A 466,138-nucleotide genomic window follows, 5' to 3' on the forward strand; every position below is an offset into this window, starting at 1 on the left:
CGAACTCGGCCTAAGTGACCAACACGGCGCTGCTTGATCCCATCACATACGTCCTTAATTTTAATATCTATATCAGCAATCCTGAAAAAATCTTCCTCTCCAAAGGATAAAACAGGTGATGAAAATTTAAAATTTCTATATATTCAAGAACGAATGAAGTCATAATGTCACGTTCGATTCTTGGCATGTTTGTTACTTTTATGTTTCGTTCATAATTCTCTTCCTTGGATTACAGTAACTGACCTCCGCAGTTTCAGCCTGCAGATTCACTCGTCTTAGAGGTTCAAAAGGGCTAAAGTATTCATTACGCCAGACTCTTTATTTACATAGGTGAAGTTCCAGATAGGAATGGGGTTTGGTCCATGCATGTTTTATTCCTCCATGGTCCATGACAAACAGAACTTACTTTTAATGTACTCGAAAGCCTTTTTATTTGATAAGAAAATTGGAATATGCCCAAAACAGCCAAATGTGAAACGTTCCCTATTTTAATGGGGGGGGGTTGATGATCGGCCAAAAAAAAAGGCTCTCTTTTAATGCCAAAGCTAACTTTAAAATTTATTGAAATGAAGTTGGAGATCCATAAAGTACCGTTACACTACAAAGGGGCGGCATGATTGCTACAGGCTGTCGAAAAACCTAGCTATATATGCAATCACACGTATGAAAAACCACAAACATAATTCACCAGCAAAAATCTGCCCATCATACAAAACAAGACCATGAGAGGGCAGCAAACTAGAAGAACGGACCGTGCGCGGTGGGTATTTTGCCGGGATGGCACGGCCGGCCAACCCTCCCTCGCATCGCACACGTGTGTACGCAACAGAGCAGTACACGACTTGCACGAGCGGCGTTTGGCCGCTTCTTCTTCATAAAAATCTTGTCAGGTTCACGTCTTTGTGTGCGGCAAACTACTCTGTTTAATCTATTCAGTTTGAAGTTTCTATTGTTGGCACTTGACATTTGATTTGATTTAGGCCTATTTGTTTTTCCCAGTTGAATGTCCGGTTCTGCAAATGCAAATCGTCTGACTCTGAGAGTGAGGCTCCTGGCGGTACAAAACTTACATTTGTAGAAAGGTATCCATCCATAAATATTTGCAAATTATCCAGTTACCTAAGAGACTAAACAGTTTTGGGCAGTCGTTTCAAAGACAAATGCTACCGAATTTTTTCACAGGTAGGTAATTTGTCCAGTTCAGCAAAAATTGGCCAGTTCTGCAAATAGCGACCGCTATATGACAAGTCTTGTTTTTCCAACACACTTGACCAGAAGTCGTTTTATTTATTTTAGGCAATCTTCAGAACTTCTCAGTTTCACGTCACCGAGACAGTTTCCAAAACACAGGGGGGAGAGATGGTTTGTGGCATTTTCCCTTTGGAACGCTTGAGCTATTTTCAAACATCAGGCCAGGATAAGCATTTATATAAGACAACACATCTCATATTAATTTCATTATTAAGTAGGATGGCTTTTGGAGGTAATAATTAATCACGACAGCCAAATGTGTGGGCCTTCAATCACAGCCCTTTATGCAGGACGTGGCCAACTGAAAGTCATGATAGCTGCCAGCTATTTTCTACCTCCATGCATGTCCTTGCTCTGTGGCCCACATTACAGTCTAATACATCTTTATATGCATATTTTTTCAACTTGAGGTACCTCACAATGTAGCCCCAATAGTGTGGCAAGGACTCTCACTCCCGATCCATCCTTAGCCACACATCCGTATGCGCAATTTCGTGTCGGTATACTGAACATTTCCAGCGCACCCACTTATCATCGTGGGCGCAATTTCTTTTGCACACGAACATGATCCTTGACCTTTCCGCTTTCCAAAAACCATTTATTGAATGATTTCACTCACGTTATTGAGGTATTTTCCAGTCTGTTTGCCTTTATCCATTCAATCTAACAGGCTCACTCTCTCAGTCGCCATCTTTAAAATAATGTTGTTGAACAATACGTCACTTGACCTCTCATCATCTTGACGGCTGTTCCACATCGAGACATCTAAGTTGCTGCCAAGTTTTGGCCAAAGTTTTTGAAGAGCCCATTAGTACATGTAGTATCTTATCGCTCAGTGTGTGTATTGCATTTTTGAAAAATGCAGTAAAAAAACAGAAAAAGGTCCACAAATTCATCGGAAAATAAATACTTCAATTTGAGACGAAGTTTTCAGTATAGACTCTGTCGGTCACTTTGTATGCCACATAAATCGACACTTGATCGCAAAACACGTGTCTAGAGCAAGGCGAGTTCACCAGAATCTGTCTGCACATAATAATGTACTTCGTAGCCAGAGTGTGACCGGTATGAGACTTAAGTGCATTTCCCAACCAATGGGTTAGGCTTGGTTTTCAGTTTCGCTGGTTCTAGTCAGAGCCTCGCATGCAGTTTGAGTGCTAGATCAAATGGCTGGAATCAGCCTAATCCACTCATTTTGAAAACGCCCCTGAGCTCAGGCTCAAGCACGTGTTAAAAGAAAGGCCGTAGTCTGGTTCCCGATCCCATTTTCATCAGTGCATTCAGACTTAGTGACTTCTGTCACTCATGCATGCGTGCTCATTATAAGCCTGAATCTTGGTTTGTTTGGTTTCATCAAAGCCCAAGTCAAACTGTTGTCAAGTGGTGGTTAATACATGTACATTGTGTGTCACAAGCCCAAAAGGTAAAGTCTTTGTAATAGAAAAATACAGACTTGCAATAAACTGACAAAATGTAAAGAAACATTTGCCTCAAATACTTTTAATCAATCTTCATAATGTTTATGGAAAAACACTGTACATGCCCTTTTATCAGTTCGTGGGCCCCTCTTATCGTACTAGCTCTATTGCCCACCTTCTCATACATAGACACTTACATGTACATGGTACAATCTGCCCAGTTTCCCCACTCTGAGGACGTAGATTAGTCCAGTCAGCCACATATCCTTTTGTTACACTCCTTTTAGTTGTACTCAGTTCACTCAGGGAGTTCAATTTTTTTTATTATATATTATTATATCAAATTTGCATGGCCCTTTGTTCAGGTTCTGCCCAGTTTTAAAAAAAGGGTGCCTAGAATCTCAGGTTAAGTCCAGTAGTTAAGTTTATGGAGACCCCATCAGTTGTGGAAGGCTTGGCTCTCGATAAGTGTACATTTGGAGAGGCCATGTATTTAGCTACTTCGGCGTACACTGCCACTCATACAGCCTGACTGCTGTAGCTGCCATCTTGTTTTCACGAGACAGGTCAAGAAAAGAAAGATGGCGGCCTCTACTCTTTATGAAACTGTTCATTTTCCTGCCAGAATCTGGATGGGATTTCATCCTTGCTGCTGTTTAATAGGAAATGTGAAAGTCCTGGTGATGATAACTTTCACTGAAGCCTCAAAGTGCGTCAGATTTTTGACACGTTGTGTCATGTTGATTCTTGATGTTAATTAGTTTAACCACTAATGTCTGGAGAAGGCATTCCCTTAAATGTGCATGCTAAAATGTCTTTCTTCATTCATCCTACTGAGGCAATGTCCGAAATGGACTTCCATATCTACGGATTGTCCGTAGTGGCCCCGAATATGTCCTCTGGACGAAGTTCTAGACCTACAAATGTATATATGTACGTGTGCGTGTAGCTAGAGACAACTGACTTGGAAGTAGCCTATGCCTCAGTTCATTATTTTAAGTGACAAAGAGATGCATTGCTATCGAGGAAGAAAGCGATATATTATGTGGTATGTGGTTATGTATTTCAGTTCAATCCGTGAATCTGCTGAGGGCATCCTAAATGATGATGCAGTCGACTGAAGACCCATCGTCCTCAGATTCTGAGGAAGATGTTGATCAAGAAAGTGAAACAGAAGAAGATACAGTGGTGAGTAAAGAAAGAAGTCTTCCTTGCTAACTGATATGCTCGGGTTCCTCCAGATTTAATTTAATCTTGTCTAGGATGCTATCTATCAATCAGAGAAGCTTCAACGAATCCTTATAATTTACAAAATGTGAATGTGAATCTTATAAAGAAGGCTGTCGTTCTCAAATTTATTTCTTAATTTCTCCATAACGAAAGGAAATACAAGTACATGTCGCTTTGCATCCGAAAGTTTTTGAAAAGTCTAACAATATTTGACTCCTTTGTAAAATAAATGTAGTGTCAGACAAATTGGTGATTGTCCTGCAGAAATCTAAGTGCTGTTTGTCTAATCTAAGAAAATGATCATTAATTGTCCACATTGCTATTTACAAAAATCAACTTTTGTTCTTGCATGGTGAACTATGGGCCTACATGCACCGATACTTTCATCACATTTATTGGTTATGTGTCATCACCATTTCAAGGATCTCATGAGGAAAGGTATTGTACAGATAGGATTTAAATCAAAGCATTCCATATGTTGAAATGGATACCTGAAATATGACCTGAAATATTTGAACATTTTCTTGAGAAAGAAATCAGCGTTTTTACTAGACACCGGGAGTACAGGTTTTTTGGATAGATTCTGCTTTTTGATGTCACTGTTTTAAGAGACTGTAAAAAAAAATACTCTGTATTCTAACCTGAAAATCTTTATGACAGTCTTATTGAATGTGTCCAACTCTGCAGAACTCTCAGAGGTTCCCTTTGAAGATCTTCAGAAGTTACAGCAAAGAGTTGGGTCCAAAGTGTAAGTAAAGACCGCATTGTTTATTACAGAATGTCTGAGGGTCTTTGCAGGGAGCAAAATGTGAGTGGAGTGACACATTATCACTTTTGTTTCCTGCTGACAAGATTTAGTACTAACAATGATTGATATTGGTTGTATATTGTTATTATATATTGGTTTGTTTAAAAAGTTAAACAAAATGCCATATAACATAATTGAAGTTTAATTGTAATTCTACCGAGTCTATACCTAGAACTGAAGGACCTACGTGAGATTGCACCTGTCACCGGTATGTTTTTTCGCAGTTGAGAGGATCCATTGTTACACAAATGGTCTCCCCACTATACAACTGCACCTGAAGTGGGTATTCCTCAGTGCATTTTTGTGAGAAGTGAAAAGCTGCGTCCACCCAGCTGATTTCATAATGACATCGAGCGGCATTCCATGACGCAACGCAGCACTGCAGGCTGCAGAATGAGTGCTATGGGCCTTAAAGGTCCCAGTGTCGATACCCGTCATCCTAAGAGTGGATTTGATCCATCAAGATATCGTTTCAACCCCTCCAACCTTGTCAGGCCACACATAACTGAGAAATAAGTATTGTTAATTTTTTTGAAATGGCTGTGTCCGTTGTATATAAGTTTTCAGAATACACATTACACAAAGTAGATCATCGTGCGGATAAGCTTCACATCTCGCGGATGAGCTTCTCATCGTGCGGATAAGCTTCACATTGTGCGGATAAGCTTCACATCGTGTAGATAAGCTTCACATCGTGTAGATAAGCTTCACATCGTGCGGATAAGCTTCACATCGTGCGGATAAGTCACTCTAAGAGGGGCTTTGCCTGCTTTACAGGTTTTAGTCAAATCAGAAATTACAAAGGTCACACCAGTGACAGTAGGATGAGCATTACTTAAACTCATGGATGCTAATATTTGACAACGCTGTCCTGAAACCAAGGACACAAGTGTGACAAGTTTCATCGTCATGTCCTTAAGGAAATGGCTGTTATTCAGCCCAAGTTCTTTGAGGTAATTTAGTATCACAGTCACATCCCATGTAGCCGAGTATCTCGGCTTTGTTGGTCGTAGGTTGAACGCCCCGATGACGCGATGATGATCTTGGCATTTGTGAAGAAAGACTGAAGGGCAAGAAAGCATGCCTGCAATTCCAAATAATTAATGTGATGAGTGGCCTCTTCACCGGACCATCTCCTGCCAATGATCTGCCCATTAAAGTTAGCAACCCAGCCAACATTTGAGGCATCAGTTTCAATCACAAATGTCGGAGGCTCACGATGAATGGGTGCAGAAGCATGTGGCAAATGGATTTTCCCCCAGTTTAAATCTTGGCAAGGTTGGACAAAGTCATTGACGAATCAAAAGTACCATTGGCTTTAAGAGGGCAGCATTTTTCTCATTTTCCACGACTCTTCTGAATAAAGGGCCATAAGGTACCACTGTCTCACAAGAGACCAGTAGACCTATTACTTGTGCAACTACCCGGATTTTTGGAAGGTTTGCTGCAAGCAGTTTTGTTATCATGACAAGAACATGACTGGCCTTAGCAGAAGGTAGAGAAACGGTGATATGAGTCAAATTTAGCACAACCTGAGAAATTTAATCTCTTTGACAGGGTGCGGTTACAGATTTGTTGGTATTGACGATGAACCCGAGGGCCTCAGTAAGCCCAGACATTATCAAGCATTTTTGCCAATCTGTACCGACAAGAACTTGGTCTTGTGCCAGCTGGAGCTTTGGTAGTTAACCCCCTTCCTTGGTAGTGATGGCGTCTCTCATTACGCCCCCGAAATTAGGCGTACTTAATTATGCCCAGTATGTCCGACCTTGTGGCCAAGCTTGTCCCAAGTTGATTTTGAAGAGTGGAAAATTCTTCTGGAGTAATGGCGTTGGATTCCCTGCCCCTCTTGCCACCAGACTTAGTTCTGGGTAGGAGGTTAAGGAGCTGCCACATTGCTGGCTATAGTGCTTGAGTACACATCTTTGCTTTCATCACATTTCTGCTGCAAGTTTAGAAACCTTGAATGTGAATGCAACATCAAAACATCAGGAAAACAGCAAAGCATGGTATCACAAGAGGGCGCACTTCAGTTAGACAGGAGAGGGCGCTGTTCAACATGACAACAAAACGTTCGGCAGTTAATTTTACTAATACTATACCGAACATCCGCTATACTCAACATTTAGCGTGGACCCTGTCGTGTTGATTATAGTGGCGTTCCACTGTACATGTATATATTGATTAGATATTGTTAATATATATTGGTTATATATTGTTTTAACTACAATGTTAGTCTTTCTTTATCCTTTTAATTAGTTGTGCAAAAAACTTTGTGATTGGTTTATGATTTGACTCATGGTGGTAAATGTGACTCACAACTCTGCCTGATACCTGTTTAGTGAAACTGCAGCATGCATATTTCATTTGCTTAACCATAACCCTCCTCAATCCTCCAAAATCCTTCAGGTGGTTTTGGAGGATTTTGGAGGATTGAGGGTAAATGGCAAAAGTGCATGACTAATTGCGAAGGATGCCATGAGTGAAGGTTGTGGGTTAGACACAGGGGGTTAGGCTTAAAGTCGGTGATAAACAATATCTCCAAAAATAGCATGTGTATGCCATGGAGTTTACAAATAGTTAACAGAATTTTTTCACGATCTAACTACTTTTAAAAGGAACAATATCACATAGTATTGTGATTTATGCAAATTTGTTTGTTGTTTTTGCAGTTATGACAAAGCTTTGTTTGGTGGTAGAAGAGGAGAGACTAACAAACCCACAGAACAAGACTCAAGAAAAAAGAAATTCAAACGGGCCAACAAAAATAGGTACAATTACAGACTTTGGCGATATTCTTGTGATAGGTCAGAGAGAAGGACATAGAAAACAGGTTGTAATTTACAAAACCGTCAAAGACAAAGCGGGCAGGCATGCATTCTGCCAAAAGTCTGTCATATGACCTTGTAGTTGATCATGTGACATGGTACCCAGTTAACAAACTTTTGTGTGCACTGCATATCAGATCAATTCACAGAATTCCTAAATGTTGCATGTGAACTGGTTTGAACATGAGAAAACGTGAGGTCTTACATGTACATATCAAGCTGTATGTGTTATCCTTCACCAATTTCTGACTTTGACCACAAAAACTGTCAATATTTGACAGGACATTGATGTTATATCTTAGTTTTTGTTGGAAGGTATTGCTATGGACAAGCAGAGCTGAAGGTTTACTTTCGGACTTATTATACAAGGCATCATAGTTCTTTTCACTTTTTTGTCCACTCTATAGACCTCAAGAAATTTCCTCTAAGATCCCAGTATCAAGAGTCAGAAATGTTGTTCCTGTGAAGCAGAAGGTAAGTGCAGCATTAACTACTTCCTGCCGGGGCAGTTATCAAAGTTGATGATGCTGGTCCAGGATATTTACCTTTTTGTTCTATTTTCGAAATTCCTTAAAAATTCCTGTCACCATTTACTGGACACTTACATCCACATGAAGAACTGTCTGGTCTCCACTTTAGCCTGACAGACAAAATCTAGTATTTCAGCCAGGCCTTCAGCCTTGTAAAAAGACCCCAGATTGTGCGGTGTTATCTAACTTTCTTTTGTTCACAAACCTGCCACAGTGCGCTGCTGACCTCTTTTCAATAGGGGCCAGATTAGCGTGCAGCGGTGCTGCGTGGCTCATCGCTGCGGTGGTGGAGTGCTTTTGTTCCCAGTGGTAATCCACTCACTCTAAACGCCCCAAACCGTAGTATACTGTTTCAAAACAAGGCTGGATTATCTCCACTTTTGAGAGTGAAAAAGTCGGTAATGGCCAGCAGCCTGGTCTTTTGTTCAGAGTACGGTCTTTTGTTACAAGACCCAGTTCCCTTTGTTCGAGTTCAGAGACTCCAGCCAGGCATATAAAGCATACGTGTCCGGATCCAGAATCCCCGGCAGGAAGTGCTTAAAAGTACTTATTACATTTGGTAGAGCCAGTTGGAATCTCTTTCTTGTGAAATATCTCGGTGGAAAGTCAACTCTGTGTGTTACTGAGAATTTACCTTTTCCTGTAAGGAGCACGAGTGGAACATGCTGTCTTCCTAAATTAAGATTTTAAACATTACTGTGACATTCCTAGGTTTGAAATTATGTCCTTCTGTCAGTCATGTCTAAGGCAGTCTGTAATATGCAAGGGATTGGTAGTAGTCACATCACTTGTGGTTAACCAGACTTGTTTTCTTTCTTCTTTGTGACTGTATGTCACTGTTGGTGTGTGTACATGTTTACGATTGTGTACCATATTTGCTTGAAACATCCAGAAACTTACTGTACAACTCCAGATTTAGTCTTTAGATGTGACGAGGCGTGCAGCATAGCTGACTGTTTTTCATTCAACCTTTGCATTAGGTGAGCAGGGATCCTCGTTTTGATGACCTTTCAGGAAAGTTCAATGAGCAGGCTTTTGATTCCAACTATGCATTCCTTGGTGGTGTGTACAGTCGAGAGAAAAAGGTAAGCACAGTCACAGACTATGTACATGTAAATAAGGAGTGTCTGGTTGTAGGTTGAGACATAGTTACAAACTGATTGATCACAGCACACAACATTGAAAAGTGTACTATAAACAAAAATCAGCCAATAGCCATCGAAAGAAATGGATACAAAAGCAGATGACCTTGGTCGAATATTAGGGAAACCATTGCTCTGTACATGTGCGTCTCATTCAAAAGACGCTCTGACATTTGAATATGCTGTACTTGTGCGTTGCATGGAGAATACATTATTCGATATTCAATCTATCTGATTTTAGTGTTCTACAAGTATGTACATGGGTTCAAAATGTCTGCGCCCAGGACAGCGTCAAATTTTCTCTGTGCAGAGAATGAAACATGAGCACCTTAGTTTTATGTATAGCTCTGTTGTCTTTACAAAACTAAAGGCAACCATTGAAGCGTGAGGTGTCTTTATGTGATGACAATTCCTCTGTGAAACTTTCATGGAAATTTGTCGTGGACTTCCACGTCCTCTAGTCTGAAATGGTGTCTGATACACAAATTAACCCTGCATGTTGTCTGTTTATTTGGACTTGTTCCTGTAGGAAGTGAAAAGAAAGCTTAAGCAGGCTAAAACTGAGCAAAAGAAGGAGGAACTACTGAGATTACTTCAAAGAATGGTTTGTAGTAACATTTTGATATTGGTACATTTCGCAAGCCACAAGTCATGTCCTGAGCCAGTGTAGTCTGCACTTTTGAGAAAATATTGGCACTCTGTAAGATTCTGTTCTTATTATCATGTGTAACGTCTTGGTGTTATAATTTCTTACAATATGTTGCTTTCCATTCTATTTCTGTCAGTATTGTGGGCAAACTTTATCATAGAATAGTGTTTGTAGTTAAAAGAATGCATACTTTATTATTATTAAAATCTTTATTTATTAAAATCATGGATATTAAAATCTAAGTTGGAAAGAACACAAAGCCTTCAACACACAAGTGATTTATTTCACAGGAGGAACAGGAAAAAGCGAGGATTAAAAAACAGAGAGAGAAGGAGATCAGTAAGGAGCTCAAAAGGCAAGAGAAGGAGTTGGTGAAGCAGGGCAAGAAACCATACTTTGTCAAGAAGTGTAAGTAGGCGTAGGCTTATTGAAATCCTGCATTAGCTTGTTGGGTTCAGCACCGTTAGGGTTAAGAAGGGGCCTTGGCAGGGAAAACGAAGCTTGTCCTGTCAAAATCATGGCATTTTAAAGAACAAAGCGTCCTTGCTGTTGTCCTGCTGAGTTTCATTAACATACAACGTCATGTCAAATTTCAGATTCTCCCGCCCTCCCCAAAACTGGTACAGCCCAGGGGTTAGTACTGTATGTCAAGTTTGAAACCCACCTTATCACGTTTCACAGCATGTCCTCCACCTCTTTTGTCAACCTTTCTTTGAACATATCAACATTCCATACAAGAATCTTTTAGTATACGTGCAGTGTGTACCACTCGGCTTCAAATGGAATCAATGTCCTTAACCCCTCATTATTTTGACCGCGACTGCTGGGCTGTGGTATGCCCTGAATGGAGGGCTTTGTCCAGCAGCAGGCCCCATTGAACCAGCAGCTGCATGGTGAATAGACTGTATGTGCGGTATGTATGGTGCGGTAGTAGCCGTCCTCCGTAGCGAAGGGGTTAAGAAAGGATGTTCAAACTAGAATAGTTTTGGGCCACAACTTTACGACTGTCAGAGATCAGTATTATAGCCAAGTCTATCACAAGGCCTCGTGAATCCATGCAGTTCAATCTTAGATCAGGTTCAAAGCTATTCAGATCCATTGTAACAAAGAGATTCTTGTGTCCTTGTTCACCTCTGTTACTTGTCATTGTACTTTCAACTGACTTGATTTGACCTGTGATGAAGATGACCTCACTGCTTGTTGCCAGTACATCTTTAATTGCAACTCACTTCGGAGCGTAGACATGCTGCAATTTTCTATTTCCCTTTGCTTGCACCAACAGCTGAAAGAAAGAAAATGGAGCTAGCAAATCGCTACATGGAACTAAAAAAAGGTGGGAAAGTGGCCAAGTACCTGGCCAGGAAACGGAGGAAGAATGCGGCAAAGGACAGACGACATCTCCTCGAGGCCCACTCCAAGCAAAGATGACAACGAACATTTTTTCTTCATTTGCAAAGTGAACTTTAACGGGCAAAGTTCCTGTTTGGTTTACCACTCTGAGACACTGCAGTGAGATCATTTGACTGTCATCCAGACTCGAACCATGCTGAGCCAGATGATTACGTGTTTTCGGACGTTTGCAAGAAAATGCATGACGGCAGTAGGTTCACATCATGTAGTCATTCGCCATCAGGTCACTCACCATCAGGATCCAAGCTTTCTGTCATGAACCTGCTTCAAGTGACTCATCTTTTCGTATCACTCCGCCTTGACTGTACCCGCAGTTGGCATGTGTTTCATGTTGTGTGTGTTTCCTGTAGAAATCTTGTGTTCAAGGCCAGTCAAATACGGTAACTGTCTTCATGTATGATTACTGAAGACACAAACACGTACATGGTTTTGCTGTAGCTCATAGGCTGTTACAGCAACATGCCTGTACAGCCACAAGTCATGACACAAGTACGATGGCAAATTTGTGTGAGAGATCTTCAAAGATTGCATACTAGTTGTGGTTGTGTGGAGCATTTCAAATGGATAAATCTTTTGACGTAAACTTTCTGATATGCTGCATGCTCCTAAGTGTTCATGTCCGTGGCGATTCTTCATGGGAAATTAAACATGACATATCTTGTCCAAGTCTGTAATGAATTCAATTATGACACCTGTTTCTTATTCTCTATGCTGGTCGATTAATACACAGTCACATGGAGTTTTGAAATTTGTACCAGGTTTAACCAGACATGTGTGAAGATGTCGTGTGCATATGATTATGGTGTCCAAGTAGGCACTGTACCAAAAATCTTTGACCTGTTACAGCCCCCTCTAGAGGTTGCCGAAACATCACAAACATGGGCATGGCTAGACCATTTTAAATGGGGGGATGTATGATCATAACTTTTGCTGACGAACTGTTTGCAAATTTCACGAGTGTAATGGTAAAGTGTGATTCCTTAAAATGACACGTTACCTACCCCGCCTCCTTTTATTCTTCTACCTTGTCAATTATTGTTGGCAGCTCCATGATTTTGTCAACGACTGACTGATGGGGGTTGTAATGACTCCACACCCCGTTCTCTAGCAATGCCTGTGATCCTTAAACAAAAATGAAAAAAGTTTTTTTTATTTCTTACTTTGGACAAAGGTTTGTATAAAACACATGGACTGGCATTATTTGGTCACTCATTCATGCCTCTCCACTAAAGGAGCTGGGACCAGAAGAAAGTCCTTTTTCCTGTGGCTGAATGTGTGTATATATACATTTATGTGCGTATGAAGTACCATATGGAAGTCCATACAAGTTTTACAACACCTCTGTCTAAAATGTAATGTGAGAAATTTTTCAGGCTTTTTAATACTAAACTGTTGTTGATTCAATTACTAAACAATTCAATAAGTTTCCCCAATATTCAGTTTTTGAGTTGCTGTTCGCCGTTCTTATCATGTGAGGGCGCTGTTATCGTGTTTTCAAGAACAAGTGCCTGACCAGACATTAATCTCGGGAATTCATGTGTGCTTGATGTCTTGGAGTGCGTCTGATTCACACTGATGCGAAGTTCTGTACTAGCCTATATTAGTGAGCTACATGTGACTCTTACAGGCATCACTAGACCATTTTGAATGGGGGGGTTGCCACATGAAATTTGCCGACGGACCGTCATACAAAACAAGTGTCCTGTGGTCTGATTCCGTAGCCCGACACAGACTCCCATTTTCTCCCCTTCCTTTCATCTTCATTGCTCCATTCTTTTTTTTATTTTGCTGACAGACCGTGATTTTGCCGACAAAACTAACCCCCTAGTGACACCCATGCTGACAGTGTTTCAGCCAACCAGGACTAAGAATCAGATATGCACGAGTGACCTCATTACTAGTCTATATGTATATGGCATGAAGTATTGTCCTCCTCAGTGTCGTAGATACTTGGCTGTTATTTTAATTTTGACAGTAGCTCTTAACATCAAGGGTTTAAGTCATAATCGTGGACGTCACCAAGGTCACATTGTCATAATTACATGTACCTTATGGATTGAGTTTCCCTGTACGTAATTAATATTCGTGATATCTAGTTTTGCCTTCTTTCTACTAGAACACAGTCACTAAGTCCGTTTGACGTGGATGTTTGCTACATTCATGGGCTACTTCCAAATATTCTGGTCAAGTTTGGGTGGCCTGTTCTTGACACGGGTGTGTTGTTCTTGCTCAGTGAACGGTGGGAACACGACCAAAGAACACATCTTAAGAGTAAGATCACACACCACTTCCTTGTCAGGTTTTTGCACGAACACACAGAAAAAGGCATGAGATTTTCATTTTTGAAGGCCAACAAAAATAGATGGATGACTGAGCTGCAGACGATGGAAAGTTTTGTTAGTTTAACATAATTTTCCATAACACACATTAATCTTGAGTAACATACGTGGTCACCACCGTGGCATGTTGCATGTCACTATGAGTGATGACCGTCACATGAGTGGCAGACCCACACAAGCTGCTCCTGAACACAACTCAGCCTCTGACTACAACTGTGAATACACGTGCCATATGAAAAATATTATCTGCCACTTCCTATAGATGCAAGTGATTGCTAGGCACAGACTGAACATTCAGATACAGCCTCCGTGTGGGACATGGCTAGAAAGTATATTGGCTGAATAATTTTAATTATTGGCAGATTACTATTTTGTCCATCTGGACAGATTACTTTTTCGCTCAGGCAGCTTACTACTCCATCCTGGCGGATTATTATTTCGCCTGGGCGAATTATATTTTCACCCGGGCGGAAAAGTACTTTGCTCAGGTGGATTACACCTATGTTTCACAATTTTGCCATTAAGCTGCTCAGGCAAATAGAAATCCGGCTGGGCAAAATATTAATCCACCCTGGCAAATAGTAATATCCCCAAGTGAAATAGTGGGTCAAACTTTTCTCTTTAGTCAGCATTTCCATTATTATAACCCCAAACTGTAAGCGTTCTTTCTAATTGCATGATACATGACAATTTACTAAGTCTCTCCTTGTGGTAACTTTCTGTATTTACCCTGGAGTCAAAACTTGCATATCCAGTCGAAAACTGGCTTATACAAGATGAGCAAGATACTTTAAAAAAAACGATACTCTACAAAATAAATGAAATACAACCAACAATAGAGTACAATTCATTCTCACAAGGACACTCCATTAGTGAATTTGAATCACATTTAATCTATTCGAATTTTGTAAAATAAACCTGCATCAACTAAAAACACAAACACAAAAAGCTGATACGAGAAGAAAAACGTAATCATATTCTGTGTCAAAAATATGCACTAAATCACAACATAGGTCTAAAGATTATTTGTACACTGGCCTGTTTATGTATGTACATGATGCTAACTGCATGTAAATTTTGTAAACAGATTTTGGTGTGTGACTTGAAAGCACTTCTGCATGAACACAGCAGTTACGGTAAGTGCACCTATATCATGGAGGCAAGCTACCCACAATGCTTTGTGTTTCCCCTTCGCTGAATTTTGTAAACAAAGGGATTGGCAGCCACCAGCACTCTTGGCAGTGGATAAGAACCCAGATCCCAATCAGCCATTTTCCCAATGCCTCTTTCATATCAACAAAAGTGAATATGACTTGTAAATCTATACTACAGACAACACAGTGACCAAAGCTTCAAATATATCATAACAATAAACAGGTAACAACATGTTTAGACAGCAAATGAGGTATACATGTATATGTAATAAGCTTTTTGCAAGTTAACTTATGACCCACATCTGGTACACTGAGTTCTTTAAATTCACGTGAACATAACTTAAATTCTCCTTAGTAAAACCACTGTTGCTATACCTCGTGATTCGGGGCAAGCTTTTTGCTTGCTTACATAAGAGACACCTTGCAACAATACACTGTTCTCAATGGATAAGAAGGGCACAAAGGAACCAGTCCATTCCAGAGATGGTGGTCGCTATGCGAAAGCTCTCCCCAAATCACAAGGTATAGCAACAGTGTTTTTCGTCTGGGGAATTCAAATCGTTATGTTTATGTGCAGTCAGATAACACCAAATTTTATTCCAATTTAACTCGCAAATCACTTCTGTTTTGAGGGGTTTGCTAAATCTTGGCTTGGTCTGTTAGGGGGCTCTGCCTGTGGCATAAAAACCACTCAAATGTGTACGCCAGAAATGTTTGAATTGAATGACATCACTCCATCTGTTGAGAGTAAACAGTTACGTGTGCCTCGAGCAAGACATGCCTTTACTAAGCCAAAAACTCCCAAGTCAAAAAATAGGAAAAAAAATCAGGCGAATCCAGAGACGAAGCCCAGATTTGGAAAAGCCCCATGGATCCAGTAGATTAATGTACGGTGCCCTTTATCTGTCAGCAAATTAAGACAGATCATATTGACACTAACCATTTTTGAAGTCACAGCATTTCAGCCCTAAAAAAAAAGTACACCAAATATAAGCTTACATGTATGAAACATCTGCGAGTCCACAAGGATAAAAAATTGAATGTACACATTGGAGCAATATTTGTGCACTGTACAATTGTAACATGGGAGAAAACAAACTCTGAAGCACCAGTCTATTCGAGAGAAGTAAAACCCATGCAAAAAGTGCTGCATTGTTAAACAACATGGTGGGAAAAATCAGGTGATAAAAGGAAACAGAAAAACGAAAATGTTATACAAGTGTCCAAACCTGACAGTGTACACTGATCAATGTACATATTAACAACTTTCAATAAACAGTAGGAAACGTGACCATCTCTACAGTGTTCACAGCAACAAAATCAGACAGAATACTGTACATAACAGTGAATAGCACAAGACATCTGGAACAACTACATGTACAATCAGTGGCATGAATTATTCATACATGTATGGGAAGCCAAAGACGATAAAAATAATAGCTAAATGTTACCTCTAAAGGTTCTGGCAACGTTGGTGTTCTACATACAGGTATGTACACTTGGTGAACAACTCAGTAAAAGAAATGCAGAACATTTGTTAGAATACTGAATCACAGTTCTCCTGACTTTACAAACTAGAATATTCTAAATTTAACATACAAAGCACTTCTTTAGTCTAGTTAGTTACTTTGTTTATATCTATATCAAAAAATTAAGAGACATTTCCTGTGAACATATGTAGCTAGCATTAAACCAAATACATGTAGTAATAACATGTTTGGATATTGGGGAAAATGTATCGATTCTGAAAATCCTAATGTAACAAAATCCACTTCCTTGACAGGCAAAGTTACAAAGACCATGCAAATTGCAAAAACAATCATTTCAACAATTCTACGAATAAATACATTATCCTGACTCATTGGGCTGTTACAAGAAATGACTGCAGTGTTTTCGGATGGTTAAAGCAACTAATATCAAAACTGACATGGTTTCTAATATTAAAGATCTGGAGGCACATGTAATGCCATGGGCTTGACCAAGACTTCAGGGTAATTTATGTTTCACTTTACAAAGTTTAAAGTGCATGTCTGAAAATATTGCCAAAATAGACATGGGTGTGGCAGTATTCTGAATATTCCATAACACCACTACTACATGCACATGTTCATCACAAAACACACAATTCCTTTTTAGTAAAACATCCTGAAAGCTGATCAAAGGGGACTTAGAATGCATCCGAGTGTTGACGTTCACTTATGAAAAAAACAGCATCAAAACCAATTTCACAGTACATTTATATGTTCATTTTTTTTAATATTAAATAAAACTGTGTCTCAAATAAGACTAAATCTGAGTAATACACCAGAAAAAAAAGATCAGCATTTCTATATGTACGTACGTGTACATGTATGTCTAACTCCAGATAATTTAAGTACAAGTATGAAGACCAGCTGTCAACTGCACCTTCAAGGAACCTTATCAATTGAAGCAAGTTTTAAAACTCCGAGGGAGCAATGAAAAGAAAAAAGAATAACCTCAAAAAGATGTTATTTCAGCTTTGAAATTCCAGAGTTGAAGAGCCCTTACATCATTGGGTTTAAGTTTGTGGTTTGGATTGTGACACTAATAGACTGATATTAAATTTCATGATCCGAAAAAATAAAAACAAAACTAAAAAGCAATAAATGTATTTACATTACACTATGTATTTAATGTGTTAAATAAGCTCACAATTAATATAAATGTAAAGTTTTTCGCTAATAAACTAAACCACTCACAGACACTGCCTGGAATACTGCTGTCATTCTGCACTATTTACATTTTGGTATTGCGTTTCAATCCCAAAGCTTAAAAGGGAAGTTCTGTGTCCAGAACTTGGTATATTTTTTTTCCTGGAGTTATGCTTAACACAACTATGTTACCAGTCAAAATGAATCCTAAGAAATCCTCTCTGCTAATAGAAACCATGGGCGACTGTCAAAAGGATTCACTTCTAATCAAGACTATTGTTACATGGTCAGACTTGGGGCAAAATGCCTCGTATATGGGTCATAGAGTTGGAGGTACATGTACAATAGGCAACTACAGTAGCTGGTGAGCTGATGTGTCGTGAATCTACAATACCAGTGCGGAATAGATGGATGGCCAATGGACAGAGGGCAAATGATATTAGGTATGTTTAAAACACAATAAGTTCACATACACTGTGCTCCAAAGGCAAAGACGCAACTCAGCATGTTGAGTACATGTAACTGTCTGCACCTCCATGTACTTGAAGGCATCATGTGCAATGAATGAATGGAGCTAAAATATGGCACACAAGCCCACACTTGGCAACTGCGGTGCCATGTACATGTAGGACCATATGACTGTAAGGGAGCATCTCAACATCTTGGAATGTTCCTCTTCTATTAGAGCACTCCTTTGGAAAACGAGGCATATATCCACTTGAAATCAGCTGTCTCCTCGGCCAGAAATACTATACTGTTCCTGAAGTGTCCATGCATGTGGGTGATGCGGCTATAAAGGAACATTCATAGGTCCTCAGTTATCCCAAGTGTTTCAAGTTTGAACAGGTGGTTTTTTTTGCTGAAAAGCAGGTTTTATTCCAAGAGTTCAGGTGTACTTTTAGATGCCATGGAGCTATAACAACTAGTTATATAAAGTGGGCCAATGCATGAATGTGTGAGGTATGATGTACTTATCCCTCCAATATTTCTTCCCAAATTATCTTGAGGAAACTTCACCTTTAATCAAAATTATTTCTGGTCTTCTTGCAAATAATATATTTGCGAATTCAGCATGCAAAACCATACACACCCTGTAAATATTGTTAATTTAAATTCAACTTAATTTCAACACAAAAATACATGTTACCTAGTAATGACTCACGTACCTCATCATTTGTATAACATGTACATATATATACATAAGCAATTCTACCTTTTTTGCTCCCCCTTCTATGAACTATTTAACTAGTTCATTTACAAATTACTTGATCATGTTATTTCTGTTAATAGCCAACTTATGTCAGAGGGAAGGAAGGCTGCCCTTCTTTGCGTAGATTGTATAAATTATTGGAAACCAATCACCCCACACATCAGTACAGGCATACATGTGTATGTTCCCTACATGTAGACATGGGGATTACACACCTGTTGATAAAAGTTATTATGGGGACAAAGTCTTCATGGGGACTGGGAATGCCCTATTTAAGTCCTGCCAGAATTTCCAAAGGTAATTGCCCCCTAAATGAAGAGCTAGCCAGGGCATTTGAAATTATATTTCGTCGATCACTACTTTCCCTAAAACCCTAAACCAGATTTCTCTGCTCGTTTCCAGTTTCTGGATACACAAGTATCACAGAATTGAAGAGAAGTGGGTTTGACTTTTCTCGACTTGCAGGCTTTCAGAAAACACTACGCATTGTCAAGATGGTATAAGCAAACACACCTGTATTGTGGCATAGAAAAATGCAGAAAGTACATCTACAGTAAATAACACAATAGCCGGTGCTTGTGTACAATTCACGCAGCTTTCAAAGTACAGCCCTAACCCTGTATATGTTCAACTGAATCCAAACACCTGCAAGTACGCTTTGAAAGCTACATAAATGTTTTGAGCATAAATTGAATGAGGCTTTGCTAAAAACATTTGCTGAATGCACCGCACACAATTCAAAGATGGCAAGAATTTCATTATATTTTCTTTTCAAATTCCAACTATTGAATACACTTGTTACTAAGCCCCTCTCCCCCCCAAAAAAAGTTCAGCTTCAGGATCTTACAACCAACGCAAAAGCATGTGACGAGTCCACTTCCTTAGTAAAATGAATCTCTCTTGAAATTTGTGTCTGTCACGTGTAGAAAGTTTGGATGAAAATTTCCAAAGTATACATACATGTATGAAAAAATTGTGTACTTGTGTCATAGTTGAAGATTTAAATCAGAATACCTTTCATCATTTTAGACAAATAACTCAACCTGAAGTGGAGTTTCATGTAGACCACAATACATGTACGAGTTCATGTACAGTACCTATGCTCTAGAAAATGAGGTGGAATATGGATGTACAGCACATCATCTTGAGAGTGCTGGGAATTATTTGACACCATTCTGTAGCAAAATCATCTTCCTTGACACAACATCAACAGCAGAGGGATCCAAGTATCCCCTGGATATAATCAGCTGTAGAGCCTCCACGTCATTGACAGATTTGAGCGCGTCGAGCTGGTTGTGCAACAATTCATTTGCCGAGACTCTCTGGCCTTCTGGGTTGCTCCAAACTCTCTCCAGGACCCCATTCTGGGTGATCTTCAGGAGAATCTCGCACGCCCGCTTCTCCAGGGTCTGTTCCTTCCTCTTCCGCTTCTTACGCAGGTTTTCCTTTCGGCGGCGTTTCAGCCTGCGGACCTCGGCAGCTGCAGCCGACTCCTGGGAGAAATTCTGCCGCAGGTGGGCCAGTGTCTGGTTGACGCAGGCCCTCGTGGTGATGAGGGTGGTGTAGAGGAGATCCACCCGAGAGAAGCAGTTTTCCAGAAACTTGAACTCGTTACTGCAGGGTTCTGCATTGACGTTCTTGGACAGCAAATTACCCTTACGGTGCAAGAGCTCCGTCCTAGATGTAGCAACTCTGTTCACCATTGCATCCATGGTCACCACCGTAGCTTCACACCGCTTGACATCTTCACTCTTTGCATTTGTGGGGATTGTCTTGTAGCGGGTGACATTCTGTGCCACTCCACTATTGGGGTTTGACATCAAGTTCTTAACGCGTGTCTCAAGTGTCGACACGTTGTTGTGAATATCCCAGCGCCATCGTTGCTGTTCAGAGACATACGCCTTGAACTCACCAATCCCACTGAACTTCTTGTACTCTTCATCAAAGAGCTGCCTTGCGACGTCATTTGTGAAATTCTGCCTTTCATTAGTGGGCTTTGTCACTGTGAATTCGTCCAGGGATGGAAGTGAAGATGGCAGTGAGGAAGTACCTGCCGCCTTGGGCTTGGACTTAGGGTGAGCACCAGACACAGAGGGGGCAGTGGAACTACTGGAGAGGGAGTTGGAAAAAGGTGGGCCACTGGTCACTGGAGGGGTGCTTGTGCATGTGCTTTGGGGACAACTGTTTTCTGGTTGGTCGCTGCTACTGGATGCCCCTGGTGTGTTTCTTCCACTGTGACTGCTGGTGCCCATGTGGGAGCTGGACACAGTGTTAGTGGATGGCGGATGGGTACTGTTACCCGGCAAGGAAGTGTTAACAGGAGGTGTGTTGGTAACTGGTACTTGCTGTGATGAACTTGCGTTTGTCTGAGATGAGTTAGCACCTTGATGGGCTGGAGGTGGATGTGCAAGTGCGATCGGCTTCACGGAAGATGTATTTGGCTGAAACGGAGACACGTTGGGCTGAGAAGGATTTGCATACAGGCCCGATATGCTTGTATACTGGTAAGGCTGGGACATGACAGGGGCCGTGAACGGTCCAAAAGGCGCCCCTCTGTGTCCTGGTGAGACCCCAGGCTCAGTCTGGTTAGCGTAAGGCCCAGGGGAGATCATTGGTCCAGCATGGGAGGGAACAGACTGTGCAATCAACTGACCTGGGTGGCCACCGGACAAGCTAGGCGCAGAGCTACTGATGTTACTCATGGTTGCTGGTCCAGTGGACGTATAGCCCATAATAGGAAAAACTATCCTTGGAATACCTTGTCCTGTAAACAAGAAGCAAAAACAAGAGATTTTATTAGAATTATTTCAACAGCTGACAATTTTTAAGGATTTCACTTTCAAGGAGGCTGACAGGCACTCTGCATGTCACAAAACCGTCAAGCTACAATGCACCCAATAATACAAAAGATGAAAAAGTGACACACAGGTACTTTTCCATTTTGAAAGATGGTAGTTCTGCAGTGATTATCCAGGAGTTAGGCCCCAAATGCCTGTTCCACTTTTAGGTGACTGTTTTGTTTCCGAACATTAATCACACAATATTTGGCTCATTTCAACGGGGTGGATGTTAAATCTAGGGAGAAAAAGACTCAGAGAAACGGGCCAAAATAAAAAACGTTTGGTAGCTGTATCCACATTGAGTTAGCTGCGCCTCTTAGGAAACAGTCATCAACATGCTGGTGCAGACACCACATGCTTATTGTGAATGGTCCGCTCGAAAATAAAGTCTACATCTGTGACTGTATAGTCTCCAGGTTTTTGTCAAGTCTGATTGGTTTTCACAGTAAGTGGCAAAATAAGGGACCTGGTGACAATACTGTCATGGGCGTTAAAACATTTCTGAGTGAATGGCAAGTGTGTGCTGTTCCAGCCCGCAACTGAACCTCACAAAATTGAATTAAGTACCAACTACTTGGCCCCGTTTTTTTTTAGTTCCCATTTTTTCCCTGACTTGGCAGACATGTCACTTGTCAGGCTAACGGCGGATACAACTTAATGTGTTCATCTACATGTAGGAGCTTTCACAGCCCGATGTCACAGTAAGGTAAAAACCACTGATTGTCATAATGTAGCAGTTTGTTTTTGCTGATGTCATGGAGAGTTGTGTCGTTCCATTAGACTACCCCGCTTGAAAGTGTTGAAATCTGTTTTTTCCCCAACATATTCATATTCCATTTAGCCCCACTAGTGTGGCACGGACTCTTACTCCTGATACATCCTTAGCCACACATCTGTATGTGCAATTTCATATCGGCGTATTGAACATTTCGGCGCACCCACTTATCATCGTGGGCGCAATTTCTTTTGCACACGAACATGATTCTTGACCTTTCAGCTTTCTAAAAATCATTTATTGAATGATTTCACTCACGTTATTGAGGTATTTTCCAGTCTTTTTGCCTTTATCCAGTCAATCTAATGGGCTCACTCTCACAGTCGCCATCTTTAAAATAAGGTCGTTGAACATTACGTCACTTGACCCCTCATCGTCTTGACGGCTCTTCCATGTCAAGACAGCTAAACTGCTGCTAAAGTTTTGGAAGAGCCCATTGGTACATGTAGTATCTTATTGCTCAGTCTGTTTATTACATGTCTTGAAATAGAAAAGCTGTCGTGCCACACTAGTGGGGCTAATTCCATTGCTTGGGATGATCACCACAAAAGTGCTAGGCATGCTAGGGCATAGATCTGAATTAAGTAGTAGACCTAGGCCTAAAAAAGTTCCATATCCAGACTTCACTGACACCCTGTGCACAAACTATAAAAGACTGGCTTGAAAAATTAAGTGTTTCAAGTGAATTTTTCAACAATGTTCAAAACTTCAATAGGCGTAGGCCTACTTTCCCTGCTAAATTTGACTTTTTAGGACATGTTATCCCTTTTGACGGCTGACAAACCACTGTAAAGGAAAATTAGTGATTTCTGTGTATGGAACACTTACCTGAAACTCTATTCTTTACAAATTTATTTCTATATTAAAAGAAAAACAACATTTAAACAATTTGTCCGGAAATTGGACAACTCCCGCTGTGCAGCAACGTCACACCACACTGAAAAATGTTTTGCCGGACCACAAAAAAATGCATTCATACACAGACGGTACCACCTACAGCAATAAAATTTCGTCTTTAGCGTCACAATATCATTCTCTACAAATAGATTTTATCAAAGGATAAAACACAAATCCCTGAAAATATGAAAAATCGTCATATTTGTCACGAAATTTTCCACTCACCAGGGAGCTCATTTTCTGTCGCCATCGTGCGCGAGGGATGATGGGAAGTTGCAATGTATAACGAACAATCCTATTGGCTGGCACGGGGTCAGCTTGGGTCACGTTCTTGGGCGCGGGGACTTTCCAGAAAATTGGCCCCATGGTAATTTCCTACACTCATAGGTCATGTTTGCTCCCCGATAAACCTACAAACTGACCGTACAAAATGGTAGACAAGACAGCACCTGGTTCAGCACTTCGTCTGGAATGGGTGTACGGATACAGGGGCCATCAGTGCCGTAATAACCTGTATTACACGGCGTCCAAAGATGTGGTGTATTTTGTTGCGGGCGTCGGTGTAGTGTACAACGTCAGGGAGCACTCACAGAAGTTCTTCCTGGGGCACGACGATGACATCGTTAGGTAGGCCTACGTGTTCTGTACATGTACGTGCATGAAAGCGCATGAATGGAGAACTTCCCATGGGGTGTGTACAACCGTGCGTTCAGCACATGTGGGGTGGGATACTCAGTGGTTATTAATACACGAACATGTTGGAGATACGGTCACTGGTTAATTAGGCCTAATATCAGTCGTGTCTGTCACAGTCTGTGCATCATGTGCATTGCAGACTTGAAAAATAACATGAACAATTACAATGATGCCAGGGAGGCTCATAAATTTTTGAACTTTTTTTTTGCTTTCTTTTGAAGTGATCATCTTGGAGTGGATTTCATAAGAAACATTTTGATAAGTTTTGATTCCATCGGACTCTGCAAAGTAAAGAAATACTCTGCAAAGCAAAGAAGTACTGATTTAAAAGAGGGATACATGTATTTTGAGATGCATTGAGATGTTTTGTGTACGTGTGTAATGCAGAGCAAACAGGACCAAATGTGATTTTTTTTTACACAAAAATGAGAGTGGATTTTGACTGAAAAGCTTAAAAATTCACATTTCCATAAAATGTTTGTTCTTATTTGTGCCTTATTTCAATGAATTAAATGCTGGCGTCGCTTGAAATTTCCAAAATTTTGAAATCGGAAAAATCACAATTTCCTATTCAAGAGAATGAGTTCCCAAGTAAACAGCGCCCTCGCTCATTTATGCATGTCCCAATCATAATGAAAAATAATGAGACCTGTGTCCTTTTTTTAAAATTGGCCTCAGCCATGTTACTGTTAGTACCTCACACCACTGCCATGACTGCCAGATCTGCATGTTGTTCGAGTGTTTATAATTCCACATCTTTGTTATTTGGAATGGTTGTCCGACCATGTCCAAACAAATGTTACAAAAGATGATTTGCAGAATTCTATTTACTTGGACTACTTCACTGCTACCTTTCAAATTAAATTTTTTTTTCTCTCTTTCCCTGTGTCAACTGTAATCATGGTAATAAAATTGTTAGGTGTGATTGGTCTATCAATACGATTGGGGTATCATGTTGCAGATTAAAGCCTTTGGCCTTACATGTACATGTACTTCCCTGTCTCTAAAGTCTTCCACAACATTGCTTTAAAGAGAATGTTGTATTCTGCTTTCACTTTTTTCATCGTCTGTTATCTCACTATAGGTCAGTCATTGTGGTTGAGAGATACTTCCAATTGCTTGAACTTGTTGAGAAATACTTTGAAAAATTTTGTGACTCCTCATAGACTTCGTACCCAACCTCTGACGTAAAGTCACGCCGCAACATTCTGTCGGAAAGAAAACCAAATCGGTGACGGTAGAATCATTCTCAAAATGCACAGTGAGATCAATAGATTGCACAAAGATCAAGCAATCGCATACACGTAGATTGACTGATCGTGCCCAACATACATGTCGATTTGGGAAGAACACAAATTTAAGTACGGCAGTAAATATACAAAACTTGAAAGTTTTCACTTTCCCCCAAATACATGTATCAAAACTTCCATCGCTCTCCAGTATCATTGTATGAACAACGAGACATTGAATGAACCGGTACGTGTACTTGTCAAGGAAGTTGCATTTGATCATAGCAGAATTGTACAAGATTTCTTTGAGAAGTTTGGATTAAAATGCCAAGCCCAGAAGGATTAACTTGTACAGTGTCAAGTTTCAGTACAGTTACTGGTTTTGTTCCCTAGTTGCTGTTGAAACTTGTCCCTTCTTGTAACACTCTTTTCACCTTCTAGATTCCAAAATATTTCACTGGACATACAGGAAACCAGTGGCATGTATCAGTATGCTCAAGGAATTTCAAACCACATGTACGTACATGTACATTGTACATTCATGTATAAAATGCATGTACCGGTACATGTAATAGGTACTGGTTTCAGGGTTGGTTCATCATCAATATCGTCATCGCTTCTTGTTTATTTTTCCACATAACAATACAGTAAATATCACAGATTTACTGCAATAAAGTGGATGGGGCCTATAAAAAGCAGAGCTTGTCTTGAAGTGGCTCCCCATAAATTAAGTAATATTACAAACACGTGCTTATACGTGCTTTCACAAACATAACAGAAATTACAACGGACAAAACATAACCAGTAAAACCTGTCAACCGTAACCCCCTAGCATATATGTTGGAGGATTTAGGAATGTTAGGGCTATTGAATCATTAATTTACAGGTAATTATTCAGTAGCTTGGTTTTTATATTTGTGTTTGAATAAGGATAGACTGTAAATATTTTTTAACAAGAGATCTAGTGAATTCCATAGTTTAGGGCCTTCATTTTTTGAAATGCATTCACTGTGTTTTTTCCTTGAAAACCTTCCACACATGTACATGTTCATGTCACGCTCAAATTCAACAGATGCAAAAATCTGGCTTTACCAATTACACATGTGTACGAAGTACATTTACCTGTACTTTCATCTAACATCATGTGCACATGTATACTCGTGTGATTGTTCTACTGTGAGTCATACTTCAATCACATGTAGTGTACCCATACATGTGCATGTTAGGGGACCGCTGTGTGCTAGCAGTCTCTACTGATCCAACTTTTTAACTCTAATTGCTCCAGATATTTTGAAATCTGCTCTGATGTTTTCAGGATAAGCATGTACATGTATATGTATGAACATCAAAGCCTATCCACTGTCCCTTCAAATGGAGTGTGATGAAACTTTGGTAGGAAACATGATACATGTACATGTAGCTAAACACAGAATTTGCCATCTGTTTCCTGGACAGTGCTCAATGGTGCATTCGAAGGGACTTTCAGGGAGGATTTTAGCAAAAATGTCCAGGAGTTGTGAGTGCACATACATGTATATACATGTTGAGCAAATACATGTATTTCCAGAAATACATGTACAAATACTGCTGCAGATGTACATATACATGTATGTACTTTTATGTGTTTTGTATCTAATCTATGTTTTTATTCTTTGAAATCTTCCAAGAACTTCAATAGTTACATACCGATACTGTACATGTACATTTTTATGTACATACATGTATCTGTACAATGTACAATGACAGTATACATGAATCTGTACCGGTATCTCCATAAATGTACATACTGGTATGTACAAATGTATATGTGTCATTAGGCCACAGCTACCGGTAATTCTCCCCCTTTCTTTCTATCTTTTCCTGTTTAACCCTTTTTAAATGAGTTTTTTTTTCATCTTATTCTCCATGTGGGTTTTGGCTAAAGCTACATGTACATTTTATACATGTAGCTCTTTCCTTGAGGATCCTGTTGGGAGCCATTTTGTGGCAAGGTGCTCATGTTATGCCATTTTCTCACACGGCAATGTTGGATTTCTTTGACACTAAGGACAGTGTTTTCAGGTACATGTTTATTTGGACTTTCAAAAAGACAGTTGTGAGAAATTACCACAAGCCCCAAAAATTCCAACAAATGTGTCTGTAGCATCTGCTTTGGAATTTGGAATAAAGCCAGATGCCATCTTTTATTGTATGGAAGTTCCTTACCTTTTATCTACCCTGTTAAAATGATTAAATGAAGCTGCTATGGACTTCACAAATAATGGCAAATCAGGAATAATGTTGCTCTCCCCTTATGACCTGGAAAGGAGTGCACCAATTCCCTTTTTCAGGATTGAATGGAGGAAATGTGAAATTGTTAAAAGTTTCATTCAGAAAGAAACTTATTACACATATATACCGGTACATGTTACATACATATACATGTACAATGTACATGTTTACATTTTTTCCAGTCTTTCGCAACCACACTGTCTGAATTGTAGTTGACACGATTGAGTCATGCTACCTGCCACATTTACAAAATGGATTACAATGCCGCAATTGAAATTGCCCCAGTTTTAAGATTTGGACCATCCCCACGACCCCAGGGATTGTTACAACCAGGGTTGTAGTCGGGTGGATCACAAGTCTCGTCACATCTAATAGGAGGAACAATGTCAAGACTGCTTTGGGCACAGTTCATTTCAATACATTTACATGTAGCTTGTGAGTTGGCTTAAGGTTGCATGACTTACATGTGCATGTGTAGTGAACTCAAATGTACAGGTGTAGCCGTAGTCACAACAGCTGGGCTCAAGCTGAGGAGTCACAGGTGTTCATGTTGTCATCTTCAACTGTAATCGTGCAGAAGACACTATGACACTGCTTTCTTGAGACTGATTTCACCAAAAGATTCATTTGATGGCAAGCTTTAGAAAGCAAACAAACATCTCTGGAGGAATATCTTCTAAACTTACTTAGGAGTTAGCACACCCTGCAATTACAGTGTTGCTGAGATGTACATGTACCTGTAACCCGTGTGTACATTGCCATGTTTCAAAATCTGGTTAGAACTAAAGTACATTGTAATGCCTAGAAAATTGACAATCTAGTGATGAAAAGAAAATTCTGTTTATATGAAATATGTGTGAGCAGTTTGTGTTTTGTTATTTGATTGTTCAAGTTTTTTGTGTGTGTTCTTTTGGTTTTTTGGGGGGGGTTCTTCTGATATTGGAAGAAGAATGTGCTTTCTTGCAATGATGGCATTTGTTCATCTTACGTGTCTGACACTACATGTCTTAAAAAGTACAAAAAACCAGCTGTACTTTGACTCGTTCAGTCAGACATGCATGCAACATCTGTGTATGTACAGTTAGTTTCAGTTCCATGTTAGTAGTGTGTGTAGATTGTTCATGATGTTTTCATCACTAGTGATTTGCATTCACGTACATATACGGTAATCTGAAGAGGTTTCAGTTTGATTTTGTTTGCAAGTTTGTTGGGATTTCCAGGACTTATTAAGGAATGATATCGATTTGTTGATTCCATGTTACACATGCACTGCAATTGGTTTCATGTACATGAATGGAAAAGGCCTTTAAAATCCCTTATCATGAGATTAAAGAAGAAAGCGAAATTTTAATTCTGTGGCATTGTACTAAAAAATATTCTAAGAGCCCTGCAGTATCATTGTGATGTGCATGTACTCTAAGTACATGTACATTACACATGTACATGTACCTGGGTCACTGGTACCGTTTGCTTTAGTCAGCCTAACCATCCCATATCCTGCAAAATCCTCTAGGAATCCTAGAGTATTTTGCAGTACGTGTATTAAGGTGCTTAGCCATCTGACTACTATTATTTCACATTAAATGGCATGATGACCGAGGAAAGTTGCCATGTACAATGTCCGTGTAGTGCAGTAAATGGGTCATTGGTCTCTTGAAGAGTTGACTGAGAGTTTTGTTGGATTCAGGAAGGTTCTGGCGGTATCCTACCAGAATTGTCTGAAGAGTTACCATTTAAGGTTGCACATATGTAAACCATGTAAACAGGTACATGTAGTAAGGACCATCATTTCGTATTCCTGTTCAAGCATGATTATCTGATGTCTATAATATAAAAGAATCTTGAATTAAGCGTGCATACCTGCTGTTTGTTCTCATCATTTTCAGGCCATATGGTAGTCATCTAATGTTTAAATTTTTTTTCTGAGACTTTTACCAATTACCCTTTTTGAGGAAAAATATCAACTGTGGGAAAAACTGTAACCATTTATAGTTGCTCAAAACGGTCAGGAGTGTAAACCGGTAAGTGTAATCTTGGATCTAGCAATATCACATGGAAGTTTGTTTTATTTAACTTAATGTACACATACGTACATGTTTACTGGTTGATGTACAAATACATACATAGATAATTACCTATTTGTAACTATTGATTTTGCAGTAGGATACAAATAGTCATCTGTAATCCAAGTACATGTACGTACATGTACAATGTACATGTAGTTTTCTGAAAAGGAAGCTTGATGTGAAAATATTTGTACATAAATTAGCATAAACTGAACATGCATACATGCGAAATATATATTGATGTAATACACATGTATGCAAGTACATGCGTGTAAACATGTATGTGCACATGTAGGTTCGTTGACTGTGTAGTGTCTATAAAAAGAGCCTTTTGCCTTGATAGTAAATTAGAAATAATTTGTGAATGTGTTGACTTGAGATGCATGTACAGTGTACCAATACACACATGTACAGACACATTGCAGCATTGATTGTAACCAAAACATGACAATATTACCCAACTTTAACTTCACGCGACATTGAAAGTTCATGCTGGCTCTTTAAATTTGCCTTTCCCTGAGTGGGATTTTACATGTAATCTGTGATTTTTTATTTATGGTGTGAGCACCTATACCTGAAGTTTGGCAGCTTTCTAGAAACTTCAAAGGTCAAAGCAATCCCCTCCTCTCTCTCTTGGCTGGGGAGGAAGTCACCGATATATCTGCCTCCCGTCAAACTCTCTGATGAGTTTTGCCAGCGACCTTTGATATTCCTGTCCCATTTCCTGTTCTTATGCTCATCGGTAGGACAGCTTGTACACGTACATGTACGCACATGTGTGCTTGCAGCTACTGATGGGCAAGATATTGGTGGTATTTTGAACAGGTCTATAGCATTTTCACATTGTCGCATCCAAAGGTGTACACATACATATACATATACAATTATAAATTGTTTGTACAACATGTCTTGAAGCAAGTCTGCTTAGCCACACACACATGTATACATGTGCATGCATCTCTTGGTTCACATGCTACACGTATACAATTTGATTCCATAATGACCACATTAATCACTGCCTGTAAGTACACGAAGCTGTGCACGTACATGTATATTGTACTGTACTTGGGCATACATGTACATGTACGTACATGCACGTGTAACAAGGTACCAGTGTATGCATGTACGGGGTACATTGTACATGTGTACATGTACATGTCTGTATGCATGGTACATACAAAATTAAAGTCCCTGGACTATAAACATGTGCCATTAGTTTGAGGTACATGTAGATGTACATGTCTGGATCTTTCACCTTCCTGTGGTTGGGACTTAAATCAAACTTACATACACATACATACATGTACACTTGTAGACTGTACACACCTGCCCATGGAAGTTCTACATGTAAATTAAGGTATTCAAGGAAATCACTTAAGAAGCAATCTCAAATTACCGGTGTGTTTCGTGTATGTGTATGTTTATTGTAGTCTGCAGTCAGTAACACCTTTTTAATGTACTATGGAAACGTCCATTTATATCTGGCCAATTCACCTATAGCATACCGGTACACATATTGGTGGAGATGTCTCATTACCAGCTCAGTTTGGAATAATTCCCAAACAAGGTATTTCTAAGCTCAAATGTTAACCCCCAACCAAACTAATTCACCAACCAATACATGCGTAACTATTGGCCATTGGAATTGGGGCCATTTTCTCAAACCTTGGCCACATTTTTAACATCATCTGGAGCTGTATATTATAGGTACTGTACATGTGTACGTACATGTACCAAGGATCATGTAAAATTACCGCACCGGTACCTTTGAGAGCAATCTAGCAATTTAATTTGCTATTTATTAGTACATGTACATAATTAATATGCTATTTATTATGTATATGTGCATGGGTAATTTTCAAGAGATAGTCATACTATACATGTGATCTTGAAGTAGTTTTAAGGCTTGAAATTTGTATGCAAGCTGCAGCAGACTACATGTACAAACACTTAAGACTGGCTGTATTTTTGAAAAGGCAGTATTGTGCAAATAGCTCGTAGTTGGGTGATGCACATTTGTATTCATCATTTTGAGTTGGTCCCCTCACAACCTCAAACTGTGACTTGGCATGCTTCTAGTACTTACATGTAATGTATCAGCATGGATTTGAGGGCTTGGGGGTGTGGCATTGAGAGAAAGGCCAGGGACTGACGTGTATTCTAGATTTGAAAGCCTGCAAGGTGTCCAAACTTACTGTGAATTGAAAATTCTGTACATGTACAGTACATGTGCTTCAAATCAGAATGGTGTACATGCATGACATGAGCACGTGTCTGAAAGATGCCTCTTGGTTAACCAAGAATTGTCGGCTGCAGTAACTCTTGATGTTGAAAACCTAAAAGTTCAATTTCAACAGTGGAAATGTGTTTAGTTTTTGTGTGTAGAAATATACATGGACATGTACACATGCTATTCAGGCCCAGAGTAAGATATCTCTGTTGTTTAGGATCCATGTTAATTAATTTCATTTGAAGAGAAATGTTTATTGTGATGATTTCAGATCAATTAGGCTTTCCCCTGTATGTCCTTGTTTCATAATATTACAGGTGTTGGTACATGTGTATATGCACATGTACATGCATTTGCTTTCACATACATTTATGAGATCCTCCTGTGTCTTTTCCCCATAATGTAATGAAGAAACCACCACAATCACGTTGTTAATGTACACGTACTTACCGTACAAGGTGTAAGATAACTGGTCATTGGGTATGTGTCTCTTGCCCTCTGGTTTCAAAACTAAGAACTTTAATCCTGTCATGTTTTCAACACTGTAAAGTCATGTACACATACTTGTACATGTACATTGTAACTAAGCACTTGAATTGACTTTCAAATGTGGAATCAAATTGGTGACCTCACTTTTGGGGAGTTCTTACACAGATCCAATGAGTAATCTTATATCACTTATTTCTCTTTCTCAGTCTTGCTCTGCACCCTGAGAAGACACTGGTAGCCACCGGTCAAGTTGGCAAGGAACCCTACATCTGTGTATGGGATTCCTACAATGTGGAGACTGTCTCCATACTCAAGGATGCTCATACGCACGGAATTGCAGTGCTTGGGTTCAGCAAGGATGGATCGGTATGTACTGTCACTGTAGGTTTGGTACCTGTACGGTTGCATACCAAAACAATCTGAGATGACTTGCACGAGACCAGTTTGAACAACCTGTTTTAACAACTGAAAGTATTTGTATTAACAACTGTTCATACAAATACTTTCAGATAAAATGTAATGCAAACTGCGCATCATACAGCACTGTACATGTATGGCTTCATCATGATTGATTGTTAGTTTCAGCTCAAAGAACAACATTAATATATCGCTGAAGTTCAGGCTTTTAATGATTAATCAATATCTGTCTTTCTAGCAACTTGTTTCAGTTGGTATGGATACCAGCAACATCATCAATGTCTGGGACTGGAAAAAAGGCCGGGTTCTTGCTACGGTCAAAGGTCACTCTGACAGGGTAAGTGTTAGTGCCATGTTTCCCTGCACCTGTGTTTTATTATGTTGCTTTTCTTGTTTGGTTCGAGCTCAGACATTCAGAGTCTAGGCAAAACTGGGTTCCAGCAGGCAAATTTTCAACCTCTATACATGCACATTATTGTGGCCATTTTATTTCCCATGTAGTGCTACATGTAAATACATTTTTTGTCTTGCAAATTGCTTAAGGTTATAGTCAAATTTAGTAATCTTTGAAACATTTGTTGACAGTGGCAAGAAGCAGCTGAAACCCTACAAAATTAGTTCAGGGAAGTCTGGCATAAGTGTCCAAAATCAAAGAATGGAATCCTATGGCTGTATGTGATTGCTCCCCAAATTGCCGTTACTCAATTTGTTGTGTCTTTTTACAGATTTTTGACTGCCAGTTCAGCCCTTACAAGGAACACAGCATCGTCAGTTGCGGAGTCAAGCACATCAAGTTCTGGTCGCTCAGTGGTAACACGCTGAGTGCCAAGAAGGGCATCTTTGGCAAGGCAGGGGAGATACAGACAATGCTATGCCTGGCGTTTGGTCCTAACGACACCACGTACTCGGGAACACTCAGCGGCGACGTCTACGTGTGGGGGGGGAACAACCTACAGAGAGTGATTCAGAATGCTCATGGAGTGAGGCTTGAATTTGGTTGAAATCGCAAATGGCTTTGACATGTTTGTGCTTTCTTAATAGTTTGATCAGGTTTTTGAAATCGGAAATGTATCCAGTGTGGTACAGGTTGCAAATTATATTATTTCTTTTGCCAAGTCTATATACTGTCAGTAGGAGTTAAAGGGTCGTGTAATTTTACGACATCTTTTAAAATACACCTTGTGTTTCAATTAACTTAATGTTTCAATTTTTGTTTTGCTATTTTCAAAAGGCACAGTATTTTGGCATCTTTTCCATATGTACATGTACATGTTGTATATGGTATCCCAATATTGCAATGATTTATGTGCAAAGAAAATACTGGAATTTTTAACTCCTTGCTGTCCTGAATTTGCTTTTCTTTGGTGAAGTGTTTTCAGTGAGCTGATTTTTTTTACACAGAATGAACAGAAAAACATAAACTGTGCCTTCCTCAATAGACATCATGGCATCAGTGCCCTCACCTGTCCAGCAAAGCTCTGACTATTTAATGTGTTTTAAAAAGTGCACTGATAATACAGTTGACCTCAGAAGGATGTCATATGGTTTCATTCATGAAAGAAGGGTATACAGATGCACAGTATAAGTGCCGAAGAAAAATCTATCACATTGACCTTTTCATTCATGTAGGAATTATTTCTCAAATGCAACCATGAAAAATTATCCATTCCTTAGTCATGACTGGCTGCAAATGACAGCTCAAATTACCCACTACATCAGTAATGCACAAGGGTGGATTTCACTAAGGAGTCACTCGTTTTAATTTCAATTTTACTCTCCATTTTTTTTTGATGTAGTTGGCTGTTAATCAGCCATCAAGTCCATTAATAAGAAACTTGAAACGGAGAATGACATCATGGCAGACGTAAAAAGTGATAGATATTAAAATAAAACAGATTTTCCCAAAAAAGCTTAGTCGTACATGTATACGAGGTAATATCAGAGTACGGCATTCAGACATACATGTATACTCGGGGATGTTACTGTATGCTGTTTTAGTTATTTCTGGTAATGAAAGGAATGAATATTTTTTTAGTACTCGCACACAGTTGCTACTGGCAACTTTTCAATTTTTGCATGTTGTGTTACATTAAAGTACAATTTTCCTCACCCTATGCTCAAGATTATAACTGAAACAGTGGTGACTTGACTGACAGCTAGAACCCTATTGCCAGGATGGGCAAGGGGAGTAATATGCCCAGCTGTCTGGTTCTTAATTGGCATTATCTCAGCATATCCATCTGCTGAATTTTATTCCTAATTTTAGAGGGCCTAAGATTATGAGACCCATCCACTAAACCCTTTCAGAAAAAAGAGTCAATATTTTTGGTTTTTTTTTTTTATTTCAGTCTGGTATCTATACTATTGACGCCTGTGACGAGGGCTTTGCAACTGGCAGTCGAGACAGCTGCGTCAGGTTGTGGGACACAGACTTCAAGCCTGTCACTAAGGTCAACTTAGCAGAGTCCAAAGAAGGCTATCCAGGTCAGGCTGAGGTCCAGTTTGCTGCCTCAATTTTCATGGGCCCTAATTTACCTACAAATACCAAGACTTACTGAGACCATTGTTTTCCCCCTGGTACATGTACATCATGCGGCACTTTTTCATTGGCAAGGTAGTTTGTATTTTCTTCTTTTTATTATGAAATTTCAACAAGAAGGCAAGAATGGGGTAACTCCGCACATTTCTGAGTAATCCTTCAAAAGGCCACGTTCAAAGCAGCAGTCACAAGCGGTTTGTTTATTCACTGCTGATGAATTGGTCAGTTTGCGCAACCTTTTGACCAAAAGAAAGCAGACAACTCCTGTTGCAGAGGAGAATTTTTCAGGAACCTTGTGATGTGTCTCTGCCAGTTCAGCTTTCCAGAAATGTGAAATGTCTAATAAAAACCCCTCTCAGGTCTCACAGTGAGAAGTGTTCACTGGCGTGGGGACCGTGTTCTCGTCGGCACACAAGACAGTGAAGTCATGGAGATCTTTCTGCGTGAGAGGGACAAGCCGAGAATCTTAGTTCAAGGGCACGCAGAAGGAGAACTCTGGGCCTTAGCTGTTCACCCCAAGAGGCCATTCATCGCCACCGGCAGTGACGACACCAGTGTGAGGTGGGTGTCAAATGGCATTTCATTTATTTGCTCTAAATATAAATTTGAAGGCCTTGTACATTGCAAATATTTCAGAATGATTGCAATTCCAGAAAATGTTTGTGTTCTTCAATATCCTAGGTGGTACAGAAAACCATGTGCTTGATTTTTTTAATGTTAGCAAGAAGCCAATATCAAGCACCGTGTTGGATAGTGACATCTGAACCATGTAGTTCAGAGAACTCCAAAATCATTCATACCATGCATTGAATTACAGATATATAGGTGTGAACGTCTGAAATGCAAAAAAAAAAATATTAGAAAAAAACCCTGCTGCAAACTGTTTACTGACCAAGTTGACTTGAAATATGGAAGTTTGAAATATAAGAGGGTTTGATGTGATCATCCTGAGAGTGAAAAGGTTGGCATGGTTGGGGTGATTAGAGTTGGGATTGTGGTTGTTGGATTTGATAGTCATGATTGCAACAATATTGAATTTCACTGTGACATTTCTCCCGCAGGATTTGGAACACTGAGGAAAAGAAATTGGTCATCCATACCAAGATGGAGAATAGCGTACGTTCTGTGGCATTCAACAGCGACGGATCAGCATTGGCTACTGGCATGTCAAATGGGTCATTCACAGTCCTCAAGACAAAGTAAGCTAGTCCCTGTCAACTTGTTTAACAACTTGCCGCTGGGGTTTCCAATACAGGACACTTATTCTTTATATGCGTAGCCGAGGTCTCCGAAATCGGACAAAGGGAACTGGGCCTTGTAACAAAAGACTGTACTCGTTACAAAAGACCAGGCTGCTGGGCATTACCAACATTTTTCACTCTCAATATTGGAGAAAATCCAGCCTTGTTCTTAAACAGTTTACTACGGTTTTGGGGATTTAGAGCAAGTGGATTACCATCGGGGACAAAAGTGCTCCATCACCGCAGCGATGAGCCACACAGTCCCGCTGCACGCTAATCTGGCCCCTATTGAAAAGGTCAGCAGAGCACTGAGCCAGGTTCGTTAACAAAAGAAAATTACGTAACACCGCACAATCTGGGCTCTTTTTACAAGGCAACAGGCTTGGCTGAAATACTCCAGCGTCAGTAGATGTTGTCTGTCAGATTAGAGTAGAACCAGACAGTCCTTCGTGTGGGTGTTCATGTAAGTGTCCATTAAATGAAGATATTTGAAGAATTTTTGAAACAAAAAAATTATAATTATCCCGCCCCAGCTTCATAAACATTGATAACTGCCAGCGGCGCGAAGTGGTTAAGAAACATGTGGGCAGCACTGCAAATCAAGTCAGATGTTGCAGAAACTGGCTTTCAGGATTGCCTCTTTCCTGCTTTAAAGGACACTAAAATGTGCTTCAATTTTGCAACCTTCTCGGATTTTGGAGTTCTTGTGATATAAGTGCTTGGAACTTGCTTCAAATATTGTAATTTATAAGGAAATGGGTGTTTCACAGCAGTATTTAAATCATGTGAAATCAAATGAAAATGAACTGAAGTGTTTGAAAAAAAATCTCAGAAATTTACTCTGTAGAAGGCATTCATTTATTGAAGGTCTATTTTTAGGGATTTCAGAAAGTCAAATGGCATTTTCGTACTAAAATGTTTACGTGTTCAACGTCCATTCTTCGGTATTTTAGACTGCTTTTGTTCGTAATCTGTACGAACCGTAGGCCTCATAATACATGCATATCAATTGTGGGTTGTTATGTGTCAAACTACATTGTCTTTCCTGAAATAACAAGTTTGTGGCAAGACGCGAAATTTTATTTTGTGTACACTATTTATTGTATTATATTGTATATTCCAATTTTAAACCAGAGATTTAGCAGAGGTCATTCACATCAAAGATCGCAAGGAGGTTATACACGAGATGAAATACTCGCCCGATGGCAACTATCTAGCCGTGGGCTCCAATGATAACTACGTAGACATCTACGCAGTCACACAGCGCTACAAGAAGGTTGGCCAGTGCTCAGGAAGCAGTAGTTTTATCACTCATTTGGATTGGTCAGAGGACAGCAAGTACTTGCAGACCAATAGTGGAGCTGCTGAGAGACTGTTCTTCAGAATGCCGGGTCAGTAGACACGAACTCTGGTTATACTAGATGCTAGACATGCTACTTTGCTCTTAGTGGTGTACCCGGCTAGATAACTGGGTGCAACAGGTTTGCGTATCTGTGGGATGTCGTTTGCATCCATTGGGCAGTTATCAGCTTACATTACGGATGTTGAGGCACTTAGAGTTAGTTTCATTGACAGTGTGACTTTTGGATCCTGTGGTACATGTAACTGGCAGACTAGGACTCTGACATTGTTTGGTCTTATGACCAGTTGGATCTTGTTACATTGATCATGCTTATCACTTTCACACCTGTAATCAAGCCTTGTGTAAAGAATACAGTAACTTGGTTTTTTAATCTTCTTTGATCTTTGCCAAATTCTCCAAAATCTGGTGTATTTTAAAGGGTCTTGTATGGTGGTGATTAAGATTTCATGATTGGTATTTTGTTCAACACAATCAAGGAGTTGTCCAAATGTCAAATTGTCTTGCTGGGCTTTCTTTACCTGTAGCTGGGAAGCAAGTGACTCAACGTGACGAAGTGCGTTCTATCCGATGGGCAACCTGGACCAGTGTTCTAGGTCCTGAAGCCAGCGGCATCTGGCCCAAGTATTCAGACACTAATGACGTCAATGCCGTGGATGCTAACTTTGGCAGTGAGGTGATGGTGACTGGAGATGACTTTGGTCTGGTCAAGATGTTCAGGTTTCCTTCACTCAAGAAAGGTGGGTTTAACGCTTCGATGCTGAACTGTTAAAAAAATAATCAACATCTTAAAATAGCAGTTCATTTTTTGGCTTTCAAAATACACAGTGTTTTTATGTTAACAAAATCTGTATTGACAATCAAAATGGTCCTCCCCCCATCACTTGTAAAGAGCCATGTTGGTGAGGAGTATTCATGTTGTTGGTTGCCACATGACTGTAACAAGTGCATTTCCTAGTCGGTCGTGAATCAGCGAAGTGCAGTTCCTACCAAAGGAGCCTCTGTTGCCAGGAAAATCGCGCCCTCTCTTGGTTTCCCTCTGGGCGGATATAGACACCATTTTCATCATTTTCTCATAACCCATTTTTCAAAACAATGAAATTGGCAAAAATGTGCAAAAACAAGGTTTAATACTCAGACTACCTCATCTAATAATTCAAATAATTTTATTTGGCTTTCCTGGAATAGAGACTTCTGTGTTTACCGGTTCCAATTGACCTGACCAAACCTCACGTTTCTCACAAAGGAACCAAAATAGAATATGACAAAGGTCTCAGCTGTAAAGATACCACTACCATCTCTTTGCAGGGGCTAAATTCCGGAAGTACGTTGGCCACTCAGCCCATGTGACCAACGTACGTTTCTCCCACGACCACCGGCATGTAATCTCAACAGGTGGTGGAGACCATGCAGTGTTCCAGTGGCGGTTTATCCCTGAAGGGGTCAATGCACAGGACGAGGCTGGAGACACTGGCCATGACACAGGTACAAGCTCCCTGAATCTTTGCTTGTGTAAACCTATTTCAGGCTGTTATTTCCTGGTCTGAATTCTCGTCCACGAGTCCTTCACTAAGTGGAGACAAGCGTTTCATAGACTAATTTGGAGACCAGACATAGAGGCACCATGCTTGCTTATAGGCGTACCCACTCGTTACATTCCTCAGTGTGTTGCAACCCTTTTTGACGGCATTTATTATAAGAAAGAAAAAAACTCAGTTGAAGCTGATCTGCAAAGTTATTTTCACCAACAGTTGCCCTTCTACATGTAAATTGATGCATCAGCAAACTAGTAAAAAAAGCTTAGCATGCAGTCACTAATGTACTTCTATACATGCATCCTTATAAACCTCCAGATTTTTTTGAAAGATAACAGATATCTCTTGCAGGAAGGAAAGCAGAAGAGTCGTGTAATGTTTGCTGAAATGTTTCTAAACCAATAAGAAAGTTAGCAGTTTAATTGCTGTGCTTGATTAACAAAACTACTTTTATGTAGAAAAATAAAGGTGTCATAGTTTATTCCACCATTTGCATATTAAAGTGAAATGACTGAAAGTAAAACTCCGTAGTGTAGAAGTTTCATGCTGTTGCATTTGTGGCCTCTCAGGGTACCTGGATTCTAACAGCGAGGAGAGTGATTCAGACTTATCAGATGTCGCGGAGCTCGACTCAGACATTGAAAAGGAGAAGGAAATTGATTACGACCGGCCAGTCTACAAGGAAGATCTGACTCGACTCAAGAGGCAGAAGAAAGAGGATAATGCAGGCCAGAAGCGTCAGAAGGCTCCCAGGGAGGGAATCAGACTGGAATTCATTCATGGGTGAGTGGGAGAGACCAGGCTGGGAGGGAGGGGTGTGGATCTGAGGGAGGAGGGTGTCATAAAGGCACCTGTTTGTGTCGACGATGAACCTGTCCTCTGCCCAAAGCAGGTTGTGTTATCAACTTCGAATTTCTGTCCATATAGATGAGGTGTAGCTTACTGGAACTTTTTTCAGTATTTTCCTCCCCAAAAAGGGTCAAAAATAATCCAAGTTTTGCCGAGCTACAGACAGTTTGGAGACAAATGGTGAGGCTGAGAGTTCTGAGATGAGATACAAATTTTTCATCATTTGTTATTACACGGAAGTAAAAGAAAAATGATAAGACATTTCTGAGAGTCTCTTGTATTGTATTCTTTGGTAAGCTCAGTCCAATCAAAACTGGGTGTTAAGGGAAATGTCTCACCACTGCAATCACACCTTCATCTAAAATCTCTTTGTATTCATCAGGTATCGTGGTTACGACTGTAGGAACAATCTTTTCTACACGCAAGCAGGCGAGGTGGTGTACCATGTGGCTGCAGCTGGGATAGTGTACAACCGAGACACGCATACCCAGAGATTCTACCTGGAACACACCGATGATATCCTGTGCCTATGTATTCATCCCCTCAAAGATGTTGTAGCAACGGGCCAGGTGAGTCACCTTACTTATTTCCTCAGTGAAGTGCGGTTATGTTGCATAAACTCTCTACATGAAGGAGCTGTTTGTTTCACACGAGTCTGAATCTTCATCAGTGGTCCTAGTCCCAGGTCACTCCATTCATTAGGCAAGTTCTTGGGTCATTGAACCCATGACAGGTCACTGATCGCAATCAGGATCTGTGTGAAAGAAACAGGCCCTTAAGTTGATATCACTGATGCTGAACCAGCGAAGAAATGTTTCTTGTTTTTTGTTTGTTTGCCATTAAGTTTATGAGATCAAATCTCTAAAACAAATTCAGTTTTGCCCTTTTTACTCATTTTGAATAAGTTTTCTTTTGGAAGTTGAAATCAGCTGAGTTTTTTGTGGTCCATCTTTGCCAGGTTGGTCGAGATCCCTCTATTCATATTTGGGAAGCTGAGACAACCAAGTCACTAGCCATCCTGAAAGGCCAACACATGAGGGGTGTTTGTGCAGTGGACTTCTCTGGTAAGTGGACATCAAGACAACAGGGATGCCAGTTTTGAGACAGAAGCTTGATTTCAGTCTTGTTCATATCAAATGTTGGGCTAATTTAAGCCGTTAGGAAGGTTTCAATTCAGGTTTCTCTGGCCTCATTTTGGAGTCTCTGGACAAAAACCTGACTGGCATTCCTTCAACAAGGACTCACACATGATGAACTTTGTTGTTAGTTTTGTGCAAGTACTGTTGAAGGCTCTATGTTTATCCCCAAAAGAAAGCTAATTGAGGGTTTTTTAATAATGTAAGCTATCTGGTGCACGTTCTGAAGTCCAAATACCGATAATTGAACTAGAGTAAGTCATTATTGGGCTTACAAGGAAAGAAAGAGCTTACTTGTTCCTTTTTATTGCAATTGCACAAGGTTTTTTCCAGAAGCCACTCTGTGCCAGGATCCATATGTTTCATGAGGCCTTGCTCTTGCCTTGACACCAACCTTAGCCTGGCCTAACCTGCGTTCATAAGTCATCAAGAATCTAAGATAGATTCCATTCTAATTTGCCCACTTTTCACCGTCATAATTTCCTTCTGTCATTGGTGTGGTACCTTCTGCTACACTGTTTTCAAAAAGCGAAGTTTGCCAGGCAAGTTTTCTTGCAAATGCCACTGAGAAATAGGACAGTGAGTTTTTATTACTGTCCCCTGTACCCCAGGTGATGGTAAGAAACTGGCCAGTGTGGGTCTTGACGACAATCATTGCATCATTGTGTGGGACTGGCGGAAGGGAGAGAAACTAGCCACAACCAGAGGGCATAAGGACAAGATCTTTGTCATCAAATGGAACCCTCATAACCTAGACAAGTTGGTGACGGTCGGCATGAAACACATCAAGTTCTGGAACCAAACAGGTAAGATGCCACCCAGTACTTTACTAAAAGAAAGGCTAGCATATGACACCAGACCACTGTTTAAGCTTATTTCTTATTTTCTAGCCATTGTGAAAAAGAAGATTTTTTAAGCCAGTGAAGTTTAGAAAACTTAAGCCATTTTTTCACATTTCAGTGTACTATCAAGGCATAAAAAGCTGGCAATGTAGTTCCTTAAAGTTTCAGGATTTGATATATTGTTGCTAATGCCGCATTGATACTGTTAAAGCAGAAAAGCTGGCAAAGTGAAAAATGCAAGAATACCTGAATGTTGAAAAATATAACACCCCAAGAATTTTCTTCAAATATTTCCACACATCCTCTCAAGCTTGTTCAACCTAATCTGTTTCTTGGACAACTAGGTGGGGGTTTTACCTCCAAACGGGGCACTTTTGGTAACGTTGGCAAGCCGGACACCATGATGTGTGTGACTTACAGCCGCTCGCCAGAAATGACCTACTCAGGGGGTGCGTCAGGGAACATCTATGTCTGGCAAGATGTGACTCTAATCAGAACCGTTAGTGCTCACCAAGGCCCCTGCTTTGCCATGCATTCACTGGACAAGGTAACACCTCATTCGCTGCTTGTCTTTTCCCAGTGGCAACCTGAAGCCATTTATGGGATTCGATCCATCAAAATCACCTGAATGTTTTGTAGGATTTGGAAGATTGAGGAAGGAAGAATCCAACCTTTATTGTTTTTAATTGGACCTGGTGTCCTTGAAAGTTAAGAATGAAAAACCTTGCCATTGAAGATTTTGGGGAATTGGGATAGGTTCGCATCCAGTATGTCTTGGGAAGAGCAGTCAGTTCATCATGGAAGTCAATATTCAATCTCCTCACTTCCTCCAATTTGAAGAGTGGGAACAGTTAGGTTACTCAAGATTGTTGGTTTTATTATATAGTAGAGTTTAAACTACCCAGAATTTTTGGGTTACCCAGGTGGTAGATAGTGAACTGTATGGATTTGTGATGACAGGTTTTATGTTATGCACGGTCTCATTTCCTGCATAGTCAGTCAGGTAACCTTCAAAGGAAACAATTTAAAGGATGCACAAACAGTATTTGCTCTTATATTCATGCCCACATTTTCATAGATATACTGGTGAATAGGTACTCCATTTCAACCTGTATGTGATTGTATTTGCATTCATACCAGTGCTGTACAATGACTTTATGTACTGCTCTCTATTTCATTGAACCCTGAAAGCACTGTTAACAGTTTTCTGTTTTCATTTGATGTGGTCATGGCGTATGATGTAGGTATGACTTTGTGACTTTTAATTTTGCTTACATTGAGTGTCCAACAAGAACCTGTGGCTTACATTTATGTCTCTTTGTTTGTCCAGGGTTTTGTAACAGGAGGCAAGGATGGTGTCGTATCCCTCTGGGATGAGGCCATTGAACGCTGCCTCAAGTCCTATCCCATCCGAAGGACCAGCTTGGCGCAGGGGACCAGGGGTGTTCTATTGGATGACAACCCGTCCATCCGTTCGGTCATTCTGGGCCATGGCCACATCTTGGTGGGGACCAAGAATGGTGAGGTTTTGGAGATTGAGAAGAGTGGTCCAGTCAGGATACTTGTACAGGTAGGTGGTAGGTCATAGGTCATCCATCATTAATGGATTCAGACAGGGATGATGGTTGGAGTTGTTTGCTGCCCAAATTTTATGGGCTTTTTGGAGGACATGTAAGCAGTCTTGCATGCCTAGTCTCTCGTTTGTCCATATCACAGTTAGATCCCTGTATGAGCAGCACAAATTACATACAAGTAATTTTCAATTGAATGTACACAAAAGCTTCATCTGAGATCAGATGCACCTGATGTGCAATAAAAACGACACTGAAGTACATTATGTGGAAGAAATGACTTCACTGCTCAAGTTTTGGTCGTGCATGGAATTCACTTCATCTTCTCTGTGAATTGTAAAACAGAGAGACGATAGGCTGCCTGACGTTTTTCATTGAAGAAACGTGTTGCCAAGTTTTCAGACGCATACAAAAAGACTAGTTGTTTTGTGAGCTGTTGCAGACCACATGTAAACCTGTCCTGTGGCACTATTGAATGTGACCAGTTATGTGCTTTAATCATAACAGTCCTGGATCCTCCAACATTAAGAGGTTTCAGGAAAGAAAGTCTGCAATTCAACAAAAATGAGAGACTGAATACTTGTGATTAAAGTGGAATTCTGCCCAGATTTCCTTTCAGATTGTCATTTGACTGGAGTATCTTTCTTTTCACCATTCTCTCTCTCCACACAGGGACACATGGAAACAGAGATCTGGGGTCTGGCAACCCACCCCTCCAAAAGCATCTGTTCCACAGTCAGCGATGATGAGACTGTCAGGGTATGGGACCTGGGACCCGACCACAGGATGCTGAATGTAAGGAGATTGAAGGGAGGAGCCAGATGTTGCGATTTCTCACCCGATGGCAAGGCGCTTGCAATTGGATTTAAAGACGGTAAGGGGTATAGGGGTGTTTGGGGATTTTTGTGCCCCAAATTGCTAAGTTTTAGAGGTTCAATCAGTTGTTCTTGGCCAGGTTTTGGCAGTATGGGCAAAAAAAGAATGTAAGAATCACAGAGTCCTGGCCACTTGTTAGTCAACTTGTTAGCTGTTAAGAGCCCTAAAAAGTCTCATTTTTTATTGATATTGTTACAACCCCTGTGCTGGATGTTGCATGGATGTTGATCTTTTCACCACACTGTTGGGATAGAGTTTCATGATGTACACTTTGACTCTACTAAACAACTTTCTACCTCCCTGCCTGTATGCCCTTGTTAATATTCGTCTCAAATTTCTTGTAATATCAAAGATTTCCTCAAAGCGTAATTGTTAACTTTTCAGGTAGTTTCTCTGTTGTAAACAGCGATACTTTGGATGACATTGCTGGATTCCATCACAGAAAGGAAGAAATATCTGATATCAAATTTTCACCAAGTAAGTGATTGTCATGGACTAGCAATGGTGCCTTGTTGGACTGACCCATTGGACACAAACATTTATGCATATGTGACGTATGTATCATATTCCAAACCAGTAAGCTATCTTTCCTTGGCTATGCTTACCAAGCACACAGTGTCAGGGTTGTTTTAATGTCTTGGCGTCTATCTTTCTCATCAGCGAGAGATCAATTGCGAACAGAACCATTTTTTTACACCGTCAACTTCGAAGTATCAAAGTCGATATTTTCTTTACCCATTGAGGATATCAGATTCTCCAATTTGTAAAAAAGCTTGTACCCTAAACTCTTTGAAACTTTTCTTTCCAAAGGATAGAGTGGTTTTTCAATACTACCCATGTGTTTGTTGGTGAGTACAGTGATATTATTTTATCTCCCCAAGATTCTGGCAAGTATCTTGCTGTAGCTTCTCATGAAAACTACGTCGACATCTATAGTATCCTTAATACCAAGCGAGTTGGCACCTGTAAAGGTTCCTCCAGTTACGTCACGCATACAGATTGGGACAAGAACGGTAAGCATCAAGACTTGTTGAATTAGATCCAGCAATGAGGTCTGGCTGGGCCTAATAGAAATAGAAGCAATATTGGCAGAGCTTTTGATGTTTGTTGGAAAGTATTCAAGTTCTTAGGGAAGTTTTGTGGGTATTGATTTCAATATTATTGATGTTTTGCACAACAATAGAAAAGCCTCATCAGGAGAACAGTTTAAACTATTTAGTCCGTCCGAAAGTCAGGATAAACCATGAAGATAATCCCACCATTGCAGTATTCAAACCTCTCATATAAGATGCGTATTTAACATAGTTTCTTTTGATTTTGCATACTGCTAATGAGTCAAAGTTTAGCATGTCTCATACCCTGCCTCAGGCAAGCTGATCATGATGAACTCTGGAGCCAAGGAGCAGCTGTTCTTTGAGGCTCCGCGGGGCAAGCGCCAGGCTCTTCGTAATGCGCAGATCGAGTCGCAGGGTTGGGCCACATGGACCTGTGTCCTGGGTCACACCTGCACGGGAATCTGGCCGTCCAAGAGTGACGTGACCGACATCAATGCCTCGTCCCTATCACATGACAGGAGCATTCTGGCCACGGGGGATGACTTTGGCTATGTGAAACTGTTCCACTGGCCAGCATCAGTAAGTCAGAGGAACCTCTTCGAAAAAGAAATGTCATATTAAACAACACACACATCATCCTTTGATCGTTCTCAGCTGCTAATGGATTAGAGCTATCGACATTAAATAGATTAGAGTTGTATATAAAGAGAGTAGCTCCAACTTCAGACTTTGGAACCAAAATGGCTGTTCATTATGCGTGCAGTACAGGATGCAGCTGTTGAGTGCTAATTGTCCATGCGCACTGTTGCATAATCCACCATTTTGATTCCAACAATTGAGACACTCAAATAAAAAATGTTTGCTTTTTTTGTCCTGTCCACTTGTCATTTTGCCTTTGAGAAAGATTCTGCTCGGATCAAAACATCAGGCCCTCCACATTTTGAGACGTGATTTTCCTCAGGCACTCTGCCTCAAATCAGCTGCTTCTCTCATTTCAAATATCCTACGTATGTTATCATAAATTGTAAAACAGTCAAAGCTTGCTTAGCTTTCCTGACTTCCTGAGTCTGGTTTTCCAGGTTCTGTCACATTATTATTATTATTTGGAATCGCAAAACCACCTTATATTTTAACCACTCCCACTTGTATCTTGTGCTACTTATTCCCACTAATCTGTTATGTTTTTTAAATTTTGGTCATATTTGGAAGTCCATGCATAAATTTAGAAATACTGCCCTTTTCCCCAATTCTTTTTGCCACTCTGTAGGGCAAGAATGCCAAGTTCAAGAAGTACGTTGGTCACAGTGCCCATGTGACTAATGTCAGATGGACCCATGATGACAAAGCCTTAGTGTCAGTAGGTGGAGCTGATACCGCTCTCATGGTGTGGTCACATGATATGCCGGGTACCAGGGACAATATCCATGGAGAAAGCGACGACTCGGACACAGACTCAGAAGAAGACGGTACAACAGATTACAGAGTTTGGATTAATTGTAAATGTCCTGTTAGGCTTGGCAGATGTGATCGTAGACGATGCCGATGAAAGGGAGTCTAAACTTTGTTGTCATTAAAAAATCTTTATTTAGAAATAAATTAAGGACCGTCAATTTGTGAAGATCAACAACTAGACCTGGAAGTAACCATTAAAGTAAAGTCAAGTTTAATGTCACATGAACCAAGGTGTGAACGGCATGTTGTTTCTGCACAGCACACGAACATTTTTAACACTACTGTCTGCCATAATGGAACTTAAGAATGGCCCATTGCAGCTAAGAAAAAGTTTTTCTACTGTGTGTGTCAATCAGAAAAATGCCAAGTTTTGAACTTATCAAAACATTTCTGAACTTTGAGATAATACCTAAATACTTGCTTTATGAATTCAAATATATGACCGATTATTTAGGATATGATAGTGATGTGCAGAGGGAGACTACCATGGATTACGCCTCTAAGACTTACACCAACCCCCTCAGGGAGAAAACTGGAATCAAACCAGACCAACAAACTCCAGAGGAAGATGACACGTAAGATATTCCTGGTACCTCAGTTGGGACTTGGCTTTGAAGTCTGTTACATTACCATAAAGTCATGTACTTTTTAAAAAGAGACTGTGCAGTACTTGCACATTTGATGTAACTGGCATAAGAATTCTGCGAATACAAAAGTAATACATCCGATTAACAATAGTGCGCCTCCAAGAGTTTGCAACGTGTTGGCAATTTGACCCTTTCCAGACGCGCATTGGGTCGATAGATTTTGCGCACTGTGATTGGAAAATGCATTGCAAATTCTCTGAGGCGCACCTTTGTGAAATGCCTGTTTTGAAGTTTAAAATTCATTTTGACAATCCAAACTAAGACTGCTGGAATTTTTCTTTTAGGTGGGGGACATATGGTAGTAACCAAACCGTACTGTAAATGTAACCTGATGACCATGGTTGAGGATAATACTTTGGGAGAACTTATGGGGTTTGGGCAACTCTCAGATCCCTTTCTGAACATTGACCAATGAAAGACAAAGTAATGGCGACTGAATATGTATGAGATGTAAAAATATCCAATCAATGCACTGCATTTTCTTCATGTTGATTTGGCTTCTGATTACAGGCCTAGTGTGAGCAGAGGTGCCTCCAAGCCACCAAAGGTCAAGAAAGCAGATGTGGATACCGGCAAAAAGAAACGACCATCCAGAATAGAAGTGAGTGGAACATTCCACCTTGTGAGGTGGGGTTGAATCTATTCCTTTTTTAATATTCCACCTTCAGTTCTGACAAATGTTTCAAATTTATGCAAATACCAAATTCCCAGAATTCCCTGATGACAAGGAAATTTATACAAAACACCTTCAGTAGATAGGAAAGACATGCAAACGGCAGTTAATGTAGAACCTGTTTTTTGAGTTGAAAATATTGAGAATTAAGCGTTTTGTGCAGACGGAAGTCAACAGTTTTATTATTACTGACGTAAGCATGATAATAAAGCAGTAAAAATAGGGTTCATCGGTAAGTCATAACAGAAGTACTCTGGGGGCCGTATTGTTAAACTTTTTATTGTCTGCTTTTTAAGTCCCCATAATACCTTGAAATAAAATTGTAAAATGCAGTTTTCTTACCATAAAATTTAATTTTTCAAATTTTACTGTTTAAATATAAATTCTAAATCTTAGATTCAACACATAAAAATTTAAATAAGTACGGTTCAATCACATATTGAAGTTTCAAATATTTATAACCAGTTCAAATAAAATGAGCCATTCTAGTGAAATGTGCACCATAATCTCCTTTATTTGGGACAGAGTGTTTGTGTGGGACAACAGAGCTTGTTAACTAACATTTCTGACATTTGAAAGTAAGATAGGAAGTTTAGACATTCCACCTTAGACTGAGAGATTTCATGCATTTAGCAGACGTGTGAGAATTCAGCTTTTTAGATGATTTCAGCTTTTTTTGTTTAGATGTCAACCCCGATTTTCAGCTTTTTTGTACACCTGGTCTGTATAAAAGTATTGGAACTTTTTACATTTCAGCCTCTCGCTACCTGTTTTCAGCTTTAATTTTGAAGTGGCCACTCATTGCGCCCCTGATTTAGGAATCCCTTTTGAAAGACAAAGTTATACACAAGTGCAACATTCCAGTCATCTTCCACATTTGTCAGTTGTACGGGATTTTTATCCCCTCCTAACGGAGAGAAGTTGCTAGACAATACCACAGACACTTCAGCAATGTATACCACAAATCAGACTCGCTATGTCCAAATTTTGGCCAAATTGTTGTAAGTATGGGCAGCGTTGCTTTCAAGAATGTGAAAGATGACCCATATTTACTCTTCAAGTGGCATTATGTTATTTTGTGAGACAGGTATGTATTTAGCCTGGCTTAAGTCCAGGACGGTACTTTTTTTAAGAATTTCCCCCCAAAAATTGTCCCCTGGACTTGACCCTGTTCACAGTCAGGTATTCATATCCATCCCAATAATATACTGGTGATATTTTCTTGGTTGTCAGTTTTTGCTCAACATTGAATGAAGCCAGCGCCACCCTTAAGATTTTTTCTCCCATTTCTAATCAATCAAATGCTCACAACTAACAAGAATCACATTTCCTCATCTGTCTGTCTCATTAGGATCTTTCCTTAGAGCATATCCACGGCTATCGGGGCTTTGATTGCCGAAATAACCTCTTGTACCTCAATGATGGAGCAGACATTATCTATCATGCTGCCGGAGCCTGCATTATACAAAATCTGGCAACAGGTAAGCAGCTTCTACCACCGACAGTAAGGAAAGTAAGCTCTTACAGAGGACTATGTTGCCAGAACTGTGGACTGCAGTGAAGGGCCTATTAAAACCTAGGCAACCAGGCAAGACTTGAGGCATGCTCACAGTGGATTGTTGGCATGTGCAAGTCAGAGTGTTGGTGACTCATTTTCAACTGAATGCGCACAAATTCTTAGTGACTGGCATTGAGAGGAACACACCTGAGCTATCATTTGTAAGCTAGATATAGCACCCTTAAGGTCTATGTCCTGCATATAAATTTGGGATTCAGCTGTTGTAGTAGGCTCATTCTGACTGGACTTGGCTATAGCTCAAGAAGACCATTTCCAACACAGCTATTGCCTCTTTTATTTCCCAGGTACCCAGAGTTTCTATCTAGAGCACACTGATGACATCATCTGCTTGACAGTCAACCAGCATCCCAAGTTTAAGAATGTGGTGGCCAGTGGTCAAATCGGAGCTACACCAGCAGTCAATGTCTGGGATGCCACCACTAAGCAGACACTGTCTATCATCAAAGGATTCCATACCAAGGGTGTATGTTCGGTCAACTTCAGTGCTACAGGGAAGCTGTTGCTGACTGTAGGCATTGATGATAACCACTCTGTGGCTGTCTGGAGGTGGCAACAAGGTTTGTAGCCATTAAGACTGGATTAGCACAAGTTATCTCTAAACAAAACCTACACACACTAAAAAGCTGAACACCTTCAGAAATTATTGCTTAGGAAGTAGACTTTCTCAGCAACAATCATCTGAGAATCGGTCACAGGTAGTGTACCTCAAACCTCAGCTGACAATCCCTCACAGGTTGAATACCCTGTGACCTTTCGCTTGTGACTTGATTTTCCTGAAGACAATTTGCACAAGGCAGAGCAAAAGGACATCAAAATTTGATTTGTGATGTGGTTTGTCATGACCAGTGATTTTTTGACATTTGTGTATCAACAATAATCAAAAGAGTTTGTAAAGGTTTCATACCAAAATGTCAATTTTTTTCACATAAAAAACTAAAAAAGGGTTTCAGTTCAAATTTCAGAGAACTACTTCTCACTATTTCAGTTTTGAAAAGTCCAGTTTTAAAAATCTAATAATATCTTTTTTAAATATCTCATTGCAAAATGGCTAACTTTTGTCTGTGTTTTTATAGGCACTAAAGTAGCAGGCACCATTGGTCATTCCAAGCGTATCTTCCTGGGTGAATTCAGACCCGACTCAGACCAGGAATTTGTGACGGTCGGTGTCAAGCATGTCAAATTCTGGACAGTAGCCGGTGGGGAGCTGATTGGCAAACGTGGCCTGATGAACACGGCAGGACAGAACACACAGGATGTCAAGATGCAGACTATGCTATCTATTGCATTTGGATCTGTGAGTTCTAAGCTTTGAACTGTATATGCCCCGACAAACACACAAAATTTGGCGCAATACCAATGAATGAGTAACACTGGTAACATTTTGTCTTCTGTCAGAAGACAAGTTTCTTAAATTGTAAGGGTTCTGCTTCTAATAGACAAATTAAAAAGGTTATCATATGATTGGAGAAATTGTAAGGCGCAGATCAATGTCTGTTTAAGCATGAACCAAGATGGAATGTGAAAATATCTTTTACGTCAGACTGACAAAGTAAAATATTGACTTGTACACTGCGTTTACAAATTATTTACTCCAGTGATTATTTTATATTCATGGAGTGGAAATGATTATATTTGATGGCATATTACATGTTCTATTTCACGGTGCAAACATTCAATCTGTCAGGTCATGAAATGAGTCTTGCCATTGCATTCCTGTCGTCTTCCAGAATGAAACAACCTTCACAGGTGCAATGAGTGGTGATGTTTACGTCTGGAAGAAGAACATCCTAGCAAGAGTTGTGTCTAGAGCTCATAATGATGCCGTCTTCACGTTGTACACCACGCTGAAGGATGGCTTGATTGTGTCAGGTGGCAAAGAGAAGGAGTGAGTGATCTCAACCTTTTACTACTCCATCTACTGAGGACTTGCTCTCGAGATTAAAACTAGATTAAAACTATATCCAGTTATGGGACACGGAATTCAGCCACTTGGGTGGAAGTAAAAATGCAGGCGTGCCTGAAGGGTTGAAACATAAAGCATTTAAGCAAGCGAGTTCCCATTTGTATGCACGCACACAGAGTCTAGGAAGTCAACGGAGAGGATGTGTGTGTTGCAAGTGAACTTTGCCGATGTACATGAGCCAGTTTGAAGTATGGTGGATGCAGTTGGAGGATGCTGTTTGGTTTGGATAAAATCTGTTGTGTTTGCTCCAAATTTACCCACTTCCAATAGTGCCCTATTATTGCGTCCGCCATACTTCAAACAGGCTAATGGCTAGTTGTAACAAGTATCACTCTGTTGACGTGCCCCTGAAAGTTAAAAAACATGAGACTGGGGTAAGAAATATTGTACACATATTGTTCAATGACCCCTGTAAATCAAGATTTGTAATGTTTGGCTGCATATAAAATGTTAGCCGTTATATCTCGCCTATTTTGAAAGTTGAAATTTTCAGCCAAAACCAGTACTGTCCACAAGTGGTCAATATTTCAGAAAACTAAACTCCACAATAACATACCTGTATGCATTGTGTTCAGTTGTACTTTAATTTGAATACAACTTTCCAACATTATAAATTTTACTTTAATACATTTCACATTGTAACTTTGAAAGCAAAGTTTATCTTCAATTGTGGTAAGAGTTTCAGAACTATCATATGCGGATATAGAATTTAGAACTGAAATTTTTCTTACTAAACGTTTAACAGTTAAATTTTTACTTCATACGTGTGAGACTTCATTCCTTATGTTTATCTGCTCTGTATGCAAAACAGGAGTTTTCAGAATGTGTATATATTTGTTGAGTACTACATTTGCCTTGCCCAAGTATTGTCTTCTCACCATGACAACATCTCAACCCTTTAATAAAACCAGAAACCTAAGTAACACTCCGATAATTAACTTTGATATAGATCAAAGAGTAAGGACAGTGGACCAGTGAAGCTTTGGGACCAGGAAATGAAGAGATGTCGAGCTTTCCAGCTAGGCACCGGCAACACCATTGACGTCATCAAATCTGTCTGCCGATGTAAGGTCAGTCCAGATGTCACCATAAAGAAGATACAGGGATCCTATGTTGGAGTGTGCACAGGACAAACTACCAAATTATGGGACTAACTACCCATAACCACATTTAAAGATTACTCAGTGACTTCTCAGAAATGGAAAAAGGGTTTAAAAGGTGTTTGTGATAGCATTTTGAAACATATTTGGAATGCTAACATGCATTTAATGTTTAGATGCATAAAAAGTTGGCAAGGAGTGTTTTGGGTAAGAATTAATAATTTGAAATTTTGTTTCTTTTTCCATTGAATTGTTGGGTTAGGTTTCTCCTACGGATAAACAGGTACCTGCATTTACTTCAGTAGGGAACCCAGTTCCTAAGCTACCCATAAATGCATGCAACCTTTACCCCATGCATATCACACCGATTAATAAGTAAAGCATTAATTTTGTTGAAAGGAACTGGTACTTGAGTGTCAATCCTGTGGGTTTTCTGTTGTTTGTGAAGACACTGATTTGTGCTCCCTTATTTGTTGAATATTGGTCGCTTTTGCTTGCATGGGTCAGTTGGTGCACATAATGGTGTTTCCACGTTTAGCTTTCATACCTAGGCCACTCACAGGCATGTATTTATTTTCTTGTGAACCAGCTGATTTTTCTCTTTTTTGGGGGGTGGAGCTTCCAATGTGAGCATTTACATATTTTATGATGTAGTCTTGAACAGCAAGGCATTTCCTTGGATTATCCTTGTGGCTTGGCAGTTTCAGTACATACACACCATACCGTCAACATTCTGCTGGAAGTGCTTAACCCTAACCCGTCATCCTTTTTTGCCCTGTAACCCTCCGTAGTCCTTCAAAATCCTCCAATTATAGATGCAAAATAGTTGCATGCAGCCTCAGTCCTCCAAAATCCTCCAGTGTTTCTTGAATATGCTCCTTTGAGGAGTGCCCACTGCCTCAATCCTTGAAATTCCTCTTGCAATTCCTGTCATTGTGTTGAGGCAGTGTGAATGATATCGCGGAGTAGTACTGAGGATTTCACATATAATCTAGACCTGAATTTATTAGGGACTAAGCATAAGCAACACACAGTCAATTCCAAGACCTGGACATAATTTATCCTTTGCAACCAGTCACACATTTTTGCCATTCTTCTTCAATCCTCCCAAAATTTTCCAAAACCACGTAAAGGATTTTGGAAAATGGAGGAGGCCCAGACAGTGTTGTGTTTGAGTCCATCACAAGTCCCTGTAAGTCCATCACAAGTCATAAAGTCTTAAGCCAATAGACATTTTCACTGATAAATTCATAACTATGCACGCATGATTGCTATTAGTTTCTAATCTAAGCGGGAGTTTTAGTGCTTTAAAAAGACTTCATAATGGTGATTTTTCCAATGCACACAAGATTGCCGTATCTAAGCTTTTCTTGCTGTTTATAGCAAAACGATTTAATGGGATTTTCTGAAGAAAAAAATGAACAAAGCCGAAACCCAAGAAAAAATGATGATCAAATTTACACCTTTGTATATTTTCAATGGCCCGCTCACGATTCTTGCCGCCAAGGCCATTTGTGCACATGCGTGCATAATTATGAATTTATCAGTGATAAGGTCTATTGGCCCAAGACTTTATGACTTGTGATGGACTTACAGGGACTTTCAGGGACTTGTGATGGACTCAAACACAACACTGTCTAGGCCTCCACCATCTTCGAAAATCCTTGAGGTGGTTTTGGAAAATTTTTGGAGGATTGAAGAAGAAGCTATTCAAATGAGCTGTGACAAAAGCATTCTTTTTTTCATTGTTCATCCTGTTTCCTATGACTGGCCTTGTGAAGGGACTTGTGACTGGCCCTGTGAAGGGACTTGTGACTGGCCTTGTGAAGGGACTTGTGACTGGCCCTGTGAAGGGACTTGTGAATGGCCTTGTGAAGAGACTTGTGACTGGCCTTGTGAAGGGACTTGTGACTGGACTTGTGAAGAGACCTGTGACTGGACTTGTGAAGGGACTTGTGACTGGCCCTGTGAAGGATCTTGTGACTGGCCCAGTGAAGGGACTTGTAATTGATTGGTACCGTGAAAGGACTTGTGACTGGACTTGTGAAGGGATTTGTGACTGGACTTGTGAAAGGACTTGTGATGGACTTGAATGCAACGCTGGGGCTAGGGTTAATAAGTATATGACAAATGACTCGGTAAATAACTGTTCTTTCATTTTATCAGGATTTTCATCTTTGCACAACTTGAATTTTGTCTATTGCGTAGGGCAAGATTTTGGTAGGCACCAAGGACAGTGAGGTGATCGAGATTGGAGAGAAGAACGGCCAGGTAACGATGCTGGTACAAGGACATGGAGAAGGGGAAATCTGGGGCTTAGCTACCCACCCCTCCAAGGAGCTGTTTGCTTCGGCTAGCGATGATGGCACCATCCGAATCTGGGATGTACAGAAGATGGTAGGTTGAGTACATCGGCAGGCAGCAGAAAAGCAGATATTACAAATATACAACCTGAATGCTTTGTTTTGATTTGCAAAATTGCTGGTGGTGGAGGAATGAGATTTCTTTGGTTTTTTTTAATCAATGAATGAAAACTCTGAATTTTTACTTTAAAATGTATGCTTCTGTACAACTCGATTCACATTTATTGAAATAAAATTTACTACATGAGAAAGTGTTCAGGTGGAGTTTGTGATTGTATTGGTTATCTTTAACGTGATCAGTTGACTAACGTGCTGGTTTGCAGTCCAGTGACAGACCATGAGGGCATTTCCCATATTGGACGTGGCCTGGGACCATGACCATGATATTGTTACAGTTCTGTGCCTTTGTGGTTATGTAATCCAGTGATTTATCATTAATGAAGCAAACAGGAGATACGGAGGCAGATGTTTTTCTTCCATGTTCATGCAAAGTAAAAGTCAGCCATGCAACTTTTCCTCAGATCAGCTAATTTCCTTGTTTTTCACTTCACACTCCTGCCATTGAAAATTGAGAAACTCTTTACAAAGTCTTGTAAAGATTGGGATTTCCTCATTTGTTTGTCAAAGTCCAAGGTGCATTTCTGAATGAGCATACGGTGCAACTCAAACTCCTGATGCCTGTGTTTCTCAACAAAAATAGGAGAGAAATTGGTAAAGATATCTCAAAACATTTACAATTAAATGAATGATTTTACAGTGCAAATAATGAACGTTTGTGGGCTTGGAATCAATTTTATGGTTGATAGGAGGTCATCTCACAGGTTGGGGGTAGAGAAAGAGAATGACCTCTGAGAAACTATCCTTTGACTCTTGACCTCTATAATATGTGTCGCTGAGTGTAGACCCAATGCACACCCCTTAATGACATGCAGTGATCAGTCTGGAAATCAGTTGATCTGACATAAACAAGATAAGAGGATTCTCATTCTATTTTTTGGTTTCCCTCTCAGGCAATGACAACCAAAGTCAGTATGGGTTCGGCGGCACGCTCCATCACCTACAGTCCTGACGGGGAGACCCTCGCTGTCGGCCTGAAAAATGGCGAGTTTTGTCTGCTGGCAGTAGGAACCATGAAGGTGTGGGCCAAGAAACGTGAACGGAACAAGGCCATCACGGACCTTAGGTAAGCAGTACTCACAAGAAGGACAGTTCTTTAGAAGACAACAAAACAAGGTAAACAGGGGTCTGTCATGTCAGCAGTGTTATCCTAATGGTCATAGGTTTCTATGTTCACTGCCCAAAAATATATTACACAGGTGGATAAGCACGAAGGTCTTAGTCTGACAGAAATAACAGAGTTTTCTGTGTTTTTACAAAGTTGTTGTTCCCTTTTGCAGTAAAAAATGGACCGAACAAAATACACCTGTTTTGCCTTCAGAACAGGTGTTGATAATTAATTTAAAAACACAAATCACCCTGTTGCATTCAGTGCAGTTATAGCATCCATGCTGATGCTAATGAAGAACAGGCTGTACATGTAGGTTCGTTTAACTCCACATTTTGTGCTGTGTTTGTTCTCTATCCACAAATAAGAAATCCTCAGACCATTGCTTTTGAAAATAAAATCCTCTGCATCAGCTCATTAAAATCAAAGTTTTAAATATGTTCTACATTCTTAAAGAAATGTTTCATTAAGTATGTACCTTCACATATTTATGCACACACATTAACACGTTTGCACATTAACTTTAATGTTTAAATGTTCTCAATTATACTGTGATACTACAACCCATGTATGAGATTTTAACTTGAGAAGATTCATTTGAAAAGCAGGCGATTGTCTTAATGATTTTTCTGTAGATTCTGATTCATTAAATATCTTTCAATATTTGCGTCCAAAAGCCTGGAACCCAGACTTTGTTTCCAGTAGTCAGCTGAGAATTACTTGTTAATACCTCTACTCGTTGACAAGAATTTCAAGCATTTCTTTCCTCATCACTTTCACACATACATGTATACAGGTTCAGTCCTGATGCTCAGTACATTGCCGTGGGCTCTGAGGACGGCTGTGTGGATTTCTATGATTTGACTCAAGGTCCCTCCCTGAATCGTGCAGGTTTCTGCCGAGGTATTCCAAGCTTTGTGTTCCAGCTGGATTTTTCGGCAAATAGCAAATACATCCAGGTGAGTTGGTATTTATGTATTTATTTATTTATTCCATTTCTTTACCCAGGGTGTGCCCAAACAGTTTCAAACTGGTTTCCATTGGGGCCCTGCGAACATAAATTAATACAATAGTTAGAAACTCATGATGGAAAGTAAAATGGACAAATACGACAAACATTAATATTTACAAATACAGACCACTACAACATCATACACACGTGAACATTTAAATAATCAAGGCATTAATTAAACACTGACCACGGGATGGGCGAAAATCCCGCACAAAAAAACCTTATGGGAAAAAAAAGAACACAGGGAAATTCCCGATCCGGCTCCACTGAACATTGGCAACCAAGTTAACAACTCCATAGATCAGCTTTTTGGACGAAACAGCACTGGTCATGGCCTTCCAAAGTTCTGATCTGAATGTCCCTAAGGAGTCTATACTTCCGAGTTGCTCTGGCAAATTGTTCCATTTTTTGCACCTTTCACTGCAAAACTTGAGTGTAGCATTCTTTTTTGGCTAAAGGGACTTTAAGTGCCTTGGTATCCAAGACTTCTGCAAGGGGAGACCATGTTACCCAGCAATCACCAAAAAAGAAGATCTCCCTGATATCAATATAGATTTGCTGACAAATATGGGCTAGCAACCAACATGTTCTGTAGTGTTGCTTAAAAACTGGTTTCACTGTCTGTACCTATAGGCAGTATTTCACCTGGATGTTTGTTTTCAATAGCTTGTGTGCAGAAATTAAGCTACAAATGAAAGCCTGATAAGTTTGGAGAAATTGAATATTTAAGAAATAAAACATTACTTTCCATGCAATGTTTAGAACGTTAAATGCTGAATATAAGGTGGTATGCCTTCTTTGCCCATTACACACGTACTTGTTTTAAAACAAGGTTAATTTATCAGATGTCATATTTTGAAATGTCTCTACATTGGCATATCAAATGTTGTTTGATATACTTGTGCAGGTTGGCACAGGAGCATATAAAAGGCTACTGTACGGAGTACCAGGTGGCAATCCTTTCACTGATACTGCAGCTATAGATAAGATCACATGGGCCACATGGACTAGGTAAGGTGTTCATTATCAGGGTATTTGTTGAATCTATCACAGGTCTGCTGACACATCTTGCACGTCTTGTTTTTCAATAATTCCTTGCCATATAAAAGAAACTTCATGGATCACCGAGTACCAACTACAAGGGGTCTATGGGTATTTAACTTGGTTGACACTGGATGACGTGAGATGGATTTTTGAGGGTTTGATTGATTGGACTATTTGGACATTGTTTGCCATTCACTTGTCAGTCAGTGTGACCTTGTGGTTCTTTGCTTCCCCTGTTACAGGTTCGATCTTTGTCAGAACCATTTCAATGACTTTTTAATCCCTGCCTTTTTGAGGATTTTCATCCCCAGGGTGTTTCATTTCTAGACATTCTCTGGAAGTTTTATAAACTGAAAAAAGTCTCCTCATTTCTGTTTAATCAAAGTCAGAAGTTGATAGGGAAAAGTGCCACAGCACCTATTTTGCTTATCTTTATGTGCCTCTCCTGGTCATAATCAGCGTAGTCATAAAAGAGTTTTATGAACAGTCTTGTTGGCAATGCTCATACTGTTCAACCGAAAAAGTAAGAACATGTAAAAAGCATGTAATGTAAGACAGTCATACCTCTGTTTTAAATACTGTTTTTTATTGGCTCAGGGTAATCATGTGACAAGGCAACCAAATTGCATGCTACACACACCATTATACATCACATCAGTAGGCCTTGTGTGATATCAAACCTATGGGTTGTGCACACACGTGCATGTGCCCCCATAATTTACAGGATAATGTGACATGTCATGTGACAAGGCAACCAAATTGCATGCTACACACACCATTATACATCACATCAGTAGGCCTTGTGTGATATCAAACCTATGGGTTGTGCACACACCTGCATGTGCCCCCATACTGTACAGGATAATGGAGGGACTGCTTATGCGCAAAGATTCCTTTGTCACACTTAATCTTCTGTAGAAAAACAAGTGAAAATATCAAGCAAAGGATGTGACAAAACAATTTTTGACTGCTGTGATGTGGGATATGATGCTTTGAACACCCTCAGGCCCAGGGATGTATAATACCCTTGACTTTGCTTCGGGCATCATCCATCCCCCATGTGTTTAAAATGTCATATCCTACATTACAGCAGTCAACGATTGTCAAATAGCTACCTGTTTCATACAAAGGTCTTCATTTATTTTTGCTTTTCCTAAATTCTGTGAACTTAAATTCAAATGCAAGTGTTTTTTTCAGTACCAAAGCTGTTGAGTACAAGTTGTTGAATTTTTTCTGTATTGTAGTGTACTCGGATCTGAAGTTGTTGGCATCTGGCCAAGAAGTTCCCAGAATGCCGATGTGAACTGCGCTGCAGTGACAGGCATGGCTAATGCTCTGGCCACAGGTGACGATTTCGGATTCGTCAAGTTGTTCAAATTTCCTTGTCCTGACAAATACGTAAGTAATGTTTTGTTGGAGAATTCGCAGTGTTTTAGTCATCCTCTTTAAATATGCCTTGGAAAGAAATGAGGTCCACAATTTAAATGTAGTTCTGCCTTGAAACTGTTACCGAAAATATCATGCAGAGCACCACCCATTGACATCAGTTACAAAACCTGCATTGAGAATTTGAGTACATTTGAATGTGACACATTAGATGTTCTGAATCTCAAGAAATTATTTTAAACTGACACTTGTGTTATAAACAAAATTTTATCAGAAACTTTGGATTGTGTTAAGACCTCTCTCTGAGCTTCAGGTTTGGGCCTTTCCTGATGTTCTTTTTCCACATTATGCACTCTTCAATGAATAATTGTTGGTAATTCATTGTGCTTTCTATAATTTGAGGAGACACGATGTTCTCTCTTTGCAAGGTTGTACCAATTTTGCTTTTGCTAATATATTTTAACCCCCCCCCCAAAAAAAATTTCCTTTTACATTTTAGGCACCACACAAGAAGTATGTTGGCCATTCAGCCCATGTGACTAATGTGAGATTCTCATACGATGACCGACACCTTATCAGTGCAGGCGGGGAGGACTGTTGGTAAGAAGTTTGGTTTTGTAAAAAATAAACATACATTACTTTGCAGGGGTGTACATGTATGTAATAACTGGTGCAAAGCACCATCACGGCTATCTACCCTCGTACCAAGGATTTCACAGTTACAACACAGTGGACACGACACATCAACTGTGAGAAAGATCACCATTATCCATCTATTTTGCGGCCCAGCAATATTGCCAGTGCGCTTGACGCATGAATGATACATGTGCTGTTGTAGCATATCACATGATCAATTCGTGACCAATAAAAATTCAGTATCTATGACCATGCCTGTGGTACGACAATTCTTGGTGCATCTTTCTGAGAATCTGCAACATTTCAGCCTTCAAAGGTGGTGGTTAGATAAGTCTGTGTAAACAGACAGAACTGAGCAAATGATGGGCGAATTTCTCTCCAACTTAAATGATATTTTTTTTTGTCTCTCTTCCGACAGCTTGTTTGTGTGGAAGTGCACATGATGAATTCCATTGGTAAGGTTCAAGCAGTCAGTACTTCTCATCCCAAAAGAATACCAGTGATGTAACTACTTTAGAGGTGACTTTGAGGTTACAGCAGCCATAAGACATCTTGGATTCCAATCTGGCCGCATTCAAATGGTTTGCAATAAGCTGCAGGAATCACAGCCAACTGTGAAAGCTGACTATGTGCATTTTTATATTTCATTAACATTTCCCACTATTGCCCGGAGTTGGCAATATTTTTGTCAGTATTTATTATAAAACCTTGGACAAGGCACAGGCAATAGACAATACAATAGTACTCAATATTGTACTTCAAGCTTCTCCATGCAAGTATACCTTATAATACCAACAAGGCTCATAGTCACGAACACAGATACATGTAGGCAATAGCAGAGAGTGGGAAATGGTATGCTTGGTAGCACTGTACCCAAGACACAAGGTCAGGGGTGTGAGAATTCGGCTTTTTAGCCGATTTCAGCTTTATTTTGTTTGGATGTTGACACTGATTGTCAGCTTTTTTTGTACACCTGGTCTGTACAAAAGTATGGGAACTTTTTACATTTCAGCTTTTTGTTAGCTGTTTTCAGCTTTAATTTGAAGTGGCCACTCACACCCCTGCAAGGTGTGAACCTGTTCGGTGTGCAAATCTTTAGGTTATTGACAATTATGCTTTAATCCAGGAACCATAAGCATAGTGAAAGCATGCCCACTGTCACTTGCACAATGTCCTGGCTAGTCAGTGATGCCATACCTAATGAGACTGCCTGTTGGCCACAACGCACAGTCTCAAGGTAGTGTCTTTGAAAAATGGCTGTTTCTAAACACTGCCTATGGTTACAGTTTCTCCACCGTCATTGCCAACAGCCCATAGGAAACCATTATGTTCTGTGTTTTTTATTGTGCAGAAAACCATCGCTGCTCTTCTGTGTTAATGGGCCCTTATGTGAATCCCATTTTGTTTGCTTTGTAGCAGTAAGTAGATCCATGCCAACACTCAGTGTGTTTGAAATCAGCGCCTTTTCTGTTAGGGTTGTGTAAAGTTTAGAATTCTTCTCGATAGACTTCAAAATAAGAAAATGGAATCAGAAAAACTCACAGATTGAGGTTACTTTTGCAGTGCCCACCTTGTAAGAAAATTGAAGTGTTTTGTATCAAGCACTATGACCTATTTTGCCATTATTGGCTTCAGTATTTTTTCAATTTATTTATTTTATTTATTAATTTGTTTTATTGTCAGAATTGAGAAAGGTCTGAATGGATTCTTTTTATTTATGTAGTTTTGTTTTGATGGGAGGGGGAGAAACAGAGAATCTTCCTGGAATTTCTGTCTGCACTGCCTCCATTGTGTTTCATAACTGCATTTCATTTCAACAAGAATTATGTACATGGACTTGTTGCTGCTGGCTGAAAAGGTCACTCAGACAATCTTTTAACCCCCCATGATTTGTTTCAATTGCTTTTTGCTGGAAATTATGGAATCCTAAAGGATTTTCAGAGGTGAGTTGTTCCTTGTTCGAATGATGCTTGAAGTACCAGTACAGTAAAACTTTCATGTATGGTGTCTGTTTGTAGATTTTATCGTGACAGGTCGCATGATGGTCAGTGTGGTTACCATGGGAACTGTCCGATTCTTCTTGCAAGTGTAGGTTTGTACTGAAAATCAAGATAACTTGACATTTGTACACTTCTGTGTGAATTGCATAGTTTTTCAGCGTGAAGATCTCTGTACATTCCTGGTGTTCGTCCAGTTTCACTCTTTTAGTCTCTAAACTTAGGGTTTCTGTATTGTAACCAACGTTCAGTGTATGTGCCTAAACTATTGTATTAGATTGAAATATAAAGAATGGATTACTTACCATTCCCATCTTTGAATGAATAATCTCAGATTCAAAATTAAACGACGCAGTTACAGAATTCTAATGAGCACTTCCAATGCCTGTATCACGCCTTCTGTTTAAATTCTCAGGACCCTTGTGGTACCGTTCTTCAAAATCTTATCAAATCAGATGTTTGGTGTCAGAGTACAATGGTTGAAGTTAGTCTAGTAGATAACAGGGTTTATTACATGAAGAGTTCTCGTGCACATACTGCAGTTTTTCCGATCATCCAAGTACATTTTGGATCAGTCTTCTGACCTTGTCGTCTTCAAGCTTTGTTTGTTTATAGCATCAAGTAGGAAAGGAAAGTGTAGTCGGGAAGGTTTCATGTCCACTTGTATTTGACAAATAATGTTGAAATAAATGGTGTAGTTTTTCCATTTACTGAGCAGTTAGTCACTCGCTATTACTGTAATATTTCATTTTCAGTGGCTTAATGAAGTTTTACTTTATACTTGCGTATCTGCTCTTTGTCATTTGAGGGTGCCATTCCATTTGAAAAGCATACTGATTTTTCTTGAGGAAAGAGTCATGAAAGGGGTCAGTGGAATGGACCATGAATTTTTTTTTAAATGACTAGAATTTTTAATGCGGGAGCAGTTACTATTATACTGAAAGTATAGCTGGAATGAACATCCCTGCTTGGTATTAATTTCTATACAATATATGTCATTGATTACTATATCAGGTAACTGGTATGGACAATTCTGTCACTATGACGGCATTGTAGTTTACATTGTTTTATTTGGTTTACTTGCATAGCACAGTAAACATTAAGTTTATTTTTCTATGAAGTAAAGTCAGTATCCCGGTCTTTCTTCATACAAGTATTTTGGAGCATGCATGGAAACATGTGAATCCTTGAATTGTGCTGCATAAAAATGGTAATGTTGAAATGCTTATCAATGTTTTACCTTTGTACCACTGAATTTCATCAATGGTTTCAAAATTTTCTCTTTACTTGTGTGACTGTTTGAGAAATTCTTGTTCTTTGGAATTGTATAAATAAGGTATTAAGTTTGAAGCGTCATTTTAATGTTTGGATTTTCTGTGCTAAAAAAAAATGATTTTTTTTGTTGATCATGACTCATTTTGTGCGATTTTCTTTTCCTAATTGCAGTAATGAAGTTTCTGTAAGTTCACTTTTCAACTTGATGTACATATTTGACATCTTTTCAAATTTCTGTAATAAATGTGGTGGTACGTGCCAGATTGAATTGATGGCACCCCTTCTGTGCAATTGTTTGGTAACTTCTTGCAGTTCAAAATTTTGATTTATTACCTCCTTTGCTCTGCATAACCATGCATGAACAGCCTAGTAATACAGATGTATAAATTGGTATAAGAATGCATTACTTTGTGTAGATATGCATAGACTTGAAACCTTCACCTCATTGAACTTGCAGCTTTCTCCCAGCCTCTGTGGTTTCATTTGCTGCTGTTCATTGTGATGATGATTCTTGATATCTGATTGGCTAACAAAAGCTAGGTAAATGACTTATATTTAAGACTCGATAAAGAGTAAGTTAGGCGGGCATTTCCCTGCATCAGAAATTCTCTCAAATGACAAGAAGAAAAAACAATCATTATTGCAAAGAAGAGTGAAGCTATAAGGTCAAAGCAGGAACAAAGGGAATAGACAAAAATTGCTAGGACTATAAAAATAGGCTCAAATTTAAGCATAAAGTGTATTATGCTGCACTCTGAGTGAATGGGCATCACTGGTCCTCATCCATCTCTTTGTGCTCTCTTTTGCTGGCTCCAAGCTCTACACCCTGGTACACTGCCAGGCTAAACAATGGGAGGGGGTGATATGTAACGTGGCATCATTTGGCGCAAGAACCTGTCTGATGAGGTTATTGTCTGGGGTGGAGGTGTTCTCTCACTAAACATAATGGCCACATGTATGAGACCAAGGAGCTGTGCACATCCCCCAGATATCAGTTGTTGGTCACACAAACGATTCTCTCTCTACAGTCCCTCGTCTAAATACAAAAGGATTAGACTCCAGGTAAGCACCCTGTTCCAGTGAAACAACTCATGCGATGAAATCCAAAGTGCTTCCCAATATAAACAGCCAGGACAACAGTCTCCTTGCTGGAGACAGTATGACTGTGATGATTATTTTCAGGATGAAAGTCTATCAGAAATGTCAGCAGTTTTTCTATTTTTAACGTGGAATATCTCAATTTTACACAAAAGTGATATTAATAGACTTAAATCTAACAGTGATCTTCAAAAGTTTAATTAATGCAACTCCTCAGCAGTGCAGCCATTCTCATTGACTACACTAGTCCACGCAGTGCCTAGTAGTAGTGTGTATTTGTTGCAGACAACAACAGTTTCTCTGCAGATTTGTTGATTGTCCTTGACAAAAAGTTAGAATGTATCAATGGACTATCAAAGTTGGGATTGTCATTTTTACCATTTCCGTATTTTAGTTCAAGCACACACCAAAAATCTAATGACATGTCACAGGTTGACTCCAAGCATGGTCTGAGGGCCCATGCTGGTTCGTTTATTAAAAGTCAGAATTTTGCTCAGGAAAGAAATTACACAGATTGCAATAATTAAGTTGATCCTCCTTTCTCCTGGGACACAAGTATTGTTATTAGTCAAGCAAGTACATCACAGAGATCATACACACAGTGTCAAGAACAGAACAACAAAATACAGAGATCAACGACCGGTATTCAGCTTGTAGTGTTTCAGTGGTGGAAGAAAAAATGGATGATGAAAACAGCTCCACAATGTCTCAAATTGAAAAAAAAGGAGGAAAATTATCAGCGATTGGTAGCAATTTCAAAATGTCTAGAGTATTTAGGTGAAGCACAAACCACTGAAATATCCACACACAGAACAAGTGTCAATGGATGCAAGGTACATGTACTAATGTCAATGAAACTTAATACAATGTCAAATGAGGGAAGGCCTTAGCTGGTTTCATGGCAGTGATGAACCTGTAAGATGGTAACATTGCCAGGATATTACATCACATAGTGAACAAAAGTACAGAGTGGTGTTCATGTGGCAAAGTTTCGAACTGCGCTACCTCCACAATTACTTTGTTGTGCCAGTACACATCTGCCGTCAAACAAATTTTATTGTGCAGTCTTAAATGTAAATTCCTTGGCAAATCAAGACAAAAGGATAGTATTAACTGTCAAGTTAACCAAAGGAGAATTCATGAATTCTTCACCAGACAAGATTACTAAGCATACACGTCGGATATGCTGAAGTACCTGTAGAATCATTTTAAAAATGCAGATGTCCCATCGCCGAGACTTACTCAAGTTGGTAGTGGGTACTTGCACCCAATGTAGGGACGTACTTGTCAGCATCAGTCTGTGACATGGTAACATTGTTTACAACACATTTTCCCTGACAGATGAAAAGAACGGCAGTGAGGATCCTTGAAACAAGCCCTACCGCATTTGATCAAATGCTTGACGTGAGTGCTCGTGTGGGCGTGGCCCAAGTAGGGTGTGGTCAGGTCAGCATCTCTCTTGGTTACAGTGTTGCAGTGAATGAGCCTCCATTTGTTCTTCAAATGTTTCTCACATGCAACTCGAACCAGAACAAGGAAAACCAGCAATTTCTGAAGGGTGATGATCAAATCCAAGACAACTTGCATTACTCTTTGCACCCTCCTGAGGGTTATCATGGTAGCACACTCGCTGCCCATCCGTCTCCTTGCAATCCAAGCCAGACCCTTTTCTTGTTAATAGCCCTGGGAAAATGTTCTTGTACTTTACTACTGAAGTCCAGTTCTTGCTGTGAGTTGAGGACAGCCAGTTGAGCCTCGGGGCCTGCACATTTCTCATAAGCTTCATTCCAGAACATCTGAAACTTTTTATCCAGGAACATGACGTGGCAAGAACGGGCGAAGTACAACCATCCTTGTGGACAACTTTTACTAGTAGTAGCATCAGTGCTGGGACACCAACCATCCGAAAGTAAGCCAACATGCAAACAAGATCCTCATAAACATAGTTGGCTGTGTCTTTTTATTCAAAGGTGATAGTAGTCGGTGATATTAATTTGGCTTTGTGTCGGGAATGTTACTTTTAACAGCTATCAATTATCCCACTAAACTTGGTGATCATTTGATCAAGACATCTCAGCAAGCAGGAAGTCGTTGGTTTGAATCCCATGAGCTAGCTTGTAGTTTTTGGCAACTGTCAAACTACACTGAGAATACAGTGTAAATAGGTGGTGAAATAGGAATATGTGGAAAATTTTTTTAAAAATATATATATAGAAACTCATCCACAAATCAACAAGCAGAAACATTGACTACAGGTTGGCATGGAAACTGGTTGTTAGAGTGGAATTGCTAATATTAGTCCTTATGACAGTCAGTGGTTTTATTTATCCAGTTCATTGATGATTACGCCTTGCATGCATGATGATGATGAACACTCATTGGCTAATATCCGATCTTTGCTTGCTAAACTTCTGCTTCAGATGGCTCCATCGTCACGCCATGTAAGTTGCAGAGATGTCCATTAACAAATCTCTAATTTGGCGACATAGCCAGACCATGAAGGGAATATTTCAGATAGGCAGCGGCATAGCCAATGAGGTCTAGAAAGTACACTCCTCTGTCTGTGTGAACCCCCAAACCAAAGCCAAACATTATATTTCAATACATCAAAAAGCCAAGGAGACTAATGTGCATACACAATACATGTACACAACAATAAATACATAACAATATAATGGCCGTCATTTTTATTCACCATGAAAATTGCACTTGTCTGATTTTGCACCGGCAGACCAACATGAAAATTACCATGAAGTAACCTGTGAATTGGATATTTGAAACCAGCGAGCCATGTAGGGAACCCATTTGCAAACAAAGAGCTAAAAACCTGTATCCATGTCAACCCCACTTCCCTGTTTCCGCTTGTTGATATGAAGATATACATGTATTTTAGTGACTAAATTTGCCCTTCATGCATGCATCAGTGTATCCTGTATCAAAACGTTGCTGTTTGCCCATAAAAAAGCTGAGATATTATGAAGTATTAACACCAGAGGACAGTTCACTTTGAGAAATATCACATTTGAAAAAAAGATAAAAAAAGACAAGGAGAACCAATTATGTATATGAGACTCCTGTCGATGTGTTGGCTGGCTTTGACGGTTGGTGTATTCAGTACTGATGCTATCTGTGAGAGTTGTCCACAAGCATGGACGTACTTCAACCATTCTTGCTACGTCATGTTCCCAAGAAAAAAGTTTGAAGTTCCTTGGATCGAAGCTTTCAAGAAATGTGCAGGCCTTGGAGCTCAACTTTTGGTTCTCAACTCAAAGCAAGAGATGGACTTTGTCAGCAACATAAGGAGAAATGTCTGGCTGGGTTGCAAGGAGATGGATGGCCAACGAGTGTGCTCTGATAAGAACCAACAGGAGATTGTAAAGATCAATGGAAGTTGCCTCGGGCTTGATCCTCAGATTTCAGAAATAAACGACTTTCCTTGTTCTGGTCCCAATGGACAGAAACAAGTTTTGTGTGAAAAACATTCACAGGAGGAGCAGTGGAAGGCAATGTGCACTGCTTTCACCAAGCGAGATGCTGACCTGACAGCCCCCTACTGCCTGCTGGGCCACACCTACATGATCACCCACATCAAGCATCCAATACAATGCTGCATGGCTTGCCACAAGGATCTGAGCTGCCACTCCTTCAACTTGTCAGGGAAGACATGTCATCTCAACAACGTCACCATCTCACAGGTTAATGCCGACAAGTACATCACTACTATGAAGGACTGTGCCCACTACCAACTTGAGTGAGTCCTGAGATGGGCAAGTACCTTCCGCAGTGTGAGTCTTTGCAATGGGAATATCCACATGTATACTTTAAAACTACACTTGTCACAATCTGTGCTGAGGATGGTCACAAATTTGTCACATTTGAAGTAAGCAGTGCCCTTTGTCAGCATCTGCAACTTATTAGCACTTCCTGAAGAGGATAAACTTCAGTTGATGTGTGCTGAACCGAAAATGTTCCAATCAAAATCTCCAACCTTAAGGAGTCTACTAACTCAGAGTGTGGTCCGAGATGAGCCGTGAGGTGGTGGAAAACTTCACACAACACAATGCGTTCTGTTGGATTATGCAACAAGACTGCTCCTTGACTACTTAGTGACACTGGTTAAGCCAACTGGCAAGGCCTAGCTTTGAGTGGTTTGATTGTGCAACACTATGATAGATATCACCAACACAAACAATTAAAAGTAATTCAAGATGTTGATGTTCTCATACAAAGAAGGAAGCCCAGAATACCACAATATTTAAGCCAGGATAATTAATATAAATTACATGGTAATAAAACTGTGATCATTGACTGAAAAACTCAAAACATCACAGCACGTCACCCTGGCAGTTTTGAACAAAATGAAAAAGTTGGCTTGAAAAAAAAAGCTTTGAAAAGAACAAAAAAAATCCATGTTTAATGTAACAACATATCTCTGTACATACATGTACTATACATTGTATTTGGCGACCATTATTAAACTTGTTGATTAACTGAAACATGCTTTTTTTTAAAATATATATATACGACTCAATCTTGCAACCTAGTGTTAAATTATGACAAACACTGTTAGAAAATCAAAAATCTCATGAAAAGACAACACGCAAGGAGTACGCAGAGCAGTAGTAATGTGACTTTCAAGAAAAGGAACCCAGAAACATTCTTGGGCTAGTCTGAATTACTTGCCACGTAGACAGTGACAACAGATGCAAGACAAATCAAGAAATGATACAGAGCGTCCTTGATATGCTTTGTCCCTTCTAAGATTTGTTTACTTGTATCACTGATATGTTAAATTCAGAGATCAAATCAAGTTTTATACTTTTTGGTTTTTAAATTGGAGAAAGCTGCATAATATACAATGAAAGAATCAAAGGTAGACTCCTCAAAGGCAAGGTATGTTGAGTTGGATGTTATTGAATTAACCAGAGTTTGGATTTTTCAAATTTGAAATTTTTTTGTATAGCCAAAATATCATTTATTAACTACAAAACTAAAGATTTTTAGGGAAAAACTGCCTTTATGGAAGTTTCAAAGGCAAAGTAAACCCAACCTGCGGACAGGTAAAATAAACTGCTAACTTACCATTCCATTTTTATTTGGTAGATGACATTATGAAGATAAACCGAATCTCTTGCTCAAAGCATACTGATTCTCTTTTTCTCTCTACCAAACCATCAGGGGGTCATAAGGACTTCCATCAGTCACTGTCGATAACAGCAGATCAGAGTTTTTCGATTGGATATTATCAAAATTCAAGTTAATCTCAGAACGTACACTATTATGTATTATTCTGTTAAAGCACCTGTTTTATGCATTTTGTGATTGAATTGTTCCGTATTAGTATACACCTTCGCTAAAATGTATCAAACAGAAATCATTAAATTTACAGGTAGATGCAAACTGCAAGTAGATTTCAATTTTGTAAACAATTTTGATTAAGATTATTCCGTCAGTGGTTCATGTAAAAGAATTTGATTTCATCAAGGAAATCACCTGCTTTTTCGAATAAACCTTCAGAAAATAAAGTCTCACAAGTTCTTGTATCACAGTTAGATTGAGAATATTTGATAATTAAAACAACTAAGCAAATGTATATACACTGTACATGTATGTGAAAAAGTGAAAAAGTGCATGTGTGTGTCAGGTACATAAACAGTGTGAGTGCATGTGAAGGCAGGCACACAAAAAGTAAATAAAACTTACAAATTAAGGATGCTGACTGTGAACAATTTATTATAATACATGTAACTGAACAGTTACCAAAGCAACATGTAAACCCCAAAAGATAAAATTTTACAGTAGCTGTGCAGATGGTGAGAACATTGTGTTCTCAATGCTTGCATTGCATGCAGGTATGAACAAGTAAGGTTGGGCTAACCTTACTGCATGAAGAGGAAAGTAAGAAGCTTGAGGGTATCCAGAGATATGCTGCCAGGATGTGTTGCAACAACTGTACAAAGACCGCCAGTGTCACAGCCACGATGAAAGATCTCGGCTGGCCTTTGCTAGAGAAAAGGCGAACCACTGCAAGACTTGCCATGTCCTATAAGATTACCCATGGCCTAGTTGAAGTCCAACACGACCTCAAAACCCAATCCGGAACTCATCGTAGATCTCACCAGTTCTCCTACCACCGACCAAATGCAAAACAAAATCTACTGTACCAGCTTCTACCCACCTACCATACCACACTGGAATAGTCTACCGGAATCCATCGTAAACCTACCCAACTTGAACTAGTTTAAGAATGCCATGTCTGATTTCATTTAAAGGGAGGGGAATCAAAACATTATCCTCTAGCTCCGGCATGCATCCCAAACTCAAATGGGATGCAGAATCTTCTCTTTTGGTGGAGCAACCTGATACAGATAGTGAGATCATGATGCTTATTGTCAAATGGACTTGTGTCAATGGAAACTAACCATTGTTATGAATGTTGATAACTTACAGCATCCATAACTTGATAAAATGTTCAAAGTTCTTGCTTGACTTGAGTGGTGCTCTCGGTGTTCTTGACTATGCATTGGCGACTTTAGATGACACACTCATCAGGAAAACAAAACTTAGCGCGGGCGGGACTCTCGTAGCTCGTGCACGTGGAACCACTTGTCTTCAGGATCCGTAGCCTTGTTCAATACGTTGTTGTGTTACAGATACGCAAGAGTGCGCTCACAAGACGAACTGCGGGAACGCTAGTCTTGGCCCAAGACGTCAGTGATCGATAGTTGTTTTATTTCTATTGAAGAGCGCCCTCGCACAACTAGTTTTTATTTACTCTCAGGGTGCACCCTGGTAATTAGGCCCTAAATATGTCCGCCGAGCTCATTAATAAAAGTTATAGACTCAAAATATTCTATATTAGAGAGTCCTGAGAGCCATGAAATTGAGGAATTGGAGAAATATGGCACTGAACCCCTGGCCCGGACTCTGGGCATCAAATTCTGAGTAATTTGGGTGCAGTTGGGTCCAAAAATGGCACTATTTGGCCGTTTTGCAGAGGGATGGTTTTTCAAAATGGCAACTTTTCTGGGCAGGGACATTTTCTTCATTTTAGGGGTGGTCTGCTTCTGGTGAAAATTTCTCAAAAATTCATTGGTCAACCCCCCGAAAATTGAAAGGAAAATGAAAGGGGACATGTCGATCATCGTATTTCTGTGCAGCCTGGACACCTGTTGTGTGTTGTGAGTATTTTTAAAATTATTGCAAAGTGTGGGGATTTATCATTGCAGTCTATGGGAATTTATTTGTAGTGGTGCACCCCTCAGTGCGAGCTGGCGCACAGTCTAATTATGAGTCGTTGGGGGCGCACTATGGACGGTATCCGCTTTCAAGCACTAACGTCTTGAAACCAAGACTACAGGAACGCACGGACTACAGCTGCTGGCGTGGCTAGTTGTGGTTCGTGCGTTCCTGCTGTACGTCTTGTGAGCACCCTCTCGCGTATCAACAAAACAACAATTGATCAAGAATACAGGATCTGTAGACTTCAATCGAGTAGGACTTACGTTACCCTTCCCGAGCCTAGCCGTCAGTGATCCCTTCAGCCGGAACACACGACATAGTCTACACGATCAGATGGTCATCGCGCTCGGCCCGGCAGCTCGCATAACCCTTGTAAGGCGCCCTCGTTTGATATCCTTTATTGTACAAGGAGCGTCATACAACAACGCAAATCACGGTTTCTTCCTAATACAGTCAATCAATTACGTGACGTAGAAGTGCCTGGGTGCTCCTGAAGTGTCAAAGTCTTGCCCTCAACTCTTGCCGCCCGTGATGAGCTTCTTTGGCGACAGATTGGGTCGCTGGGTCCCACCGCCGCGGTCTGGCTCTGCCCTCACATGTTCAACCGACTATCAATAAACTTAGGCCCAGCTACACGTCATGCTACTGCCATGCCGAACTTAAATAATTAGATTCTTAACAGTTCGGCACCAAACTAGCATGGTGTTTAGCACCAATTTGGCTCGGCAAATTTGCATTCGACATAGCAAGCCCTTTAGCTTGACAGGGTATACCACGCTATCGGTGCAGCTGCCGTGCTATCCGCCCTGAGCAGAAACACCCCTTTATAGGTTGAAAGGAGCCAGCATTGGTTGGGAATACTCATTTTGTTGGTAGCAATGCGACCGTAACGCGTGCATTTCATAGTTGCTTGTGAACCAGCAAAGTGCAGTTACAAGCAGAGCTAGAGGGATCTCCGTCGCTAGGGAAAAAATGCTCCCTCTCGAGGTCTTGCATGGGGCTCATTCCTCAGTCAGTTCAAACCAAAGATCGTATAGCGCCGAAGACGCAAGATGGATAACTCTGCCCAAAAGGTGTAATTATCATTTGCGCCATTTGAATAAGCGATACGCCTGCGTATAAGTTGCGTATAAGCGATACGCAACTTTGAATTAATGTGCATTGCGCAAGCGTATCGCTTGCTCAAATGGCGCCCATGTGATTACAACGTTTTACGTGTATTTGCAGTGAAGTTCGCCATCTTGCGCCGCTACGCGGCACTGTACGATCTTTGGTTCAAACATTCTTCACTAGATATAGAACTCGACATCTTGAAATTAACTTGCAGGCCATGCTGGTAATTCAAAGACTAAGTCCAAAGAAATTAGAAGGTCGTGGAATGTAGCTTCTGGAAATTTTGTTGCAGTTTTCTTCTCGTATTCATAATGAATCTTGAAATTTAGAGTAGTTTAGGTCATGCTTCTTAAAATGTTAAATGATGTTCGATGACGAATTAGTCCAACGTTTATCTTTACGATCATATTGACAGTTCTGTAATTAGAATGTTAAAAAAATCGAAAACTTGACTTTTTTGGATACGAATGAACTTTGAAATTGAAAAGGGTGTATAAAAAGGCTCGGTCCAGATCTAACAAATTGAAAATGCAGCACTTAACGAAGTTTTCACTCAGAGTCATTTTTCTTGAATCGTAAGGAAAGCTTTTAGTATACTTGTACATGTATAGGCCAAATCGGACAAGAGAAATAAAGTGAGGTTTATACGTCTACCGATAATTTTAACAGCGGCGTTTGATGTTGAAAAAAATGGATTTTCTGTTTGCTAGAAAAATGAGAGAGTACGTATTTCCTACCTCAATGTATACTCGTCATGTTATCACTTCACATTTATTCCCTACGGTGTGACAAAATGATCCAACATGGCTCTTTTCAACCAATAAGGGGGTATTTCTGCTCAAGGCAGATACATCTTGCCATTGTTACAGCAGCATTGAGACCTATGCCACTTTAATAGACTGTGCATATAATAAGAATCTTCAGCATTACTGCCGATACTGATGTTATTCATTATTCTTAGCGTTTATTTTCCCCTCCAGTTTACCACTTGCGATTTCCAGAGCAAATGGAGAGTCTTGCAATCGATACCAACCGAAACAAAATGGAAAAGTATCGCCTGTGACGCTCCATTCGTGCAAAATAATGCTGTGGCGAAACAACTACGTGAGACTGATTACAGGACTTTGACTTGGCCATTCCAGTACATGGATACCATTGTCCTTGAACAACTGCTTTACTACCTTGGCTGTGTGCTACCTTGGGGTCGTTGTCCTGCTGGTATGTCCAATCACGTCTAACCTGGAGTTTCTCAGCAGACGCTAAGCCTTTCACATTGTTATCAAGGATCTTGATATAACCTTCCTTTTTCATAATGCCTTCCTTTTTCAGAATCTTGAACACAAAGTCATAAAACGAAGGTATTTATTCTATTGGAACATCTTGAAATAGCTTCATACCAAAGATTCTTGCAGTCATAGAAAGTGAAAATAAGCAGTATGATTGAAAGGACATTTTTTTCTTGGGATGTTATCTGGGGTATGAATAATTTTGACCAGGAGCAAAAACGTAACCCGGGTCGTATCTATTGTTATGCAAATGCAAGTTTAGCCAGCACACGTGGGTTTGCGTATTGCAACAAATAGACAAAAGATATAATGGAAGTACCAACATAATAGGTTTACAAATGAAGAATTTAGAGAAGTGTGTTATTTTCCAAATGGTAAGAATAATTTTGAGCACAACTGGACGTATATACACATGTATAACTACTGACATGATTTACGTTTAAGCCATATAAATGACTCTTTCAAATGGTTAAAGATAAGGTTGGCAGGTGTTTCCTTGCATCAGAATCTCGCACAAAGGTCAATAACAAGAAAATACTACCAAAGAGTGAAGCTAGGGTCATCCACGGAGATAGGAAAAACCTCTATGGGTCATCGTAGAGTGCAAACCACTGAACCTTTTAAAAACTAAATTGAAGTTACCAAAGCTAATATAATTTAGCCAAAACATGGTCAACACATTAATTAACAAATACTGTACAGTCAGTGTGATGGAATTGTATTTGTTTCTTTCCTCAATATGCCATGGTAGGTCACATAAAGCAGCATAATGTATACCATGTTTAATTTTCTATTAAGTAAAGTCAATATGGCCGTCTTTCTTCCTACAGTGATTTTGAGCATGCATTGAAACGTGGAATATCGAATCGTGTTTCATAAAGACGGCAGTGTTTCAATGCTTACTGTAGAAGGTTGCCATTTGTCAAGCCTTTCAAATCAGGAACGGAAGCCCAGTTGGAACAGACTCTGGACTACTGACATGACATGACATACAGGTAGGCTACATAAATGACTCTTTCAATTACTTAATGACCAGGTTGACAGGTGTTTCCTTGCGCCAGAATCGCTAAAATGTCAATAACAAGAACATCCAAAACACTAGCAAAGAGTGAAGCTAGGGTCATCGAAGAGAACAATAGAGGAACAAAGGCAATGGACAGACGGGCATTAGAAGAAAGACAAATGCACGTGGATTTAAGCCTAAATTGAGTCAGGATAGCTGACACAGTATTTTATTCATCTGTTCCAGCTAGTAAGCCAAAACATCGCATTAACTCTTAACTACTTTGAAGCAAAACAATACAAGCAAAACTCTTATAGAAAAAGCACCATAGCATAAACTATTAAATAATAATCAAGATGAAGTACATCACTGCACACATAGGTTTAGCATTCACAATCTGCAGGATACCTTTAAGGTTATAGGATATTGTCTTTGGAGTGCACATATTCCGATAAAGTAGGAACCTAACGTGTTAAGCAACAGTTCTTTTCAAGTGGTGACCACTGCGTGCCTCACTAATGGGAGACTTTGAGATGCTTGTGGCAGCAGACATACCGGTCCTTTTTCAAGGTATTGCGCATGCTCAGAACTATGCACGCATGTTCAAAACAACGCGTGCATACTCAGAACTGGTAAAAAGGACCAGTATGTTTGTCGCCACCAAGCGTCTCAAAGTCTCCCATTGAATTTCTTGGGCGGAGATCCTGGGGGAAGGAAGGATATAATCCAAACACTTTTTGACTGGAGGGATTACCAATATAATTGTCCCTCCGCTTTTCAAGCCACTTATGTGCATCCGTAGCCTCCCCATAATTAAAGTGGGACCTTGGACCCAGTGCCCTGTCATGCTTCGAACAAGAATGACCTTTCAGAAATCATCCTCCAACATGTAACAAGAAATCTCTGCCCATAATTCAATCTTTCAACGGTCATCTTACTTTGAACTATTTTATCAATTTACACACATATCATAGTAATGGTTTGCAGTTTACTGCAAAACATTTCAGTATTTCCGTATTGAGGTGCAGACAACTCAAATGGGTAAAAAGAGCGCTTACAATAAATGCTCCCACCTTAGAAATGTTGTGAAAGGATGATGAAGACATTCAGTTTTAGAGGTAGGAGGAAACCTGTGGGAAAAATATTCTTTTGGAAAAAAATACACACATAACAGAAAACAATCCACTTGTAAACCATGAACTTTGAACCTGGGTCATGAAAGTGAACAAATATTTCATACAGTTAAGCTGATACTCTAAGGGCCTGTTTGTTTCACATGGATCTGGATCTCAACCAGTGATCCTAATGCTGGTTCCCACCATCCATTGGGTGTGATCTGGTGTTAGCAAACCAACTTTGCATCACTGATTGCGATCCGAAGCCGTGCCAAACAAACCGGCCATATGACAGTGAAAAAGTACCACTGTTTACATTCTGGCTTCTGTAAGTGCATCTACATGTACTTCAATTATTGTACTATATATTTACAGTAGAAAAATATAACGCATGTTTTTCCTCCCTCAGTTCAAAGGATTGTGCATCAAATCACAGCATACTTCCTGATTAGAATACCAAGATCTGAAAATTAATTCAGGACACAAATACAGTGTTGTTTGCATACTCAAACGAATACTTCTTCATCGCCACTTTCTCCAACAATAACAAAAATAATTCTATCAGAAACATATTACAGCAATGCTGATACAAAGTCTGTAACTCCAAGTCAGATATTAGTTTACTTGCAAAAGAAACTGCAGCATTGAGCACACTGTTTATGCACATCTGCCTTTGGTTCCAAATATGGACTAATTCTTTGCACTGTCAAAGGTCGTTGAAAATGAATGAAGGTGTAAATTGTTTCCACGGTTGATAAGCACCAGACATGATGATGGAGATATCAAAGTCTTCACACAACCCCTGCACTCTTGAGTGTTTCCTCCCGTTTTGCGTCTCTCTCTGCTACCATTCTGGTCAGCTCTTCCAGCATGTGTTGTAAGGGATCGGTAGGTTTGTGATAAACAATCTCTGCAGTAAGGTGCTGACAGAAAAAGAAAAACACAACAATACTTGTATTGAAAGAAGTTGGCTTTTTATCTGTTAAGATAGGGCACAGTACTTTTTAATTTGGTTGGGGGGATATCAAAGTCAGGTTTTATCCCTCCAATGTCTATGTTCTGATAAGTCTCAGCCATGGTTCATGCTCCAATAAAATCTGGTAGGTAAATTTAGTCTGAAAATTTAAGGGCTGTCAATATGGCTGCCTCGTTAAAAACTTTTTAAATGTTCAGTTGTCTAAATATGCTGAACAGTGGAGTTAGATTGTTTTGTTTGCATCCATTTCTGCAACAAGAAATCCATATTGGACCATCGAAAATGTTGTGTTTTACAAACAGTGGCAAGTTGAAAAGGTTCTCATGTTAATTTTGGGGTATTTTACTAAGGGGGACGGGTTTGAAAAGTAGGTTAACTTGGTGTTTATGACCCTGGAAAATCATGATGGTCCAACCAATCCAACATGGAATACTGGCATTTCACAATAGTACGCCTCCAAGAGTTTGTAACGCATTGACCAATCACAATGTGCGAAATCTGTCGACCCAATGCACGTTCGGAAAGGGTCAACAGATTTCGCACACTGTGATTGGTCAACACGTTGCGTACTGTTGGTGGCGCAAATCCTGTAATTTTTCTCAAGTACAGGTCTGATAAATATCAAAATTCTTGTGACCGAACAATACTTTCTTTCTGTTAACCCCTTAACTGCTTAATAATGAAGTAAGGTATTGCCAAATTTACCTGAAATATTTGCATAATGTTATGTTTCTCCATGTACTTGACTGAGCGTGAGTACGGATCTTGAAGCGGCGGCACGTACTTCAACTCGTCCTGATCTTCCTCCTTGTTCAGTTCTTCTAATCTGTCGATTTTCTGGCTCAACGTTTCATCCGCAGCATCACCTTCTGCGTCCTGTTTTTGTTCTACACAACCATTTTCTACACTGAAACTTCCCTCTGTTAGCAACACTGGTTGTGACTGCATGTCGTCTGACTTTACATTAGTAACTTCAGTTTCTGTGGCGGCTGCCATGTTGCTTTAGCCCTGCGTAATAGAATGCGGTAAAGAGCACCCAATTCGGCTCCGGTGGTTTCCCTTGTTTTGTGATTACTATTCTCGTAAAAGGGTATCGGGCTTCTTTTACGCCCAGTTGGGCTATAATGATTGGCATAGCAACACTGATTGCGTCCAGCTAGCCAGGCAGGTGTGAAGTTCAATCGTCGGGCACGGAACAGACAGGGGCTAAATGGGGGGGGGGGGGGGACTGTGGAAAGAGGTTCCAAATATTACTCAAAATTTGCTTGGACACATCGCACGTAACGGCAATAGCAATAACAGTTCATTTGCGATGTTTAGAAAAGGAAAAGGGGAGGATAGAGACGGCAAGTTTTAATTGCCCTGCTTGGGCCCGCTCCTGACAATGAACGATATTATTTATTTATTTATTTATTTTGCCATAAGGCCATCTTGACCCTCCAGTTACAAAATGTGCAGGTTATATTGCTGGAGTGTATGCTCCTCTTACCCATAACCAATTTCCATTCCTTTACACCTAATAAACACTTTTGGTCATTATTTTTTTTGTGTGAATAACTTTTTGAGAGTTAAAAATTTTGGGGTTTTCGAGGAATTTTGCAGTACAAATGAAAATTTATCAAAACCCCGTAAAATGTTCTCAATCTTGTCCAGTTAGAGCAAGTAGCCTATTCTCCGTGCGAAGTTAGCCCCTCACCGCTCAAAAGTCCTTCATTGTCTATCAATTATCTAAAAAAAAAAAAAAAAAAGACCAAAACACAGAGTGGAATAAAGTGCTACGGCTGTTGCCGTATTTTATTAATGATGTTTTAAGGACATCCTTACTTCTGTTTAAGTTCCTGAATGTCTGGGGGAACTAGGTGAGATACATCGTGGAATAAATCTCTTTCGGGACCGGGAACTGTGAATGAAATCCGTGTTTTATCTTGCAAATGGCATTTACAAAGACAAACTCAGAATGTCTCACACTTTGACGTTAAGAATGTATGACACCATGAAAGCTGCGTAATACGTTGGAATTTAAGAATGAAAATAAAGGTTTTCCCGATTAATTTCGTATTTCTTTAATTCAAAATTGCTTTAGAAAGTTTAATTCCGTCAAATAAGGGTAACTCGCCCCAATGTCAATTGCCAAATGTTGATTCCAACAGCTTTGAAATAGCATCACTAGATTTCACTTTCAGAACGTAGCATTGCTATACAAGAAAATGGCTTTTCCTGTGTATTACAATGCTATGTTCTCAAAGTGAAATCTAGTAATGTTATTTCAAAACTGGACTTTTTTCGACTATTTATAAATGTTTCCTTCCCCTTTCCCTCATTAAGTTAATATATACTCACCTCTCATAAAGGCCATAAGGATGACACCAAACTCTAAAATCGCCCAACCCCAAATCATGCAGCATCCACAAAAAGGTTACCCCGCACTTTTGGGTTCCATAACTGCACCCAATCCACTCAAATCAGGTTATACCATAGAGGAAGGTCAACATTTTGTTGGCCAGTCTTAGCTAAATTGGTACCAAGTCTTTGAAAACTGATGTATTGGAATGAGGAGAATAAAATTACAAATTTTGCATGGATAATGGAACAGTACTGTACCAAGATAAAAAAAAAGTTTATTAAGTGGGTCTAATATCAAGGATTTTTCTCTGTCTGTTTCCTGGTCACAGCAAAAATTTGTATTTGATTGCAAGCAAAACACTACGAGTATCGCTAGGGTATTACTAGCCTCGTTTGTCACGGTATGGCTAAGATGCAGGCAGTCATCGGGCATTGTTGGAATGTTTTCTATTATTCGTGCCGGGGTTGCAACTCCTTGCGTGTCCTTCCTCTATGGTTAAAATCGACACCGCCCTCATTTTGTTTGCGGCTCAAGAATTTGATTGAACGGCTGTTTTCTAATCGAAGGAAGGAAAAGTTTCTAAGCTCAAATGTGAAAGCGGGGCACAAAAAGAAAGTCAGGTTTTATTCAACAGTTGTAGGAGAGAAAATAATTGCTATTTTATCTGACTATTTATGATAATAGATCGATAAGTTGAGAACTGCTAATCTGTAATTAATTGGAATAATGCATCAGCCGTAGGTAAAGAAGCGTACAGCAGGCGTACTCCCGGAAGTAAACCACTGATCTCTATTCTATTAAGGCTGCATCCAAATCTCTTGTCTAGAGCTAGGTCTAGGTCTTCGCTCCATTGGAAATGCGTGAAGACGCGTAGACGATAGACCTAGCCATAGCTCCGGAAGCCCGTTCAGGACGCGGCCTTATTATTAGATAAGTGAAGTACATGTAAACCAGTGAAAAGTGACCGACGGCGCGGGCGCTGTATCGTTCACGAAACATCGCGACGTCGAAGAGAGAAAGTTCGACCGGACAGGATCCTAAACGATGGATGATGTTAAAATGTCTTCATCCGAAGGGAAAATCGACACGACTGACTCGAACTGCATGAGTTTATGAGTTTATGTCACGGCAATTATTTGTGGCGTGCTTTCGTTGAGACTTCGGGACAAAGAGTGCCAATTAACTGCTCTGCCCCAGCTGGTGATGATGGTGAGCGGTGATCGTTGGGCCTGGGAGTTGCACATACTGTACATGTACATGTCCGTGTTGTTACGTTGAAAACTTTCCCGAACTTCCAAGAACTTAGCCTACTAGTAGGTCTTCATCACGACAGCAAACACCAATGTTGACTCCTCTCTGTTGCGTGACACAATAACACTCGTCCAGCCTTATTTGTCGCAACAACGGAAAGTACTACGAATGTGGACAGGCCAAAGTCCGAGACCGAATACGATCAACCACTTTGATCCAAGTAATCGTGACTGCATGCCTGTTACGCCCGTCCCTGTATGTTGTAATGTTTTACTTTCAACCATTGGAAATTAGTAACAGGCTGGTTCCATAGTAAAAACATCACTTTGGATAGAATGTTTCTCTGTGCTGGGGATCAGTTGTATTTGTTGATTGCTTGCTGTTCATTGTCAAGGAAAATTCCCATGAATTTGATGTACATGTAACTTTACCGTTGTTTACTGTAACAACCTAACAAGTACATGTACCGTAACTAATTTGCCGTTTGGGTTATTACTCTTACTCATTACTCATTCTGGAGGAAACCTATATTTACAGAATGTAAATGACAGATACAGTCATTATCAACATGCCACATCAAACTGTCACGGTGTGACATGTTTTTATTTTGTCGTGACATCCTCTGCCACTGCAGCATCATAAATGTAAACAATACCAAAGTTCAGAAATATCTGCTGCAAAGAGACAAAAACTACACCTTGAAAATCATGCAAACTTCTGGATATTGTTTTTCACATTAGTGTTGCAGATAATAGTGTACTGTATTGGCTAGTCAGTGTTTGCCCATTTCATGTTCTAGGCACTTCAACTTACTTGACCTGGTTGTCAGGACGGCAACTTTGCCCAAACTTGAGAGTGACTGGCCAGGAAGGACTCTGTGATTAAATATAGGAGAAAAGTATTCATGAAGACCATGGATATCATAGATGACTTGCTGTTATCCAAGGTGCAGCTGTGGGGGACACTCTGGAAGAAACCGTTTGGTCCAACTTCCAACTCAGGGAAATGGCAAAAAAGGTTGGTACAATAATTTTGGCACTATTTGTCAATCTTTAGACATGTAATTACATGTATTGTGCTGTTGTACTGCACTCTTTGTCAATCCTTTGGATACATACAATTCGGGCTTTACTTCTTGATTTTTGAAACCATATGCCACGATTTGTCACCGTCACCACGAAGTGACGTTAATGTGGCTTTTGAGGAAAACAGGTGTTCGAGATAATCACCAGAGAAGTTTTTCATTCATAAAAACTACCAAAATAAGTATTTTGTGACTTCATGTAACAAAAGTGCCTTAAATGATTCTTTGATGTCTTTGATTGTTCACTTAACCCGAGTTATTAGTATGAAAACAGGGGTTAATCAGCCAAAATTAATTAGCAAAGGTTAACGTTACTTCGTGAAAGCGAAAATTACGTTTTTGTACATGAACATCCTTCTGTTCAATGCATTATAATCACAGGAAAGGTGATAATGTCTTTACGTGTGCACAACTGTGAATGTAACAAAGCTAACGTCGCTTCGTGAAAACTAATTTTCAGCCATTTCCTTGTGATACATTTTGTTCATGTTCAAAGGACGTTAAGCATTGTGTCTTCGTGGAAACGCAAAATGCTGTTTTCAATATGTTTGCCTTCGGCAACATTGATGTACCTACTACATTTATAATGTTTTGTGGGAGCATGTCAAAATGGTCAAGCACGATACCGTAACATTATCGTCACTTAGTGAGAACGTTGACAAATTGAGAAAATGTGCTCAATTTTTCGAAGCAAAAAGGTTGGCAGATCATACTGCAAGTTTGACGGATTGCACAGTGATCCTGCATCTACCAGTACATGTACAAGTATCTTTAAGAACTATGTTCAGTCCCTCTGCTCCATAGGCCTTTTGCACAATGTTCCATTCCAAAGTTGAGAGAACAATCCAGTAAATATAACTTAATGAACAAATTTGTAGTAACACACGTTTGTATTCACAGTACTATTCATCGTCTTTCCTGTTAGCAAGTGTCATGACTGGTGTTGTTACACAGGAACTGGTATCTAACAAAACTAAGTTCACTCGTACTCCCTGCCCCTAACAGGATATGAGGAATTGCTAATGTCTTTGGGCTGGAAAACAAGAGTTGGGCCCTCACTTGATATATTTTGTGAGAAGAACAAGGACTTCATACAAGCCTGTCAAAATGTTAAAGTGCCCCAAATACCAAAAGGTTCAAAAAGAGTTAATTTTATGGGGATTTTAGTGAGGAAAGGGGATTTTTGTTCCTTTAAAAGGAAGCAGGTTTTAAAGTTGGAATTATCTTGGTGTTTATAAAAATTAAAGTGTGATTATCCCATATGGAATTCTCTCCGACTTTGAAAGAATGATGTGGTCAGTACTTCTATGATCACATGACTAGCCCATACAGAATGGACGTGTATCGGTCAGGGGACATGTAAAATGTAACTATCATAGAGGGTTGTATCAGCAGGGCCTAGCCAAGAATAGGTGCAGATGTCTGCTCTGTCTGCAGAAAGACATCAGCCATTTCCAGCATGCTGAACATTGAAAGGCAGAATGGGGTACACTCTTGTGACATATTTTCATTGCTCATCTTTCTTAATCTTGTAAAATTTACCTGCCAAAGGCTAGAAATAATTTTGACAAGAAAGACAAGGTTCCTTTTGTTGATGGGACAAAAATATGAACATGTAGATACATTGTGTGTACATGTACATGTATGTAAAAACTGGCCTACAATTGTCATGCCATTTTGTTGTATAAACTAGATTCATGTACGGTACATGTACATGTATGTACCGTACATGTACAAACAACTAATGTTTGAAAATAATGTGGGACATACAGATGTGTCTACAATATTGATTCCTTGTTTTTTTAAACCAAATCCTATATTAATCACAGTTCCCACTTGACTGTTTTATGCCTGTCATAAACCCTTTTACAACCAATGGCAAAGCTCCTCTAAGCATAAAAAAATCTTCCCCATTAAAGTACTGTATAGCCACATTTATAACCCACTTAAAGTTTATGGCCTAAGGAGATAAATTTATTGCTGTATTAGAAATATACACTTAGATGTTTTGATCTTTGGGCTTTTGCCATAATACATGTCGTTATCTTGTTGGCCACTTTGGACACATTTTATTTTTGTAATAAATGTGTAAAATATGAGCAACGTGCACATTCAGATTAGAACACCAAATTTTTAAATCCTGTTTCCTGGCATGGCTAAAAAAAGTGGTAAATTTTGAATCCCGTTAATTTTGTAAATGGGTAAATGTACGTAGATTTTGTGAAATTAATCCCAAGAGTCCTCAATCTCCCAGCAGATGAAGAAATGATGACTTTAAAAGGATAAATGTTGATCATAAATGAAGTGGTAACTCAGTGTTGGCCAGGATTAGATTTGGTTGTCAGATTATATGTTTATTCCAAAAGCTGTTAAGGAGTTGCACAACTACGTCTGTTATTTGTTTTATGTTCAATTCACTTTTGAAGAACCGCTTCAAAAGATGAATTAAGGCATTATCAACAACAAATAAGGTGCAAACTTAACAGCATTATCAATGATCCTGACCCTCTCTTTGAAGTACGTTCTTTTCCAAGAGCAAAAAAAACTTAGGTACATGTACATGTACTGTACAGCGCTGGCGGGTACCGATACATGTCATGTAGGCTCCTTCCTTGCATCTTTATGCACATACCTGCAAGTGTGCAAGCTTTGACTTACCTGTCCCAATGAGATCCTACATGTACATGTACACGTACAAACTATTTAATATTTAATTCCTGTGTGTTTTGATTTCTGTGTAGATTTTTTGTCATCAAAGAAGGCTACTTGCTGTACTATGCAGAAAATGAAAAGAAAGACTTTGACAGGAAACGCTATTTCAACATGCACCCCAAGGTAGGCATATCTTGAAGGTGACTTAAATCAATATTCTTTTGGTGCCTTGGCTGGGAAAACTATTTGACCCCGACTAAAAAAATACACGTACAGAGACAAAAACAAACAAGGTAATACAGTTAAAATTAAAGATAATCACGAAGTTGAGGGCAAGCACTTTAATTAAGTGAAAATCAAAGGTTGGCCTTCTCAGTGAAGTACCGGTATTTGTAAAATCCATCAAAATGATGTGTGTGGGTCAGGGGTCACAAAAGCAAATCTCACCACTTTTGCTTGGAAGTGTGTGGATCCACACATACATGTAATATCAATATTTGGACATAAAAGACAGACAATAATAATAATAATAATAAACTTTTTTTATAGGCATATCACTTGGGAAGTCCCTATGCACTTATTATCCCTGCACATTGGGCTCACATTAACTGAACATTCCTGAAACCATCTCAGCTCCCGGAGGAGTATAATGAGCCATAACAAAAATTCCAGATGTGTGTAGCAGGGGAAACCACTAGGCATAGATCTGGAGATTAAACCTAAGTTAAACTTAAAAAGTGCTACAGTTGTGTGCTGGTCACAGAAGCCTGTCTTGAGAACGCCCCTCCCCCCCAAAAAGTGTAATGTACTACCCCAAAACTTTTGGTCCCCCGAATTAGTACTTGTATCAAACAGTGCATTTATGGACTTCTCAACCTCAGACGAACCATCATACAGTGTGCCTACATGTAAGTTACATGTGGAACATCCGCAATGTGCTGACATACATGTACAAAAAAGGATAGATAATAGTCATGAAGGCTTTATAACTCATTGACATAGAGGGTTTTCTTTTAGAGTTGCAAGTCCTTCCAAGCGAAAATATTTAAAAATAAATAAAACTGGCAAAACTTTTAATGTGATTTTTGTTTATAAATTGAGGGACCTCAGTTTCAACCACTTAAACTGAGATGTTGAAAAACACTGATGTGATTTTTTTTTTAGGATAAGGGATGAAGGATGGGGGAGGGGGGCTGACAGATGAATGGGTAGCAAAAAGGGTCGAAACCCAAAACCTTGCTCCGTTGTCAACGTTTCATTGGGCACACATAGGAGTACATGTCTGTATGTCACTTTGTTGGTGTTTGGTGCAAGATTTCATTCTGTGTTCAGTTTTGGGCCACACAAATGCCACATGTGATCCCTACAGACCTACACATACAGCAACTTTCTCAGAGTCTTTTGAGTTCAAAACAGGTCCTAAGTGTTTTCCCAGAGAAATGGTACGAAACTTTAGAGCCTAGAAATGTACAGAGTTGTGCATGGTTTCTTTATCAGAAGGTCAAATGTGGTGGGGCACCTGTCTCACTGAGTATTTTTTTGCATGCTGAAATAGATGTGGACACTCAATATGATACATGTACAAGGCCCAAATTGAAAGTCCAGGTTTTGAATGAATTAAGTGTACTTCTACGGTTGTACATGTTCCATGCACACAACTAGTGTATTTTATCTTTAGATAAATGGAGGAAAAGGTAAATTCATCAATTGTACCGTACCTTGTAGCTGACGTGTATTTCATGGTCCTGCTGGGTATTTTCTGTTAAAACTTTCTTCTGCACCATGGCGCCATTTTGTGTTCTCTCTCTTCATCTTTTTCCTTATTAGAATTAATGACCTTAAATGTTGGAATTTTTTGGTCAACTTTGCTCTGTTTGTAATTTGAAATCACAAGATACAGAGGTTGTGCCTTGCTGATTGCTCAGAGGCTGTTCGTTGTTTTTTTAATTTCGTTACAATGAATTCACAAAAGGTTTACTCAAGTGTATCCCAGAGAAAGAAAGAAATACCGTCTAACGGAACATCAAATGCATCGAGTCTATTGCCACTTTTTAATATCCGCTATCCATAATGATGAGTTCATCTTCATGAGAGTGATCTAAATACCTGGTACATGTACATGACTGTTGCATCATACATAGCACCAAAGTAGAAGTATGTTATTGGAATCTTGTCTTGAATTGCTTTCAATGGCCAGTGATGTCATGAGTAACATTTGGACAGTAATAATTACATGTAATTAGTCTGTTTCATATTACAAAGATTGAAAGGATTTACTCCAACCTTGTGTCTGAAATCTTCAAAATCAGATCCTGCTCATAAGGGCTTGAGTATTAATAATTTCTACTACTGTTATACTTTTATCTTTCAAATATTGATAAATGTAGGAGGGCTTGTTCACGATTTTACAGGTGGCTGTACGCTATGTCCCGCAGGTAACACAGGATTGTCCCAGAAGGATACTAATGAATTTCAGGGTTTTACATTCTAGTGTTGGACAACTGGATGGGAAATGCCCGTAAGAATTGTCACGTTACTGGTCTTTGTGATATTTATAAAGAAAACATGTTGGAAAACATGTATGGGATGAAAAAGAAACCTTTCAAATTGAAACACAAAAATTAATAGAATAAACTTTTAATTTCAACAGGTGTATTTCAAGAATTTCTAACATTGTACAATACCGTTACATTCATCAATGATTGGCATGTGGTACATGCTTACCGTACATGTACGTGCAGAATTCTTGAAATTCGTTTGAAGATAACATAACGTGTCAGCTAGATAATGAGTTCGTCATCTTTAACATTTTCACAATTTCAAGCCTTCTGCTGATGAAAGTGTCTAAAAAAGCTGAAATCACCTGTCTTTCCACCTGCCACAAGGCAATTTTAACCCAAACTGGTTAGAGTGAACTTATATCAGGCACATGTAAATTTGTACTATGTAACTGCATTGGTACTGTACAAGTACAAAGTACGTGATAAAAACTGTTTACTGAAAGAGATACCTGTCATGTTTATTGAAATCCAGGATATGAAGCCGTTTGTACCATCATACCATACATTATAGAGCATACACTCTACATTTATTTTCAAAGACTCCCATTCTAATGTTTACATGTACCATATTCCTACCAACCTTTTCTTCTTGACACCTTTGTTAAGAAATTACAATGTACATGCATTCATTTCTCAGTTGTTAGCTTTTCACGCAAGCAATGCACGCTGTCATAAAGTTTTGTTATTTTTGATACATTGTAGTGGTACGTGCATATGGATTCATGGGAAAGGGCTTTGTATGGTGCATACATGTGCATGTACATACGTGCTTTTTTCAAGATGTACCGTATTTTTGCGTTGGGGAGATGTTAATTTATATAACAGGTTTTGCCACTGCTGCTTCACCTGACTCGGACCGGCCAGCTGACCCCGGCAAGCTCGGTGGTCGAGTGGTTAGACATCTGCACTGGTAAGCAGGAGGTTGTGGGTACGAGTCCCACCCAGAGTAAGCTTGTGAATTTTTTCACAAGCTCTCGGACAAGCGCTGAGCATACAGTGTTTATCCATATACATTGGGTAAGGGCAAAACCCTTATATAGATTACATACGTGCTGTTTCTCTTTCAACACAGTTTATCATAATCAGAATGACAACACTACAAATACATGTACTCCAGCCCAGTTGGTTATTTTACATCTGCATGTACTTAATCTCAAAATGTTTTTACCATAAATCAAGAGTTTATTTTTACCATTAATCAAGAATGTGTAATATGCATTTTATTATATGTACACGTATAAATGGCTACTGAGAAATCATGTTACTGAAACAATTGGGAGTCATAGTTAGAACCCACTTCAGTTTAAGAATGTACCTTCTGAAAAACATGCAAATATTACGCAAATTTGGTCAAGTCCTTTTCATCTTGGATATTATTGGAAATCTGTTTCCTGGACACTGTATGTTGTCTTATGTATAAGACTGGCTCAGGAGAATAAATGCTGATAATGCCGTTACCTGCGGCTTGGGCATTTGTCACATCCATTAAGACCGGCCAAACACATAGTAATTCCCTTGTTGATAACAAAACTGTATGTGCATTAAACGACTTGCTGGTTATTTTGACGGAGTAGTCAGCTAGTTCCAGTTTTGTACCACTACAGAAATGATTATTTCTTCACGCACGCATGCCAATTGTCAGGCAAAGGTCTGATTACACTTTATTTCAAATAAAATGCTGTTCTAATTTCAGGTCTTAAGAAGGTATATTTTAGCTTCTCTGACCTTATTTTCTTGCTCTGGATAAGACTTCCATTAGGGTGTGAGGGATGTACATGTAAATGACATCCAGATCATGGACCATTTTATCACTTTATGGAGTTACTGAGCTCAGAAGTTTGGTATACACATTGACAAACATGTTGTAAAATTGAGTATCAGCTCAAATATACCATGTATACTGTATCATGTATTGCTTGTAACAGTAAAAAGTTTTGCTTACCGTGTGTGAAATCTGCAAGCAATAACGTCCAACATACATGTACATAAAAGTATCAAAGCACCGCCATGAAATGGGAAAGATGCATGTTGGTTCTCACACCTCAAAACTCCTCCCCCACTCCTCCTTCAAAGCCCTAAAACTCTTAATCAAATCCCTCTTTGAGTAACCCTATTAGCCCTTATTCCACATGCCTCGGCCAAGAGAGCAAAGCCTTAAGCATGATTGTCCCTAGTGTAGATGTTATAAGGAAGCTGTCCTTAAAAAATATGTTGCTGATGGACGGTTGCATTTAATCCCGGAAGTCCTGAGTCAAACAGGGGGGTCGCTCATGTCACTCGAAGTATTCAGTGCCGTCAGCGGGTAAACCTTGCTTTTAAAGAAACTGAAATACCCACTGAAAGGGAGCTTGTGTTGTGTAAATATGATTTCAAAGGCTTTAGAAGTTGTGTTATGTAAATCTGTTATATTCACAGTCACAGGATTATCATATGCGATTTTCCAGTTTCACACTTGACAGCTTGAGAGCCAATACAGATTGTTGTTGCAGATGTCAACTAAACCAGTTAGTTGAAATACAGTATATGTACATGTACATGTACCAGTATGGCTGGTATTAGTCTTCTCCAGTTATATTTGTTCAGACAAGTTGAAGTATATGTATAGTGTACGGTACATTTACCATACAAGGAACCGTAGATACATGTATATATATATATAAACATGTACACCCATGTACATGTACATGCGAAATTTCTTGTAATGTCTACATACTGTACACACATACATACATGTACATACATGTCTCATGTGGGAGTTTCAGTTGTACTATAGCTTTTCTTGGCCGAATTTGTCATCTTCAGTCAAATGCATTATTGTTCATTCGTATTCCAACGTATTCGTGTTGCGTCGAATAGTGTACTGTAACAAATTTAATTTAGAACTACATGTAACTTCACTCAATTGAACAGTGCATAACCGTCATTCGATTTCGCGCTGGGTGACTGGAATGAGAAATTCCTCCCGAATTCTATTTCCGTCTTTGCCCATGGGAAATCATGTTCGCATTTTGAGCTTTCAAATTGGTAAACTTCAAGTTGAGATACAGCAAATTAAGATGCGTATAGAACAGAAAGGGAGATTACAAAAAGAAAATGTGCAGGAAGTGTGTCCCACGTATGAACTTTTTCATTTGTTGTATATCTCAAACAAATTAGACATCAAGAATACAGGAAATTTGCTCCAATACTGATTGCCTGTTTAATCGAAATGTAGAAATTACTCTTCCTGGACCTTCATCATGGATACTGAAAGAAAAATCGTTTAGATGTAGTTTACTGATTTGTAAATTGTAATTTCTTTATGTTATATGCAAGAAACACACTCTCCATAAATGTGCATGTATGCTAAGATTTTATGGATTCTTTTAAACGATTGCTTGTTTTCTTTTTTGTCACAGTTTTAAAATAATGTTTTTGCTTGTATGTTTCATTCCATTTTTCTCATCCTTTTTTAGACATTTCGCCACTTTGTCCATTTGTGTGATATAAATTCTTTTACTTTGCATTTTATAGAGGTCTCTTCCCATGAACTAAACATTTCATTTCTTGAATATTTGCATAAATTAGTCCCAAAGAAAAAAAAAAGAATTGGAAAATTTAAAGTTAATGAATAACACTGCACGAATCTCAAATGCTTGCCAATTCACGAAGTTGACCACCAATATACATGTACATACTGCGGGACTGTCCATGCGAATTTGAATGCTTTTTACATGTTTTTCCAAATTGTGTTTTTCCAAATTGAATGCTGACCCTTCATTTTGAATAACGTGATTGTGTAATGGCATGCTCTTATGATGAAATTGACTGATCGGTTGTGCTCTTTGAATGGTGATCTAGATAGTCAATCTATTTTGTGCTAATTTGAATGAAACTGTCGCTGTGTGGAGATGAGGAATTCAGCCGGGAAAACCTACACGTACAGTATATTTGTCTTTTATGAAAAAGTGCACATGTACATCCCCTCCCGCATCGTAGTTGTGGGGACATACATGTACACTTGACATTTCACCTATTTTGTGGGGACCGAAAACGTTGTGGGGACTCAGAAATATCCCCACAACTCGGTTCAAATTTCCTTAACAAAAGAACTTGTCCCCTTAACGCGGTGAATGCCTACCCATAGGTGTACAATGTACATGTACACTGTTCTAGTACATATGTCAGTTTACATTTATAAAAAAGGATAATGTATTACATGCATCATGATATTGGTGCCATTGGCAGTGTGAATATAACAATGTTTTTTCCAGAAAAAAACAAAGCAGAACAAAACAAAAACCCCATCATGGTACAACCAAGAGCCATGGCATACTTACATGTACCGGTACATGTAAGTGTTACATTTCGTGCTCTGCCATATTCTGATGTGTCAAATTAATTTCTTTGCCCCGGGGCTTTTTACCACAGATAAAAAAATAAATTGCTTGCCAAATGATGTGTGCACACTCAAAACTTGTGCAAATGAGATTGTACCGATGCATTACGAGATGCGAACATGGATAATTTCAGGGTGCCTCAAAAGGACACGTAGGAATCAGCTGATTACCTCTGGTAGTCTCTTTGAGATTCTTCTTACCGGATCGCAGATTTTATTTGGACTTTCAAGGAGCAGTCACAATAAAGCACATACGTGTACGTCTTCTGATATCAAGGGAAAAATGCATACATTTGCACTATGAATAAAAATTACTCTGAGAATGTCAAAACCATTCTTTCATGATAAGTAGAAGCTGCTTGTTTGTAGGTTCAAATATACGCATGCACATTGCACATCCATGTACAGGCATGATGGCTAATGTCACATGCATTTCATGTGTCATGGCAAAAATCACAATACAAATACAAGGAGCACTTCATCCAGTGATTTTAAGAGGCACTGGTTTCTTCACATAAATATGCCGAATATCTGTATATCCAAAATATTCTATTATCGAATATTCAAATATTATTTTCCAAATTTTAATATTCGAATACAAACTTCATGAAGAGGAAGGGAGAATTTTCTTCTGTTTTGCACTATAGAGGCTTGTTTCAAGCAGATTCATATGAAAAAAGACAGAAATTTTACAACTCCTCAAAAGTGAATTATTCATTAAAAAGTTAAAAAGGAATAGAAATTTTCAAGAGGGCAAGAAGTATTGTTTGTCTCTTAAATCTTGCTAAATCGTGGCTGGAGATACTCTTAGATGTGAGAAGCTAATGTACAGTTGTGTGTGTAATTGCAATTTGTTCTGTACCAGTATATGGTTTAATCAACAATCCACCGGTTTGTAAACCGAATATTCAGATATTTGATCAAATTGAAGGTCGGATATAAGACTTCATGGAATGGTTATATCACTTGTACATGTGTACATGTACATTAAAAAATGCTTGTATGAATACAACATGTACAGCGTATGATTGTACATGTCCACGTACAGGCGCATCACATCAGTGATATCAAAGATTTGACTGATTACAAGCAATGCACTGTTTCAAACAATTTCTGTTTCTTTTGTGCATACATGTATACATATAGGGTGTCATACCTTTGGGTGGGGCTCTTGTGGCTCCTACTACTGATCCTATCAAGATGTGGGCGATACGCATTGACCATGATGAGGTTCAGGTAAGTCAACTGTGGTCTCAGCATAACAGTAGTGGGTGTTTATGTTGTGCATAAATCTTAGCAACTAGCTTGTGGTGCTTTGGAAAGATGATATGTTGTTTCATGTAATTGAAGGTTGATTCAGTTAAGTTTTGGGCATGTCTTTTTAAAAATGTTGCATGTGACTTACGGTACTTGTCATGCAAACATACAGAAATTGTGGGGAATATTGTTCCAAACACATTGCTTTAAACATAAACTGAAAAAAACCCAAGCCTGAGCTACTCCAGTTTTGTTCTTTATTTTAGAGTGGAATTCTGCCAAGGTTTAAATGTACATGTATACATGTTAATACCATGTTTATACTCATTGCACTGACAAATTTTACATTCAAAGCCTACATGTACATGTCAATGATGTAGTTGGAATGTGACACACTTTACATGTACACACACACCCACAGGTTGTCTGGAATAAGAGGAAAAGTGTGGACCAGAATATTACTGGATGAAGTGTTTGTTGATTGTGATTATAGTTTTTGAATAACTTCAAAATTAATTTGTTATTTGTCCTACTACAGATTCCCTGCTCACACATTGTAACAAGTTTCTGTCTTTTTAGTTTTAATCAGCTTAATCTTATTTGATAAGCTTTGCAATTGCTTGCAATGCCTTTTGGGTTAACAAAAAAGACTACCGGGCCCGAGTGCATGCACATATGTACATGTATATTCCCACTAAACATTCCTTGCTTGCACAAATAGAAAAGGCTGTGAATATTTTAAACCTGATAACCTTGATATTGTTACCCATGCATGATGTCATATTTTGTATTCAAGTACATGTACAAAAGTTACACAAAAACCCACCTGCATCCTGTCAGATGAAGCGTACATTATCCATGGTTCACATTCAGTGATCCGTGCAGTGCTTGGTTTTACTGATTAATTTTTTTTCAAATCAATGTATATGCACTTGTGGGTTATGAGCACAATGAAAAACTACATTGTACGTGTACTTTTATAAAGGTACATGGACATTTATACTGGTACATGTGTAGGTTACATGTATGAGAAATGCAGTTGGAGTTGGAATTGAAATACCCAAGTTGCCATGATGCATCTATGTGCATGTTTAAGTTTCTTGATTTTTTCCCCCAGGGGTCAATTTTCATCGCTACGGATTCAGAGAACGAGAGGGAGAAATGGATGGAGGTGATGAGAAAGTCGAGTCGGGTGTAAGAAACATTTTGGAATCGTAGAATTTTGGGTGAAGTACATGGACGTGTTTAAACGTGTCCCTTCAGTATAAGATTTATGTATGGGGTAGGATGTTGCACACCATTCTTCAGCAAATTCTAGAATTGTCCCAGTGTATACCCTCGGAAGGATTTGGAAAGGACACACAATTTTTGATTTATTATTTCCTGAATGTTGATTGTTATAAATCCATCCATACATGTAGGTTTGGGAAGATTCCCTGTAACCAAGGATGTTACCTGTAAAATGTCAAGGTTGTGATATTGGTTTTCTGCACAATGGAGGATTTTTGAGGATTTAGGAAGGTTTCTTGCAACATGCTGAGGGAGATCAGAGTTAAATCAAGCTAGCAGTTTCTATCATGCATTAATCATTCATTCTTCATATGGGATATAAATAAGTTCAAATCACGATAGACATTCATGGTACCAGCTGACAAGTAATACCTCAAACTTAATCTAAGTGTACATATTGCAGCCTGGCAAGGTTTATGCAGTGTTCAATACAATTTGTTTTGCAAATTGGTGAAGGTTATAGCCAAAGTTTGTAGCAATACATATTTGCCTTTCGGTGGCAGTGACTTACAGCTAGAATCCCGACTTTGTACTCTTTGATTTATTAAATTATGAGGCACTGAACAATTACACCACTACATTTTAACCTTTTTGTGTGTGTGGCCAAATCAGAGTAATAATGAAATTTGTACAACAGCTGGAGACTGACGGCTGTCAGCTGGAAGATTGTTTTCTTTTGGAGATGGGGAGGGATTGGGTAGAGGAGAAACTTTTACACTGCTCTGTAAACCCATAAATGCTGCAGTGACGCTAAACGGCCAACGGTTGATTGTTCAACAGCACATGGAGGAATGCAGAACTTGGAGAAACTATGATACAGACATTAGAACAGCAGAGTCTAGAGTTGGCTCGAGACAGCCAAAGGTACCGAGAACAGTGGCATCTAGAGGCCATGGCTCTACGGGACGAGATGGATAAAAACGAGGTAAGACCATAGAAACTATCGTGTCATTCATGTACAATGTATGTGCCTATCTGCAATGTATATGCCCCATAGGGACTACCTTACACTACACAGTTGGCAGACACTCGTTTGATCTGATCCAGTCCTGGCTTCATACAGGATATCCAAGTGAGTGTTGACTTAATTGCAGAAGATGAGTACAGACCCTCTCAAATGATCTTGCTTAGCTTACATATACGAAACTGAAATACATACATGTGTATGTAACATGCTCAAATTATGCACAGTCATTATATCATATGAAATTTCCGTGCGGGTACTGCCTTGATGTCGACAGCCCATTGCATCCTCACTGGTCTAAGTAATTCCAAAGATCCGTGGTGACAAGCCAGCAAAATTTTGGAAAGGATGATAGCCTGTTTTCATTCCAGGACTGAGGAAAGCACAGAGAAAATGTTATTGACATGCAACAGATCAACTGAATTGGATAGATATGGAAGTTAATCACTTGAGCTAAAATGAACATCACTTTTAGGGTTGGATGAGAAGTATAACTCTTGTTTCAAGGGCTGTTGTGTTGCCTTATAGGCATCCTTAGTCATTGTCCATCTCCTCCTAAATGGATAATTTCCTGTGAGTCTATAGCCACTTCCTCTACTTATCTTTCACTGAAGCTTGTTTAAACCTACCGGTAAGGCACGATTATTGTGTTATTTGTTATGTTAAAAGAAGGATCAATGATATCGGATGTACATGTAGACTAGTTAGAATACCAACCTAAAGTAGAGTACATGTACAATGTACACTGTATTTTTATTCATTCACAGGACAAATCCAACTGTTTTTATTTAACAATCTCTTACAATGGAAAATCTAAGGAGGCATTATTGTCTTTGTACTACAGGTACATGTAACTTTCTCTTTCTATTTTTCACTTGAGTGTTGTTATTTCCTTGTCCTATACAGTGAGTGAGCATCATACATGTACATGTATGTACCGCTATTCACATTGAAAAGAGAACAGGTCACTTTAGAGTTTCTGTATGAATCTGAAAATAGAAAATGAAACTCTAAGCTCTGAACTACCAACTATATGAAAGTCATGGAATGCAAACTTTGGTACATGACGGTCAGGTATAAAAGATGGGGGCCTCGGGTTTTTCCCCCAAGCTTTAAAGAATACTGGTTTGATTCGTGACATTGACACAAATGGCTACTTGATGGAAGAACCTATTAATTCCTGGCAAGAATGACCTTGATTTGATTTCAAAGTGTGTCAGATTATGGGAATATTGATAAGTCATGATACTCTGTGGGTATGTGTACATGTACGTGTATGCGAATGCCTGGTAATGACAGTTCTTTTTCTCTTTGTTAAGGATCTTGAAAGATTGACCTCAGAGTTGGAAGAGGAGAAGAGAAAGATTGAAGAAACAGCCAGAGAATTACTGGAGGAACATGAACGGACTAAAATGTGAGATTGGTAGTTATTGTGTTCCATGAAGGTGATGGACTTGCTTTGGGGGGTTGTAAATTCAAAATGAAACCTAGCTTCAATTCCAAATCTGCCAAAATTAAACAACGCTGTTTCATGTGCCAAACAAAAATCAGTTGGGGACCAGTGGCAAGGGACATACACATGTAGAGTGTTTGCCTAGATGGCTGGTAATCTACATTTTGCTAAGCAAATATTTTGGCTAACATAGATGTCTGATCTGAATTGCTTGAAACTTGAAATTTTGCAAGAGCCTGGTAGTGGCCTTAGCCAGTTCCCATAGAGATGCATATCATTTCAAGTCACAACAAATTGATTCAGACTTGGTCTTTTTTTGCTTAGTGTATCTGTGAAATTTTCCCTTTTCTTACATCATTTGACAACAGTATTGAGAAATTTTCAGGGGACTTACATGCAACATGCAATAGTACATGTATGCCCTAAGGTTACAACAGGTGTATTATTTTCAGATTGTTGTGTTTTGGTTGGCGGCTCGTTATGAAAGGTTCCTCAGCAAGTTAAAGAAGCTTTAAAATGGAGCAACTTACCCTATCACAATGAATATCACAATGTGACCTCTCTCTGCCCTACTTCCTTTCCTGACTTGTTACAGTGCAGCATCAAAATGAGTAATTTATGTACTAGTACAGGCATGCAGCTTTTCCTTTGAGCAGCTGATTTCCTTTTTTTTTTTTTACTGCTAATGTATGTTGTCGCAAATTGAAAGACACAGCACAGAAGTCTTACTCAGTTGGGAATTTCCTCATTTCCCTAACTTGTCAGTTGAGAAGCCCATGTGCATCTCATACAGAAACTGAACTAGTTGGCTTTACGTAACCCTGTACAGAGCCAGTTTCATTTCTGTTCTGAAAAGTTTGAGCACTTTTGCCTGAGTAATGACTGTAAAGATGGCGTCTTGAGTACGCCCACCAATCAAGCGCTGCCCCATTCAATTTCAGCCCAAAACGGTATAGTGTGACAGAATTCCGACATGCATGTGTTAACCCAGAGTGTGTACATGTATGTTTTGAGCGTGCAGCATCGTCAGAGAGCACATTTCAGAATTTCCACTGCCTTCTCAGATCTAAGATGGTACACTTCACCATTTTGAGTGATCACCCTCAGCCTGAGGCAATAATGCCATCTAGCACTACCAAGAAATTCTGACTGCGGTAGGAGGTCACACAATACAAGATTGGTTCAATAGCAGTAGTGGATTATGGGTAAAGTTCATGAGAGTACATGTCCATCCTGATAAAACTTATTTTAGATCCTGTCAGCATGGTCAGCCTAACTGATCAGTTTGTTATCAGGTTACATGTATGTATTAATGATGCAATGACTTAATAACTTCTGAAGATGCTCATCATAATCTGTTGCAGGGAATTGGAGGAAACCACGGCAGCAATGCAGCAAGTTGCTAAGGACCAGGAGCATCTGACTAGAGCATCCTTTGACTTCCAATCTGACCTAGAGGTACAGACACAATTAATTGAATGATGAGCACTTTCAAACTCTAGTCAATATTTGGTATTTATAAATACCTCAGACAATCTCCCCTATTCAACAACGTACAACTTGACTGTGTATTAACATTTGATAATGCCCGCTGAGAACTGATAATGCCCACTGTGTAAATCACATGCTGACACCTGGATACGAGACAGTTTAATAGATTGTGATACGTCAAGGAACTGTTTGCACGTGGCTTGCCACGCATCCTCTAAGTCCATATAAGGAGATTCTTTTGGAAAAGTGAAAGTAAAATTCTAGAACAAAATCATTGGAAATCTATTATATGGTTACTTCTGTTGACTCTGTGACTTAATCCCCACCTCAGTGATATGCAAAATATTCTACTGAAATTAGAGGATTTTTGAATTGCATGTTCTACTTAACGAGCACATGTTACAACAAAATACTACTGAAATTACTGTAAAAAACAAGAATTGGAACCATTTACAGGGTAAAGCTACTTGACAATGTCAATACAATGGCAAAGACTTTACTGAACACCAGGAAATAAAAAATATAATGAGATAAAAACCAATTAAAACTGTTATGGTTTGTGCATGGTGGACTGTGTGTCGTAATGTATTGTTAGCCTGAGAAAGTCTTTAGAGGAATTGAAAGAGGAAAAAAAAATGTTTAGAGTAGCAGCTGGTTCAATTGAGAACAAGAGATTGATGTCCATTTTTTGGTAAGATTGAAAGTCTCTGTGGTAGACCCTTCTAAATGTTTTAGGCAATTTGCAGTGTCTATCTTCAAGAAAACACATCAGAGAATACAGAATTGTCATGAAGTCATCACAAGTCATCTTCCACTTAAGTCATTCACTTGTCAGTTACAAGTCATCCTAAATCATATGAAGCCATAACATGTCATCACTTGTTAGACGTTAGTCACTCTGCATGAAGTCATAAGTTTTTGCAATGAATTATGACAGAGATCTTCCTGGCAGTTCCGTGACATTGTTATTCCTTGTTACTTTGTAAACTTGTAAACTGATTGGGGACTTGTCTGCTGATTTGACATGTGATTGATGTGTGATTGACTCGTTACAAAACTCTCCAACATATTTCTCTGTATTAGTTCTTTCGAGGGGTAATATTTCCTCTAAGAAGAAATAATTTAGATGTTTTCACATACGCTCCTCACGTCTCCAACATTTTGCAGAGATAAAGAATGTTGAAAATGAGTGAGTTAACACACTCTTTCCAAGAAAACCTTTTGTGGAGAAAACCTTTTGTGGAGCAAACCTTCTGATTCTAGTCTTTTTTCATGTTGCCACAAAAACAAAATTTAAAGATGCATGATCGTCACAATTCATGGCAACGCACACTCACAGGATTTACTTCATTGCTGAACTTTATTTAAGCTCAGATTTTATTTTTGCAGACCTGTCCTCCTGTAACAACTGCTGTCTTTCTCTAAACAGAGTCATGTTTGTATTCCCACTTGTTAGATTCTCACTATTTTTGGACCATCAGGGAAAATCATCCAGGAAAAGGCCTGTTAAAACACTTGACATGTTTTGGCATCACAAATTATGGGTGGTAAAATAGCAAGGCCAGAAGGAATAAACATAGCGTGTAGGATACAGATACATGTATAACTTACTCGGGCATTTCCGAAGTAAGAAGGCAGTGACTGTTTGTGGATATAGATCAAGGACTGCTAAATCTAGGTGATTGCTTATCTCAAAATTTGTGACCTTGAAGACAACTTACTTTTCTATATTTGTAAATATTTCAACACAGAACTCAATGTAGAAATTACATTTTGTCAGTTCTAGTTAAAATGATGCTGGATTTGCTTGCATGACCTTGAGCTTACACGTAATATGTCAACCATATTCACCCGCCCAGTTGTTTTAATTTTAAAAATTCAACTGCAGACATGCTTGAGCAATCAGGATAGGAAAGGCCTGGATAATGAGAGATAGAATGGGATAGAAATAAAATATCGCGTTCCCCCAACATTGGGATTAATTAATACTGGGGTCAACACTTAAAATCATGGCAGGAAGCAGGACTTTCGGGTAACAGTAAAACTCTGGTTTATCCATAACTTCTTCCTTCAATTATGCACAGTAGAATAAGTAGCAAGGGTGGCATCCGTTGATTCATAGTAGCTTACAGCATTGCAACTAAGGTTTAAAAGTATCCGACTATTTACTACCAGTCAAGGCACACATGCAAAGTTTAACAACTGACCACGGGGTGGAAGTTCTGTCAGACAGGCTAACTGTAGCGGGAGTGGGCCGCTAAGGCTCTGCCAGCCACACAGCTATGTGTGCCGGACAAGCAAAGGGCTATTACCTCAAACCACACAACACTCTGTTGCCCATAACATGTATCGGAGCACACAACAATTCGTGGTCAGTGTCGCACAACAACGAGTGGTCAGGCCAGGGAGCAAGACAGCAAGAGTTAAGAAATTCTCACCTTTTATAGAGAATCTGGGCTTCTCGTATCATGAATATACATGTAACTCTTTAGAGGAAAAACCAATGAGGACTACCCTGCCGCTGTTTCTAAGCAGAGTGTGTGCAAATACAGCATACGTTATCCTAAATGACACAACGCTTGTGCAGATCACGTGCAAGCAGGCTGGCAGTGGTGCATGACAGAAGTGTCTCCCACCCATGTAGCAGGAGGGCGGAGCAAGAGCAGAGCGGCGACATGCAGGGCAGGTCAATCATTCTATGCATACTCATGTATGGTCGCAAGGGTCCAATGTGATGCACAACTCTGGCCATCATGCAGCAAGACAGTGCGTGAGATAAGACCCAACTGCATTCAATAGCTTTATACACCACAATGCTATAGTGATGAAGAAATTCTTAGGCATAAGTCCAACATAGAATGAATAACAGTAATTCAGAGATACCGACAATATGAAACAAAATGTGTAGGAACTAAAGGGGGAAAAAGTCAAAGAAAAGTCACTAAAAACCATATGTTGATTGCTAATTGATTGAAGTACAGTTGATTCACAGTATAGTGTGCCACCCAAGAGGTTGACACAGAGAGGCCAGTTTTGGTAGTGCATTGTGAGAAATGGTCGACAAATTTTATTTGCCATCTGTGTTTTCAAATTGCTCCTGTTGTTTGTTTGGGTAGAAGATTCGTAGGCATATTTTGAGTATCAACTTTAATCAAGATGTTTTATTTTCAGGAGGCAGAATGCATCTCCCACAATTCAAAACTATAAACTCAAAAATATCCACAATAATGCCCTGCTTTTGTCGACTGTAAACTAGAAAAAATGGCATCGCCATGGCAACCTCTTAGTTGTATGCTGTGAATTAATGTCCGTATTGCCCTGCAAACCCAAAACGGCATGGTGATGACATAATTGAGGGTGAGATCCTTTTCCCACCTGGAGAGAATTTTTGCTAGGTAACAAAAAGCACTAAACACAGCACTTGTCAAAAACGGATCAAGAGTCAAATTACAAGTGTTTTGCTTGGATACATGTAATATAAATTTAGTACTTATTCCAAATCACTTGTTTAGTTTTAGTATGCTAAAACAGGTTTTAAGAGATTTTTTTTTTGAGTTCTCAATCTGCTCAGTATACCGTACATGTATGTTATACATGTAGATGTAAGTGCAAGGAGAAATCAAAAAGGTCAGATTGTATGCTTCATCATTGGTTCCTTCCTGCCTCATGTCATATACTTCATGGGATACCATTAATCCCATGCTAGTTTTCCGAAATGTCAACCCCTCCGAGTTTCCAGCACTTTCAAGTAGATTTGAAACCTGTCAGTTGAATCTTGCTGGTGGGGTTTACATACATGTAGAGTAGTTTTTCTCCATTTATGTGGGATACAAGTATTTTGTGAAACCATTAGACAAAGATTGGAAGAATGCCTCAGGATACTGTTTGTAAATTGCAAGCAATACCTTAATCCACTGAGAGTTACAGGAGACTATTATTCTACATGTAAAGGTTGTTTGTCTCCCTGTAACGCCTACAAATTTAAGACTGTCCATTAAAGCTGTGGTCATGTCTTCAGACTCAAACAGAAATCAGAACATTAAGGAGGACATTAGTGGGGACATGTAAAATTGCAGTGGCTGGGTTTTTACAGTCCCACGTTTATCAATGTCATGCTCAGCATCAGTGGGGACATCCAGTGTTATGAAAAGTTTAAGTCCTGCCTTCGATGTCCTCATTATCAAGGAAACCCGGGACATGAAGGGGTATCAGTGTATCAGTGAGGACATCAAGCATCATGTTAAGTCGAAGTGGCTGGGCTAGAGTGTCCAGCATTCATTGAAATACCGGTACACTTAATCACAAACCGTGCTGGATTGGTCAGTTGGGGTGAATCTGTCCTACAATGGTTGATTTGATTTCCCTTTTTTTCCTGAAAAAGAGGCATGAGTCACGTTGAAGAGATTAACTGATGTCCTTTCACACTGACAACAGGAAGACAAGTTTCATTTTTTTTTTCGTGACACATTTTGTAGAGTCTTACTCTGAGTGGCTAAAATGATGTCTCCGGCTAGGTTCAAGCTTGAACCAAAACACATCAAATATCATTAGCAAGCTTTCTTGAATGCTGTGCCCTGTCGGCCGTAGTCTGAACAGTTCTTGAATTTTTACAGAGCTCCTATTTGATTTAGAAAGAATCATCATACCTGGTAAAATTACAGACATAAGATATCTTGGAATGGTCTTAAATACTTTGACAGACATTATTTGTTCACTTGTATATGGTCTCTGGCTTGGGAACAATTGCAAATGGGATAATTTCCTCAGCTTCCCTGCCTCTGTAATTGCTGGTATTTTGTATCTGCAGGTGTTGGCGGCGGAGCGTGAGAGAGCCCTCGCTGAGCTCAAGAAACGGGAAGACACCATGCAGAATCTAACCAGTGCAAACCAGTCACTGTCATCAGAGACTGCTTCCCTGAAGAACAACCTCAAGAAGATTGAAGATAAAACGAGCGAACTGCAAAGGGAACTCTATCAAATTAATGAGAGGTGAAAAACATCTTCCACCCACTCAATTGTTATTTACCTTAGTTTAAGGTAGTGTCAACCTGGTGTAGGGATTTGAGAAGGCTGAAGTCCCCTCTCTCAGTAAATTATCTCCTCCCCTCCCAACCTTATTCATACGTCTTCAAAAAAGTTATTTAGAACCTGCCAAAGATCAAGAATTTCAGCTAATTCGCAAGGGGTTGTTTTCCCATCATTTTCATGAATGCACTCAACATATTTCTGACTTTGTGTCTCTCAAAAGAGAATGCTTGGAAATGATGATGGCCAGTGGTCATATTTTACAATTTTTGAAAAGTGCATAGAGGCTGTTAACCCCTTCCCCCAGCATACATTTTCTCCGCTGGTGGAAATAAAGAAAAAAATGGATGAACTAAGGCAAGCTTGGAGACGCACCTTGAATTATCAGTCTCGGTCCCTAATCATGTTTTGAGATTGACCATTGTGTAGTGAAGAGGAATACTTCTTGTATCATATAGATTTTGAAGTGTCTCGAATGCTCCTGGCCTGTATGTTTATCACCTTGTAAATCACACAGATTGCTAGACAAAGAAAAAGAAGCAGCTGTCTTGGCCGAGGAGAAGAAATCATTCAGTATACAAGCGCAAGAGTTAGAGTCATCGTTACATGTAAGTCTGCTTAGTCGTTGCTGCCAGATATCAGGTTATGCTTAACTGCTGTAGGGATTTAGTGGTGTAAATCGAGGACTTTGGGCTCTGTGTTGGGGAAGTTAGATGCTCTTGGATGTGTTTACTGTTTACAGTGTCTGTGAATTGATTATGTGTTCTGACCAATAGAAAAATTGCACACCAAGAATGAAGGCTATTATTGAAAAAAAAAAAACAGTTTCTGTATAACAGCAATTCATTCTGTTACAGTTAATAATGCTGTTGACAGTTATAGTGTGCTTTTAGCTTTGCAAACAAGGAAAAAATGAATAGTTTTTGGCTAGTTGTAGGTGCCCATGTTTGGCCTTCAGCGTTGTATAATGCAGCGCCCTCTACTGTCACTTCACAAAGCAGATAACTAAATTTTTGATACGGTCATTTTTTCCTTGTTTTACATATGCATGCAGGACCTGACTGTTCAAAAGGAGTTGACAGAATCAGAACTGCGGGAAGAAATCATCGCTCGTCACGAAGCCGAGAGACGGCTTAAGAAAGCAGAGGATTCCCTGGCCAGATTAGATGCAGCGCTGAAGGAGAGCAGACCTGAGCCCGTCACCAAACGAGAGACAGAGCTGGATGTGGAAATCTTCACAAACGTTGCTCATCTCAAAAGTAAGATTTGTTTTAGTTTTTCATGTCATGTAGAACATAATAATGAAAATTATGCACTGCTGTCAACATGCTATGATGGGGTTACTGTGGGTCTGTTTTTTATTCCACTCCACAGGTGTCTTTGGTTTGATTTCAGGGGGTAACTCATTTTTACCTATGCAGCTTCTTCTTTTTGTTTGCTTCATTTTTTCAAATCTTTACTCCTTGAATTTATTTTGTGGTCATAATTCTCTGCATGTATTTTTGTCATATTCCATACATGGCATTATGGAAATAAATGTTGTTGAACTGAATTGAATGGAATTAAATTGAATTGTGGATTGAGTTTTCTGTTACTGAAGTTGGAATGTGGTTGTCCAGTGACCAATCTCCTAACTGCATAATGAGGTTGTGCTAACCATAGCAGAAAAATTCTGCCACTCATAAGTGTCTTTTACTAAGTGGACATGGTAATCCTTACACATATATCAGCCTTATTGAAACTTTTTGGACACAATAGGAGGGCGCTATTTGAAGTGGGTAAATTTAGAGTAAACACAAAAGATGTTACCTAAACCAAATTGCACCCACCTATCGTGTTTGCCATACATGTGTATGTCAGATAGACTAATGGAGATAACTATTGTTACAAAACTGCTGTAAAAAATTGTTTTGCCTCTGAAGTGAGTTGTTCTTTGCTTGATTATGTCAGTCTGTCTGAAAAAGGATGAAGGCTTTGCCAGCACATTGTGCTTAACAACCTCATGAAATTTTGCCATGGCTTTCCAGCTTTCACTACTGAATTTTTCTTTGTCTCCTCTCATTTACATAGAGAAAGTTAAGCATTATTTAAAAAACTTGTTTCTGTTTTTAATTCTGTTTGACAGAATTCTTTGAGGACATTGCTATGGAGGCCAAGCTAGATGCCAACAAGCCAATTATTATGAAGAATGCCCTTCACGCCCGCAAGTCGTTTGTCCGAAAGACCAAAAGCTTCAAGTTCCGGAAAGATCGTGACAAGAGTATTGCCCGCCACAGTAAGTTCACCTCTGCATTTCCCAATTGACAAGAAAATGAAGGAATTTTTTGCTATCTTTGCATTAAATCTGGCTGAGAGCAGAATACTTTCTTTTGCTTAAGGATTCAATTTTCTGAATTGGCTTTTAATTTAGCAAAATAAATGAGACATGAAAACAATTGCATTTTGGAAGTGCACATTAATAGGGAATATTCTTGGACTGAGTCATGCTGAAAAATTGTCAGACAAGTTTGATGACATCTTTGGACAAGACTTCATTTTGGTGCCAAATCCTACTGAAATTGAGGTTGAATCTGGGCTGAAATTCTACTAAAGAATGAAAATTGCAAATTGTACAGCTTAATGCCCTGAGTGAAACCAAACTAAGTCCTAACAGAGGTTAAAAAACATTCCAAGACCATTTTTAACCAAAACCAGGCTGGTGCTATGGTGGGAACCTTTTATTTCCCAAACAAATTGCACCTCTCAAAGTTTACTTCTTTTGCTATGTACCTTGTATATCATCATGGTCAGCATCTTGTCACTAGACTCTAAATTCAGAATTATGCATCACCAGAAATAGTAAATTGTGCACCAGACAATTTCATGCAAAGATACTGATTGGTCACTTCATCAGCTGTCGTCCAATCACAGACGAAGAATATTCTCTGTTGGCTTTCTGAGAAAGACCTTGTGCTTTGGCTGCATTTTTCGAATTCTATCTCTGTTGCTTGGCTGTGGCTCTCCGCTTTTGCCAGTCTTTTCTCTTTTTTTTGAGGACAAAACCACTCAGTAATTTGTTTAAACATGCATTTTCATGCAGATCAAATAATCAATTCATCTGAATATCATACTGTAAATTTAAAAGTACCATTTCTCGTACACTTGTGTATTTCTTCTATTCATGTGCAATATCATTTCACTATGCACATGTGGTGTTTTAGAAGTGTTTTTGAAATACCACATCATGGAATCTGAATATTTGTAGCATGTTTAATGGGAATTGCAAAGATCATTGTATGTACATATGTAGGATAACACACTGAAGCTGCCAAGCTGCTGCTAGCAGAATACTGGAGAGAAATTTATAAGAGTCATGTAGACCACTGGCTCTGTAGTTGTTATTTTTCTGTTTGTGCTGTAAAGCTGGGTTTCCATATGGTCGGGGGTAACGCAGATAGTCCGCAAGACGTGAAGACGCAGACACAAATGGAAGAGACGGTGCGTGACATCATTCCACCCAAAAATTGAAACAAACTGGCATCTGAAACTCCACAATTTCTTGTGGAAAATCTGCTTTTAGATTGACAGGACTGCCTCATGGTGCCAAAACTCTACTCCAGTTTCATGTATTTCATTGATGGTCAGCCAGTTACATGTAGTTGATCACTGGGGTGTCATATTTAAGCATTGAGGAGGAAGTGGGCAAAATTCGTGGAACTAAGTGAGAGGACATCGTTGCGCGCCGGTCATGCCACCATGCGTGTTTGTATGAAGATACCACGGCTACTCAATGCAGACAGTCGGCAAAGTTGAACCTGGCTCAACTTTGTCGATCATTTGCAGGTTGGCTTGCGTTTGTCTGCGTTGTCGGTGACACCTCTGTTTGGTACGTTGCCATATGTCTGCGTTGCAGTTTGCGTCTTGATGGTGTTGCTCTCTGCGTTTCTCGCATCGATATGGAAATTGTTTTATGGAATTAAAATATGGATATGGAAGTTTTTTATCTCATGCAGACTGCTTGGTGCATGTGAAAGGGCCTGTTTGATTCACAGACAGATCTGGATCAGTGATCTGTCGTTGGTTCACTGACACCAGAACCCACCTAATAGATGGAGTGAACCAGCTTTTGGATTATTGATCAAGATCCAGATTCACATGATATAAACAGGTCCTTAGAGATGAAGCCTTACAAACAAAAGAGTGATATACCTAGCGTAGTGCTTGAAAGGAGAACATTACAACAGATTCAAGCAAAGTGGATGCTTATTATAAATGCCCTCAGCTAAAGTTGATAAGTCTGTAAAGCTGTTAATTGTTGCATTAGGCAGCTTAAGTTACAGCACAACACTTAACCGCCTTAGAGTTCATAATGGCTGTCTTCCTACATTTAGACTTGCTGAAGGCCAAACTCATATTGTTCAGTAAATTTATAATTTTTGTGGAAGAATATGAATATCTATAATCATGACTATATGTAGCAAATAAGTCAGCTTTCAGGTGATATATTTGCTAAAGGCTAACCTGTTATGATGTTTTATATTTTCAATACCCCATTGCATTCACCCTCCCCCCTTCCTTGCAAACTCTGCAACCTCCTCAAACCCAAACAGAACGTGGAAACAGTTTTGCCGAGATGAAAGACACCCCACATGAGAAACCATTCTCTGAGGAACTCATAAATACCAAACCAGTCGCTAGACCAGTCTACCACTGGCAACAATATCTGCCCAAGTTTTCCGACAAAACTGTGCAACATAGCTTCAGTGATAACCATAGCCATATACAAGTAGGTGAAAAGTCATCCCCTCAGAAAGCAGCCCACTGCCTTCCCCCGGTGTCCACTGTGGTTGGCACCGGTGCTATTCCTAAAGTGCAGATCACGGCTGCAGCCACTGCCAAGAGCAACTCCACGCAGGCAAGGAATTCTGGACGGTTACCATGGGCCAGGTCTACTGCCCTCTAGAGGAGGTAAAAGGTGCACTGTTGTACTATAACCATCTACGTGTTTGTCCACGTTGTGGTAATAACATGCATCTCATGAGTAGGTCTTGCTGTGTAGACCTCCCTCCCAGCATGCTCCTGTATCCCCACCCCTTTGCTGTACACCAGTGGCAGCCATATTGGATCTACATGAGCGACTCATGAAATATTGTGTGAAAGTCACAATATCTGCTATGGCTTGTCATTGGTATGAATTGCATGTACATGTATATTGCATGACAGCCGTACCTATTGTCTAATGTTACAGTAGTATCTGCCCCAAGCGGGAACAAACGAGGGCATATTTTTAAGTAAAATGTGCAGTCCTTTGGTACCAACTCACCACATACACTGTAGGTGCTCAAGTTTATGCATGTTTGATATGGAGCACACTAAGTACGTGCAACAAATTTATTCTGGAATGTATGGTCTTTGTGTGCACGCCAAAAGCATTCAAGAACCCAGTTTGAAAACTTCGTACCAGTCTGTCTTTCTTTTGCCAGCGAGGGTGCACTTCAACTCAGAGCGGATAGCGCTGTGTACATGGGCTCAGTGCTAATCATGAGCATAGACTGCAGTACGGTAGGTCACGTATGATCAGAGGGGTCAAACTCACCTTCCATTACAGATGGACTTGCATCAAATAACATTTGGTGATGCCCTTTGTATCTTTTTGTAAAGTTGTTGGCATATATGTTGTACTGTGTATTTTATCTTTTCTTTCCTGCACACTGGATATCGTTGGTAATGTTTTTCCTGCACCAAGTTTTAGGGCCATCCCCCACAAGTTATTCCATCTCAGATCACAAGCTGTTACAATGTAGTTTGAATTGTGACCAAAAAAATCCTTTTTCTCTGTGCTGATCCTTGGTTACAATTGGGATTAGACTTGTGATATATTTAGTGCAAGGTATGGGACTAATGGACGTGATGAGCTCCGATACTGCTCACATCTAGTATTTCATTGGCTGTGTTTGCATATATTGTTTGCACAATATATGTGGGAGTAGGAATATGTTCACATTATTCTGGGATGGCATTGCATAAAGGGTCATAACTTTCGACCATCTTGAATTAGACAAGTTATGCTAGGGTACAATCAGGTCTGATTGAGAGTACACTCTGGCTTACCCAGAGGTCACATTCCTGCTAAGCACTGGGGAGTGTACTCTTATTAATATGAGTAAATACTGTAGCTCCCATGTAGCCTTAGAAATAATGACTATTAAAAAGAAAACAGGGCTTTTGTAATTATGAAAAGACAGTAAACAGGTGTTCTGAAGTCAAGTTCAGATCACATTTTTCTGGTGTGACACCTGTGTATTGGTACTGGCAGTATAGGTGGCCAAAGTTACCCTCAGTTTTACCCTTTTAATAATAGCTAAATATTTATAAAGCTTGAAGCTTGAAGCTTTATTGAGATCTTTGTTGGAGGCCCGAACTTGCAGTATCTTGAGTAATGGCTATGTCAAATTGTACATACAGTAGGCTCAACATAGGCACCTGCCCAAGTACACACAACTTCACCAAACTATGATTACCTGTGGAGGTCAACTACATGTACTTATTCGGACATCAATCATCAAGCCTTTTGGGGTTGTTTATTAGAGCAGTAAATGTATCATGTATCATGTAAATGTATCATGCATATGCAAGCAGGGTATTAAAGGTACCAGTACATGTAGACATGTACAACAACTCCCGCACCGTAGTTGTGGGGACATACACTCGACATTTCACCTATTTTGTGGGGACCAAAAATGTTGTGGGGACTCAGAAATGTCCCCACAACTCGATTCAAATTTCCCTAACAAAAAAACTTGTCCCCTGAATGCCTACCCTTTGTTACCTTGGAGCTAACAGACTTAAAGTGCACACTCATTGATGCTGGCAGACCATGGGCAGACACACATTGCCACACAGAGGCATGACATTCAAATGTCAGTCTAGCATCTATCTCCATCACTGTGCGGCTTCAGTGAGTCCATATGTAGAAACAGCTGTGCTTTCCTCTGCCAGCATTTTATTCCAGTGTTGCTGGTACTCATGGCTACTGACTGACCTTTGCAATTCACTTACTATTTTCAGTGAGTTTGCTTGGCAGTACATCTACATCTACAGGGAGCTCACTGGTAATGGGGGAGTCTGCTAATTATTTGACACAAGACTTAAAACAAAAGTTTGTTACATTAGCCAAGAGCAGATTTCCTGAGGGGAAAAGGAAAATCCTTGGTTTTCATTGGTTGAGTGAAATTTAAAACCCCTATTGCCAAGGACCCTGCATTAGTACAACTGTAAACCATAGAAGACTTCTTCTGCTGTGTGTGTTATAGAAAGAGGACAGTTTTTTCCCCCACTTGAAAGTAATATTTGCAAATCATCCATTTTGATAATTGCTCAGCAGAGTCTTGAAAGGGGCTTAAGCTGCTGTTGATATTACCGGCGCTTGCCATCATTGCTTAGCAACAATCCACATGGCTTGTGCAACAACCATTTCTGTGCTTAAGTAGAACCTGTCAAGTTTGTCAACCAAGTCAGTTCTTTTTCTCTTCAGATACAAGCGCTGAAGCACTCCGGGGTCGAGCGCGTCAAAATGCAGCAGCAAAACAGGGACTAGGTATGCATGGTTTACAAGTGACTAATGTTTGGAGAGGGGAATGAGAGAAAAAGGAAAGTCTCAGTAGAGGATTTATCCGACTCTACCCCAGTTGAAATACTGCCTTGACCAAGGCTTGTTTGCTTGTTTGATGAGCAAGCTCACTGCTACTTCCGAGGAGAAGACATTGTGTTTGGCTTTGCTCCCATGATGTAACACTATCCTATAGACTAACCACAGGCACTTACCTCTGAGGACAATATATCGACCTCTGAGGTCAGGGAATCACGCTGTGTTCTGTCCTCTTTAACCACCACTACTCCTGTATCTGCCTCTTGTACTTCTCCAAAGGCATGAGAGGATTACTTTGTTGACAACAGGAGTTGGTTAGACAGGTGTAGGCATTGACTGGAACATACCGATAGTGCACACTAATACCATTTCAAGTTCTCAACTTGGAACCGTAACGGTAGTAGGGAAGGCCTTCTCACTGTGTTTCTGTGGGTATGTGTGTACATGTATGTCTCTGTCTCTTCTATCATATTACACATCAAACCATGGCTTGCTGTTACAGGAGAGTTAACTTCAGTTTAATTGTGTAGTTTTGTTCTTAGAAAGTGTCACGGCCAACCTAATCTTAAAAAGATTTTGAAGCTGTAAGGATTAGTGCCAGCCGGGACAAATTCATTGGGCTGGCCACTTTGAAATTTCCCAGCCTACCATCCACCCAAATCCAACACCTAGATTTGCTGCAAACTTGAATCTGATATGAACAGCCTGGTATGGCCACTGTTAGCGTACATAGAGTTTGGCCTCCTGATTAGGTTTCAGCGCTGATTTGGGTTTCCATCACTTTTCATTAAAAATTGTTTGGTTGATTCAAGAAGCTTTAAATAGCAGCATCAAGCTGTATTGATGAATCAGCAACATTTCACTGGACATTTCCTATGCCCCCTTTAATGGCAGAAAGCAATGCTTTGTACGAAGTGAATTTCAGGGAACAGTGGCTCTGTACAATACATGCTTCCCACCATTGGCAGGGACCTGTGTAAAATGACCAGTGATAGTGTTACCATGGTCACCAGATTCTGTGATGGCTTTATCAATCTTTGTGACTGAATTTGTGTTAGAATCTCTCTCTTGTATTACAAAGAGTTCACTACTGTGACTTGTAATTTAACAGTATGTACATGTGTGTTTGACACAAACTTTAACCTTCCTGTTTGACACCCAAACCCTTACCCTCCACATCAAGCTCTGCCATGATTAAAACTTCATCTCTAACCCTCCAGTTCATTCATTTCAGAGGAGAATTCCTCTGTAGTATTGGGCATTTCAGTGGCATTTAGAAATGTTGTTGCAATATCAAGAGTGTTGTCATTTAATCTAATGTTTGTCTACGTGTATGCATCTAAGTTTTCTGCATGATTCATTGTCATTGCATCTTGTGTCTTTGGGGTTCGTGGTTGGTGTTTGGCTTTTCATCTCGATGTTGCTTCTCACACTAGTGGCAAGATAATTCATATTGTGAAAAAGACCAGAATCCAGTTTCATGATACTGTGAAATGCAGAATTTGCTGTCAGTAGCATTTTGATCCTATTTTTTGAAAGGAAAGCTTTTGAACATCCCAACTTTGTTACAATTTATTTCAAAAGTGTTGATTACAATCTTGAATGTCTGGTATTGGGCTGTGTTGGTATGCACATTCAAGTTTGCCCATTGAGTAACATTTTTTGTGTGTTCTTGTCTTGTCTCGTATGTTTGTAATATCAAACAAAGCTGTGCTGTTCATTTGCGAGCTTAACAATTTTCACACTTTCTTCTGTTTTGAGCATGAATGCTTTTTGTGGGTTGCCTTTAACTGCTGAATTGGTGCGTAAGATTAACTTCATGGTATTTTGGACAAAGAGAGAGATAAAAGCATGCAGTGGTAAGGGAGACGTTTTTCCTCACATTGCTTTTGCAGTTTTAAAGGTTGGATCATTCTTGAAAGTGAAGTTACTTTTGTACGTTACTGAAAGGTCTGTCGTCATTGTTCAATGACAATAAAACTACAACAGGGACAGTCAGAAATGTCCATGAAAACGTCTTGATCTGTAATGAACCTTTTTGGAAAAAAATTAGCTGTGCAGCTCCCCTTAATACTTCCAGAGACTTGTCAAAATGAATTTCGGATGCCAAGCCGAAATGCATTTGAGGTTTTGTTTTTAAATTAGGTGGAGACAAAATCAAAAATGGTAGCTATTCAAGTCTTAACCAAACCTTTTTGTCTGTTGCATCTGTTTGTCTCATTAAATTTGTTCAGAATTTTCAATTCGTAAAGCAAGTAGAATTTAAATCAACTTGTAATACATCAAACAGCATATTTAGTTGTTTTGTATTTACTGTTAAAACTTGAGAAACTTTTAAATGCAATTTTTAATTTTCACCATAAAAAACTTACAAGGTTTTTTCGCTCTGTACATAAACCACATTTTTCTTGGTCATGTTGGGTTTTCTAATGCCGAGGTAAACTTTGCATTGCATGTATCTCCCTTGTTTTAATGTTGGGTAACTAACCTTTCATTCATGTTTTAAGAAACAGTTAATGTAATTTTCAACTTTAGGCTGAGTACCATCTCTTCCTTTCATTTTATCTCTCCACTTTTTTTTTCTGTAATGCTTTTTAGTTGTCTTCATCACTGATGAAGGCTTCATTCAGGATATCAACAACATATCATTTTGGGAGGAGGAGTTCTGAATGAGAACCAATCTTAAACCGCCTGTTTTTCGTGAGCTTCTGCCAATTTGTGGTTGATAAATAAAAGCTGTTTAACCACTACCAGCCGGGGACTCCGAAATCGGAGCCGTATGGTTTATATGTGTGGCTGGGGTCTCCGAACTCGGACAAAGGAAACAGGGCCCTGTAACAAAAGACCATACTCCGAACAAAAGACCAGGCTGCTGGGCATTACCGGCATTTTTCACTCTCAAAAGTGGTGATAATCCAGCGTTATTTTGAAACCGTATACCAGGGTTTGGGGTATTTAGAGCAAGCGGATTACCACTGGGGACAAAAGCTCTCCACCACCGCAGGGATGAGCCACACAGCACCGCTGCATGCTAATCTGGCCCCTATTGAAAAGAGGTCAGCACTGCACTGAGCCAGGTTCGTGAACAAAAGACAGTTGTATAACACCACACAATCTGGGCTCTGTTTACAAGGCTGCTGGCCTGGCTGAAATATTCGGGCGTCAATGAAGGTCACTTGTCAACTTAGAGGAGTGCCTAAAGATTACTCCGTGCGGCTATAAACGACTGTTAAATGGAATGATGAATTGTTCAAGGATTGTGAAAACGGAAAAAATGATAGTCATGCCGACCCAGCATCCCCATCGTTGAAAAATGCACCCGCACGAAGTGGTTAACCAAAGTCAGATAGAAGGGTACACACAGTCATTCAAATCAGAGGTGCTTGCTTTACTCACAAGTTGTTCTTGTTGATATTGGCTGATTACGAGTAGCAACCAGACAATGAGCCGTGAATGTTGGAAGATGCTCACAGTTTCAATATGTCATTCATATGGAACTTGGTAGTGGTTTATTATCATTGCTGGTCTTAAAAGTAAAGATGTTTGATCTTTCCTTTGTAGGCTTTGCCTCATTTCGTACATCCCCCTTAGTGCCGTCACTGGGCAACATGGCACGGTATTCCATCGCCATGGGCAGCCTACCCTACATGCAACCTGAAGAGGGCAAAGACGACAATGAGCCAGACCTACCCCCCTGCCACCAGCTAAGTGGAAGTAAGGCAGTCAGTCATGTCCCTCCTATCCACTCCACCATCCCCGACTTCACTGGTATGATGCCCACTCCCTCGCTCAGCTCGTCGGAGAATGCCGGAGATGACAGCTCATCCATAAGTAGTCAGGGAGGCTCCAAGAGTACGGAAGACTCAGGAGATTTGGATGAGCTGCAGATTGCTTTTGAAGAGAAAGTGTGATATTCAGTCACACAGTTTTCAACACTGTGGCTCTGCACTCACAAGGGCAGATTTCCAAGCCAACAAATAGTGCTCAGCAATGCACATGCTTTGCAAAAAATCATAGGAGAATCATTCTTTGGGCAAACTTTACTCGATATTCTGACCTGTCAACTGTTGTAGCTGAGCAAATCTTAAAAGTTTCACACAATTCCTTGCCTTGTGACTCGTAGAAGTGGGCCAAAGGCCACAAGGTGTGAAAATGTTAACATTTATGTAGATCTGTGTTTGACAACACCATAGTGTGCTCTGGAGGGCATGTTCCTTCAATATAAATATGACCAAATGTTACTTCTGGGTACTGTTTTTCGTGTTCATTTTGAGTGCTTACACACTTTGTGAACACTTTGTGCTATTTGAGGTCAGATATTGCCCTTAATTCATGAAACCCATGTAGCCTCCAATAGAATACAGTGTGGAGAAAATGAAAAATGTGTATGCAGCAACATGTTATGAGCCAATCTCATCACTGAAGTGCCGTTATAATCTGATGTATTTTACACAACTGAAACAGAATTTCCAATCCTTGCTGATTTTTTTTGTGTACGGTAAGTGTGCAAAGAATCAGTTCACATCTGAGTAGCAAACATTGCAGCTGACTGGAACATTGACCTTTGCACTAACGTAGTGTGGTTGTGCTTTTACTCATCATGAAAGACGGTTACTGATCACCTGCTTGTGGTTCTCCCCTTGTGGCTTGTAATTAGAGGACAATTTTTTTATGTGCAAAAATTCTGGATGAAGCAAATATTGCCCTCATAATGTATTTGTCCTCATGGTAACTTTCCTTCAAAATATATAAGTCCCCCACAACCACGATGCTACATGTAGTATGTAATTCAGTCACAAAAATAGGAAACCAAGAATTTGGATTCCAGTTTAAATAAAGAGAGCTTATCCTCCTTGACCTTGACACACAGAAGTGACTGATTGTCTTTCGTGGGTGACAGGTAGGTTTTTGCAGAATGCCTGTACTATGTGTGCGATCGGATCGTCCTCTTGTAAAACAGTAATCACAGAAGTGAAGATCCTTCGAAATCTACCAGGTTGTGACAGATTTTGATGGATGAACTCTTCTGTCGTTACTTTACATGATGGCTTGATGCCTTCCATTAAAGTAGACGAAATGTGCCATGGATTTTTTTATGCAGATGAATATTTTGGAGGATTTAGGGAAATGTTAAATGTTGGAGAGGCAACGTGGTAAATTCTTCGGCTGAATGCCAAGATAATGGCTGGAAGTCAAACGTTGAGGAATATTGAGTGAAGTTAGTTTTAACCACTTCCTGCTGGGGAGTCTGGTTTTGGGCACCGTGTGTTTATACGCAGAGCTGGGGTGCCCGGTTTCAGACAAAAGAGCTGGTCTGTGTAACAAAAAGACTGTATTCGGAACAAAGGACCTGCTGCTGGGTACTGCCATCATTTTTTGCGTTAATTTTTTGAAGTTAATCCAGCACTGTTTTGAAACAGTATACCACTGTTTCGGGCACAGCGTGCCCGTGGATTAGCACCATGGACAAAAGTGCTCCAGGGCCACATCGATAAGCGATATGCTGCTCGCTAATCCAGCTGTGTATGAATAGAGGCTACTGGAATTCACGGGAACAAAGGAAATTATGCAATACCCAACAATTCTGGGCTCTCTTTTACAGGGCTGCAGGCCTGGGCTGAATACTCAGGCATCAATGAAGGTTAATAGACAAGAGTAGCCACCAGAAAGTTGTTTGTGTGGGTGTAAACATCCAGTAAATGAACACAGGAATTTTTGAAGAATTTTGAAAACGGAAAATCTTGAAAAGGTCCCGCCATCACATCCCACTCGAGAAATCCAACGGGCAGGTAGTGGTTAACACTGTAACCCACATGCTACGGGATGCCCTGAAGAATTGCTTGATTATGCCTTTCTTCCAAGTGTGAAACATTTGAAGTGGGTGGAACACCACTCCATTTGTTTCATTTTCACTGCCGACTGTAACTTGTGTTTTTCTTAATTGAATGAATGTGGTGATAGTTTGTTTCGAACACTTATTTTTACAGCTTGGTGCCTTTTAGAATGATGTCATAATGTATATGTGGTTAGAGGAAGACTAGGTGACTTCAAGAAAAATATAAATCAAAATAATTAGCAGAGGATTCCTCCCCCGTGATTTGATTGAAGAGACTTTTTTCAGTCCTTTGCAAGAAACTAAGCATATCACTGGCTTGGCGACAGGTTTCTTTTAATAAACGTTCTTCTTTTTTGACTGATGTGTGTGACAAATGAAGGAGATGGATTCTAAGAGCAGAATCATTGTTCAAATCTTGAAATTCATCCCACCCTCAGCAATGCTCATGTACAATCCAATTTGTGTATAAACCAAACCTGAAATTTCCAAATTTTCGCTTACAATTTAAATCGCAAAGTCTAAACTAAGGAGACACAACTACAAGCATAACATTCTTGTGTACAGAACAGTTCCAATATTTTGCACATCATTTATTATTTTTGTACAAAAGTAAAAAGGAAATAACCAATACAGAGTATTTGTATTTTTGCATGTAATCCTACAACTGCAGATGTTTATATAAAAGGAAATGAAAGCATATTCAGGAAGGGAGATGTAAATTGTAAAATCAATTGTACATTGACACTTTGCATATATTTAAACAGAGCCTACTATACTTTGTGTATACAGATAAGCAGAGATCCTTAATCAGTGGTAAATATTTTGACAGGTATAATTTAGTTTATAGATACTTGATTTTGTAATCTGTTAAGTAGTGTGTAGGTAATGTTGATCATTGTCACAATATTCAGCAAAGAAACTGGTTTTGAGGAAACAATTTTTGTGCATTCAATTAGCTCAAATGTGTCATTGAGGATTACATGTACATGAATGCATTAAGTGGGCCATGCCATGATACCCATATCTGCCCTAGGTGGTAATCACTAATAGTCCAGCTGGCTGGAGGGTCTCTAGTAGCTTCCTCAAGAAGCGTGCATAATGGAGAAAGCAAGATAGCTGATGAATTACATGATCTAAAAATACTGAGATCATGATTGGCATAGAATTAATCTGATACATGTATAGTAACTAACCTTATTCCAGTGATACGCCTATCAAAAGTTCAGAGGAACTGATTTATATTTTCTTCAGTGGGAAATGTATTTGCAAAGTTCCTACAGAACCACAGACTTCTATATGACTAACTAGACACGGTGGACTCATCACTATCTTTGTTTCTCCATGCTGTACATGTATGTGCTCATTTTTTTTCCCTCAAAAGTTTCATAGGGCAAAAATAAAAATGCAAACTGGCCCTATAAGATTATAATCACAACTTTGTTTAAATTTAGCGTTGTGCAGTTTCGGAAAACAAAAATTGGCAGAAATGTGGCTGTAAGTTATCACAGTCTGTCCAGTTATTGAGGTTGGTGTATCAGCCGAACCTATTCAGAGCTCGTAGACTGTTTCCTTTTTTTAAAAAAAGAGTGTTGTTAAGAGATCCAGACAAGCTTACTTGTTAAAAAGCTAAATTTTTAAAGAGAAGACTGGCAAGACTTGAGTGTTTTTCATTTCTATGGCAGCATTTACACAAAAGTTCAGATTACTCAAAGTCATGAATAAACACCTCCATTTTCTCCTTAAATTAAACATATTCTTAGTGCATAATCAAGGTGCAACATCAGAAAAACAACTGACCACAAGATTTACATTCATGAGAATTTTTCAGTCAAATAGTCAGAGATCCTCTTACACCCAGTTTACCTTTTTCTTGGATGAATTACTGGTTATCATCCTTTACCAGATTATTTTTTCCTTGAACAGCTGTTGTATTTCAGAATTTTATATCACATAAAATGCCTTGTACTTACAGGACTTTTTTTTATAAATTTAGTTTGATAATTAGTGCTGTTGAAACAAATATGTAGTGTTTCTCTGAGCACATCTGTGTCAACTTCCAATAAAGTTAACATTTAAAAAAAAGAAAATTGCCAGCACTGATCTGTTAGTTCGTGTTTTGTTTTACCCAAGCATAAAAAATTTGGCTGTGAGTGCAAGCTGAAGAAATGTCTGCTCGTGGGTCATGATACAAAACTCTGTGTCAAAACCCACTCCAAAATAGGTGACAGATGGGTGGAGAGATGCTGTGCAGCAAACCCAAGCAGGATGAAACCACTTGCCTGCAGTGTGCCTGAGTTTCTCGTTACTGTAGATACAATGATAAAAACTTGCTCAAATATCTGTATTTGCAATGAAGTGCTCCAGTATCCCAGATAGTCACTTGGAAAGCTTGGCATGTTAGCTGAAAGCAGGACTGCTTTCAACTTACGTGAGACAAGCGAACTTTCGTAGGCAACTAGCATACTTGTTACCAGGTTATGGGGACATTATCTTGAACTATAGACAATTCTTATGGGGACACGTTTTTGTCCCTGTAATGTTCTAATTTTCTTAACAGAAATTGTCCCCTGAACAAAAGGAAGGCTTGCCCACTCGTATTTATGTTAGCTACCTTGTGTAGACATTTCTTGTTTTTGTGTAGTAAGAAAACTCGGTGGAAATACTCAATTTTCTTGCACTCTGAACACTGAAGTTGGTTTTGTTGTTGGCTTCCTTGACTGTTCCTCTTCATTTTTCCAGAAATAACTCCAACCCCTAAATGCTTTTCCATAAAGGAGCGACACTTGTTCAGACCTGGCTTAGTCCAAACAAGATTTAAATAACCATCTTTATATTAGTCAGTTTTGTTCTCGGGTCCACACAGGATCACATGATTGGTGCAGTTGTTTTCAAGTGCCTTGAATAGATGCACATGTAGGAAAATGGCTTGAGTGCTATTGTGCTGCTTTAAGCCTTTGGCATGATGGTTCACAATCAGGAGAACTGAAAGTACGTGGAAAAATACAGTTGGCAGATTTATTGCCTTCAACCAAAAACACTTGCCAGCCAAAACAGCATATGAATTATGATTGATTACTGGCACACCTCAAAAACCTTGGAACTCCTGCTATTCAGCTCTGAAAATGCCACTTTTCCTGCTTAAAGAGGCTTGAGGGCACTGCAAGCCAATTTCATGAAGTAGATAAGCACAAAAATTGGCTTAGTGCAAAAGAATATTTACTTAGCAAGAGCACTTACCAGCCATGTTTCATACAATGAGTATTTCTCATGCTGTGTGTAACCAAGCCTACATCTGTGACCTTACAGTTGCTAGGTCCCTAATTTTGCCATTTACTGTGGATAAAACCCCAGAACTTTGCAACAGGTGGCAAATTAAGGAACGTGACAACTATGGTGTAATTCAACAACCAGAATTAGAGGTCATTACTGCAGTGGCACAATGTTCATGGACAGGTGGTACCGTGCATTACATGCCACTTCGACCAATAGAGCATCGTGATTTACCAAATGCATGTGTGCATTATGTCTAAAATTGCATGCATTAGTGCAGTGGCACCGTTATGGTGGCGTCTCCTTGGATTAGTCTACATAACTGGTAACGGATTCTAGGCCTTCCTATTATGTGCTTGCTACTCAGGCTATGCCTTTAACTTTAGGCTGTGGCTTTGTGTAACTTGTTTATGGCAAGTGGCTATAGCTGTGAGCTGTTTTTGGAAGCCACAGCCAAATCTTTTGGACACATCTAAGGCTGTGTCCAAATGATGCACAAGTCTATCGTAGTGGTTGTGGCTAGTTACCATAGAGTTGTGTGTAATTTCAAGCCGTAGCCAAGTGATTTGGATGCAGCGTTATTTCAGAAACAGCCTATTCTAGATTGGCACACACAACGGAATTATTGCTTATTCTCACTGGCAACTTGGCATGCTTCATGCCAGCTTTCACAAAGGTATAGACTCCTGTGCCGACCAAAATTAGAGGCTGCGGCAGTGGCAGCAAGCTTATGGGCAGATGGTGCACACGTTGAATACTTCTTCAGCAAATAGGGCACTGCAATTTGCTTTCATGTTTGAGAACATGCACATAATGGTACCACAATGCCACTGCAGAAATGATGTCACCTTGGAATAGTTTAAATTGCCTTGTTATGAGTTTAACGGTACAGTTTGTCAGTATTTTTTTTGAAAGAGTTTCACACTTTAACAGTAACAACGGAAGACTTCTGAAACCCCGGTGGCAGCAGACATACACTTGTACTGCTCGTTTTTACCAGTTATGCAGATAGGCGTAGTTTTGACCATGCATATACATGTACAGGTCTGAGCATGCGCAAGATCGTGGCAAAGGACTAGTATGCACACGTGTAGCTGCTTCTGCCAGCGTCTCAGTGTCTCCATTGGGTATAGCAGTAACTGATCTTACCCCTTAGGGCCTGAGTAGCCGAAGTAAACACAAAGAGTCGTGTCATCCACATACAAGTCTTGATGTCCGTCTGACTCCAGATGACCATTGGTATGACAAGAAGTTTGCCCATACAACACAGAAGTAAGGACCGTAGGAGTAACGCTAACCCCCTAGGGTGTATGTAAAATCGTATTGAAATTGGAGGATTTGGGAGTTAGGGGTAATGATACACTCTTAGTAGAAACGATCATAACCTCAATCCATCAAGTTCTTACCGATGGGTCTCTAAGTGAAAATGTAGGATTTTTTCTCTGACAATAATCTGCATTCACATTGAAATGCCTCATTTTTCATTTGTGTTCTCTTTTTAAGGAGTAATTAATCACAACATTGGACAAGAGTCATTTTAAGTACATGTATAATATGCTTTGAGAAGAAATGAAAATTCACTGCAATTGAAAACATTTATTTATGAATCAAATCTATCTTGATTGGCAAGTTGAGACCCCAACTTTAAAAAACTGAAGCTCGTGTGCTCCATATGCAAGAATGGAATGGATATCATATCAAATAAATCCCATTTATTATTCATTATTATGTGCATCGTACAACAATTGGAAGCTGAATGATATGACTTGGGAATTAACAGGGATTGATTTCAGATGAATTGTGGAAGTATTCATTGTGAGACAACTTGTAACAGATGGGAAAGACGCATAAATCGTTAATTTTGGCCAGGAAAAGGAAATAAAAATATTCTCTAGAGAAATGCAGCAACGTCTTCTTCAAAAGTTTCAATATGACCCAGTTATGTCTTAACTAAGTATAACAGTGAAAGTGAATCGATGTACATGTATAGATCCATTGTAATTTATAGCATCAAAATCGAAACCAGTGAAATGGCACATAAACAAGGATGGTACTTGACAGGAGGTAACCCCCCCCAAGAACTCTTTGGGAAAAAATAACTTATGGCAGTGTTGGCATGCCGTGCACTCTATAGAACTATATACCAGATGCAGTCAGACGAAATAAAAATTTCACAGCTGTGCTTATAGGTCAGTGGCTAGATACAACAATATGAGTAATATTTGATTTTCTAGTCATGACTCAGAATGCTAATATGTTAACACAACCTGTAAATCTGCTTATTCTCGGTTTCTCTCCTAACAAAATGTATGAGATCTGTGCTTTGCCCTCCCTGGGAGAGCATACATGATGGTCAAAATCTTTGTCTTGATGCAACAGGAATAAATTGAGCTGAAGTTCCGAGTGTTCTACTTCCACACACACCTGTTGTCTTGAGCTCCCGTCATTCTTGACTGAAGAATTATTGGCACCACAACACCAAGGAGAAAGGAACTCAGCTCTGATGCAGAAAAACAAAACAAAGGAGTTCCAGGAATCAGGGTAAGTGCACAAATCAAACACACTTTGTATGTTCTGACTGGATATAAATAACAGTGGAGTGCATCACAAGTCCTTTCACAAGACCAGTTATGAGTGAACAATGCCATGGTTGTTTTAGTTCTGGAAGTTTTTCCCATCATTGCTTATGACTTGACTTGAGACTGGACGGTTTAAGATTTACTTGCAGAGACTCGTGATGGACTAGACTACAATACTGATAAATAATATAGTATTTGTATTCGACTTTTTGTAATGGCTTGGTGATACAAAGAAAATGCATATGTGGTACAAGACTGGGGTATATTCAATCAATAAGGAAATGTGGCTCCATGAATCAGAAACAGAGAAATTGAGTCATTAGGGGATGATGGTTGGACATGAATAGACTTGGTGGAACTAGTACAGTTGAAATACATGTATGTGACTGTTTATTGTATTGTACTTATCGTACCAGATTTTCGATAGCCTTTACTTAAAATTCAAACAAATTGAAGGTTCTATTAAACAAACCATGTAGGAAAACTGACAAGATGCATACACAGTAATGATAAAGATTAACAAAGAAATTAACTGGAGTGGGATTTGAACCTGTCACCTCTGGAATACCCTTCCAGTGTTCTCTCAACTGAGCTATCAGTCAGTGTATTGATGGCCCCTCACAGACTCAAATCTGCTCTAGTCAGTCTCGCTTTTCTTTCCTCCACTTTATTTCCCCTTTCTGATGGGGGTGAGGGGTTTTAAGTCATGAAGGATCTAGGTCATAGACAGTGTTAAACATCAACTTCAGTAGAAGCAAAACAAACCACACCACATCAGGTCACGGTGAAACTACGGTATGTAGGGCTGCAGCTTTTATCAATAGTGTGTTTTGATAAACCGACATAGCGACTGCTATCCCCTACCTCCCTTTTGTTTTTTTTGTTTCTTTCATTTTTGTCTTTATCCCCTGTTTATTTTTCTTTCTTTCTTTTTGAGAGAACAACTGCCCCTCAACTGTACTTCTCCCCAATGACACCTATGAACATAAGTGAAAACAACAATATTTGATTTGGACAGAACCTCACATCGCATTAGACTGCACTCAAAGAGTTTGCTGGAAATGTCCATGTATGTGTATGATGTCATTGTGAATAATATCATTGACCGAGGGACCCACCGAGTCCTGCAATGATGAACATGACATAGAAGTGCCATTGCAGGGCAAAGAAGAGGAACTGTTGATCGAGGGGGTCAGTGGCTGGATTAACCGTTGAACGCTGCGCCCATTTGGTGTAAGCGTCACACAAAAGACAAAGAATGCTCAACTTCCAATGTATCTGTAGATCAAATGGAAACAAGCGGGACAGTGCTCAACCTTTAAAGTGTATCTGCAATGAATTTTTTTCTCCAATGTATGAAGACTCTTTTACTTTCCTATTTGGTTAAATGCATAGAAAAATGCATATGCAAACAATTAAAAACAATTAAAGTTTTAGAATTAAATTGAAGTCATTTGAAGAAGACATATTTCAGTGCATGGGCTTTTCTGTTCAAATTATGAACCCAGAATTTACTTACTGAAAACATTTCTGAGGAAGGCACATAAATAATGAATCAGCAAAGAAGAGAAAACTGAGTCCAGTAAAATCAAATCAAAAATACAGGATTTTTTGTGTACAAACCAATGTAACATTGAGGCTTCTTCCTGAGATGACATCACAGTTTTCTCATGAATATGGAAATCTCATTAGCATAAAAAGCAGTAAAATACCCTTTGAAACAGTGAAAAAAAATAAGTTGAAAATAAGGTTAACTGAGCACAAAGGTGCACTTTGAAGGTCTGTATTAAAACAAATTGATTGCAGCTGCCTTTTAAAAAAGTAACTTATATTCCAGAAGTACCGGTACACAGAGTGTTTCATTAGCATTAAGAAGAGTTGTGATATACATGAATTACTCACATGGGGTGTGATATCCCTTGAACGCTGTAAAACAAGGAATGCGTTCCTTGCTTTCTATGCAGTGGAAGGGCAGTCAGTCAAGGGAATTAGGGTTAAAAGGTCAAAAGAGAGTGTGGTGAACAAATCGATTAATGAAGGTCGTAACAACTCACATTACTCTTGGTGTTAGACAAGATGTGTCTGTAGGCCTGTGGCTTGTACAGCAGCGCATCAAGAAGAACAATGACTGGATCAAACTCAACGTACTTGTCAACAACTTTGGTACAATGATTCTGGAGGGATGGAAAGTTTGACTAATTGACTACATGTACATAGGAACAACAGAATATCCTATGTAAAAACCAGCACTGATCTAGTCAACTAGGCACTACACATATTATTTTACCAATTGAATTGTGGTCATTGTCAACAAAAGCCTTTTTGATTTTCTGTAGAACCTGGTTCCACTGAAAATAAAAAATTAGTGAAAAAATCACAGAAAAGAAATACCACAAACCAGTTTGGAGATCATCTTCACAGGGACACTAATGAGAATACAAAGTGCTTATGCTTCAGGTTCAGTATGTAAATGTACAAGTAGACCTGTAAAGCTTTCTGACTTTCTGTAATGAATAGTGTAACCAACTGCTTCTTACGCTTGGTATTATTGTTGGCAATCATGGTATCCGAGACACCAAAAGTGTATTCTCCAACTTATATGCAACAGGAAAAAAGAAAAGAAAAGATATACAGTAAAAGTGGGTTTGTTTTGGGGGGGGAGGTGCCATGAACATTAGAAGCTAATATCTGACCAACTTTGAAATGTTCTGCATTTACCAAGAGCTTTAAGCTACATGTGAGAAAGTAGTATCAGAATAATATATTCAAATAGGAACATTTTGCTTTGAAATCTTGTCTAGGCACACATTCACTTGTGTGAAAAACCCATGTAAACGGCAGGGGATATCAGAATTTTCCAAGGCCAGATTTAAGTTTAATATTTTGTCTATCCTGGAGCCAATTACTGAGTTTGGAAATTGAACAACAGATTTATTAAATGCCTCCTTAATCTGTATGTTATGCCAAATAGATAAAGGAAAGCCAGTTAATATTAAAGCAAAGTTGTAGGGCTACACAACCATAACAATTCTTCAAGTGTATGCAGACAATGTTGAGAGTGGTGTAGAGTTGGAAGTGCCACAGATTTCAACCAAGATAGCATCTTTCAGACAGAGAGAGAAAGAACTCTGAATTTGAATAGGACAGAAGTTGAATTACATTTTTCCCTCAACCTATCCCCTGAGTTGTGCAAAAAATTATATTGAAACTCTAGGACTGTGAGGGTTGAAAAACATGTAAAAATCTTGCAGGGGCACAAGCTGAGGCCAGGAATGAGGGCAAGATTGGGACAAACATGTAATAAGAATATCCATTGAAAAAAACTTTTTTCAGAATTTGCAATGCGTCATGGGATTAGGATAACAAACAAGGAATGCATTTATGCACAGCGCTATGGAAGAAGTGTACCTGCTAAAACAATACTATTTTTCCACTTTATCACGTACTCACAATCAAGCCATCCTCTTTTGACAAAGTGCTGCATTGTAGATTTGGGATAAAAACAAGGAAGGAGTTCCATACATACGGACATCACTTGACACCCTGTGCACAAACCCCATGAGACTGTGAGAGTGTTTTCTAAGTAAATGTTTTAATATTTCCACTGTTAACTGTGACTTTTTAGTACATGTTCAAATATTTTAATGGCCAATAAACCACTGCAAGGGGAAATTAAGGATGTCCCTATGGACCTCTTTATGAATAACATTTTAGAGCTTACATACCAGAAATAAATTTGGGGAATCCTTTCCTGGAACATCAGTTTGTGTCTTAAACTAAGACTAAGATTGTAAGTTTCTGAACATGAGCTAAAATTGGCCAATCAGAATAAGGACTAGAAGCTTATTCGTCCTGCATTGGCCAATCACGTTCATTTTTTAGACTGCTAGGCTAGTGCCTTTTAATTTAAAAAGGACAACAGGATTTTTTTTTCTAACAAACTTTTGAAAATTATTTCATATTTTGAAAATATTTCAAGTATTTCTGCTCAAGTGCAGAATACCTGTATGTATACTATACATGTACATGTAGGCCTACATGTACATCCATATCTGACTTGAGGAGCATGAAAACACAATAGGCCTACAAGTACATGTAATGGAGTAAATGTGAATTATCGATCGAACGCTTTATCTTGGCATCAAATATGCCTGAAATTTCACTGGTTATTGTGCTAGGCCTATGACATGTACATAGGCCTATGAACTGTGGGCCACACTGTGCTGAAAAGGTTTCAGTTATTGGGAAGAATTCCATATACGAAGTTCACTGTAATATCGCGTAATTACTACAAAAGTATCCTTACTTTGATCGCTGAATGAAGACGATTCCAATAGGCATTGAAGAGCTGAACATCATAGGACAGAAATGTGGAGTTTTGGGCACACTTTTGGAGCTACACATGGACCAGGTTTACATCGACAGGCGGCCATCTTTGCTTCTGAAGAACATGGCGAATGCGCACGACAAGTGCGCATGAACCGAATCATATCCGGAAAGAACCATTATGTAACAGGGGTTGGGCTGCCACAAGCATTGAGGTAATTTTATGCAAGAATCCACAACACGAGGAGTGCAGAGGGCCGTCATCTGTCTGGATGGATCTACACAGTTCACGAAATGCTGCGCAATGTGCCCTACTGTACATGTACATGTACAATTTTTACTTGGGGGAAAATAGTGCGTGTTTTGCGACAATTTTTAAGTTGGACAATTTGTTTAGAAGGAAAAAAGGGGCCCAATTTCTTTTACAGACAGTTTGTAAGTTGGACAATTTGTTTAGAAGGAAAAAAGGGGCAAATTTCTTTTAGAGAGTGCTTGTCAGTCGGAGGAGTTTTTATATTTATATTTATACAGAGGGAAGGGGAAAAGGGAGCTGAAACCTGTCTTTAGATTATTGTGTGGCTATCTGCGCTCTAAAATGTGAGGGGAGGCTTGTACAGGAGGAGAACATCCTTAAGGATTTGATTGAAGTGGTCTACTCCTGCATGTCGGCAGCGCCACATGTATTCGGCCAGGTAGAACCCAAACTGGTCGCTTCCACTGGTGTGGATAGTCACCTCTCTCACCAATTGCGCGTAAGACTCCAATTCTCGCTCATAGTGAATGTATTGCTAATGGATAAAGCAAGACTCCACCTAGCCTGAGTTCTTATACAGCATTGGACTGAAATTCCTTCTTTCGTACGGCCGACTGCATTTCTACTTGTTCTTTCTCTCTTGGTTTACATAATACGACGGAGATAACTCACGTCATACAGTCAATTGTGCTCAGACATGTACCTTACCTAGTTGATTTCCTTTGGCACAACCTACTTATATTAACAACGGATAGCCACATTTATTTATATTTAAATATTCTAATTTATACAAATATTTGTGAATAATTACATATTCAGTTTCATAAATATTTAATTTTTTAAAATATTCATCTTGACCTCATCATGACCTCTCCTTAATTCAACCGTAACTTTATATGGAACATATCGACTTCCTCCGGCGCTCGTGTGGCGTGGTCAGTTAGACTGCTGTATTTCTATACCTAACAGTTCTCTTCATTGCAGGTTCGCTTCCCCTTTACGACACAATTTGGATTAAATGTATTAAATGTGTATACTAACTGTAATAATCCTTGTACTAATGACAGGAAAACTGTGGAGAAATAAAAGGACGGGATAGTGAAGGAAAAAGGAAACGGTAGGGGAAAAAAAGGAACCGCAAAAGGACTCACTTTTTTGCCGTTTTATTGCGTGGGGCCCCTTCTTTTTAAACCTGTCCCCCTAAGTTACTGAACCCCCTTTCACGTCTCTATCCCCCAAAAATAAATGTCGCCCCTTTTTAAATCTGTCCTGGAGCAAAAATTTCTCCTAAAAAGTGAACTTCGTATATGGAATTCTTTCCGCCCCTTTGCCCAAACGTAAGTGCAATAAATGGAACAACCTCCGACCGGGAGAATGTAGGCCTAGCCTGGAAACCGGGCTAACACAGTAACAGAAAAGATGTCAGCAAAGTTTCTGAAATCAGAATCTGAATCATACATTCAGCAAGGCCTCCATCAGGAACATCACACCAACTTGGGGTTTAGTTTTGGGCGTGGAGCTAGCTTATTTACAACCACTGAACAGTTTTAAAAGTTCAGCTCTAAAAGTTGCATGTGATGTTTTACCAGATTCAACAATATAAGATGGGTGACTATTCCAATCCTTGACTGTCCGTGGAAAGAAGATGTTGCTGAAGGCACTCGTTCAATTATAAATTGGGCTAGTCAGTCATGTCAGTTGATTTAATTTATACTACTTTACTAGTGTCCCCGAGATGATCGTGTGAAATACTTACACAATGTGCAATCTTTATCATTCCTCCACTGTATACCTTGTACAGTTCTGATGCATATTTTCCACATTCTATACAAACGTAGCTGGTACTTTCCATGTTTGATTCGTGAGATTTCCCTTCGGCATACAACTTACAAGTCTCCAATGGGGGCTGACATCTTGAATTTCTCTCACGCACTTGTCATCGTTGATGGCGCTGTAATTTAATAGCGGTCCAAGGGCCGGTGCAAAAATAGTCTGTACATAGCTTGCTCCTTGAAACCGTGACTAGTTTTTACCTTGGCTAGCGCGGGACCAGACCAACAAAACTACAAAAAAACTGGAGAAAGCTGCCGTGGCGTGTGGCGCAGGATATGAACTCAAGGCCTCGAATTTTGCTATAATATGCGGTATATTTGGTCTGAGCGAACTTTTGTGAATTCTTTAGATTACAGGCACTGACGGAGTCTCTCTCTAGAGGTGAGTTTCATTTGGAATGGATTCATTTTGCTTTCGAATTTGTCAAACAATAATGACTTGTCATGTTTCTCCAAATTAGTGTAGCAATAGCATTTAGGCCTAGCATGTTTAGGCTAGGCCTACCGTACATGTCAGATTACAGGTACTGAGGAAACTGCAGCGTACAGGTTAACATTAACCAACTTGCAGGGGTGTGAGAATTAAGCTTTTTAGCTGATTTCAGCTTTTTTTGTGTAGATGTTTACCCTGAATTTCAGCTTTTTCGTACACCTGGTCTGTGCAAAAGTAGGCCCTATGGGAACTTTTTACATTTCAGCCTTTTGCTAGCTGTTTTCAGCTTTAATTTTAAGTGGCCACTCACACCCCTACAACTTGGTTGGAGACTACATATATGTTTACATGATTGTCAGCTTATGTCAACTCAGCCCAAAGTCAAGTCAGTCTGATTCTTTCCAGCCTTTTGATATCCATGGACCGACATGTAAATGGGCTACTGTGCACGCGTTGTGCACATGGAATCGTTTTTGCGAAGAACATCAAAAATTTGTTGGCCTGACTCCCCATAGACATGATGCAGTCAAGTTGAATTCTGGCCCCAGAGACAACACTATTTTCCTCAATTTTTGCATGAATGGATAAAGTTTGAGTTTCCCGAACTCCTCATGGAAGGTTTCAGGAAAAAACGTGAAGTTTTCTGGAAGTTTTGATCTGAAAAAAACCTAGGCATTATTCCAAGTGGCCTTTCAGAGGCTTTCAGTACATCTACAAGAAACTACATATAGGTATCATTTTTGAAAAGGTCAGAAACACCTCAGAAAGATTGAGGTTCAGATGGTGAGTGTGAGCGCATTGGACTGCCGAGCGATGAAATGCACAGTGATTTTTGTATGGCCACCACCTGGCATGCGTGCATTCGGGGGGGTCATTCAATATGGCATCTGCGCGCGTTAGTCTCACACGTGCTGCCGTACACTGGTGGATACGGACTGCCTTTTGTGATTTTGTCCATGCTGTCATGAGTTCATGTTTATCATGCAGTGCTCTTTTTTTTTTTACTTTTTTTTTAAAGAGAAATAACAAGCGTTATTATATTTGGTCTCTCTTCTAACATTTCTCTACAATTTTTTTCAGCTACATGTACTTGTGAACTGCAAATTATACAAATTAATTTGGTGGGGTTGGGTTAATTTTCTTCATGTAAGCCGAACCTTTGCACTGTTTTTTTTAATTTCGAAGTTTGAAAAATTATAGACATTGTTTTTATGTTGAAAGCATTATAGCTTTACACTGATTTTTTTTATGGGGGAGGGGGCAGCAGAGCTAGGGCACTTACCTGTGCAGAAAGTTTTGCAGAAGTTTTATTGAGCTCAAAGAAACATTTGATTTTTCTTGCTTACATGTAGTTCAGAATTTTGTGTTGACTGGTGCAATACATGTAGTTAATTTAAATACCCTTTTCCCCCGTTGTTCATTCTGTTAAACTCACACTTTCTGACTTTACTACACTTCACATCATGCACTTCAATCAGCAAACAGACACATACCAGTTTTACACACAATTATGCATTGAAAAATCTGACTGTCGCTGAATATTCTGCTCCAGTTTTAACTTCATTTTCAATCATCAGAGCAAATCACAATGACTTTATGGAGAGATCACTTTTCTAAGGGAGGCAACCATACTTTGTTACAAGAAAGAAAAGAAACTAAGCTCTGCAGCACCTGGCAATCAAGACATACCGGTACATCGATTTGAATTTGTTGACCAAGTATTTTACAGTGTCAACATTTTTGTGAACAAAATAAATTGAAAATGACTACTCATTGGAACAAAGCATTTGGTTACTTTTTGGACGAAATAATATGGATATTTTCTTGTCATGCACAACACAGATTTTATAAATTTAAGTGAATCTTTTATTTATAATCGAACTGAAGTTTAGACCAGTTGCCATGGCAATGATATGGTACCAACAAACAAATGTGTCAACTTTGACATCATTGTTACAACTGTGGATGTCTTCCCTTGGATACCCATCAAAGAAAGAAGAGAGGAAATGAAGTACAAAGTTGGAGAGCTACATGTATTAGCACCTTAAAATGTTTACATATTTGTGTACATGAAGAAACAAGACTTCCTGGTATCACAATTAACCAAAATTGCCATAAGGAAATTAAACCAAAAAAGGGCTTTTTCACAAAATACAAATGAGTGTATCTCTGCAACTCCTTGACCAATTTTGTTAAATATTTTGGTGCCAAATGACCCAGAATTACATGACTGGTAAGACTGACTCACAATAAAAATGAATATACATACATGTATCAAAGTTGAAAATTCCTGTTTCTCTCCCTAAATTTTTGGTCTAACAAGCATTTTTCTAAGACTTGACTGTGGATCAAAATTCTTTTTTAAAACTCGATTGAACCCCTTAAATGTGATGCACAGTCAAGACGTAGAAAAATGTTAGACCAAAAAGAATTCAATATACGGATGCCACTTGACACCCTGTGCACAAACCCTATAACTGAAACTGGTCTGAAAAGTTCTACTGTGTTTTCTCTGTGAATACCTCAATATTTTCACTAATGAATTGGACTTTTTAGGATATTTTATTGCTTTCAGATGATTGATACTTAAAGGTTACTGCAGGGAAAAATTAGTGGCTTCATAGACCTATATGGAATTCTTTCCCTAATGCCAAGTTTGACATCAAAATGGCACAGTGGTCTGGATTCAACTTGACCTCTGAACATGGTTGTGTGTCCCATCTACATGTACGTGTGGATCCATCCATATCCATTACTAATCTACTTCAAATGACTTACAGTAAGTACCAGCATGGCAACTCAACATGCACAGTGAATGTCTTGGGAGCTTTGAAGTATTACCATGAGAAATCTTTGTCTGTTTTTTATGTAAACAATGTCATTAATGGTAGAAGCTCATATTCACAAGATGGAATTCCAGCCTACTTGCACATGTACATGTATTGCAATTTGGTTTTCATCCCTCGATAAAAAAAGTACGTGTAGTTCAGAGACACCTGTATATCAGAAAAGAAAAATTAAATATGTGTACATGTAGAAATGTACCTGTACCGGTAAGATTGAATTTCAAACAGTACAGGTTGGTGTTGTAATTTTTGGATGGGGATAATTTGCCAACTGCCAGGATTTGTTCCCAATCTCAATGTTGGGGTTACAAGAGTTTACCAATTATGCTACGTACTCATTCTGAAGAGTGGATTTAGGACGGTATGTACATGTACACACACGTATAAAAAATATGTATAGTGTAAATTGCAAAGAAAAAAATGACCAATGGTTGTACCAGGAGGCTGTAAAATGTACCACAGAGCATTTAGGCCTACATTTCAAAATTTACGACCCCACAATATATTTGCTTTGCACTCTCAATTTCAGCTATTTTTTATGTTCCACTCACAACCCTGGTCATGCCATATTTTGTCGCATAAGTCGTGGACTTACACAATGTGTAATTTTTGTGAAGTCAGTCTGAAGTTGTACAATTTACACAATGAAATGTGGCGTAAGTGGAGTTACGCCATTGGGTAAAGTTTCATGAAATCGGCTGCAGGACTCATGCAGTACACCACATGTAATATTACGTGTACATGTATTCTGCCACTCTTTTACTGCAGATTTACAGGTACATACATGTACATGTATGCCATAAAATTTCATCCTAGTAGTAGTAATTTATGTTGATTTGTGTCTCTATGAGCTGTCATTTCATATCTAGGAATTTGTTGTGGAGGAGATTTCACTGCCTTTGACATATACAGTACGTACATGTACATATACATTTACCCGTAATGTTTAGCCGTAATGTGATAATTCCACAGTAGTTTTAGCCCTGTCCCTATGCATAGCACCCTGTGTTGCCTGGGGTGTTTTAGCCCTGTCCCTGTGCATAGCACCCTGTGTTGCCTGGGGTGTTTTAGCCCTGTCCCTGAGCATAGCACCCTGTGTTGTCTGGGGTGTTTTAGCCCTGTCCCTATGCATAGCACCCTGTGTTGCCTAGGGTGTTTTAGCCCAGTTTCTATGCATAGCACCCTGTGTTTTGCCTGGGATGTTTTAGCGCTGTCCCTATTCATAGCACCCTGTGTTGCCTGGGGTGTGTTAGCCCCGTCCCTATTCATAGCACCGTGTGTTGCCTGGGGTGTTTTAGCCCTGTCCCTATGCATAGCACCCTGTGTTGCCTGGGGTGTTTTAGCCCTGTCCCTGTGCAAAGCACCCTGTGTTGCCTGGGGTGTTTTAGCCCTGTCCCTATGCATAGCACCCTGTGTTTTGCCTTGGGTGCCATGCAAAATTCCCAACAGTCAGCAATTCAGGTGTCAAAGAAACACCAGTACATTTTAACTTTTAAAAAAATTGATAACATGTAATTCTTGTATGTGTAATTTATTTTTTTTTTTACAATTTCTTTATTTTTAAAAGTTTTTAAAAGTTTCACCTGTACTCTGAATCTGTATTTTTCAGGAAGGCTACATGTATGTACACTGTACATGTTCAAGTCAAGTGGCTTGTGCATTGAGTACACGTGCATGGACATTAAATGTGCTTTTCATTGGATGAAATTCACAACTTCCACTGTAAGGTTTGCTAATCTTAACTGTTTCCCCCCACCTGTCTGAGTGGTATGGTACCGGTACTTTTGAAAATACACACGTTTAAAGTAGTAATGAGTTCATGTTAACCTTTGCTCCATCGTCCTGCTTATACATGCACATGTACAGTACGTGCGTATATGTTCATGTACATATATGCTGTGTTTGGAGTCACAGAGGAAAGTCACATAACATACAGTACAGGCCTATAAACCTTGAACTGTAACCCTTTCACACGTTATATATAGACAATAGTTCATTCCTTTCAAGAGGATTCAGATGCTACATCATACATGTGTGTCCCATGAAGAAGAAACTTTGTGATCATCAACTCAACTTTTTTAAGTCGGTACCGGTATGTTACCTCTCAGTTATGACCAACATGTGCATTGTATAACTTACTGGTACATGTACTACATGTACATGTACATGTAAGTACATGCACATGTGTGGGTGTGTGTGGTACCGGTAACATGAACTTAGAAGTTCTGGTTTCAATCTCTTCACTTCCGGCATAATAGGTTTATTTTAAAAACACATCAGAAGGCCAATAGCTACAGGTACCTTGTACATGTACATACCGTACTGCTACATGTACATGTACAATAATGTGTACATGTACCTGCTAATTTTTGGTTTTGTAAAGACACAGATTTTTTTTCTTTTATCAAAGGCCAACTTGTGCAAACTTATGTATGCTCATAATAAAACAGTTAAAATCCATTCCAAAAAGACATCAGGATCCAGACCAAGACTAGACACTGAAGGTTATGACTTACCAGGACATGTACATGGAGACACAGTTCTACAAGTACTGGTACATTTAGGTCATATTACTTCCATCAAAGTTAACCCAGACTCTCAACATTTTATTTTGGCTGAGAAGTTTCCTGAACCTTGCAAATTCAGAAACAATGCAATAAACCAACAACATACACTCTGTCCTGTCACATCAGGTAAAGCACTGATGGCCAGGGTCTGCAGTCTCGCACACCTGTAATTTACTGGTAGCTTACTTGTCAGCATTAACATGATTTTAGCATGTACATGTACCTGTATCGTTAAACCACATCATTTAAACCTCTGTCAATTGAAATACCTGTAGTTTGTCGTGAAAATTGCTCAACGGTTGGCAGTAAACAGTAAGAATTGCTTTGTTCATAAATCTGCATTGTTGAAACTGAGGCCTATAAAGCTTGTTTGAGGTTCAAAAAGGGAAACATTGCCAAATAACCTGCGATTGTTTAAGTTGAGATGGATCAGTTGTACTCCTGTACCAACAGTACCATCCTTGCAGAATCCATTTTAGAGACAACTGTACATTTCTGAACCCAGGAAGGATTACACTGACTTTCAACTTTATTGATCTCTAAATATTTTAAGCAATACTGATCAAAGATGCCATTTATCATGTTTATCAATTGTTTTGTGTATATTACATGATAAATTGTTTTGCAGTTATCTGGAAATGACTTGTGCGACAATGTGTTATTTGGATAACATTGTTTAGCTGCGCTAGATTGCAAACTGCTTACAACGTAAGAAAGACCTTTGCTTCCAAAGTAACAAACCATAGCTACATGTACATGTGCAATGTTCATATCCTCTGTGACTAGGTACTGTACATTTATAGCATGATGCAAACTAATAGAGACCTGTACATTTGTATCAGATCCATCCCATTTTTTTCCCTAAACATTTATGGAGTCTTGGCAAAAACTTGAAATACGGTATGCCACATTAGCTAACTGAGAACAGGTGCTTGCATGGTTACAATGTACATAGTGTGTACTGGTAACGCATTGATGGGGGATTTTTCCTGGACATTAGGACTGTTTTTCTATGAGTTTTAGTAAATGAGTCATGTTTTATACATGTTAAGCACTTTGGATTAAAAAACAAAGAAGTGCAAGACTATCAAAATGATAACAATAGCGAATCTTGAGAGAAATTGTGAGCTGTTAACACTTCTCTGTTTTTTTGTTGGAAGCCCTGAAAACTGTTTGTTGCAATCCCTCTGATCTTTTTGCAGATTTTTCTTGATCTTTCACCTCCTCCAGCATGCGTATTGTTACTTTAGATTAGAGCCTTGCTGTAACATGCCTTGTAAACGGATGCACACTTACATTCACATGTACCTGATGTAAATGTGTGTTCTTTCTTTACAAAACGCAAGGTCTTTCAATTGTGTTGAACATGCAGTGGTCAGATAAAGCACTCAGCAAGAGTCATAAACTAGGGGAGTTTTATTCATGATAAATTTGCAAGTGAAGTGTAGCACAAGTTTGAAGCAGTTGTGAATTCATGTATAAAGTATAAACATGAATGCAAAGATGCATTCTTGACAAAGTTGTCCTATAATAGTCAAAAACAGTCCTGTAATGACCCCTACATGTATAGTACTGTCCATGGGGGTGTATGTGTCTGTGTACTGTGGCATATCAAGTGGAAGGAATTTTGGACTGCCTGTGACTGTTACAGCAAAAGTTCATGGATAATGTTTGCATCACATGTTCATGTACATGTATGCAGTCAGAGGATATTTGATATAAGACATTATAAGCGTACAATACATGTACAGTAAATGGGTTGCATCCAGGTCATGTTACTGCACTTGTAAACATTGTACAACATGTAGCTTTGTACTCCCAAGGGTTCTACATGTATGGCGCATACACGGCACACCCTGTTTTAGAAGTTTCTTTGTTTTTAGCCCCCATGGTTGTACCAATGGTTGTGCAGTATGTGAATCAAGTTCGCACTTCACTATGCAAGCTTGCAGTATGTCATTTGGCTTGACCGGTGAAGTACAGATACCGATATGTGTGTACTGTATACCGGTGCGCGGATGAAGTAGTATGGTACCTGGTACATTGTATCGTTGAGCACAGTTTGTATGCAAATGAATATTTATCTTGAACCCGTGTTATTCCTATGAAGCGGCGCAAGATGGCGAACTTCACCGTGAATACACGTAAAACGTAATCGCATGGGCGCCATTTGAGCAAGTGATACGCCTGCGCAATGCACATTTATGCAAAGGCGCTGGCGCCGCGGCAGGCACGTGCCCCTGGTGAGCCTGCGCCTGTGCATTACCGTTAACCTTGCAGGCGTATCGCTTGCTCAAATGGCGCCCGTGGTAACTACATCTTTTGGGCAGAGTTATCCATCTTGCGCCTTCGGCGATATACGATCTTTGGTTTCTGTGCAGATGTCTTTGGCTGATGTTATTTTTAGAGATGGATGCCACATACCGATATCTGTAAAATCTAAGTGATGTGCTGGTAAGGACCGGAATGAATGTAATTCAGTGAGTATGTAATGATGGTATCTAATGGCTAATAAGGATCATGGATATTGAAATAGACAAACACTCACCATAGTCCACATTATGCTCAATAGATTTTTTTCTAGAAATGAAATTTCAGCTGGCTGAGATGTTTGTACGGGTATATGAGCAAGGAAGAGGATGTGGTTAGTTCAAATCTTTCTCAGGCAATCCCATTAAAAACCCTCAAAGAGCTGGGTTATTTTAGCCCATCTCACAGCCAGGTGTGGGCATACCCCCCCCAACTCAACTGTGCCATGCTCAGTTTTTTAAACTTGCCATGCATGTAAAGACACTCAGGATCAATATAAATGTAAAATTTGATGTCAATCAGACATGGTTTTGTTGTTGCGGTCATTTGAACTTCAAGGCTACAGGTACAACGTACATTAAATACATGCCAACCTGTGTGCATTGAGCATCACTGTGGAAAAGTATACATTTTTGGCTGACCTGTCTCAGAAAAATGCACCCTTTGCAAGAAGGATTTGTTTAATTTTTGCAAAATGGTGTCAAAATGACTGCAAAGAGTTACTCTTCAGAAAAACTCCTAAAGGCTCAGCTCCTAAAAAAAATGCACTTCTTCAATATCAGAAAAATGTCGAGGAGGGGGAACCCCCCCTGCTCTTTAAGGGTTACTTCTTCACCACTCAGGCATGGGCAACACTGAGAATATAATGCTTGGAACCTGTTTAAATTCCTTGTCAATTAATTTACATCTGCTTGGCATGACGAATTCTTTATGTTACTGTCAGAATACAGCACTTAAATGACGTAATATCCTGTGGTTTGTTCCATTGTCCAGAAGATAAGAAGTCTTACAAGAGATAAGGACAGTTCATATTCATGTTACTGTGTGTGAGCATGAAAAGTGAGAACCCAGCTTACGTCAGTAACCTCACGTTTACGTAGTTTCAAGAAATTTGTTTCCAAGTCACTCTGAGATGAAATGAAGAAAATTATATTGTTTCCAAGCCACTCTAAGAGGAAATAAAGAAAATTATATTGTTTGCTCAGGCAAGACAACATTTTAGTACTCTAGGCATTGACGATGCATGTTTCCCATAGGGAAAATTGCCAGAGGAATCACATTTCCAAGCAAAAAAGTTAAGTCAGGTTTGTTGCCGTACGAGTACATGTATAAATTTATGTGAAGTACTACTGACAATGGTAGTACAGCAACATTTGTAAGTGACATGTATGTCACCTGTTTGTTTACATCAGTAAGATAAAGGTGTCTGGAGCCTAAGCGGTCTTTAATGTACATTTACATGTACATGTCTGTTTTTCAATGGTACTCGTATTAAACAACTCAGAATATTCTTCCCTGGATTTAGGTGGATGCGGGTGAGTGGGTGGCACCAACTAGTACATGAGCATGTACATGAAGGTGAGATGTGACCTTGAGATCCAATTCCAGGAATAGTCCAGCAATTCTGAAAGACTGCCGTCTAAAATGATCGGTCGATTTTTGAAGAAATGTGTGGTTTTTATGCCACATCAAGGAACCTAAACTGAGCTGCGTTATTTTCGTTGCCAAAAACTGAAGTCTGTGATGAGACGTCACGTGGCCTACATGTACATGCTTTGCAGAATCGCAGTGGCACCGTGCAGTACTCTGACCAATTTGTCTGCAGCGTGCCGATGGACCACTGTTGGCTGCATGCCAATTGTAACCCCTAAACATGCTGAGCATTTGGGTGCTACATTGTGAGAGATAAAACTACACCAGAGTTTTTCCCATACGCCGAATTCTTTGCAATGAAATTTCGTTTCATTGATTACCCTTTATTTCTTGTTGGAAACTCAATTGTAACATCTGAAGGATGACACCAATTAGAAACTCATTCCTTGGAATGTTTATTTCTTCCAAATAACATCTTCCGCTAGATCAACGTCTCCTTTCATTCTTCAAGATCGAATCAAACTGTGATGGAAAAAGTAGGCCGGCTTTGTCACATATTACAAAAATATGCTCAGAACTGAAAAAAACCTAAACAATGCAGCCCATAGCCCGACATTAATACAAAAACTCAAAATGCAAGTAATCGTTGAAGCATTTGAAAATTCCCATGATGCCAGCTTTTGGAAAATTCCAGAAATTCCACAATCTTTGACATAAAATCAGCGATCCAAAGTTATTTAAAGTCAAAAATTTCCAGGGTTTGCCAACTAAACTTAAACCATTCATAAGAAAGAGAAGCTGGCGAGATCGGCAATGACATCGGCCTGGGTGGAGATCGGTGTTCATGCATGTTTTTACACGCATCAACCACTCTTCGTTGGTGCATGGACCTGTGGCTGTGGGCCGACAGCAAGCGCTTTTTTGCAGATGCTTCATGTTTATGTCTGTGAGATATGCACCATAATTACCATCATTCACTCTGCCAAACACAAATCTCTGACTACGTTTCATCCTCCATTTCTGCCATAAAGGAAAGAAATTCTACTCAACCTGTTGAGTGAATTGAAGGTCAATTGAGCAGTTGTCAAAACTTTCCATCTCCGCCTTGGAACAAGACTAACAGCCTTATATTGAAGTTGGTAGCAGGCATACACATACATGTAGGAAGAATATAGCTTCAGGCATGTTCACCAGGGATTGCACAGATGGGTGCAAGTGGTGCAGTGTGGCACTCGAGCAGCCCAATTTTTGATGGAATTTACAATTGAAAGATTGAGAAAACTATCATAGTTCATCGTCGGTGGAATAAGGTCCCTTTTTTTTGGACTTCAAGGAAATAAATCTTTCTTTAGTACATTTTTGGCGGCATGAAATAAAGGTACCTGTACATACATTATGTTTCTTTCTTGTAAAATCTACATTTTAGAACTCATAGTCATTTCTATAAAAACTGGAAAAATTGAAAGCCGGCGGGATACATAGATTGATAATCTTTTCCCATAAATGGTGTGCTTCCATGAAGCTAAAATTTCCAATTTTAAAATCTGTAATGATAATAAATCTTTCATGTTTCTGATGCAATAAAAGGGGATAATTTTTAATGACATGAGTGTTTAGGAAACAACTTACAAGTGCATTGTGCATGTAATCTCGTAAAAATTGGAATTGATTCCGAGTGGAATCGCAATTCCTGGACAGAATCGGAATTGATTCCAAAAATGCTGGAATCGCCCAACACAAGTACATGTACAGCACAGCCAGGACGCTTGTGAGGATGGCATTAATCTGTATCCAGTGTGAATAATGTAGAAAGTACTGTACGGTAATGCACACCACATAATGTGGTACATAAACTACATCATACAAAAATTTTATTGCTTTTTCTCTCAATTTGTTCATGCTATAGATCCTGTATAATGCATCAGACTTTACTCTTCAGTGGAAATTTGTAGTTTAATATTTAGAACCCCTGAAGAGATGGCGTAAAAAGATGATAAATAAGACATAAATGTAAAACGTAGGGATGGATCATTCAGATACCGGTATTTAAAATCACTTAAAAGGATCTACTTGATTTGTTGTAGCCTTTTGGACTAAAATGAGGTCTAAACAGGTTTACGGTTTCACAGAACTAGGAAACATAATAAAACCCTCGAGATAAAGGGTCTAGCAATATGACACAAATATACATATAGTATCTCAAGTAAGATTTGAAGCTTTCCATGGTGGGAGTGTTAAACAAAAAAGGTTTGCGGGCATGTGGGAAATATCTCTTTTGTGAAGAGGTGTGGTTCTAAAAAGAACTGGTGAGAGCAGGTCTCTTTGACGTTTCTTCATGAGATATAGTATCTCATGAACCAGTGTCTTAGAGTATTCAGAGCCATCTAGCATGAACCCCTCCCCCTTTAAAACACATCAAGTGGCAGGTTTCATGTTCAAGGTGAACAACCAGCATTATGTTGCCATCCCTCTAGGCTACGTGTGCCCAGCTATCATAAATTCCAATCCTCTAGGGGTCTTGGGCTCTTACGTTGGGGGAGTGATTCATACATGTATGTTAGGTAGGTTGTGATACCTTATCGCAAGATGCGGAGTGCTGATAGATGGAAGAGAGGAAAGCAAAGCCTCCAAGGAATCCTTTTCAGTACCATTCTGTCTACATTTGTAAATTTATGGAAATGTGCGACTACAACTTTACCCAAACCAGGCTTGTTAATAGTGTACAGTTTCATGTAGTTCTTGTGGTCAGGTTGCTTCTGAGTAGTTTCTTGAGTCAGGTTGGCACAGTGTTACTTTCCTTGCCTTTCAATTCTGCTACTGGGTACCTGGGTTCAAGTAGCACCTGTAGTACTTGTGGATGGGGTTAAATTGATGACGTTGTGAGTTTTTCCCCTGGCATACTTATCCAGGGTTTTCCTCCCACTTTTAAAACTGTAAAACAAACCAATAATTGCATTCTCTCTTAAGCTTTCTTTTCATTACCCCCGAGTCAAAAGAGTGTCGACCCCCTCGGCCCTCCTCCCTCCCACTTCTGCTGCCAAGGCTTGAAAGACACCCTTTTGAAGGAAGCCCTGGTTGATTATTGCCAAATAAATAATAAATTGATTGGTTGAATTGGAAGCCAAATCCCATCAAATGGAACCCTGATTGATGCTTTCCTTTTCCTTGCTGTAATAATAGTGGCTTCTGACTTACACCCCTTTTAAACCAAACTTTGGTACACAACCAGAAGGCCTACATGTACATGTATGTCTGGAAAGCTCAGATTGTTATAGTTAAAGAGTTATTTACTGTGAGACAAAAATCACAGTGTGCTTGCTCGGTGGGGTGCTAAGACGTGAGAATATGGGTTTCCATGATAAATGATCCCTATCTCATTTTAATTCCACATCCAACTTTCATTAGCCTACTAACTTCCTGTATAGAATACTGTTCTTGTCATCAGCTTTCCCCGCAGAGAGCATACATACGTGTACATGTACATGTATTCCACCATCACAGACATTTTGCACCAATCCCGTGGCACTGAATCCATACGTGCAGGTACATGCATTTACATGTTAATATGTGAAATGCTCACAGTGGCACCCTTTGAAGGAGTTTTTAGATACATGTACATGTAGTAAACCGTAAGACCACAACATTTTTCTTGATGAATTCATTAAACATGGTCCTCAATTAATTAAAGAAAAAACAGTTCCACGTTTATTTCTTCCTCTTTTCAAGATTAAAAAGCGTGTGGTTATACAAAATCTATTTGTTTTTGAGAAAAAGTGGGAGAAAAACAACAATGGACTGGTCCATGACCATGACCATGTGTGAGTACCTGGCTCTGAAATGTGTTGTGTTTAAAGACTTGATAGTGCATGTTGTAAAATACGTGTAGACTTTGTACTAAGTACATGTACATGTATCACTAGTGTTGATTTTTCTCAGTTTACAAATTAAATTGAAAGATGAAGGTCACCTCAGTGTTCATATAGTCTGACGAACTCCAGCCTGCACATTTTCTTAGGGTCTCAACATATAGTTATTTTACAATATTCATACATGCCCACTTGAAAATTAACTTAGTAGTACTGCAGATGCTTTCGAGCTGGTTTGCTCCTCAGCCAACACATTTGTCACATACCAACCACAAAGAATAATAAATATGTTACAATCATTCCAAGCGTATCTTTCATTACAATGTTTTTGGAAGGTGTTCTTTTACAGCATGGATGTATATGTACAAAGCTAACTTGTGCTTCTGATCACATGTTGTTTAAATGGCACCGATACATACATGTACATGTACATGTACATGTATGCATGTACAATGTAGGTAGGCCTACATGTACATATATACATGTACATGTACAGGCACATGTATACATTTAGGCCTACCTACATGTACGTGTATACATGTACGTATATACATGTACATGTAGGTAGGCCTACATCTACATGTATTTGACTACACACTTACAAGATGCTTTTAAATAAAGTGCTAACTTACTCACATACTGGTACATGTACTTGTACAGTTTTACTTTACAGAGTTAAACCATTTCCCCAAACTCATGCTACAAGTTAGGTTTACAACTTCCCAGTTACAATTCAACACCTTTGCATACGGTCTGCATGGTCAAAACATATCCCTGAGTGTCAAGCTGGTGTGTGCAAACAAATTCCCTCCTGGACTTCTCTCCTTCCACCTCTGAAGGGCCACCTAGGCCTCTTGAAAAGTCAAGTAGAACTGGGTGTTCTAGATGAGGCTATCTTAGATTACTGCCCCGACGTACCTCTGAGATTGAGGTTTCTAGCACTTCACCACTATCTGGCTAGTTTTGCTCAAGTTTCCACACTTGATTTTTTTAGGCTATGCTGGTAGGCCCTTAGAATTGCACTTGTCTCTATTCTCCCACAAAACTTGCCACTTGTGTGTGTCCTTAGATGTTTTTAGGTTAGACTTTTGGCTGTTCTAAAAGTACATGTACCTGTGATGAAGGTTGCTTTGAGGATAACCATGCTGAAGATCTGAAAACAGACCTGTACGAACATTTTTTCCAGTTTGCGCTATACATGAACATGTTTGATACATACATTTATCCTTTGATTCCTCAATGGGATTCCTCAAAATATCCTTTCATATACATGTGTAATTGGTTCTGACCATTTGCTTAAAGGCTGACAATATATTAGTGGAGATGTGGTATTCAGTGGCTCCGAGTAGAATGGGAGGAACATTATCTCAAGGTTTGTGGAAATCTGGACCTTTTCATTTCACAACAAAAGCCGAGTGAAATAGGAAAATGCAGATTGTACCAAGGGATAATATTCCTGCATTTCCCAAGTTACATCCATTCAGTATTTTTTATATAACTGACATACTGATCCCTTTCATTTGGTTAAAAAAAAAAGAAATTTATGATGTCAAATCACACTAATAAAGACTCAGAACAAATTCATTTAACTTCAGTTTTGAATAAATAGCAGGATCCTCAAAATCTGGACCATTAGATAATGTTCCACTTTGGGGGTTCATTTTTCCTGAAGTGAACAGCAGTGAATTAATTCCCAATGTCTGATGAAATGAGGGAAGTCATGGCTGATATCTGGAACAATGATGACCGTGTCCATCTTTCAACTTAATTGGAGTTAATTAATTAAAGTCTCAAATGTCAGCATTTTTGATGGATGTGAACAACCTCTTGAAATCCTTACCCCCAAAAAGCAGCGAGTAATCATCATCCTTTTACGACTGGACCGATCACATTTTCTTCAAGAACGTTACCGAAAACCACGGTCCAAAATACTGGTTGTGGCAATTTTGTGGCTGCTGTCATTATCTTGAAGTGACGTTACAGAAATGTTTTGCTACATACATGTAGTGGGCGGTTTGACCTCAGCCCAGATAGTGTGCCTTCTTTTTCATTCGATATTCATGAGCCCCTCCACGGAATGGCGACGCTCCACGATTTTTCTCTTCGTGCCTAGGTTTCTCGAAAGAAAATCTGTCATACTGAATGACGTTCGCAAAAAAATGATGTCATGATGAAAATCTCATGCGCAGAGTTGTTAATTTTAATGTAATTTTCAGCCGGGATATCTCCAAAATAAGTGGCAAAATGAACATCACGCATGGAATTTTCAAGCACTACATTTGACAGCATTTTCGGCATTCTCAAACTTCTTGTATTTTTTTGTCACAACTCTCGAGCATCATCAAAATTTCATCAAATATGACGTTTGCAATGAACATATTGTACACATTATACATTTTTGATGCAGCAAACTTAAAGATTGTTTTTGGTGGTTGAAAGGTATAAGACCTGGCAGATATTCTGGTGTAATGAGAGTGATTATGAATGGTAAGAGAATGAAGAGAGCGAAACTTTTCTCATCATTTTCTGTCAGTTGTGTGCTCTTTTTTTCATGGCTCATATATTTTTAAGTTATTTCTTAGGTGCTTTAAAATACATCACTTGAAAAATATATTGAATTTTCCTTGTTGTTGAGAGAGGTTTTGAAATCAAGTGCTCTGGTGCAAATACTTTGATGTAAAACTTTAAATGAATTAAACTCAATTTGATTTGCACTGGTAGCTAACCAAATGCCCAACAAATGTACACAATATGCCTAATTATCTCCAAATAATCATTTTTATAAATCTGAAGGTGCTAATTTGTATTTTACATGATCAAAGTCACTTTTTTAGAAGTTTTGGAAAATGACATGCGGAGTTGCATTTTGGTCCAGTTTATGAAGAACATGCCAAATGTAAAGTTTTCAGTATTCCGTGAGTCAAATCATGGAATCAATAACATTTTGTGAACATGAACATGTTACAGTGCTCATGGGTTTTTTTTGGTCACTCCTTCAAATTAAAGTCCTCTGCAAACGTAAAAGGCATCCATATGCCCATGGTGTACCTGGGATAAGTCATCAGCGTGCATGCGTATGATGTATGGAACGAGGATGATCTTTACTGATGAACAGTAAATCTGATTTCAGCATGGGGGAATGGGACTTTTGGGAGCCCCAGCATGAATGACAGTGATGATGGATGTCACATGATGTGAGTTCCACCAATCAAATGACAAAGATCTGTGTGTCTTGTCTGAAGGGTGCAATCCACTAATTCAAGTGAAAATTTCTGCCCTGCTCATTAGCATGAACAGTGCCCCCACAGTTTCTTTTGAAAAAGGAGATTGTGAATAGTTAAAAATGTAATTGGTTAACCCTTGAACAAAATTGAAAAGAAATAGAGACCAGACAATAATTTTTTTTGTTTTAGAAACACCTTGGATGTTGGTACATGCATGCATGTTGTTGAACTCTGAACACTGCTTATTTTACAGTGTTCCAAGCTTGAATTTCTGGACTGCACCATGAACCTATTAATGCATGTTGGAAACACACATGTACATGTAGGTACATGTACGGTATACATGTATGGTACATTCGTATGGAAGTTTGCATGGTGGGTAAGTGATTTCTGGTTACAGCATGTACATGTACAAGATACTGTCTCTCTCTCGTTTGCAAATACCGGTACATGTACATGTACATGTATATGTTGTTCATTGAGTAAACTGGCTCATTTAAGAGCCACACATTCTCACAAAATAGAGAGATACGTACATGTACATGTATCTTGCTACGTGTGTCCTACCGGGTTTCCTGCAAAGCAATTACAGTATCTTGAACCACATTTAATAGTCTTTTGAAGTCACCCATTTCAAGTACTTGTACATAGAACCATGTTTGCAAACTTTCTTTTGTCCTGAGCTGGAGTCACTCAATCTGGTCAACATCCTCAAAGTCGTCTTCAGCCTCAGGGTTTTCTTTGGTTGTTTTCTTGTCTAGTCAAGAGCCTCTCTAAGCTTGCCTGGGGGTACACTGAAAACCATTAGGTTAGTTTCCGATATGTGCCCATGGGACTGAAATTTCTCTCAATGAGACCACACTTTAGCGCCAGCTTAAGCCACCTTGCCTGTTTGCTAGGGGTACAGCCAGGACAATTAGGATACTGGTGTCAAAAACTGACTCCAGCCTTTCATTGTGTAGGCTGTTCCTTGGGGGGACTTAGTTAAAGAAAGTTCAATAGAGTCTTCTGAAAAGCTTTTCTAGCTTTCGTGCCATCAAAAGTAATAAAATTGCCCACAGGATACAATATCTAGAAACTGTAACTAAAGGGCGCCGTAATGATCCTTGTATTTGTGTGTTTAATCCGTAATAACTCGCTCAGTGGTTAAAAAAAGGTGTTCAAAGATTGTATGTGGTTTCCTGGCTATTGTGAAATATTTGTCATTCACATTCCCAGATTTGTATTTTGAAATTTGTCCAGTGGAATCAGTTGTGTGCTTCAATTTCCCTACATGCATCAAGATCTTATATTCATTCTCCATTTATACTGGTACATGTACTTGTGTCTTGATGAATTAAAACATGTCCTGACTGTGTTACATGTACATTGTCCTCGGCTTGTCTTAGTGAAGTGAATATTTATTTAAATATGTAAGGCCAGTGCAGAGTGTTGGCCTTCTCAAGGTTGAGGAATTCCTAAACAGACAGATTTTGTAGGTTATGGCTGCGCTGGCACACCCTTGCTGCTCTGTTATAGTGAGAATGTACATGTACATGTAATTGTGCAGTTTACACAACATCAGTAGGATTTCACTGGGGGAGGGTGTTAATCAATACAAGGCCCAAGGGCCACTCAAGGTGTGGCTGCACAAGAAAAGACAAGGCAGAAATCACTGGGATTGTCGAGATGCATGTATATGTACAGGTACATGAACTCTTTGAATGTTACATCTTTGTAGACAGAAGGGATGCAGGCAGTGAGTGAGGATCGAGAGAACAAAGGAAGTCTCTAGTAATTTGAAGTCTTTGTAACTTCTTGATGTTGACAAATATGTAGCAATTGTTTGTTTTTTTCGGTTGAAAATTGGCTTAAGTTTAGACTGCATCTCTAATTGAAATGAGATAAGTTGATACGTGTACATGTACATGTACATGCATATAATGAGTTTGACAGAAATGGAACAAAGAGTCACAGTACTTGTTGATGTGACATGTAAACATGCACCCACACAAAAAACCCCATCTCAGTTGTATGATCAATGAAATGGTAAATGTGTTTGGCAGGTTGAGGAACATTCCAAGTGATGGTTTTGACGTTGGTCTTGAGGCAGGTCTGTGTTGATCAGAGTCTGGTATTAGTTTTCATCTCTTTTTACAGAATGACAGCTGCTCGTTATGCTTGTGCACACTGTCTTTTAATAACGTACGAAGTTTTGTGCCTTTTCTCTGTCTACAACGTGGGCTGGGTTTGTGGACGCACGTACTGTACACACACAGCTAGCCAGGCTAGATGTCCGTTTTTCCTCATCGCGTTTGTATGCAAACACCATCCCAGGAAAACCACTTAAGCCTGGCTCATTCCTGCGCACGTGACCTTGAACGAGAGCACACACTGGTGCATGTCCCCACATCAAATTACGTGGCCCATTTCCACAAGTGTTGAACTGCCTTTATTCTCTATCTCTCCCTCCTTCTTCTCCAACCAATCAGAGTCTGAGTTTGGAGCCTTGGTCCACTTACGGTCCCCAGTCACCAAACTGCCTGCCCATTTGTGTTTGCTTGGCGTTGTTTGTTTGGTGAAAATGCGGTGCCCGGATGCTTTTGGGTTGTTGGCCTTGCTCCACTTCATCAGCAAGAGCAAACATGCTATGATGCACATGTACGTGTACATTGTATGCACATGTACCAGTAGATGTACATGTACATGTATACATGTATGTTGTCAAGGGTTAGACCCACATGTACATTGTACATGTATGCTTCAGGGCTCAGGCTTCCTGGAGGGTCTGTACATGTAGTTGTGTATGTAGACATGTCTAGTTAATTATTTAGTCAAAGTACATGTAAATGTTGGTTGAAAAGTAGGTGTGCACACAAGTACATGTAAATTATGTACTTGTATGTGTCCATATTTACTGTACTTATCATGTATTGTACCGGTATGTGTCTTAAAATGCATATGTACTGGTTTGTAAAATACTTGTACTTTAGCTTGCAGTAATTAATCTCCATACAGAAATACATTTCTGCTTGGGTACATTGTCACCATGGAAGTTACTGGAATGCCAACTGTAGTGTGGCAACCATAATTTAAATGTGGCCATACATGTACTGGTACGTGTATATGTATGTTTTCAGTGACTTCATTTTGCCAAGAAATAATTTTAGTTTGTGATTTGTTTGCAACTCTCAGACCTTACTGGTACATGTAACGCCAAGGGTACATGTATGGTGTGAAATTATACCTCGATGAAGGGCATAACCTGGTATAAAATTAACATCCTTGATGCAAAGCCAAATGACTATCATCGACTACGGTACTTGCGGTACTGGCCCGGCTGCTGTATTGGATTTGAGCCAGCCACCCTGTCTCATAAACTAGATGACATCTGCACTAGTAAGCAGGAAGTCGTGGGTTCAGATCCCACCCAAGCCTGAGACCACACTGAGAATACAGCGTGAATAAAAGGGCGAAATGCGGTTTAACAAAAAGAGTCCTGTTGCACGGATGTAATATTCACATCAATTTGTGCGTGTGTACATGTTACACACAAGTTATCAGCCTCAGTGACATTGCAACTGATGTTGTACATGTACGTTTCAGCCATTGTACTCTTGAGAGAAATAAGTACATGTACATGTATGCCAGAGTTGCTGACTCGAGTCGCTATTTTTGTGACTTGTGACTTGACTTGTAAATACCAGCTCTGACTTGTGATTTGACTTGGACTTGCAAAATTGACTTGTGACTTGACTTGGACTTGCCAAAAATGACTTGTTACCAACCCAAGTCTGACGTTACTCGACCGGCCCCATACATTTTGAATTAAGCTATTCAGTTTACACCTTACGTACAGTGTACATGTACATAAAAAATGGACTCCGGCTTGTGTGGCTTCTATTTCACCTTGCTGCAGCTGTAGATCAGGGCAGCATGCATATCATGCTGCTACGTCACATTTTCGTTGATGTGTGAGTATGATAAACAGCGCCCTCAATATGCGCCCTGCAAAGTACATTTTTAAATGAAACAGAGGTCCATTATACAACACAAGTGAAAAGGGGATTTATGGAGGCATTGTCAAAATATTTGGAGAAGAGGTGTTCAGCTGTCCAAAAGTCATAACTTGTAACTTCGTAAGTTGATGCCTGGCTCTTTTTGCTTATTACAGCTGGACAAAATAATGTGCAGCTTGACTTGTACTTGGACAAAGACACTTGTGACCCGACTTGTGTTTAGACCAAATGACTTGTGACTTGACTTGACTTGCCCTGTGACCAAATGACTTGTGACTTGACTTGTGACTGGGCCAAATGACTTGTGACTTGACTTGGACTTGCAAAAAATGACTTGCAGCCACCTCTGATTTATGCAGCCAGATGCCACAAACGTTGTGAATGCCTGTTGGGCCAACTGTTTTGTTGCATCATCCTATAGGGCAAGAAAGATGTAAAGTAGTGCTCCAGTACGCTAATCTTTAGTGACCGTACCCGGTACATGAATGTACATGTACAGGTAGCATGAACAAACGTGTGTGTACAGGTTGAAGACAAGTACCAGTACAATCACTGCTACTACTGGTATGTACATGTACATGTATGTACATTGTAAGTGGGTAATTCCAGAAATGAGGGGTCCACTTTTTTTCATGTCCCTGTCACATCTGACATATGATTTTATAAGCATAGAACACATTTTCTAATTTCTTAGAGTGATGAATTAATGCAAATTACCTGCCAAACAAATAGTAATAGTTTGAAATCAACAAAGGTCACATGTAACAGGGATACGAAAATGTTACATTTTTTGACCCCTTATTTCTGGAACTATCCAAATACATGTACATGTAAGCTGCCATCTGCGGTACTGGTCCTTACTTCCACTTTGAAAAATACAATTTTTCTCAAGTGTTGAAGGCACGCATCAAATCAAAGTCTATTTCCTCATTTTCCATTCTGTGTTGCAGGTTTTTTGTGTTAAACCACGACTTTTTGGAGATACTTCCATCTGAAGATAAGCACGACTGAAAACAGTTATGAAGCCCATCACCATTTTGAAAATTGATGTACTCTCCATTACAAAATAGAGCCATTTGGACAGCTCAGTTTTGTCCAAATTTCATTGAAATGTGCAATGTTTTGATTTTTTTTTTTTACAAAACCCACCAGTCCATGCAGCACAGAATGTTATCTTGGCAGAGAATTTGACTTTTAGTCAATAAAATGTATGCGTTTGATTACCCAAGATGGGCCTGTTGAGATTTGCTTTTACATTACATGCACTTTTATGTAAATTCATGAAAACTTTCCCCGTGAAATAATTTTGATAAATACATATCTAAAACTAGTGATACAGACTTCAAATTTTGGTCTCTCTTACGTGGGAAAATGGCTAACAATGTCTGAAATGCACAGTACCGTATCAGTGTGTGTAGAGACTAGACATTTGGATCAGTCACTGCTGTGTACACAGTCATAGAGCCAGTGATTTACCACCATCGCGGAAAATGGAATTCGCGGAATCAACAATTTGAAATGGAATCCACTGCTTGAAATGGAACTTGCAAAATTTCCCTCTAAGAATGGCTTAAAAGTAAAGAAAACTTTCTGTAAAGTACTAGAAAATAAATGCCTACTAAACCCTTCTCAAATGCTTGCTTTTAAGGAATGAATTACATGTACGCTGGAAACATGCTAAATTCCACCACTCCACCACATGATTGGATCGTCCGTGCCCCGCTGGTGCCGATACTTGCAAGTGCTATGGTGTGCGTGAGCCCCATTCGTGCAGCGGCAGCTGGCACAGCACAGTGGCCCGGTACGGTACATTGTGTATGCACACATTGGCCGTTCACACGCACACTGTACTAGCAATGAAATCAAGGCCCAAACAGGTTCTTACATGTACTGACACATATGACTATTGCACACAAGGGGAATTCAGTCTGTGAATCCGCATGGGCGCCTTGAGACAAGGCTAGTACAGCATGGCGAAACGATGAAACCGCAGCAGCAAAACGGAAGACTAATTTTACATATTTCTTGAATTAAATGAAACCTACATGTAGTAAGCTTGGTGTACCAAAGTTGAATAGGCCCTCAGAAGTGTTCAATAAAGAGTGAAGTTTTCAGTCACAAACACACATTTTAAGGCTCAGATTTAATGTTATTTTGTTGCACCCCTGCCAAAGAAAATGGCGGGTCGATGTCCAACATTAACATTGTGATCAACGACTGTTACATGCAAGACCTACTCTGTGACTTCACTGTATGTAATGTATGCACATGTATGTAATCTGATTTCATACACAAGGAGTGGCACATGAATTGTCCGTCGATTCATTGTAGCAAGTTTTTGGCAATCGCGCTGGTGGGAAATCAAAGGATGGGGTATGCTGAATTTATTGTCTGAATTTGTTTTTTTTAATTTTCTCCACAGAAATTATAAATAAAGTTGGAAACATTGCAGAGTATTTCCCAACAATATTGTTTTTGTTTTTGTCTCTTTTCTTTCTTTCTTTTTTAGGGGGGGGACAATGTGGTTGGGCAAATAGTTTCCATGCAGAGTTTAAAACTTGCTCGCCTATTTCATGGTATGAAACGAAATTTGAATTTCTGAAGCAGAATTTAGGATTTGGTGAAACGAAAAATACTCATTTTTGAAACGGAAAATCATTGGCTCTACAGTCATACAGAAAAATCATGCTTCACCAGAATTACATGCAAACATACATGCAAGTTTTTTTCCCCAAATTAATACACGAAAGGGGAGACACAAATGCACAAACATAGACAGCAAGTCTAGTTACTAGGCCCTAAGCTCCCTGGAATCTTCAAAGATTGTGGTAGTTTCGTTCCATTTCAAGCAGTGATTGTGTGACATTTTTTATATTGTCTTTGGACATGTGCTTTGTCATTGTGGGGGTGTAGTGGTATACCAGTCAACTGGTTCCTCGTATTTCCATTATCATTCTTACATTTAGTTTTTCAGGGACAGAAACCAGTGTGGCTGCACTGCATGCTGCACATGATTTCAGGAGGTTATTATTATTAACAGTAGTGGGCAGAAACTTGATTCAAAATGCCCATGTTCAGCTCAATATCTTCACTTTTAAGTTTCACCTTCTGATGAAAATGAATTAACTGATGGTGAAATACATTAAAAGATTTGTTTTGATAAATGCAGGGATGCCATTGGTTTTTTTGTTTGTTTGTTTCATCTATTGTTTCAGCTGTGAGATGGCAATATTGGCTTCAAAAAGCGTGAGGTGGTCACTAAAAGTCATGAGGTGGGCCACCTCACATCTGAATTGGCAGGGCAAACTCTTGGACAAACATGTACAGTATATACTTGAACATCTCTGAGATGTGAATAAGAGAATGCTGAATAGTTCAGGTTGTTCAACACAGCTTATTAGGAATTAACAGAATTGCACAGAAAAGTGTTTAAAGTTGCGATCAAAACAAGTGTTGGCAATTAGACACTGAGGGATGCAGCACACCATCCCCTGTTGTGTCCCTGGACATGATTTCCACCCAAAATACGTACTCATACTTCCTGTATTAACCGCAGCTAGGCCCCTCCCCCCTGACCCACTTTGACAGTCATGTCGTTAGCCTCTCCAGAGTTGCTAGGGGCATTCCCAGACCCCATAGTCTATTTATACCAATGGACCAAGCGGGGGTTCTGTCTCTACCAGCTACAGCTAGAGAGTCAAGTTCATAATCCAAATGGATGCAGCATTGGTGACAACCCTAATCCTACCAGGGAGTTGAATGGCCTGTGGTTAGGTGTTACTATACCCACCACTCCTCGGTACATATTCCCCTCCCTCATCTTTTTGCCTGCAAATGAGAAGCTTGGTCAGCCCGAGGGTATTTCAGCAACAGCTGAGCATCCGCTGATGTAAACTGCATGATTGATGAATTATAACGGTGATGAATGCCCCTTGTCATGTAGCAGTGAATGTGATCCTCAGTCCTCCAGGGGAGAGTATCCCTGCTGATTATCTGAGTAGGAGGGTGATTCCTTTTCTTCGCTTTCTTTGGACTGTCCAATGGAAAGGGAAGAATTTATCCTTGTTGATCTTCTATTCTGGGCTTGATTTCATATAACTCATCCAAAGTTACACAGTGGGACTAACAACTTACAGCGTACAGTGCAATAGGTAACTGCCAAATGGACCAGTGACTGAGTTTGTGCGATGTCAGAGTGATGGTGCTTTCAAACCATCACAACTTGCTGGTACAATGTGTGTTATACATGTATCCCACGTCAGAAGTTCACAACAATGGTCTGTCTGTGTTCAAGACTTGAGAACTGAAACCTGGCCAATTACATGTACCCATAGTTCAACATAAACAGAAGTTTCCATTTCCAAGACCTTTGGGTACATGTACATGTGCAAAGAACAAACAAAATGTTATCAACACATAAACAAAGAGTAGCACAACAGCAGTAGTGGCCTACATGTACATGAAAGCACATTTTAAAAATAAAATTAATAACCTAATTTCTGACAGACTGAACTGACCGCTTCAGTATCTTATCTGCTTGTAAATTCTTCATTGAGGGCTTTTATCTCTAGATACATGCACATGAGAACTTTGAATGAAAATGACTTTTTTGCCTGTCAATATTACTTTTTGTTCCCAAATAATTAATGCTTTCATTGGCAAAAACCGTGCCAAATACATTTTTTTGTGTCACATTATCGGCAGAAACTTGCTGAGAGATATTTTTTAGTTTCGTTCAGAAAAAAAGGTTAGACTGGATGGACAGATTGTATGTCCCGAGACTGGACAATCAAATCAAACTTTCAGGAAAAAACCAGGAGCACAGTGACGTCTCAGGAATTGTTCCACAATGCGCTTTACTTACAAACAAATTATACAGGTACATTACATGTAGTAATTGCATCTCTTGACCATTTCTGTCCAGTTTGAGCAAGAAAGGCCATGGCTTCTTGCGAACAACAAATATGATCATGTTCAAGACTCTTTAAAACAGAGGACTTGTTGACTCCATTCGCATTATGCCCCCTGGATGAGCATTAGTGGCTAATGCATGCATGAAAGCTGATCTTGGAAGCATAAACATGCATATTGCGGAGTTGGAGCCCTCCTTCATGTTCCACAATGTGGCAGGAAAGCCCTGCTTGAGGCAGTATCAGAATTAGTTTAAACTTCTTCCATTAGCCAATTTAGCTGCAGGTTGAAATCCCATGCTACTTCAGCATGCAGTGCAGAGGGTGAACAACCCTGTACGGTCACTTTTGTAGCAGTGTGTTCATTGGAAACAATAGGGCTTCATGTTTGGAGTTCAGCCGTCTTGTTAGTCTTGGCTTCTCCGGCCTCAGTTCTGTGACCAGAATTTTCAAAACAATACAGGTTACAGTTCAACAAATGTATTGGTTTTATTTAAATGTGTTTTTTGGATGCAGATACCCGTTTTTCATTATTTTCTCATAAAATGCATTGTTCTTGCATGTACATGTACCGCAGCATGTACATGCTTTTGTATACATTGTATGTGTTGGGCATTCCTATTAGTAAAAAGGCCAATTGCTACATGTACCATTCTTAACAGATGGTTCAAAAATATTTAGATTATTTAGAAACCTTAAATTGCTTGAAATATCAGCAAATGAAATGATATAAATCTGCAGTATGTTTTTAAATGATTTGTGCTTGTTACATGTAACCGTGTATTATGGAGGAATGTTCTTACAGTACATCTCATCAACAATGGAGTCAGGTTGGCGTAGTGGTTCATTACTCCACCTCTGCGGTCCAGGTTCGAATCCTGGCCCGGTCCACATGTGGATTGGGTTTTCAGTCCATACCTCAATGCTGTGGGTTTACCCAGAATATTCCTCTGAGGTTTTCCTCCTACCTCTAATACTGCAACTGCTTCTCATTGTCTCCTCTCTACGGGCTTCTTCAGGCTTGCGAGCAACAGTGCCTTGGGCGCTTTTTAGGAATCCTTGATGTCATTACCAGAAATATTTAATAATAATAATAAAGTACTGCATTTTGAGGTTTAAAAGAATGTGGAGGTCTGTACATGTTGATGTACAGTACATGAATGTATCTTTTATAAAGAAATTCTTGTCCAGTGCTGAATGTACATGTACGCATAGTGGTATTTTTCCCATGACGTACTGTTTTTTTTTGCCTATTGTACGTGTAATTATTTATCAAAATGACAAAATTTTATCCATGCAAGAACAAGAGATGACATGCTTTTACATGGTATTGATAGTCCTTTGGCAGGAACTCACTACTGGTTCATTTGCGCACAGGTTTATGCATGCTTGGTGCATGATGCATGGAGCTCATGTGACCAGCTTACATGTGTACATGTACATGTCAGACCGTGGTGGATGTGCTATTGAAATTATTCAAACCAAGTTGTCTCTTCTTTGCCAAGTTAAGTCAAGAGTGTTTCAAGTTACAAAGGATACAACTACCCGGTACGTACATATACATGTATGCTTCTCAGTCAGCTGTCTAGAGTTGCATTTTTAAACTATTTTTGCAGCCTAAATGATACTGTGTGTATCCAGTGCCGACTGAAAACAGAGCTGTTTATAGAGAGAAGAGCGCCAGCTTTAGATTTTGGAAACAAAATGGCTGTTCACTGTGTGTGGTTAGTAGAGCATGCAGCTGTTGGATACCAACTCTTCATGTGCACTGACGCATGTACCAGTTTGTTTCCAACAAAGGTGACACTCATGTCGCAACTTTCTCTTTACACAGCTCTGACTGAAACTATGTATGGCGCCCTCTGGTGGTTTTATACCTCGTGAAATTTCACAATCAGAACATCCAGATATCAGACTGTTAATGATATTGTGTTTGACCATAAGTACTGGTTTAGTGGTACTTACCGGTACATGTATGTTTTAATTTGAAATCATGACAGGCCGCAAATCTGAAATCACTTTGTCACTTTAGGGATGCACATGTACATGTACTTTACACGTGCATGTTCACACCATCCAAGGGTGTACAGACACATGTACTGTACATGTACTTTGTACATGCATGGCACAATATCCTTTAGATTTTTTTGTACTATAAAGCACCTACATGTACAGTAGTCTGAAACAGGTTGCCAAGGTATTGCTGTAAGACATGCATGTAATTAATGTGCTGGCAAGTACTGTCGACACACACTGAAGTCACATGCTTCTCTCTGAACATGCACCGTTTGCCAATCAATTTCACCGGGGTTCTGTTGAACTTGAATGACTGCCAAATGTGGTAATTAATTTTGCTCTTGTCTGTGTCTCTGGGACAGTGTCCCAGAAATTGATTCAATAAAAGCCTCTGGCTAAAATGGGGTATTCTGACATCTCGGTCTGAACTTGAAAGGAATTGAGAGACATAGGGGAGGGGTGGAAGATGAGCAGGTGAATAGAAAATTGAATATTTTAGTGCGGCACTGGACAAATTGTTTGAGATAGCGTGCCTGGCCAGTTTGCGCCGGGCGCGGTATGAGTAACACTGGGGATCTTGTCAGCTGGAATTGTCTTCTGCCTGACCTGGTTTCTGAATGGTTTATTTTGCCATGTTGGGGTTTCAGGGGGAATGTGTAAGTCTGTCTGCCAATGTCTTGAAATATTAGTGTCAACATGACATAACTGGCAGTCCATGTTTACTCAATGCAGCAAAGATGTAGACAGATGTTTGTTTTGGGAGGAAATTAGTGGACTACAAGTTGATTTGAGTTGGAAGAATTTTCTCTCTCTCTTTGTTTTTTTAAGCAAAAGCTCTTTTTACTTACATGCTGTGCAGTTCAAACTAGTATACATGTACATGTTCACGTTCATATTTTATTGTACAAAATCAAGTTTAAAACTATTTTCTTACCTTCTCCAACACATCTGCTCAAATGTTATATTTATTTCAGGTGTGTCTTTTCTCTTTCAGTGACTGTATTTGGATAACCTCAAAACTCCCAATTTGTAATTTACCTTGCGCATATCTTCCTTGGGCCCGGCAACCCAAAAATGTCTCCGGTGTGGATTTATTGAGTTCATTTCTTGGCAAGGAGCAGGAAGGTTTTCTTGTTTGGTACTTGATTGATTGCAGACAAGAAGTCACTTGCACCAGATTTATTCTTGAGCCTTTAAATTGATGGCACCTACCTAATTGCAGTGTTATGGCCTACATGCGTAAACACCCGCAAGCGTTTGTCATTGCCTGCCTGAAAGAGGTTGCAAATTCTTTCCTGAAGTTTTTTAGGGAAGGCCCAGGGCAGTGAATCGCATCTCTTCCCCTTTACAATTGTCATCAAACCTGTCTACTTTTCTCTCTTGGTTTTCATGCTACACCACAAATATGCAATGTGGCATCATCACTGGTTCGTGTACATGAAACTTACATGGAGTAGGCTACAAGGTTACAGTTGGTACGAGCCTCTCAAGATCATTCAAAATCCTAGTGGGAGGTTTGGAGGATTTTGTAGGTTAGGACAGGCACATCACACAATGGTATCGTAGGGCTTTGTGTCCCCCCCATACAGTAGCAGTTAAGAGTCTGAGGTTGGAACTGTTTTCACTAAAATACATGTAAATGTAAGCTACGTAGTAGCAATTTCTCCTGAATATTTATATGTACATGTACGGTGTGTTGTATTAAGAATATGGATATTGAATGGTTGCCTTATTTTCATGTACAGTGTACTGGTACATGTACATGTAGCTGAAGTTCTGTAATGAGTATGTCTTGTGTGTTGGCACAGGTGTGTTTTACCTGTAGCAAGACTGGGCATTCTGCTGGTTTTGGCGCGTATTTGTACATGTACACCCACTGTATACATCTGGATTAGACAAAATTCAACTCCTCACCATGATCAGTAGACTATGGAATTCACAGTGCTGATTTCAGATGAATAACAGGAGCAGTTTTAACAGCGTTTGTCTTGAGTCTGTTTGAGTTTCTGATTTGAGAATCGAAGGGAGTAGGGGACGTACATGTACATGTATTGCCAAAGAAGAGGTTTCATTTGATTGAGCAGCTTGTTCAAGGGTAGAATTGAGGAGTGTAGGCAGGCACTGGGTAACTGGGCCCTGAGTCAACAATTACACAGCCGTATCATTTGCATTGGATAGAGAAACTTTCAGGAGTATGTTTAATTTGTGGTCTGACATTCACAATGTGTGTTGTAGTGAAATGCAGGGGTAGTTTTTAACGGGCTGCTTCCAAATGTTTGATTTACTGGTACCATACTGGTACATGTATGTTGTCATACCAGCTCCATATTGACCATTAATAAGGTCATCCGTTGTCCCCAGTCATTTTCTCTAGCGCCAAAAAAGTTACTCTTTTCATCTGACACCCCATTAAGAGTACATAAAACATGACAGTGGTCAATTGTTACGCAATTTAAAGTTACACAATGAAAAGTGTACATGTGCACTGGCAGTCAACCTCGGCCCCAGCATATGTTTTGTACACTTACGAAAATTGAGGAAAAATTGGAAGACTCCCAAACCTTCCATTTTCAGACATTTGTTAACTAAATGAAGGCCAAAGACTTTGGTACATGTGTATGTAGTTTTTTTTTTTTTTTTAGCAAATCAGGTACCGGTATTTTCTTGACATTGGAGCACTAAGGTGCAGCTAGTATGGCAACCATACAATACAATGTACACTGTACATGATGGACACCCAATGAAGTCTAGTTACAAGTCTGTTATTCATTTATACAGATACATGTACAAGTACAATACCTATTGTGATGAGACTTGTTACATTAATTTCACACAATGTTGTCATTGATACTACATGTACATGTACATGTACTTGTACCCGCAGATAAAGGTCAGTGAAGTTTTATACAGCTATAAAGTTTGAAATGAGGGCTCATGTACATTGAGGACTCATACAAGAAAGAAAATTGTGTACACATACCCGGTACATGTCCTTGTGCATTCCTCACTCATTGTGAAATTTTTTTTATTACATGCTGGTTCAAATTCCTCTTCAATACATGAAATGGTGCCATTGTTAGAAAAATGTTAGTTTACAAGCATACAACCATACCCTATCTGCGAACAAAATATTTCACATTAAAAATTCATTGCAGATTGAAATGATACAAGCATGATAGCTTTCAAGGGTGATTTTACATTGGTGCATTTTTAATTTGATACATGTAGGTTTCCTTAAAAGACATACATGTACCAAAAAGAACAAGACCAAAGATTAATTTGTTCCACATCATCATGTATGAGATGCATTCTGTGTCTATGCCAATTTATCAAATATCTGAATGTGATCCAGATGGCTGTACTCAAGCCACTGATGTGAATTAGGATGATATGGTTGTGACGATGTGAAAAATAAAAGACAAAGTGGTAAAAAAACCTGTTCTTCTGACTGCGGGCCTGGTGGTTTAGCTCAGAAAGGCTTCGTTGCCCTCGACTAATAACCCAATAATCATTCCACTTCTCATGCTCAGTGCTACAGCATGGCCATCAGGGGAGTTGGGCTAATGGTAAGTAGAGGTCATTAAATGTGATCAGGGCTTGGAATGGGAAGTGGCCATTTGTGAGAATAATGAATGAGTGGACTGAATATTTGAAATCATGAATACCTGGCATGTTCCGGCTTGGAGTATCTGAGTGGTATTGTGAGTGTACGGGAAATTGATACAAATGCAAGGTACTTTTTACATACATGTACATGTACGTTCTGAATTATGACAGTATGCATTAACACAAAGAAATAAATTTATATTAAAAGATGCTATTGAAAGAATATATACCGGTACATGAAGTACATATAACCAAAACAATATTTAAACAAAAGTAAAATCTAATACACAAAAGGAAGTGTAGGGTGGTGTATGGTAGTTTAGTGAGGGACCAACAATATGCAGTTTATGGTTGGAAAGTTGCTCTCTTCCGTACAAATGCCGGTAAATTGAAATTGGATGTAACTCATTACGTCTTTAAAATTATGTAAGAGCTTCAAACCACAGGTCGATTGATCATGCCTAGTGCATGTTCCAATGTGAAGTTGGAAATACATGTACTGTAAGTTGTTCTTTACATTGTCAAATTGTAAGAGCGCCCTCAGTTGACAGATGAGATTCAGAGTGATCTACGTAACATGTATCATTGTATGCGTACTAGCCCTACTCTGTTTTTTTTGTACACACGGTTTTGAATAAATTTACATTTCGAAAAAGCTTTCGGAAGCACATTGCAACAATCTTCTGCTGTATGTACTCAACCTGTTTTCAGCTTGGGTAGTAATGAAGCTACTGGTACATGTTTCAGTTGTCATGCTGAAAGAATTAAAAAAGCAACAACTTTATTGGATGTAATTCTGATTGGACAAACCTACAAATGTAGAGACTTTTTCCAGCCATTTACTAGCACATGCAATTGTCTGGACTGAAGTCACACATGCTCAGTTAAATTATGCAAATTAAAGAAATGTGATTACTGAAATGAAAAATCTTACTATCAATCCTGTTTCCTGACAGGGACTTGTCTCTGTTATCAAATTACAGGGACTGGGTACACTGCACATGTACATGTACATACTGCTGTATGTTAATTCTTCACCCAGAAGTGGAGACAGGGTACATGTACCGTAGGTAGAACCTGCATACGTGTACTTCTGAATGGATCCTTGAGTGGGCAGTCTCTGCAGACAAAATCTTCAAGTGACTAGGATTTGTTCATCTTGGGAGCATCCCACTGTAAGAAGTGGTAAGTGTTGCTCTGGTAGTGTACATGTTCAGTTGAGGTCAGTATTTTACGCACAGTACATTGCAAGCGAAAGTGTTAAAGTTGTTAAGACTATCTATTCCTGGCAACAATTCCTCTTCAGTAGCTTATCATTCATTAACGTCTGCTGTACTGTAATATTTGATTTTCATATTCATTTGAATAAAGTGGAAATGGTTGTACTGGCTGATCTGGTGTATAAAACGAATACCCACCTACATGTAATGTGGGCTCAGTTTTTGAAACTCTGCATACGGGGGGGGGGGTATATACCGTACATGTACTGTATCGTGTACATGTGCTCTTTTTGTGTAATTTTTTGGTAACATGTATGATGCTTTCAGTTTTGAAATGCTTATTTCATAATTTCTGTTTCAACATGTGAAAATATCAATGGGAAACTTTGCTGAAGTGTTTACACAAACCATCAAAGGCCAATTACAGTACTACAGTAAACTTCCATCATACCGGTATGTACATGTAAATGTAGCTTGGGGGAACTGATAAATTCTCGATTTTGAGTTTAAATGCAAAGGTTCTGTGATTTTTTTCTATAATGTTTAATCTTTTTATCAGAGTCTTTCCACCGTAACTCACTCTGTCCAGTTGGACTGTTGATTTAGACACGATTTTTCCTCTTTTATTGATTCATAGGGTGTGTTATCATTTCCATAGTTTGTTACATTGGGTTTACTTAAAGATGTCTGCCCCTATCTAAAATTGCAAAAGTTAGTTTTCCAATGCAGTCACACTGACCACCACAATGTGCCAGAGATTGGACTGTCAGTGTGTGGGCTACAATTGGGTAAGAGGTACAGGTAGTGATTTGGCAATCTTTCGGTGATTTGCCGGATATTGTGCATGTACAATGGTAACGTGCACACTACTGTGGAAGGACAAGATATGTTAAAAAGTATTAATGACTTGCATCGGAAAAGGTTTTATAAAGACTGTTTGCACTTGTTTAGGAGTGGTGATTTCTTTCAAAATGGCTGAAAAAAACCTTTTGACTGGATCAGAGGTACCATGGAGGTACACTATTTCAAGCATACATGTGATATCCCTTCCTCTCGGTAGAAACAAGGTGTGACTTCAAGGTGAAAAGAGCCTTAAGTTACCAATTTGAGTGAACGAGAATATATTCATATCAGTAGTCTTTTTTTCACTGCACATAAAAATGTATACAATGATTTCCAATCATGGTTTGAAAATGGAAAGATGATAGTTTTCTTGTTTTCACCTGAAGAAGTAAATTTAGAGGGCTGGACATTCTTCTCAGGAAATTACTTTCAAAGTAGATGTACTGGTAGGCGTAGTACATGAAAGTCATTGCATTTTACATGCACCACTACCGGTATATTGTCACAATGAAGGGTCACTAAGGGGCTATCACTCATGGTACATTAACTGGTACATGTACACATGTACATGTACACTGTATAAGCCACTGTGCATGTACATGTACACTATGTGTGCCACTGCTAAATGTAAATGTGGTACATGTACAGGCACAGTGGTTGAGTGAACATTAAGCATGTACTTGAACACTGACTAAGCCATTGGGGATGACTGTTGTACCATACCACTATGTACATTACATTATTTCAGTGTGTAGATTATGCCAACTGTAATACTTTTACCCTGAGAATGGGGAATTTCAATGAAAAGAGAATCACAGGCATAGTTACTTAGTTTGAGATCATTGCGTACAAAAAAGTTAAGAGAATTATGCACATATAAGGCAACACCACCACCAGTTTTATCTACCTATTTTTCTTCACGCATGAGTAATTTTTAATGCAGAAATCTGGGCTCTTGTCGTCTAGCCATGTTTTGCTGAAACCAGTGACATGAAATTGGTATTGAAGAATGTTTATATAGTCAATTATATTTTCAAAATTCTTACGTAGGCTCCGAGCGTTTTAGTGAAAGCAAGAAAATGTGTTTTTGCTACTCACTGCCTTAAAGTTATCAGCAAACTGGTCTAAAAGAAAATAATTTTGAGGTGGTGTTACTTTTTGAATAAAAATGCTGGTTTGGATCCAAAAGAGCTTACAATTAATGCAAATTGACAAGGTCACTTCGTGAACAAGTTACATAAGCGTATTGAGGAGTACATGTAAGTAACTGGGAAGCTCGATCTAGGTAACCACGGGTAACCACACTTAACCTTATGGTGAACAAATCCGTACATGTAGGTGATACATACACATGTAGAAACACGATCACAAGGTACAGGTACAAGCTTAGACAAGAACAAATTGTAATTAACAACTTTCTGCTAAAATATATAAATGTTGATACTTTGTGTTTATACATGTTAATACAAACATGTACTGGTACTGTGTAGAACATTGGTGTCAGTTGCAAGCATTTATAAATCTCTGTAAACCTTTATCATGATGCCACCATTTTTGTCTAGCTCCTGTATACTAAATGCCAAAGTAATACAACTTTACGTGTTGATAAATGCAAACAGACTATTTTCTTCCATCCTCAGTTCGGTTACACTTCTTCCAATGGTAGAAAAACGAAATGGCTGCCCCATGATTAAGTTCTGTTGTTTTGAGTTATTCTAAACTTGATGTGTTGCCACGGGAGTTAATATCTGAGTAAAAGATATACAGTGTAGGCAGCCCAACTGGCTTTGGAAGCAAATTCAGTCGGAGGACATTAGTGCTTTAATGTACTGTGAGGAGTTAAGGTTTCACACTGAAGACTGGGGCATGTACTGGTACATGTACATAGAGAAGTGTTTTGTACATGTACATGTAAGTCATCAGATTACCAGTCCAGCTTCATGTCTGCTTTACTCCATTTGTACTTGCCTCCTCTCTTCAAGAACATCTGCTCATCAAAACCACTGAACTTGAGTGCCTCAGTCACACCAACGTCCAGAATGGACTTGGAAGGGTCTTTGCTTCCTTTAGTGCAATCCAAAAACCGCATCTGTGGTGAAATTCAGAATTCATTCAAATTTGAACAAATAAAACAGTTTGACAGTGAAAAAAGAAAAAACTGGGCCAAACCGGCGAACACCTTTATAGTGACTTCAGTTTTAAGATCAAACTAATTTGTAATTTATTTCTTTTCATTGAAGCCACTTTAGAAGATCTTTTTAAGGTACCGGTATGGTACAGATGATAGCTTTCCGCACAGTCCTGGAACCTGTCTCTTCTTTGAACAAATTTACTGGTAGTTCTTAAAAGAACCGGTAGTGAGTGTTGTCAATGTTTCAGACAGCTGCTGTTTCCATATTAATTGATGGTCTTTTCATTGAGTACAGGGCTTTAATGTTATACGCCACCTTCTACTCCTGTTATGAATCAGAAATAATGTACTCTATGTAAACCTCTAATGCACCTGATACCTGTACATGTGCTGTTGAAAATGTGGAGATACATGTACGTGTACATGTATAATGTACATGTAAGTGCAGGCTGTTTCAAGAGTGTCCTTGCACCTACATGTACATGTACCAATAAGTTCCATACAGTCTCACGGTACATGTGCGACTACTTACGTATTCATCGAGAATGAGGTAAGAGTTCTGCATCTGTGTTGCAAAGAAAGGAGAGTAAAGAAAATGAATTTGATCCATCAGATAATGACAGAACCTTTACAAAGGTGATTCTGTACGTTTTAGTTCACAAACCATTACAGTCATAGTCTTGCATGGGTTCAATCACCTCTTCTAGAAGTACTCCAAACTTTTTAAATTCAACCAACTAGTTTCCTGTCATTATTCATCACTTGATATTTTTCTTTTGTTTTTTGGCTATGTTGTACATGAATCTCTACCTTGTCATTTGATTCTGGCACCAAACATTTGACATCCTTGTGTCTGTCTAGAAATGCCTGGAAGTCTTCTTCTTCTATGACATAGGACTCAGCATGTCGAAGGGCATCTTCACCACAGTTCTCTCCTCCGATCAAAAGACACTGGAAAACCTAAGTACATGTAGGAAATGCATAAATGACAAAAACATAAAAGGCTCTTAATAAACATCATTGGATGAAGAGGATAGCAGTGGCAGCAAAAAGCTCTGATTGAACGAGGCTGGTTCCAAAAAAATGGATAGGTGATAAAATATCTTTTATTAGAACCAAGCAAGATAAACAGGTCTAAGGACCAACAAAGGGATGTTCTCAACAATTGCCTTTCAAAAGGAACTGTGACATCAAACAGCATGGAGACAAGAAGAGAGAAAGTCCACAGTTATGACATTAACTTGTTGAAGGAAAGCTGACAAAGTTGAAGGGAACAGCTGCACTAGGCAGTCAGCCTTGTGACTGTTGCTCTCCTTGTGACCAGAGTCAACCCCCCCCCCCAAGTTTGTGGCTCAGCCATCGGTATACTGAGCTTTGAACGGGTCCACAGAGGGCAGCTGCTGCCAGAGGAGTCATTTCAATAAGCCTTTTGTGAGTTAATTTTGACCCAAATCTGGTACACTGAGTTCTTTAAATTCACGTGAACACAACAACTTGAATTCTCCTTACTAAAACCACTGTTGCTATACCTCGTGATTTGGGGCAAGCTTTTGCTTAGTTACATAAGTGACGCCTTGCAACGATACACTGTTCTCAATGGATAAGAAGGGCACAAAGGAACTAGTCCATTCCAGAGATGGTGGTCGCTATGCAAAAGCTTGCCCCGAATCACGAGGTATAGCAACAGTGTCTTTAGTCAGGTGAATTCAAATCATTTTGTTTATGTGCCGACAGATAACTCAGTGCACCAGATTTTATTCAAATTTAACTGGCAAATGGCTTATTCCAACAGGGTGCAGTATGAGATAATCAGTTTTCATGGCTCAAGCCATGTACATGTACAGGTAGTTGAGGATATGCAATTCTACACAAAGAGCAGTCATTGCTTTCCTGCAAGGAGGAAGAGTCTTGCCTTTCTCATCATATCAGACGTAAGTGTCTGTCTCATCATGGCAGCCACTTAAGCCAACTCACTTGTGAGATGCAAGGTGCATATACCATAACACACCTTACATGTACATGTACCTGGTAACATCATCATGTACACCAACTTGCCAGAGAGGGCTTTATGATTTTTCACTTTTTCCCATCATAATTTTTACTGACTGACAATTCTTACTTCAGGGGAAAATGTGAGTGGGTTCATTGTACTTGTAGAGGGGGTACATTACCTTCCATCTGACTGGGTTAAGATTAGTGATATAGTCTACCATATCTTCATCTTTGTTGTGTTTATTTATGACACTGTTGATCTTGAATGCAACCTGTAGGGAAAAGCACAGTTGCAGACAAAGAAATGATTGCTGATGATCTTCAGAGCAAGAAAGACAATAACTTGTCCCTATATTTTGCAAATCAGTGCTTTCTTTGTTGAACGATTGTTGAAGACATAGGGAGATACCGGTAACTGTTTCCGAAAGGCCCTACATTGTTCCTTGAATAGTGCACGTTTGTGTCATTACGTTGTTCACTTAAACAGTATGCAACTCATTCTGCACTATCCACTTCAGAGATTCATTCGGGTATGTTGTGTAAAGCTTGGTTTCCACATACATGTAGTTGTGACGAATGCCAGTGCCATGTAAATGTCAAGACGCAGACAAAACAGATGCTGGCTGATGTTATTACACCCCCAAAAAATTAAACAAAATAGCATCCAAAACTTGGAAACATTTTGCATAAAATGACTTTTTGAGGTGGCAATACTGCCTCTTGAAGCCAAACTCATACTTATGTTAGACAGACAGTTAGGGTGGCATACATGTACATGTATGTGGTAAAATGAGTTACATGTATGTGAGATGGAAAAGTTGAACCTGATCCAACTTTCCTGACTGCGTACATCAATGTTTTTGTTAGTTACAGTATTTATACATGTATTGTAGTGTTTCCATATCATGACATAATACATAGGCTACATGTATCAGTGGGGACTGATCTGTTACCATGCATAAGTGTGTATATGTACGTATAATGTGTCTTGTGCATATCCCTTCATGTGTGACTCAGTGGATGTACATGTATGCTTCAATATTGTGCGCTAATGTTTTTTTTTTAGCAGTCTCCCTTTGGAGCATTTTTTGCTTACAGGCAGCCATTTGATTGTTATCATAGAAACCCAAATTCCTCATCAGAGCCTATGGTATTGTTGTTTGTATACATATTTATGGGACAGGACATTTTCAATTCACACGTTAGTTTCAGTAGGATTTGAACCCAAGCCATGACAAGTGGAGGGTGTAATTGTCATACATGTACTGTACTTTCACATCAACTTTTTGTTCTGATGTATGTGTACTGTGTATGTACATGTTTCTGTGGTCCCAGTTGCATAGTGCTTTGCGCTTACTTTGTACGTTGAGCACAAATCTCGCACGCGCTGCAAACTGTCAAGGTGATTCTTCTGGCCTTGTTGTCGTCCAATTCTTTCATTGACCTCTGGATTAAAGCTATCACAGGAAATAGCCAAGATGTCAAGATGCTCACCTGAGAGAGAATGAAACATTAAACAGCAGTGTATGTAGATGTACAAGTACTTAGTGCATATGTTACGAACTGGAAAACTGAACACTTTTTTAGTCCTCATACCCTCAGCCCAAGCCTTTTGTAGTTCTAAGCCAGTGACCAGCCATTCTGGAGTCTTCAATCCCATGTTCCTTCTAGGTAGCTCTGAGCTGTAAAGTTTTGCTTTACTCAGCCCAATACTCTCATGGAAAATGAAGAATTTTGCATGTAGCTAGATTAATTTCTGACTGGTACTCGTACATGTACACGACTAAAAAAAAAGTTAAGGACCACTTTTTTCTTAACTTTTAATTTTTTTCCAAGTAATGAGTGGGGTTTAGTTCTTTCATTTTTTGTTTGCCTAGATGGTGTTCTCATTGGAATAAAATTTTTTTTAATGTTTCAAAACATCAAATGCACCTTTTCAGCCGTAAAATGTCTCATTTAAAAAAGTATACACAAAATAAAAAGTGGTCCATACTTTTTTTTGAGCAGTGTACATGTACATGTACCGGTAAATCACTTAAAAATACTGCACTGGTATTTTTCACGTATTAATGCGTATGATGAATACATGTCAGACTTAGTCTGTCAGAATCGTTGTCACAGGTTGTCGAGAAATCACCCCCCAAAAACGACAAATTAAAGTGTGACTTACATGTACTGATACATGTATGTATATGGTTTGAAAATCCAAGTCTGGTATGATACCAGTAGTTCAAGAATTGGGCAAGAGTGTAAATAAGTAAATAAAATGTCCAAGTTTTGTACAAAATGTACATTTATTTAAATATTTTTTGTTGAGTTTATAACAGATTGTCATTTTTACAGTTGTTTCCTAGATTTCAAGGATTTAATGTAATTTTTTTCCTCAGTGTTCTGTTGATCAATGCATCAGTTTTAAAACCAGCTCATTAATTAGATGTGAATGACCCTGACATACCGTAGTTTTTAAACCATTTCTCATCTATCAGGCTGCCGTTACTGACGATGGTGACACTTGGAAGCTGCAGATCAACTTTGCAGAATCGCACAAGTTCCCCCACAAACTTTCCTCGCTGCACAATGAACGGCTCACCGCCAGAGAAATTGATCTTCTGCATACCTGTGTTTTTGTCAAGAAAAAAGGCAATGATTTAAATAAAAAGAAAGTACTTGTGTCACCGGTAGCAGAAGGAATGACCAGCAGCATTATTCAACTGAAATGATGCATTTCTGCATTTCGAAAAATCCACTAAATACACGAGTCCTTGTTAAAAAAAAAAGAATTTGAAGATGTTAACAAATGTACATGTAGTTCATGTTTTCCATCAATGCACCATGAACATGTACCATATGATTTATGTGTACACCTTAGAAGGGTCAGGAATTTGGTTGACTTATTTCAATAAGGTACATGCACATATACATATGGTCATTTCTTAGTACAGTTGTCTTCTGAACATTTCTCTTCTACCACATTGTCTTCCCTCAAAGTGGACGAATGTTTAGTCTCTGATAAAAAAAAATGAAGAATTTTGCCATTCACTTCATGTACATGTACCCCACCTCCTCTGGGTAGTTCAATACTTGCTCTGTATACATGTACATGCCAATGTGTGTCCTTCAACACTGAAAGACTGCACCGTTCAAACCAAAAATTCCAGTATGGGAGAACATTTGATTATTACTTTAAGTTATGAAGAATATCATGTACGGCACAAAAAATGTGGTTGTACTTGACAAATTATCGTAAATGTACGGGTACATGCACATGTATGCATATGTACATTATGTACATGTATGTACTGTATATGTGTACATGCACTCATGTTGTCATGTTGTGAATACTCTCACAATGCTATAAATACTTCTGAAGATAGTTCTGTCTGTTACTGGCAGTCCATCTTTGTGCAACATTATCACTGGGGCACATGCACACTACATGTACATGTACATTACATTGTACATGTACTTGCCCTTACTGGTACACGGACACGTGTATGTATGTACATGTACATGTATGTATTGCTCAGATGTAATGTTGCTCGGTGTTGGTATTCTATTCGATGTGTGGAGTTGTGTAATTTCTTCTGGGAATATCATTTTCAGATTTACTTTTTTTTTTCTCCAAGAATAAGAAATACTGGAACGTTTACAATGCCCTTAATATAGTAGACAGCTGTGAAGATTTCATATTGTAGATATTCTGTTGAGTACAGTGCTGAAGGTTCTCAGGCAGATTTCTGTGAACAATATTGTGTGAGCTTGGAGTCTGTTAGTTTTGCCACATTGTAACCTGCACCAGTTGTACTCTGTACAAACCTGCATCTTTCAGCAGACGGATTCCTCTTTTGGACTCATCTATGGGCAGAACAAAAGATGTCCTGGCTGTGTGGAAGCAGAACCCACAGGAGTAGTTGCACTGCCTGGTGAAGTGGTAGTTGACACTGAGGGGTACGTGCGGGGCTAGGTCTCCATCCCCCCCTTGGGCGCCTCCAGGGGTAGCATCTTTGTCCACCCTAGTCATATCAATGTGTTGCTTGTTGCTGTGCAAAAGCAACTTCATGCGAGGTCGCATCCACATGCAAAAGAAGTAACATGCCACCAACAGGGAAAAAGTAATACATGTACGTGTGCATGTATTTGTGCAGTAGTTGCAGCTGACCCAAGTCCAAATGCCTTCAGACGAGGCATTCATCTCAGCTTCCATCCTAGCCAGCAGATCAGAATAATTCTGCCTCAAAACAGTTGACATTGCCACCATTCACGGGTCTGTGTGTGTATTGTTTATCAAGCATCTTGCAACAGATATACATGTACATATACAATACCACATTTGGGAGAACAGATGAGTAGTCATTGAGATACAAATCCATTTGGCCATGCATGGCCCTAACCTGTTTCACTTGTCCAGGTTACCACCAGGTAGAGGCTGACCTCTCTGTTCGCCCAGAATAATGCTGATCACACCCAATGCCATCCACAGGGAATTGAAAGAATGGAAGAGTGAACTTTCACCCTCATAGTGCCCTGGTCAAACCTTGACTCTATGGTTGCACCATAGAGAAAGGACACCTGGAGACTTTAGCTTGGATTGCTTATTGATTGTACAGTCTTTACTTACAGTATACCGTAGTACAGCTGTATGTTTGTACAGGTACAAATCTATTAGTATGGTATTAGCTGAGATGGTACCTGTACAGTTCTCGACTAGCACGGTACATATTAACTGAGATGGTACCTGTACAGTGCCCTATTCGTATGGTACATATTTACTGAGATGGTACCTGTACAGTTCCCTATTAGTATGGTACCGGTATATATTGACTGAGATGGTACCTGTACAGTTCCCTATTAGTATGGTACCGGTATGTATATTACTGAGATGGTGCCTGTACAGTTCCCTATTAGTATGGTACCGGTATATATTGACTCAGATGGTACCTGTACAGTTCCCTATTAGTATAGTATATAGTGACTGAGGTGGTACATGTGTACTTGTAAGTACATGTACACTTCCCTAAAATTACATGTACATGTACATGTACAGATGTAGTTACATGTACTGGTACTTCACTGTACGTGTACATGTAATTTGTGAAGGGGTTTTCAACGTTTTATAACTTTGGTATTGGAATCAGTTCAGCACAGTTTTATTTTTGTCACTAGCATCATAAATTTTTCTTTGTTTACTGATTATTATCATTATGCATTTAGAGAAGCTATTCATAAACTACATCACAACATTTACAATTGTGACAAAAAACCCATTACACCGTACCTCATAAGACAATCAAGTTCCCAAAACAAAGTACATGTAAATACTGGTATGTACTATTAACTAACAGCCAAAAGTACAATTACACGAACATGAACAGAGGAAAGAGATGTGATCTCAGTGATTGTTCAAATTGGTTAATAGATCTGGCATTCCGAATCCAAATAGGTAATTTATTTCATTCTTTGGCTGCCACAACTGTAAAGGCCGGTATGATCACCTGCTCTAGTTTGAGTTTTGAGGTACATTGTATGAGAAATGAAGTGAATCTGCACCACAGCGAAGGTTACCACAGAGTTGAGTAAACGACATAAGGAAATCTGTACATACAATGGTGTCTGGTTATTAAAGGATTTCAAGACAAGCAAGAGAATCTTAAAAACAATCCTTTTATTCACTGGGAGCCAGTAGAAAGACTTTAACAATGGTATTGCATGATAGTGACAATCAACTTTAAAGATAATGCGGGCTGCACAATTTTTTAAACTCTGTAATTTCCTCAAATACACTTGAGGGACCTTAGTCTGTTGCAGTATGGAGAGAGGGCATGGCTGCAATACAGCATGAGGATGACCATCATTTGTGATGTAGGCCTATTTCCTTGAATGAGAAATACTTTCAACTGAAACCAGATGCATTTACACATGTATGTATATGTATACACATGTAATCTTCATGTACATGTATATGTTCTGACATGGACATTGTGCTCAGAATACACACTGAGGTTCTTTACTGATTTAGATGCGACAATGCAATTTCATCCAAGAGTGTGCACATTATCCAACCTGCAAGGTTCATTATGTTTCAGTTTTTATTTCGTTAAATGTTATAAGTACTTTAGAATGTTTTTTATACGTTTCTAGTCTTTAATTTTTAATTTTGCATATAGTTATACTACTCTGTTAAAATTATGATGCTTGTAAGATCAACCACCCTGTGGTAAATCACTGTGAATAAATAAGTAAATAAATGCAGTTGAAAAATTCTTCTCAGTCAATTTGAATGCTCAACCCTAAATAAGCTTGTTGGACCATTGCACAACCCAGAGGATGGGGATGATCTCCCACCCCTAAGATCTTGGCTTTCCATTGCCCAACACTTTATGAACTTGGCATGCACATTTCAATTCAATCTGAGATGGGGCTTTTTGTTGAAAACCTCATGCATGTCCAGGCTGTCCTGTCTCAAGAAAAATGGCTAGTTGCAAGAAATGGCACAACTGATTTTCCAGATGATTGTACCATTAAGACATCACAGAAAAATGGCTTGAAGATTTGGCAAGAAAAATTTTTTCATAATGACAATACGTACCAGTACTAAATAAAATGTTGAGGGGGGCATAAGAACTCATTTCCAGTTAAGAATAGCATTAAAGTTGCTGAAGATTTACTAAACTAAACATACATGTACATGTACACATTTCTGTATGACTAGATTCCCCTTCTTACCTTTCAGTGTTTTGTTCAAGAGCCTGGTCTCACTTGCATGACTAATGCAGATTTCTCATACGGTAGAACATTTATTTCTCAGATGAGGGACTTCCCCAGTACAAATTGTAGTGCGTTGCTAGTCTTTCCAAATACCAAACAGTGAAGCCTTTTACTGTTTGTTTATTCCTTTATTGTGAACTTCCTGATCCCAAAACTTGACTGACAATTACATCCAGAATTACTTTAGAAAATCTTCACAGCATCATACAGTATTGCTATAGCATTACACAGTACATGTACATGTTTATTGAACTAAAGTGTCAGATTTGATGTTGGAAACTCATTAAGTTTTTGTAGAAAAAAATCATGCCCATGTTTATAAAGTGTACCTGTGAAGCAACTTTTTGTGCCTTTGGGTTTGCTGTTTTCCCAAAAAGTTCAAACAAGAATACTGCCAACAACTCTACCAGTGCATCCGGAATTTTTTTGCACAAGTTTACATACCTGGACTAGTTCGTGTGTACATGTACATGTACATGATGCACATGTACAATGTACGTGCCACTGTAATATCAGTAATTTCACTGCCTCGGTTGGTGTGTTAGTGAGTTGCTGTTACAGATAATTGGAATGTGCATGCATGTTACTTTTTATACAATACATCTGATAAAGGGAGGAAAGATACATGTACATGTATTCGCACATGTAGGCCTATAAGAACACAACAGATAAGCACATGTTCAGGACATGATAATTTTGTCCATTTTTAGATTGAATTCAACACTACCTGTAATTGTACCAACCTGCATCTTTCAGCATACGGATTCCTGTTTTGGCATCCTCAATCGGCAAGACAAAGGATGTCTTGGCTGTGTGGAAGCAGAACCCACAGGAGTAGTTGCACTGCCTGGTGAAGTGGTAGTTGACACTGAGGGGTAGTGCTGGGACTCTGTCCTTCCTCGGGGCTTTCCCAGGGGAAGCACTATTGCCCACTCTAGCCCTGTCAGTTGGTTGGCTGATGTGGGATTGCCACCTTCTTCGAATGTACATGTACATTGCACTGACCAGCCCAAGAAATATTGGCATGCAGTACCGGTACTTGTACATGAGGGGCAAATACATGTAAGTCCACAAGTCGTCAAACATTGTGATACACTTTTTTTATGAGACCCTTTGAACACAATTTCAGTTGACAAGCTTTCAGTGCAGGCCGTTCTCTTCACTGTGTAACGCACGATTGTGTTGTGTCACAATTGTTGGTAGCATTGGTTCCTATGTATGGACTGCTCTCACAGATATTGCACTGATCTGGGAATACCTCAAGGAGTCTTCTATCTAGAAACTGGTAGCCAAGGCTGTGTATGAGTTACTTGGCTAAGGCTTGAAACTGCACAAATTCTGTGGTAGTGGCTGCAGCCAGTTGTCATAGAGTCATGTGCAATTTCAAACAGCAGCCAAGGTATGTGTAGCCCTGGTTGCGTTGCTCAATGGGGAAATCCCCTCTGAGTAATGTGCACCACATGAAATATGTGCTGTTGAGGCTCATTACCAGTTTATGACTGTGTCACATGCTACCCGCATTGATTTCCGTAAATTTAAATAAATTACATTCTTTGTGCTCTGAATCAGAGCAGACTGTCATACATGTATATGTATGTACATTACTACTGAATGGAAAAAAAATCAATAACCATTGATACTTGGTCATAAAAAAGATTTTTCAGATACTGTACATGTATCTTTACGTTAAGATTTTGTTGCACATTCTCTAGTCTGTTGTATTCACAGTATCAAGTTTAAAAATTCATTCAGTTGGAAGAAGATGACTAGGGGAAGTGGAACATGAATGAGCTCTGAGCATGTGGTGTGTAAGAAGAATCTAGGCTCTGGAAAGAAAGCTTTCCAAGGATGTTGCATTCAACCTGCCATTGAACCTTTTACCTAGTCAATATATGTACATGTAGCATTGATGATGACTAACCACTTCCAGTTCCACTATACTTTTTGCAGGAAACAAAATAACTTCAAAAATTTGAAGTCACCAGCTTTGCTTTGATTGTGCGACTGGTAACATTGATACTAATGATCTGAAAGACCTCCCTTGTACATGTACATGTACATGACATTTTATCATTAAATGATCAAATGCTTTATTCTCAGTATTCCATATAAGTGTCCAATTGGTTTGTCACAGACAATTTCATTAATGAGTTGCAACAATGTGTTGTTTGAATTAATTAATGTCAAGATATGCCAACTTCGGCTAAAACCACAACACATTAGAAGATGAACATTTGTGCATGCACAGATTATGCTTACACAGTACATGTATAAGTAATGCATGTATTTGGATGTACTGTTTATTTACTGCACAGAATGCCAAAAGCAATTCTGTGTCAACAAGGGATCCTATACTGTTGTAGGCAGCCAATCAGCTGCTTTGGGGCAACATTGTGATGAATATTCATCGGGCTCTGCCAGTGCTGTAGGCAGAGTGTGGAAAACATACATCTTCTTGAAGGTGTTTGCAATTGGTTTCTGGTACATATGTGTGTATCTCTCTTGTGTGTAATAGTTGGTATGTATTGTAACAGTTTGCAAGCAATACTGTGTGTTAGCATGGCTCTGTGAAGTGGACAAGCTAATTAATCTAATTTTACTGCAAATTTGGACAAGAAAAACTGAGAAATCTCTCCGAACTACCAAGAAGTGGTACTTGAACTATTAGGTAGTGTTTTTACCAGCTTTCCTTATCTGCAGGTATGTGTGGAATTGGAAGGAAGCATCTTGGTTAAAATGTCTCTAGAAAATTTGTAGAAAACACAGAATTCTATTAAAGGATCCACTGAATGATTAGCATAATGTGTCAGCCAATTACATACGAGAATTTAGACCAATAAGGGAACTTCTGTGACAAAACTTTTGACCAATGGGACATCTTCTTAATGGGAGGCATGGCTTGATGGATTTAGGGAATGTAATTTAAGGTCAGTTTTGTCACAGCCTTTATAGGGTAAAGATTTAATAGACAGTGCAACTTCCAACCTTTTGTTTACCTGCCTCTGCCCCATCTCCACCTTGTGTTAAGTAACATGTTATTGTGTGAAGGAAATGTTGGCATTGTGCTTGGCATTATCGCAGATATTTGGTTTTGTGTTTCTTGGATGTTTACCTAGAACCGTTTCTTCCCCTCAGCGGTTCAGATGGGGGAATTGTATCCTGCATAGAGAACTGCATATTTAATAATTCGGGTTTAATGTTTTCACTACAGAGTTATTAATTAATTGGTGTTAACATGACTGTTGGCTTTTACTGATTTCAGGGTCTGGTGTGCCTGATTGTTATTCAGCATTTATGGGTGAGCCAGGTGTGTTGTAAGTGTTACATTAACATGGGCTACAGTGCCATGTTTAAGAGTTGTATAATGGTGGGCCAGGTGTGGCCTAACTTTGATGGCCTGGTGTACCATATTTACGGTGGGCCTGGTGTGCCCTAATTACACGTATGATGGTCTGGTGAGCCATACTTGTAGCAGGGTCTGATGTTCCCTGAATATTAACATGGTCAAAGGGGCTGTGTTTTGAGTGGGCCTGGTGTGCCCTATTTCATGGCTGGGTCTGGTGTGCCCGATGAAAATGCAATTTTGTCGTCAGTTTGCCCCAAAAAACTTCTGGTATCTGGAAATATTCGAAGAGTTCTTTGAAAAAAACAAAGCTGTGGCCAGAATACAAACTTAAGCGTGTGTGCATGGTAATTTATTTCAGTCTGAGAATGAATAAGTACATCAACATGTATATCTACATGTACATCCACTTTTGTGTTGCATTTCATCATTAAGAACAACAGGCAGGGATTCCAAGTTGTTACTGGATTGTTACTGCTTGTACAATGTATGTTTAGGGCTGTTTTTGTTGTACCATATATTTTAGGTTTTCCCGGCCGATTTCAGCAAAAATTCACTCATTTTCGTCAAGACATATTCATTTTCACACAGATGCTGGGGTTTCGTTTGTGTTGTGGTTTCTTTTTCCTTTTTCTGACATTCAAGTTTGTTTTCGTGCAATTTGTTTGCTTTGCTGTTCAGTTTGTTTCCATCATCCACTTTGTTTAGGGGCATTCAAAACTATACTATCACCAATTCACCATTCCTCATTTTAATCTCTGCTGCTTTTTCCAATAGGTGCAGTCAAATTAAAACTTATTGACACATGTAAGATCTTTTACCTTCGCTTGATTTTCTGTTTTATTTACAGTAAATCTATTTCACATTCTGAGTGTTTAATGTTAAATTGAATAACTTTTGCTAAAATTGGCCGGGAAAACCTATGTTTCAGTTATGAACGAGTAATGATAAAAGAGAACAAGTTTTCAATTTCATCAGTAGACTGTCTTGTCATTTGATTGATGCATGTTCATGTAGGCCTAACTTTGACTTTGTGGCCAAAGTAGTCAAAGATGTGTAGTCATACCGAGTCCGCGTCAGATGCCTCTTATAAAAGATAACCACAAGGTCTGAATCCTCAGACATGACATGGATCAATGCTATGCAAATGCAACTGATTTTCAACTGAATGGGCAAGAAACTTGTCTGAATATTGAGGCACACGCTGGAAATGGGTCTGAATTGTTTTCTAGTTAAATACATTTATTTTTCTGTTTTTATCACAGATACATATGTTATGCACAGGATTCACATTCTTTGAACTGGAAACTTATTACAGCAGTCCATTTTTATTAATCCTAGGCCTATGTTATACATGTGTACCTGTATTTAGCCACAGTTGGAATTTATTACTATGACTAATACATAGGTATAATTTCCCCAAAAATGCTTCCATGTGAATTTCAGTCCTTGGTTTTCTGTACATGTACGGAATTTGTGTGCACTCGTTTCTCAACTCTGAAAACTGTGTAATTTTATCCTGCATTTCTTCAAGCAGGATTCAACAAACATACCCAAAATGCACAGGTACTTCTTAAAATGTATGGCAAATTATGGAGTTCAATTTAACATGACTTGGTTTCATGTTGCAAGTTTGTGACTTCGACCAGGCTGCTCTTGCGTCAGCAATAAAAGACAACTGCAATGTCACTCTAGACTGATTGCGCCCGCTAAGTCACGTGACGTATAGTGGGTATTCCATATCAACAAACACGGTGTCCACAAAAATCAAAGTGTTTCTTAAGTATCATTTACCAAAAATAAAGCCGACGGTAGGTATCATACTCAGACTACTGATGTGCTTGATACTATATCGTAAATCGGCTTCGTTGTTTGTTTATAAAAATTTTCCCAAACCATTTAAACGTTTAGCCAACACTTTACAGAGGCCTCCACCTGCCTTGGTGTTTTCATACCCATAATTATATAATTCAACAACGCAAATGGTCCAACCTGTGTAAAACTGTAGATTGATGTTAGGGCATTTAAAACAAGCAATGTGCATTGTTTTAGAATCCGCTTTTTTCTCAAAAAGTACATGGATACATCTTTTAAATAAATGCCAGATTGCATCAATCAAAACGTCAATCCTCTAGCAGGGGCGGTTCTGTTTAAACGTTTGGGAAAATCTGTAAACAGATTTTGAACTTTTTTGTTTAAACATGCAAACATCCAACCTTTACTCAAAACACACGTTGCTATGGGGTTGATACCTGCTACAGGTGACATGATTTTGCGTATGCAAGCGGTCTATTGCAGCTTGTACTTGACATGAAGACTTGTGTCTCGTAAGTCACTTCAAAGAAAAAACTGAGTGCGTGAGAATCAAAAACGTGTAGCATGTATGTTGATGCTTGTACATATGTACTGTACGTTTGTATGAAGTAACTCTTTGATTAGATACCACATGTTGTTCTACATACATACACGTACATGTACTGTACATTTACATGTACAGACTATACTGTACATGAACGTACTGTAGAATACCTGCATGTGAAATCTTCTGTTGGTCTGAGAACGTACACATGTGTGCATACATGGATGAAGTGTACATATTGTATACTGCAGTCGTCTCGTCATTTGTGCTCCAGTGAATGAGGTTGATTCATTTACCCGTGATTTTCACGTGGGCAGAGTTCCTGATTAGAGTTGTTCATCATTGGCTGTCATCCATGGTCTCGCTGTTCTGGATAGCTGACCGAGCAAGAGAATGCACACACTTGAACAGTCCATCTCAATCTGATGGCATATCACTTGGGTCTTTTATTCCTGTCTTACTGAGGACTTTTACATCTGTTGGAGAGGCTATAGACAACCTGGACGGAATTCAGTTCAATTGTTGCTTCCCTGTTTTTGATATCCACTGTAATTTTCCGACAGCGTGTGCTGGCTTCAGGGATGTTGTGTTGATGAAGCTTTTGTCCGTAAGTTATACCTTGGCATGAATTGTGCACGTTCTTTTCTGTCTTTACAGAGTTCCGAAATTGACACTTTGGTTGTACTGGTACATGTATTTTTGCAGTTGTAGGGAAGGGGGTGTTGCTGAGCATTTATGAAAAGGGTGGGGACTATGCAAAATGGAGATGAAATGTAAATGTAAATTTATTTCTTTTATTAACAGATCAACCTGTTGATGTAACTGTCTGTCTGTACCATCATTGAATCATGAATGATTAGTGGAGAACAGAAAAAAGTATGTACCTGTTTTAAAAAGAAAGAAAAACAGAGGGAGGCATTCCAGCTGTGCCCTCTGTGGATCTTTTACTTTTTTTCATCAGAGTCTGGAATAACATTTGCAGATCCAGAAGGATCCCAGTTCAGGCAGGTCAAAATGTCAGCTTTTGCCGTCATTTGGTTTGATTAAAAATCATGTATTTATGCTTGACCACACTGTGTGTATTGTACCTTATGCATTATACATATTGAGCAAATGCAGTCAAAAACATGATTTTAAAATGGAAGATTTATGGGGGAATTTTATTTGGAGGTTTTTATAGGGTTTACTTTAAAGAAATATTAGGAACACTTGTTTGAGATGTTGTCAGGGAGGGTATCCAACTGGTAGGGGAATATGATTGACACAGTTGTTAGGCAGGTCTTCCTTTTGAAAAATATCCAAGTTTCATTTTTCTGTGATTGTGGAAAACATTTTTAATGCAAATTAGTCAGCCTCAAATTGGTTAGATGTCTCAAAAACATTCTGGGAGGCAATAATTTTGTATGATGTGTTTAAAAATTTATAGAAGGATGTTTTAATTGAAAAAAAAAGACATTTGGGGAATTCTTCAAACTGGTCATAGTGACTAGCCAGTGGCCATTTAAGATGGATATCTGGTTGGAATGTCAGCCACTCTCGACTTCCAGGAGGAAATCGGGAAAAAGGGGAGAAGTAACAAGAGAGAAAAAACTTGTTCTTTGACAGAGATGACATCAAAATGTTACACTCTTTGTGATTTTTACAGCCTGATAGTTTAAAAGTTATTCCAGTCACTCTTCCTGACTTCAGTCAAAGCATTTTGCAGCAGCTTCTTTTAATTTTTGTTTTCCTGGCTGTCTTAAAACATTTGTCATTGAAATATACAAATGTGCATTTAAATTTGTCAAGTGGAACAAATTTTGTGCACTTCCAGTGTTTGATTTTGTGTTTTGTGAAAGAAGTTCAACTGTTGAGGCTGGTTCATACTCAGTGTGAAAGCGAACACAAATGTGAACTTGTGACATCAAATCAAAAATTCGCTTTGCAAATTTGCAAGAGTTGAACATACCCGGTATCCCAATTCGAGCGAAATTCACTGCAAATTCTTCGTGACATCAAAGTTGCTTTGTTTTTGCATTTGCCTGAAGTATGAAGTGGCTTTAGGCAATTCAATTCAAACCATGAGCACAACGACAAAGGCATAATGGCCGCTGATACTTTTGTACTGTATCAATCTCTTTCATAATTCTTCTTCTAATTTATGAATACCTTGTTTGCTTCTTCTTTTTTCCAAATTAGTTTCTTGAAACTATGGTAGACCCATTCATGGTTCTCACAAAAGGAACAGAAGGAACGAGTATTGAGAGACACCACATTTTTTCCTCATACATTTCTATTGTCCTTTTTTTTTACACTTGCCATTTGTTTAGAAACATACCTACATGTACATTTGTTTACAAACACACAAAACTGTATGTTTGGAGGGTCTTGTTAAAATCTTCATCATTGTTGTTAATTGCCTGTGCCAAATTGTTTCAAAGGAAACAGGGAAATGCTTAAGCACACATGAGATTAATCTAAGCGTAGTTTCCAGACAATTGTAATGAATGGCAATGGCATGCAAAGATGTAAAGATGAAGGCACTTTCAGAAGAGATGGTGCATGATGTCATTGCACCAACAAAATCTAAAACTTGGACAGGGTTCTACCTACTCAAACAGTCGCCACATATACAAATTTCCCATGCGCTATTATTCTTTCACTGAAAAGATTTGATTGCCCGTGGTGCACCCTGACCTCCCACAATGCAATGCGGCCTTGCTGCCAGGATCATTCCCATTCTTTCTCAGTGCCTTAATGTAATGGACGTGTCTTTCCAGGCATCTTCGATTAATCAAGTTTCCGTTTTTGCTACTGTGTTGATTTGATCATCCATCCTTCCTTCTTGAATTAAGTATTACCTTGATTTTCACACTTTGTGTTTTAAGAGTTTATTTCTAGTGTATATTTTATGTTCTTTTCTTCATTTTTTTCTTGTATGTGCCCCCTGCAGGTTGTTTACCGTCGTACTACAAGGTTCGTTTCAGCTATGCTTGTGTCTACCCTACCAATAAATCATAGGCCTTAGCTGGTTGAACTCAGGGGGTCACTGTTAGGATCTGTCATACTCCCCTGTCTTCTCCGGCCACCAGGATGAGGAAAAGGCCTTGCCGTCATCCAGGGGGTTCAAGCCAGGATCTGGCCAAGCCCCTGGTTCGTTCGGCCTCTTGGAGCTGATGGGGAAGCTCCATGGTTGACTGTGGTGGACCCGAGCAGGGACACCGCCAGGACCTGGCGACTACCCTGTCTCCTTGGTCAATTGTTGGCCTGGCGAGCCAGCCGGGACTCCAGAAAGAGTACCCTATCAGACATCTCCTGGGCCTGTCCTACCATCATTGTGAAGTATGCCATGTCCTTCACCCGACATGGCCCAGAGGAATCCACGCGGCGTTCCAGCCAGCGTTCCCCCGGCGCGTACCACCCGCCGTTTGACATCGGCAAAAAAGACCATTTCTCTGACCACCCCCATGCGTACTCCCTCTTGCCAGATACTGAAATCACTGGGCCAGGCTCCCCGTGAGTGCCGGAGCCCACCCTGCCTGTTGCGCCATCGAGCCATGTCACCCTGGCACCTGCTAATTCCTCTTCAGGTCCAGCGGAGCCTTCCTTCAAACCCTCTTAGCCCATCTGCTTCAAGTGGGCATCACCAGATTATCAGACCTTATTTCTCCTGGTCCCTCTACCTGGAATTCTGCAGTTCCCGCTGACCTTGACTGGGAACGTTCTCTGGCATTCCGCAGCCCCACCTGTCACCTCCACCCTTAGGCTGCCCGCCACCAGGGCTTCAAGCCACTGCAGCTCGGGGTTTCAACTTGGCATCACTGGGTCATCAGACCTCATTTCTCCTGCTTCTGCAGTTCCCATTGACCTCAACCGGGAACGCACCCCGGGGATTTTGCCTCTGGTGGCCCCATCTGCCACCTGCACCACTGGGCTGCCTGCCGCCTGAGCTTCAAGCCACCGCAGCCCATCCGTGGCTTGGGCTTTCGATTGGACATCACCAGGTCATCAGACCTCAATTCTCCTGGTCCCTCTGCCTGGAATTCTGCAGTTCCCGTTGACCTTGACCGGGAATGTGCCCGGGTGTTCCACCTACCGCTGTCCTGTCTGCTTCCTCTGCCACTGGGTCACCTGCCACCGGGCATTGGTAAGCACAAGCACTCCTCTTCTTCATCGAATTCCCTGAAACCCAAGAAGTAGCACCGCCTTGACCACCACGAACATACCTCTGCGGCTCGGAGGTCAGCCTTCCAGTTCATCATGAAGTTCTGACCACCATCGCTTGCCACCTTGACGTTGGACCGCCACCAGCCTGCAATGCCCCAGACCCGTTTCTGGCAGACCAGCCCCTTCCGCTCTCTCTGGCCGTGAGCCATGATGACAAGGGACAGGGTTCCACACTGGAATTGCACCAGCTGGGCATTCTCCCGCAGGAGCAGGCCGCTCCCCAAGGGACTGCACATGGCTCGGAACGAGGCACAGCCCTGTTCCCGACCAGACAACCAGCATTGTCTTTCGAGGATGACGAAGTTCATTCCATCATTGCCTTCACTCCGTCCGATTGCCACCTCCATCTTCTTCAGCGAGACATGATTCAAATGTTCCGTCTGCCGTCAGCCGCTCCACCAGAGGAGGACATCAGTCACGGCTTGTTTAAACAACAAGGCATGACTGGAATCTTCCGAGCCAATTTTTCCAAAACTCCAGCTTGATCGTTCATGCGTGGAGATATTCTAGTCTCTAGCCAGAACTTGACACGCGTCTGAGTCTGGTCCAGCCTGACTGTCCTCTGCTTAACCACCCGCCAATCTATGGGACACCCTCGGCTCTTGACTATAGCATGGCCTTACTTCAGTCCAAGAGGGGACCATGTCTTTGGTTGAACGTGACGTCAATTTCATTGGCGTCCTTACCCCTATGATATGTTCCAGATTTTCAATCCTCTGTTAACCTCCCTTCCGGAGGAAGACACCGACCATGCCTGTACCAGTCAGCCAACCGCCCCACGTCTTCAGATACTCTTGCAACGGGGCTCCCAAGCATGAAGTAGGCTCTTCGCCCTGCTGGACCACTCCTTCTTTTAATCCGGCTAATGCGCGCTGTGCATCTCCTCGTCACCTTCCCTTTATCTCGGGCCTTTAGGAAGAATGTCTCCAAGGCAACTACAGTGGAAAACTGTGATAACAAGGTCCTTGGTACTTTACCAACAAAAAATTCCTGGTCATAAATATGACCTTGTATTATCTATGGTCATCTGTTTTCGCAGATGCATATATTGCGATAGTCCATCGGGCTCCCTCCTCAGAGGAACGTGAGCCATGACCCCACTTACCCAGGTGGCTGTAACACGCAGATGCCACCTACGTGTAGCCTCTGACATATCTGTGGCGTGGGCATCCAGACGTAATCCAGACAGTAGCACTTTCTGGGCCAACTTACCGGATTGCTGCCCTGGTGAATATGCCATCGGTGTGTGGACCCAATCCTGAGTCTCCATCACAGCCTTCTAGGGGTGTTTCTTGCCGGCATCAGTAGGCCTGCTCAGGCCACTTGGAAGTGAATCCACGCCTTACCTTGCTGCTACAGGCTTAAACCTACCGACATTTGAGACTACGTCACCAGGCACCCAGACAAAAATGAGCAAATAGTGTTTCTTGAGCAGTCTTCCTATCTTTTTTAGCTCTGCCATCATGGTGCAGACCTACTGCTGTGTCTCTCCATTCCGCATCCCCAGACATCCGAATCTAACGATCTTTAAGTCAATGGCATTTTTACACTCCCCTTGGCACCCCGTAATCTGGATTTTTCCAAAGGGGCCCTCCGTAAGAAGTTGTGCGAATCTGGTTCCACTGCAGCTCACCACGTACAACCCTGTGATCTGCAGAACGACCATTCTGTGGCCCCCACTTACGTGGTTCCATGTGACCACAAATTCTGTTGTGCGGCCTTGCCGTACCGCACATCATCGAGCGCATGTTTACTTCAAGTGGGCGTGTTACAAGGTCCGTCAAAATTAGGCCCCCTGTGAGCTGACTATTGTTGTGATGGCATCCCAGGCCTTCTCTTCCGATGATGCCCAGCGTGATCGAAACAAAGAGGGGCATTTTGTCAGCCCCTGTCCGTTTCTGAAAGAAATGCTTTTAGTTGTTGATTCACAGCAAGATTTCGGATATTTAAGTGGGTTTTTGTCTGCAGAGATCCTTTCCGGGAACGGAAATAATTAGCATTTTCCTTCAGTCAAGTTCATCATGTACTACGATGAGTTCTTTTCTCGGGGTGTGCTCCTATGGATGCTCCTTCTTGAGTTATTCATGTCACAAACGTCATGACTCCTCTACGCTGGCCATTTATTATTCATGCGTGCGTGAAAATGATCAAAGTCTTCTGTCACAATTGGGGCGGCAGCGGCCACGCTGGGTACAGGACATGGCTTACCTTCAATTTGGCATGAACGTCTTCAACACCCCTCCGCACATTCCGGTGTTATGCACTGCTGCTAAAGACAACTTAAGCATCCGACTAAGCAAGCCTTCCGTTAAGAACTCCTTGCTCAATAAAGACTGACACCATCTTTATCTAGGTTACATGAAGTCTTTGTCTCTGTGTCTGACGTATTTCATTTCTTTCCCTCTTACTTAGGTAAATGCCTGGGATGTAAAAAGAGAGTTCTCCTTTCCGTCCAGACCTCACTACAGTCATGCTAGGGGTTCTGCATGATAATGCCATCTCTGTCTTCAAGTAAGTCTTGTGGCTTTCTTGCCTCTTCTTTGGCACTGTCAACCAAAGCCACATCAGGGGAAAGGATAAGGGATCATGCAGTTGACCTGCGGACAATCTACATGGCCGGGTCCAACAACGTAGGATATCTTTGCATTCTCCTTCTCCTTACATACTGAAGACGATGTGGATAAACTTTTCATGCCCTCTTCGTGTCCAGACGTGGTACCTGACTTAGTCAGACTAAAATGATACCATGAGAGGGACGATAAACCCATCGCTTATCACTGTCATGAGACCATACTGTCCAGCGGCATCAGTCACTCGTGCCCGCTGGACGGGCTTTGTCATTAGATTTGCTAATCCAGTCTGGCCGTCAAGCTCTGATGAACATAGTCAACAGTACATCAGGGTACGTGATGTAAGAGCAGTATTTGCATCTTGGTCTTACTCTCGAGACGTTTCCATTGCAGACACCTGCAAAGCTGCATATGTTGGAGGTTGCCCTCTACCTCCTGCAACTTGAGGGATGTCCTGCAGAGTGACACCACAAATGGCAGGACAGTCCTGTCCGCAGCGCAGAGGTCAAAGGGACCTCCTGTAGGACGGACGACAAGTTATTATGAAGTTTGTTCACTATTTCTGAAATTTATACACTCTTCCTTGTTTATATGTGAACATGTATTCTTGGCATTTGGGTAGGTATTCTCTAGACCCACACTTAATGTAGGGGGAGGAAATGTTGGCATAAAATGCCTTTGTTAGCGAAGCCAAACTGATACTCCAGTTTGATTTATTTTGCTTATGGTCAGCTATTCTGTTGAAAATTGGGGCAGCATATATTGGTAAAAAGGAGAAAATGGGCGAAATGAATGGTACTAAGCAAGAGGCACATTGTTATATGCCTGGCATGCCAGCATGCGTGTTTGTATAGGCCTACTCTAGTGACTCAACACTGACAGTTGGCAAAGTTGAATCAACTTCAACTGTGCCAACTGTCGCCGTCCCTGTTTGCATCGGTTGGGATGAAGTGTTTGCTTATCGACGGCAACTGATCAGGGTTGCTCTCTTTGTCTCTTCGTGTCTGTATGGAAACCAGGCTCTACTCTGTGAAAGTTTGAAAGTGATTGATACTGTACCTGTACAAGTCAAGTTTGCTATGCAGAAACAGCTTAGACTAGTTTTCTGAACCGGTGTTCAAATTTGTTGATGTATATGTAACTTTAAAATTGGATGGTACCATGTACGTGCAAATGACTAAGTTGGTTTGTCTAATTGTACATAAAATTGTCTTTGACAAATTCAAATATTCAAAATTCATTGAAATAGCCAGGAATGCTATCAGTACCTAATGATCAAAAAAAGCAAACAGAAATATTTAATTGTGCCTGAAGCTTACATTTATAGGTCATTTCTTTCGACAGACCTTTGTTATTTATTTAACTTGTCCTTTAAGAGCATCATGCCTGGATATTAGTAGAGTAAGGGAAGGGGTTACTCGTTTAATTATTTATCTAAAGGGTGTTAATTAATACCTGTTTAAAATTCACAGCATGCTTTATTTATACAAATTACAAGTATTGCATGGTGCATAATGAATACACATACACTGTACATGCACCCTGACATGTGGTTGTGTCCTCCCTTTGTTGAACTGAGAAAAATGTTTGATATAAATGTAAAATGAAATCTTGGGGAAAAGCTCCTTAGTTTGTTGTTCACTAAGAGGAAAAGGACAAAGATGAAGGAGAAATACACCTGCATGTGGGTAGTGATAATGTGCAACTTGCGTTCTACCCATGACTGTATCACAACATTCTTACGACTATTTTTCCTTTCTTGGGTCACTGCTCCATGGCGGAAACAATCAGAAAAAGACTTGTTTAGTCCTATTAGCAACAGTTCCAAATCCTGCCGTTTTTGCATAAAAAGGGGTGAAGGGTTAAAAAAGAAGGAGACCCCCTGTGATTGCTGGACTTTAACTCACAGTCCATAGAATTTACAAGAAATGTCTCTGAGGACACTATATTATATTAGTGATCAGTCACCATTTCCTGTTCCTCATTTGATGTGTTAAGGGTTTTGCTAATTTGATGCTGGGAGTCTGGGGAATTCTGAAGTTAGCCGTGTAAATGTGGAACCTACATGTACATGTAGGTGGGTCTACATGTACATGTAGGTGGGTCTACATGTACATATACTGTGACTTGTATTCTGTTCATTGTTGAGTGAACTTGGTTAAAATATTGCATATTTGTACATACATGAACTGGTATGTATACATTTGTCCTTATTAGGTCCTCTTCAGAATTGCTGATTTCCAAATCTAACATTAGTTGAGAACTAAGGGAAATGAAGGCATGTTTGTCCTTTCTCTTAAGTACCCTGAGTGTGTCTAATGCAAGAAAAGTCTGTGCAAGATGGCATTACCCCATCCATGGAAGTGAAGGTTAAAAAGGTGAAGATTTCTCCTCTTCTGTCAGAAATAGTTGGAATGTCTGAAGTACATGTAGCAGTATAGAAAGTTCTGAGTTTGAGTCAACCTTAGCAGTGTTTGTTATCCACACTGGATGGTACCTGTGCGCTCTTGTAATGCAACAGAATGGCCATGTTTTTACTTTGTACCAGAATCGGAGAATGATAACCGAGCATTTATTAAAATGTGAAGATTAATATTTAATATAAAACACATGTTGCAAAGAAGAAAACAAAATTACTGTGTTTGTCTTTATAATTAATGATGTAAGTGCCTGGTCAGTTCTCTCATTTGATTCGTTTGTTGATTTGTGTTTTAAAAAAAGGAGAAAAAAAGCAGTGTTTCCATGAGCAATTGAACACTCTTTAGATATTTGGCTATAAATGGTGTCTTTGGGGTGTGGTCATGGCTATATGGTGTTTTGAGTTGTATGGCTTCCAGTACCTCTGAGCAAAGATATTGACATATGGGAAGAACCACCAACACAGGGCTGGGTATGGTAGCTCTGTTGGTAGAGCACTCATAAGGGTTCTCGAGGTTGCTGGCTCAAATCCTGGCCCAGTTAATTAATGGAAAAACCTCCAAGGACAATAGAATATTAATGCAAATGCTGTAAAAACCACTTTGATTAAAAACAAAATGTCAGAGATCATTCCCATTGATGTAAATGGTTCACCAACAATAGATTAACATATACATGTACATGTATATATTGTAGAAAACTGAATATGTTGAATTTCAATGATACACAGTTCAGCTGTGTACTGGTCTGCTGCTTCTTGTTGAAGTCGCATAGTGCCCTCTTGTGTCAGAATGGAGCCAAAATATCCAGTGCATTGGGTGAATGTGTAAAGCACACAAAAATTTTGTACTGTTCGTTTAAAGGCTGTGGCTACTCTCAAATCGTGGTGAAATTCATCATGTTGTTATGGTAATCTGAACAATAAAGAAAAGACTTCTTCCATGTACATCTTTAAGAAATTTTTACAATTAGGTTAGAGTTAAATAAATCCAAAAGTTTAAATACATGTATGGAATTATTTTGGTATATTTTTTGCAGAACTGAATAAATACATTTGAGGAGCATCCCATGAGGTTCTTGAGGAATTGATCTTTTTGTCACCTGTCGGAGTACATTGTACTGTTGGTAGCTGCCATCTTGACAGCTAAATCCTAGGGTAAGTTTCACATTTTTGGGGAATTTTTTGTGCTTGAAGACATGGAACCACTTGTACCTTCCTTTTCACAGTTATTTTTAAAGGATCAACTTTAATCGATTGTGCTCATTCTCTGATTTTTTCATTATTTGAAGAAAAATTCCCGGAAAAAATGTTGCATCCTGACTCCACTTTTCTCATCATATATCATCTCAATAAAAGTCAGTCATTACAGAAATGCTGGACAGACACAAATTCTGGACTGAGAAACATTTACCGATGTTGTTGGGAAATTCTCTTCACCCCCCATAGATTTTGTAGACAACTTTGTAACTTTGTAGCTGAAGTGGAGTCAGAATGCAACATTTTTTCCAAATTTACAGCCGTGTTTAGTGGTTGTTGGGGTGAAAAAACTTACCGGGTATATCAATATACTGAAGGGACAACACTTCAAATACATGTATGTTCAAAGATTAACTTGATAAAAATAAAGTTCACAATGCTTCTTGTCATCTTTGGCACTTCATTGTCCCTGACCCTTAATGTATTTACATCTGATTTCAACATTTTAAATGGTATTAACCAATCACACAGAAATAACAGGTTTATGCGCAGAACAGTACATGTATGTACATGTACATGTAACCAACGTGTTGTATTTCTGAATTTGATGTCCATGCAAAGCTACATACACATGTACCTCAGTCATTTTGCACCTGTTTGGGACAAAGATATCGATGGGGCAGTCCAACAGAAAATATGACTCTTAAAAAAATATAGGGAAATAAACATGTCCTGGTAGCAGTTGTCATACTATCAGAGCATTGCTTGGGATTGCATATACCTTGGTCTTATAATTGAAAAATAATACAGGTTGAGTTCATTGTAATAATGGTACTATCCATGTGTACCTTCCATCCTTCTCTGTGCTGCATTTTCCCGATTGTTTCAGCTCTGGGGAATAATCTGACTTCCATCAAGGTCAAGAATTGATTTCCAATGGACTTTATATTCCCTAATTGATTGCCTCAAATTACCGGTGTCACTCAAATCGATCGGGTTTGTGGGGAGGGGAAAGGAGGGGTCAGTAAAGTGGTTGTTGCAAGACGCTTGCAGAAAAAGATAGCAAGGTTTGGCTACTTTGGTGTACAACACATGTACATGTGCATATGTATGTACATGTACATTTGACTTGAAAGGGTAGTTATATTTTGAGCTCATTGTCCGAAGGAATAATGGCAAACTGGCATCTTGCATATAAAAATGGTCCTGAAACTTTATGGCCCATTTGATGGTGGTGGTATATTGTATGAATTATGTTGTGTTACACTGTTATCCATCACATATTGTTTATTCTGACAAAAAGGAGCAGGTGCACATGTACATAAGCACAAATTTACACATGTACATATTATGTGGTGGTGTATATTGTGTACGCTATCGTTTGAAAATTTTGATGCTTAAAAAAAGAAAGTAGCTACAGAAAAAATCCTGATGAGTAATGTCAAATTTACATTAACAGATTTTTATTAACCCTCAGAATCCCCTTGGGTGTATGTAAAATCACACTGAAATTAGAAGAATTGTGCAAAGTACCGGTGTCACAAATTCCCTGAATTACAGACTACCTTGAAATTTAAGCTAGCACTTTGGAATTCAATTAATTAATGCAGTTATGTACTATACATGTATACCGGTACTGTATGCAGCCTAGCATGTTGCCATTTGGCTTCTACATGTATGTACCAGGGAAAACCTTGCAGATAATTGGGTACTTGTTCCATAGATAAACACAACACAGAAACATGTACAAGTGTTTGCCCTTCATCGATTCTCTGACATCTGCAAAAGATAGAACTCCACCTTATGTTTGAAACTCATGGTAAGGGCAAGCATAAATAATGCACTGGTGTCAATTTGATAGGTATGTTTAATCAGGAATATTGGTTTACGGTCCAATTATGTATTAATGTGGTTTGGTATAGTTCTTGTGAAATTTTGCATGGCTTCCAGAAATTAGGGAAGCCACTCTGCCTCCAATCTAGTGGTGAACCAGACCCTTTAATTTAGGGAAAAAGAAATCTGCCATTTCAAATAAAAATCACACGCTTCTTTCACGCGTCATCTGCCGAAATGTGCGAGTTGTCTGTGATCCAGATCTGTCGGCTGAGATGTTCTGGCGTCATGTTTCCTCGTCGAGCAATCACACGCCCGGCCGGGTTTTTCTCTCCTCACTGAGCACAATACAGTCGGCCCTGGCCTCGTATAAGGCTGGAGAGCATAAGCCGTTAGAGGGGAGCTGGGAGTTCAGAACCAGGCAATCCAGGGCTGGAAAGCCTAGTCTGAAAGTCCTCCCTGGCGCAGTATAAACAAACTCTGAGAGAGGCTTTTTTTTGAGTAGGTGGCCTTGGCTGTATTTGTGCTTGGCTACGTTCAAGTGTACATGCCTTGAATAGCCAATTGTCAGGGAGATAGAGTGGGGGATGGTAGGAATTGTCAGGCTGCTCAAGTCTTGATATGTCGTACATGTACCAGTCCCTACATGCATTCACATGTGACTGTGCTACACCAGCACTCTACATGTATGCAGATTGCAATTGAATTTATGAGAAGAATTTTTGTGCTCAGATTTGTGATTTAAATGGACGGAGCCTGGGACTGATATCACTTCTTGTCATGAAGATTTATGTGAGGACTTTGTGAAATACTTGAAGGGAAAATGATAATGCAAAGTTCTTAACCCAAATGTGAACCTGCAACTTGTATATACTGGCACATGCATACGTGTACATGTACAACTTGTCAGTTACATGTACATCTAGCAATGATCATGATCATGGATTATCCTCATGGCAACAGGTTAGCTATAAATAACAGTCCTGAATCCTCTTCCAGTATAATTCTCCACACAATCTTAGGGGTCGGGTACATTTTAATTCATTGATTTTCACCGCTGCAGTAAAATTCAACCAAATCCATATTTTCAGGTTCGTTATTGTACCATGCTTTAAGCTGTAGAGAATTGACAGCAGTAACAATGTGCTATTCCGGTATGTATGTCATCCAGTGATGGAAATACCCTGTTCAGCAAGAGTTAAGAACAGCTGTAAATTAAAATTAAGTTTGAATGAAATTAAAAGCTTATTACACCTGTACTAAATACTGACCAGGTTTGTGTTTTACCATTAATCTTGAATATCATGGGAAGCTAACTGAAGTGCTGAAGTTGAACCTTTGTAACCAATTGAATCCCCTCTCAAACAAAAGAATTAGTTGGGGCCTACTGATAGTTCACATTCAAAAACTAGTTTTGTTGCAACTCCCCCCAACAAATGAATAACATTTTCCCATTGTATACGTATTGCTAATGGGGAACACAGCTCCCCGTTCTCTCTGTCTTCCTGCAACTTAATACTGTATGCAAGAAAGCTGGTGAAATCCAAAAATGTGATGTGATTTGCATAGTGGTTTAAATTCATGATGTGTTCAGGCGATCTCTTGTGTGTGTGTTTGTGGTGTGTGTGTGTAATAAGCTGGTCCTGAAGTGAGAAGGTAGTGTGGAACTTTACTGAGAAATGTTTGAATGTGATTGCCTAAGGTAAAGGACTGAAGTTTTCACCTTGCTCTTGATACTGACAATATGTAAGTACAATGTACTCGATGCTCGTAGAAACCAGCAGGTTTTTGTAGCCTTGCATCAATCATTCTTGGGATGTGATTCCTCAGGATTTTTTCAGGTTCTTGATTCCAGACTTGCAGAATTTTAGAGTCCTGATCGTGCAGCAGGTTGACACCTTTTTAGCACTTTGCACAGAAACCAAGTGTAAACCACTCATAATCATGACATTTTGTGAGGGATCTCATTCCTTGTCAGCTGTTCAAAGCCCTGAAAAGGCAGAGTTTTGTGTTCTCATCGTTACAGTCCCTCTGCTGGGATTTCTTTTTGGCCCCGAATCCCCCCCCGTCAAACTTATACAAGGAGTGTGGATTCATGCAACCTTGTCTCCAAACAGAACAGCTCATCTACAAAAAGTAATCCTGCCACGTTCACGCACGTGGGAGGAGAGATACCGGTTCTGTTTTCAATAGGCCCTGAAAATTGGTTGACAGTGGGAGGGGGTTGAGATGGAAATGATTGATGGCAGGGGACTCTGTCCAGGTGACAGGCTGACATTGATTGATTGGCCGCCAATAACCCCCTTAGTGATTGATCACTTCCCTGTGATTCTGTCTACAGAGAGAGAGAGAGAGATGGTAGTTCATGCCTCAGCCTCTACCTGAAGGGCCTCCCTCGCTGTGGTCCATAGGTCGAGATTTTCTCCTGTGAGCTCTCCCTGGTATGGGTGCATACTTGACGTGTTGTGGAGAGATTTGTGTCAGGTTGTGATGTATGTGTGTGTGCACAGTGTTTAGTTTTGTGATAAATTCGTAATTGGAAGCTGTTGAAATTGCCTCGTTCATGCACGCAGGTATCACTCATTGGCAAGATGTACAAGAATGTCTTCCATTAATATAATATCAACACTGCCTGTTTCACTGCAGGTCATTTTTTCATGAAGATAGTTATCATTGTGATCATTGACCAGACTTGCCAGCAGTCAGACATTACATGTACAGTATGCACAGGCAGGAGACCTCAGGCTCATTTCATGCATGTTGGAAGGTGGACTCTATTGTAACTGACTTGATTACAGGAACCAGACCAAGATGTACCGGTAGGTAGGTCTGCTTTCAGAATCTTGGAGGCCATTGGCTCCTGAGGGCCAAGCACTGTGATGTGATTAAGACGTCTGCAGGAGTCATAAGCAGGAAGCTTTAGGTTTCCCAACCCCCATCTGAAACATCTGTGGAGGAAGACTTTTACAGAGGAAAAAGAAGTTGAGTTCACAGGTGCATGGCACCCATGGATGCCCCACCTTGAACAAACATCAGTACCAGGGTCCTGCTTTCTAGAAACCTTACAGCCAGTGCTAGAGAAATAGACAGATTACCCAGGTGGAGAATTGTCATATGTAGATATTTTTACTGATTTGAACAAAAAGCAAGCATGGGTATCATTTTTTTTTAAATGACAAAATGGGTGAGGAGAGGATGTAAGCAAATAGTTCCCAGCTGTGTTTGTGATTTGATGCTTCCTAGACTGTCTTTCCTAAAAAAAAAAAAAAAGGATTCATCAATCGTTTTCAATCAGTAGCTTTTTTCATAAATTGCACAGTATATATAACTCATCAAACTACATATATAATGTCATCTTGCTTGTTCATTATCTAGAAATGCAGCTACTTTTTCTCCCAGCACACATGCCAGTAACATGATATAATATGTTGGCTATTTTCCTTTAAACATCAGGGCCCTTGTAAAGGTACAGTACAGTTATTTGTCACTTTGGAGTCTGGGGCAAAAAATGCTCAAATCGAAGGAAGGGTGCTTTACAACTACATGTAACCTTCTGAACTCGGATATAGTGAATGCTGTATTTTTTTTAGCAAAACAGCATTCTAGGATCTGGATTTCTAATCCAAAGTTGCAGAGTCATGTTTTGAAGTGCAACTGAATTCGGGATCTAGGACACACTATCATTCAGCTGGTGACATACCTGAATTATAATGACTTATAAGAACTAGGGGCGTGTGTGTATTGTGTCACTGCTTACGTGTGCTTCGCTAAATTAAAAATAAACTACCATGGCAATTTCCCAAAATGCATCTTATTGTTAGAAATCATCTTCTAGCTTCCATGGCTTTCTTCAGTATGTTACCTTACCTGGAAGAATTATTCCACAGGGAGCTCATTCCCATAACCACAGGTATCCTGAAGCTGTGTTTTTCAACAATGTTAGCAGTTACTTTATGGACAGCTGCAAATGTGGGACTGTACCTTGAAAACACAAACTGTTATGTATGTTGTACATTATTGTACATGTACTTGTAGTTTCGATGTTGTGTGTTTGCAGAAAATTACATTAGATGTTTCCCCGCCTTGTACATGTATGATTCATTCTTTTGGTGAGAAAAATACAAAAACTATAATCTAGGTAGGATGTCTTCATTTCATCCAGTGAAGTACGGTAGTGGTCCATGTGCTGTATGCTCTGTGTATATATAACCTAGGTGTTGTTTCAACACTTCTCTCTTGATTGGCCCAGAGTGTGTCACATGATATTTGCTTTTTTCTGCTACTATTATATTTGACTTGAAGTCCAAGACATACAAAGGCACATTGCAAGGGAAGCTTCGTTCTAAAAATTACTATGTGTGTGGTGTGCGCGCGTCATATGTATAGAAAACAAAACATAGCACCATCAGTAATGCCTGGTTTCTATATCAATGTAAAGAGAAGCAGAGAGCATCGCTGATCTGTCCCCGGCATATGCAGTGATACGGAACATTTTTATCATGACAAACACAAATATCGACACAGATGGTCGGGGAAGTTGGGTCAGGTTCAACTTTGTCGACTATCTCTGCTGTGTTGCCAGAAAAGGCCTATACTGGTACCCCGGTACAGACACGCATGCTGGCATGATGGGCATACAATGATGTCCCTCTCGCTTTGTAGCACTCATTCTGCTCATTTTCTCTGTAAAAACTGGAGCACCAGTTTCGCTTCAAGAGGTGGTATTGCCATCTAAAGAATGCATTTTTTGTGGGTGCCATTTTGTTCAATTTTTTAATTATGGAATGACAACACACAGCGTCTCTTCCATGACTGTGTCTTGATGTCTTGTGTGCTGTTTGAGTTTGTTTGTGGAAACCAGGCTAAACTTAAGATCTTTGCATCCATGTGTGTGCGTCAGCATTTTAAATTTTGGTTTTTTCCTGATTCATTTCATTTAAAGTAAAGTATTTTCCTGTTACTTTTAAAGACAACTCATTTTTAAGGTTATTTCACACTGATCATTTTCACTCAGTAACAAAGACCAGTTTTTACTTTGTGATGTAGTTTTCTGTCAGTATTGAACCTGGACCAACAAGTTTGCCTATGCATGCCTCATGTAGCCAAGATTTGTTTGATTTGAAACCAGAGGTTTTGGCAGTGCATCTCAGGAAGAAAAAGCCTTTTTTTGCAAGTGTCCTCATTCGGCTGGCTAGCCCCAGCCGACCAAATCGGCCGTGACTGATGTCGCAAACCCCTCCAAGGACAGCTGGTGAAACAGAACTGTGAGCAAGTCAAGTCCGCGGCTTGGTGCCATGAGTGTGCCTGGCCTATATTAAACACAAACTTACATGCGCGCCTGGCTGCAAGTGTGATATTAACAGATGGTCAGTGTACACATCTCTGAGTGATGACTGTGGAAAAGGCAACACCAAGGATGATGTATGTTTATGGTAAGAGCTGGACACTAATCAAACAAAAGCAGTCCAGAATATTGAATGCTTTGCTTACTGTGCACATGTAAAAGTTTTCCTGGAAAGTTTTTACAGAAGTCTGATTACACATCACCCAATTACAGGGTTTTGGTTGAACGAGCTTGATTTAGAGTTGCAAAGTCAAAAGGACCTGGCATTTTCAGCAGAATGAGGCCCAAAGGCAGAAAAATTCAGATCTGCCAGTTGGGATTTAAAGCAATTGGCAGTACGCCATCTTTTCTGATACATGTTTATTAAGCCTAAATGGTTCACAAGTAAACTGAGATTTTGGTACTATTTACTGATATGTCACTGTTGTTAAATATACTTTTTCCTGCACTGTGGTCGTGTCCTGGTCTATGTTTTGCAGTGATACATAAATTCTATGATGTTCATTGTAGCACAGCAAAATGTGATGGTGTCAGTCTGACTTGACTTTAATATTGTGTCATTGGCAATTGTAGAATATTCATGGTCACTGGGAAATCAAACCCACCCTTCAAACTTGGTGCATTCCTCTGCTTATGGCTCCAACAAGTCTAGCCACACACTTTTTTTGTAGGTTGAACGATGGCCCTTTGCTTCCCCCAAATGCCACAATAACGTGTCTCAGTGTTGGTTGGGTTTAGTGCCCATGAAAATAAAAGGGATAAGTGATCACACTTCACTTCACCTACCCATTGTCACACCACTCAGCGCTCGGAATTTGGAATTCTTTCAAGCAGGGCTTTGTTCAGAAGTTTAGATAGCCTGAGAAGTGGATACGGTACTGTACATAACTGTACATTTGTGTTTTAAACCCCTCCCTTTTTAAAAGAATTAATAGGTTGTGTGACCTAAGTTTTACTTGGAAACACTGGAAAAGAGGCTGATTATAGTGGTGCAACCTTATGTTTGATTTTATTCCTGTCAAGAATTAAAATTGTTGGTCAACTCAGGCAAGCTGTGTGGTTTTTCATGGTCCTTGTCAGCTACAAGTATCAGGTTGTCTGTACTGTCATCCTTGCCAGTAAGCAGAGGTCTTGGGTTCACATCCCTAGTGCAGCAAGTTTGTTGGCCATGGATGCTGTTGGTGTCCTTTCCAGTAAGCAATAGGTCTTGGGTTCACATCCCTACTGCAGCAAACTCTTTGGCCATGGATGCTGTTGGTGTCCTTGTTAGTAAGCAAGAGATCTTTTGTTCACATTTGGCCAGCTTGTTGTTATGAAGTTAGTGCCCTTACCAGTAATCAGGTTGTCTATGGTTTGAATCCTCAGCTAATTCACCATCTGTGTCGCTTCAAGCAAAGGAGAGATGTCAACAACGTCTTCAATTTCTGGTTTTTTTCCCCCAGATATCTTCATGTATTCAGCATATGTACATATAGCTTCAATGTGACAACAACGTAATCTAGTTCTTGATGAAATCACTTCATTCTAATTAAAAAATTAGCATTGAGGATTTGCTACCATTTTCCACACAGTCTTAACATGCGCGAAAAGTTCACAAACCTTTTGGCGTGTTATTTACAAACCCACACACTTACACCCACCACCCCCTCTGGGCTACCACCAACTCATACCTTCACACCTGATTGCGCCAGAACGAGATCAGTCAGATTTAATTGCTGAGAAGCTTGCAGGGTCAAAACCATCCACAGAAATCATTGTGACCGCATTATTAAAAAAAGGGGGGGGGAGAGAAAAATACTGGATACCTATTGAAATCTGTCAGCCTCCAGATGGGCTTTGGTCGGCCGTTCACCTGCAAATCAGTACTTCCCTCCAGGGTGAGGAAATACCAGAACTTGTAGTCAAATTGTAGCCTTTGAAAGCAAACCTTGGCTCACAATGGAAACCTAGACTTTACTCAATACAAATCAGACACTGGAATTTTTTTTTTTCTTTCTTAAGTGGCTGTTTTCCCCCTAATTTTTGTTGATGCAGTTAAATATCTATGACAAGTGGTACATGTAGATAGTTGTGGAACTACATGTACTCGAATAAGAGTTAAGAACCCCCTAACCTTTTGAAAGTAAGGTAAAAATAGTAAGACCACATAAATCTGTACATGTATGTGCAGAAAGAATTCTCTTGAGGATGAGACTAATCCTTGAAGGGGGTTGGTCATTCGTACCGGTAGTTTGGATACTGGTACCCAGCTAATTCTGGTTATAGAGTGTATAGCAGTGAGAGTATATATGTAGATAGTCAAATGTCACCAGCCCATCGCATATCATCCAGTCTCAAGTCTGAAGCTACATGAAGATGTATTTGCATTCACGTCAGTATTGTAGTTGGAATATCATAAATCCTTTACAAGACCTTCACCCAAGACTTTCAGTCAAGATTCAAGACACAAGCGAATCAAGTGACGTGCAACAAAAGCATTCTTTTTTCATTGTTCACCCTGTTACTTATGACATGTCTTGTGACTGGTCTTGTGACTGGTCATGTGACTGGTCTTGTGATGGCCTTGACAACAACACTGATTAATTTAAAATGAACTGTGACAAAAATGCTCTTGTCTAATTGCTGATCCCTCTCCCTGGACCTGAGATTTGAGGTGTAATTTGACTTAGCTACAATACTATGAACATTTCATCTTGGCCATTACAATATATTGTTTGTCCACATTAAAGCTCCATGGAAGTCTTGACCAATAGAGTGTACATTGGCTCAGCTTGATGGACCCATCTTCTAGCACATGTATGATATCCTTGTGATCAGTCATTGCAGTGACAGTGATATGTTCACTACTACGCTGTATACAGGCTGAGACTGATAGGTGCTGGTTACATGGGAGTTTCATTCTAGCATGGCAGAGCAGTTGCAGACATTAACATCTGTTAAGTGTTCATCTTTTGGGAAAACAAAGTACAAATTGTTCCAATTTTATTTTCCAACCGCAAATTTAATTTTGTTCCCTCAAACATTTGTGCTGGCAATTGCCTACACCACCTCCATGCACTCAATCATCGTACCATTTCATTCATGTAAATTGCTTCCGACACACCAAGTTGAAAAACATCCTGTGTAAGACCAGAACATGTTATTTAAAATACCTTCCTGTTGCACACTCATGTAGTGTTTTTGCCCCGCCTTGTTTTCTATTTATAGCAAGTAATTTAAGATTGAAAGCTTCTTGTCATTTTGGAGGCAAATTCTATACCAAATTTTAGACCTTTTCACTGATAAATTTATAATTATGCAAGCATGCGCACAAATGGCCTTGGTGGCAAGAAGTGTGAGCGGGCCATTGAAAATGTACAGAGGTGTAACTTTGATGATTATTTCCTCTCAGGTTTTTTGGCTTTGTTAATTTTTTTCTTCGGAAAATCCTATTAAATCATTTTTGCTATTAGTTTCTAATCTAAGCTGGATGTTTAGTGCTGTAAAAAGACTTCATAATCATGATTTTTCCTGTGCGCACGAGATTGCCATTTCATAGCATGGTCCCCTTCCAGTGTAAGTAGTATAAACTACATTGTTAGTGTTCTTGGAGCCAACCTGTGCATTTGTAAAAACATGCACTGATGTTCAACGTACTTACACCGGTACTGTACCCATTTGATTTGCTTCTTTCTGCACTTGGGAAGTCTGAAGAACCAGATCCCTTTCTCTTTGGAATCTGCACTTTGTCTTGTACAACCCCAAACACAACAACTGGAAACCATTAAGTTTCCGTGTTACTCCGAGCGATGACCAGGTTCACTGGTAAGCTATGTATGTACAGTAGATGCTATGATATTTCCGTTCTCAAACAATTCAGTTTCTAAAACTGTTTTAGAGTTTTGAAAATTAAGCAAATTCTACATGTATGCCAAATTTGGCATTTCCTTGCAGGCTACTGTCCATGTACCGGTACATGGACTGTATGACAATTGTACAGTTTCCAATGGACTTGTTTGCTTAGATTCTACAGCAAAACTGTTTGAAAAACATATTTGATAGGTTGTATTGCATTGACGTTCTCCTCATTGTGCACATGACAAAACATGAACAGGTTTATTGACTGTAACAGTCTCCGTTTGTTGAAATGGAATTTGCGATGTTTACACATACATGTATGTATAAAGTGGACAGAATGAATTTGAATAATGTGAAAAGAGGATTTTGTGTTCAGTTCTTGTTGCAATTCTGAACCACTTTGATAAAAAAGCAAGATACATGTACAGTACCTGTATATGCACATTCCAAGACTTACATGTTCAGGACTTTTTGTGTCTAGGTGATGTACCTATTCATTACATGTATCTGTAGACTGTTTAGAATTGAAATGTTTGTCTCTTGCATTTCAAGGAAGTCATATTATTTTTTTTGGACTATGCAGTACTGTTGGCCTACTTTATTGGAACATACATGTACACTGTAACTGACCAACTGCCATGTTCAAAGAACTGTTTTCTTGACAAACACTTGTTTCTACAAGATTCCACATTTATGTACAAGTAAATGTATTGGGTGTCTACCGTTTATCGTAGATTCACAAGGTTTATCAGTTATGTTGTAGTTAAAAACATTTTTACTTTTTTATTTCATTTTCAGGAAAGTCTCTGTATGAATACATGACAGAAGTTTTGTTCCATTTTAATTCTAATTGTAAACAAAAGTAAACAAAAATCTCATGTTACAAATAATTAAGGCATGTATTTATAACAATTTGTAAAATGATGAACCTAGCTTGGATTGCCAATTCAGCATCTGATGGTATTTGTAAGAAATCGATGTTTTGTATCCCCCTTTTTTAGTTATTAGTTTGTCAGAAATTTAATAATAAAGCACTTGCATGTGTTTGAAGGGCTACCATATGGTAAAGAGGTTAACATCCAGGATGGCTCTTATGGTAGCCATTATCAGCTCTATTATGTTCAGACAGGTCTGGGATGTGGCTAGTCATTATTTAGCCATTTCAAAGTCTCAAGTTTATATACCATGTCAGTTGATAATTTTTTTTTTTTTAACTAACTCGGTTCATGACAACAAGCATGCAGTGGTTGGGACCTTGATGTCATGGTTACAGAGGCCAGGTTATGGGAGGTATTGTGTCCCCACTTTTGGAACCTCAGTAATTGCATGCTATCAGCAGCTGAGAAGAAAGATGTTCTTTCATCATGTATGTTTGGCATATTGCCATTTAGTTTATAAACAATATATTCTTGGTGTTGTCTGAAGAATTGTTAAAAATTTGCAAGCTATACTCAAATGGGATTCGAACCCATGACCTTTTGATCTCTGGTGCAAATGTCTTAGCTGTCTTTATGTGGTTTAAGTTGTCTTGGAAGTTGTGTCAGTACTCTTCACATTGAAACAATCTGACTTATAAATCACCGACCAAATGGAGATGCAAGGGCCCAGTCTACTAATTCAAGTGAGAATTTATGGCCAACTCATTAGCATTAAAAGTGCCTCAACAGTATCTATTGAAAAAGGCACTTGTTTGGCCCCCAAAATGGTGAGATTGTGTAAATCTTTGCCAAGATCAACTCCCTGGGTCTTTGAGCTTCTATCTGAGAGCAGAATGGCTAAGAAATACAGTTTGCAAAATGGTCCTAAGAGTCTGAGAAAGTTGAGGGCTGCCACTTGAAAACTGGCTGCAAGCAGGCTTCAAAAAAATCATTGGTTTACCCACAAAAAAATTGAACAGAAGATAAAAGATTAGGGACCAGACAATAATTAGATTTGTGTTTCAGAAACCCCAGCGATGTTGGAATGCATGTTACTGAGCCCTGAACAATGTTGATTTTGTACTGTTTTTAGTGCGGCTCGAATTGTTGGACTGCACCCTGCAACACATTACGCTGTACATGTACTTGTGCAGAATACATGCTGCGAATCAGAAACAAAACTCATAAATGTACAACATGTAGAGTCGAACAAGATTTCACAGTTAGTGTGGCTATTGCACATTCGTCCAAATTAAATGAAAATTTTAGCATTGAATTTCCTTTTATATTAATGAATAAAATGAGTAAGCTGATATCCTGAATCTGTGATTTGGTGACTGAATGTAGGTCTTTGTGGTCTGAAAAAAAAATGAGCAAGTGAAAACTCTAAAAGGAAAAAAAATGGGACAGTGTTGTTGATTAATCACATCATGTGGCAGTCTCCATCTGCATTCAACCTATGTATTGCCTCTTTGACGCTAGAACTGGCGGACCATTCAATGCATTCTCAACACCTTCTACGATTAGTTTCCACCGCGTTGCACGTGTAGCTAGCTCTGGAACTACTGCTTTCGCCGTCATTGCAGCGCGCGTGGCGGTGTTACCAAGGGCACAGAATTCCAAGGACGCAGTCTCTAGTGGCTCATATACTGTCGCTGAAAGCACTGCTCAGGGAAATTAGATTTTTTCTTCTTCACTCCATTTCTTTCTTCTTTTTTTTTCCCTTATGAGCCCATCTGGACCAATGCTTAGCTGAACTAAGCAAACCACCTTGCTCACTGCCGTCTCACTCAGCTTTCTTTGGGGGAGGGGGGTGTTGTCTGATTTTATTGTTTTGTTCGTCCGGGCTTGGGGTCTGATTAATTGCAGTCCAGTAGCAATCACACCAACCGATTAGTTTGGCCTGGGAATAAATTATTGATCAGTCCACACAGTGGCAGAAACCTTTGACGTCAGGTTTGTCGTGTCTTGTCTTACTAATGAGTGTAAGTGTTATATCAGTGAAATGCTCCTGCACAATGGCACACATGAAACCTCCCTTCCTTTCCTTGCCAAAGGCCTGTTATCACAGATTCAGGATTGTGTAGGTTTTCCTGCTTGTCTCTCGTGGGGGTACTGTGTCCCATGTGTCTGCGCTGCAATCAAGTCTTATTTGCCTTGTATGCCTTTATATGTCTCTGATTTTAGAACTTTGAAAAAAAATTCCCCTTGGATGGGAAACACCTGTTCTGTAACATAAATTACCAATGAGGGCCAATCACCTATTCCTTTCCGTTAGGGAAATGGTCCAGTATCAGATGGCATCTGAGGGAGGCAGCATTTCAGAGGAGTTCCATTATCTTCCTTTTTTAATTTCTCTCCCCCCAAATTGCAGAAAGCTTATATTTCCCCAGTGCCCCAATTGCAACCTATTCATATATTTTGTACATTCTGGTGTTCAAATGCCCTAGGGGAATCTCTTTTAATGGCACTGAAATGTATTTGATAATTAAAGATATTTTGGATAATGCAACATATGAATTTGTGTGTTCCTTTGCCCATATTCTCTATTCTGTGAATGGATGAAGTCAGGTCGTCTTGCTGTTTTCTCTTAATTGGAAGATTTGATTGATAGTGTGATTAATCCACTGTGCAATAGTGTACCAAATAATGAATTACGTTTGAATTCTGCAACTTTACATGTACATGTCAACTTTACCCATGTGTGCGCACTTAATACATTGAGTGTGAAGAAGACTGTATACACCTCCACTGTAACTTACATGTACATGTAGATCACCTGCCTTATCGATATAGGCCTATGTACTGTATATTGATAGCAGACATGCTGTATTCCGCTTTATTACACCATGCATAGAGACTTTGCATGGCTGCCATCTTGCAGGACAGTTCTTTTGCTTCACAGAGTATGCATAAAGGAGGTGTCCCTGTCGAACAAAAGAACTGCCATGCAACATGGCTACCATAAAAGTTTCTGTAAGAAGTCAGTTATTAAGTAGATTTTTGTTGACATTTAAAGCAAATTGAAGTTCGTACATGTTCAGGTACATGTACAAAGAAATTGGTAAACATAGTGACATGAGCTATGATATGGTTAACTCAAACAGTCCTCAATCCTTCATCTGTCTTTTAAATTATTCTTCCTGGTGTGTTTGAATATAGAAGATTGTGGAGTCAGTGATGTGGGAATTGGTGTCAAGTTCCTGAAGTCTCCCATAGAAAATCAGTATGATCAAGCCATTCTGTATGCCAGGTACCTGACTGTTCCGGACAGGCGCCTCGTCAGAATCAGATGGTCTTTGTTGTTGGAGATCGTTTTGCTTTGCACATCCTTGGACTTGATTGTGTCTGGGCCGGCCTGCATTGCTGGCTTCATCAGACAGTGTCAATGTGTAATGATACATGAAGCGGAGCGGAGTTTGGCTGGCTGGGGTTGGGGGAGGTGTGAGGAATGTCGACTAGCGTGGCCAAAGTAGGGGCAACGTGTGGTCTGCCCCATAGCCCCTGCGACATGTGAGAAAGATAAACTACCTGTGATTCGCCAACAGACACCATTTGACTGTAATCAACTCACCCCAGCAATTCCCTGAACTTTTCCTGTTCTCTTAGCCTCCTTCCAAACTAAAAAAGAAAAACTGGGGAAAATTGGTTATGATGCCTGAATGTCTAGCCCAATCAGATCTCTGTGCCGTAAAAGCCAGCAGATGTTGGTCGCAGTGGAGCACCATTGTTCTGTTGGTATATTTAGCTTTTCATGGGCTTGAACACAATGCCAAATGCTCAGAACGGCCAAAATGATATTGCTACTGTTATTTATTTTTTTTTTCATAGAGACCCGGTGACCTTGTGCTCAGTCCCTACTGTGGTACATTTACCCAAATTGCTTGTTCTTTGTTGTCAGTCCGAGCAGTCCAGTGAGATTAACGGTCATTTATACACAGTCTTGTGCTGTTTGTCAAATATTTGGTCTTTTATTATGAACTGAAAGGCCTTGGCAGTCTCCCTAAAATAATGCATTAGTCTTTCTTTGGTTACTCCATCAATCTTTCAACCTTTAAATCTCAATTAACAATTGACTCTTCTCTCCTGCAAACCCTTGAAGTCCCGCTTTCTAGAAATAATCTTTTGTCCATTCAGTGTCAGACTGTCAGATGTCTGATATAACAGGGATTGTTATATTATTTGAAACACTCTTGAAAGCTTAAACATGAATCTGTCAACAGTTTGTTTTAGTCAAAAGTCAAAACTTTGATGCTGAGAAATTAGGTAGAAATCGGGCTGGAGGTGTTTAACATTTCTTCTGTAGATCACCCTTCAGTGGCAGAAATTCAGTTAGATTGAAATTCAATTTAAAACACATTCAAAAAAATTAGGAACTTAATTTTGGATTATCAGACAATAAAAACTATTTCCTTGATATTTTTGTGATTTTGGAAAGCAGGAATGAGAAGAACCTTTTACCAACGTACGTGTGCAGTCTGTTTGTATGATTTATGTGTTTTCATCTTTCTACAAAATGTGGAATGCTTCCAACGTTACAATCTGTGAATTCTTTTGTTCTCTTTCTGTTTTTAGACAGGAGCACTGAGGCGTCTTCCTTGTCTCTGGAGTCAACTAAAGGTAAGTTGGAAACATTAACTTTAGTTGACAGCATCTTAGAGGCTTCTGTTCCTTAACGATTTTTTAGTAGGAAGACATGAATTCAATCAGTGTGAGTAGGGTTAGTGGTGATGGTGGAAAACGTAAACAGTCAGACAATTATAAGAAGTATTGTTACATTGCCTACATAGAATTTAAAAGGAATTAAGTACCAGAAGTTGACTTCAAAAAACACCTTGTCCATTGCGATGAGTTGAAGCCACATCATACCGGTAACTGATTTTGGAATTTATTGTTGAGGAACATTTGTTGTGTTACTCACATGGCTTTATGATACAACTTGCTGGTAAGCTGTGTCTAGAAAACTAAGTTGTGAACTCGAGTTGAACTCGGTGAAATTTGGCCTTTGAAACTACCTGTACATTTGACAATTCCCGAGTTGCGAGGAGTTGTGAAACCAAGGGCAAGGTGACGTGTGCCTCTGTTGGATGTTACACTATTTTCTGAAAGTTACATACATATGCGTTTATGGACATTCTTTGATCAGGCTTAGATAACAGGCTGCTATGCTTAACAAGAAAAAGGCGTCAATGTACTGATATTAACTGGAGTGACCTGAGAGATAAATTTCGAAGTGTGGGAGGGCGTGGCATTTTGATCTGTTCTTTCCTGGATCAGCAGTGGACAGCAGAAAGGTTACTGTGCCAATATCAAGGAACAATCATTGATGTGGCTTAAGACTTGTATGCTCCCTGTACAAATGTATTCAATTTTATCATTGATTTGAACATAATCAATAACCATTTGTACACATTGTACTTGCAGCAATAACTGTAGTTACCACATTGACAATGTCAATTGTGACTAAGATGATTCTTTCAAGACCCATTGCTTCAATATAAGCAATTCTAATCCATTAGAAGACAGAAATTAAGAGGATTCCTCTTCATTGTGTTTCCCTAGTGAGTTGGAAAAAACTGCCGTTGCCAGACTAACAAGGCTACAGCGTAAAGCCAGTAGCCTGCCCATTCAAGGAAGGCCTTTAAGAGACTTGTAATGGCTTTTTCGATGGCTGTTTCAACAAATGTAAGATCTTGGGCCTTGACATTTCAGATCGCAAAGAGCTTTGCTTTCGTTTCTTGTTTTCTTGGTGTTTTTTTTTTCAATTTCAAAATTTCATATCCATGAGAGCCTCTTGGGTCTTGAAGAGAAGAGAAGTTAGTTTTTTTTCCCTGAGCCATGCTTGATCCAAGAAGGAAATGTTGCATCATTTATATAGGTTAGGGAGCACGACATGCTCCTCTTTATACATGGAGTCATGCATGTTGATGCAGGATGCATTTTCTTATAGCTTGGATTTATGTAAAATTACTGTGAAAATACATACCACCTAGGAATGAGTGCATACACGCGGGCATTGTATTCCTTGAGTGGACCCAAGAACAAAAGATGTCCACACAGCGCATGTAGTTAAAGAAATTGTGTGGACTTGCTCACCTCCACACAATGCTCCCTCTCTGAGGAACAGGTTTCTACATGTACCTACCTGTAGATATAAGGCAGTTGGGGTTATCTACAAGTATGCATACATAGCAAAACGAAGAACAGCCAAGGAAACAAAAATGAGTAAACTTTTACCTAATTCTCCCAAACAAAGGAATGTCCACTATAGTAAGCAGTGCTTACGTACATCATGTATTGTATATCTTGATTGATATTCACCAAATTCAATAGGAATGCCATGTACCGGTACTTATCCTTACAAATATTGTGCAGGGTTGTGTTTAAGAAGCAACAGAATTCTGTAGTCATAATCATTAAGCAGTAGAAATAGCCTGCATAATAGTGGTGTAATAGCTTGGTAGCAGCATTGTCTGCCTTTGTGTACATGTAAATAAGGAAACAGTACCATACAAGTTGCAAGTACTCAGCTCAAGGACCTCTTTTGTTCATAGGTGATGGGCCACATAGCCATTCCTGATAACCAGACTTGTGTGTAGCTCAGTCTGTTAGATGATGTTGATTAATTTCCTTGGCCTGTCTTGGACTTGGTGATTGAAGCTTTGTAATCAATGGTGGGTTGGATAACAGAATTGTTGGATATTTTGGGACTGCACCAACTCTTTGAGTTTATACTTCTGTGTATAATCATTAGTGGTGAAATGATACCATGGAAATTGACAAAAAATGGGAGGGAGATACTTTTTTTAAAAGTCTTATATTACAGATCCATTCAGTAACTCTCCAAACTGTTTGTGTTGGAAGAGTTAAATGTGCCAAGATACTTTCTACATATTCATGTAAAACCAAATATAAGTTGACTTGGCCCAGTGGACTAGACTGAAAAGTGTTGGAATAAACTTACCAATTGTGTTGAATGTGTCTCTCAGCAAGAAATGGACAGACTTAGTATCTTTGTTTGAATTTGTACGATACACTGGTAATTCATTGACCAGAAGTAGGAGCCCTTACTGTTCTGGCCTCACTTTTACATGCAGGCATACTTGTGTTACATGTTTCGACCAATAGGACGTCTTGATTTGCCACTTCACGCACCTCATTTTTAAGAAAGCAATTATGGAGCCATTGCTGTAATGGCAACTCCATAGATCCATTTTGCACTGAACAGAAGCAACCAACATTGAGTTCACCCGGAGGTGAAATGCACCCTCACCAGCAAAAAAAAAAGAAAGACAGGCTTATAGAAAATTTTCAACTGGGCTCACGCATGCACCTGCCACACACAGGAAGTCCTTGAATTCAAACAGAAATTGGTTGCGCAAACCCTGCACATTCCGCATTCCAAATGCGAAGAAACTTTTGCATGCAGGTGGTGAGTTCCTACCGAAGGACTGTCATTAGTTTTTAAAAATATTCCCCCCTTTGGGATATCACTTATGATTCTGGAATAGTCTAACCCTAACCATGCTTAACCCAACAAGGTTGTGCAGGATTTCAATGGTCCCTAGGGGGTTAGGGCTAAGTAATATTTGAAATGTTGGATAAGCAGGGGTAAAATTAAGAGCAAAGTCGTAAGGACTGAAGAGTTAAACCTGGAATCTGTATGTTAAAAATGTAAGTTTCAGGTACATGTACATCTGTGAGTTTGAAAGATGAAGTCTTTACTTTTGGTGGGTACAGACACTGTCTGTCAGCCACAATAAACCTTCAGCCACTTTTAGCCCTTGAAACCAGAGTTGTACATGTACCTACAGTCAAGTTCCTCCCGAATCCCTGCAATTCCCTGCAAGCCTATCACAAGTGAATTATTAGTCATTCAATCTTAAGCCAAGTTGCAGGCTGTTAATGCAACAGGCTTTGTCACTGCTCACCCTGATGCTTCCAAGCTATCTGTGTGGTCTGGTGAAAGGACTTGCCTAGTCGACTTCTGAAAGGACTTGTGATTGACTCGAGTACAAAACTGTTTGAAACCACATCTGGTGTTGAATAATAGAGGAGGCCAATATTTGAAGTATTTCCTCAAGTACCCTTGCATACTAAGCATCTCCCGTGTCAACAGAAAGATGAACAACACTAAACTGACCAACAGCTGATGATTTGTACTTTCTGAAGTCCCTGACAGAGAAGGACTTTATTTCTCTTGTGACCCCCAGTTTTGTTGACTTACATCTTAACCCTCATCTGTACTTGGTTGTCTTTTTTCCCATTTTCTACTCATTTGCACAAAGCAAGCACGTGTTGATATGGCCGAGAATCAGACAAAGCAGGCCCCCCAGAAGTTTAAAAGTCAAATGTTTAATTTGTCCAAACGTGTGTTCACATAAGTACTTTTTGTGGAGCCTACCCTTAAGCTTTTCCATTCTTGCCTTTCTGTCTGTTCTGCACTTGTGGTTTTGCATTTGACACCTGCACTTTGCTTGTGCTAAGTGGACCATCAGCTGTCAGTAACTAGAATCTGAATTGAAAATTGTTTTCTTGTTATTAAGGTTTTCATCAGTGCTGGTGTGAGACATCTGAAAGTGTCGTGCACCGGTCAAAAACTGGTCATAACCATTGTTAAAGATCAGTCACATTGGTAATTTACAATCTCACTTTTTATGAAATTTAGTTATATTTAAAACAATCTAGCAGGTAAAAACTAAAAGATTGCTGCTGATCGCAACAGCACGGGTTCAAGTTCTCCTTCTTATCAAGCAAGATTAAAACGAAGTCATCATGAGTATCCAAAAGAAGCTTGTTTTTTATGACATCACACTACGGCTCTGCAGTTATACCACTGTTTCAAGATTTCATTAGAATATGCCTGGTGTGTGTGAGAACTTGACTGTGAATTAAAAGAGCTTGGACAATGAGAGTGACTTGGAATTGCTTTTACATCTACCATGTTGGTCAGACAAGGTCATATGATTGTATGATTAAGTTGAATTGTCCCAATTTGAAGTAAGGTCCTGATGAATTTCATGCACATGGTGGTGATCATTTGCCAAGAATGACGTCTAACTTACTTTGCCCGTCTTTTCTCTGTTCTTGTTCTATAAAGCCCTCTATTACGGCCGCAAGGTCAAGAAACTGGGGGGGGGGCGGGAGCCATATTGTGATTTGATTGTGTCATAATACGGCTATTGTTCCCTCAGAGTTTGTTTGCTGCCCTCGTCGACATTTTTTTTTAACTCTGAGCATTCTCGCAGTGGAACTGAACTCCCAAAATGACAATTTTTTTATAAATCTAAAGAGAAGCTGCCACGTTAGTCATGATATGAGTAACAATGACCGATTCCCTGTTAAATAACCATTTTACGTCAAAGCAGTGGTAAAGTGCGTTGTTGTTTGCATCATTCAAAAGCTGTGTGGAATATCCACCTTTGAGACCTCTGTGTAGAAAGGGTCTTTTCAAAATGCTTGGAAATGTCCATTTCTTTTGATTTCATCCGTATATTTTTCAATTTTTCATCCATAACTTAGGATGTGTTTCACATTTATGTAAGCATTGTGCTGAGTTATATGTAGGAGTTGGAATTCTGCCAAGCAAAAGTTAACATCAGGTCACCAGCAAGGTCACCAGTTAAGAGAGATTAATAGTGTCAAAGGGTTGAAAGGTCCTTTGTCACAGCTCCTTTGAAGAGCTTGTGACATTGCTTGAGAGTGGTTGGCTTGTGAAGTTGTGATTGCATTTTCATTCACTTGTGGTGATTTGATTTCAACTCTGGGTACTCTTGGTGTTTAAAAAACAGACCAGTGGTATATGCATTGCAAATTGAGACACATTTAACTGGCCTTAAGCACTGGTAGCTTCTGAGTTGAAATGCTTATGTTCATTCGGTAACCAATAAAAGTCGCCGGAAAAAGTTACAGAAGTTTGTGACTTAGTGCTTCACCTGTACTGTCCTGCTCGTATGTGTATCTACTCACCTTAGAAAATTTCGTTGTACATGTAAATGGAATCCCAGTCATCATACAGGGACAGTCATGCGTGGTTTTACTGGTGTTTCTTTTTCAATTTTCTGAATCCATCGAGTTTGCTTTGAAAACTGTGTCTGAAGATTGGAGTTATGTGAAATATCCAGCCCCTTTAACAGGGATGGCATTGAGTGAGCAAGCCTGTGAGTTGAGGCTTTTGTACACATTGTTGACCTGATGAGGACTGCAGTGTTTACCCTTCAGCTTATCTGACATCCCTCAAGGTCAGACAGTGTTGTCATTCATGGGGAATATATCTCCCTGAAAGAGGGGATCTGATGTCAGAGGCTTATCCCAGCAGGCTGTCATGCTGACTGGCTGGCACACTGTCTGGCTCCAGAATGATAATCCTCTAGGTAGGTTTTTAGAGGTCTTACCCTGGGCAGTGTTGGGGGGGGGGGTGTTGGCCAATGTGACCCATCACAGGCCCAGCTTAGTAGTAAGTGTCAACTTCCAACATAAAAAATTCCTGTGCTGAGATCAAGGACTTTGGTGTTTACGTTTGCGATTAAAGCACTTCCATTCTGCTGGGTTTCGTTAAATCCTTTCTGATTGTGTAGGATACCCACAGAGCTGCAGACAGCATTGCCCACCCTTTTAGATTTCATCATTGTGTGACTTTTGAAAAGTTGCATACACATATATGTAAAACGATAAGTTTGGGTTTTTATCCCATCATTGGAAGGCAAATTATTGTTGTATTGAAACATTTCATAGTATGTATTTGATCTGTTGTACATGGGATCCAGTTTAACTCACGACATGTACACAAGTTGAAAAGCAATTTATGGCTCCATCAGGATTTAGTAAAATGGTTTCATTTCAACCTTTTTTTTAACATCTATTACCCTGCTTGATTGTACAACCTGAGAGAACATGTGGACCAGTTAGGTAAAAAACTATGTGAATTTTGTTTTCCAACATTTTAAACGACAATGATCAAAATGGTGTGAGAATGACTAGCCAATCTGAACATGTGAGAATTGTTTTATTTTTCTAATGAGTTTTGTGAGAAAAAAGGTGGAAAAGAATACAGCAAATCCAAGACATGAAGTGCAGTAGGATTGAGATTGGGAAGAATTGGTCTTGATATTTGTGGGTCTTGTAATCATTGAAGATTGTGAAACCAAATCCAGTTGAATTAGCTTTTACAATGTACAATTTACTCTGTAGGAGACATTCAATAGGTAATCTGAAATTGAAACGAAATGCTTCTGAAAACTGTAAGTTTTGAATGTCATCAGTGAGAGGGGACTCATATCGGCATTTGATAAAAAGACTAGGACCTTCTCCAAGGGAGAGAGAACAGTATCAAATTGTTCCTGTCAAAATGAGGAACTTGAGCCTCTATTTAAGCCAGTCCTTGATACGAAGAAGGGTTGGGGAGAGAAAAGAAAGGTACTCCAATAGAATATAAAATTGGGTCACGTTTTCTGTGGTGAGACAAAAAAGCGATGTTTGTCAAGGTTTTTTCAGTCGGGGAGAGAGTCAGCAGCTCTAATCTGTTGTCAGTGTAAATAGTCCGCACAGCGAGTTGTCCCTAGCGGGAAAGCTAATGCAGCATGCTGGGTCCAAACCTTGACCTTTAGGCGGAGCTGTATGCGCTTCTACTGGCTGAGTTATACCTGCTGAGTATTGATCTGGGGATCGTTTTTGCCCCTCATCGATACCTGGCTGCTTACTGCTCCATCAGTCTCTATCTCTAGGTACCAGAAGATGTCATTGCAGTGTCTCAATAAAGTTTCTCTCTTGCTGGGACCATCTCTCTTTTTTTGTAGTCGTTGATACAGAGGTATGCCTTGCGGGTCAACATAAACAACGTAATTATATTCCATCTCATGCTTTTTGGCTGCAAACAGCGAAACAGCATACATGTAGCTATCTGCAGTCAGCTAGAACAGAGCAGTGATTTCAATTTCAATCTGATCATCTACCAAAGAGCATCTTGTGTGTCTGAGAGAGGGTTGTATTTCTACGCTTTCTGTGGCAACATTCAAGGCAAATTGATACAGAGGTTGTTCTGTGTCGTGCATTCATTTTATGTTTAAACTTTATTTGTTAACTTTAGATTCTGAACTCATACCAACACGTACATGTTGATACGTTAATGGAACATTGTCTAAACTTACATGTTAGCAACCACACCAGTATATTGCATGTACATTACGCATGTAGCTGGGACAGAATCGAAAATGCTTCGTTTGTATAGGTACCGGTATTTACTAAACTCCATCCAACTATTATGTACTTGATCACCTTTTAGAGTTGTAGGGAAAATCAATTTGTTGGTGGAGTTGACTTGAGGGTGGTCGTAGTAATTGAACCATTAATAAATCAATGCTTGTGACAACTATCGATAAGTGGAACCACTCAACTCAGCGGTACCAGTACCACCCCCCCCCCTCCTTCATTTGTGGCAGTCTTTTAATAAAGATGCTAGTTCTCTCTCTGTCTTTTTTATCTAATTGGTCCAGGGGCGGGTTGCTCCTTTGGCCCCAGCCAAGGTTATGATGTGCGGGATGACAACATAACGGATTATTACCCGAGCCTGTGGTTATTGCATTATAGTACCTCATCCACTGAGGCAGTCGGCCGTGCCATGATTGAATGGAGTGAATAAATGGAATTGGAACTAAGGATGGGTGGACGGGTAAAGCCCCCCTTGCGCACTCACACACATACACACTGGCAGGGGCCCTCGGCTGATTGTCTGGGCAACAAAATGCGGCCGGTCGAGTTTCAATAGGGACTGCTGGGCCCTAGTCTTTCATTAAGTGATACTGATCCAATTAGGCCAAGAGACTGTAAGAGTAGCCAACCCAGGGAAACTAGAATACTTTGCATATTGTTGTGCAGTCCAGTGGGGGGAAGTTATGGGTTTTTATCGTTTTAATGGAATTGTTGGATTTGGTCATAGATCTGATGGGGACACAGCTACCGTAGATTAACAGGATTTCAAAGTCGATGAATTTTTGTAAATTTATTTTCCTTTGAGACATTTATGTTCATCTGAGTGTATGGTAATAGGATGTGGAATTTGAGGTAATGACATTTTGTCCAAATCTTGTTACCAAGTTGAATGTCATGGTCATAGTTTGTTGTAAAGTAAGAAATTGCTATTTACCATCTTTGGAAGCTTGACTTTCCAGATGGAGCCATTTAGTTCAAGAGTTTTATCTTGTCATTTAATTTTGGAATTAAAAAGTGTTTTCTATCAGACAACACATTCTGGCCCTTACAAGTCTTTTCTCTTTGTAACTTGAACTTCTCATCTTCTCCAAACAACAGAGAAGATAATTTACTCAATTTACGGTATCTGTTAATTAAAACCAATGGTTTAATTACCAGTAATGATACCATGTTGTGTGAAGAATACAAATAATCTATGTTGTATTGTAAACATTTATTGTTTTACCAGCAAAGTAGACTACGCTTTCAGAGTATACAGGAGACGGTGCTTTCAGGATACAATAGAGTGTCATTCCTATATTCTTTTGTTATATATGCTTTAGAGTCTTATGAATTTTCCAGATTTCAAAACTGAAGGAGACTGTGGCAATTTGTTTTGGTTGAACTTGTGATTTTCAGTTGATTCAAAGGAAAAAGGGACTTCAGTTATCATGTCTATGTATTTGGTTGATTCCATTAATCTTGGATGAACCCACAAAAGTGTCCTAAATTCTGGAGATTTTGTTGATTGGACTCAAAAAGCAGTACTTGGTATGAAAAGCTGTGGGTGTGATGCCAGTCATATGAGTTGGCATAATGCAACCTGAACTACAACATCACTGTATGGAATGGGTTGTCATCAAATCAGACTAGACAGATTAGGAGATGCCTATACTGAGAGAGATCTGAGATCAAATCCACTCACTGTCCTCTTGTCCATGTCCCACCCTTTCATGTTCTGTGTTTTTTTTTGGGGGGGGGAGGGACCTTCCCTTCCCCTTGTGTTTTCCATTCAGCTCTGCTTGTTTATGTACATGCACATACTGCATGTCCAGTGCTGTAACCCAGTCATTTGTCTTTCAGTTTCTGACGAAGAACTTGCCGAGTCTGAAATGTCAGGACGCGCTATTTTTGATTGAATCTGAAAAGAATTCACAAGTGTTGGGGAAGTTGTCAACTTCAAAGGACACTTTGAATTGGATTTGAAAGTCATGAAAACTGGTGAAAGAAATGTTTGTAGTGGGCAAATGTGGTGCAGTTGATGTTGAGATTCATTGAGGTGAGATATTGTTTGGTGGTAGTGATTCAATTTCAGCAACATGCTGTGGACGTTTTCATGATAATCAACGCAGTGCAAACATGTTGGAGGGTTTCCCATGTGCCTTATTCCTGCATGAAACGCTTCACAGCTTGAAGAATTTTAATTTAACACTGCACTGACTTCACCTGTTAAGAGCTGGCTTATCGCATTTCTTGAAGCAAGTGCACAACATGTACATGTAAGCCTTAGATGGAGATCACAGTTGTCTGATGGTGCAATTTGAACCCTTAGAGGATGGCTTTAGAAGACCAAGTAGTGTCTCCTCTACAAGGGCTTCAATCCGTTTTGAAAAGTGGGGGGGGGAGACATAGCCCTGATCAGAACAAATGTAAGAATGAAGCCCTAAACGGCCTGGGGTCCGGGGCCTGCTCAAGGGCCCAGGAAAAAATGTTCAAGTCTAGATGCTCTGTGGTGTGATCTGAGACAATTTCTGGCTGCTTGGGCTAGTTTTTTAAAACATGATCACAGAATTGGGATGGGAACCTCTCGAAGTCCACTGGGCTATATCAAGACTCATGCTTCTGTATAAATCAATTTACCACATTGCTGTCATTGATTCATTTATAAATATGCAAAGAACCATGACAAAATGGAATCTCCTCCTACTGAGTATATGCCAAGCTACATGTACATGTATCTCTGTTCATGCATTTAGGGTAGGATGTAACAACATGGATATTTGTCTAGATTCATTAAGGGGGCCCACTAGCCCCCTTCACTAACCTCCATGCAGAGATTGTTTAAAACCCTGATAATGGCATCTGAAACGAGTGGGTGATTTTTGGAGATGATTTTTGCCGATGAACATATTGGTACAAGTCCTTGTCTGTTGTTTAGGTCACTTGTTCAAAATGACACAAACAGCAGAAAACGACTCCTACAAGTATGTTTTCCAGCACCAGTCATCTCAAAAGCTGCCAATTTGGGCACTGTCATGCCATTTACTGGTAGAGCAATTCTCTAGCATCCACACGCAGAGGAGAAATGAGTAAAGTCTCTACTCATGATCTCGGGGTCAGTGTTGTTGTTTTTTCACAGTTCCCTGGAATTACGAAAGCAAGAACAGTCAGAGTGCTGTTCTGATTTGTCTTTCTTAGTCTTAGTGTTGTACATGTACAACTGTACATGTAGTTGAGTCCATCCCAAGTCCCTGCAAGTCCATCCTAAGTCCTGCAAGTCCACCCTAAGTCATTCGCTCTTAAGCCAGGTCACAATCTATTCAAATGACATGTGACAAAAGCATTCCTTTTGCTATTTATAACTGTTCCTTTGAAAGAACTTGTGACTGGACTTGAAAAAGGACTTGTACTATGACCCCCACTGGATGTGGTGCCAGTCTAACTCCTCACCTATGGTACCGGTATGTATTACTGGTACCCATTTCTATTTGTAGTAGTTAGGTTTGTAGCTTCTGATCATAGGGTTGGGGGTTCCAATCCAGCTGGTGGCAGCATGTTGTGATCCTGGGCAAGTCCCTTTACCCCTATGTGCCTCTCTCCACCCAGGAGTAAATGGGTACCTGTGAGGGCAGACGTGGTTATGTTTAGCCGTTTGCACCAAAATGGCAGCATCAGGCTAGTATACTCCCAGAGAGCTGAGATGGTTTCAGGAATGTTCAGATGATTTGAGCCCAATGTGCAGGGATAATGATAATAAGTGCAAGAGACACTCCGTAATATGCATTTTATAAGAACTGAGAATTATTATTTTTATTAAATTAGTTGAATGTGATGGGTTGGAGATTTTGAAAACAAAGTCAGGACTCGGATGAAAGGAAAGTTGATATGGCAAAATGAGCGTTTCGCAAAATCTAAATGGTGAAAATTAATCGTAAATGCAAAACTGAGATGATGAAATTGGCGTAAGTAGTAAAAGTGTGAAGCAGTGTGTTACAAAATTATTCCCCAATCAACTATGATATTACTAGTGTCTTTCAAGCCTAAAATTATTTACTTAACCTAAATTTAAATGAGACAAAATCTCTTTGTTTTTTAGAAGTATGCAAATGAATCTCTGGCTTTGTTCCTGATTTATGCTCCTTTGTTGAGAGAAATGTGTGGAATAAACATGGCTGTACCTGGGGTGTAGTTCATGACATTCATGTAGCTCTGAAGTTTTGACCATCTGATTGCAAATCACAAACCTACTTAAGTCCTAGCCATGTTTTGTCTTATATGAATTTGTAGGCTTAGGACTTCACGCCTCACCTGTTGTAGAAAAGCAGCAGTTAAATCATAGCAAACCAAACGTGCATGAGGTCTACATGTGTAGTGGTACATTACATGCATGCAATACATGTGCAGTATTGGTACATGTAGATATGTACATACGTGGATAATTGCATGATTCCCGTTGGCTTTCTCTGGAAACAAAATGCAATAAAACTTTTTGGTGATGTTGGCATCTAAAAAGACCATGTTGCAACGTTCCTTGTTTTCCTTTGTCTAGTCACGTTACCCTGATGGTTAGAAAATTGCCATGGGCTGTTATATTTGACATTGTTGGAAGGAACGCACCAAGCTGTTCGTGAACAAAGATGGTGATTCACGTTGATGTTCACAATGAGAGGGCGGTGTCAGCCCCCCAAGGTAATGTGACAAGGGCATTGACCTCTCACTCATTAATCAGATATTATACCCTGCTGGCTTGCTGTCATTTTTTTATTTGCCCTGATAATGGCATTTTTTTCAAACTACAGCACTCCACCTGTATCATCAAACATGCTTCAGGTTAACACTGGACATGGGCCATGCTTGAATTGACATCCATGTAGCTATTGTCAACTGAGGGCGGTATACACACTGCTTTCAAAGTGTCAGTGTTTGATAACTCTTATACAACTTCAGTCAGCACTGAAATGGTATGCTTTGATTTGCTGTGAATTCACTGTTGACACCACATTGTTGTCAACTTGGTCATAATCTGTAATTCGTAACCTCTTTTCAGTTTTAATCAGTAGCCACCATCCACAGAGACAATTCCTTTCCAATGCTGTTCTACCCAACGATAATTAAATATTAAGTAGTGATTTTTATCACTTCAGCTGCTTTTGAAATATAAGATCATCCTTCCCACTCTGTGTCATCACTGCTGTGTCTCACCTAGGGTTGTTGAAGTCCATCCTTCCTTAAGATGATCCAATTTGTTTTGGGTTGGTAACCAGGCAAGTCCTTTGGCTCCTGTGACCTACATGTGCATGCTTGTTGCACCTGTGATTCCCAAACGGGCTACCAGCCTCTCAATTCCTGTTGCTGTTCCTGTTTGCTGCAACACACGTTCTGTGCACTGGTTATTTTTCTTCAGGCTGTTGGAAAATAGAGGTTAAGTTCATCTCAGTTTCTTAGTTTGATGACCTCTGAATAATTAGGCCGGCAGCAGTTCACTAGTTCATGCAGCAAACAGTGCAATCTGTGGTAAACACACTTTTTAGAAAATGATAGCTCACCTTTCAGCTTAGTTTTGGAATGGAAATTAAATTAATTTCATTGAAAATATGCAAGGAAATGCCAGAAAGGGGAGTTTACTATAGAGAGATACCTGACAAAACTGTGTAGAAGGGGAAGATTTTTAGTTTATTCTTAACCAAAGTAATGGTCGTTCAGAAATGACTTTCCCTCATTGAACCCTACCCAAGATGAACCCTGAATCCATTACTATAATAAATCCCCCTTGCCTGATCAGGCCCACACAGTTTCCACTCTCCTGTGCAGTATACACGTACATATATGCATTGTACACATATTTGGGCATTGTCTGTTGGTTTCAAGACCTTTTACTGTTAAATTTACACATATGTCAAGTCACCGTGCTAGAAACTGTACCAATTTGCCCCAGGAATATCAAGCATGTTACTGGTAATATACATGTATCCACTTAAACTAGTTTCAGACACAAGCTGAAAAACTAGGGTCCTTGGTTATAGGCGGCAGTCGTCTGTCACCTGGGTCATATGCGATCACGAAGCAAGCTTTCTCACACAATGCGGTACACCAAAACACCAATGTCCCCCATTTCATGGGTTTACGTAAGATGCGGTCAAGGGTCATGATTGTTTATGGGTGCATTCCACCAAATCATTGTATTTCTGCGCGTGAGCTCATTAATATTTTGTGATCTGAAGGAATAAGGCAGGCCATAATCAGGAGGCATCATAGAAATATTTCTATAAATCCCGAATTTAGGACTGATATTTTCCAGTTCGGGGTATTTCTTTCACAAACAGCCCCAAATTGCGGGCCTTTGTCGGATAGAAATTGAAATAAAAAGTGATCTTCTGGCCATAATCTTGAATTTCCAGTGAAAATAAAACGGAGGCCAACCTCTTCACAAGAGTCAACAGGCGACGTGATTTCGGTCTGATTTTGCAGTTTTCAATGGGTGCGTATTTGGTGTAGTGCAACCCTATTTGCTGTTTCACTGGTACTGTGTGCAAAAACTGTCTGCAGTAGGTTCATATGTAGGTTACCACCGAGATTCCCAGTGTGCGATATGTACATGTACACTGTACGTAGGCCCTGACGTGTGCTATGTATGTCTGGCATCGAAAGGAGGGATTTTCACTACTTATCTTTGATTTTGAGGGACAGAAGAACCATTTATAAGCATTATCTCCTCGAACGTAGCCATCTTTATTATTGCAAACACGCAATGCGCATGCGGAGTGCTCCTGCTAAAACCAGGGTCCGTGGCTATTAACACCGCACACATTTAACACACACGATCTCTGCGATTTTGACAAGGGTGCGAAAGTTTGGAGGAGGTCTGGACCTCGGAGATCAAAAACAAAGGACCTTAGCAATTTTGTGTGCAAGGATCACATTCACACATCACAAATTTGCGATTTCATGACATGGATGCGATTTTATCGCACAGGACATCGGCGATTTCGTCTAGTGTGAAACAGCCTTTAGCTTATTTTAGCTTATATTAGCTTAGAGATATTGGTGTAGTTTTTATTGCTATCCTTGACTGTCGAGACAGTACGCAGACTATACTCAGCCCAACCTCTCTTTCTACACCTTCCTAAAACTTTAAACATAACTATCCAAGACATGATCTTCTGAAGTCTAAGCTTTCGTGAAAAACTTATAATAACCCACAAATACATGCATAGATATCCCAAAACAGTCTGAAGAAAATTGATTATGGTAAAAAAAATTGGTTTTCTAAACAGAGATGCCATATCTTTCTTGAAAAAATGAGTCAATGACTTTTTTTAAGGACTCACTTCATCGAAATGTTACTTAACATAGAGGATAAGGTCTGAAACCATGTAAAATTTAACCCAGCACAATTTTCTTCTTCAAACAAAAGTAACCTTTCTTTTGGCTGTGGCTGATGAAGTTGAATTACTCAATTGGAGTCTGTCTGTCCCCAGGGTGATGCTCGATTAACTTTTTCCCGTCATGCTGTCATTTTTTGGCCATCTGCCTTTTTGATGGATTGAAACTCCTCAGCCCTTCTGCAGCCGTGATATATTGCAAGAGACTGCTTTCCTCGTTAATTACAGTTGACAAGACAGATGAAATTGCAGGCTGGAAATTCTAGATGTTTCCAAGTTGCAGTAGGTCAATGGCTTTGGTTTTTTGTGTTTTTCTTTCCACTGCATGTAGCCAAGTCTTCTCTGTAGCTTTTGTTACTATCACAAACCTTTGAACTGAAAGAGGGTAATTCCATTGCAAAACAAAGAGTGTAACCTGACTATTACACCTATTGTTATGGTGACACAGTTGCCCAAGGCCATGCTGTCCTGAAACTAGGTCACCAAACCTTCATGCTTCTTTTCCCCCTTCAAGTGCAAAGAAAAAAAGCCCCCTCTTTGCTGCAGCAGTGGTATGGCCCTGTTTAATGTCATTTCCAGCCTGCAGCATGTAGCCTCATAAATATGCAAATCAGTCATGCTGGAGTGGCTACATTAAGCCCGGGGGAGGGTTCAAGAGTTGGGGAAAGGCAGCAACACACGCACAGACACAGAGACTCTCTCCCCTCACGCATAGGGTTGGAGCGCACACACAGCCACACGTGAGGGTCCTGATCAACCCAGTGCGGCTGACCTGAATTGAACTTGGGAAATTTAGGCCACAGTCATTATGCATTACCTGTGAGCTGTAATTGGTTTTGACAATAATAAACAGCAATGGCTGGCTATTGGGTGGATCCTGACTGTGTGCTGTGTGACGTGCTAGCCTGCCAGCTGAATGCAAGTACAGTCAGTGGAATGGCCTTTAGGGTCCAGGGCTAGTTCAGAAGGACTGTATTACTTGGTGTGATGAGTGGAGTTTATGTCTCAGTCGTAAGTCTATCATCCGTTGGTTGTTAAGATCTCATGCAGAGCATTGTGCATTGGGCAACTCCAAAGCTGGCCCAGCCTTTGAATGATAACAGGTGCCTGGCTAATGTGAAGCTAATGTGGAACAGGGATACTAGTCCTAACTCAGACTTTAAAGAAGTCCCACTTGCATGTTGCGTCACATTAAAGCGTGTTAATGTATGCTGATGTCAATGAACTTGTCGCATAGTTTGAATCCTGTACTCAGTAAATGAGCTCATGTGGGTCAGTGGTTGATGCTGTATATAGGTGTACAGGAGTTGTTCTGTTTTTCAAGCTTAGCTCCATGTATGAACTGTTGCACCTGTTATTTGACCAGGAGCCTCTATGAAATAGCCTTGTTAAAACGGATACTGGACAAGTAACACAACAACTGGCCCTAAAATCTTGGAGTGAAGAGGTTTCCAGAAAACTTTTTGACCAGTGGAAGGAGTCATCAGTACCACCTGTACACCTCAGCACTTCAATTTCTTCAGTATCCCATTCAGCAAAGCCAGCATTGTTTTAGCGGCAAAGTGACTCCGGAAGGAAAATTATGACAACTGAGTAAGATTTCGCCAAGCAACAGCAACCCGCGCCCAACCCCCAACTATGACAACTTTTACCACCACCCAACCAATCTGGAACTGAATTGTCAGTGGGAATCTCAGCCCTCAAGCACGCCCTAGAACCAGGAAGATCTTTTTTCCCTAGTATGCTCCCCTGATCTCCAATCCCTGTTCAAGGTTTTTGCCTTTTTTTCCCCCACGACCTGCCAGAGCCTCTGACACAAAAGCCAGTGAGAATTGTACAGCGAAGCTGGGACTGTATGTGGCTGGTGTAGAGGCTGCATGTTGTGTATGGATTCCCATTGGAGCAGTACTGGCCGTGTGTTGCATGCACAGGCGATATTTGTATTGTGTTTTTTCCCCCCACTCTCTCTCTCTCTTGCTTTCTGTCTAACCCTTCTCAACCACAGGTTGGTCATGTGGCCACAGGCGGTCGGCTGGTCGGCCCAGTTTGCTGTACTGACATAGACTCCTTGGGGCTTACCTTTGTGTATTCATTCAGTGTGTGTGTATGCGTGTGTACATGTACATGGACGTATAGTTTCAACTGGAAGTGTTGTCATAATTCCTCGGTGTGTGCATCGTCACAGGGGCACGTGTGTACACAGCGCATTGTACGCCTGGGACGTCCTGGTGTCTATTCCTGGAGATTCTCTGTTGGGACTTTGGTGTGTCATTCTACGAGACTGTCACAAGTTCACTGTCGCAATCGTCTGACTGTAAGATCAAGGAAAAGCCGTTACTGTGTTGACAGTGTCATTGGAGTTGCTTTGTGGTGTATTCACTTGTTCATTTTGTGTGTCATGCTGATTTTAATGACATCTAATTGACACTGAAAGTGACATTTTCAAATGATGACCTCTTTCGGGGTAAAGAGAAGAAGTAACTACCTGCCATGCCTATTAGTTGACCTGTGTTTTTTGTCTGGACAATTTGGCAAACTAATTGCTGGAGACTTTCTATAAGACCTTGAAGCACAGCTGGAGAAATAATCCTCTGCCATTTAAATTATTTCTCCGTTGGCCTTGAGTTAACACTGAGTGCTGTGAACGTACATGTAGTATCATAAACATTTCTGTCAACTAATGCCAAAACCACATTACTTCCTCTGCCTTCTCTTCATGACTTCATCCTGTGCGACTGCATGCACTGGTCATCACAGTGGGTCCAACACGTTCTACACACAGAGGAGTATTATGTGTTGAACCTGTGCTGTTAAAACCCAGCTCCTTCGTGAAACCTGATTCTCCTTGATGTACTCCAATCCTTTTGCCTTTTGCCTGTGGGATAACGAAAATAACTGTGGAATCTTTCAAATTGTTGGCATCTTCAGTGAGAGCAGGCTACGTGGTTTCTGCAGGTCATCTTCTGTTTCAACTTGTCACATGGCTTGAACCTTCAAGGAAAAGCAGCCCAGTAAAGGTTTAGGAGAGGTTGCATTCAGCAGTTCATCGGTTAAATTAAGGGACTTGGCTACATGTAAGGGATGAGAAATTGGTGAAAACTTTTGAGGTTTCAAAGCAGCCAGCCGAGCATTTCTGTACATGCACTTCCCTTACGCAAAGACGCATTTCTGCTTCGCCCACACGGATTGTTACTGGAGACCCCCGGGTCTTGTCCCCCATCTCGTCTTGATGTATGAAGCATCTACCCCAACGAGGGCCGCCATGCCAATTGACGCCAGTCCAGTGTTATCCACACGCTCGTCTCAGGACAGCGAATACCCATCTCTGGATTCAGAAGGTACACCACCACCACCTAAACGATCAAGGTAAGAATTGTCATACCTGTTTTTTTGGTTATGTCATACCTTTCATAAAATAGAATTCATAAAATTGACCAGTCTTCCTGTATACATGTACTGTATGTAGTGTACCATACATGTACGTGTCACTTCCTTCATTTCTTATTAAAATGTAAGTAAGTGATCATTCATGAAATTGCAATGTCATAAACAGCTACAGGTAAAATCATTAGAGTTTCATGAATCTGAACGTGATGTAAAATGTGATGTAGAGATTTCAAGAAGGGACTAACATGGAATAGAGTGAACTTCTATGATGGACAGTACATGGATGTGATACATGAATATTCCTTGTTGCAGAAATTCTTGATGTTAAAAATCTTGCTTCAGGATTGTGAAGTAAGTCCAACCACCAAAATTCATAAGGAGAAATTAAATAACAGTGACTGAAGAATACACAATACATGTAGTACTATTATTTTTGTAAAAAAAAAAATGATTCCCATTTTTAAACATTTGCTTAAATTTAGTTAATGCTCCAGAAAACACCTGCTCCGTACATGTAAAAAAGTAGCTGTCCAACAATCCCTCACTTTTAAGTGAGGGATTATTAAACATCTACTTTTCCAACTGCTTCCAAACTGCTTCCATAGATGTTCACTTCAGAAAATACAATATTTTGTTCTTTTAGATGTGAATAAAAAAGACCTGTGCATTTATACCAGGTGTATGGTATTTACATGTATATGTGCACTTTAGGCCTATAAAATTATACCTTTCCTATGGAAGAATGAATCACCAACAAGATAAACTCATAATTCATATTCCCCACACATTTTTTTCATCACTGTTTTGTTACACTCTTAGACTTACATGTACATGTAGATGTATATCTTTTACAGCCATTAAGTTTCTGGTACTTGTGTGGTGTGACATGTAATTTGAATTAAATTTTGATTAAAATTTCAATAATAACGCCATGCTGGTTTTATGTGTGTGGGGGTGTGAGACTTGATATGGCACTAAACAGAAATATGGATGATGTTTTCAAATGTTCTGCCAAGTTAAGATTGCCATTTTTGTCTAGTCATTTACAAACTAGAAAATGAATTATAGAAAATTTTAGATGGACCACAGAATGGGTTGTCTTCACTAGATACATGTATTTTTATTGTGTGCTGTTTCTTACATAAAATTTTTTTTGATGTGGGGAAAGATACCATTACATTTGGCATGCATTTACAAGATGTACATGTACAAGAAGAAATTTTTTTGGAACATTGGTTGAGGCATTCTGTATACCCTTACATTGCTTGACTTTACTGTCACTCAGAGTCATTGTTACTTTGCTCTTTTCATAGTGGAATTTACCCCCAATGCACTTTTAGAATTATCATTTATATTTCCACTGAATTCCAGGCTTTATACAAGGGATGTAATTATGTGTATATTGTCAATGAAAAATCTGTTCTCATCCATAGCATATAAGTACATATACATTGTAGTTTGTAGGAAATGACATTATGCTGTCGGCTGTTCAGAAGCCACGTCTTTTCATGCTCGATCGGTAGACAAGGTTTGTATTTAGATTTCTGGTCAGCTGAAATGGCAGAAAATTCTTGTATTGTTGGGCCTCAGAGAAAAATAAGCAGCAAGGATGACTGGATAATTTGTTTCCATTATGCTCAGTTACATACATGCAGTGGCATCTCTCGTGTCTTACATGCATGATTGTTTAAGTTAAAAAATACTGCTCATTCTAAGGTTCTTGAACAAAAATTGTTTTGTTTTTATTATTTTGATAAGTCTTTGGACATAGGAAAAATGCTTAAATAATGTCAATTTTCCATTCCATGTATTGTTTTAGTTGTCCTTTGTTATTCATCCAGTGAGAAATGCCATCCTTGGGCTTGACTTGGTTTGCTGAAAAGTTGTTTCAGGACAAAGATACAGTACGCACATGCCTTAATTATTTCTGTTTTAACTGGCAAGAACAAACTTGTTCAGGTACGGTAATGTTCGGCTATCATCAGAATTTAAGTTCAGGGTTCGATGCCCAATAAAATTACGTTATTTAGAAAGGTTGCTAGTTTGCTATGAAAATGTTGTATTTACATGCACATTTAACTGAAATTCTATGAGGACAGTTTTCATCAGACTATTTTTCCCTTTCTTTTATCAAACTCAATTTCCATCAATATACTTGTATTTATGACAGCGTCATTGAGGGGCGAAAAATTTTCTGGCCTTGCAGTACAAATTGTTAAAACTCTCATCCAGTCAAATTCTATAGAAGGTTCAAGTGAGGAACGGAATACCGATTGTACTAACTGGCGACACCTTGCTTTTGGTAGTTTGTGGTGCATGAAACCTTTAGAATTCTTGCTTATTGTACCATTCATTGCTCACTGGTACCCCTGCACTGAGCACTGATCCACTTGAAAAAAAAAAAAAACTGCTGCGAAGGTACGCTTTTCAACCCTTTTGAATCAAGTCCAAAGTCACCTTAACAAAACTACAAAACATGTTTTGTTGTCTTTCTGTAGTTAAGTTTAAAAAACTGAGATACTGGAAAAAAATTCTCTTAGGTTGAAGTGTGAAAATTTAGTACCAAATGTTTTGTTGGAAACTCACTATTTAAAACCTAATTGATTATTACAGCTGTTGCAATAAGAACAAATTACATGTATGTTACATTTTTAAAGTATAATTGCAATAAAGTGTTTCTTTTCCAATTTGTGAAAATTTCTAACAAAATCTGTACTTTGTTTTGGCAAAACTTGCACAAGTGTTCTTCCCCCTTTTCGTTTAGCATTAGTGTGAAATTAACTGCACTGAGAGCATTAAGTTTTTCTGTCCTCACGTATTGTACATGTGTAGAGTAAAGACCACTGTGTGAATGTTTTCCCCCTTTTGATGGGTGACTTCATCTTGTAAGTTTAATCACAACAGAGGTGGACACTGCTGAATGTACCGGTAGGGTTGTCATTCAAGACTACCAGTAGCACTACAGACTCGTGTATCCAAAGCAGGTGCCACAACCGACATGTACAGGTGCATTAGTGGTTGACATGTGAGTGAACTGAGGCCATTTACCAAATCCCACTCGTTTCTGTGGAATATTTGTTTAATTTTGGTTGTACATGTACCTTGGAGATGAATGCGCATACGTATGTGTGCAGAAACTGCTAATGCACCTGTACATGTCGGTTGTGGCACCTGCTTTGGATACATGAGTCTGTAGTGCTACTGGTAGTCTTGAATGACACCTGTAAAAATTCTACTTTGAGAATCTTCTCCTTATTGCATTATTTGGTCACCTTTGTTCACTGGACAGCAACAACAACAAGAGGTTTCTGTTAATGGGGTTGAAGTTGAAGAGACTTTTCGTTGTGAGTCATTCCCACCAAACTGTATTTTGGACATTCGTCACAAAAATGTTTCCAGACGAAAGCGCATTCAGAACTCTGTCCACTTGCAGATGACTCCACATTTTCTGGACTGTTCAGGCCTGTTACATTAGCAGCCTACTTTTGGGGCTTACTGCAGTGGCAAACATTTCCAACTAGATTGTTTTGTGGGATTAGATTCTTGTTTGATTGATTCCTATAATATCTTGTCATACCGAACATGTGTGGATGATAAACAACAGTGCAGTAATGACTATTAAGATAAACGTTGAACAGAAAGACACAGTCTGTTTATAAACCTTTTTTAAAGTTCTGTCTGCCATTCTCTGCTGATCTTTCTCATAAAACGTGCTTGGCCATTGTGGCCTTATATTGCCGTTTCTGTCACCAATTCATTCCTTCATGGAATGAACTGGTTTTGTTCGTCCTTGTGTGTGTATTGGCTTGTGTTTTGTGGAACGACCAAAGGTGCATTGTTGGAAATTTCCCCAAAGGACAGTCATACAGAGGGAAGGGAAAATATGTGTCATTGTTGCCTCACGTAGCAGAATTTGTAGGTGAGTGAGTGACTGCTTTACACAGAGGAAACGGTTTTCACCCAGCAAGGCTTACAAATGCTTACTAAACACCGGTATGAGTGTCCTGACCAACAGCAGCCGAAAGAACTGAATCTTTATATGTATCCAATCAACAAGACAAAATTAACTTTCAGTTTGCTTTGTAAGATCTAGAAGTATTCATTGAAGTGAAGTGCATTTGGTAATATCTTTTGAATATCAAAATGTCACGTTCAGCTTTGCAGGATAAATAGCCAAGCCGAGGAGGGACTTGGAAGTGCCATTGCCTTCAGGAAATTGTTGATGCTTCAAATTTATCCCAGAGAAGCATAGTGGGACATATTAAAGAATTTCAAGCATGTTCCTATGAGTACATTGCTTTCATGACCTCTGTATTCCTTGTTTCCCTGATGTGTTGTACATTTTGGGGTTAAATTTCCTCTTCATGTACATGCATTATGCATAGTACAAGATAAGCCGATTTTGAGATAAAGATAGTGTATTTGATGGTATAAGCACCAGCTGTGCCCAGTGTGTGATTGCAATAGGAAATGGTCCATTTCCAACAAGCGTTTGGTCTGATTTCCATATCAGCCAGATCAGTATCCGGGAGTGTTAACCCAGTCAAACTGCTGTAGACATTTGACTGGAAGTTCATGACCTTCCGTCTTACTGCTTTTTTGTCCTTTTTCATTGGTACAATGTACATCTGCATTAATGTACATGTAATACCACCCTGTGGGTATTGGTAGATTGTACAGTGTATTGTCTGTTCGACAGGATGAAATACGAAGGGGTGTTGAAAGAGGTCGACATATGTACATGTATAGCCAAAGATTCCTGCTACACGCATCCCCTCCCAATTACCATCAGCACTTTCACTTCAGGATTGTTGAAAAGTAAACCAAAATTTACGAGTGAAGTTTAGTGAAGATGCTTCAGATTCGAGATCATCATTTTTTACCCTATATTGTTAGTCCCACTTTCCAAAAGCAGCCAATAAGTCTAGTTTATGATTTGCATTCTTTAGGACACCTGCATAGAGTGGGTTGGCAAATAATGTTACCAGTCATCCATGCCCACCTTCTCAAAACTGTGGCAGCATTTTGCTCTCTTGTTCAAGATTGAAAGGAAGTCTGGTGCAAAGGGACACTTTTCAGAGTTGGTTGGAATGTTGACAGGAGGCCACCTGTAAAGGTTAGGTTTTTAATTGGGTTGAGATCTTTATCTGAGGTTATTGTATGGTTCAAAAACGGGTTTTTCCTCATAACATTCATGTGCAGACATTTAGAGAATGGTGCACATGCCCAAAGTAGTTCTGGACTAAATTAGTTCTTGAATTTGTGGCACTTGCTTCATTTCCAGACCTCTGTTGTGTGGCAAAGCTCTGCGTATTGCAGATACCATTTTTAGGCCAAACCATTCAAAGTAAACTTTTGTCAACATTCCTTCATTCTTCAGCTCAAGCAATCCTACAAACAAATCAATCATTCAAATGTGCAAGCAAAAGTACCACATGGGTACTTTTCATGGAGATTATAGAATGTCATTTAATTTGTTTGGGAGGTGAGTTTTCCTACCAGAATTAAGTGGCACAAATAATTTGTTATTTAAAAAGGCATTTGTTAATCTGTTCCTTGTTGAGGTGCTGCTTATCGAACCAGTCTTATTGATATTAGGGAAGCCTAGTGCAGCAGTTGGACTGTACCAGTATTCACCTAGGTGCTACTCTATAAGGCCCATCCACAATGCTTGGCAGCTAAGGTTATGTTTGCCTGGCTCCCTGTTTATATCGGTATTTTAGCTTTTCACGGCATTGAATGTCAATCAGCAGACAATGGAGCCATTGTGGCTCCACACTTGAACTCTGTAACACCTAAACCTCCAAGACCGCTTTTATTTATTTGTGTTCAATCTCGGCTGGAGTGTAGAATTTAAAGAAAAAAAGGTCTACCTGTAGTGTGTGTGTCGGTGTCTTGGAGGTGTACATGTCCATGGTGGAGTAGGAGTGTTTTGAAATTTTCCCATTACTGAACAGACCTGCAGAGGTGGACTATTTGAAATGATGCAGATTTGAAGAATTCTGGTTTCCCCATGTCTGGGTGTAGTGTCTTGTGTTTAGGGAGTAAGGATGACATATGTAATCTCTTTCTACACATGAGCTCTGGTCGGGACATCTACAAACTGCAGCGTCAGTGTTTGGCAACCAAATTCATCGTTCGAACAGTTGTGTCCCGTTTCAAGAGTTGTGTCCACTTGTATTTTCATCACTTGTGTGTGCTCTAATAAGTGTTGAAGAGAAAGTTAGCCAGGGGTGAGATTTGTCAGGATTTTTCCCGTCAGGATTTTCCTGATTTTAGGATTTTCCCAAACAATCTCTTTTGAAAGCTGGAAACTCCTGAGTATACCGTTATTAGTGAGGTGTTTTTACAAAGGTTGATGTAGAACACAAGTACATGTACATGTAGGCAAATTTAAATGTACCAGCATACCAGAGACCCCATGCTGGTCTGGGTAACCAGTACTGACTATTTTGTGGATGTTTCATTTTCCTTAATTTCCTTCCTCACCCCTGGTCAGCCAAAGGAGATATGTATCAGTATTTTTGTTATGTTGGCCAGTTGCAGGCTTTCAAAGATCGGAAGTCTCTGATTTCCAGAGATGAAGACAGGGTTTGGACAGACATTGCTGAAGTATGGGTAGGAATCACTGACAGTGTTACTCTTTGAGAGAGGCAGTCAAACCGGTAATATCATAATTGGCTTCCATCCTTTATTGCCTCAAAGGTTTTATATCACTCTGCCTTCTTAATCAAGCCTTGCCTAGTGTTTGTCAGTTTATTTGACCCAGGTTGGAGCAGCCAGTTCCCTACTTTTAGATCTAACTTTAATTCTGTCTATAACCCTGGTTACATGTAGAAGAGGTTGACCCATTTCTCAGGGCTAATCCCAACTGGAGCCCCAACACTGACCCACAAATCCAAGATGTTATATGTCTCAATCCAGATAAATTCACTTTTTACAGCAAAAGAAAGATGTTGCATATGTTGTTAAGTTGAAATGATCCATTTTACTTTTTTGACTGCGTCTTTCTCTTAAGGCTATTGGCTGGTGATGAGAACTCGTGTGCCCTGCAATGCCAGATAGAAACCAGGCTTGGGCCAATCCACACCGGAATCAGGTAGAATTGATTCCAAGTTTGGAATCGGAGTTGCAATTCCACTTTTTTGAGAAATCAAATCCACGCCATCACCGATCCCATAATCTTGAAATCTGATTCCAGGAACAGTCCAGCGATTCCTAAAGAATGCCATATAAAATGATCCGTTGATTTTTGAAAAAATGTCTGTTTTTGTGCCAAATCAAGGAACTTAAACCATGTGGCTTTATTTTCGTAGCCAAAAACTGAAGTTTGTGACGAGACGTGGCCCAAATGCTTTGCAAAATCGCAGTGGCACTGTGCAGTACTCCGACCAATTTGTCTGCAGCGCGCTGATGGCCCACTGTTGGCTGCATGCCAATTGTGACTCCTTAACGTGCTGAGCATTTGGTTGCTACATTGTGAGCGATGAAAACTACATGTACATCAGAGTTTTTCCCACTTGCTAAATTCCTTGCAATGAAATTTCTTGTCACTGATTACCCTCTATTTTTTATTGGAAACTCAATTTGTAACATCTGACAGATCGACACCAATTAGAAACTCATTCCTTGGAGTGTTTATTACTTATAAAAAAAATAAAAAAATTTTCGCTGGACCAACGTCGTGTTTCAAGATCGAAGCAAACTGTGGTGGAAAAAGTAGGCCCACATGTACTTTGTCACTTATTACAAACATTTGCTCAGAACTGAAAGAAAAAACCTAAACAATGCAGCCCTTTGCCCGGTATTAATTCTTCCTTTACCATGAAATACTCCAAATGCAAGTAACTGTTGAAGCATTTGAAAATTCCCATGATGCCAGCTTTTGGAAAATTTCCCAAATCTCACAAACCTTGATATAAAATCAGCGATCCAAAGTTATTTAAAGTCAAATATTTCCAGGGTTTCCCAACTAAACTTAAACCATTCATAAGAAAGAGAAGCTGGTATGTCCACCAATGGCATCAGCCCAGGTGGACATCGGTGTTCAAATTCATGCATGTTTCTAATAGTCCTGCATGTATCAACCGCTCTCCGTTGGTACACGGACGTACGGACCTGTGGCTGTGGGCGGACTGCAAGCGTTTCTTTGCGCATGCTCCGTGTTTGAGTCTGTGAGATATGCACCATGATTACCGTCATTCACTCTGCCAAAACACAAATCTTTGACTACTTTCCATCCTTCATTTCTGCCATAAAGAAAAGAAATTCTACTCAACCTGTTGAGTGAATTGAAGGTCAAATGAGCAATGATCAAAATTTCCCATCTCTGCCTTGGAACAAGACCAATGGCCTTGTGTTGAAGCTGGTAGTGGGCATACGCATAGGAAGAATGTAGCTTTAGGCATGTTCACCAGCGATTGCACGAACAGGCCGCTGACGCAAGTGGTGCAGTGCGGCGCATGAGCAGTCCAGTTTTTGATGGAATTTGCAATCGAAAGATCGAGAAAACTATGATAGTTCATCGTTGGTGGAATAAGGTCACATTTTTTGGGACTTAAAGGAAAAAAAATAAGCTTATGCAGTATTTCATATTTAGTTAGTCTATAAAGTGCTGTCCCATATCCTCTTACTGTTTGTATTCAGACTAACATTGCTATCCTTGCTTATGCTCAATATAAATACTAAAAAATACATTAAATTACACAATTCAAACCAAAGTACAACTACACATGTAAAACATAAAACAAATACAAAATATACCACACATGCACAAGCTGTATTCCCAAAAGCAACAAACAAAAAGACGTAGAAAGAGGAAGATGGAATATTGGGAGGGTTGGGGGGACAAGGGGAAAGATAACAGGGAGGAGGAGTAGGAGACCCAAGGGGCAAGATACATGAAGGCTAGGGGTAAGAAAGGAGAATAAGGGCAAATGAGACAGACTAAAGCATCAATGAAGGACCAAGCTTAAATACTGATCAATTAAAAATCCATTAAGTAAGAAAAAAGTATACATATATAACGTAATTAAAATTGTAAACATTGTAAAAGACTGGTATGTTTAAAGACATCTGTAAAAAGAGTGAATGGGATGGACAGCTGATATTGGTGGTAACACACAACTCTGCGCTCTTTGAATTTTAGGCCTACATACTGCGGAAACTTTACATATGTGACTACATTTATGTTGGTGAAACTGGAACAGCGTGATTAAGATTCCATGTGGCGGATGTGAAGTATTGTTTACCGAGTACTGTCTTTCCCCCTTCAACCAATAGCATTAAGATCTCATCATAAGGCAAAGACGCTGTAGAGTTGTGCAAAGTTGAGTCAGAGTCCAGGATTTATCCCAATCAGATTACAGAGCAGAGAACAAGCTGTCGCCACTGTCTGCCTTGTATGACTCCAGCCCACTCATGCTCCGAGATGGAGGCTGATTACCCATGAATATCCCTCAATTAAATGACGTATTGGAGAAACATCCTTTCCTTCAAATACTGGCTGATTGCAATCAGTCCAACTGTCAGTCTGTGGCCAGAGGAAGTCTATTAGGAATCCAAGCAACTTAAAGTGCCCTCAACATCTCACAAAAAAAATGGACATTGACCCAGCAGTCACTGTGCCAGCAAAGTTGTGGATTAAGTGTAAATAATGATCAAGTATAACTTGATGAAATATTGAAAGTAGCTTCCAAGAATGAAACAATTTAATGATGTACATGTACTCATATTGTCATACACTACAGTTCGGAGAAGACCCTTTGGCTCAGAAATTAGCAGGGTATCCATGGTCTAACCTAGACCTTGATCCTACTGCACTCAATACTTTGTCTTGGGGTTCTACATTGTCATTCATGATCAATTTCCTTGTTTTTTTTTTTACCCTATGAAGTGTAAAGATTAAAATCTTATTTGTTTTGAAGATATGGGATTTGTGCATCTGGCATGATTGTGTGAATACTTCCGCTCTCAGTGTTTGGCTCTGGTGTTCCATTGTTCCTTGCTCTTTTACGCAGTGAGAAGAGAGAGAGTTTCTTGTGGGCATAAATAACATCAGTAGGACACATGGAAACTATTTGGTCTTGCCCTGTTGATTTCTGATTACCAATACTTTCCCTTATTAAATCATTAAAAATTATATTTAAATGCATATTGGTGTACAGCTTTCTACCTGTTTGGCACAAGCAAGATACCGGTAATGTTCAGAAACTGCAGTAGACAGGTCTAGTTCCCCAACTACTCTTAAACCTAACACCTACAGTGTGGTTTGTCCGCAGTTGCTTCCCCACACACAGAGGCTTTGACGCTTCCTGGGCACTGATATCTTGGATTTATGCACCTGTCTGAAGAATCTAATAAGATGGAAGGAATTCTGATTTACTGTACATATGTTGCATGTAACATGCAAGAATAACATTTGCAAATAACTGGTAGTCGGTATTCTTTAAGTTAGTTTTTGCATTGCACATACTCATGCATTTACATTACATGTACACCGAGGAAAACTTATCGTTTTAATCGTTTTAGAATACAGACACAAATAGCCATGCAAACACCATACAGAATTTCATGATTTCCATAGGTTTGTGCATAACACATGGACACGTCCAGCAGGTTTCACTTTGCACAGGGAGTTAACATTCTAGTGATTATAATGTATATACATGTAGCTTTCTTTTTTAGAACAGGATCACTGCTCGGTACTCGGTGTGATGGCCCGTTTTGTCTAAGAATATTTCATTGGTTTACCACATAAAAGTGGATTTTGAAAACTCAAAGATTTCTGTCAAAAAATGTCAGTAACAAAAGATGAACATGATAACACAGGTTATTCTCCCCTCCTAAATAATAAATGTGCATTTTGCCGAAAAGCAGTCCCCCATTGCTTTACAACCACCTCACTGTCATGTCTTATTTCTGGTACTGTAGCTTGGCAGCATTGCTGGCCTATTAATGTTCCATACCCCCCCACACACACACAGGTTCACCCAATCTCAGTCCTCTGCACCTGGTGAATAGGGTTGATGCAGTATAAGGTGATTGATGGGGGGTGGGTTGCCGAGTTGAAGATGACAAACTTTGTTTTGCTAGCGTGGGTCAGCCTCCTTGACTTCAGCAAGGGTGAAAGCCCAGGGAAATATTCAGGTACTGTACATGTAGTCAAGTGTGCAGACCAATTCATGATGCACATTCGGCAAGACCTGTTGCCGCGCTAACACCTTACTCCTCCCTCTCAAAAGGAGCAACCAAACTAGCAAGTGATAATCATACAGAAGATCTCCAAAGATGAAGTCCTTTTATCACATACCTGAAGTTTCATGGGCCTTAGACATTTTCAAGGCAAAGTCCATCATTTGGCAGTTGTCTATATTGCAACAGATGAAATTACGGTTGGAAAGCATTCTTGGATTAAACATGGTTATGGGACTAAACTCCTTGTGAGATTCTCTCTGGCAAGCTGTCATGTTGAAGAAAACAATGTTAGAAAGCCATTTAAACGATGCATCTAAAGATGCATCGTTGGAAAATTGCCATCAAAAGTGTGCAAGCATTGACATGACAGGTGCACACAGTTACTATAATTCGTCGGTTGAGTGCATGTCACAGTTTACAGTAGCTGCATTGGACTGAGCATGAAAACAGGTCCCAGATGATGAAATCAGGTGTAACTCAAAACGTAACTCAACAACTTTTGATCTGAAATAGAAATTGTAGAATATTGTTTTCTCAGAGTGTTCATTGTTTACAGAGCTGAAATTCATCAGATTTGTTCTTAGGTACCCTTCTTTTGATTATGGGTTAGTCTGTTGCCTCAAAGGAACGTAATGCACACATGACAAATGATGGACCGTACCTTTAAATGCAGTCTGCAAAAGTAGTCTTGAAAGTCTTGAAACTATTTGTCTCATCTGATGTTACGCTGAGAGGCTAGAGAAACAGGAGGTTATTCACGGCATGCATGTAGCTTTGTGCTGTAGTAAACAATAAGAGCGCTACTCTTAAAACTTTCAAATTGTTGGCTCGCATTTCAGCTTTGTCTACCAAGAAGGGATACGTGTAAATCCTGGTTGCAACATATCCTCAGTGGTGTGATGTTTCAGCATACAGTGTCATTTGATTGTACTGAGCAGTTCACTGATGCAGATGCCCTCTGCTCTACATACATCATGTACGTGTACGCCTGCTATGAGGAATCACTGTACTGTGCAGGCTGAAAGATTGCACCGCTAAGAAACATCTTGTAACCAACACAAAAGGAAAATATGAAATATGTGCATGGACGTAGTCATATTTCAGCCAGCAGGTATAAAAACCAATGCCAGTATGCTTCCTTTGAAGACATGTAATATTCAATCAGTGTTGTAGCTCGGACTTTTTTAGTGCCGGCTGTTTTTGGCGTTTTTTTTTTTAAATAAAACCCACTTTCTCTCTCTGCCAAAAATTGCAATAATGTAGTATACGTTGTAATTTGTGCTGGTGGGCAAGCTTCATTTTCATCCACAGTGCCAGATGGTAATGTTGAGTGCTGACTAGCTCTAGACAGCACTGGCCAGCGGAGCTATTACCCTGTATTCAATCAAACTTTGTTTTTGCAAACATTGGTTACACTTTTACACATTGATAGTCAAACAGGTACATGTACATGTCCACGTTGCTCAGAAAGTACATGTACATACACCTGTAGATGTAATTAAGAATTCACCTGTACATCACTTAAATATGCTTTACATTACATGAACCCAGGTCATAAAGTCAACCTTGTCTCCACATGCATAGCCATGCATGTAGCTTTCTGTTGGTGTGTGCAGACAGACACAATACCTCCTGGCCATGCTTTTGATAACTACACCTGTACATGTACAGTATACTGTAGGTGTACATGTACATGTATGTCTGTGTCACAGAGAGAAGTTTGTTGTGTCAAACAACATTGTCAAGGCCTCTTGAAAACTACAGAACTATGAAATGCTTATTATCAAAGTTTCCCCGTGCATTTTACAAGACCCATTTCATTCGTACTGTACATGTTTTTTCATACATGTACAAGTATGTATAGAGGCCTGACTCATAAAAATCATGTTATCCTGCTGGTGTTGTTTCTATAAGGACATTCACATGTAATGTATGGATCTGCTTTTAGCCATCCGGAAGCTTAAATTCCTTTGACACATTGTAGCTGTTGTCTTTGGCAGATTTAACTCATTGTCTGTTTTTTTATTTTCAGTGGTAATTAACAGGGAACCTGTCCATAAACATTTCATTAGAGCAGCCATATATATTGGCAATCTCTCCTTTGTTTTTAGATAATGAGCCCCCAAAATTATTGTGCATCTCAAGAACGTTAATACCCATTGATTGTCAATTGATGTAGGTTGGTGTAGGTTTTACTAAATGGCTTCTGTAGTGCTCAGTCAGTCAGACATTGGTATCTGGCTTCATTTCTGTAAACTTTGTAACCTTGTACATGTATTTCTTTATTTGTTTGGATTTAACAGAGATCTGTTAATATACACGACACCTTTGATAGTTGATTCTAGATAATTTGATCTCATTGGTCTTTTAATTTAATTAAGGATAGGGAAGAACATCACCAAGGATTTTATTACTACCTCTCCACCGTCTGTTGGAGTGCAAATGACCAAAGGGTTGCAGCTTTTGTTTCTTACACATCTGCTCCATAAGCAATAAGGAAAAGAGGCATACATGTAGCTACAAATTAAAATGACGCACATTCATAAAATAAAGCGCCTTTAAAATACAGTTGCCTACAACCTAGCTGCTGCTGCTTTTATTTGGGGCTTTGCTGCCCCTTGAAAGTACCAACATTTGCTGTTGCTTTCCTGCATGTTGAGGGATTTGGTGGATTCAATAAAGTTCTTGTGAAAATATCAAGATTATGTTAAATGTAACTTCCAACTCTTGAAAGGCTTTACACATTAGTTCTGTCACAAAAACAACGTACTTGGAGAAGTGTTATCTGGAGTTTGTTACTCATCACAGTGTTTTTATTTTCAAAATCTGATTTCATTTTTGTGATGTTAGTGCTAGGATTTGAGCAGCCTTTGTTGCTTGCTTCTCTTGGCAAAGTAATGCATCTGTGAGGCTTGGATCAAATGCATACTACAAACACATCAGTTGGACATGCCTGGATGTGAGGCATGAGAGAAACTACATCAGTCAGGTGCATGATGTGATCCACTCTCATCACTAGACAAAAAAACATCTCTGATGACCTTGACCCATGGAGGAGGGATATGTGACCAATCTATTTTCCTGTCCCAAGACAGCATCTCATCAGGTGTTTCCATTGTTCAGCAGGTGTCATCTCTAAGCTAAATCACACCTGTCTTAGTCAACCCCCCCCCACCAAGATGTCTGACACTGTAGGTTGCTTAACTGGAACTCTTTCTTTAAGTTGTCTTCAGCAAACTGGCTCCAGCTTGGCCTTGACAGCTGTCAGGTTTGTATGGAGCAGCTACACATGGCCAGACTCCTTCTAGAAAGACCGATGAATAATTGGCAAGGTGGGAATGAATAATTGTCCAGTGTGGACAGCATAGTGATAGGAAGACATCAGTTCCTCCAAGGTCCTGCACATGAGTGTGGCTGGAATGGGACATTTTTGTTGGTGTTGGGAACCAGCTTTCAATTTTTCATGCTGTGTAACCATGGAGCTATAGTTCCATGGTGTAATTAAGTTTTCCTTTACATTTGCTTGCAAATGTCAATTCAGGATGTGAGAATTGTAACTCAGATGAAGTTTGATTTCAAACAGATGAAGGGTCTTAAAGTCTTTACGTGAAATTGAGATTTCTTGTGTGTAAATAATAGACCATATGCATATGACATCATGTTATAGTACCGGTATGTTTGAGTAAACTTTTTGTGCATCCATTGTGACAATATTAAGATAGCAAAGAACAGCCTCTGAGATGCAAGAAACGCATTACCTTTCCTGGCATTTGTTAGCGCAATCATGGAGGCTTCCTCCATGGTGCAATGTGGGTGTTTGTACGTGTGTGTACAGTGTAACGAGAGAAATCCATCAATTAATCAACTGCTTAATTGTTATTGATTTCTTTTTCAGGTTTGATTAACTGTAAAAACACTTGTGAAAAATCTGAAGGCTCAATCTAGAAGACAGAGCATGGAACATACATGTACAATTCTTTTCAACCTTTTCAAATGGGACAAGGGGGGGTAGGGATTTGTGCACAAAACAAGAGCTACTTGAAACGGTTACTGTATTTTAAGGAAAGAGTGAATTGATCAGAAATTGCAACCTCTCCCTAGAGTATGAAGTACATGTATATCTAGTGACTATTTGACAAGGATGTTTCAATTGTTGGATGTTAGATTGTGCCTGCACATGTACATGTACCTGTATGCACAGGCATTTTTTCACGTGTACAATATAATGTGCCTCTTGGTTATTATTGGTGTGTATCGCAGTTTATGAATAATAGTTGTCTGACTTTTGAGTCCTACTGGAGTCCCATTTTTGGGGACTCAGACTCGACTTGAGTCAAGATGATAAATAACTTAGATTTTGACTTGGATTCAACCCTCTGCACTTGATCTTAGACTTACTGGTTAATGACTAACATAAGTCTGTTGAGTGAAGATCTGGAGCGAACACCAATCTGGTTATTTTGGTTATTTTTTATTATTAAACACCACGCCTTGGCATCAAAATAACCATCACTACTGGACCATGCATGCAAGGTTGGACATGAATTTCTTTAGTTGATATACATGCAGCAGTAGTGTCATAATTCTCATTTCCAAGGTAATTTCAACTGACTACTGAGATCCCCATCCAAAGGAAAATCTCTAATCTGTACCAAATATACTCCATCAAAGGAACAAATCCGTTAAGAAATTAAGAAGTTGGACTTTTTAAGCGTGGCCTAGTTTGGATTATTTTTCTTTTCTCTGTGAAGGTCTATACATCTACACACCAGTATACTGTACAGTGTATATAAAACAGAAGCACAACATAACTGTACAAAACCCAGATTGGCTGAAAACCAGGAAATTGGCCAATCAAGCATATGACTCTGACCCAGATACATCTAAAAGACTGCAGACGGAGAGAGACTGAAATGTAGTTCAATCATTAGCTAAGAACAATGGATTGCGGCAAGGTGGAAGCCCTTAACTAAGGCAGTCATCAGTCCAAGACAATGAGGGAAATAGGCCATTGGGGCTGGTTTCCCTTGTAAGACTGTAGGGCTGTCCATGGACGATCAATCACAGGAGTGTGTGATTGCTGGTAGTTAGTGTCAAGAGTTGGGGACTGATAGATGGACGGTTAGTAAACAGGGTGACTAGTGGCACTGGTTTTACTATCCTCAACTTTGAATGAAAGTACAGCTTAAGTGCTTGCCCATTTGGTAAACTGATTTTTCTTTTCATCAGGGGATAATTTTAAGGAAATGCTGTCTGCATGTCTGAAAGGCTGACTTCTTGTCCCCCGTACACAGTCTTTCACTGACACTTATTGCATTCAAACTTGGTCTTTTAGTCCAATTGTCAGTAAGGTGGGTGACCATAAGTTTTCCACCTGTCATTCCTAGCTTAGCAGAAATCCACCACAAAATTCACCTGACTAAAAATTGGTAGGTCCTAGGTGATTATAAGATGTGTCTTTCTTACTTTCAGTTATAGCTCATTTGATCGAAATGAACTGAGATATTAGACAAGTATTTGCTCATTATTGCAAACTCAATCTCGACACTATACTCACTGTATTTAAGTGATGTAGGCCTACATTACAATGTTACATGTGCATGGTTGAAAAGTAATAAATCTCCCACATACATGCACTGTGTAGTGGGAAATGATATCAGATATTCATGTAGATTGAATCATTTGGATGATGAACCAAGACCTTGGGACAGTCATCCCTAACAGTCATCCTTTAGGAATCAAATTATGAAAAAGAAAACTGTTCAATTTCAGTCGTTCCACAATCTGACCTACCATACTCTCCTGGCAATATTCACAGATGCTTCCTTATCATACAGTACATGTAGTTTGTTCTATCTGTTGGAAACTGAAATCTTCACCGTGAGACAATTTTCTGCTTTACAACTCTGTAGAGCTGCTTCTAATCTAAGTCTATAAGAATTAATCTACCGCACATGTACTCCTCAGCCAAAGGTCCTTCTGGTGTGTGAATTATGCAGTTTCTTTGCCTAAGTGTCATTTTACCAACCCTTCCCCCATCTCAGCTTCTGCCTGGGTCAGGGTCGTTCAAAATACCCTCTCCTCCTGTTTGGATTAGCAGTCTTATTGACAACACTCTTTGATTTATTTAGCAGAGGTGGTTATGGAAATTTGATGCTGTATGGTGGCATCTGGTCTTGGTGTATTTTTCATGGCTGCCTCACCTGTGTGTTCATCACTTATGGGATGAAGACATGCTTGCATCCTCTGCCAGGATTTTGTGCATTTTGCTCATGGTGTTGCTTCTTGAAGAGGGTTTATATTATCTCATGATCCAAATATGGCACCGTTAAGTGTAGTAGGATTCAGTGTTTGCTCTAAAGTTTGGGTCAAAATTTGGACACCTCCTTAGAGCACGCTATTTAAATAAGAAGGAATTTATTTTTGAATTACTCTGTTATTCCATTGTCAAATTACTGGTACATGATCTTTACTTTCAGTGAATAACATGAAAAATATTAAAGCAAAATGAAAACATCCGCATAAAGGGAGATTGAAAATGACATAAAGAAGCCGCACATATTGGTAGTGCCATTTGACATCAACAGGAAAAGCTTTTAAGTAGCAACTGCAAAAGTATAATTCAAACTGAATATAAGAAATAAAACATCCTCTTGGCATTTACGGTGTAATTGCCAAGTGCTGTACGGGGGAGAATTGTTCCGATAGCAATGCATTTTTGCCAAAAGTTTAGGAATTTTTTTCAGTAGAAGCGTCCACATACTTTGTGGAACTGTTGTAATAAGTAATGTCCTCACATCGGTATAATGAAGTCTTATTTTGATATCTTGTATCATTTTTATCATTGTCTTGTGTCTTTGTATAATGTCATATGCTCACATGTGTGATTTTTTTAATTGCTGTCCATCCTAAACAAAATGAATTTTATAAAAATAAGCTCTGTAACTGTCATAAGCAGGTCTTTTTTTAATCCTCATAATTGTCTTACAGAGATTATGAAGCTTTTTTTCTGCCTGGAAGCACCATATTGCGATTGTTTAGATTTACCGCAGCAGCCTCTGTGTTTGCTCTCCCTGTGTGTCTTTGTTTTGCTGCCAGCAACATGAATTACTGTGTAACAATTTCCATTTAACCTTCACCTCAGCCTGTGCGTAATTTCGACATTGTAGTTCGCTGGACTGGACAGGGAAGGCCGTTTACCAAATGTACGTGTGCCTCCTGCAGCATTGTGTATGCATGGATTAAGCATGTGCAGCGTGCTAATAGATTGACGTTCAATACAGCGTGAACTGCTGACGCCACTTCCCAGAAGGCTCTTGCAGTTCTGGCGGGACTTAGCAGATGACTCCACAGACATAATGATAAGCACACAAACAAACTGAAATGAAGTTTCAGGCAAAGTGTCATGTAATGTTCTGGAAGTTCTAAGCCTGTAAGACTGTCTTCTCAATTGTCACACAAATGGAAATGAATGGAATCCATTTGCCATGAACATTAAAAAAAGAAATTACATTTTGAGTGGTACATGTTATTCTCTGGAAGTGTCGTACTAGTAGGTACATGCATGGTTCACTGAATAAATTCCTGTTAAGCGGGTTGTAGAATTTGACGGAACTTAATTCTTTCCAGCTACCTAGGTGCCATTCATCCTTTCAATCATGTAAGAAAATACCACCAGAACCTCATGGGTGACTCTTGTTATTGAACTTGCGGGACAGCAGCAATTATTTGTTTGAAAACGGTCACAAATATTTTTCCCTTGGCCAATAGGTGGAAATGATACCCAGAGCCAAACCTGTGTGTCACTTGCTGCGATGTCATACTTTATGAGGTTTGATCAGTTGCAACCGTCAATATTTTCACAGTGGTGTTCGTTGATATTAAAACCGTGAAGATGTAAACTTGAAAGTTTGCCTACATCATATCACTTGGAGCCATCTCCACATTACTAGATGACCTTGATCAGACTTAATAAGGATGTGTAGAGATAGCCAGAGGAGGGAATTTGACGTGGGTTGCTAGACATTCATGCGCACCGCTGCCCAATTCCTTGCTGGGCTATAATATCCAATGACGTAGGACCTGCTTAAAAAACACGCACACGGAATGAAATTTCAAAAAAATTTCAAAAGAAAAAAAAAAACCACTCATTTCCCCTGTCCTCTAACAACTCTATGTGAAAATGCTACAAATATCACAAAGAGGAGTCCTGGCTCTTTAAAGGTAGACCTCCGTGCATAAGTTTAATTCTTAAGGAATTCATATATGTTAAAAAAGAGGGGCACAAAACATGAGTTATAGTTTTACTATTTCCCTTTGTTTGGGGTGATGTTGTCAACTTGGGTTTATGCCAGCAGGTTTTGTTACTGAAGCGTTTAACTAATAGTGGAAGAAATAAGATGTCAAATTTTGCTCGTTCTAAGCATAGCTAATGTCTGCTGAAGGCCTTTTTAAAAGAATATGTTCCAAATCATACAAGCAAAACTGTGCTAATTTGGCATGAAACTTATACTGGGAACTTAAATCACTCATATTTCATTTTAATCAACTCATTGTCCATCCACTCTTTGTACACTGACAGAATAAAGATTTGGTTACCAGTCATTTGATTACTGGTGAACTCAGAACAGTACCAGCAACTGATGTCTCTAGCAGTCATGAAAGGGTCATGGTTTTAAATTTGAAATAAAACGTTTGGTACCATTTGAGCTCAAAGAAACCAATTCTAGAATTCTCTATAGTCCATTTTAATATTTTTGTCTGAAAATTCATTGCAGGCTGATCAATTGATCCAAGAAATATCCGTGTGAAATCAGTGTTTCCTCAATTCCCTCTTTGACCACGGATGTTTTTGTGTTCTGAATGGTAAAAACGCTGTGTCTTAATAAAAGTTTATGGATCAGTCACCCATGTGCGACTTCTTGCACATGTGTTTTGAGACAGTGACAGGATTCTAAGCTCCATAAATCAAATTAAGGGGAAAAAAGTTTTAGGTGATGAAAACCTCAGCCACTAATAAATATCCTTTTTACTCCTGGGAACTGTCATAAGGAATGACCACATCAGGGACAGAAAATTCCATGATTATTCATAAGGGCCTTCAAGTCCACAAACTCCATCAAGAAATAAGCCTTTTGCAAGTTTACTTTGACCCAAATCTGGTACACTGAGTTCTTTAAATTCACGTGAACATAAAATTGGAATCCTCCATACTAAAGCCACTGTTGCTATATCTCATGATTCGGGGCAAGCTTTTGCTTAGTTACATAAGAGACACCTTGTAACAATACACTGTTCTCAATGGATAAGAAGGGTACAAAGGAACCATTCCATTCCAGAGATGGTGGTCGCTATGCGAAAGCTTGTCCAGAATCACGAGGTATAGCAACAGTGTCTTTAGTCTGGGGAATTCAAATCGTAAATGTTGGGGTGTAGTCACGTTATTCAGTGCACCAGATTTTATTCAAATTTAACTCGCAAATGGCTTGTTCAGGAGCTTTTTTGGGGAGTGAATAGAACTGCATATTGAGATGTATAGTCCACATTGCATTAAAATGATCACTGGCATATCATTTCCCCCTTGCTAAATAAATATGTCCGCCAGTAAATTGTCCATAGAAACAACTTCAAACATCACTGACTTTTAAGTCTACCCTGGACCCTGAATACAGCCATAAAGTTGTCTACAGTAGTTAGCAATTGCTGGCAACAGAATTACAGCTCTAAACTTTCCCAGCGTAAAAAAAGTTGTACAATCGATGTCAGTGAACTGCAAAAACAACCAATAAACTTGTCTGTTGACCCGTGTTACTGCTCCCTACCCCCTGTTCCTCCAAGGAATTGCTAAAAATAAGAACCACTTTTTGTCAGCAGTCCTCGTAAATTATCCTTTTTGCTGTTTCCCAGGGAGTCTGGTGAGGGGGTCTGGGTGAGGTTTTGAAGGACTGAAGCATTTTATGACTATGATGGGTTTATTGGTCCCTTAAGTGATGTTGATGCTGGTTCAGCTGGTTCGGTGTTTGCTCCTTGGACCTTTAGGAGGTGGGGGTTCAGAAAAGGTTTATGGGCATTGTTCTGGTTTTCCCTGTTGAAAATTATTGAATGGACAGATGTTTTACATAACAAGTAGGTAATCACAGAAAAGAACCCTGATAGTTTTGTCTTTTATGTCCTTTTCCACAGGAGAATTTTTTGTTTTAGTCTGCACTTTGTAATTTATAAGATATTTCTGAACAAAAAATTTACATGTAATGCATTACTGTTCTGATTTGCTGGGTTTTTTTTTTGAGATCTACTGGTACATGCACTGTTGTTGATCAAAGTTGCATCTCATCTGTTTATCAAAATTAGAGCACATCTAGAGAAGACAGGACATGTAGTCCATTAGCTGGTGATTCAGATGAAAATATGCTGGTAGGTTGGTACTAGTGTGTCTTCGTAATTGCATTTTTAAAATATCTCTTCTGCTTCACATTTGTTGAGGTACAAGTTGATGAAGGTTATTAGAGTTTAAAAAAATTCTGTTACATTAGCTGCCATTGACCCTTTTCAAAAGAGCAGAAAACTCATCTCTGAAATTCTAAAACAAGACATAAATGGGATTGGGGAGAAAAAAATCAAACACAGCATGCTGTGTTCTCAAAATAAGATTAAGAGCAAAAGACAGGAAGGGAAAAAAATGGGGGTTTTTGTGTGGCTAACTCTTTTGACTGTGTTGATGCTTCCATCTGCCTTGGAGCGGAGTATCAGTGGTGAGCATATTGCTGAGGCGAGTTGAATAACCTACTTCGCTAGCTGCTCCCCTATAAGACATTTAAACGTATTGGTGCCAAAAGGCCTAATATCTTGGGCCTGTACAGATTGCGTATGTTCACCCACATATCGCATTGCTGCCTGGGGGCGTTGGTTTCTGTTTTTGGAGGTGTAGGAGGAGGGGCGGTTGGCCTAAACTAGGCTAATTCTGTTTGGTCGGTCTCAGGGGGGTGTCCGTGTTAGGGGCCGTCTCCAAATGGGTCTAGTACACCACTCTTATTCTTTTTATTCTTGCAAAAGAGCATGCATTTGTTGTCATGCCATGTGTAACTGTAAGGGAGTTAGTATGCACATTTGTGTTGGTTGATAGGTTTGGGAGCTAGGTCTCTGTATAAGCTGAGACAGTAGGGAATAAGGAAATTATACAATATATTTCTGGTGGTACACCCAAGGGAAGCATGAATTGTTAACACTTGCTGGAAGCACTACTGATTGCTTTATCTCTGCCAACTGATTAAATGAGCAGTTATAGCACAAGTATGTGACAGGATTTCTACCTGCAAATACAGAGACAGATAAACTTGGAGGATTTCTTGCTTGATACAGAGCTGTTCATTCACTGTTTTAGTGTTCATTAAACTTCATTGGACAAAATACAAAAGATCCCATTACTTGGATACTCAAAATGTTTCTGGCTGATTTTCCTTCTGTTTTTCCGTATATACCATAACTCATTTATGAACGTGCTTTGCCCTTTCCGGATAATTTGGTCAATATTTTGTCTCCTAGGTGATACTCGGTTTATTTTTAAAAGTAGTCTAATGTTTAGATATTTCTTCAGGAATATTTCAATTTCAGTAGAGTCAGCAAGACATTCACTTTGTTTTCAGATTGGACTTGAGATGTCAAGTTCACATTTGCAGTTAAATGTTTGTGATTCAAACTGATTTTCAAGTCGGCAAATCTTTCCTCTCCAATTCTTGAAGTGCTCAAGTAGATTGTTCTTTTGACATATCTCGTGTATCTTTGCTTCTTCACCTGAAGCACTTTATTTCTCCCCAAGAGCCTAGACTTTAAGGACGCTGTCTGAGCTCAGAAGAGATTTCTTCTGTGGTCATAGTCTTATGTAGATGCTTTTTTTTTTTTTGAGAGCTTACTTAGGTTCTGATGTGATACGGTGTACCAGCCAAGCAGCTGTAGGGGTTGTTTTCATTGCTTTCTGATAACCTTCCTGGCATGTGCCTTGAAGAAATGGATGCATTCAGATAAAATTGTATGCATTTCATCTGATGATGACCAGATAACACTTGGAGCAATATGTCCATCAAACTTATCATTGACACCCAAAGGGGGAAAAATGAAGAGATTGTCTTCAAGTCAAGATGTTGCCACTCAGGGCAAGGATATCCTTGGATATATTCATATACATGTAATCCTTTGAGTGGCATACACATGGATGACTGAAATGACTTTTTGCAGTTGAAATTCATATTTTGTTGGTGTTCTGGTGTGCTGTGTATGGATACACCTGTTAGCTGTAGGTTGCTTTTAAACACCTTTTAGTCCCATGTTTTGGTCCTCACATCATCTATGTTCCAAAGCATAAGTAGTCCCCGTACATGTAAGTGCGGAAAGGTGTGTTCATGTATGTATGTGCATGCGCATGTATCCGTACACCATACACATGTCCATGCAGTAGATACACAACGGAACAGCTTCAACATGGATATATTCTTTTCAATCAGCATATGTTTTAGACTGCACATGGACTACATATACATGTATGGGTGTTATATGTCATTGGGCGTGCAACACAATGATACTTGAGTACATGTACTGCTAGATCCTTGCTCTACATGTACATGTATGTAGTGACCTATCTGAAGACAACATTGTGAAATGTTACCGTAGACTGGATATGTACTTGTACAGTTTAATGTATACCACTACAACTTGGCAAAACGGTGTTGTGCATTTATGTACATGTACATGTACTGTATATTTAAAGTATTGGCCAATTTTTCAAAAAGTCACCACCACTTCTGTCACCACTCATTTCGTGGCAGATGTGTTCCATATTTACCCTACCTGTGGGTGATTTCAGCCATTAACTTTTAGATCATTACTGTTTTTCTGTATTTATGCATGCCTTTGATTAATGAGAACCTAACGACATATCATTTTGTACCAAGAATTAGAGTTGTGGTAATGTGTACTAATTTTTAGCCATTCTTTTTTGTGTCCATCAAGTGTACGTGTACTTTCATGTCCATTGAGCATCAGGCCTAGATATCATTACTTGAGACTTTCAGAATAATGAACCCAAGTTCAAGAACTATGTTCAAAACCAATTATATCCCAGTGTACTACTAGTATATCAGCACTTAGTTTCTCTGAAGGTCACCAACTCAACCAAGAATGATAGGAATGAACTGGAAGTCCAACAGCGCTATCTCTGGAATTTCATTTAGACAAATATACAGACTACCATTAGTGGCTGTTGGTAACCACAGACAAACGGTCCAAGTTCCATGCACATGTACTGTACATGTACATGTCCATGCTTAGCCTGTAGTGTGTTAAGTGCACCTCAAGCAGTGCTACTGTGGTATTCATGACAATTTCAATACAACCTTGCATGCACATATTATATCCCATGTGGTTATCAGCTGTGAGCTTTATCCCTTTCCTCAACTTCTCTATCTTTTGCCTTTTTTTCCTCCTCTTTCCTTACTTTATCTCTGGGCATATAAACCCCTACGTTGTGGCTGGGGTCTTTGACCGCCACTAGCCCGGGCTAGGGTCTGTCCATTACGTCTGTCAGAACTCCACAGCTGCTGTAGCAGCTGTTGACTGGGGGTATTAAGGCAGTCGTGAGCATTAAGCCCCGTCTTGGCCTGGGCTGAACAGCATTTTATATTCCTTCTCTACTCTGTTTTTTTTTTCTTCGTCTTCTTCTTTAACAACCATTGAATAGCCCCATTGAAATCTGCCCATGCTTTGGTTGGGATTTCTGGGGGTCTTCTTGGGATTGCTCTGTTGCACCAAATTGGCTTGGTTCACTCTGGAACATTCAAACCAAAGATTTTTCAAGTGTTCAAAGGTGCCCTTCAGTTCTATCAGAGGATATATGTAGTATTCTCTGTGTATGACTTAGCAATTTATAAATCAGAGGAATGATAGCCTTGTGAAAAATACAAAACTTTTCACCAACACTTATTAAACATGAACAAATGTTTGTATGGCATTAAACAAAACAATCAAACTAAAAACGTTGTTGTGTGCATTTGGAGACGGTATTTTTTCCACGTAAACTGTGTCGTCTTGCATGGAGAACACATAAATGCTATTGCCTACAAATAATGGTATCAACTAGATAATTGACCGGTGAGAAGCATCCAAATGCTCTGATGTCATCAAACCATAAATTATCAGTTTATTTTTGTTGAACATTTAAATTTGTGGAGTTTTGACTTCAGTATTTCTTTTGCCGCCTTGCTAAACTGAAGTAAATACTGAACTCCAACATTTCTTCTTATTTACAGTCAAACACTTCATTTTAAAAATTGAACAATGCCCTGCCCAATTGCCTAGCGATCAGGCAGGAACAAACACGAGCCTCTAGTTTTGTTTGCAAATACCAATCTCTGCTAGACTGCTTGGGCAAAAAATTAGCCACAGTTAATGCATCACCATCCATAGTTGCAGTGTAGCAGAAACGAAGAATTGTCTGGAGAAAAAAAAGCTAGTTTTTAGTCGATGAGCTTGACTCTTCAGACAATGCCTAGCAATAATGAGATGTCCAGAGCAACGCTTCATTAATTGCAACACTCCAGTCTGTCAGATCTAAAAGCAAACGTCTCGCGGCGTGTCATGCCATCAATTAAAAAACACTTCTCAAACATAAGGATACTTAAGTGATTCCAGGAGTAAACGACCTTGGTCTAGAGTTCAATGACACGGAGACAAAGAAGACCCAAAACAATGTGAGGAATGGTATAGTCTGGGTGCAGAGAAATAGAAACCTTTCTTTTCCCAAATGGCCCGCTGAATTAATTTATTAATTTGCTTTTATGAACATGCCAGATTCAGTCGGGGGAATCTAACGGAATCTGTGGAGCCAAATTCATGATTTGTGTGAATACAAGAAAGGCAGTCTGTGTTATGTACATGTAGCAAAAATACTTGCTGGAGTGGAGTTGAAGCGAATTCATCTTGCACATACATGTATACATGTACATGTATGTCTGCTGTTCATGTCTATTAATATTCCGTTCACAGATACATATTTTGTAAAGTACAACTGAGACATAAGGCTTTGCAAAGAAATTTTTTTTAATTTTAATAACCTTATTAAATTTGATTTCAAAAGTTAGTTTTATTTAGTCATGCAATTTCTTTGGAGAGGTGGAGATAAAGATGAAAAAGGAGTTTGGAGTATCATGAAGGGCTCTTCATTTCTTGCAGAAGTACGGTACACTCTGTCGCCTATGACAAAACTGAAACCAGAGCTGTTAGTATTGCTCTCCTTCAGACTTATCCACTTGAAGTGATGCTCTGTTGTTTCCTTCTTTTCCCATAATTGGTGGGACTTGAGCTGGACTTTAGCATGACTAGAAGTCTCTCTACGTTTCAGCCTCGGACACTTGACCCCCAGGACTATACCCTGACAGTGATCTCTGAGAGCAAGGACACCGCAAGCTGTCCAAGCATTGTCGCTCTAGAGATGAGCAATTAAAACTCAATTTTGGCAATGTCAGAAGGCACTTTGATCATCCGCTACCCCTGTCACTCAGGATTAGAAATGCCCGTTTCTCTCTCAAATCACACATTAGCGGAAGTCTTGCAGAACGGACATGATTCTCCCCTCCAGTGTCTTTTTTCCAGATGTCATGTTGTTGTTTTTTTTCACAAAAGATATCTGTAGTGGATAAGCTGTTTCTTTGCCTTGTGTGCTGCATTAAGTGCATGAGTTTATGTCTTGGGTTGTTCTTCATTTTTCTTCAACATTTATTTTGTCTGTTAAAAAGTTGATGTTCAGTATTGTGTCTACTAATTGATTGTACATTGATCAAATTTAGAATGTCTATAAACAGACTCACTGTACCGACACATTACAGCAGAGATGTAGCTGTATTATTATATACCTAACCTCTAGATGTACTTATCTGCTTTGGTAGAAACCATGCTTACCTCAAAGATACATGTAGGCCTGTGGTTTGCCACTTTGGTGGAGTGTTTTTAACCATGTTGACCCTTGATCATATTTGCCTCAAAATACTCCCCCACTGGCATGGGGCATGTTTCTTTCAGGGCTAAGGTGCAGTGCATTGTAGGTCAAAAGACATTTGTACTGCTTACTAAATGTCACTGAGCACACTAATGTTACATAAACAGTTCATTGTGAAGATCAGCGAGTATCTCTTTGGCTCATCAAACTGTTAAATAATTTTTTTTCTTCTGGAATTGAAGGTAATTTTTGGCTCAGTTTCCTTTCGTTTTTTAGTACATTCTCATGATGTGCATGTATCAATGAAAAAGGAAGCAAACAATAACATCCACTTTGGATGCCAGTCAGTGCATTATCCTGGACCAAGCTTGTGTTTGCTCGGCTTGGATGATTTTTGCTTGAATTCATCAGCTCAAGAATTTTTTTTTAATTCATGTACTGTACAATCCAGAATTATGACATAGTGGATCTTGGCAAGATCACACCTGACCCAAATACATGTGTCCTTCACAAGACCTCCCATGACACCAAGGGTCTGCTAAAGGAAATATGATAAGTGGATGAACGGAAGCTTGCTGTTTTGAAAGCATTTTAAGCTATTAAACATCCCCATAAAATTGGCTGCTAGATACATTGCCTACGGAGATGTTTACATGACAAACTTCAAAAAGAGACGAGACTGGCAAGTACCAGCAGCTTCAGTGGTTCTTAATATATGTGTATCTAGGCAGGTCACAAGATGCAAAGAGGCATTTTGTCTACAGGTGGAGCCATGTTTTGCCCAAGTGTATCTTAAGTTGGTGCAAAGAATGTGTGGGTTAGTCTGTGCCTACAGGCGAAGCCATGTTTTGTCCAAGAGTATTTTGAGTTGGTGGAAAGAATGTGTGGGCTAGTCTGTGCCTTGAGTCCATTGATGTGATTGACATCAGGACATTAGAAAGTGTTATTTGAGAAACCAGCCAAAGAGCAAGATGTAATGTTGGATAGTATTCAGTGAGAACTGTAAGAATAGTTCACTGTTTAACAGCATGTTGATTGCGGTGTGGGGGGGGTACTCCTGAAATCTCTCTGTGATGTGGGTTGTGGGCATTGTAGGACTTGTTTAGTTGGTATACTGGTACCAGCTATTTTCTGGGAGTTTCACCACACGTGCTGGTCAGACCAGATAAGCTAAGACAACTTGATGTAGAGATCCAGAATCTATACAGATATGTACATGTATTCCTGACATTTGTTACATCAATACCACTGATCACAGTTTACAAAATGCCTACAGGTGTGTGAAATATTCTGGATGTGATAACACTGTGCAGGATTTGTTTTGATTTAAGATTTTGATAAATGAAGTGGATCTCAGTATAACTATAATTTTTGGAGATATTTTGTGCCTGCACATTGAATGTTATTTGACTGGGTGTGACATGATTGCTTCAGGGTAAATGCTTTTTGGTTCCACCAATAGGATGACTTCACTCAGACCACTGGCAAGGCTCACATTGTAAATTTTCTTGCTGTGACCTTGCCATGTGGGATTGAATCAAGTTGACCCTCTTTGCCCGTTCCTTCCCAGAAACCAGTGCTAAACCACCTGCAAAAGTGCCTCACTCCCAGAAATTACCTTTGACATTGAATTCATTCATCAAGTAAGGAAGTACTGCACTTGTTTCTTTCTATTCAGCACGGAAGCAATGTATCATTAGGACTTAACAGTATGATGCTAACCCTTAGCATGTGTGTTCCCTTCTTGTAAACCTAAAAATGATGTAACCCATGGATGTTGTGGTCTGTCTTTTCCAGAAGATCCTAAGCTACTATACATTACCTGGCACATTGTCCATTGATGTCTAACAGAGAAACCTGTGCCGTTATTTTAGACACAGGTAATTCCATTACGCATTGTTACCTTGTCTCCCCTGAGGCCATCGTGATCATGTTGCAATGGCTGATTTGATTTGTTGTCCAGCAGTGAGGGTTTTTTTCCCTTAAGTTCCTCAAGTCCATCTGATAGACAGAAGGCTGATTATATAGTACCAAATGGTCAGTGCCTTTCCAATTAGCAGCAATGATGGTTGTTTTTGCTCAATTTGCCTTTTCCTACATGTAGGGCCTACAGCTTTTCTTGGTTTTTTTTTTATCTGTGCACACATTTGCTGTTAAACCACGATGAGCTCATCATTATCACATTAGTAGCCCGAATCAGATTTTGAAAAGAAAACACAGAGGAAGTCTATCAGGTGTTTTTTTAAACCAATCTTCTGAAAATTTGGATAAAAATGAAAATCTCTTGTTTGTGGCTAGGTCAGTGTCCACAAAAACCAATGGGGCATGAAGACAGAATAACACTACCAGAGGTAATTAGTGCTGGAAGTAAAATGAAGATACTCCACTAGACATGACCTTTTCGTAGTCAAGACATTGTCTTTTTTTTTCCAATTTCAACAGCCTTGTATGTCGTGCCTTACTTCAAAGCCCTTGGAAATCAGAATTCCGAACTCAGAAATGAATTGAATACATTGCAATCAAGATGACAATCTCCTCTGGCTATGGAAAAACGTCAGTGTGTCCTCCCCCCCCCTACACACTACCAAGTCATTTAGAGCCCAAAAAGAAATGGAATCTGATTTGTTGAGAGTTCAACTGACTGTCTCTATCTGCAGCGGTTAAATCTCGGTCAGTGAACCACAGCGACCATGCCCTCTGCCCCATGATCTGGCACGCACCTTGAGGATTAGTATGGGAGCCAGGATGCTGCCGTTAGGTCAAGACAAGGGCAGTGGCCCTGCCATGGTTAACACTACGCACCAGGTCTACCGTAAATTAGGCTGAGTTTGAGGGCTTTTCGACTAGTCATGTCTGTCTGCCCTGATCAAAGTGGCTCTTTAAAGAAATCATCCACAAAAAGTACCAAGCAGGATAGCCCAACCAAACCAAAGGTTCTACTACATGCATCCAGATGCCTTATTTCTACTTTCTAATTGCATTTTATTAAAAAAAAAAATTGGCCTTTTACCAGTAGTAATCTTGCTTGGTTCCATTTAACTTAATTAAAAACGCAATTAGGGATGTGTTCATAATTTCCTTTGAGAATCAGCGGGGGATTTGTGCCCTTCTGAGATTCTGAAGAGATCTTTTCCAGGTACAGCAGGTGTGTCTGTGAAGGAGACTTTCAGCTTCAAGTCTTGCAGTTTGATGGTTAATTCAGTCACAAAATCCCTGGAAAAATTTTAATGAGAACCTGCATTTTAGAAAATGAAAACTTAATTGGTTTGCCAAGTAATGGATTGTTTGTGATGTCATTCCATCTACTGGAGATTAGTCCTTCCAGATTTGGCATATTTTGAAATGTTCAACCTTAGTGTCAAAGTCCTGGGCCATGGGACAAGCAAAATCGGAGAGGCCCCCTATTATGGAATAGTATTTGAACTTTGACATTCAGAGCCCCTGTAGATGAAGTCGACTTCCCCCTGCAGGGTGACAATTGATGGAGCATAACACTCCCCTGCTGGGTTCAGAAGACTGGTTACTCTTTGGGGAGTTGCTAAACCATGCTGAGGGAACTGACATCATGATGACAGGATGCAACCCTAGCCTGACCAAGCATTGGGGACGTGATGACTCCATATTTTTTGGGGGGGGGGGGGTTATTGATAGACTGTAGACTGCCTGGTTAGTTGTGAGCCATAGGCATTTTCTCCTTGGTTGTTAGAAATGAGCAAAATGAGTTCATGTGATAAAAATAACGGCAGAAAGACAGTATACAGCTTTGTGAAGGTGGACTTTAACAAGATTGTCAGTTTCATGTGGTTCTATATTGCATTTTTAGATATAATAATTGCATCATTTTAGTGGTCCCCATCTTGTGGAGTGTGTCAAATTTGTTGGTAATCCTGTCTGTTCAAGGCAGGCCTCACTGCCCTCACAACACACGTAAGAACTTAACTTGAACGTCTTTTTTACATGTTGGTCGGTATATGTACAGTTATTCTTGGTGCCAGACTTTAAACCTGTATAGATTGTCAGTAGTTCTACTCTGTAGACTGCTTAAGTCTCTCTTCAATTATTTGGCTTCATTTCTTTAGTAAATATAGCTTAAGAAAGATTTTTTCCTGCCATTGAATTAACATTTGATAAATAAATGAACAAATAAGAGAAATCAGTGAACAGTATTGGTACATGTAGGGGAGATGTGCTTAGTCACACAGCATTTGTCTACGGTGTTGCTCTCATGTTTTGATACCCCTTAATTGTTGGGAGTAGTTAAACAGTTTTGCAAAGTTGACAACAATTCGTTGGTCTGTGGCTACTGTAGTGATACAATATAGAACTCTCTCATCCTTTTCATTTCCGCTTGTTTTTATTGCACATCGAGTGCAAATCAGTAGCATCCGTTCCCACTCGACCTAGAAAATGTTTGTTTGCAATATTTTTTTGGTTCATGCATTTTTGCCTAATGTTTGACTTTCAATAAACATGGCACCTGTTGCAATGCTTCATCTCTTTGCTGGCCCAGAGAGACCTGGGATTAAGTTGAAGCCCCCTAGACAGTTACAGGGTGTTCGCTCTATCAAAATGCTGCTGTCTGTATCATACATCACTGCTAGTCATGGGCTTGAGCTGATCACAGCATTCATTTGTGTATTTGTTGTGTGCCATAGCTTACTATTTGTCTACAGTAATTTGTCACCAGGGTTTTAATTTTATTTAAGGGTTATTGGTGAAAATGTTGGAGGTGGACCGTGGCTTTTCACAGGTTGTTTGGAGGATCAGTGTTTACTGAACACCAGTGTAGATTGTCGTCTACAAGTTGATGACTTTGGCCAAGTTTTTTTCTTTGAATCCATCAAGCAACAGGGAGAAAATTGATCCACATGTAGGTGTAGCTTCTTGGTCAGTCAAAAAGCTTCTTTCACTTGATCCTCATTTTTCTTTCTCAAATTGTTCATTTACTATCAGCTACATGCATGAGACATTTCAAGTCAAGTAAGAGAGAAAAAGATAAGTAATGATAAAGTGTCCATTTATCTGTATAAGTGTTCCTCACTAGCAAAGAAGAGAAAAGCTGGCTGTAATCTGTCTGGAGCAGAAGCGCCCCCTCAGTGGTATCAGTTAAAAAGAGCTGCATTGGTCGGGAGTGTTCAATTTGTTGCCAGTGATGTGACCTTGAAGTATGCATTTCCTAGACATTTGTGAACCAGCAAAGTTCAGTTCCGACCAAAGGAGACTCTGTTGCTAAGAAAATAGCGCCTTCTCCTGGTCCAGCTTGAGGCCCATTCTTCTCAGTCATGCATACTGTGCACCATATATGATGTGATCAAACAGACTGAGTCTCTTGTCAACCCTGCGAAATTTATAGGTTAGTGTATATTTGCAAAGAACATAGTATATAAACTTTGTTGCTGTTAAAACCCCATGGTGATCCATCCTTTGGTTCAGAAGTTATGAAAGTTGAAACACAGAAAGGTGTGATGTCTGGAATTTTATATCTGAGGTCTGAATACACTGGACAGCAAAAGAAACTTGCCACTTCTGTCAAAAGGCCACACATAAAAATTCACCCCATAGAAATAAACCATTTTTGTACACAGGTGTGCTGCAATATCCCTTACTAATCACATGCTCAAAAGCAAGTGATTATCTTTATAACGAAGAAAAAATTGACATGCACAGCAACTTGATAACTGAATCAAAAGTCACACACAAAAGCACTCTCCACCAAGCAAAAATGACCAATGAATGGACAACATTTTAAACAACCAATGACAAAGTGAACACCTGTTTTGTCAAAATGATGTGCATGAGTGGTTTCCGTATAGGGATGCCATCCTTACTGACTATGCATACACATTATTGAAAAGTAATGATTGTGACTTCTTTTTTCGTCCTGTGACATTGATTTCTTTGTAAAACTTAAGGCTCATTCTGTTACATTCTGTGACTTTTGATTTAGTAACCAAGTTGCTGTGCATGACAATTTCTTCTTTGTTATAAAGATAATCACTTGCTTTTGGGCATGTGATTAGTAAGGGGTATTGCAACATACCTGTGTACAAAAATTGTTTATTTCCTTGGGAAAATTTTTATGCGTGGCCTTTGACGGAAGTGGCAAGTTTCTTTTGCTATCCAGTTTAATATCTCCATACAGAAATTTGTGACAAGAGACTCATTTTACAATGTACATTTACTTGATTCCATCTGAGTGCGCAAACCTAGAGATGCATGTACTTGCCTGAAGGGACATCACTGCCATGTAAAAAAAGTTAGCATCATTTGTTCACACACATCACAGCCTTAAGAATAAGGCAAGAGGGCCAAAATACTCGGAACAAATGTACTCCTAGGAGTTGTCCTCCCTTAAACGGTCAGTCTTCCTGTCTATCTTGCATGTCACAAAGCCTGAAGGTACATGACTTCAGTCAGGCTCATCAAAGTAGGGCAGAGGCTGTACCACAGGCTGAGGTCATGACCTATTTCTACCCTCACAGTGATTCCAGTCAGTACTGTGGATCAGCTCCACACTTGGATGTGCCAAAACCAATGAGCAAATCTCTAAATTTACAAGGGACTTGAACATTATTGAGTCATTCTGGCTTCAGGAAAAAAACCAGTTCTTAAAAAAGCTGAATCATCTGCTTAGCAGAATTACTGTCAGGAGATACTCTTAGTATAATAGTAGCCCAGCAGGTAAAAGGAAAAATGATTCTTATCGCAAGTTATAAGCAATCCATAGAGTTTATGACTGTTTTAACCTTTAACAGACTAGTTGCAAACAGGTGATGTAGTACAATGTACATAGTTCCCCATTGTACATGTAGGCCTACATGTATTGTGCCAGCTACATGTAGCTCGGCTTTAACGTACAGGTTCAACACCCTATACTGTTATTATCGACCATTTCCACCTCCCCTTTGGCTAATGACGGAGGACCAAGTCTACCATCAATCTGATTGATAGAAATCCCAACCTACCCTCCCCAGGAAAGTCACCCTCAGCAGCATAATGCCTGGGAATAGTCTAGGACCCTTGAGGTTCTGGCAACATAGGGAATAGTTTGGTTATTTGTTAAGGATAAAGGTAAAATGTTTGTCTGATGTGTCAGTAAGAAGTCTGACTACATGTGATTCACTTTGAAACATGAACAGTTGGTCTTAAATGTCTTTTTCCCTTTTTTATTTATGTTCTCAGAACAACATTTGGTTTGAACTGCTAACTTACACGTAAATGCTGTCACTGCAAAAAGTTTAACATTTTAGAATGCTATTAAAGGCCACATAGGTGACGTTATTACATAAAGAAAGAGAACTGTTGATTAATGTGGAAGTCGGCGATACTGTTGATTATGTAGTCATTAAAAGAAACTGCATTGTTCTTCTTTTCTTGCACTGAATGCAGTTGTATTGATTTACATTAAAGGCAGGTGTGTATAGTCTTACATACTTGATATTTATTCATTTCCTGAAGCAATTTTGCCAACTGCAAACTTACTTGTGTTACAGTCGTTTCAGGAAACTAAACTTAAATCATGCTCTTGGTTTTGTTTTTCTGAAAACCTTGTCATTGAATGTCTTACTTTGAAATCTACATCAGATTATAAGAACTGCTTTATGTCATTGCTCCGAGACACACAAGATTTGAAAAATGTCATTTTCTCCAGAAGTGTTGAAGCTTTTTGTCGAGATATCAATCATGATGTTTACTTGTCAAAAAAGGGGAAAAAATCCATCCTTTATAGTGGAAAAAAGTGGATGTAATCAAGAAAGGAAAAATCAGAGGTGAATCACCCCTGAAGGTAGAGAAAAAGAGACTGGGATGAGTTGGCGATACCCTAGAGGTAAGTTACTCGCTGAATAAGTTCCGCCAAAGGGAGAACAATGTAACCATGGCCTAGCAAGAGAAGCAGGGCTAATGGGCCACAAATTGTGTACTTCCAGGTCATATGACCGACCAAGAGATAAGGAGGACACAGCTCAGGCCATCATCTTTCCTGTGGGAATCAGTGACTTTTTCCTCAAAAAAGAAAGAATTTTTCCTCTTCCTCTCTCTGGACTTGGATGTTCTGGAATTGCACAATAATTAATCAGTGAAATCTGGAAAGGAACTGGCATTCATTGGTGCTGTAATTTGACATTTCCGGGGGGAAGTTGAAATCTACTTTTGGATGGAAGCAAACAGGAATTTAAACAAAAGATGAAAACACTGGGTGGATTTATCATACATCCTTGGATTGACAAAAGTGCATGGCATGCACTGAATTGATATTAAAGTCTCTGTTAACTTACCAGATTTAAGTGATTTTTATAAATCCTTGTGTCGTAAGTTAGGGTTTCATAAATGGGCATGTTGCTTTTTCTTCAATTCCTCATTATGTAGTATAAAAACACAAATAGTTTGTGTTGAATACACATGCAAACTATAGGGGGAACTTCTTTACCAACTAATTTGTATTGATTTAAATCAAAATCATTTGATGGTATACAACCTCCTCTCCTTTAAAATTAAGACTAGAAAACAAATTTAGATGATGTTGTTGAAGAAGGAATAAGAAATGGTTTCTGGATCATGTCAGACTTGATGAATGAGGAAATTGGAAATGAATCAAATGAAACACCTTAGAAGTTGAGATGGTCCAACAACCAACACAAGAGGTCAGCTTGGCCAAATTGGAATGAAAAGTAATTGAGAGAGAGAGAAAAAAAGAAAACCTGTAGGTAGGCACGTGAAGGGTTGGGGGATGCTGAGAAATGTTGAATTACAACTCGGCTTGGGAGCTGAGCTGTAATCTGAACAAATCGCACACTTCCCGGTGTGGGGATGCCCTGGGGCACTCAAGGTGTTGTGAAGTTTCCTTGCAGGATGCCGGGAAATTGTTTCCAGTCGGTGAGGGGAAGCGTTGGCTTTGGCTTTGTGTGTGACTTAGCTTACCTGAGGAACGTTGACCCCTGCCGGAGTCAGTGGGAAAAAGTGACATAGTTGAAAAGACAGGGGCAGGCTAAGTATTAACGGGGCAGTTGGCTTTTGCATGAGCAGTGGGCTTGACTGGATTGAATATACCTACCATTCAGGCTTAGTCGGCAGCTTGGGAAGCAAAAAAGCTGCATCTCTCCTCAGCCGTGAATAAGGACTTTCTGAACATTTGAAGCTGTTTTGATAACAGGCAAAATAAATATTGGAATTATTACATGCCCCATGAAATGATTAACGGTGGATTAAATACTGGTAGCCTGAAACCAGTAGTTTTACTTAGTATGGGAGTTGGGGTTTGGTTTGAGTTCTGATTCAGATCTTTCCTGACCATGTAATTTGACTGCAGTTCCTCCTAAAAAATTAAAGTTATCTGAAAATTTGATAAGTAAGAAACCTTTTGTTTGAAATTATATGTATTTCTAACATTTACTATAAAGTCAACTGAACCTATTTCTGTTTTTTCTGCCGACGTACTTGAGAAGTTCAAGCCCAAATGTCTTGATTCCCTAAGTATCCAATGTGCAGAGCAGCCATCATTTTAAAAGATTCTCTGAAAAATATTTTCATAGAAACTGATTTTTGCAGTCCAAAGAAAATCAAAGACTTGATGCTATCTGTTAGTAAATTTAATGTTGACACCAACGATATGTTACGTATGAACGTCGCTAAAACTGCCTCATGTGATTTGTATGAAGGAATGGTTTATGTATTACACGTACATTGACTGTTGTCTGTGTTCATAGTAGTCAAAGTCAGTATCATCAACTGAACAGGAAGTAAACTGTTTTCAAGATTTTTTTCAAGAGAGTTTTAGGAAGATAAGTGAGAAGGGGCATACAACCAGGAGAAATTGTGGGTACTTAGACAAGTGCCTCAAAAGGAATTCCCTCCTATTCAAGCAATATCTGACTTTCTATTTTCCTTGAGAAATATGGTGTTTTAGATTCTGCTCCCTGTCAAAATAAAGGGGTATTGCAGGTAGAATAGTCATTGTAAGGTCACCATATAATTTCGTAAAATTTCTCGGGAAACAGGGTCAGAAATAATTTTGTTAGGGGAGGGGGTATAAATCAAGAAGACAGATGGAAACTTACACCTATTGCCTCCTCCCCTTTAACCAGTGTAGGGACCCCAACTTGCAGTTCCATGTGCACAGTATGTGTGTCAAAGTCAGAGATAGTCTGCATTGATCAGTAACTGTTAACGGCAGAAATAAATTTGATATTAACTTGAATGCAGTTGACTGATTTGATTCTGGAGCAGGAAGGTCTATTTTTGTGCGTTCTTTTGTCTTCCCACTACCAAGGTGGTATGACTTTCTTCATATCTGCTTATTTTATTTTGATCGTCTAATTTGGCCAAAAATTGTAAGTAACACTATAGCGATTGAAACTAAGTACATTTTACACAGAACAAGGTCTGAAGAAATGCAATTTTCCTGTTTCTAATACGTAGTGGTGCAGTATATCAACATGATAAAAAGTTGTCTTGAGTATTGTTTTCTGATTAAATTTTTACAATTATTACAATCTTGCTGGCATTTTTTTTGTGTTCCATGGACATTGTTCTGGCTTGTTTTCCTTCAGGAATCAACCAATTTGGATCCAAGTAAGACTTCCTAACGTGAAGGAGACAGAAATTTGGTATTCATCATTTGAAATAATTGCTCTCAGAAATTGTTCAGTATGCAAATTGTTAATTGAATTACTGTTATTTGATTTTGGAATGTATTAAAAAGGGGTAAAACCTACAGCAAGTGGGCTCCTTGCTAATAAAAAAGAGAGAAATGATGCCAACGGTCTAACTTGTTAACTCTTTGTCCCTAAATAAGCCTGGAACTTTTTATCTGAGATGAAATTGCTCATGTGTTCCATTTATGTCATAAAAAGGAGAAATAACGCCAGTCTAACTTCTGAACCAACAAAACAAACTCTCCCCACCAACATGGCTCTTTTCAACCGATGAGTGGGTGCTTCTGCTCAAGGCAGATTATCCCATCTTACCCCAATCAGGTCTATCCTACCCCCGTTTCTGGCTATGGTTTAGTCATACCCCTGTGAAACCCTGCCCGTATTCCAGTGTACAGTTTCCCTTTAAGGTAGGTTACACCATTGAATAAAATCACGAAAATGGGACTGCTGAAGAATCCTTGAATATCTTACTGGAAAGTAGATACCAGCGTCAGTCAGTCTGTAACATATTTCCACCTACCAGTAGATTTACAGTAGTGGTTGAGGAAACAGAAATTTTGTTCTCTTTTAAAGATGGTCAGCCAACTATCATGTCATTATAAATGAGTAATAGTAAGATTAAGAGTAGCAAAATACACTGGTGGAATTTTACAAAATGCTTTGAAAACTGACAACAGAGGGAAACAACTGTAAGGTATAAATTTAAAAAGAAATTAGATCAGTTCAAGGTCAAATTTTATCTACAAAAGGGATTTTCTTATCCTAACAATGTTGCAATCCCACTTTCACCCCAAAGCATAATGGTAAATCCAAATCACAGCGGCTGTTCCAAGCTCATGCACAGCGAGAGAATTGCTGGCAATGAAACTCTGATTTCTAGACGTTAAACCTCCTGTTTCCAGATATAATTTCCTCTGTACCCATAATTAGCCTGTTAGTTCGTAAACGGAGACTGGATTTAGACTTCCATTGATGTGTAAACTGATGTGAAAGTGTGGACACAAAGCATAATCACGCACGTGCATGATCATCTCACATTGTGGACACAAGTTGACTTGTAACTTTACTGGGCGATGAAGTTTTTCATAAAGTCATAGTGTTGCATTGTCAGAGAGGCATATTGCTTAAAGGTAAATTTGCTGAGTACTCTCTGCCATGGAAAATGCTCTTTTTGAAAGGCAAGAGCACCTGTCACACTTGTTCATCTGCAGATGGACCCTGCGTGTATGTTGTTCATTCACTCAAAACACCCTGTAGTTCATGAATTTTGCACAAGCTAAATTATAAGATCTTCAATTTGACCATTGAAAAGGCCACTGTGTTTTTCTCCATTTTTCTCAAAGCAGTTTACTCACACATGAAATAAGTCATTGGAATGAAATGTGCAGTTGATCTTATGCCCCATAATTAGCCAATTTGTAACTTAACCACAGCAAAAACGCAATGGTGTAACCCCCTTTATTAATGCTTACGAGTATGCTCTTGCCACTTCAGTCCTACATGTATTAGGACAAGCCTATTATTAGACAGTAAGGGAAAGTATTGTAACATAGCATCTTGTACTCCCCAAAGACCTCTTATGCTGTAACACAGTATGATTGTGTTGTCTGGAAGCTTCTCTACTATTGTGACTACATTCATGAATACCTGAAGCAGTTTAGCCATACCTATTGGTCGAGAGCCCATCATGTGACTGGTCTTAAATGGTTTATGAAGCACTTGTTGGCTGATAGAAACACTTTTGCAGTGTGTGATTCAATTTAGACCTCTATGAAATCTGGTCACTTGTCTTGACAATCTTCACTTGTATTTTTGCAATACCAGTACTACTGTGCCAGTGAGTCCACATTTTGAAAGTCCTAAATTCACAATATACAGGCTCATTGCGTTCCTTGCCGCCCACTCAGTACATGCGATACCTGTGCCCATCTCTATGTAAGGAGATTATTTATGGCTACTTGTGAGAGGCACATGCATGCACCGTAATATAACTGGAGGGTTGCTAGGAGGAAATGAAGTAAAATATTTACATGAAGTCATTGGAGAGTTATAATTGGTCAATTTGTTTTGACTTTCTGACTCAAAGGTATTCATGAATGGGAAATAAATTTATGTACATGTACATGCATGTGCTAAACTAGTTCTAAATATTCTGGTTCAGGAAAATGGATCCCGAAAATGTCCCTCACCTTTGGCTTAGAACATTATCAGTGTCCATTTCTCCTGATGGGCCCAAGCACATATTTATTCCCTTATTTCATGTTTATTCAGACAGCGAACTGTCGTATTGACCGGATGCATGGTTTGAGAGTATGCTGCCCTCTTGAGCTTCAATGTGGCCAGTGGCTAATGCTACAATGATTTTTCTCATTGCCAGAATCAGACTCCTTGTTCACTCAAACAGTTTATGCCTGTCTCGAAGATTCCAATACCATTCTAAATAACAAAGGTATTGCTGATTTGCATGTGAACAGGAAATTGATGTTAACGTTGAAGTTCAGCATATTAGCTACATGAAGATAGGCACATTTACCGATAGCTGAACAATGTAATGACAATTTGAATTCCAAGATGTACTCTTTGGAATTTACCTGTACTTCCAAGATGTAGTGACAGGCATGTGTACAACATGAGCCAAGACTGTTGGTGAAAAAAACCCAACAAAACTAAGCCAAACTTGTAAGTCTTGTCATCACTGAATTATGTGAGACCTAATGTTGATGGCTGTTGCTGATCATGCCTGACAAATTGCTTACACAAGTGTTACTTATCCAGCTTGATCCAATCAAGATTAGAGTGATCTGCACAGAAGTGTGGCAAGATGGACATATAATGTGCTTTATAAACCATGTGGTTGATGATCATAGTCTCAGATGCCTACTGGTAGGCTACCTCTTTCAGTTTCTTTTTACTTCTTTTTGATCATTTTTTTTGGGGGGGGTTCATTTTGGTTTTGGGAAATAAATAACTTTGAGTTGAACATTTCATTGGTTTGGTGTTAAAAATTTTTTGCTTTATAATGAGCAATTTTTAATGTAGGAATAGATGGAAGAAAGTGGTACTGTTTTACCTTTTTTGCATATTCGCTGATACATTTACATGTTAATATGTTTCAAGCACACAATCCTTAATCCACAGAAATATGCAATGTACTTATTAACCATTTAGTTGTAAGTTATGGGGGTAAGAAATTTTCTTCAAATTTTCAATCTGTTACAAATAGATATTTGTGTTTAATAAAAGCCTTGAAATGAATTTTCTGAACATTTCCTTGCATGTATGGTATAAATTATTACCAGCACAAGAGGATTTCTAGTCAATTCATCTTGATAGATCTTGGACATTTAGCTCTGCAGTACCACTTCAGTTAATTAACAAGCTTCATCCTGTAAGTGAACACAAAGTGACATGGTGGTAAGATAAAGAACACGAACAGAGCCTCAACTAACAGGGCCCGCGGACATGACGTGTGTCACTTAGCCCAAAGCCTCAGCAACCATTATAACCTAGATTGTATAAAGAGGTTACATCTATATAAAACTATAGCTGCACACTGGGAAGACTATGGATGTCTGTAATCAATGCAGTCTGAATAATGGGGCAGCAGAGATAATCTAACAAGGTGCCTGTTCATGTGTGCCCTGGTTATCAAAAGCAGTTGTTGACTCTGAAAAGGCGACATATATTCAAGGTCTGTTATCTCATGAGGCATAGATGTGCATTTATACACACCAAGTCAATTTTATAAGATTTAGTATGCTGCATGAATTGTGCAATATTACCCCAAATATCAGGGAACCATCTAACACTCTCATATCCTGCTGAATGAAATACACTGACTCAATTTAACAGTTTTCATCTATCCTTCGGAATAACCACTCTGCTTGTCCGATGTACAAAACCTGTCTCCTTTACAGAACTCCTTCTTGTTTGTGTTAGATGAAATTGCATTTCCAAGCAATTTCAGGTATTTAAAAAAAATTGCAGTGTTTTAATGATCCTAAACATTTGATGTGGTTGGTTGTTATAGCATTCCCGTTGGGTTATTAGCATGATTCATTTCTTTCCAGTTTGAAAAATCATGCATGCTTGTACCTTTTGCTCATTACCATGTGACTAAAGTTTGAGTGATGTCCAATTGCGTTGTCAACTACATATCTGAGCTGTGTGAGGGAATGAAGGACTTGAAAGCAGCCTGATTCCGTTTGTGGGAGTATTTGCAGGGCGGAATGTAATTGTTACGTTAATGGTTGTCGCACGCCAACGCAGCACGTACCGTATGGTTGTAGTTGCCGGGCAGAGTGTGCCCAGTTCATGATTGTCATCAATTGTGGCGTCCGTCAGACATGGCACAACTCAATCCATCCCTATTTCACTCGTAACCTCGGCTTGAACCCTGAGTCACTGCCAAATAAATATAAAGAAGGCTCGAGTAGTTAGAAAAAAATCAATAAATGATGGAGTAGAATTGGACGGTCGTAAGATTAGGGGACATGTTCTTCTGTATAATTCTGTGTCTGTTTGATATGGAATTTCATGTGTTGGTTAATTTTATCAAAGATCAAAAGAAACAACATTCAAATATACAGTCGTATTTGCTGGACGTTAACCTTTTTGTTAGGGACCCTCCTCATTCCTCTAAAATCCATCAATTTCGGGGTTGAAAAATTGGATCTCCCTCTATCCTCCGAAATCCTCAAAAATTTCTTGAAAATGTTACTTGGAGGTGTGCCTTCTGCCGCAATCCTTCAAAATCCTCCAGCAATTCCTGTCATTATGTTGAGGCAGTGTGAATAGCATTCTTGAGCAGTGTGGTTGACTCAAAAGAAATATCGGGCTGAATTTATGCATGACTAGGCAAAAACAACACCAGGTCTAACCCACGACCTTCATGCATGGCATTTTTCGCAATCAACCGTGCACTTTACCATTCACCCTCAATCCTCCAAATTCCTCCAAAATCGTCCGAAGGATTTCGGAGGATTGGGGAAGGTTAGGGTTAATACCACATAAAAATTACTGGTTCAGCCTTGTGCTATGCTTGAATGTAAAGAAAATACTTAATTCAGGGATGAAATTACAATAGTGTGGAGTTTATGCAAACTTAGATTTTTGCTTCATGCCAATACAAAAAGTGTTGAGCTTTCGTTCAAGAATTGCTGAGTTAGCAACTCAAAGATTAAAAAGTGGCTGATAAAGCAGTCTGAACTGCATGTATATGTACTGTGCATGTGATAACTTATGCACCATAAAAAGTTTGAGAAGAGCCACCAACACGGAGAGCTCAATTGGTACAGCACTGGTACAGTGTTTCGGAGGTCGTAGGTTCAAATCCTACTCCAGTCAGTGTCTTTGTCCGCCTTCAGTCGTAAAAAGTTTGTGATTGAAAACTCAGACTTTACCTTCTATTAAAGTATAATTGATTATTGGTTTATTAGTTTTCACTTTTATTTCTCAGGAAAACCTAACCCCTTTAATCTCTGCTGCTCAGCCTCACACCCACAATGAGCCAGTTCAGTATTTCAAAAAGCCAATGTCTTTCAGTAACAAAGCGCATGCATGTGTCAGCGTGTGGCTGTGCTGATAGCACAGACTATTGCGTGCATATGTAGCTGTTCCTGAATAGCCTTGTACTGAGCATGCACTGGCTCATTCTTATCTCTGAGAGAAATGAATCAACAATCATACTGAAAAACCCATTGATGTTGGTAATGCTCTCAATTGGAGATCAAAAAGTCCTTTGGAGGTACATAAATAATTATATAACCAAGGACCATTCCTGTACAAACCTGTCAAGCCATAACACTGCTTATGTAATTTGTCCCTGTACATCTACATAGCATCTATCCCTTTAAAAAAACATAAATAATATGCCCTCATGTCTTGTCCATCTGAATTAATTTGCATTTTACTTCTAAATCTTTCAAGTTGTCCTTCACTTTTTCTCTTTCTGCAGGTATGTACTGTACAAATACTCAACTGCTTGCTCTTGCTGAACAAATTATTTCTCATCTCATATACTCAAGATAGAGTGACTTGGTTCACAGTGTTCTGATTATCATTCTTTACACAAGGTGGGTCATTTTAGCGTTTTAGTACCAATTGGATCATATTTACATGTGCAAGTGTATGCTTGACTTCATCTGTTTTTATAACCTACATGTATGTGTTACTTCAACCTCATTTATTTTTGAATTGATGCGTGTAATTGCACATGAAATGCAGGTATATAAAAGTAAACAGTCATATTGTATTGTTGTTTAATTATGAAAATTTTGGATAGGTGAACCAACATTTGCTGTGGAAGTGTGAAAGTGAGGAAAGATTTTCAGACAGAGTTAGTACTAGACTTGGGAAGTTAATTGTGGTGCAGAGAAGTCCTGAGTGGTTCATAGATGGCTCAGTGGGGTGTCAAGCTTGCCAAGACCAGTCACTCACAAGTCAAATTAAGTCGCTTTTGTTCAATTTAAATTTCATGATTTGCTTATGTTGTCTGTGTGGGTGGTCAATTACTTTAATGTATGGATATTTTAAAAGAAGACTCAAATCATGATTTTGTCATTTGGAAGTCATTTCTTGTTGAAATTTCTGTGAGCATCTGGTCAGTCAGATTTGTGAAAAAACACATTCTGACTTCTGATGGACTTGGATTGAATCAAAATTGCTATAATTTGACAAGGTTGTGTTGGGTGGATGTCAGTGATGTACATGTACTTCATGGGAAAAATGATAGCCATTTAAATCTCCTTAAATTGAAGAGATTACAGTACTTGTTTATAAAAGATACAAAAGTTGTCACCATAGGCCTATATATGTAGGATATTAAATGTAACTGGTACAGGTTAAGATTACTTTTAAAAAAAGAAATTAATAAACAGAATATTTCATTCCTTCTGTGAACATTTTCCTGTTCATTTCATTTTTTGGAGGGGATATTTATATTTTGAGCTTGGATTTTATTCTTTAATAAAATTCATTTAACGTTTTCTCTAAACAGTTTTCGTCATTATTAAAAAGTCCATCTGTAATTTTGCAGATGTATCGACATGTTGCTTCATGGGATTATAAATAGTATTTATTTTCCCTAGTTTACCAGGATTGATCTGGTTACACTTGTCTGCATGTCCAAGTATTGGACATATGGGAAAGTCTCCAGACTCATCCAGGGTCATTTCAATAGGAATTACAATTAGGGACAGTCAGTCTGGTTCTGATGACTTGTTATTGGATTGTGTAAGGGGATACCTTCACTTCAAATTAGACCAAAGATGGAGAAGAGAGAAAAAATACTAATTTCATGCCCTTTTTCATCTTCTCGTAAATCAGGTCAAAAAGGTCCGTGCCTTAACAATGGCCCGGGATTGGCAGTCCTCAGGGCCTGGATATACACATGTCATTGCATACATTTTCAGTCTGTATGTACATAAACACAGTGCGGCACTCGCAAAACCTCCATTGAAATGAATATGTAGGTCTGGTAAGGGCTCATCTAGCAACTCCATGGCAACCATCCATCAGCCATGGTTATCAACTCTCCTCCCCTCTGGACACACCAACACCTATGGTGTGAACGTGATTGATAGGTGGTCATTAACGCTCCCCCAAGAACTTCTGGAAAGCTCTTGGCTAGCCAATAATTAACCAAGCACCTGCCCCCCTTCCCCCAAACACACTGGATATCTCCAGCAGCTATTTTACAATCAGGTACTTCTCCAGCCAATCCAGAATGATCATACAATAGCCATTTGATAAACTAACATTGTACTGATCTATGGCTGTTATTCACTGTAGATGTTCATTTATTCTTTAGGTGTAAGGCTTATAAAATGCCATAAAAATTTGATTGACTTCAAAGAGTCTTTTTTGTGAAGCACGCTCAGAAAGACTCAAAATCAGGACATTTAGCAAAATTTTAGCCCTTTCAATTGTACTGTGCATGTATATCATGTTTTTTTTAAAATAGACAATACTGTGTTCAACTAGCTCCTTTTATAGATGTTTTGTTAGAATCAGAATTTCCAAATTTATGCTTATAAAGGTTAAATTGGGTCCAGGTTTTTGGCCTGCTTCTTTAGATACTGTCGTTCAAAATCGCAAAAAGTATGTTTGGTTATCGCTAGTGCTTAGTGCTTACAGTTACAGGCTATTCACTAATGGTATGGATAAACCAAATCTGTCTAGCCAAACAAAGGCCAATTCAGATAAATTTATACTGAATAATGAGTCACAGAATCGCTTTTTTTCCTTTAAAAAAATGGACCAGGATTTAGAGGACTCTTTTTTTGAATGCTTTCAAAGATATTGTGGAAAATTTTTTAACTCGTCATCTCCCCAAAGAAACACATATTTTGCAAGTTTGTGTGTGGTGGAATAGTGTTTTGATTTAAAATGTTTATTTATTTTTATTTTTGGGGGGTAAATGTAAATGTAGTGGGATGTGTCAGGTAAATAAGTTGGATGTGTAACAGTAGTAAGTTTCATGTCTGATTTTCCACCCAACACCCAAACTATGCCCACACAGCCCTTGGATTACTTTTCATTTATTCCAACACTGAGATGCCCTGTTCATGTTCAGTCACTTTTCACGTCAAATTTCACATCAGAATGGCATCACTTGCAATGTCTTACCTGTCACTAAGGTAACGCTGAAAGGTTTGCTTGCTTGTTTGCTCAGTGCTTTTCAAAAAGGTTGGGGAAAAAAGACTTCTCAGCTGTGCAAGTTTTGATTGTCAAAACTCTGCGGTTTTTCTGACAGTCATTGCAGATGTGTCTCACATATGTAGTTCTGCTTCTTGCATCTGTAACTCATGTATTTTACTCTGAAATGCACTCATCAGCCCTCGCTGCCACATTAGTGTCCTCTTGTCACCTCAGCTCAACACCAACTCTGTAAATTAAGGTCGTTAAAATGCACATAAATTAGGCCCTGGGCCAGCAAAATCTGTGGAGTGTCATTAGTATGCACATAATGATTAGGGCTTCCCTGTGATAATGATGTTTTGGCAACATGTATGTGTTATGGTGTGTCTTATTGTTGTGAGGGTTTTCGTGTGATTGACTTCACCAGACCGTACCGGTAGGTGTCACTAGATGAGAGGACGAGACAGAAGGGAACCACTGTAATGACCAGGGCCCAGTTTTGCATTATCAACCAACCACAAGTCTACATACATGTAGATTGTGATATAGCGTAGCCGGTAACCCACTGTTGCTAAGTGTGCATTTTGAGTGCTTTGCTAATTGTAGCAGCAGGTAACATCTTAAAGTTTCTACTCATTCTTTCAGGTGTATTTAGTCCAACAACTTCAAAAGTTTTGGATATACCTTCTTGTGCTGTTGAAATATGTTTTTTAAATTGTGGGGTCTAGTGGGAGAAGTATTAAGAAATAACTTTAAGAAAAAATGAATAACACATCAGCACCCTTTCTCTCATGTGGCAACATTTTTATTGCTTCTGTTTTTTGTTGATGTACAAGTACATATCCTTTGTTTTTTATGGATTTATCAGTATTTTGGTGCAGTTTGTGCTAAGGTACTGGAAATTTGCAGTTTTAAATAAATTTGTAACCTTCAGAAAATTCATTCAAGTAATGTATATCACAGATGAAAAATGAGAAACAGTGCAAACTTTTCTTCCTTCGGTGATCTTCTTCTTCATGTTCAACTTGCCCATCTTGATAAACAGCAAAGTGTTGAGTTTGTTTAATAACCACATCATGCCAGACTACCAGATTCCAGCAACTTGCCTTTGTCTCAAAAAGCATGGGCTATTCTCCAGAAATTCCCAGTGAATGTCACTTATCAGTATGAGCCAAAACATCTGTGAAAGTGACTGGACGTTTCTTATGTCTTAGATACTCCTAATTACTATTGCAATGAATGGATAGAGGAAATTGGAATAGAGGACTTCAGAGTGTTCTCACAATTTTGGGGTCCTCACATTATCTCTCATGCACTTGGTGAATGGTCCCCACAGCTGTGGAACAACCATATTTACATGGGCACATCCTTGCTGTATATCTGTCTCAGCTCAGTGGCCTTTGTGCTGCTTGATGATGGTATAAACGAGTGATATATTTTGTTGGAATGTATTTCTGCTGGATATGGCATTCCAGCATGCCTCTCATTGTCTGTGATTGACAGATGTTGATAAACACCACTGCTCTGTCTGGACCCTCTGGTAATTCCTAGCGGAAATCTAGACCCTTGAGGTGAATCTCTCCTCTCTGACCGATTAACGATGCAAAGGCCAAATGGTCCAACAATATTATTATATCTGGTGACTGTTAAAAGTTTCCTCTTGGGGGGGGTACCTTGAGGGTAGAGTGACTACTGAATACTACGTGCGTCAAATCTCATAGTAGCCAATGATTGGTGTTAAATCTAGACAGTTTGATCTTTGGAAACCTCTCTGTTGTATTGAACTTGATTGTAAGTTTGTCTCCATGTTTCAATTTTCTTCAGCTGGTACCTTTTTCTCAAGGGAAATACCTTTATGAGTAGATTATCATCCAAAAAAGTCCTCTTTCAGAATCATAGAATAAGCTTTCTGGCAAATATTTCCAAACTGTTGGGCCAAGATTTCGTTCCCAAAACAGTGCTGCCAACCATTCTGTTATCCTCAGTGCTTGTGCATGTATTATACATGAAGCTAATTCCAAGGCACCTGTTTGTTTTCAAATAGCCTTTGTGTATTGCTGGATGCTGAGAAAAGGAACCTGACTTTATGCATTGTATATGTGTATGTCCCCGGGGGAGCAATCGTGTTTATGTCAGTGGAAATATATCAGTTCTTTGGTGGGTATCCATATATGGAAAATTAAGATGAAACATGCAAACATGAAGTTGCAAGGTTACACTTTCTTGACCCACTGTGTGCAGTGTGGTCTTGTTAAATTCTGCCACTGTGGCAGGAAATCCACACATTGGGTTGGTACGTAAATTTGGGGGGGGGGTTAGGTACTTTGTGGTTTTATGAGTGGCATGTTGAAAGTTTAGAGTTCCTGTGTGCCTTTGTCGTCTGTTAGTACCTGTTGACTTCGTTGTTTTTCAAAATTGTGGCTTTAGGGGATTTTTCTTCCTCTCCAACTTCTGTTTCTTCCTGAGTTCTGATTTATCATCAAATAGGAATGGGATCAAATTAGGAAAAATCGATTGCTTAAAATTGCTTTGGAGGCAAACATGTAGCGCCTCACAGCTTCACCATTTGTTTGAGATTTTCTGGTGGTAATTCATTTGGCTGGAACCTTCGAGCAAGGATACCAGTTCTTGGACCAATCTTGGCTTACAGGTACCCCACTGAGCTACCTTGTAGCTTGTACATGAAATGCGTAAAGCACTTGCCTTAATAACCATTGTTGGATTATACTAACGCTTGCCGACAGAGGGCGTGATTGCTAGGGAAGCATATTCGACGTGGCCGATTGAAAATGTCCAAGACTACAAAGAAGTAGAAATACAGATGGTTTTAGCATAATGGTCCAATGATATCAAGCTGTTTGCCATATGGCTATGGTACATTGATCTGATGCATGTCATTCTGGAGGGAGGGGGGAGGATACGAGATTGGACATTTCACCTAAGCATTAGAACTGTGAACTCCTGTGAACTGAAACGAGTTCAGGTCAGGTGACAATCTGCAAGGGGAGAGTCTGGGTAGAATGAGAGAATTCTGCACAGCACAGTGACAATTGCTAACCTATTCTAAATGAATGCTTTGCTTATTGAATAAAACTCAAATCAAACTTGGATTTGCTTCGTGAATTGTATTTTGAACACAAGGGTTAATTTTCCTGAGACTTTTTGACAAGTGCAACAGGGTGAAGGAAAATAGTAATAACAGACAGACGTGAAACACAAAGAATCGACTCTAGTTCCAGTAATGTTCTACATAATATGTGCTGTTACATGCACCAGGTGCTAACAAGTAAGTATGAAAACTTTGAGCTGAATTATTAATGATCAGTTCTGAGTTGTATGTAGGTTTATTCAACTGTTATAGCCATCTATGATATATGCTGGAGAAAGCCCTGTTTTAGAATCTCCATAACAGCTGCTGTCAAAACCACACATAAGTTCTAGGGATGATAAAAACTTGCTACCACAAACCAACCATTGTATTAATCCCCCATTTGGTATTAAATATGATGAACAGGAACTAGGCCAAAGGGTTAGACATTTCTAGGTTCTTTTTATCCCTGTGTCTAACCCTCCCCCCTGAGGCGACCACCCTGTGTAAATTTGCCCAAGACAATCCAGGCAATATATGACAAGTTAATGATTGATTGTGGCTGTAGTTAGTGTCAGTGGTGGAGTCCCTTGGTTTGCCAGGTTTGCCAGGCCGATGGACTGACTGCGTCGACTCCTTCATCTCTTTGCTTGGCTCATGGTGAGGGTCGAATGCAACCAGAGCAAGGCTTTCATCCCGCTATGCTCTGCTGCCCGGCCGCCTTTAATGAGGTGGATCCGAGTCTGGCATTTGGGATAAAAAAAAAAATGCATTAACTGCTCAGACCACTGCAGGAGAAAAAAAGAGAAAGGTTTAGAAGTGGATGGATTTGCCTTGACAGTTCCATCAGTCATGGGGAAAGAAGTTATCATATTATTTATGAGTCGATCTTAGGACTAGTGTCATTTGCCAACACTTTGATCTGTGGTCAGTTTCGTGGGATTTAGAACCAATCTTTGTGTGATGATGAGTTTTTTGTTTTGTGATCATTTAAAACCGTAGGTTAAGATTTGACCAGGAATAGTCTGGTGGTGGATTTAATGATAAAATCACACATTGTTATTGTAATCTTTCAGAATTTTGTGTAAGATTTTATCAATTGTGTGTGTAAGATTATTGACGTGTAGCTTTCAAACACCAGATATTCATTAGAGTTAATCCCAGTGCTGTACGGGGGAAATTGAAATAAGGAGTCACTGGCTCCTAGAAAAAAACTAGTTAGGCACCAGGTCATTTTTTGTACATACGGTACACACATTTGCAAACTGCACAAGTTACATGTACAAAATCTGGCAAAACACACAGAAACATTATTCTGTCAATTATCCGCAGGACAGACAGGCTTTGGATTTTGTGCTTGTGGAATAAATCAAAAATGGCAACCAATTATATGAAAAAAAGCTGAAAGAAAAGACAAGGCATGTTTGTTCTCACACGTTTTGAGTATTTGGTACCTGGGACAGGATGGGACCAAGGAAATCTTTGGTTTCAAACTCCAAATTTGGGACTGAAACAAGTTTGCTGCACTGGAATTGTGGCATGCATATACTGCCAGTGCATTATGAATACGCGAAACATCTCTGCTCCCCATACACACTCTATACAGCGTGCGACCACAAACCAGTCGACTCAGGTACCTAGTATCTATATGTGAGTGTATGTACCGTACCTACATGTAAACTACGTTGCAGTTAATGTGGGCTCATGCTGTGTACATAGTAAGACGGAGAAGAACCGTGTAATCATAGAGACACATCGCTTGGTGCACATAGAAGAAAACTGGGCAGCAATCCTTTGTGAAATACCGGTATGACTGACAAGGTGGGCAACTAACAGGCACAAATCATGGTCACCAGTGGCGATAAGAATTAAACATTTGGTCGCATATAATCATTTTTTAGGCGCAAATGCGACCGTTTCGGTGGCACCAGACAGCGCTGGTTAATCAACAGAGGCTGTCTCTGTATGAATGGATTGTGTCCCAACTTTTTGAAGGCGTATCTACATGTTACATGTATGTGCAGTCTAGACGTCTCTAGAGATTGGTATGAGAGTGAACGCAGTGTTCGTAGACGATTGGAGAAAAACGAATCATAGATATCAATCGACCATTTCATCTGCAATTCAAATGTAGTTTTCCCCTGAGAGAATTTGTATTTGCCTCGAAGGAATTTGCAAGCTGGCTTATGAAACTCATTTATGATCTGTTATGAACAACATCCCATTACACTGAATTCTGCCAGTGTTTGTGTATAGATTGCTGCACATGTTGTCACAGGGTTGAAAGTGTTCTACTTTATAAATTTGATGCCTTGTCTTACTTTAAACTTAAACTTAAAATTTAAGGCTTCTGAGTTGATCAGTAACCTTACGTTTGCCCAGTACAAAACATGTGAAAATGCGATCAACATTGCTCATATCAACCACTTGCATGTATGTTGGAAATTGTTGATTCTAAAACCATGTTAGTAGAATGGGTCCTTTTATTCCTGGTTCCAATTGGGACCAGAAGTTACTATTTCTTTCATGATTTTTTTAAATGATAAAATGCCACAGAATTGTTGAATCTCTTCACTTTCCGTGTTATTCAACAATTAGATAAAGAGTGATTAAACCAAACTCAAAATGTCTACATGATACATTTTAGTGTCTGTACTTAGCTGGTCACATATTTTAGCTTCCTTCCGATATCATTCTGAATTGTTTTCAGAATATTCACTTTTCAAAGGAAAAAATAATGCATATGGATTTATAAATGCAGAGGTGCATTAAATCTGTTTCCCAGCATTGAAAGATCTGATACCTCCTCTTGCATGCATAAACATGGTTGCTTGCTAAATAGTCCAGTTTGTATGCGCTGTATGAGTATTCATAATGAAACTTTTTTCAGTCAGAATGAAAATTAAATTACAATGTTTTGTGTTTAAATTTTTACTTTGCATATTGTCTAGATTGGTGGAGGACACCAAGAAACAAAAAATGACTTGTCGTCAAGACTATTTTCTTTGAGTAAAACCCATCCATACATGTACTGCATTGGTCTTGAATAACTACTAGAAAGGAAGTGCCCCCTCTTGTGTTCAGTATTAGTTAGCCTGTCGTACTGTTGCCTTCATTGCCCATGGCTGACATTCTGGTGACCATGTTCTGCTTTGCCTTTAGGCTGTGAGGATGTTTGGTGTGGTTTAGGTTTTGCAATTCATATTTGACCAGATGTCTCTGTTATATGAATTCGGTTGGCATTTGTGGATGTGACTATGTTTTAGGATTTGGCTCATCTGACATTTACTAGATAGTGGATATCATACATGTGTAGATAATGAAAGTGTCAATCAATGTTCAAATCAATGTTAATAGCAACAAATAAATGTCCTAACTGCAAGAGCAGTTTAGAGGGACACTTTTCATCCACTCTTAAAGTTTTTTATTGCACACTTTCTCAGGGTTAAAAGTTGAAAACCTGTACTTGCTGAATCCATCAGTTTCAAACGTAGAACAATTGTATAAATTTTCATTGATAAGAAAGACGAGACTGTGTTATTGCTGTGACTTGGTGTTGATCTTGTTGGGTTCAGTGGGCTCTATACTTTACTGTTGATTGGATTCAGCTGTCTCTATGCTTTGCTGTTAGATTCTGTTCGATTTTTCAAGGCATCTACAAAACCTAAAGGTATGTACATGTACATTATGAATACTTCCATATCCACTCAATACTGATCCTTCTACCACATTGGCTGGAAATGATACTCACTGAATCAATGAGTGTAATCAATATCAGGCCTGGCCTTTCCAGCATATAAGCAGTTTGAGGACCATCTTCCGCCATCCCCAGCTGATTAGCTCTGTCAATCTGTGGATAGCCAAGCCTGAAAAGGGATGATGACAGTGGTTTGATGACTAGGCCAGGGCTCTTCATGGGCTCAAGAGGTGCAGATGATAGGTAATGATTGTCTTTTCCTTGTCAGCTGAGCCCTGGCAACTGGTTACTGGTTACTTCCTTTCGGACATGTAGCATATCGAGCCAGTCTCCAGTGAGGTCTGGACTCTCCTGATGATGCTTCACGTTATTGAGTCCTTAAAGCCAGGATGTAGCCATTATTCGGATAACAAGAAGAGCCTTGGACAGGGATCGTGTGACCTATAAGCAGACAAGTCCATCAGTCACATTAAGGAAACATTTTGGAAAGGGTTCATGGGCTGCAGATGTTGTAATGCAAGGGGTCTCTGGGGTAGCATTTATTCATATTTACCCAAAGTCTTGTTTTTGTTATCCCTCCCTGCATGAACGTAGAGGGCACTGTTTCACTGAGACTTGAAGACCAAGTGTGAGTACCCACCTGCCAATGACAACCGTACAACTGACACCTGGTTGACTAGTTTACACTTTGTCCACAGCCCACACTTTAAGTTTAAGCCATTGGTTTTGCATCCTCAGGGATATACTGTTGTTTTGCCGTGAGGTGCAGACTGAAGCCGTGTCAGCCATTTGTAAGAGTAATGTTCAAAATTCTCTGCATTTGAGATGCACAGTTATTGTAAAGTTTCTGGTGCGATGATGTTAAAAAAAACATGAGAACTAGTGTAAACTTGTGCGGAAGGAATATGTGACTTTGAAGAAAGGGTGATATGTTACATTTTGACATGACATGCACATTGCTAATGGTTTGCCGGATGTAACAACCACATAAAATGATGATGTAATCGGCAACTTTTCCTGTGCCGCACATAACGCCCAGCACTGGGATCATTCTATAATGATCCTCACTTCCTCTCCACTTCCTGCAGTAAGGCAGACATATTAAAAAATGCTCTTCCTGATGACATTAGCAGCTGAGGGAAATATCATTATCAAAGATTTGAGCCCTGATCTAACACTGTTTCCACGATCAGGCATTAGCATAGATTTTTGTCATTTCTTAGACTTGGTTTGAAACTCGCTTCATTCCACTGTATGTGTCTGCCATTAGATAGACTTGTTTTTCAGAGTCCTGACATTGTACAAATGTTTCTGGAGAGTGGTTTTATTAAGTAAGACATTTTTTCTCTCAGATAACATCATTTTAGAAGCATGACGGCGCCAACAGAAATTGCCTGTCGATAAAAATCATGCAATTCAGCTGTTCATCTTGGTTCTGAAGAAGCTTGTAGTAAAGAATTGCTTTTTTTCCCAAATGTGTGTAGCTTTGGTAGAATTTCTGGAATGAAAATGATACAATTAAAAAGTGTGATGGAAATGATCCGCTATGTGTGCCTCATCTTGGTCCTTCATGAAATAATAATTGTTTTTATGAGTGGCGTGAAGATAATCATTTGATTTATACAGTTGAGGTTTTATTTTTTGACAGTTGCACAAGAGAGGGGTAGTGTCTGAATCCCACTCAAGTTGCATTCAAGTTTTTGGAGTAGGTTCATGACGTCTTTGAATGGATGTTTACAGAAAGGGTGGATACCTCAATTGTATAGATAAGAACCCTGCAGTGAGCCTTGGCAAGCAGTAAAGCAGTGTTTGTTCTATGCCGACTTGTCTTCATCTTCTGTTATAGATTCCTGTGTGTTCAAATTGTCAGTTTGTTGGCTGTCTGGGCCGTTTGCCCAACCAAACCCTCTCCAATTATGATAATTCTTTTTTAATATATCAGCTTCCAACTGAAATGATTGAGCTCCAAACACGGAATGATGGAAGGAAAGGTGAAGGTCAAAATCTGGGTCGACTCATTAATGCCACCTGCAGTTGTTTCATAATGAATTTCACAGGGATGAAGATCAGACTCTGGTTTGATGAGGATTTCCTTTTTTTCTTTTTCTTGGGCGGAGTGTCACGTGTAACTCATCAATCTGTAGTCTGATATGAAGAAGGCCAGATTTCTGGTGGTTATTGGGAGACCCAGGCTGATGTTGCCTTAGGCCAGGCTATGACTCAGGGTGATGTTTGCTAGTGGCATGGTTGTTGCCCTGGTGTAGTCTTTACCTTGCTCCTCAGTGACCTCGTTTTGCAGTAAGGGTGTCTGGGATCTAGGGTTGGGAACAGGTTCTTGCTTCATCCTCTCACCTTTTGGAAAAGGCAACAAAGAACTGGCAGGTGTCCTTGATGGAGGATGTGAATTGGATACCAACTCTAATCCTTATTACAAGATATAGTCGTGTGTTGCATATCTGAACATGTTTGAACAAATACTTCCTAAGTCAACCTTCTTTGTATGTGAGTGGAAGATCTGTAAATAATCTCCGAATGTTTTCATGTGTGTGGTGGAGAAATACGCCCTCTAGTGTTAGACTGGTGATTTATTTTCAGTAGTCATTCAAAGTGGCTATCCAGTGACTTTCTTTTTTACAGTTACATGTACATGTAGCTTTATGTAACCATGGAATTGATGAGTTGTGCTCACGACACCAGTGATGACTGCATATAATTTTACGGTATGTCTACTGTCATTGAATATAAAATCTGTAAAAAAATTCTTTATAAATTTAAAAGCCACAACTGAAGCTGGAAGCTTGTTCCATATTGGTTGATAATGCCTTTTCAAAAATTGTTAGCCTGACGCTTACATGAATAAAACAAAACATTACTTCTTTTTTCTGTAACAAAAACCAAATAGCTTTTTATCAAATATTTTGAAAAGGATATCTTTTCTTTTGGTCTAAGAAACAAGGAAAGTGCAAAAGGGCAAATATGGCTCACCGGAATGGAAAAGTCTGGTTTTATGTCATATTTCTGTGGCTGCTTTTTGTATGGTCAAATTATAACCTTGACTGGTTGTCTTCAATTGGAGGTGAGGATAGAGTAAGTTGATTTATGCACACAGAACATTGCTCTCCTGTGTATAATTGTCTTCCTCATAATACGAACAAAGAGAGAAATGAGCAAGATAAAAAAAGAAATTGGACCTTCCTTACTGGTATTTCAGCCAAAGTAGACAGTCGATGACTCCAAAATACATTTATAGTGGTCAATTTATACTTGTCGTCATTTGTCAAATCATGTTTGAATAGAAACGCTGATTGTCCACACGAATCTTTGCCACTAACAAGACCGTCCGTGACAGAAATAAGAATACTGAAATGGAAGAGGCTGCAATTTTTTTTTTTTTTTTTTTAGGAACAGAAAAAATAACGAACAAGACAGAGTCGTTAGACCAAAGAAAGACGATATTTTCTCATGTTTGTCAACTTGGCCTGGGTCTATTTGGGAGGAACTTGAAAATGTGGTTGATTGGTTTGTGAGATTTTGGTCAATGTATGCAGGCAAACATGACTGGGGCCTGCTTGTTGGCTAGGCAAGAATGGGGAAGGGAAAATGTCTATGTTTGTCATTCAGTAACGGTAGACCTGAGGTTGAGGGGAGACACGTCATGTTGACGATGTTGGTTAGTACTGGCTAGATGGAGACAAGTTAAAAATTTGTTTTTGCTAAAGGTTGGAATTTGTTTAGTTTAGGGTATTTTGTAAGGAGCCAATAAACAATGAAAGGAGACTTTGATGGTTTGAGTGATCGTAACAAGGGACATGTAGACACTAGGAATGGGCAGAAAATCTTATTGCATATTTGAGAATATCTGTGACTGAAATAATATAAATTAATAAGTGTACAAATTCTGCGGCTTAATGCATTACTGAGCAGAAACCATTGGATTAAAATACATTCTTTCATCTAAAAAGAAACCAAAAGTACAGAGGAACGTGTAGTATATTTGATGGCGGATGTTTTATGGGGTGTGGGCATTAAATTATCAAAGAAGTTATGAAGTACACACAAAACTGTTGTCTAATCAGAAAAAAAATGTTCCTCACTTCTCCTCTTTAATACACAGGCAAAACGTCGCCCTCTGTTGTTCAGAGCTAGCTGTGAACTTCTGCATGTTGTGATGATTTCTCTTGAACTCAAGTAGATAGATGTGGCGCCCTCTTGTGAGAACATATTAAATGCCAATTAAAAATAATTTGAATGCGGTTTTTCCATCCAGAGATTTTTTTTCAAGAGCAACAGAAAAGTGTTGAAGTTTAAAGAGCTTTATTTCCATTAAGATATATTTTGTTGAATTATTTTAAATCTGACTACTGATTTAGGGAATTTCATTTTCTGGTGTATTTGATGACCATGAATGGTGGATCCATTGGGACTTTTGTTTGGAATTTATTGGTTACTGAATTTGCTGAGAATAGTTTTCATCATGGGAATATCTTTGAAATGAGATGGGAGATTAATTTATAGATATGTGTAATTAATGTGAATATACAGCAGAGTGAATGCTTTCCCTGAAGGTACCTGTAAGTCATTGTCCGTCTTATTTTAAAAGTCTGTCTGTTAACAGGTTTTTGGGAATGAACTTGTCTCACTTTTGGTCTCTGAAACTTAGTTTTTAGTCTTCAAAATTTGATAATTTGTATTTACCCCCTCTCCCCTGAAAGTCCTTGTCAGATTTTTTGTCAGTTGCCTTTGTGCTCTCTCTAGCAGTGAATTTCTGGCAATTGCGTCTCAGAGTTTCCCGAATACCAGAAGTGATACCTCAGTAAAAAAAAGAAAAGAATTCCTGCCCATATTTTCATTTAGAGCCTAAATTTAGGTTAGTATGAAACAAAACAGACAAGTAGAAGTGCCAAAATGAAAGTTTCACTTGCTGAGAAGACTTAATCTTTTCAGTACTTAACAAAAAGAACGGAACAAATAAGGCAATTTTAGGACAATTATTCTGTACTATGAAGTGTGAAATATGATTTTAGTAAAGGAGGGAAACCAATTTTTCAAGTTGTTTTCCTTTAAAAATATTATGATGAATTACATCTGTACTGTCTTCAGTTAAATTTATTTTTGGAGGCTGTGAAAGGCAGAGAGGTTGGAGACAGCCGTCTGCGGAATACAAAACAGGAACACAGAGATTGAAACCTTCATTCTCAATTATAGTTCCTCTCAATTAGTGCAACCCATTTGCAGTCTAGGTCCCAGTTGGGAATTGTTTGTCCCTCTTGCAAGTGACTCATCGGTTGACTGTTGGGAGTTGTGGTAGTGCCATGTGCCTTAATGGGTACATGAATCAATACATTGATGCAGGTTCCTACTCCAGTTTGCATGGTTCAGATCAGGATGTTTCTTGAGTGTCTCCTGTATGAATTTAAAAAAAAAGACTTTCAAAAGCCACCATCTGGGAAACATTGATCTGCTATACTATCACAGTCAACGTTTTTTTTTTAAAGCGTCTTTTTAATCTTAATTTTTTTTTTTTTGCTTTAAAAGATCAAAATGATCTGTTGGCATTTTTGTGATGCAAACTAGCAAGATGAACTAAATGAATTAATTTTTCTGACGGTACCTGTGGGAATATTTTAACAGAAGGAAGGAAGAAGTCAGCAAATGTGTCTGACAGGCTTACACACCTTTGCGTAGTATTGATTGTGTGAATCATTTGTGTAAGATTTTTGTACCGTCGTGTATTAACATTAGACGTTTTCACTCTTTGTCTTTCCTGGTTTCTCAATCTGTTTCTTTCGTACATGTTTAGAAGGCTTTGCACCATCTGGAAACAAGAGAGTGGCGAGGTTAATGTTGACTCTGCTGTGTTGCTTCCTGCTCTGGAGTGGGTTAACATCTGTTTTTTTCTGTGTTTGCAGAATGTTACATGCCTGAATATTGACCAGTAGCATCAAGGATATGGCTTTGTTTGTTTCAGAGAATTTTTGTTGTGCCATTTAAATGGATTCAGTGAAGATAGTTTTGAGAAAAATTTTGACCTAACCTGAAAAAAAAGTCACAAGTCAACAGAGCTTTTGATTTACAGGCTTTGGAAAAACTTTGCAGAGTGGAAATTCAAAGGAATTCAAATTTCATGCCAAACGGATCAAAACAAAAGAGAGCTCAGGTGCTCTTTATCATGCTTGGTGCTACATTTTTTGGACTCATTTTGCAGGATCAAGTCACAATGTGCAGAGTGTTTTTGACAAAGATCAAAGTGCCTTTTGCCGTTATTGCCCTTGGTCATCAAGCCAATAGTGCATTTTTTTTACATTAATAGATAGATTTTTTCACTGCTGATATCCAGACCTCTTTCTTATCCACCATGACGTCATTTTTCACCAAGCAGTACTATCAACGTCCACATTTTCTTTGCAGAAGTGGTCCATGGAAATCAATGCATTCAAAGCCTAAGCATTCTCACGGCAACTGCTGTTTCTGGTATTGTAATTCAGGGAATATCCCAGTGTCACATGTATGTGTACACAGAGCGTGAAATTAGGCCCCAAAAGTCCGAGAAGTTTTACTAACACAGCATCATTTTGTCATTTTTAGCTGTTAATTGAGCATACATGTATACCAGAGCCACACGAAAACACACTCTCATAGTTTACATGTAAATGTCTTACATGTAAATGTCTTAAGCACAAGAACTATAGTAAAGACAACAGGACTTCGCTTATGGGACTTGACCCTTAACATTAATTGTGGACAACTTGTCTGAACATATCTTGGTGGGACAATTTCACAAATACCAAAAGTGGTAAGAAAATGGTCGATGTCCAAAAGTTATGTCACATTGTGTGTGTGTGAAGTAAATGAGCTCTGATTTCCTTGTCCTTTGAGCATTTGGTGGACAACGAGATATTTCCATTATTGAGCGTTGGTGCAGCATTTGAAGGTTCAAATCACACCTTTGTCAATTCTCTCTGCCCTTTGCTCAAATTGATTTATCCCCCCCCCCCAATTTTCTTACTAATTTTTTAAAGCACCCTATCAAAACTTATATCTGGTGTTACCTTAACCCTAACAGTCCTCAATTCTCCAATTTGAGTATGATGTTACATATTCCTAAGGGGATTAGGGTGAAGCTTCCCTCTCCTTTTTCTCCTTAATTTTGCCTTGAATTTGTAGACATGAAACTCATATCAACACAAGCTCTTTCACCGTTTTCTTGAAGGCCTGTTCATTATTCTGCCTTTACTAAAAGTATTTTTTTTCCTACACAAAAACAAGATTCACAGAAGTAGAAGAATTGGTGAAAGATCCTCAGGAAATTTCTGCTTTTTCTGGAGTTATTTTCATTCAAATGCAGTGTCTGAAAATCTTGGTAGCACACTGGTTTAGTATGTGCCATGTTTATCAGACCATCTTCTGTCACTCAAAAATCTTCACGTGGACCTCCATTCCTAAGTGTGAAAAAATGACATGGGTGTTGCTGGCAACACGTTGCACATGTGAAATGCCAGACATACCGTAGTTTTGCCGATGGGGGAAGGGAACTCTGGTTTTGCACCTTGCGATAAATCCTGCCATTTGGTGAACACTAATGCCCAAAAGCTACATGCACAAAGCATGAAATGTGACAGGCACAATCACAGAGACCAATGTGCTACGCATTTCAGTCGAGGTTGAGCGATAATTAAGATTCACAGTTTGCGCCTTGATTAACCAATGGGACTGCTAGGGATAGAGTTCATATTTCTAACAGCACTGCGGCAAAAGGCGTCCGAACGAGTGGCAAATTAATACGCATCTATGGTGAAATCTCTGGGACACGTGTCAGCCTAACGGATACATTGGCACATGACTAATTGAATTTTGTGGCTAGTGCTGGGCCTGCATCTTGGCTGTTTTTGGAGGGGAAGGGGGTTGTGTTGGTAGGTAAGCAATGCCTAATCATTCTAAGCCAATGTTTACTGAGATAATTTGCGGCTTGGACTGGCTGCTTCAACAGCCTCAGTGAATTGACATCGAATGTAAATTGCATTATAAATTCTGTGTGAAACAAATTTCTGAATTGGGACTTCAATTAATTGTCAGATGAGTGGTTTGGACCACGTTTCTTGTTGCTTTTTGTTCCATTTTGCTGAAACAATTTACATGTCTATGCTGGGTTTTTTTGTAAAAGAATTGTTTCCTTGTGTTAGCAAAATTAATCTGAAGTACCTATAATTAATTACATGTAGAAGCAAAGTGTTTGGACTGTGCTAAGGTCTATTTTCTTTTAATTAATTTTGCAGGTTTTCCCCCATTTTTTTGTTCAGCAAACCTATGTCCTTTTTTTTAAGTGAAACAAAGTGCAGTAGTCTTGACTGCTGACATGCTTTGTTGTTTTGCATCTGATTTTTTTTTTTCAATTGGAGTCGATGCCTCTCAAAACATGATTTAAGAAAATAAACATCTAGAGACTGAATGTTTGTTGATGTATAAAGTCATTTTTGTCATGTCCTGCCTGAGGCCAGTGTCAGCATTTGCCTACTCAAATTTTCCAAATAAACATAGAAATAATTGGCGCAGCATTCGTAGGATGTTTCTTTTCTTTTTAGGGCTAGTGGAGGTGAGGGGATGTTGCCGTCTCACTAGTCTTCTGTGTACGAGTCTGTGCCAGAGCTATGTTAGTGTCGTGTTCTGGTCGGTGAAGTGCGTACACGTTCAACTCTCTGCAATAAATTACCTCCAGGCTTCACGCTTGTGTACAGTAGTATCTGGTAATGACAGGATAATGACAGAGCTTGATAAACTCACGATTTTTCAACCACACAGTTACATTAAAGCAGGCAAAAAAAGTTGCCCTTTTCTGAGTGGACTGACAGATTGACATACAGGAGCCATGAATCACAGATTCAGTCTTCTTGAAGTCTGTTGGATGCTTAATAATCACAAATTCTTGTTAATTTTCAAACTTACGGATGAAGCCGTTGGATGCATGTATGGACCTTTACAAATCATAATTGTATTGATTTTAAACTTCATGTCATGTGTAATCAATTTGTCATTTCATAGGTTTTGATCAGGCTGTTTTACATCTTTTGAGTCATTTTTTTTTTGTTCTTGGTCACACGTTTATTTTTTACTGCAGATTTCCTGAGCAGGTTTTTTTTTTAGATTTAAATGTTCATTAAAGCTTGAGATTATTGCAACCCTTATCCCTGGGTCTTTTCCCTCCCAGGATAACCTTATTCCTTGTTCTCATTGATGCTTTAGAAAGAGTATGCCATTGCCTAGATTAAATTCTCCTTTCTAAAGATTTCCATCTCATGTGGATCACTGCTTCACGGATAGAATTAATTTCCAGGATGAAAAAAAAAAAGTTGTGAAGCCAAAGTATAGCACTCTCCTCCTTCACCACAATGGAATTGTGGAATGAAATTTGCCCACTTTCGTCCCACTGTGTACACGTTTTGCACGACCCATTTTCAGATTCCAATTTCATAAACAAATACAAATTTGCGGTGTGTGTATGTACTAAATGCCAGGTGCAGGCTGCAAGTAAACATGTCAGGGGGGGAGGTCTCCCGTACACACTTCACACAGACAACAACGCTTTATTGAATTCATTAGGCTAGAGAAAGGAAGGCAGTTTGGGTTAGCACCTTTGTAAGGAGTTCTGTCAATGTGGCTCATGATTGAGCAGCTCTGTAATGTATACTGCTGTGGTGAAATTGCTTCTTCTTTGTGCTTCTTTCCTCTCTTCTGGCCCCTCCCCCCAGATTTTTTTTTTTGGATGTCTTTGTCCTTCCTGTTATGCAAGAGAAGAGATCATAAAGGCTATACTTTGTCATTTGTTTTGAGAAATAGCAAAGTTTAATTGTCAAATGAATCTTACCCTTCATTTACCTCTCTGTATATCCCAAAATAGAATACTCTAATACTCTTAATTGAAATGGAAAATTTTTTCCAACCCTTTTGATTAAGTTTGCCACAGGAAGTGGGGTATACAAGTTAATGTGTTTTTACTGGAAAAGTTGATTTAATATCCTTGTTCATTTGTACAAACTAAACTTGTCCTCTTGTTTTCTAAGTCATTGTTGTTGTTATAGTTTGTTCTCACTAAGGACTGATTGCTGTAAACATTAAGTGTCCCTATGGTCATGGAGGAAGGAATGGTTAAATAATAGCCATGGTATTGTAGCGCCACCTAGTGTTAGGATGTACCAGCTACTGACTACGCTGTTGACTGGAGGGTGTCACAAGTATAGCTAGCTGCATGTATGCCTAGCTCATCTGTATTCAGATATTATATGCATTATCTACTAAGCACTCTTTGCTGAGGAAGAACATGTAATTTAGGCCTGTACCATTGAAAGATTGGGGGGTGTACTGTGTCCAGATTGCCTGCTCTTTAAACATTCTCCATGTGACAAATGCATTGCTGAAAGATGTCGCTTTGTTTGCTGGAAATGGATTTTCAACATGGACACTTTATAGCTTATTATAACTTTATGACAACACTTAAAGATTGTTTCCAGTTCCTAGAGGGGAATAAGTATTCAAGTAAGTTTCATGTGATCTGTTAAGCAGACAATGAAAATGCACCATTACTTGTCCAAGCACCCAGATTTATGTTTTGTCTTTTCCTTAATTGAAAGTTGATGAAAATTCTCTTTTGATGTGGATGAAATCCATTTTTTTCTTCTTGAGAGATTCTTTTGTCAGGTAATTTGTAATTGACACCGTTTAAGTGTTGTGATTTATAAATGTTTTCAGTTTTGCAAACCTGTTTTTTATAACATGAAATTTACTATGTAGTGATCAGCAGATGTATGCACATGTTCACAGGCAGATGGCAAGCACACACTAGTGATTCATGCTTTATTACCTTGTAATTGAAACAATGGGGAACAAAATCCTTCATCCATCAGGAGTTTTCCTTCATAAACTTACTCAAGAAGACTTGTGCCAAGGTTGATAGTTGAGTGGAAAGTAGTGCAGAGGACATTGGCCAAATTGTAATGAATTTGTGTCACAACAAATCAGAGGTGGCTTGGTAAATACCCTGGTGAATGCTACCAGATTTCTACCTTGATAATTAATAAATTGCAAACTCGTCAATTCTAAAACTACTTGACGCTTGCCTTTTTTGTAAGACTTTTTTCTGCTATCTGAACCTTTTTGTTCACTGTAATTTTGATGATATAAGAAGTAATGTCCGATAACTTGTTTGAATGATCTGATTGGTTTCCAAAATTTGCTTTTCAGGTAAAAAAAAAAGACTTCACTCTAGCTGAATAACATCAGTAAGGAAATACCTGCAATGATCATTTTACCGCATTTATGAAACATGGAAGTGGAGATTTTTTTAGGAGAAAAAGCAAGAAAACTGTTCTAGGTTATGTAGATGGCTGTTTTCAGTTGTCTCAGACCTGTGGAATTTTTTGTATGAAGTTCGAAGGTGTTATTGTCAGTTCAAACATTTTGACTTCCACTGGAAGAGTAAGTGCCCTTTGAAAGTAACTGATATGTGGATGTGGTTTGGTAAACTGAATGAGGTAAGCATTTGAAGTCATGGTTGACACATAAAAGAACTGATCTATGCTGCCCTCAAATGTAACCTTTTCACAACAGTTACAAGTTGTCACTGAAAAAGAGAACTTTGCAGAACACTTTTTTTAAAAAAAATATTGAACATAGAAAAGGTAATAGGAAATTTTAAATTTTCGGTTATGTACATTTGCCTACTAATTCAGGGTAGTCAGCAGAAGAAAGCTATTACAAGAATGTTTTGAAATAAAGTGAGATGAGTGAAGATAGATTATGGCAGTAAAAATAACCCTCCCCAAGGAGAAATTCTTTGGTACCTCTTGCCACCACAAAATCCTTCTCCTCCTCCTACAGGTCCTCAAGAGACAACATCCCTAATTCCCTGAAGTTAACTTGGGACAGTGCTGGTTGAGGGTCTGTCTGAGTTCAGCATTGTTGAAATAGCTGGACTCCAAGTTGTTGAAGGAGTGAATGTTGTGTGCTGGAATGATAAATGGTGGTAGTGACGTAGCATTTAGCCACATTTCATACCTGTGTTGTCCCCAGCGTGTCATTAAACGACTCTGGTGCCATTCTTCACTGGAGAGTCGTCAATTTTTCTCTCTTCAAAAAAGTTCTTTATCCTTCAGTAGTAGGTCTGTCTTTTTAAAGTTGCAGAACATTGAATTCTTTTATCATTCTTCCAAATTTATGTTAAATGTCACAATTTGATTGACCGATGGCATTGCTGAGTGTCATTACACAATTTTGCAGATACAGATCAATATATCTGGTGTCAAATAGAGACGTCAATTTGACTTCGAAATACAAATTTTGAAAGAAGAAACCTTCTCAAGAACACAAATTTGACAGCAGGCCAGACTTTGTATTCTTAAACAAACTGAAGCTAATGGATGAGTTTGGTTACTCTATGTATACCAGCTGTGTTGTAAATGAAAGTTTCAAGCATGACTGTCAATTTCAAATTATGAAATAAGCATTCTAGCATTTCCCTTAATGTAAATGTTGTTTCTTCTGGTTTGTCCATTTTTTTTCCTGCAGGTATGTATGACTCATGTGATAAGTACATTCTGCCATCCCATGTCTTCCATTCTCATTATGATATAGTTTGAATCAGAGGCAATTTGTTTGCTTGTTGCTGAGAAGAAAAGGGTAAGTGTTGTTATATTTGTTCTATTGTCCTCAAGTTGGTATTATATTTACTGGTATCTGTGGCAGTAAGAGTGTTGGTTTCTTTGTATTTCTTTTGTTATTTGTTCCCCACATCTTGCTCTGGTTTGTTTGTTGAGAATAAAAATTGGCCTGTAGATTTTAGATGAAAAACTGATAATTTGGAACTTCCTTGAGGAGCGTGCTCAAATACTGTAAATTATTTTGGTTCAAATCTGATTAGTCACAGATGGGAAGAGTAGACCCGTCACCAGGCGGTACCTTTGATCTGCTGCCAGATATCAAGTGACTTCTTTGTTATAGGTTGATCGATAATATCTCCCATGGCAAGGAGAAGTAATTTGTGGAGCATTTGTATGACGTGTCCAGTGCACTGAAGAGAACATTCTACACGCCTTTGATACCTCTCTCTCCCCCCCCACACAAACAAATGTCTGGATCACACCATTCATGTGAAATTAATTTTTTTTCTCCAGTCTGCTTCCAATACTCCCAGCCCAGCACTAGCTCTCGCACCCCTCTCCCTTCTTTATTTCTTTGGCGTTTTTCTTGCCGAGTTTCTCCCTTGAATGTGCTCACACTAGTGGAAGAAATTGGACATTTGCATGGCAATAGAGGCAAGTGTAGGAAAATTACATTAGGTGTGTGTGCTTCCGAGTAGGCATTCAGCAACCTGACGCTGTCACCATCACAATAGCTGGGTCACGGTTAGCCTTCGTGAACACTGCTAGTCGACAATACTTCTCCTGGAACAGTTGCTGATTGCAAAGTGTTGTAAGCATAGGGTAGAGGTTACTAAGACCCATTGCCAGGAAAATATCAGGATTTGAAAACGAACAGGCTGACACAGTTTCTGTCTCTTGTTGACAGACATTATGTTTGCATGCATTGTTGCATGTTTGGTTGGATGGCACAAAACTTGCATTTGATGGTGTTTTTTTGGTGGGGGGATTTTGAAGGGAGAACCAAAATCCTTATTAATCCTTCTGAATCCTTATCCTTATTTGCCCTCTGTTTGTGTCATGATAAATTATTGTGAATGTCAAATATAGAAATTTGGTCTGTATTACATCACGATAATGTCATTGGTGCTGTTGCTTGACTGTTAAGCTTGCTGTTAAGCTTCACTGTACATGAGACAGGCAGGAAGAGATGTGTCTTGATATTGCGACCTTCTTTAGTTCTACTCATGCATATGGTAGAAATAAATGTCATGTGATGGGGTACTCATTGTGAAGGAGGAATATCGTAACTCATTTTCCAGAAAACTTGAAGGTCATACATGTAAGTATGTTGTCTGCCTGTGTGTGTAGTGAGTGTGTGAACTTGAATCATGGCATTTCATGGCGAGGACATAACATCATGATTGGCGATTGGCATTTTTCCAAGCAAGGATTTGCCTTTGGCCTTCAGGTGACATAGATGATGCCAAGTTTCACACTTCTTGAAATGGCATGTTTTCATGTCGGGAATGAAACAACAGCTCCCTGTAGGAAATCAAGACAGACATGGTACGTTCCTTATCTGAACTGAGAAGTCACTCACACATGGTCCCGCTCGCTTGTTTTGTCAAGTCATTTTTTTTTGGTTAGTGCACATACTTTGGATTTAGATATGGCAGGAAGTGTCTGCACTGACTACAGAAAACCAAACACTACCAAGGATGGAAGAGGAAACAGTGGGAATGATTAACTCCTGAGTTTTGAGAGATGAACATGGCCTTCTCCAGACAAAGTGAAGTGACGGCATCAATGCATTCCAGCGTGTCTTCTACTTGGCAGGGAGGCAGTAAAACACTTGCCTACCCTTCAGCTCACATTGCTTGCTGTCATTCTCGGGAATCAGGACTGCTCGCAACCAGTCATTAGAGCCGTTACAGTGATGTCTCAGAGCCTAATTCTATGTTCTTGTTTTACTCACAAAGGCTGCATTGTGTTGTCCATTTCTAACAACTTGTTAAACCTACAGTAGTGATATAGGCTCATTTGTAGAGATTGAGTATTCAGTAGACTAGTTTGAACACATCCACATGCGCCAATTCCAATGTTGTAACACTGGTTTTTGGTGTTCGTTTCTTCCTATGACCTTCTTGAGACAAGCAACAGTTTCACTGGTAGAACATTAAACATTCAGTAGCACCGATGATACCTTGCTTCTTAAAGGGTTACAGAAATAGAAAACATTTAGCTCATGTGAAGTATTTAAAAATAACAGTAAGTACATAACCATGGGAAACACTGCAAACAGGCAAACAGTGTCTCAGATCAGGGAAGAAATTAAAAGATAAAGTCCTACTGTGTATTTCTTGAACTGGAACAGTGTTTGCCCTGTTGGTCAAGCTTACATCAAACACAACATGGTCCATTGCAAGCGTGCGATTGTACATGCACGGTGCGCTATGTACATGTACACTGTACATGCATCGTTCTGGCGATGACGTCGTCCAATCAGCCTTGGAAGGCGAACGGCGAAAAGGGGATTTTTTGTGGGCAGGGAAATGTAGGATATATTTATTCATTTGCGGTCACAATTAATGAGGTAAACATTAAATTCATGATGTTTTTGAAATGGTTTACATATTTATTGTTATATTTAAATACTTCATGCGAACTAAATGTTTTCGATTTCTGTAACCCTTTAAAAGCAAGTCAGTCCTTAGACATACGTGCATGATATCTTGCTTATGTGATTAAGCGTCGGGGACTTTGGTGCATATTAAAGTTTGTCTGCAGTCTGTGTCAAAAAGAGCCAGTCAATGTAGGACCAGATAAAATAGTTCAAAATGGACTGTCAGTGGTCTTTGTTTAACCGTGTAATTGTTCAAGATAAGCTGTTGGCTATTTCACAAATATAACTTTGTACAATTATGGAAGAGTCATTTGAAGCAATTTAAGCCACCTTGGTTTTAATAGTCAAGTATTAGGTTGAGACAAAAGCCAAGGATCGGTAAAATTTGTTCTCAGTTACATGTACCATCAATTCAACCACAGACATCACAGCCTGTGAACTGGCCGCGACTTTGGATTCTGCCTCTTGACTGTAGAAAAATTCATCGGAGCAAAATGCTTGGACCTGATCACGGTGTGTAATTAAGGAGATTGCGTCATGACCTATTCATGAAATTTTTGCTGCCTGAAGGGTGATGAATTCCTGTGCACACACAGACACTGTAGATGTTAGTTCTTTGACCCTCAGTGTGAAGATGAGGTAACATGAACATTGTGGCCTTTCATGCTGTATTGCCTCTGATCTGAGATTTCGGAACGCTATCTTGTTGCTTTGTGGCGCAGATCAATTTCCCCAACTTCCAAACTGAGCGGCAAGTTTTTGTGTCTTTGCATCCTTCTGGGCCAGACTTTTTCTCCTGCTGGAATAGATTCCAACAGCCCCTACAAAGGCGGCTTGTTTTCCAGTTTGGTTCTGATTTGATTTGACGCTTGTCTCTTGGGGATTCTTCAAGGTTACTTCGGATAGGGAAAGCACTCTGCTCACCACTGTATTTTACCACATGGGCCCATCTTTTATGACATTTTAATGGCATTGATGCGTGCAAGCAGGATTGCATGGACTGTGACTATTCCCCAGGCAACTCCTGTGGAAAATTATTTCTGGCATCTCTGACCTTTTTTCCAAGTGACCTTTGACCTGGGCATGTCTTTAGGGGAACCCCCAGGGTCTGCTTGTAAAGTCTGCTGGTTGGATAATGGATAAGGATGGAGTGGTTAAAAGAAAGAGTTAAAAAGTGTTTACAGATTTATTTGCCATGTCACGTTTGCATCCTTTGGAATCCTGGTTTGTTTGGCATAAAAACAAATAAAGAACATGAACACATTGACCAAATACCTTCAAAGACAACAAGAAAGAAGAACTAGTAAAAAGGCTTCAAACTGTTGGCCAGAATGCAAAGCTAGTCTAGATCTAGAGATTAGTGTGGTTTACATGTGAGCATCTGAAATGGAAATTGGAGGCTGGAAAGGAGTCTACAAAGGATCATGATAGTTATTTAGGGTATTTGGAATTTAAATTAAAGTTAATGCATTTTGTTATAGAAACTTATACAACACTTCCACTTTCTTAGATCAACAGTGCACAATTCATTTGAGCATTTTATACATGTTCTTTCACATTCTGTTGAGGTGCGCTAGGATGATATCTAGGTTGTGTGTATTACCGTGTACAGTAGCTTCAGTGTCCCTGTCAAGATTGGTCATCCTGTTATAATCGCAGAATCTTTCCATTCACTTCTATACACTAGCAAGAATAAAGGAAAAAAAGGAGCTAAGTATTCAGTACATTGACAGGGCGCATAAGCTTCAATGGTGAATAAAAGCTCTATTCGCACCTTGATATGTGTTCAGTTATTGTAGCTACTCAGGTTCTCTCTAACAAATGCCAGCTCTGTTACAAAGCCCTGATCCAGTGCTATTTTTTTCCACTGCCATTTGTTTACAACAAAACAGGCCGACACCAGTCTATCAAATCCCAGGGGTATTCGTGGGTGCAACCCTGCAAAAAGTGCAAATCCACACGTTAAAAAAGACAGAAAAGAAAGCAAACCAAAAGAATACCACGTTTTGGGGGTAAAAGAAATTTTCAATTTTGAGACAGCCATGCCCTGAAGGCTTTTTTTTCCCCTGCTTTCTGCGGTCGGTTTTACACATAACAGAATAGCTTGGGCAAGGGGGAGCTGTGGCATGCAGTTGGCCAGCCAGGTATTCCAGTAGTTAGAGATATGTTGCCAGGGGTCAGCCAAGGTCAACTCCATCGGGAACTGTAGCTAGCTTGTACTTCTAAGGTTCAACCAAAGAACTGGCAACAGTGCCCTGCCAACTGACATTGAGCCTGTCTGTACCAAAGAACTTGCAACAGTGCCCTGCCAACTGACATTGAGCCTGTCTGTATCTTGTGGTATTTGTTCCCATCCAACCTATTGTCTAATCTTTTTCAAAACGATCCAAACTGATGGAAGAATATTCAACTGTTGTTGCTTTTGGCAGTGGCAACCTCCCAGTTTGATACATTTTGGGTCAGTAGAGGGCGCTTTACAGCCAGAGGCAATGCTTTTATTTAAAACTGGCCGCGTTGTTTGTTTTAACTACTGTGTGTGTGATTTGTGCCAGCACTGTAGAAGTGAAAGGTAACTTTAAAAACACTGGGGCAAGAGATTGACAGATTTATAAATCCTGTTAGTTAAACATTCCCTAAAATACCATATTTTCACAAAGTGTGGAAGCACAGGAGATCTGTAGTTTACCAGCATGTACATGTAGGTCAGTGACACAGAGATTTTAATTTTCTTAAGGGGAAGGAAACTAGAAGTGTTATCATGACTGACTGTCTGGCCACTTTTAGTTCCTGTCCAATCTGCGCAGACGGCCTTGGAACTTCCAGTTTTCCATGGCGTTCCAGTTGGCACTCTAGCTGGGTTACTGGATCAGCTAATGTCCATGACATCTTCGCGTGGCCATTAATTATAATTATTCTGAGTGTCTGACTCTCCCACATTAATCAGAGCTGGCCTAATGAGTCCCATTGGCTGACACGGTGCCGCTCCATCCAACGGCTCCTTTGATCTGCCAAGAAAGGAGTCGGGGGATTCTTTTAGCCGGCTCTGGGTCTTCTGAATGTCAATTTCCTTGAACTTTGGGATGTGAGGGGAGAGTGGGCAGGATAACTCAGCAGTTATTGTGATGGAATCAAGACTGGCAGCATTCAGTCTGAGTTCCCAGCCACTGATTCATTGTTTCAACTTAAATCCAATTCTACCCGGTTGAAAGAACACTGTACCTGAGCCTTAGCTGTGGGAATGCGTGGAGAAGTCCAGTGCTTCAAATATCTTGCCCTTTCTGGTTTTTGAGTGAGAATATGGTCAGAGCCAGGTGCAAAATGAATTGTGTAAAGTTGTATTTTCACTTTTCTGAATGGAATATTGCAGGAGTTAGGAAAACAGAGGTAACAAATAGCAACGAACATATGTCTTGTTCTTTTTTCCAGTTTTGCCTTGCTCCCGAACAGTGTGTGAACCCAACCATCAGTTGTCATAATACCATTCTTATCTTGACTCAATGCATCTAACCAAAGCACAAAGGCCTGTTACTCTGGGCATTTAATTTGAAGCCACATTGTACATGTAGTTTTTTAAGCTGGAAAATCAGTTTAAATGAAGGCAACAGCATGTAGACAAGCTACCAAAGATAGAGGATAAAATCAGTTGTTATACCAAATGCATCTTATGTTTAATCAGTGCATTCCACACCCCAATTACACGTAATAATTAATTACAGGTAGTTCAGTCTGTGCATGTGCCAACCATTTTTTTTTTTTTTTGATCATGTGATCATACATATACCTCCTGGCTGTAGGAATGCCTCCGGAAATGGCCTGTATAGACACAATTAAGCTTATCTTGAGCTCACCTGCTGCTTCCGAGTTAATGACACTAGCATGTCTGATTTTTTGGTCATCTCCAGTCTGTGTTTGAAGGAAACAGTTTGACAAAAGGAAAGCCATTTGAGTTTCTCCATTTTATGAATAAGCTGCGTCTAACTTTTTTATGGGTTTTCTACGTCGCATTGAAATACACTCATTGCCATGCCGATACCCTGTTGTGATTGCTGGCAGTATGTCCATTAGTGCATTTCTTGTTTCGTCTCACTGTTCAATTTCCCCTTACCTTTTTGGGATTGATTTCCCCACATTGAAAGCAAGAGATAATACAAAAACATGCTACAAAGCACTTTTTCTCAGACTCACTGTTGATTTCTGGAACGATGGGCTAGTCCTTTTTTTCGAATACCTATGTATGAATACTTGTAACAGAAAGTCAATATAAGTGTGGGATCGTAGTCTTGTTCTTTACTGTCTCCTAAATAGTGTTTTCCATCAAGTGACCTTACCATTGATGCAAATCTAGTTGAGATCTTCTGATGCTCTCTCTTGGAAGGCTTTATCCTTCTGAGCCTTTCTTGAAACTGGTTGGTTGTTTGAGTAAAATGTGATGTTCGTTGCAGTGGGAAGTTTTGTCGATTACTAAACATGTCATGTTACAAAATTGGAAGCTTTATTCTAAGAAACATTTTTACAGGAATGATTTTACTCTTGAAAGAAACTGAATTGCCTGTTTTATATGAAATATCAGACTGTACATTTTAAAATTAAATGATAGCAAAGAAAGGGTTTAATGTACCGAATGACGAATCAACGAAAGGTGTATTGCTATTGCAAGATTGTGGAGTAGAGATTTCTAGAGTTAATTTCATCCAATAGCACTGATTTCTAAGATAAGTTCCTCTAGGGTATAGACAATACATAATTGTTGGTCCTCATAATCAAAGTCTACAATTCCTCACAGGTCAGTGAACCGATGGTTGCCAAGAGCGAAAGACCAATCTCTGCTAGGGCACTCACATCCCTTACTAAAGGAAACACAAAAATCAGGAGGAAACACATTCTTCAGTATCCGGAAATAAACTCTGTGACCCTTAAATGAGGAAAAGTGAACTGAGCTGATAAAAAGTAATGGAAAATAACTCGTAACTTTTTCTGGTTAGTTTTTGTTTTGGTAAACAGTACTGATTGTGTAGATTTCCTGTTTTATTTCATTGTTTCGTTGAATTTTGTACGGTTGAAACATGATCTTTCTATGGAAAAACTACCCTAAATGTTTCCTTCAAAGTTTCTGTTCTGTATTTACATAAGAAAGAAATTAGAATCATCAGGGTAAAAAGGAATGGTGATTTGAAGAATGAAGATCGTTAATCAGCGAGAATAAGTTTCGCTGTTGAGAACATCAATTACTTTTCTATTGTCATGTTTCACTCACCGTCCTCCTATGATTCTTTCTTCCCACTGAGTATTTCGAGCACCGTCTAGTTCACGTCCTCCCCAGTGCCTGTCAAACAGACCTGTAGGCTTAGCATGAGCTACCATCTATATTTGTTGATCACCGCATGAATCTAATGAGTCAATGGCTGGCCTGCTGCTTGAGCCACAGGGCTACTCACCAAGCAGTTAGTGTACACCGTCGTGGTAGGCATGACTACTACACGTGATTGCTCTCCACTTACCAACTACCAGCGTGTTCACTGGCCTCCAGTATCTACAACAATTTGATTAGTGAAATGAAATTTCAGATGTTATGGCATGTTATTTATTTTCAGTCATTTATTTTTTATTGATTGATATGGTTCTTAAAATAAAGGGATTGTTAAAGTTTGACATTGAAATGGATTGTGAGATGTGGAGAAGTTACACTTAATCTATTTCTATTTCTTTGAACTCTTGTTCAAAGCCATGCTCACAACTAAGTTCCATGCTCAGAGCTGTTGTGCAGAAGCCGACCCAGAAATAGATTATAGACTTTTTTTCACTTCCTGTGCGTACTTGTTAATACTAAAGTTTGATCAGATTTTTTTTCCTTTTTTAATAGCTTGTCATTTAAGCTTGCCAGATAACTTCCTAAGTACTTACAGTATTTCACCGTCTGCAAATTGTATTTGCTGTATTTAACTGTCAGCAAATCTGAGAAACTTTCTAAACAATTGTGGGTTCCCTTATCCATAGCTGTTCAACCTCATACCAACATATAGGTACATTTAGGCTACACCTTAGGAAATTACAGGTGCAATACATTATGTTTTGTCATGTTTTGCTTGACAAGGTGGCTCATTCAACTGTGAAAAGACATGGTGAAGCCTTTATGATTCAGAGTTTATGACTAGTTAGAAAGCTTGAGGAGTGCCCTGTATGTCAGCAATCAGGCTATAATAGATCTACATGAAGAACTGCTTTTGAAATCCTGAGAATTCTTGGCAGAGAAATTGAAATGGCTTTAGATGGCTATTTGTCATTTTTTTCCCCCTCTACACTTTCCAAAATGGAAAATAATGGCCCTTAATAGAAAAGGCCACTCTTTAAGATATCAGACAGTCGTCATTAATCTTCCATACTTGATGGAACTTTTCCTGGGGTCAGCTCCAATGATTTACATTACACGTTAGTGGCGACAGGTGTTTCACTCCAGTAAAATTGTATCGGCAATTCTTCAAAAGATTTATGAAACTTATTAGTTCTGCGAGGTATTTTGCTCCATCAAGAATCAAAGGCGTGGAAGTTTGAGATGAGTAGGGCCTTGCATTCTCAGAAGCATACCGCCGTTTCGTGCGTAAACTTCTTCTTGATGAGCCAAGGAAAAGAAAACTACATGACAAATGATGGCATGTGGTCATTCCTATTTTCATCAAGAGCTTCAGCATTATTGTAATTCCAGTTTTTCATCACCAACTCCTGTTCCCTGTGCAAAGGAGAACTAACGTATCACTTATTAATAACTCAAAGATGCAGAAATTGTACACGAAACAGTTAAAAGTGTTGACTGCAGAACCCAAGCATCTGATTTTTGTTAATAATATTGTTGTGGCATCTGCCCTGATGATAAAGGCTGGTTTCTTCATCTGGCGGTAGACCCATTCCAATTGATCACTGTCATTGTTCGCTAATTAGAATGAAAGCTGACACCAGGTTGGTCGGTACATCCCACTCCACTCCAGACAGCAGCTTGGTCCAATAAAATTCCCTCCCTCTTTTATTTTTCTGATGTGCCTGATGATGAATCTGGAATTACTTCCTCTCTTGCTAATATTATTATTATTTTATAATGATACAATTTTAAAACAAGGATTGGTTTCATACAGCTGAAATCTTTGTAGTCTGTTTTTGAGCCCTTCTGTTGAATTATGGTTTTTCAATTTCATTGCAAAGAGAAAGCAGAGCTCAGCCAGGCTTCCTAATCTTTAGGTTTTCAAAACTTAATGCTGGTCTGAGCAGAATAGTTCGAAAACAAAGTCAAATGAAGTGCTTTGATTTCTATCAAACTGAATAAAAATCCTGAAGTCATTAGTCATATTTTGTGACTTTGTTTAACGTTTTGGTTGCCTCAGTTAGTGAATTGAATTGTTCAACTTTTTGACTCAAACATCAACTCTGGATTACGTACAGGAGTGTGGTCATATTTTTATGCCTCTATTCAGAGGAATGAGTTGTGTACAAGGTGTCCAGTTGTGTTATATCGAAATTGTATTTGGGTTGTTAATTGTGTGTATGGTAGGGTGTGTGCTCTGATGTCTACCAGACTTTTTGAAAAATGATAACCAAGTTTGTCAGATGATTGGCATCGCAATCAATTCATACATTTTTTTTCATGGAGTGGTTTTGCCAGACGGTAGTTGTCAGGCTTGCACAGATCTGTCCGAGCACACTTGAAGACAGCTATCCATCCCATCCTGTCTGTCCGAAAAATGTGTTCACCAGTTATGACTGTAAAGAGTAATTGCAAGAAGCGGCTTGGAAGGAGTCTATAGTAGCTGTAAGACAGTGTTTGTTTGCCAACTGCCCTGTTTCATTAGTGGTACTCTAAAATGTCCCCTAATGACTGATTTACATCTCCTGGACTGAGGCGAAAATTTTTTTCTCTCTAAACATGGTGAGCCCTTTTTTCCCCTTCGTTCTAAGAGACTACGATAGAGGAAATGGATGATTGGAAAATTGGCACCTTACTGATAGCCATCTGGCAGTTGGTTGCATTTGAGGGGACCCATCCCAATCTCCTCTCCATCTTGACGGGATGTCAATGTCTTCCGTTATTAGCTTCTAAACTGGCCCCTCACTCCTGTATAAAGGGCTGCCGTTGCCTAAGTTCACTTCAAAAGCCAATTTCCCTTTTCTCCCTCAACCTTCTGTGAGTGTGTATACATGTGTGTGTGTGTTTGTAAGATGCCTTGGTGTATGGCTCAGGTTGAGGGTTCAGTCTGTCGTTAGTAAGTGTCAAGTAGTTGATTTGCACTTGTTAGCTTTTGGCTTGATTCATTGATTTGGGTTTTCTGTCACTTGCTTCTTAAGCTCCAGGATTTGTTGGCTTACTCATAGAAATCTTCAGTCGCAATTTATTTTAGTAGTGCAGTCAGCAGGGGTTGGGGTTAGGATTGAATTTGAGCAGATGTCTTCCTTTGATAAGTGTTGCTAGACTTTACTCGTGATTCCTCCAATCTTGTTATCTTCTTTTGTCTGTTGATTTTATCATATGAAAGTAACATACATTTGCTGGAATGAAAATGTGGGTAAGTGGTGGCTGTTAATGCGAGAAAAAGGAAGTTTATTTCTGCTGCAGGTTTGCTGGTGACTGTTGTGGCCTACACAAGGCGGACACATTAAGCCAGAGCGGCCACAGGTAAACAAAAGCAATTGACAGTTTAAAGGCACCCAAATATGGTTCGGTATTTCTCCCAAATGTCTGTTTGGTTTAAAGTATACGTCATTTCAAATTTTTTTTTTTTTTGGTAAATTTGAATCCGGAGGAATCCTTCATGCCCTACCATTAAAAAAGAAAGTTATTGACTATTTTCTTGGTTAGTAGAATTCACAAAAAGGTCATGAACCCAGTTACAAACCATTTCACTGATGCACCACCACTGATTCGATAGTCATTTGTACAAAATGTTAGGATCTGGTTTCAAGGATAAGACTGTGTTTTGCAGCTGGAAATGTGCCTACACTTTCTGTAGCTGCTGTTTCCCAGTACTTCCGATGCAGTAATGTTGATGTACTTATAACACTACCCTTATGTGTTACATTCTTGCACAGTCTTCACCTACATTGAAACATATAAGATTTTTCATGAAATGAGCATTTTTATTGGTGGCTCGGGGAACAATGCACTTATAAGAGTAACGAAGAGACCATTTGCTGATTTGTTTACGCCTGTTATTGGTAACAGTGTTCCCGTCCTCGACCAAATGGGGGCTGCCATTGTTGAGCAGTGTTTTGTATTGTTTGGTTTGTAGTCCATGGCATCTCATGGAAGGACATGACAATACGTGCTCTGATATTTAATTTTTAGAAAAAAATAGAGATGAAGGTAAACAATCTGTTAGGAGAATTGTGATTCGGTCGTCAATTGAAAGCACCGTGGAGGAGCCCCCTGTAGGATTTTTTAATAAAATTAGGACATGATTGTGGTTTTGAGATTCCAACCGAGGCATGTCTCATTTGCTTCCATTCTGTCCATTGTCAATATCCAATTTAAAGTCGAATGAAAAAGCTGGGAAAATGGAGTAGTGAATGCTGAAATGAATGAAAATGTATTGCCGCTGCATTGATAATGAGACACATTGTTCTGCCCGAGCCCTTGAGTATGATTTCATACACGTTTGGGTTCAGGCTATACATTGAGTCATGGCTTAATTTAAAGACTGGAAATCTTATTAAGGAACTATTCCGTTGAATGTCCTTTACAACAAAAACCAGTTCCATGTCTTGTGACTGTCCGTGCTTTTAAGCCTTTTCTCCTTTTTCTTTGCCCCATTTTGGATTCCCATTCACGGTCTTATCCCCACTCTTCTCTGAATACTTTCTTTTTGAATTTGTTTTTTGTCAAATTCCTCATCCAGTTGTAAATGCTGCTCTCATAGTTTTGTTCTGTTCTCGCATTCTCTGAGGTCCATCTACTGTCCCTCCCATTCCACAATTTTTCCCCCCCAGTTCCCCAAGGACTGGAAGTTTGTTTGCACTGGGAGACCCTTGTCATAAATATTCGCCCGCAAAAGTTGATTCAAGATATGAAAGTTGTTCTGTACATAGTAAACTATCTCCAGGCTTGGTTTGAATTACTTATCACGGTCGGGACCAACCTCGGCAGCAGTAGGTAACAAGAGATGCCCCAAATGTGGACAGGGACCTCGGCCAAAATAGGCCAGAACTGATAATGTTGTATTGTGTTTATTCTGACGGTGTGGGCTAATTTAATCTGTCCTTTCCCCATCGTGTATAAACCAGGCGGAGGGATGAGCTTGTGGGAGAAGTTTCCACGGCCCCACATGAGCATATGCACGCAGAGCCAAACAAACACGGGAACGTGTGTCCACAAACGCGTCCCACTCTGCAATCTCACCATACTCTTGATCTGCACTAGGCAAATTGTACAGGACACAGGAATTGAGTTGGGGGGGATGGTTGTAGAAGGAAGGAGGGAGGTACTACAGCAGCAATTGTTAGCTTAGCTATTACTGTATTACTGGAAAAACCTGCATGCGTGCGTGTGTGTGCTTGGCCCATATGAACACTGTAACTTGCCATGACTCAATTCTGCGTTCTTGTTTTTCTCTCTCTTGTTTTTTTTTCTTTCTGTCCTTTCTTTTGGGGGAAGCTTTTCATGTCTTGTGGTTGTGGTTAGGAGAAGACTGTTTGAGATGGACTGTTTACCGATGGATCCATGCTAACAATGATGGAAGTGCCTGGTGCTAGTACACGACCAAGCTAGCCTAGGAACCTGAGGATCCATTTCTCAAATATTCCAATCCGTGTGTTAGGTTAACCCAGATAGCGGCCTCTGCTGTATGCTAAGCTCACATGACCCATTGAACCCAGAATGCTAGCCAAGCACATGGCTAGGAGGGGAGAGAGCCAAAAAGGAGAGAAAAACGATGCGCTTGAATTTCTGAAATAGTTTTGCATTTTTATTTGCAGAACCTGATTCTGTCTTGGGGCTGTCGGTTGGACTGCAGTCTGAATTACCTACCCAGGCTTTCAGGAATCTGTCAGCCCACATAAGATTCTAGGTCGCACAGACACACTCTCACACACACGTGCTTACCCAACAATTCCAGTATCCATTGTCCGCTGTGGCATTTTTTGCTATGTTTTCGTTGGCCCAGATCCCTATTTATCTCACTTTTAGGAAATATTCACGCCCCATCTCCATGAAAATGAAAGATAGATGTGTGGAGAAGAAAACAGGAATCGTTGCTCAGATGGTTAAATCAGTGGAACATGAGAAGCCATACTATTCTCTTTGTTATGTTTCTCTATCAGGGTTGTAGCCTTAAAACTTTGCAATATTTATACTTGTTTGTCTTTGATAGTGTCTGATTTCTCTCAGGCTATGGTGTCAGACTTCCTTGACAAGATATGAAGAATAGAAGTCTGTATTGATTGCTTCATGACAGGCATAGATAACACAAGCATTCACTTGAGGTGTTTTTCTGGTACAAGCCACTTATAACCTTGATAAATTTCCCTGGATGAGGCCAAGAATGTTTCCAATGCTGAAGGTGTTCTCTAAATTTAAAATTTAGAGAAAACTAAATTCTACACGTACATGTACTTTTTCCTAATGGTTTACTTTTCCAGGATGCCAGTGTTTTCAATGGTCCTGTGGGAATGAAGCTACTGTTGTTTTTTGCATATGAAATAGAAGTTGTGGAATCTGGGCCTCTATTCAGATGGTATTCTAAAACTCATAATACTCATGAACATTTATGAAGACATAATAATTGTGTCTCCTTCCTTTCATTTTTTTTTCCAGGGCAGTGTTGAATTCATAATATTATGTCTTCATTCTGTGGACCAAATGTTAGTGATTTGGGACAGTCTGGAAAAAGCATCGTACAGTACACACTTCTGCTTTATTTTCTCACTGTAGAGTGGTTGTTTGATTGGGCTAATGCTTGGTTTGTACCATAGAATGGAAACAGAAAAAGGCAATGTATTTCTTGTCATTCTAAAAAAAAAAAACAAGAAGAAAAACTCTAAGCACACGAGCAAAAAAACAAACAAAAAATTGGGAAAAAGAGTGAGGAGGAAAGAACCCCAATGGCTGAAATTGAAATCATATTTGGCTGGTGGTTTGACACGTTGTGTTAGAGCAAGCTAGTATCAATCTTTGTCAACTGTCATCATTAATACGCAGAGCAAACAAACCACAGGGCCATCATTCATACCTCGTTTCATTCATGAGTTGCAGCCCTGTTTGCCCTGCAGTGCCAAATGAGTGATACAAATGCCCAGTTGCTGTGCCCTCTTCTCTTCTCTTTGCTACAACCCTCAAGCTTTCCTACAGATTTCCACTGAAAGCACAGCAGGGTCCAAAGTACCGTTTACTCCTCGTGCCTTAGAAAATCTTTAAAAGATCATTGTTCATTGTTCAGCCTGTCGAATTCCCGCCAGCAGGGAGCTGTGAGGATGACAGCTAATATATAAATGCACTGTGTTCTTTTTTTCCCCTTTAGTCTTTTCTTCCATTTTGAGTGCTGTGGAAAGCATTATTGCACAACTGATGAATACAGTGAAATTTGATCTTTAGAAGAGACATTAGTTGTGGAAGTTTGCTTCCAGACCTCCAAACTAGTTGTTGTCTATTGAGCCTGGGGTTGAATACTTGTCCGTTGAATTTGAAATCTTCAGGGAACGTAGAAACTGTGTAAACTTTTGTTTCTGATGTACCTGTTGATTTCTGCAGTGGTTTCAAAGCAATACATATAATACATACATTTGGAAAGCTCGAGAAAGAAAGACAAGGAAATATATTCTCACACTGCTTCTTAAATGAACGAAAAGAATATAACTAACGGCATTATTTTGTGGGCTATTTAATGGCAGTTACTGAAAAAGGCTTCATTTCATTTCTTGAGTACCAAGACTTGTTATCTCAAAACTACTTCAGTAACCTTGTCTGAGACTTTTGAACTTTGCTAGGACGATGAATGGATAGATTTCAAAGAAAAGTGTTCCATTGAAGCTCTTTTTAAAGAAATAAGTCTTTTTACACCAAGCAAGGGGGTCGAGGTCTGGTCTTGCCATTAACAAGGTCTGAAAGACCTTCAAATACATCATGTAACTCTAACACACTATTGACAAGCGAAATCAATACCCCCATCAGCTGCCCAAATTAATCTTCTAAGCCAAAGGTGTCGCCTCCCTTATCAACAATGTTATGAACCCCTGCGACTGCGTCACGCAGCCCATAATGTAGCCCGCTACGCAATACTGTCCTTTGTCCCCTTTCACGCGAGAGACAATTGCGGTGAAGTAAATGCCTTTAGAGCTGTGCCCACGTTACGATCAATCAGACAGCTCATATTTCTAATACAACAACCTCGCACCCTCCAGTCACACATCAGGGTCTGTGTATGTTCCAGAGAATTCACCCAGCCTGGCCTGAAGAAACTACAGGTTTGGAATCGGTACTGTGTGTTGCTGTGTAACCCCTTTTTTGCCTTTGTCCCTCAAATGCTGGTTATTGTCAGTCCTTGGATATTACACGCGTATCACATTCTGTTTGTTTCTAAATTGCTTGAAAAGCGAGTAAATGAGACCAAATTTCTTCTCTCGGTATTTCTCGGCAAGTCCCTGTGGGCTTCAATGGTCCCAGCTCTGTCAGGGGGGGAGTTTACTGTCGGGGCGGCAGACCTTGGATTCTGCCGTGGCGTTTGTCTTGGGTGGCAAATACATGTAGTAGATGTTGCTGATTGGGCAAGTTCATGGGTCAAGGAAAGTACAGCCTCAGATTGAGAGAGTGGGTTCATGGGTTCATGTTGTGTCTTAATCAAAGCAAAGGCAAAAATCTTGATGAAATTGCTGAATGATATCCTTGACAATACTCTTGGACTTGGTCTGTGGACCAGTAAATGGACGGCCATTAGCACACGGTTATGCATGGACATGTGTAACTATATTCAGTATTGTGGATGAATCTAATCCAAAAAAAAAATTTAAAATAGCTTTTCTCTATGTTAAAAAATCACCCCAATCAGGCCAATCATTATCAACCATTTCCAGACAGCTTGTGAAGTCAATAAATCAGAGAAGGTATCATTTTAAGTTTTTCGAAAGAGGCATGATACGTTGCAATAACTACTTCAGAATTCCACAATAGAATCTTACATTAAAAGTTCAAAAACACTTTATACCAGACTGGTAGGTATGATTGTACATGGATATAAATCATATCACAGTTTCCAAGGAACAGTGCATTATGGGAGTTCATGCTTGTATCCTTGGATACACAGTAACATGTAGCACGTCATGTATCACATGGTTCAGTGCTTACCAGAAATGCATGTAAAATGTTGTTAACATCATGCTTTTCCTTGCATATTTGCCAGTTAATATTCAGAAGGATTATGGATGCAGAATATCTAATGGATACGACCAAAGCTATATTCTGCAAGAGAGTTTTGGGCTAGACTGTTGGAAATAACTATCAAACTGGGATAACGCGAAAGAGTAAGTACATGTAGGTTAGACGTCTTGATTGAAACACTTTTTCTCAAAAGCAGAAAAATGAAAAAATAACAATCAATGTAAATAAATAACAAACTTTTGTGAAAAAATAGGATTGGATTAAAAAAAAGCTGGTATTGGTTAAATCTGAATTGGTTGTTATGGAATCATTGTCTACTTTCCACTGGTTCTAGCTATCCTCTGGAAGTGCACTGTCAGTGATCAGCAGCCAGCCAGAGCTGAGGAGAAAATGAGAATGGAGCCAAGTGAATGGTCTGTCATGTTGATTCACTTCCTTAGCTGTTTGCGGCCAAGAAAACGGGCCATCACTATGAAAGTCTGGTCTCTTATCCCGAAGACTCGTGGAATTGTGTTAGGTAAATGGGCGATGCAACAATACACCCATAGAGCAAGAGGAGACATTTGGGTCAATCAGCATTGTTCCTGAGGTGCGCCCCATCGCCGCGCCACGCTGTGTACTTTTCATAACTGGCTCATTTGGCTGAGAGACGTCACATCGATATTTCTTCGTCTTTTCTCGGCGCGCGTCCGTAGCCACTCCTGAAAGGGACATCCTTTCTTTGAATGAATGCAGTGCAGGGAGGAAAAAAAAAAGCCTAATGGCCATTACCAGGGGGCTGTATGTAGGTCAGCCAAATGAGGGGGAGGAGCTTATTGAATGAAACACACACAAGGGGGTCGGTAAGCTTGTCCTGTAGAGATGTATTTGTAGATATATTGGCAAGTTTGTGGGGCTGCTTCTGGGAGCAGATAGCTTGCCATTTGCTCAGAAAGTCGCTCAGGAAATTTTGTTAGTTTGCTGCACAGACTTTATGACGCCATTGGGAGATCAGGATATCTGAATGATTCTATTTTCCCCTCAAACTTAGCAAACAGAGCAAATGAAATGTATATGAGGCATCATTTTCAAGCTTTTCAGATAAAAAGCAGACATACATGTACCACTTGTTCAAACATGCTGTGGCTGCAACAGAATTATTTCTAATTAGCGAAGTAATGCATAAACATAATGCTGTCATTGAAAGTGGCAGTTCATTGCATCAATTGCTTTTTGGTGGTCACAATATTTTTGGATCTTGATCTTAAATATTGAAGGGTTCAATTAACCTGCGAGACTGTCAGTATGTCATAAAATGAATTTTATGTAGTGTTGCGTTGTGGAATGAATTGCCGTTTAGATGTTAGAAAGATTCCTCTTGAAATGTCAGTTCAGAGTGGCTCTCCCTCGATTCCACATTTGCATTAATAACCAATTTCAATCCAGCCCTTCGTAAACGTTTCCAAACATTGAAAGGACTTTGCATGTAACATGTAGAGTAGAGTTGGAAAGAAGATGTATTTTATGTTTAAGGACTTAATTATTGTCAAGGATTGCCTTGTGAATTCGTTGAGTAAAGTGGAAGGCTTTGTCTGCTTGTGCTTTCTTCCTCAATGGGTATTTTGCTAAGATATGCAAATCATGCCAACTGTATGCAAGGACACGGGGTTTACATCGGCAGCTCCATCATCAACCATTGTTGGCACACACTTGGAGTGTTTGTAGTATAAGCTTGATTTGTGAAAGAAGAATCCACTGTGACTACTATCCATTGGGAGTTCTATGGGATGGTGTAGTACTTCAATGATGAATGTCATCTGCTGCACGTTACTCTTAGGTCTAAGATGAAACTTCATCCCTGATTACTTTTTTATGCTGTTAGGAAGGAATACCTCATTAGTAGAAATATGTCCTGTTTGCTTTCTTCAAGTTTTTTTGCGCTCTGATGTCCCTGCATTTCATTGTGACTGATTGACATGGCCTAGAATTTGCAGTATTTGCCATTGTAGTCTGGTGACTGATGTTAGCTTTGTTCCATTATTTTCCCCTTTTGTGTGAGCATATAAAGATTACAGTGCCTCTTATTACAGATGCTATGTTACAGACATATCTGACCATACATGACTATTCTCTCCACACATGGAATCATCAGATCATGTCAAATCGCAAGTCTATCTAAAATACAGAATCCTGATAGGACATAAGCATAATTACTTGTAGCCAATAGAAAAGTAGCCTTTGACCTCAGCTTCATGGTAAACTGTCCAATAAGTTAATTTTCAGTGTTTCAGTCAGCCTCAAACAGGCCCATCCATCAAAGGGTTAAAAAAGCCTTGAGAAAAACCAGCTTACCTGAAATGCATTATCTCTTAAGGATACAATAATTATACTGAAGGGGTAGCATCTCAAAAGACTGTGCTAAGTTTAAAAGAGACTAAGAGTTAATGCACTTCATGCTAAGATGAGTCTGTCCAGTTCTTCAGTGCATCTCATGAAGTAGCTGTAACTACATGTATCTATCATACATGGGTGCTATCCCCTCAATCTTTTGATGTTTCTAGAAGTCAATTTAATACAGCTGTACACACCTTTAGGAAGGCACTGTTCGAGAACCACCAAAATGACATCGTTGTAGGATGTTTCTTGAATAGCGTGCATCTTTTATTGTTTGACCGGTGCGTCTGCATAGTGACGATGTCATTTTGGTGGTTCTCAAACAGTGCCTTGCACATCTTTAGTTCTAAGGTATGTGGTTGCCTGGTTTCAAAGCGCCCTCTCTTATCCACTCGCAGAGCCCCTGCCCTTAGCTATCTTTGTGTATCCATGCAGTTGTTCATGCATTTGCCTGACTACCTGTGCCTGTCAAGAGTAGTAAATTTTGGGTTCGTAAGTGGCAATAAACAGATATTCCTTTACAAATCTTTTGCACAAAAGAAAAAAAGCAGTGGGCAATGAAAGTGGTTGTGTTGGCTTTGCGACCACCAGTAGAAATCCTTTAGCTACTCCATAAATCCTTTCATATCTGAAGAAATGTATTAGTTAGAATTATAGCTATCAACATGTAGGATGGCCTTAATGAAACTTTGATGGAATTTGGCACCTGGCCACCGACTTTTTAGTAACATGAATATCGTTCTCATCAACTGCTCATTAATTCTTTCAAACTCTCCCTGAATGCCAAAGGTGTGCAGTGTATATAATAGGGAATATAAGGAATATAGGAATATAATAGGGAAAAGCAAAAATATTGGTCGAAATGCAGCGTACAGTAACATCTGGGGGCCATTTGCCGATTTTACCCTTAAACTTTGCGGAGGGAGGATGAAACAAACATTAATGCAGACCATGTGTCCAAGGTAACCACAATTTATGACTCTCTCTGTCTTTATCTCTTGTGGAAACTTTAAAAGGTCTGTAAAGCTTCAACGACTGTTTCCTACGTTAGTTAAAGAACTCTGACAAAGACATAAGCATAACTTAGCATTGATGGTGGCTGTGTGTGTCAGCCTTGACTTTTTATTAGACATGTAAGATTCTTTGTGAGCATAAAAACAAGTATGATTTTTGTTGCTCCATTGTTGTCTTCCTGGCCAAGATGGACATGGTCACCAAACATTTGTAGGGTCAAGTGGGGTTTTTCTTTGGAGGCAGGAGAACCACCTTTGTTCCCATGTGAATCAGCTATAAATCCCCTTAAACCAGCCGGCCAAAGTCTTGGATAGCCTGGGTCGACAGCCCACCAGATGGAAGATGAATTTCTATCGAGTTCAATTAGGTTGCTTCCATCGGCTGGATGATTGAACTCCTTAACTTGACCCGTACCTTGAGGCCTTTGGTGTTCCGGTGACCAATACTGGAGTAGTTAGCATTCCAGTAGCATTACTGGCTTGTTTTGTTATTTACTGGGTGTGACACCAGACTTATTTCAATCTGACTTTTTATGATGTAAAATTACCAAAATTTAAGGGGAGTTTTTTTACAATGAGATAAAAACAATTTGTTGGATGATTTGGCATCCATGAAATCATGTCATGCAGGAATTCGTGATTATAACTTTAACTGTAAATTGTATCTTTGAGTTTTTAGAGTGACTTTCTACCATTGAAATCTTGATTACCTGCTTGTTTCATTGCGAGGTGTAGAATGTTGTTATTAAGAAGCTGTTACATTTCGTGCATCACTGACTTGTCCTGAAATCAAATACATTCCATTATTACTCAAATGACATCAGGCAATTCCTTAATGTCAAATGCCAGAAAACATGAATTGTTATGAATATTCTGGATTGTCAATGATTTTTTTTTCCCTGGTTACATCCAATTATCTTGGAATTACATGCTGCAATTCCAGCCAGTCAGGCACATTACAGTAGCCAGCAAAGCTTTACTACATGAAGAAAACAAATGGTCACCAAGGGAACAATTTATATATGCACCATGTCACATCATTTTCAGACGTTATTTTCTCTGAGCCATCTGACCTGGGACAGCCAGAACCAATTTAGCCTCAAGATTTCTTGTCACTATCTCCCCTGATCACTGACACTGTCTTCGTCTCTCTCTTTCTCTTCTGTGACAGTCGGCAACACAATGCCCCGTCAATTAGAGCGTTACGATCAGTGAATACTATTAAAAAAAATTTGCAAGTCACACCTTAGTCCTGAATGGGTACCATGCGACATGGCCTTTGCGTGTTAGCGTTAAGTAGCTGGCGTGTATTACTATCTTGTTATCGGCAAGACCCTGAAGCTTCAAGTCTCTCAGGGGGAGTCGGTTTTCCCCTCCAATATCAATAGATTTCTCAGTCTTCTGTTTCGTTTTTTGCATCCACGGGGTTTGCAGCATGGAGATATTTGTCAGTTGATGCCGCCGGTCGATCGTTTCCTCCCGGCAGGGTACCGGTGAGACATCCTCGGTATATTGCGATCATCGGTCGCCAGGCATAGTTCATGATTGAAGTAGCCTTTCCAGTGTACTTGTGCTCGCTTCAAGTGTTGCTGTGAACCCCGCGGGCAGGATTTCGCTGTAAAGACCATTTAAACAAGCTAGTTGATTCCAGTTCTTGGCCTGTGAGCCCTAGCAACTGGAACAATCGTTAACTGTCAGTGATAAGAAGACTAATTAGCGAGTCTAGCTCAAGAAAATGCTTGTAGGCTGGACTTTTCACTACTCTATAATTCCATTGATTAAAAGCATTTATTTCCAGAATAGAGTTCAATGTAAAATTTGAACAGGACTCCAGGGGAAAAAGTAGCAAATGAAGTATGTGGATATTCCTTGTGGAGTTGTATTTTGCATAGATTTGCACCCAAATTCACTTAATGTGATATGTAAAGAGATAATCTATTATATCTTAGAATATCACATTAAAACGTATTGCTCCTTAGAAATGAAAATAACTCTCAAAACTTTTAATGATATCAATAATGAAAATAAGCTGCAGAGAAATTTCAATGTTTACCTAGCTCAAAAATCAAGGCCAAACAGGAACTTTTTTTGTGGGTAGTTAGCATTGTTTACTTAAACTGTAAGTAATTTCTTCAATGTTCATTGTTACTTCACTGTCCACTTGGGTATATTAACTTTTTACTGTAACATTTATCATTGGACTTGTTTGGGAAAGAAAGCAAAAGCAAAGTGTACATTTGTGTCCGAACAATGTCAGTCTTTCTCAATTGCGTTTGGTCCCCCGTGCCTTTCTTTTGCCATCAAGTTCACTCAACTCTTGTCTGACTACCTCACTATTTTTCTTTCTGGAGGGGCTGTGATGGTGAATCTGGGGTCACTCTAGGTCAGTGACAGACTGCTTGAGGTCACGCAAGGTCAAGTTGTTGTTCAGAGACAAGACTGGTCTGCCATACTTGTATGTGAAACTGTCAAATTTTTGAAGGATTTCTACTCATCTACCTTGAAGTATTGGAAAAAATGATGGATAAAATATTTGAACTGTTGAGTTCAGAAAATGCAACGATTAGGTTTGATGACATTTATGTGTTTGGTAAATTGGACCATGGAAAATTTGAAAGACATAATTTGGAAACCTTTTAACTTGTTTTGATTCAATTATATGTATACACCTTTTTGTGTTTTTGTGGACATTTTTTACAAGGGAATATCAATAAATGCTTTCTTGGTCCGATTAGGAGAATGGATGCTGATAATCTCCCTTGCCAACTGTCCATTCTCTTGAGCTGAATGTTTAAGACTGGCCAAAGCACTCATGTGTCCCCATTTATAAATACCTTTTGAGTCAGAAAGTCAAAACTAGTTGAAAAATAATGAAAGTCCTTCGAGTTTGTTCAACAGTTTACTTTATTTCTTGCAAAAATCCCTTATGCCATGTTATGGTACATGTTTGTGTCTCTCACGAGCAGTCATAAACAATCTCCTTATATAGAGGTTTTTCACATGATGTAACGTGACGCTGTAAGGCATATCAGGAAGTGTAACATGTCCATGGAGGCATGTGCATTTTCAAATCTTTGTATTTCTTGTGGCAGTTTCATGTACACCAGAATGTGGAGAGACTTTGAAGGTGCATACGCACTCAATTTACGTTGTATCACAGTGAGTGATTTCCCCTGTATTGCATCTTTTTTCGTGATGTGGTTTGGCAATGTTGCTTTCGTTTTCAAAATTACATCACAGTTGCTGGATGCAACATGTGATACAGTTTGTGATGGAGATTTCCAAAGTATAAAACAAATCTTAGGGGATCTTTGACAAATTGTTACCTGAACTGTTAATGGTAAAAGAAGTCAAAATAGGATGAAAATCCCACAAGACAGTCACTGTACCACAGTGACAGCATACATGAAACATACATGTATATGCGTACATAGTTGCAGGCAGGCTGCACATGCAACTTGGAAAGTTTTCACTGTGAAGAACGTACGTGCAGCATGCACGAGATTGGTTCCCGCTGCCACGCTGCACCACTGAAAGATACACAGTAGACGGACTACAAACCAGACTCCAGCACAGCGTAAAAACCATGGTGTAGAGAAAGGGTTGCATGTATACATGTCTTCACTCCATTGAAAACATGCAGAGACCCACTAGTAATACTAATAGAGGTAGCAGTAGTTCTGGAAACCTGCTGTGGACAGACTTAGGCTTACCGACCGGGGCCAATCGGCATGCACATGGTTAGTGATAAGATATAACACTGCAGGTGTATCATTGTGCACAAACTTTTTCAACTCAAAATAAAGTTGAATTCACATAAACCAAAGACTCTACACTACGAGTATGACAAAGTTATCCGAACTTGGCCTTCCTCTAGCTGTACATATATTTTTATTCTCAGGCCACATAAAGAAATTGTTGACTGTCCCCGCCCCACCCACCAAAATACCCTGACCCCTAGTTTTGACTTTTAATCATCTGTTTTGTATTTGCTCTGCGCGACTAATTCATTGCGACACAGAATCAATTTTTGGCTATACAACAAGAAAATAGTGCAGCAAATTAGGTACACAGAATATTGAAATAAAATCGCTCACTGTATTACATGGTATTTGTACCACATGTCCAGTCTTACAGCGCTCGGCTCTTTTTGGTTGATGCTGGGACTAGTCCACTAACATAATGCAGAAATTAGTGGAGCTGGTAAGTCCCAGTACTGTCAGTGAGAATCTCCTGAGTATTGACTGTTCTGTATTTGTTTGGATTGCATATATGAATTGTACATTGTACCAGTGATCCCCAAAATATTGTGGTCAAGATATCTTTCTTGGCCATCCAAACCTGTGATTAATACAGCCATACTCTTTAAGCAACTTGACTAATTTGGTCATGGCTGTTAAAGCATGTCCTTTTAGGATCAAATGTCTGCTGAACACCACAATACTCTAAACCCTGTTGAATTACATCAGTATGGATTAAATCCACCAGGTAAACAGGATTAAACACTAATTCAGTAACAGTTACAGCTAGGGATTATGAGTAGAACTGGCTACAAAAGGAGAAGACCTGTAGATCAACAAGGTGTTGCTCAACTACTGTTGATTATCTTGTAACTGGTACCTGTTAAGATATCTTACCCATTAATTAAGCCAAAAAGAAGAGCTCTTTTGCAACTTTGAAGAACTTCCCTATCTCAGTTTTGATGTCTCAACTAAACGGTACACTGTATTGGTCGGGATGTTTTTCTTTGTTCACATACTGCATAGTGACTTTTTAGATTACAACCAGTCATCTGTTCTTTCATTGCATTTTGTCTGTTCTCATTTTTCTTTTTCCATTTTCTGTTTTATAGCTGTGGCACATGTTAATAGTCATTGCCATTTCTTCCTGCATCAGTTTCCTTCCTCATTTGTACCTGTACCTAATTCCACATACTCTTATCAAATTAGCATTCTACATGTTGTTTTTCTGTGTGTTGGTAAGCTACCCCTGGGGAACGTGATTCGCCAGTAAAATATTTGACGTGATGTCTACTGTTATTCATAATCATTTTAAGTATTTTACCAACAGCTGTCTGTTACTTTTTGCCTTATCACCATTTCTTCCATTTTTTTTCTTTCTCTGTAAGTAGTGTTAAGTGATGACTCGTTCTGTCTACGTGAAAGCAGCCAGCCCAAAGTGCACAAGAACTATCCAATTTTGTATTAGGCTGCTACCTTTATCAAATCTTTTTACCGTGATTTGAATTGCCCACAGGCAGGGCTGCCAGTTCCTTTCTGCTTGTTGCTACTCATGCCTTACTAGGGAGATAGGCTCAGCTTTTTTTGCGAATGTCTTTGTTCGACCCAGCTGCCTTTTATGCATTACACACACGTACATCTATATTTCTGTATTGCTGCTTTAAAAAAAAGTGCTTGTCAACCTAAAGCACACATTGGTATTTTAAGAGCCATTTGTGTGCCTTGCCATTATTCTCGACAAGTTTGGCCACAATGGCTGTATCATCGGCTCACAAAATAGGCGTTCTTGTTATCATTCAACTGTCATTTTTCCCCTGCCCATTTAATCGCAATATTTCCTGTTCAATGACTCCAACCCCCTAAAAGGAGGTCAGTCCTTTTGATTTGGCGTTGCTGTTTTCCATTCAAGCTTAGTGCATGCAGCACAACCTGCTTCTTACCCATACACCATGCAAATTGGCAGAGTTGGTCTGCTGCCTTTTATGAAAGACACTCCACAGCTGAGCAAATCCCAAGCATGCCGGGGAGCCTCGACGTGGGAACCCAGGACACAAGACTAGTTGGTGGACTGCACTAAGTTCATGTTCATAACAAGCTGTCATCGCACTGTTTACCAGCGGGCTGAGGGGTTGCTATTGGCCTTGACTGAACTTTACGAGGTAGAGTGTACGTGCACTGTGGGTGTGCAAGAACACTGTAAACCATAGTGCAGTGTGCGCATTGCTGGGATACAAGGCTATAATACGAGAGGGAGATATGCCAGCTAAGGCATTTTACAAGCTGCAGGCTGTGGTTGTGGGCCAGACAGGGCTCCTACCACCAGGCATCAGATGAGACCGACTACCAACCATGCCGCTAACACACTCTGCCTTGTTTTTCTGCTGCTATTGAGCCAGGAGATCGTTCCACACTTTTGGTTGAGCCTGTAGTTGTTGAAACCACTCTTGACATTTGACAACCAGCCTTATACTCACGTCTTTCACTGCAGTTTAAGTCCAGCTACCTTCAACTAATGTATAGGCCCACCACGTTCTCAGTAACTTAGGACCAGAGGGCCCAGTGACCCAGTACCATAAGTACCTGGGGTGTGAATGGTCGTGTTTCTTTTTAGCTACTTATTGGATCTTTCCAAATATCTGAGTTGTTAACGAGGCTCGCAAGTGTATTTCAGACGATCCAATTGTTTTCCTAACTGGCTTTCTTCCAACGCAGCAGTTGTTTTTCAAGCGAAACACTTCCAGTTTACCTCGGATTGCCGTGTATCAGAAGTAGACATCAGCAACCATCTTTGGCCGGACATCTAACCATCAACTTCAAACCTCCATCCAATTTACAGTGTGACTGTGTTATTTGGTTTGTCAAGTTGGTTCTCATCACCGTCATGGAGGTCTTCTGGAAGAAGATTGTTGAAAATGAAGATCTTTTCACAGGGTATGTAACTTAAAGGCTTATCTTGTTTTGAGGACAACAGTCTATCTCTATTCTGCCAATATGTTGAATTGTTATCCTTCATAATTGGTGTGACCCCAAGGCCGTGGCTTATTCCACCCTTTTTGTTTTACTTTAAATGCTGTTTCTTCACATCGATTATGAGCAGGCCAGTGTTTCTGCCAAGTGACTCCGACAGTATTTGATTAATTACGGTGAACTAATTTATGCATGAAATTCTTCCCACGATGCATGTAGGATTTTTAATCCACAAGGATGGTTTTGATGCAATTAGGCACGTTCTGTCAAGCGCAGCATTTTGGTTACATATCCGTGAAAGATTCACATTGTCGCTCTGGCTAGAAAAGGTGTCACTTGTGAAAAATGATGCCTGCCATAGTGTTTTTTAGGTGCTTTCCAATCATTTCATTCAGGAAGCAAAATAAGTTAAAATGTTGAAATTGTGAGTTGTATATATCTGTGTTTCAAAAGAAAATTGACATTTAATCCAGGTAGACTGAAGCCTTCTAGTTCTACAAAGTGAGATATACATGTAGCAAACAGTTTTTACTGGCTTTTATTGGGAATATTTCTATTTACTGGGAGATGGAAATGGACTTGCCACGTCTGTTTGTTGTTGGTGTGTAGAGACGTTGTTGCCTTTTGCTCTGATAACACTGTTTCCAAGGTCACAAAGACAACCATCAAAAACAGATAAAGAGATTTTATAAAATCCCCACAGTGTGGCCGTAAATTACTATGCCAATTGTGTGTATTCATTGGTGTGGTATTGCTACCACCTCTACCAAGGTGCTAGCTTCCACAAGGCCCACAAAACAAATCCCAGACACAAATGTCCAGCGGCTTGGGTTTTTTGTTTAAAAATGGCAGGTGTGAATATGGCCTGGGCACAGGCTCCAATCTGTAGTCAGAGCATAACATCGGCAAGACCACCCCCCCCCATTGTAAGCACAAGTCAAGATTATGCACTGAGTACAATGGATGGCCGACCTTGGCAGATTTTTTTGTCCTGCAGAAAAATTGACAGATGTGTACAATTTCCCTGATGACTGAAAATCCAATGGCCAGATTTTAATTGATAATTAGAGTTTTTTAATTTCAACAACAGTTTTCAATTTGTTGCCATTTACAGAAGATGGAAAGCCCGATTATAAGACATCAGTAAATAATGCATCATAGAAGTCAGCAGTGTATACCGACTAATTATAACATTTGTGCTTGATTGTTTTTGCCATTTTAAATTTTATGAGGGTCAGTAATATATGGAGGATTTAGCCTGAGTTGAAATCAGTTTAATGTCTTAAAATATGATGTTTCACTGAGTGTTCTGTTTTAACCTTGTCAGAGCTGCATACGATAATGTTCTAACGAAAAAAGGACAAAACGTTTTTAATTGTCAACTTATTATCCGTCCACCTGGGCAATATACCAAAAATGTCTTGAAATCCATTACTTTTTATTTGCTTTTATTGCTGTGAATTTTGTTTATTATGGTTTTTTTTATCCTTTACTATGCTTGGTTAAGCATGTAGGTTTGCAGGTTACCTTTGTTCACAAACATTCATTGTTTTCAAACCTCTTTTTATCAGGACATGTGATCTTTCGTGTATTCTTTCAGAGATACCAGTAGGTAATAATCTTTTATGGCTTCCAGATTTGGTACCATTACTTACAATATGAGAAAGTGGAGAAATGCAATCTCGTGTACAGTCATCATGGGTAGTTTTTTGGAATAGAATGCGCGAAATTCAGTCCTTCCCATTATTAAAATGACACAAGTGAATGAAATAATTTATTGAACAAGATAAACAAATACAAGTAATTTTGATGTCATCATGATCACTCTTCATACATGCCATTTGTAGTCAGAGCAATATTTATATTTTCTTATTGTCCAAATGAAAAGTACAGTCTAGTTCAATGGCAAACGTACCGGGCAGTCCGTGTGATCAATATTTGCTGTTAGTAATTATAAGGCCATGTTCCAAAGCCCAAGTCCTACACTGCAAGGCACTGTGCGCAAAATAAAAACACAGCAGGACTGTGACTATGAACATGATCACAAGTGGAATTTATTCAGTGCATTCCTAGGTGTCGGCGTGCCATAACAGCTACAATTTACACACATTGTCAGTTGTGAATATTTACCTTGTCACTGTTTTAAGTTTTGTCACCCAGTCATGTCTCTGGAGTTCATTTCTTTTGTTACGAAGGGATTGAATGTAATGAATAGCAAGCCATGCTATCATCTGACCAGTGTTCATCCATTTCACATTTTCTATTAATGTCAATATGAGTGTGTTTTTCATTGATCATCTGTTTGGGATTCAGGCTACTATTTTGGTCATTGATCATCTGTTCGGGATTCAGGCTACTATTTTGGTCATTGATCATCTGTTTGGGATTCAGGCTACTATTTTGGTCAGTGATGATAGAGGAAACGGGACATGTTGACTTTTACATTGTTCTTGACTGGTTTCCCAACCATATCACCTTAGCATCCCTAACAGCCCCAAATCAGTGGATTTCAATATGATTTGGGAGTTAGGGTTATTAATCTAAACTTATTGTACAGGCATTCTCTGTTTTATATTATAAAACAGTTCATATGTTCAGCCAATTGCATGTGTGATGTTCAGGTACTGAAATGGATCATGCGTCCCTGTCCTGATTTTTGTAACCAAGAATTTTCTCACAGAGTCAAAGTTCATTATTTTCCAGGTTTTTCTCTGATACTGAAATTCCATTCACATTTGAGTAGGAAACCAGCCATTGTAACATTATATTCATTGGTTTCAGTGAAGCTACATTTAGGCCTACCAAAAGTTTTTTGGACAGAGTCCTTGAAAAATTCAGTACAATCTTTATGCTAGTTAAAATACTGTAAATAGTCATTGCATGTATCTGAATGTCTTGTAAATGTAGTTGATGATGATGAGTAGAGAGCAGTAGATTGGTTTTTTGGGGCAATTTGTGACAGAGTTGTGGGTTAGCATGGTAGAAGCTAGAAGGACTAAGCGGAAATGTGCACTTTCCCTTGCCTAGAAAAACTAGTGTAAGTTGGCGGGCAGCAGAGCAAAGCTTAAGTATGTAGCATTTGAAATGAGAAATATTTGGTTTTGTCTTGGAGTTAGCCTGGGAGTATGCCCTCAAGTAATACTGTGCTGTAGGCAGCCTCAACTGCTTGAAGTTCATATGGATGGTTAGAGCATTTTATAGCAAGGAGTGTTTCCTATCAAAGTTGATGCCCTAACATATTTCATCTGACTGGTTGACCTCCCCTCTTTGGGAAGGAGGGCGAGGGGGCTATTACAACAGACCTTAGCAACATTACACGGGGAAGTACGGGGACAAGCAGGGATATGCATAATCTCTTGCCCCATTTGTACCCTATGATACCCCTGGCTTATTATTTTGGGAGGAGCCAATTCCAATCCCCAGTGTTATTTCACCAGCAGTTTACGCCAGGGGCCAGCAGGCTAGGGAGTTTCATTTCCTTGCTGCCTGGTAAGATTGAATATTATGCAACCTGTGGCAATGGATTAGTGCCTGTTGGTTTTCTGTAAAGGGCAGACAGCCAAGCTTACCATGGGCATCCTCGAGGCAGGCAAAGCTATACATTATAGTCTGTTCTCCCATGCCCATAGTTTTGCCTTATTCCTTCCTCACTATTTTGTCCAGCCAAGGCAATTGCTATCTACTTTGGCGATAACTAACCCCCAACAAAAGAGCCTTTCAGTTTTCACCCCCAGTTTTCCTCCAACTTCGGTTGGGACAAATGTCAGATTGTGTTAACAATGATCCCCTGTGCAACAAGATTGGTATAGCGCTGACAACGTTATTAATTACATCGGTATCGTTGTTAGGGAACATAGCAAGCATGCCTTCTAATTTCAGTAGGAGTGAGGTCCTTTTTTTGGTGGCAAACAGAGACAGGGATTTCTTCTTCTTGATGGTGTTAATTTTGTTGTGAGATTAATGGCAGAAGCTTGGGGAAAAAGCGTGCATTCACTTGAAAAGTTGACCTGCAACTATGCCTTTCCATTTTGAATCAGCCTCTGAAGAGAAAAGGCACCCCCATTTAAATTAAGTGGTTTGCAGATTCTGGTCTTTCAAGTATTCAACAGCTGTTTGTATGGGTTTTATTGTAAGCCTTGGGGCTTCAATTGGAGAGAAAAAGGAGAAGTAACTGTACTTTAAATAGGGCAGTCATTGGGGTAAACGCTTGTAAAGAACGGGTATATTGAAGGAATGTTTGCTCTCAAGAATGTTAAGGATATTTATCTCCACAAAAGTGAGGATTTAATTTTTTTGTGAAGTTGGGATTTCAGTCTCAAAATCATGCATGAATCTGACATCTGTTCCAAATAAGATACAAAAGAAGATTTGGTGTAACTTCATTACCAAGTGCCATTATGATCTGTCAGAGATATTTAAATCATACAAATCTGCCATCCAAACATAAAGGATAAATTTCCTTTCCTTTTTTAAACTATGTAAGGCTGTGTTCTCGTTTTTTATGACTAGGTTTTGTGGGTAACAGGAAAAAATACTCCAAATTGGAGAAGTCAAATTGTTTCAGAGTCTTGAGAGTGCCACTTGTGTGCACTGCCTCTTTACTGCATGCCGCTAGACCACACACTGTCTCTCTCCCCTGCAACTCAAGAACATCAAGGTGAAATGGAGTCGGCCCTTCTGGCCATAAACCTGCAGATTGTTTACAGAAGGAAGGTTGAGATACTTGTTTGTCTTCGCCTGAGAGACGCCACCGTTTGTTTGGCTTACTGCCACACTGTCTTTTGGCTGTGTCCTCAAGTTCGGCCACGTTTCCCTCTTCACAACTTTGCCATGTGCAAAAAAATGGCAAAAAAACTTAAGCATGCAATTGTCTGGTCTCTTGGTATGCGCCTTTCTGAAAGTGCTATGACCGGTTAGCAGTTGGATGAGCCTTTATGGCATAACTAAAACACAGATGGTCTTACTTGACCGTGGTGGGCTTTTAGCTACTAATACCAGTTTGGGTGGCTAGCCTATGCCCCTTGTTTTGCTATCTTTGGCTGCTGTGGAGAGGACAGCCCCTGTGCCTTCCAGCGAGAAGTAGACAGTTGGAATGATACCATGCCAAATGTTTGCCGGGACCTAAAACTTGCCAGCTCTGTTGCCCTTGATACACCTTTAGTTTTTATGACTATGGTGATTTCTCTGGGCACATTTCACATTCCAAGAAGGCCCATGACAAACCAGACAATACATGTACAGTCATTGATCCCACTTCATAGATTTTTACACCGTTGTACGTACCGATATATCGACTAATACCGTTAAAAATGAATATGATGCATGAGTCAACACAGCATACTCAGCTTCATGCAGAACTACCAACATTGTATGAAAACCTGCTCATAACTTTGATCAACCAGTGAAAAAATGAAAATGCTTGCTCTTGAACTTCTTTTGGTATTAAAAGAATAGTCTGCACTCTTTGTATAAATCTGCACCCAATTAGGTTACCTCTGCTAACAGGTTGTTCAGTCCCTATTGCCAACACAGCACAGGTGCCTTACCTCTGGCAAAATGGTTTCTCTCCGACCTTGACCCTTGCTGATTGTCACAATCTGTTAACAAGTGCAACTTTCTGGGAGTCCAAATCCTGGAAAAAAAAGTCTGCTGTTCAAAACTAAGCCATGCGGTGAAATAAAGGTGTTAAGAGAAATGGAACTTTGCCTTTGTAGGGCTTGTGGACGTGTGTATGAGGGCACAGTTGTACTCTTGCCTCAAAATACTGGAGAATTACATATAAGTTATTGTAACTCATAATGGTTAAATTGAAAAAACACATGTAAATTGAAATACTCATGGACAATGTCGTGTTATTTAATGCAGTAACAGAAGTAGTAGCTTATTCATTTTCAAAAACATGCTAGAAAGAGTTTTCAAAATACTACATGTACCCAAAAGGTTTGACTTGAATTTTTGATAAATTCTTTTCCTCAGGTCCAGGGGAAAAAATATTGCCCTGAATAGCCTCTGCTAATGTTTTATCCAGAAGTCCACAGTGCAGTGTCATTGCAAAACATTTTCTCTGTGTAGCGGTTTTCTTCATTTCAATCCTTCAACAATGTAATGTTTGGCATAATGACAGCAGGTTTGTTTGGTACTGATTTCTCTTTCTCTGAAATCCACTTTGAATCCTGTGTTTCCGTAGGATGTCAAGACATATAAATTGTCCAATATTACATAGTGAGATGATGACCTTTGGATGGCATCCCTAAATTGGAGGAAAACGTGTTGAATCAGAACCTATACGCCCGAATCCAGTCTTGGCTGTTGTCGCCTTACACGGTGCATTGTACTTTTCCTTCCCCTAAGTCCGGTCAACCCCCCCCTCCCATTTCTCTATCAGTTTAGCAGCAGTAGTAGGGTGAGACCAGCGAGAGAAAGCTGTGAGCGTGTTCACCGGAACCGGGCTGTGTGAGACCTTAGATATTGGCCAACGAGGCACACTTGGGCCTGGGTACAGTACAGGAATACAGCAAAGCAGTCATTGGACTTGCAGTCGTGCATAACCAGGTTCAGCATTGACCAGATGGCTCTCATGGTGAGGAAATGGTGGCGAGGCAGACTGCAAAGGCTACGTGGGGGGGGGTTGGATGGAGGAAGGGGAGTTGGGAGAGAAGATGAGCAAAGCAAGGCTAGGCTCACTAGCGTGACATCAACATGCACAAGCTGAGGCAATTTGCTGGGTGAATTCCACCTGGGGGGGGGGAGGAACTAGCAGTTGAGGCAGATTACTTCAGATCATGGCACCGGCACAGCTATGGAGACATCCCTGGTCCCTGCTTGGCTTGGATTGAACCAAGAAAGGCAGAACACCGGCTTAAAATCCCTGATGGAGAATTAGCCTGGAAAGGTCTGCTCTGTTTGATGTAAGCTTTGGAGCGTTGTCAGTGAAATCCATCATGCCTTATCTGGCCAATCAGCTTGTACTAAAAGGCAGAAGCCAATCCAACCTCTCTATTTCTGTGATGTAAGAGATATAAAGCAAGAATAAAAAACCCTGTCGTACTAGCTACATGTATGTAAATCCAATTGACCAGCTACATGAGTTTTCCTGGTAGATTTATGAAATACCTTGCGACAGAGGATGGACCACACAAGTGGATAGTTTCCACTTCCATGTGACTGAACTGAACTAAATACTACTTCCATGATTGAACCTTAATAAAGAGAGCTGTTTTTAGTTCTTTACAGGCATGTAACTTTTCCTAAGATCAGCAGATTTCCTCATTTTCACTTCACACTCGCGCCATTAAAAATTGGAAAATACTGTACAAAGTCTTGTAAAGATTGGACTTTCCTCGTTTTTTGTCGAAGTCCAAGTTGCATGCCTGTCTTTAGAGAATTAACTGGTAAAAATCCGTCATATGTCACTTTTCTAAAGATTTTCAAAACATCTCTCCATGAAAATGTGAAATACCTGCATTTGAATCTTTTCTACAGTACACCAGTGTTTGATATATTCTACTCTTCTTCAAACTGAACTAGGTTTGGAAATGCTGTGGAGCTCATCTTTTTTAGGTTCTCAGCAGATTACAAAATCCATTGTCATTTACAGCATTTTCAACTAAATTCAATCATTCATTTTTATGGTCTTAATTAACTCGTTATAGAGGGATCCAAATTTTCCACCAGACAATCAGTGGACCTCGGGGATCCTTGAAGCAATTTCGTTTTATATTCGATGTTATTATTTTTTTACTCCCTCCTTGAAGGCCTGATGATAATCCCAGATGGTGTCTAGTTACGGGACTCCTCCCTTGATATGCTACCCAGGAATGCGTTATGACTTTCATATCATAATGGCTTTTGACCTCTGTAGTCAAATGCCATTTGGCAGCACCTATCAAATTGAGCTCAAGTTAAATCATAGTACTTGGACAGGGTCTCGGCTTATTGTACTTGTTTGCAATGAGCCAACACAACATCTAACTTTGTTTTAATCAGAACGATAGTTTTGACAATCCCTGACATGTTATGCTTGTATGTACATGTATATGCTGCACATTTCCACCTTTGCATCACTGTAATTTGAGCCAGTGCTGGAGATAGATGGGCACATTTCATGCCTAGTAACAGCCATAAAATGTTAACATAGTGTACATGTGTGGCTTTCCAATTTTGCTAACAATTTTATTTTGATCCACTACTTACGCTACTCTATGAGTTTGTTTCATCAACGGAAACAAACTAGAAAACAGCCCAAAATATAGATTCATTGTTCATTTTTTTCTAACCCGGTTTCATTTAAGGTCAACGCAGCATGTTCTTTTATGAAAAAGTTGGGAGCAAAGAGACAGTTATGAAGAATGGTATCAGTTGGTTGGGTTCCGCACGATTGCAGACTGTAGAAGTGACGCCAGATTTTGGTCACAGATGGCATTCATTTGGCTGGAGCGTGCCATGTCTATTTCCCATGTCTATTACCAGACAGTCAGTCAGACACCATCATGATCAGTGTCAATTGGTCAGCTGCTCTTTAGGTTTGTCCGGATGGGCCATCCAATAGGGTTTGGTGGCGTTGTCTCTTGGCACATGGCATGTCCACGTCCTGTCCAGAGTTACGCTGCCCTGGACCAAGGTCACAGGCTTGTTGGTGATGCTTTTTGATTGCCGGTGCGTTAACTCTGTAATCTGTTTTTGCACTTTGAGGCACTCGGTCGCACCCTGCTGTAGTCTCTCCAGAGAAATCAAGTTGAAGGGGTTTGCAGGAAGGAGAAAAGCCTGGCAAAGTTATTGATTGGTTACACATTGGTGCCAAGAAATGTTAGCAAGACATGTGCATGCAACCAAATTATAATTGTCACTTACCCTGGGGTATTGCCATCGGAAATTAACAGCACGGCTGTCTTCTGAAGCTCATTCGAGATGGAACCAAGTTTTTCCAAAAATAGACTTTTCATGTAGGCTACGCTCTGATGTTACTTTATTGGTAATTTTTGAAAAAAGGTTCATATCTTATTTAAAATGAAGATGTCTGGAAATTTTACATTTCTAGAGTGAGTTTCTGATGCACAGTATATGACAAAAGCATACTGTTGTTGAGGTTTATTTTCTGTTGGATATACATGTAACTTATTTTGTACATTTGGTCTTTTTTAATTTTATAGGTAAATGGCTAACAAAATCTGGAAAGCATATAGTGTCTTTTTTTACAAGAAACCAAAGAAACAAAAGGTCAATAAATTATTAATGATGAATCATTGTAATGGCATTCATGAGATTTTTCTCCCATTTTTTCCAGGTCAGATTTTTTTGGGGGGGTGGAGTAGATGTCCCCATCGGCCTACTGATATCCTGCTTAGAATGTTGGGGACATCATGAACTTGTCCAACTTTTTTGGGTAATCAATACTGTCACTGTAAACTTACTCTTGTGATTGTGACAGTGATAGAATGAGAAAAAGAATCCCATCTATCGGTTGTTTTGTCCCGCCATTGGTCGTTGCTGATGTGTCTCTCTTTGTCAGTGTCTGGGCATTCATATTTTTTTCCCCTGGTCCATCCAACCAGTTCTTTGAACAGCTTTTCACCAGTTGTCTCACACCAGAGCATGAATTATTCATATTTTCTCCCACAACAGAGGGCAATTACTGTCTCAGAAGGCCCCAGAGTGAATTAGACATTATCTCTGGAGTCGTACGCTATTCATCAATCTAAAAAAAACCTCTTGACATTCATAACCATTGGTCTGTAGGGATTGCTCACCATTAAGCCATATTGCTCTGAAAATACTGATCAGTACGGGATGGTATCACATTTTGGTTTAGTACATTTGTGTCAGATTGTATGAAGTTCTTTGGATAATGTCATTCACTTTTAATAGTGAGTAAAAAACTTCATTTTGATGGGTTATGTAGAGTTTGAAAGATGCCAGCCCACCCATTCATTTGAATGGAATGGCTAGGCAGAATCACTTAAAAATAATGGAGTTTAATGCCATGGCCATGGAGCCATCCTACAGGCCCTTAACACTTATCATGTAGTGTAGGCCTGGTCCTACTTGACATGGCCTAGATTCATGTAATGGTTTGTTGTATTCAGATCATCTTAGAAAGCTTGAGAGAGTCTGCAAATCCTCACCTGTCATGTTCAATTGTATGGCTGCCTCCTTCGCTTCCATCCAGTTGTTTGACACTGTAAAAGATATTAAGCCTTCTGAGCCTTTCATCTAAAGAGTAATAATATGTACATGTACATGGCCAAGTTGACTTTCAAGTGCTTTACAATTGATGGTCATGTCTTTCTGGAATTCAGGATCTCATCTATTTACATGCCTTCAAAACATTTAGTCTGACAAAGTCAATCTTTTCTTCCTAGTAACATGTTTGCTGTCATATTGTTGCTTGATAATTTTTATTAATAGGGGAAACTTGATTCCATCATTTGTTGGTGGTTTTGGCAAGTGATTGTTTTTTTTTTAGTCTTAAAAGATCAGAAGGATATGGAATAGATGATTTTACTGGAAACATTACCTCAGGATTGGGGAATGTTTTGCTGTGGTCAACCGCATGGCCAGTTGCCTTAGATGGTGAAAAGCAACCCCAGGGCTCTAATGCACAATTAAGAAGGTGGCTTGATCTGAGTGACTCTAATCAGTTCCCGATGGCTATAGCATGGTTACTGCGACCGGATAGAGTTATCGGAGAACCCCAGTGGTGTGCTGGGCTAGCGCAGTGGGATGCCCAGACTCTGGAACTACCCGATTCGTGCTTGTGGTGCCGAATTCCTCAGCAATCTGGCTTGGTGCGTGTGGGGGTTGAGGCCATGGATGGACAGAGGAACGTGCCCTGCAGCAGGGCTTGCCAAGACTTGGCCAAAGGGAAACATAACAGACCAGATCAACTGTAGGACAGCTTGGGAAGACACCAGTGGGTTGGCTTGGCAGGTTGATTTGGTAGTCCTGTGCACATGAGTGGGATCATAGAGTAGATGCTGACGGCTGCATGCTCAAAGAGATGGTAGCTTGAGATTGGAATGCTCATTGTGAGTATGGCAGGTATCCTTCTGCAACAAAGGTATTGTGACACTTGGAACTGTTGTGGCCACTAGGCCAAGTAGGATGGGGCATCGGGGGGTCACTTGCAATGTTTGGATAAGCCATTTTCCAGTTTGCATTTAACTACCTCTGGCCTCCTTCTTTGTGCGGTTCATGCTACATGTAGTCTGCTTGTCAAGTTCATAGCTCTGTGCGTTAAGCTGTTATCACTCTAGCGTGAGCTGCACAGTTGTTGGCGTGTGATAGGCATGGACACATGCATGCAATGTATATTGATAAGCCTGATCGCGTTGATTGGAGACACGTCTCCCATGCATCAAGATTGCAGTTAATCAATCTTTCATTTCCCACTGCGCATTTTTCCTCTTCATGAAAATTAAGACAGCAATATATTTTTTTAATATACGTGATCTGTGCACCTTATTCCGAGAGGGTATGTTGAAAATTAGCCATTTAATTTTGTATTTGGGGCATTTTCTAAATTAAGAAGTATGTACTATTGTAATACTTGGACGTTCATGATTTTCATGTCCAGTATAATAATTGCTTGGTTCATTTTTCCGTTGACGTTTCCAAGAGATTGATGTTGAAATGTCTCTTTTTTTGCTTGAAGTTAATAAAAGCGAGAGTTTACATTCAAGGATTCAACACTTCAAAATTATATCTGAAGATAATTTTTTAAGTGGAGAATGCCATTTCTTATCACTTCCTCAGAGCGTACGGTGTCTAAATGTTTCAGTTGCTCACTAGCAGAGATGGTCACTTTACATCCAACTCTTTAATACATTAAACGGGTGTGCATCTTTATCTTAATTAGCCAGATGAAAAAAAAATCTCATTTATTTTCAATTTATGACTGTTCTTCTTTGAAATAGAGAGACGACCAGTTGAAGGACAAAAAAAAAGCAGGAGGGGGATGATAAAATGATGGAGTTGATATGGGAATGCTCAGCATAATCCCTATGGCAAGTTGCCAAGTATGGAGAGCATTCTCAATATGTCATGCATTATGCAATTGAGAAAATCTGGGGCTATATTTGGGTATGTGCATCATTCAAGGTAATCGTTCTGACTAGCATGATTGGCTGCATAGTGACTAATGCTGCTGTTACAATGTATCTCACAGAGTTCTTTCAACTTGTTAATATCTTTGAAACAGGCCTGCTTTTTTGTGGGGACCAAGTTAAGGAGAAAATATCCTCAAATAAGATGGACGTGCCCTGCAATTCATGGGATATGAATCGTAACCCAAAGTTTAACTTAGCTAACTGTGATAATTCAGTTAGTTCTAATCTCTATTTTTCAATCAAAAATCCTTAAAAAAGTCTTCAATACGTGATTTCATTTTCCGCAGGTGTCGGCTTTGCAATTACACCAAACTCCAACAGAAACTCATGCCAAGAAATATCCTTCAGTATGTTAGAGATCAATCCTGGATTGAAACAGCCTGTGTTGAGCAGTAATATACCATGTGTTGAAGGCTTTCATGTCATTATGCCTTCCTGAAATTGTTTGAGTCCATCCTTCCTTCTGAATGACTCTGAAGATTGTTGTTCTTCCCCCCCCCCCCGTCCAAATCCTCTTTGGCAGATTGAAAACTAACCTCAGCATTGAATCATAACTTTTTCTTTTTGGGGGGGATGGTTTATTTTATAAACTAAATGACATGGCACCCTGGAACAGCTGAATAGTGATCATTTTATAAAAAAATTATATTGCATATGAATAGACACTAGGAAAAACTTGTAAGCAATTTTAGAAGTAATACTGGATGGGGTTTAAAGTGGGAAAGACCATTTTATTCAGAAATTTAAAGGCATTGCACTCTTACAGGATGGTGTATGGTCTGGATTTTTCCTGCAGCTCCGTTGCGATCTTTTTACAACGTTTTTCCTTTCTGCTCTACTTTTGGTCATTATCGCAGTCAGGCCTTGGCAATGTAAGTGCTGCTATGTGCCTGAAACCTTCCTCCTTGGCAAGTGAGAATGAAGGTGTTACTCCAGCCAATGCTGAATGTCCTTGGTATTTGTACAATCCTACTTTACATGGTTTCTCTCTTCCTTATTACTCCACTCCAATCAAAGTAAATCCTATTCCGCACTCTGAATCTTGCAAACATATCCCTGTCTGTGCTGCATCCAGCCCATCCATCTCCACGTGTCTTACTCTCCCAAGGCGTTCGCTCTAGGAGAGCCCATAGTGAGATCAGACATTGCAGTGCATAAGGAACCTTGGTGGGTTTAGTTTGTGAGTGATGGACTGGCAGGATGGGTTGAGTGTGCCTAATGTGACATTGGACTCATTTCGCTGTCTGGTTGCCATTTTGATATATCCCTTAAGAGTTGGGGGGGGGCTTTAATTCACCATGGCTTGCTGCCAAAGTAAAATGGCAATGCTGACCAACCTGAAACTACCAAGTTTAACATGGTCAAAGGAATAAGTTCACATCTTAGCCTGTGTGATTAGGGGAATTCATTCCATGAAAAAATGTTTGAAGGACTTAGCTTTGCCTTTTACGAACTATATTTGGGATTAAGGAGTAGTAAGTTTATTGGCAGTTTTACCATAAAATCTATATATTCAGTAATGTATCATATCAGTCATTTTAAGCACAACTGGCCAGAGCAGTGAATCTATATGTGCTTGAAGTTTAGCTGTAGAGAAGACAAATACTGTTGTAATCAGTAAGTTGAGCAAAATAAATTTAAAAAATAAAGCAAAATAAAGGAAAATTGAAATTTTGACTCAGTTTATAGCTTCTTTTTAATTTGTCTTTGACTTCCTGTTGGTTCGAGTATCCCTTGTTGCTTTTTGATGACATTAGTATCTTCCATGTTGCAATGTTTCTCGGGTGGTAATAAGAAATCCCAATGGATACTCAGTAGGTCACATGACCATGATAGTATGAAGAAACCTGGTTGGATTGATATTTTACAGTTAATAGTTTGCAGACATCTTGTTGGAAACAACTGTGTCTGATGTCAGTGTCAAGGCTTTTGTGTAATGAAGAAGGGTAGGGGTATCATTCATGCGTTGTAGTTGTAGCAGGATGAGTGTGATGCACAGTTGCAGATGAGTCACTACCTGAAGGTGTGTTAGCCATTGAGTAAAATTGCAACCTAAGCTAGCCTTCATTAGAATCCATTCTTCCTGTGTTTTATTAGTCCGATTTTAATGAGAGGGAAACTAAACCTGCTGGCTTCTAGCTTCCCAGAAATCCATCCTCTTGTAGAATGTGTTCTTAGTTGAACATGGAGGAGGCAAAGAATTGTGATGATAATTTGAAAGGTTTCATGTTTAACTGGTGTAAAGTCTTTCTAAAAAGTCAGAAATGTATCACTTCAACATGATGACCTTACCCTTTTTGTTTAAGTCATTTTGACATCTTGCCCCCGGGATGTTCAGTTGTATCGTTCGTGGCCCTCGTTCAGGAAATTTCTGTTAAGATAAGGTTTGCCTGGCGTCATTTGGTGTTGAAATGAGGATGAACCGATTTCCAGTGTTGAAATGCCATTTGGTGGGCTTGACATTTCAATTCACCACAAATTTGACATGGCATGCCTTGATGTTTCACACTTTTGGTTGCAAATGATTACACATTTTTGTGAGATTAAACGTGATATCTTCTGTTTTTTGTCAAGATCTGTGTCTTGGATATTTGCAGAAATGCTGAATTGTCTTCATGCTCTTTTTTTAATATAGTTTTTCAAATATCTTTAATATCCTGTTTGTGATTTTCAAACTAAGATGAGGTGGTAAACAGATCGTCATTTGTCAAGGACATGGTGCCCTTTTTTTATAGGTCAGTCAGCACAGACAGTGTCACCATGACTGCAGAGCTGGCCCACCAACACGCCACAAAGCAATCACTCGGACACACGCACAGGACGCCTTGCAATTCAGCACGGCAAATTAACACTGGCCACGCTTGTCTGTCCGATCAGACTGGAGGCTCTCGGCAGTCAAATTAATGGAAGCTGTCTGCATGTAAATGATACACAGCCCAGCATGTATCAGTCAAAAACGGGTTGTGAGGAGCGGAAATGACAAGGCAATGCCAGGCAATGTGTGCTACTCATTTACTTCACCAATATCGGAACAAATTACTTTGCCAAATGGGGCCTCAACGACCTTGACTTTCAAGAGGGTGGGGCTGTGCCCTTCTGATATTTTTTATATCTGTGCATTCTTCTGTTTTTCCCTGTTTGGTGTCAGACAACTGCATATGTTGATATTGCAAAGCAGACATGAAGGTGTTTGGTTATGTGGTATACATTGACATACAAGCTATTTTCCTTGATCAGACGTGATCTGAAGTCACTGCTGGCCAATATATTTGCCAGTTGCCTGCAGGAATTTCACATTTGGCAACAATCAATTGGATTTCTTCCCACATCCATCAATAATTCTTATTTCCCCTGCAGCTCAGTCTAACTGCTCAGTGCTTTTACGTCTTACTTATCACAGCTCCAGAGCTACCAAATTGCAAACTTTTTGTCATGACCAAATGTACTCGCCACAAAATAATTGACGTTTAATTCCTTTTTATAATTTGTGTGTTTCTGAAATACTTCAGTTGGTTTTATCTTTTCATATATTACACAGATTGAGCAGAGCGGTAATGGCAGGCATTTTGTCTTTTTGTTCATTTGTTTCGTTGGAGATGAGACCAATTTCTCCCTTCATTTGGCACACTTGAATGCTACTTCATAATTTAGTTTTTAATTACAAGTGTTGATTTACATAATTGGTATTTTCTCAGCTGGTGTTGTCTTTTTGTGGACAGTAATTTCGAAAAAAAAATGAAGCGAGATAAATCTGAGTGGAATTGAAGCGAGTGGGTTCTTTTATATAAACATGGTGCACAGCTGAATGTTTGTGTTTCCTGCAAAGTAAATTTATTTTTTGGCGCCCGAGCGCTTGCCATGACATTACCAATGTTAGCTTGCATTTCATTATTTGACTGACTGTGTTTCTTTCTTCCTGGTGAAACAGCATTTGAAAACTCAAAACATTCTTTTGGAACACCAAGGGGGAAATTGCCAAATTTTAATAATGTTTTCTCCATAAACACTTCCACTTAAATGCCGTCTGAAATTAAATATTGTATATACACCTGCAAAGATGTTCTCCTTCAGTGGATTTTTTACTTTTCAGATTAAAATTTTTCTGTTTGGGTAGATGTTTGTCAAATAGTCAGTCACTGGTCAACTTTCACTGGTGTAGATTAAAAGAAGCAGTGTTAAAGTTGGAATAGGTAGAACTGGGATTTTTTCTCCCATTTAAACTTCCCATTTTTATTTCATTTCAAAACCAGCTTTATTTGTAGCATAAAAGTCTTCAAATACTCATGTAGAATATTTAGGATAGGATTGTCGAGTACACAAGCCATTGATAACCATGTAAGTGTTAGTATTTAAACATTCATGGGATGCTCAAGTGATGGGATATGAAATGTATTCTGTATTAAGAAACAACTGATTTTACTTCATCTTCCATTCTAAATGCTTGCAAGCTGTTGTAAATGTCTGTGAGAGATGGATTTCATCCTACCTGTTGGGGGTCTGTGCATTTAATAAAGTGCCAACCTGCACACCCCATGACATTCAATTAAGCATGGCCCACCTAGAGATAAGACACTGGGCCATGTAAACTAGCCCCATAGATGGGGCCAGTGCAGGCATACAATGTCCCTGCTGCTCACCATAAACTGGGAAAAAAGGTGGCATGATCAAAGAAAAAAACCTGATAAAGTGACAATAGGACTGCCTCTCATATTTTCAGGTTGGTGGGCTCAAGTTATGACTGTTTCCTGTTGGAGAGATGTGGATCGCTTCACTTCCCACAACCCTCTGAAAAAGAATGACTAACGCAGAATCAGTTCGGTGCGAGTGTGTTTAATCTTGCTGTGCGTGTGCATGTGTGACTGGACAGAGTCCGTGGGATTGCATAGCCGCCTTGTTTTCTCAGCTTGTGTTGTTGAGAGCATGGTCAGTAACACGCCACACTCAGCACTGACTAGTTCATTTGATTGCCTTCCAGATATTTGATTTTCTTCTGGTCTTAATAATTGTAAAATTTGCTCCTTGAGATAACAAAGTCGTATTGCAATTTATAAAAGGAGGGGGACACTCCCAAGTATTTGAAAAAGAGGTGGCGTGTGTAACTATGTTTAATTGTGTTTGTTTACTGACCTTCAAGGAAGGAAAAAACAAACTGATATGAAATGCTTTGATGTTCTCGCAGCAATTTCAATTTTGCTGGTATTTTGCAGGTATTTCCCAACTGTGATCAGTTTTAATTTGGTACAGAATTCAGTTTCTGATTGTCATTATTCTGCAGTGGCCTAGCTTGGCCAAGGGTCCAAGGTAGCCTTGCTTCTCTCACTTCCCTGCAATGCATGAGTCTGATACTTTCCAAACAAAAGAGAAGATATGATTTAAATTTAAACTATCACCACCAACCAATAAAATACATGACTGAGCATGTCTAGGTGGCTTGTATTGAATGCCTTGCTGGTTTGAATGTCACAGTGGTGATGCAAGGCATTTGAATTCAATTAACATCAAGATTTAATGAATCAATTAGTTAATTGGTATCCTGCTGGTGCAGTAAGCATCCATTATTCCGTCTTCAAAAAGCTTCACTTCCTTTCACACACCAAACATTTCACTATATTTGAATGCATCATATCGGCTTTTATTGAGTACCATTTCCACTGATCATGCCGCGTCTTATTTCTCTCATTCAATTTTCTTCTCCTTTTATAAACCCTTTTTCATATCTCTGTGTTGAGAACGTCCTTTTCATTTAGAAGAATACTAAACCTCAACGAGACAAGAAGAGTGATCTTTAATTTATTAATGCATTTTTCCCCCTTCACCCGTCCACACAATGATCCAACAGGGAGCTTCGGTAATTTAATCATGGTCGCTCCCAATGGCCCAAGCTTAAGCTTCGGAAGAAAATTAACATGGAACTTTTGTGTATAAATGCATGTGATTCCCCCCTCTGCATGTACATGTATGAATATAGATGCCGATATATGCATGAGCGTAAACAGGGTTTACGTGTACTTTCCAGTCAGGCAGACTGATTTCTGCAAGTCTTATCACCAGTTTGAGGGTGGCGTTCGGTGCCCTGTGTACTCTATCATCGGAAAATCAACAAATACACACAATTGGCAGATCTATTTGGTGCCCTTCTGCTTGACCTTGCTGCAGTTGGGTCCAAAATGGGGATTGGAAATTCCTACTTTGACCCAGCTGTACTGAGCAAGATTTTTGAAGTTTGCACCATTGTCTGAGCTATTTCTTCAGACATCCAGGCATTTGGGCTGTTTGCATTTGGAGGTCTTATCTGAAGGTTTGCAGAGCCATTAAAGCTTGTTGTACCAGATAGAAAAATGGGGCCATAACATAATACCGAGTCTCATTAGGAAGATAAGCAGTTCTTTTGGTACTGGAACATGGTTCGCCTCTTCAAATTGTTCCTCGGCAGGCCTTCAACTTAGCTATTACCTACAGATAAGTTAAGACTAATTGCTTCTTTCTATTTCAAGAACCTGGTTGATTTTTTCCCCCAGCATTACCAAATATGGCTTCTGTTCTATCAGGGCCAATTTTGTGATGCTGTTCAGTTCACACTTTTGCTGAGAGTAGACAACTTTGGAGCTTTAAAAAACAAGAAAAAAAGACGAAGTTGTGATATATTATGGATAACTTGGCCCTGCCATGATTTGTGATAAGCAGTTAAATGAGTCATTGATATCTTGCTGGGAAGTCATCCACAACCTGATCCCATACAATCGGCAACATTAATTGTCATGACACATGATCAATTTAAGAATCAATGTCACCCAAAGAAGTCATTGGAGAAGCAATCTGGAAAGATTTGGCTAAGAATTAAAGTGGCTGTTCCTCTCAACTGAATAAAATTCCTAACAAGAAGTGATTAAGGTAGTGCCACCTTAAACATAAAGCTAACTTGGTGTTGTGTAGCGGACTCCTTGTGCCATTATAGCATGTTGGCTGAGATGTTGAGTATTGACTGAATAGCTAGAAAAAGTCTTGGACAAGTTACAGACAGCAATCATTTTAGATTTTCATTCACCTGTTGAGATCTTAAGGGTAGATGCCTAAAGTAGACTGGGTATAAACAGTGCATGGTTTATCCAAATATGACAGTATTATTGCGGAATACTGTGTGCCAATATCTCCTCATATAAAAGATACAAATTTGGAATAAATAGGGCAATTACTCCATTTTTCCTCACAACAGTGATAACACGGGTAGATTATCTGTAATAATAGGACCATACACCACAAACTTTGAAGTGTGCAAGAGTGGAATATCTCAGTCTCCCTGTCAGAAAATGCTATCCATCAACTGCTTAATAAGAATTCAACTATCGACTTCATTTACGTGCAATTTGTTTTTTTAAATCCAATAGTCAGAAGTACATTGCATTCTTCTTTGTTAATGAAAAAAGTATGTCCTGAACTGCATGCAGAGTAATTCTTGTTTGTTTCAAAACTTGGGTGAGTTGGGAGATTCAACGGATTCAGTGATTGATAATTGTCCAAATGACATTTAGAGTTTAATAATGTGTTTGTGGTTTATAAATGAGCCATTAATCTTTAAATTGAAATTGGAATACTGCAAAATCGCGAACAAGTTCTAACTATACTTTTTATTCAAGATGCAAAAGATGGTCTGGATCATTTCCTCCTTTTGATGAAAATGCACTGATCTTTTCAGATACTGCCTTCTCTAATGTTATGCTTTAAAGTCTTTCTTGGTTACCAGGGGAACTCTAAATTGCATTTTAATTGAGATGAACATGTAAGTGAAATTACGAGAAATGCTTCAAGTGTGAGTGAAATCAAACCATAAAATCAAGAATTCAATTATCTTTGGCCTTTCTTCTACTCTCCTCTCTTGGGTGTGCCATCTTTTTTCTCCCCTGCACAGACTGTTATTACAGACAGCTGTGTAGGTGTGAAAAACAGGGAAAAAATTAACACATGGTGGCTTGATGTGGAATTGAGCTTGAGGTGGACGGTGCGCGTTGTATATAGGTCATGCCATAGCAACTGGAGCAGAAATGTACAGACGTGCTAGGACAGTGTGCCACGGCGCTGCAGCGTGCTAAATTGGTGCATGGAGACCGGGGCGATATGGGGATTGGGCAAGCAAGGAAGCTGGAGTTGGGGAGGCTTTGTCCTGTCACACGGCTGTGGATGTATAAACAGAAAATCCCAGCGTTGTTGGTCAGGAGAAAGGTGGAAGAGAGGGTAGTAAGGTGGAGAATATGGAAATGTTAATGAGGAGTGTGTTTCATTTGTAATGAATGTGCATATGCCGCAGGTTGATGCATATTGGGAGTAGACTGTCACGACAAGGGCTTTGGGCGTGCTTGTTTGGGTGTTGTAACATACGCAACAGTGGCCCTTTGAAGAACGATGTCATGTCGCTGTTCTTTGTTCAGTCACGTCAGTGTTGTGTGTGTATGTGTGTCTTTCTTGAGTTTGTAAAATTATTTTGTCCAAGACTAAGCTAAGCCACCATCTGGGTGAATTCACCTAGATTGCTTGTCACTTGGTCAGTACATGCACCGGGCATTGTACTATATAATGAGCCGCCAGCCAACAATTTAACCCCCAACTAACTAGTGGGTCGCAATTCTGGTTTTTTTTTTTTTTTTTGTTTGCTTTCCCTCTCCCTGGAGTTATTTTTGATGATGAATGCATTTCTTGAGGACTTGGCATGATTGGAGTGTATGATGCCGGCACTGAAGGGATTTAATCTCCTTGCTCACTGACTTACACTTTGATACATGCAAGTCAGTCTGCTGTTGAGCGCGGGGAAAAGAGGGGAGAGGAGGAGAAAAGGGGAGAAAAAAAATGGACCTAGCAGTTTTGGGTCTTATTGTCTGCAGCTTAAGCAGAAAATTGAATGTCTACATGGTGCTGTCAAAACATGTGAGCTTTGAGGTCTTCTGAACTCTGGCAGTCACAATAGTGGCTTTTGTGGAGCCGATGAAATGCCGGCTTTAGGGAGTTTAGAGTCCCATACTGCCAGGCTAACAGAGCTTGCAGTACTCCGCTTTGGAGTGGAGCGGATTAAAAGACAAGGTGGCAGCTAGCCTGTCAGGTAGCCCAGGATGAAGGCTGAGCGTGGAGTGGCAACTTATGTCAATACAGAGAGGGTTTTTGTGGCAGGCAGCCGGCTGTGAAATAGCCTTTCTGATGGTATGTTTACACAGGCTGCTCTGGTCCCGGCCTCCCTACTGTGAACCCAAACCTCTACTTTCCCACCAGTATCAACGCTAGTGAGATAGGACAAAAAGGAACCCCACTCCATGCTGAGAAAGAGATACAGTTATTCACTGACCTCGCTTGCAATTCCCAAGTTCACTGCTTCTATTTCCATGCTTCCAATTTTTTTCCGCTCGTAATTCTTTTGTTGTGCCTTGATGAAAAGCCAAATTCTTACTCTAATCCAGATGAGTGCTTCCTGTGAAAAGGTCTGCAGGTGATTAGGCAATCAGGCAGTTACTCAACAGTATACTCTTTCCAAAAATGCATCCTTTGTTGGGCCTTGTGTTAGGAAAAGTTGGGAGTTGACAAAGTTATTCATTGGTTGCCTCTGTGGCGACAGGTCCTGTGTACTACTTGGGAATACTCAGTTCCTTTTTTTTTCATCCTTTCCTACTGCATGTTTTTCTCCAATTTTCCCCCAATGCAACAGTGTCTGTTTTTGAAGTACAGAAGGTCAGATCGAAGTGAGGCAATTAAATTCCATAATGCTTTTGTGAAATGTAAGTTGGGTGATGAATTGAGTTTGCCATTTGTAACGGTTGATTAACACCTCATTTGTAGAAATCCGTATTTGTAAAACTGAGTGGAAGCAATGATCACTTTATTACTTTTAGTTTCCCCGGGTAGCTTGGTCTCAAATATTCATGAAGTGTTGTTTATGTGAGTTAATGCTATAGGTAAATACCTCTGCTAAGGAGTTAGACGATGATATCAAGTGTAATTGAGTTGAATTTGATAAATTGATTTGTGAGATTGTTTTAAAACACTAACAGCAAGTCAGGTGACCAGAAATCAAATGTGTGTGTTAACCTTAAGGTTGGGCAGGAACCCATCCATAACAGCTTCCTGCATTTGTTGTTTCTTGTCTAGTAATATCCTGTAATTATTCCATCATTCCTCTGGTTGTGTTTGTTTTAACTGCTTGTTTATCTCCCTTTCTCAATCCACTTTAGAAAGGTCCCTCCCCCAGTAGATGCTAAAGTAAATTTTTGCACATGACCCGAGTTCAGTTTGGGGGTTTGGGGTTTTTTAGGTGAGCTCACCACTCCTGTGGCCTGCTGAAGACTTGAAGTTCAGGGTTCAATAGTGCAGTTTGCTTTACACTTGAATCAATAAACGCTGGCTGAGTAGTACAAGCAATACGCATTTGTAATGGAGCAGTGTAACCTGCCTGTCAGCTCTTGGTTGTTGCTGCTCAGGAACTTGACAGATTTTCAGCCGAATTCCAAAGAGCAGAGGCAGAGACGATAGAGACAGCACAGACATGTTATTTACGGCCAGCGTCATTTTCTAAGAATATTGAAGGTGCAGAATGACTTCTTGGGTTTTTTGCATACCAAACCTCTGTTGAAGTTGGTTTATAAACAAAGTTGCATGAAAGACCAACGTCTGATTCTGTGTTAAAAAAAAACACAAATAACAATCTCAATACATTGGTTTGTAATTGAGATGTGCCATTGGAACAATAATTGTTCTCGCTGTAAATTTATGTATCCTGGGAAATGTTTGGGAAAAAGTTAATGTTCATTCTTCTGTCAGTAAACACCGTATGGTCATAAATCTTGTAGATATTTTGATCTGCTTGTCCAGGAATGAATACAGGCATGATTTAGTCTTGTGGAAAGGTTGAAACTGAATCTGCCTCTGATCCAAACTTGTGAGCAGTCAAAAGGGGTCTGGCATGTGTGATTTTTATCGCTTGTTATGTCAGCATCATGTTTCCACATTGACACCCAAGTTTAAATAGTATTACATGTCAAAGTGATTCATGTTCTGCTGATAATGCCAGCAGGCCAGTGATAAAAGCAGATGACAGATGTAGGTAAAAGCAAAGATCAAACCAACTGTGCCACCAGATGCAAGTCTTTGTACATGTACTTCTTTTTGTTTAGTTTGAGGTTCCTGGTCTATCACTGCCATGGAAGTAGTCAAAACCAGAAGTCTTATTTCCTGTACCAGTTGTGTCATTGTCCTCTGGTGTGTGTGTGATGAAGATCTTCCAGCTTGATAGCTCAGAAATGCAGACCAATGTGTTTTTTTTCTATGGGAGCTTCATCATTGACAAGAATGGGGGGCTTAGATTGCAAAATGAGCAGAGCAAAGTTCGGATTACTTTTGGAATCCCATGTTTGTGGGTAATATTGCTGCTGGTATTCCTAAGGCCTAATTACAGTCCTCATTCCAACAACATGGATTGCTCCTTTGCAGATCGGAAGGCATCCATCAGACTTTGGGGAGGTTGAAATAAGGACGGGGACTTTCGATTAAAACCCAATTGAGGTTAAAGCTCCCCCATTTATTTTTTGTGAGTCATGTTTGTTGATGACAGACTGGATGGTTGTGGCCATGAATTCCTGCTGAAATTAGCAGAGCAATTAGAGCCGGTCTCATCAATGGAATGGTGTTAGCCTGCCCTAACGACCTTGTGTGGACAGATGAAGGTGATGCGTCCCTGAGCCCAAATATAAACAGCAGCTTGACATTTTGCTTTTCAAAGCTAGTTTTTTTGTTTTTTTTTTTGAGGGGGAGAAAGCCGAGTTAAGAATGTCAAGGGAAAGGAAAGGAAACAAAAATGTGAGAGCGAAAAAATGAAGTAAGTGATGGAGAGAAAGCAGACGGAGCAAGGTCAGAGTGGATTAATTATAAATATAGGATGAGCTCGATTCAAGATGAGACTACGTATAATTGATAGAGTGTTTGAGGGAGGATAGATGGTTGTTGATGTAGTCGTGTCAGGGAAGGGACTGGTAGACTTTGTTGTGAAGCAGGCCAGGTTCTTGATGGAGTCTTCTGTGTGTGGGTCGAGATGTGGTCGTGAAGACTGGCTGTGACCATTATTCCAGCCTAGCTGAGTTGCGTGCGTCTACGTGTGTGTTCAGTTCCTTCTCTTATTTGGTCAGCTTCACCAGACTGCTTTCTGTAACCAGGTTGTTTTCTGTGAAGCAAGTTAGGAGCTTAGATGGCTCTTGAATCTGCCAAGACTGTACCACCATATTCACCTGCTTCAGATCAGATCTTTTTTTGTTAATATTGCTTATCACTTTGTATACCTTGCTATAACCTTTTTGATCCTTTGTTCTTTTGTTTCTGTCTTCTTTCTTAGAATCATTCCAAGTTATTGAAAACTTCTATAAATGAAAAATTTGTGGAAGTTAAAACCTGGATGTATGCAATGTTTCTCCTTAGTGACATCTAGGGGGCTAGAATTAGCTTACATGTACTTCCCGGGTAGCTTAGTCCTTTCTTTTGTACTACTGCTTAGGGCTTTTGGTGTGTGTAGCCATCCATTCAAAGTGTCAGAGCTATGTACATGTATGCGCTTGTACAGGTGTACACAAAGACACTGTGCTTAACCTCGTTTTGCAGTCTACATTTTCAGAGAAGTTGAACTTGAAAGGTTTTGTCAAAGAGAATTTTTTGTGTTTGGTTTTTTGTTTGTTTTTAAGGAATACATATACATGTATTTATGTACCTGTACTCTTTTTGAAAGTGGTTTCTGATTAATTTATTCTTTACAACAGAACACGCAAGCTGGATTTTTCATTACATAATGTTTTGTGCGTTACATAACCTATAGCCATACAATTGTAAACAAAATATATACATTCGAAAAAAATTTTTGCACTTTCTCTGTCCCACTACAGGTTTGAAAAGATGTCAATGGACTACAGCAAACAAAAGTGCCTGGTGTGCGGGGACAAGGCGAGTGGCCTTCACTACACTGTGGTGTCCTGTGAAAGCTGCAAGAGTTTCTTTGGCCGAAAGATCAAGAGCAAGGCCAAGTTCACCTGTGAAGCCAATGGCAACTGCGTCATGGACTTGTACACCAGACGACACTGCCCGGCCTGTCGATTAAAGAAATGTCTAGATGTTGGCATGAAACCAGAGAGTAAGTCCCTTTATGATCTTCGATACTTGGAAATGGACTGAAGTCAGAGATCACAACTGGCAGCTACATGTACATGGGTTACTGAGGTGCACCATGCACATACATGTACATGTATTTTCACTTATTGGTCAAAACTTCTGGGTATAACTCACCTAAATATCTATAGATGCCTCCAACATAAGAACATATAAACGGTGTTTGAGCATAGGCTCAATGTTTATGAGCCTCCAAGTTTAGTGTATAGATTTTTTATGAAAATATTTCATATACAGTATTTTTTAATGAATGAAATAACAATTGTGAAGCACATACACTGAATACTTACAATTTCACAAAAGGCACCATTTTTTTGAGGGGGGGTTTGTTTTGAGTATTGTCTTTCAATTCAGTTTGTTGTCTTTGAGAGGACACTGCTAAGCGTGCATATTTAAAGTAAATAGAGATTCAGAATCTCCTCTTCTGCCTATTTACAGAGCAAACAAGTCAAACTGGTCAGTCTGTAAATGAACAATCACTGAAAAGCCAAATATGACAGAACACTGTACCCTGTGTCGCAGCATGAGGCTCTTCCTGAACATTTCTAGTGTCTTGTAATAAGTGAGTTTTCAAAGATGGAAAGACTGCCATGTTGAAGTAATGTGCAAATGCAACATTGCATGGTCGTTATGCATGCGCGCCTTACCCACATCTGGTAGACATTGGTAACCTTGCTCACATGTACTTAATGTAGCTGGGGACTCACATTACATTGTATTTATGGGGTCTGGCCTTGACTGTACTTGACTTCATGACATTCAGTTTTCATGAGAAGAAACATGTGCAGGTATTTATCTGCAGTAACACCATGCTGCTCTTTAGTTGACCACCGTCTCAGTTTTTAAGCAGATACACATGTACCGGTACCCAGCGGGCTTGAAACCACACAAGTTGGTATTAATGTTCTGATCATTTAATACTGTGTGTGTGCTTGGTTGTTGATGTTGTGCTGTAGTTTTCGTTAAGAAAAAAATTTATTGTGGTTAAGAATACGGAAGTATTGTCCTCATGAACTATGATAATCTGTTACCGTGCTTATTAAAAGTGACTTATAATTTAGTGCCTTCATGTCTTTGACTACGGAACCCATTCAAATTAGAAAACTCCAATGAACACCATCCAAACTGCAGCTTTTTCTGTATTCAAGCAGAAGACACCATAACATGGATGATGCGGATGACTTGACTTTTTACCCAAACGACCTTCACCTAGGGAGGGAACCGTTTCAAGGCCTTGCAGCTCGTTGATTGATCAAGTTTCAGAGTTACTTGTCCTTATCCTCTTCCCTCTGATCCAGACATGACAGTTTATTGAAGCCAGACCCATCTTAGAGTGAGATGTGTGGATGGAAGATTGTACTCTTAGTTCTTGAGTAGACACTCCCTAATGCAAAGCAGTCACAACCTGTAGCTATTATCCAATTACCTTGAAACCGCACACATTTAGGTTCAAGGTGTTGTTCCTCTTGGGAAAGGCAGGATTTTTTTTTTACCAAGTTCATTTTATTTTTTTCTCCCATATATTTTGCCATATCCTGTATTTGTACGTGAATTTAAATTAGATTTGTAGATGTAATCAGTATACATGTAGGTTTCACTGGTTGCTTGCTTGTCTGAAATTCTGCAAAAAGTACATGTTTACATCATACTGCCCTCACTTTTCCATCGGGTCAGTACATAAATGATATGGGATGCTGTATAACTCAATAATGGATGTAGAGATACAGGTGTTCTAAAAACTAAGTCTGAGAGAACAGGTGTAGGCGATCACAGTAATCAACTATTACTGTACATGCACTTTTCACAATACTTTCATATTACCAGTCCTAATTCCCTGTCCAAACTAACTTTATTAGCACTCTACATAGGAATCCCCTAAAATCAGTTTGACTTAGGAGTCTGCACTACAATATTGAAGAGTACGTTGCAGAGAGAAGTACATATAGTCCTATCAATGTGGAACTAATGTACCTTTCAAGCTTGTCAAAATCTTTCATGAGATATATATATTTTAAAAAAAACAGGCGCATAGATCTGGTCAGTTGATACCACAAAGGCTGCATCAATTAACCTTAAGCTACTGGTTACCTGTTCCTTAATCATTACACAGAAGCATTCACACTAAGTCCCAATAATTGGTAATTGAGCCCCCCTCATATCTTCCTCTGACCCTGAGACCTAGCATGTATTGTCAAGCAGTAGGAGCCGTTTTTTTGTCAGATCATCCCCAGCAGTCCTGTGGTTAAGTCTGCTCTACGTGATCACTCCATCCCACTCCATTGACATTCTCTCCAGCTTTTCCTTCAGACTTTTCTTACTGAAAACTGCATGCAGGAAACAAAACCCATGTTGGATGAATTTTTAAAAATTTGAAAAAAAAAAACAAGACCATAAGCATGAAACCACATGCACAGTAGATCACAAGGAATGAAAGTAGGTCTTGAGTGTTGTCATGTTGATGGCTGTCTCCCATGAAAATGTTTCCACAATCTGGCATTAATAAAAAATTTCAAGCACAGCAACTTTAGCACCAAATGCTTTCCCAAAATGGCCTCCTTTTATAAGTACCCATGTGGGCTGACTCTTGGCTGTGTTTGTTTTTGTCCGTTTATTTCAGATGAGAAATGCACAAAATTTACTTGCCTGTCAGTAAGCTCATCCCTTTAGCAAAATCATTTCGCAAAATACCATGCCTTTTTAAACTTATGAAGCAGAGACATTTATGGCAGTTCGTGATAGTTTGAACAGCAAAACTTAACAAACGTAGTATTTTGCAATACAAGTGAAATTTCTCGCCATGCATATTTGGCATATGTATGCGGATGATTTCATGCCTATGGCAGTTATTGCCTGCATGGTTTGTTGGTCCCAAGGGACATCACCGTTAGGTAACAAACATTTTCTTTTGTTCACTCAGTGGACCCATAGATTAAGTCTTTGTTTAAAATGGGCATTTTGCCAAAGGCCCTCTCTATGCAGCCTTCACCTCCAGCTGACATTCGCACACATGTTCTTTCACCCTTGGCTCCAAGCCCAACCTTTGCTGGAGGTTTCATAAAGACATTTTATTATATATTTTTTCCCCAAGAGTGTGCTTGAGATATTGTGTTTAGTTTTGAAGAGTATAAATATGATGGGAATTTCTGATATGACAAGACACCGTTTGGAATGTGTTATTCAAGAAATGTAAGCCTGGATGCTTGTTAATACTCTCATACTCTCAACTTTTGGGTTTTTTTTACATGTACATGTAAGTTTTGTTCAGTGTTTAATATTTTGAAAGATGGAAGAAGATTAAAAAATTTCAATTGGCCCCTCCATACATGTAAACTTGATACCGTGTTTTAAAGAAGTGATTTGCTGCTGTGTTTTTCTCATCTCATTTTGCAAGTCGGATGTACATGTAGCTACATGTGTATGTGATTGCATGCTTGGCTACTTTTTATATGCGTCCCGTAGTATCAGACGGACAAGACCAGACTGTGAAGAACATGGAAAATTACTGTGAAAATTGCACTATGTAGCAACCGACCATGCAGAAAACCAGCGTCTTGAAAAACGAAAGGGGGGGAGGGGGAGGAAAAAGTGACCACAAATAAAGAAAAAACCAGTCTTTTTTTGTGTGAAGGGAGGTAGAATAGCCTTAGGCCGTTAAGAGTAGCAGTCATTTTCAGCAGCGTATCCCTCTGTATATTGACGTTATATCCGAAGACAGTTCTGGGGAAGGAGAGAATAAATGCACAAGTGAGGCTTTACAGTTGCTGGGGCAAATAACACACACTCGGCTGCATACTAGCCTGGATCGATGGTCACATCCGCTGCATTGCCCCATACCACATCTGGCATTGAAATTACGCATTAATTCAAGTACGGAATGCCCACTGACTCCTGGGCTTAGTACTAATAGACGGTGAAATAATAACTATAGGATGTATACACACGGTACGCGTGCACTTTTCTCTCTATTTTGTTTTTACCTGTAGCGGATGAAAATACATGTAGATGTGTGTATTTTGTTCTGTCTTGTGGGCTGATTGGAGCCTTATGGGTGGGTAGCGTAGCTGCTTCAACTGAATTACATGCAGCAACCCCTCCTCCCAGAGGTAGAAGGATATCAACAAATAAATCTGAGTCGCAGCATCCTAGAAAATTATTTCCAGAAGCGTAGTTGACCATGTACGCCAATTTCAATCCAATGTTATTACAGTTGTGTTTTACCTGAATTGAAAGTCCTTTAAACATCTTTGCTTTCCGTTTATCTGCATGGTTATGTTTGACAATTGAATTTATTCTGAAAAGAAATTAAAAATGAAATTACTTTTTTGGGGGGCTTTGGCTTTTAAAAATAATGTGTTTGGCAAGAAAACATTTATTTAAAGTCAGCCTAGGAGTTGGATTCTGATAATATCTCCAGTTGGCTCGAGATAAATTTCAGTGTCCATTCTCCTAGGCCAGTCTCTATTCTCCTCGTAAACAAACATTTACAGGCCAAGAACATAAAGGTACCTATTCCCATTTTATAAAAATCTTTTGAGTCACAAAGTCAAAACAAGTTTTCAACAAATTATACATTTCTAATGAGTTTGTTTAATACTTCTTTTTTTTTTCAAGTACCACTCAAGCCATGTTATATGGCAATGGTCACCTGCTTCATGCAGTTTACATGAGGTGGTGTACAGCCAATCAGTGGCTTTATCGGTCATTTAAGACTGGTTACATGATGGGCTGTCGACCAATACAAATGACAAAATTGTTTGAGGTATTTTTAAATAGCAGTTTAGTATTTGTTCTGTCTCAGATGAGAGATTTAGTAAACTTAACATTTTGGTTTTAATATCAGACAGCAGACCCTCATACCTTCCTGTTAGGGGTAAATTGTTTCAGTGTGACATTTCTATCTTTCTTTGCAGGGGTGTGGGATGAAAAACGTCTTGAGACAAGAAAACCACTGGAGCGCAAGAATAAGAAGAAAAACAACCAGGTACCTCCTCCACCCCCTCCTCAGCAGCTAGCCCCACCTGTCAGCACATCGGTGTCCACCCCCGAAACCACACCTGTGCTGAGCAGAGATCAGGAGGAGTTAATAGACAGTTTGAAGAAGGCCAAGTATGACGCTCTTCATACCAGTGCACCAGTTAAAGTAAGTCCATGTTAGACATGTCATTGAGTAATAGTGTCAAAGTTGGCAATTTGATAGACACCTAGTCAAACTGCAAAGTTCTGTAATGTGTAATGCACTCGTATGAAGCTAAACTTAAACAGAACAACTGTAAAACTGCAATTTTGTCATCCATTGGATGGGCATGAACAAGTCTGTTATTATAGCGGGTAACTGCTAGAATGGCCTTGGGGAATCAGCCAGATCTGATTGTCCAAGACAATTCCAGTGGTGGAAGATGCCATACACTGTTGCACTTGAACTCCTGAGAGTTTCAGACATTAAGCAACCTGTCTGTGACCCTGATACGTCAGTATCTCTTGGCTCTGCTGAATACCCACAATAGTTGTTAGAAGTGGGGAGTGGAGTGTTCATAACTTCATTCCACCAATACTATTTCTGTCCCCTCCCCCCAAAATAAAATATATTCACACATAATAAGAGACCCACAGTTCTGCCCAAGGTCAGATACATCTGCATGGAGCTGTTGGAGCATTAGTGGAGCAAAAGTTGAAAAATTGATGCTGTGCTTTCAAGAGAATTGCCCATGATACCATTGAAGTCTTCACATTTTGTAATTCGCAATTAGTCAAGCCTGTAGTGAATGAACATTAACAAGAAATAACATGAATGAGCATGTGGAACATGGTACACTTGTTAATTGGTGTGTCCAACCAATGTAAGGCTCCAAGTATTGCTATATTATACAGGTTACAATGAGTTGTTTTTGTTGTTTCTTTCATTACGCCTGTTACCAGTGGCACCTACACCTGCATTGGCATTTTCCTTTTGTCTTTTCAGCCCACTGGGCGATTTGATGAAATCCTTCAAAAGATGATGGAAGCTCTAACAGGTCAGTCTGGGATGCCTCCAGGAGGTGGAATGATGGATATGAGTAACATGATGAAATTCCCCGGCTTCTGTGGTATGCCTGGACATAAACAGAACGGTGTGAGGCCTCATGGACCTATGGACCTCAGTCAGTTATGCCCTCCTATGGCACCTGGCTTTAGTGGGTTTGACATGAGCCAATTACCAGGAGAGAACTGCAATAACTCATCCTCAGAACACTCCTCAGAGTCACACCCAGAGACAGCCCCCCCACAACCAGAGATGCGCATTAAACAAGAGGTGGTGGACATGGGGTATGAAAATATAAGCGACAAGCACGGTTCATCTTGCATGGGTAACGTAGAACTTAAACCAGAGGCTAGGGTTCTGCCCGCTTCAGCTACTCACATGAAGCCCTGCATAACACAGGAGATGATCATCTACAACATGACCTTGTTGGGCGTGGTCATCCGACAGACTGTCGCATTCACTAAAGCCATACCTGCCTTCAGGAATCTATCCTATGAAGACCAGGCCGTTCTGGTCAAGAATGCCATCCTGGAAATCCTCATGATAAGGTGCGCGGAGAACTACATTCCAGAGCGCAACTCCATCGTTGATGACATCACAGGGAGTGAGTGGAGCATTGAGGCCATGCTAGCATCTGGCTTTGCCACCTCAGCCCAGCCTTCATTGAAGTTTGTACAAGCTCTGCACAGCATGCAGCTGACTAAGGAAGAGTATGCGTTACTGCAGGCAATCACGATAATATCACCTGGTAGGAATGGCTCCTGTCGTACCAAGTTGTTACAAAGTCCATCACAAGTCAAATCATAAGTCCATCACTGATCAAATCATTAGACCATCACAAGTCAAATCATGCCAGCTTGCCGGTGTCAGCTGGCTGGTTTGAATCGGATGTAGCAGTGGGTACCGCGAACAACTATTTGCAAACTCGGTGGTCAAGTGGTTAAGACATATCTGCACTAGTAAGCAGAAGGTCATGGGTTTGAGTCCCACCCGAGTATGCTTGTGGGTTTTTCACGAGCCTTCGGGGGCATACACTGAGTACACAGTGTTAAACACACGTCGGGCAGGGCAAATTCCAAAATTAATTTACATCTCCCAAGCGCAAATGCATCTTTGAAATAGTCCATCACAGATCAAATCATAGGTCCATTACAAGTTAAATCATAAATCCATCACAAGTCAAATCATTTGTCCCTCACAGATCAAATCATAAGTCCATTAGAAGTCATATCATACGTCCATCACAAGTCAAATCATGTTAACATGTCCAGATGTACTTTGCGTAGGGGGATTTGTTAATTATGGGTTTTGCCCTTACCCAACGTAAATATGTTTATAAATTGTATACTCAATGCTTGTCCGAGAACTTGCAAAAAATTCACAAGCTTACTTGGGTGGGACTCGAACCCACAACCTTCCTACTTACTAGTACAGACGTTTTAACCACTCGACAACCGAGCTTGCCGGGGTCCGCTGGCCGGTCCGAGTCAGGTGTAGCAGTAGGTACCACAAATTATTATCAAGATGTACTTTGCGTCGGGGAGATGTTAATTCTTAATTATTTGTATATTTATAAACACTGTATACTCAGTGCTTGTCCGAGAGCTTGCGAAAAAATTCACAAGCTTACACCAGACTTGGACCGGCCAGTCAACCCTGGCAAGCTTAGTGGTCGAGTGGTTACGACTTCTGCACTAGTAAGCAGGAGGTCAGTCACCACATTTCAAATCACCACAAGGCCAACACAAATCAAATTACTGTCCCATTACATGCTACATCACAAGCCCATCTTCCTCAAATCACAAATCCAACACAAGTTAGTTGCAGGGGATGAATAGTGACAAAGTGAATACATTTTTCCTCTGTTTATTTTCCATGGCTTACAGACCAGGTGGCTTGAAAATTACTTTGGATAATCTGCCACTTGTCCATGCAATACTGAGTGTTACAGCAGAGACTCAGCTTGGGTTTGGGGGTTGATAAAGTCATATTGGAAATGCTTATCCATATATCTTCTTGGCAACATATTAGGTGAACAAGCAGAGATTATTAGTTTACAGACCTTTCATAACTACATGGAGTGTGGACCCGTGAACAAAAGAGGTCCACATAATGCAGGTTAAGTGAATCTTGTGTGGACTTAGCCACGTCCACACAAGGTCAACCCCTTTCTGGAAATGAGGTTTAGAGGTATGGGGGGGGGGGGGTTAGGGTTACCTGTAGCAAACTGAGAACAAGCTGTCAAGGAAACTGTAAAAAAAATGCTCAAAATAAGTGTTTGTATTTCAAGGAAAATGAGTGTTTTCATCGAGTTTTCTTAACTACACAAGGTAACACCAACATGGGTGTTACTGCTAGTGTGTGCTGCATACTTAGCAACAAAATACACAACAGATAAAATGTTAGTCTTTTCTTTTGAGTCTGTGAAATTTCAGTTGTTGCAGTTGTTTCTGAGGTTCTTGTTTAAGAAAAAGTAAATCTCTGTGAACTGGGTGTAAAATCCTCTGCCCTGTCATGACTTACTGGTGGATATGCTATATACATTGTGTGTTTTCTGCAGGTTGCAACTTGCAGAAGGGAGCCAATGCATATAGCAGACAATTTGCTGAGCAAGGTTAAATGGATATTATCCCTAAACCTGATCCATAATGATCATTACCTTTACGGTGAATTGTGAGGTCTCGATTCTCTGCATGAATTAGTTAGCCTTGGAAAAAATCCAGTTATTTATGAAAGACTAGCTCATCATCAAGTCCAAATATTGGGTCAGGGTTCTGGTGCTGGTAACACAATCGATCAACACAAGCAGCCGCCCCATATCAACGACTTCTGCTGAGAAATTAAGAGGGATTTGGCCGCCTTTCCTTTGGTGGTCCCGTATGGACGACTGTGTGTACTGTTCCCCACCTGATTGCTATACCCATTGACACCGAAGGCCATCGTTGGCTGATGTCAGTGATTAGACAAAAAAAGCTCGGGGGATTGTCACCACTCTCAAAGGCAAACGGATTTCAGGCTGGTTGCTTGTTTGAAATACTGGGGTAAAGAGATTATGTTGACACATCCTTTCAATTTTGTTTTGAGAAAGAACTCAAAAGAAAGCAACAAATCATGCACTTTCAAGTTTTCAAAGTTAGTGGTGTCATTCAAAGCTAGGTTCTTGGAATTTGTTTTTCATTGTTTGTATTTTATAGTTCATTTGACGAACAGAGAGTGACGTTTGCTTAAACTGTTTGCTCTTTGTTCATTAGCGGCTTGGTGTCATTTGTTTAACATTGGACATCTTTGGATGGTGACTTCATTGTCAAGTGATGGAGAACACAAATTGGCTTAAACTATCTACTGGCATCACTGTGACCTTGTGTCATTATGATGGGGACCTTTGATTGAATATCGCTGGTCAGAGCAGCTCACCAGCAAGTCATGTTCAGTTCCATTACATCCAAGTTGCAAAGATAAATCACTGGAGTAACATGTGTGTAAATGAGAGCATCATGTCTGCACATGAAAATGGACCTGGCAATGTTTTTTACATTAGAATGCTTCCACGGTCTCATTATGAAATGCAGGATATTGCGTGTCTGTAACTAATGACACCCTGAATGACTTTTGCCAGGAAACAGACCCAAGTGTACAAAAACAGTCTCATAGCCACATCTGCAACTGTAGTCTTTGAAGACAGGTAAAGCTACCCATGGGTCAAGGGCACTTTAAATTGAATTGTTCATGGGAACATTTTAGGGGCCATGGAGGTAAAGACTACAGCTGAGCTGTACGGTTCCAAATTTCCCCTTTCAGTCACAATGCAGGGCACTTGAAACACTGTGCTGCCGATTCAGATTCAACGTGACAGGAAACATGCTGTGTGTGGATGTTTAGCTCAATTTATTTTTATGCATATTACAATGTGTTACAACCACTGTTGTATTCAAGTCCATCACAAGTCCCTGTAAGCCCATCACAAGTCCCTGTAAGCCCATCACAAGTCCCTGTAAGCCCATCACAAGTCCCCGTAAGCCCATCACAAGTCCCTGTAAGTCCATCACAAGTCCCTGTAAGCCCATCACAAGTCCCTGTAAGTCCATCACAAGTTCCTATAAGTCATCACAAGTCCCTGTAAGTCCGTCACAAGTCCCTGTAAGTTCATCACAAGTCCCTACAAGTCCATCACAAGTCCCTATAAGTCATCACAAGTCCCTATAAGTCCATCACAAGTCCCCGTAAGCCCATCACAAGTCCCTATAAGTCCATCATAAGTCCCAGTAAGCCCATCACAAGTCCCTGTAAGTTCATCACAAGTCCCTACATGTCTATCACAAGTCCCTATAAGTCCATCACAAGTCCCTATAAATCCATCACAAGTCCCTGTAAGCGTATCACACGTCCCCGTAAGTCCATCACAAGTCCCTATAAGTCCATCACAAGTCCCTGTAAGTCCATCACAAGTCCCTGTAAGCCCATCACAAGTCCCCGTAAGCCCATCACAAGTCCCTGTAAGTCCATCACAAGTCCCTGTAAGCCCATCACAAGTCCCTGTAAGTCCATCACAAGTTCCTATAAGTCATCACAAGTCCCTGTAAGTCCGTCACAAGTCCCTGTAAGTCCATCACAAGTCCCTGTAAGTCCATCACAAGTCCCTGTAAGTCCATCACAAGTTCCTATAAGTCATCACAAGTCCCTGTAAGTCCGTCACAAGTCCCTGTAAGTTCATCACAAGTCCCTACAAGTCCATCACAAGTCCCTATAAGTCATCACAAGTCCCTATAAGTCCATCACAAGTCCCTGTAAGCCCATCACAAGTCCCTATAAATCCATCATAAGTCCCAGTAAGCCCATCACAAGTCCCTGTAAGTTCATCACAAGTCCCTACATGTCAATCACAAGTCCCTATAAGTCCATCACAAGTCCTTATAAGTCCATCACAAGTCCCTGTAAGCGTATCACACGTCCCCGTAAGTCCATCACAAGTCCCTATAAGTCCATCACAAGTCCCTGTAAGTCCATCACAAGTCCCTGTAAGCCCATCACAAGTCCCTGTAAGCCCATCACAAGTCCCTATAAGTCCATCATAAGTCCCAGTAAGCCCATCACAAGTCCCTATAAGCCCATCACAAGTCCCTACAAGCCCATCACAAGTCCCTGTAAGTCATCACAAGTCCCTATAAGTCCATCACAAGTCCCTGTAAGTCCATCACAAGTCCCTGTAAGTCCATCACAAGTCCCTGTAAGTCCATCACAAGTCCCTATAAGTCCATCACAAGTCCCTGTAAGTTCATCACAAGTCCCTACAAGTCCATCACAAGTCCCTATAAGTCCATAGTAAAGATTGCGGTAACACCATGTATGGTGTTACCGCAATCTTTACTATAGATCTAGTTTCTTTCACCATGAAAACCTTTAAGTCTTATATCCCTATAAGTCCATCACAAGTCCCTATAAGTCCATCACAAGTCCCTGTAAGCCCATCACACGTCCCCGTAAGTCCATCACAAGTCCCTGTAAGTCCATCACAAGTCCCTGTAAGTCCATCACAAGTCCCTATAAGTCCATCACAAGTCCCTGTAAGTCCATAATAAGTAATTCTGTCTTAAATTAGCCGCTTGCTGCTGGGAAGCCCAGTTTTGGATACCTTGAGTTTGTACATATAGCCAGGGTGCCCGAAATTGGACAAAAGAGCCTTGTAACAAAAGACTATAGTTGGAACAAAAGACTGAGCTGCTGGGAATTGCCAACTTTTTTCAGTTGTCAATAGCAGAGGAAATCTGCCTTTGTTTTGAAAGATTATACCACTGTTTGTGGCATTCAGGGCAAGCAGATAACCACCGGGGACAAAAGCGCTTCAGTGATGAGCAATACAATACCGCTGCACGCTCATCTGGCCCCTATTGAAAAGACGCCAGGCCTGGCAGGAACACTTTGGCATCAATAGGTGATGCTTGTCAGATTAGAGTAGCCACCAGACAGTCTTTCAATGGGGTTTAAGTGTTCGAGAAAGAAAGATATGAATTTTTGAAGATTTTTGAAAACCGAAGGTGTTGAAAATCGCCCAGTTTTAGACACTGCATTTTCAAAGGTACCTGGCAGCAAGTGGTTAAGCCAATTCACAAGCGTCTCAATTGACCTGTGACAAAAGAAATCTTTCATCATTGTTCACCTTGTTACTTATGACTACCGATGTGAAAGGACTTGTGATGGACTCGACTCCAACACTGGTTACAATAATACAAACAACATCTGGATACTTGCTATTGCGTGCGAAAACAAGTGGTTTTTCAATTCTCAGAAACTACTTTCATCAACCTGTGCTCGAGGGTGCTGTTTTGATGTTATCATTTAAGGAACTCTTTGTCAACAGAGCATAAGAACAGTACAAAAAGCATTCCTTCAAAATCACCAACAATGTTTTAGAGAAATATGCATTCTGAACTTCAAAAATATAACAGTTGAAAGTACATTTGAATCAATCAGTGATTAAGCTGAGCTTCGAAATCCTCCACACTTTCAGTCAAATTGTAAACCTAATACATGTAACAGGTGCAGAAGCTGAACAAGTGTTCATGATAATTCTCACAATGTTAATCAGTCTAAGTAAGATTTGAAGCTTTGCATGGTGGAAGAGACATGAGAAGTAGGTTTGCGGGTATACCATGGCCTGGCCGTCCTTAGGAGAGTCCTCAGAGGAGCACACTCTCCTGAGGATGGCTAGAGCACACTGGCCGAAAAGTCGAGTTAACACTCACCGGTTCTTTGAAGAACCACACCTCGCCCAAAAGAGATTGATTCGATTGTGTGCCCGCAAACCTACTTCTCGTTAATCAGTCTCTCATACAGTAAGATGTTTGCCCTGAGCAAACCTTTCAGTGTAACAGTGTTTTTCCAAGGTGCCCAGCAAAGACTAATAATAAATTAATGGTAGTACAACTGGTAAAATAACTTTAAAAATAAACACATTAATCACTTGCCGCCGGGGACTCCGGTTTCGGGCACCGTGTGGAGTCTCCAAAATCGGACAAAGGGAACTGGGCCTTGTAACAAAAGACCATAATCGGAACAAAAGATCAGGCTGCTTGGCATTACCAACATTTTTTCACTCTCAGTAGTGGAGATAATCCAGCCTTGTTTTGAAGCAGTATACCACAGTTTCAGGCATTTTGTGTAAGCAGATAACCACCAGGGACAAAAGCGCTCCACCACCGCAGCAATGAGCCACACAGCACAGCTGAACGCTAATCTGGCCCCTATTGAAAAGAGGTCAACAGCGCACTGTGCCAGGTTCGTGAACAAAAAGAAAGTTATATAACACTGCACAATCTGGGCTCATTTTGCAAGGCTGCAGGCCTTGCTGAAATACTCGGGCATCAATAAATTTTGTCTGTCAGACAAGAGTGGCCACCAGAGAGTAATTCGTGTGGGTGTAAACATTGTTATTTGACATGATGAATTTTTGAAGAATTTTGAAAACTGAAAACCTTGAAAAAGTCCCGATTATGTGCACTGAATTTTTCAAACCACCCGGCAGCAAGTGGTTAAACATTACATCAGCTTTGAAAAATTTCAGAAACAATACTGGCACATGTAAAAATATTAAACATCGGACTCGTTTTGGTACTTTCCGCAGTGAACATCTCATAAATATGGATGTTTACAGCAGATCATAATGAAGCTGCTTCTTTTCAGACCATTAGGTCATGGTGCAGATTCCTCCACTACACCAAAGTATTTAGACATTTTTCCTCATAATTTTGTCAATTCATTATTATCTGATACCTAGTAATCATTCCTTCTTTATGTTCAAGAAGTCAAGGACATCCAACCTTCCTCTTTCCTGGTTATCCAGGTTCCTGTTTTCACTTCCTTTTCCAGAAATCCCTGTTGTCACCTAAGTCCCACCCACCTTAATTTCCTAATTTGGCACAGTTCCAAAATAGTTGTGTCTCTTTAACTGGTCACATGTATTTCAGTTCTTTTCTGTTTTAATCCAGAAAATGAAGCCTTAATTGTAAAAAAAATCTTGTAACTCATTCATACACAGCTATTTATGACTTTCTTAACATGAACAAACATGCCCAGCTTATACACACTAATTAAAACAATACCCTGAATATTCAAATCTAATGACTTATTTAAGTTAGCTGTAGCCATTTATCAGTATTCAAAGAAAACGTTACTTGGTATAGGGCTAAACATAGAAGGCAAATTACTGGGTAGTTTAAAAAAAGGCACTATCATTTGGGAAATAAAAACTGGGGCTTCATTGTAAGAGGAGAATTGGAACTTTTTCATGGAACTTGCATAGATTTTGTAAAGATAGTCAGCCATTAGGTTGTAATAGCACATGGGCCAATTTCATAAAGCTGCTTAAGCACAGAATTTGCTTAAGCATGAAAAAAAATTGCTTGATAAACAAAGGTTGCCAGATATGATTGTCATGCTAACCAAAAGACGGGTAAATACCATTCTAAAACTACACACATTACAAGATGTTTTGGCTGGTAACCTGATTTGTCAAGCAAGGTTTTTTCACGCTTAAACATATATTTTGCTTAAGCAGCACTATGAAATTGGCCCTTTCAGGTTGGGAACACTTTGCATACATGTACATCACCTCCTAAAGAGCTGTCATATTTTAATGTGAATGACTTGCGTTTACAAGTGAACTAATTAACTTCACAGTTTTGTCCTAAAACTAGCAAGGTTCGGTTTAAACCTGGCAGTTAGTTTAGAGAATAAATGATAGGAAATCAAACTGGACACAGTAAAAATGAACAAGTAAACTGTTTCTACCGCAGCATTTTGGACACTGGTAATATTTATTTCTGTCTTTTCTGTCCTTTTTCCCACATCTTTGTTTCTCTAGATCGGCCAGACATTGAAAATCATGAAGACGTGGAGAGGATCCAACGACCCATGGTGGAGACCTTGCAGATGTTAACTAAGGTCAACCATCCGGAAGACAAGGTCTTCTTTGCTAAGCTGATTATGAAGCTGACGGATGTCCGAGACTTGGTTACAAGGCACATCAACGACCTGATGCAGATGAAGCTGCCCGACTCACAGTTTGAGAACCTCTTCCCACTTATAACAGAGATTTTCAATGTCTGATGACCAGCAAGGAAGGGGGGAGATGGGAAAGCCAAGTGAGCTCAGGAGGAAGTGGGGTCTGTGCCAAAACGAACAGAAATGACAAACTTTCTCGCACATGTATTGGACAAATCATCAATGTGTTTATAATCTGGGCAGTGAATAGCTATCATCCAAGAGATGTGGCATGCCATGGACCTGAAATTGTATGGCATATGCAAGCTTTTGGATTAAAACTAAAAGCTGACCTAGTGTTCTTTAAGTGATAGAACTATATGTGTCTTAAGGTCGTAGTTAACAAACGTAAAAGGTCTCTAAGTGTATTAGACTAGCGCACTGAATAAGAGACAAAAGAAAGATTATTATAGAGGCACGGTGAATGCATGACCTCAACCACACCAGAATGTCAAACCACAGAACAAATCCACACTCAACGCTTTATACACACCCAGTCATGGCAGCAATCGGGAGTGGAAGACAGTGATGAAAGTAACAAGGAACAGAAGAAAATGGTCGTGCAGACAGGACACCAGACCTGACGTGAATGCAAATAGAGTAGCCTTTCTAACCTGGTGCCCAGGATCAACCAGTGCCTCAAGGCCTTGTGATGTCATCTTTTGGTATTGCTGCAAACCTCACCTGAAGCATGCCCCCTAGGCCCAGCCAATTAAAGCCCAGGAATGAAGGCAATGTGGTTCATAGCAACCAATAAAATGTCGGGAGTGATGAGGTTTGTACCAGCCCTCGTATCAAATCACCAAGGACAGGTCTCCATCGAAATTTGTTGCTTGCTCCCCAAAAGACCTGTAGACCTGCCATTGTAAACCATACAAATGAAGTTTCTTTTATCCGTTGGAGGAGTAGTAAATGAATTTCTTCTTGGCTAAAAGGACAATAAAACTATTTTAGACACTTTAATTTTCCTCTCAGTCATTCTAATTTGTTGGTCAGTGTATGTTAAGCTTGCTGAAGGGCAGAAAAAGACTAGCAACCTCAAAATACCAAATTAAAGGTTCGTGATTGATGGAATGATTATCTTCAACCACAAAAATCTACACCATGCTGAATAAGAAACACCTAAAGTCACATATGGCTAGAATGTTCACACACCGACCTAACAGGGGTTGGTAGTGTTACCGTCTGTATTTTGAAGAGAAAACAAACCATGGGAAGAAGCCTCTGAAGTTAATATTTGGGGAAAAAATGATGGGGAAGAGAATGGATTTGGTTGAAATTGTTTGTGCTTCCAGAGATGTATTAGTGATGTGCCAAAAGTTAATTGCCAACAATGTCAGATGAAAAGGTGAGATGTAGACATCTTTGGATGTGCAAACTATTGAATATGTATTTGCAACATTGGCAAGTCATTAATTGATGTTCCTCCTGGGTTTTTAACATTCACCAATCCTGCACAGATTCTTGTGTGTTGAGGTAATGCCAGCCTAGTCTAGCAGTAAACGTGATTGGTTGCTATGGACATGTACATATGATTTTTATGTAAAAAATAGGTTTTTGATGATGATTAATGCCTTAATTATGTGAATTTGAATTCACCAATGTTTGAAATGAATTATACCCAATCACAGATTGTGGACAGGTTTTATTTTCTAAGTTGTAAATCTTGAATTTCCTTGTTTTTAATCTGGTCTCATTTGTGGCTTTTTGGTAAAAAATTGTGTCCCTGTGATATTTTTCCCCTCTGGACATTTTCTTGTTCTCTCGTGGGTTCCAAAACAACTGCAGTTTTCACTTAATAAGGGCTGTATTACATCGGATTGGATAGAACATGCAGTAGTCAGTAGGCTGTCAGCTTTGCATAATTTACTTTCCAGTCCTAGCCCAACTATCTACCTCATGATAAAGGAGATACATGTTTGTTCAACCGGAGATAGCAAATGAAACAAGCCTAGATAAGTTGCCATTCCTGGTTTAGTGTTAACAGGTACTTAAAAAATCTTGATACCATGCTGAGAATAACTATTTGTAGTGGAGATGTATTGTAGCTCAGAACACAACGTTGCTTAGCCCAAAGTTTTATTTCACAAAAAATCAAGCTGCTAGGCCAAAAATCGTGCGATGTAAATTGCCTGGGAGCAGATTGAGCAAATGTTCAGCCAATCAGACTTATTTGCTTGGCTCCAGTTTAGCTAAGCAGTAAAGTAAGCCTGCCAGATATACCACTCATGTATACAGACTCGAAGATTAAGTTCCAAAACTATAAACTATGATTAAGAATCACTCTTGGGCATCAAGTAACAGTTACACATCAGACAATATTATGTTTCATTTTGACGATTCTTATTTTGTTATTCCTCAACAAAAAATTTCCTCCATATTGGACATGATTAACAATCCCATGCATGTGGACATTCTACACCATGTGAATCTTGCACTCCGAAAAGCGTTCACCAATATTATTTGAAATCAAATATTTTGTTGATGGATTACTTTTTAAACTTGGCAATTTTTCTCAACCCAAAATAATCACAGTAAGGAGATGATGAACAATAATAATACAATTCATGATTTTTTTCCCAAGTGAGGTCTGTAGTTTTCCTCTGACCTGTCATAACTTTCTGGTCTTTCTTTCCTGTTTCTATCCTGTTTCCTTTCCTTTCACTTTCTCAGTTTTCCCTGACACTTCTTCCTGCACTGCCCTACTTCTCGTAACCTCAATCCTTGGCCTTGAAAGTCAGAGAACGTTGAGTTATTGTGCTTTCGTTTGAGACCCAATCGCTCTACCAAATTACAGTGTCTTTCACCTTTGTGTCAATTTCTTCTACATTTACAGCTTCAACAACTGAAAGTCGTATGTGCAGCTTGCTGACAGAAAAAAAACTTTTTATCTCTTTAGAGATAAATTCTGTCTGATTTGTTAAGACTACAGAATCTGTGGTTTGAAAATTCTCATGCAGTTTGATTTGGATCACAGCCTGCTTTGAGTGCAAAAGTTGTGTGTCTTTATATCTTTTATTTTCTTCAATAGGTGGCTGAGATGTAATTTAGTACTGCAGGTTTCTTAGCTTCCAACACAATATTCACTGTCCAAATAGATATGGGTTTTTCTATATTAGGATCAATAAAATGCCCGAGGTGTAGCAAATCACAAGATGGTTAGAGTTGAGCCGCTTGTCTGAGTTTCGGCAAAATGTTGAGACTACCATTGTGTGCCATTCCAGATGTGTGTTTTTCTTAAGAATGGTATTCATCCGTCTTGAAGAGGCTAGCCACAGAAATACAAGGAAGTGCAAACATGTATGAAAGTACAGCCCATAAACAAAACCAAACAAAAAGCCTGGGGGTGATATAAATGGGTGGGTTGATCACCATCAGGATTGATGATGTGAAAGAAGAGAGAAACAGGTAGGCACCATAGCAGTCAGGTGCAGCATTCCATCCGAATTTTGTCTTTGCATGGTTTGTATCAGACTTGACGTCTCAATTAACCTCATGTTGTCTGAGCTCGCTGATCCCCCGCCACCTTGTGCCATTTGTTCATATTGTGCTATTTATTTGTGTTCCAAATTGTATATGACTGTCTGTGCATCAAGTATTTGTCACGTTTGGACCCTGAATGAGTAAATGGTACAGATAACAATGATACTGTTCCTTGCAAAGAATTATGTCATGCAGAGATGTATTGTTCCGAATATTTTTATTTTTTTTTTTTCTGAAAAGCTTAGGAACCTCAGTAGGCAACTCCAGCAGTATTATGCAGGCTAATGCAATGTGAGAGTTCACAATGTAAAATATTCATGTGGTGTTCAGTTTTTTGCAGTAACAAATGGTAGATCCACTTGTAACGTTTCTTTACGAAAGTTAGTGTACATGCACACTACACTTATTTTGCATCCCCGAGTAGGTTATTCTGACTTTAAAACATTGTACCGAATGGACGTTGTGCCAAATTTTGGGCCAGTCACTGCCCTGTTTTATTGAGAGATTGTTGAGATTGATGTTATTAAAAAGAATACACACTAGTTGAAAAAACTGCTGCACTGACCAAAAAAACTGAAATATAATGAATGTGACCATTTGGAGGTAGTGATAAGCATTAGTACAGTTTTGTTGTAGAATTTCTTTCCATGGCGGTTGTTGGACAAAATATGGAAAGGGGGAAAACAAAATATTCTGGTCAAGTTTTGTTACATGGACAATTTCCATGATCTGTAATTTGGGGGATATATTACTGTGGGCTTCCAGACAGAGGGGGGATGGCTCTGGATTCCAGATGACCAAACTGTTCTTTTCAACTGTGGTTAAAAATTTTATGTTTGCGTAATTACCAAGGCTTTTTACATTAGTTATGATTTCTGATGATAGATAGCAGGGAAGTATACATAAGCTCTCTAGACTCCATGTAGGGCACAAATCAAACTGAATATTGTCACAGTTTCCCTCAGCAATCACATCAGAGTATAAAAAAGTGGACTGGATTTTCAGATACTGTGTCTCCCAGTCGTTGCTAATCGCCAATCTTTCGGTAGCCAAGGCAGTGTTTTCAGGATCACTGCTAGGAAGCACAGGCCATGCGTAACATTTTAAAATAGACATTAGCATGGTGAGGTTTCAAAATCTCTTTCCCATTTTCTGTTTACAGGGATTTTTCGTTTGACGTCAACAACAGCCATGATCATTTTTTTGTACATAAATGAGGGAATATACTGTAGCAATGTTGTGGTTATGCATGCATAGTTTGGTGTTTAAAATTGGCAGAAATATGTTTTAATTACAAGCATGTCTTCTGCTTACAAGGAGAACCTTGTTCACTGATAACCAAGCCAAACCCTTGTTTGAAGAACTAAAGCCATTCAAACACAACAATTTTCAATTATAGGTCGACATTTTCAGTTGTATACTGTTACATGGACACATTGTGTACCTGTCATTTGTAAGCCAATTGCCTGTAGGTATTAGACACCCCCATTTCTTCTTGTACATTATGTACATAGTGATTAACATGATACTGTAACTGTGTGGACCGTGTTGAGTTGATACCCCTGTAAGGGGGGCGATTGTTGTTATTCACTGTTTTTTCTTCCCTTGAGTGGGCTCTCACGTATCGTTGCCTTCTATTATTTGTCTTCACCTGTCTACGTGTCTTGCACTCTTGGAGTATATTATCTCATCAACTTCATTATTAAGAGTATCAATAAATAAGCACCGAATGGTCCAATATTTCTTCAAGAAGATCAGTTTTGCCTTGTCTTATTTCCTTTTGTGTCAGTCGCTTGTTTCTACATTCAATAAACATTTCAGCTGTTCCATAATCACTAAAGTGATATTTTTTCTGGTCAAGGTGGTGGACTCGTGCGCAATTTACTCATACAATATACATGTACAGTGTAGTACATTTGTATGCAAACAAATTATATTTGAAAAATAATGAGCAAGAAATACATGAATAAGTCGGCATGGAAATTAAATCCGAAAATTTTTTCTCTGTGTCTTAAGGAAAACAGAAAGCAGAAGCAATTATTAAAATTATCTACAAAATTTTAATTTACAGCTTCTTTGTCATTTTTAAATTCTATTTGTTGGTTCCTGGCCAATTTCATTTAAAAAATATTCAGTTCAATACAAGGCTCATTTAAATTAATTTCATATGGAACTTCCCTTTTATATCCATATTCAAACATCAAAGTGTGTCATTCAATTTCATTTTCGAGCAGTCATTTACAAAATTTCTTGATTCAAAGTCAACTTAGCCCTTGCATTCATTCAATTTGGACAGACACCTCGGGGAGAGATTGATCAAGAATTCAATTTAATCAACCAGCAATTCCAACTTGCCTCTTTTCAAATTTGTCTCGTGCATATCACACAACTTGATTTTTATTCGCAATTATCAAAGTGGATTTTCCAGGAAGAAAAATCAAATATTTGTAAATATTCGAGGAAACAAGAACAAACGTTTTCAAGTGAACACAAAGCCATGGTTAGTTTTGGTACAATGCTTCCTGATTTGTATTTGCATATGGAAAGGAAAGCAGGCAAAATGTGAATAAAATAATGCAAAGGGAATAAAACCAAATTTTCTTTCATTACAAAACGATGGTTGTGATAGTTGTACGTACTTATGCAATTTTTTTCATTTGGGATGGCCAGAATTATCAGCAACGAAACCATCATCAATGGTACAGAGGATCCCCAGGACATCAAATTGTCCAACCTGGTGCATTAAATGTACCTAAACAATCACAAGAAAAACATCCTACGCTGATTTCAAGTGAATAATCCAACTTGAGACAGCTTTGCACAGAACGGTGTCCTAAGAAAAAGGAATTATGTAAGCAACACAAGAGTTTGTGGAATATGTACATGTACATGTATACCATTAACCCAAACCCTCCATGGTTAAAGAGCATTTATGGTACTTGAAAGATTCTCAACAATGACTCAAACAAGCCATATATCGCATCTAATTGAACACTTGAAGTTTGAAATGACTGTAAATGAAAACAATACAATGAGTAAAAAATCATCGCACCAATTCATTGAAGTCAGAAAAAATTTAATTGATAACTGGTGAAACTGAGACTTGAATACAATAAAATGAAAAGAATGACTAAAATACCCACTTGTTTGCACAAAAGCAATGCGATAGAATGAATGTGATACTTGTGAAAAAAAACAGTGTGAACAATATTGACAATCATGCACAAATTTGAGCATGTTGATGAAAATCATGTTTTTGCTTAGATTGGCCAGGAAAACAAACTAAATAATGCCTGGTTTACTGGAAGTAGTTAAGGTTCCAAGTTTCAAGATCCCATACGTTCCTATACATGTATTAAAGGTACACATTGACAGATGGGGGGATCATTTCCCTTCCTTCCCAAATACAGACAAAGCCCACAATTTAGCATCACCTCTCGGTAAGGTCATGAAAGGTTACATAAAGAAATTCCCAAATTACTTGGCCCCCCCCCCACCCTACACAAAAATTGGTTCTGGATTCACCCTCTGCCAGGGTATGGGGAAACGTTATTGCTTGTGAGTGCCCTTCTTTTATTTAAAAATAAACAAACCAGAACTCATGTTGTGGCTTTATTAAGGACTCTGCAAAACTGAGACGTGACTTTAATCCTTTTGTAGAATCCTCTTAGTGGCACGTGTACAATAGTGTCAGATACACAGAATTATCTCTCAAATGAAGACGAATAATAAAACCCTGTCTTTTTGTGTATATCTATTGGTGATTTCCCTCTTAGGCAAGCCAGCATGTTTCCAAACTGTTTCCCCCCACTTACCCAGCACAAATTCACACCTTAATATAGTATGAGAACTCCAAGGTACAATCTATCTAAACTGTATCTACCTCGGCTCAATGTCCCTGTTAGGTCTCATTTCTACAGCATCCATCGTCCTGAACTTTACAATGTCTGAAGTTGTATACAACCATTATGCGTAACTCGGATATGTTCTTGTGCTAACATTTATCATTTGACCTTCAGTGACCATCACCCTTTGGAGGCACAAGGAAGCTATATACCTATTACAAGTCAAGAAAGAAATGGTACGCTGTCATTGATGCATAAACCATGACATTATATTGTAGAGAAACAAGCACATGCTCCGTATACTTTACTAAATAATAAGCAATGAAGCTTCAAACCTACTTTGTAGTGCATTAAATAGGTTTATAACTATAACTAGTCTTTGAACATGTAACCCCAAATCATCACTTTTGAACATTAATGCAAGTTTGAAATATCCAGAAGAACTTTTCCATTAGTGCTGTTCTTTTTTCCCCCCAAAGAGAACTGACAATTGAATTTGTGAGGTAAATGACCAGGGGCATATCACAAGGTGAGTTTAAATGTAATAACGTTGGAAATTTTGTCAGTCAAGACAGAATTTGCTTCAGGTGGTGGCACAAGATCAACACTGAATTAGGGCACTTTCCGGTAGCAAATTTAGAATGCATTTGTAGACAACATGATGTCACCTAGATTTGCTTACAATCTATCGATGATTACAGGCAACAATTCTCTGGTGTCTCACTGGCACTGCCAACTACAATATAGGATCTTATTCAAAATTACATCAGCATTTTGTAATCTGCACGACACTCGGTTTATATGTGAAATGAGAGTCAAGATATCCTGGCTTAAATTCAACCATAGGCAACGTCCCCTCATGATATATGGAATTAACACAGTTGTCTAGTCACAAATTTGGATTATCTCGTCACAATCAAAACTACTAGTACAAAAAACAGTGCTTTACAGGACTTAAGACTTGTGTCATTCTCCCTCTTGAATGCTAGATCACTGGTTCAGAGGATAGATGAATTGAAAATACCAACAAAAAAGGTATTACTGCTATCTCTGAAATGTGGTTCTCATCAAACATTGACTCTAATTGTAAAAAGAGTTTAATAAGTGGTCAACCGGAATGCTACCCTCTGTTGACCTCATCACATCTCATTACAGTACATGCATTATAGTGACATTGCATTCATGTCTTTTAGAGGGAGTTTACAGCATGGTGTAGAGCACGTACATGTAGACCTAGAACACGATGTAGATTGAGTTGAAATCTGTCTCCATTGTCTCTGTTTGAGTCAGTCTAAGACCCACAACTATAATCACTTCAGTATAGCTTGTTTAGCAGAGCAAGGAGCCACAAAAGCGGTGATGGGGGTGTCTCCTTTCACATAGGAGATAATATTCAAGCCCAAAAATCTGTAACATGTCAAAGTCCCTGATCAACTGGAAGTATTATGGATATGGGCTAGACCATCACGTCTACCTAGGTCAGTTTCTGGCCTAATTTTGGCTGTTCTCAATCATCCACCATCACCATTGAAGACCTGCTTATTGAGTAGGCCTACCTTGTATCAACTCTAGACATACTTCAGACAAAATGGCCATCATCTGGGATCAGTATTCTAGGTAATTTCAACAAACTGGATACTGACTTCATTGGTTGTTTGACAGGACTTGACCAGATTGTCAACACCCCTACAAGGGGACTTGCCATGGCCTGGACAAAATCTTAACAAACCTGAAGAGTCACTACCATGCTCAAGTCACTGGTGACATGTCACCCATTGGATTAGGTGACCATAATACAGTTTTGTGGTCACCACTGAAGCCAATTTCATGGACCAAATTCCATTCAACACCAGATCGTACGACCAATTAAAGACTCTGAGAAACACGAGTTTGACCAGTGGACTACAAATCATGCTTGGAATGCCATCACGTTTGCACCAACATCCAGTGCCAAGGTGGAAGTCTCCTACCAATCTCTGCAGAATGCCCTGTATTAAATACCTTCCCACCAAGATTGTTTACGTTCACAACAATAACAAGCCTTGGATGACTCCTGAGATAAAATCCCTCGTTAAATGACGGAGGGATTTCAATCAAGGGAAAAGTAGTCTCTGGAAATTCCTCCGTAATAAGATTACTAGGCTTATAAAATTAGCCAGGTCTGCGTTTTACAGTGCAAGTATAAATAAGCTCAACATTGGCAATCCTAGGCAGTGGTGTCAACAAGTAAAGAAAATTGCTGGTTTTAAGTGTAACAAAGTTTCAACTTACCTGGTATTCATCCCTGGAGATTGCCAACATGATTAACAATTAAGTTCACCTCGGTATTAAGCAGATGATATTCCCTGTTTAGATCTGGGTAACCGACCTTACCTGCTTATTTATCCTCTGAATGGCCAGTTCCAGTTGTAAAGGCGCAACAGGTTTTCCCTACGCTCAAAAATGTTAATTGGGCAAACCTGGGGGGTCTGATTGCTTCCCACCCCGTTTGATTAGGAATTTGTCTTTGAGTTGTGCTTCCTGTTGGCCAATATCTTTAACTGCTCTTTTGGTGAAGGTATTATACCCGAAATCTGGAAAAAAGCATTTGTAGTACACTGTACCTACAAAAACCATCCTCAAAGCTTGGAGTGTCTTCGACCCATCTCGCTCACATATTTGCAAGATTTTTGAAGACTTTGTCGTTGAATGGATTCTACTGATATCAGACTTGCTATTGATAATTGTCAATTTGGTTCATTGAAGGGTTTATCTACGACCCACTGTTTAGTCAGACGTCTAGATGACATTCACACCATTCTCAATAAATCACAAAATTATGCCTCGGTAATTGCCGCTGATTTCAGTAAAGATTTCGACAGGGTTGATCAAAATATTGTCATTAATAAGTTTATCAAATTAGGTATTAGAACTTCTTTATTTCTTTGGATAGGAAGTTTCTTGTCAAACCAGTTACAGGCTGTTCGATTCAACATGTACAATGGTCAAGATGTATTTTTTTGCGTTGGGGAGATGTTAATTATATATAACGGCTTTGCCCTTACCCAACGTATATTAATAAACACTGTATGCTCAGTGCTTGTCCGAGAGCTTGCGAAAAAAACCTCACAAGCTTACTCGGGTGGGACTCGAACCCACGACCTCCTGCTTACTAGTGCAGATGTCTTAACCACTCGACCACCGAGCTTGCCGAGGTCGGCTGGCCGGTCCGAGTCAAATGAAGCAGCGGGTACTGCGAACTATTTTCAAGATGTATTTTTGCGTTGGGGAGATGTTAAACATATATAACGGCTTTAGACTGTAGCTTGTGACTTGACCTTAGACTGTAGCTTGTGACTTGACCTTACACTGTAGCTTGTGACTTGACCTTAGTCTGTAGCTTGTGACTTGACCTTACACTGTAGCTTGTGACTTGACCTAAGACTGAAGCTTGTGACTTGACCTTACACTGTAGCTTGTGACTTGACCTTACACTGTAGCTTGTGACTTGACCTTACACTGTAGCTTGTGACTTGACCTTAGACTGTAGCTTGTGACTTGACCTTACACTGTACCTTGTGACTTGACCTTAGTCTGTAGCTTGTAACTTGACCTTACACTGTAGCTTGTGACTTGACCTTAGTCTGTAGCTTGTGACTTGACCTTAGTCTATAGCTTGTGACTTGACCCTAGACTGTAGCTTGTGACTTGACCTTAGTCTGTAAGACTTATAATGGAAGTGACTACACCCCCTAATGAATTGAACACACATGTACAACTTGATGAATAATAACTGTCAAGTATTTTGACATTGGTGCACAGCACCATGTGAACCCCACATTATTATTTTGATATTCAATGTATTTTATTCAGTGTTCTACATGAAACGGTGGCAAAAGCAGGAAGTTCATCACTAATTCTATCTGGTTATAGAGTAGGATCCTTGACGTCCCTTGCATCTTTGGCATTTATTTGTCACCTTGTTGCTGAGGATGGTGGTGATGGCACAGTAGCTAGTCTCTCCTGGCAGATGAGCGTTGCTTCTTCTAAATCATGCTGGAAAATGAACAACAACATCTATCGTTTCAATGTGAAAAACTGGGTTCAACTGTATGTTTGTCTCAACAGTCAGAGGTTTCTATCAAAGCTGAGTCATTAGAGATGAATAAATTCTGGTTAGATTTTTTTCTCTATTCCTCCCAGGTAAAGCTGTCTAATGGGACAAACTGAGCTAATTAAATCAAGGACAAATGAAAAGGTTTTGGAACATTCCAGTGAGAAAACCTGCCATTTGCTTCAGTGTGACTGTATTCCCATTGGACCATTTGGCACTTAGAGATTATCCTGACAACATATGTGAAACTGGAAATGATGCATACGTGACCCAACTTGAAATGAGTTACCATTCTCCACAGCAACTTTGGAGTTAAAGGGTTTAAAAGAATCCTGCACAATGTAAATCAAGTTTCACTCATGTAACATTCATTTGTAACAGCTCACCAAACAGAGTGGTATATTGGTTTGCTCTTTCTTATCCAAACTACAACAAAATTACTGACAACATGGCCTCAAGATTTAAGTTGTGGGATCTGGTCACATATCTTTGGGGTCATGGCTGTTACCGAATAATCAAGGACTAAGAAGAAAGTCGGAACTCTATGCACAGAGAACAAGCAGGGAATGAAATAATCATATCAACTGATAGGTTACTGTACTATAACTTGAATTTTTAAATTAAAATTGTAAGGAAACATGTTTTTTTTACTTCACTATTAACACTTCCTTTTTTAACCGTTTTTTTTCTCACATCTATGTATATTCTGCACTCAACAGTTAAGATGTCTACACTAATACGCAGGAGGTCGTGGGTTCGAGTCCCACCCAAATAAGCTTGTGAATTTTATTCCCAAGCTCTCAGCCAAACACTGAATGTACAATGTTATGAATATTCGTTGGTGTAAGGGCAAAAATCAGTATTAAAAACTAACATCTCCCCCACGCCAAATATATCTTGAAATAACACTTCCTTGTTTTCTTGATTTTTGAGCAATATTGTTGTTTTTCATCAAAAGTTAGTGCAAGGCCATTCGGTGGCACTAGCCAGACACTGGTTCCATACATGGTTCAGCATATACATGTACATTGTACATGTACCTGTTTGGTACATGTACTGTACATGTACATGGAATCCCAATCATCCCAGTTCATGTTCTGTTTTCCTGCTACATGTACATTGCTTCTTTGACCTAGCAAATCAAAATGTTTCTCTGTCTACAACTATGTCCTGGTATGCCCTATAATAAGGGACAATTTCTGAACTATCATTCAACATGTGTTGTTCTCACAACTTCTGTGTCAGCATGTGTGCTGTTGTTGCAATTGCTTGTGTAATGTTCTGGAGCCATGCATATATGACCTTTTGCTGCCAATGTGTTGGAGTCTGCCATTGAAACTTGGGGGGGAGGTTGTAACCTACCAAAAACCTTTTACCCACTTAAGGGCAACAATGTTGCTAGATGCATCATGAAACCAAGTAAGTTTTGATTGTTTTAGTATAATTCGTGATCACGTGAACTTAATCCACACAATGACGCTGATGTGTTTGACAAAACATAATTTAGTTACTTTTTGTGGATTTAAAACTGACCAGCAATTCAACAGAAACATTTCATTCCAACAAAATGCCAACATAATCTCGTGGAATAATCCAAAAGAACATTCCAACTTGGTCTTCTGAAAAAAATCTCCAATCCTAAACAAATCTTTGCACATCAGAATGAACAAGTTTCACACAAATCACACTAGGTTTATGATTTTGCCTGTATGACGCACCTTTCAGTAGGACTACTAAGAGCCCAACTATTCAACAGGATATGAACCACATCTTAACGTTTGACAGTTCCACCCACCTGCAGAATGTGAACTCCTTTGAGTGAGAGCAGAATCAGCTCATACAGTCCATCTGACATCAAGTCTACGTACTTCAAGGCAAGTAAAGGATGAGCAAAGCTCCGCTGCCAGACAAGGTGATACTCCCCAGGACAATCATCCCTACCCTCATCATCAATATCATCCTGGCACTCCTCCAAGTCTTGCTCCCTGTCTTCTCTTCCATTAGTTCCTGTCATGTTTTCCTCTGCTCCTTCTTGGTCTCCCATCTCTAGTCTGGTCCCCGAGCCAAGCTCATCCCCTTCTGTCTTGCCATCATGGCTCTCAACATCTCCTTCTGATTTCATTGATTCCTGTGTTGTTGGTTTTCGGTCATCTCTTGAAAAGAATTTGTAGCACAGTAATTCCTACAAACATAACAACAGCAACAATTCAGTTATAATGCCACTCCTTAAAGAGTGTGCTTAAAATGAGGAATCACTATTACTTACATTCAATTCCCCCAAAGCAGTGTGGTAGTCAAGCCTGTCACAAGGCCTTTCACAAATCCCTTCACGAGTCCAGTCACAAGACCAATAACAGAATGAGTGATTAATATAGAGCACTTTTGTCACAGTTCATTTGATAAGCTTGAAATAACACTGCTAAAAAGCAAGAAATTAATGACAACTTTGGGCAAATCTTGACAATCAGACTACTTGGAGTTACACCATAGAGTTATACATAAAAACCAGAGCGCTGACTCATGTACAAGCGATGCCTGCAGGGCACACGTATCTATGTTTGTGCACAAATCTAGGGAAAACTTGAAATGTTGTACATCTGTTGTACGGCTATTTGCATATCTGCATCTGTATTCTAAAACGTTGCATCAACAAAGCCAATGCTCCAAAAACCTAAAAACACAATCAGTCAATAAGCATTTCACTTTGCTCTGCGCAAATAACCCAAATGCGTGCTGGTATGCACTGCAAATAAATTTTACCGTGACTTTTTTGAAAAGGATTTTATCAGTACCCGATGAGCGTTGCATTGAGATTACATAATCTGATATTCATTCTATCTGATTCCAAATGTTCTACAAGCAAGTGGATTAAAAATGTCTGTGCCCAGGACAGTGTCAACGTTTGACAGAGAATGAGAAGTTAACATTCTAGTAATTTAATATAACTCTATGAGCTATCCACACACAGCTGGATATCCCCCTAGCTGAAGCAATAACCCATCTACTTTCCCTTTGACTTCAACAACCAAATTCTACAGACGGATGTTTGGATTCAGTGAAACAGAGTCCAGCCAAACCTGCAACCCTTTTTCCCAATTTTGGATTGTTCTTCGCAGATATACCAACAGAATTTTATAATATCTCAAATTTCAAATTTCCTCTACTATTTCAATTTTTCTTAGGGGATTCTTTCACAAAATACAGTTTTGTCAAACAGGTTATGTGTAAATGGTCAGATGAATGGAGAAGACTGAATGACAATTTCCAAATCAAAACATTTCAAACTTGCTGTTACAAGATCGGCTTCGGAAAACATCAAGTTCTAAATGCACTGGAAACACGTCATGGAATGAAGGTAACATGATAAGCATTTCCTGTTCATGATCAGTCACAGACCTGTTTTGGGTTGTAAGAGAGTATGAGAACCAGGCCACTGCTCCTACCTGACCACAGGTTCCGATGAGTATCTTAATCAGTCATAGACCTGTTTTGGGTTGTAAGAGAATATGAGAACCAGGCCACTGCTCCTACCTGACCACAGGTTCCGATGAGTATTGTAATCAGTCATAGACCTGTTTTGGGTTGTAACAGAGTATGAGAACCAGGCCACTGCTCCAACCTGACCACAGGTTCCGATGAGTATTGTAATCAGTCATAGACCTGTTTTGGGTTGTAACAGAGTATGAGAACCAGGCCACTGCTCCAACCTGACCACAGGTTCCGATGAGTATTGTAATCAGTCATAGACCTGTTTTGGGTTGTAACAGAGTATGAGAACAAGGCCACTGCTCCAACCTGACCACAGGTTCTGATGAGTATCGTAATCAGTCATAGACCTGTTTTGGGTTGTAAGAGAGTATGAGAACCAGGCCACTGCTCCTACCTGACCGTAGGTTCCAATGAGTATCTCGTTCTCAGCATCCCAGTCTACATCGGCAACGCAAGCACATAGGGTACAGTCATAACAATCACTGTCTGGTAAGATCATCTGTCTCTTGAAGCCATTACACACAATGTTCCTAATAAGAGGTAAAGATAAAGCAACGTGAAACAAGGGTAGTATGGTAGTAATGAGCAAACATTACAATTCAAACGACGTATTGAGTCTGTGAGCTTCGTACAACAGGTCAAGACCCTCGTCATTTCAACTGAAGTGAAGAACACTTCGTGTGGAAAAAATATTGCAAAGAATTCACAACAGAGGTATAACTGCTGTGATGTTTCTATCAAACCTAAGGATGCAGAGCGCCCTCACTGAGGGCGATATGAGTCCCTCAGGTGTTATAACATCATATCCCACATCACAGCAGTTAACAATTGGGAAGTGTTGACTAATTAATACACAGATGCCACAAATGTAGCCACGTCACACTTGTGCATGTGTCAACCATGTTCTTAAAGTGAAGGCTTGTGAGTTATTCAGCAAGTCACAACTAGCTTAACAGGCATTTCAAGCATTTCAAGTACGACCTGTGCAGATAGAGCACTGTACCTCCACAGCACTGCCTAATTCTCATTGTTGAAAGCAAAAGAGTTAATACTGACTGATACCCTAACAAACACTGACACTGCTGAGTCCAAACTGACATAATAACATGGCCACATGGGGTTAACCAATGATAAAGGCTAGCATCATTCATGAGGTTGTGTGCAACTGTCAGAAATTCTGTTATATGTACATATTATTCCTGATTATGGCAACATGGTCGCCAGGAATAAACGAGGGAAAGTGCAAGCAACAGCATCCCCTGGGTTCTACAGACTGTAGGCTTGAACTAGTAGAATATGCACCCATGCCAAGACATCTACGTCCACAGTGTCTTGACTAGGACACTAAGCACACAGCAAGGTGCATTTTGGTTCATACACCCACACCCAAAGAGTCTTGACTAGGACACTAAACACACAGCAAGGTGCATTTTGGGTCAGACACCCACACCCAAAGAGTCTTGACTAGGTCACTAAGCACACAGCAAGGTGCATTTGGGGTCAGACACCCACACCCAAAGAGTCTTGACTAGGACACTAAGCACACAGCAAGGTGCATTTTGGGTCAGACACCCACAACCAAAGTGTCTTGACTAGGTCACTAAGCAAACAGCAAGGTGCATTTTGGTTCATACACCCACACCCAAAGGGTCTTGACTAGGACACTAAACACACAGCAAGGTGCATTTTGGTTCATACACCCACACCCAAGAGTCTTGACTAGGTCACTAAACACACAACAAGGTGCATTTTGGGTCAGACACCCACACCCAAAGAGTCTTGACTAGGTCACTAAGCACACAGCAAGGTGCATTTTGGTTCATACACCCACACCCAAAGTGTCTTGACTAGGACACTAAGTACACAACAAGGTGCATTTTGGTTCATACACCCACACCCAAAGAGTCTTGACTAGGACACTAAGCACACAGCAAGGTGCATTTTGGTTCATACACCCACACCCAAAGTTTCTTGACTAGGACACTAAGCACCCAGCAAGGTGCATTTTGGTTCATACACCCACACCCAAAGAGTCTTGACTAGGACACTAAGCACACAGCAAGGTGCATTTTGGTTCATACACCCACACCCAAAGTTTCTTGACTAGGACACTAAGCACCCAGCAAGGTGCATTTTGGGTCAGACACCCACACCCAAAGAGTCTTGACTAGGTCACTAAGCACACAGCAAGGTGCATTTGGGGTCAGACACCCACACCCAAAGAGTCTTGACTAGGACACTAAGCACACAGCAAGGTGCATTTTGGGTCAGACACCCACACCCAAAGAGTCTTGACTAGGTCACTAAGCACACAGCAAGGTGCATTTTGGTTCATACACCCACACCCAAAGTGTCTTGACTAGGACACTAAGTACACAACAAGGTGCATTTTGGTTCATACACCCACACCCAAAGAGTCTTGACTAGGACACTAAGCACACAGCAAGGTGCATTTTGGTTCATACACCCACACCCAAAGTTTCTTGACTAGGACACTAAGCACCCAGCAAGGTGCATTTTGGTTCATACACCCACACCCAAAGAGTCTTGACTAGGACACTAAGCACACAGCAAGGTGCATTTTGGTTCATACACCCACACCCAAAGTTTCTTGACTAGGACACTAAGCACCCAGCAAGGTGCATTTTGGGTCAGACACCCACACTCAAAGAGTCTTGACTAGGACACTAAGCACACAGCAAAGTGCATTTTGGGTCAGACACCCACACTCAAAGAGTCTTGACTAGGACACTAAGCACACAGCAAGGTGCATTTTGGTTCATACACCCACACCCACAGTGTCTTGACTAGGACAATAAGCACACAACAAGGTGAATTTTTGGTTCTCTTATAACCAAGAATTGATTCCGATTGTTTCTCTTTAATTGTTGTGAGGATTAGAGTATTTCATTACAGTCACTGTTCAAGTAAAGTTGGCAGAGAAACTCATGGACAAGAAACAACCAAATAATTCTTGGTCATGACTGCCCTGACACATCCCCAGCTACTGCTACTCAAATGTCTACCCACTCTATCTCTGTCACTAATGAGGGTTCTTGTGCCAAAAAAGACAAAAGGTGTCACTCTAGCGATTCCAACTACACCATACTCAAATCTGGGCCATATTCTGTAGCACAACATGCCATTCTAACATACCTTCAACAATAAAGTCATAGACTAATCTGGGAAGAAATCATCATTACAGTGGCATCGTACACTCATGTACATGTACCTGAACTTGCATTTAGGCAAATCAAATAGGTTAAAGTGGCAAGTAACTCTGTGTACCATCTGCAAGCAAGGTGCCATCATAGTAATGGCTACTCATTCTAATTGCCAAATCAGTCTATACAGGAGGTACATGTATATCCCAAGGCCCAGACTGGCATACGTATTATGCTATGAATGTAGCCATGGTAACTATATTCCCTCCCATATTCCCAGCATGCACCTGTATACTACAGCCACTTCTAATGCACTAGTCACCAGCAAGTGCCATTCCTCCATCCCAGGGCTCTGATTCACATCTCCTTCTTCATCTCCTGGAGGCAGAAATGAGGGCTTCTTGACTGGAGTGTGCGTCTTGAAGAGTTTGACACAGGTAATAGCACTGTCATGTTGCACATCCCAAGTCTGCAAGACTTCTGCATCTGAAGATGTCATAAAACAGAAACCATGATCCTGGGCATCTTCACAATAAGAACAACAGTGCTTTGAATAATCCTGGCAAACTGATCTCACCAGCGCTCCATATGTGAGTAGTTCACACACCATGAAGCATGGCTGATGAGTTTATACATCTAACAGCACAAACAGGTGCCACGTATCATGGGGCCTGACACTTAGGGTAAGTAATTCCCAATCATAAGGTCTGGGGTTCGAATCCAGTCGCTAGTGTTTTGGTCTAAAGAAAGTCACTTTATCCCTAAATGCCCTCTCCACCCAGGAGTAGGAATGTGACTCTGTGGTTGTTTTTTGTTTTGAAAAAAGCTTGCTCAAATTGTATACCCCCACAGAGCTGAAAATGGTTTAAGAACAGTGTATGGGCAAATGGAGTAGGGAGAAGAAAGTGTAAAGTGCATTCAGAATCTGTTGATATGTTGAAATGTGATATGCAAAACATCAAGACATATTGCATCTGATAGTGAGATACTGATTTTTAACATCTGTCATTTTCTTTGTCAATAACAAGCAGTCCACTCACAATAAACAAATCTCTCAACACACCACCCTCCATGCAGTGTGCTAGTCATCCTGTAATGTCACACCGCCAATGCCACAGTCCAGGTGACAATACACTTAAACATTTCCTTCTTTGTTTTTTTCTCAAGGTTCTGCACCACAGAACTTTATGGAACATTTCAATAATTGACAGTCCTACTCATATCTCTGGATACCATATATGACATACCAGTCCAAGGTATCTATTCCTGAACCCCAAACTAAGTAACCAGAGACAGTATAAATTACAAATATTCATAAGTACCATTGGCTTTGCAATTTTCAGAGTTGTAACAAGTCAATAACAAGTTATCCGGTTTCAATTCTACAATTCTACTCAAGTTTTAACCTTTTGGCCTGGTTCTCTCATACTCAGTTACAAACTTACACTCTGCTTGGTAGGATACCAGTGACAATCTGACATAGCCATTCTGACAACCCACAGCCGTCAATCGCCTGTCGTTTGGAAGCAGCTGACAGTGTAACCACAGAGCACTGCAACAGAAAAAAAAATAAAAGATGTGGACACGGAAGTAATGAGACATAACCATGTTTGCCTTACTGTGATCAGTGATTAAACAAATGACTGAGTCAAGCCTAAGATGATACCCAAATAAGGTATGTTGTGGCTGTGGCTTTGATTCTACCATTAATACACTGTGGTGACAGACTGTAGCCGTACAAAACCTTTCTTTAATTGGACAGGATCAAATAGAAGCCATACATTAGTGACTGCTTAGTCTTGATACAAGCCCATGATGATTTATTTTCTGACAGCTGGAGAACACTACCACTAACAAACCACGGCAAGACACCTACTGACTGATGTGATTGCAGTCAGAATACATACATAAATTGGGTCACATCCACTTACTAATGATAGCTCCTAGCTGCAAGATGAGCTATCACAAATACCACAATATGAAACCACATGACTAACTGAAACGCTGGCAATTCCACTTACATGCTGGGGAGGTCCTCAAATTCAGGGAAGAGGTCCTCTATTGGATGCTCCGAGAAACGACTTGATGATTCCTTGTCCTTTCAACAACAAGAAAATTACAAGAGCTCTTACCACTGTTACAATTTTAGGTTGAATTAAGTTAAATAGTTTGTTTGGAATTATCCATTTCAATTTATCAGGACATTTTCAACTTACAAGCTGCCGTGTGTCTTCCCACACAGAAAGCAAAAACTGTAATTGTTTAGATTTTGAAGCCTACGGTTTGCTTCTTTACCAAGAACCTTAGGCATTAGGGAGTGTCTTATATTTCAGAACAGTTGCAATGTTCTCTTCAAATGCCTTGTTCTTATTCCAGAATGGGAGGCTATGGTACTGGGAACATGGCATCCTCATCAGAAAGCTACCTAGGGACGGTGTATACATGAAGAAGACTATTTCCTCAATGATGGAACATTCTGATTGAATGCTATTGGTCCACTGGAAACAGTCAAACAGAACATGGCGCCTGACTTTTGTGACAAAATGGCACAGAACACGGTGAAATGCAACAGGAAGTCACTGTCACGTTTGTAGTGTTTCCCTGATGGTTTCACATATCTGCAACAACTCAGCACTCCACAACCTGTTCCTCATGTGTTTCAGCTTTATGTATAACTAAACTGAGACCAGAAAGTGATTTCTTTTGGAAATAATAAACTATGTCAATTTTAATATCAAACCTGACAGATAAATATTGCGCCATTCATTCCATAGGGAAATCAAACATTCAAAAGAACATAAAATGCTCTACTTTATCATTCAAACTACCTCTATGGCCTGTATGCCTATTCACAAGTATAAAATGTTTTGGCCATTAAAACATTTGCAAAAAATTATAAAATGGGAAACAGTGCTAAGAATGGTTAGCCACCTGTTGATGAACAGTTATTTTCAGGCCTTGCTCTCTTACACAAATCAGGGACACTGCCATCCAAGGACTGGGCTTTGATGTAAAGGATAATGCTGTGGAACTGGTTGAGAGACAGGTTCTAAAGCATACTGTACAGAAGCAGTATGAGCTATGAGGCAATATAGCTTGATGCCATCCATTGATTGCATTGATTTATGCATAATGATGTGTCAGTCCCAAAATAATCATTCCCAACCTGTTTCCTAAATAAGACCTGGTCGTGTCGTGGTGGAAAAGGTTTTATCTAACTGGACTTTTGAAGTTTTTGAGGTTTTCCATTTTTGTGGTTTTAAAATAATTGGGCTTTTTGTTTTTAGTTTTTATTTTGTGGGTGTTGATGGATGAGGAACAGCGTCTACTTCATTCATTTTCTGAAGAAGTTTCAAATGACATGGATCCGTATGTCAGTTACAGAGAAATGTATTGCTTTCATTTGTTTGCACTGTTGCAGAATATAACCACTGCCTGACGTTTGGCCTTTCAAGGACACTTGGCTTTGCCTCGTAAAATAGAATAGTCAAGATTTCACCTCATGTTTTTTTGTTTCCACTTTAAACATTTATTATTTTGGCATGCAACAGTAACCTCACATGCTTTCAATGTCTTCTGTATAGTAATAAATTTTACTGCGCAATAAATTAATATATTATAAAGAAATGAATATTGTTACCTTTGCATTATTGTCTCAATTGAAATAAAGTATTTGTGTACTTTTTGTTTCTAACTGCCTTAATCTTAAACAGACCATGCTTTTCAGCAAGGGCCTTGACAATGTGTTGACCACCACAACAATGGCCTGGTAACTTCATTCCTTAAAGCTCGCACTGGTATGTGTAGGCTACCTTTGAGACCACATCAATCAGAAAGACTGAAAAGCTGGCAGCAAGGGGTTACAAATACGAGATGAATCACGATCCTTGTGGTAGCTGCAGTGTATATTGACAGGCTATAAAAGCTCAATTTCTATTATTAGGAAACTTGGATAGTTATACAGCATTTAAGGGCAAACAAAATGGTTTATTTTAGATTCAGAGAGGTTTTCTTTCTTTGCAATGCATCGAGACTGCAGTGGAAAATGGGAATCACAATCACAACTGGTACCGGTTTTAACTGATAAAAGGCTAAATACACAATATGAGGCTAAAACAAGGCTCCTGTAAGTCCATACTGAAAACTGCTCACAAATATTTTATTGATGTGTCCAAAAGACCATGATAAGGACTTTCTTTCATCTAAGTTTCATTGCTCAAAAACGTGCACTAATGATCCCATAGCTACTCAAAGATAGGTATAACTATGAAGCAAATCTAGGGGTACCCTTCAGTGAAGGCTTACCTCTGCCTCTTAAATACATTTTCCCCTCAATTTGGATATCAGGTTTAGGGCAGGACACAACCTCTAAGCCCTGCAAATTTAAATGTGCTGCTGCTTTCCATTGTTAAACAGCAAGCGTTTAAACTTGTGTAGCCCAAAATCATCAAAATCACACATACTTTACTTAAAAAGTACATAATTGGGTCATTTGTCCTGAAGATGAGGTCGGATTGACCTAATATTTCGCACCACCTCAAGGCTACCTGTGATCCCCATACACATCAAATTTCAGCCAAATCCGTTGACCCCACCTTATTACATTCTGCATGGTCCTCTCTTGAAGAAATGTAGACAATGGGGTTTTGAGATTCGACCTTGACAGAGGTGAATTTTTTGGAGATTGATCAATGCTTTCCTTGCAAATAACTACAAACAGCTTAAAAATTAATGGGTACATTTTTACTAATTGGTTAACACCTACCTCCTTGTATAAATGAATCTTGCTATCGCCTCCTGTCAGAAGGAAGACAGTATCTCGTTGTCCATCTTGGATTATGCTTAAAGGAAAAATAACTTTACCGATTTAATTTCTTTCTTCATGAATTGCCTCTTGCAGAATTTGAGGATATTTGACCCCAAAGGCTAACTACACTAAATGTTTACAAAGTCCAAAACAGTGGGGAAAAGGTTGAAGATATGGAGACAAGGCAAAGTCATCACAAACACTTTCAAGTTTCAGTCTTCCTCTGAAAACCATACAAACAGTACATCACAATCAGCAAGAAATTCTACAAAGGATACTTCAGAGGAACAATGCATACATATTATGGAAACACCTATTTACATATGTACATACACATGATTTTTACAATTTGGTAAAGGCTAGTGGTGATATGTTGAAGAAAAATCAAAAGTCGGCTTGCTTGAGGAAACTTACTCTGTGTGGCACAAATAATAAGGAATGAAGTCCAAGAGATGCTCTATGTTGTTCCATAACTCTGCAAAATTTTTACAAGGAAACAAAATATCAATACATAACAGAGATTTCAGTTGCATACATGTGTCATCTTTGGTACATTTAGACACTACATTGGGTGATGGCTCCAAATAAACAGCATAGAAAGAGACCAGTGGATGCATTCTGTTGAAATCATACAGGATTTGGACCAAATTTTCTTGGTTTCTTCCACTTCTGAAAAATCTCAAAAATCCACAATGGTCCAGGAAAAAAGCCAGTTTTTGAAACCTTAAAGAGCACCTCTAAGAAAACAAGTTCCTCTGATTTTATCTAATCAAATAAAAATGGAAGCATTCAAATCAAATGATTTGATAGTACTGGATAAGCCCTTGTGCATGCCAAACAATGGCTACATGCATTGTTTGCAATGCACAAGGGTTTATCCACTATGAACACAGGGAAAGGGTTCTACTTGTTTTCTCTGTTTTTTCCAAATGATGCAAGCTACATTCAGAATTCGCAACTTGGCATGAACAGAAAAAAGCCAGTTTTAGCTTGTTATAGTTGAGCACTGAAGACAAATGACATACACTGCATTCGATTTGGATGCTTCTATATTTATTTGAACAGATAAAATCAGAGAAAACATGTTTTCCTTAGAGGTGCTCTTTCATTTTCCAGGAGTATCAAGTCACATGTAAACTAAGTTGTGCCTGGGATCTACTTTTCGAAAACCCTTACCAGACCTCCTAACTGATTTTGTAGGATCTGGGAGGGTTCAAATTAATTGTGGGATACATGTAGCTGCTTTGCTTACGTGAGTCTCTGTCCAAGTTAAAATCTGCATCTTTTTCCCATGGATAATAGATGTTGAAATAATGACTGGGGCTGTCACTACCGTCATCCTGAGACAAGAAAACAAAATAAGGAACATTTTGCCTTTTTTTAAAAGCCAAAATAATACTGTATTGCCCACAAGTGATTAATGGTCTGTCCTTGCCCTGAGTTAAAACTGGCCAACCCATGACAAATGTAAAGCTGAATTAGAACTTTTCAGCCATAAAAATCAAAACAATTGAATGAACTATTCAATTCAAATAAAAGATATACTGTTGGATCTGACCTTGGTGAATGTGATGCCAACAACTAGACCAGTTGATTCAGGTTGTTTGGTGAAAGCGCTGATTGATGCTAACTCTGCATCATCTACAAAAAATGTAAGACATTATATCAAATCCAGTCACAAGTTACATATAGCTAACTGATTACTCATTTTTAATGTGTTTGGTTCTTTGATGTGCATTTTTTCAATGATCTGCAGAGAAGTAAATATTTCTTGATGAATATACATGTATGTAAGCTAACCTTGTCCTCTTTCCAGGAAAATCATACCAATTTCAACTAAATAATAAATTCTGCTGTATAATGTCAAAATATTTTGACATTCTTACTGAAAAGTAGTTAAAAGAAAGGGTTAGAAATCTACGTGTATCCTTACAGTAGGCATCTTGGCTTAGTCAAGTAAGATTAACTTCTGAAAATGGTTGAGCCCATATAGTGAGGTCAGCCATGATTTCTTAATGCATGCCCAGTGTGTGCACACAAAATAGTAACACTGTTGAGCACAATGTTTGAAAGTTTGCGAAGTCACAAGTCGCACGTGCAATTTTTAATTTTTAGACATTGCGCACAGCGTTAAAAAGAATATTGCCTTGTGACAGCAATTAAATTCCCCTGTCGACATTTAATTTGGACTTTGCTCTCCTCTAAAAAAAATTCCTTGTGGGAGCTATTAAATTCCCCTGTTGAAATTTAATTTGGAACAACTCCGTACATGTATTAATTAGAAAAATATTGGCAATAAAAGTAGGATCTCAGACAAAATAAGTAACAATCAGGGAAAATAACTATTTTGAAAAGACCCCTAAAACTACTAGTTTGTATTAGAATTCCAGCCTTCGCTCAAGACAAGAGTTTCCCAGCTTGACTAGTGCCCTATGCAATGTAGGCCTAATTGTTATCGCATCAAAATGAATGAGGTTAGTATGGTTAGTAAAACTAGCTCCAATTTCTTAGAAAATTGTTGGTCTGATGGTCCAAAAACTAGGTTTTCCAAATTTTAAAGAATCTGGATCAGCTTCAGCTCCTTTTCCATGTTTTCCCAGCAAAAATTGTTTGACTTTGTCTCAGTTTGAGAAAGTCATGAAAACGGAACTGTAGAGAAAAGTACATGTACTTCATAAGGGTTCATCTTGTCTCCTTAAAAAGCTTGGGTCAAAATCCCACAGTGTTATGACCTCCTAATGAGTGAGAATGCTAGAAGCACAGAGCAATAAAACATGCCAGGTGGCAGAAAGCACACGGGTTGCCTTCCATTTTGTGTACAAGCGCTAGGCTAGTAGTGATAGGCCTACATGTACTACTACTAGTACATAGTACTAGTCAGTTAATACATGCTACAGTAACATATACATGATGTACATACCTGGGTTATTGTAAATGAACTGCACTTCCCGGGCAACTGGCTTCAAATTCCCCTTGTTCTTGACGTATTCCAGGCACAAAACATTATCTTTGAGAGGTGCAACAAGTACTTTACTACCTCCGTCAGGAAGACGGAAAGAAGTCAGTCCATAAACATTACTCTGGTTGGATAAACATGCAAAGTGAGCCTCCCAGAAGCAACATGACAGCGACATTTTGAATGTTGCATGCTGGGAAGGTAGGCGTTAACCATTTTGTTTTAGGGGAGGTACAAATATTCGCACTTATTCCTAACTATATGTACTTTTACTTGTCAAATAAATTTAGTCAAAGTTTTTCTCCAATTATCAAGAGATTTTTTATTTCATTTTCAAATAAGTGCATCTTTAAATGCAGATAGATGAACCAAAATAAACACTATAGTGAAATGTCATCCTTTGAAGAAATGGAGCTTAAATTATCTATTTTTAGAACTGTATTGCCCGCCGTTTTATAGCCGTTTTCTAATAGTCAATTCGTCTCCATTCAGGCTTCGTGTAGGAAACCAATCCCCGATTGTGGGCCTGAAGCGTTCAAGTCAAATTGAAGTACCGTAATATTTGGCTCTTTTGCATCTTACTGGATGTTTTTGGCACTATCGGACTTACTATTGCGTTTATCACCTCAAAATCAGGAAGTAAAAAAACAACAGTTGAAGCCTCGTACGGAGCCCTAGTCGAGTATTGGAAAACGGCCCATGTGTGGTTTTAAAGATGGCGTCCGCCACATCCAGCATGTCCAGCACGGGTACGTGTAGTTCAGAAAAGACAGAAACTGCGAGGGACTCCGAATCGAAAATGGTCACAGAAACGACAGATGGTTTTCAGAGTGTTAGGTCAAAGAAGGGAAGAAAGAGAAAACTGGAAAGTGACAAGATGGAGACAGACACAAGCTCCAAGAGACCGAATTTTCCCCCATTGAGTGGGGAGAAACTGTTGGTAGGTCACTCGGACCTCCGTTTAAAATGTTAATAGCTCCATGGTAGGCCTAAATATTTTTGGCAACAATTTTAGCAAACTGCATGTACTGGGTTTGTTGCACGCTTCACTGGTGCAAGGAACCCTGTAATTCTAGAGGTAGGGTCATGCTATTTAGCATCAACAAGCGTCAACGAGCATCAACAAAACGTCAACATGGTCAACAACTTGAACAAAATATAACTGTAGTTGGGACAGACCCATCGGGTCATAATAATCAGCATCAACCCACCGTCAACATGCGTCAACACATTGATAGTAACGTCAACACACCGTCAACACTTACAAAATGCACTGAAAACAGAAAACAGACGTATCAAACTATAATGTATACGCTTAAGTTAGGAATAATTTCTATTTAATCGAGTTTACATTTTACTACATTTCAAGGGAGTTTTTTCATTCGAAAAAATTGTCTCTGAGCAGCGCCGGCATTCACCGCCATCTTGCCTTCTCATGGCGTGTGGACAGTACCATGGTTTACTGTATAAAGGTGACCCCTGATGGCGTCATGGTATGGTCCGTCTGACCAAGAGGCAACATGGCTACCATCTTTCGTGGCTGTGCAGAGGGTGTTGTTTTCGTGAAATAAAATGGCTTTTTCCTCCCAAATGTCGCTCACTGTTGTTAGCCAAATTATATTTTAGGCATTATATTGCTATCGAATTGCGTTTGTGTTAACTTAGAACGTGATTTGGGTGTGTTGACATTACTATCATGTGTTGACGTTGTGTTGACGTTAATTAGTACGACCGGACCCAACTGTAGTGCACGTATGTTCGGTCCCCATAAACTGTGTGTGCATTTAGTTTCTGTATTCGCACATGCGCAATAGTAATATACATATACATGTATGGTCATCGGCCTGAAAACCGATAGCAGACGACGCATATCGATGACGGATTTGTCCTGCCATTTCCCTTGAAGACCTTGTGTGTGAATAAATTGCCAAGAATCTATCAAATGGTGATATTGAATAGCTTCAGATAAGACAGATCTCCGGAAACTAATCAAAGAAGTCGAAAATGTCAAGTTTTTCACACTTTTGTCGAATTCCCCTCAGGTCATCGTTGATACTGTCTGGAAGACTGATGAATTGTCATTTCTTTAAGATCGAGAGCCATTTGTCTGAAATGCGGTTCTTTTTTCATGTGGATTCAAATTCCCGCACTGAGTCCACTGTGACCAACAGTGGTCTAAAATAAGATGCGTTTTAGTATTAGTTGACTTTTACAGCATTGCACTAATACGTACAACGACGTCAAATTGCCGGACTAAATGGCACAAACAAAAACTTTCCATTCTCATCCATACAGTTTCCTTCTTGTATGATACTTTCTCATTAGAGTGTTCATGATATTTTCTTAATTACCATTCACAAGTAGAGAAATGTCAGGGAAAACCTGGCAAAACTGAAAAAATCCCTCTGAAATGTTGGCTTCACTTCCAACTTCTTACCCTTACATGTACTTGGGAGGTACGTAAGAAAGACGGGCAAAGATTTGGCAGAAAATGAATTTTTATTGTATGCAAGTTAGCAAAAGGGACTTTGAGTGTTTAAATGCTACTTGGTATGGAAATGAGGGGCAAACAACCTTTTCTGAGCTGGATGTTGAAAAATTACTTTGGGGTCTACCTGTCCGAGTCGAGCTATTTTACTGTCTTCTGGCTGTAGTTGGATTCAGTACGCACGCGCACAAACTGAGGGGCGTGAACATATGTGAGTGCTGCAGTTGGGCCGGCCCAATTATTGTTGACTGATTCAACCTTATCCAAGTTTATGCATCTCACACTTGACATAATTCATCTAAAATACAGCACTTCATCTAATCATCAACAATGTGAATTTGACACATGCTGGCACATGCACACTGGACCTCTGTGCTATACTTGGGCCGGGACCAACTATAGTTGGGACTGATGCTACATTTGGGTGGTAACAGACCCACGGTGGATTTATATATTTTTTGACCTTCCACTGATGAGTTGTGTATGATTGAAGTTGATGCTTCGTTCTCTAAAATGACTTTATCTACATAGCCACATGCTGTGACATTGCAGGGCCCTTGCCTGGGAGCTTGGCAACTTCCAATGCATAGCAAACAGACTTCGTCATTCGATCGACCTCGTAACCATGAAATTTTAGGGCGGTATTTACACACACCTGCACAAGCATGACATGCATAGTTAAAGCTAGTCTAGGACTCTGTGAATCGTCTTCATTAGTATTTGGACATGGTATGAGCTATTTTGAGTGAATCAATTAATGGTACACAAGGCCTCTGCTGCATCACTGACAGTGTCCAAATGTTAAATGTTGCAGTATGAGTTCTATATACAGATTAAACACTAATTTTCCCTTAAAATGTTTTAACACCCAGCAGAAAGTGATAACATGTCCTAAAAATTGAAAATTATCCAAGAAAATTCCGAAGTGTATTACTTAGAAAACACTTTGTTTTTTAAAGTCAAGTTTCGTAGGTTTGTGCACAGGGGCATCAAGTGTTGTCTGTATATGGAACTCTTTCCAAAGTTGTGATTTGTAAAGTCCTGGTTACTTGAACTAGTGCAAGTCTGGTTCCCAGACCAAAAGGTACATGTACCGACCATTATTTTGACTTGTTTGTACGGCAGGAAACCATCCTAAAGTTATAGGCCTTAAATCTTCTACTTCATGTTTTATTTTCATTGAAGCCAAGTCTATCCAGCTTTGGACAAACTGAAATTATCTGAGAAAAAGTTGTTTTGGGGTAAATCTTTTTAACTTGATGGTAATTTCAAAACTCAAAAATCGTGGTGATTTGATAAGAAACTTTTCCCAGAATTTGATTTTGAAATAAAAGAAATACCAATAGGGCATCTCTTTTCCATTGTAATTTCACATAAAATTTGAAATAAAAAAATAAAAAGTATGTTAATGGACTGTAAACTTCATGTTTAGTCACAACAGCATTGGCTTGATGGGTATTGCTTGTGTTGATAACCAGGAAGGAAGCGAAGAGATGAGAAAGATTCCAGTCCCTGCTCACAGATATACACCGCTCAAAGAAAACTGGCTGAAAATCTACTCACCTATTGTTGAACACCTTAAGCTACAAATAAGATTCAACCTTAGAACTAGGCATGTAGAAATCAAGGTAAGTGAAACAAGTGTGACTGATAAAATTTAACCTTAGAACAAGGCATGTAGAAATCAAGGTAAGTGAAACAAGTGTGACTGATAAGATTTAACCTAATCGAACGAGGCACGTAGAAATCAGGGAAAGTGAAACAAGTGTGACTGATAAGATTCAACCTAATAGAACGAGGCATGTAGAAATCAAGGAAAGTGAAACAAGTGTAACTGATAAGATTCAACCTTATTGAACGAGGCATGTAGAAATCAGGGAAAGTGAAACAAGTGTGACTGATAAGATTCAACCTAATAGAACGAGGCATGTAGAAACTGATACAGTTACACTGCCTTTCAGTTGGTGTAATTCACTAAAAAGTGAATTTGTCAATATCAGTGATTGTACCTACATGTATATCTCCCAACGAATCTTCTTCAAACTGCAGTTTCTTTAAGTGTATTGACTACTCCATTGGATGCCCTTTGTTTACTTCCAGTTCGGCCCTTTTTGCTTCTCAGATTTAGATGCTTGGATTTTTCCTTGCTTCATGCCACAGAGATACTGTGTAAAGAACTGGCATTTCTTCCTTTGTATTCTCTCGAAGTTGAGCTACAAGGGAGAAAGCTGGGGAAGAAGTTGCTTTTCACATTACCCTTTGTAAGGCATTAATAAAATATTGACTCTCATAAGATGACCATATCTGTTAGTTTGAAATTAATTGATAGAATTATCCTGTTTGTGCTCTTTTTTCCAGGGTTCAAAAGAAACATCAGATGTGGGAGCACTACAGAAAGGCCAGGATTTTGTTAAGGCATTCGTCCTAGGTTTTGAAGTGGAGGTATGCAGTTTTCTACCTTTCATACTCGGAGAATTATGTTCCAACTTTGTCCACTGCCCAAACTTTGCCCAGTACCTACTTGGGACAAGTCTGTCATGCCAAACTTAAGTTGAGGAGAAAACAAAGAACATGAGAAAAGGAACCACATCAGGTGAAAAAGTGAGGAGGAGAGGGAGCAACATTAGTGGAATGCAATGATGTCAGTAACAGGTGAAACAGAAATTTGGTCACCCCAACCATGGCATAAGAATCCTGTAAAAACTGATAACAGTGCAACTCCTGCTATTTTGATGGCACTGTCGTATACATTCAATTCTGCTAGATAACAAAAGTTGGGCATTCCCAGCTATGTCAACACAGTTAGGCATGCCCCAAGGGGCACAGGACACAGTGGGGCAGTGCACAGTTACATGTAGGACTTATTCGAGGGACGTGCTTGGTCTGTCACTGATTGGTCCATGTGGAGTTGGTCTGTCATTGGGTCATCCGGACAGTTGTCCGATTTCAAGACAAGTACTTTTTCACAATTTTCACAGGAAACTCATAATGGAAAATCATTGGAGATTTTTCCTGTTGAGGGTTGATGTTATCAAGGTCAGACACTGGAATTAGCATTGAACAGAGGGGCTTTTATTCTGTATGATGTTTGGAATGATAGTTTGAAATGAAGGTTACATTGTTGGTATTGGGGTTAAAAGGTCAGAGGTGAAAGGTGGGTAAAGTAAGAAATATGAAGCTGCTACCAGCTGTCTGGTGTTTGCTTTTAGCATTTTTGTGCACAACTTAAAGGTAACATCACATGTAATTTATTAATTTTTTTTTTTAAAACTAAACTGATTTGCTAACAGTAGATCAGAAAAAGGACTATGACCTTTTAGGAAAGATAATTCAATTTGCTATGTAGAAGATCAATATTGCCTGTTTGTTCCTTAACAGGATGCCTTGGCTTTGCTACGGTTAGATGAGCTGTTCTTAGAAACCTTTGAAGTAGCTGATGGTGAGTCTTTAGTCAGTTTTGAGTAGTTTTCCTTGTCATTGTGAGTTGCTTAGAAGTGAAGCATTGAGCATTGACACCAGTGTAATGTATGAATGTTTTATGTTGGTCTTATTTTATCGTAAGTTTGCCAAGCCAATCATCATAGAACACAATGCCTATACCTATTCTTCCCTTCAGTCACACATTTTATATTTTGAGTCATTTTTTGATCACTTCCTTTTACTATGCCAACCCCATGCTGTTTCTTTTTATACCACATCCTCAGTGAAACCTTTGAAAGGAGACCATTTATCACGAGCCATTGGCAGAATCGCAGGCAAAGGAGGCAAGACGAAGTTTACCATAGAGAATGTAACCAAGACCAGGATTGTGTTAGCCGGAAGTAAGATCCACATCTTAGGATCTTTCCAGAATATAAAGATTGCCAGGACAGCCATATGCAACCTGATCCTAGGTAAGAATAAGCTTCAAATGGAGTAAATAGTTACAATGTCTAATACTAATATAATTAATGTCAAATGAATGGCTGATATTTTTTGCAACCTCCAAGCAAATCACTGAGTCAAATTTACCCAACACAAGGGACCAGTAAATTTGTCATACTCTTACTTAGACTAAACTATAGTGTGTTGCGTCTGATGTTCAACTCTTGTGGGTGGTTTGTCCAATTAGAGCCCTCAACAAGAGACTGTCATAAAATGGCCATTTGTCTGAAGCACATTTAAAAAGGGCCATACTGTAACCTCCATCAGCCATGGATGATGGGGAAATGATACATCTAGGGACAACGCACTGTAGAAGTTCTTTGAAGCATTTCCAACGTGACACTCAGACTTCTTGTTTTCATTCATTTCATGATTCTATCTACAGGAAGTCCTCCCTCCAAGGTGTATGGCAACATGCGAGCCGTTGCTAGTCGGAGCGCTGAGAGGTTTTAGGAACTCTGAAAAGTGGACTGAATGTGACTTTGATGCTCTCATGAATCTCAAAATAATGTATCAGCTCAACAACAAATATTTCAGTGCAACAAGGCAGTTTGGACACAATTTGTTGTGGAGGAAAAAGAACAAGCCCATTTTCTGGTTTTCCAACCCCAGGCTGTCAATTTTCAGTTCTTGAGAAACACCACCCAAAATAATTAGACAAAGATGACTGAATAGAATGGTGAACATAAACTTGCCATTTGTGTAGAGTCACTAATTCAGGTCAGTCAAGGCACCAAGCTATGTGCACAAGACAACGGATCAGGCATACAGTTTGGACTTTGACAAAAAACTAGGAAATCCCAGTCTTTACAAGACTTTTCAGTTTTCAGAGGCCCGAGTGTGAAGTGAAAATTGAGGAAATCAGCAGATCTTAGGAGCAGTTTGCATGCCTGATTGAAGAATTAAAATTCGTGTTATACAACTAACACAGACTGGCGGTATGGTTTTTTTTTCACCCAGATATAGCAGGTACATGTATAGCACATTTCCATGCCTGTACAAATACACATGGTTATCAAGCTAAGAATCTATGACTCACAAGGGGCTGGGCTCAAAGTTGATTGGTCCAACACCAATTTGGCCTCAGTTGTGTTCTGAACTCAACTGCTCTTCACCTCTGATAGGAATGGCACAGTTGTGAGTTTGGTTTCATCTCATCACAGAAAACCTGTGTGCATTTTAAAGGAACCTCAATGTACCTAAAGAAATTTTAATCTCACATAAGTGTAGAATGTATGTAATAATCAGTTGTGTATTCGGTTGAGGAGCAACATTTTGAAATAAAATCACACTGAAAACTGTTAAAGTTTCCTCCATAATTTATTCTCTTTAATCAGTATGTACCGCTCGGTATAAAATAGTAAATACCATACATATATATTTATTTTCCAGTGCACTGTGTTCATATTACTTCCAGAAGTGGTAAACAGGTAACACAAATGATGAAGTGAAATTACTACCTTATATTAATCCAAATTAAACAAACTCTGAGCTTTAATCTATACAGCACATTTCTAGACTCTAATATACCTTTTATCCTAATATATACCTCTGCAAAAAACCAAAGCATTTAAAATGTTCACATTTAATACTTGTAAATAAAGCGTGATTTGGCATGTGACAAAGTGTATGTACAAAGGACATTTCAGGAACAACTTGTAGGCTGCATCACTCTCTTTAAATGATCTGTCCACCGAGCGTTTTCATTCCTCAGCGTAAAAACAATTGAAGCAGAATTGAAATATGCAACCTCCATAATGCAAAGTTTCAAGCTCTAATTGGTAATAACTGCCAACAAAGAGCAGAATTCCTTGGGGAAGTTTGAGAGTGAACCAAGTTGACCAGTAGAGGAACTCTTGTCTTGCACGTTGGCAAGAGAAAATGCTTGAACTAATATTGCCTCTAGCCAATGCATAAACAAAGTAGAGTCCCATTCAAATGACCCAAGCCTAACCATTTTATAAAAGCACTTTGTCAATCACAGTCTAACCTTGGTTACATCTCTCACCACATTCATGGTCTCTCATTTAGTGTCATTAGTTTCAGTAATACAAGATCCCAAGACTTGGTTCTAAGTGGTCAGCTAGGTAGTCAGTTTGAGTGACACTAGTCAAACATTGGTTTATTGTAGTAGGTGTAGTCACTCAAATTTGTCCCAAGTTGTAACAAAATATTTCCAATGTGTCAGCCACATTAAAATACCATACATGTACATTAGCTTCTGCCCCTTGGAACCTTATGTGCTGCTGTATAGATACCATTGTTTTAATCAACAATACAATACTCGGACTCGGCTAAATATGAACAATACAAACAATTCAAAGAAATAAAAAAATTACCCAAAAATGGCACAAGTATGTGAACTTCTCTGATTTGTGTTACAAACACGCAAGGAATCATTAGATGTCGAACAGCAAAAATGTCACCAAAACATGAAATATTTCAGCTACAACTTGCCACTTCTGCTGGGCACACTTAAAATTTCCCATGAAAGTAACATTCCTTAACAACTACAAAAAGATTGAAAGTTGTCGGTAGATATCAAAGTATTTCAAGGCAATTATAAAATGTGCCAAAGAACCTTTAGGGAGGAGTGTGAATGCTTGCATCAACTCAGTTTTATAAGCTTTGTAAACTCTTCTAGTTTCACTGTTGTTGGACTAAGCATACACACTTTTAATTAAAAGTTTACTCAAGATGTTGAACATCAGTATCTGCAATTCAATCCATTAACCACTTCCTGCCAGGCAGCCCAGAACTGGAGACGTTGGCTGTCTACGCATGGCCGGGGTGCCCGAAATCGGAACTTTATTAAAAAAAATGAAGCTGCTCAGCATTTTTAGAAAAAGTTTACTTGCTGTCAGTCAGCTGCTGGGAGTTGCCAATCAAGGTTCATAGCTGTCTGCTGAGGGCTGGCCACTTTTAGCAGAGGTAATCCGTCATTGTTTTGAAACAGTACCACTGTTTGCCACTGACAGTGCCCGCGGATTATCAGTGGGGACAAAAGCACTCCAGTGGTAAACAATACAATACCGTTGGGCACTTGTGAAATCTGGCTGCATTACTACAGACAATGCCATCCAGCAATCCACTGGGCCAACTTCAAGAACAAAGAGGAAATTACGCAACACCACACAATGGGGGCTCTTTACTGGGCTGAAGGCGTGGCTGTAATACGCAAATGTTAATGGAGGTTGCCTGTCAGATAAGACTCCCACAAGACAGTCATTTATTTGGGTGTATGCATCCAGCAAATGAAGATGTGAATTTTTGAAGCATTTTGAAAGTGGAAAAAAATGAAGCGCCCGACAGCGTGTCCTCCATGCCACTATCTCCACCCAGCAGGAAGTGGATAAACCTCAGAATGACTGGTATCTTCAACACAACTAATAATGTCACTTTTGGAGTAAAAATGATTTGAGAATACACTTAAAAGGGAAGCCAGGCAGATTTTTTCCAGCAGCTGTTTTCATTCAACTTTCCTGCTACCGGTTTTGTTGCCATCTTATCGGCTAATTTACTCATTCATTGCACAAAGCTTTTTTAACTTTATGCTCACTAGTTTCAGTTGTTTGCTTGGTTGGTTCGGAAAGATATTCACACTTCTTCTTGCTTTGTCAGTCAACACTGCAGGATAGACGAGCCATTACAGTCAACAGAGTGAAAATGAGTCATTTGAACTCCACCCTGAAAGTTGGAATAACAAAGTATTTACCGTCAAGGAAATTAAATCAGCTACAGAACTCCTGTAACACCAAACCTGCAAGTTCAACGATGCATACACCTCAGACAAAAACTACAATTCTTTTTGTTGAGTTTACAAGATTACAGATTAGGAAAACAAAATCAAGAAATATTACAAATGTAAACAGGACAAATTCCTCAAAAGCCACTATAAACTTTTAATATGAAGTCTATCCACTGTGTATATTATTCCATGAAGCTCCCCTACGACTTTTGATGCTTCCTTCTATAAAGCAAGTTTTATTGATGAAGCGTCTATCAAGCACCTCCCTTTTCTTTTAGAAATGTTTTCCTGAGGTTTTTGATTATAAAATATAGCAAAAAGCTCTGAAAACTCTAAATAAAACCCATCAACCTAAGAGTATCAAGAACCAAATTTTCATAAGCATTCAAATCTCAATCTCTGCCCATCTTTATAGAATTTGGACTGCTTTCACAGAATGCAATTCAGACATTTTTATCATACCAGGAGAGGTTAGTGGTAAAACATCAATAAATCCTTATCAAAATTGCAACAAATTTGATCAAAACTGCTACAGAATGCTGTTCACGGCAAAATGAGACTGAACTCTGGAGAGACATCAAGGAACTTGTCAAGCAACAAATTCTAAGTAGTTCAGCATGCATTAAAATATTGGAAGACTTACTGTCCCTGATAGGTTTTAAGGCCAAGGAGAAATTCACAAGTCATTCCTTCAGTTCCAGCCATCACATTTTCTTTGTAGTTAGGGAGGTAATTTTGGAGAACAGATTGAGGAAAGATGCATTGAGATTAATATTTTTTTTAAAAATCGCAGTTCAGCAATAGCAACGGTTTTCTGTGATCTGTTATTAAGATCTGGGTTTTAGCCTTGACGTTTTTCTAAGACAGTCAAGTATTAAAATTACCTAGAAAACTGCAAGTAATATGAAAATGAAAAGTATCTCTTGAAATCAGTTCAAGTGAACAAAATAAAGGGATAATCAGTTGGTACAGTCACTGAGATTTTACTGAGTATTTTGCTTTAGCAAATGTTAATTCCAGAGGTAGATAATCTGCAGTGCCAGCTACATGTATGAACACTTGTGATTAGCAATTTGTGACTTGCACAGATAAAAAGGCTACATATTCTATCTACATTTAACACGATCTGAGTTGTCACTTTTGATTGGCAAACTAATCTTTTGGTTCTTGCTTATATTTTCCATAAATTGAAGCAACAGTGTGGCTTCTTTTTTTCTTTATATACAAGATGCCAAACTCCTCTCCAGAGTTGAATGCCACTATAATGGATACTTTGAGCAGTCATAGTAGAGTGCGCTCTTTCAGCCTATTCATTAGATAATCTGATTCCTGGGCCCAACCATTAGGTTGCCTCAATCACCAAGACTAAACCACGATGTAGGGAAGCCCTGCCTTATCCAAGAGTACTTGATTCACAATGCTTCCATGGGTTCTAAAAGCTAATCCACTTGTACCATACTGGGGAGCAAGTCACGTGCATGTGTTGAAGGCTTTTTCAATGTATGAGGTGTTTACAACTTGCTAAAATATATGTGCAGCTCAAGTTACAGAATGCACACAGCATGCATGAATGTGGTGTTACTGCATCATTGATGTCTCCTTAGATTATCCGGTATATATCAACAGAGGGCATTACACTGTACTCACAACTCCAATGGGAATGCATGTATTTTAACTATTGAATCCATGCCAACCATCTAGCTCTAATTTCTCAATTACCATGAAAAATGCAGCGCAGAGTGAGAAACCACACTCCACAAAGTGGACCAACTATGCTAGACATTTATTTCTTTGTATTTAATATAGTAGCATTCAACTGCTTATCTATAAATAGATTTCAATCTTTCAATGCTTCTGGCATTTTGTGTTGATTTGGCAGGCAAGTTAATTTTGAAAATTATGATCTGTAAAAATAGTTGCTGTGTTAACACACAATGACACTGCTACAAGTTTGAAAGCCTTCGGTTCTTCATTCACTTTGAGAACGTAAAGACCCGAGTGAGATTAAGTACAAACATGTTTCATAAAATATAAGTTATGAGAGTGGGAGATATGAACTTTTCATGTTTGCTATTTTGCCCAGCACTGATGTGCGTTTATGAACACTGTATACTCAGTAAAAACAAATCATATATTTATAGCAAATGCTTAGCCTGGGACCCACTGCTCATCTGACTAATCACTCCGGCAACCTCGGCAAGCTTGGTGGTCGATTGACAAGACGTATGCACTTGTAAGTAGGCGGTCATGGGTTCACGTCTCACAAGTATGCATGTGAATGTTTTCACAAGACAACAAGTGGACACTCTTTACAAATACACATTGCTTCAGGGCAAAACACCAAACAAAAAACAAATAAGGACATACTGATTGATTTCTACATGTGGCAAGCTTGCACATCCAGGGTCTACTTGCTTGGACCTACTAGAATGCTCTGATTACGAGGTCAATGGGACTCTTTTCTGGTCCCCATCTAATCTCTAGATTCAGTCTCATCTCAAGCCTCAGAGCCTTCTTCACTATTGGAAATGAAGGAATACATTCCAAACATTTGGCTTTACAGGAGGCATTATGATGTTTCTACACTCTGGAGCTGGGAGATGCTATTTTCAGGACATGTAATCATGAAACTGAAACCTGCAGCTAAACCCAGAGACCAAGTTAAGGCTCGGAAAACTCCTCTGACAGTTTCCAACAAGGTGAAAATAACACAAGTTTGTCTGTAATACAGTATTTCCATTTTACTGCAGGGCAATATTGTGTTGATCAACAGTTCTTTATCCTGATAAGCCAGCTAACTAGTTCAATTCAGGAAGGGTACTTGACAGGGAAATATTACATTCCATGCTTGGCTAAGAGCTTCAGAAATCTAACAATGGCATGTACTCCAGGGGTACAATAACAGGCCACTTGATACAGCTGACAATTTCCTTCCACAAGAGGGCGACACACAGGCACGCTGTTTGAGAAGATATTTCCATGATGTCATCAGAGAGCAGCAACATCACCATACACCGAGTTCCACTGAGCATAGGTGGCCAGAAGGTGAGGTTGTACACTGCAGCGGATGTGTTTGATAGATTCCTGAAAGTCTGACAGCTTGATGTCTCGTACCTTCAAATGATAACAGTGGAGGAGGAGAAATGGGAGGACGAACCACAGAAATACTGAAAAATTGTGTCCCGAAATTCAACTTTGGCATATCACTCCTGTCATACAAAAAAAATCATGTGAATAACTTTAAGCTGAAGTGTGCATCTTATATATTCAAATGAGCCATGCATTAACCAATTTCTGCCAGGGGCAGTTATCAATGTTGATGATGCTGGGCCGGGATATTTATCATTTTTGTCTGTTGTCCAAATTCGTTAAAAATTCCTATCTTCATTTACTGGACACTTACAAACATGTGAAGGACTGTCTGGTGGCCCCTCTAGCCTGACAGACAAAATCTATTGACGCCCAAGTATTTCAGCCAGGCCTGCAGCCTTGTAAAAAGAGCCCAGATTGTGTGGTGTTATACAGCTGTCTTTTGTTCACGAGCCTGGCTCAGTGCACTGCTGACCTCTTTTCAATAGGGGCCAGATTAGCATGCAGCGGTGCTGTGTGGCTAATCGCTGCGGTGGTAGAGCGCTTTTGTCCACGGTGGTAATCCGCTCGCTCTAAATGCCCCAAACCGTGGTAGAGTCGACCCTTGTTAATAAGAGGGCCTTGGGACTTTCTAAATTAGCTTGTATTATCCAGACCTTGTCTCACGCGAAAGCTGCTGTCCCACTTGTCGCATGTGTAACCAATCGACTGCATCGTTAAGTGTACATCATGTACAACTTCCTGTACATACATGTAGGCCTACGTGTACTTTGTATGCACATACACGTGGTTTGGAATTTAATTTCAAGACAGTTTATGTTTATGAAAGTGAGAAGTAACTGTACTTTTTATGAATAAAGACTTGAAATAAAGAATAATAACATAATACAAGAGAAACCGGTCAAGTCCAGTTGGAGGATGCATGGTTGGAGCAATGCCATTTTACGTCCCCAGTACGCCGCAATGAGATCGTCATACAACGCACGCACGTAAGTACATTAACATTTTAGGTGGTAACCAACATCAGTGCTGTGCTTGTTGCACAAAAAGGACAGGAACCAGTTATTGGTGGTGTGGATTGGCCAGTAGAGGGCAAATAAGTTATTGAGTATTGTACGTTTTAATTTAAAACAGCGTGTGGGTTTGGTGAAAAATTAAGCGAGTGAAAACCGCAGCGCTTTACTGCTGTACACAATCAATTACGGAAGTGCCTTTCCGAATTCAATGGATTGACAAGTTGCCTTCCAAAATGCTTGTGCTAATTAGACAGATAACAATACATTTGCACGCAGCTGGGGCCCCCAAAATGCTCGTCTTAAACGGAATCTCGTAACACGCGAGCTCATATCATGGATTTTTTTCCTCACAGAAATGTGCAAATATACTCGTCTTAACCGGAGTCTCGTCTTACCCGAGTTCGTATTACCAAAAGTCGACTGTACACTGTTTCAATACAAGGCTGGATTATCTCCACTTTTGAGAGAAAAAATGTTGGTAATGCCTCGCAGCCTGGTCTTTTGTTCTGAGTACGGTCTTTTATTACGAGGCCCTGTTCCCTTTGTCTGAGTTCGGAGACCCCGGCCATGCATATAAAGCATCCGGAATCCCCGGCAGGTAGTGGTTAAGATGCATTAAGTTGAAGTGACAAAGCTTTCTTTTCTGTACCTCTGTTGCAGCAGTAGATTTCACACGAGTTGGGCCAAGTTCTGTCAAATCAGAGAATTGGGAATAAGTGTTAAAATGTTAAACAATTTAAAGCCATGGGCCTTGCAAGTTGATGCAATAGAGTACCAAAGTGTGACATCACTGTAAACCGGAAAGGGCAGTGCAAACGAATGGAGTACGTGAGTGTGTTGGTTCACGCGCTGGTTCTCGCGTTGATACCTTTTACACACTAACTGTGCGCCTGACGTAATCACTTTGGTACTCTACAGTGTAACAGTGACACAGATATCAAGCTGTCAGTCTTCATGTTGCAGCACACTGATATCAGCCTCATGAGTTGCAGCAACAGAATACATCAAACTGCAGCTGTTGACTACTTCAGTAGGGGTGGTAACAGCAACGAGGATGCCCTGATGCCAGGTACTGGCAGCAACAGTTTGACGGAAGCAGAGATAATCGGTGTAATATCTGAGCCCATTGCAAGTCCTAACAAGTTCAGACCATTCCTCACAAGTAATATAAAGACAAGTCCTCACAAGTGCAGACCAGTCCTATCAAGTTCGACCAGTCTTCACAAATTCAAATAAGTCTTCATCAGTTCAAACAAGTTCTCACAAGGTCAGACTAGTCTTCACAAGCTCCTCTATTTAACTCCTCACAAGTTATCTCATTCCAAAGTTACTCAAATGAACTATATCAAAGGCATTCCTTTGACAATGTGACTGGACTTGTAAAAACTTAGAGATGGACTCCACTGTAACACCTGTAGTACTTAAATCTGCTCCTACAACTAACAGCAAGACTGACGTGACATGTACCCACCTCGTATAGGTCCAAGTGCAGCGTCTTTGGCCAGTGCTGTTAGGTCACTCCCTGAGTAGCCTTCGGTCATCTGAGCTAGCTTGGTCAGTTCATCGTTAGTTAATGGAGTGTGGTGCTTAGCCAGCAGGCCGGTCAGCAACACCTTCCTCGTCTGTCAAAAAATTATTATTTGAATTCAAGATTACTCCAGCATCACCAAGCTCAATAGAAGCAATTTACAACATGGTACACTACTAAACGTTATCTCCAAAAGTCTACTTATGGTATGGACACTGACACTGGCAAATATACAAGTCCTCAGTAGCCACTATGCTTTCAAGATGAGGAAATTCACAAAACGAGACTGATGAATCAAAGAAAGGTTTGAATGATAACTGCATCCTGTGCAACAAGAATAGGGAGTTGCAAGATTTGGTTGTGAAAGCATCGACAAGGTACAATGATTTAGAGCCTTGCATGATTACTGTGCAATGGAATCATGTGACATTGACAATACGTTGACGTCATGCATTTGTGAAGAATGAATTGATTACAGCCTGTATTTTATTTTTTTTAAATAAAGGTGACAAGAATCTGATCCATAATTTAGAATTACACATCAAAGGATTTCCTCACCTTGAAAGCATAGTGGCTCCTATAATTTGGCCCTACTGCGTCACTCTGTTTCCATAAATAAGAAGGCTTCAGCAAATTTATAAAGCAATAGCCTTGTTTTCAGTTCAAGATGGCTGACTCAAGAATAAAGCCAAATGATCATACTGTCACTTCACTTTAGCAATACAGCAAAACATGTCCAAGAATGCTTCAAGACTGTTTGAATAATAAAAGCCTGATATGAATATGACAGCACAAAAATTACTGCAGGTGCAACCTCTCACAGCAAATGCTATCAATTAAGGAAATGACAGAAACACAGGAAGAGCTTCATTTCTGGCAGGTACTATTAGCTGGCTGGCAACACAAATAAACCAGCCAGCGTGTAAAGCATGATGCAGTACGATTGCTGATTTCCTAGGATGAGATTAGAATAATTTGAAACAAACAGCTGGGAAGATTAACCTTGTCAATACAATGGACGAAAAAGGACACAGGTTGACCTACCAAGGCGTGCATGACTAGTCTAGGGGGAACTTTATGACAGGAACCATTCAACTTAAGACTACGTGACTAATTACAGGTAAAACATCATTGAGTACCTTTGTGTTTCTGGTACATTTTACCCTTAAACTATGGGCTCACACTGTAATTATTCCCAGTAGGAAACCTACACAGTGACTAAATCAACTACATGTACATGTAAGTCTGCCCTAGTGAAGTATGTTATTGCCACCCAAACTCCCTAAAATTAAAGCTACCTCTGCCCCCATCTCCAAAGTAAGAAATGAGTATTTTCCTGATTTCTGTCTTTACACTCTGCTGTCATTGCCATCAGGACATCCACATCTGTCTCTTGCAGGAAGAACTGTCATTGAACTTGGATGTACCCCCAAATTGATGATTTCCCAACTAACATGAGCGGTCATGAACTTGTGATGGTTGTGTGTTTCTGAATGCATTTTTCCATGATCCATTTTGTGTTTATACCGGTGTTTGTTTTAATTCTATGTTACGGGAACTGGAAAGATCAATACGCTGTGGATACGTACCACACTGTAAAAGATCTTGGACATCTTAGTTACTCTTTGAAAAACTTTTAAAATGACCAGATGTACACACAAGTGCCTTCATGCGGGCAAGAACACAGAGACTACACTTACATGTAACTGTTTTTCCAATAGTTCCATATTGTGTGAAACAAATGGTCACCAAGTACTAAGTGCAAGGGGTCTATGCAAACACCCCTTTTTAAATCATGCAAACGGAGGAGCCAAGGAGTGAAGTTAGTGTTTATCCTCATGGAGTTTCACAGGAAATTTTAGCTAATATGTATGTGTTCTTTGCATACGTAGATATTCTAATGAGCTTAATCTTAAAATGAACATCAATCTGGCACTGGGCCATGAAGACTATATTTGTGCTTCAAGCAGTAAACTTTGGTTTATGTTTACAGTTAGATTCTGGAGTCTATTTGTACCTTCATATCTGGCATAGTGACATAGATTCTTTTCACAAATCTACGCAGTACTGCATCATCCAGTTCCTGGGGTCTGTTTGTAGCTCCCATTACCAAAACTCTCTCATTTGGATCAGCTGTCACCTACAAAGAGCCAAATATGTCAATAGTCTTTAGTCTCATGAGCTCAACACCCAGTGAAAGTTATGATTGAATGAGGATGCCAGTGTAAAAGAGTTATCAACTGGCTGAGGCTGATGGTAACACACAAATCTATGGCAAGTAAAAGTAGCCACTATACTGTGGATTCCAGGGACGCGTTTGGTATTTCAATCCGTAGTCACAACTGTTGGGCATTGGCCATTGTTTTAAAAGATATAGTACATTGAGCTGACCTAGCAGCAAGATTACTGATAATCCAAGCACAGCCTCATGAATAACATGTCTGACAAAGGTTCAATTTCTTTGTCCACAATGCATCTTGCATGTACCAACTCGAAGGCTACTCTTATGAGACTATGGCTAATATAGAATAGCAATCACACATTAACTGATTGCACCTATGAAGCCGAGGACATTCCTCACATGTATCTGTATAAGAGTATGGTGCAAGATCATGTCTCTAGTCAAGTCTGGTGCCTGCAATCGTCAGCAAGTTTAATCAAGAACTTAAACCATTATATGGCTAACTCTGATCCAAACCCAAGCGAGTCTGCACTGGTTGGACTGGTCTTGTCAGTTATTTGGGACCAACTTACTGATTTATTGATAACCACACATACAATAATGAACAGCGGGGAGCTAGGATCTTGAGTTGCTATAATGATGGTTGACAATGGTTTGTCCAGCGACATTACCACTTCAATATGAGTGTGCAGGTACAAGGTACAGGGGTGCAACAAAGGGAAAAGATTACGTTAACCCTGGACATTGTCAAATTCAAACAAAACTTCAGACACGACAAAATAAAATTGTCAATTGCTCTTGTTCACACTTTAATAAATTGCCTTTTTTGAGTAGTTATAAGATTACCCCATCAAACTCCAGAAGAAATTCTGTCTTGAGGCGACGACTAGCTTCGTGTTCTCCTTCTTTTCGCTCAGTCAGAAGAGAGTCAATCTCATCTGAAGAAACAAGGTCAAAGTGAGTTCAACTAAACAAAGGTTGAAACAACAATTTGCAAACACTTTGCTATTGGTAAGCTTCAGTCATTTGCTCAGTAAGCCTGTTTGATATTCCGTTCTTTTCATATCATGAAAAAATATCGCAATATCCGATATTATCATGATGATGTCATTTTCCATTCATAAAATAAACACGATCGAAATCACCATGTCTCGAGTGCCACGTTTAAAAAAAAAATTGTGTACAGGCTTATGCATTCTTTCTACATTTAAAATTCTTATATGCTGGTGGAAAGCAAATTTCAATATGGAAATTGTGGACATTAAATTATCATATATCATATCATGGCACGGTATGGAAAAAGCCATTTCCCCAAACACATAAGCGGTAAAGTTCGCTCAATAAGGCAACCCCCAAAATGGACAAAGCACATGTGTGTTACTAGAGGGGCTAATGGTATTGACGCCCTCACCTCATTTATAAGTCATTATTTATTTCTCATAAGTCGGCATGTTTCACTCTTTCCTTTTTCTTTCAGACCACAAAAAAATACTTCTTGCAAGTCAGCAATAAAAATATTTCACTTCGGTGAAGCGACAAGCCCCACACTGCTTGACTGATGTATGCACATGGTTGAGCACATGTACATCAATACCAGGAACCCCTCTCGGGCTCTGTCCATTTTGGGGGTCGCCTTACTGAACGAACTTAACATATAGGCCATTTTCCAATACTCGACTTTGTCTCCATGCAGGCTTCAACTGTTTTTTTTTACTACCTGACCTTGAAGTTGTAAGTGCAACAGCAAGTTTGATAATGGCACAAAACATCAAGTAAAATGCAAAAGAGTCAAACATTACAAGTCTTCAATTTAACTGAAATGCTTCAGGTCCACAATCAGGAATTTGTTTTGGAGACGGAGACGAAGTTGAGTATTGGAAAACAGCCGTGTACGTGTGCGGCAAGCAGGTGCGGTATGACAATCTCGAGTCCCGAGTGAGAGAGCCAACTTACGTGTAGCTGGAGTTTACTGTACAATACATTACACATGCATACAGTCTGTTGGTTTGGTTCTGCTCCCTAATACTTGTAAGGCCCTTGCAGCTGGTGGGGCCAACAGTAACTTTGTGGTTTGAGGTTTTCGAAGGAGTATTTGTGTGGCCTAAATGCAGTAATGCAGGGCTCAACACGTGGTGCATTGACTTCCCTATGTGCATGTACAGTACATCGTTTGGAGCTTATCGCGATAATTTTGGGCATATCGATTTGCATGATATCCCAATATGTGTTTTTATGAATGATACAACATCCGATATCAACATCATATCAAAATATCGTGAAATATCGTCAATATCAAACAGGCTTGTTGCTCAGAACAAGCAACTTATTTCAAGAAGCTCCTTTAAATCACAAATCATTGGCAGAGGACAAATTATGCTTTAGGAATCATGGTTACCAGCCAAGATACAAAGATTAAAACTTGTGAATGGTATCCAACTGATATTTGTTGAAGTAATAAACAGCTCATCATAATGCTCAGCATGATATGCTATCTACTTTAGACCAGATGCAATGTCCAGAGATGAATACATTCTAGAAAATGAGAAAAGATGTACTTGTAAGTACTATAAACTAAACTGATCACATATTAAACTGTACATCTCGCAATCAAAAGAAACTGTACGCATCCAAAAAATGTTAAGAAATTCGGAGCAGCACATCTTACTTCAGATTTTATGCTTGCTGATCTCAGATATTGGGCTTCATTTCAAAGCGAGAGACCCATGAATATTCCACACTCTTGTAATTCTTAAAGTACTGTAGTTACCATCAGCAGCTCAAAATGCCACTATATCTCATAACCCTCTAGGGATCTTGAGAAGAAGTGTTTTTGTCTGGGAGAATATGAAACTAATCAAGATAAGCGGGTGGTTTCAGACAAGACTGCAGATAGGGATAATCAATTCCATACAAGTGTAGCTGTCACATCGGCATACCTCAAACGAAATTATATCAAATGAACTGACTCACCAATGAAAATAACAGATGGCTGTAACTCCCTAGCAACCGCAAAGAGTGCTTTGACTAGCTTCTCTCCCTCACCGACATATTTGGACGTCAGCGTTGCTGCACTGATATTGAAGAAGGTTGCATTGGATTCATGGGCAACTGCTTTGGCCTGATGGAAAGGTTGGACAGTACAGAGCTGACATGGATAGCATTTAAAATAAGATATCCATGTGGTCTGTTAATGCAATTGAACAGTCTGACTCTTGAAGATTACATCATCAGAATGGATGACGACAAGCCCTTGAAAATACCATAACAAAATAGTATATATACTGTAGTATATTATACTATATGGGGAAAAAAGATACTTCTCAGAGATAAAGCAAAGACATCTGCCGCATAAATGGACATTTTTGGTGTGCTTAATCCTTTCAGAATTATAGCAGCCAAATTCTTTCAACCTCCTGATATTTTTGACCTCTGAAAAAATGAAGACTTCTTAAATCATCTTTATGTACACATATACACCGAAACAAAGCAGTTAGTGTGTGTTTTAAATGAAAATTTATCTTTAGAAAGTCACAGAATATGCCTCATGGAGGATGTTCCATACAGTTTTGTATGCTGAAGAGGGTGTGTTCGCTAAAGGCCTACAGTAAGTATAATACCATACATACTTTGTACATACTGTACTTTAAAATGCCTGTGATATGAATATACTTGGAAAATATTTCATGAAACTTCTCTTAACCACATGCTGCCGGGCGATTTTCAAGATATTAAGTTTTCAAAATTCGTCAAAATTCATCGTTTCATTTCATGGATGTTTACACCCACATGAATGACTCTTTGGTGGCTACTCTAAGCTGACAGGTACCCTTCATTGACTCCTGAATATTTCAGACTCATCAGACATTCCTAATGAATGTGTAAATATGCATAAAAATCAAAACCCAAGAAGTATCACAATGAATTTAAATGTAATAAAATGAAAATAAATGGTGAATAATTGAACAAGTGTACTTTTACAAGGACTGCATTAGAAAATAAGTTATTTGCATGGGTCCTTTAATTCTCTATTGATATGTTTTTGATCACAGGGTCTTACTAGCATCGTTTTGCCATTTCCAGGTGGTCCAAATAACAGCAAGCCTCTGGCTGGGGCTCGCAGGCCTGTAAACAGCTCCGGTCGGAGAGACGGCAAGATAACAATCTCTTCCAGGGCCTGTTTGGCAACCTCTTGCCCAGCTGAGGAAAACAACACCGTAAAACATACAACAACATCTTAAGAGGAGTGTGGGGCATGAGTTACATTACATATCCTTCCAATGGAAATTTGCCATAATTCCTGGCAGATAGACCTTAAACAATACATTTACATCACCAGAATTACCCTTGTCTACCCTGCTTGACAGTGCAAGTCTATTTTTGTTATGAATCTTTAGAAAGGACTCCTGGTGCCTTTATTCTTTCTGTTTAAAATCAGTTTGCTTAGTTTTCTGTAAAATTTTCAAGACTTTTCTTCTGGATGAACAACAGTCTACAAGAAAAAAGAGCTTAAAAGCAGATTCACCAAAAGTTGGTTTCGAAAAAATTATTCATGGCGAGGAAGAAATTCCATAATGTACATCACAGATTCATTATCACACATGAATCATGACCCAACAGCTCCGAACAGGCTTAAGTAATGGTACATGTACATTGTACATGAAGGTACTTTTGTGAAACTGTTAGAAATGTAGTTTATAAATTAATCCCACAAATCAGTACAATGTACAATCGTACAGCAATGTCCAGATTACCTGGCTGCAGCATGAAATTACACATACCGGTAATTCCATCAGGCTTGCGTGTAGTTTGAAGTCACAGTCAATTCATTCAGACATACATGTACATGTAGCCTATGCTTACAAAGCTTTGGCCATTACAGGCAAATGTGTGGAGCTTGCATACACATATGATGTCATCAGAAACAGCTGAGAAGCTTTTTTCTGGTAATACAGACCTACATGTACATGTATACATGCATTTAGGGTATTATCGTGGGTAGGAGACACAAACAATAGGTGACAAAGTAAAAACATAATTAACAGGTTTTTATGTGAAACCATTCTGTGCTTATATTGCTGGATGCGGTTGGTCTTACCAATGTCATCAAATTTAACCGGTAACCCACTGTCCATGATTTCGTCCAGTATGCGGTGTGCCAGTTTGGAATCCACATTCTTTATCTTGTTGACTTTCTGCCGTACAGCTGAGGATGCCCTGTCATTAGTTGGGGCATGGTTGGCATTGGTGATGTCTTTCCTTGTCAGGCCTCGGCCCTGAAGAAATGTTGAAATATTCACAACATGAGAGAATTGCACCATAATGCTCACCAAAGAGCTACTGTAGCAAGACAACTATTTGCAACACATTACAAAAAGCATCCAACATCTGTGTGGCAAACAGTGTTTTCTTTCACATGGATGTTGCAAATTTTACACCTACATCTTCGTGGCTTGATTTTGTTTTCAGTTAAACACTGCTAAAGTGATAAAATTATTAACTAAAGAAGTCTGCAAAAAAATTTGCATTTGGCTGTTACCACACAACTCCTTATCCACTGTACTCAGGAAAACATGTTATGCAGGGTTCTGCATGCAGCTGGTAAATTTGAATTAGCCGAAGTTTGACCCAAATACACATTTTTGAAGGCATTTACGCTTTTAATACATTGCTCAATGGATTTTGCTCACCAGCTGTTCGGGATTATAGCCAAAGTTTACGAATATTCAGTGACAGCATCAATGGTAGTTGACAGCACTGTGTTTATTTGATGCAAGCTACACGAATATTGGACCTGTACTGTAGGGACTTGGTCAAAACTCTTGCTTAATAACCTCTGGATGACTAGATGGAGGAATGGTGCAGGTTGTCACAAATAGAGCAAATTATCCCCTGAAATGTATTGGGCTGTATTTTATTTTTGACAGAATAACTTCAGGGATGCCCCTAAACCTACATGTACAGTTGGCATCAGTATGACAGGTGCATTCAAGCAACTAGCAGTACATGCACAGCAATGCGCACAGTGTGGAGGAATTCATCAGAATTCAGTAAGACTAGCGATCAATACCAGCTGTACTCTCAGGGTTAATTTATTAGCTTCCTGTGTCGAGTGTGGCAAATGAGTGAATAACAGCCAATTAAACCAGAAAACAGTATCATGTGCTGCAACCTGGGGGAGATGATAACATCAATAGGTGAAAGGGTAGCATATGGGCAGGCATGATGCACAGACTGTACATCTAACATGAAGAATAATTGTCAATGCATGTGAACGCATATGTATGTACACATGTAAATGTACAGTTATGTGTACATTTTGTACAAGTTCTTGATTACAACATGATTGGTTCAAAGCAGTGTTTAAAGGACCTAACAAGTATTACTTTGCTTCAATGTTAGAGTCCATTTTAGAGAGCTTAAAATGCACACATTAGTGGACTGAAACAAGAACAAACTCCTTACATGTACTAGTAAATGTAACTTACCGGGACGGACACAGTTGGTGAAGGATTTGTTCCACTAGAGTTGTCTGACTCGGGTCGTCTGTTTTTGTTTTGTAATGGTACATGTAAATCTGATACCAGTGACTTCAGAAACAGTACACATTTTAGATAGTGATAACTTAAGACTCTATCTCAAGTCATGCAAGTCAGTTGTGAGCCTGATACTACATGAAGTGTCTGCATCACCTAGCCTTCATCAAAGCCTTTGTGGCTTAGTGGATTTTACTATTAGACCGAGTGGTGATCTGCAAAGCAACAGGAGCAGAGACTACACATGTACCAGTAAGTCTCAAGTAAAATGCGTCACCCACACTGTGATGGTCTCTGGTCCAGCATTGCTTAGCTTTGCTATTCTGTCTAATGCCACCCACATCACAAAGGCCTTGGCAAAAGGCCAGCCAACAACTGACTAGGTTTGGAAATGACAAGTACATAATATGTTCTGTCATATACATGTACTTGTATTTGTTGTTGAAAGTTGCTATTTGTTTTACCCTTGAGCATGTAGTCAAAGCAGACTCTGATCCATGGCTATGTCGTTGGGCGTAGGATGCTGGTCGTCTCTCAGGTGTTGCAGGGCTTCTGCTTCTTATTCCCTCACGTTGTGATGAACGAGGCAAGACAGTGCTCTTATGGATCATCTTAGGTGAGGAGACTCTCTGGTTTCCTGGGTGACGGATAAAAATAGAAACCAAGAAGGCATGAGGCGCTGTAGAAGCACTATTTAAGAAATGTGAATAGGGGCCTACCAGTAGAAGCACAGATCTCCGGTTGTTTTTTAACCAAATTCTTAAACATTAATCTTTAACAACATTTGTCAATTTAAAATTCCCTTTGAACTGAAAACCTTATCATTTACAGTGACTACTGGGCTAAAATGATGCTCTAAATTCTACTCAGAAATCCAGTGATTAAGCAGACACACTGATGTTTAACATGTTCATACCACAAGTTCATGTACATGTATATGTTTTCTCTTTGATACTGGGTTAATGCATGGCATATATTTATGATAACTATGGGGTGTGTAAACCAATGATTTGCCAACACTTGAACCAGTTTCACATTAAAAAGCAACCCAAATGTACCCGACTTTCGAGTCCGATTGGCAGTTTTAGGTACTTTGTATTACCCTTTCTACCCCAGCAATAAACAAATTTGTATTCCATGTCCAGCTCTGCAAATAGTTTACACCTGTCATTACCATCTAAGAAACAGGAAGCATGCTTTGTTTTTGTTTTTTTTTCCCTTTAGCTTGGAAGGTGACAAAGACATAACTACAAAGGATTATCATTAACATATAATCAGCACAAAACTCCAAATTGGCAATCTCGTTAAACCAACATCAGAAAATTAAAATTGAACAAGATCCCCCAAGTCAGAACCCCTCGCACCTGATGTGAGTGGTGGCTTCTGAAATCAATAAGCAATATCCAGTGTACATGGTACAGAGCATAAAAAGCTAGGGACGTATTTGCGTTGGGTAATGCAATACTATAACAATATTGGGATTTGCGTGTTCTTCCTCTAGAGAGGTCCAGGATATAGAGTTGTCACTACTTGGGGCATCTACATTTTAAGAGTGCCACACATTAATGCAAGGATCCCTATTCATGTAGAACATGCTTTACATGAGAAGAGGTGGGGAAATTGGGTCACTTCTAACAGAAATAACATGCAAACAGGTGAACCTCATAGATGTCCGAGGTTTCCGATGTACCGGTATTTGATATGTGTGCTGCTGGACATGATACCATTCAGTTGTCAGGAATATTCACGTTTAAAAGGAAAATGATAAGAATATCACATTACGAAGGGTAGTGGCAGAGTAGTATGCACGTGGGTGGTGCTTGTTTTCAAGTGGATCAAGTGATTCAAGACTTCCTATAAAATAGGAAAAATCAAGCCTTCCATGAGTGACAAGTATGTGTTACACTTGAAGATTAAACGCTTGCATGACATACATGTAGCAGCAGTGTGCCATGTGTACTTTTTTTGTAGCACAGTAGCCTACAAATGAACAAATGAAAACTCAACTGGTTAGTTGCTTCATCAGACTTTTTCTGCAGAACTTGATAGCTCCCAAACAACACATCCGACGTGTGTATGCACAAAAATTAGATTGGTCAAAATTAACTTGGAGTGGTTCTCAAATATATGACATGACATATCAGGTGGTATATGCACTATTGATCAGATAGCTAGTGTGACTCCAGCACCGCGAGAACCACCATTCAACCCGTCATACTGTACCCCTTGCATGACTCATATCTGACTGTGTGGTGATCATAACAATCCCTTTCTCCAATCTGATTTTTTTTTTTTTTTTGGTTGAAGGATGGGAGTAGGAATTGTGAGGTCCATTTTGATGTAGATATGACGGCTGAGGCAAGGAGCTTGAGGCAAACTGGATATGACCTCAGACTAGGATTTAATCAAATCTGAAAGATGCTCCTCAACATCCAAACAAGCTGCTAGGATGCAGTCCTACATGTAGATGGAACAGAGCATGTCATTGTCAAGAAGATGATGTGCCAAGACAAAGGATGCCCTGATCAGTTAGGGAAGACTTAGGCCGTGTCCGAAACGGGCTTCCAGAGCTACGACTAGGCCCATTGTCTATGTGTCCCCACGCATTTCCAATGGAGCAAAGACCTAGACCTAGCTCTAGACAAGAAATTCGGATGCAGCCTCAGTTTTCCTTATTGCAATGTTAAAATTTACCTATCCACTGAACTGGTGGACAGAGACGACTGATTGTAACATCAGTCTCACAGCATCGATGCCAGCACAATCCCAGCTGTCTTGTGTTTTTTTTCTAATATTCATTGTACTTGTTTTCGAATAATTCCAAAATTATCGGCAAAAACAAATTAAGCAAGCTTCACTTTCTTTGAGATAAATGTAAGTGTACATGTACATACATGTACACTTACAAGCATGTGTATTACATGTACATGTGACTTTCAAAACAGCACGTTTAGCAAAATAGTTGGTTCAGTCCTTTTTTTCACTTGTAACTGCAAATTTTCAACACTAATTTCTGTCTACACTGTTCATGTGAATCACAATGAATCAGGAAGGCAGTCAATTTTACTAGTATAAAAACTAGCAGATTGGCATGACTCAACTTTAAGTGAAAAATCTGGTGATTGAAAAAATTACTCTCAGGAGGTCTTCTTGATACATTTAAAAGTCAATTTGTAACAAAGTTAAAAATATGGACAATACTCTGAATTCCAACGTCACTTCACCATTCCAAGTTAAATCTTTCCAATTCACATCAGGACACCGGTCTAAAGAGGGAGTTTGGTCATAAATAGCCACTACTCTCAACGAGAAAAAAATGCACCATTCGACTGTCACTGCCATTCTTACTCCACCTCTGTTAATGTGTTGCAGTCAACTACCGATCAATGCAGTGAAACCATCTCAATAATTTACTGTCCATTTCAGTCAATTTTCTTCTCCATTGCTTCTGTGATGAAACCAGCCAGCCATCAATTAGAATCTGCCTCCCTAGTCCTGTACACTTCAGACAGCAAATGTTCCTCCTTAGCTGTCCGTTGCAGTCAATTCACGTCCTTGGCTGCTTCACTGACAGGCGAATGGACACACGCACATGGTCTATGTTGGATGAACCACTGGCTCCTTTTGCTTGCAGTTCCACACATTTTGACTGTTGAAACAGTATCAATTGACACTGAACGAAGACACAAGGTTTAGCAACATGCACATGCAGATGTTTTGACATGTTTGATGAACATTTTGATCATAAAAAGAGACCTAATTTTTTACCAAATGGCACGATTATTTTTACAAGAGTGACATGTACCGGTACCGGGTACACTGTACCCTCATGTAAAGTACTTACAGGAGAAGTACATGTACTACTGACAAAATCTTGTGTTTAAATGCTGCCCACAGGCACATCTTAATGCAAACTATAGTACTTTCTCCCATTGGTCATCATAATTTTCTACATGGCAGGCTGGGTGCCGTTTAAATTTTGGACCTCAATTTACAGGAACATCTTGAAAATAAGTATTTCATTCTAACCCAGGTGAGGTTATGTACATGTACAAGTACTATACATTCATGGTAAACCTGTCATAGTTTCGAGAATTTGTAAGTGCTGCTCAGACTAAAGTCAGGAGCTTTAATAAACAATAAAATGACAACATTTTACCAGTACATGCCTTCCATAATGATGGCTTTGTGTAAACGAAGTATACACGGTAGGTTTTTCTGGATGTTTGCTTTAGATAAAAGGTACAAGTGGATGAAATAAAATCACCGCGCAAAGACAGAAGTACAGCACTTCAACTCACTGGACAAGCAGTTGCCTAGCAACAGTTACTATGAGATACAAGATGAGTATTATTTCAAGACGCAGGAATGCCATGAAAACAGCGACTCAGATCTAAAATTTGATACTCATCAAGATGAAAAAGCATCCCCTGCTTAGATGTACTGGTACATGTACAAATGTACATGTATATGTTTATTTTAGGTCATGGGTCGGATACATGTACCACTTATTGTAACGACAGAATCACTGCTCATATTTTCTCCACACAGAAAAACAACCACATAAGCCATCCATATTTTCCAATCAATGTGTACTGGAAAAAAAATCCACCCCTCTGTACATGAAATATGGTAAATCCAACCTTGAACAAGAGACAGAAGGAAATATCTAAGTGATTTCTTTTTTCGTTAAAGCATTTTCCATCAGCAATGATGCATCCTGTAAAATACCTTTCAAATTAACAGTAAAAAATAACCGATCTACCTTCACACAGGACTAGCCCCTAATGACTTATTAAATCAATATCTCACTAACGACATTAACCACGCATCATATCCAGGCCATCGGGCTTAGGGATATCTCTGTATGCTAATTGCTTGTGTTCTCTGCCTGCGAGGCAGCAATTACACATTGTCGGTTGAGTCTGTCAAGCGTGAAACACAGGGGGCTGACACTGTGAGGTGAAGCCCGTCATGGGGCCTGGCCTCCAGTAATAAATATGAAGCTGATCAAACAAAGTCGGCTTTGGTCATAAATAACGAATCAATGCAAAGGCTTCAATGTGTAATCCAAGGAGGAACACTGTAACTCTTCCAAATAATAGATGCAACTTTATGCGGTTTGTACGTCACAAAAGTGTGTTCTTAATTTATGTTTAGAGTTTGGGGCAGGTGTTAATTTAGCATAGGCACAGTTATCATGACTTGGAATGTAAAGGTGAACATGTACAGTACATGTACATGTTACGTACAAATGTACTTTACATCAAAATCCGAGAATTTTAATCACTCACAAAAATCCCACTTGACCACTTTTCAGCTTGTTTTGCATTCTCTTAATTTATTGGTTAAACACATCAACTGATATTTATTTAAGGCAGATTAGTAAAAATGTGAATTATTGCACGATACACTCTGTCCTTCATTAATAATAGGAATTACCTACCGGTATGCATATCAGCAGCTTACATGTAATAAATCTCAATCCTATGTGAATGTGTCATCACCTGATTTTTAGCACTGTATACTTCATCATGCGTACCGGTATATAAGTGATATGGATTTACAACTCTGGACGAAAGTAATTGGCCATGCTGCAAATGGTGTTAGAATCCCTGATTTGCTGTGAATTGTATGGTACGGTGTGGAGTGCTAGGGCAGCAAAAGCTTAGTGATAGCATGGAAGTGATCATCATGATGACAAGAAGTATCTTGTGCATATGGTAGAAGTGCGATGAACTTACAGGTATTGCGCCATGATTGGATTCACACTGCATACAGTAGCAGTAGTCACCTTCATGACAGGGGACAATTCCTCAGTTACTCACATTACGCATTTTTTGTCACTTTTAATGATTCTCCATCAGGCATTAAAATTAAAATTTGTCTTGAAAGGTCTGTGTGATACAATTTTTTGTGGAACAATCCTGGAAAATGTACATTGTTTTGTGGTTAACCTTCTTTTCAATGTTCATTTTGAAATTTCCAAAAGGTATTTTGGAACTATTTCATTTTTTTTTTACCAAAACAAATTTCCATCTTTGGGAAAAAAACATTATTTTTGCACTGTTGTGCAAAAATACCTGTGCAGAATTTGAACATTTTACTGTTTTAAATCTCCTTATCTTTGGTGATTCATTAATTAATGTTAGAGCACATAGCAATAAGCAAACGAGCAACTCTTTGACAGAAAAGTTTTCAATGAGCAATTTGAGGTTCACAATTTGAAAAAAAATAAACTAAAGTTTGAGGAAGCAGTGCCTTTCTTCCCGAACAACATCACAACACTAATGCCCTCTGAGGTCCACAAAAGTTGGAGACAGTTTTGAATAAAAAATGAAAGTTGAAAAAAATGTGTCTAAGAAACCCTTTGGAACCAAGACCTTTTAAGAGACATTTTAAGCCCACCTTTTTGGTTTGTTTCTAATAGTGTTTCATGTTTTCATTGAATAACCTGAATTCTACTTGATTTTTTGTAACATCCTCTTTATTATTCCAAAAAGGTTTGATTAGAAGAAGATGGGTACACCCATATTCAGCTTAGATTTCTACCCTTGTGAGTTTGATTCAATTGCCATATGGTCCAAAAACCGGTTAGTACCATAACCACGTATTGAGCTGTTAGTTCTGAACACACAAATTACCTGTACCTTCAGGTTGAGAGACGGCACATTTGGCTTTTTTGACAACCTTTTCCCTAGGTTCATCAAAGACCTTCATTCCAGTGGTTCCAAAACTACTTTTCTGCTTCCCCTTGGCATTTGCACCCCCTTTAACCTTTGACCCAGCAGTTTGATTATTATAGCACTGGCTGGATCTAGTACAGGAGGCCACACCCATGTTTTCTGACGATGCAGTTGATGAGGATGTTCCTACCATTGTATCTGATAGCGGTAATAAGGAAAAATCAAATAAAAGCAATGGGTACATGCTTGCAACGTAGCAGAAACTATTTTAGCAACATGACACAAATAATGTAGAATGGCAAATACAAACCGAAATCAACAATGTCCATTGTCCATATCTATTCTTCATTCTTAGAGATACATGTACCAGTACAACACAAATACTTTAACCCCCCCCAAAAATGTGCACATGGAAGTACAGCTGTCAGTGGTAGTGAACTAGTGATAAGCAAATCAATTCAAAGTTTGCTGGATTTGCCAATGTTCCTACTGGACACTCAACATGTCTGTGATGCTCCACTCTTCATGAGCTTAAACACAGAGCCATCACCAACTCAAACCATAAATATTTTCTCCTGGGTCTCCTCCTTGAGTTAAAAAGAGCATCCAATCAGTATTCTGCGGTGACTCGTACGTGCTGTGCACGCTAAATTGACGTTCACATGAACCGTGCGCCTGATGAGCCTGTGGGCCATTTCTGACTCAGACATAGGGGCCTTGCATTTCTCTTCAAAGAAGAACTGCATTGCCATCAATCACTGGGAGCCAGGGGTAAGTGCCTTGGAGCAGGGGCCGCGCACCTTCACAACTGAGAGCAAATTGGGAATCTCCTCAGCGAGCTGAGTAAGCCTCAGGCTAAGGTTGAGAGGAGTGGAAAAGCCAACTTGAAATGTAAAGTAATGAACAACATTCACAACCACAGAACAAACTGGTTGACACATACAGTGTACATGTACATGTTGAGTGTACATGTACACTGTACATGTACCATATGTGTACAATGTACATGTACATGTACTTCACAGAACATACACGTACACTTTGGGTACCAGTCAATAAAGAGCTGCATGTACCAGTATGGCTAGCCCCCTTCAAAAAAGAATAGACGATCATATCTCTTCAAGATTTCAAATTAAACTTCACATCCTCTGTGTTCTTAGGCCAAAAGCATATTACAGCATTGCTACATTACACGGTTACATGTACATGTACAGGTACCTCTTGGTCACTATCATTTGGATTTCTGAAACACGTCCAGTAGAATAGTACACTCACTACTAAACACCATGAACTATCATACTGGCAGTTAATGTACGTCATCATTACCGGTGATGTCAATATCATTTATGTACACGTTTACTAAATGTATACCACATGATGTACATGTATGGTAACTGTGGTACATGCAGGCCCATTGTAAGTACATGTACATGTACATGTACCAGTACCAACTGGTACAATGTGGCATGCAGATACAGCAATAATGGCGACAGGATTTACAATGGATTTGCATACTCTACATGTATTACTAACATGCAAACCAAACCAAATCATCTTAAATTAGGTGGAAGTATTAAAAATCGAGTTCAAGTCTTCTCAAGCCAACCATGCATGTCAATACATGTATAGCAGGTGCTGATCAAGGAAATGGGTAGAAGGAGGTACATGTGTGTCTTTCTCTTCCAGAACATTTTAACAAAAGGGGGGGATACATGAGGGAAGGGAGTGGATATGATTTGAGGTGCCCCTCCCACTTAAAAACATCCTGGATCCTCAACCGTGTAAGCACCAAATATAAAAATCAAAGTCCTATGAAGGTTATCAATTCATGACACAAAAGCAACACAGAGATATTCTCTTCTACTTCAAAATACTGTTCTGCGCCTCATTTGTGATGAGATGGATCATTCTTCTTCCCACTCATAAACCATTCATGAAAACGAAGCACACATTAATGATCCCAACGTGCATAAAATGTAAACTATGCTTCCTGCAACCTAAGTAATCCCCAACCTGATTTAATTTAATTGGTAATTTGCAAGACTCATATATCACCAAGCAGGGATGAAGTCATCAGTGGTTCTGAGTAAATCCAAGTAGGATGATTGATTGTGTGGACATGAGGGTAAGGTCTTGGCGGTAAAGCTCAAAGGAGCCAAATGCATTTATGCAGCTGCTACTAGCTCAATGTCAAAGGGGATTCTAAAATGAATGTTCATTTTCTAGCATCTGGCAAAAAAAAAAGACTTGACATTCAGGATGTTCAATCTTCGATGTTTTTTCTCTCATTGCATGAACATGTATTAAGTGCTGAGAATTTTCTTCCTCCTTGTTTTAAACATTAACCCACCCCCCTTGGTATATTTACAAAGAACCTTCCCATATCCTCTTCCTAGCTAGAAACCAATGGCACATTGTTTGGAAAAAATATTCCCTTAACAAGTTCATATTGCGCAAATCCTATTTTGTAGCCTATGGGACAGTTTCTGACATGAGTTACATGTACATGTACCAGTGCATAAAATGCCCAAGTATGTACAAGATCAAAAATCAAATGGAGTTTTCCAATGAGCCTTGTATGCAAGCAAAATTTGTCCACAGCCAATGCGGCTGAAAATTCTTACAGTCTATGAAAACTCCTGTTACTGGTACCGGTACATGTATGTCATGAGAAACCAAGAAGCAGACAAGAGAATGGTGCCAAAATAGGGCATTCACTCATTAACAAGATAGGTCGATACTCACTGAGAAGCTCTATTCTCTCCTTGGCCATCTCCAGATTGGTTTTCATCTTTTCTTGAAGACGTTTGGCTCTCTCCCACTCCACACCTAGAGTATGCACACAGGTACATGATGAAGGAACAAACATTATTAACTACAACAAAGAAAGATTTACAAAACATACATTCAAGGAGAATAAGGGCCAAATTTGATTTTATTCTTTGAATGTTCAACATATAGCATAAGTACAGCTCCTGCATGAAACGTCTCTTTTTTAGGTGGGTTGATGTTACTCCATATACATGAACATTGTATGTGCATACATGTACATGAACGAGCAAAGAAATGGCTAAGCAATGTGTAGCATCTAAAGTGAATCTGACTGAATCATAATTTCAAGTAGTTTCTGGAATTCTGCATCCATTCTTAGGGCAAGTTTATACTTAAGAGGAATGTGGAAGCAAAGTAAATTTGATGGCGCTAAATATGTGCAGAACAATGCGCTTGAGCTCAAAAGTGTTCAAGTTGCAATTTCACAACGTGTACATCTGATCTGATGCACAAGTTAGTGTACATGTTTGCTTTTGTTCCAAGTATAAAGTGACTTTAGTCAGCCAGAGAATCCAAATGTCTTATCTCTCCTAGTACATTTGTGATTGCAAGAATGCATAAAAGACAGCTTCAAATGTGCTATTCATACATGTATACCCAACCATGTACACTTGTGAAAGTGACTGAGCGCAGATCCACAACTACTTCAATTCTTTACTGGGGTCCTATTCCTATGTAAATGGTTCTTCACTAACCAAGGTGCGCCTTGAGCACCTAGGTGGATCTGTGCACTCTATAAATCATCATTATTATTATTATTATTATTACATGAACAGAATGTCTGAAAGTCTTCAGAGTCAAGTAAAGCAAACAAAATTCACTCTTCAATCATAAATTGGAATGGTGGATAGGCAGGCACACAAGAATTCCTGGTTCTTTTTCAGTCTTTCATTACACGAGTCAAAAAAACAGTGTGAGTCATCATTCCAGATGAACAGAGCATTAACAAATTCAAACAGATTTATGCCTTATTGGCTCTGTTGGAAAAAATGCAGTCCCAAATGAATTTTGACTTTATTGGCACACTTCGCGTGACTGGACAAGTTAAATAAAATCTGCCAGTGCAGGAACAAATCAATTCACTTCACTTCACACGAATGCACAGTATCAGCCTTTAAGAATTTGTGCTGTTTTTCGCTGCGAACATTTTGCAAATCACAAATGTACATGTATGTTTCAATTTAGAGAAAGATTCCACTAGCATTGAAACATCAGGCCTCTATCAACATGTACATGTATATTAAATCTGAGTTACCGGTATATTTCAACTACATGTATGTTTTACCAGGTGCCACCTTGAACTGACAGGATGGCCAAATAATAAGCTACTTCCACTCTCAAGATAACAGATGCTTAACAGGCAAACTGGATTACATCCAATGGGATGAGGAATCTCAGTTTTGGCTAATCCCTGAGGATAAGCATGGTTCAACAGACAAATTCCTGGGATTTATGCAGGGTGCAGATTACACTTAAGCAGGAGTCTGGCGACATGCTTTCAAAAAGGATGAGCTATTTCAGTGTCACACAGCATATTCTTCGACAGTCTGAAAATGTGACTCACACTTCAGTTTCAGATGATACAAGAAGAAAGTATCAGGAAAATTGGAAGCACTGACCAAGCCAGATCAGATCAAATTCACCTGCCATTTCCTGGACTAGGCTCACCCCAATGAGATGAGATGATAAGGAGAACTCCTTGATGAGATTAGAATTTGCTTCACATTTTACAATGACCATCAGATGATCAGGATATGCGTGTATTAGGAATTGGTAATTAGATCAGGTCTCGAAACAAAGGATTACCGTTTGTCACAAATCAATGTTAGGTGTTCTTTGCACTGTACATGTACAGTACACGTAACAGCACAAGAATGGTCACTTTGTCTACGAAACCTGGATAAAAATATACGTGTATGCAAACACAGGATCAAGATTTGACATAATTGGACAGTAAACACTGGTAAACAGTGCGTTTTTTATTTACAATGATATTTGAAATAACCAAGCCGAAGTCTGAAAACTCTTATTAGTCAAATTCCTTCTCGGTGGAAACTTCTACTCTTTTCTGCATTGGTAAAATTTACAAATGTATACACATCCCTACAGTTACTGGTGCATGTTGATTGGGCATAAGATGCGTGCAATATTTTCAGAATATACGTGTATGTATCTGCATGGTTTCTTTAACTGAGAATGTGTAAAGTGAGAATGGACATTGTGTATGTCTAATGAGTCCAGTTAGCTCAGAGACTCTTCAAAAGTCTTCCTGCTTACCCCTGCTCCTCCTTCAACCCTACACATAATGTACAGTACATTTATCGTACATGGACTCTCTCAGATCTATCCAGACTGCCTGCTTGTGTTTGTACCGGATAAACCTTACACCTCATTTTTCTTGCCAATTGGGTAACTCCTGGCTATGTTTGCATAGCCAAAACCCGCCCCAATCTTCAGGATAGGAAGTGCTTTGACAACAGCAGCCTCTCAGGCTAAGAGCTTCATCCCTCTCTTCTGTCTGACCTGGGTGGGGAGGCTTGTTTGCCAAGGAGGACGGGGAATGAAGTGGATTTCTCTACCCCCACCCCCACCCCTACCCCTAAGGCTGGCTGAGTCACAGTGAAGATAAACCTGCCAATGCTCCAACGCTGAGTAACTTTGGGGGCTTGCGGAAAGGAATGATGAGCCTTATCAGATTAGACAAGGCCCCAGGATGCTGAAGATTGGACAGAGGGAGACAGAAATGATCTGTGCTCCAACAACCTTATGAATAAAATCTTGTACCATCTCAAGACGGTAGAAGCTAGCATCAGGATACAACAGACCAGGGATAGCATCTGATAATTTCAGTTCCTTGAGCTTGTTATCCCAATTTAAGTAATCTAATGAAGCAACATCCAAATGAAGGAACATCTTTTATAAGCAATGCAAACCATGGTCATACTGGTGTTTGAATGTCACGGGGCTTATCAATGAACTGATGCATGTCAAATCATTTGAGCATTTACATGTGCATGCATGTACATTCAACTTACATGTACATGTATATACCGATACATATGCCTACAATTACATGTAGCTTGTTACTGGTACATGTGTACAGTATATTAGACAAAATGAATGTCACGACCGCCACAAACCATGTTACTCGGCAAGATATACATGTATAGGAGTCGTTTTTTCCCTCAGTAAGTTTCATGGAAATGAAAGAAAATATTTAAGTTAGTCACTTTTTAATGACTCCCGGTGGACATGCAGGCTTCAAGAAACTTGAAGAACACATTATGCAGGTACATGTACATAACAGTACAGGTGCATGTAGGTTTGGACAGTATTGTGGGCCAGCAATTTATCCATTCTTGACGCCTTTACAAAAATCATGCTTTTAACTTATTTTCTATGGAATAAGATGCACTGCATCTTTTCAGTGTTCCACTAGTGCTCACAGAATTCATTTGCAAGTCAATTTCAAAGAATGTGGTACACAGCAACCTTCTCAACTTACTGGCTTAGAATTCAACCTAAGACTGCTTGCAAATAATAGAAATTTGCTGCATTGAACATTTTCTTCAATGCAAATTATACACACATTGTACCAGTAAGAAGTACTGTACAAGTTGCATAACATGAGCAAGCTTGTGAAATACAGAATAAGCCAAGGAAAGTTAAAAGAATGCAATCCTATCTTACAGCTCAGCCTGACACATAATCTATCCTGTACATGCACAGGTGCTGAGTACTCCTCTCGGGGCCAGTCTAATGTCCTTGCAAGCACAGGTAAGGTTTCACCACAAACTGAAGCAGCAAGCATCCAAAAAGCCAAAGGTGACAATCAATAGAGCAAAGAAGGAGAGCCAATAAAGTGCTTCAGTCTTACCAAGTAAAGTGGCTACATAAGGATCTATACAAGACATGAGAGTGATGGGTTTAGTAAGTAGAAAATCTTGTGGCAATTACATGTACATGGATATACATGTACAGTACGTAGTCAACATTCAAACAGATAACATGAACATTAAAGTACATGTACATGTACAATTGAAATCAAGTTAATCTAAATGTACAGGTGAGAACATACATAGTGATTGCTGGATAAACAGGTGCCACAGGATGCTTAATGCCTAGTATGCAAACATCTCTGCAGTGGGTACATTGTTCATGTATGCATGCACCTACTTCATGTTACTTTATATTTATGGCTTTTGCCACCCCCAGAGGTTAGTACCGTAAATGCGATTCGCATTCAACATTCAGTGCATTGCCAAGATGTTGCCATACAGAGGCCTGCACAGTGGGAAAACAGTCAACAACGTTCTACTCGTCAGCTGCGCTACTTGAATGGTTCCTGATGTTTGTTTGTCTGGGAACAAAGATTAGTGTTAATAAAATCAAGATGGTGTTTTTTTAGAGGTACGGAATTCTCCAATCAATCACAAAATTTCCTCAAGTTGTCCACTGACATTCGCTCCAACATAAATTGCAGCGAATCAGCCTTGAATTTGTCAACCATGAATTTGAAATGTGGCCTCTCTGTGGCAACCTCTTGGGGGCGCTCTATATTGTGATTCACCTGTATTGCATCCTCTGATACCCTTTCACACATATGTACATGTATGCAAGTTCTTAAAGACTTTAGAAATGTTCCCTGTATAGAATTTATTTCAGATGGACTTTCAAGGAAAAAGGTCTCCTCTTAATTGGCTCGAATCAAAAAGACCAAACTATGTATTACTGCAAAGAATGTACTATTTCCATACTGTACCTGGCTTCTCACAGTCAATGACGATACCATTCTCTAATTCAATGATGCCCCTCTTGTAGTAATCTAAAGCTAACTTTTTATTTCCTGAAGAGAAAGAAAAACAAAAATTAATATATCTAAATGATGTTTTCATGTACCATTTTGAAGCAACATTCATGTATTCTAGTATTATTCTTTGTATACTTTTATTGGTTGCAAACCATGATTCCAACTCTTGTCATTCCTACGTTTGTTCAAATCTGGTCAGGAATATCACGATTTTGTTGAATTACTGTACGTGTACAAACAACTGTATGCCTGAATTGCACCATGGTATGACTGCACATACCAGTATACATGTACGAGTCTGTGTTTTTGGATGTTTGTGATGAGATCTGATCATCACATCTATATTGAAATGCTTTCCATACGCAATAATCACTGAGATCAACAATGTGGAATGAACATGATATTGATGTGATTCTATTAATTACCACGTACATGTATTTGTTAATATTTATGCATTTTCAGAATAAAAAGGGGAAATCCAACACTATCAGTGTATTACCTTTTGTAAATTCTCTTTCACTTTTTATCTATTTATTCATGTTTGGTTTATATGTTTATTTTTTTTAATCTATGCAATTTGCAGGGCCAGTTGAGGTTGTAGGAACAACTAGCCAAGCAGATTTTAACTACATGTACATGTACCGGTACATTGGAAATCAGACAAGCAAAACTCATGAAGGATAGCGTGATCGGTAGGTCAGCAGCTACACGTAGGAGCAAGCAGCATTCCCTTATGCAGTTTGTATTCATTACTCTTATTGCCAGGCCACCTTGGGCTCATCGGCAGTGTATTCTATGATCCTTCCCGCAAGTGTGTCGGCATTCTTTGATGCCCTGTGACTGAGCGATGCATGGCAAAGCATGGGTGTCCGGGACTAAGGGGCAAGGGTTTGACAGGGAATCCATGGGACTGAGTCAAATGACAGAGTGCTGGTACAAAGATCACTCTAAAAGGATGCAATATACTGGTAATGGCATATGTAAGTCCCATACAAGTTCATCTGCACTATGTGTATAATGAGACATTTCACTTGTGATCTACCTTTTCCTTTACGATTTTCTGAAGGCAATTAATGTGATATATTTCTATCACTTGAGAGGTCCTGCACAGTGAAGAAAAAGAACACATACATGTACATGTGTCGTGTAATGTGGGTAATGGTACACCTGTATTGGTACAGGAAGTAAAGAAATAAACTACGGTACTGTATGTGTACATGTAAATCAATAATACAGTAGCTCAAAGCAATGATAATTTGCATGCCCTATCTTTTGGACAATTCTAAATTAAACAAGTTGACTGTGGATGCCATTCTTTTCCACACAGTTTTATCCACTTAACATGATCAAAGTAGTATATGAGCAGGTGAGTTGGAACCTGGTCATGGATTATGAGTGCCCTGTCTTGCTGAGGTACTGTAACAGTTTCTACTGGTCCTTCTTCATTTGAATTTCACAGAGTGGCAAATCACAAACATGACACTTGCTTGTGGTGTATTGTACTGTACACTGTACCGGTACATGTATGTTTCTGTATTTTTGTATTGATTTTTACTCAATTTATATGGAGTACATGTACATGTACATGTATGTACATGTATGTGATTTGGTCAGCTGGCTATGAGATGTTATAAATATCAATACTTATATTAATTAATCAATGTTTGGGTACATGGATGCACAGAGTTTCTCCTCAGGTGTTGGTACTGTCTATTATACTGTACGTAACCTGGTGAACTGACACACTTTATGGTAACTCACACTACAAACTCTATTAAAGAATCTCTGGAGAGGAAAAGTCATCCAAAAAATTAATTAGTGAGCACTCAGATCAAAACACCAGGGCTTACATTAATAAACAGGGGTCACACAGTGAAGAAAGGGAGGGGAATATAAGTTTCTCATGCATAGTACAGTATTTACAGGTACATGTACATGTAATTAGTTCATGATGCAAACATGTATATACCGTACCTCTAAAAATTTTGGCTCAGTTTAAAAAAAAAGTCTTTTATTTCAACAAGGCTCTTTTTCTATTTCAAAATCTGTTTTGGCAATGAGGGTACATGTACTTACAAAAATCCACTTTGCATGTTACATTTAGGAAACTGAAATACGTGTAAACAGTCAAAAAGTTCCAGAACTTTAAGTATCACTTAATTTCTTACATAGCACTTCAATCATGTAACGCCTCTCACGATCAAGACATCATACAGAGAAGATGGATGGATTCATTTCTCCTTCATGTACCATATAAAACCATGTGCGCAACTGTCAAAAGGCTTTCAATGAGAAAAGAGTAAACTGACCAATCAACCATCTAAATTCTCATGAACTTGAAGCCAACATATGACAGTGAAGAAAAAAGTCATCAATAATGTCCACGGTTGAGTGATGATTCAGTGTTTGCCAACCCCACGGGAATACGACTCACGGTCAATGACTCTCAGCCACTGCAGTGTACACAACGGATGTCAATTTTATCTGACATTTTTTAGAATTTAGGGACAGCATTTAACAAGGCAGGTACAAAGGTTTCACTGTTTTTATTCAACTGCAAAAAAGATAAACTTATGTTCTGAGAAAATAATGTTCAAAATTGCACATTCTGATCACCTGGTGTGAAAATGAACCTGTATTATGAAATGATTCACACTGTAGAAAGAGGGAATAAATACACCCATTTTCCCTTCAGAGAAAATTATTGGCTTTATTTTAGTGTGCATTACATTATACTTTACTATCGCAGACAAAATAATGGATTTAGAGCCCGCTGCAATTAAAATTTTGCTATGTGTACCGGTAGGATATGCCAATACATTTGAAAAAGTAGAGTGATCGAATACAGTGTACCAGTACAGTGTACTGGGGGGGGGTGTACACGTACTTGTATCAGTACGGTGTACTCATGGGAGGGGAATACATTGTACATGTACCAATACAGTGTACTCATGGAGGGGGAATGTACATGTACATGTACCAGTACAGTATACTCATGGGGGGATGTACATGTACATGTACCAGTACAGTGTACTCATGGGGGGGGGGGAATGTACAAGTACATGTACCAGTACAGTATACTCATGGGGGGATGTACATGTACATGTACCAGTACAGTGTACTCATGGGGGGGGAATGTACAAGTACATGTACCAGTACAGTATATTCATGGGGGGATGTACATGTACATGTACCAGTACAGTGTACTCATGGGGGGGGAATGTACAAGTACATGTACCAGTACAGTATATTCATGGGGGGATGTACATGTACCAGTACAGTGTACTCATGGGGGGAGGGGGGAATGTACATGTACCACTACAGTATACTCATGGGGGGATGTACATGTACAGTGTACTCATAGGGGGAATGTACATGTACATTTAAAAACACTATCTGGTACAAGCAAAAATACAATGTACCGTTATACATAAGTCATTTCAATACATCAATCAAACCTGGCAAGATGACCTTTGATTCAAAGGGTTCAATGACTTACGGAAACCAACAACTGTCAGCACTCAGCGTATCAGATTCAGAGGACAAGCTCAGATGGTAAGAGCCATTACTATGGCAACCACTGTCCAAACTGATGTCTCTGTGAATCATCCTGTCTTGATGGCTATCGTTCCGAGCGTTTATCATATACCGGTACATACGGTAACTGCATCAGGTTTTACATGTATCTTAGTATATTTTAACAATCACTGTTCACTACAGAACACTTTCAAATGTACCTTAGCATAAAACAACTTGCGAGTCAGGTCAAAGCCTTCATGTACCGGTACCTGTACCATGAATATATTCTCATATTCAGATTTCAGTAAAAATCAGACGAGAAAATCTTCATTTAAAGCTACACAACGTACATGTGTCCAACTATTCGTACCGGGAGGTGTGGCATGAAGTTTTCTAGAAGTTGGACTTCAGTCACTTTACACCTCTTCCCAAATTCTAGGAAGCTGGTGCAAACGTAGTGTTACATGTACACGTATACTATTTCATTCAATTTGAAGAACATCCAAGTTACACTGATTCAAATTACACAAAGAAACACTTCTCCTAAAGCGAACAAAGTTCAAATGCTCAATCAGCTCCAGTTATTTTGACATAATTAATGCAACATGATGAGTTTTGACAGCAGGGATGGTACACTGTACACGTACAGAGAGGCAGAACTGTTTGCGCTAGAGAGAAAACGAGAAAACCAGCAAAAATTTGAAAGCAATCCTCTGTCATAAGTTTTCATTCCAGCAAGCAGACCAGTTCTAGGGTCAGGAATTACAAGAATTGTTTTTTACACAGGAAGGTGTTAAAAAGTTTAAAACTGTAGACTTGTGAAAACTGAAACTTGATTTAAGATGACTTGAGAAATTTTACAGAAACTGTAAATCGGAACAATTTTGTGTAACTGCTCGTTCAAATGTCTGAAGGGTGCCCATCGAAGGTTATGTGCTTCACTCCTCCTAGCAATGCAATAAAGAAACAATGTACTGGCACCGTTCAGGTAGCAACTGTTAACCATTTGACCAGTAGGATTTGACCAGTTTCGGGCACATAGGCTTTATACATGAAGCCGGGGGAGCCTGAATCAGGACAAAAGAACTGGGCCTTGAAACAAAAGACCGTACTCGGAACAAAAGACTGAGCTGCTGGGAATTAATCACATTTTTTCAGTTGTCAATAGCAGAGGAAATTGTTTTGAAAGATTATACCACTGTTTGTGGCATTCTGCGTGAACGAAAACCACCAGGGACCATAGGAGTAGTTCCCCTCTAAAAATAGTTTTTGTTGAAGAGTTCCCGTTATTTCTGTTAGTGTATCCCCCTGTTTATTTACATGTACTTGGGCCCTTGCTTCTACCCATGTGACTTGATCCCCTAGTAGCTCTGACCACACTTACATGTACATGTACCCCTATGTTGGAGAGAAGACCAGCAGAGACACTACACTGTTCATGTATTTGCCCCTCCTCACTGGTGTGTGCCTTTCTGCTGTGTCAAGTTTCTGTGTACTTCTAAGAGTCAGTGATCAAAAGCCAAAATCTCCTCATTAGATCTATTTTGACACTGGGTTAGCTTTTTTAGTCCTTTATTCCTTTTGGTTTTGTGCATTTTTTCCCCTGTACTCTTTCATTCATAAAATCTTTCGTGTCCTTTTCTATCAAATCAAATATTGGTGTCCGAGTCTCTTATTAATTCAGTTTCCTGCGACCTTTCCCTTTCAAAAGATCCTTGGTTTAGTTGGAGATTTTTGTTGTTTTGCAGGTTCTCCCATAGTGTGCCATTTTTCCCGGTTACCGGAGCATGTGCCTCACCTCACAATGTGCAGTTTCCCTGAATTAAAGTATTGCAAACAACATGTGTCCTTTTAATGGGTCAAGACAGCTTATATACCGGTACATGTAAGTAAATGTACAGTGTATATAAAGAGAAATTTGTATTTTAACAATTACGAAGACCTCACTTAAAAAAAAATAACTGTTATGACATGAAGTGTATCGCAAAGTCCACTTGTATTCTACGTTATCGACAGAATCACACATACACCCCTTAGCTCTGAAATATTATTCAAACGTAATCAAGTTGTATTCGGTGAATCGAGAGATTAATACATAGAGTGTTCATCCCTCAAATCGTGAAACTCAAGAGGAAAGCATGTTTTCCGTAACGGAGTCTTCTCTTGTCGCTTTTAAATAAGTGGTTTTATGGCGTGAAACACACATTACCACATTTTAGTAACCGACATGAGTTGGGCGCATGCATATGTACAATGTGGCCTAAATGTAAGCCTACATGTAGTATTCCTACTTGTAAATTACAGCACGTTGCTAGTGTAATACAATTGTCTTTCAGGTCTCTCTCCGCCCAAAGTCCTTTGTGAAACTTACGTGATGAAACGTACGTTACCATGATTTGTTTTAGTTATCATTTCTTTTGAATGATGATCGTAGGTTTTAAATTTAATAAAACAATAGCGCCATCAGGTGTCAGAGACACCATAGCAACCGGTTTCATTGATAAAATGGCGTCTCTGTAGTAAAATGCAGATGGTCTGAAGTAAAAAGGAACTTCAACTTAGGTCAGTTCTCATGATATTTTGTCAGAATGTAAGTATAATATTCATTAAAATCTTTGCAAAGGAAGTCACAGGTTCTCTTCTTTGGAGTTAATATGAATTATCCACTTAATTGTTATCATTTCTGTTAAATACTAGTGATTTTACGAACATCAACAAGTAACGTAAGTTTCAGAAATAATAAGATATTTCTTCCTTCACCTTCCACAGTAAACTATTGTAGTATACATGTATATCCAGGTCTGGTTTTGGCAAAGTCATAAATCTTTCAGTAAAATATAGAAATGTAGCAATATGATTTAAAACTTGTTGGTTTACTGTTACAGTAGTTCATATAAAAGCTCTGTTTTCAATCAAACTTATCGGTGGTAACGTAAGTTACTAAATTGTTATTAAAGTGATCTTTGTATATAGAATCGTTTAAATAATCTTTGATGATTCTGGTTCTACAGTTTGTCAAAACATAGTCCGTAGACAAACACGACTCAATCATACCTTAAGATATCTGTTTGTGTATTAAACTGATAATAAACTGTCCAGAAACAGGTCGTAACATGTAGGTTACTAGTACACACACATGCAGAAAGGTTGTTTTTATCATATGCAAACAGTTTTCGCTTGAAATTTGTACATAAATTGTATGTTTCTCTACTTGTTACATTCGCTTGGGCTTGCCAGGAGCGCCATGGAAAGGAAGGCAACAAAAAACACAGTACACCTTCATCACAAAGGATGATTGCATTGCCAGTAGACAGGTAATCGCCGATAACTGGTCCAACGTGAAGACATTTCAGGGCACACTCATCTTCATCACAAAGGATGATTGCATTGCCAGTGGAAAGGTAATCACCGATAACTGGTCCAACGTGAAGACATTTCCGGGCACCCTTACCACGCACTCTGTAGTTGGAATTGACGGTCATTTACTGATGAGGAATGATTCTTGCTACTGCAGCATGTGCTACATCATTAACAATGATCATGATAGAGATGCAATGAATAGTGGTTGGAAACTCCGGGACCTTCCAGAATAGATCCCTCAAAATACTGCAGACACGCCCAACCATGCCCAAACTAAACCAGAACAAACCAGAAACCGCGGAGTAAATCCTCTACAATACAGATGATTAGGTTGCAGCGGTGTACAACGAGAAGTGGTACACTGGACAGGTATTGGAATCTGATGATGAAGATGTTTTCATTAACTTTATGAAGCACAGTGACAAGTTTTCCCAGTTCTTCAAATGGCCTGTATCATCAGATGACCGCTGGATCCCTAGAGGCAAGATTCTACACCGCATGTAAGTGAACCTAAACATACAGTAACATCAAAACGTTGGTTTTGATTAAATGACGAGGACAAGTCGGAGATCGAAGCAAACTTTGGCCACAATAATACAGAAAAACAGAAACACAGACAAACTGAATTGAAACATACATGTACGTAACCAGTTTCATACACAGATAAAATATGCATGTTTATTATGAATGTGTTCTTCTTTCTTTTTACAACTTCTTCTACTTGTAGATTTGTAGATCTATAAAAAAAATGTAATGATAGTATAAGTTTTCATTCATGAATCCTGAGTGCTAGTGATTCTAGACGCAAAGGGTTTTGTAACTAACGCTTTTGGTAGCTAACTTGCAATTAGTCTGTTTTGCACATTTGAACGCAAGTCTTTGTCAAATCAACGATAGTCTAGCAAAGTATTTTTACCAAATAGATATCCGCCAGTCATATGTCAAATGTAATTAAAAGGAAACATACGTTACCAAAGTTGAAACATACGATACCACAGTTTGACCGGATTTTTTAATTAACTCCTCTCACGAAAAGTTATTTTTACTGCTTTAACTGAAGTGTTTACAACAGTAGGCGTTCAAAAATGTCAGAAGAGTTTTAAGAAAATGAATATTTACAATTGTGTTTAAAACTGACGTCGTTTCTCTTTGGATGAGCACTTCTGTGGTTTATTTTACTTGTGCTATCCATTAAGTTTTTTCCCAAATGTAAGTCATAATTTTGTCAGTAATATTCTTAACTCCCGTTGCCGGTCCTTAACACATTCAGAATAAATATTGTATTTGTGCAAAGAACTGTGTAGCAATTTTAAGCAGATGAAGACAAAAGAAACGATAGGTAACGTAAGTTACATGTACCGGTACTTTAGGGAAACTGTCACCAGGTATACATGTGTTTGACAAAAACTGAAGTGAGATGTGTTAAATGTTCATACTTCGCAGAAATGTTTCAGAAAGTGTTAACATTTGTTTGGCATTAAACTCCAAACTTGTAACGAGAAGTTGAAATTTCAAATTTTCCTTTTTCCATTAGCGCCGATTTACTGGGAATGGCCCTACAGAATGTACATGTAGGCTCTGACAGCTCCAATGTGTCCCTTCTACTGTACTTGTCCTAAAGTAGACATTCCAGTTCCAGCAGATTAAGTGCTTTGGGATTGCATCCCAAATGCAACATTGGCTTGACGATCAATTTAATGCTCCCTCATGTGCTTGCAATAAGCAGGGTGAAAGGCCCTGGGTCTAGTGGCATATTGGCAAAACATCTTGCACAACGTGCTACAGCCTACAGGTGAATGTACACACTAGAGTGTGGTCAGGGGGCTGAGGGGTTCACTTCAGAGATTACTTGAATATGATACTCAGTAAGGCACCATTAGTGACTGAGAGAGATGATGTGCCCGCCAGCTGTAGGTGGCTTAAATTCATGCTACCACTATAGCAGAAAGGCACATGCATGGAAACTTAAAAACAAAAATAAAACGGGGAAAAGATGTAACAAAATAAATAGGCCTAAATAAAAAATGAAATAAACCTTAAAAATTATGATACATAGAAATTTGTCTTTTTTAGCTATTGCAAGTTGGCAAAGAAACTACATGTAGAGAAAATTATTTTGAATACCTAAGAGAGTACCGTATCTGTTGCTTTTGTTTGGGTCAGTTTTGAAGAAATGAAATCCCTTTCACTCTGAATAATGTTGCGAGAAACCAACTAAGATGAGTGTGCATACGGTAGGATTTCTTTTGACTTTTGGTAGAAGGCGGAGCAAAAGAAAGAACTGTTTTGGGGAGTTCAATTTCTCTACAAGACCCATCTATCGAGTCTGTACAGTACAGATATTTACTGTACATGTATCGGGTTCAGGGCGACCAAATGATTCCACACAACATGATCAGTTGTCAGTAGTTTCCTTCTTCCCAGGAATAAACGTATCAGCCTTGACCTGGGCACACTGCCCATCACCCACTGTGCCTGATGGAGGCAATCTACATGTAGTCAAATTAATCCTGCTCATCAAATCCTTTTTAACACTTCTTACAAAGACACTGCTTAGCCTTCCAACCAGTAGTGCACTAAGAAACAACTGGACAGGTGTTGAAGCAGTAGTGCGTTACTGTATGCAAACTTCACAATGTAGGCACGTAGATTTGGGGTGAATTCGGTAAATGCAGCCTACATGTACGTGTACATTGCATATTTCATGGTACACTACAAATAACGGTTTCTGCACAGTTTGTCCCTTCTTGCAGAACAATGCTAATACGTTGCAAATGTGTATGTACATGTACATGTATTTAGTCAAACACACTGCATCATCCAGTATGTGCCATGTGTCTATTCATGCATGTGAGTGGTCAAAGTGGTCTTTTGTCTTACTTGAACTGACGCTGAACAGTAGTTAAGTGTATCTTGACTACTTTGGAATAGGAAATTCAGAACTTCTGTGTTCTTCATGCATACACCTGAAATATACATGTAGGCGATCCATTTTCTCCAAAACAGCCCCAGAGAACGTTTTGTCAATGAGCACTCTCAGTGAAGAAGTGTGATGCTAAACATCAGTTGTTGAGGTGCTTGTGATTAATACAAACATCCTATTGGGCAAAAGCACCTGTCACAGGTGTTTCTATTGATCTCTCCATATCTTGTTTTGGAAATTCTAGAAGGGGAATAACCTCAAGGTAATTAAGTAACATGTGCTAGTAAGTCCTAGATAAGCCCTGTAGTCAGTTACATGTAAAATCCAATCTGAGTATTTCCCACCCTAACAGAGCCAAAGGTTATGGACCACTTCAGAAGTGTACATGTACTTTAATTGTCAATAAATGTTTTTACATGAGGGTAATGGGAATTGCATGGCTGCGACATGTGTCAACACAGTTAACAAGGTTGTCATTTGTGCATGAATGCCACCAATACATGTAGGTTCATGGGGATGCAGCATTATTGCATCAAAGTTCTGCATTTGGTGTGCACATGGTTGTCCTAGACGTACATGTACCTGATACACTTCATGGTTTAATGCAATTAATACAAATAACAAACACCAACCAAGACAAGTTGGGTAAATTTAGAAAGCATACGATACCAGAACATGAAAAAGTAAACAGTAACTCTAAATCATACACACGTACAGTACATGAGGAATTCCAGTATCAAAATGAAACGTTCTGTTCTTAATGGCCTTCATATTCTAAAGGGACCTGTATCTGTTCAGGGTATACATGACTACATTTTCCTTACTGAGTAAGCACTTTTGCTAGGGATGCCGTGACAACTGCCACCGAGCCCTAAGCATGACCTGATCATAGCAATGGAACTTACTAGGTAATGGACAAGGTTTTCTTTTATTCATAAGGAAAGACACAGGCTCTCAGGGGCTACGGTAGTTGAGAGGAATAGTCTGACAGGATCAGCCAGGTTTTTTGATGCAGTGAATAGGGTTTCTAGTTGAGTGTTTGGCATTCTGTCTAGGGCCGCATCACCCTCGGGCTCTGTACCTGAAAACAGGACAGCTACTCTAAAGTGGCGGGTTGCTCAAGTGTTTTTCGGTTTGAACTGAGAATCACAACTTGTGCAGGCATGAGGTGCAGGCTGGAACATTTGTGAATCTGAACTGTGTAGGCCACATGTACAACGTAAATCTTTCCATGACATTTGAATATTTATCTTTCCATGACATTTGAATTCTCAAATTAGAGAACATGACAGTTGATGAAGCACTTAGCACAACAAAATCTGGATGCATACGGAACATGTAACATTGCAATGGAGTTACAAGATAACCAGCACAGTCAGTTGAAAACCTTAGACTGGTGTTCAAAGATCATGTGTGTAAAATGCTTGTACATGTACATCGACATGTACACTATACACAGGGAGGTTGAAAATACATGTACATGTACGCTGTTAATACCGTACCAACAGTGCATTTCTTTTGCCAACTTTCCGGTTTACACAAATAACAGTACATGTAACTGTACCCCCCTCCTCAGTTTTACGCACTAATACTGGTGAACTCCCAACCTGTGCCACTCTTTATCAATCTTAAAATGTATGAACATTACACAGTACAATTGACCTAAAACACAATGACATTATGCAATGTTTACAGTGGTGCATTGTGGGTGAAAGGTGGGGACCCAAGTACTCAGGCTACTGCTAGAATATCATGTGCATGGAAAACTGTCGAAAGGATCCTGAGATGGAGACGGCCTACAGATTTTCCAAAATGGTTTGTGTTAACTTGGGTGTGCCATTGTGTGTATCAAGCACACAACGAATGCCAGAGCTGCATTTTTTCAAGCTTCCACGAGACCGCAACTTTGCTCCATGTGAAGTTAAGTGAGGGCTCGTATGACTGATGGCTTTATCTGCCATCTTTGATTTCTTTCCCCACTTTTCATGCCCAATGCACTGCAGTAAACACCAAAGATCATACAGCCCCGAAGGCACAAGATGGATAACTCTGCCCAAAAGATGTAATTACCATGGGCGCCATTTGAGCAAGAGATACGCCTGCGCAGTTTACGGTAATGCTTGGGCGCAGGCTCACCAGGTGCACGTGCCTACCGCGGCACCTGCACCTGTGCATTAATGTGCATTGCGCAGGCGTATCGCTTGCTCAAATGGAGCCTATGTGATTACAACGTTTTACGTGTATTTGCGGTGAAGTTCGCCATCTTGCGCTGCTTCGCGGCACTATACGATCTTTGGTAAACACTGTGTTATGTCATTATGTTTTAGGTCTCTTATTGTTTGTACTGTTTTTCTACAGCACATTTCAATTCAAGTCTCAGTGCACCGACATCATCCCAGCACATTCCTGAAACCTTCTCAGCTCCTAAGGAATACAACTACCAGCCCATTATGCTTCAAGCCATTTCAGAATTCACTGATCAACCACCGTAAACATCTCTGCTCCCACAGGTATCTATGTCCTCGTTGAGAGGGGTGATGAGAGGGCAGTGGGAGTAAAGTGCCTTGCCCACCACAGTTGTGACATGCCGTTTTTCTTTCTCCATGTTACATGTGACCATCTGCTGGACTTGAATCCCCAACCCTCCATGTACAAGTATGTTCGGAGTTGAAAATCCTAACCAGCACTAGGTCATTACCCCATAACTCATTAACTGTGGGCTTTGTCATCCACCGCACACCCAGCACGACGAACCCCACAGTTTTGGGGGTACTGGTCCACATGTCAAGGTGGTCCCACTTTTAAAGTCCTACTTAAAGTACCATTTTTAAACATCTTACCAGTGGTCAATTAAATATGAAATATTCTCAGAACCAGTGTATTTTGTGACACACTTTTCCCTTCCATCCTTTGAATGACTACGGTAGATATACTGTACTGTACTTGAAGGCACATACAATGTACCAGGTAGGTCGGTGGGGAAGGGATACGTCATGTACCGGTATATGTAACCATGCACAGGCAATGTCTGTGCATGCTGTCTGTTGGTGATTGTCACAATCCCCATGGCAGAGCTACAAGAGGATTCAGTCACTTCAAAGTGAAAACTCCTACCGGTACATCTTGCATGGGCATAATGGGGCAGGCTGGAGTAGGGGAACTCGAAAACTAAATGAAGTTGCCAATGTTCTGAGTTTGGAAAGTAACAATTCTTTGTCTTTAAATTATGTACTCATGCCAAACTCTATAAGTATTCATGGAGATTGTATTGTTACATCACAGATTTAAGCAACTTTGTCAACCAGCGGTAATGCACATAGGCCCTATGTGACTGACCTATTTACATATTTCATGAGTAGTATGGCATTTGGGTTTGTATTTCACATTACAACAAATGCAAAGAAATCTGGCTTTACAGAATAGCAAAAGTATTAACTCGGTGCAAATATTTTTCGTTGTTTTTATTCCAACCTGTCCCACATAGTTTGCTCTCCCACATGCATTCAACATTAATCGCGTAGCCATGAAAAACCATGTCCATATTAGCCTAGGTAAAAAAAATCGGATTTTTATGAAAATAAATTATGCCTAGGCCTACCTCCTTCCTCCTCGTCAATTTTCAGCGCTTTGGAAAGATATTCAAAGGCCTTCTTGTGATGCTGTTTTTGTTTCGCTAACAAATCAGCTTCTTGACAAGCTGTGTCATTCATCATTCCAGATGGGCTAGATTGACCAGTTCTGCCGTCGGTGTTTGAGGCAATAGTTACCCCCGTCAACTGCGTCCCATTCACCGTCGTCTCCACGGAAGCGCTCGCTGCTGAACGGCCCACCGCGTACTTGTGTTTTATGTCTGTTACTCGCCAAAATGCGTGCGAGAGAAGCACCCAAACCTGGAAGACGATGAATCGAAGCAGGCCAAAGATGAAGAGGAGCGGGTAGCTGGCAAAACGGAGGTTCCTCCGATGAGGGGATTCTCGTTGTTCTGGTTTTTTTGTTCGCTTGAGACCGTTGGGACTACGGGCTCGTTCTCCACCAGGCTTGTTACGGGGCATCGGGGGTCGCGTATCCGCGGTTGATCCCCGCGATGTTTTGAGCGATTACCGCATGAACATGTGACGCTGACCATGTCCACACAAGACTAGTAATGCATGCAATCGAGTCAGGACATGTTTGTGGTTCGCGTACGTACGTACGTGCGTACAAAGTACATGCGATTTTGCACTGTGTACGTAATGTCACCAGAGGGCACTATACACTATATGTAATTTATGAAGAATGGGTGAAGTACTGGGACCGGGGGGGGGGCTGTCTCGCATCTGCTCGATCCTTGCCGCACCTCAAAAGATTAATTATCCTGAAGTAACCCTTGGAACGAATGCAGTAATTTATTTACTTTTCACAAAGGTTTTCCTGAGTTAGGGACGTCATAAGCAGTAAGGATCCCAACTTTACAATGCTTGGGCCTGGGGGAAAAGCTAAAAGTCAGCAATAGGCCTAAATTATGAAAACCCAAAGTCCCGATTCCGCCGTTCCGCATTGCAGGATGATCAGCTTTAGGGAGGGGGTAAGAAGCTTTAGGAGTGAAGCACTATCTTCAAGTCAACGATATGCAGAGTACTGTCCTGCTGACTACCACTAAGGTTCTTTATAATCAAAGGTTACCAAACTCCATAAGGAAACAAAGAATTTACGAATAGTACGCACAACTTTATTAGAACTCCAACTTGTCTACTCTATTGAAAACTAGAAAAGGCAAAATGATTTTCAAGAGTTCGTCTCTCAAAGTTCATAGGAACAAAGCAAAATTATCTTATAGTCTCCTCTCATGACCCAAACATGGAAAAAAATCTATGCAAATTAATCTCTGACAATCGTCTAACAAGTTTCTTTACAGCTGCTTCACAAAGTCAGTGCAAACAGCTCAACTGCATTTCCCGCCCATTAAATTTCCACAGCAATAGCAACAATGATTGACTTAGCACCATTCCATTTTTTTTATAAGAACACAATGAATTCCAATTTTGAACATCTAAACTTCTATAGTTGTAATAAAGCATCCTCTGGAATGTATGTTTATTTTCCCTAAAATTTGCATAATGATGACACAATAATACAATATGACCACAGCATTTGCAAAAGCATTTCTGACATTATCATCAAAGCTATGCGTGAATTGTGTGTATATTACGCCACTACAAATATCACTATACAAACAATATCAAGTATATTAAGTCAGTACAGTAAATGGCTTTCACAGATAATTATGTTAAAATATACTAGTGATTTCAGAACTAATAAAAATAATTCTTTATCCGTTACAGACATTGAGGGCTTAAACTTGAATGTTTTATTTGGAACTGTTATTAGTGTGGTCTCTTGTAGCACAACAAATTATTAAATAACTGCTGTCAGGAAGTTCAACCACACATGTTTACATAAACATTTTAAACTGAACTTGATGAAATATTTTCTTAGTGTCTGTAGACAAAGAATTGAAACCAAATGTCTGTTAGTTAAAACTCTTTATACAGATTGAACATTAAATTTGACTGCACTGAAAGAAAAAAGTTTGACTTTATACACATGGACAGTTCAGCTTTCCTGTAGTTTACATTCTGTGTATTCAAATCTCATAGGTAAGTGGTAAAACATTGAAAATAAACAGCAAAGCTAATATAAATGTTTGACAAACTGAGCTTTGACCATTCCAGTTACCTGTCAGAGAAAATAAAAATCTTTGAACAATCGCAAAGATATATTTCATTCACAAGGGAATTTCAATCCTTGACCCATGAAGGTATTCAAAGCTGAAATGCATGGTTCATTATAAATGTAACTTACCAAAACGTAAATGTACAATTCAAACGTCCAATCAGAGTCTTTCTTTAACTATAGCAAAGGAGCTCAGTAGCAGATTCCTCTAGAACCACTACTGAAAATATTCACTGTGTGTTACAATGTTGTTTCTCTTCATGTCACACTGTCATGTTCACTTCAGTAATCACAATTTGAATTGTACACTGATTTTCATGTTGGAAATGAAGATCAGAAACAAATTTGTTTTTAACACCACCAATTGCTGGTAGATGTAATACTCTACATACTCTCTCTTCAAGGAGTTTATTAACTTGTTGCTTCAAAGTCAAAAACCTCACTGCAAAGTGTACCAAACAAAAGGTAAACATTATCTTCTGTATATACATTTTTAAGCAGGGTTCGAAATATTCATTTGCATTTTATACTTCTAACAAAACATTCACGGAAATAAAAATGATTGCAGTCTTAGAAAAAATGTTGCTGGTTTTCTGTACAAAGCCACTGATAAACTGTAGGGATATTACTGTTTTCTTTGTAGTTAACACTCTGTGCTATCTGCAGAAATGTGCCACTGTACTAATTACATTATCACATGCCAATGAATGTACATTTCCTTCTCCCCAAATAATTACCACTGAGATAACCGAACAGCAATTTAATGATGCCATCTACAGAGTCAGTCAAAATGTAACAATTAATAATGAGAGGGCCTTCAAGTGTATTCACCTCACACTGCAGGCTTTTTTTTTTCAAGTTAATGTTGATTTATGTGCCATAAGAATAAACTTGGCATCCAGTGGAAGGGACTGTACATGCTGAAAAGCAAATGAGTCCATCTTTCACCTGGCTGGTCATTTGCTTGGATAAAAAATGTGGAGAGAAAAGGGTATATTTTGGCAGAAATTTATTTGTACAAGTATGGAGTGGGTCTAGAAAACATACTGTTTGTGAATGACATTAAAGCCACTCACATAAGTAAAGAAAGAATTCATAATAACAAAAATCCCCTAAATTGGGAAAAATTCAAGAACATACATGGTACAAATCACCAAGCAAAAGTACTTGTAAATAGTAATGCCAATCAGTAACATCTATACCATGGTCAAAGAAATGTTACCACACAAGACGAACTACATGATACTTGGACTGATACCAGCATTACAACTATGGTTGCTGATTGCAGTTCAAAAATATGCCAAAATCACAAATCCATAGCCACAAAGAATTATGTAGGTGGAAATTAAATGATTAAATATTCCTTCAAATAACTTGTGTCTTTGGCTGTGATGACAGAATTCAACAGGAGACTATCCTTCTACCTTCTGTTTGACAGTCAGATACAGAATTAGAGCTTCAAGTTTCTTTTCACAGCATTTTGCAAGAGTTCCATGTTGCTATTTTCGTCAGCGTGCCTTTGAGTAGGCTCTTTCCACGGTGTGTTGTCTGATCTCTCAAGACAGCTGTCTGGTGTACCCATTGAATTTCTGGGTGAAGACAGAGAGAAGTTTTGTGGACTGCTATAAACAGTTTCACGATAAGGTGTCAATGCTTGATGTGTGCCGTGATGTTGAGCATGTGAACTGGAGAGTCCATGTCCAGTCATAGCTGAGTCGCTGCCGGCTGGTTGGATCAGGTTCTGATTGGAGCTGTCTTGAACCATCGTTTTGCCTGAAGAGGAACTGCTCTCAACGGACCTTTGATAAGGAATTTCAGAAGGCTGTGGTAGCCCTGGGAAAAACTCCCGATTGCCAGTTAAGGCAGGTTTAGTTTCATCTGGACTAGGAGTGTTGCTCAGGGCCACGGGTTCTTCACTGGCTGGCTGTATTGAACGGGTACTTCTATTACACATTCGCACTTCGTAGTCTTCTATCACTTTGGCAGCATCAAGCCTTCTCATTTCCTCCAGTTTTTCTTTGAGATCGGCAAGTGACTGGATCTTTCGCTCATACTGGACAGCAAGCAAAACCTCTCTTGTTGGTGTTGGAGATCTCCCCAAATTTCTAATCAACAGTGGACTGAATTCAAATAAAGAGGCTAACCTCCTCCAGTCATTTCCCATTGCTTGATCTAGTGGATCCAGGTACATACAGAGTGAATGTTCCACTTCATATGGAATAAGCTGATCGCACAGCATCCCACAATCAGGAAACATAAGGGGACAAGGACCGCCATTACTTCCTTCATCACATCTACCCAAACCCAAACCTGATGACAAAGTGTATGAGGAGTTACCTACATGACCCGAGTCGGGACCAGTAAAACTGTAATCCCTTCTGAGTGTCTTAAAGGTACTTTCTTGGTATGATACATGTGCAGCTGCATGAGGCCCAGAGGGTGTGCTATAAACTGAATTACACATATCATTACGTTCAGCAGAACCTCCAGGTGGACAACTCGCTTCAGATGAAATCTGAAAGGCCTAAAAGAGAATGAAGAGTTTCTGGTTATTTTTTTCATTTGTACAAAAATTACACCATTTTCTAAAAGACTTTAAGCAAAGAAAGCAAAGCCAATGATGGTCTGAAATAATCATGAAGGTTGTAGTTTCTAAAAATAGAAAAACAATAAATCGGAATATGAAGTATGAGATAAGGCTGAGAATATGATGAATGACAAGCTCAGCTGATCAGTCCAATACGGACTCACAAACTTGTCTGACATGTGTAACTTGTCAGCCAGGTAGCCTTTACAGGTAGCCTTTAACAACAAAAATAGAAATTGATGTAATGCACATCCAGGCAGTGCATATCTAGCAGGCTTGGTTCAAGCCTGTTACTCCTGTGAGCACACATTAACTCCTTAGCACACAAGTGGCAGGAGTGCAACCCAAGGGTGAGCCAGAATACACCATCACTCAGGTTTATTTTGTAGAAAAAAGAGAGAGAGAGAGAGAGAGAGAGAGAGAGAGAGAGAGAGAGAGAGAAAGGTTTACATGTACCTTGACATGGTTGGATATTTCTATCTTTGCTATATCTTCATTGTCCAGCTGCTTTGCCTCAATGGCACACCGGAACTGTGTTGCATTACTGGTGGAGTTACTGAAGGTAAATTTGCATCGATTCCAGGGTTTCAAGTGCCACATAGAATTGAAGGAAAATTCAACCTGAAAGAGTGGGTATTAATAAATAGGCATATTTAGCTTCATTTACACCAATTTTTAAATCTTTTCCATAGCAATAGTTGATGCCGAGTAGGCTTGAGAAAAAATATTATCATTCTTGAACATGGAAAGGTGAAGTTGGAGCTTAAACTTTAATAACATAAGCCAAATGCATACCATGAGGAGAAGGGAGACTAATTTCAATTGGTGATGTTATTGTACGCCAATTCAATATTTCAACAAAGCAAGATTATTTGAGAACAGGCCCTCTAATATCGTACCAGTTTCAACATGATTAGTGCTTGTGAGTTGTTATATATGGCCACCCTGATGCTTAACAAGTAAGCACTGGTGACCTTGAATGACCCAATATCTACCTTTTTTGAGAACGTGCTGACTAAACTTCATTTTAACAAGATGAACAAATTTCAACGTGACAGGTTTTTGCTAGAAGTGTTTCTTGAATATATGCCTTTGTGTTGGGTGAAGTTGGAGGACCACCACAGTGAGATTACTATCCAGGCCCAAGAGGCTAGATTTCTGCAATATTTGTTATCGTTTTTATGAGCATACAAAACATAAGGGGGAGGGGAGTAAATATCACCAATTTTCCTTCTCCTTTTGCGCACTTTATAAGGGGAAAGAGATCCTGAGAAAATAAAAGCAAATGGATAATCTCTTGAAGTACCTACAGTGCCTTGAGTAGACAAACGGCAAATTTAAAGTAACAGATTTTGGTGGAAAAACTTTGGTACAATAAGCAAAAATAAAAAGGTATCTTCTTGTGTATTAACTTACAGATGAGCTAGCTGATATAAGCAGCCAGGCAGGTGTGTGGTGTTTCAGTTCAATGACCATGTTTCTCTGATGTAATTCTTGTAGTTGGTATTTGACTGGTCCATCCAGCTGTTTTCCACCAAGGCCCTCCTCCTCCTGCCTTATTTTCTGCAGACAAAATAGAGACGTGCAAAGCTTTACCATTGTTTTAATGATAACAATTGCCTTCCCTTTACGTTGCATAATCAGAACATATTCCTAAGGCGTAATCAAACACTGTACCAACCAAGCTGTGCTCGGTTACATTAGCCATGGTAAAATAAAGAATGATCAAGAAACTGGTTTTTTCAAACCGAATGTTTAGAAAACCAGATTTAAGAGAGAAAAAATGAGTCAGACATACCAATCTACCAGCATAACAAATACCCACCTCTCTTATACTACCATAATCTTCATACAGGTAGACACGTATCTCTTGATCTTCATCAAAGCTTTTAAGCTTGGGCCCATAGCTAACAATCATTATGTTTTTGGCTACAGACTTTTCTCCATTGCCATTTAAGGTGACTGTAAACTCACAGAAATGACTGACTGAGAGAGTAAAGTATCGATCATGGTATTCCACAGCCATGTTTGATATTCTTTCCCAATGAGGTAGCTCACCTTGGTCTGTTGGGGAAAAAATAATTCATTTTTAGATTGTTCAACGTTAAACATACATAATAGACATGTGCCCAGAACATATCTCGATACAAAGTGAAAAAGATCATTAGTACCATAGTAAAAGGTAAACTTGAATATGATACACCACATCTGTAATGGCCAAGTCTATGTGATATGCAGTATAGCATATTTGTCAATATGCCCTCTTCAATGAAATGAAATTAGGACATGAACACAGGATATAAAAACCACCATGATATTTTTCACATATCGCAAAGCTGCCAACAAAATATACATATTACCTACGCAGTATTCGAAAGGCAATGATCAAGTTGGTTTTAGTTTATGTATTAGGCAAACACATATTCATGATGACACACACAAAGCCAAAGTGAACAAGTTTCATGACTTCCTCAATGCATTCCATTTTGTTAGCTTTTGCCTGTTTTTTAATTAAAAAATGACACAATAAAGCGTTGGTGGATTTCAAGATTCTTCATAAATCTCACCTTCTCCAGTCTCGCTGTAATGGACGGTCATTTTACATTGTTTGGGGTCTGGTACCACGGCACAGTGAGGAAGCTTAAGAAGCACTGGCTTTTCAAAGTGAAGATCATTTGGTCCACACTGCACTATTGGGGCCACATTCATGTCAGTCAGCTTTAGTGGTGGTATATGCTTATCATTCCAGACTACACTCAAAGTTATCTCTTCCACCTGTCCATCTCTCAAGGCTCCTGGGGGAATTTCCAAGCAGACTTCCCCATCAAAAAGTTCCAGAATTCCCCCTGTGTGATCAACGCATTTCATGACCCTAGGAGGGCGCAGGTGACTTCTGAAGCTGTCATCTTGTTTATCATTCTGGTAATGATCCCAATCTTGCCCATTAGACTCCTCCTTCCCATCTTCTCCACTCCTCCCATCCCCCTCATCACCCATCTCTGACTCCTCAGGTTCCTGAGGAGGAGAAGACCCATGACCATCTGGTGTATCCCCCTCCTGAGAGCTAGTCGGTGTTGCTGCTGCAGTTTCCCCTTGACTTGTAACAACAGAATTGGCTCGTACGGAATTCAAGCTGTCGTCACTTTTCAATGAAGCATCTGAGAATGCCGACTCCCGACTGCTACTTGAGTATGTTCGTTCTGCACGTGTCAACAAACTGACAGCAGGATGTTTAATCTCATGAGGACAGACAAGGCCACTATCTGGGGTAAGAGAGAGGGAGTAGCTTTCAGGATCAAAGTCAAAATTTGCATTCTGATTGGACAACTCATGAGTTGGGCTTGAAGGGTCAACCTCGAAGGATGGAACCATCTTTGATGGCTGTTGACTGAAACACTGTAACTTCTTTACCACAGCCTGAATAGTTAGTGCTTTAGTCATTTTGTCATCCTGGAAAAATTCTAAGCATGAAGAAATATCTTCCATAACACCACAATATTTCAGCAAATTCAGTCCAAGAACACCAAATGAGTGAACATCTTGCATTTTAGCTGAACCTACTTCCATCTGTGTTCCATCCATCATCAAGTTGGATGGAATGTTCAGTATGAGATCATTTCCCCCTGATATCAGGCAGTTCTCTAGTCTAATCTCCTGGTGAGCCAGCCCACTATCGTGAAGCTGTTGTAAAGCTTTAGAAATCTGCTCAATCCACTTCAATGCACTCCCCTTAAGAATAGCAGGATCTGTTCTAGATATATATCCCACCAGGCAACCCTCTTCTGGAAGTTCAAGAATAACACTGTGTACAGCTTTCAACTTCACCAGTCCAATGATGTTAATCAAATTCTTCTGCTTCAAACGGTGCCAGTGAAAATATGCCTCCTCCTGGAACTGACTCTCCTCAATATCCTTGACTGCAACTAAGCCTTCTGGGTTCATGTTAATGGGAAACTTTGTCTTGTCTGCTAATGCAATGTATAAAGAACTTCCAGTCAGGTCAGGTACATTGGCTGCTCCCGGTGGTCGTAGCACAATCTCTTGCACTTTAGGGGTAGTCTCAATGAGAAATACACACTGAAATCGACCAAACAAACAGTTGGTTGTGGAATTGATAAAGGCATCAACAACTTGATTATCTGTTGGTGGAGATTCTTCTTGATTATCTTTGATGTCTTTGTCCGAGCTAAAACTACAGTTGCCAACCGATTTTTCAAGGCTTTCACTGTGTGAGCAACTTTCTCCTTCACATCGTGATTGTGAGTCAAGGTTAACCTCTGACAGGACCCTGGTAAGCTTCTCAAAAGCACTACTGTTCCCACGAGATGAAGTATGGACACCCACTTGATTCCGTACAGAACTGGCTGAATGGTTTGATTTTGAAGACAGCAAGCTACCAAGAACTCCCTTTGGGGTGAAATCATGTTGAGACAAGCCAGCTCCTGTTTGTACAAGTCTTTCAGTGCCATTTGTAAGCGAAGTATTGGCTGGTGACTCAGACTCCATCATTAAAGATCTGTACCTCTCCAGACGATTGTAATCAACCCTGTCATCAGCTATTCCAATTTCTTCTTCAGAATCGTATCCTTCCAGTCCGAGATCAGTCCGGAGATATCGTTCCTCTGTTTGGCATGCAGCGTCCCCTTTCTCTGGTTTGGCCTTCTTCAATGTCCTTGGTTCTCGTTTGTAGACATATACTGGGTCACACACTGAATTCTCAGTATCCTTTCCATCAACTGCCATTTTCAAAACTGAAATGAAACAAATTTGTAAATGTTGGTTAAATGTACTTGCACTAGAAATTTAGAAAACAAAAACTTGATCATAATTGAGCAAGGATGTGGCTGCAGAAGGCTGTTGGCAGCAAATCATGGTTACACACTTCTAATGTTATAAGTCAATGGCATGACTCTATCAGGTTCGCAAGTGTAACGTCACTTCAGTTTAAACAACGCCCAATGCACGTGTGCACTGCACATAGGGTTACATGCACTGATAGCCGTTTACATGGAATCACAGAACCAGAAGTTAACGCTCAACTTCAGCGATTGTCCAATGAGAGCCTGCAAATCATGGCACATCCGCCTTTGTGACGAAGTCACTTTTGAACCGGATAGCAACGAGCGGTACAAGATCATAATTCTAATACAACGCATCAACAATGAGGATAGGAAGGAGGATGCAATCTTCATTACACCAGGAGTGATGTTCATGATGCCACACATACATCTTATGTACATGTATATGTGCCTTAATAACTGACGTCAAAATGACATGCCCAATGTTTTAAGTTGTACCCTTATTTTCTCCATTTTCTCAGTACAATTTAGTACATTTTGGGAAGTACAATTTTCAAAAAACATAAAATCGTTTTTTTAGTTCTCATCATCAAATAGCTGTGGGGGGTGTGATTAGGGGCGAGTGATTAAAAAGTCCACCCCTATCCCCCTCTGTCAAAAGGGTAAAGAAGAATATAATTTGCCATCCCCTGGGATTTACATCCCCTGATGTAGCCTGTAAAGATTAGATTATCACATATTGATTTCTATGGAAAAAAATCATCTCCAATTCCAACTCTATTTTCAACTGAATGTAGGCTAAAGCCGATTACAGCCACTTTATTGTATAAACACAGGAATAAATGAGTACCAGAATTACCCATTAAGGCAATTTAGGAAGCCTTCATGTGCTCTGGAGTTATTTGCAACTATGCTGTTTGTGTTTATTCTGTCACCTGATTCCACACTGCTATTGAAATGAACCCATGGGATGATTTATGATAAACTTACTTGGTTTCACATCTGTTGAGACATCAGGACAGGTGAAGTAACGCACATAGATGGGCTCTTTGAGTTTATATTTCTGATCAATCTTAGTCACTCCTGACAATGAAACAAGAAAATGGTCAGAAACCCTCTCTCCATAAACCGCATCCCTTAATGGATAAACCACACCCTCAATGGTTAAACTACCCCCACAAATGTATAAACCAAATACTCTACGCATAAACCACACCACTCAATGGATAAACCACTCCCTCGATGGTTAAACCATCCCCACAAATGTATAAACCAAATCCTCTACACATAAACCACACCCCTAAATGGATAAACCACTCCCTCGATGGTTAAACCATCCCCACAAATGTATAAACCAAATCATCTATGCATAAACCGCACCCTCATTGGATAAATCACACCATCTGTGCACAAACTTGATCCTTAATGCACAGGCCACACCCTTACTGCATGAACCACACCATCTAGGCTCAACACACTCTATACATAGATACCACAATCAGAACTGAAGATGCAAAGATGCAAACAAAAAATTTCTGTCAATATCAGTCAGTGAAGATTTTAGAAATGGTTGCTGTGGTTCAGTTTTGTTATGCCAAAAAGAAAGTTTCAACATCCTGGGGAGCCAACACAGTCTTACATATCGAAATGTTTTATATTCCTGAGGCACAAAAGACACTGCGACATATTTCTTTCAGTACACAATATGTCTATTTCTTCCACAAGGATGTCATTAGTTAATTTATCAGACATTTAAACGCAGCATGTTCATTCTTTTCAGACGTAATTTGTTACCTTTGGGTTTAGGTGTATATGTAAACTTGATGGTGTTGCTGACTGAACTGTCCATCAAACGAATCTGAACAGCAACTGTCTTGGGCTCAGTGATTTTCTTGTCCGGGTAGGGTGGTGTTTCAACTACAATGTCAACTGGCTGAGTGACGGAAGACAAAAAACAGATCACACATTGAAATTATCCCGAACTTGGAGAGTCTTATATCATTTAGACTGTATTATCGTCAGTGGCTAATGTGCTTCTTGGACAATTCAATCTTCAATCTTTTGCCAACAGAGTTTCAGATTTCCTCAGGTTTTTTTTTTCCGTTTACATATGCAAACATTGTTTTAAGTGTTTAATGCAATGGATAGAACATCACCTAGTGATACCAAGTGATACCTCCATAGTGTTCAAAGCTACAAATAATTTGCAATTTAAAAGATCTTTAATCCTGACTCCAAAGGATGTGTGTGATGTAGCTCTGTTTATGTCAATTAATACAGCTATTATACATTCTTCCTTATATTCTACACTGGTGCATTATAAAAGTTCTTAAATCCTGCACTAAACCACTACAGATTTTTGTTGGAATTAGCTTTATAATCTGTACTTCATAATCTGTGTCTTAAAATGTTTCAATTATCTTGAATTCACACAAAATATTAAATGTATTCCCAGAGTTTCCCCTGGGGTACTGATAAATGTATTTCCAGGGTTTCCCCTGGGGTGGGGTATTGATATGCGTGAGGCATTTCAACAAATTTCACCCAAATTCTAGTGCCTGAAACAAAAGCAAGTGTTTTAAAAAAAGCCTAACAAAAATTCTATAGTCTAATAGTACAGTTACTCCAAATTTCTCTTCCAAAATAAATCAATCTTGTATTCTGTGTCCTACCTTATCATTTTGAAGGATTGATTTAAAACTGATTTATTTCAAAATATCTAAGTTATTTTGCCTTTTCCTTTCATCTTTGTCTATTTTAAGTGTGAGGTGGTAAAATTCAACAGAAAAGTCCAAGGTGATCACTAAAATCAGTGAGGTGGGCCGCCTCACAGTTGTATAGGCAGGGAAAACACTGCCAGAGACAGCTTCAAAGTATTCTGTGAATGAGCAGGAGTTAACATTCTAACAATACATATACATGCAGACAAGTTCATCTCATACGGTGCCAATGAAACAGGTCCAATAACCTTAATCACTTCCTGCTAGGGCAGCTATCAATGTTGATGATGCTGGGCCGGGATATTTATCATTTTTTTCTGTTTTCAAAATTCATTAAAAATTCCTATCTTCATTTATTGGACACTTACAAACACGGAAGGACTGTCTGATGGCCCCTCTAGCCTGACAGACAAAATCTATTAACGCTTGGGTATTTCAGCCAGGCCTGCAGCCTTGTAAAAAGAGCCCAGATTGTGCGGTGTTATATAACTTTCTATTGTTCACGACCTGGCTCAGTGCACTGCAGACCTCTCTTCAACAGGGGCCAGACTAGCATGCAGCGGTGCTGTGTGGCTCATCGATGCAGTGGTAGAGCACTTTTGTCCCCTGTGGTAATCCGCTCGCTCTCAATGCCCCAAAACAAGGCTGGATTATCTCCACTTTTGAGAGTGAAAAAATGTCGGTAATTCCCAGCAGCCTGGTCTTTTGTTCCAAGTACGGTCTTTTGTTACAAGGCCCTGTTCTCTTTGTCCGCGTTCGCAGACCCCGGCCACGCATATAAAGCATACGTGTCCAGATCTGGAATCCCTGGCAGGAAGTGGCGAACCTGCCATTTTTGAAAATTTCTGAAATCAACACTATCAGATCTCATCATGAATGAGATTTGAATTATCCAATGAAAAACTTCACTATTAGAAGGTACAGCAATGGTATTTGTAGGCTGTGGATCACATGACCCCCTTCAATGGGTTTAGCTAGGAGCTGATAATCCGACATAAGATGAGGGCAGAGGACAAGTTACAAGTACCTTTGACTTTTGGCGGGAAATACTGATGACATTGGCAAATGCTTGCCAACTTGATCTCGGTTCAAAGCTCTCACAGTGAAAAAACACAAAGACGTCATCTGAAAGTAAAACCCAGTAATAGTAAAGTTACAATGTGACTAGTGAAATTTTAGTGAAATCCAATTCCTGTGGCTCAATTCCTTAATTACAGTTAAAAAGATTTTAAATTGAGGGACATTTTCAATTTGGGGAAAGGTTCAAAGTCACAGGAGTCAGATGAAATAAAATGTGCAAATGTATATTTTCAAACTAACAAACCTATAACATTTACTCTGTGCTATATCAGACAAGTCTATCACACAATCAGGTGAGGAGCTCTGCAGAAAGAAAAAAGTTATTCTGCTTCCAACTGATAGCAACTGGAAGTGAAGTTTGACTGAAATGTTCTTGCTGATTTTGTTTGTTTTTTTTTAGTTTTCGTATGGAATAAAACTGCTTTCAACTTCGTACCTTGCCCAGCATACATAGGTGAACTGAGTAAAACAAAAAAGCAAAGTACCAGTTTTGAGGTTGGTAACCTGGAGGGTAAGTTCTTCTTGTCCTTGTACTGATCCTTTACACTGACTGATGGACAAGATGCGGGGCTCTCTTTGAAGAGATGGTTCTGAAAGTGAGAAAAAGGAGAACAGCGTACGTACAAGAAACTTGGGTCTAAACCTTTCACAAGTTGTAAGTCAGCTGCACATCTGAAAGACAGATGCATTTTTACATAGAAATGACAGAAACAAGCATTTCGTGCATGTACTGCACCATGAACTGCGTCCAATTTTTATTTGAATATACTTTCTCTTTGTTGTTAATGGACCCTCATTGAAATGATCCCCTGCCCTCTTTGACAGAGTACAAAGACTATTTCTGATCATGTTGTCACTACTCCTGAGGTCTGCAGCAGAACTTTGATTGCTGCTTAACTTTACACACGATCCCTAGCAGTGGACTAATAACACAACCAGAAGAAGCAGCCATTACTGCAAAGCCATTCTGTTCACATGTAGGTGGTAGGTGTGCGTTACATTGCTCCCAGCCCAACAGGGTGTTGTGACTTGCCAAAAGGTGGGCACACACTCGTTAGTTAAAACTCCTGCACGAGTCTGGTGGCCCACAGGAATGGCGTCTCCTCAGATTCGTCAATGCTTCAAGAGCTAGATACCTATACAGCCTTCCTGTACATGACACAATAGCTCACCTTTGCTGTGTAACGACCTGGTCAGGAGTGACATGTTACCATGGTGTTCTTCCTGACCTTGACATAACACTTGGAAGCAGATTCGGACACAATTCAAATTGTATTCCGTTGTGTCTTTTGACCTAAATTCAATCCCTGTATGGAAGAAGAGGATTGTAGAGAAACTCTGTGAGAGATATTTTCGTTCGAGCAGAAATAATCATCTTTGGGCACAAGTTTAAAAAGGTCAGGTAGTGTTGCAAGCTGCATTTTTCTGAAAGTGGAGTTCCATAATTTGGGACACTGAGGCAGGTTATTTTTCCTCTCATAAAATGGCAAAATATCATCTTTTCCCCAAACATTTATTTTAATATTCTGTAGCAGTCCACACTCTACTTACAGGGAATTTTGGCAAGAGTGAAATGATGTTATGGTACATCAAAAAATCCTTATTGCTTGCGTTTCCGTGCATGATTGCTGGGGATCAATCTTTTTCTATTAATCATTGAAAAACATTCCTTTAAATTCCCTTTCCATCACTGAAATTAATTCCCATAAATCATTCAATATCCCTCCCCTGTGGTTTCTTTAGACTTTTCAGTCATGAGAAAATTACCAGAATACAAAGAGGATGCAAGTCTATTATTAAGGCCACTGTTCAATATGATCTTTATGATAAATACCTGGCAAGTATTCCCTCAGCGTGTTTATTCGCATCTCTAAAGTCTTTTTTATATCTGTCCTGCTGACACTCCTCACATATAATCCTGGAAAACTGAGTTTCAAAAAGAACAAACATAACTGGATTATTGTCTGGTTGCCTCGACATCGGCTATTCTATTGGCCAAGGACTCGTGGGAGATCCCTGCAGCAGAAAGCAGTGCCCCGTCACCTATCAACAGTGTATCATGGTGAGTCCAAGCCAAGCACTCAGCCTAGGCACAAACAGAAACATGGCCTCCACAAGGACAAAGCAACAAACACGGAGTACTGCAGGTGCTTCCTGTGTTTGCTCAACATGCAACTGATGTTCCTGTGCTAAGATTAGCCGGATCAGTTACCTCAAGGCCCATGCACACAGCACCACATACTGGTTGATGTCTGTGGTCGTCTGTCGTCGTCATAGGCCAGTGAGGTTGTCATGTTTTAAAAGTGATGACTTGATGACAAATCTTGAGAAATTATGATATTAAACCCTGTAGAGAAAAATGTTTTTCTCCTCTTTGGGTCTACATCCTGCAAGAGATCAACCTGGATGGCATTTCAAACATTAAACCAACACAAATGTAAACATTGGCAGAAGATATCTAAAAAAAAGTCCAAAGATTTAAAAATGGATTTCTTATGTCTCGCTTCTCTTGGGATGACATGCAACTGGATTAACCGGTTCTAACAGAAGGATTACAAGTGCAAGATGAAGATACTCAAACCATAACATGTCATGAAGGAATAACGAAAGCTAGATAATGATCAGATCTATTCCATTCCAAATACTCATTTTCTGCTAAAATGGTGAATCCAAGACCTTTAGCATTTGCCCACACCTCCTACACTAACAATCATCCAGCTCCCTGAGTAGTTGGTTAACTTTACATCTTACTTGGATGCCAAACTTTACAAGTTGAAGTTATTAGAAATTACCAGAACAAGGGATTTGTAATAACAAATTAACAACACCCACCTGATGATCTGTCCCTCTGCCAAAATGGTCTTGGTACAGACGCCATCTTTACAACCCTCTCCTTCCAAGATATAAGGATGTGGGTGCCTGGAATCATCTGCTACCAGGTACCAGACTATTTGTGCAAGTCCTGTGTAGTCCATTAGCTAGGGAAGGAGCAAAACACTTTTGGTTTGAAAAGGCTACAGGAACATTGTTCTCCATGCTCTTAAATGTACCTAAAATCTGTTGGATAATTAAAAGGCAATGAATTTCCTTTCTTTTACAGTCCAGTTGGCATAAAGACAGCCGGTATTTCCTTGCCATTTTATCGCTGTAACCTGGGTTTGAATCCTACCAAGGTTGGTGTGTGGATTGGGTCTTTAGTCCCTACCTGACTGCATGGGTGTTTCCCTGGAATATCTGTCCAGAGTTTTCCTCCCACCTCTAAAACTTGACATTTCTTGGTTGTTTCTCTCCTTCCTCATAGGTTTCTCCTTCCAAGAAAGCCCACTGAAAATAAGGTGAAAAACTATCATGGCCTATCCTGGCTGAATGCAAAAATGAATAAAGTCCGGTAATCCTTCACAGCCAAAGGGAAAGTATTTATTGTAACACGATGAAGTCACTTCCTGTTGAGGTTAAAATAAACAAACATCACTTCCTGAAGGACTCACCTTACAAAAGAACTTTTGTCGTAGCTCATACTTCCAAAATACCGTAACTCAATTTCTGTCACCCTTAATTTAACATGTAGTGATAACAAAATAGACGATAATAAAGATTCGCCATGGAAACCTGTACCTGGGCAAAACATGAAAGGCTTGCAAGTTTGTGGGAGGTTGCTGGCACATAATGTTTTGCTTGTCAAAGTAAGGAACACCAGTAGCCATTCCATACTGAATGAGAACATGACCGTCATGACAATTAACTTATATTTTGTTTATTCTATTTTTGGTCAAAAACTATTTTACATAATTTCAGAAAACTTTCAAGTGAAAGATACAAAGACTGTACCCCTTTTTCAACAACTGCTTGCCATTGAAATAAATTAATTCATTTTAATCTGTAAATCAGCATGGAACTCCATGTAAAGTTAACTACAGTTCCCTGCTCAAATGTCAAAGAAGCATTACAAAAACTGCAATTTGTTACTGCTTTTTGCCTGGTCATGAGCTTTAAAAGTTTTATTCAAATGCCAACATGTAGAGCATGCCTGTGAGTTGACCAACATCTGAAAGTCACAGCCTGACTGTATATCAACTTACCATTAATCTTGGATATGTTGTTTTCTCACAGGTACTTTTTTCTCCCAAGATGTATGCATTAAGGGGAGGCTTTTCCCCGCGCTCTATAAAATGTAGCCCCAACGATTTGGGCTGTTCAACAACTTCTAAGTGACTCATGACACGTCTTTTCTTCCAAACTTGTTGAGAAATGTTGCTTGTCTGTGACATTCTTTTGACTGGAGTGGCTGTAAATTGGAAATAGCAGAAGATCAAGATAGATTTGGATGATTAAACTGAATATACCACAAACACACAAACTATAAGAGAATCCTACACTACAGTCGTTCCTACATGCATGGACCTGTGTCAATACAGCAACAGTCACACAACTGTGCCAGACATGTTGTGTCCACAAACATCGCTGTTTTTAGAGGTTAAAATCTGTCATTGCAAAAGACAACATTCACTATGAGTTATTTCATGGCATTTACCGAGTTTTACTGACAGAAAGAATCATTGACTACTACCTTTCTCTTAATGTATGCAGGATCTCTGCATGAATGAGGGAAGAAATGTTGTTCCCTAGTGATGTTTCATTAGTTGGGCAATGTATCAACACACTGTATTATGGCCATGTGTTGAACGTGACCAGTGAACAAGGCCATCTGTTGAATGTGACCAGTGAACATGGCCATCTGTTGAACGTGACCAGTGACCACGGCCATCTGTTGAATGTGACCAGTGACCACGGCCATCTGTTGAATGTGACCAGTGACCACGGCCACGTGTTGAACGTGACCACTTTTCACTGCCAGTGCTGGTACCTCTCCTATGAGGTGCCCAGAAGGTCGAGTGCGTGTACTAGTAGTTTTTGGTAAGAAGCAAAGTACAAATATTATTTGGTGATTCTATAGAGTTAGTGTTTGCCGTGTATAGGTATGGCTGTAACCTACAAATTGTAAATACATGTACATGTATGTAAAAGCTGAAAGTGGTATCTGGCTTTTTCAAGTCAGCAATTTCTACCATGCATCAACATTCAGGGAAATCCTTGCATTCAAAGGGAACTACTGAATATTCAATTGTGCTTTCAACATGTGCTGGTCAATAAATGCATACAAGTGATGTGACCTTGTGTGTATCCTGACTGGTCATGTTAGATGACAACCAACAGCTCTCATGAATAAAACCACAATGCAACCAAAGTATGATTTGAAATATTATAATTTGACAAGTAATGTTATTAAGAAGTAAAATTCAGGCCTGGAATTTCAGAAGTCATGATCTGCATTTTTTTCTGGTTATATCCCCAGTGTCTCCTAAAACTGTTCCCCAAATGTGGACAATTGAATTTTCACAAGGAATTTCAGAAAACATTCAAACATTTGAGGCTGAAATTCCAGACTTGGATAAGTGTGACCGAGAATAAAAGAGACAGGAAATATGAACATACATGGCCGTAGTTCAGAGTACATGTGGTGTTGCATTGGTGAAAACCGTGAAACTTCCACTGCGGCCATTGTAACAACGTTGCATGGACTGCAATTCAAATCCATAAGTTGGAAATGAAGTTACATGAAACCAGAAAATGAGTGAATGATACGGTGAATGTGAGTTTGTGAGCTAAGAAGTCTGGAGTTTCACTTCAAGTACTGGTATTCCAAGCTAGAGGAGTTTCAATGGTGGGATTCCTTCAAACTATAGAGTACAGAAGTGTGACGTCATTCTGAACCAGGATATGTAGTGCGAATGAATGGAGTGCACACTGTATGCGTGTTTGTTCACCTGCTGGTTCAAGCCCTAATGCCCTTTGCTCGCATACATGTAACTGTGCCCCTGACGTTCCACTTCAGTATTCTATAGCCACTACATGTACTTAATCAAATTATGAGAACACAGGTGTAGTCTGATGTCTAAGAACATTCACATGCACATGATGCAATGGCAGAAAAATACATGTGTGGTAATGAAAGCGGACAGCTACATGTACAAGTATTCACAATGCCTTACACGTTTTTAGGATACTTTTGGAGAGATTAAGTTTTTACCCATGTTCTTCAATAAATTGGTACGTGCAGCTTGGAGTGACACTGTGTATTTAATAGTGGTGTTCTCAGTAACTGTGCAACCTTAGTAATATTTTGTTATTCAAAACATGCATGAACAAATAAATTGAACAATAATCAATCTTGTTAATTAATATCAGAATACGTGACAAACTTTGTAAATCCTAAATGCCAGAATTAATTCATAATTTCATGCTTTACTTGGTTTATTAACCATCTACCAATGGCCAGTTTATTTATCTCCTTTATGCATACAAACCAATAATGATGCCATGCCAAAAGAATGGACGATGCACCTTCAAGTTCATAAATGATAATTATTTCTACAGGTGCATGTCTTTCAACCTAGATTACCAACTCAAACATGGACAGTACAGTTCATAAATACCATTTTAAGACTGGCAACTGTGATCCACTTCCTTGCCAGCAAGGTTACAATAATTCATGACATTATCAAGTAACAAGGATATTCAGATGCTTTCTTCAGTGACAAAATAAATGAGCTGCCAAGTGAAATTTACATGCCACAAAGCAGTTATTTATGTTGGATATGACATACTATGTCCCTCTACAACTTCCAGTGTAAACAACTTACATGTAAGTGGAACTGTTCCTGTTACCTCGGTTTCCTTACTCTACATGCACCGTACAAGTACAGTGTTGTTTTGAGGCACGATCGGTCACTCGGTACATTGCTGTGAGAATGGGAAGTTTAATCTGAGGTTTAATACAGGATTAACTGATCGCTGATTGTGCCCAGAACTGTTACTAATGAATAGCAAAGTGTTCTAAAATGGACGGGCACATGTCAAAGTTAAACTTTCAGACACCTTAGCTGAACGTTTTAAACGTCATACTTCAACTTGCAGATCTTACTGATAATGTACATTGTCAGTGAACTAAATAAACACCAATGTACATGTAGGCTGTGATGGTCTTTGTCAAATGTTGGCTATTCGTTTAAATGTGACATAAAAGTTTTGTGAGCCACTTATGAAATTGAATTATGAAATTATGCAAATTCCCTCTCTTGGAATAATTGAACTTTTCCAATATCATGGTTCGACTGTTCAATTGATATGCCAATCCAACTGTTGCAAAAATTCAATGTCTCATATCCAGGTATGCAACGAGCGTGTTACAGTACATGCGCAACAACCAACAGGGCCTCCCTTTTTAATTTTACAGTTCTGGTAATTTTTTTACCTGAAAAGAAGGTCAGTTCGTCGGAGGAAAAAGAAGGGAAGGGTAAAAATTAGCTTACTTTTTTGATGACAGAGTAAGAGTCAGTCAGACATACAAACCATAAAATCAACTATGGGTGTCTACATCTCCCCAATAAATGATGGCTTTACGTGCAGCATTTCAGAGTAATATTTTTAATCAATGAACTTTTATGTAAATGTGTGCAATTATAATTTATATTTTACAAGTGGTATTTTAGAATGTGTTTGATGTTTTTACATCTCCAAGTAGACGTCAGACATGTAACCTACATACACTGTGAACAATGTAAACATATTTATGAAACACTGAATTTTGCTACCTTTGAAAAGTAGAATCACAATGTTTGGAAAAGCGAACCATGAAACTTAAATTTATAATTTCGAAATTTTAAGGTGAAACATTTCAAAAGTTGAAACGGATGTACATTTGAAAGTTGAAGTACAACATTTGAAAAGTTGAACCACAACATTTGAAAAGATTAATTATGATAATTGAAAAGTTGAAGTTCAAAGTTTTAAAGTTGAATTACATTTGAAAAGTTGAAAGAGGTTTGAAAAATTGAAGTACGTTTTAAAAGTTAAAGTACAATGTTTGAAAAGTTGAACCACAGCTTTTTGAAAGATGAGGTAGGACGTATGAAAGTTGAACCATGGCATATGAACATGGCCAGATGATCAAAGTTGAATTACGATAGTTAAGCCTATATATAACGGTGGAAATCAAACATTTGACAGTTTTGATATTAACGAAAACCAGGAGGACATTTGAAAATTTGAACAATGACATTTGCCTGTCCGTTTTACTACACAATAGAATAGGTACTGGTTCTAAGCAGGCTCATGAATGACCATTCATCACAATCATAACAATTTCATCACAATAATCGTCAATTATGTCCACTCAAATGTACTGTAGGCCCTACCTTACCTAGCCTATAATGTACCTGCTGACTAGTCGTGCCAATGCGTGATGTTCGTATATCGTGAAGTACGCCTACCCTAAGTACGCACATACAAAGTGCATCCAACTTTCTCGTAGTGAAACTCTTGCACAAATTATTATTTTCAATGATCAATCATCACTGCAGTGGTTTTCTTTTTGAAACTACCCTATAACTTCCTTATCACTACAACTGTATGAGTGATTTCGCACAATGGCAATGGTAGAGAGGCACTGTGGGAAGGAAAAGGGGGCAAATTTTCCCCCTTTTCCTTCCCATGATGCCTCTCTACCACAGCAAGTCTGCAAAATCAACCACGCAATTAGCGATAAGACTTAGGCCTAAAGTTATGTGCGAATTAAAAGGTTTTCCTAAGAGAATTCGCAAAAAAGGTCAGCACGGCATAGACGGAAGTAGGCTACTTCCTGAACAGCACTTAAGGCTCTGTAGGCAGAATAGTGCTGTTCAGGAAGTAGAGCTAGCCTACACATGTACTGCAGGCTAGGAATGAACCGGTTTAAATTGTCCCTGATGGCAGTGTTGTAGTCGAGTAACCAATGTCGAGTCTGAGTCCGAGTCCTGAGTCTCTAGCCTTGGGTCAAAGTCTTGAGTTCGAGTTACGAGTCACAAGACATGAATCAACAACACAACCACTTCGCCCAGGCCCATGCAACTTCACACACCCAGCGCAGGCCACGCATTTTTACCTACAAGCGAGCCTGGCCATTTTGCTAAGTGTTCATATTCGCAACTGGTTCTGGAGAGTATGAGGCTGACCATGGGCTGACTATGTACCCCAGAACTGGGTCCCACGTCTGCCTCGCTCCAAGGTGGAAGCTGACTGTGTACGTCCTTACTCGCGTGAAAATAACAAATGTGCACCAAGTGCATAGTATGATATGATTACCGCTGCACAGTTTGTGGATACAGAATATGACAAGTCTGGTTGACTCATGAGTAGGCTTAGGCCTACATCATTTAGCCATACATAAATAGGCCTAGGGCAAAGTGGAAAATGTGCAACGCGACGACGCTCCACACATGCAAACAAGTGATGGCATTAATTTTCTATGGCATATATGGTAAATAGGTCTAGTGAAAATACATGACTCATGAGTCATGAGTCACCATGCTCAAGTCCCAGGCATTATCCAATGTGACTTGAGTCCGACCGAGTCATGGAAAAATGTGACTCGAGTTAGCCCCACTAGTGGGGCACGGACTATCACTCCCGATCCATCCTCGGGCGTGAGAGTCCGTGCCACAGTACTGTAGTGGGGCTCTGGCTAGGGTCGAGTCTGATTCTAGTCCTTGACTCGAGTCATTATAACACTGCCTGTTGATAATTTTTGCTTGAAAGTAGTTCAATAAAGGCACATATTTTCTTAATTATGGAGTAAACAGTTGATTTCGAGAAATACGTACCATACGCCACGACGCGTTCGTCTCAAATAGCTGAAGGATTTCCCGGCCCTACATCATGTTCGGGTGTCGCAATCGGTTAAAAACGCGGGATTTCCCCCTTTCGCCATGCCTCCTACTCGAAAGAAGCACGTCTGAAGCTCGTCACGTCGAGCAACCAGACCACTAGTGATTTCAAAAATATCAAGAGGGCGCCCTTGCGACGCATCAGGGTCCGGTCCACAAATTCCCATTGAAAACAGTGTAAAATCAGCACCGTTCAGGGCCCAATAGCACGCACGCCAACATCCCTGAGATTTCTGAAACACAAATTAACTTCTTGTCTGGTCACTTATCTTTCAATTTCTTTTCAATTTTTTGTGGGTTAACCAATTACATTTTTAATTATTCCCAAAAAACAAAATCACCCCTCAAAAAGTGATTTTTCCGAAGTCTGATTGCAGCCATTTTTCAAGTGGCAACCCTCAACTTTCTCAGGCACTTAGGACCATTTTTCAACCGTAGTTTTTAGCCCTTTTGCCCTCATATGAAAGCTAAAAGACCCAGGGAGTTGATCCTGGCAACGATTTACACAGTCTCACTATTTTGGGGGCCAAACAATCTCCTTTTTCAAAAGATACTGTGAGGGCACTTTTAATGCTAATGAGCTGGTCAAAAATTCTCACTTGAATTAGTGGTCTGCACCCATCAAGTCGGTTCGTCGTACCCACAGACATAAATTACCTATGTCAGTGGTCGTACCAAAGATAGTGCAGCGCCGCGCTTTACCATCTTTGGTGCACATCACGGCGCTATACTATCTTTGGTTCGTAGTACGCGCCCGTAGAAAACAATGCAAAATCGGACAGAAAAATACGGAGCTCTGGAAGTCCCATCCTACTTGTTCAGATACCGAGATAATTTTTCTTATTAGGTCGACTTATAAAGTGTATTTAGTCGATTTAATGATGTAGTCAAGTCGACTTCCAAATTATAGTAAGAGGACTTGGGAGACATTTCATGACATCAAGTCTACTTTCTGAATTCCCTATGTCAACTTAGCGAGATAATTTATGCTGTCAAGTCGACTTTACAATTGTGGGAAGACGACTTGGCAAGAAATTTATGTAGTCCGTCCAACTTCCTAATTCTGGTAGGTCGACTTGAAAAGATAATCTATGTCAGTGAGACGACTTCCTAAATCTAGTAAGTCGACTTGGCGAGATAATTTATGTCATTAAGTTTACAACATGCAGGCATGAACTGACTACTAACAAGTGAACGTGACCTGCAGCGTATTATCTCGCCAAGTCGACTTGCTAGAATTTGGAAAACGACTTGACAGCAAAATTTATTTCGACGAGTCGACATAATGAATTCTGAAAGTAGACTTGATGACATGAATTGTATTGCCAAGTCGACTTACAAGAATTAGGAATTCGACTTGAGCATTTAACTTATCTCGCCAAGTTGACACAAGCAAAATCCGGGAGTAGACTTGACGACAAAAATTATCTCTCCGAGACGGCATACCGAGTTCTGGAAGTAGACTTGATGACATAAATTATCTCGCCAAGTCGATATAGGGAACTCTGGAAACAGGCTTGATGTCATAAAATATCTCGCGATGTCGACTTATTATACTTAAGAAGTCAACTTAACTGCATCATTTATCTCGTTAAATCGACTAAATACGCTTTAAAGTCGACTTACAAAGATAAATTATATTTCACTAATCTCGGAGAGACTCACCTCGTAGATTGCCCCTCGTGATGCAGTCTGATCCACCTTTGAAGCAATGGTATCGTCTTCCATTCACATTCAAATTTAAGTCAGTGCCCAGGTTCAGGCCAATGCACCCTGACTCCACCTTGTAACGTTGTCTTTGTTTCTTGTGGCGCAATCTGATAAGTCGTGATTAAAATCTCTCCGCTTTTTTCAATATGGAATTAAGAGAAATCGTTCACGTTCATCAGCTCCTGAAACAGTTTCTCGTCCTCCAGATGATGATGAATCTATGGACATTCTAGCCAAGGCAACTAAAGAGATTCTGCCAGATCAGGAGGACAGGAATATGGCTCTTTCTATGAATATGACCTCGCCACGGGTCGCTCCTGCCGCAACGAGAAGCTCAAAGGTGTCTACCTCGCCATGGGTGGCACCTAATATTGAGCGTGGGGTCGGGCCGCCATACCCGGTCCCACATGTAACATCGAGCCATAGCAGCTGTACTTACCCCGGGCAACTATATCCAGCGCAACAGCCGAGCACCAAATCCAGCATCGGAAGCTGCCATGCTCCTACCCGTGCCGTGCCAACGCCCATTTCAACTTTCGCGCCATTCGGCAATATGTGGAACAATATGCCTATGCAGCCTAACGTTCCTGTGTATGCCGCTAGGAGACGCGGAATGCTGCAAACGGGCGGTGCTCAACCAACCATGACGCCAACAATGGTTCCTCCATACAGTATGTTTCCTTATCATATGCAGCAAGGTATGAGACGGAGAGAACCCCCCCCCCGCTTTGTGTTGGTCATTGTCTCGCAGGAATCTGGGGAATTCCTTTCAGACATCTTGGGGGGGGGACGTGTTAAGTAACAATAGTCTGGAATGTGTATAGGGATTGGACATGTTGGGGGTACCCCTCGGTCTCATTTCTTGCTGGATATATTCCTTATGGTATGTCTGTTCCTTGGATGGTGCCCATGCAACAGCAATATGTGCCTGCTCAACCTGCTCAGCATTTGCCTGATCAGAGCAATGTTGAACCAAATATTGGAACTTTAGAGACTGATATTATTAGAAGTGGGGAGGATGACAATTCTTCCTCAATTTCCACTGCATCGGTTACTCCGACGGGTGCATCAGACTCCTTTCGCAACCCTCATCGTAAAGACACGGGTACGCCCTTATCTGATAAAGTGTTAGACTGGTGGAAAGATCTTAGAACGAATAAGCTGTCTCCAGACGACCTTAAAGAGGAAATAAAGTCTCATGTGGTAACAGTTTATCAAGTAGGCCACTTTGAACCTCCAGAACTGCCAACTGGGATTAAGAAGGTCTTCAAGCAAGCTAATTCGTCCCTTGTTTCAGGGGACGACCGCTTTAAGTCGGTCCATGGACATGTTTTGAAGTCAGCTTTGCCACCTCTTCATCTGTTTGATGCTATGGTGGATACGGAGTGCCCTGACTCAGTGAGTAAAAATCTTGTTGTTGAACATTTGACTTCAGCTTTGATTCTACTGGGTTCGGCAAGCTAGAATTTGGCTATGGAACGTCAACATCTTTTTGATGAGATTGTGGATAAGCGTTTTGATGTCCTTCGCAAAAATTCCCCATCCATGAGTGAACTGTTTGGTTCTTCGATTATGAAAGACATTGAAGAGACTGAGAAAGCGAATAAATTAGCAGCGAAGGTGACGAAGGGCTTTTCTACAATCCAGAAGGAGAAGCGGTTCGCGCCATACCGTCATGCTATGGCACGTTCGCAGAGCAGGGGACGTCGTGGTGCCTTCAGCCGCAGTTCCTTTCGCAACTTCAGCCGTAATACACCAGTTGTCAAAGGGAGTGATGGTTCAAAACCGGCACGTAGCTTTCGCTCGTTTGAGCAGCAGAGTTTAAAAAAACTAAGCGACAAACCACTCCGTCCACAGGCCGGGCGCCTCCAATATTTTCGTCATCAGTGGTTTTTAGTGACTCAGGACCCATAGGTATATTAGACAGCATCCAAGGGTATCATCTCGAGCTTCTCCAGACACCGGTGCAACACAGAAAGCATCTATTTCAGCAGAAATAGAGTTAATGCTGGAAAAGGGAGCAATTACCAGAGAGAAACAAGTTGCAGGTCAGTTCATTTTTTCTGCGTTCCTCATTCCAAAGAAAAATGGAGATCTCAGGCCTATTTTTAATTTACGGCCCCTAAACAGATTTATTCAGTATCATCACTTCAAGATGGAGGGCTAACAAGAGTAAAAAGTTTGCTACATCCGAACGATTACCTAGCCTACATAGATCTGAAGGATGCTTATTTTTCGGTACCGATACATCCGCCTCATCGCAAATTTCTCCGGTTTGTTTGGCTAGGACAGATTTTCCAGTTTACGTGCCTACCATTTGGCCTGTCCAGTTCTCCTCGGGCATTTACAAAAATTCTAAAACCCGTCACAGCATTCCTTCGCCAGGAGGGAATCCTTTGTGTGTTCTACCTGGACGATAGTCTAGTGTTGGGAGCTACACTCAAAGAATGCAGAAAGAACGTGCAACGGACCCTTCTGCTTCTACAGAGTCTAGGCTTTGTGCTAAATTTTTTTCAAGTCTCATCTGGAGCCTACCAGAGAACTTGTTTACTTGGGGTTCGTCATAAACTCCGAGCACATGACACTATCCCTAACACAAGAAAAGTTGTACAAAATTGTATCTCACTGCCATCAAGTTCAGCAGTCCAACGACCTCACCTTTCGCGATGTAGCGAGTCTTATAGGCCGAATGTCATCAACCATTCAAGCGGTGCTTCCAGCGCCTCTTTTTTATCGTTGCCTGCTAAACGACCAGAACCGTGTTCTTCAGAAGAGCAAGTCCTACGAGTCGACAATAATTCTTTCGGCAGGACACCCCCCGACCTTCATCTTCAAACCGATGCATCACTGGTGGGATGGGGTGCGTGCCTCGGCGAGACCCAAACGGGAGGTCGCTGGACGCGCCAAGAACAGTTCAGTCACATCCATTATTTGGAACTTCTGGCAGTGTGTGGTATGCGCTCCAGTCACTTCTGGCCTGTTGCAGCAACACTGCACGTTCGGGTGCACAAGGACAGTACTTCGACAGTGGCATATATCTTTCACAAGGGAGGAACACACAACCAACAGTTGTCACGTCTGGCGGTACAGATTTGGGTTTGGTGTCTTCGCCGGGGCATAGTGATTTCGGCAGAGCATCTTCCGGGGTTGTAGAATGCCACGGTGGACATGATGTCGAGACAGTTCAACGACAGTGCCGAATGGTGTCTTCTTCCTCAAATCTTCCGGAAGATCATGGACAGCTTTGCGTTCCAGCCAGAAGTCGACCTATTTGCAAGCTGGCTAAACACCCAACTTCAGAAGTTTTTTCGTGCAGACCCGATCCCTCTGCTTGGGCTGTGGATGCTTTGATGCTGACCTCTTCAACCATTGCACGCTGGTTAAAATCGATCATGGCAGCAGCTGGTATTGACACCTCGTGCTATAAAGCACACTCTACTAGGAGTGCATCATCCTCAGCAGCAAAACTTGCTGGTGTTACAATGGGTGACATTCTGAAGACAGCAGATTGGTCTTCATCGAAGACGTTTGCAGACTTTTACTGTAGACATCCTGACAAGACGATCTACGATCAAGGAGTGCTGACGTAGGCTTAGATTGCAGATGTGCTTTGAAGTCTACGAGGTGAGCCTCTCCGAGATAAGCGAAATATAATTCTCTAATTATGTAAAGGTTAATTACCTGAAATATAATTAAAATTATATGAGATAAGGGAGGAGAGACTCAACTCCCTCCTTCCTTTATTCTTTCTCCTTTTGCTACACGCAAAGTGTTTATTACCCTTCCCGAGATCCAATCTAAACCGTCGCCAGTCCTGATCTTACGCAGCGATTCAAGCTTCAAAGAGACAACGTTACAAGGTGGAGTCAGGGTGCATTGGTCTGAACCTGGGCACTGACTTAAATTTGAATGTGAATGGAAGACGATACCATTACTTCAAAGGTGGATCAGACTACATCACGAGGGGCAATCTACGAGGTGAATCTCCCCTCCCTTATCTCATATAATTCTAATTATATTTCAGGTAATTAACCTTTACATAATTAGGGAATTATCTCTATCTGAACAAGTCGGATGGCACTCACAGAGCACCGTAGAAATAAACTTTTTGGTGGAATGAGTACCTTTTTCAGGGCAAGCAGATTCAGTTCTGCACAAAGATAGTTGAATGAACCTGGGAACACTTATTCATCGAACAGACGTAGAGTGTGATTAGTATCCTTAACATTGCTGGAGAGCGTTTTGACAATGGGTGTTAGAATGGTGTCAATGAAGTTGGATATCAATTCAGTGGGACAACTACACGCAGACATGATGGGGCGGCCTGGATTTCCGGGTTTGTGATCTTGGGTAACCATGGTGGCAAGTAGAAGACTGTCGTGCGTGGGTTGGGAACGACCAGTTTGGTTGCGTTAGGGGGGGAGGTCACCAGAGCATGGAGGAAGGACCAGAGTCAGTGAAACTTCGGACAGTGCTAGCAACAATATCTCGGTGCTCTTGTGTAAGGTCGCGGTCAACCTTAGCGTGGGACGCAACGTCAGACCCTCTCGACAGTGATTGAGTTTGCTTTTAGGTTATCCTTCAGGGGTGTTAGCAAATGTTAAGTCTGTTGTTTCACATAGATTTGTACCCTGCGTCTGTATTCCCTGAGAAATATGAAATGAAATAAAAAGGCGTTTTTGTCAGTTCCATTTCCCTTCCTTCCAAAACGCATGCAAAGTTCTCCAAGTAGCCTCACCCCTCCGAAAGGCCTGAAAGGTTACATTAAAAAAATAAAGTCCCCCTCGATCTGCCCTTGTAAATAGACTGTGCACGCCAAGCCATTGTTTGGCATGCACAAGGGTTTATCCACTACGAACACTGGCCGAAGGTTTCCCTCGTTTTCTCTGAATGACGCAAACTACATTCAGAATTCGCAACTTCACATGACTAGAAAAAAACCCTTTTAGCTTGTTACAGTTGAGTTCTGAAGGCAAGTGACACTACGTTTGATTTGGACGCTTCCATATTTATTTGAACCGATAAAATCTGAGAAAACAATTTCCTTAGAGGTGCTCTTTAAAAGTCGCCTTCGAGACTGTGTGTACTGCACATGACGCCATTATGACAAAGCGCAAGGGGTAGTGCACTCATAAGGCGGATCCACAACCAACTCTCCGGGGAGGGGCAAATTTGGGGTTTTTTGTTGGTGGGTGGGGGTAGAAAATTGTGCTTTTTATGTAACTTTTCATGTCCTTTCAAAGGGTAAAGGCTCAATTTCGCTGGGTTTTGTTGGCAGGCTTTTTAGAGAGAAAGAAATGAGACAAAACTCATCTGTCTTAATCCCCACCCCCAGGGTGGCCTCGCACTGCCCCCAGGCGAAGAAGGAACAGAAAAAACAAGACAAGCTCCAATAAAACTTGCCAAAGACCAGTGCCGTAGTCGAGTCCATCACAAATCCTTTCACAAAATCCAGTCAAAGTTAATTGGGTGAACGACAACAAAATGATTTTGTCATA

General features: G+C 39.5%; 12 protein-coding genes and 1 pseudogene across 50 annotated transcripts; 5 read left to right on the top strand and 8 right to left on the bottom strand.

Annotated features, from left to right (window-relative positions):
• Nucleotides 1-95: 95 nt before the first annotated feature.
• Nucleotides 96-11,944, top strand: rrp36 (ribosomal RNA processing 36). Of its 5 annotated transcripts, XM_022255268.2 has the most exons (11): nt 788-890; nt 1,000-1,082; nt 3,739-3,857; nt 4,322-4,337; nt 4,587-4,647; nt 7,380-7,478; nt 7,943-8,009; nt 9,046-9,150; nt 9,737-9,811; nt 10,147-10,264; nt 11,139-11,944. In XM_022255268.2, the coding sequence occupies exons 3-11, from the start codon at nt 3,771-3,773 to the stop codon at nt 11,282-11,284; spliced, it is 774 nt and encodes a 257-aa protein (XP_022110960.1). In that variant the 5' UTR covers nt 788-890; nt 1,000-1,082; nt 3,739-3,770; the 3' UTR covers nt 11,285-11,944. The 5 variants fall into 5 exon arrangements, with proteins under 5 accessions (XP_086989301.1, XP_022110965.1, XP_022110959.1 ...); XM_087133175.1 differs by lacking the exons at nt 788-890; nt 1,000-1,082 and adding an exon at nt 96-115; XM_022255273.2 differs by having other exon boundaries at nt 779-1,182.
• On the bottom strand, nt 4,948-5,789 carry LOC147800287 (uncharacterized; annotated as a pseudogene).
• Nucleotides 11,945-14,465: 2,521 nt separating the features above from the next.
• LOC110990335 (uncharacterized) lies at nt 14,466-23,517 on the bottom strand. The gene is made up of 2 exons (XM_022255277.2): nt 23,379-23,517; nt 14,466-21,405 (listed from the first exon to the last, which is right to left on the bottom strand). Exons 1-2 carry the CDS (start codon nt 23,401-23,403, stop codon nt 19,802-19,804), a joined length of 1,629 nt encoding a protein of 542 aa, XP_022110969.1. The 5' UTR covers nt 23,404-23,517; the 3' UTR covers nt 14,466-19,801.
• Nucleotides 23,518-23,583: 66 nt separating this feature from the next.
• LOC110990334 (echinoderm microtubule-associated protein-like 6) lies at nt 23,584-64,209 on the top strand. 2 transcript variants are annotated; one of them, XM_022255275.2, is made up of 36 exons: nt 23,584-23,780; nt 32,341-32,500; nt 32,790-32,888; nt 33,277-33,531; nt 34,900-35,035; nt 35,450-35,651; nt 36,152-36,289; nt 37,466-37,722; nt 38,219-38,431; nt 39,000-39,176; nt 39,796-40,009; nt 40,458-40,644; nt 41,034-41,139; nt 41,823-42,017; nt 42,398-42,600; nt 43,384-43,623; nt 44,297-44,498; nt 44,885-44,977; nt 45,382-45,513; nt 45,869-46,134; nt 46,823-47,021; nt 47,462-47,582; nt 48,165-48,255; nt 49,679-49,808; nt 50,191-50,463; nt 50,980-51,200; nt 51,634-51,791; nt 52,819-52,939; nt 53,232-53,252; nt 55,178-55,366; nt 56,343-56,515; nt 57,354-57,516; nt 58,477-58,580; nt 59,858-60,011; nt 60,499-60,599; nt 61,054-64,209. In XM_022255275.2, exons 1-36 carry the CDS (start codon nt 23,584-23,586, stop codon nt 61,076-61,078), a joined length of 5,916 nt encoding a protein of 1,971 aa, XP_022110967.1. In that variant the 3' UTR covers nt 61,079-64,209. The 2 variants fall into 2 exon arrangements, with proteins under 2 accessions (XP_022110967.1, XP_022110968.1); XM_022255276.2 differs by lacking the exon at nt 53,232-53,252.
• Nucleotides 64,210-74,977: 10,768 nt separating this feature from the next.
• LOC110990332 (uncharacterized) lies at nt 74,978-78,814 on the bottom strand. The gene is made up of 2 exons (XM_022255266.2): nt 78,446-78,814; nt 74,978-77,687 (listed from the first exon to the last, which is right to left on the bottom strand). The coding sequence occupies exons 1-2, from the start codon at nt 78,734-78,736 to the stop codon at nt 77,556-77,558; spliced, it is 423 nt and encodes a 140-aa protein (XP_022110958.2). The 5' UTR covers nt 78,737-78,814; the 3' UTR covers nt 74,978-77,555.
• Nucleotides 78,815-81,074: 2,260 nt separating this feature from the next.
• Nucleotides 81,075-118,020, top strand: plekhd1 (pleckstrin homology and coiled-coil domain containing D1). 7 transcript variants are annotated; one of them, XM_087143383.1, is made up of 14 exons: nt 81,075-81,590; nt 82,135-82,352; nt 85,161-85,254; nt 93,157-93,246; nt 94,385-94,461; nt 95,338-95,482; nt 96,841-96,935; nt 98,339-98,432; nt 103,273-103,454; nt 104,008-104,098; nt 104,545-104,749; nt 105,616-105,765; nt 108,080-108,437; nt 114,679-114,818. In XM_087143383.1, exons 2-13 carry the CDS (start codon nt 82,240-82,242, stop codon nt 108,430-108,432), a joined length of 1,689 nt encoding a protein of 562 aa, XP_086999509.1. In that variant the 5' UTR covers nt 81,075-81,590; nt 82,135-82,239; the 3' UTR covers nt 108,433-108,437; nt 114,679-114,818. The 7 variants fall into 7 exon arrangements, with proteins under 7 accessions (XP_086999509.1, XP_022110952.2, XP_086999494.1 ...); XM_022255260.2 differs by lacking the exon at nt 114,679-114,818 and adding an exon at nt 111,004-111,066; XM_087143368.1 differs by lacking the exon at nt 108,080-108,437 and adding an exon at nt 111,004-111,066 and having other exon boundaries at nt 81,076-81,590; nt 114,679-118,020.
• On the bottom strand, nt 117,529-129,337 carry arv1 (ARV1 homolog, fatty acid homeostasis modulator). Of its 3 annotated transcripts, none has more exons than XM_087143421.1 (6): nt 129,138-129,337; nt 124,705-124,758; nt 123,921-124,080; nt 122,648-122,723; nt 121,373-121,524; nt 117,529-119,258 (listed from the first exon to the last, which is right to left on the bottom strand). In XM_087143421.1, exons 1-6 carry the CDS (start codon nt 129,231-129,233, stop codon nt 119,134-119,136), a joined length of 663 nt encoding a protein of 220 aa, XP_086999547.1. In that variant the 5' UTR covers nt 129,234-129,337; the 3' UTR covers nt 117,529-119,133. The 3 variants fall into 3 exon arrangements, with proteins under 3 accessions (XP_086999547.1, XP_022108172.2, XP_022108178.2); XM_022252480.2 differs by lacking the exon at nt 124,705-124,758 and adding an exon at nt 124,857-124,976 and having other exon boundaries at nt 129,138-129,331; XM_022252486.2 differs by lacking the exon at nt 124,705-124,758 and having other exon boundaries at nt 129,138-129,335.
• An 87-nt stretch (nt 129,338-129,424) lies between these two features.
• LOC110988624 (vitamin D3 receptor B-like) lies at nt 129,425-363,030 on the top strand. 15 transcript variants are annotated; one of them, XM_022252358.2, is made up of 8 exons: nt 129,425-129,595; nt 161,539-161,767; nt 189,468-189,585; nt 206,134-206,178; nt 342,461-342,705; nt 347,651-347,880; nt 348,700-349,507; nt 357,617-363,030. In XM_022252358.2, exons 5-8 carry the CDS (start codon nt 342,471-342,473, stop codon nt 357,859-357,861), a joined length of 1,518 nt encoding a protein of 505 aa, XP_022108050.1. In that variant the 5' UTR covers nt 129,425-129,595; nt 161,539-161,767; nt 189,468-189,585; nt 206,134-206,178; nt 342,461-342,470; the 3' UTR covers nt 357,862-363,030. The 15 variants fall into 15 exon arrangements, with proteins under 15 accessions (XP_022108050.1, XP_022108059.1, XP_022108098.1 ...); XM_022252367.2 differs by having other exon boundaries at nt 161,566-161,767; XM_022252406.2 differs by lacking the exon at nt 161,539-161,767 and adding an exon at nt 180,040-180,111.
• LOC110988693 (S-adenosylmethionine-dependent nucleotide dehydratase RSAD2-like) lies at nt 159,152-174,966 on the bottom strand. Of its 3 annotated transcripts, XM_087143403.1 has the most exons (8): nt 174,277-174,966; nt 169,224-169,385; nt 168,126-168,262; nt 166,948-167,040; nt 165,587-165,736; nt 165,309-165,341; nt 164,614-164,734; nt 159,152-161,337 (listed from the first exon to the last, which is right to left on the bottom strand). In XM_087143403.1, the coding sequence occupies exons 1-8, from the start codon at nt 174,617-174,619 to the stop codon at nt 161,333-161,335; spliced, it is 1,044 nt and encodes a 347-aa protein (XP_086999529.1). In that variant the 5' UTR covers nt 174,620-174,966; the 3' UTR covers nt 159,152-161,332. The 3 variants fall into 3 exon arrangements, with proteins under 3 accessions (XP_086999529.1, XP_022108160.2, XP_086999531.1); XM_022252468.2 differs by lacking the exon at nt 159,152-161,337 and having other exon boundaries at nt 162,404-164,734; nt 174,277-174,965; XM_087143405.1 differs by lacking the exons at nt 159,152-161,337; nt 174,277-174,966 and adding an exon at nt 170,585-170,825 and having other exon boundaries at nt 162,404-164,734.
• Nucleotides 363,031-363,315: 285 nt separating the features above from the next.
• kptn (kaptin, actin binding protein) lies at nt 363,316-383,833 on the bottom strand. The gene is made up of 11 exons (XM_022252454.2): nt 383,597-383,833; nt 382,235-382,317; nt 381,929-382,016; nt 381,091-381,151; nt 380,635-380,710; nt 377,891-377,967; nt 377,315-377,421; nt 376,157-376,355; nt 373,100-373,235; nt 371,012-371,398; nt 363,316-369,158 (listed from the first exon to the last, which is right to left on the bottom strand). The coding sequence occupies exons 1-11, from the start codon at nt 383,808-383,810 to the stop codon at nt 369,078-369,080; spliced, it is 1,509 nt and encodes a 502-aa protein (XP_022108146.2). The 5' UTR covers nt 383,811-383,833; the 3' UTR covers nt 363,316-369,077.
• Nucleotides 383,834-384,097: 264 nt separating this feature from the next.
• pno1 (partner of NOB1 homolog) lies at nt 384,098-391,350 on the top strand. Its single transcript, XM_022253248.2, has 6 exons — nt 384,098-384,572; nt 387,599-387,748; nt 388,479-388,562; nt 389,499-389,559; nt 389,825-390,013; nt 390,430-391,350. Exons 1-6 carry the CDS (start codon nt 384,348-384,350, stop codon nt 390,495-390,497), a joined length of 777 nt encoding a protein of 258 aa, XP_022108940.1. The 5' UTR covers nt 384,098-384,347; the 3' UTR covers nt 390,498-391,350.
• spast (spastin) lies at nt 391,346-436,454 on the bottom strand. Of its 5 annotated transcripts, none has more exons than XM_087143313.1 (13): nt 435,870-436,454; nt 422,422-422,505; nt 417,573-417,656; nt 414,786-415,025; nt 408,606-408,778; nt 406,704-406,881; nt 405,666-405,805; nt 404,579-404,726; nt 402,455-402,546; nt 401,444-401,566; nt 399,370-399,520; nt 398,548-398,588; nt 391,346-396,906 (listed from the first exon to the last, which is right to left on the bottom strand). In XM_087143313.1, the coding sequence occupies exons 1-13, from the start codon at nt 436,321-436,323 to the stop codon at nt 396,781-396,783; spliced, it is 2,034 nt and encodes a 677-aa protein (XP_086999439.1). In that variant the 5' UTR covers nt 436,324-436,454; the 3' UTR covers nt 391,346-396,780. The 5 variants fall into 5 exon arrangements, with proteins under 5 accessions (XP_086999439.1, XP_022108914.2, XP_086999420.1 ...); XM_022253222.2 differs by having other exon boundaries at nt 414,792-415,025; nt 435,870-436,452; XM_087143294.1 differs by lacking the exon at nt 422,422-422,505 and having other exon boundaries at nt 435,870-436,453.
• Nucleotides 436,455-436,957: 503 nt separating this feature from the next.
• Nucleotides 436,958-459,020, bottom strand: LOC110987583 (uncharacterized). 6 transcript variants are annotated; one of them, XM_087139818.1, is made up of 16 exons: nt 458,868-459,020; nt 455,871-455,970; nt 454,663-454,748; nt 453,249-453,454; nt 452,002-452,147; nt 451,004-451,095; nt 450,342-450,476; nt 449,655-449,759; nt 449,117-449,214; nt 447,164-447,302; nt 446,360-446,452; nt 443,138-445,321; nt 442,396-442,634; nt 441,987-442,133; nt 441,027-441,191; nt 436,958-440,498 (listed from the first exon to the last, which is right to left on the bottom strand). In XM_087139818.1, exons 3-16 carry the CDS (start codon nt 454,727-454,729, stop codon nt 439,434-439,436), a joined length of 4,881 nt encoding a protein of 1,626 aa, XP_086995944.1. In that variant the 5' UTR covers nt 454,730-454,748; nt 455,871-455,970; nt 458,868-459,020; the 3' UTR covers nt 436,958-439,433. The 6 variants fall into 6 exon arrangements, with proteins under 6 accessions (XP_086995944.1, XP_086995923.1, XP_086995946.1 ...); XM_087139797.1 differs by having other exon boundaries at nt 436,958-440,507; XM_087139820.1 differs by lacking the exon at nt 454,663-454,748 and having other exon boundaries at nt 436,958-440,507.
• Between the last annotated feature and the right edge of the window lie 7,118 nt (nt 459,021-466,138).

This window comes from Acanthaster planci, linkage group LG01 (genome assembly GCF_054643075.1).
Source record: "Acanthaster planci isolate LZ-2023a linkage group LG01, COTS_SCS, whole genome shotgun sequence".
NCBI classification, from domain to species: domain Eukaryota; kingdom Metazoa; phylum Echinodermata; class Asteroidea; order Valvatida; family Acanthasteridae; genus Acanthaster; species Acanthaster planci.

Bases quoted from the DNA above. Each gene is read 5' to 3' on its own strand.
- rrp36 (XM_087133175.1), top strand. From the start codon at position 3,771: ATGATGATGCAGTCGACTGAAGACCCATCGTCCTCAGATTCTGAGGAA. The intron at 8,010-9,045 runs GTAAGTGCAGCA...CCTTTGCATTAG, and splicing joins TTGTTCCTGTGAAGCAGAAG to GTGAGCAGGGATCCTCGTTT. The intron at 10,265-11,138 runs GTAAGTAGGCGT...TTGCACCAACAG, and splicing joins ACCATACTTTGTCAAGAAGT to CTGAAAGAAAGAAAATGGAG.
- LOC110990335 (XM_022255277.2), bottom strand. From the start codon at position 23,403: ATGGCGACAGAAAATGAGCTCCCTG. The intron at 21,406-23,378 runs GTGAGTGGAAAA...TCTTGTTTACAG, and splicing joins GACAGAAAATGAGCTCCCTG to GACAAGGTATTCCAAGGATA.
- LOC110990334 (XM_022255275.2), top strand. From the start codon at position 23,584: ATGGTAGACAAGACAGCACCTGGTTCAGCACTTCGTCTGGAATGGGTG. The intron at 49,809-50,190 runs GTAAGCAGCTTC...TTTATTTCCCAG, and splicing joins TATACAAAATCTGGCAACAG to GTACCCAGAGTTTCTATCTA. The intron at 57,517-58,476 runs GTGAGTTGGTAT...ATACTTGTGCAG, and splicing joins CAAATAGCAAATACATCCAG to GTTGGCACAGGAGCATATAA.
- LOC110990332 (XM_022255266.2), bottom strand. From the start codon at position 78,736: ATGGCAGCCGCCACAGAAACTGAAGTTACTAATGTAAAGTCAGACGAC. The intron at 77,688-78,445 runs GTAAATTTGGCA...TTTTTCTGTCAG, and splicing joins ACATTATGCAAATATTTCAG to CACCTTACTGCAGAGATTGT.
- plekhd1 (XM_087143368.1), top strand. From the start codon at position 82,240: ATGAAGACCATGGATATCATAGATGACTTGCTGTTATCCAAGGTGCAG. The intron at 94,462-95,337 runs GTAAGAAACATT...ATTGTTCAACAG, and splicing joins ATGAGAAAGTCGAGTCGGGT to CACATGGAGGAATGCAGAAC. The intron at 105,766-111,003 runs GTAAGTTCACCT...TTTTCTCTTCAG, and splicing joins CAAGAGTATTGCCCGCCACA to ATACAAGCGCTGAAGCACTC.
- arv1 (XM_022252480.2), bottom strand. From the start codon at position 129,233: ATGGAAAGTACCAGCTACGTTTGTATAGAATGTGGAAAATATGCATCA. The intron at 122,724-123,920 runs GTGGGTCCCTCG...TTTCTGCATCAG, and splicing joins GTTCATCATTGCAGGACTCG to AGCTGAGTTCCTTTCTCCTT. The intron at 119,259-121,372 runs GTAAGATCAGTT...TTGTATCTACAG, and splicing joins GGCTACTCAGGCCCTAAGGG to TAACGAGAAACTCAGGCACA.
- LOC110988693 (XM_022252468.2), bottom strand. From the start codon at position 174,619: ATGTTTGACGACTTGTGGACTTACATGTATTTGCCCCTCATGTACAAG. The intron at 168,263-169,223 runs GTATGTCAGGGT...ATTCTCTCTCAG, and splicing joins GAAATGGTTTAAAAACTACG to GTGAGCATCTTGACATCTTG. The intron at 165,737-166,947 runs GTAATGTACCCC...ACATGTACTTAG, and splicing joins TTAACCCAGTCAGATGGAAG to GTTTTCCAGTGTCTTTTGAT.
- LOC110988624 (XM_087143319.1), top strand. From the start codon at position 224,266: ATGCACTTCCCTTACGCAAAGACGCATTTCTGCTTCGCCCACACGGAT. The intron at 301,677-342,460 runs GTAAACAAAAGC...GTCCCACTACAG, and splicing joins TTAAGCCAGAGCGGCCACAG to GTTTGAAAAGATGTCAATGG. The intron at 347,881-348,699 runs GTAAGTCCATGT...TTGTCTTTTCAG, and splicing joins ATACCAGTGCACCAGTTAAA to CCCACTGGGCGATTTGATGA.
- kptn (XM_022252454.2), bottom strand. From the start codon at position 383,810: ATGTCGCTGTCATGTTGCTTCTGGGAGGCTCACTTTGCATGTTTATCC. The intron at 381,152-381,928 runs GTAAGCAAAGCA...AAAATTTTGCAG, and splicing joins TAACTTGGACAGAGACTCAC to AGTTATGGAACAACATAGAG. The intron at 376,356-377,314 runs GTAAGTTTGTAA...TGACATCTTCAG, and splicing joins GGTATCCTACCAAGCAGAGT to ATGCAGAAGTCTTGCAGACT.
- pno1 (XM_022253248.2), top strand. From the start codon at position 384,348: ATGGCGTCCGCCACATCCAGCATGTCCAGCACGGGTACGTGTAGTTCA. The intron at 388,563-389,498 runs GTATGCAGTTTT...GTTCCTTAACAG, and splicing joins TCCTAGGTTTTGAAGTGGAG to GATGCCTTGGCTTTGCTACG. The intron at 390,014-390,429 runs GTAAGAATAAGC...TTCTATCTACAG, and splicing joins CATATGCAACCTGATCCTAG to GAAGTCCTCCCTCCAAGGTG.
- spast (XM_087143313.1), bottom strand. From the start codon at position 436,323: ATGCCCCGTAACAAGCCTGGTGGAGAACGAGCCCGTAGTCCCAACGGT. The intron at 415,026-417,572 runs GTGAGTATCGAC...TACCGCTATCAG, and splicing joins GGAGAGAATAGAGCTTCTCA to ATACAATGGTAGGAACATCC. The intron at 401,567-402,454 runs GTAATCTTATAA...GGCTCTTTGTAG, and splicing joins TTCTTCTGGAGTTTGATGGG to GTGACAGCTGATCCAAATGA.
- LOC110987583 (XM_087139797.1), bottom strand. From the start codon at position 454,729: ATGGCCGCAGTGGAAGTTTCACGGTTTTCACCAATGCAACACCACATG. The intron at 451,096-452,001 runs GTGGGTGTTGTT...TTTGAAACTCAG, and splicing joins GCAGAGGGACAGATCATCAG to TTTTCCAGGATTATATGTGA. The intron at 450,477-451,003 runs GTATTTATCATA...TCTTCCATACAG, and splicing joins GCTGAGGGAATACTTGCCAG to GGATTGAATTTAGGTCAAAA.